Here is a 576,716-nt window from a genome sequence, read left to right on the forward strand (position 1 = left end):
TAATCCATACGTTTTAGCACTCTTACACAAACAATTCTTGACTAAAACAGTTAAAACTTTGCAAACATGTTGTTTAATGTATTGGCTACGACACGCTTTTTTTATTTTTGCTTAAATTTGTTTAGAAAAAATTTTACAGTCTTCTGAACTTTTTACTAGTCAATGTATAATCCATACGTTTTAGCACTCTTACACAAACAATTCTTGACTAAAACAGTTAAAACTTTGCAAATATGTTGTTTAATGTATTGGATACGACACGCTTTTTTTATTTTTGCTTAAAATTGATTAGAAAAAATTTTACAGCCTTCTGAACTTTTTACATTAAAAAACACCTATGCTTGCTTTCGTCAATGTATAATCCATACGTTTTAGCACTCTTACACAAACAATTCTTGACTAAAACAGTTAAAACTTTGCAAACATGTTGTTTAATGTATTGGCTACGACACGCTTTTTTTATTTTTGTTTAAAATTGTTTAAAAAAAATTTTACAGTCTTCTGAACTTTTTACTAGTCAATGTATAATCCATACGTTTTAGCACTCTTACACAAACAATTCTTGACTAAAACAGTTAAAACTTTGCAAATATGTTGTTTAATGTATTGGCTACGACACGCTTTTTTTATTTTTGCTTAAAATTCTTTAGAAAAAATTTTACAGTCTTCTGAACTTTTTACATTAAAAAACACCTATGCTTGCTTTCGTCAATGTATAATCCATACGTTTTAGCACTCTTACACAAACAATTCTTGACTAAAACAGTTAAAACTTTGCAAACATGTTGTTTAATGTATTGGCTACGACACGCTTTTTTTATTTTTGCTTAAAATTGTTTAGAAAAAATTTTAAACATATGTCTGCTAATTTTAATTTTTATACATAAAACAAGTCTTTTTCACAACACAAATATATTTCAACAATTTTCTTCAGTGTGATTACAATTGTAACAAGGTAAAACAAATTTTAAACTTATATAGCCTTTTTAATTATATGAGAAATTATCAATCAATTAGTAAAAAAAACCCTAAACTATAACAAAAAATTAAAAACACAAGGAAAACATAATTAACTGTAACATTTAAAACAAAACAAAATTAGTCTAATTTAAACAAGGATAAAGAGTAATCAAACTCTCTTTGTTTGCATAATTCTGGCTTGTCTAAGTGAATATAAATAGCTTCTATTTTAATTAAATCAAAAATGTTCGTGCAACTTCTTAAAACTTTGAACTTTGTCTCACTGTAATTATTACCACATTTAGGATTTTTTACTAAGTGCTCTGAAATAGATGATCTTTTTGTTGCGTTTAAGGTTGCAATACTCATTTTCTTCGGTTGATTTTTGATATGGTCTTTCACGCACTTAGGTACGTGCTCTTTTATTCTTGTTTCTAAATGCCTAGATGTTTGTCCTATATAGTTGTTTTTTACGCAACAGCATTTATACGTGTATACCACGCAACTTTTGTGTTTGTAGGATATTAGATCTTTACCTCTAGGATTTAGGATAGCAGCAGATGTAAAAATTACTCTTGGTTTAGAAGCATGGTAAACTTTTTCTGTCATATTCTTGATATCTCTTTCAACTTGTTTTGATTTTTCACCCACATAGGGCAAAATTAATAGAACAGGACATTTCTCTGGTCCATAAGGTTTTGTGTACTTTAGTCTTCTCAATTCAGTTTTGAATACCCTATCAATCAACGGATTAGGGTATCCATTCTTTATTAGTAATTCTTTTATGACCTTAAGTTCATTCTGAAATACTTCTGGCGAACATATTTTATTTGCTCTATGAAATAGGGTTTTAATCAAACCAATTTTTCTTCTTTTACTGCAATATGATTGAAAATTAAGGTATTGACCAGTAAATGGTTTTCTGAAAATAGACGTTATGAAATTATTATCCTTTCTTTTGATTAAAACATCTAAAAATGATATTTGATCATTTTCTTCATTTTCTTTTGTAAATTTAATAGCACTATGCAAAGAGTTCAACCTCTCAAACAATAAATTACTAACTTTTACACTATCACTGATAACAAAACAATCATCCACGTATCTCATGTACTTACATTTTGAATCGAATTCTGGTAGAACTTTGTATTCAAGATAGCCCATAAATATGTTTGCCAACGTAGGTCCTAAATTTTTACAGTCTTCTGAACTTTTTACTAGTCAATGTATAATCCATACGTTTTAGCACTCTTACACAAACAATTCTTGACTAAAACAGTTAAAACTTTGCAAACATGTTGTTTAATGTATTGGCTACGACACGCTTTTTTTATTTTTGCTTAAAATTGATTAGAAAAAATTTTACAGCCTTCTGAACTTTTTACATTAAAAAACACCTATGCTTGCTTTCGTCAATGTATAATCCATACGTTTTAGCACTCTTACACAAACAATTCTTGACTAAAACAGTTAAAACTTTGCAAACATGTTGTTTAATGTATTGGCTACGACACGCTTTTTTTATTTTTGCTTAAAACTGTTTAGAAAAAATTTTACAGTCTTCTGAACTTTTTACTAGTCAATGTATAATCCATACGTTTTAGCACTCTTACACAAACAATTCTTGACTAAAACAGTTAAAACTTTGCAAACATGTTGTTTAATGTATTGGCTACGACACGCTTTTTTATTTTTGCTTAAAATTGTTTATAAAAAATTTTACAGTCTTCTGAACTTTTTACTAGTCAATGTATAATCCATACGTTTTAGCACTCTTACACAAACAATTCTTGACTAAAACAGTTGAAACTTTGCAAACATGTTGTTTAATGTAATGGCTACGACACGCTTTTTTTATTAATGCTTAAAATTGTTTAGAAAAAATTTTACAGTCTTCTGAACTTTTTACTAGTCAATGTATAATCCATACGTTTTAGCACTCTTACATAAATAATTCTTGATTAAAAACAGTTAAAACTTTGCAAACATGTTGTTTAATGTAATGGCTACGACACGCTTTTTTTATTTTAGCTTAAAATTGTTTAGAAAAAAGTTTACAGTCTTCTGAACTTTTTACATTAAAAAACACCTATGCTTGCTTTCGTCAATGTATAATCCATACGTTTTAGCACTCTTACACAAACAATTCTTGACTAAAACAGTTAAAACTTTGCAAACATGTTGTTTAATGTATTGGCTACGACACGCTTTTTTTATTTTTGCTTAAAATTGATTAGAAAAAATTTTACAGCCTTCTGAACTTTTTACATTAAAAAACACCTATGCTTGCTTTCGTCAATGTATAATCCATACGTTTTAGCACTCTTACACAAACAATTCTTGACTAAAACAGTTAAAACTTTGCAAACATGTTGTTTAATGTATTGGCTACGACACGCTTTTTTTATTTTTGCTTAAAATTGTTTAGAAAAAATTTTACAGTCTTCTGAACTTTTTACTAATCAATGTATAATCCATACGTTTTAGCACTCTTACACAAACAATTCTTGACTAAAACAGTTAAAACTTTGCAAACATGTTGTTTAATGTATTGGCTACGACACACTTTTTTTATTTTTGCTTAAAATTGTTTAAAAAAAATTTTACAGTCTTCTGAACTTTTTACTAGTCAATGTATAATCCATACGTTTTAGCACTCTTACACAAACAATTCTTGACTAAAACAGTTAAAACTTTGCAAATATGCTGTTTAATGTATTGGCTACGACACGCTTTTTTTATTTTTGCTTAAATTTGTTTAGAAAAAATTTTACAGTCTTCTGAACTTTTTACATTAAAAAACACCTATGCTTGCTTTCGTCAATGTATAATCCATACGTTTTAGCACTCTTACAAAAACAATTCTTGACTAAAACAGTTAAAACTTTGCAAACATGTTGTTTAATTAAACAACATGTTTGCAAAGTTTTAACTGTTTTAGTCAAGAATTGTTTGTGTAAGAGTGCTAAAACGTATGGATTATACATTGACTAGTAAAAAGTTCAGAAGACTGTAAAATTTTTTCTAAACAATTTTAAGCAAAAATAAAAAAAGCGTGTCGTAGCCAATACATTAAACAACATGTTTGCAAAGTTTTAACTGTTTTAGTCAAGAATTGTTTGTGTAAGAGTGCTAAAACGTATGGATTATACATTGACGAAAGCAAGCATAGGTGTTTTTTAATGTAAAAAGTTCAGAAGGCTGTAAAATTTTTTCTAATCAATTTTAAGCAAAAATAAAAAAAGCGTGTCGTAGCCAATACATTAAACAACATGTTTGCAAAGTTTTAACTGTTTTAGTCAAGAATTGTTTGTGTAAGAGTGCTAAAACGTATGGATTATACATTGACGAAAGCAAGCATAGGTGTTTTTTAATGTAAAAAGTTCAGAAGGCTGTAAAATTTTTTCTAATCAATTTTAAGCAAAAATAAAAAAAGCGTGTCGTAGCCTATACATTAAACAACATGTTTGCAAAGTTTTAACTGTTTTAGTCAAGAATTGTTTGTGTAAGAGTGCTAAAACGTATGGATTACACATTGACGAAAGCAAGCATAGGTGTTTTTTAATGTAAAAAGTTCAGAAGAATGTAAAATTTTTTCTAAACAATTTTAAGCAAAAATAAAAAAAGAGTGTCGTAGCCAATACATTAAACAACATGTTTGCAAAGTTTTAACTGTTTTAGTCAAGAATTGTTTGTGTAAGAGTGCTAAAACGTATGGATTATACATTGACGAAAGCAAGCATAGGTGTTTTTTAATGTAAAAAGTTCAGAAGACTGTAAAATTTTTTCTAAACAATTTTAAGCAAAAATAAAAAAAGCGTGTCGTAGCCAATACATTAAACAACATGTTTGCAAAGTTTTAACTGTTTTAGTCAAGAATTGTTTGTGTAAGAGTGCTAAAACGAATGGATTATACATTGACGAAAGCAAGCATAGGTGTTTTTTAATGTAAAAAGTTCAGAAGGCTGTAAAATTTTTTCTAATCAATTTTAAGCAAAAATAAATAAAGCGTGTCGTAGCCAATACATTAAACAACATGTTTGCAAAGTTTTAACTGTTTTAGTCAAGAATTGTTTGTGTAAGAGTGCTAAAACGTATGGATTATACATTGACGAAAGCAAGCATAGGTGTTTTTTAATGTAAAAAGTTCAGAAGGCTGTAAAATTTTTTCTAATCAATTTTAAGCAAAAATAAAAAAAGCGTGTTGTAGCCAATACATTAAACAACATGTTTGCAAAGTTTTAACTGTTTTAGTCAAGAATTGTTTGTGTAAGAGTGCTAAAACGTATGGATTACACATTGACGAAAGCAAGCATAGGTGTTTTTTAATGTAAAAAGTTCAGAAGACTGTAAAATTTTTTCTAAACAATTTTAAGCAAAAATAAAAAAAGAGTGTCGTAGCCAATACATTAAACAACATGTTTGCAAAGTTTTAACTGTTTTAGTCAAGAATTGTTTGTGTAAGAGTGCTAAAACGTATGGATTATACATTGACGAAAGCAAGCATAGGTGTTTTTTAATGTAAAAAGTTCAGAAGACTGTAAAATTTTTTCTAAACAATTTTAAGCAAAAATAAAAGAAGCGTGTCGTAGCCATTACATTAAACAACATGTTTGCAAAGTTTTAACTGTTTTAGTCAAGAATTGTTTGTGTAAGAGTGCTAAAACGTATGGATTATACATTGACGAAAGCAAGCATAGGTGTTTTTTAATGTAAAAAGTTCAGAAGGCTGTAAAATTTTTTCTAATCAATTTTAAGCAAAAATAAAAAAAGCGTGTCGTAGCCAATACATTAAACAACATGTTTGCAAAGTTTTAACTGTTTTAGTCAAGAATAGTTTGTGTAAGAGTGCTAAAACGTATGGATTATACATTGACGAAAGCAAGCATAGGTGTTTTTTAATGTAAAAAGTTCAGAAGGCTGTAAAATTTTTTCTAAACAATTTTAAGCAAAAATAAAAAAAGCGTGTCGTAGCCATTACATTAAACAACATGTTTGCAAAGTTTTAACTGTTTTAGTCAAGAATTGTTTGTGTAAGAGTGCTAAAACGTATGGATTATACATTGACGAAAGCAAGCATAGGTGTTTTTTAATGTAAAAAGTTCAGAAGACTGTAAAATTTTTTCTAAACAATTTTAAGCAAAAATAAAAAAAGCAGGTCGTAGCCAATACATTAAACAACATGTTTGCAAAGTTTTAACTGTTTTAGTCAAGAATTATTTATGTAAGAGTGCTAAAACGTATGGATTATACATTGACTAGTAAAAAATTCAGAAGACTGTAAAATTTTTTCTAAACAATTTTAAGCAAAAATAAAAAAAGCGTGTCGTAGCCATTACATTAAACAACATGTTTGCAAAGTTTCAACTGTTTTAGTCAAGAATTGTTTGTTTAAGAGTGCTAAAACGTATGGATTATACATTGACTAGTAAAAAGTTCAGAAGACTGTAAATTTTTTTTAAACAATTTTAAGCAAAAATAAAAAAAGCGTGTCGTAGCCAATACATTAAACAATATGTTTGCAAAGTTTTAACTGTTTTAGTCAAGAATTGTTTGTGTAAGAGTGCTAAAACGTATGGATTAAACATTGACTAGTAAAAAGTTCAGAAGACTGTAAAATTTTTTCTAATCAATTTTAAGCAAAAATAAAAAAAGCGTGTCGTAGCCAATACATTAAACAACATGTTTGCAAAGTTTTAACTGTTTTAGTCAAGAATTGTTTGTTAAGAGTGCTAAAACGTATGGATTATACATTGACGAAAGCAAGCATAGGTGTTTTTTTAATGTAAAAAGTTCAGAAGACTGTAAAATTTTTTCTAATCAATTTTAAGCAAAAATAAAAAAAGTGTGTCGTAGCCAATACATTAAACAACATGTTTGCAAAGTTTTAACTGTTTTAGTCAAGAATTGTTTGTGTAAGAGTGCTAAAACGTATGGATTATACATTGACTAGTAAAAAGTTCAGAAGACTGTAAAATTTTTTCTAAACAATTTTAAGCAAAAATAAAAAAAGCGTGTCGTAGCCAATACATTAAACAACTTGTTTGCAAAGTTTTAACTGTTTTAGTCAAGAATTGTTTGTGTAAGAGTGCTAAAACGTATGGATTATACATTGACTAGTAAAAAGTTCAGAAGACTGTAAAATTTTTTCTAAACAATTTTAAGCAAAAATAAAAAAAGCGTGTCGTAGCCAATACATTAAACAACATGTTTGCAAAGTTTTAACTGTTTTAGTCAAGAATTGTTTGTGTAAGAGTGCTAAAACGTATGGATTATACATTGACGAAAGCAAGCATAGGTGTTTTTTAATGTAAAAAGTTCAGAAGGCTGTAAAATTTTTTCTAAACAATTTTAAGCAAAAATAAAAAAAGCGTGTCGTAGCCAATACATTAAACAACATGTTTGCAAAGTTTTAACTGTTTTAGTCAAGAATTGTTTGTGTAAGAGTGCTAAAACGTATGGATTATACATTGACTAGTAAAAAGTTCAGAAGACTGTAAAATTTTTTCTAAACAATTTTAAGCAAAAATAAAAAAAGCGTGTCGTAGCCAATACATTAAACAACATGTTTGCAAAGTTTTAACTGTTTTAGTCAAGAATTGTTTGTGTAAGAGTGCTAAAACGTATGGATTATACATTGACGAAAGCAAGCATAGGTGTTTTTTAATGTAAAAAGTTCAGAAGGCTGTAAAATTTTTTCTAATCAATTTTAAGCAAAAATAAAAAAAGCGTGTCGTAGCCAATACATTAAACAACATGTTTGCAAAGTTTTAACTGTTTTAGTCAAGAATTGTTTGTGTAAGAGTGCTAAAACGTATGGATTATACATTGACGAAAGCAAGCATAGGTGTTTTTTAATGTAAAAAGTTCAGAAGGCTGTAAAATTTTTTCTAATCAATTTTAAGCAAAAATAAAAAAAGCGTGTCGTAGCCTATACATTAAACAACATGTTTGCAAAGTTTTAACTGTTTTAGTCAAGAATTGTTTGTGTAAGAGTGCTAAAACGTATGGATTACACATTGACGAAAGCAAGCATAGGTGTTTTTTAATGTAAAAAGTTCAGAAGAATGTAAAATTTTTTCTAAACAATTTTAAGCAAAAATAAAAAAAGAGTGTCGTAGCCAATACATTAAACAACATGTTTGCAAAGTTTTAACTGTTTTAGTCAAGAATTGTTTGTGTAAGAGTGCTAAAACGTATGGATTATACATTGACGAAAGCAAGCATAGGTGTTTTTTAATGTAAAAAGTTCAGAAGACTGTAAAATTTTTTCTAAACAATTTTAAGCAAAAATAAAAAAAGCGTGTCGTAGCCAATACATTAAACAACATGTTTGCAAAGTTTTAACTGTTTTAGTCAAGAATTGTTTGTGTAAGAGTGCTAAAACGAAAGGATTATACATTGACGAAAGCAAGCATAGGTGTTTTTTAATGTAAAAAGTTCAGAAGGCTGTAAAATTTTTTCTAATCAATTTTAAGCAAAAATAAATAAAGCGTGTCGTAGCCAATACATTAAACAACATGTTTGCAAAGTTTTAACTGTTTTAGTCAAGAATTGTTTGTGTAAGAGTGCTAAAACGTATGGATTATACATTGACGAAAGCAAGCATAGGTGTTTTTTAATGTAAAAAGTTCAGAAGGCTGTAAAATTTTTTCTAATCAATTTTAAGCAAAAATAAAAAAAGCGTGTTGTAGCCAATACATTAAACAACATGTTTGCAAAGTTTTAACTGTTTTAGTCAAGAATTGTTTGTGTAAGAGTGCTAAAACGTATGGATTACACATTGACGAAAGCAAGCATAGGTGTTTTTTAATGTAAAAAGTTCAGAAGACTGTAAAATTTTTTCTAAACAATTTTAAGCAAAAATAAAAAAAGAGTGTCGTAGCCAATACATTAAACAACATGTTTGCAAAGTTTTAACTGTTTTAGTCAAGAATTGTTTGTGTAAGAGTGCTAAAACGTATGGATTATACATTGACGAAAGCAAGCATAGGTGTTTTTTAATGTAAAAAGTTCAGAAGACTGTAAAATTTTTTCTAAACAATTTTAAGCAAAAATAAAAAAAGCGTGTCGTAGCCATTACATTAAACAACATGTTTGCAAAGTTTTAACTGTTTTAGTCAAGAATTGTTTGTGTAAGAGTGCTAAAACGTATGGATTATACATTGACGAAAGCAAGCATAGGTGTTTTTTAATGTAAAAAGTTCAGAAGGCTGTAAAATTTTTTCTAATCAATTTTAAGCAAAAATAAAAAAAGCGTGTCGTAGCCAATACATTAAACAACATGTTTGCAAAGTTTTAACTGTTTTAGTCAAGAATAGTTTGTGTAAGAGTGCTAAAACGTATGGATTATACATTGACGAAAGCAAGCATAGGTGTTTTTTAATGTAAAAAGTTCAGAAGGCTGTAAAATTTTTTCTAAACAATTTTAAGCAAAAATAAAAAAAGCGTGTCGTAGCCATTACATTAAACAACATGTTTGCAAAGTTTTAACTGTTTTAGTCAAGAATTGTTTGTGTAAGAGTGCTAAAACGTATGGATTATACATTGACGAAAGCAAGCATAGGTGTTTTTTAATGTAAAAAGTTCAGAAGACTGTAAAATTTTTTCTAAACAATTTTAAGCAAAAATAAAAAAAGCAGGTCGTAGCCAATACATTAAACAACATGTTTGCAAAGTTTTAACTGTTTTAGTCAAGAATTATTTATGTAAGAGTGCTAAAACGTATGGATTATACATTGACTAGTAAAAAATTCAGAAGACTGTAAAATTTTTTCTAAACAATTTTAAGCAAAAATAAAAAAAGCGTGTCGTAGCCATTACATTAAACAACATGTTTGCAAAGTTTCAACTGTTTTAGTCAAGAATTGTTTGTTTAAGAATGCTAAAACGTATGGATTATACATTGACTAGTAAAAAGTTCAGAAGACTGTAAATTTTTTTTAAACAATTTTAAGCAAAAATAAAAAAAGCGTGTCGTAGCCAATACATTAAACAATATGTTTGCAAAGTTTTAACTGTTTTAGTCAAGAATTGTTTGTGTAAGAGTGCTAAAACGTATGGATTAAACATTGACTAGTAAAAAGTTCAGAAGACTGTAAAATTTTTTCTAATCAATTTTAAGCAAAAATAAAAAAAGCGTGTCGTAGCCAATACATTAAACAACATGTTTGCAAAGTTTTAACTGTTTTAGTCAAGAATTGTTTGTTAAGAGTGCTAAAACGTATGGATTATACATTGACGAAAGCAAGCATAGGTGTTTTTTTAATGTAAAAAGTTCAGAAGACTGTAAAATTTTTTCTAATCAATTTTAAGCAAAAATAAAAAAAGTGTGTCGTAGCCAATACATTAAACAACATGTTTGCAAAGTTTTAACTGTTTTAGTCAAGAATTGTTTGTGTAAGAGTGCTAAAACGTATGGATTATACATTGACTAGTAAAAAGTTCAGAAGACTGTAAAATTTTTTCTAAACAATTTTAAGCAAAAATAAAAAAAGCGTGTCGTAGCCAATACATTAAACAACTTGTTTGCAAAGTTTTAACTGTTTTAGTCAAGAATTGTTTGTGTAAGAGTGCTAAAACGTATGGATTATACATTGACTAGTAAAAAGTTCAGAAGACTGTAAAATTTTTTCTAAACAATTTTAAGCAAAAATAAAAAAAGCGTGTCGTAGCCAATACATTAAACAACATGTTTGCAAAGTTTTAACTGTTTTAGTCAAGAATTGTTTGTGTAAGAGTGCTAAAACGTATGGATTATACATTGACGAAAGCAAGCATAGGTGTTTTTTAATGTAAAAAGTTCAGAAGGCTGTAAAATTTTTTCTAAACAATTTTAAGCAAAAATAAAAAAAGCGTGTCGTAGCCAATACATTAAACAACATGTTTGCAAAGTTTTAACTGTTTTAGTCAAGAATTGTTTGTGTAAGAGTGCTAAAACGTATGGATTATACATTGACTAGTAAAAAGTTCAGAAGACTGTAAAATTTTTTCTAAACAATTTTAAGCAAAAATAAAAAAAGCGTGTCGTAGCCAATACATTAAACAACATGTTTGCAAAGTTTTAACTGTTTTAGTCAAGAATTGTTTGTGTAAGAGTGCTAAAACGTATGGATTATACATTGACGAAAGCAAGCTTAGGTGTTTTTTAATGTAAAAAGTTCAGAAGACTGTAAAATTTTTTCTAAAAAATTTTAAGCAAAAATAAAATAAGCGTGTCGTAGCCAATACATTAAACAACATATTTGCAAAGTTTTAACTGTTTTAGTCAAGAATTGTTTGTGTAAGAGTGCTAAAATGTATGGATTATACATTGACTAGTAAAAAGTTCAGAAGACTGTAAAATTTTTTTTAAACAATTTTAAGCAAAAATAAAAAAAGCGTGTCGTAGCCAATACATTAAACAACATGTTTGCAAAGTTTTAACTGTTTTAGTCAAGAATTGTTTGTGTAAGAGTGCTAAAACGTATGGATTATACATTGACGAAAGCAAGCATAGGTGTTTTTTAATGTAAAAAGTTCAGAAGGCTGTAAAATTTTTTCTAATCAATTTTAAGCAAAAATAAAAAAAGTGTGTCGTAGCCAATACATTAAACAACATGTTTGCAAAGTTTTAACTGTTTTAGTCAAGAATTGTTTGTGTAAGAGTGCTAAAACGTATGGATTATACATTGACGAAAGCAAGCATAGGTGTTTTTTAATGTAAAAAGTTCAGAAGACTGTAAAATTTTTTTTAAACAATTTTAAGCAAAAATAAAAAAAGCGTGTCGTAGCCAATACATTAAACAACATGTTTGCAAAGTTTTAACTGTTTTAGTCAAGAATTGTTTGTGTAAGAGTGCTAAAACGTATGGATTATACATTGACTAGTAAAAAGTTCAGAAGACTGTAAAATTTTTTCTAAACAATTTTAAGCAAAAATAAAAAAAGCGTGTCGTAGCCAATACATTAAACAACATGTTTGCAAAGTTTTAACTGTTTTAGTCAAGAATTGTTTGTGTAAGAGTGCTAAAACGTATGGATTATACATTGACGAAAGCAAGCATAGGTGTTTTTTAATGTAAAAAGTTCAGAAGGCTGTAAAATTTTTTCTAAAAAATTTTAAGCAAAAATAAAAAAAGCGTGTCGTAGCCAATACATTAAACAACATATTTGCAAAGTTTTAACTGTTTTAGTCAAGAATTGTTTGTGTTAGAGTGCTAAAATGTATGGATTATACATTGACTAGTAAAAAGTTCAGAAGACTCTAAAATTTTTTTTAAACAATTTTAAGCAAAAATAAAAAAAGCGTGTCGTAGCCAATACATTAAACAACATGTTTGCAAAGTTTTAACTGTTTTAGTCAAGAATTGTTTGTGTAAGAGTGCTAAAACGTATGGATTATACATTGACGAAAGCAAGCATAGGTGTTTTTTAATGTAAAAAGTTCAGAAGGCTGTAAAATTTTTTCTAATCAATTTTAAGCAAAAATAAAAAAAGCAGGTCGTAGTTAATACATTAAACAACATGTTTGCAAAGTTTTAACTGTTTTAGTCAAGAATTGTTTGTGTAAGAGTGCTAAAACGTATGGATTATACATTGATGAAAGCAAGCATAGGTGTTTTTTAATGTAAAAAGTTCAGAAGACTGTAAAACTTTTTTTAAACAATTTTAAGCAAAAATAAAAAAAGCGTGTCGTAGCCAATACATTAAACAACATGTTTGCAAAGTTTTAACTGTTTTAGTCAAGAATTGTTTGTGTAAGAGTGCTAAAACGTATGGATTATACATTGACTAGTAAAAAGTTCAGAAGACTGTAAAATTTTTTCTAAACAATTTTAAGCAAAAATAAAAAAAGCGTGTCGTAGCCAATACATTAAACAACATGTTTGCAAAGTTTTAACTGTTTTAGTCAAGAATTGTTTGTGTAAGAGTGCTAAAACGTATGGATTATACATTGACGAAAGCAAGCATAGGTGTTTTTTAATGTAAAAAGTTCAGAAGACTGTAAAATTTTTTCTAATCAATTTTAAGCAAAAATAAAAAAAGCGTGTCGTAGCCAATACATTAAACAACATGTTTGCAAAGTTTTAACTGTTTTAGTCAAGAATTGTTTGTGTAAGAGTGCTAAAAGTTATGGATTATACATTGACTAGTAAAAAGTTCAGAAGACTGTAAAATTTTTTTTAAACAATTTTAAGCAAAAATAAAAAAAGCGTGTCGAAGCCAATACATTAAACAACATGTTTAGCAAAGTTTTAACTGTTTTAGTCAAGAATTGTTTGTGTAAGAGTGCTAAAACGTATGGATTATACATTGACTAGTAAAAAGTTCAGAAGACTGTAAAATTTTTTCTAAACAATTTTAAGCAAAAATAAAAAAAGCGTGTCGTAGCCAATACATTAAACAACATGTTTGCAAAGTTTTAACTGTTTTAGTCAAGAATTGTTTGTGTAAGAGTGCTAAAACGTATGGATTATACATTGACGAAAGCAAGCATAGGTGTTTTTTAATGTAAAAAGTTCAGAAGGCTGTAAAATTTTTTCTAATCAATTTTAAGCAAAAATAAAAAAAGAGTGTCTTAGCCAATACATTAAACAACATGTTTGCAAAGTTTTAACTGTTTTAGTCAAGAATTGTTTGTGTAAGAGTGCTAAAACGTATGGATTATACATTGACGAAAGCAAGCATAGGTGTTTTTTAATGTAAAAAGTTCAGAAGACTGTACAATTTTTTCTAAAAAATTTTAAGCAAAAATAAAAAAAGCGTGTCGTAGCCAATACATTAAACAATATATTTGCAAAGTTTTAACTGTTTTAGTCAAGAATTGTTTGTGTAAGAGTGCTAAAATGTATGGATTATACACTGACGAAAGCACGCATAGGTGTTTTTTAATGTAAAAAGTTCAGAAGGCTGTAAAATTTTTTCTAATCAATTTTAAGCAAAAATAAAAAAAGCGTGTCGTAGCCAATACATTAAACAACATGTTTGCAAAGTTTTAACTGTTTTAGTCAAGAATTGTTTGTGTAAGAGTGCTAAAACGTATGGATTATACATTGACGAAAGCAAGCATAGGTGTTTTTTAATGTAAAAAGTTCAGAAGACTGTAAAATTTTTTCTAATCAATTTTAAGCAAAAATAAAAAAAGCGTGTCGTAGCCAATACATTAAACAACATGTTTGCAAAGTTTTAACTGTTTTAGTCAAGAATTGTTTGTGTAAGAGTGCTAAAAGTTATGGATTATACATTGACTAGTAAAAAGTTCAGAAGACTGTAAAATTTTTTTTAAACAATTTTAAGCAAAAATAAAAAAAGCGTGTCGAAGCCAATACATTAAACAACATGTTTGCAAAGTTTTAACTGTTTTAGTCAAGAATTGTTTGTGTAAGAGTGCTAAAACGTATGGATTATACATTGACTAGTAATAAGTTCAGAAGATTGTAAAATTTTTTCTAAACAATTTTAAGCAAAAATAAAAAAAGCGTGTCGTAGCCAATACATTAAACAACATGTTTGCAAAGTTTTAACTGTTTTAGTCAAGAATTGTTTGTGTAAGAGTGCTAAAACGTATGGATTATACATTGACGAAAGCAAGCATAGGTATTTTTAATGTAAAAAGTTCAGAAGACTGTAAATTTTTTTCTAAACAATTTTAAGCAAAAATAAAAAAAGCGTGTCGTAGCCAATACATTAAACAACATGTTTGCAAAGTTTTAACTGTTTTAGTCAAGAATTGTTTGTGTAAGAGTGCTAAAACGTATGGATTATTAATTGACGAAAGCAAGCATAGGTGTTTTTTAATGTAAAAAGTTCAGAAGACTGTAAAATTTTTTCTAAAAAATTTTAAGCAAAAATAAAAAAAGCGTGTCGTAGCCAATACATTAAACAACATATTTGCAAAGTTTTAACTGTTTTAGTCAAGAATTGTTTGTGTAAGAGTGCTAAAATGTATGGATTATACATTGACTAGTAAAAAGTTCAGAAGACTGTAAAATTTTTTTTAAACAATTTTAAGCAAAAATAAAAAAAGCTTGTCGTAGCCAATACATTAAACAACATGTTTGCAAAGTTTTAACTATTTTAGTCAAGAATTGTTTGTGTAAGAGTGCTAAAACGTATGGATTATACATTGACGAAAGCAAGCATAGGTGTTTTTTAATGTAAAAAGTTCAGAAGACTGTAAAATTTTTTCTAATCAATTTTAAGCAAAAATAAAAAAAGCGTGTCGTAGCCAATACATTAAACAACATGTTTGCAAAGTTTTAACTGTTTTAGTCAAGAATTGTTTGTGTAAGAGTGCTAAAAGTTATGGATTATACATTGACTAGTAAAAAGTTCAGAAGACTGTAAAATTTTTTTTAAACAATTTTAAGCAAAAATAAAAAAAGCGTGTCGAAGCCAATACATTAAACAACATGTTTAGCAAAGTTTTAACTGTTTTAGTCAAGAATTGTTTGTGTAAGAGTGCTAAAACGTATGGATTATACATTGACTAGTAAAAAGTTCAGAAGACTGTAAAATTTTTTCTAAACAATTTTAAGCAAAAATAAAAAAAGCGTGTCGTAGCCAATACATTAAACAACATGTTTGCAAAGTTTTAACTGTTTTAGTCAAGAATTGTTTGTGTAAGAGTGCTAAAACGTATGGATTATACATTGATGAAAGCAAGCATAGGTGTTTTTTAATGTAAAAAGTTCAGAAGACTGTAAAATTTTTTTTAAACAATTTTAAGCAAAAATAAAAAAAGCGTGTCGTAGCCAATACATTAAACAACATGTTTGCAAAGTTTTAACTGTTTTAGTCAAGAATTGTTTGTGTAAGAGTGCTAAAACGTATGGATTATACATTGACTAGTAAAAAGTTCAGAAGACTGTAAAATTTTTTCTAAACAATTTTAAGCAAAAATAAAAAAAGCGTGTCGTAGCCAATACATTAAACAACATGTTTGCAAAGTTTTAACTGTTTTAGTCAAGAATTGTTTGTGTAAGAGTGCTAAAACGTATGGATTATACATTGACAAAAGCAAGCATAGGTGTTTTTTAATGTAAAAAGTTCAGAAGACTGTAAAATTTTTTCTAATCAATTTTAAGCAAAAATAAAAAAAGCGTGTCGAAGCCAATACATTAAACAACATGTTTGCAAAGTTTTAACTGTTTTAGTCAAGAATTGTTTGTGTAAGAGTGCTAAAAGTTATGGATTATACATTGACTAGTAAAAAGTTCAGAAGACTGTAAAATTTTTTTTAAACAATTTTAAGCAAAAATAAAAAAAGCGTGTCGAAGCCAATACATTAAACAACATGTTTAGCAAAGTTTTAACTGTTTTAGTCAAGAATTGTTTGTGTAAGAGTGCTAAAACGTATGGATTATACATTGACTAGTAAAAAGTTCAGAAGACTGTAAAATTTTTTCTAAACAATTTTAAGCAAAAATAAAAAAAGCGTGTCGTAGCCAATACATTAAACAACATGTTTGCAAAGTTTTAACTGTTTTAGTCAAGAATTGTTTGTGTAAGAGTGCTAAAACGTATGGATTATACATTGACGAAAGCAAGCATAGGTGTTTTTTAATGTAAAAAGTTCAGAAGGCTGTAAAATTTTTTCTAATCAATTTTAAGCAAAAATAAAAAAAGAGTGTCTTAGCCAATACATTAAACAACATGTTTGCAAAGTTTTAACTGTTTTAGTCAAGAATTGTTTGTGTAAGAGTGCTAAAACGTATGGATTATACATTGACGAAAGCAAGCATAGGTGTTTTTTAATGTAAAAAGTTCAGAAGACTGTAAAATTTTTTCTAAAAAATTTTAAGCAAAAATAAAAAAAGCGTGTCGTAGCCAATACATTAAACAATATATTTGCAAAGTTTTAACTGTTTTAGTCAAGAATTGTTTGTGTAAGAGTGCTAAAATGTATGGATTATACACTGACGAAAGCACGCATAGGTGTTTTTTAATGTAAAAAGTTCAGAAGGCTGTAAAATTTTTTCTAATCAATTTTAAGCAAAAATAAAAAAAGCGTGTCGTAGCCAATACATTAAACAACATGTTTGCAAAGTTTTAACTGTTTTAGTCAAGAATTGTTTGTGTAAGAGTGCTAAAAGTTATGGATTATACATTGACTAGTAAAAAGTTCAGAAGACTGTAAAATTTTTTTTAAACAATTTTAAGCAAAAATAAAAAAAGCGTGTCGAAGCCAATACATTAAACAACATGTTTGCAAAGTTTTAACTGTTTTAGTCAAGAATTGTTTGTGTAAGAGTGCTAAAACGTATGGATTATACATTGACTAGTAAAAAGTTCAGAAGACTGTAAAATTTTTTTTAAACAATTTTAAGCAAAAATAAAAAAAGCGTGTCGAAGCCAATACATTAAACAACATGTTTAGCAAAGTTTTAACTGTTTTAGTCAAGAATTGTTTGTGTAAGAGTGCTAAAACGTATGGATTATACATTGACTAGTAAAAAGTTCAGAAGACTGTAAAATTTTTTCTAAACAATTTTAAGCAAAAATAAAAAAAGCGTGTCGTAGCCAATACATTAAACAACATGTTTGCAAAGTTTTAACTGTTTTAGTCAAGAATTGTTTGTGTAAGAGTGCTAAAACGTATGGATTATACATTGACGAAAGCAAGCATAGGTGTTTTTTAATGTAAAAAGTTCAGAAGGCTGTAAAATTTTTTCTAATCAATTTTAAGCAAAAATAAAAAAAGAGTGTCTTAGCCAATACATTAAACAACATGTTTGCAAAGTTTTAACTGTTTTAGTCAAGAATTGTTTGTGTAAGAGTGCTAAAACGTATGGATTATACATTGACGAAAGCAAGCATAGGTGTTTTTTAATGTAAAAAGTTCAGAAGACTGTAAAATTTTTTCTAAAAAATTTTAAGCAAAAATAAAAAAAGCGTGTCGTAGCCAATACATTAAACAATATATTTGCAAAGTTTTAACTGTTTTAGTCAAGAATTGTTTGTGTAAGAGTGCTAAAATGTATGGATTATACACTGACGAAAGCACGCATAGGTGTTTTTTAATGTAAAAAGTTCAGAAGGCTGTAAAATTTTTTCTAATCAATTTTAAGCAAAAATAAAAAAAGCGTGTCGTAGCCAATACATTAAACAACATGTTTGCAAAGTTTTAACTGTTTTAGTCAAGAATTGTTTGTGTAAGAGTGCTAAAAGTTATGGATTATACATTGACTAGTAAAAAGTTCAGAAGACTGTAAAATTTTTTTTAAACAATTTTAAGCAAAAATAAAAAAAGCGTGTCGAAGCCAATACATTAAACAACATGTTTGCAAAGTTTTAACTGTTTTAGTCAAGAATTGTTTGTGTAAGAGTGCTAAAACGTATGGATTATACATTAACTAGTAAAAAGTTCAGAAGATTGTAAAATTTTTTCTAAACAATTTTAAGCAAAAATAAAAAAAGCGTGTCGTAGCCAATACATTAAACAACATGTTTGCAAAGTTTTAACTGTTTTAGTCAAGAATTGTTTGTGTAAGAGTGCTAAAACGTATGGATTATACATTGACGAAAGCAAGCATAGGTGTTTTTTAATGTAAAAAGTTCAGAAGACTGTAAAATTTTTTCTAAAAAATTTTAAGCAAAAATAAAAAAAGCGTGTCGTAGCCAATACATTAAACAACATGTTTGCAAAGTTTTAACTGTTTTAGTCAAGAATTGTTTGTGTAAGAGTGCAAAAACGTATGGATTATTAATTGACGAAAGCAAGCATAGGTGTTTTTTAATGTAAAAAGTTCAGAAGACTGTAAAATTTTTTCTAAAAAATTTTAAGCAAAAATAAAAAAAGCGTGTCGTAGCCAATACATTAAACAACATATTTGCAAAGTTTTAACTGTTTTAGTCAAGAATTGTTTGTGTAAGAGTGCTAAAATGTATGGATTATACATTGACTAGTAAAAAGTTCAGAAGACTGTAAAATTTTTTTTAAACAATTTTAAGCAAAAATAAAAAAAGCGTGTCGTAGCCAATACATTAAACAACATGTTTGCAAAGTTTTAACTATTTTAGTCAAGAATTGTTTGTGTAAGAGTGCTAAAACGTATGGATTATACATTGACGAAAGCAAGCATAGGTGTTTTTTAATGTAAAAAGTTCAGAAGACTGTAAAATTTTTTCTAATCAATTTTAAGCAAAAATAAAAAAAGCGTGTCGTAGCCAATACATTAAACAACATGTTTGCAAAGTTTTAACTGTTTTAGTCAAGAATTGTTTGTGTAAGAGTGCTAAAAGTTATGGATTATACATTGACTAGTAAAAAGTTCAGAAGACTGTAAAATTTTTTTTAAACAATTTTAAGCAAAAATAAAAAAAGCGTGTCGAAGCCAATACATTAAACAACATGTTTAGCAAAGTTTTAACTGTTTTAGTCAAGAATTGTTTGTGTAAGAGTGCTAAAACGTATGGATTATACATTGACTAGTAAAAAGTTCAGAAGACTGTAAAATTTTTTCTAAACAATTTTAAGCAAAAATAAAAAAAGCGTGTCGTAGCCAATACATTAAACAACATGTTTGCAAAGTTTTAACTGTTTTAGTCAAGAATTGTTTGTGTAAGAGTGCTAAAACGTATGGAATATACATTGACGAAAGCAAGCATAGGTGTTTTTTAATGTAAAAAGTTCAGAAGGCTGTAAAATTTTTTCTAATCAATTTTAAGCAAAAATAAAAAAAGCGTGTCTTAGCCAATACATTAAACAACATGTTTGCAAAGTTTTAACTGTTTTAGTCAAGAATTGTTTGTGTAAGAGTGCTAAAACGTATGGATTATACATTGACGAAAGCAAGCATAGGTGTTTTTTAATGTAAAAAGTTCAGAAGACTGTAAAATTTTTTCTAAAAAATTTTAAGCAAAAATAAAAAAAGCGTGTCGTAGCCAATACATTAAACAACATGTTTGCAAAGTTTTAACTGTTTTAGTCAAGAATTGTTTGTGTAAGAGTGCTAAAATGTATGGATTATACACTGACGAAAGCAAGCATAGGTGTTTTTTAATGTAAAAAGTTCAGAAGACTGTAAAATTTTTTCTAATCAATTTTAAGCAAAAATAAAAAAAGCGTGTCGTAGCCAATACATTAAACAACATGTTTGCAAAGTTTTAACTGTTTTAGTCAAGAATTGTTTGTGTAAGAGTGCTAAAAGTTCAGGATTATACATTGACTAGTAAAAAGTTCAGAAGACTGTAAAATTTTTTTTAAACAATTTTAAGCAAAAATAAAAAAAGCGTGTCGAAGCCAATACATTAAACAACATGTTTGCAAAGTTTTAACTGTTTTAGTCAAGAATTGTTTGTGTAAGAGTGCTAAAACGTATGGATTATACATTGACTAGTAAAAAGTTCAGAAGACTGTAAAATTTTTCTAAACAATTTTAAGCAAAAATAAAAAAAGCGTGTCGTAGCCAATACATTAAACAACATGTTTGCAAAGTTTTAACTGTTTTAGTCAAGAATTGTTTGTGTAAGAGTGCTAAAACGTATGGATTATACATTGACGAAAGCAAGCATAGGTATTTTTAATGTAAAAAGTTCAGAAGACTGTAAATTTTTTTCTAAACAATTTTAAGCAAAAATAAAAAAAGCGTGTCGTAGCCAATACATTAAACAACATGTTTGCAAAGTTTTAACTGTTTTAGTCAAGAATTGTTTGTGTAAGAGTGCTAAAACGTATGGATTATACATTGACGAAAGCAAGCATAGGTGTTTTTTAATGTAAATAGTTCAGAAGACTGTAAAATTTTTTCTAAAAAATTTTAAGCAAAAATAAAAAAAGCGTGTCGTAGCCAATACATTTAACAACATATTTGCAAAGTTTTAACTGTTTTAGTCAAGAATTGTTTGTGTAAGAGTGCTAAAATGTATGGATTATACATTGACTAGTAAAAAGTTCAGAAGACTGTAAAATTTTTTTTAAACAATTTTAAGCAAAAATAAAAAAAGCGTGTCGTAGCCAATACATTAAACAACATGTTTGCAAAGTTTTAACTGTTTTAGTCAAGAATTGTTTGTGTAAGAGTGCTAAAACGTATGGATTATACATTGACGAAAGCAAGCATAGGTGTTTTTTAATGTTAAAAGTTCAGAAGGCTGTAAAATTTTTTCTAATCAATTTTAAGCAAAAATAAAAAAAGCAGGTCGTAGCCAATACATTAAACAACATGTTTGCAAAGTTTTAACTGTTTTAGTCAAGAATTGTTTGTGTAAGAGTGCTAAAACGTATGGATTGTACATTGACGAAAGCAAGCATAGGTGTTTTTTAATGTAAAAAGTTCAGAAGGCTGTAAAATTTTTTCTAATCAATTTTAAGCAAAAATAAAAAAAGCGTGTCGTAGCCAATACATTAAACAACATGTTTGCAAAGTTTTAACTGTTTTAGTCAAGAATTGTTTGTGTAAGAGTGCTAAAACGTATGGATTATACATTGACTAGTAAAAAGTTTAGAAGACTGTAAAATTTTTTCTAAACAATTTTAAGCAAAAATAAAAAAAGCGTGACGTAGCCAATACATTAAACAACATGTTTGCAAAGTTTTAACTGTTTTAGTCAAGAATTGTTTGTGTAAGAGTGCTAAAACGTATGGATTATACATTGACGAAAGCAAGCATAGGTGTTTTTTAATGTAAAAAGTTCAGAAGGCTGTAAAATTTTTTCTAATCAATTTTAAGCAAAAATAAAAAAAGCGTGTCGTAGCCAATACATTAAACAACATGTTTGCAAAGTTTTAACTGTTTTAGTCAAGAATTGTTTGTGTAAGAGTGCTAAAACGTATGGATTATACATTGACTAGTAAAAAGTTCAGAAGACTGTAAAATTTTTTGTAATCAATTTTAAGCAAAAATAAAAAAAGCGTGTCGTAGCCAATACATTAAACAACATGTTTGCAAAGTTTTAACTGTTTTAGTCAAGAATTGTTTGTGTAAGAGTGCTAAAAGTTATGGATTATACATTGACTAGTAAAAAGTTCAGAAGACTGTAAAATTTTTTTTAAACAATTTTAAGCAAAAATAAAAAAGCGTGTCGAAGCCAATACATTAAACAACATGTTTAGCAAAGTTTTAACTGTTTTAGTCAAGAATTGTTTGTTTAAGAGTGCTAAAACGTATGGATTATACATTGACTAGTAAAAAGTTCAGAAGACTGTAAAATTTTTTCTAAACAATTTTAAGCAAAAATAAAAAAAGTGTGTCGTAGCCAATACATTAAACAACATGTTTGCAAAGTTTTAACTGTTTTAGTCAAGAATTGTTTGTGTAAGAGTGCTAAAACGTATGGATTATACATTGACGAAAGCAAGCATAGGTGTTTTTTAATGTAAAAAGTTCAGAAGGCTGTAAAATTTTTTCTAAACAATTTTAAGCAAAAATAAAAAAAGCGTGTCTTAGCCAATACATTAAACAACATGTTTGCAAAGTTTTAACTGTTTTAGTCAAGAATTGTTTGTGTAAGAGTGCTAAAACGTATGGATTATACATTGACGAAAGCAAGCATAGGTGTTTTTTAATGTAAAAAGTTCAGAAGACTGTAAAATTTTTTCTAAAAAATTTTAAGCAAAAATAAAAAAAGCGTGTCGTAGCCAATACATTAAATAATATATTTGCAAAGTTTTAACTGTTTTAGTCAAGAATTGTTTGTGTAAGAGTGCTAAAATGTATGGATTATACACTGACGAAAGCAAGCATAGGTGTTTTTTAATGTAAAAAGTTCAGAAGGCTGTAAAATTTTTTCTAATCAATTTTAAGCAAAAATAAAAAAAGCGTGTCGTAGCCAATACATTAAACAACATGTTTGCAAAGTTTTAACTGTTTTAGTCAAGAATTGTTTGTGTAAGAGTGCTAAAACGTATGGATTATACATTGACGAAAGCAAGCATAGGTGTTTTTTAATGTAAAAAGTTCAGAAGACTGTAAAATTTTTTCTAATCAATTTTAAGCAAAAATAAAAAAAGCGTGTCGTAGCCAATACATTAAACAACATGTTTGCAAAGTTTTAACTGTTTTAGTCAAGAATTGTTTGTGTAAGAGTGCTAAAAGTTATGGATTATACATTGACTAGTAAAAAGTTCAGAAGACTGTAAAATTTTTTTTTAACAATTTTAAGCAAAAATAAAAAAAGTGTGTCGAAGCCAATACATTAAACAACATGTTTGCAAAGTTTTAACTGTTTTAGTCAAGAATTGTTTGTGTAAGAGTGCTAAAACGTATGGATTATACATTGACTAGTAAAAAGTTCAGAAGACTGTAAAATTTTTTCTAAACAATTTTAAGCAAAAATAAAAAAAAGCGTGTCGTAGCCAATACATTAAACAACATGTTTGCAAAGTTTTAACTGTTTTAGTCAAGAATTGTTTGTGTAAGAGTGCTAAAACGTATGGATTATACATTGACGAAAGCAAGCATAGGTATTTTTAATGTAAAAAGTTCAGAAGACTGTAAATTTTTTTCTAAACAATTTTAAGCAAAAATAAAAAAAGCGTGTCGTAGCCAATACATTAAACAACATGTTTGCAAAGTTTTAACTGTTTTAGTCAAGAATTGTTTGTGTAAGAGTGCTAAAACGTATGGATTATACATTGACGAAAGCAAGCATAGGTGTTTTTTAATGTAAAAAGTTCAGAAGGCTGTAAAATTTTTTCTAATCAATTTTAAGCAAAAATAAAAAAAGCGTGTCGTAGCCAATACATTAAACAACATGTTTGCAAAGTTTTAACTGTTTTAGTCAAGAATTGTTTGTGTAAGAGTGCTAAAACGTATGGATTATACATTGACGAAAGCAAGCATAGGTGTTTTTTAATGTAAAAAGTTCAGAAGACTGTAAAATTTTTTCTAATCAATTTTAAGCAAAAATAAAAAAAGCGTGTCGTAGCCAATACATGAAACAACCTGTTTGCAAAGTTTTAACTGTTTTAGTCAAGAATTGTTTGTGTAAGAGTGCTAAAAGTTATGGATTATACATTGACTAGTAAAAAGTTCAGAAGACTGTAAAATTTTTTTTAAACAATTTTAAGCAAAAATAAAAAAAGCGTGTCGAAGCCAATACATTAAACAACATGTTTGCAAAGTTTTAACTGTTTTAGTCAAGAATTGTTTGTGTAAGAGTGCTAAAACGTATGGATTATACATTGACTAGTAAAAAGTTCAGAAGACTGTAAAATTTTTTCTAAACAATTTTAAGCAAAAATAAAAAAAGCGTGTCGTAGCCAATACATTAAACAACATGTTTGCAAAGTTTTAACTGTTTTAGTCAAGAATTGTTTGTGTAAGAGTGCTAAAACGTATGGATTATACATTGACGAAAGCAAGCATAGGTGTTTTTTAATGTAAAAAGTTCAGAAGGCTGTAAAATTTTTTCTAATCAATTTTAAGCAAAAATAAAAAAAGCGTGTCTTAGCCAATACATTAAACAACATGTTTGCAAAGTTTTAACTGTTTTAGTCAAGAATTGTTTGTGTAAGAGTGCTAAAACGTATGGATTATACATTGACGAAAGCAAGCATAGGTGTTTTTTAATGTAAAAAGTTCAGAAGGCTGTAAAATTTTTTCTGATCAATTTAAAGCAAAAATAAAAAAAGCGTGTCGTAGCCAATACATTAAACAACATGTTTGCAAAGTTTTAACTGTTTTAGTCAAGAATTGTTTGTGTAAGAGTGCTAAAACGTATGGATTATACATTGACTAGTAAAAAGTTCAGAAGACTGTAAAATTTTTTCTAAACAATTTTAAGCAAAAATAAAAAAAGCGTGTCGTAGCCAATACATTAAACAACATGTTTGCAAAGTTTTAACTGTTTTAGTCAAGAATTGTTTGTGTAAGAGTGCTAAAACGTATGGATTATACATTGACGAAAGCAAGCATAAGTGTTTTTTAATGTAAAAAGTTCAGAAGGCTGTAAAATTTTTTCTAATCAATTTTAAGCAAAAATAAAAAAAGCAGGTCGTAGTTAATACATTAAACAACATGTTTGCAAAGTTTTAACTGTTTTAGTCAAGAATTGTTTGTGTAAGAGTGCTAAAACGTATGGATTATACATTGACGAAAGCAAGCATAGGTGTTTTTTAATGTAAAAAGTTCAGAAGACTGTAAAATTTTTTTTAAACAATTTTAAGCAAAAATAAAAAAAGCGTGTCGTAGCCAATACATTAAACAACATGTTTGCAAAGTTTTAACTGTTTTAGTCAAGAATTGTTTGTGTAAGAGTGCTAAAACGTATGGATTATACATTGACTAGTAAAAAGTTCAGAAGACTGTAAAATTTTTTCTAAACAATTTTATGCAAAAATAAAAAAAGCGTGTCGTAGCCAATACATTAAACAACATGTTTGCAAAGTTTAAACTGTTTTAGTCAAGAATTGTTTGTGTAAGAGTGCTAAAACGTATGGATTATACATTGACGAAAGCAAGCATAGGTGTTTTTTAATGTAAAAAGTTCAGAAGGCTGTAAAATTTTTTCTAATCAATTTTAAGCAAAAATAAAAAAAGCGTGTCGTAGCCAATACATTAAACAACATGTTTGCAAAGTTTTAACTGTTTTAGTCAAGAATTGTTTGTGTAAGAGTGCTAAAACATATGGATTATACATTGACGAAAGCAAGCATAGGTGTTTTTTAATGTAAAAAGTTCAGAAGACTGTAAAATTTTTTCTAATCAATTTTAAGCAAAAATAAAAAAAGCGTGTCGTAGCCAATACATTAAACAACATGTTTGCAAAGTTTTAACTGTTTTAGTCAAGAATTGTTTGTGTAAGAGTGCTAAAACGTATGGATTATACATTGACTAGTAAAAAGTTCAGAAGACTGTAAAATTTTTTCTAAACAATTTTAAGCAAAAATAAAAAAAGCGTGTCGTAGCCAATACATTAAACAACATGTTTGCAAAGTTTTAACTGTTTTAGTCAAGAATTGTTTGTGTAAGAGTGCTAAAACGTATGGATTATACATTGACGAAAGCAAGCATAGGTGTTTTTTAATGTAAAAAGTTCAGAAGGCTGTAAAATTTTTTCTAATCAATTTTAAGCAAAAATAAAAAAAGCGTGTCGTAGCCAATACATTAAACAACATGTTTGCAAAGTTTTAACTGTTTTAGTCAAGAATTGTTTGTGTAAGAGTGCTAAAACGTATGGATTATACATTGACGAAAGCAAGCATAGGTGTTTTTTAATGTAAAAAGTTCAGAAGACTGTAAAATTTTTTCTAATCAATTTTAAGCAAAAATAAAAAAAGCGTGTCGTAGCCAATACATTAAACAACATGTTTGCAAAGTTTTAACTGTTTTAGTCAAGAATTGTTTGTGTAAGAGTGCTAAAACGTATGGATTATACATTGACGAAAGCATGCATAGGTGTTTTTTAATGTAAAAAGTTCAGAAGACTGTAAAATTTTTTCTAAAAAATTTTAAGCAAAAATAAAAAAAGCGTGTCGTAGCCAATACATTAAACAATATATTTGCAAAGTTTTAACTGTTTTAGTCAAGAATTGTTTGTGTAAGAGTGCTAAAATGTATGGATTATACACTGACGAAAGCAAGCATAGGTGTTTTTTAATGTAAAAAGTTCAGAAGGCTGTAAAATTTTTTCTAATCAATTTTAAGCAAAAATAAAAAAAGCGTGTCGTAGCCAATACATTAAACAACATGTTTGCAAAGTTTTAACTGTTTTAGTCAAGAATTGTTTGTGTAAGAGTGCTAAAACGTATGGATTATACATTGACGAAAGCAAGCATAGGTGTTTTTTAATGTAAAAAGTTCAGAAGACTGTAAAATTTTTTCTAATCAATTTTAAGCAAAAATAAAAAAAGCGTGTCGTAGCCAATACATTAAACAACATGTTTGCAAAGTTTTAACTGTTTTAGTCAAGAATTGTTTGTGTAAGAGTGCTAAAAGTTATGGATTATACATTGACTAGTAAAAAGTTCAGAAGACTGTAAAATTTTTTTTAAACAATTTTAAGCAAAAATAAAAAAAGCGTGTCGAAGCCAATACATTAAACAACATGTTTGCAAAGTTTTAACTGTTTTAGTCAAGAATTGTTTGTGTAAGAGTGCTAAAACGTATGGATTATACATTGACTAGTAAAAAGTTCAGAAGACTGTAAAATTTTTTCTAAACAATTTTAAGCAAAAATAAAAAAAGCGTGTCGTAGCCAATACATAAAACAACATATTTGCAAAGTTTTAACTGTTTTAGTCAAGAATTGTTTGTGTAAGAGTGCTAAAACGTATGGATTATACATTGACGAAAGCAAGCATAGGTGTTTTTTAATGTAAAAAGTTCAGAAGACTGTAAATTTTTTTCTAAACAATTTTAAGCAAAAATAAAAAAAGCGTGTCGTAGCCAATACATTAAACAACATGTTTGCAAAGTTTTAACTGTTTTAGTCAAGAATTGTTTGTGTAAGAGTGCTAAAACGTATGGATTATACATTGACGAAAGCAAGCATAGGTGTTTTTTAATGTAAAAAGTTCAGAAGACTGTAAAATTTTTTCTAATTAATTTTAAGCAAAAATAAAAAAAACGTGTCGTAGTCAATACATTAAACAACATATTTGCAAAGTTTTAACTGTTTTAGTCAAGAATTGTTTGTGTAAGAGTGCTAAAATGTATGGATTATACATTGACTAGTAAAAAGTTCAGAAGACTGTAAAGTTTTTTTTAAACAATTTTAAGCAAAAATAAAAAAAGCGTGTCGTAGCCAATACATTAAACAACATGTTTGCAAAGTTTTAACTGTTTTAGTCAAGAATTGTTTGTGTAAGAGTGCTAAAACGTATGGATTATACAATGACGAAAGCAAGCATAGGTGTTTTTTAATGTAAAAAGTTCAGAAGGCTGTAAAATTTTTTCTAATCAATTTTAAGCAAAAATAAAAAAAGCGTGTCGTAGCCAATACATTAAACAACATGTTTGCAAAGTTTTAACTGTTTTAGTCAAGAATTGTTTGTGTAAGAGTGCTAAAACGTATGGATTATACATTGACGAAAGCAAGCATAGGTGTTTTTTAATGTAAAAAGTTCAGAAAACTGTAAAATTTTTTCTAATCAATTTTAAGCAAAAATAAAAAAAGCGTGTCGTAGCCAATACATAAAACAACATATTTGCAAAGTTTTAACTGTTTTAGTCAAGAATTGTTTATGTAAGAGTAATAAAACGTATGGATTATACATTGACGAAAGCAAGCATAGGTGTTTTTTAATGTAAAAAGTTCAGAAGACTGTAAATTTTTTTCTAAACAATTTTAAGCAAAAATAAAAAAAGCGTGTCGTAGCCAATACATTAAACAACATGTTTGCAAAGTTTTAACTGTTTTAGTCAAGAATTGTTTGTGTAAGAGTGCTAAAACGTATGGATTATACATTGACGAAAGCAAGCATAGGTGTTTTTTAATGTAAAAAGTTCAGAAGACTGTAAAATTTTTTCTAATTAATTTTAAGCAAAAATAAAAAAAACGTGTCGTAGTCAATACATTAAACAACATATTTGCAAAGTTTTAACTGTTTTAGTCAAGAATTGTTTGTGTAAGAGTGCTAAAATGTATGGATTATACATTGACTAGTAAAAAGTTCAGAAGACTGTAAAGTTTTTTTTAAACAATTTTAAGCAAAAATAAAAAAAGCTTGTCGTAGCCAATACATTAAACAACATGTTTGCAAAGTTTTAACTGTTTTAGTCAAGAATTGTTTGTGTAAGAGTGCTAAAACGTATGGATTATACAATGACGAAAGCAAGCATAGGTGTTTTTTAATGTAAAAAGTTCAGAAGGCTGTAAAATTTTTTCTAATCAATTTTAAGCAAAAATAAAAAAAGCGTGTCGTAGCCAATACATTAAACAACATGTTTGCAAAGTTTTAACTGTTTTAGTCAAGAATTGTTTGTGTAAGAGTGCTAAAACGTATGGATTATACATTGACGAAAGCAAGCATAGGTGTTTTTTAATGTAAAAAGTTCAGAAAACTGTAAAATTTTTTCTAATCAATTTTAAGCAAAAATAAAAAAAGCGTGTCGTAGCCAATACATTAAACAACATGTTTGCAAAGTTTTAACTGTTTTAGTCAAGAATTGTTTGTGTAAGAGTGCTAAAAGTTATGGATTATACATTGACTAGTAAAAAGTTCAGAAGACTGTAAAATTTTTTTTAAACAATTTTAAGCAAAAATAAAAAAAGCGTGTCGAAGCCAATACATTAAACAACATGTTTAGCAAAGTTTTAACTGTTTTAGTCAAGAATTGTTTGTGTAAGAGTGCTAAAAGTTATGGATTATACATTGACTAGTAAAAAGTTCAGAAGACTGTAAAATTTTTTTTAAACAATTTTAAGCAAAAATAAAAAAAGCGTGTCGTAGCCAATACATTAAACAACATGTTTGCAAAGTTTTAACTGTTTTAGTCAAGAATTGTTTGTGTAAGAGTGCTAAAACGTATGGATTATACATTGACTAGTAAAAAGTTCAGAAGACTGTAAAATTTTTTCTAAACAATTTTAAGCAAAAATAAAAAAAGCGTGTCGTAGCCAATACATTAAACAACATGTTTGCAAAGTTTTAACTGTTTTAGTCAAGAATTGTTTGTGTAAGAGTGCTAAAACGTATGGATTATACATTGACGAAAGCAAGCATAGGTGTTTTTTAATGTAAAAAGTTCAGAAGACTGTAAAATTTTTTCTAAAAAATTTTAAGCAAAAATAAAAAAAGCGTGTCGTAGCCAATACATTAAACAATATATTTGCAAAGTTTTAACTGTTTTAGTCAAGAATTGTTTGTGTAAGAGTGCTAAAATGTATGGATTATACACTGACGAAAGCAAGCATAGGTGTTTTTTAATGTAAAAAGTTCAGAAGGCTGTAAAATTTTTTCTAATCAATTTTAAGCAAAAATAAAAAAAGCGTGTCGTAGCCAATACATTAAACAACATGTTTGCAAAGTTTTAACTGTTTTAGTCAAGAATTGTTTGTGTAAGAGTGCTAAAACGTATGGATTATACATTGACGAAAGCAAGCATAGGTGTTTTTTAATGTAAAAAGTTCAGAAGACTGTAAAATTTTTTCTAATCAATTTTAAGCAAAAATAAAAAAAGCGTGTCGTAGCCAATACATTAAACAACATGTTTGCAAAGTTTTAACTGTTTTAGTCAAGAATTGTTTGTGTAAGAGTGCTAAAACGTATGGATTATACATTGACGAAAGCATGCATAGGTGTTTTTTAATGTAAAAAGTTCAGAAGACTGTAAAATTTTTTCTAAAAAATTTTAAGCAAAAATAAAAAAAGCGTGTCGTAGCCAATACATTAAACAATATATTTGCAAAGTTTTAACTGTTTTAGTCAAGAATTGTTTGTGTAAGAGTGCTAAAATGTATGGATTATACACTGACGAAAGCAAGCATAGGTGTTTTTTAATGTAAAAAGTTCAGAAGGCTGTAAAATTTTTTCTAATCAATTTTAAGCAAAAATAAAAAAAGCGTGTCGTAGCCAATACATTAAACAACATGTTTGCAAAGTTTTAACTGTTTTAGTCAAGAATTGTTTGTGTAAGAGTGCTAAAACGTATGGATTATACATTGACGAAAGCAAGCATAGGTGTTTTTTAATGTAAAAAGTTCAGAAGACTGTAAAATTTTTTCTAATCAATTTTAAGCAAAAATAAAAAAAGCGTGTCGTAGCCAATACATTAAACAACATGTTTGCAAAGTTTTAACTGTTTTAGTCAAGAATTGTTTGTGTAAGAGTGCTAAAAGTTATGGATTATACATTGACTAGTAAAAAGTTCAGAAGACTGTAAAATTTTTTTTAAACAATTTTAAGCAAAAATAAAAAAAGCGTGTCGAAGCCAATACATTAAACAACATGTTTGCAAAGTTTTAACTGTTTTAGTCAAGAATTGTTTGTGTAAGAGTGCTAAAACGTATGGATTATACATTGACTAGTAAAAAGTTCAGAAGACTGTAAAATTTTTTCTAAACAATTTTAAGCAAAAATAAAAAAAGCGTGTCGTAGCCAATACATAAAACAACATATTTGCAAAGTTTTAACTGTTTTAGTCAAGAATTGTTTGTGTAAGAGTGCTAAAACGTATGGATTATACATTGACGAAAGCAAGCATAGGTGTTTTTTAATGTAAAAAGTTCAGAAGACTGTAAATTTTTTTCTAAACAATTTTAAGCAAAAATAAAAAAAGCGTGTCGTAGCCAATACATTAAACAACATGTTTGCAAAGTTTTAACTGTTTTAGTCAAGAATTGTTTGTGTAAGAGTGCTAAAACGTATGGATTATACATTGACGAAAGCAAGCATAGGTGTTTTTTAATGTAAAAAGTTCAGAAGACTGTAAAATTTTTTCTAATTAATTTTAAGCAAAAATAAAAAAAACGTGTCGTAGTCAATACATTAAACAACATATTTGCAAAGTTTTAACTGTTTTAGTCAAGAATTGTTTGTGTAAGAGTGCTAAAATGTATGGATTATACATTGACTAGTAAAAAGTTCAGAAGACTGTAAAGTTTTTTTTAAACAATTTTAAGCAAAAATAAAAAAAGCGTGTCGTAGCCAATACATTAAACAACATGTTTGCAAAGTTTTAACTGTTTTAGTCAAGAATTGTTTGTGTAAGAGTGCTAAAACGTATGGATTATACAATGACGAAAGCAAGCATAGGTGTTTTTTAATGTAAAAAGTTCAGAAGGCTGTAAAATTTTTTCTAATCAATTTTAAGCAAAAATAAAAAAAGCGTGTCGTAGCCAATACATTAAACAACATGTTTGCAAAGTTTTAACTGTTTTAGTCAAGAATTGTTTGTGTAAGAGTGCTAAAACGTATGGATTATACATTGACGAAAGCAAGCATAGGTGTTTTTTAATGTAAAAAGTTCAGAAAACTGTAAAATTTTTTCTAATCAATTTTAAGCAAAAATAAAAAAAGCGTGTCGTAGCCAATACATTAAACAACATGTTTGCAAAGTTTTAACTGTTTTAGTCAAGAATTGTTTGTGTAAGAGTGCTAAAAGTTATGGATTATACATTGACTAGTAAAAAGTTCAGAAGACTGTAAAATTTTTTTTAAACAATTTTAAGCAAAAATAAAAAAAGCGTGTCGAAGCCAATACATTAAACAACATGTTTAGCAAAGTTTTAACTGTTTTAGTCAAGAATTGTTTGTGTAAGAGTGCTAAAACGTATGGATTATACATTGACTAGTAAAAAGTTCAGAAGACTGTAAAATTTTTTCTAAACAATTTTAAGCAAAAATAAAAAAAGCGTGTCGTAGCCAATACATTAAACAACATGTTTGCAAAGTTTTAACTGTTTTAGTCAAGAATTGTTTGTGTAAGAGTGCTAAAACGTATGGATTATACATTGACGAAAGCAAGCATAGGTGTTTTTTAATGTAAAAAGTTCAGAAGGCTGTAAAATTTTTTCTAATCAATTTTAAGCAAAAATAAAAAAAGCGTGTCGTAGCCAATACATTAAACAACATGTTTGCAAAGTTTTAACTGTTTTAGTCAAGAATTGTTTGTGTAAGAGTGCTAAAACGTATGGATTATACATTGACGAAAGCAAGCATAGGTGTTTTTTAATGTAAAAAGTTCAGAAGACTGTAAAATTTTTTCTAAAAAATTTTAAGCAAAAATAAAATAAGCGTGTCGTAGCCAATACATTAAACAATATATTTGCAAAGTTTTAACTGTTTTAGTCAAGAATTGTTTGTGTAAGAGTGCTAAAATGTATGGATTATACACTGACGAAAGCAAGCATAGGTGTTTTTTAATGTAAAAAGTTCAGAAGGCTGTAAAATTTTTTCTAATCAATTTTAAGCAAAAATAAAAAAAGCGTGTCGTAGCCAATACATTAAACAACATGTTTGCAAAGTTTTAACTGTTTTAGTCAAGAATTGTTTGTGTAAGAGTGCTAAAACGTATGGATTATACATTGACGAAAGCAAGCATAGGTGTTTTTTAATGTAAAAAGTTCAGAAGACTGTAAAATTTTTTCTAATCAATTTTAAGCAAAAATAAAAAAAGCGTGTCGTAGCCAATACATTAAACAACATGTTTGCAAAGTTTTAACTGTTTTAGTCAAGAATTGTTTGTGTAAGAGTGCTAAAAGTTATGGATTATACATTGACTAGTAAAAAGTTCAGAAGACTGTAAAATTTTTTTTAAACAATTTTAAGCAAAAATAAAAAAAGCGTGTCGAAGCCAATACATTAAACAACATGTTTGCAAAGTTTTAACTGTTTTAGTCAAGAATTGTTTGTGTAAGAGTGCTAAAACGTATGGATTATACATTGACTAGTAAAAAGTTCAGAAGACTGTAAAATTTTTTCTAAACAATTTTAAGCAAAAATAAAAAAAGCGTGTCGTAGCCAATACATTAAACAACATGTTTGCAAAGTTTTAACTGTTTTAGTCAAGAATTGTTTGTGTAAGAGTGCTAAAACCTATGGATTATACATTGACGAAAGCAAGCATAGGTATTTTTAATGTAAAAAGTTCAGAAGACTGTAAATTTTTTTCTAAACAATTTTAAGCAAAAATAAAAAAAGCGTGTCGTAGCCAATACATTAAACAACATGTTTGCAAAGTTTTAACTGTTTTAGTCAAGAATTGTTTGTGTAAGAGTGCTAAAACGTATGGATTATACATTGACGAAAGCAAGCATAGGTGTTTTTTAATGTAAAAAGTTCAGAAGACTGTAAAATTTTTTCTAAAAAATTTTAAGCAAAAATAAAATAAGCGTGTCGTAGCCAATACATTAAACAATATATTTGCAAAGTTTTAACTGTTTTAGTCAAGAATTGTTTGTGTAAGAGTGCTAAAATGTATGGATTATACACTGACGAAAGCAAGCATAGGTGTTTTTTAATGTAAAAAGTTCAGAAGGCTGTAAAATTTTTTCTAATCAATTTTAAGCAAAAATAAAAAAAGCGTGTCGTAGCCAATACATTAAACAACATGTTTGCAAAGTTTTAACTGTTTTAGTCAAGAATTGTTTGTGTAAGAGTGCTAAAACGTATGGATTATACATTGACGAAAGCAAGCATAGGTGTTTTTTAATGTAAAAAGTTCAGAAGACTGTAAAATTTTTTCTAATCAATTTTAAGCAAAAATAAAAAAAGCGTGTCGTAGCCAATACATTAAACAACATGTTTGCAAAGTTTTAACTGTTTTAGTCAAGAATTGTTTGTGTAAGAGTGCTAAAAGTTATGGATTATACATTGACTAGTAAAAAGTTCAGAAGACTGTAAAATTTTTTTTAAACAATTTTAAGCAAAAATAAAAAAAGCGTGTCGAAGCCAATACATTAAACAACATGTTTGCAAAGTTTTAACTGTTTTAGTCAAGAATTGTTTGTGTAAGAGTGCTAAAACGTATGGATTATACATTGACTAGTAAAAAGTTCAGAAGACTGTAAAATTTTTTCTAAACAATTTTAAGCAAAAATAAAAAAAGCGTGTCGTAGCCAATACATTAAACAACATGTTTGCAAAGTTTTAACTGTTTTAGTCAAGAATTGTTTGTGTAAGAGTGCTAAAACCTATGGATTATACATTGACGAAAGCAAGCATAGGTATTTTTAATGTAAAAAGTTCAGAAGACTGTAAATTTTTTTCTAAACAATTTTAAGCAAAAATAAAAAAAGCGTGTCGTAGCCAATACATTAAACAACATGTTTGCAAAGTTTTAACTGTTTTAGTCAAGAATTGTTTGTGTAAGAGTGCTAAAACGTATGGATTATACATTGACGAAAGCAAGCATAGGTGTTTTTTAATGTAAAAAGTTCAGAAGACTGTAAAATTTTTTCTAATCAATTTTAAGCAAAAATAAAAAAAGCGTGTCGTAGCCAATACATGAAACAACCTGTTTGCAAAGTTTTAACTGTTTTAGTCAAGAATTGTTTGTGTAAGAGTGCTAAAAGTTATGGATTATACATTGACTAGTAAAAAGTTCAGAAGACTGTAAAATTTTTTTTAAACAATTTTAAGCAAAAATAAAAAAAGCGTGTCGAAGCCAATACATTAAACATCATGTTTGCAAAGTTTTAACTGTTTTAGTCAAGAATTGTTTGTGTAAGAGTGCTAAAACGTATGGATTATACATTGACTAGTAAAAAGTTCAGAAGACTGTAAAATTTTTTCTAAACAATTTTAAGCAAAAATAAAAAAAGCGTGTCGTAGCCAATACATTAAACAACATGTTTGCAAAGTTTTAACTGTTTTAGTCAAGAATTGTTTGTGTAAGAGTGCTAAAACGTATGGATTATACATTGACGAAAGCAAGCATAGGTGTTTTTTAATGTAAAAAGTTCAGAAGGCTGTAAAATTTTTTCTAATCAATTTTAAGCAAAAATAAAAAAAGCGTGTCTTAGCCAATACATTAAACAACATGTTTGCAAAGTTTTAACTGTTTTAGTCAAGAATTGTTTGTGTAAGAGTGCTAAAACGTATGGATTATACATTGACGAAAGCAAGCATAGATGTTTTTTAATGTAAAAAGTTCAGAAGGCTGTAAAATTTTTTCTAATCAATTTAAAGCAAAAATAAAAAAGCGTGTCGTAGCCAATACATTAAACAACATGTTTGCAAAGTTTTAACTGTTTTATTCAAGAATTGTTTGTGTAAGAGTGCTAAAACGTATGGATTATACATTGACTAGTAAAAAGTTCAGAAGGCTGTAAAATTTTTTCTAATCAATTTTAAGCAAAAATAAAAAAAGCGTGTCGTAGCCAATACATTAAACAACATGTTTGCAAAGTTTTAACTGTTTTAGTCAAGAATTGTTTGTGTAAGAGTGCTAAAACGTATGGATTATACATTGACGAAAGCAAGCATAGATGTTTTTTAATGTAAAAAGTTCAGAAGGCTGTAAAATTTTTTCTAATCAATTTTAAGCAAAAATAAAAAAAGCAGGTCGTAGTTAATACATTAAACAACATGTTTGCAAAGTTTTAACTGTTTTAGTCAAGAATTGTTTGTGTAAGAGTGCTAAAACGTATGGATTATACATTGACGAAAGCAAGCATAGGTGTTTTTTAATGTAAAAAGTTCAGAAGACTGTAAAATTTTTTTTAAACAATTTTAAGCAAAAATAAAAAAAGCGTGTCGTAGCCAATACATTAAACAACATGTTTGCAAAGTTTTAACTGTTTTAGTCAAGAATTGTTTGTGTAAGAGTGCTAAAACGTATGGATTATACATTGACTAGTAAAAAGTTCAGAAGACTGTAAAATTTTTTCTAAACAATTTTATGCAAAAATAAAAAAAGCGTGTCGTAGCCAATACATTAAACAACATGTTTGCAAAGTTTAAACTGTTTTAGTCAAGAATTGTTTGTGTAAGAGTGCTAAAACGTATGGATTATACATTGACGAAAGCAAGCATAGGTGTTTTTTAATGTAAAAAGTTCAGAAGGCTGTAAAATTTTTTCTAATCAATTTTAAGCAAAAATAAAAAAAGCGTGTCGTAGCCAATACATTAAACAACATGTTTGCAAAGTTTTAACTGTTTTAGTCAAGAATTGTTTGTGTAAGAGTGCTAAAACATATGGATTATACATTGACGAAAGCAAGCATAGGTGTTTTTTAATGTAAAAAGTTCAGAAGACTGTAAAATTTTTTCTAATCAATTTTAAGCAAAAATAAAAAAAGAGTGTCGTAGCCAATACATTAAACAACATGTTTGCAAAGTTTTAACTGTTTTAGTCAAGAATTGTTTGTGTAAGAGTGCTAAAAGTTATGGATTATACATTGACTAGTAAAAAGTTCAGAAGACTGTAAAATTTTTTTTAAACAATTTTAAGCAAAAATAAAAAAAGCGTGTCGAAGCCAATACATTAAACAACATGTTTAGCAAAGTTTTAACTGTTTTAGTCAAGAATTGTTTGTGTAAGAGTGCTAAAACGTATGGATTATACATTGACTAGTAAAAAGTTCAGAAGACTGTAAAATTTTTTCTAAACAATTTTAAGCAAAAATAAAAAAAGCGTGTCGTAGCCAATACATTAAACAACATGTTTGCAAAGTTTTAACTGTTTTAGTCAAGAATTGTTTGTGTAAGAGTGCTAAAACGTATGGATTATACATTGACGAAAGCAAGCATAGGTGTTTTTTAATGTAAAAAGTTCAGAAGGCTGTAAAATTTTTTCTAATCAATTTTAAGCAAAAATAAAAAAAGCGTGTCTTAGCCAATACATTAAACAACATGTTTGCAAAGTTTTAACTGTTTTAGTCAAGAATTGTTTGTGTAAGAGTGCTAAAACGTATGGATTATACATTGACGAAAGCAAGCATAGGTGTTTTTTAATGTAAAAAGTTCAGAAGACTGTAAAATTTTTTCTAAAAAATTTTAAGCAAAAATAAAAAAAGCGTGTCGTAGCCAATACATTAAACAATATATTTGCAAAGTTTTAACTGTTTTAGTCAAGAATTGTTTGTGTAAGAGTGCTAAAATGTATGGATTATACACTGACGAAAGCAAGCATAGGTGTTTTTTAATGTAAAAAGTTCAGAAGGCTGTAAAATTTTTTCTAATCAATTTTAAGCAAAAATAAAAAAAGCGTGTCGTAGCCAATACATTAAACAACATGTTTGCAAAGTTTTAACTGTTTTAGTCAAGAATTGTTTGTGTAAGAGTGCTAAAACGTATGGATTATACATTGACGAAAGCAAGCATAGGTGTTTTTTAATGTAAAAAGTTCAGAAGACTGTAAAATTTTTTCTAATCAATTTTAAGCAAAAATAAAAAAAGCGTGTCGTAGCCAATACATTAAACAACATGTTTGCAAAGTTTTAACTGTTTTAGTCAAGAATTGTTTGTGTAAGAGTGCTAAAAGTTATGGATTATACATTGACTAGTAAAAAGTTCAGAAGACTGTAAAATTTTTTTTAAACAATTTTAAGCAAAAATAAAAAAAGCGTGTCGAAGCCAATACATTAAACAACATGTTTGCAAAGTTTTAACTGTTTTAGTCAAGAATTGTTTGTGTAAGAGTGCTAAAACGTATGGATTATACATTGACTAGTAAAAAGTTCAGAAGACTGTAAAATTTTTTCTAAACAATTTTAAGCAAAAATAAAAAAAGCGTGTCGTAGCCAATACATTAAACAACATGTTTGCAAAGTTTTAACTGTTTTAGTCAAGAATTGTTTGTGTAAGAGTGCTAAAACGTATGGATTATACATTGACGAAAGCAAGCATAGGTATTTTTAATGTAAAAAGTTCAGAAGACTGTAAATTTTTTTCTAAACAATTTTAAGCAAAAATAAAAAAAGCGTGTCGTAGCCATACATTAAACAACATGTTTGCAAAGTTTTAACTGTTTTAGTCAAGAATTGTTTGTGTAAGAGTGCTAAAACGTATGGATTATACATTGACGAAAGCAAGCATAGGTGTTTTTTAATGTAAAAAGTTCAGAAGACTGTAAAATTTTTTCTAATCAATTTTAAGCAAAAATAAAAAAAACGTGTCGTAGCCAATACATTAAACAACATATTTGCAAAGTTTTAACTGTTTTAGTCAAGAATTGTTTGTGTAAGAGTGCTAAAATGTATGGATTATACATTGACTAGTAAAAAGTTCAGAAGACTGTAAAGTTTTTTTTAAACAATTTTAAGCAAAAATAAAAAAAGCGTGTCGTAGCCAATACATTAAACAACATGTTTGCAAAGTTTTAACTGTTTTAGTCAAGAATTGTTTGTGTAAGAGTGCTAAAACGTATGGATTATACATTGACGAAAGCAAGCATAGGTGTTTTTTAATGTAAAAAGTTCAGAAGGCTGTAAAATTTTTTCTAATCAATTTTAAGCAAAAATAAAAAAAGCGTGTCGTAGCCAATACATTAAACAACATGTTTGCAAAGTTTTAACTGTTTTAGTCAAGAATTGTTTGTGTAAGAGTGCTAAAACATATGGATTATACATTGACGAAAGCAAGCATAGGTGTTTTTTAACGTAAAAAGTTCAGAAGACTTTAAAATTTTTTCTAATCAATTTTAAGCAAAAATAAAAAAAGCGTGTCGTAGCCAATACATTAAACAACATGTTTGCAAAGTTTTAACTGTTTTAGTCAAGAATTGTTTGTGTAAGAGTGCTAAAAGTTATGGATTATACATTGACTAGTAAAAAGTTCAGAAGACTGTAAAATTTTTTTTAAACAATTTTAAGCAAAAATAAAAAAAGCGTGTCGAAGCCAATACATTAAACAACATGTTTAGCAAAGTTTTAACTGTTTTAGTCAAGAATTGTTTGTGTAAGAGTGCTAAAACGTATGGATTATACATTGACTAGTAAAAAGTTCAGAAGACTGTAAAGTTTTTTTTAAACAATTTTAAGCAAAAATAAAAAAAGCGTGTCGTAGCCAATACATTAAACAACATGTTTGCAAAGTTTTAACTGTTTTAGTCAAGAATTGTTTGTGTAAGAGTGCTAAAACGTATGGATTATACATTGACGAAAGCAAGCATAGGTGTTTTTTAATGTAAAAAGTTCAGAAGGCTGTAAAATTTTTTATAATTAATTTTAAGCAAAAATAAAAAAAGCGTGTCGTAGCCAATACATTAAACAACATGTTTGCAAAGTTTTAACTGTTTTAGTCAAGAATTGTTTGTGTAAGAGTGCTAAAACATATGGATTATACATTGACGAAAGCAAGCATAGGTGTTTTTTAATGTAAAAAGTTCAGAAGACTGTAAAATTTTTTCTAATCAATTTTAAGCAAAAATAAAAAAAGCGTGTCGTAGCCAATACATTAAACAACATGTTTGCAAAGTTTTAACTGTTTTAGTCAAGAATTGTTTGTGTAAGAGTGCTAAAAGTTATGGATTATACATTGACTAGTAAAAAGTTCAGAAGACTGTAAAATTTTTTTTAAACAATTTTAAGCAAAAATAAAAAAAGCGTGTCGAAGCCAATACATTAAACAACATGTTTAGCAAAGTTTTAACTGTTTTAGTCAAGAATTGTTTGTGTAAGAGTGCTAAAACGTATGGATTATACATTGACTAGTAAAAAGTTCAGAAGACTGTAAAATTTTTTCTAAACAATTTTAAGCAAAAATAAAAAAAGCGTGTCGTAGCCAATACATTAAACAACATGTTTGCAAAGTTTTAACTGTTTTAGTCAAGAATTGTTTGTGTAAGAGTGCTAAAACGTATGGATTATACATTGACGAAAGCAAGCATAGGTGTTTTTTAATGTAAAAAGTTCAGAAGGCTGTAAAATTTTTTCTAATCAATTTTAAGCAAAAATAAAAAAAGCGTGTCTTAGCCAATACATTAAACAACATGTTTGCAAAGTTTTAACTGTTTTAGTCAAGAATTGTTTGTGTAAGAGTGCTAAAACGTATGGATTATACATTGACGAAAGCAAGCATAGGTGTTTTTTAATGTAAAAAGTTCAGAAGACTGTAAAATTTTTTCTAAAAAATTTTAAGCAAAAATAAAATAAGCGTGTCGTAGCCAATACATTAAACAATATATTTGCAAAGTTTTAACTGTTTTAGTCAAGAATTGTTTGTGTAAGAGTGCTAAAATGTATGGATTATACACTGACGAAAGCAAGCATAGGTGTTTTTTAATGTAAAAAGTTCAGAAGGCTGTAAAATTTTTTCTAATCAATTTTAAGCAAAAATAAAAAAAGCGTGTCGTAGCCAATACATTAAACAACATGTTTGCAAAGTTTTAACTGTTTTAGTCAAGAATTGTTTGTGTAAGAGTGCTAAAACGTATGGATTATACATTGACGAAAGCAAGCATAGGTGTTTTTTAATGTAAAAAGTTCAGAAGACTGTAAAATTTTTTCTAATCAATTTTAAGCAAAAATAAAAAAAGCGTGTCGTAGCCAATACATTAAACAACATGTTTGCAAAGTTTTAACTGTTTTAGTCAAGAATTGTTTGTGTAAGAGTGCTAAAAGTTATGGATTATACATTGACTAGTAAAAAGTTCAGAAGACTGTAAAATTTTTTTTAAACAATTTTAAGCAAAAATAAAAAAAGCGTGTCGAAGCCAATACATTAAACAACATGTTTGCAAAGTTTTAACTGTTTTAGTCAAGAATTGTTTGTGTAAGAGTGCTAAAACGTATGGATTATACATTGACTAGTAAAAAGTTCAGAAGACTGTAAAATTTTTTCTAAACAATTTTAAGCAAAAATAAAAAAAGCGTGTCGTAGCCAATTCATTAAACAACATGTTTGCAAAGTTTTAACTGTTTTAGTCAAGAATTGTTTGTGTAAGAGTGCTAAAACGTATGGATTATACATTGACTAGTAAAAAGTTCAGAAGACTGTAAAATTTTTTTTAAACAATTTTAAGCAAAAATAAAAAAAGCGTGTCGTAGCCAATACATTAAACAACATGTTTGCAAAGTTTTAACTGTTTTAGTCAAGAATTGTTTGTGTAAGAGTGCTAAAACGTATGGATTATACATTGACGAAAGCAAGCATAGGTGTTTTTTAATGTAAAAAGTTCAGAAGACTGTAAAATTTTTTCTAAACAAATTTAAGCAAAAATAAAAAAAGCGTGTCGTAGCTAATACATTAAACAACATATTTGCAAAGTTTTAACTGTTTTAGTCAAGAATTGTTTGTGTAAGAGTGCTAAAACGTATGGATTATACATTGACTAGTAAAAAGTTCAGAAGACTGTAAAATTTTTTTTAAACAATTTTAAGCAAAAATAAAAAAAGTGTGTCGTAGCCAATACATTAAACAACATGTTTGCAAAGTTTTAACTGTTTTAGTCAAGAATTGTTTGTGTAAGAGTGCTAAAACGTATGGATTATACATTGACTAGTAAAAAGTTCAGAAGACTGTAAAATTTTTTCTAAACAATTTTAAACAAAAATAAAAAAAGCGTGTCGTAGCCAATACATTAAACAACATGTTTGCAAAGTTTTAACTGTTTTAGTCAAGAATTGTTTGTGTAAGAGTGCTAAAACGTATGGATTATACATTGACGAAAGCAAGCATAGGTGTTTTTTAATGTAAAAAGTTCAGAAGACTGTAAAATTTTTTCTAAACAATTTTAAGCAAAAATAAAAAAAGCGTGTCGTAGCCATTACATTAAACAACATATTTGCAAAGTTTTAACTGTTTTAGTCAAGAATTGTTTATGTAAGAGTGCTAAAACGTATGGATTATACATTGACTAGTAAAAAGTTCAGAAGACTGTAAAATTTTTTCTAAACAATTTTAAGCAAAAATAAAAAAAGCGTGTCGTAGTAAATACATTAAACAACATGTTTGCAAAGTTTCAACTGTTTTAGTCAAGACTTGTTTGTGTAAGAGTGCTAAAACGTATGGATTATACATTGACTAGTAAAAAGTTCAGAAGACTGTAAATTTTTTTTAAACAATTTTAAGCAAAAATAAAAAAGCGTGTTGTAGCCAATACATTAAACAATATGTTTGCAAAGTTTTAACTGTTTTAGTCAAGAATTGTTTGTGTAAGAGTGCTAAAACGTATGGATTAAACATTGACTAGTAAAAAGTTCAGAAGGCTGTAAAATTTTTTCTAATCAATTTTAGGCAAAAATAAAAAAAGCGTGTCGTAGCCAATACATTAAACAACATGTTTGCAAAGTTTTAACTGTTTTAGTCAAGAATTGTTTGTGTAAGAGTGCTAAAATGTATGGATTATACATTGACGAAAGCAAGCATAGGTGTTTTTTAATGTAAAAAGTTCAGAAGGCTGTAAAATTTTTTCTAATCAATTTTAAGCAAAAATAAAAAAAGCGTGTCGTAGCCAATACATTAAACAACATGTTTGCAAAGTTTTAACTGTTTTAGTCAAGAATTGTTTGTGTAAGAGTGCTAAAACGTATGGATTATACATTGACTAGTAAAAAGTTTAGAAGACTGTAAAATTTTTTCTAAACAATTTTAAGCAAAAATAAAAAAAGCGTGTCGTAGCCAATACATTAAACAACATGTTTGCAAAGTTTTAACTGTTTTAGTCAAGAATTGTTTGTGTAAGAGTGCTAAAAGTTATGGATTATACATTGACTAGTAAAAAGTTCAGAAGACTGTAAATTTTTTTTAAACAATTTTAAGCAAAAATAAAAAAAGCGTGTCGTAGCCAATACATTGAACAACATGTTTGCAAAGTTTTAACTGTTTTAGTCAAGAATTGTTTGTGTAAGAGTGCTAAAACGTATGGATTATACATTGACGAAAGCAAGCATAGGTGTTTTTTAATGTAAAAAGTTCAGAAGGCTGTAAAATTTTTTCTAATCAATTTTAAGCAAAAATAAATAAAGCGTGTCGTAGCCAATACATTAAACAACATGTTTGCAAAGTTTTAACTGTTTTAGTCAAGAATTGTTTGTGTAAGAGTGCTAAAACGTATGGATTATACATTGACGAAAGCAAGCATAGGTTTTTTTAATGTAAAAAGTTCAGAAGGCTGTAAAATTTCTTTTAAACAATTTTAAGCAAAAATAAAAAAAGCGTGTCGTAGCCAATACATTAAACAACATGTTTGCAAAGTTTTAACTGTTTTAGTCAAAAATTGTTTGTGTATGAGTGCTAAAACGTATGGATTATACATTGACTAGTAAAAAGTTCAGAAGACTGTAAAATTTTTTCTAAACAATTTTAAGCAAAAATAAAAAAAGCGTGTCGTAGCCAATACATTAAACAACATGTTTGCAAAGTTTTAACTGTTTTAGTCAAGAATTGTTTGTGTAAGAGTGCTAAAACGTATGGATTATACATTGACGAAAGCAAGCATAGGTTTTTTTAATGTAAAAAGTTCAGAAGACTGTAAAATTTTTTCTAAACAATTTTAAGCAAAAATAAAAAAAGCGTGTCGTAGCCAATACATTAAACAACATGTTTGCAAAGTTTTAACTGTTTTAGTCAAGAATTGTTTGTGTAAGAGTGCTAAAACGTATGGATTATACATTGACGAAAGCAAGCATAGGTGTTTTTTAATGTAAAAAGTTCAGAAGGCTGTAAAATTTTTTCTAATCAATTTTAAGCAAAAATAAAAAAAGCGTGTCGTAGCCAATACATTAAACAACATGTTTGCAAAGTTTTAACTGTTTTAGTCAAGAATTGTTTGTGTAAGAGTGCTAAAACGTATGGATTATACATTGACTAGTAAAAAGTTCAGAAGACTGTAAAATTTTTTTTAAACAATTTTAAGCAAAAATAAAAAAAGCGTGTCGTAGCCAATACATTAAACAACATGTTTGCAAAGTTTTAACTGTTTTAGTCAAGAATTGTTTGTGTAAGAGTGCTAAAACGTATGGATTATACATTGACGAAAGCAAGCATAGGTGTTTTTTAATGTAAAAAGTTCAGAAGACTGTAAAATTTTTTTTAATCAATTTTAAGCAAAAATAAAAAAAGCGTGTCGTAGCCAATACATTAAACAACATGTTTGCAAAGTTTTAACTGTTTTAGTCAAAAATTGTTTGTGTATGAGTGCTAAAACGTATGGATTATACATTGACTAGTAAAAAGTTCAGAAGACTGTAAAATTTTTTCTAAACAATTTTAAGCAAAAATAAAAAAAGCGTGTCGTAGCCAATACATTAAACAACATGTTTGCAAAGTTTTAACTGTTTTAGTCAAGAATTGTTTGTGTAAGAGTGCTAAAACGTATGGATTATACATTGACGAAAGCAAGCATAGGTGTTTTTTAATGTAAAAAGTTCAGAAGGCTGTAAAATTTTTTTTAATCAATTTTAAGCAAAAATAAAAAAAGCGTGTCGTAGCCAATACATTAAACAACATGTTTGCAAAGTTTTAACAGTTTTAGTCAAAAATTGTTTGTGTATGAGTGCTAAAACGTATGGATTATACATTGACTAGTAAAAAGTTCAGAAGACTGTAAAATTTTTTCTAAACAATTTTAAGCAAAAATAAAAAAAGCGTGTCGTAGCCAATACATTAAACAACATGTTTGCAAAGTTTTAACTGTTTTAGTCAAGAATTGTTTGTGTAAGAGTGCTAAAACATATGGATTATACATTGACGAAAGCAAGCATAGGTGTTTTTTAATGTAAAAAGTTCAGATGACTGTAAAATTTTTTTTAAACAATTTTAAGCAAAAATAAAAAAGCGTGTCGTAGCCAATACATTAAACAACATGTTTGCAAAGTTTTAACTGTTTTAGTCAAGAATTGTTTGTGTAAGAGTGCTAAAACGTATGGATTATACATTGACGAAAGCAAGCATAGGTGTTTTTTAATGTAAAAAGTTCAGAAGGCTGTAAAATTTTTTCTAATCAATTTTAAGCAAAAATAAAAAAAGCGTGTCGTAGCCAATACATTAAACAACATGTTTGCAAAGTTTTAACTGTTTTAGTCAAGAATTGTTTGTGTAAGAGTGCTAAAACGTATGGATTATACATTGACGAAAGCAAGCATAGGTTTTTTTAATGTAAAAAGTTCAGAAGGCTGTAAAATTTCTTTTAAACAATTTTAAGCAAAAATAAAAAAAGCGTGTCGTAGCCAATACATTAAACAACATGTTTGCAAAGTTTTAACTGTTTTAGTCAAGAATTGTTTGTGTAAGAGTGCTAAAACGTATGGATTATACATTGACGAAAGCAAGCATAGGTGTTTTTTAATGTAAAAAGTTCAGAAGACTGTAAAATTTTTTCTAAACAATTTTAAGCAAAAATAAAAAAAGCGTGTCGTAGCCAATACATTAAACAACATGTTTGCAAAGTTTTAACTGTTTTAGTCAAGAATTGTTTGTGTAAGAGTGCTAAAACGTATGGATTATACATTGACGAAAGCAAGCATAGGTGTTTTTTAATGTAAAAAGTTCAGAAGGCTGTAAAATTTTTTCTAATCAATTTTAAGCAAAAATAAAAAAAGCGTGTCGTAGCCAATACATTAAACAACATGTTTGCAAATTTTTTACTGTTTTAGTCAAGAATTGTTTGTGTAAGAGTGCTAAAACGTATGGATTATACATTGACTAGTAAAAAGTTCAGAAGACTGTAAAATTTTTTTTAAACAATTTTAAGCAAAAATAAAAAAAGCGTGTCGTAGCCAATACATTAAACAACATGTTTGCAAAGTTTTAACTGTTTTAGTCAAGAATTGTTTGTGTAAGAGTGCTAAAACGTATGGATTATACATTGACGAAAGCAAGCATAGGTGTTTTTTAATGTAAAAAGTTCAGAAGACTGTAAAATTTTTTCTAAACAAATTTAAGCAAAAATAAAAAAAGCGTGTCGTAGCTAATACATTAAACAACATATTTGCAAAGTTTTAGCTGTTTTAGTCAAGAATTGTTTGTGTAAGAGTGCTAAAACGTATGGATTATACATTGACTAGTAAAAAGTTCAGAAGACTGTAAAATTTTTTTAAAACAATTTTAAGCAAAAATAAAAAAAGTGTGTCGTAGCCAATACATTAAACAACATGTTTGCAAAGTTTTAACTGTTTTAGTCAAGAATTGTTTGTGTAAGAGTGCTAAAACGTATGGATTATACATTGACTAGTAAAAAGTTCAGAAGACTGTAAAATTTTTTCTAAACAATTTTAAGCAAAAATAAAAAAAGCGTGTCGTAGCCAATACATTAAACAACATGTTTGCAAAGTTTTAACTGTTTTAGTCAAGAATTGTTTGTGTAAGAGTGCTAAAACGTATTGATTATACATTGACGATAGCAAGCATAGGTGTTTTTTAATGTAAAAAGTTCAGAAGACTGTAAAATTTTTCTAAACAAATTTAAGCAAAAATAAAAAAAGCGTGTCGTAGCTAATACATTAAACAACATATTTGCAAAGTTTTAACTGTTTTAGTCAAGAATTGTTTGTGTAAGAGTGCTAAAACGTATGGATTATACATTGACTAGTAAAAAGTTCAGAAGACTGTAAAATTTTTTATAAACAATTTTAAGCAAAAATAAAAAAAGCGTGTCGTAGCCAATACATTAAACAACATGTTTGCAAAGTTTTAACTGTTTTAGTCAAGAATTGTTTGTGTAAGAGTGCTAAAACGTATGGATTATACATTGACTAGTAAAAAGTTCAGAAGACTGTAAAATTTTTTCTAAACAATTTTAAGCAAAAATAAAAAAAGCGTGTCGTAGCCAATACATTAAACAACATGTTTGCAAAGTTTTAACTGTTTTAGTCAAGAATTGTTTGTGTAAGAGTGCTAAAACGTATGGATTATACATTGACGAAAGCAAGCATAGGTGTTTTTTAATGTAAAAAGTTCAGAAGACTGTAAAATTTTTTCTAAAAAATTTTAAGCAAAAATAAAAAAAGCGTGTCGTAGCCAGTACATTAAACAACATATTTGCAAAGTTTTAACTGTTTTAGTCAAGAATTGTTTGTGTAAGAGTGCTAAAACGTATGGATTATACATTGACGAAAGCAAGCATAGGTGTTTTTTAATGTAAAAAGTTCAGAAGGCTGTAAAATTTTTTCTAATCAATTTTAAGCAAAAATAAAAAAAGCGTGTCGTAGCCAATACATTAAACAACATGTTTGCAAAGTTTTAACTGTTTTAGTCAAGAATTGTTTGTGTAAGAGTGCTAAAACGTATGGATTATACATTGACGAAAGCAAGCATAGGTGTTTTTTAATGTAAAAAGTTCAGAAGACTGTAAAATTTTTTCTAAAAAATTTTAAGCAAAAATAAAAAAAGCGTGTCGTAGCCAGTACATTAAACAACATATTTGCAAAGTTTTAACTGTTTTAGTCAAGAATTGTTTGTGTAAGAGTGCTAAAACGTATGGATTATACATTGACGAAAGCAAGCATAGGTGTTTTTTAATGTAAAAAGTTCAGAAGGCTGTAAAATTTTTTCTAATCAATTTTAAGCAAAAATAAAAAAAGCGTGTCGTAGCCAATACATTAAACAACATGTTTGCAAAGTTTTAACTGTTTTAGTCAAGAATTGTTTGTGTAAGAGTGCTAAAAGGTATGGATTATACATTGACTAGTAAAAAGTTCAGAAGACTGTAAAATTTTTTTTAAACAATTTTAAGAAAAAATAAAAAAAGCGTGTCGTAGCCAATACATTAAACAACATGTTTGCAAAGTTTTAACTGTTTTAGTCAAAAATTGTTTGTGTATGAGTGCTAAAACGTATGGATTATACATTGACTAGTAAAAAGTTCAGAAGACTGTAAAATTTTTTCTAAACAATTTTAAGCAAAAATAAAAAAAGCGTGTCGTAGCCAATACATTAAACAACATGTTTGCAAAGTTTTAACTGTTTTAGTCAAGAATTGTTTGTGTAAGAGTGCTAAAACGTATGGATTATACATTGACGAAAGCAAGCATAGGTGTTTTTTAATGTAAAAAGTTCAGAAGGCTGTAAAATTTTTTTTAATCAATTTTAAGCAAAAATAAAAAAAGCGTGTCGTAGCCAATACATTAAACAACATGTTTGCAAAGTTTTAACAGTTTTGGTCAAAAATTGTTTGTGTATGAGTGCTAAAACGTATGGATTATACATTGACTAGTAAAAAGTTCAGAAGACTGTAAAATTTTTTCTAAACAATTTTAAGCAAAAATAAAAAAAGCGTGTCGTAGCCAATACATTAAACAACATGTTTGCAAAGTTTTAACTGTTTTAGTCAAGAATTGTTTGTGTAAGAGTGCTAAAACATATGGATTATACATTGACGAAAGCAAGCATAGGTGTTTTTTAATGTAAAAAGTTCAGATGACTGTAAAATTTTTTTTAAACAATTTTAAGCAAAAATAAAAAAGCGTGTCGTAGCCAATACATTAAACAACATGTTTGCAAAGTTTTAACTGTTTTAGTCAAGAATTGTTTGTGTAAGAGTGCTAAAACGTATGGATTATACATTGACTAGTAAAAAGTTCAGAAGACTGTAAATTTTTTTTTAAACAATTTTAAGCAAAAATAAAAAAAGCGTGTCGTAGCCAATACATTAAACAACATGTTTGCAAAGTTTTAACTGTTTTAGTCAAGAATTGTTTGTGTAAGAGTGCTAAAACGTATGGATTATACATTGACGAAAACAAGCATAGGTGTTTTTTAATGTAAAAAGTTCAGAAGGCTGTAAAATTTTTTCTAATCAATTTTAAGCAAAAATAAAAAAAGCGTGTCGTAGCCAATACATTAAACAACATGTTTGCAAAGTTTTAACTGTTTTAGTCAAGAATTGTTTGTGTAAGAGTGCTAAAACGTATGGATTATACATTGACGAAAGCAAGCATAGGTTTTTTTAATGTAAAAAGTTCAGAAGGCTGTAAAATTTTTTTTAAACAATTTTAAGCAAAAATAAAAAAAGCGTGTCGTAGCCAATACATTAAACAACATGTTTGCAAAGTTTTAACTGTTTTAGTCAAAAATTGTTTGTGTATGAGTGCTAAAACGTATGGATTATACATTGACTAGTAAAAAGTTCAGAAGACTGTAAAATTTTTTCTAAACAATTTTAAGCAAAAATAAAAAAAGCGTGTCGTAGCCAATACATTAAACAACATGTTTGCAAAGTTTTAACTGTTTTAGTCAAGAATTGTTTGTGTAAGAGTGCTAAAACGTATGGATTATACATTGACGAAAGCAAGCATAGGTGTTTTTTAATGTAAAAAGTTCAGAAGGCTGTAAAATTTTTTTTAATCAATTTTAAGCAAAAATAAAAAAAGCGTGTCGTAGCCAATACATTAAACAACATGTTTGCAAAGTTTTAACAGTTTTGGTCAAAAATTGTTTGTGTATGAGTGCTAAAACGTATGGATTATACATTGACTAGTAAAAAGTTCAGAAGACTGTAAAATTTTTTCTAAACAATTTTAAGCAAAAATAAAAAAAGCGTGTCGTAGCCAATACATTAAACAACATGTTTGCAAAGTTTTAACTGTTTTAGTCAAGAATTGTTTGTGTAAGAGTGCTAAAACATATGGATTATACATTGACGAAAGCAAGCATAGGTGTTTTTTAATGTAAAAAGTTCAGATGACTGTAAAATTTTTTTTAAACAATTTTAAGCAAAAATAAAAAAGCGTGTCGTAGCCAATACATTAAACAACATGTTTGCAAAGTTTTAACTGTTTTAGTCAAGAATTGTTTGTGTAAGAGTGCTAAAACGTATGGATTATACATTGACTAGTAAAAAGTTCAGAAGACTGTAAATTTTTTTTTAAACAATTTTAAGCAAAAATAAAAAAAGCGTGTCGTAGCCAATACATTAAACAACATGTTTGCAAAGTTTTAACTGTTTTAGTCAAGAATTGTTTGTGTAAGAGTGCTAAAACGTATGGATTATACATTGACGAAAGCAAGCATAGGTGTTTTTTAATGTAAAAAGTTCAGAAGGCTGTAAAATTTTTTCTAATCAATTTTAAGCAAAAATAAAAAAAGCGTGTCGTAGCCAATACATTAAACAACATGTTTGCAAAGTTTTAACTGTTTTAGTCAAGAATTGTTTGTGTAAGAGTGCTAAAACGTATGGATTATACATTGACGAAAGCAAGCATAGGTTTTTTTAATGTAAAAAGTTCAGAAGGCTGTAAAATTTTTTTTAAACAATTTTAAGCAAAAATAAAAAAAGCGTGTCGTAGCCAATACATTAAACAACATGTTTGCAAAGTTTTAACTGTTTTAGTCAAAAATTGTTTGTGTATGAGTGCTAAAACGTATGGATTATACATTGACTAGTAAAAAGTTCAGAAGACTGTAAAATTTTTTCTAAACAATTTTAAGCAAAAATAAAAAAAGCGTGTCGTAGCCAATACATTAAACAACATGTTTGCAAAGTTTTAACTGTTTTAGTCAAGAATTGTTTGTGTAAGAGTGCTAAAACGTATGGATTATACATTGACGAAAGCAAGCATAGGTGTTTTTTAATGTAAAAAGTTCAGAAGACTGTAAAATTTTTTCTAAACATTTTTAAGCAAAAATAAAAAAAGCGTGTCGTAGCCAATACATTAAACAACATGTTTGCAAAGTTTTAACTGTTTTAGTCAAGAATTGTTTGTGTAAGAGTGCTAAAACGTATGGATTATACATTGACGAAAGCAAGCATAGGTGTTTTTTAATGTAAAAAGTTCAGAAGGCTGTAAAATTTTTTCTAATCAATTTTAAGCAAAAATAAAAAAAGCGTGTCGTAGCCAATACATTAAACAACATGTTTGCAAAGTTTTAACTGTTTTAGTCAAGAATTGTTTGTGTAAGAGTGCTAAAACGTATGGATTATACATTGACTAGTAAAAAGTTCAGAAGACTGTAAAATTTTTTTTAAACAATCTTAAGCAAAAATAAAAAAAGCGTGTCGTAGCCAATACATTAAACAACATGTTTGCAAAGTTTTAACTGTTTTAGTCAAGAATTGTTTGTGTAAAAGTGCTAAAACGTATGGATTATACATTGACTAGTAAAAAGTTCAGAAGACTGTAAAATTTTTTCTAAACAATTTTAAGCAAAAATAAAAAAAGCGTGTCGTAGCCAATACATTAAACAACATGTTTGCAAAGTTTTAACTGTTTTAGTCAAGAATTGTTTGTGTAAGAGTGCTAAAACGTATGGATTATACATTGACGAAAGCAAGCATAGGTGTTTTTTAATGTAAAAAGTTCAGAAGGCTGTAAAATTTTTTTTAATCAATTTTAAGCAAAAATAAAAAAAGCGTGTCGTAGCCAATACATTAAACAACATGTTTGCAAAGTTTTAACTGTTTTAGTCAAAAATTGTTTGTGTATGAGTGCTAAAACGTATGGATTATACATTGACTAGTAAAAAGTTCAGAAGACTGTAAAATTTTTTCTAAACAATTTTAAGCAAAAATAAAAAAAGCGTGTCGTAGCCAATACATTAAACAACATGTTTGCAAAGTTTTAACTGTTTTAGTCAAGAATTGTTTGTGTAAGAGTGCTAAAACGTATGGATTATACATTGACGAAAGCAAGCATAGGTGTTTTTTAATGTAAAAAGTTCAGAAGACTGTAAAATTTTTTCTAAACAAATTTAAGCAAAAATAAAAAAAGCGTGTCCTAGCTAATACATTAAACAACATATTTGCAAAGTTTTAGCTGTTTTAGTCAAGAATTGTTTGTGTAAGAGTGCTAAAACGTATGGATTATACATTGACTAGTAAAAAGTTCAGAAGACTGTAAAATTTTTTTAAAACAATTTTAAGCAAAAATAAAAAAAGTGTGTCGTAGCCAATACATTAAACAACATGTTTGCAAAGTTTTAACTGTTTTAGTCAAGAATTGTTTGTGTAAGAGTGCTAAAACGTATGGATTATACATTGACTAGTAAAAAGTTCAGAAGACTGTAAAATTTTTTCTAAACAATTTTAAGCAAAAATAAAAAAAGCGTGTCGTAGCCAATACATTAAACAACATGTTTGCAAAGTTTTAACTGTTTTAGTCAAGAATTGTTTGTGTAAGAGTGCTAAAACGTATGGATTATACATTGACGATAGCAAGCATAGGTGTTTTTTAATGTAAAAAGTTCAGAAGACTGTAAAATTTTTCTAAACAAATTTAAGCAAAAATAAAAAAAGCGTGTCGTAGCTAATACATTAAACAACATATTTGCAAAGTTTTAACTGTTTTAGTCAAGAATTGTTTGTGTAAGAGTGCTAAAACGTATGGATTATACATTGACTAGTAAAAAGTTCAGAAGACTGTAAAATTTTTTATAAACAATTTTAAGCAAAAATAAAAAAAGCGTGTCGTAGCCAATACATTAAACAACATGTTTGCAAAGTTTTAACTGTTTTAGTCAAGAATTGTTTGTGTAAGAGTGCTAAAACGTATGGATTATACACTGACTAGTAAAAAGTTCAGAAGACTGTAAAATTTTTTCTAAACAATTTTAAGCAAAAATAAAAAAAGCGTGTCGTAGCCAATACATTAAACAACATGTTTGCAAAGTTTTAACTGTTTTAGTCAAGAATTGTTTGTGTAAGAGTGCTAAAACGTATGGATTATACATTGACGAAAGCAAGCATAGGTGTTTTTTAATGTAAAAAGTTCAGAAGACTGTAAAATTTTTTCTAAAAAATTTTAAGCAAAAATAAAAAAAGCGTGTCGTAGCCAGTACATTAAACAACATATTTGCAAAGTTTTAACTGTTTTAGTCAAGAATTGTTTGTGTAAGAGTGCTAAAACGTATGGATTATACATTGACGAAAGCAAGCATAGGTGTTTTTTAATGTAAAAAGTTCAGAAGGCTGTAAAATTTTTTCTAATCAATTTTAAGCAAAAATAAAAAAAGCGTGTCGTAGCCAATACATTAAACAACATGTTTGCAAAGTTTTAACTGTTTTAGTCAAGAATTGTTTGTGTAAGAGTGCTAAAAGGTATGGATTATACATTGACTAGTAAAAAGTTCAGAAGACTGTAAAATTTTTTTTAAACAATTTTAAGCAAAAATAAAAAAAGCGTGTCGTAGCCAATACATTAAACAACATGTTTGCAAAGTTTTAACTGTTTTAGTCAAGAATTGTTTGTGTAAGAGTGCTAAAACGTATGGATTATACATTGACGAAAGCAAGCATAGGTGTTTTTTAATGTAAAAAGTTCAGAAGGCTGTAAATTTTTTTTTAATCAATTTTAAGCAAAAATAAAAAAAGCGCGTCGTAGCCAATACATTAAACAACATGTTTGCAAAGTTTTAACTGTTTTAGTCAAAAATTGTTTGTGTATGAGTGCTAAAACGTATGGATTATACATTGACTAGTAAAAAGTTCAGAAGACTGTAAAATTTTTTCTAAACAATTTTAAGCAAAAATAAAAAAAGCGTGTCGTAGCCAATACATTAAACAACATGTTTGCAAAGTTTTAACTGTTTTAGTCAAGAATTGTTTGTGTAAGAGTGCTAAAACGTATGGATTATACATTGACGAAAGCAAGCATAGGTGTTTTTTAATGTAAAAAGTTCAGAAGACTGTAAAATTTTTTCTAAACAAATTTAAGCAAAAATAAAAAAAGCGTGTCGTAGCCAATACATTAAACAACATATTTGCAAAGTTTTAACTGTTTTAGTCAAGAATTGTTTGTGTAAGAGTGCTAAAACGTATGGATTATACATTGACTAGTAAAAAGTTCAGAAGACTGTAAAATTTTTTTTAAACAATTTTAAGCAAAAATAAAAAAAAACGTATCGTAGCCAATACATTAAACAACATGTTTGCAAAGTTTTAACTGTTTTAGTCAAGAATTGTTTGTGTAAGAGTGCTAAAACGTATGGATTATACATTGACTAGTAAAAAGTTCAGAAGACTGTAAAATTTTTTCTAAACAATTTTAAGCAAAAATAAAAAAAGCGTGTCGTAGCCAATACATTAAACAACATGTTTGCAAAGTTTTAACTGTTTTAGTCAAGAATTGTTTGTGTAAGAGTGCTAAAACGTATGGGTTATACATTGACGAAAGCAAGCATAGGTATTTTTTAATGTAAAAAGTTCAGAAGGCTGTAAAATTTTTTCTAATCAATTTTAAGCAAAAATAAAAAAAGCGTGTCGTAGCCAATACATTAAACAACATGTTTGCAAAGTTTTAACTGTTTTAGTCAAGAATTGTTTGTGTAAGAGTGCTAAAACGTATGGATTATACATTGACGAAAGCAGAGCATTGGTGTTTTTTAATGTAAAAAGTTCAGAAGACTGTAAAATTTTTTCTAAACAATTTTAAGCAAAAATAAAAAAAGCGTGTCGTAGCCATTACATAAAACAACATGTTTGCAAAGTTTTAACTGTTTTAGTCAAGAATTGTTTATGTAAGAGTGCTAAAACGTATGGATTATACATTGACTAGTAAAAAGTTCAGAAAACTGTAAAATTTTTTCTAAACAATTTTAAGCAAAAATAAAAAAAGCGTGTCGTAGCCAATACATTAAACAACATGTTTGCAAAGTTTCAACTGTTTTAGTCAAGAATTGTTTGTGTAAGAGTGCTAAAACGTATGGATTATACATTGACTAGTAAAAAGTTCAGAAGACTGTAAATTTTTTTTAAACAATTTTAAGCAAAAATAAAAAAAGCGTGTCGTAGCCAATACATTAAACAACATGTTTGCAAAGTTTTAACTGTTTTAGTCAAGAATTGTTTGTGTAAGAGTGCTAAAACGTATGGATTATACATTGACTAGTAAAAAGTTCAGAAGACTGTAAAATTTTTTCTAAACAATTTTAAGCAAAAATAAAAAAAGCGTGTCGTAGCCAATACATTAAACAACATATTTGCAAAGTTTTAACTGTTTTAGTCAAGAATTGTTTGTGTAAGAGTGCTAAAACGTATGGATTATACATTGACGAAAGCAAGCATAGGTGTTTTTTAATATAAAAAGTTCAGAAGACTGTAAAATTTTTTCTAAAAAATTTTAAGCAAAAATAAAAAAAGCTTGTCGTAGCCAGTACATTAAACAACATATTTGCAAAGTTTTAACTGTTTTAGTCAAGAATTGTTTGTGTAAGAGTGCTAAAACGTATGGATTATACATTGACGAAAGCAAGCATAGGTGTTTTTTAATGTAAAAAGTTCAGAAGGCTGTAAAATTTTTTCTAATCAATTTTAAGCAAAAATAAAAAAAGCGTCTCGTAGCCAATACATTAAACAACATGTTTGCAAAGTTTTAACTGTTTTAGTCAAGAATTGTTTGTGTAAGAGTGCTAAAAGGTATGGATTATACATTGACTAGTAAAAAGTTCAGAAGACTGTAAAATTTTTTTTAAACAATTTTAAGCAAAAATAAAAAAAGCGTGTCGTAGCCAATACATTAAACAACATGTTTGCAAAGTTTTAACTGTTTTAGTCAAGAATTGTTTGTGTAAGAGTGCTAAAACGTATGGATTATACATTGACGAAAGCAAGCATAGGTGTTTTTTAATGTAAAAAGTTCAGAAGGCTGTAAAATTTTTTTTAATCAATTTTAAGCAAAAATAAAAAAAGCGTGTCGTAGCCAATACATTAAACAACATGTTTGCAAAGTTTTAACTGTTTTAGTCAAAAATTGTTTGTGTATGAGTGCTAAAACGTATGGATTATACATTGACTAGTAAAAAGTTCAGAAGACTGTAAAATTTTTTCTAAACAATTTTAAGCAAAAATAAAAAAAGCGTGTCGTAGCCAATACATTAAACAACATGTTTGCAAAGTTTTAACTGTTTTAGTCAAGAAATGTTTGTGTAAGAGTGCTAAAACGTATTGATTATACATTGACGAAAGCAAGCATAGGTGTTTTTTAATGTAAAAAGTTCAGAAGACTGTAAAATTTTTTCTAAACAAATTTAAGCAAAAATAAAAAAAGCGTGTCGTAGCTAATACATTAAACAACATATTTGCAAAGTTTTAACTGTTTTAGTCAAGAATTGTTTGTGTAAGAGTGCTAAAACGTATGGATTATACATTGACTAGTAAAAAGTTCAGAAGACTGTAAAATTTTTTTTAAACAATTTTAAGCAAAAATAAAAAAAAACGTATCGTAGCCAATACATTAAACAACATGTTTGCAAAGTTTTAACTGTTTTAGTCAAGAATTATTTTTGTAAGAGTGCTAAAACGTATGGATTATACATTGACTAGTAAAAAGTTCAGAAGACTGTAAAATTTTTTCTAAACAATTTTAAGCAAAAATAAAAAAAGCGTGTCGTAGCCAATACATTAAACAACATGTTTGCAAAGTTTTAACTGTTTTAGTCAAGAATTGTTTGTGTAAGAGTGCTAAAACGTATGGATTATACATTGACGAAAGCAAGCATAGGTGTTTTTTAATGTAAAAAGTTCAGAAGACTGTAAAATTTTTTCTAAACAATTTTAAGCAAAAATAAAAAAAGCGTGTCGTAGCCATTACATTAAACAACATGTTTGCAAAGTTTTAACTGTTTTAGTCAAGAATTGTTTATGTAAGAGTGCTAAAACGTATGGATTATACATTGACTAGTAAAAAGTTCAGAAAACTGTAAAATTTTTTCTAAACAATTTTAAGCAAAAATAAAAAAAGCGTGTCGTAGCCAATACATTGAACAACATGTTTGCAAAATTTCAACTGTTTTAGTCAAGAATTGTTTGTGTAAGAGTGCTAAAACGTATGGATTATACATTGACTAGTAAAAAGTTCAGAAGACTGTAAATTTTTTTTAAACAATTTTAAGCAAAAATAAAAAAAGCGTGTCGTAGCCAATACATTAAACAACATGTTTGCAAAGTTTTAACTGTTTTAGTCAAGAATTGTTTGTGTAAGAGTGCTAAAACGTATGGATTATACATTGACTAGTAAAATGTTCAGAAGACTGTAAAATTTTTTCTAAACAATTTTAAGCAAAAATAAAAAAAGCGTGTCGTAGCCAATACATTAAACAACATGTTTGCAAAGTTTTAACTGTTTTAGTCAAGAATTGTTTGTGTAAGAGTGCTAAAACGTATGGATTATACATTGACGAAAGCAAGCATAGGTGTTTTTTAATGTAAAAAGTTCAGAAGGCTGTAAAATTTTTTCTAATCAATTTTAAGCAAAAATAAAAAAAGCGTGTCGTAGCCAATACATTAAACAACATGTTTGCAAAGTTTTACCTATTTTAGTCAAGAATTGTTTGTGTAAGAGTGCTAAAACGTATGGATTATACATTGACGAAAGCAAGCATAGGTGTTTTTTAATGTAAAAAGTTCAGAAGACTGTAAAATTTTTTCTAAACAATTTTAAGCAAAAATAAAAAAAAGCGTGTCGTAGCCATTACATTAAACAACATGTTTGCAAAGTTTTAACTGTTTTAGTCAAGAATTGTTTATGTAAGAGTGCTAAAACGTATGGATTATACATTGACTAGTAAAAAGTTCAGAAGACTGTAAAATTTTTTCTAAACAATTTTAAGCAAAAATAAAAAAAGCGTGTCGTAGCCAATACATTAAACAACATGTTTGCAAAGTTTTAACTGTTTTAGTCAAGAATTGTTTGTGTAAGAGTGCTAAAACGTATGGATTACACATTGACGAAAGCAAGCATAGGTGTTTTTTAATGTAAAAAGTTCAGAAGACTGTAAAATTTTTTCTAAAAAATTTTAAGCAAAAATAAAAAAAGCGTGTCGTAGCCAATACATTAAACAACATGTTTGCAAAGTTTTAACTGTTTTAGTCAAGAATTGTTTGTGTAAGAGTGCTAAAACGTATGGATTATACATTGACGAAAGCAAGCATAGGTGTTTTTTAATGTAAAAAGTTCAGAAGACTGTAAAATTTTTCTAAAAAATTTTAAGCAAAAATAAAAAAAGCGTGTCGTAGCCAATACATTAAACAACATATTTGCAAAGTTTTAACTGTTTTAGTCAAGAATTGTTTGTGTAAGAGTGCTAAAACGTATGGATTATACATTGACTAGTAAAAAGTTCAGAAGACTGTAAAATTTTTTTTAAACACTTTTAAGCAAAAATAAAAAAAGCGTGTCGTAGCCAATACATTAAACAACATGTTTGCAAAGTTTTAACTGTTTTAGTCAAGAATTGTTTGTGTAAGAGTGCTAAAACGTATGGATTATACATTGACGAAAGCAAGCATAGGTGTTTTTTAATGTAAAAAGTTCAGAAGGCTGTAAAATTTTTTCTAATCAATTTTAAGCAAAAATAAAAAAAGCGTGTCGTAGCCAATACATTAAACAACATGTTTGCAAAGTTTTAACTGTTTTAGTCAAGAATTGTTTGTGTAAGAGTGCTAAAACGTATGGATTATACATTGACGAAAGCAAGCATAGGTGTTTTTTAATGTAAAAAGTTCAGAAGGCTGTAAAATTTTTTTTAAACAATTTTAAGCAAAAATAAAAAAAGCGTGTCGTAGCCAATACATTAAACAACATGTTTGCAAAGTTTTAACTGTTTTAGTCAAGAATTGTTTGTGTAAGAGTGCTAAAAGGTATGGATTATACATTGACTAGTAAAAAGTTCAGAAGACTGTAAAATTTTTTCTAAACAATTTTAAGCAAAAATAAAAAAAGCGTGTCGTAGCCAATACATTAAACAACATGTTTGCAAAGTTTTAACTGTTTTAGTCAAGAATTGTTTGTGTAAGAGTGCTAAAACGTATGGATTATACATTGACGAAAGCAAGCATAGGTGTTTTTTAATGTAAAAAGTTCAGAAGGCTGTAAAATTTTTTCTAATCAATTTTAAGCAAAAATAAAAACAGCGTGTCGTAGCCAATACATTAAACAACATGTTTGCAAAGTTTTAACTGTTTTAGTCAAGAATTGTTTGTGTAAGAGTGCTAAAAGGTATGGATTATACATTGACTAGTAAAAAGTTCAGAAGACTGTAAAATTTTTTTTAATCAATTTTAAGCAAAAATAAAAAAAGCGTGTCGTAGCCAATACATTAAACAACATGTTTGCAAAGTTTTAACTGTTTTAGTCAAGAATTGTTTGTGTAAGAGTGCTAAAACGTATGGATTATACATTGACTAGTAAAAAGTTCAGAAGACTGTAAAATTTTTTTAAACAATTTTAAGCAAAAATAAAAAAAGCGTGTCGTAGCCAATACATTAAACAACATGTTTGCAAAGTTTTAACTGTTTTAGTCAAGAATTGTTTGTGTAAGAGTGCTAAAACGTATGGATTATACATTGACGAAAGCAAGCATTGGTGTTTTTTAATGTAAAAAGTTCAGAAGGCTGTAAAATTTTTTTTAATCAATTTTAAGCAAAAATAAAAAAAGCGTGTCGTAGCCAATACATTAAACAACATGTTTGCAAAGTTTTAACTGTTTTAGTCAAAAATTGTTTGTGTAAGAGTGCTAAAACGTATGGATAATACATTGACTAGATAAAAGTTCAGAAGACTGTAAAATTTTTTCTAAACAGTTTTAAGCAAAAAAAAAAAAGCGTGTCGTAGCCAATACATTAAACAACATGTTTGCAAAGTTTTAACTGTTTTAGTCAAGAATTGTTTGTGTAAGAGTGCTAAAACGTATGGATTATACATTGACTAGTAAAAAGTTCAGAAGACTGTAAAATTTTTTCTAAACAATTTTAAGCAAAAATAAAAAAAGCGTGTCGTAGCCAATACATTAAACAACATGTTTGCAAAGTTTTAACTGTTTTAGTCAAGAATTGTTTGTGTAAGAGTGCTAAAACGTATGGATTATACATTGACGAAAGCAAGCATTGGTGTTTTTTAATGTAAAAAGTTCAGAAGGCTGTAAAATTTTTTTTAATCAATTTTAAGCAAAAATAAAAAAGCGTGTCGTAGCCAATACATTAAACAACATGTTTGCAAAGTTTTAACTGTTTTAGTCAAGAATTGTTTGTGTAAGAGTGCTAAAACGTATGGATTATACATTGACTAGTAAAAAGTTCAGAAGACTGTAAATTTTTTTTAAACAATTTTAAGCAAAAATAAAAAAAGCGTGTCGTAGCCAATACATTAAACAACATGTTTGCAAAGTTTTAACTGTTTTAGTCAAGAATTGTTTGTGTAAGAGTGCTAAAACGTATGGATTATACATTGACTAGTAAAAAGTTCAGAAGACTGTAAAATTTTTTCTAAACAATTTTAAGCAAAAATAAAAAAAGCGTGTCGTAGCCAATACATTAAACAACATATTTGCAAAGTTTTAACTGTTTTAGTCAAGAATTGTTTGTGTAAGAGTGCTAAAACGTATGGATTATACATTGACGAAAGCAAGCATAGGTGTTTTTTAATATAAAAAGTTCAGAAGACTGTAAAATTTTTTCTAAAAAATTTTAAGCAAAAATAAAAAAAGCTTGTCGTAGCCAGTACATTAAACAACATATTTGCAAAGTTTTAACTGTTTTAGTCAAGAATTGTTTGTGTAAGAGTGCTAAAACGTATGGATTATACATTGACGAAAGCAAGCATAGGTGTTTTTTAATGTAAAAAGTTCAGAAGGCTGTAAAATTTTTTCTAATCAATTTTAAGCAAAAATAAAAAAAGCGTCTCGTAGCCAATACATTAAACAACATGTTTGCAAAGTTTTAACTGTTTTAGTCAAGAATTGTTTGTGTAAGAGTGCTAAAAGGTATGGATTATACATTGACTAGTAAAAAGTTCAGAAGACTGTAAAATTTTTTTTAAACAATTTTAAGCAAAAATAAAAAAAGCGTGTCGTAGCCAATACATTAAACAACATGTTTGCAAAGTTTTAACTGTTTTAGTCAAGAATTGTTTGTGTAAGAGTGCTAAATCGTATGGATTATACATTGACGAAAGCAAGCATAGGTGTTTTTTAATGTAAAAAGTTCAGAAGGCTGTAAAATTTTTTTTAATCAATTTTAAGCAAAAATAAAAAAAGCGTGTCGTAGCCAATACATTAAACAACATGTTTGCAAAGTTTTAACTGTTTTAGTCAAAAATTGTTTGTGTATGAGTGCTAAAACGTATGGATTATACATTGACTAGTAAAAAGTTCAGAAGACTGTAAAATTTTTTCTAAACAATTTTAAGCAAAAATAAAAAAAGCGTGTCGTAGCCAATACATTAAACAACATGTTTGCAAAGTTTTAACTGTTTTAGTCAAGAAATGTTTGTGTAAGAGTGCTAAAACGTATTGATTATACATTGACGAAAGCAAGCATAGGTGTTTTTTAATGTAAAAAGTTCAGAAGACTGTAAAATTTTTTCTAAACAAATTTAAGCAAAAATAAAAAAAGCGTGTCGTAGCTAATACATTAAACAACATATTTGCAAAGTTTTAACTGTTTTAGTCAAGAATTGTTTGTGTAAGAGTGCTAAAACGTATGGATTATACATTGACTAGTAAAAAGTTCAGAAGACTGTAAAATTTTTTTTAAACAATTTTAAGCAAAAATAAAAAAAAACGTATCGTAGCCAATACATTAAACAACATGTTTGCAAAGTTTTAACTGTTTTAGTCAAGAATTATTTTTGTAAGAGTGCTAAAACGTATGGATTATACATTGACTAGTAAAAAGTTCAGAAGACTGTAAAATTTTTTCTAAACAATTTTAAGCAAAAATAAAAAAAGGGTGTCGTAGCCAATACATTAAACAACATGTTTGCAAAGTTTTAACTGTTTTAGTCAAGAATTGTTTGTGTAAAAGTGCTAAAACGTATGGGTTATACATTGACGAAAGCAAGCATAGGTATTTTTTAATGTAAAAAGTTCAGAAGACTGTAAAATTTTTTCTAAACAATTTTAAGCAAAAATAAAAAAAGCGTGTCGTAGCCAATACATTAAACAACATGTTTGCAAAGTTTTAACTGTTTTAGTCAAGAATTGTTTGTGTAAGAGTGCTAAAACGTATGGATTATACATTGACGAAAGCAAGCATAGGTGTTTTTTAATGTAAAAAGTTCAGAAGACTGTAAAATTTTTTCTAAACAATTTTAAGCAAAAATAAAAAAAGCGTGTCGTAGCCATTACATTAAACAACATGTTTGCAAAGTTTTAACTGTTTTAGTCAAGAATTGTTTATGTAAGAGTGCTAAAACGTATGGATTATACATTGACTAGTAAAAAGTTCAGAAAACTGTAAAATTTTTTCTAAACAATTTTAAGCAAAAATAAAAAAAGCGTGTCGTAGCCAATACATTGAACAACATGTTTGCAAAGTTTCAACTGTTTTAGTCAAGAATTGTTTGTGTAAGAGTGCTAAAACGTATGGATTATACATTGACTAGTAAAAAGTTCAGAAGACTGTAAATTTTTTTTAAACAATTTTAAGCAAAAATAAAAAAAGCGTGTCGTAGCCAATACATTAAACAACATGTTTGCAAAGTTTTAACTGTTTTAGTCAAGAATTGTTTGTGTAAGAGTGCTAAAACGTATGGATTATACATTGACTAGTAAAATGTTCAGAAGACTGTAAAATTTTTTCTAAACAATTTTAAGCAAAAATAAAAAAAGCGTGTCGTAGCCAATACATTAAACAACATGTTTGCAAAGTTTTAACTGTTTTAGTCAAGAATTGTTTGTGTAAGAGTGCTAAAACGTATGGATTATACATTGACGAAAGCAAGCATAGGTGTTTTTTAATGTAAAAAGTTCAGAAGGCTGTAAAATTTTTTCTAATCAATTTTAAGCAAAAATAAAAAAAGCGTGTCGTAGCCAATACATTAAACAACATGTTTGCAAAGTTTTAACTATTTTAGTCAAGAATTGTTTGTGTAAGAGTGCTAAAACGTATGGATTATACATTGACGAAAGCAAGCATAGGTGTTTTTTAATGTAAAAAGTTCAGAAGACTGTAAAATTTTTTCTAAACAATTTTAAGCAAAAATAAAAAAAAGCGTGTCGTAGCCATTACATTAAACAACATGTTTGCAAAGTTTTAACTGTTTTAGTCAAGAATTGTTTATGTAAGAGTGCTAAAACGTATGGATTATACATTGACTAGTAAAAAGTTCAGAAGACTGTAAAATTTTTTCTAAACAATTTTAAGCAAAAATAAAAAAAGCGTGTCGTAGCCAATACATTAAACAACATGTTTGCAAAGTTTTAACTGTTTTAGTCAAGAATTGTTTGTGTAAGAGTGCTAAAACGTATGGATTACACATTGACGAAAGCAAGCATAGGTGTTTTTTAATGTAAAAAGTTCAGAAGACTGTAAAATTTTTTCTAAAAAATTTTAAGCAAAAATAAAAAAAGCGTGTCGTAGCCAATACATTAAACAACATGTTTGCAAAGTTTTAACTGTTTTAGTCAAGAATTGTTTGTGTAAGAGTGCTAAAACGTATGGATTATACATTGACGAAAGCAAGCATAGGTGTTTTTTAATGTAAAAAGTTCAGAAGACTGTAAAATTTTTCTAAAAAATTTTAAGCAAAAATAAAAAAAGCGTGTCGTAGCCAATACATTAAACAACATATTTGCAAAGTTTTAACTGTTTTAGTCAAGAATTGTTTGTGTAAGAGTGCTAAAACGTATGGATTATACATTGACTAGTAAAAAGTTCAGAAGACTGTAAAATTTTTTTTAAACACTTTTAAGCAAAAATAAAAAAAGCGTGTCGTAGCCAATACATTAAACAACATGTTTGCAAAGTTTTAACTGTTTTAGTCAAGAATTGTTTGTGTAAGAGTGCTAAAACGTATGGATTATACATTGACGAAAGCAAGCATAGGTGTTTTTTAATGTAAAAAGTTCAGAAGGCTGTAAAATTTTTTCTAATCAATTTTAAGCAAAAATAAAAAAAGCGTGTCGTAGCCAATACATTAAACAACATGTTTGCAAAGTTTTAACTGTTTTAGTCAAGAATTGTTTGTGTAAGAGTGCTAAAACGTATGGATTATACATTGACGAAAGCAAGCATAGGTGTTTTTTAATGTAAAAAGTTCAGAAGGCTGTAAAATTTTTTTTAAACAATTTTAAGCAAAAATAAAAAAAGCGTGTCGTAGCCAATACATTAAACAACATGTTTGCAAAGTTTTAACTGTTTTAGTCAAGAATTGTTTGTGTAAGAGTGCTAAAAGGTATGGATTATACATTGACTAGTAAAAAGTTCAGAAGACTGTAAAATTTTTTCTAAACAATTTTAAGCAAAAATAAAAAAAGCGTGTCGTAGCCAATACATTAAACAACATGTTTGCAAAGTTTTAACTGTTTTAGTCAAGAATTGTTTGTGTAAGAGTGCTAAAACGTATGGATTATACATTGACGAAAGCAAGCATAGGTGTTTTTTAATGTAAAAAGTTCAGAAGGCTGTAAAATTTTTTCTAATCAATTTTAAGCAAAAATAAAAACAGCGTGTCGTAGCCAATACATTAAACAACATGTTTGCAAAGTTTTAACTGTTTTAGTCAAGAATTGTTTGTGTAAGAGTGCTAAAAGGTATGGATTATACATTGACTAGTAAAAAGTTCAGAAGACTGTAAAATTTTTTTTAATCAATTTTAAGCAAAAATAAAAAAAGCGTGTCGTAGCCAATACATTAAACAACATGTTTGCAAAGTTTTAACTGTTTTAGTCAAGAATTGTTTGTGTAAGAGTGCTAAAACGTATGGATTATACATTGACTAGTAAAAAGTTCAGAAGACTGTAAAATTTTTTTAAACAATTTTAAGCAAAAATAAAAAAAGCGTGTCGTAGCCAATACATTAAACAACATGTTTGCAAAGTTTTAACTGTTTTAGTCAAGAATTGTTTGTGTAAGAGTGCTAAAACGTATGGATTATACATTGACGAAAGCAAGCATTGGTGTTTTTTAATGTAAAAAGTTCAGAAGGCTGTAAAATTTTTTTTAATCAATTTTAAGCAAAAATAAAAAAAGCGTGTCGTAGCCAATACATTAAACAACATGTTTGCAAAGTTTTAACTGTTTTAGTCAAAAATTGTTTGTGTAAGAGTGCTAAAACGTATGGATTATACATTGACTAGATAAAAGTTCAGAAGACTGTAAAATTTTTTCTAAACAGTTTTAAGCAAAAAAAAAAAAGCGTGTCGTAGCCAATACATTAAACAACATGTTTGCAAAGTTTTAACTGTTTTAGTCAAGAATTGTTTGTGTAAGAGTGCTAAAACGTATGGATTATACATTGACTAGTAAAAAGTTCAGAAGACTGTAAAATTTTTTCTAAACAATTTTAAGCAAAAATAAAAAAAGCGTGTCGTAGCCAATACATTAAACAACATGTTTGCAAAGTTTTAACTGTTTTAGTCAAGAATTGTTTGTGTAAGAGTGCTAAAACGTATGGATTATACATTGACGAAAGCAAGCATTGGTGTTTTTTAATGTAAAAAGTTCAGAAGGCTGTAAAATTTTTTTTAATCAATTTTAAGCAAAAATAAAAAAGCGTGTCGTAGCCAATACATTAAACAACATGTTTGCAAAGTTTTAACTGTTTTAGTCAAAAATTGTTTGTGTATGAGTGCTAAAACGTATGGATTATACATTGACTAGTAAAAAGTTCAGAAGACTGTAAAATTTTTTCTAAACAATTTTAAGCAAAAATAAAAAAAGCGTGTCGTAGCCAATACATTAAACAACATGTTTGCAAAGTTTTAACTGTTTTAGTCAAGAATTGTTTGTGTAAGAGTGCTAAAACGTATGGATTATACATTGACGAAAGCAAGCATAGGTGTTTTTTAATGTAAAAAGTTCAGAAGGCTGTAAAATTTTTTCTAATCAATTTTAAGCAAAAATAAAAACAGCGTGTCGTAGCCAATACATTAAACAACATATTTGCAACGTTTTAACTGTTTTAGTCAAGAATTGTTTCTGTAAGAGTGCTAAAACGAATGGATTATACATTTGGTAGTAAAAAGTTCAGAAGACTGTAAAATTTTTTCTAAACAATTTTAAGCAAAAATAAAAAAAGCGTGTCGTAGCCAATACATTAAACAACATGTTTGCAAAGTTTTAACTGTTTTAGTCAAGAATTGTTTGTGTAAGAGTGCTAAAACGTATGGATTATACATTGACTAGTAAAAAGTTCAGAAGACTGTAAAATTTTTTTAAACAATTTTAAACAAAAATAAAAAAAGCGTGTCGTAGCCAATACATTAAACAACATGTTTGCAAAGTTTTAACTGTTTTAGTCAAGAATTGTTTGTGTAAGAGTGCTAAAACGTATGGATTATACATTGACGAAAGCAAGCATTGGTGTTTTTTAATGTAAAAAGTTCAGAAGGCTGTAAAATTTTTTTTAATCAATTTTAAGCAAAAATAAAAAAAGCGTGTCGTAGCCAATACATTAAACAACATGTTTGCAAAGTTTTAACTGTTTTAGTCAAAAATTGTTTGTGTATGAGTGCTAAAACGTATGGATTATACATTGACTAGTAAAAAGTTCAGAAGACTGTAAAATTTTTTCTAAACAATTTTAAGCAAAAATAAAAAAAGCGTGTCGTAGCCAATACATTAAACAACATGTTTGCAAAGTTTTAACTGTTTTAGTCAAGAATTGTTTGTGTAAGAGTGCTAAAACGTATGGATTATACATTGACGAAAGCAAGAATTGGTGTTTTTTAATGTAAAAAGTTCAGAAGACTGTAAAATTTTTTCTAAACAAATTTAAGCAAAAATAAAAAAAGCGTGTCGTAGCCAATACATTAAACAACATATTTGCAAAGTTTTAACTGTTTTAGTCAAGAATTGTTTGTGTAAGAGTGCTAAAACGTATGGATTATACATTGACTAATAAAAAGTTCAGAAGACTGTAAAATTTTTTTTAAACAATTTTAAGCAAAAATAAAAAAAGCGTGTCGTAGCCAATACATTAAACAACATGTTTGCAAAGTTTTAACTGTTTTAGTCAAGAATTGTTTGTGTAAGAGTGCTAAAACGTATGGATTATACATTGACTAGTAAAAAGTTCAGAAGACTGTAAAATTTTTTCTAAACAATTTTAAGCAAAAATAAAAAAAGCGTGTCGTAGCCAATACATTAAACAACATGTTTGCAAAGTTTTAACTGTTTTAGTCAAGAATTGTTTGTGTAAGAGTGCTAAAACGTATGGATTATACATTGACTAGTAAAAAGTTCAGAAGACTGTAAAATTTTTTCTAAACAATTTTAAGCAAAAATAAAAAAAGCGTGTCGTAGCCAATACATTAAACAACATGTTTGCAAAGTTTTAACTGTTTTAGTCAAGAATTGTTTGTGTAAGAGTGCTAAAACGTATGGATTATACATTGACGAAAGCAAGCATAGGTGTTTTTTAATGTAAAAAGTTCAGAAGGCTGTAAAATTTTTTTTAAACAATTTTAAGCAAAAATAAAAAAAGCGTGTCGTAGCCAATACATTAAACAACATGTTTGCAAAGTTTTAACTGTTTTAGTCAAGAATTGTTTGTGTAAGAGTGCTAAAACGTATGGATTATACATTGACTAGTAAAAAGTTCAGAAGACTGTAAAATTTTTTCTAAACAATTTTAAGCAAAAATAAAAAAAGCGTGTCGTAGCCAATACATTAAACAACATGTTTGCAAAGTTTTAACTGTTTTAGTCAAGAATTGTTTGTGTAAGAGTGCTAAAACGTATGGATTATACATTGACGAAAGCAAGCATAGGTGTTTTTTAATGTAAAAAGTTCAGAAGGCTGTAAAATTTTTTCTAATCGATTTTAAGCAAAAATAAAAAAAGCGTGTCGTAGCCAATACATTAAACAACATGTTTGCAAAGTTTTAACTGTTTTAGTCAAGAATTGTTTGTGTAAGAGTGCTAAAAGGTATGGATTATACATTGACTAGTAAAAAGTTCAGAAGACTGTAAAATTTTTTTTAAACAATTTTAAGCAAAAATAAAAAAAGCGTGTCGTAGCCAATACATTAAACAACATGTTTGCAAAGTTTGAACTGTTTTAGTCAAGAATTGTTTGTGTAAGAGTGCTAAAACGTATGGATTATACATTGACTAGTAAAAAGTTCAGAAGACTGTAAAATTTTTTTAAACAATTTTAAGCAAAAATAAAAAAAGCGTGTCGTAGCCAATACATTAAACAACATGTTTGCAAAGTTTTAACTGTTTTAGTCAAGAATTGTTTGTGTAAGAGTGCTAAAACGTATGGATTATACATTGACGAAAGCAAGCATTGGTGTTTTTTAATGTAAAAAGTTCAGAAGGCTGTAAAATTTTTTTTAATCAATTTTAAGCAAAAATAAAAAAAGCGTGTCGTAGCCAATACATTAAACAACATGTTTGCAAAGTTTTAACTGTTTTAGTCAAAAATTGTTTGTGTATGAGTGCTAAAACGTATGGATTATACATTGACTAGTAAAAAGTTCAGAAGACTGTAAAATTTTTTCTAAACAATTTTAAGCAAAAATAAAAAAAGCGTGTCGTAGCCAATACATTAAACAACATGTTTGCAAAGTTTTAACTGTTTTAGTCAAGAATTGTTTGTGTAAGAGTGCTAAAACGTATGGATTATACATTGACTAGTAAAAAGTTCAGAAGACTGTAAAATTTTTTCTAAACAATTTTAAGCAAAAATAAAAAAAGCGTGTCGTAGCCAATACATTAAACAACATGTTTGCAAAGTTTTAACTGTTTTAGTCAAGAATTGTTTGTGTAAGAGTGCTAAAACGTATGGATTATACATTAACGAAAGCAAGCATTGGTGTTTTTTAATGTAAAAAGTTCAGAAGGCTGTAAAATTTTTTTTAATCAATTTTAAGCAAAAATAAAAAAAGCGTGTCGTAGCCAATACATTAAACAACATATTTGCAAAGTTTTAACTGTTTTAGTCAAAAATTGTTTGTGTATGAGTGCTAAAACGTATGGATTATACATTGACTAGTAAAAAGTTCAGAAGACTGTAAAATTTTTTCTAAACAATTTTAAGCAAAAATAAAAAAAGCGTGTCGTAGCCAATACATTAAACAACATGTTTGCAAAGTTTTAACTGTTTTAGTCAAGAATTGTTTGTGTAAGAGTGCTAAAACGTATGGATTATACATTGACGAAAGCAAGCATAGGTGTTTTTTAATGTAAAAAGTTCAGAAGACTGTAAAATTTTTTCTAAACAAATTTAAGCAAATATAAAAAAAGCGTGTCGTAGCCAATACATTAAACAACATATTTGCAAAGTTTTAACTGTTTTAGTCAAGAATTGTTTCTGTAAGAGTGCTAAAACGTATGGATTATACATTTGGTAGTAAAAAGTTCAGAAGACTGTAAAATTTTTTCTAAACAATTTTAAGCAAAAATAAAAAAAGCGTGTCGTAGCCAATACATTAAACAACATGTTTGCAAAGTTTTAACTGTTTTAGTCAAGAATTGTTTGTGTAAGAGTGCTAAAACGTATGGATTATACATTGACTAGTAAAAAGTTCAGAAGACTGTAAAATTTTTTTAAACAATTTTAAACAAAAATAAAAAAAGCGTGTCGTAGCCAATACATTAAACAACATGTTTGCAAAGTTTTAACTGTTTTAGTCAAGAATTGTTTGTGTAAGAGTGCTAAAACGTATGGATTATACATTGACGAAAGCAAGCATTGGTGTTTTTTAATGTAAAAAGTTCAGAAGGCTGTAAAATTTTTTTTAATCAATTTTAAGCAAAAATAAAAAAAGCGTGTCGTAGCCAATACATTAAACAACATGTTTGCAAAGTTTTAACTGTTTTAGTCAAAAATTGTTTGTGTATGAGTGCTAAAACGTATGGATTATACATTGACTAGTAAAAAGTTCAGAAGACTGTAAAATTTTTTCTAAACAATTTTAAGCAAAAATAAAAAAAGCGTGTCGTAGCCAATACATTAAACAACATGTTTGCAAAGTTTTAACTGTTTTAGTCAAGAATTGTTTGTGTAAGAGTGCTAAAACGTATGGATTATACATTGACTAGTAAAAAGTTCAGAAGACTGTAAAATTTTTTCTAAACAATTTTAAGCAAAAATAAAAAAAGCGTGTCGTAGCCAATACATTAAACAACATGTTTGCAAAGTTTTAACTGTTTTAGTCAAGAATTGTTTGTGTAAGAGTGCTAAAACGTATGGATTATACATTGACGAAAGCAAGCATTGGTGTTTTTTAATGTAAAAAGTTCAGAAGGCTGTAAAATTTTTTTTAATCAATTTTAAGCAAAAATAAAAAAAGCGTGTCGTAGCCAATACATTAAACAACATGTTTGCAAAGTTTTAACTGTTTTAGTCAAAAATTGTTTGTGTATGAGTGCTAAAACGTATGGATTATACATTGACTAGTAAAAAGTTCAGAAGACTGTAAAATTTTTTCTAAACAATTTTAAGCAAAAATAAAAAAAGCGTGTCGTAGCCAATACATTAAACAACATGTTTGCAAAGTTTTAACTGTTTTAGTCAAGAATTGTTTGTGTAAGAGTGCTAAAACGTATGGATTATACATTGACTAGTAAAAAGTTCAGAAGACTGTAAAATTTTTTCTAAACAATTTTAAGCAAAAATAAAAAAAGCGTGTCGTAGCCAATACATTAAACAACATGTTTGCAAAGTTTTAACTGTTTTAGTCAAGAATTGTTTGTGTAAGAGTGCTAAAACGTATGGATTATACATTGACGAAAGCAAGCATTGGTGTTTTTTAATGTAAAAAGTTCAGAAGGCTGTAAAATTTTTTTTAATCAATTTTAAGCAAAAATAAAAAAAGCGTGTCGTAGCCAATACATTAAACAACATGTTTGCAAAGTTTTAACTGTTTTAGTCAAAAATTGTTTGTGTATGAGTGCTAAAACGTATGGATTATACATTGACTAGTAAAAAGTTCAGAAGACTGTAAAATTTTTTCTAAACAATTTTAAGCAAAAATAAAAAAAGCGTGTCGTAGCCAATACATTAAACAACATGTTTGCAAAGTTTTAACTGTTTTAGTCAAGAATTGTTTGTGTAAGAGTGCTAAAACGTATGGATTATACATTGACGAAAGCAAGCATAGGTGTTTTTTAATGTAAAAAGTTCAGAAGACTGTAAAATTTTTTCTAAACAAATTTAAGCAAAAATAAAAAAAGCGTGTCGTAGCCAATACATTAAACAACATATTTGCAAAGTTTTAACTGTATTAGTCAAGAATTGTTTGTGTAAGAGTGCTAAAACGTATGGATTATACATTGACTAGTAAAAAGTTCAGAAGACTCTAAAATTTTTTTTAAACAATTTTAAGCAAAAATAAAAAAAGCGTGTCGTAGCCAATACATTAAACAACATGTTTGCAAAGTTTTAACTGTTTTAGTCAAGAATTGTTTGTGTAAGAGTGCTAAAACGTATGGATTATACATTGACTAGTAAAAAGTTCAGAAGACTGTAAAATTTTTTCTAAACAATTTTAAGCAAAAATAAAAAAAGCGTGTCGTAGCCAATACATTAAACAACATGTTTGCAAAGTTTTAACTGTTTTAGTCAAGAATTGTTTGTGTAAGAGTGCTAAAACGTATGGATTATACATTGACTAGTAAAAAGTTCAGAAGACTGTAAAATTTTTTCTAAACAATTTTAAGCAAAAATAAAAAAAGCGTGTCGTAGCCAATACATTAAACAACATGTTTGCAAAGTTTTAACTGTTTTAGTCAAGAATTGTTTATGTAAGAGTGCTAAAACGTATGGATTATACATTGACTAGTAAAAAGTTCAGAAGACTGTTAAATTTTTTCTAAACAATTTTAAGCAAAATTAAAAAAAGCGTGTCGTAGCCAATACATTAAACAACATGTTTGCAAAGTTTCAACTGTTTTAGTCAAGAATTGTTTGTGTAAGAGTGCTAAAACGTATGGATTATACATTGACGAAAGCAAGCATAGGTGTTTTTTAATGTAAAAAGTTCAGAAGACTGTAAAATTTTTTCTAAAAAACTTTAAGCAAAAATAAAAAAAGCGTGTCGTAGCCAGTACATTAAACAACATATTTGCAAAGTTTTAACTGTTTTAGTCAAGAATTGTTTGTGTAAGAGTGCTAAAACGTATGGATTATACATTGACTAGTAAAAAGTTCAGAAGACTGTAAAATTTTTTTTAAACAATTTTAAGCAAAAATAAAAAAAGCGTGTCGTAGCCAATACATTAAACAACATGTTTGAAAAGTTTTAACTGTTTTAGTCAAGAATTGTTTGTGTAAGAGTGCTAAAACGTATGGATTATACATTGACGAAAGCAAGCATAGGTGTTTTTTAATGTAAAAAGTTCAGAAGACTGTAACATTTTTTCTAAACAATTTTAAGCAAAAATAAAAAAAGCGTGTCGTAGCCATTACATTAAACAACATGTTTGCAAAGTTTTAACTGTTTTAGTCAAGAATTGTTTATGTAAGAGTGCTAAAACGTATGGATTATACATTGACTAGTAAAAAGTTCAGAAGACTGTAAAATTTTTTCTAAACAATTTTAAGCAAAAATAAATAAAGCGTGTCGTAGCCAATACATTAAACAACATGTTTGCAAAGTTTCAACTGTTTTAGTCAAGAATTGTTTGTGTAAGAGTGCTAAAACGTATGGATTATACATTGACGAAAGCAAGCATAGGTGTTTTTTAATGTAAAAAGTTCAGAAGACTGTAAAATTTTTTCTAAAAAATTTTAAGCAAAAATAAAAAAAGCGTGTCGTAGCCAGTACATTAAACAACATATTTGCAAAGTTTTAACTGTTTTAGTCAAGAATTGTTTGTGTAAGAGTGCTAAAACGTATGGATTATACATTGACTAATAAAAAGTTCAGAAGACTGTAAAATTTTTTTTAAACAATTTTAAGCAAAAATAAAAAAAGCGTGTCGTAGCCAATACATTAAACAACATGTTTGCAAAGTTTTAACTGTTTTAGTCAAGAATTGTTTGTGTAAGAGTGCTAAAACGTATGGATTATACATTGACGAAAGCAAGCATAGGTGTTTTTTAATGTAAAAAGTTCAGAAGGCTGTAAAATTTTTTCTAATCAATTTTAAGCAAAAATAAAAAAAGCGTGTCGTAGCCAATACATTAAACAACATGTTTGCAAAGTTTTAACTGTTTTAGTCAAGAATTGTTTGTGTAAGAGTGCTAAAACGTATGGATTATACATTGACGAAAGCAAGCATAGGTGTTTTTTAATGTAAAAAGTTCAGAAGGCTGTAAAATTTTTTTTAAACAATTTTAAGCAAAAATAAAAAAAGCGTGTCGTAGCCAATACATTAAACAACATGTTTGCAAAGTTTTAACTGTTTTAGTCAAGAATTGTTTGTGTAAGAGTGCTAAAACGTATGGATTATACATTGACTAGTAAAAAGTTCAGAAGACTGTAAAATTTTTTTTTAACAATTTTAAGCAAAAATAAAAAAAGCGTGTCGTAGCCAATACATTAAACAACATGTTTGCAAAGTTTTAACTGTTTTAGTCATGAATTGTTTGTGTAAGAGTGCTAAAACGTATGGATTATACATTGACGAAAGCAAGCATAGGTGTTTTTTAATGTAAAAAGTTCAGAAGGCTGTAAAATTTTTTCTAATCAATTTTAAGCAAAAATAAAAAAAGCGTGTCGTAGCCAATACATTAAACAACATGTTTGCAAAGTTTTAACTGTTTTAGTCAAGAATTGTTTGTGTAAGAGTGCTAAAACGTATGGATTATACATTGACGAGAGCAAGCATAGGTGTTTTTTAATGTAAAAAGTTCAGAAGGCTGTAAAATTTTTTTTAAACAATTTTAAGCAAAAATAAAAAAAGCGTGTCGTAGCCAATACATTAAACAACATGTTTGCAAAGTTTTAACTGTTTTAGTCAAGAATTGTTTGTGTAAGAGTGCTAAAACGTATGGATTATACATTGACTAGTAAAAAGTTCAGAAGACTGTAAAATTTTTTCTAAACAATTTTAAGCAAAAATAAAAAAAGCGTGTCGTAGCCAATACATTAAACAACATGTTTGCAAAGTTTTAACTGTTTTAGTCAAGAATTGTTTGTGTAAGAGTGCTAAAACGTATGGATTATACATTGACGAAAGCAAGCATAGGTGTTTTTTAATGTAAAAAGTTCAGAAGACTGTAAAATTTTTTCTAAACAATTTTAAGCAAAAATAAAAAAAGCGTGTCGTAGCCAATACATTAAACAACATGTTTGCAAAGTTTTAACTGTTTTAGTCAAGAATTGTTTGTGTAAGAGTGCTAAAACGTATGGATTATACATTGACGAAAGCAAGCATAGGTGTTTTTTAATGTAAAAAGTTCAGAAGGCTGTAAAATTTTTTCTAATCAATTTTAAGCAAAAATAAAAAAAGTGTGTCGTAGCCAATACATTAAACAACATGTTTGCAAAGTTTTAACTGTTTTAGTCAAGAATTGTTTGTGTAAGAGTGCTAAAACGTATGGATTATACATTGACTAGTAAAAAGTTCAGGAGACTGTAAAATTTTTTTTAAAGAATTTTAAGCAAAAATAAAAAAAGCGTGTCGTAGCCAATACATTAAACAACATGTTTGCAAAGTTTTAACTGTTTTAGTCAAGAATTGTTTGTGTAAAAGTGCTAAAACGTATGGATTATACATTGACGATAGCAAGCATAGGTGTTTTTTAATGTAAAAAGTTCAGAAGACTGTAAAATTTTTTCTAAACAAATTTAAGCAAAAATAAAAAAAGCGTGTCGTAGCTAATACATTAAACAACATGTTTGCAAAGTTTTAACTGTTTTAGTCAAGAATTGTTTGTGTAAGAGTGCTAAAACGTATGGATTATACATTGACTAGTAAAAAGTTCAGAAGACTGTAAAATTTTTTCTAAACAATTTTAAGCAAAAATAAAAAAAGAGTGTCGTAGCCAATACATTAAACAACATGTTTGCAAAGTTTTAACTGTTTTAGTCAAGAATTGTTTGTGTAAGAGTGCTAAAACGTATGGATTATACATTGACGAAAGCAAGCATAGGTGTTTTTTAATGTAAAAAGTTCAGAAGACTGTAAAATTTTTTCTAAACAATTTTAAGCAAAAATAAAAAAAGTGTGTCGTAGCCAATACATTAAACAACATGTTTGCAAAGTTTTAACTGTTTTAGTCAAGAATTGTTTGTGTAAGAGTGCTAAAACGTATGGATTATACAATGACGAAAGCAAGCATAGGTGTTTTTTAATGTAAAAAGTTCAGAAGGCTGTAAAATTTTTTCTAATCAATTTTAAGCAAAAATAAAAAAAGCGTGTCGTAGCCAATACATTAAACAACATGTTTGCAAAGTTTTAACTGTTTTAGTCAAGAATTGTTTGTGTAAGAGTGCTAAAACGTATGGATTATACATTGACGAAAGCAAGCATAGGTGTTTTTTAATGTAAAAAGTTCAGAAGACTGTAAAATTTTTTCTAAACAATTTTAAGCAAAAATAAAAAAAGCGTGTCGTAGCCAATACATTAAACAACATATTTGCAAAGTTTTAACTGTTTTAGTCAAGAATTGTTTGTGTAAGAGTGCTAAAATGTATGGATTATACATTGACTAGTAAAAAGTTCAGAAGACTGTAAAATTTTTTATAAACAATTTTAAGCAAAAATAAAAAAAGCGTGTCGTAGCCAATACATTAAACAACATGTTTGCAAAGTTTTAACTGTTTTAGTCAAGAATTGTTTGTGTAAGAGTGCTAAAACGTATGGATTATACATTGACTAGTAAAAAGTTCAGAAGACTGTAAAATTTTTTCTAAACAATTTTAAGCAAAAATAAAAAAAGCGTGTCGTAGCCAATACATTAAACAACATGTTTGCAAAGTTTTAACTGTTTTAGTCAAGAATTGTTTGTGTAAGAGTGCTAAAACGTATGGATTATACATTGACGAAAGCAAGCATAGGTGTTTTTTAATGTAAAAAGTTCAGAAATCTGTAAAATTTTTTCTAAACAATTTTAAGCAAAAATAAAAAAAGCGTGTCGTAGCCAATACATTAAACAACATGTTTGCAAAGTTTTAACTGTTTTAGTCAAGAATTGTTTGTGTAAGAGTGCTAAAACGTATGGATTATACAATGACGAAAGCAAGCATAGGTGTTTTTTAATGTAAAAAGTTCAGAAGGCTGTAAAATTTTTTCTAATCAATTTTAAGCAAAAATAAAAAAAGCGTGTCGTAGCCAATACATTAAACAACATGTTTGCAAAGTTTTAACTGTTTTAGTCTAGAATTGTTTGTGTAAGAGTGCTAAAAGCTATGGATTATACATTGACTAGTAAAAAGTTCAGAAGACTGTAAAATTTTTTTTAAACAATTTTAAGCAAAAATAAAAAAAGCGTGTCGTAGCCAATACATTAAACAACATGTTTGCAAAGTTTTAACTGTTTTAGTCAAGAATTGTTTGTGTAAGAGTGCTAAAACGTATGGATTATACATTGACGAAAGCAAGCATAGGTGTTTTTTAATGTAAAAAGTTCAGAAGACTGTAAAATTTTTTCTAAACAATTTTAAGCAAAAATAAAAAAAGCGTGTCGTAGCCAATACATTAAACAACATGTTTGCAAAGTTTTAACTGTTTTAGTCAAGAATTGTTTGTGTAAGAGTGCTAAAACGTATGGATTATACATTGACTAGTAAAAAGTTCAGAAGACTGTAAAATTTTTTCTAAACAATTTTAAGCAAAAATAAAAAAAGCGTGTCGTAGCCAATACATTAAACAACATGTTTGCAAAGTTTTAACTGTTTTAGTCAAGAATTGTTTATGTAAGAGTGCTAAAACGTATGGATTATACATTTACTAGTAAAAAGTTCAGAAGACTGTTAAATTTTTTCTAAACAATTTTAAGCAAAATTAAAAAAAGCGTGTCGTAGCCAATACATTAAACAACATGTTTGCAAAGTTTCAACTGTTTTAGTCAAGAATTGTTTGTGTAAGAGTGCTAAAACGTATGGATTATACATTGACGAAAGCAAGCATAGGTGTTTTTTAATGTAAAAAGTTCAGAAGACTGTAAAATTTTTTCTAAAAAACTTTAAGCAAAAATAAAAAAAGCGTGTCGTAGCCAGTACATTAAACAACATATTTGCAAAGTTTTAACTGTTTTAGTCAAGAATTGTTTGTGTAAGAGTGCTAAAACGTATGGATTATACATTGACTAGTAAAAAGTTCAGAAGACTGTAAAATTTTTTTTAAACAATTTTAAGCAAAAATAAAAAAAGCGTGTCGTAGCCAATACATTAAACAACATGTTTGAAAAGTTTTAACTGTTTTAGTCAAGAATTGTTTGTGTAAGAGTGCTAAAACGTATGGATTATACATTGACGAAAGCAAGCATAGGTGTTTTTTAATGTAAAAAGTTCAGAAGACTGTAAAATTTTTTCTAAACAATTTTAAGCAAAAATAAAAAAAGCGTGTCGTAGCCATTACATTAAACAACATGTTTGCAAAGTTTTAACTGTTTTAGTCAAGAATTGTTTATGTAAGAGTGCTAAAACGTATGGATTATACATTGACTAGTAAAAAGTTCAGAAGACTGTAAAATTTTTTCTAAACAATTTTAAGCAAAAATAAATAAAGCGTGTCGTAGCCAATACATTAAACAACATGTTTGCAAAGTTTCAACTGTTTTAGTCAAGAATTGTTTGTGTAAGAGTGCTAAAACGTATGGATTATACATTGACGAAAGCAAGCATAGGTGTTTTTTAATGTAAAAAGTTCAGAAAACTGTAAAATTTTTTCTAAAAAATTTTAAGCAAAAATAAAAAAAGCGTGTCGTAGCCAGTACATTAAACAACATATTTGCAAAGTTTTAACTGTTTTAGTCAAGAATTGTTTGTGTAAGAGTGCTAAAACGTATGGATTATACATTGACTAATAAAAAGTTCAGAAGACTGTAAAATTTTTTTTAAACAATTTTAAGCAAAAATAAAAAAAGCGTGTCGTAGCCAATACATTAAACAACATGTTTGCAAAGTTTTAACTGTTTTAGTCAAGAATTGTTTGTGTAAGAGTGCTAAAACGTATGGATTATACATTGACGAAAGCAAGCATAGGTGTTTTTTAATGTAAAAAGTTCAGAAGGCTGTAAAATTTTTTCTAATCAATTTTAAGCAAAAATAAAAAAAGCGTGTCGTAGCCAATACATTAAACAACATGTTTGCAAAGTTTTAACTGTTTTAGTCAAGAATTGTTTGTGTAAGAGTGCTAAAACGTATGGATTATACATTGACGAAAGCAAGCATAGGTGTTTTTTAATGTAAAAAGTTCAGAAGGCTGTAAAATTTTTTTTAAACAATTTTAAGCAAAAATAAAAAAAGCGTGTCGTAGCCAATACATTAAACAACATGTTTGCAAAGTTTTAACTGTTTTAGTCAAGAATTGTTTGTGTAAGAGTGCTAAAACGTATGGATTATACATTGACTAGTAAAAAGTTCAGAAGACTGTAAAATTTTTTTTTAACAATTTTAAGCAAAAATAAAAAAAGCGTGTCGTAGCCAATACATTAAACAACATGTTTGCAAAGTTTTAACTGTTTTAGTCATGAATTGTTTGTGTAAGAGTGCTAAAACGTATGGATTATACATTGACGAAAGCAAGCATAGGTGTTTTTTAATGTAAAAAGTTCAGAAGGCTGTAAAATTTTTTCTAATCAATTTTAAGCAAAAATAAAAAAAGCGTGTCGTAGCCAATACATTAAACAACATGTTTGCAAAGTTTTAACTGTTTTAGTCAAGAATTGTTTGTGTAAGAGTGCTAAAACGTATGGATTATACATTGACGAGAGCAAGCATAGGTGTTTTTTAATGTAAAAAGTTCAGAAGGCTGTAAAATTTTTTTTAAACAATTTTAAGCAAAAATAAAAAAAGCGTGTCGTAGCCAATACATTAAACAACATGTTTGCAAAGTTTTAACTGTTTTAGTCAAGAATTGTTTGTGTAAGAGTGCTAAAACGTATGGATTATACATTGACTAGTAAAAAGTTCAGAAGACTGTAAAATTTTTTCTAAACAATTTTAAGCAAAAATAAAAAAAGCGTGTCGTAGCCAATACATTAAACAACATGTTTGCAAAGTTTTAACTGTTTTAGTCAAGAATTGTTTGTGTAAGAGTGCTAAAACGTATGGATTATACATTGACGAAAGCAAGCATAGGTGTTTTTTAATGTAAAAAGTTCAGAAGACTGTAAAATTTTTTCTAAACAATTTTAAGCAAAAATAAAAAAAGCGTGTCGTAGCCAATACATTAAACAACATGTTTGCAAAGTTTTAACTGTTTTAGTCAAGAATTGTTTGTGTAAGAGTGCTAAAACGTATGGATTATACATTGACGAAAGCAAGCATAGGTGTTTTTTAATGTAAAAAGTTCAGAAGGCTGTAAAATTTTTTCTAATCAATTTTAAGCAAAAATAAAAAAAGTGTGTCGTAGCCAATACATTAAACAACATGTTTGCAAAGTTTTAACTGTTTTAGTCAAGAATTGTTTGTGTAAGAGTGCTAAAACGTATGGATTATACATTGACTAGTAAAAAGTTCAGGAGACTGTAAAATTTTTTTTAAAGAATTTTAAGCAAAAATAAAAAAAGCGTGTCGTAGCCAATACATTAAACAACATGTTTGCAAAGTTTTAACTGTTTTAGTCAAGAATTGTTTGTGTAAAAGTGCTAAAACGTATGGATTATACATTGACTAGTAAAAAGTTCAGAAGACTGTAAAATTTTTTCTAAAATATTTTAAGCAAAAATAAAAAAAGCGTGTCGTAGCCAATACATTAAACAACATGTTTGCAAAGTTTTAACTGTTTTAGTCAAGAATTGTTTGTGTAAGAGTGCTAAAACGTATGGATTATACATTGACGAAAGCAAGCATAGGTGTTTTTTAATGTAAAAAGTTCAGAAGGCTGTAAAATTTTTTTTAATCAATTTTAAGCAAAAATAAAAAAAGCGTGTCGTAGCCAATACATTAAACAACATGTTTGCAAAGTTTTAACTGTTTTAGTCAAAAATTGTTTGTGTATGAGTGCTAAAACGTATGGATTATACATTGACTAGTAAAAAGTTCGGAAGACTGTAAAATTTTTTCTAAACAATTTTAAGCAAAAATAAAAAAAGCGTGTCGTAGCCAATACATTAAACAACATGTTTGCAAAGTTTTAACTGTTTTAGTCAAGAATTGTTTGTGTAAGAGTGCTAAAACGTATGGATTATACATTGACGATAGCAAGCATAGGTGTTTTTTAATGTAAAAAGTTCAGAAGACTGTAAAATTTTTTCTAAACAAATTTAAGCAAAAATAAAAAAAGCGTGTCGTAGCTAATACATTAAACAACATGTTTGCAAAGTTTTAACTGTTTTAGTCAAGAATTGTTTGTGTAAGAGTGCTAAAACGTATGGATTATACATTGACTAGTAAAAAGTTCAGAAGACTGTAAAATTTTTTCTAAACAATTTTAAGCAAAAATAAAAAAAGTGTGTCGTAGCCAATACATTAAACAACATGTTTGCAAAGTTTTAACTGTTTTAGTCAAGAATTGTTTGTGTAAGAGTGCTAAAACGTATGGATTATACATTGACGAAAGCAAGCATAGGTGTTTTTTAATGTAAAAAGTTCAGAAGACTGTAAAATTTTTTCTAAACAATTTTAAGCAAAAATAAAAAAAGCGTGTCGTAGCCAATACATTAAACAACATGTTTGCAAAGTTTTAACTGTTTTAGTCAAGAATTGTTTGTGTAAGAGTGCTAAAACGTATGGATTATACAATGACGAAAGCAAGCATAGGTGTTTTTTAATGTAAAAAGTTCAGAAGGCTGTAAAATTTTTTCTAATCAATTTTAAGCAAAAATAAAAAAAGCGTGTCGTAGCCAATACATTAAACAACATGTTTGCAAAGTTTTAACTGTTTTAGTCAAGAATTGTTTGTGTAAGAGTGCTAAAACGTATGGATTATACATTGACGAAAGCAAGCATAGGTGTTTTTTAATGTAAAAAGTTCAGAAGACTGTAAAATTTTTTCTAAACAATTTTAAGCAAAAATAAAAAAAGCGTGTCGTAGCCAATACATTAAACAACATATTTGCAAAGTTTTAACTGTTTTAGTCAAGAATTGTTTGTGTAAGAGTGCTAAAATGTATGGATTATACATTGACTAGTAAAAAGTTCAGAAGACTGTAAAATTTTTTATAAACAATTTTAAGCAAAAATAAAAAAAGCGTGTCGTAGCCAATACATTAAACAACATGTTTGCAAAGTTTTAACTGTTTTAGTCAAGAATTGTTTGTGTAAGAGTGCTAAAACGTATGGATTATACATTGACTAGTAAAAAGTTCAGAAGACTGTAAAATTTTTTCTAAACAATTTTAAGCAAAAATAAAAAAAGCGTGTCGTAGCCAATACATTAAACAACATGTTTGCAAAGTTTTAACTGTTTTAGTCAAGAATTGTTTGTGTAAGAGTGCTAAAACGTATGGATTATACATTGACGAAAGCAAGCATAGGTGTTTTTTAATGTAAAAAGTTCAGAAATCTGTAAAATTTTTTCTAAACAATTTTAAGCAAAAATAAAAAAAGCGTGTCGTAGCCAATACATTAAACAACATGTTTGCAAAGTTTTAACTGTTTTAGTCAAGAATTGTTTGTGTAAGAGTGCTAAAACGTATGGATTATACAATGACGAAAGCAAGCATAGGTGTTTTTTAATGTAAAAAGTTCAGAAGGCTGTAAAATTTTTTCTAATCAATTTTAAGCAAAAATAAAAAAAGCGTGTCGTAGCCAATACATTAAACAACATGTTTGCAAAGTTTTAACTGTTTTAGTCTAGAATTGTTTGTGTAAGAGTGCTAAAAGCTATGGATTATACATTGACTAGTAAAAAGTTCAGAAGACTGTAAAATTTTTTTTAAACAATTTTAAGCAAAAATAAAAAAAGCGTGTCGTAGCCAATACATTAAACAACATGTTTGCAAAGTTTTAACTGTTTTAGTCAAGAATTGTTTGTGTAAGAGTGCTAAAACGTATGGATTATACATTGACGAAAGCAAGCATAGGTGTTTTTTAATGTAAAAAGTTCAGAAGACTGTAAAATTTTTTCTAAACAATTTTAAGCAAAAATAAAAAAAGCGTGTCGTAGCCAATACATTAAACAACATGTTTGCAAAGTTTTAACTGTTTTAGTCAAGAATTGTTTGTGTAAGAGTGCTAAAACGTATGGATTATACATTGACGAAAGCAAGCATAGGTGTTTTTTAATGTAAAAAGTTCAGAAGGCTGTAAAATTTTTTCTAATCAATTTTAAGCAAAAATAAAAAAAGCGTGTCGTAGCCAATACATTAAACAACATGTTTGCAAAGTTTTAACTGTTTTAGTCAAAAATTGTTTGTGTATGAGTGCTAAAACGTATGGATTATACATTGACTAGTAAAAAGTTCAGAAGACTGTAAAATTTTTTCTAAACAATTTTAAGCAAAAATAAAAAAAGCGTGTCGTAGCCAATACATTAAACAACATGTTTGCAAAGTTTTAACTGTTTTAGTCAAGAATTGTTTGTGTAAGAGTGCTAAAACGTATGGATTATACATTGACGATAGCAAGTATAGGTGTTTTTTAATGTAAAAAGTTCAGAAGACTGTAAAATTTTTTCTAAACAAATTTAAGCAAAAATAAAAAAAGCGTGTCGTAGCTAATACATTAAACAACATATTTGCAAAGTTTTAACTGTTTTAGTCAAGAATTGTTTGTGTAAGAGTGCTAAAACGTATGGATTATACATTGACTAGTAAAAAGTTCAGAAGACTGTAAAATTTTTTATAAACAATTTTAAGCAAAAATAAAAAAAGCGTGTCGTAGCCAATACATTAAACAACATGTTTGCAAAGTTTTAACTGTTTTAGTCAAGAATTGTTTGTGTAAGAGTGCTAAAACGTATGGATTATACATTGACTAGTAAAAAGTTCAGAAGACTGTAAAATTTTTTTTAAACAATTTTAAGCAAAAATAAAAAAAGCGTGTCGTAGCCAATACATTAAACAACATGTTTGCAAAGTTTTAACTGTTTTAGTCAAGAATTGTTTGTGTAAGAGTGCTAAAACGTATGGATTATACATTGACGAAAGCAAGCATAGGTGTTTTTTAATGTAAAAAGTTCAGAAGACTGTAAAATTTTTTCTAAACAATTTTAAGCAAAAATAAAAAAAGCGTGTCGTAGCCAATACATTAAACAACATGTTTGCAAAGTTTTAACTGTTTTAGTCAAGAATTGTTTGTGTAAGAGTGCTAAAACGTATGGATTATACATTGACGAAAGCAAGCATAGGTGTTTTTTAATGTAAAAAGTTCAGAAGGCTGTAAAATTTTTTCTAATCAATTTTAAGCAAAAATAAAAAAAGCGTGTCGTAGCCAATACATTAAACAACATGTTTGCAAAGTTTTAACTGTTTTAGTCAAAAATTGTTTGTGTATGAGTGCTAAAACGTATGGATTATACATTGACTAGTAAAAAGTTCAGAAGACTGTAAAATTTTTTCTAAACAATTTTAAGCAAAAATAAAAAAAGCGTGTCGTAGCCAATACATTAAACAACATGTTTGCAAAGTTTTAACTGTTTTAGTCAAGAATTGTTTGTGTAAGAGTGCTAAAACGTATGGATTATACATTGACGATAGCAAGCATAGGTGTTTTTTAATGTAAAAAGTTCAGAAGACTGTAAAATTTTTTCTAAACAAATTTAAGCAAAAATAAAAAAAGCGTGTCGTAGCTAATACATTAAACAACATATTTGCAAAGTTTTAACTGTTTTAGTCAAGAATTGTTTGTGTAAGAGTGCTAAAACGTATGGATTATACATTGACTAGTAAAAAGTTCAGAAGACTGTAAAATTTTTTATAAACAATTTTAAGCAAAAATAAAAAAAGCGTGTCGTAGCCAATACATTAAACAACATGTTTGCAAAGTTTTAACTGTTTTAGTCAAGAATTGTTTGTGTAAGAGTGCTAAAACGTATGGATTATACATTGACTAGTAAAAAGTTCAGAAGACTGTAAAATTTTTTTTAAACAATTTTAAGCAAAAATAAAAAAAGCGTGTCGTAGCCAATACATTAAACAACATGTTTGCAAAGTTTTAACTGTTTTAGTCAAGAATTGTTTGTGTAAGAGTGCTAAAACGTATGGATTATACATTGACGAAAGCAAGCATAGGTGTTTTTTAATGTAAAAAGTTCAGAAGACTGTAAAATTTTTTCTAAACAATTTTAAGCAAAAATAAAAAAAGCGTGTCGTAGCCAATACATTAAACAACATGTTTGCAAAGTTTTAACTGTTTTAGTCAAGAATTGTTTGTGTAAGAGTGCTAAAACGTATGGATTATACATTGACGAAAGCAAGCATAGGTGTTTTTTAATGTAAAAAGTTCAGAAGGCTGTAAAATTTTTTCTAATCAATTTTAAGCAAAAATAAAAAAAGCGTGTCGTAGCTAATACATTAAACAACATGTTTGCAAAGTTTTAACTGTTTTAGTCAAGAATTGTTTGTGTAAGAGTGCTAAAACGTATGGATTATACATTGACTAGTAAAAAGTTCAGAAGACTGTAAAATTTTTTTTAAACAATTTTAAGCAAAAATAAAAAAAGTGTGTCGTAGCCAATACATTAAACAACATATTTGCAAAGTTTTAACTGTTTTAGTCAAGAATTGTTTGTGTAAAAGTGCTAAAACGTATGGATTATACATTGACTAGTAAAAAGTTCAGAAGACTGTAAAATTTTTTCTAAACAATTTTAAGCAAAAATAAAAAAAGCGTGTCGTAGCCAATACATTAAACAACATGTTTGCAAAGTTTTAACTGTTTTAGTCAAGAATTGTTTGTGTAAGAGTGCTAAAACGTATGGATTATACATTGACGATAGCAAGCATAGGTGTTTTTAAATGTAAAAAGTTCAGAAGACTGTAAAATTTTTTCTAAACAAATTTAAGCAAAAATAAAAAAAGCGTGTCGTAGCTAATACATTAAACAACATATTTGCAAAGTTTTAACTGTTTTAGTCAAGAATTGTTTGTGTAAGAGTGCTAAAACGTATGGATTATACATTGACTAGTAAAAAGTTCAGAAGACTGTAAAATTTTTTATAAACAATTTTAAGCAAAAATAAAAAAAGCGTGTCGTAGCCAATACATTAAACAACATGTTTGCAAAGTTTTAACTGTTTTAGTCAAAAATTGTTTGTGTATGAGTGCTAAAACGTATGGATTATACATTGACTAGTAAAAAGTTCAGAAGACTGTAAAATTTTTTCTAAACAATTTTAAGCAAAAATAAAAAAAGCGTGTCGTAGCCAATACATTAAACAACATGTTTGCAAAGTTTTAACTGTTTTAGTCAAGAATTGTTTGTGTAAGAGTGCTAAAACGTATGGATTATACATTGACGATAGCAAGCATAGGTGTTTTTTAATGTAAAAAGTTCAGAAGACTGTAAAATTTTTTCTAAACAAATTTAAGCAAAAATAAAAAAAGCGTGTCGTAGCTAATACATTAAACAACATATTTGCAAAGTTTTAACTGTTTTAGTCAAGAATTGTTTGTGTAAGAGTGCTAAAATGTATGGATTATACATTGACTAGTAAAAAGTTCAGAAGACTGTAAAATTTTTTTTAAACAATTTTAAGCAAAAATAAAAAAAGCGTGTCGTAGCCAATACATTAAACAACATGTTTGCAAAGTTTTAACTGTTTTAGTCAAGAATTGTTTGTGTAAGAGTGCTAAAACGTATGGATTATACATTGACTAGTAAAAAGTTCAGAAGACTGTAAAATTTTTTCTAAACAATTTTAAGCAAAAATAAAAAAAGCGTGTCGTAGCCAATACATTAAACAACATGTTTGCAAAGTTTTAACTGTTTTAGTCAAGAATTGTTTGTGTAAGAGTGCTAAAACGTATGGATTATACATTGACGAAAGCAAGCATAGGTGTTTTTTAATGTAAAAAGTTCAGAAGACTGTAAAATTTTTTCTAAACAATTTTAGCAAAAATAAAAAAAGCGTGTCGTAGCCAATACAGGAAACAACATGTTTGCAAAGTTTTAACTGTTTTAGTCAAGAATTGTTTGTGTAAGAGTGCTAACGGTATGGATTATACAATGACGAAAGCAAGCATAGGTGATTTTTAATGTAAAAAGTTCAGAAGGCTGTAAAATTTTTTATAATCAATTTTAAGCAAAAATAAAAAAAGCGTGTCGTAGCCAATACATTAAACAACATGTTTGCAAAGTTTTAACTGTTTTAGTCAAGAATTGTTTGTGTAAGAGTGCTAGAAGCTATGGATTATACATTGACTAGTAAAAAGTTCAGAAGACTGTAAAATTTTTTTTAAACAATTTTAAGCAAAAATAAAAAAAGCGTGTCGTAGCCAATACATTAAACAACATGTTTGCAAAGTTTTAACTGTTTTAGTCAAGAATTGTTTGTGTAAGAGTGCTAAAACGTATGGATTATACATTGACTAGTAAAAAGTTCAGAAGACTGTAAAATTTTTTTAAAACAATTTTAAGCAAAAATAAAAAAAGCGTGTCGTAGCCAATACATTAAACAACATGTTTGCAAAGTTTTAACTGTTTTAGTCAAGAATTGTTTGTGTAAAAGTGCTAAAACGTATGGATTATACATTGACTAGTAAAAAGTTCAGAAGACTGTAAAATTTATTCTAAACAATTTTAAGCAAAAATAAAAAAAGCGTGTCGTAGCCAATACATTAAACAACATGTTTGCAAAGTTTTAACTGTTTTAGTCAAGAATTGTTTGTGTAAGAGTGCTAAAACGTATGGATTATACATTGACGAAAGCAAGCATAGGTGTTTTTTAATGTAAAAAGTTCAGAAGGCTGTAAAATTTTTTTTAATCAATTTTAAGCAAAAATAAAAAAAGCGTGTCGTAGCCAATACATTAAACAACATGTTTGCAAAGTTTTAACTGTTTTAGTCAAAAATTGTTTGTGTATGAGTGCTAAAACGTATGGATTATACATTGACTAGTAAAAAGTTCAGAAGACTGTAAAATTTTTTTTAAACAATTTTAAGCAAAAATAAAAAAAGCGTGTCGTAGCCAATACATTAAACAACATGTTTGCAAAGTTTTAACTGTTTTAGTCAAGAATTGTTTGTGTAAGAGTGCTAAAACGTATGGATTATACATTGACGAAAGCAAGCATAGGTGTTTTTTAATGTAAAAAGTTCAGAAGACTGTAAAATTTTTTCTAAACAATTTTAAGCAAAAATAAAAAAAGCGTGTCGTAGCCAATACATTAAACAACATGTTTGCAAAGTTTTAACTGTTTTAGTCAAGAATTGTTTGTGTAAGAGTGCTAAAACGTATGGATTATACATTGACGAAAGCAAGCATAGGTGTTTTTTAATGTAAAAAGTTCAGAAGGCTGTAAAATTTTTTCTAATCAATTTTAAGCAAAAATAAAAAAAGCGTGTCGTAGCCAATACATTAAACAACATGTTTGCAAAGTTTTAACTGTTTTAGTCAAGAATTGTTTGTGTAAGAGTGCTAAAACGTATGGATTATACATTGACTAGTAAAAAGTTCAGAAGACTGTAAAATTTTTTTTAAACAATTTTAAGCAAAAATAAAAAAAGCGTGTCGTAGCCAATACATTAAACAACATGTTTGCAAAGTTTTAACTGTTTTAGTCAAGAATTGTTTGTGTAAAAGTGCTAAAACGTATGGATTATACATTGACTAGTAAAAAGTTCAGAAGACTGTAAAATTTTTTCTAAACAATTTTAAGCAAAAATAAAAAAAGCGTGTCGTAGCCAATACATTAAACAACATGTTTGCAAAGTTTTAACTGTTTTAGTCAAGAATTGTTTGTGTAAGAGTGCTAAAACGTATGGATTATACATTGACGAAAGCAAGCATAGGTGTTTTTTAATGTAAAAAGTTCAGAAGGCTGTAAAATTTTTTCTAATCAATTTTAAGCAAAAATAAAAAAAGCGTGTCGTAGCCAATACATTAAACAACATGTTTGCAAAGTTTTAACTGTTTTAGTCAAAAATTGTTTGTGTATGAGTGCTAAAACGAATGGATTATACATTGACTAGTAAAAAGTTCAGAAGACTGTAAAATTTTTTCTAAACAATTTTAAGCAAAAATAAAAAAAGCGTGTCGTAGCCAATACATTAAACAACATGTTTGCAAAGTTTTAACTGTTTTAGTCAAGAATTGTTTGTGTAAAAGTGCTAAAACATATGGATTATACATTGACTAGTAAAAAGTTCAGAAGACTGTAAAATTTTTTCTAAACAATTTTAAGCAAAAATAAAAAAAGCGTGTCGTAGCCAATACATTAAACAACATGTTTGCAAAGTTTTAACTGTTTTAGTCAAGAATTGTTTGTGTAAGAGTGCTAAAACGTATGGATTATACATTGACGAAAGCAAGCATAGGTGTTTTTTAATGTAAAAAGTTCAGAAGGCTGTAAAATTTTTTTTAATCAATTTTAAGCAAAAATAAAAAAAGCGTGTCGTAGCCAATACATTAAACAACATGTTTGCAAAGTTTTAACTGTTTTAGTCAAAAATTGTTTGTGTATGAGTGCTAAAACGTATGGATTATACATTGACTAGTAAAAAGTTCAGAAGACTGTAAAATTTTTTCTAAACAATTTTAAGCAAAAATAAAAAAAGCGTGTCGTAGCCAATACATTAAACAACATGTTTGCAAAGTTTTAACTGTTTTAGTCAAGAATTGTTTGTGTAAGAGTGCTAAAACGTATGGATTATACATTGACGATAGCAAGCATAGGTGTTTTTTAATGTAAAAAGTTCAGAAGACTGTAAAATTTTTTCTAAACAAATTTAAGCAAAAATAAAAAAGCGTGTCGTAGCTATTACATTAAACAACATATTTGCAAAGTTTTAACTGTTTTAGTCAAGAATTGTTTGTGTAAGAGTGCTAAAACGTATGGATTATACATTGACTAGTAAAAAGTTCAGAAGACTGTAAAATTTTTTCTAAACAATTTTAAGCAAAAATAAAAAAAGCGTGTCGTAGCCAATACATTAAACAACATGTTTGCAAAGTTTTAACTGTTTTAGTCAAGAATTGTTTGTGTAAGAGTGCTAAAACGTATGGATTATACATTGACTAGTAAAAAGTTCAGAAGACTGTAAAACTTTTTTTAAACAATTTTAAGCAAAAATAAAAAAAGCGTGTCGTAGCCAATACATTAAACAACATGTTTGCAAAGTTTTAACTGTTTTAGTCAAGAATTGTTTGTGTAAGAGTGCTAAAACGTATGGATTATACATTGACGAAAGCAAGCATAGGTGTTTTTTAATGTAAAAAGTTCAGAAGACTGTAAAATTTTTTCTAAACAATTTTAAGCAAAAATAAAAAAAGCGTGTCGTAGCCAATACATTAAACAACATGTTTGCAAAGTTTTAACTGTTTTAGTCAAGAATTGTTTGTGTAAGAGTGCTAAAACGTATGGATTATACATTGACGAAAGCAAGCATAGGTGTTTTTTAATGTAAAAAGTTCAGAAGGCTGTAAAATTTTTTCTAATCTATTTTAAGCAAAAATAAAAAAAGCGTGTCGTAGCCAATACATTAAACAACATGTTTGCAAAGTTTTAACTGTTTTAGTCAAGAATTGTTTGTGTAAGAGTGCTAAAACGTATGGATTATACATTGACTAGTAAAAAGTTCAGAAGACTGTAAAATTTTTTTTAAACAATTTTAAGCAAAAATAAAAAAAGCGTGTCGTAGCCAATACATTAAACAACATGTTTGCAAAGTTTTAACTGTTTTAGTCAAGAATTGTTTGTGTAAAAGTGCTAAAACGTATGGATTATACATTGACTAGTAAAAAGTTCAGAAGACTGTAAAATTTTTTCTAAACAATTTTAAGCAAAAATAAAAAAAGCGTGTCGTAGCCAATACATTAAACAACATGTTTGCAAAGTTTTAACTGTTTTAGTCAAGAATTGTTTGTGTAAGAGTGCTAAAACGTATGGATTATACATTGACGAAAGCAAGCATAGGTGTTTTTTAATGTAAAAAGTTCAGAAGGCTGTAAAATTTTTTCTAATCAATTTTAAGCAAAAATAAAAAAAGCGTGTCGTAGCCAATACATTAAACAACATGTTTGCAAAGTTTTAACTGTTTTAGCCAAGAATTGTTTGTGTAAGAGTGCTAAAACGTATGGATTATACATTGACTAGTAAAAAGTTCAGAAGACTGTAAAATTTTTTAAAACAATTTTAAGCAAAAATAAAAAAAGCGTGTCGTAGCCAATACATTAAACAACATGTTTGCAAAGTTTTAACTGTTTTAGTCAAGAATTGTTTGTGTAAAAGTGCTAAAACGTATGGATTATACATTGACTAGTAAAAAGTTCAGAAGACTGTAAAATTTTTTATAAACAATTTTAAGCAAAAATAAAAAAAGCGTGTCGTAGCCAATACATTAAACAACATGTTTGCAAAGTTTTAACTGTTTTAGTCAAGAATTGTTTGTGTAAGAGTGCTAAAACGTATGGATTATACATTGACGAAAGCAAGCATAGGTTTTTTTTTAATGTAAAAAGTTCAGAAGGCTGTAAAATTTTTTTTAATCAATTTTAAGCAAAAATAAAAAAAAGCGTGTCGTAGCCAATACATTAAACAACATGTTTGCAAAGTTTTAACTGTTTTAGTCAAAAATTGATTGTGTATGAGTGCTAAAACGTATGGATTATACATTGACTAGTAAAAAGTTCAGAAGACTGTAAAATTTTTTCTAAACAATTTTAAGCAAAAATAAAAAAAGCGTGTCGTAGCCAATACATTAAACAACATGTTTGCAAAGTTTTAACTGTTTTAGTCAAGAATTGTTTGTGTAAGAGTGCTAAAACGTATGGATTATACATTGACGATAGCAAGCATAGGTGTTTTTTAATGTAAAAAGTTCAGAAGACTGTAAAATTTTTTCTAAACAAATTTAAGCAAAAATAAAAAAAGCGTGTCGTAGCTAATACATTAAACAACATATTTGCAAAGTTTTAACTGTTTTAGTCAAGAATTGTTTGTGTAAGAGTGCTAAAACGTATGGATTATACATTGACTAGTAAAAAGTTCAGAAGACTGTAAAATTTTTTATAAACAATTTTAAGCAAAAATAAAAAAAGCGTGTCGTAGCCAATACATTAAACAACATGTTTGCAAAATTTTAACTGTTTTAGTCAAAAATTGTTTGTGTATGAGTGCTAAAACGTATGGATTATACATTGACTAGTAAAAAGTTCAGAAGACTGTAAAATTTTTTCTAAACAATTTTAAGCAAAAATAAAAAAAGCGTGTCGTAGCCAATACATTAAACAACATGTTTGCAAAGTTTTAACTGTTTTAGTCAAGAATTGTTTGTGTAAGAGTGCTAAAACGTATGGATTATACATTGACGAAAGCAAGCATAGGTGTTTTTTAATGTAAAAAGTTCAGAAGGCTGTAAAATTTTTTCTAATCAATTTTAAGCAAAAATAAAAAAAGCGTGTCGTAGCCAATACATTAAACAACAAGTTTGCAAAGTTTTAACTGTTTTAGTCAAGAATTGTTTGTGTAAGAGTGCTAAAAGGTATGGATTATACATTGACTAGTAAAAAGTTCAGAAGACTGTAAAATTTTTTTTAAACAATTTTAAGAAAAAATAAAAAAAAGCGTGTCGTAGCCAATACATTAAACAACATGTTTGCAAAGTTTTAACTGTTTTAGTCAAGAATTGTTTGTGTAAGAGTGCTAAAACGTATGGATTATACATTGACTAGTAAAAAGTTCAGAAGACTGTAAAATTTTTTCTAAACAATTTTAAGCAAAAATAAAAAAAGCGTGTCGTAGCCAATACATTAAACAACATTTTTGCAAAGTTTTAACTGTTTTAGTCAAGAATTGTTTGTGTAAGAGTGCTAAAACGTATGGATTATACATTGACGAAAGCAAGCATAGGTGTTTTTTAATGTAAAAAGTTCAGAAGGCTGTAAAATTTTTTCTAATCAATTTTAAGCAAAAATAAAAAAAGCGTGTCGTAGCCAATACATTAAACAACATGTTTGCAAAGTTTTAACTGTTTTAGTCAAGAATTGTTTGTGTAAGAGTGCTAAAAGCTATGGATTATACATTGACTAGTAAAAAGTTCAGAAGACTGTAAAATTTTTTTTAAACAATTTTAAGCAAAAATAAAAAAAGCGTGTCGTAGCCAATACATTAAACAACATGTTTGCAAAGTTTTAACTGTTTTAGTCAAGAATTGTTTGTGTAAGAGTGCTAAAACGTATGGATTATACATTGACTAGTAAAAAGTTCAGAAGACTGTAAAATTTTTTTAAAACAATTTTAAGCAAAAATAAAAAAAGCGTGTCGTAGCCAATACATTAAACAACATGTTTGCAAAGTTTTAACTGTTTTAGTCAAGAATTGTTTGTGTAAAAGTGCTAAAACGTATGGATTATACATTGACTAGTAAAAAGTTCAGAAGACTGTAAAATTTTTTCTAAACAATTTTAAGCAAAAATAAAAAAAGCGTGTCGTAGCCAACACATTAAACAACATGTTTGCAAAGTTTTAACTGTTTTAGTCAAGAATTGTTTGTGTAAGAGTGCTAAAACGTATGGATTATACATTGACGAAAGCAAGCATAGGTGTTTTTTAATGTAAAAAGTTCAGAAGGCTGTAAAATTTTTTTTAATCAATTTTAAGCAAAAATAAAAAAAGCGTGTCGTAGCCAATACATTAAACAACATGTTTGCAAAGTTTTAACTGTTTTAGTCAAGAATTGTTTGTGTATGAGTGCTAAAACGTATGGATTATACATTGACTAGTAAAAAGTTCAGAAGACTTTAAAATTTTTTCTAAACAATTTTAAGCAAAAATAAAAAAAGCGTGTCGTAGCCAATACATTAAACAACATGTTTGCAAAGTTTTAACTGTTTTAGTCAAGAATTGTTTGTGTAAGAGTGCTAAAACGTATGGATTATACATTGACGATAGCAAGCATAGGTGTTTTTTAATGTAAAAAGTTCAGAAGACTGTAAAATTTTTTCTAAACAAATTTAAGCAAAAATAAAAAAAGCGTGTCGTAGCTAATACATTAAACAACATATTTGCAAAGTTTTAACTGTTTTAGTCAAGAATAGTTTGTGTAAGAGTGCTAAAACGTATGGATTATACATTGACTAGTAAAAAGTTCAGAAGACTGTAAAATTTTTTATAAACAATTTTAAGCAAAAATAAAAAAAGCGTGTCGTAGCCAATACATTAAACAACATGTTTGCAAAGTTTCAACTGTTTTAGTCAAGAATTGTTTGTGTAAGAGTGCTAAAACGTATGGATTATACATTGACTAGTAAAAAGTTCAGAAGACTGTAAAATTTTTTCTAAACAATTTTAATCAAAAATAAAAAAAGCGTGTCGTAGCTAATACATTAAACAACATGTTTGAAAAGTTTTAACTGTTTTAGTCAAGAATTGTTTGTGTAAGAGTGCTAAAACGTATGGATTATACATTGACGAAAGCAAGCATAGGTGTTTTTTAATGTAAAAAGTTCAGAAGACTGTAAAATTTTTTCTAAACAATTTTAAGCAAAAATAAAAAAAAGCGTGTCGTAGCCAATACATTAAACAACATGTTTGCAAAGTTTTAACTGTTTTAGTCAAGAATTGTTTGTGTAAGAGTGCTAAAACGTATGGATTATACAATGACGAAAGCAAGCATAGGTGTTTTTTAATGTAAAAAGTTCAGAAGGCTGTAAAATTTTTTCTAATCAATTTTAAGCAAAAATAAAAAAAGCGTGTCGTAGCCAATACATTAAACAACATGTTTGCAAAGTTTTAACTGTTTTAGTCAAGAATTGTTTGTGTAAGAGTGCTAAAAGCTATGGATTATACATTGACTAGTAAAAAGTTCAGAATACTGTAAAATTTTTTTTAAACAATTTTAAGCAAAAATAAATAAAGCGTGTCGTAGCCAATACATTAAACAACATGTTTGCAAAGTTTTAACTGTTTTAGTCAAGAATTGTTTGTGTAAGAGTGCTAAAACGTATGGATTATACATTGACGAAAGCAAGCATAGGTGTTTTTTAATGTAAAAAAATCAGAAGACTGTAAAATTTTTTCTAAACAAATTTAAGCAAAAATAAAAAAAGCGTGTCGTAGCTAATACATTAAACAACATATTTGCAAAGTTTTAACTGTTTTAGTCAAGAATAGTTTATGTAAGAGTGCTAAAACGTATGGATTATACATTGACTAGTAAAAAGTTCAGAAGACTGTAAAATTTTTTCTAAACAATTTTAAGCAAAAATAAAAAAAGCGTGTCGTAGCCAATACATTAAACAACATGTTTGCAAAGTTTTAACTGTTTTAGTCAAGAATTGTTTGTGTAAGAGTGCTAAAAGCTATGGATTATACATTGACTAGTAAAAAGTTCAGAAGACTGTAAAATTTTTTTTAAACAATTTTAAGCAAAAATAAAAAAAGCGTGTCGTAGCCAATACATTAAACAACATGTTTGCAAAGTTTTAACTGTTTTAGTCAAGAATTGTTTGTGTAAGAGTGCTAAAACGTATGGATTATACATTGACGATAGCAAGCATAGGTGTTTTTTAATGTAAAAAGTTCAGAAGACTGTAAAATTTTTTCTAAACAAATTTAAGCAAAAATAAAAAAAGCGTGTCGTAGCTAATACATTAAACAACATATTTGCAAAGTTTTAACTGTTTTAGTCAAGAATAGTTTGTGTAAGAGTGCTAAAACGTATGGATTATACATTGACTAGTAAAAAGTTCAGAAGACTGTAAAATTTTTTATAAACAATTTTAAGCAAAAATAAAAAAAGCGTGTCGTAGCCAATACATTAAACAACATGTTTGCAAAGTTTTAACTGTTTTAGTCAAGAATTGTTTGTGTAAGAGTGCTAAAACGTATGGATTATACATTGACTAGTAAAAAGTTCAGAAGACTGTAAAATTTTTTCTAAACAATTTTAATCAAAAATAAAAAAAGCGTGTCGTAGCTAATACATTAAACAACATGTTTGAAAAGTTTTAACTGTTTTAGTCAAGAATTGTTTGTGTAAGAGTGCTAAAACGTATGGATTATACATTGACGAAAGCAAGCATAGGTGTTTTTTAATGTAAAAAGTTCAGAAGACTGTAAAATTTTTTCTAAACAATTTTAAGCAAAAATAAAAAAAAGCGTGTCGTAGCCAATACATTAAACAACATGTTTGCAAAGTTTTAACTGTTTTAGTCAAGAATTGTTTGTGTAAGAGTGCTAAAACGTATGGATTATACAATGACGAAAGCAAGCATAGGTGTTTTTTAATGTAAAAAGTTCAGAAGGCTGTAAAATTTTTTCTAATCAATTTTAAGCAAAAATAAAAAAAGCGTGTCGTAGCCAATACATTAAACAACATGTTTGCAAAGTTTTAACTGTTTTAGTCAAGAATTGTTTGTGTAAGAGTGCTAAAAGCTATGGATTATACATTGACTAGTAAAAAGTTCAGAAGACTGTAAAATTTTTTTTAAACAATTTTAAGCAAAAATAAAAAAAGCGTGTCGTAGCCAATACATTAAACAACATGTTTGCAAAGTTTTAACTGTTTTAGTCAAGAATTGTTTGTGTAAGAGTGCTAAAACGTATGGATTATACATTGACGAAAGCAAGCATAGGTGTTTTTTAATGTAAAAAAATCAGAAGACTGTAAAATTTTTTCTAAACAATTTTAAGCAAAAATAAAAAAAAGCGTGTCGTAGCCATTACATTAAACAACATGTTTGCAAAGTTTTAACTGTTTTAGTCAAGAATTGTTTATGTAAGAGTGCTAAAACGTATGGATTATACATTGACTAGTAAAAAGTTCAGAAGACTGTAAAATTTTTTCTAAACAATTTTAAGCAAAAATAAAAAAAGCGTGTCGTAGCCAATACATTAAACAACATGTTTGCAAAGTTTTAACTGTTTTAGTCGAGAATTGTTTGTGTAAGTGTGCTAAAACGTATGGATTATACATTGACGAAAGCAAGCATAGGTGTTTTTTAATGTAAAAAGTTCAGAAGACTGTAAAATTTTTTCTAAAACATTTTAAGCAAAAATAAAAAAAGCGTGTCGTAGCCAATACATTAAACAACATATTTGCAAAGTTTTAACTGTTTTAGTCAAGAATTGTTTGTGTAAGAGTGCTAAAACGTATGGATTATACATTGACTAGTAAAAAGTTCAGAAGACTGTAAAATTTTTTTTAAACAATTTTAAGCAAAAATAAAAAAAGCGTGTCGTAGCCAATACATTAAACAACATGTTTGCAAAGTTTTAACTGTTTTAGTCAAGAATTGTTTGTGTAAAAGTGCTAAAACGTATGGATTATACATTGAAGAAAGCAAGCATAGGTGTTTTTTAATGTAAAAAGTTCAGAAGGCTGTAAAATTTTTTCTAATCAATTTTAAGCAAAAATAAAAAAAGCGTGTCGTAGCCAATACATTAAACAACATGTTTGCAAAGTTTTAACTGTTTTAGTCAAGAATTGTTTGTGTAAGAGTGCTAAAACGTATGGATTATACATTGACGAAAGCAAGCATAGGTGTTTTTTAATGTAAAAAGTTCAGAAGGCTGTAAAATTTTTTTTAAACAATTTTAAGCAAAAATAAAAAAAGCGTGTCGTAGCCAATACATTAAACAACATGTTTGCAAAGTTTTAACTGTTTTAGTCAAGAATTGTTTGTGTAAGAGTGCTAAAACGTATGGATTATACATTGACTAGTAAAAAGTTCAGAAGACTGTAAAATTTTTTCTAAACAATTTTAAGCAAAAATAAAAAAAAGCGTGTCGTAGCCAATACATTAAACAACATGTTTGCAAAGTTTTAACTGTTTTAGTCAAGAATTGTTTGTGTAAGAGTGCTAAAACGTATGGATTATACATTGACGAAAGCAAGCATAGGTGTTTTTTAATGTAAAAAGTTCAGAAGGCTGTAAAATTTTTTCTAATCAATTTTAAGCAAAAATAAAAAAAGCGTGTCGTAGCCAATACATTAAACAACAAGTTTGCAAAGTTTTAACTGTTTTAGTCAAGAATTGTTTGTGTAAGAGTGCTAAAAGGTATGGATTATACATTGACTAGTAAAAAGTTCAGAAGACTGTAAAATTTTTTTTAAACAATTTTAAGAAAAAATAAAAAAAAGCGTGTCGTAGCCAATACATTAAACAACATGTTTGCAAAGTTTTAACTGTTTTAGTCAAGAATTGTTTGTGTAAGAGTGCTAAAACGTATGGATTATACATTGACTAGTAAAAAGTTCAGAAGACTGTAAAATTTTTTCTAAACAATTTTAAGCAAAAATAAAAAAAGCGTGTCGTAGCCAATACATTAAACAACATTTTTGCAAAGTTTTAACTGTTTTAGTCAAGAATTGTTTGTGTAAGAGTGCTAAAACGTATGGATTATACATTGACGAAAGCAAGCATTGGTGTTTTTTAATGTAAAAAGTTCAGAAGGCTGTAAAATTTTTTTTAATCAATTTTAAGCAAAAATAAAAAAAGCGTGTCGTAGCCAATACATTAAACAACATGTTTGCAAAGTTTTAACTGTTTTAGTCAAAAATTGTTTGTGTATGAGTGCTAAAACGTATGGATTATACATTGACTAGTAAAAAGTTCAGAAGACTGTAAAATTTTTTCTAAACAATTTTAAGCAAAAATAAAAAAAGCGTGTCGTAGCCAATACATTAAACAACATGTTTGCAAAGTTTTAACTGTTTTAGTCAAGAATTGTTTGTGTAAGAGTGCTAAAACGTATGGATTATACATTGACTAGTAAAAAGTTCAGAAGACTGTAAAATTTTTTCTAAACAATTTTAAGCAAAAATAAAAAAAGCGTGTCGTAGCCAATACATTAAACAACATGTTTGCAAAGTTTTAACTGTTTTAGTCAAGAATTGTTTGTGTAAGAGTGCTAAAACGTATGGATTATACATTGACGAAAGCAAGCATTGGTGTTTTTTAATGTAAAAAGTTCAGAAGGCTGTAAAATTTTTTCTAATCAATTTTAAGCAAAAATAAAAAAAGCGTGTCGTAGCCAATTCATTAAACAACATGTTTGCAAAGTTTTAACTGTTTTAGTCAAAAATTGTTTGTGTATGAGTGCTAAAACGTATGGATTATACATTGACTAGTAAAAAGTTCAGAAGACTGTAAAATTTTTTCTAAACAATTTTAAGCAAAAATAAAAAAAGCGTGTCGTAGCCATTACATTAAACAACATGTTTGCAAAGTTTTAACTGTTTTAGTCAAGAATTGTTTGTGTAAGAGTGCTAAAACGTATGGATTATACATTGACGAAAGCAAGCATAGGTGTTTTTTAATGTAAAAAGTTCAGAAGACTGTAAAATTTTTTCTAAACAAATTTAAGCAAAAATAAAAAAAGCGTGTCGTAGCCAATACATTAAACAACATATTTGCAAAGTTTTAACTGTTTTAGTCAAGAATTGTTTGTGTAAGAGTGCTAAAACGTATGGATTATACATTGACTAGTAAAAAGTTCAGAAGACTGTAAAATTTTTTTTAAACAATTTTAAGCAAAAATAAAAAAAGCGTGTCGTAGCCAATACATTAAACAACATGTTAGCAAAGTTTTAACTGTTTTAGTCAAGAATTGTTTGTGTAAGAGTGCTAAAACGTATGGATTATACATTGACTAGTAAAAAGTTCAGAAGACTGTAAAATTTTTTCTAAACAATTTTAAGCAAAAATAAAAAAAGCGTGTCGTAGCCAATACATTAAACAACATGTTTGCAAAGTTTTAACTGTTTTAGTCAAGAATTGTTTGTGTAAGAGTGCTAAAACGTATGGATTATACATTGACGAAAGCAAGCATAGGTGTTTTTTAATGTAAAAAGTTCAGAAGGCTGTAAAATTTTTTCTAATCAATTTTAAGCAAAAATAAAAAAAGCGTGTCGTAGCCAATACATTAAACAACATGTTTGCAAAGTTTTAACTGTTTTAGTCAAGAATTGTTTGTGTAAGAGTGCTAAAACGTATGGATTATACATTGACGAAAGCAAGCATAGGTGTTTTTTAATGTAAAAAGATCAGAAGACTGTAAAATTTTTTCTAATCAATTTTAAGCAAAAATAAAAAAAGCGTGTCGTAGCCATTACATTAAACAACATGTTTGCAAAGTTTTAACTGTTTTAGTCAAGAATTGTTTATGTAAGAGTGCTAAAACGTATGGATTATACATTGACTAGTAAAAAGTTCAGAAGACTGTAAAATTTTTTCTAAACAATTTTAAGCAAAAATAAAAAAAGCGTGTCGTAGCCAATACATTAAACAACATGTTTGCAAAGTTTCAACTGTTTTAGTCAAGAATTGTTTGTGTAAGAGTGCTAAAACGTATGGATTATACATTGACTAGTAAAAAGTTCAGAAGACTGTAAATTTTTTTTAAACAATTTTAAGCAAAAATAAAAAAAGCGTGTCGTAGCCAATACATTAAACAATATGTTTGCAAAGTTTTAACTGTTTTAGTCAAGAATTGTTTGTGTAAGAGTGCTAAAACGTATGGATTAAACATTGACTAGTAAAAAGTTCAGAAGACTGTAAAAATTTTTCTAAACAATTTTAAGCAAAAATAAAAAAAGCGTGTCGTAGCCAATACATTAAACAACATGTTTGCAAAGTTTTAACTGTTTTAGTCAAGAATTGTTTGTGTAAGAGTGCTAACGGTATGGATTATACAATGACGAAAGCAAGCATAGGTGTTTTTTAATGTAAAAAGTTCAGAAGGCTGTAAAATTTTTTCTAAACAAATTTAAGCAAAAATAAAAAAAGCGTGTCGTAGCCAATACATTAAACAACATATTTGCAAAGTTTTAACTGTTTTAGTCAAGAATTGTTTGTGTAAGAGTGCTAAAACATATGGATTATACATTGACTAGTAAAAAGTTCAGAAGACTGTAAAATTTTTTCTAAACAATTTTAAGCAAAAATAAAAAAAGCGTGTCGTAGCCAATACATTAAACAACATGTTTGCAAAGTTTTAACTGTTTTAGTCAAGAATTGTTTGTGTAAGAGTGCTAAAACGTATGGATTATACATTGACGAAAGCAAGCATAGGTGTTTTTTAATGTAAAAAGTTCAGAAGGCTGTAAAATTTTTTCTAATCAATTTTAAGCAAAAATAAAAAAGCGTGTCGTAGCCAATACATTAAACAACATGTTTGCAAAGTTTTAACTGTTTTAGTCAAGAATTGTTTGTGTAAGAGTGCTAAAACGTATGGATTATACATTGACGAAAGCAAGCATAGGTGTTTTTTAATGTAAAAAGATCAGAAGACTGTAAAATTTTTTCTAAACAATTTTAAGCAAAAATAAAAAAAGCGTGTCGTAGCCATTACATTAAACAACATGTTTGCAAAGTTTTAACTGTTTTAGTCAAGAATTGTTTATGTAAGAGTGCTAAAACGTATGGATTATACATTGACTAGTAAAAAGTTCAGAAGACTGTAAAATTTTTTCTAAACAATTTTAAGCAAAAATAAAAAAAGCGTGTCGTAGCCAATACATTAAACAACATGTTTGCAAAGTTTCAACTGTTTTAGTCAAGAATTGTTTGTGTAAGAGTGCTAAAACGTATGGATTATACATTGACTAGTAAAAAGTTCAGAAGACTGTAAATTTTTTTTAAACAATTTTAAGCAAAAATAAAAAAAGCGTGTCGTAGCCAATACATTAAACAATATGTTTGCAAAGTTTTAACTGTTTTAGTCAAGAATTGTTTGTGTAAGAGTGCTAAAACGTATGGATTAAACATTGACTAGTAAAAAGTTCAGAAGACTGTAAAAATTTTTCTAAACAATTTTAAGCAAAAATAAAAAAAGCGTGTCGTAGCCAATACATTAAACAACATGTTTGCAAAGTTTTAACTGTTTTAGTCAAGAATTGTTTGTGTAAGAGTGCTAACGGTATGGATTATACAATGACGAAAGCAAGCATAGGTGTTTTTTAATGTAAAAAGTTCAGAAGGCTGTAAAATTTTTTCTAAACAAATTTAAGCAAAAATAAAAAAAGCGTGTCGTAGCCAATACATTAAACAACATATTTGCAAAGTTTTAACTGTTTTAGTCAAGAATTGTTTGTGTAAGAGTGCTAAAACATATGGATTATACATTGACTAGTAAAAAGTTCAGAAGACTGTAAAATTTTTTCTAATCAATTTTAAGCAAAAATAAAAAAAGCGTGTCGTAGCCAATTCATTAAACAACATGTTTGCAAAGTTTTAACTGTTTTAGTCAAAAATTGTTTGTGTATGAGTGCTAAAACGTATGGATTATACATTGACTAGTAAAAAGTTCAGAAGACTGTAAAATTTTTTCTAAACAATTTTAAGCAAAAATAAAAAAAGCGTGTCGTAGCCATTACATTAAACAACATGTTTGCAAAGTTTTAACTGTTTTAGTCAAGAATTGTTTGTGTAAGAGTGCTAAAACGTATGGATTATACATTGACGAAAGCAAGCATAGGTGTTTTTTAATGTAAAAAGTTCAGAAGACTGTAAAATTTTTTCTAAACAAATTTAAGCAAAAATAAAAAAAGCGTGTCGTAGCCAATACATTAAACAACATATTTGCAAAGTTTTAACTGTTTTAGTCAAGAATTGTTTGTGTAAGAGTGCTAAAACGTATGGATTATACATTGACTAGTAAAAAGTTCAGAAGACTGTAAAATTTTTTTTAAACAATTTTAAGCAAAAATAAAAAAAGCGTGTCGTAGCCAATACATTAAACAACATGTTAGCAAAGTTTTAACTGTTTTAGTCAAGAATTGTTTGTGTAAGAGTGCTAAAACGTATGGATTATACATTGACTAGTAAAAAGTTCAGAAGACTGTAAAATTTTTTCTAAACAATTTTAAGCAAAAATAAAAAAAGCGTGTCGTAGCCAATACATTAAACAACATGTTTGCAAAGTTTTAACTGTTTTAGTCAAGAATTGTTTGTGTAAGAGTGCTAAAACGTATGGATTATACATTGACGAAAGCAAGCATAGGTGTTTTTTAATGTAAAAAGTTCAGAAGGCTGTAAAATTTTTTCTAATCAATTTTAAGCAAAAATAAAAAAAGCGTGTCGTAGCCAATACATTAAACAACATGTTTGCAAAGTTTTAACTGTTTTAGTCAAGAATTGTTTGTGTAAGAGTGCTAAAACGTATGGATTATACATTGACGAAAGCAAGCATAGGTGTTTTTTAATGTAAAAAGATCAGAAGACTGTAAAATTTTTTCTAAACAATTTTAAGCAAAAATAAAAAAAGCGTGTCGTAGCCATTACATTAAACAACATGTTTGCAAAGTTTTAACTGTTTTAGTCAAGAATTGTTTATGTAAGAGTGCTAAAACGTATGGATTATACATTGACTAGTAAAAAGTTCAGAAGACTGTAAAATTTTTTCTAAACAATTTTAAGCAAAAATAAAAAAAGCGTGTCGTAGCCAATACATTAAACAACATGTTTGCAAAGTTTCAACTGTTTTAGTCAAGAATTGTTTGTGTAAGAGTGCTAAAACGTATGGATTATACATTGACTAGTAAAAAGTTCAGAAGACTGTAAATTTTTTTTAAACAATTTTAAGCAAAAATAAAAAAAGCGTGTCGTAGCCAATACATTAAACAATATGTTTGCAAAGTTTTAACTGTTTTAGTCAAGAATTGTTTGTGTAAGAGTGCTAAAACGTATGGATTAAACATTGACTAGTAAAAAGTTCAGAAGACTGTAAAAATTTTTCTAAACAATTTTAAGCAAAAATAAAAAAAGCGTGTCGTAGCCAATACATTAAACAACATGTTTGCAAAGTTTTAACTGTTTTAGTCAAGAATTGTTTGTGTAAGAGTGCTAACGGTATGGATTATACAATGACGAAAGCAAGCATAGGTGTTTTTTAATGTAAAAAGTTCAGAAGGCTGTAAAATTTTTTCTAAACAAATTTAAGCAAAAATAAAAAAAGCGTGTCGTAGCCAATACATTAAACAACATATTTGCAAAGTTTTAACTGTTTTAGTCAAGAATTGTTTGTGTAAGAGTGCTAAAACATATGGATTATACATTGACTAGTAAAAAGTTCAGAAGACTGTAAAATTTTTTCTAAACAATTTTAAGCAAAAATAAAAAAAGCGTGTCGTAGCCAATACATTAAACAACATGTTTGCAAAGTTTTAACTGTTTTAGTCAAGAATTGTTTGTGTAAGAGTGCTAAAACGTATGGATTATACATTGACGAAAGCAAGCATAGGTGTTTTTTAATGTAAAAAGTTCAGAAGGCTGTAAAATTTTTTCTAATCAATTTTAAGCAAAAATAAAAAAGCGTGTCGTAGCCAATACATTAAACAACATGTTTGCAAAGTTTTAACTGTTTCAGTCAAGAATTGTTTGTGTAAGAGTGCTAAAACGTATGGATTATACATTGACGAAAGCAAGCATAGGTGTTTTTTAATGTAAAAAGTTCAGAAGACTGTAAAATTTTTTCTAAACAATTTTAAGCAAAAATAAAAAAAGCGTGTCGTAGCCATTACATTAAACAACATGTTTGCAAAGTTTTAACTGTTTTAGTCAAGAATTGTTTGTGTAAGAGTGCTAAAACGTATGGATTATACATTGACGAAAGCAAGCATAGGTGTTTTTTAATGTAAAAAGTTCAGAAGGCTGTAAAATTTTTTCTAAACAATTTTAAGCAAAAATAAAAAAAGCGTGTCGTAGCCATTACATTAAACAACATGTTTGCAAAGTTTTAACTAATTTAGTCAAGAATTGTTTATGTAAGAGTGCTAAAACGTATGGATTATACATTGACTAGTAAAAAGTTCAGAAGACTGTAAAATTTTTTCTAAACAATTTTAAGCAAAAATAAAAAAGCGTGTCGTAGCCAATACATTAAACAACATGTTTGCAAAGTTTCAACTGTTTTAGTCAAGAATTGTTTGTGTAAGAGTGCTAAAACGTATGGATTATACATTGACTAGTAAAAAGTTCAGAAGACTGTAAAATTTTTTCTAAACAGTTTTAAGCAAAAATAAAAAAAGCGTGTCGTAGCCAATACATTAAACAACATGTTTGCAAAATTTTAACTGTTTTAGTCAAGAATTGTTTGTGTAAGAGTGCTAAAACGTATGGATTATACATTGACGAAAGCAAGCATAGGTGTTTTTTAATGTAAAAAGTTCAGAAGGCTGTAAAATTTTTTCTAATCAATTTTAAGCAAAAATAAAAAAAGCGTGTCGTAGCCAATACATTAAACAACATGTTTGCAAAGTTTTAACTGTTTTAGTCAAGAATTGTTTGTGTAAGAGTGCTAAAACGTATGGATTATACATTGACGAAAGCAAGCATAGGTGTTTTTTAATGTAAAAAGTTCAGAAGACTGTAAAATTTTTTCTAAACAATTTTAAGCAAAAATAAAAAAAGCGTGTCGTAGCCATTACATTAAACAACATGTTTGCAAAGTTTTAACTGTTTTAGTCAAGAATTGTTTGTGTAAGAGTGCTAAAACGTATGGATTATACATTGACGAAAGCAAGCATAGGTGTTTTTTAATGTAAAAAGTTCAGAAGACTGTAAAATTTTTTCTAAACAATTTTAAGCAAAAATAAAAAAAGCGTGTCGTAGCCATTACATTAAACAACATGTTTGCAAAGTTTTAACTGTTTTAGTCAAGAATTGTTTTTGTAAGAGTGCTAAAACGTATGGATTATACATTGACTAGTAAAAAGTTCAGAAGACTGTAAAATTTTTTCTAAACAATTTTAAGCAAAAATAAAAAAAGCGTGTCGTAGCCAATACATTAAACAACATGTTTGCAAAGTTTTAACTGTTTTAGTCAAGAATTGTTTGTGTAAGAGTGATAAAACGTATGGATTTAACATTGACTAGTAAAAAGTTCAGAAGACTGTAAAATTTTTTCTAAACAATTTTAAGCAAAAATAAAAAAAGCGTGTCGTAGCCAATACATTAAACAACATGTTTGCAAAGTTTTAACTGTTTTAGTCAAGAATTGTTTGTGTAAGAGTGCTAAAACGTATGGATTATACATTGACGAAAGCAAGCATAGGTGTTTTTTAATGTAAAAAGTTCAGAAGGCTGTAAAATTTTTTCTAATCAATTTTAAGCAAAAATAAAAAAAGCGTGTCGTAGCCAATACATTAAACAACATGTTTGCAAAGTTTTAACTGTTTTAGTCAAGAATTGTTTGTGTAAGAGTGCTAAAACGTATGGATTAAACATTGACGAAAGCAAGCATAGGTGTTTTTTAATGTAAAAAGTTCAGAAGACTGTAAAATTTTTTCTAAAAAATTTTAAGCAAAAATAAAATAAGCGTGTCGTAGCCAATACATTAAACAATATATTTGCAAAGTTTTAACTGTTTTAGTCAAGAATTGTTTGTGTAAGAGTGCTAAAATGTATGGATTATACACTGACGAAAGCAAGCATAGGTGTTTTTTAATGTAAAAAGTTCAGAAGGCTGTAAAATTTTTTCTAATCAATTTTAAGCAAAAATAAAAAAAGCGTGTCGTAGCCAATACATTAAACAACATGTTTGCAAAGTTTTAACTGTTTTAGTCAAGAATTGTTTGTGTAAGAGTGCTAAAACGTATGGATTATACATTGACGAAAGCAAGCATAGGTGTTTTTTAACTGTTTTAGTCAAGAATTGTTTGTGTAAGAGTGCTAAAACGTATGGATTAAACATTGACTAGTAAAAAGTTCAGAAGACTGTAAAATTTTTTCTAAACAATTTTAAGCAAAAATAAAAATGTTTTAGTCAAGAATTGTTTGTGTAAGAGTGCTAACGGTATGGATTATACATTGACGAAAGCAAGCATAGGTGTTTTTTAATGTAAAAAGTTCAGAAGGCTGTAAAATTTTTTCTAATCAATTTTAAGCAAAAATAAAAAAAGCGTGTCGTAGCCAATACATTAAACAACATATTTGCAAAGTTTTAACTGTTTTAGTCAAGAATTGTTTGTGTAAGAGTGCTAAAACGTATGGATTATACATTGACTAGTAAAAAGTTCAGAAGACTGTAAAATTTTTTCTAAACAATTTTAAGCAAAAATAAAAAAAGCGTGTCGTAGCCAATACATTAAACAACATGTTTGCAAAGTTTTAACTGTTTTAGTCAAGAATTGTTTGTGTAAGAGTGCTAAAACGTATGGATTATACATTGACGAAAGCAAGCATAGGTGTTTTTTAATGTAAAAAGTTCAGAAGGCTGTAAAATTTTTTCTAATCAATTTTAAGCAAAAATAAAAAAGCGTGTCGTAGCCAATACATTAAACAACATGTTTGCAAAGTTTTAACTGTTTCAGTCAAGAATTGTTTGTGTAAGAGTGCTAAAACGTATGGATTATACATTGACGAAAGCAAGCATAGGTGTTTTTTAATGTAAAAAGTTCAGAAGACTGTAAAATTTTTTCTAAACAATTTTAAGCAAAAATAAAAAAAGCGTGTCGTAGCCATTACATTAAACAACATGTTTGCAAAGTTTTAACTGTTTTAGTCAAGAATTGTTTGTGTAAGAGTGCTAAAACGTATGGATTATACATTGACGAAAGCAAGCATAGGTGTTTTTTAATGTAAAAAGTTCAGAAGACTGTAAAATTTTTTCTAAACAATTTTAAGCAAAAATAAAAAAAGCGTGTCGTAGCCATTACATTAAACAACATGTTTGCAAAGTTTTAACTGTTTTAGTCAAGAATTGTTTGTGTAAGAGTGCTAAAACGTATGGATTATACATTGACTAGTAAAAAGTTCAGAAGACTGTAAAATTTTTTCTAAACAATTTTAAGCAAAAATAAAAAAGCGTGTCGTAGCCAATACATTAAACAACATGTTTGCAAAGTTTCAACTGTTTTAGTCAAGAATTGTTTGTGTAAGAGTGCTAAAACGTATGGATTATACATTGACTAGTAAAAAGTTCAGAAGACTGTAAAACTTTTTCTAAACAGTTTTAAGCAAAAATAAAAAAAGCGTGTCGTAGCCAATACATTAAACAACATGTTTGCAAAATTTTAACTGTTTTAGTCAAGAATTGTTTGTGTAAGAGTGCTAAAACGTATGGATTATACATTGACGAAAGCAAGCATAGGTGTTTTTTAATGTAAAAAGTTCAGAAGGCTGTAAAATTTTTTCTAATCAATTTTAAGCAAAAATAAAAAAAGCGTGTCGTAGCCAATACATTAAACAACATGTTTGCAAAGTTTTAACTGTTTTAGTCAAGAATTGTTTGTGTAAGAGTGCTAAAACGTATGGATTATACATTGACGAAAGCAAGCAGAGGTGTTTTTTAATGTAAAAAGTTCAGAAGACTGTAAAATTTTTTCTAAACAATTTTAAGCAAAAATAAAAAAAGCATGTCGTAGCCATTACATTAAACAACATGTTTGCAAAGTTTTAACTGTTTTAGTCAAGAATTGTTTGTGTAAGAGTGCTAAAACGTATGGATTATACATTGACGAAAGCAAGCATAGGTGTTTTTTAATGTAAAAAGTTCAGAAGACTGTAAAATTTTTTCTAAACAATTTTAAGCAAAAATAAAAAAAGCGTGTCGTAGCCATTACATTAAACAACATGTTTGCAAAGTTTTAACTGTTTTAGTCAAGAATTGTTTATGTAAGAGTGCTAAAACGTATGGATTATACATTGACTAGTAAAAAGTTCAGAAGACTGTAAAATTTTTTCTAAACAATTTTAAGCAAAAATAAAAAAGCGTGTCGTAGCCAATACATTAAACAACATGTTTGCAAAGTTTCAACTGTTTTAGTCAAGAATTGTTTGTGTAAGAGTGCTAAAACGTATGGATTATACATTGACTAGTAAAAAGTTCAGAAGACTGTAAAACTTTTTCTAAACAGTTTTAAGCAAAAATAAAAAAAGCGTGTCGTAGCCAATACATTAAACAACATGTTTGCAAAATTTTAACTGTTTTAGTCAAGAATTGTTTGTGTAAGAGTGCTAAAACGTATGGATTATACATTGACGAAAGCAAGCATAGGTGTTTTTTAATGTAAAAAGTTCAGAAGGCTGTAAAATTTTTTCTAATCAATTTTAAGCAAAAATAAAAAAAGCGTGTCGTAGCCAATACATTAAACAACATGTTTGCAAAGTTTTAACTGTTTTAGTCAAGAATTGTTTGTGTAAGAGTGCTAAAACGTATGGATTATACATTGACGAAAGCAAGCAGAGGTGTTTTTTAATGTAAAAAGTTCAGAAGACTGTAAAATTTTTTCTAAACAATTTTAAGCAAAAATAAAAAAAGCATGTCGTAGCCATTACATTAAACAACATGTTTGCAAAGTTTTAACTGTTTTAGTCAAGAATTGTTTGTGTAAGAGTGCTAAAACGTATGGATTATACATTGACGAAAGCAAGCATAGGTGTTTTTTAATGTAAAAAGTTCAGAAGACTGTAAAATTTTTTCTAAACAATTTTAAGCAAAAATAAAAAAAGCGTGTCGTAGCCATTACATTAAACAACATGTTTGCAAAGTTTTAACTGTTTTAGTCAAGAATTGTTTATGTAAGAGTGCTAAAACGTATGGATTATACATTGACTAGTAAAAAGTTCAGAAGACTGTAAAATTTTTTCTAAACAATTTTAAGCAAAAATAAAAAAAGCGTGTCGTAGCCAATACATTAAACAACATGTTTGCAAAGTTTTAACTGTTTTAGTCAAGAATTGTTTGTGTAAGAGTGATAAAACGTATGGATTTAACATTGACTAGTAAAAAGTTCAGAAGACTGTAAAATTTTTTCTAAACAATTTTAAGCAAAAATAAAAAAAGCGTGTCGTAGCCAATACATTAAACAACATGTTTGCAAAGTTTTAACTGTTTTAGTCAAGAATTGTTTGTGTAAGAGTGCTAAAACGTATGGATTATACATTGACGAAAGCAAGCATAGGTGTTTTTTAATGTAAAAAGTTCAGAATGCTGTAAAATTTTTTTTAATCAATTTTAAGCAAAAATAAAAAAAGCGTGTCGTAGCCAATACATTAAACAACATGTTTGCAAAGTTTTAACTGTTTTAGTCAAGAATTGTTTGTGTAAGAGTGCTAAAACGTATGGATTATACATTGACGAAAGCAAGCATAGGTGTTTTTTAATGTAAAAAGTTCAGAAGACTGTAAAATTTTTTCTAAACAATTTTAAGCAAAAATAAAAAAAAGCGTGTCGTAGCCATTACATTAAACAACATGTTTGCAAAGTTTTAACTGTTTTAGTCAAGAATTGTTTATGTAAGAGTGCTAAAACGTATGGATTATACATTGACTAGTAAAAAGTTCAGAAGACTGTAAAATTTTTTCTAAACAATTTTAAGCAAAAATAAAAAAAGCGTGTCTTAGCCAATACATTAAACAACTTGTTTGCAAAGTTTTAACTGTTTTAGTCAAGAATTGTTTGTGTAAGAGTGCTAAAACGTATGGATTATACATTGACGAAAGCAAGCATAGGTGTTTTTTAATGTAAAAAGTTCAGAAGACTGTAAAATTTTTTCTAAAAAATTTTAAGCAAAAATAAAAAAAGCGTGTCGTAGCCAATACATTAAACAACATGTTTGCAAAGTTTTAACTGTTTTAGTCAAGAATTGTTTGTGTAAGAGTGCTAAAAGGTATGGATTATACATTGACTAGTAAAAAGTTCAGAAGACTGTAAAATTTTTTTTAATCAATTTTAAGCAAAAATAAAAAAAGCGTGTCGTAGCCAATACATTAAACAACATGTTTGCAAAGTTTTAACTGTTTTAGTCAAGAATTGTTTGTGTAAGAGTGCTAAAAGTTATGGATTATACATTGACTAGTAAAAAGTTCAGAAGACTGTAAAATTTTTTTTAAACAATTTTAAGCAAAAATAAAAAAAGCGTGTCGAAGCCAATACATTAAACAACATGTTTAGCAAAGTTTTAACTGTTTTAGTCAAGAATTGTTTGTGTAAGAGTGCTAAAACGTATGGATTATACATTGACTAGTAAAAAGTTCAGAAGACTGTAAAATTTTTTCTAAACAATTTTAAGCAAAAATAAAAAAAGCGTGTCGTAGCCAATACATTAAACAACATGTTTGCAAAGTTTTAACTGTTTTAGTCAAGAATTGTTTGTGTAAGAGTGCTAAAACGTATGGATTATACATTGACGAAAGCAAGCATAGGTGTTTTTTAATGTAAAAAGTTCAGAAGGCTGTAAAATTTTTTCTAAACAATTTTAAGCAAAAATAAAAAAAGCGTGTCTTAGCCAATACATTAAACAACATGTTTGCAAAGTTTTAACTGTTTTAGTCAAGAATTGTTTGTGTAAGAGTGCTAAAACGTATGGATTATACATTGACGAAAGCAAGCATAGGTGTTTTTTAATGTAAAAAGTTCAGAAGACTGTAAAATTTTTTCTAAAAAATTTTAAGCAAAAATAAAAAAAGCGTGTCGTAGCCAATACATTAAACAATATATTTGCAAAGTTTTAACTGTTTTAGTCAAGAATTGTTTGTGTAAGAGTGCTAAAATGTATGGATTATACACTGACGAAAGCAAGCATAGGTGTTTTTTAATGTAAAAAGTTCAGAAGGCTGTAAAATTTTACCTAATCAATTTTAAGCAAAAATAAAAAAAGCGTGTCGTAGCCAATACATTAAACAACATGTTTGCAAAGTTTTAACTGTTTTAGTCAAGAATTGTTTGTGTAAGAGTGCTAAAACGTATGGATTATACATTGACGAAAGCAAGCATAGGTGTTTTTTAATGTAAAAAGTTCAGAAGACTGTAAAATTTTTTCTAATCAATTTTAAGCAAAAATAAAAAAAGCGTGTCGTAGCCAATACATTAAACAACATGTTTGCAAAGTTTTAACTGTTTTAGTCAAGAATTGTTTGTGTAAGAGTGCTAAAAGTTATGGATTATACATTGACTAGTAAAAAGTTCAGAAGACTGTAAAATTTTTTTTTAACAATTTTAAGCAAAAATAAAAAAAGCGTGTCGAAGCCAATACATTAAACAACATGTTTGCAAAGTTTTAACTGTTTTAGTCAAGAATTGTTTGTGTAAGAGTGCTAAAACGTATGGATTATACATTGACGAAAGCAAGCATAGGTATTTTTAATGTAAAAAGTTCAGAAGACTGTAAATTTTTTTCTAAACAATTTTAAGCAAAAATAAAAAAAGCGTGTCGTAGCCAATACATTAAACAACATGTTTGCAAAGTTTTAACTGTTTTAGTCAAGAATTGTTTGTGTAAGAGTGCTAAAACGTATGGATTATACATTGACGAAAGCAAGCATAGGTGTTTTTTAATTTAAAAAGTTCAGAAGACTGTAAAATTTTTTCTAATCAATTTTAAGCAAAAATAAAAAAAGCGTGTCGTAGCCAATACATGAAACAACCTGTTTGCAAAGTTTTAACTGTTTTAGTCAAGAATTGTTTGTGTAAGAGTGCTAAAAGTTATGGATTATACATTGACTAGTAAAAAGTTCAGAAGACTGTAAAATTTTTTTTAAACAATTTTAAGCAAAAATAAAAAAAGCGTGTCGAAGCCAATACATTAAACAACATGTTTGCAAAGTTTTAACTGTTTTAGTCAAGAATTGTTTGTGTAAGAGTGCTAAAACGTATGGATTATACATTGACTAGTAAAAAGTTCAGAAGACTGTAAAATTTTTTCTAAACAATTTTAAGCAAAAATAAAAAAAGCGTGTCGTAGCCAATACAATAAACAACATGTTTGCAAAGTTTTAACTGTTTTAGTCAAGAATTGTTTGTGTAAGAGTGCTAAAACGTATGGATTATACATTGACGAAAGCAAGCATAGGTGTTTTTTAATGTAAAAAGTTCAGAAGGCTGTAAAATTTTTTCTAATCAATTTAAAGCAAAAATAAAAAAAGCGTGTCATAGCCAATACATTAAACAACATGTTTGCAAAGTTTTAACTGTTTTAGTCAAGAATTGTTTGTGTAAGAGTGCTAAAACGTATGGATTATACATTGACTAGTAAAAAGTTCAGAAGACTGTAAAATTTTTTCTAAACAATTTTAAGCAAAAATAAAAAAAGCGTGTCGTAGCCAATACATTAAACAACATGTTTGCAAAGTTTTAACTGTTTTAGTCAAGAATTGTTTGTGTAAGAGTGCTAAAACGTATGGATTATACATTGACGAAAGCAAGCATAGGTGTTTTTTAATGTAAAAAGTTCAGAAGACTGTAAAATTTTTTCTAAAAAATTTTAAGCAAAAATAAAAAAAGCGTGTCGTAGCCAATACATTAAACAATATATTTGCAAAGTTTTAACTGTTTTAGTCAAGAATTGTTTGTGTAAGAGTGCTAAAATGTATGGATTATACACTGACGAAAGCAAGCATAGGTGTTTTTTAATGTAAAAAGTTCAGAAGGCTGTAAAATTTTTCCTAATCAATTTTAAGCAAAAATAAAAAAAGCGTGTCGTAGCCAATACATTAAACAACATGTTTGCAAAGTTTTAACTGTTTTAGTCAAGAATTGTTTGTGTAAGAGTGCTAAAACGTATGGATTATACATTGACGAAAGCAAGCATAGGTGTTTTTTAATGTAAAAAGTTCAGAAGACTGTAAAATTTTTTCTAATCAATTTTAAGCAAAAATAAAAAAAGCGTGTCGTAGCCAATACATTAAACAACATGTTTGCAAAGTTTTAACTGTTTTAGTCAAGAATTGTTTGTGTAAGAGTGCTAAAAGTTATGGATTATACATTGACTAGTAAAAAGTTCAGAAGACTGTAAAATTTTTTTTTAACAATTTTAAGCAAAAATAAAAAAAGCGTGTCGAAGCCAATACATTAAACAACATGTTTGCAAAGTTTTAACTGTTTTAGTCAAGAATTGTTTGTGTAAGAGTGCTAAAACGTATGGATTATACATTGACGAAAGCAAGCATAGGTATTTTTAATGTAAAAAGTTCAGAAGACTGTAAATTTTTTTCTAAACAATTTTAAGCAAAAATAAAAAAAGCGTGTCGTAGCCAATACATTAAACAACATGTTTGCAAAGTTTTAACTGTTTTAGTCAAGAATTGTTTGTGTAAGAGTGCTAAAACGTATGGATTATACATTGACAAAAGCAAGCATAGGTGTTTTTTAATGTAAAAAGTTCAGAAGGCTGTAAAATTTTTTCTAATCAATTTTAAGCAAAAATAAAAAAAGCGTGTCGTAGCCAATACATTAAACAACATGTTTGCAAAGTTTTAACTGTTTTAGTCAAGAATTGTTTGTGTAAGAGTGCTAAAACGTATGGATTATACATTGACGAAAGCAAGCATAGGTGTTTTTTAATTTAAAAAGTTCAGAAGACTGTAAAATTTTTTCTAATCAATTTTAAGCAAAAATAAAAAAAGCGTGTCGTAGCCAATACATGAAACAACCTGTTTGCAAAGTTTTAACTGTTTTAGTCAAGAATTGTTTGTGTAAGAGTGCTAAAAGTTATGGATTATACATTGACTAGTAAAAAGTTCAGAAGACTGTAAAATTTTTTTTAAACAATTTTAAGCAAAAATAAAAAAAGCGTGTCGAAGCCAATACATTAAACAACATGTTTGCAAAGTTTTAACTGTTTTAGTCAAGAATTGTTTGTGTAAGAGTGCTAAAACGTATGGATTATACATTGACTAGTAAAAAGTTCAGAAGACTGTAAAATTTTTTCTAAACAATTTTAAGCAAAAATAAAAAAAGCGTGTCGTAGCCAATACAATAAACAACATGTTTGCAAAGTTTTAACTGTTTTAGTCAAGAATTGTTTGTGTAAGAGTGCTAAAACGTATGGATTATACATTGACGAAAGCAAGCATAGGTGTTTTTTAATGTAAAAAGTTCAGAAGGCTGTAAAATTTTTTCTAATCAATTTAAAGCAAAAATAAAAAAAGCGTGTCATAGCCAATACATTAAACAACATGTTTGCAAAGTTTTAACTGTTTTAGTCAAGAATTGTTTGTGTAAGAGTGCTAAAACGTATGGATTATACATTGACTAGTAAAAAGTTCAGAAGACTGTAAAATTTTTTCTAAACAATTTTAAGCAAAAATAAAAAAAGCGTGTCGTAGCCAATACATTAAACAACATGTTTGCAAAGTTTTAACTGTTTTAGTCAAGAATTGTTTGTGTAAGAGTGCTAAAACGTATGGATTATACATTGACGAAAGCAAGCATAGGTGTTTTTTAATGTAAAAAGTTCAGAAGGCTGTAAAATTTTTTCTAATCAATTTTAAGCAAAAATAAAAAAAGCAGGTCGTAGTTAATACATTAAACAACATGTTTGCAAAGTTTTAACTGTTTTAGTCAAGAATTGTTTGTGTAAGAGTGCTAAAACGTATGGATTATACATTGACTAGTAAAAAGTTCAGAAGACTGTAAAATTTTTTCTAAACAATTTTAAGCAAAAATAAAAAAAGCGTGTCGTAGCCAATACATTAAACAACATGTTTGCAAAGTTTTAACTGTTTTAGTCAAGAATTGTTTGTGTAAGAGTGCTAAAACGTATGGATTATACATTGACGAAAGCAAGCATAGGTGTTTTTTAATGTAAAAAGTTCAGAAGGCTGTAAAATTTTTTCTAATCAATTTTAAGCAAAAATAAAAAAAGCAGGTCGTAGTTAATACATTAAACAACATGTTTGCAAAGTTTTAACTGTTTTAGTCAAGAATTGTTTGTGTAAGAGTGCTAAAACGTATGGATTATACATTGACGAAAGCAAGCATAGGTGTTTTTTAATGTAAAAAGTTCAGAAGACTGTAAAATTTTTTTTAAACAATTTTAAGCAAAAATAAAAAAAGCGTGTCGTAGCCAATACATTAAACAACATGTTTGCAAAGTTTTAACTGTTTTAGTCAAGAATTGTTTGTGTAAGAGTGCTAAAACGTATGGATTATACATTGACTAGTAAAAAGTTCAGAAGACTGTAAAATTTTTTCTAAACAATTTTATGCAAAAATAAAAAAAGCGTGTCGTAGCCAATACATTAAACAACATGTTTGCAAAGTTTAAACTGTTTTAGTCAAGAATTGTTTGTGTAAGAGTGCTAAAACGTATGGATTATACATTGACGAAAGCAAGCATAGGTGTTTTTTAATGTAAAAAGTTCAGAAGGCTGTAAAATTTTTTCTAATCAATTTTAAGCAAAAATAAAAAAAGCGTGTCGTAGCCAATACATTAAACAACATGTTTGCAAAGTTTTAACTGTTTTAGTCAAGAATTGTTTGTGTAAGAGTGCTAAAACGTATGGATTATACATTGACGAAAGCAAGCATAGGTGTTTTTTAATGTAAAAAGTTCAGAAGACTGTAAAATTTTTTCTAATCAATTTTAAGCAAAAATAAAAAAAGCGTGTCGTAGCCAATACATTAAACAACATGTTTGCAAAGTTTTAACTGTTTTAGTCAAGAATTGTTTGTGTAAGAGTGCTAAAAGTTATGGATTATACATTGACTAGTAAAAAGTTCAGAAGACTGTAAAATTTTTTTTAAACAATTTTAAGCAAAAATAAAAAAAGCGTGTCGTAGCCAATACATTAAACAACATGTTTAGCAAAGTTTTAACTGTTTTAGTCAAGAATTGTTTGTGTAAGAGTGCTAAAACGTATGGATTATACATTGACTAGTAAAAAGTTCAGAAGACTGTAAAATTTTTTCTAAACAATTTTAAGCAAAAATAAAAAAAGCGTGTCGTAGCCAATACATTAAACAACATGTTTGCAAAGTTTTAACTATTTTAGTCAAGAATTGTTTGTGTAAGAGTGCTAAAACGTATGGATTATACATTGACGAAAGCAAGCATAGGTGTTTTTTAATGTAAAAAGTTCAGAAGGCTGTAAAATTTTTTCTAATCAATTTTAAGCAAAAATAAAAAAAGCGTGTCTTAGCCAATACATTAAACAACATGTTTGCAAAGTTTTAACTGTTTTAGTCAAGAATTGTTTGTGTAAGAGTGCTAAAACATATGGATTATACATTGACGAAAGCAAGCATAGGTGTTTTTTAATGTAAAAAGTTCAGAAGACTGTAAAATTTTTTCTAAAAAATTTTAAGCAAAAATAAAAAAAGCGTGTCGTAGCCAATACATTAAACAATATATTTGCAAAGTTTTAACTGTTTTAGTCAAGAATTGTTTGTGTAAGAGTGCTAAAACGTATGGATTATACATTGACGAAAGCAAGCATAGGTGTTTTTTAATGTAAAAAGTTCAGAAGGCTGTAAAATTTTTTCTAATCAATTTTAAGCAAAAATAAAAAAAGCGTGTCGTAGCCAATACATTAAACAACATGTTTGCAAAGTTTTAACTGTTTTAGTCAAGAATTGTTTGTGTAAGAGTGCTAAAACGTATGGATTATACATTGACTAGTAAAAAGTTCAGAAGACTGTAAATTTTTTTCTAATCAATTTTAAGCAAAAATAAAAAAAGCGTGTCGTAGCCAATACATTAAACAACATGTTTGCAAAGTTTTAACTGTTTTAGTCAAGAATTGTTTGTGTAAGAGTGCTAAAAGTTATGGATTATACATTGACTAGTAAAAAGTTCAGAAGACTGTAAAATTTTTTTTAAACAATTTTAAGCAAAAATAAAAAAAGCGTGTCGTAGCCAATACATTAAACAACATGTTTGCAAAGTTTTAACTGTTTTAGTCAAGAATTGTTTGTGTAAGAGTGCTAAAACGTATGGATTATACATTGACGAAAGCAAGCATAGGTGTTTTTTAATGTAAAAAGTTCAGAAGACTGTAAAATTTTTTCTAAACAAATTTAAGCAAAAATAAAAAAAGCGTGTCGTAGCTAATACATTAAACAACATATTTGCAAAGTTTTAACTGTTTTAGTCAAGAATTGTTTGTGTAAGAGTGCTAAAACGTATGGATTATACATTGACTAGTAAAAAGTTCAGAAGACTGTAAAATTTTTTTTTAAACAATTTTAAGCAAAAATAAAAAAAGTGTGTCGTAGCCAATACATTAAACAACATGTTTGCAAAGTTTTAACTGTTTTAGTCAAGAATTGTTTGTGTAAGAGTGCTAAAACGTATGGATTATACATTGACTAGTAAAAAGTTCAGAAGACTGTAAAATTTTTTCTAAACAATTTTAAGCAAAAATAAAAAAAGCGTGTCGTAGCCAATACATTAAACAACATGTTTGCAAAGTTTTAACTGTTTTAGTCAAGAATTGTTTGTGTAAGAGTGCTAAAACGTATGGATTATACATTGACGAAAGCAAGCATAGGTGTTTTTTAATGTAAAAAGTTCAGAAGACTGTAAAATTTTTTCTAAACAATTTTAAGCAAAAATAAAAAAAGCGTGTCGTAGCCATTACATTAAACAACATATTTGCAAAGTTTTAACTGTTTTAGTCAAGAATTGTTTATGTAAGAGTGCTAAAACGTATGGATTATACATTGACTAGTAAAAAGTTCAGAAGACTGTAAAATTTTTTCTAAACAATTTTAAGCAAAAATAAAAAAAGCGTGTCGTAGTAAATACATTAAACAACATGTTTGCAAAGTTTCAACTGTTTTAGTCAAGAATTGTTTGTGTAAGAGTGCTAAAACGTATGGATTATACATTGACTAGTAAAAAGTTCAGAAGACTGTAAATTTTTTTTAAACAATTTTAAGCAAAAATAAAAAAAGCGTGTTGTAGCCAATACATTAAACAATATGTTTGCAAAGTTTTAACTGTTTTAGTCAAGAATTGTTTGTGTAAGAGTGCTAAAACGTATGGATTAAACATTGACTAGTAAAAAGTTCAGAAGACTGTAAATTTTTTTCTAAACAATTTTAAGCAAAAATAAAAAAAGCGTGTCGTAGCCAATACATTAAACAACATGTTTGCAAAGTTTTAACTGTTTTAGTCAAGAATTGTTTGTGTGAGAGTGCTAAAACGTATGGATTATACATTGACGAAAGCAAGCATAGGTGTTTTTTAATGTAAAAAGTTCAGAAGGCTGTAAAATTTTTTCTAAACAAATTTAAGCAAAAATAAAAAAAGCGTGTCGTAGCTAATACATTAAACAACATATTTGCAAAGTTTTAACTGTTTTAGTCAAGAATTGTTTGTGTAAGAGTGCTAAAACGTATGGATTATACATTGACTAGTAAAAAGTTCAGAAGACTGTAAAATTTTTTTTTAAACAATTTTAAGCAAAAATAAAAAAAGTGTGTCGTAGCCAATACATTAAACAACATGTTTGCAAAGTTTTAACTGTTTTAGTCAAGAATTGTTTGTGTAAGAGTGCTAAAACGTATGGATTATACATTGACTAGTAAAAAGTTCAGAAGACTGTAAAATTTTTTCTAAACAATTTTAAGCAAAAATAAAAAAAGCGTGTCGTAGCCAATACATTAAACAACATGTTTGCAAAGTTTTAACTGTTTTAGTCAAGAATTGTTTGTGTAAGAGTGCTAAAACGTATGGATTATACATTGACGAAAGCAAGCATAGGTGTTTTTTAATGTAAAAAGTTCAGAAGACTGTAAAATTTTTTCTAAACAATTTTAAGCAAAAATAAAAAAAGCGTGTCGTAGCCATTACATTAAACAACATATTTGCAAAGTTTTAACTGTTTTAGTCAAGAATTGTTTATGTAAGAGTGCTAAAACGTATGGATTATACATTGACTAGTAAAAAGTTCAGAAGACTGTAAAATTTTTTCTAAACAATTTTAAGCAAAAATAAAAAAAGCGTGTCGTAGTAAATACATTAAACAACATGTTTGCAAAGTTTCAACTGTTTTAGTCAAGAATTGTTTGTGTAAGAGTGCTAAAACGTATGGATTATACATTGACTAGTAAAAAGTTCAGAAGACTGTAAATTTTTTTTAAACAATTTTAAGCAAAAATAAAAAAAGCGTGTTGTAGCCAATACATTAAACAATATGTTTGCAAAGTTTTAACTGTTTTAGTCAAGAATTGTTTGTGTAAGAGTGCTAAAACGTATGGATTAAACATTGACTAGTAAAAAGTTCAGAAGACTGTAAATTTTTTTCTAAACAATTTTAAGCAAAAATAAAAAAAGCGTGTCGTAGCCAATACATTAAACAACATGTTTGCAAAGTTTTAACTGTTTTAGTCAAGAATTGTTTGTGTGAGAGTGCTAAAACGTATGGATTATACATTGACGAAAGCAAGCATAGGTGTTTTTTAATGTAAAAAGTTCAGAAGGCTGTAAAATTTTTTCTAATCAATTTTAAGCAAAAATAAAAAAAGCGTGTCGTAGCCAATACATTAAACAACATGTTTGCAAAGTTTTAACTGTTTTAGTCAAGAATTGTTTGTGTAAGAGTTCTAAAACGTATGGATTATACATTGACTAGTAAAAAGTTCAGAAGACTGTAAAATTTTTTCTAAACAATTTTAAGCAAAAATAAAAAAAGCGTGTCGTAGCCTATACATTAAACAACATGTTTGCAAAGTTTTAACTGTTTTAGTCAAGAATTGTTTGTGTAAGAGTGCTAAAACGTATGGAATATACATTGACTAGTAAAAAGTTCAGAAGGCTGTAAAATTTTTTCTAATCAATTTTAAGCAAAAATAAAAAAAAGCGTGTCGTAGCCAATACATTAAACAACATGTTTGCAAAGTTTTAACTGTTTTAGTCAAGAATTGTTTGTTTAAGAGTGCTAAAACGTATGGATTATACATTGACTAGTAAAAAGTTCAGAAGACTGTAAAATTTTTTCTAAACAATTTTAATCAAAAATAAAAAAAGCGTGTCGTAGCCAATACATTAAACAACATGTTTGCAAAGTTTTAACTGTTTTAGTCAAGAATTGTTTGTGTAAGAGTGCTAAAACGTATGGATTATACATTGACTAGTAAAAAGTTCAGAAGACTGTAAAATTTTTTTTAAACAATTTTAAGCAAAAATAAAAAAAGCGTGTCGTAGCCAATACATTAAACAACATGTTTGCAAAGTTTTAACTGTTTTAGTCAAGAATTGTTTGTGTAAGAGTGCTAAAACGTATGGATTATACATTGACGAAAGCAAGCATAGGTGTTTTTTAATGTAAAAAGTTCAGAAGGCTGTAAAATTTTTTCTAATCAATTTTAAGCAAAAATAAAAAAAGCGTGTCGTAGCCAATACATTAAACAACATGTTTGCAAAGTTTTAACTGTTTTAGTCAAGAATTGTTTGTGTAAGAGTGCTAAAACGTATGGATTATACATTGACGAAAGCAAGCATAGGTGTTTTTTAATGTAAAAAGTTAAGAAGGCTGTAAAATTTTTTTTAAACAATTTTAAGCAAAAATAAAAAAAGCGTGTCGTAGCCAATACATTAAACAACATGTTTGCAAAGTTTTAACTGTTTTAGTCAAGAATTGTTTGTGTAAGATTGCTAAAACGTATGGATTATACATTGACTAGTAAAAAGTTCAGAAGACTGTAATATTTTTTCTAAACAATTTTAAGCAAAAATAAAAAAAGCGTGTCGTAGCCAATACATTAAACAACATGTTTGCAAAGTTTTAACTGTTTTAGTCAAGAATTGTTTGTGTAAAAGTGCTAAAACGTATGGATTATACATTGACGAAAGCAAGCATAGGTGTTTTTTAATGTAAAAAGTTCAGAAGGCTGTAAAATTTTTTCTAATCAATTTTAAGCAAAAATAAAAAAAGCGTGTCGTAGCCAATACATTAAACAACATGTTTGCAAAGTTTTAACTGTTTTAGTCAAGAATTGTTTGTGTAAGAGTGCTAAAACGTATGGATTATACATTGACGAAAGCAAGCATAGGTGTTTTTTAATGTAAAAAGTTCAGAAGGCTGTAAAATTTTTTCTAATCAATTTTAAGCAAAAATAAAAAAAGCGTGTCGTAGCCAATACATTAAACAACATGTTTGCAAAGTTTTAACTGTTTTAGTCAAGAATTGTTTGTGTAAGAGTGCTAAAACGTATGGATTATACATTGACGAAAGCAAGCATATGTGTTTTTTAATGTAAAAAGTTCAGAAGGCTGTAAAATTTTTTCTAATCATTTTTAAGCAAAAATAAAAAAGCGTGTCGTAGCCAATACATTAAACAACATGTTTGCAAAGTTTTAACTGTTTTAGTCAAGAATTGTTTGTGTAAGAGTGCTAAAAGGTATGGATTATACATTGACTAGTAAAAAGTTCAGAAGACTGTAAAATTTTTTTTAAACAATTTTAAGCAAAAATAAAAAAAGCGTGTCGTAGCCAATACATTAAACAACATGTTTGCAAAGTTTTAACTGTTTTAGTCAAGAATTGTTTGTGTAAAAGTGCTAAAACGTATGGATTATAAATTGACTAGTAAAAAGTTCAGAAGACTGTAAAATTTTTTCTAAACAATTTTAAGCAAAAATAAAAAAAGCGTGTCGTAGCCAATACATTAAACAACATGTTTGCAAAGTTTTAACTGTTTTAGTCAAGAATTGTTTGTGTAAGAGTGCTAAAACGTATGGATTATACATTGACGAAAGCAAGCATAGGTGTTTTTTAATGTAAAAAGTTCAGAAGGCTGTAAAATTTTTTTTAATCAATTTTAAGCAAAAAAAAAAAAGCGTGTCGTAGCCAATACATTAAACAACATGTTTGCAAAGTTTTAACTGTTTTAGTCAAGAATTGTTTGTGTAAGAGTGCTAAAACGTATGGATTATACATTGACGAAAGCAAGCATAGGTGTTTTTTAATGTAAAAAGTTCAGAAGACTGTAAAATTTTTTCTAAACAAATTTAAGCAAAAATAAAAAAAGCGTGTCGTAGCTAATACATTAAACAACATATTTGCAAAGTTTTAACTGTTTTAGTCAAGAATTGTTTGTGTAAGAGTGCTAAAACGTATGGATTATACATTGACTAGTAAAAAGTTCAGAAGACTGTAAAATTTTTTCTAAACAATTTTAAGCAAAAATAAATAAAGCGTGTCGTAGCCAATACATTAAACAACATGTTTGCAAAGTTTTAACTGTTTTAGTCAAGAATTGTTTGTGTAAGAGTGCTAAAACGTATGGATTATACATTGACGAAAGCAAGCATAGGTGTTTTTTAATGTAAAAAGTTCAGAAGACTGTAAAATTTTTTCTAAACAAATTTAAGCAAAAATAAAAAAAAGCGTGTCGTAGCTAATACATTAAACAACATATTTGCAAAGTTTTAACTGTTTTAGTCAAGAATTGTTTGTGTAAGAGTGCTAAAACGTATGGATTATACATTGACTAGTAAAAAGTTCAGAAGACTGTAAAATTTTTTCTAAACAATTTTAAGCAAAAATAAAAAAAGCGTGTCGTAGCCAATACATTAAACAACATGTTTGCAAAGTTTTAACTGTTTTAGTCAAGAATTGTTTGTGTAAGAGTGCTAAAACGTATGGATTATACATTGACTAGTAAAAAGTTCAGAAGACTGTAAAATTTTTTTTAAACAATTTTACGCAAAAATAAAAAAAGCGTGTCGTAGCCAATACATTAAACAACATGTTTGCAAAGTTTTAACTGTTTTAGTCAAGAATTGTTTGTGTAAGAGTGCTAAAACGTATGGATTATACATTGACTAGTAAAAAGTTCAGAAGACTGTAAAATTTTTTCTAAACAATTTTAAGCAAAAATAAAAAAAGCGTGTCGTAGCCAATACATTAAACAACATGTTTGCAAAGTTTTAACTGTTTTAGTCAAGAATTGTTTGTGTAAGAGTGCTAAAACGTATGGATTATACATTGACGAAAACAAGCATAGGTGTTTTTTAATGTAAAAAGTTCAGAAGGCTGTAAAATTTTTTCTAATCAATTTTAAGCAAAAATAAAAAAAGCATGTCGTAGCTAATACATTAAACAACATGTTTGCAAAGTTTTAACTGTTTTAGTCAAGAATTGTTTGTGTAAGAGTGCTAAAACGTATGGATTATACATTGACGAAAGCAAGCATAGGTGTTTTTTAATGTAAAAAGTTCAGAAGACTGTAAAATTTTTTCTAAACAATTTTAAGCAAAAATAAAAAAAGCGTGTCGTAGCCATTACATTAAACAACATGTTTGCAAAGTTTTAACTGTTTTAGTCAAGAATTGTTTATGTAAGAGTGCTAAAACGTATGGATTATACATTGACTAGTAAAAAGTTCAGAAGACTGTAAAATTTTTTCTAAACAATTTTAAGCAAAAATATAAAAAGCGTGTCGTAGCCAATACATTAAACAACATGTTTGCAAAGTTTTAACTGTTTTAGTCAAAAATTGTTTGTGTAAGAGTGCTAAAACGTATGGATTATACATTGACGAAAGCAAGCATAGGTGTTTTTTAATGTAAAAAGTTCAGAAGGCTGTAAAATTTTTTTTAATCAATTTTAAGCAAAAATAAAAAAAGCGTGTCGTAGCCAATACATTAAACAACATGTTTGCAAAGTTTTAACTGTTTTAGTCAAGAATTGTTTGTGTAAGAGTGCTAAAACGTATGGATTATACATTGACGAAAGCAAGCATAGGTGTTTTTTAATGTAAAAAGTTCAGAAGACTGTAAAATTTTTTCTAAACAAATTTAAGCAAAAATAAAAAAAGCGTGTCGTAGCTAATACATTAAACAACATATTTGCAAAGTTTTAACTGTTTTAGTCAAGAATTGTTTGTGTAAGAGTGCTAAAACGTATGGATTATACATTGACTAGTAAAAAGTTCAGAAGACTGTAAAATTTTTTCTAAACAATTTTAAGCAAAAATAAATAAAGCGTGTCGTAGCCAATACATTAAACAACATGTTTGCAAAGTTTTAACTGTTTTAGTCAAGAATTGTTTGTGTAAGAGTGCTAAAACGTATGGATTATACATTGACGAAAGCAAGCATAGGTGTTTTTTAATGTAAAAAGTTCAGAAGACTGTAAAATTTTTTCTAAACAAATTTAAGCAAAAATAAAAAAAAGCGTGTCGTAGCTAATACATTAAACAACATATTTGCAAAGTTTTAACTGTTTTAGTCAAGAATTGTTTGTGTAAGAGTGCTAAAACGTATGGATTATACATTGACTAGTAAAAAGTTCAGAAGACTGTAAAATTTTTTCTAAACAATTTTAAGCAAAAATAAAAAAAGCGTGTCGTAGCCAATACATTAAACAACATGTTTGCAAAGTTTTAACTGTTTTAGTCAAGAATTGTTTGTGTAAGAGTGCTAAAACGTATGGATTATACATTGACTAGTAAAAAGTTCAGAAGACTGTAAAATTTTTTTTAAACAATTTTACGCAAAAATAAAAAAAGCGTGTCGTAGCCAATACATTAAACAACATGTTTGCAAAGTTTTAACTGTTTTAGTCAAGAATTGTTTGTGTAAGAGTGCTAAAACGTATGGATTATACATTGACTAGTAAAAAGTTCAGAAGACTGTAAAATTTTTTCTAAACAATTTTAAGCAAAAATAAAAAAAGCGTGTCGTAGCCAATACATTAAACAACATGTTTGCAAAGTTTTAACTGTTTTAGTCAAGAATTGTTTGTGTAAGAGTGCTAAAACGTATGGATTATACATTGACGAAAACAAGCATAGGTGTTTTTTAATGTAAAAAGTTCAGAAGGCTGTAAAATTTTTTCTAATCAATTTTAAGCAAAAATAAAAAAAGCATGTCGTAGCTAATACATTAAACAACATGTTTGCAAAGTTTTAACTGTTTTAGTCAAGAATTGTTTGTGTAAGAGTGCTAAAACGTATGGATTATACATTGACGAAAGCAAGCATAGGTGTTTTTTAATGTAAAAAGTTCAGAAGACTGTAAAATTTTTTCTAAACAATTTTAAGCAAAAATAAAAAAAGCGTGTCGTAGCCATTACATTAAACAACATGTTTGCAAAGTTTTAACTGTTTTAGTCAAGAATTGTTTATGTAAGAGTGCTAAAACGTATGGATTATACATTGACTAGTAAAAAGTTCAGAAGACTGTAAAATTTTTTCTAAACAATTTTAAGCAAAAATATAAAAAGCGTGTCGTAGCCAATACATTAAACAACATGTTTGCAAAGTTTTAACTGTTTTAGTCAAAAATTGTTTGTGTAAGAGTGCTAAAACGTATGGATTATACATTGACGAAAGCAAGCATAGGTGTTTTTTAATGTAAAAAGTTCAGAAGGCTGTAAAATTTTTTTTAATCAATTTTAAGCAAAAATAAAAAAAGCGTGTCGTAGCCAATACATTAAACAACATGTTTGCAAAGTTTTAACTGTTTTAGTCAAAAATTGTTTGTGTATGAGTGCTAAAACGTATGGATTATACATTGACTAGTAAAAAGTTCAGAAGACTGTAAAATTTTTTCTAAACAATTTTAAGCAAAAATAAAAAAAGCGTGTCGTAGCCAATACATTAAACAACATGTTTGCAAAGTTTTAACTGTTTTAGTCAAGAATTGTTTGTGTAAGAGTGCTAAAACGTATGGATTATACATTGACGAAAGCAAGCATAGGTGGTTTTTAATGTAAAAAGTTCAGAAGGCTGTAAAATTTTTTCTAATCAATGTTAAGCAAAAATAAAAAAAGCGTTTTAGTCAAGAATTGTTTGTGTAAGAGTGCTAAAACGTATGGATTATACATTGACTAGTAAAAAGTTCAGAAGACTGTAAAGTTTTTTCTAAACAATTTTAAGCAAAAATAAAAAAAGCGTGTCGTAGCCAATACATTAAACAACATGTTTGCAAAGTTTTAACTGTTTTAGTCAAGAATTGTTTGTGTAAGAGTGCTAAAACGTATGGATTATACATTGACTAGTAAAAAGTTCAGAAGACTGTAAATTTTTTTTTAAACAATTTTAAGCAAAAATAAAAAAAGCGTGTCGTAGCCAATACATTAAACAACATGTTTGCAAAGTTTTAACTGTTTTAGTCAAGAATTGTTTGTGTAAGAGTGCTAAAACGTATGGATTATACATTGACGAAAGCAAGCATAGGTGTTTTTTAATGTAAAAAGTTCAGAAGGCTGTAAAATTTTTTCTAATCAATTTTAAGCAAAAATAAAAAAAGCGTGTCGTAGCCATTAAACAACATGTTTGCAAAGTTTTAACTGTTTTAGTCAAGAATTGTTTGTGTAAGAGTGCTAAAACGTATGGATTATACATTGACGAAAGCAAGCATAGGTTTTTTTAATGTAAAAAGTTCAGAAGGCTGTAAAATTTTTTTTAAACAATTTTAAGCAAAAATAAAAAAAGCGTGTCGTAGCCAATACATTAAACAACATGTTTGCAAAGTTTTAACTGTTTTAGTCAAGAATTGTTTGTGTAAGAGTGCTAAAACGTATGGATTATACATTGACTAGTAAAAAGTTCAGAAGACTGTAAAATTTTTTCTAAACAATTTTAAGCAAAAATAAAAAAAGCGTGTCGTAGCCAATACATTAAACAACATGTTTGCAAAGTTTTAACTGTTTTAGTCAAGAATTGTTTGTGTAAGAGTGCTAAAACGTATGGATTATACATTGACGAAAGCAAGCATAGGTGTTTTTTAATGTAAAAAGTTCAGAAGACTGTAGAATTTTTTCTAAACAATTTTAAGCAAAAATAAAAAAAGCGTGTCGTAGCCAATACATTAAACAACATGTTTGCAAAGTTTTAACTGTTTTAGTCAAGAATTGTTTGTGTAAGAGTGCTAAAACGTATGGATTATACATTGACGAAAGCAAGCATAGGTGTTTTTTAATGTAAAAAGTTCAGAAGGCTGTAAAATTTTTTCTAATCAATTTTAAGCAAAAATAAAAAAAGCGTGTCGTAGCCAATACATTAAACAACATGTTTGCAAAGTTTTAACTGTTTTAGTCAAGAATTGTTTGTGTAAGAGTGCTAAAACGTATGGATTATACATTGACTAGTAAAAAGTTCAGAAGACTGTAAAATTTTTTTTAAACAATTTTAAGCAAAAATAAAAAAAGCGTGTCGTAGCCAATACATTAAACAACATGTTTGCAAAGTTTTAACTGTTTTAGTCAAGAATTGTTTGTGTAAAAGTGCTAAAACGTATGGATTATACATTGACTAGTAAAAAGTTCAGAAGACTGTAAAATTTTTTCTAAACAATTTTAAGCAAAAATAAAAAAAGCGTGTCGTAGCCAATACATTAAACAACATGTTTGCAAAGTTTTAACTGTTTTAGTCAAGAATTGTTTGTGTAAGAGTGCTAAAACGTATGGATTATACATTGACGAAAGCAAGCATAGGTGTTTTTTAATGTAAAAAGTTCAGAAGGCTGTAAAATTTTTTTTAATCAATTTTAAGAAAAAATAAAAAAAAGCGTGTCGTAGCCAATACATTAAACAACATGTTTGCAAAGTTTTAACTGTTTTAGTCAAAAATTGTTTGTGTATGAGTGCTAAAACGTATGAATTATACATTGACTAGTAAAAAGTTCAGAAGACTGTAAAATTTTTTCTAAACAATTTTAAGCAAAAATAAAAAAAGCGTGTCGTAGCCAATACATTAAACAACATGTTTGCAAAGTTTTAACTGTTTTAGTCAAGAATTGTTTGTGTAAGAGTGCTAAAACGTATGGATTATACATTGACGAAAGCAAGCATAGGTGTTTTTTAATGTAAAAAGTTCAGAAGACTGTAAAACTTTTTCTAAACAAATTTAAGCAAAAATAAAAAAAGCGTGTCGTAGCTAATACATTAAACAACATATTTGCAAAGTTTTAACTGTTTTAGTCAAGAATTGTTTGTGTAAGAGTGCTAACACGTATGGATTATACATTGACTAGTAAAAAGTTCAGAAGACTGTAAAATTTTTTTTAAACAATTTTAAGCAAAAATAAAAAAAGTGTGTCGTAGCCAATACATTAAACAACATGTTTGCAAAATTTTAACTGTTTTAGTCAAGAATTGTTTGTGTAAGAGTGCTAAAACGTATGGATTATACATTGACTAGTAAAAAGTTCAGAAGACTGTAAAATTTTTTCTAAACAATTTTAAGCAAAAATAAAAAAAGCGTGTCGTAGCCAATACATTAAACAACATGTTTGCAAAGTTTTAACTGTTTTAGTCAAGAATTGTTTGTGTAAGAGTGCTAAAACGTATGGATTATACATTGACGATAGCAAGCATAGGTGTTTTTAAATGTAAAAAGTTCAGAAGACTGTAAAATTTTTCTAAACAAATTTAAGCAAAAATAAAAAAAGCGTGTCGTAGCTAATACATTAAACAACATATTTGCAAAGTTTTAACTGTTTTAGTCAAGAATTGTTTGTGTAAGAGTGCTAAAACGTATGGATTATACATTGACTAGTAAAAAGTTCAGAAGACTGTAAAATTTTTTATAAACAATTTTAAGCAAAAATAAAAAAAGCGTGTCGTAGCCAATACATTAAACAACATGTTTGCAAAGTTTTAACTGTTTTAGTCAAGAATTGTTTGTGTAAGAGTGCTAAAACGTATGGATTATACATTGACTAGTAAAAAGTTCAGAAGACTGTAAAATTTTTTCTAAACAATTTTAAGCAAAAATAAAAAAAGCGTGTCGTAGCCAATACATTAAACAACATGTTTGCAAAGTTTTAACTGTTTTAGTCAAGAATTGTTTGTGTAAGAGTGCTAAAACGTATGGATTATACATTAACGAAAGCAAGCATAGGTGTTTTTTAATGTAAAAAGTTCAGAAGACTGTAAAATTTTTTCTAAACAAATTTAAGCAAAAATAAAAAAAGCGTGTCGTAGCTAATACATTAAACAACATATTTGCAAAGTTTTAACTGTTTTAGTCAAGAATTGTTTGTGTAAGAGTGCTAAAACGTATGGATTATACATTGACTAGTAAAAAGTTCAGAAGACTGTAAAATTTTTTTTTAACAATTTTAAGCAAAAATAAAAAAAAACGTATCGTAGCCAATACATTAAACAACATGTTTGCAAAGTTTTAACTGTTTTAGTCAAGAATTGTTTGTGTAAGAGTGCTAAAACGTATGGATTATACATTGACTAGTAAAAAGTTCAGAAGACTGTAAAATTTTTTCTAAACAATTTTAAGCAAAAATAAAAAAAGCGTGTCGTAGCCAATACATTAAACAACATGTTTGCAAAGTTTTAACTGTTTTAGTCAAGAATTGTTTGTGTAAGAGTGCTAAAACGTATGGATTATACATTGACGAAAGCAAGCATAGGTATTTTTTAATGTAAAAAGTTCAGAAGGCTGTAAAATTTTTTCTAATCAATTTTAAGCAAAAATAAAAAAAGCGTGTCGTAGCCAATACATTAAACAACATGTTTGCAAAGTTTTAACTGTTTTAGTCAAGAATTGTTTGTGTAAGAGTGCTAAAACGTATGGATTATACATTGACGAAAGCAAGCATAGGTGTTTTTTAATGTAAAAAGTTCAGAAGACTGTAAAATTTTTTCTAAACAATTTTAAGCAAAAATAAAAAAAGCGTGTCGTAGCCATTACATTAAACAACATGTTTGCAAAGTTTTAACTGTTTTAGTCAAGAATTGTTTATGTAAGAGTGCTAAAACGTATGGATTATACATTGACTAGTAAAAAGTTCAGAAAACTGTAAAATTTTTTCTAAACAATTTTAAGCAAAAATAAAAAAAGCGTGTCGTAGCCAATACATTAAACAACATGTTTGCAAAGTTTCAACTGTTTTAGTCAAGAATTGTTTGTGTAAGAGTGCTAAAACGTATGGATTATACATTGACTAGTAAAAAGTTCAGAAGACTGTAAATTTTTTTTAAACAATTTTAAGCAAAAATAAAAAAAGCGTGTCGTAGCCAATACATTAAACAACATGTTTGCAAAGTTTTAACTGTTTTAGTCAAGAATTGTTTGTGTAAGAGTGCTAAAACGTATGGATTATACATTGACTAGTAAAATGTTCAGAAGACTGTAAAATTTTTTCTTAACAATTTTAAGCAAAAATAAAAAAAGCGTGTCGTAGCCAATACATTAAACAACATGTTTGCAAAGTTTTAACTGTTTTAGTCAAGAATTGTTTGTGTAAGAGTGCTAAAACGTATGGATTATACATTGACGAAAGCAAGCATAGGTGTTTTTTAATGTAAAAAGTTCAGAAGGCTGTAAAATTTTTTCTAATCAATTTTAAGCAAAAATAAAAAAAGCTTGTCGTAGCCAATACATTAAACAACATGTTTGCAAAGTTTTAACTGTTTTAGTCAAGAATTGTTTGTGTAAGAGTGCTAAAACGTATGGATTATACATTGACGAAAGCAAGCATAGGTGTTTTTTAATGTAAAAAGTTCAGAAGACTGTAAAATTTTTTCTAAACAATTTTAAGCAAAAATAAAAAAAAGCGTGTCGTAGCCATTACATTAAACAACATGTTTGCAAAGTTTTAACTGTTTTAGTCAAGAATTGTTTATGTAAGAGTGCTAAAACGTATGGATTATACATTGACTAGTAAAAAGTTCAGAAGACTGTAAAATTTTTTCTAAACAATTTTAAGCAAAAATAAAAAAAGCGTGTCGTAGCCAATACATTAAACAACATGTTTGCAAAGTTTTAACTGTTTTAGTCAAGAATTGTTTGTGTAAGAGTGCTAAAACGTATGGATTACACATTGACGAAAGCAAGCATAGGTGTTTTTTAATGTAAAAAGTTCAGAAGACTGTAAAATTTTTTCTAAAAAATTTTAAGCAAAAATAAAAAAAGCGTGTCGTAGCCAATACATTAAACAACATGTTTGCAAAGTTTTAACTGTTTTAGTCAAGAATTGTTTGTGTAAGAGTGCTAAAACGTATGGATTATACATTGACGAAAGCAAGCATAGGTGTTTTTTAATGTAAAAAGTTCAGAAGACTGTAAAATTTTTCTAAAAAATTTTAAGCAAAAATAAAAAAAGCGTGTCGTAGCCAATACATTAAACAACATATTTGCAAAGTTTTAACTGTTTTAGTCAAGAATTGTTTGTGTAAGAGTGCTAAAACGTATGGATTATACATTGACTAGTAAAAAGTTCAGAAGACTGTAAAATTTTTTTTAAACAATTTTAAGCAAAAATAAAAAAAGCGTGTCGTAGCCAATACATTAAACAACATGTTTGCAAAGTTTTAACTGTTTTAGTCAAGAATTGTTTGTGTAAGAGTGCTAAAACGTATGGATTATACATTGACGAAAGCAAGCATAGGTGTTTTTTAATGTAAAAAGTTCAGAAGGCTGTAAAATTTTTTCTAAACAATTTTAAGCAAAAATAAAAAAAGCGTGTCGTAGCCAATACATTAAACAACATGTTTGCAAAGTTTTAACTGTTTTAGTCAAGAATTGTTTGTGTAAGAGTGCTAAAACGTATGGATTATACATTGACGAAAGCAAGCATAGGTGTTTTTTAATGTAAAAAGTTCAGAAGGCTGTAAAATTTTTTTAAACAATTTTAAGCAAAAATAAAAAAAGCGTGTCGTAGCCAATACATTAAACAACATGTTTGCAAAGTTTTAACTGTTTTAGTCAAGAATTGTTTGTGTAAGAGTGCTAAAACGTATGGATTATACATTGACTAGTAAAAAGTTCAGAAGACTGTAAAATTTTTTTTAATCAATTTTAAGCAAAAATAAAAAAAGCGTGTCGTAGCCAATACATTAAACAACATGTTTGCAAAGTTTTAACTGTTTTAGTCAAGAATTGTTTGTGTAAGAGTAGTGAAACGTATGGATTATACATTGACGAAAGCAAGCATAGGTGTTTTTTAATGTAAAAAGTTCAGAAGGCTGTAAAATTTTTTCTAATCAATTTTAAGCAAAAATAAAAACAGCGTGTCGTAGCCAATACATTAAACAACATGTTTGCAAAGTTTTAACTGTTTTAGTCAAGAATTGTTTGTGTAAGAGTGCTAAAAGGTATGGATTATACATTGACTAGTAAAAAGTTCAGAAGACTGTAAAATTTTTTTTAATCAATTTTAAGCAAAAATAAAAAAAGCGTGTCGTAGCCAATACATTAAACAACATGTTTGCAAAGTTTTAACTGTTTTAGTCAAGAATTGTTTGTGTAAGAGTGCTAAAACGTATGGATTATACATTGACTAGTAAAAAGTTCAGAAGACTGTAAAATTTTTTTAAACAATTTTAAGCAAAAATAAAAAAAGCGTGTCGTAGCCAATACATTAAACAACATGTTTGCAAAGTTTTAACTGTTTTAGTCAAGAATTGTTTGTGTAAGAGTGCTAAAACGTATGGATTATACATTGACGAAAGCAAGCATTGGTGTTTTTTAATGTAAAAAGTTCAGAAGGCTGTAAAATTTTTTTTAATCAATTTTAAGCAAAAATAAAAAAAGCGTGTCGTAGCCAATACATTAAACAACATGTTTGCAAAGTTTTAAATGTTTTAGTCAAAAATTGTTTGTGTATGAGTGCTAAAACGTATGGATTATACATTGACTAGTAAAAAGTTCAGAAGACTGTAAAATTTTTCTAAACAATTTTAAGCAAAAATAAAAAAAGCGTGTCGTAGCCAATACATTAAACAACATGTTTGCAAAGTTTTAACTGTTTTAGTCAAGAATTGTTTGTGTAAGAGTGCTAAAACGTATGGATTATACATTGACTAGTAAAAAGTTCAGAAGACTGTAAAATTTTTTCTAAACAATTTTAAGCAAAAATAAAAAAAGCGTGTCGTAGCCAATACATTAAACAACATGTTTGCAAAGTTTTAACTGTTTTAGTCAAGAATTGTTTGTGTAAGAGTGCTAAAACGTATGGATTATACATTGACGAAAGCAAGCATTGGTGTTTTTTAATGTAAAAAGTTCAGAAGGCTGTAAAATTTTTTTTAATCAATTTTAAGCAAAAATAAAAAAAGCGTGTCGTAGCCAATACATTAAACAACATGTTTGCAAAGTTTTAACTGTTTTAGTCAAAAATTGTTTGTGTATGAGTGCTAAAACGTATGGATTATACATTGACTAGTAAAAAGTTCAGAAGACTGTAAAATTTTTTCTAAACAATTTTAAGCAAAAATAAAAAAAGCGTGTCGTAGCCAATACATTAAACAACATGTTTGCAAAGTTTTAACTGTTTTAGTCAAGAATTGTTTGTGTAAGAGTGCTAAAACGTATGGATTATACATTGACGAAAGCAAGCATAGGTGTTTTTTAATGTAAAAAGTTCAGAAGACTGTAAAATTTTTTCTAAACAAATTTAAGCAAAAATAAAAAAAGCGTGTCGTAGCCAATACATTAAACAACATATTTGCAAAGTTTTAACTGTTTTAGTCAAGAATTGTTTGTGTAAGAGTGCTAAAACGTATGGATTATACATTGACTAGTAAAAAGTTCAGAAGACTGTAAAATTTTTTCTAAACAATTTTAAGCAAAAATAAAAAAAGCGTGTCGTAGCCAATACATTAAACAACATGTTTGCAAAGTTTTAACTGTTTTAGTCAAGAATTGTTTGTGTAAGAGTGCTAAAACGTATGGATTATACATTGACGAAAGCAAGCATAGGTGTTTTTTAATGTAAAAAGTTCAGAAGGCTGTAAAATTTTTTCTAATCAATTTTAAGCAAAAATAAAAACAGTGTGTCGTAGCCAATACATTAAACAACATATTTGCAAAGTTTTAACTGTTGTAGTCAAGAATTGTTTCTGTAAGAGTGCTAAAACGTATGGATTATACATTTGGTAGTAAAAAGTTCAGAAGACTGTAAAATTTTTTCTAAACAATTTTAAGCAAAAATAAAAAAAGCGTGTCGTAGCCAATACATTAAACAACATGTTTGCAAAGTTTTAACTGTTTTAGTCAAGAATTGTTTGTGTAAGAGTGCTAAAACGTATGGATTATACATTGACTAGTAAAAAGTTCAGAAGACTGTAAAATTTTTTTAAACAATTTTAAACAAAAATAAAAAAAGCGTGTCGTAGCCAATACATTAAACAACATGTTTGCAAAGTTTTAACTGTTTTAGTCAAGAATTGTTTGTGTAAGAGTGCTAAAACGTATGGATTATACATTGACGAAAGCAAGCATTGGTGTTTTTTAATGTAAAAAGTTCAGAAGGCTGTAAAATTTTTTTTAATCAATTTTAAGCAAAAATAAAAAAAGCGTGTCGTAGCCAATACATTAAACAACATGTTTGCAAAGTTTTAACTGTTTTAGTCAAAAATTGTTTGTGTATGAGTGCTAAAACGTATGGATTATACATTGACTAGTAAAAAGTTCAGAAGACTGTAAAATTTTTTCTAAACAATTTTAAGCAAAAATAAAAAAAGCGTGTCGTAGCCAATACATTAAACAACATGTTTGCAAAGTTTTAACTGTTTTAGTCAAGAATTGTTTGTGTAAGAGTGCTAAAACGTATGGATTATACATTGACTAGTAAAAAGTTCAGAAGACTGTAAAATTTTTTCTAAACAATTTTAAGCAAAAATAAAAAAAGCGTGTCGTAGCCAATACATTAAACAACATGTTTGCAAAGTTTTAACTGTTTTAGTCAAGAATTGTTTGTGTAAGAGTGCTAAAACGTATGGATTATACATTGACGAAAGCAAGCATAGGTGTTTTTTAATGTAAAAAGTTCAGAAGACTGTAAAATTTTTTCTAAACAAATTTAAGCAAAAATAAAAAAAGCGTGTCGTAGCCAATACATTAAACAACATATTTGCAAAGTTTTAACTGTTTTAGTCAAGAATTGTTTGTGTAAGAGTGCTAAAACGTATGGATTATACATTGACTAGTAAAAAGTTCAGAAGACTGTAAAATTTTTTTTTAAACAATTTTAAGCAAAAATAAAAAAAGCGTGTCGTAGCCAATACATTAAACAACATGTTTGCAAAGTTTTAACTGTTTTAGTCAAGAATTGTTTGTGTAAGAGTGCTAAAACGTATGGATTATACATTGACTAGTAAAAAGTTCAGAAGACTGTAAAATTTTTTATAAACAATTTTAAGCAAAAATAAAAAAAGCGTGTCGTAGCCAATACATTAAACAACATGTTTGCAAAGTTTTAACTGTTTTAGTCAAGAATTGTTTGTGTAAGAGTGCTAAAACGTATGGATTATACATTGACTAGTAAAAAGTTCAGAAGACTGTAAAATTTTTTCTAAACAATTTTAAGCAAAAATAAAAAAAGCGTGTCGTAGCCAATACATTAAACAACATGTTTGCAAAGTTTTAACTGTTTTAGTCAAGAATTGTTTGTGTAAGAGTGCTAAAACGTATGGATTATACATTGACGAAAGCAAGCATAGGTGTTTTTTAATGTAAAAAGTTCAGAAGACTGTAAAATTTTTTCTAAACAATTTTAAGCAAAAATAAAAAAAGCGTGTCGTAGCCAATACATTAAACAACATGTTTGCAAAGTTTTAACTGTTTTAGTCAAGAATTGTTTGTGTAAGAGTGCTAAAACGTATGGATTATACAATGACGAAAGCAAGCATAGGTGTTTTTTAATGTAAAAAGTTCAGAAGGCTGTAAAATTTTTTCTAATCAATTTTAAGCAAAAATAAAAAAAGCGTGTCGTAGCCAATACATTAAACAACATGTTTGCAAAGTTTTAACTGTTTTAGTCAAGAATTGTTTGTGTAAGAGTGCTAAAAGCTATGGATTATACATTGACTAGTAAAAAGTTCAGAAGACTGTAAAATTTTTTTTAAACAATTTTAAGCAAAAATAAAAAAAGCGTGTCGTAGCCAATACATTAAACAACATGTTTGCAAAGTTTTAACTGTTTTAGTCAAGAATTGTTTGTGTAAGAGTGCTAAAACGTATGGATTATACATTGACGAAAGCAAGCATAGGTGTTTTTTAATGTAAAAAGTTCAGAAGACTGTAAAATTTTTTCTAAACAATTTTAAGCAAAAATAAAAAAAGCGTGTCGTAGCCAATAAATACATTAAACAACATGTTTGCAAAGTTTTAACTGTTTTAGTCAAGAATTGTTTGTGTAAGAGTGCTAAAACGTATGGATTATACATTGACGAAAGCAAGCATAGGTGTGTTTTAATGTAAAAAGTTCAGAAGGCTGTAAAATTTTTTCTAATCAATTTTAAGCAAAAATAAAAAAAGTGTGTCGTAGCCAATACATTAAACAACATGTTTGCAAAGTTTTAACTGTTTTAGTCAAGAATTGTTTGTGTAAGAGTGCTAAAACGTATGGATTATACATTGACTAGTAAAAAGTTCAGAAGACTGTAAAATTTTTTTTAAACAATTTTAAGCAAAAATAAAAAAAGCGTGTCGTAGCCAATACATTAAACAACATGTTTGCAAAGTTTTAACTGTTTTAGTCAAGAATTGTTTGTGTAAAAGTGCTAAAACGTATGGATTATACATTGACTAGTAAAAAGTTCAGAAGACTGTAAAATTTTTTCTAAACAATTTTAAGCAAAAATAAAAAAAACGTGTCGTAGCCAATACATTAAACAACATGTTTGCAAAGTTTTAACTGTTTTAGTCAAGAATTGTTTGTGTAAGAGTGCTAAAACGTATGGATTATACATTGACGAAAGCAAGCATAGGTGTTTTTTAATGTAAAAAGTTCAGAAGGCTGTAAAATTTTTTCTAATCAATTTTAAGCAAAAATAAAAAAAGCGTGTCGTAGCCAATACATTAAACAACATGTTTGCAAAGTTTTAACTGTTTTAGTCAAGAATTGTTTGTGTAAGAGTGCTAAAACGTATGGATTATACATTGACTAGTAAAAAGTTCAGAAGACTGTAAAATTTTTTTAAAACAATTTTAAGCAAAAATAAAAAAAGCGTGTCGTAGCCAATACATTAAACAACATGTTTGCAAAGTTTTAACTGTTTTAGTCAAGAATTGTTTGTGTAAAAGTGCTAAAACGTATGGATTATACATTGACTAGTAAAAAGTTCAGAAGACTGTAAAATTTTTTCTAAACAATTTTAAGCAAAAATAAAAAAAGCGTGTCGTAGCCAATACATTAAACAACATGTTTGCAAAGTTTTAACTGTTTTAGTCAAGAATTGTTTGTGTAAGAGTGCTAAAACGTATGGATTATACATTGACGAAAGCAAGCATAGGTGTTTTTTAATGTAAAAAGTTCAGAAGGCTGTATAATTTTTTTTAATCAATTTTAAGCAAAAATAAAAAAAGCGTGTCGTAGCCAATACATTAAACAACATGTTTGCAAAGTTTTAACTGTTTTAGTCAAAAATTGTTTGTGTATGAGTGCTAAAACGTATGGATTATACATTGATTAGTAAAAAGTTCAGAAGACTGTAAAATTTTTTCTAAACAATTTTAAGCAAAAATAAAAAAAGCGTGTCGTAGCCAATACATTAAACAACATGTTTGCAAAGTTTTAACTGTTTTAGTCAAGAATTGTTTGTGTAAGAGTGCTAAAACGTATGGATTATACATTGACGATAGCAAGCATAGGTGTTTTTTAATGTAAAAAGTTCAGAAGACTGTAAAATTTTTTCTAAACAAATTTAAGCAAAAATAAAAAAAGCGTGTCGTAGCTAATACATTAAACAACATATTTGCAAAGTTTTAACTGTTTTAGTCAAGAATTGTTTGTGTAAGAGTGCTAAAACGTATGGATTATACATTGACTAGTAAAAAGTTCAGAAGACTGTAAATATTTTTATAAACAATTTTAAGCAAAAATAAAAAAAGCGTGTCGTAGCCAATACATTAAACAACATGTTTGCAAAATTTTAACTGTTTTAGTCAAAAATTGTTTGTGTATGAGTGCTAAAACGTATGGATTATACATTGACTAGTAAAAAGTTCAGAAGACTGTAAAATTTTTTCTAAACAATTTTAAGCAAAAATAAAAAAAGCGTGTCGTAGCCAATACATTAAACAACATGTTTGCAAAGTTTTAACTGTTTTAGTCAAGAATTGTTTGTGTAAGAGTGCTAAAACGTATGGATTATACATTGACTAGTAAAAAGTTCAGAAGACTGTAAAATTTTTTTTAAACAATTTTAAGCAAAAATAAAAAAAGCGTGTCGTAGCCAATACATTAAACAACATGTTTGCAAAGTTTTAACTGTTTTAGTCAAGAATTGTTTGTGTAAGAGTGCTAAAACGTATGGATTATACATTGACGAAAGCAAGCATAGGTGTTTTTTAATGTAAAAAGTTCAGAAGACTGTAAAATTTTTTCTAAACAATTTTAAGCAAAAATAAAAAAAGCGTGTCGTAGCCAATACATTAAACAACATGTTTGCAAAGTTTTAACTGTTTTAGTCAAGAATTGTTTGTGTAAGAGTGCTAAAACGTATGGATTATACATTGACGAAAGCAAGCATAGGTGTGTTTTAATGTAAAAAGTTCAGAAGGCTGTAAAATTTTTTCTAATCAATTTTAAGCAAAAATAAAAAAAGCGTGTCGTAGCCAATACATTAAACAACATGTTTGCAAAGTTTTAACTGTTTTAGTCAAGAATTGTTTGTGTAAGAGTGCTAAAACGTATGGATTATACATTGACTAGTAAAAAGTTCAGAAGACTGTAAAATTTTTTTTAAACAATTTTAAGCAAAAATAAAAAAAGCGTGTCGTAGCCAATACATTAAACAACATGTTTGCAAAGTTTTAACTGTTTTAGTCAAGAATTGTTTGTGTAAAAGTGCTAAAACGTATGGATTATACATTGACTAGTAAAAAGTTCAGAAGACTGTAAAATTTTTTCTAAACAATTTTAAGCAAAAATAAAAAAAGCGTGTCGTAGCCAATACATTAAACAACATGTTTGCAAAGTTTTAACTGTTTTAGTCAAGAATTGTTTGTGTAAGAGTGCTAAAACGTATGGATTATACATTGACGAAAGCAAGCATAGGTGTTTTTTAATGTAAAAAGTTCAGAAGGCTGTAAAATTTTTTCTAATCAATTTTAAGCAAAAATAAAAAAAGCGTGTCGTAGCCAATACATTAAACAACATGTTTGCAAAGTTTTAACTGTTTTAGTCAAGAATTGTTTGTGTAAGAGTGCTAAAACGTATGGATTATACATTGACTAGTAAAAAGTTCAGAAGACTGTAAAATTTTTTTTAAACAATTTTAAGCAAAAATAAAAAAAGCGTGTCGTAGCCAATACATTAAACAACATGTTTGCAAAGTTTTAACTGTTTTAGTCAAAAATTGTTTGGGTATGAGTGCTAAAACGTATGGATTATACATTGATTAGTAAAAAGTTCAGAAGACTGTAAAATTTTTTCTAAACAATTTTAAGCAAAAATAAAAAAAGCGTGTCGTAGCCAATACATTAAACAACATGTTTGCAAAGTTTTAACTGTTTTAGTCAAGAATTGTTTGTGTAAGAGTGCTAAAACGTATGGATTATACATTGACGATAGCAAGCATAGGTGTTTTTTAATGTAAAAAGTTCAGAAGACTGTAAAATTTTTTCTAAACAAATTTAAGCAAAAATAAAAAAAGCGTGTCGTAGCTAATACATTAAACAACATATTTGCAAAGTTTTAACTGTTTTAGTCAAGAATTGTTTGTGTAAGAGTGCTAAAACGTATGGATTATACATTGACTAGTAAAAAGTTCAGAAGACTGTAAATATTTTTATAAACAATTTTAAGCAAAAATAAAAAAAGCGTGTCGTAGCCAATACATTAAACAACATGTTTGCAAAATTTTAACTGTTTTAGTCAAAAATTGTTTGTGTATGAGTGCTAAAACGTATGGATTATACATTGACTAGTAAAAAGTTCAGAAGACTGTAAAATTTTTTCTAAACAATTTTAAGCAAAAATAAAAAAAGCGTGTCGTAGCCAATACATTAAACAACATGTTTGCAAAGTTTTAACTGTTTTAGTCAAGAATTGTTTGTGTAAGAGTGCTAAAACGTATGGATTATACATTGACGATAGCAAGCATAGGTGTTTTTTAATGTAAAAAGTTCAGAAGACTGTAAAATTTTTTCTAAACAAATTTAAGCAAAAATAAAAAAAGCGTGTCGTAGCTAATACATTAAACAACATATTTGCAAAGTTTTAACTGTTTTAGTCAAGAATATTTTTGTGTAAGAGTGCTAAAATGTATGGATTATACATTGACTAGTAAAAAGTTCAGAAGACTGTAAAATTTTTTTTAAACAATTTTAAGCAAAAATAAAAAAAGCGTGTCGTAGCCAATACATTAAACAACATGTTTGCAAAGTTTTAACTGTTTTAGTCAAAAATTGTTTGGGTATGAGTGCTAAAACGTATGGATTATACATTGATTAGTAAAAAGTTCAGAAGACTGTAAAATTTTTTCTAAACAATTTTAAGCAAAAATAAAAAAAGCGTGTCGTAGCCAATACATTAAACAACATGTTTGCAAAGTTTTAACTGTTTTAGTCAAGAATTGTTTGTGTAAGAGTGCTAAAACGTATGGATTATACATTGACGATAGCAAGCATAGGTGTTTTTTAATGTAAAAAGTTCAGAAGACTGTAAAATTTTTTCTAAACAAATTTAAGCAAAAATAAAAAAAGCGTGTCGTAGCTAATACATTAAACAACATGTTTGCAAAGTTTTAACTGTTTTAGTCAAGAATTGTTTGTGTAAGAGTGCTAAAACGTATGGATTATACATTGACTAGTAAAAAGTTCAGAAGACTGTAAAATTTTTTATAAACAATTTTAAGCAAAAATAAAAAAAGCGTGTCGTAGCCAATACATTAAACAACATGTTTGCAAAATTTTAACTGTTTTAGTCAAAAATTGTTTGTGTATGAGTGCTAAAACGTATGGATTATACATTGACTAGTAAAAAGTTCAGAAGACTGTAAAATTTTTTCTAAACAATTTTAAGCAAAAATAAAAAAAGCGTGTCGTAGCCAATACATTAAACAACATGTTTGCAAAGTTTTAACTGTTTTAGTCAAGAATTGTTTGTGTAAGAGTGCTAAAACGTATGGATTATACATTGACGATAGCAAGCATAGGTGTTTTTTAATGTAGAAAGTTCAGAAGACTGTAAAATTTTTTCTAAACAAATTTAAGCAAAAATAAAAAAAGCGTGTCGTAGCTAATACATTAAACAACATATTTGCAAAGTTTTAACTGTTTTAGTCAAGAATTGTTTGTGTAAGAGTGCTAAAATGTATGGATTATACATTGACTAGTAAAAAGTTCAGAAGACTGTAAAATTTTTTTTAAACAATTTTAAGCAAAAATAAAAAAAGCGTGTCGTAGCCAATACATTAAACAACATGTTTGCAAAGTTTTAACTGTTTTAGTCAAGAATTGTTTGTGTAAGAGTGCTAAAACGTATGGATTATACATTGACTAGTAAAAAGTTCAGAAGACTGTAAAATTTTTTCTAAACAATTTTAAGCAAAAATAAAAAAAGCGTGTCGTAGCCAATACATTAAACAACATGTTTGCAAAGTTTTAACTGTTTTAGTCAAGAATTGTTTGTGTAAGAGTGCTAAAACGTATGGATTATACATTGACGAAAGCAAGCATAGGTGTTTTTTAATGTAAAAAGTTCAGAAGACTGTAAAATTTTTTCTAAACAATTTTAAGCAAAAATAAAAAAAGCGTGTCGTAGCCAATACATTAAACAACATGTTTGCAAAGTTTTAACTGTTTTAGTCAAGAATTGTTTGTGTAAGAGTGCTAACGGTATGGATTATACAATGACGAAAGCAAGCATAGGTGTTTTTTAATGTAAAAAGTTCAGAAGGCTGTAAAATTTTTTCTAATCAATTTTAAGCAAAAATAAAAAAAGCGTGTCGTAGCCAATACATTAAACAACATGTTTGCAAAGTTTTAACTGTTTTAGTCAAGAATTGTTTGTGTAAGAGTGCTAAAAGCTATGGATTATACATTGACTAGTAAAAAGTTCAGAAGACTGTAAAATTTTTTTTAAACAATTTTAAGCAAAAATAAAAAAAGCGTGTCGTAGCCAATACATTAAACAACATGTTTGCAAAGTTTTAACTGTTTTAGTCAAGAATTGTTTGTGTAAGAGTGCTAAAACGTATGGATTATACATTGACTAGTAAAAAGTTCAGAAGACTGTAAAATTTTTTTAAAACAATTTTAAGCAAAAATAAAAAAAGCGTGTCGTAGCCAATACATTAAACAACATGTTTGCAAAGTTTTAACTGTTTTAGTCAAGAATTGTTTGTGTAAAAGTGCTAAAACGTATGGATTATACATTGACTAGTAAAAAGTTCAGAAGACTGTAAAATTTTTTCTAAACAATTTTAAGCAAAAATAAAAAAAGCGTGTCGTAGCCAATACATTAAACAACATGTTTGCAAAGTTTTAACTGTTTTAGTCAAGAATTGTTTGAGTAAGAGTGCTAAAACGTATGGATTATACATTGACGAAAGCAAGCATAGGTGTTTTTTAATGTAAAAAGTTCAGAAGGCTGTAAAATTTTTTTTAATCAATTTTAAGCAAAAATAAAAAAAGCGTGTCGTAGCCAATACATTAAACAACATGTTTGCAAAGTTTTAACTGTTTTAGTCAAAAATTGTTTGTGTATGAGTGCTAAAACGTATGGATTATACATTGACTAGTAAAAAGTTCAGAAGACTGTAAAATTTTTTCTAAACAATTTTAAGCAAAAATAAAAAAAGCGTGTCGTAGCCAATACATTAAACAACATGTTTGCAAAGTTTTAACTGTTTTAGTCAAGAATTGTTTGTGTAAGAGTGCTAAAACGTATGGATTATACATTGACGATAGCAAGCATAGGTGTTTTTTAATGTAAAAGTTCAGAAGACTGTAAAATTTTTTCTAAACAAATTTAAGCAAAAATAAAAAAAGCGTGTCGTAGCCAATACATTAAACAACATGTTTGCAAAGTTTTAACTGTTTTAGTCAAGAATTGTTTGTGTAAGAGTGCTAAAACGTATGGATTATACATTGACTAGTAAAAAGTTCAGAAGACTGTAAAATTTTTTATAAACAATTTTAAGCAAAAATAAAAAAAGCGTGTCGTAGCCAATACATTAAACAACATGTTTGCAAAGTTTTAACTGTTTTAGTCAAGAATTGTTTGTGTAAGAGTGCTAAAACGTATGGATTATACATTGACTAGTAAAAAGTTCAGAAGACTGTAAAATTTTTTTTAAACAATTTTAAGCAAAAATAAAAAAAGCGTGTCGTAGCCAATACATTAAACAACATGTTTGCAAAGTTTTAACTGTTTTAGTCAAGAATTGTTTGTGTAAGAGTGCTAAAACGTATGGATTATACATTGACGAAAGCAAGCATAGGTGTTTTTTAATGTAAAAAGTTCAGAAGACTGTAAAATTTTTTCTAAACAATTTTAAGCAAAAATAAAAAAAGCGTGTCGTAGCCAATACATTAAACAACATGTTTGCAAAGTTTTAACTGTTTTAGTCAAGAATTGTTTGTGTAAGAGTGCTAAAACGTATGGATTATACATTGACGAAAGCAAGCATAGGTGTTTTTTAATGTAAAAAGTTCAGAAGGCTGTAAAATTTTTTCTAATCAATTTTAAGCAAAAATAAAAAAAGCGTGTCGTAGCCAATACATTAAACAACATGTTTGCAAAGTTTTAACTGTTTTAGTCAAGAATTGTTTGTGTAAGAGTGCTAAAACGTATGGATTATACATTGACTAGTAAAAAGTTCAGAAGACTGTAAAATTTTTTTTAAACAATTTTAAGCAAAAATAAAAAAAGCGTGTCGTAGCCAATACATTAAACAACATGTTTGCAAAGTTTTAACTGTTTTAGTCAAGAATTGTTTGTGTAAAAGTGCTAAAACGTATGGATTATACATTGACTAGTAAAAAGTTCAGAAGACTGTAAATTTTTTTCTAAACAATTTTAAGCAAAAATAAAAAAAGCGTGTCGTAGCCAATACATTAAACAACATGTTTGCAAAGTTTTAACTGTTTTAGTCAAGAATTGTTTGTGTAAGAGTGCTAAAACGTATGGATTATACATTGACGATAGCAAGCATAGGTGTTTTTTAATGTAAAAAGTTCAGAAGACTGTAAAATTTTTTCTAAACAAATTTAAGCAAAAATAAAAAAAGCGTGTCGTAGCTAATACATTAAACAACATATTTGCAAAGTTTTAACTGTTTTAGTCAAGAATTGTTTGTGTAAGAGTGCTAAAACGTATGGATTATACATTGACTAGTAAAAAGTTCAGAAGACTGTAAAATTTTTTATAAACAATTTTAAGCAAAAATAAAAAAAGCGTGTCGTAGCCAATACATTAAACAACATGTTTGCAAAATTTTAACTGTTTTAGTCAAAAATTGTTTGTGTATGAGTGCTAAAACGTATGGATTATACATTGACTAGTAAAAAGTTCAGAAGACTGTAAAATTTTTTCTAAACAATTTTAAGCAAAAATAAAAAAAGCGTGTCGTAGCCAATACATTAAAAAACATGTTTGCAAAGTTTTAACTGTTTTAGTCAAGAATTGTTTGTGTAAGAGTGCTAAAACGTATGGATTATACATTGACGATAGCAAGCATAGGTGTTTTTTAATGTAAAAAGTTCAGAAGACTGTAAAATTTTTTCTAAACAAATTTAAGCAAAAATAAAAAAAGCGTGTCGTAGCTAATACATTAAACAACATATTTGCAAAGTTTTAACTGTTTTAGTCAAGAATTGTTTGTGTAAGAGTGCTAAAATGTATGGATTATACATTGACTAGTAAAAAGTTCAGAAGACTGTAAAATTTTTTATAAACAATTTTAAGCAAAAATAAAAAAAGCGTGTCGTAGCCAATACATTAAACAACATGTTTGCAAAGTTTTAACTGTTTTAGTCAAGAATTGTTTGTGTAAGAGTGCTAAAACGTATGGATTATACATTGACTAGTAAAAAGTTCAGAAGACTGTAAAATTTTTTCTAAACAATTTTAAGCAAAAATAAAAAAAGCGTGTCGTAGCCAATACATTAAACAACATGTTTGCAAAGTTTTAACTGTTTTAGTCAAGAATTGTTTGTGTAAGAGTGCTAAAACGTATGGATTATACACTGACGAAAGCAAGCATAGGTGTTTTTTAATGTAAAAAGTTCAGAAGACTGTAAAATTTTTTCTAAACAATTTTAAGCAAAAATAAAAAAAGCGTGTCGTAGCCAATACATTAAACAACATGTTTGCAAAGTTTTAACTGTTTTAGTCAAGAATTGTTTGTGTAAGAGTGCTAACGGTATGGATTATACAATGACGAAAGCAAGCATAGGTGTTTTTTAATGTAAAAAGTTCAGAAGGCTGTAAAATTTTTTCTAATCAATTTTAAGCAAAAATAAAAAAAGCGTGTCGTAGCCAATACATTAAACAACATGTTTGCAAAGTTTTAACTGTTTTAGTCAAGAATTGTTTGTGTAAGAGTGCTAAAAGCTATGGATTATACATTGACTAGTAAAAAGTTCAGAAGACTGTAAAATTTTTTTTAAACAATTTTAAGCAAAAATAAAAAAAGCGTGTCGTAGCCAATACATTAAACAACATGTTTGCAAAGTTTTAACTGTTTTAGTCAAGAATTGTTTGTGTAAGAGTGCTAAAACGTATGGATTATACATTAACTAGTAAAAAGTTCAGAAGACTGTAAAATTTTTTTAAAACAATTTTAAGCAAAAATAAAAAAAGCGTGTCGTAGCCAATACATTAAACAACATGTTTGCAAAGTTTTAACTGTTTTAGTCAAGAATTGTTTGTGTAAAAGTGCTAAAACGTATGGATTATACATTGACTAGTAAAAAGTTCAGAAGACTGTAAAATTTTTTCTAAACAATTTTAAGCAAAAATAAAAAAAGCGTGTCGTAGCCAATACATTAAACAACATGTTTGCAAAGTTTTAACTGTTTTAGTCAAGAATTGTTTGTGTAAGAGTGCTAAAACGTATGGATTATACATTGACGAAAGCAAGCATAGGTGTTTTTTAATGTAAAAAGTTCAGAAGGCTGTAAAATTTTTTTTAATCAATTTTAAGCAAAAATAAAAAAAGCGTGTCGTAGCCAATACATTAAACAACATGTTTGCAAAGTTTTAACTGTTTTAGTCAAAAATTGTTTGTGTATGAGTGCTAAAACGTATGGATTATACATTGACTAGTAAAAAGTTCAGAAGACTGTAAAATTTTTTCTAAACAATTTTAAGCAAAAATAAAAAAAGCGTGTCGTAGCCAATACATTAAACAACATGTTTGCAAAGTTTTAACTGTTTTAGTCAAGAATTGTTTGTGTAAGAGTGCTAAAACGTATGGATTATACATTGACGATAGCAAGCATAGGTGTTTTTTAATGTAAAAAGTTCAGAAGACTGTAAAATTTTTTCTAAACAAATTTAAGCAAAAATAAAAAAAGCGTGTCGTAGCTAATACATTAAACAACATATTTGCAAAGTTTTAACTGTTTTAGTCAAGAATTGTTTGTGTAAGAGTGCTAAAACGTATGGATTATACATTGACTAGTAAAAAGTTCAGAAGACTGTAAAATTTTTTATAAACAATTTTAAGCAAAAATAAAAAAAGCGTGTCGTAGCCAATACATTAAACAACATGTTTGCAAAGTTTTAACTGTTTTAGTCAAGAATTGTTTGTGTAAGAGTGCTAAAACGTATGGATTATACATTGACTAGTAAAAAGTTCAGAAGACTGTAAAATTTTTTTTAAACAATTTTAAGCAAAAATAAAAAAAGCGTGTCGTAGCCAATACATTAAACAATATGTTTGCAAAGTTTTAACTGTTTTAGTCAAGAATTGTTTGTGTAAGAGTGCTAAAACGTATGGATTATACACTGACGAAAGCAAGCATAGATGTTTTTTAATGTAAAAAGTTCAGAAGACTGTAAAATTTTTTCTAAACAATTTTAAGCAAAAATAAAAAAAGCGTGTCGTAGCCAATACATTAAACAACATGTTTGCAAAGTTTTAACTGTTTTAGTCAAGAATTGTTTGTGTAAGAGTGCTAACGGTATGGATTATACAATGACGAAAGCAAGCATAGGTGTTTTTTAATGTAAAAAGTTCATAAGGCTGTAAAATTTTTTCTAATCAATTTTAAGCAAAAATAAAAAAAGCGTGTCGTAGCCAATACATTAAACAACATGTTTGCAAAGTTTTAACTGTTTTAGTCAAGAATTGTTTGTGTAAGAGTGCTAAAAGCTATGGATTATACATTGACTAGTAAAAAGTTCAGAAGACTGTAAAATTTTTTTTAAACAATTTTAAGCAAAAATAAAAAAAGCGTGTCGTAGCCAATACATTAAACAACATGTTTGCAAAGTTTTAACTGTTTTAGTCAAGAATTGTTTGTGTAAGAGTGCTAAAACGTATGGATTATACATTGACTAGTAAAAAGTTCAGAAGACTGTAAAAATTTTTTTAAACAATTTTAAGCAAAAATAAAAAAAGCGTGTCGTAGCCAATACATTAAACAACATGTTTGCAAAGTTTTAACTGTTTTAGTCAAGAATTGTTTGTGTAAGAGTGCTAAAACGTATGGATTATACATTGACGATAGCAAGCATAGGTGTTTTTTAATGTAAAAAGTTCAGAAGACTGTAAAATTTTTTCTAAACAAATTTAAGCAAAAATAAAAAAAGCGTGTCGTAGCTAATACATTAAACAACATATTTGCAAAGTTTTAACTGTTTTAGTCAAGAATTGTTTGTGTAAGAGTGCTAAAACGTATGGATTATACATTGACTAGTAAAAAGTTCAGAAGACTGTAAAATTTTTTATAAACAATTTTAAGCAAAAATAAAAAAAGCGTGTCGTAGCCAATACATTAAACAACATGTTTGCAAAGTTTTAACTGTTTTAGTCAAGAATTGTTTGTGTAAGAGTGCTAAAACGTATGGATTATACATTGACTAGTAAAAAGTTCAGAAGACTGTAAAATTTTTTTTAAACAATTTTAAGCAAAAATAAAAAAAGCGTGTCGTAGCCAATACATTAAACAACATGTTTGCAAAGTTTTAACTGTTTTAGTCAAGAATTGTTTGTGTAAGAGTGCTAAAACGTATGGATTATACATTGACGAAAGCAAGCATAGGTGTTTTTTAATGTAAAAAGTTCAGAAGACTGTAAAATTTTTTCTAAACAATTTTAAGCAAAAATAAAAAAAGCGTGTCGTAGCCAATACATTAAACAACATGTTTGCAAAGTTTTAACTGTTTTAGTCAAGAATTGTTTGTGTAAGAGTGCTAAAACGTATGGATTATACATTGACGAAAGCAAGCATAGGTGTTTTTTAATGTAAAAAGTTCAGAAGGCTGTAAAATTTTTTCTAATCAATTTTAAGCAAAAATAAAAAAAGCGTGTCGTAGCCAATACATTAAACAACATGTTTGCAAAGTTTTAACTGTTTTAGTCAAGAATTGTTTGTGTAAGAGTGCTAAAACGTATGGATTATACATTGACTAGTAAAAAGTTCAGAAGACTGTAAATTTTTTTTAAACAATTTTAAGCAAAAATAAAAAAAGCGTGTCGTAGCCATTACATTAAACAACATGTTTGCAAAGTTTTAACTGTTTTAGTCAAGAATTGTTTGTGTAAAAGTGCTGAAACGTATGGATTATACATTGACTAGTAAAAAGTTCAGAAGACTGTAAAAATTTTTCTAAACAATTTTAAGCAAAAATAAAAAAAGCGTGTCGTAGCCAATACATTAAACAACATGTTTGCAAATTTTTAACTGTTTTAGTCAAGAATTGTTTGTGTAAGAGTGCTAAAACGTATGGATTATACATTGACGAAAGCAAGCATAGGTGTTTTTTAATGTAAAAAGTTCAGAAGGCTGTAAAATTTTTTTTAATCAATTTTAAGCAAAAATAAAAAAAGCGTGTCGTAGCCAATACATTAAACAACATGTTTGCAAAGTTTTAACTGTTTTAGTCAAAAATTGTTTGTGTATGAGTGCTAAAACGTATGGATTATACATTGACTAGTAAAAAGTTCAGAAGACTGTAAAATTTTTTCTAAACAATTTTAAGCAAAAATAAAAAAAGCGTGTCGTAGCCAATACATTAAACAACATGTTTGCAAAGTTTTAACTGTTTTAGTCAAGAATTGTTTGTGTAAAAGTGCTAAAACGTATGGATTGTACATTGACTAGTAAAAAGTTCAGAAGACTGTAAAATTTTTTCTAAACAATTTTAAGCAAAAATAAAAAAAGCGTGTCGTAGCCAATACATTAAACAACATGTTTGCAAAGTTTTAACTGTTTTAGTCAAGAATTGTTTGTGTAAGAGTGCTAAAACGTATGGATTATACATTGACGAAAGCAAGCATAGGTGTTTTTTAATGTAAAAAGTTCAGAAGGCTGTAAAATTTTTTTCAATCAATTTTAAGCAAAAATAAAAAAAGCGTGTCGTAGCCAATACATTAAACAACATGTTTGCAAAGTTTTAACTGTTTTAGTCAAAAATTGTTTGTGTATGAGTGCTAAAACGTATGGATTATACATTGACTAGTAAAAAGTTCAGAAGACTGTAAAATTTTTTCTAAACAATTTTAAGCAAAAATAAAAAAAGCGTGTCGTAGCCAATACATTAAACAACATGTTTGCAAAGTTTTAACTGTTTTAGTCAAGAATTGTTTGTGTAAAAGTGCTGAAACGTATGGATTATACATTGACTAGTAAAAAGTTCAGAAGACTGTAAAATTTTTTCTAAACAATTTTAAGCAAAAATAAAAAAAGCGTGTCGTAGCCAATACATTAAACAACATGTTTGCAAAGTTTTAACTGTTTTAGTCAAGAATTGTTTGTGTAAGAGTGCTAAAACGTATGGATTATACATTGACGAAAGCAAGCATAGGTGTTTTTTAATGTAAAAAGTTCAGAAGGCTGTAAAATTTTTTTTAATCAATTTTAAGCAAAAATAAAAAAAGCGTGTCGTAGCCAATACATTAAACAACATGTTTGCAAAGTTTTAACTGTTTTAGTCAAAAATTGTTTGTGTATGAGTGCTAAAACGTATGGATTATACATTGACTAGTAAAAAGTTCAGAAGACTGTAAAATTTTTTCTAAACAATTTTAAGCAAAAATAAAAAAAGCGTGTCGTAGCCAATACATTAAACAACATGTTTGCAAAGTTTTAACTGTTTTAGTCAAGAATTGTTTGTGTAAAAGTGCTAAAACGTATGGATTATACATTGACTAGTAAAAAGTTCAGAAGACTGTAAAATTTTTTCTAAACAATTTTAAGCAAAAATAAAAAAAGCGTGTCGTAGCCAATACATTAAACAACATGTTTGCAAAGTTTTAACTGTTTTAGTCAAGAATTGTTTGTGTAAGAGTGCTAAAACGTATGGATTATACATTGACGAAAGCAAGCATAGGTGTTTTTTAATGTAAAAAGTTCAGAAGGCTGTAAAATTTTTTTCAATCAATTTTAAGCAAAAATAAAAAAAGCGTGTCGTAGCCAATACATTAAACAACATGTTTGCAAAGTTTTAACTGTTTTAGTCAAAAATTGTTTGTGTATGAGTGCTAAAACGTATGGATTATACATTGACTAGTAAAAAGTTCAGAAGACTGTAAAATTTTTTCTAAACAATTTTAAGCAAAAATAAAAAAAGCGTGTCGTAGCCAATACATTAAACAACATGTTTGCAAAGTTTTAACTGTTTTAGTCAAGAATTGTTTGTGTAAGAGTGCTAAAACGTATGGATTATACATTGACGAAAGCAAGCATAGGTGTTTTTTAATGTAAAAAGTTCAGAAGGCTGTAAAATTTTTTCTAATCAATTTTAAGCAAAAATAAAAAAAGCGTGTCGTAGCCAATACATTAAACAACATGTTTGCAAAGTTTTAACTGTTTCAGTCAAGAATTGTTTATGTAAGAGTGCTAAAACGTATGGATTATACATTGACTAGTAAAAAGTTCAGAAGACTGTAAAATTTTTTCTAATCAATTTTAAGCAAAAATAAAAAAAGCGTGTCGTAGCCAATACATTAAACAACATGTTTGCAAAGTTTTAACTGTTTTAGTCAAGAATTGTTTGTGTAAGAGTGCTAAAAGCTATGGATTATACATTGACTAGTAAAAAGTTCAGAAGACTGTAAAATTTTTTTTAAACAATTTTAAGCAAAAATAAAAAAAGCGTGTCGTAGCCAATACATTAAACAACATGTTTGCAAAGTTTTAACTGTTTTAGTCAAGAATTGTTTGTGTAAGAGTGCTAAAACGTATGGATTATACATTAACTAGTAAAAAGTTCAGAAGACTGTAAAATTTTTTTAAAACAATTTTAAGCAAAAATAAAAAAAGCGTGTCGTAGCCAATACATTAAACAACATGTTTGCAAAGTTTTAACTGTTTTAGTCAAGAATTGTTTGTGTAAAAGTGCTAAAACGTATGGATTATACATTGACTAGTAAAAAGTTCAGAAGACTGTAAAATTTTTTCTAAACAATTTTAAGCAAAAATAAAAAAAGCGTGTCGTAGCCAATACATTAAACAACATGTTTGCAAAGTTTTAACTGTTTTAGTCAAGAATTGTTTGTGTAAGAGTGCTAAAACGTATGGATTATACATTGACGAAAGCAAGCATAGGTGTTTTTTAATGTAAAAAGTTCAGAAGGCTGTAAAATTTTTTTTAATCAATTTTAAGCAAAAATAAAAAAAGCGTGTCGTAGCCAATACATTAAACAACATGTTTGCAAAGTTTTAACTGTTTTAGTCAAAAATTGTTTGTGTATGAGTGCTAAAACGTATGGATTATACATTGACTAGTAAAAAGTTCAGAAGACTGTAAAATTTTTTCTAAACAATTTTAAGCAAAAATAAAAAAAGCGTGTCGTAGCCAATACATTAAACAACATGTTTGCAAAGTTTTAACTGTTTTAGTCAAGAATTGTTTGTGTAAGAGTGCTAAAACGTATGGATTATACATTGACGATAGCAAGCATAGGTGTTTTTTAATGTAAAAAGTTCAGAAGACTGTAAAATTTTTTCTAAACAAATTTAAGCAAAAATAAAAAAAGCGTGTCGTAGCTAATACATTAAACAACATATTTGCAAAGTTTTAACTGTTTTAGTCAAGAATTGTTTGTGTAAGAGTGCTAAAACGTATGGATTATACATTGACTAGTAAAAAGTTCAGAAGACTGTAAAATTTTTTATAAACAATTTTAAGCAAAAATAAAAAAAGCGTGTCGTAGCCAATACATTAAACAACATGTTTGCAAAGTTTTAACTGTTTTAGTCAAGAATTGTTTGTGTAAGAGTGCTAAAACGTATGGATTATACATTGACTAGTAAAAAGTTCAGAAGACTGTAAAATTTTTTTTAAACAATTTTAAGCAAAAATAAAAAAAGCGTGTCGTAGCCAATACATTAAACAACATGTTTGCAAAGTTTTAACTGTTTTAGTCAAGAATTGTTTGTGTAAGAGTGCTAAAACGTATGGATTATACACTGACGAAAGCAAGCATAGATGTTTTTTAATGTAAAAAGTTCAGAAGACTGTAAAATTTTTTCTAAACAATTTTAAGCAAAAATAAAAAAAGCGTGTCGTAGCCAATACATTAAACAACATGTTTGCAAAGTTTTAACTGTTTTAGTCAAGAATTGTTTGTGTAAGAGTGCTAACGGTATGGATTATACAATGACGAAAGCAAGCATAGGTGTTTTTTAATGTAAAAAGTTCAGAAGGCTGTAAAATTTTTTCTAATCAATTTTAAGCAAAAATAAAAAAAGCGTGTCGTAGCCAATACATTAAACAACATGTTTGCAAAGTTTTAACTGTTTTAGTCAAGAATTGTTTGTGTAAGAGTGCTAAAAGCTATGGATTATACATTGACTAGTAAAAAGTTCAGAAGACTGTAAAATTTTTTTTAAACAATTTTAAGCAAAAATAAAAAAAGCGTGTCGTAGCCAATACATTAAACAACATGTTTGCAAAGTTTTAACTGTTTTAGTCAAGAATTGTTTGTGTAAGAGTGCTAAAACGTATGGATTATACATTGACTAGTAAAAAGTTCAGAAGACTGTAAAAATTTTTTTAAACAATTTTAAGCAAAAATAAAAAAAGCGTGTCGTAGCCAATACATTAAACAACATGTTTGCAAAGTTTTAACTGTTTTAGTCAAGAATTGTTTGTGTAAGAGTGCTAAAACGTATGGATTATACATTGACGATAGCAAGCATAGGTGTTTTTTAATGTAAAAAGTTCAGAAGACTGTAAAATTTTTTCTAAACAAATTTAAGCAAAAATAAAAAAAGCGTGTCGTAGCTAATACATTAAACAACATATTTGCAAAGTTTTAACTGTTTTAGTCAAGAATTGTTTGTGTAAGAGTGCTAAAACGTATGGATTATACATTGACTAGTAAAAAGTTCAGAAGACTGTAAAATTTTTTATAAACAATTTTAAGCAAAAATAAAAAAAGCGTGTCGTAGCCAATACATTAAACAACATGTTTGCAAAGTTTTAACTGTTTTAGTCAAGAATTGTTTGTGTAAGAGTGCTAAAACGTATGGATTATACATTGACTAGTAAAAAGTTCAGAAGACTGTAAAATTTTTTTTAAACAATTTTAAGCAAAAATAAAAAAAGCGTGTCGTAGCCAATACATTAAACAACATGTTTGCAAAGTTTTAACTGTTTTAGTCAAGAATTGTTTGTGTAAGAGTGCTAAAACGTATGGATTATACATTGACGAAAGCAAGCATAGGTGTATTTTAATGTAAAAAGTTCAGAAGACTGTAAAATTTTTTCTAAACAATTTTAAGCAAAAATAAAAAAAGCGTGTCGTAGCCAATACATTAAACAACATGTTTGCAAAGTTTTAACTGTTTTAGTCAAGAATTGTTTGTGTAAGAGTGCTAAAACGTATGGATTATACATTGACGAAAGCAAGCATAGGTGTTTTTTAATGTAAAAAGTTCAGAAGGCTGTAAAATTTTTTCTAATCAATTTTAAGCAAAAATAAAAAAAGCGTGTCGTAGCCAATACATTAAACAACATGTTTGCAAAGTTTTAACTGTTTTAGTCAAGAATTGTTTGTGTAAGAGTGCTAAAACGTATGGATTATACATTGACTAGTAAAAAGTTCAGAAGACTGTAAATTTTTTTTAAACAATTTTAAGCAAAAATAAAAAAAGCGTGTCGTAGCCATTACATTAAACAACATGTTTGCAAAGTTTTAACTGTTTTAGTCAAGAATTGTTTGTGTAAAAGTGCTGAAACGTATGGATTATACATTGACTAGTAAAAAGTTCAGAAGACTGTAAAAATTTTTCTAAACAATTTTAAGCAAAAATAAAAAAAGCGTGTCGTAGCCAATACATTAAACAACATGTTTGCAAATTTTTAACTGTTTTAGTCAAGAATTGTTTGTGTAAGAGTGCTAAAACGTATGGATTATACATTGACGAAAGCAAGCATAGGTGTTTTTTAATGTAAAAAGTTCAGAAGGCTGTAAAATTTTTTTTAATCAATTTTAAGCAAAAATAAAAAAAGCGTGTCGTAGCCAATACATTAAACAACATGTTTGCAAAGTTTTAACTGTTTTAGTCAAAAATTGTTTGTGTATGAGTGCTAAAACGTATGGATTATACATTGACTAGTAAAAAGTTCAGAAGACTGTAAAATTTTTTCTAAACAATTTTAAGCAAAAATAAAAAAAGCGTGTCGTAGCCAATACATTAAACAACATGTTTGCAAAGTTTTAACTGTTTTAGTCAAGAATTGTTTGTGTAAAAGTGCTAAAACGTATGGATTGTACATTGACTAGTAAAAAGTTCAGAAGACTGTAAAATTTTTTCTAAACAATTTTAAGCAAAAATAAAAAAAGCGTGTCGTAGCCAATACATTAAACAACATGTTTGCAAAGTTTTAACTGTTTTAGTCAAGAATTGTTTGTGTAAGAGTGCTAAAACGTATGGATTATACATTGACGAAAGCAAGCATAGGTGTTTTTTAATGTAAAAAGTTCAGAAGGCTGTAAAATTTTTTTCAATCAATTTTAAGCAAAAATAAAAAAAGCGTGTCGTAGCCAATACATTAAACAACATGTTTGCAAAGTTTTAACTGTTTTAGTCAAAAATTGTTTGTGTATGAGTGCTAAAACGTATGGATTATACATTGACTAGTAAAAAGTTCAGAAGACTGTAAAATTTTTTCTAAACAATTTTAAGCAAAAATAAAAAAAGCGTGTCGTAGCCAATACATTAAACAACATGTTTGCAAAGTTTTAACTGTTTTAGTCAAGAATTGTTTGTGTAAAAGTGCTGAAACGTATGGATTATACATTGACTAGTAAAAAGTTCAGAAGACTGTAAAATTTTTTCTAAACAATTTTAAGCAAAAATAAAAAAAGCGTGTCGTAGCCAATACATTAAACAACATGTTTGCAAAGTTTTAACTGTTTTAGTCAAGAATTGTTTGTGTAAGAGTGCTAAAACGTATGGATTATACATTGACGAAAGCAAGCATAGGTGTTTTTTAATGTAAAAAGTTCAGAAGGCTGTAAAATTTTTTTTAATCAATTTTAAGCAAAAATAAAAAAAGCGTGTCGTAGCCAATACATTAAACAACATGTTTGCAAAGTTTTAACTGTTTTAGTCAAAAATTGTTTGTGTATGAGTGCTAAAACGTATGGATTATACATTGACTAGTAAAAAGTTCAGAAGACTGTAAAATTTTTTCTAAACAATTTTAAGCAAAAATAAAAAAAGCGTGTCGTAGCCAATACATTAAACAACATGTTTGCAAAGTTTTAACTGTTTTAGTCAAGAATTGTTTGTGTAAAAGTGCTAAAACGTATGGATTATACATTGACTAGTAAAAAGTTCAGAAGACTGTAAAATTTTTTCTAAACAATTTTAAGCAAAAATAAAAAAAGCGTGTCGTAGCCAATACATTAAACAACATGTTTGCAAAGTTTTAACTGTTTTAGTCAAGAATTGTTTGTGTAAGAGTGCTAAAACGTATGGATTATACATTGACGAAAGCAAGCATAGGTGTTTTTTAATGTAAAAAGTTCAGAAGGCTGTAAAATTTTTTTCAATCAATTTTAAGCAAAAATAAAAAAAGCGTGTCGTAGCCAATACATTAAACAACATGTTTGCAAAGTTTTAACTGTTTTAGTCAAAAATTGTTTGTGTATGAGTGCTAAAACGTATGGATTATACATTGACTAGTAAAAAGTTCAGAAGACTGTAAAATTTTTTCTAAACAATTTTAAGCAAAAATAAAAAAAGCGTGTCGTAGCCAATACATTAAACAACATGTTTGCAAAGTTTTAACTGTTTTAGTCAAGAATTGTTTGTGTAAGAGTGCTAAAACGTATGGATTATACATTGACGATAGCAAGCATAGGTGTTTTTTAATGTAAAAAGTTCAGAAGACTGTAAAATTTTTTCTAAACAAATTTAAGCAAAAATAAAAAAAGCATGTCGTAGCTAATACATTAAACAACATATTTGCAAAGTTTTAACTGTTTTAGTCAAGAATTGTTTGTGTAAGAGTGCTAAAACGTATGGATTATACATTGACTAGTAAAAAGTTCAGAAGACTGTAAAATTTTTTATAAACAATTTTAAGCAAAAATAAAAAAAGCGTGTCGTAGCCAATACATTAAACAACATGTTTGCAAAGTTTTAACTGTTTTAGTCAAGAATTGTTTGTGTAAGAGTGCTAAAACGTATGGATTATACATTGACTAGTAAAAAGTTCAGAAGACTGTAAAATTTTTTTTAAACAATTTTAAGCAAAAATAAAAAAAGCATGTCGTAGCCAATACATTAAACAACATGTTTGCAAAGTTTTAACTGTTTTAGTCAAGAATTGTTTGTGTAAGAGTGCTAAAACGTATGGATTATACATTGACGAAAGCAAGCATAGGTGTTTTTTAATGTAAAAAGTTCAGAAGACTGTAAAATTTTTTCTAAACAATTTTAAGCAAAAATAAAAAAAGCGTGTCGTAGCCAATACATTAAACAACATGTTTGCAAAGTTTTAACTGTTTTAGTCAAGAATTGTTTGTGTAAGAGTGCTAAAACGTATGGATTATACATTGACGAAAGCAAGCATAGGTGTTTTTTAATGTAAAAAGTTCAGAAGGCTGTAAAATTTTTTCTAATCTATTTTAAGCAAAAATAAAAAAAGCGTGTCGTAGCCAATACATTAAACAACATGTTTGCAAAGTTTTAACTGTTTTAGTCAAGAATTGTTTGTGTAAGAGTGCTAAAACGTATGGATTATACATTGACTAGTAAAAAGTTCAGAAGACTGTAAAATTTTTTTTAAACAATTTTAAGCAAAAATAAAAAAAGCGTGTCGTAGCCAATACATTAAACAACATGTTTGCAAAGTTTTAACTGTTTTAGACAAGAATTGTTTGTGTAAAAGTGTTAAAACGTATGGATTATACATTGACTAGTAAAAAGTTCAGAAGACTGTAAAATTTTTTCTAAACAATTTTAAGCAAAAATAAAAAAAGCGTGTCGTAGCCAATACATTAAACAACATGTTTGCAAAGTTTTAACTGTTTTAGTCAAGAATTGTTTGTGTAAGAGTGCTAAAACGTATGGATTATACATTGACGAAAGCAAGCATAGGTGTTTTTTAATGTAAAAAGTTCAGAAGGCTGTAAAATTTTTTCTAATCAATTTTAAGCAAAAATAAAAAAAGCGTGTCGTAGCCAATACATTAAACAACATGTTTGCAAAGTTTTAACTGTTTTAGTCAAGAATTGTTTGTGTAAGAGTGCTAAAACGTATGGATTATACATTGACTAGTAAAAAGTTCAGAAGACTGTAAAAATTTTTTAAAACAATTTTAAGCAAAAATAAAAAAAGCGTGTCGTAGCCAATACATTAAACAACATGTTTGCAAAGTTTTAACTGTTTTAGTCAAGAATTGTTTGTGTAAAAGTGCTAAAACGTATGGATTATACATTGACTAGTAAAAAGTTCAGAAGACTGTAAAATTTTTTCTAAACAATTTTAAGCAAAAATAAAAAAAGCGTGTCGTAGCCAATACATTAAACAACATGTTTGCAAAGTTTTAACTGTTTTAGTCAAGAATTGTTTGTGTAAGAGTGCTAAAACGTATGGATTATACATTGACGAAAGCAAGCATAGGTGTTTTTTAATGTAAAAAGTTCAGAAGGCTGTAAAATTTTTTTTAAACAAATTTAAGCAAAAATAAAAAAAGCGTGTCGTAGCTAATACATTAAACAACATATTTGCAAAGTTTTAACTGTTTTAGTCAAGAATTGTTTGTGTAAGAGTGCTAAAACGTATGGATTATACATTGACTAGTAAAAAGTTCAGAAGACTGTAAAATTTTTTATAAACAATTTTAAGCAAAAATAAAAAAAGCGTGTCGTAGCCAATACATTAAACAACATGTTTGCAAAATTTTAACTGTTTTAGTCAAAAATTGTTTGTGTATGAGTGCTAAAACGTATGGATTATACATTGACTAGTAAAAAGTTCAGAAGACTGTAAAATTTTTTCTAAACAATTTTAAGCAAAAATAAAAAAAGCGTGTCGTAGCCAATACATTAAACAACATGTTTGCAAAGTTTTAACTGTTTTAGTCAAGAATTGTTTGTGTAAGAGTGCTAAAACGTATGGATTATACATTGACGATAGCAAGCATAGGTGTTTTTTAATGTAAAAAGTTCAGAAGACTGTAAAATTTTTTCTAAACAAATTTAAGCAAAAATAAAAAAAGCGTGTCGTAGCTAATACATTAAACAACATATTTGCAAAGTTTTAACTGTTTTAGTCAAGAATTGTTTGTGTAAGAGTGCTAAAATGTATGGATTATACATTGACTAGTAAAAAGTTCAGAAGACTGTAAAATTTTTTATAAACAATTTTAAGCAAAAATAAAAAAAGCGTGTCGTAGCCAATACATTAAACAACATGTTTGCAAAGTTTTAACTGTTTTAGTCAAGAATTGTTTGTGTAAGAGTGCTAAAACGTATGGATTATACATTGACTAGTAAAAAGTTCAGAAGACTGTAAAATTTTTTCTAAACAATTTTAAGCAAAAATAAAAAAAGCGTGTCGTAGCCAATACATTAAACAACATGTTTGCAAAGTTTTAACTGTTTTAGTCAAGAATTGTTTGTGTAAGAGTGCTAAAACGTATGGATTATACATTGACGAAAGCAAGCATAGGTGTTTTTTAATGTAAAAAGTTCAGAAGACTGTAAAATTTTTTCTAAACAATTTTAAGCAAAAATAAAAAAAGCGTGTCGTAGCCAATACATTAAATAACATGTTTGCAAAGTTTTAACTGTTTTAGTCAAGAATTGTTTGTGTAAGAGTGCTAAAACGTATGGATTATACAATGACGAAAGCAAGCATAGGTGTTTTTTAATGTAAAAAGTTCAGAAGGCTGTAAAATTTTTTCTAATTAATTTTAAGCAAAAATAAAAAAAGCGTGTCGTAGCCAATACATTAAACAACATGTTTGCAAAGTTTTAACTGTTTTAGTCAAGAATTGTTTGTGTAAGAGTGCTAAAACGTATGGATTATACATTGACTAGTAAAAAGTTCAGAAGACTGTAAAATTTTTTTAAAACAACTTTAAGCAAAAATCAAAAAAGCGTGTCGTAGCCAATACATTAAACAACATGTTTGCAAAGTTTTAACTGTTTTAGTCAAGAATTGTTTGTGTAAAAGTGCTAAAACGTATGGATTATACATTGACTAGTAAAAAGTTCAGAAGACTGTAAAATTTTTTCTAAACAATTTTAAGCAAAAATAAAAAAAGCGTGTCGTAGCCAATACATTAAACAACATGTTTGCAAAGTTTTAACTGTTTTAGTCAAGAATTGTTTGTGTAAGAGTGCTAAAACGTATGGATTATACATTGACGAAAGCAAGCATAGGTGTTTTTTAATGTAAAAAGTTCAGAAGGCTGTAAAATTTTTTTTAAACAATTTTAAGCAAAAATAAAAAAAGCGTGTCGTAGCCAATACATTAAACAACATGTTTGCAAAGTTTTAACTGTTTTAGTCAAAAATTGTTTGTGTATGAGTGCTAAAACGTATGGATTATACATTGACTAGTAAAAAGTTCAGAAGACTGTAAAATTTTTTCTAAACAATTTTAAGCAAAAATAAAAAAAGCGTGTCGTAGCCAATACATTAAACAACATGTTTGCAAAGTTTTAACTGTTTTAGTCAAGAATTGTTTGTGTAAGAGTGCTAAAACGTATGGATTATACATTGACGATAGCAAGCATAGGTGTTTTTTAATGTAAAAAGTTCAGAAGACTATAAAATTTTTTCTAAACAAATTTAAGCAAAAATAAAAAAAGCGTGTCGTAGCTAATACATTAAACAACATATTTGCAAAGTTTTAACTGTTTTAGTCAAGAATTGTTTGTGTAAGAGTGCTAAAACGTATGGATTATACATTGACTAGTAAAAAGTTCAGAAGACTGTAAAATTTTTTATAAACAATTTTAAGCAAAAATAAAAAAAGCGTGTCGTAGCCAATACATTAAACAACATGTTTGCAAAGTTTTAACTGTTTTAGTCAAGAATTGTTTGTGTAAGAGTGCTAAAACGTATGGATTATACATTGACTAGTAAAAAGTTCAGAAGACTGTAAAATTTTTTCTAAACAATTTTAAGCAAAAATAAAAAAAGCGTGTCGTAGCCAATACATTAAACAACATGTTTGCAAAGTTTTAACTGTTTTAGTCAAGAATTGTTTGTGTAAGAGTGCTAAAACGTATGGATTATACATTGACGAAAGCAAGCATAGGTGTTTTTTAATGTAAAAAGTTCAGAAGACTGTAAAATTTTTTCTAAACAATTTTAAGCAAAAATAAAAAAAAGCGTGTCGTAGCCAATACATTAAACAACATGTTTGCAAAGTTTTAACTGTTTTAGTCAAGAATTGTTTGTGTAAGAGTGCTAAAACGTATGGATTATACAATGACGAAAGCAAGCATAGGTGTTTTTTAATGTAAAAAGTTCAGAAGGCTGTAAAATTTTTTCTAATCAATTTTAAGCAAAAATAAAAAAAGCGTGTCGTAGCTAATACATTAAACAACATGTTTGCAAAGTTTTAACTGTTTTAGTCAAGAATTGTTTGTGTAAGAGTGCTAAAAGCTATGGATTATACATTGACTAGTAAAAAGTTCAGAAGACTGTAAAATTTTTTTTAAACAATTTTAAGCAAAAATAAAAAAAGCGTGTCGTAGCCAATACATTAAACAACATGTTTGCAAAGTTTTAACTGTTTTAGTCAAGAATTGTTTGTGTAAGAGTGCTAAAACGTATGGATTATACATTGACGAAAGCAAGCATAGGTGTTTTTTAATGTAAAAAAATCAGAAGACTGTAAAATTTTTTTTAAACAATTTTAAGCAAAAATAAAAAAAGCGTGTCGTAGCCAATACATTAAACAACATGTTTGCAAAGTTTTAACTGTTTTAGTCAAGAATTGTTTGTGTAAAAGTGCTAAAACGTATGGATTATACATTGACTAGTAAAAAGTTCAGAAGACTGTAAAATTTTTTCTAAACAATTTTAAGCAAAAATAAAAAAAGCGTGTCGTAGCCAATACATTAAACAACATGTTTGCAAAGTTTTAACTGTTTTAGTCAAGAATTGTTTGTGTAAGAGTGCTAAAACGTATGGATTATACATTGACGAAAGCAAGCATAGGTGTTTTTTAATGTAAAAAGTTCAGAAGGCTGTAAAATTTTTTTTAATCAATTTTAAGCAAAAATAAAAAAAGCGTGTCGTAGCCAATACATTAAACAACATGTTTGCAAAGTTTTAACTGTTTTAGTCAAAAATTGTTTGTGTATGAGTGCTAAAACGTATGGATTATACATTGACTAGTAAAAAGTTCAGAAGACTGTAAAATTTTTTATAAACAATTTTAAGCAAAAATAAAAAAAGCGTGTCGTAGCCAATACATTAAACAACATGTTTGCAAAGTTTTAACTGTTTTAGTCAAGAATTGTTTGTGTAAGAGTGCTAAAACGTATGGATTATACATTGACGATAGCAAGCATAGGTGTTTTTTAATGTAAAAAGTTCAGAAGACTATAAAATTTTTTCTAAACAAATTTAAGCAAAAATAAAAAAAGCGTGTCGTAGCTAATACATTAAACAACATATTTGCAAAGTTTTAACTGTTTTAGTCAAGAATTGTTTGTGTAAGAGTGCTAAAACGTATGGATTATACATTGACTAGTAAAAAGTTCAGAAGACTGTAAAATTTTTTATAAACAATTTTAAGCAAAAATAAAAAAAGCGTGTCGTAGCCAATACATTAAACAACATGTTTGCAAAGTTTTAACTGTTTTAGTCAAGAATTGTTTGTGTAAGAGTGCTAAAACGTATGGATTATACATTGACTAGTAAAAAGTTCAGAAGACTGTAAAATTTTTTCTAAACAATTTTAAGCAAAAATAAAAAAAGCGTGTCGTAGCCAATACATTAAACAACATGTTTGCAAAGTTTTAACTGTTTTAGTCAAGAATTGTTTGTGTAAGAGTGCTAAAACGTATGGATTATACATTGACGAAAGCAAGCATAGGTGTTTTTTAATGTAAAAAGTTCAGAAGACTGTAAAATTTTTTCTAAACAATTTTAAGCAAAAATAAAAAAAAGCGTGTCGTAGCCAATACATTAAACAACATGTTTGCAAAGTTTTAACTGTTTTAGTCAAGAATTGTTTGTGTAAGAGTGCTAAAACGTATGGATTATACAATGACGAAAGCAAGCATAGGTGTTTTTTAATGTAAAAAGTTCAGAAGGCTGTAAAATTTTTTCTAATCAATTTTAAGCAAAAATAAAAAAAGCGTGTCGTAGCTAATACATTAAACAACATGTTTGCAAAGTTTTAACTGTTTTAGTCAAGAATTGTTTGTGTAAGAGTGCTAAAAGCTATGGATTATACATTGACTAGTAAAAAGTTCAGAAGACTGTAAAATTTTTTTTAAACAATTTTAAGCAAAAATAAAAAAAGCGTGTCGTAGCCAATACATTAAACAACATGTTTGCAAAGTTTTAACTGTTTTAGTCAAGAATTGTTTGTGTAAGAGTGCTAAAACGTATGGATTATACATTGACGAAAGCAAGCATAGGTGTTTTTTAATGTAAAAAAATCAGAAGACTGTAAAATTTTTTCTAAACAATTTTAAGCAAAAATAAAAAAAAGCGTGTCGTAGCCATTACATTAAACAACATGTTTGCAAAGTTTTAACTGTTTTAGTCGAGAATTGTTTATGTAAGAGTGCTAAAACGTATGGATTATACATTGACTAGTAAAAAGTTCAGAAGACTGTAAAATTTTTTCTAAACAATTTTAAGCAAAAATAAAAAAAGCGTGTCGTAGCCAATACATTAAACAACATGTTTGCAAAGTTTTAACTGTTTTAGTCAAGAATTGTTTGTGTAAGAGTGCTAAAACGTATGGATTATACATTGACGAAAGCAAGCATAGGTGTTTTTTAATGTAAAAAGTTCAGAAGACTGTAAAATTTTTTCTAAAACATTTTAAGCAAAAATAAAAAAAGCGTGTCGTAGCCAATACATTAAACAACATATTTGCAAAGTTTTAACTGTTTTAGTCAAGAATTGTTTGTGTAAGAGTGCTAAAACGTATGGATTATACATTGACTAGTAAAAAGTTCAGAAGACTGTAAAATTTTTTTTAAACAATTTTAAGCAAAAATAAAAAAAGCGTGTCGTAGCCAATACATTAAACAACATGTTTGCAAAGTTTTAACTGTTTTAGTCAAGAATTGTTTGTGTAAGAGTGCTAAAACGTATGGATTATACATTGACGAAAGCAAGCATAGGTGTTTTTTAATGTAAAAAGTTCAGAAGGCTGTAAAATTTTTTCTAATCAATTTTAAGCAAAAATAAAAAAAGCGTGTCGTAGCCAATACATTAAACAACATGTTTGCAAAGTTTTAACTGTTTTAGTCAAGAATTGTTTGTGTAAGAGTGCTAAAACGTATGGATTATACATTGACGAAAGCAAGCATAGGTGTTTTTTAATGTAAAAAGTTCAGAAGGCTGTAAAATTTTTTTTAAACAATTTTAAGCAAAAATAAAAAAGCGTGTCGTAGCCAATACATTAAACAACATGTTTGCAAAGTTTTAACTGTTTTAGTCAAGAATTGTTTGTGTAAGAGTGCTAAAACGTATGGATTATACATTGACTAGTAAAAAGTTCAGAAGACTGTAAAATTTTTTCTAAACAATTTTAAGCAAAAATAAAAAAAGCGTGTCGTAGCCAATACATTAAACAACATGTTTGCAAAGTTTTAACTGTTTTAGTCAAGAATTGTTTGTGTAAGAGTGCTAAAACGTATGGATTATACATTGACGAAAGCAAGCATAGGTGTTTTTTAATGTAAAAAGTTCAGAAGACTGTAAAATTTTTTCTAAACAATTTTAAGCAAAAATAAAAAAAGCGTGTCGTAGCCAATACATTAAACAACATGTTTGCAAAGTTTTAACTGTTTTAGTCAAGAATTGTTTGTGTAAGAGTGCTAAAACGTATGGATTATACAATGACGAAAGCAAGCATAGGTGTTTTTTAATGTAAAAAGTTCAGAAGGCTGTAAAATTTTTTCTAATCAATTTTAAGCAAAAATAAAAAAAGCGTGTCGTAGCTAATACATTAAACAACATGTTTGCAAAGTTTTAACTGTTTTAGTCAAGAATTGTTTGTGTAAGAGTGCTAAAAGCTATGGATTATACATTGACTAGTAAAAAGTTCAGAAGACTGTAAAATTTTTTTTAAACAATTTTAAGCAAAAATAAAAAAAGCGTGTCGTAGCCAATACATTAAACAACATGTTTGCAAAGTTTTAACTGTTTTAGTCAAGAATTGTTTGTGTAAGAGTGCTAAAACGTATGGATTATACATTGACGAAAGCAAGCATAGGTGTTTTTTAATGTAAAAAAATCAGAAGACTGTAAAATTTTTTCTAAACAATTTTAAGCAAAAATAAAAAAAAGCGTGTCGTAGCCATTACATTAAACAACATGTTTGCAAAGTTTTAACTGTTTTAGTCAAGAATTGTTTATGTAAGAGTGCTAAAACGTATGGATTATACATTGACTAGTAAAAAGTTCAGAAGACTGTAAAATTTTTTCTAAACAATTTTAAGCAAAAATAAAAAAAGCGTGTCGTAGCCAATACATTAAACAACATGTTTGCAAAGTTTTAACTGTTTTAGTCAAGAATTGTTTGTGTAAGAGTGCTAAAACGTATGGATTATACATTGACGAAAGCAAGCATAGGTGTTTTTTAATGTAAAAAGTTCAGAAGACTGTAAAATTTTTTCTAAAACATTTTAAGCAAAAATAAAAAAAGCGTGTCGTAGCCAATACATTAAACAACATATTTGCAAAGTTTTAACTGTTTTAGTCAAGAATTGTTTGTGTAAGAGTGCTAAAACGTATGGATTATACATTGACTAGTAAAAAGTTCAGAAGACTGTAAAATTTTTTTTAAACAATTTTAAGCAAAAATAAAAAAAGCGTGTCGTAGCCAATACATTAAACAACATGTTTGCAAAGTTTTAACTGTTTTAGTCAAGAATTGTTTGTGTAAAAGTGCTAAAACGTATGGATTATACATTGACTAGTAAAAAGTTCAGAAGACTGTAAAATTTTTTCTAAACAATTTTAAGCAAAAATAAAAAAAGCGTGTCGTAGCCAATACATTAAACAACATGTTTGCAAAGTTTTAACTGTTTTAGTCAAGAATTGTTTGTGTAAGAGTGCTAAAACGTATGGATTATACATTGACGAAAGCAAGCATAGGTGTTTTTTAATGTAAAAAGTTCAGAAGGCTGTAAAATGTTTTTTAATCAATTTTAAGCAAAAATAAAAAAAGCGTTTCGTAGCCAATACATTAAACAACATGTTTGCAAAGTTTTAACTGTTTTAGTCAAAAATTGTTTGTGTATGAGTGCTAAAACGTATGGATTATACATTGACTAGTAAAAAGTTCAGAAGACTGTAAAATTTTTTATAAACAATTTTAAGCAAAAATAAAAAAAGCGTGTCGTAGCCAATACATTAAACAACATGTTTGCAAAGTTTTAACTGTTTTAGTCAAGAATTGTTTGTGTAAGAGTGCTAAAACGTATGGATTATACATTGACGATAGCAAGCATAGGTGTTTTTTAATGTAAAAAGTTCAGAAGACTATAAAATTTTTTCTAAACAAATTTAAGCAAAAATAAAAAAAGCGTGTCGTAGCTAATACATTAAACAACATATTTGCAAAGTTTTAACTGTTTTAGTCAAGAATTGTTTGTGTAAGAGTGCTAAAACGTATGGATTATACATTGACTAGTAAAAAGTTCAGAAGACTGTAAAATTTTTTATAAACAATTTTAAGCAAAAATAAAAAAAGCGTGTCGTAGCCAATACATTAAACAACATGTTTGCAAAGTTTTAACTGTTTTAGTCAAGAATTGTTTGTGTAAGAGTGCTAAAACGTATGGATTATACATTGACTAGTAAAAAGTTCAGAAGACTGTAAAATTTTTTCTAAACAATTTTAAGCAAAAATAAAAAAAGCGTGTCGTAGCCAATACATTAAACAACATGTTTGCAAAGTTTTAACTGTTTTAGTCAAGAATTGTTTGTGTAAGAGTGCTAAAACGTATGGATTATACATTGACGAAAGCAAGCATAGGTGTTTTTTAATGTAAAAAGTTCAGAAGACTGTAAAATTTTTTCTAAACAATTTTAAGCAAAAATAAAAAAAAGCGTGTCGTAGCCAATACATTAAACAACATGTTTGCAAAGTTTTAACTGTTTTAGTCAAGAATTGTTTGTGTAAGAGTGCTAAAACGTATGGATTATACAATGACGAAAGCAAGCATAGGTGTTTTTTAATGTAAAAAGTTCAGAAGGCTGTAAAATTTTTTCTAATCAATTTTAAGCAAAAATAAAAAAAGCGTGTCGTAGCTAATACATTAAACAACATGTTTGCAAAGTTTTAACTGTTTTAGTCAAGAATTGTTTGTGTAAGAGTGCTAAAAGCTATGGATTATACATTGACTAGTAAAAAGTTCAGAAGACTGTAAAATTTTTTTTAAACAATTTTAAGCAAAAATAAAAAAAGCGTGTCGTAGCCAATACATTAAACAACATGTTTGCAAAGTTTTAACTGTTTTAGTCAAGAATTGTTTGTGTAAGAGTGCTAAAACGTATGGATTATACATTGACGAAAGCAAGCATAGGTGTTTTTTAATGTAAAAAAATCAGAAGACTGTAAAATTTTTTCTAAACAATTTTAAGCAAAAATAAAAAAAAGCGTGTCGTAGCCATTACATTAAACAACATGTTTGCAAAGTTTTAACTGTTTTAGTCGAGAATTGTTTATGTAAGAGTGCTAAAACGTATGGATTATACATTGACTAGTAAAAAGTTCAGAAGACTGTAAAATTTTTTCTAAACAATTTTAAGCAAAAATAAAAAAAGCGTGTCGTAGCCAATACATTAAACAACATGTTTGCAAAGTTTTAACTGTTTTAGTCAAGAATTGTTTGTGTAAGAGTGCTAAAACGTATGGATTATACATTGACGAAAGCAAGCATAGGTGTTTTTTAATGTAAAAAGTTCAGAAGACTGTAAAATTTTTTCTAAAACATTTTAAGCAAAAATAAAAAAAGCGTGTCGTAGCCAATACATTAAACAACATATTTGCAAAGTTTTAACTGTTTTAGTCAAGAATTGTTTGTGTAAGAGTGCTAAAACGTATGGATTATACATTGACTAGTAAAAAGTTCAGAAGACTGTAAAATTTTTTTTAAACAATTTTAAGCAAAAATAAAAAAAGCGTGTCGTAGCCAATACATTAAACAACATGTTTGCAAAGTTTTAACTGTTTTAGTCAAGAATTGTTTGTGTAAGAGTGCTAAAACGTATGGATTATACATTGACGAAAGCAAGCATAGGTGTTTTTTAATGTAAAAAGTTCAGAAGGCTGTAAAATTTTTTCTAATCAATTTTAAGCAAAAATAAAAAAAGCGTGTCGTAGCCAATACATTAAACAACATGTTTGCAAAGTTTTAACTGTTTTAGTCAAGAATTGTTTGTGTAAGAGTGCTAAAACGTATGGATTATACATTGACGAAAGCAAGCATAGGTGTTTTTTAATGTAAAAAGTTCAGAAGGCTGTAAATTTTTTTTTAAACAATTTTAAGCAAAAATAAAAAAGCGTGTCGTAGCCAATACATTAAACAACATGTTTGCAAAGTTTTAACTGTTTTAGTCAAGAATTGTTTGTGTAAGAGTGCTAAAACGTATGGATTATACATTGACTAGTAAAAAGTTCAGAAGACTGTAAAATGTTTTCTAAACAATTTTAAGCAAAAATAAAAAAAGCGTGTCGTAGCCAATACATTAAACAACATGTTTGCAAAGTTTTAACTGTTTTAGTCAAGAATTGTTTGTGTAAGAGTGCTAAAACGTATGGATTATACATTGACGAAAGCAAGCATAGGTGTTTTTTAATGTAAAAAGTTCAGAAGACTGTAAAATTTTTTCTAATCAATTTTAAGCAAAAATAAAAACAGCGTGTCGTAGCCAATACATTAAACAACAAGTTTGCAAAGTTTTAACTGTTTTAGTCAAGAATTGTTTGTGTAAGAGTGCTAAAAGGTATGGATTATACATTGACTAGTAAAAAGTTCAGAAGACTGTAAAATTTTTTTTAAACAATTTTAAGAAAAAATAAAAAAAAGCGTGTCGTAGCCAATACATTAAACAACATGTTTGCAAAGTTTTAACTGTTTTAGTCAAGAATTGTTTGTGTAAGAGTGCTAAAACGTATGCATTATACATTGACTAGTAAAAAGTTCAGAAGACTGTAAAATTTTTTCTAAACAATTTTAAGCAAAAATAAAAAAAGCGTGTCGTAGCCAATACATTAAACAACATTTTTGCAAAGTTTTAACTGTTTTAGTCAAGAATTGTTTGTGTAAGAGTGCTAAAACGTATGGATTATACATTGACGAAAGCAAGCATTGGTGTTTTTTAATGTAAAAAGTTCAGAAGGCTGTAAAATTTTTTTTAATCAATTTTAAGCAAAAATAAAAAAAGCGTGTCGTAGCCAATACATTAATTAACATGTTTGCAAAGTTTTAACTGTTTTAGTCAAAAATTGTTTGTGTATGAGTGCTAAAACGTATGGATTATACATTGACTAGTAAAAAGTTCAGAAGACTGTAAAATTTTTTCTAAACAATTTTAAGCAAAAATAAAAAAAGCGTGTCGTAGCCAATACATTAAACAACATGTTTGCAAAGTTTTAACTGTTTTAGTCAAGAATTGTTTGTGTAAGAGTGCTAAAACGTATGGATTATACATTGACTAGTAAAAAGTTCAGAAGACTGTAAAATTTTTTCTAAACAATTTTAAGCAAAAATAAAAAAAGCGTGTCGTAGCCAATACATTAAACAACATGTTTGCAAAGTTTTAACTGTTTTAGTCAAGAATTGTTTGTGTAAGAGTGCTAAAACGTATGGATTATACATTGACGAAAGCAAGCATTGGTGTTTTTTAATGTAAAAAGTTCAGAAGGCTGTAAAATTTTTTCTAATCAATTTTAAGCAAAAATAAAAAAAGCGTGTCGTAGCCAATTCATTAAACAACATGTTTGCAAAGTTTTAACTGTTTTAGTCAAAAATTGTTTGTGTATGAGTGCTAAAACGTATGGATTATACATTGACTAGTAAAAAGTTCAGAAGACTGTAAAATTTTTTCTAAACAATTTTAAGCAAAAATAAAAAAAGCGTGTCGTAGCCATTACATTAAACAACATGTTTGCAAAGTTTTAACTGTTTTAGTCAAGAATTGTTTGTGTAAGAGTGCTAAAACGTATGGATTATACATTGACGAAAGCAAGCATAGGTGTTTTTTAATGTAAAAAGTTCAGAAGACTGTAAAATTTTTTCTAAACAAATTTAAGCAAAAATAAAAAAAGCGTGTCGTAGCCAATACATTAAACAACATATTTGCAAAGTTTTAACTGTTTTAGTCAAGAATTGTTTGTGTAAGAGTGCTAAAACGTATGGATTATACATTGACTAGTAAAAAGTTCAGAAGACTGTAAAATTTTTTTTAAACAATTTTAAGCAAAAATAAAAAAAGCGTGTCGTAGCCAATACATTAAACAACATGTTTGCAAAGTTTTAACTGTTTTAGTCAAGAATTGTTTGTGTAAGAGTGCTAAAACGTATGGATTATACATTAACTAGTAAAAAGTTCAGAAGACTGTAAAATTTTTTCTAAACAATTTTAAGCAAAAATAAAAAAAGCGTGTCGTAGCCAATACATTAAACAACATGTTTGCAAAGTTTTAACTGTTTTAGTCAAGAATTGTTTGTGTAAGAGTGCTAAAACGTATGGATTATACATTGACGAAAGCAAGCATAGGTGTTTTTTAATGTAAAAAGTTCAGAAGGCTGTAAAATTTTTTCTAATCAATTTTAAGCAAAAATAAAAAAAGCGTGTCGTAGCCAATACATTAAACAACATGTTTGCAAAGTTTTAACTGTTTTAGTCAAGAATTGTTTGTGTAAGAGTGCTAAAACGTATGGATTATACATTGACGAAAGCAAGCATAGGTGTTTTTTAATGTAAAAAGATCAGAAGACTGTAAAATTTTTTCTAAACAATTTTAAGCAAAAATAAAAAAAGCGTGTCGTAGCCAATACATTAAACAACATGTTTGCAAAGTTTTAACTGTTTTAGTCAAGAATTGTTTGTGTAAGAGTGCTAAAACGTATGGATTATACATTGACGAAAGCAAGCATAGGTGTGTTTTAATGTAAAAAGTTCAGAAGGCTGTAAAATTTTTTCTAATCAATTTTAAGCAAAAATAAAAAAAGCGTGTCGTAGCCAATACATTAAACAACATGTTTGCAAAGTTTTAACTGTTTTAGTCAAGAATTGTTTGTGTAAGAGTGCTAAAACGTATGGATTATACATTGACTAGTAAAAAGTTCAGAAGACTGTAAAATTTTTTTTAAACAATTTTAAGCAAAAATAAAAAAAGCGTGTCGTAGCCAATACATTAAACAACATGTTTGCAAAGTTTTAACTGTTTTAGTCAAGAATTGTTTGTGTAAAAGTGCTAAAACGTATGGATTATACATTGACTAGTAAAAAGTTCAGAAGACTGTAAAATTTTTTCTAAACAATTTTAAGCAAAAATAAAAAAAGCGTGTCGTAGCCAATACATTAAACAACATGTTTGCAAAGTTTTAACTGTTTTAGTCAAGAATTGTTTGTGTAAGAGTGCTAAAACGTATGGATTATACATTGACGAAAGCAAGCATAGGTGTTTTTTAATGTAAAAAGTTCAGAAGGCTGTAAAATTTTTTCTAATCAATTTTAAGCAAAAATAAAAAAAGCGTGTCGTAGCCAATACATTAAACAACATGTTTGCAAAGTTTTAACTGTTTTAGTCAAGAATTGTTTGTGTAAGAGTGCTAAAACGTATGGATTATACATTGACTAGTAAAAAGTTCAGAAGACTGTAAAATTTTTTTAAAACAATTTTAAGCAAAAATAAAAAAAGCGTGTCGTAGCCAATACATTAAACAACATGTTTGCAAAGTTTTAACTGTTTTAGTCAAGAATTGTTTGTGTAAAAGTGCTAAAACGTATGGATTATACATTGACTAGTAAAAAGTTCAGAAGACTGTAAAATTTTTTCTAAACAATTTTAAGCAAAAATAAAAAAAGCGTGTCGTAGCCAATACATTAAACAACATGTTTGCAAAGTTTTAACTGTTTTAGTCAAGAATTGTTTGTGTAAGAGTGCTAAAACGTATGGATTATACATTGACGAAAGCAAGCATAGGTGTTTTTTAATGTAAAAAGTTCAGAAGGCTGTAAAATTTTTTTTAATCAATTTTAAGCAAAAATAAAAAAAGCGTGTCGTAGCCAATACATTAAACAACATGTTTGCAAAGTTTTAACTGTTTTAGTCAAAAATTGTTTGTGTATGAGTGCTAAAACGTATGGATTATACATTGATTAGTAAAAAGTTCAGAAGACTGTAAAATTTTTTCTAAACAATTTTAAGCAAAAATAAAAAAAGCGTGTCGTAGCCAATACATTAAACAACATGTTTGCAAAGTTTTAACTGTTTTAGTCAAGAATTGTTTGTGTAAGAGTGCTAAAACGTATGGATTATACATTGACGATAGCAAGCATAGGTGTTTTTTAATGTAAAAAGTTCAGAAGACTGTAAAATTTTTTCTAAACAAATTTAAGCAAAAATAAAAAAAGCGTGTCGTAGCTAATACATTAAACAACATATTTGCAAAGTTTTAACTGTTTTAGTCAAGAATTGTTTGTGTAAGAGTGCTAAAACGTATGGATTATACATTGACTAGTAAAAAGTTCAGAAGACTGTAAAATTTTTTATAAACAATTTTAAGCAAAAATAAAAAAAGCGTGTCGTAGCCAATACATTAAACAACATGTTTGCAAAATTTTAACTGTTTTAGTCAAAAATTGTTTGTGTATGAGTGCTAAAACGTATGGATTATACATTGACTAGTAAAAAGTTCAGAAGACTGTAAAATTTTTTCTAAACAATTTTAAGCAAAAATAAAAAAAGCGTGTCGTAGCCAATACATTAAACAACATGTTTGCAAAGTTTTAACTGTTTTAGTCAAGAATTGTTTGTGTAAGAGTGCTAAAACGTATGGATTATACATTGACGATAGCAAGCATAGGTGTTTTTTAATGTAAAAAGTTCAGAAGACTGTAAAATTTTTTCTAAACAAATTTAAGCAAAAATAAAAAAAGCGTGTCGTAGCTAATACATTAAACAACATATTTGCAAAGTTTTAACTGTTTTAGTCAAGAATTGTTTGTGTAAGAGTGCTAAAATGTATGGATTATACATTGACTAGTAAAAAGTTCAGAAGACTGTAAAATTTTTTTTAAACAATTTTAAGCAAAAATAAAAAAAGCGTGTCGTAGCCAATACATTAAACAACATGTTTGCAAAGTTTTAACTGTTTTAGTCAAAAATTGTTTGTGTATGAGTGCTAAAACGTATGGATTATACATTGATTAGTAAAAAGTTCAGAAGACTGTAAAATTTTTTCTAAACAATTTTAAGCAAAAATAAAAAAAGCGTGTCGTAGCCAATACATTAAACAACATGTTTGCAAAGTTTTAACTGTTTTAGTCAAGAATTGTTTGTGTAAGAGTGCTAAAACGTATGGATTATACATTGACGATAGCAAGCATAGGTGTTTTTTAATGTAAAAAGTTCAGAAGACTGTAAAATTTTTTCTAAACAATTTTAAGCAAAAATAAAAAAAGCGTGTCGTAGCTAATACATTAAACAACATGTTTGCAAAGTTTTAACTGTTTTAGTCAAGAATTGTTTGTGAAAGAGTGCTAAAACGTATGGATTATACATTGACTAGTAAAAAGTTCAGAAGACTGTAAAATTTTTTATAAACAATTTTAAGCAAAAATAAAAAAAGCGTGTCGTAGCCAATACATTAAACAACATGTTTGCAAAATTTTAACTGTTTTAGTCAAAAATTGTTTGTGTATGAGTGCTAAAACGTATGGATTATACATTGACTAGTAAAAAGTTCAGAAGACTGTAAAATTTTTTCTAAACAATTTTAAGCAAAAATAAAAAAAGCGTGTCGTAGCCAATACATTAAACAACATGTTTGCAAAGTTTTAACTGTTTTAGTCAAGAATTGTTTGTGTAAGAGTGCTAAAACGTATGGATTATACATTGACGATAGCAAGCATAGGTGTTTTTTAATGTAAAAAGTTCAGAAGACTGTAAAATTTTTTCTAAACAAATTTAAGCAAAAATAAAAAAAGCGTGTCGTAGCTAATACATTAAACAACATATTTGCAAAGTTTTAACTGTTTTAGTCAAGAATTGTTTGTGTAAGAGTGCTAAAATGTATGGATTATACATTGACTAGTAAAAAGTTCAGAAGACTGTAAAATTTTTTTTAAACAATTTTAAGCAAAAATAAAAAAAGCGTGTCGTAGCCAATACATTAAACAACATGTTTGCAAAGTTTTAACTGTTTTAGTCAAGAATTGTTTGTGTAAGAGTGCTAAAACGTATGGATTATACATTGACTAGTAAAAAGTTCAGAAGACTGTAAAATTTTTTCTAAACAATTTTAAGCAAAAATAAAAAAAGCGTGTCGTAGCCAATACATTAAACAACATGTTTGCAAAGTTTTAACTGTTTTAGTCAAGAATTGTTTGTGTAAGAGTGCTAAAACGTATGGATTATACACTGACGATAGCAAGCATAGGTGTTTTTTAATGTAAAAAGTTCAGAAGACTGTAAAATTTTTTCTAAACAATTTTAAGCAAAAATAAAAAAAGCGTGTCGTAGCCAATACATTAAACAACATGTTTGCAAAGTTTTAACTGTTTTAGTCAAGAATTGTTTGTGTAAGAGTGCTAACGGTATGGATTATACAATGACGAAAGCAAGCATAGGTGTTTTTTAATGTAAAAAGTTCAGAAGGCTGTAAAATTTTTTCTAATCAATTTTAAGCAAAAATAAAAAAAGCGTGTCGTAGCCAATACATTAAACAACATGTTTGCAAAGTTTTAACTGTTTTAGTCAAGAATTGTTTGTGTAAGAGTGCTAAAAGCTATGGATTATACATTGACTAGTAAAAAGTTCAGAAGACTGTAAAATTTTTTTTAAACAATTTTAAGCAAAAATAAAAAAAGCGTGTCGTAGCCAATACATTAAACAACATGTTTGCAAAGTTTTAACTGTTTTAGTCAAGAATTGTTTGTGTAAGAGTGCTAAAACGTATGGATTATACATTGACTAGTAAAAAGTTCAGAAGACTGTAAAATTTTTTTAAAACAATTTTAAGCAAAAATAAAAAAAGCGTGTCGTAGCCAATACATTAAACAACATGTTTGCAAAGTTTTAACTGTTTTAGTCAAGAATTGTTTGTGTAAAAGTGCTAAAACGTATGGATTATACATTGACTAGTAAAAAGTTCAGAAGACTGTAAAATTTTTTCTAAACAATTTTAAGCAAAAATAAAAAAAGCGTGTCGTAGCCAATACATTAAACAACATGTTTGCAAAGTTTTAACTGTTTTAGTCAAGAATTGTTTGAGTAAGAGTGCTAAAACGTATGGATTATACATTGACGAAAGCAAGCATAGGTGTTTTTTAATGTAAAAAGTTCAGAAGGCTGTAAAATTTTTTTTAATCAATTTTAAGCAAAAATAAAAAAAGCGTGTCGTAGCCAATACATTAAACAACATGTTTGCAAAGTTTTAACTGTTTTAGTCAAAAATTGTTTGTGTATGAGTGCTAAAACGTATGGATTATACATTGACTAGTAAAAAGTTCAGAAGACTGTAAAATTTTTTCTAAACAATTTTAAGCAAAAATAAAAAAAGCGTGTCGTAGCCAATACATTAAACAACATGTTTGCAAAGTTTTAACTGTTTTAGTCAAGAATTGTTTGTGTAAGAGTGCTAAAACGTATGGATTATACATTGACGATAGCAAGCATAGGTGTTTTTTAATGTAAAAGTTCAGAAGACTGTAAAATTTTTTCTAAACAAATTTAAGCAAAAATAAAAAAAGCGTGTCGTAGCCAATACATTAAACAACATGTTTGCAAAGTTTTAACTGTTTTAGTCAAGAATTGTTTGTGTAAGAGTGCTAAAACGTATGGATTATACATTGACTAGTAAAAAGTTCAGAAGACTGTAAAATTTTTTATAAACAATTTTAAGCAAAAATAAAAAAAGCGTGTCGTAGCCAATACATTAAACAACATGTTTGCAAAGTTTTAACTGTTTTAGTCAAGAATTGTTTGTGTAAGAGTGCTAAAACGTATGGATTATACATTGACTAGTAAAAAGTTCAGAAGACTGTAAAATTTTTTTTAAACAATTTTAAGCAAAAATAAAAAAAGCGTGTCGTAGCCAATACATTAAACAACATGTTTGCAAAGTTTTAACTGTTTTAGTCAAGAATTGTTTGTGTAAGAGTGCTAAAACGTATGGATTATACATTGACGAAAGCAAACATAGGTGTTTTTTAATGTAAAAAGTTCAGAAGACTGTAAAATTTTTTCTAAACAATTTTAAGCAAAAATAAAAAAAGCGTGTCGTAGCCAATACATTAAACAACATGTTTGCAAAGTTTTAACTGTTTTAGTCAAGAAATGTTTGTGTAAGAGTGCTAAAACGTATGGATTATACATTGACGAAAGCAAGCATAGGTGTTTTTTAATGTAAAAAGTTCAGAAGGCTGTAAAATTTTTTCTAATCAATTTTAAGCAAAAATAAAAAAAGCGTGTCGTAGCCAATACATTAAACAACATGTTTGCAAAGTTTTAACTGTTTTAGTCAAGAATTGTTTGTGTAAGAGTGCTAAAACGTATGGATTATACATTGACTAGTAAAAAGTTCAGAAGACTGTAAAATTTTTTTTAAACAATTTTAAGCAAAAATAAAAAAAGCGTGTCGTAGCCAATACATTAAACAACATGTTTGCAAAGTTTTAACTGTTTTAGTCAAGAATTGTTTGTGTAAGAGTGCTAAAACGTATGGATTATACATTGACTAGTAAAAAGTTCAGAAGACTGTAAAATTTTTTATAAACAATTTTAAGCAAAAATAAAAAAAGCGTGTCGTAGCCAATACATTAAACAACATGTTTGCAAAGTTTTAACTGTTTTAGTCAAGAATTGTTTGTGTAAGAGTGCTAAAACGTATGGATTATACATTGACTAGTAAAAAGTTCAGAAGACTGTAAAATTTTTTTTAAACAATTTTAAGCAAAAATAAAAAAAGCGTGTCGTAGCCAATACATTAAACAACATGTTTGCAAAGTTTTAACTGTTTTAGTCAAGAATTGTTTGTGTAAGAGTGCTAAAACGTATGGATTATACATTGACTAGTAAAAAGTTCAGAAGACTGTAAAATTTTTTCTAAACAATTTTAAGCAAAAATAAAAAAAGCGTGTCGTAGCCAATACATTAAACAACATGTTTGCAAAGTTTTAACTGTTTTAGTCAAGAATTGTTTGTGTAAGAGTGCTAAAACGTATGGATTATACATTGACGAAAGCAAGCATAGGTGTTTTTTAATGTAAAAAGTTCAGAAGGCTGTAAAATTTTTTCTAATCAATTTTAAGCAAAAATAAAAAAAGCGTGTCGTAGCCAATACATTAAACAACATGTTTGCAAAGTTTTAACTGTTTTAGTCAAGAATTGTTTGTGTAAGAGTGCTAAAACGTATGGATTATACATTGACTAGTAAAAAGTTCAGAAGACTGTAAAATTTTTTTTAAACAATTTTAAGCAAAAATAAAAAAAGCGTGTCGTAGCCAATACATTAAACAACATGTTTGCAAAGTTTTAACTGTTTTAGTCAAGAATTGTTTGTGTAAAAGTGCTAAAACGTATGGATTATACATTGACTAGTAAAAAGTTCAGAAGACTGTAAAATTTTTTCTAAACAATTTTAAGCAAAAATAAAAAAAGCGTGTCGTAGCCAATACATTAAACAACATGTTTGCAAAGTTTTAACTGTTTTAGTCAAGAATTGTTTGTGTAAGAGTGCTAAAACGTATGGATTATACATTGACGATAGCAAGCATAGGTGTTTTTTAATGTAAAAAGTTCAGAAGACTGTAAAATTTTTTCTAAACAAATTTAAGCAAAAATAAAAAAAGCGTGTCGTAGCTAATACATTAAACAACATATTTGCAAAGTTTTAACTGTTTTAGTCAAGAATTGTTTGTGTAAGAGATCTAAAACGTATGGATTATACATTGACTAGTAAAAAGTTCAGAAGACTGTAAAATTTTTTATAAACAATTTTAAGCAAAAATAAAAAAAGCGTGTCGTAGCCAATACATTAAACAACATGTTTGCAAAATTTTAACTGTTTTAGTCAAAAATTGTTTGTGTATGAGTGCTAAAACGTATGGATTATACATTGACTAGTAAAAAGTTCAGAAGACTGTAAAATTTTTTTTAAACAATTTTAAGCAAAAATAAAAAAAGCGTGTCGTAGCCAATACATTAAACAACATATTTGCAAAGTTTTAACTGTTTTAGTCAAGAATTGTTTGTGTAAGAGTGCTAAAATGTATGGATTATACATTGACTAGTAAAAAGTTCAGAAGACTGTAAAATTTTTTATAAACAATTTTAAGCAAAAATAAAAAAAGCGTGTCGTAGCTAATACATTAAACAACATATTTGCAAAGTTTTAACTGTTTTAGTCAAGAATTGTTTGTGTAAGAGTGCTAAAATGTATGGATTATACATTGACTAGTAAAAAGTTCAGAAGACTGTAAAATTTTTTATAAACAATTTTAAGCAAAAATAAAAAAAGCGTGTCGTAGCCAATACATTAAACAACATGTTTGCAAAGTTTTAACTGTTTTAGTCAAGAATTGTTTGTGTAAGAGTGCTAAAACGTATGGATTATACATTGACTAGTAAAAAGTTCAGAAGACTGTAAAATTTTTTCTAAACAATTTTAAGCAAAAATAAAAAAAGCGTGTCGTAGCCAATACATTAAACAACATGTTTGCAAAGTTTTAACTGTTTTAGTCAAGAATTGTTTGTGTAAGAGTGCTAAAACGTATGGATTATACACTGACGAAAGCAAGCATAGGTGTTTTTTAATGTAAAAAGTTCAGAAGACTGTAAAATTTTTTCTAAACAATTTTAAGCAAAAATAAAAAAAGCGTGTCGTAGCCAATACATTAAACAACATGTTTGCAAAGTTTTAACTGTTTTAGTCAAGAATTGTTTGTGTAAGAGTGCTAACGGTATGGATTATACAATGACGAAAGCAAGCATAGGTGTTTTTTAATGTAAAAAGTTCAGAAGGCTGTAAAATTTTTTCTAATCAATTTTAAGCAAAAATAAAAAAAGCGTGTCGTAGCCAATACATTAAGCAACATGTTTGCAAAGTTTTAACTGTTTTAGTCAAGAATTGTTTGTGTAAGAGTGCTAAAAGCTATGGATTATACATTGACTAGTAAAAAGTTCAGAAGACTGTAAAATTTTTTTTAAACAATTTTAAGCAAAAATAAAAAAAGCGTGTCGTAGCCAATACATTAAACAACATGTTTGCAAAGTTTTAACTGTTTTAGTCAAGAATTGTTTGTGTAAGAGTGCTAAAACGTATGGATTATACATTAACTAGTAAAAAGTTCAGAAGACTGTAAAATTTTTTTAAAACAATTTTAAGCAAAAATAAAAAAAGCGTGTCGTAGCCAATACATTAAACAACATGTTTGCAAAGCTTTAACTGTTTTAGTCAAGAATTGTTTGTGTAAAAGTGCTAAAACGTATGGATTATACATTGACTAGTAAAAAGTTCAGAAGACTGTAAAATTTTTTCTAAACAATTTTAAGCAAAAATAAAAAAAGCGTGTCGTAGCCAATACATTAAACAACATGTTTGCAAAGTTTTAACTGTTTTAGTCAAGAATTGTTTGTGTAAGAGTGCTAAAACGTATGGATTATACATTGACGAAAGCAAGCATAGGTGTTTTTTAATGTAAAAAGTTCAGAAGGCTGTAAAATTTTTTTTAATCAATTTTAAGCAAAAATAAAAAAAGCGTGTCGTAGCCAATACATTAAACAACATGTTTGCAAAGTTTTAACTGTTTTAGTCAAAAATTGTTTGTGTATGAGTGCTAAAACGTATGGATTATACATTGACTAGTAAAAAGTTCAGAAGACTGTAAAATTTTTTCTAAACAATTTTAAGCAAAAATAAAAAAAGCGTGTCGTAGCCAATACATTAAACAACATGTTTGCAAAGTTTTAACTGTTTTAGTCAAGAATTGTTTGTGTAAGAGTGCTAAAACGTATGGATTATACATTGACGATAGCAAGCATAGGTGTTTTTTAATGTAAAAAGTTCAGAAGACTGTAAAATCTTTTCTAAACAAATTTAAGCAAAAATAAAAAAAGCGTGTCGTAGCTAATACATTAAACAACATATTTGCAAAGTTTTAACTGTTTTAGTCAAGAATTGTTTGTGTAAGAGTGCTAAAACGTATGGATTATACATTGACTAGTAAAAAGTTCAGAAGACTGTAAAATTTTTTATAAACAATTTTAAGCAAAAATAAAAAAAGCGTGTCGTAGCCAATACATTAAACAACATGTTTGCAAAGTTTTAACTGTTTTAGTCAAGAATTGTTTGTGTAAGAGTGCTAAAACGTATGGATTATACATTGACTAGTAAAAAGTTCAGAAGACTGTAAAATTTTTTTTAAACAATTTTAAGCAAAAATAAAAAAAGCGTGTCGTAGCCAATACATTAAACAACATGTTTGCAAAGTTTTAACTGTTTTAGTCAAGAATTGTTTGTGTAAAAGTGCTAAAACGTATGGATTATACACTGACGAAAGCAAGCATAGATGTTTTTTAATGTAAAAAGTTCAGAAGACTGTAAAATTTTTTCTAAACAATTTTAAGCAAAAATAAAAAAAGCGTGTCGTAGCCAATACATTAAACAACATGTTTGCAAAGTTTTAACTGTTTTAGTCAAGAATTGTTTGTGTAAGAGTGCTAACGGTATGGATTATACAATGACGAAAGCAAGCATAGGTGTTTTTTAATGTAAAAAGTTCAGAAGGCTGTAAAATTTTTTATAAACAATTTTAAGCAAAAATAAAAAAAGCGTGTCGTAGCCAATACATTAAACAACATGTTTGCAAAGTTTTAACTGTTTTAGTCAAGAATTGTTTGTGTAAGAGTGCTAAAAGCTATGGATTATACATTGACTAGTAAAAAGTTCAGAAGACTGTAAAATTTTTTTTAAACAATTTTAAGCAAAAATAAAAAAAGCGTGTCGTAGCCAATACATTAAACAACATGTTTGCAAAGTTTTAACTGTTTTAGTCAAGAATTGTTTGTGTAAGAGTGCTAAAACGTATGGATTATACATTAACTAGTAAAAAGTTCAGAAGACTGTAAAATTTTTTTTAAACAATTTTAAGCAAAAATAAAAAAAGCGTGTCGTAGCCAATACATTAAACAACATGTTTGCAAAGTTTTAACTGTTTTAGTCAAGAATTGTTTGTGTAAAAGTGCTAAAACGTATGGATTATACATTGACTAGTAAAAAGTTCAGAAGACTGTAAAATTTTTTCTAAACAATTTTAAGCAAAAATAAAAAAAGCGTGTCGTAGCCAATACATTAAACAACATGTTTGCAAAGTTTTAACTGTTTTAGTCAAGAATTGTTTGTGTAAGAGTGCTAAAACGTATGGATTATACATTGACGAAAGCAAGCATAGGTGTTTTTTAATGTAAAAAGTTCAGAAGGCTGTAAAATTTTTTTTAATCAATTTTAAGCAAAAATAAAAAAAGCGTGTCGTAGCCAATACATTAAACAACATGTTTGCAAAGTTTTAACTGTTTTAGTCAAAAATTGTTTGTGTATGAGTGCTAAAACGTATGATTATACATTGACTAGTAAAAAGTTCAGAAGACTGTAAAATTTTTTCTAAACAATTTTAAGCAAAAATAAAAAAAGCGTGTCGTAGCCAATACATTAAACAACATGTTTGCAAAGTTTTAACTGTTTTAGTCAAGAATTGTTTGTGTAAGAGTGCTAAAACGTATGGATTATACATTGACTAGTAAAAAGTTCAGAAGACTGTAAAATTTTTTTTAAACAATTTTAAGCAAAAATAAAAAAAGCGTGTCGTAGCCAATACATTAAACAACATGTTTGCAAAGTTTTAACTGTTTTAGTCAAGAATTGTTTGTGTAAGAGTGCTAAAACGTATGGATTATACATTGACGAAAGCAAGCATAGGTGTTTTTTAATGTAAAAAGTTCAGAAGACTGTAAAAATTTTTCTAAACAATTTTAAGCAAAAATAAAAAAAGCGTGTCGTAGCCAATACATTAAACAACATGTTTGCAAAGTTTTAACTGTTTTAGTCAAGAATTGTTTGTGTAAGAGTGCTAAAACGTATGGATTATACATTGACGAAAGCAAGCATAGGTGTTTTTTAATGTAAAAAGTTCAGAAGGCTGTAAAATTTTTTCTAATCAATTTTAAGCAAAAATAAAAAAAGCGTGTCGTAGCCAATACATTAAACAACATGTTTGCAAAGTTTTAACTGTTTTAGTCAAGAATTGTTTGTGTAAGAGTGCTAAAACGTATGGATTATACATTGACTAGTAAAAAGTTCAGAAGACTGTAAAATTTTTTTTAAACAATTTTAAGCAAAAATAAAAAAAGCGTGTCGTAGCCATTACATTAAACAACATGTTTGCAAAGTTTTAACTGTTTTAGTCAAGAATTGTTTGTGTAAAAGTGCTGAAACGTATGGATTATACATTGACTAGTAAAAAGTTCAGAAGACTGTAAAATTTTTTCTAAACAATTTTAAGCAAAAATAAAAAAAGCGTGTCGTAGCCAATACATTAAACAACATGTTTGCAAAGTTTTAACTGTTTTAGTCAAGAATTGTTTGTGTAAGAGTGCTAAAACGTATGGATTATACATTGACGAAAGCAAGCATAGGTGTTTTTTAATGTAAAAAGTTCAGAAGGCTGTAAAATTTTTTTTAATCAATTTTAAGCAAAAATAAAAAAAGCGTGTCGTAGCCAATACATTAAACAACATGTTTGCAAAGTTTTAACTGTTTTAGTCAAAAATTGTTTGTGTATGAGTGCTAAAACGTATGGATTATACATTGACTAGTAAAAAGTTCAGAAGACTGTAAAATTTTTTCTAAACAATTTTAAGCAAAAATAAAAAAAGCGTGTCGTAGCCAATACATTAAACAACATGTTTGCAAAGTTTTAACTGTTTTAGTCAAGAATTGTTTGTGTAAAAGTGCTAAAACGTATGGATTGTACATTGACTAGTAAAAAGTTCAGAAGACTGTAAAATTTTTTCTAAACAATTTTAAGCAAAAATAAAAAAAGCGTGTCGTAGCCAATACATTAAACAACATGTTTGCAAAGTTTTAACTGTTTTAGTCAAGAATTGTTTGTGTAAGAGTGCTAAAACGTATGGATTATACATTGACGAAAGCAAGCATAGGTGTTTTTTAATGTAAAAAGTTCAGAAGGCTGTAAAATTTTTTTCAATCAATTTTAAGCAAAAATAAAAAAAGCGTGTCGTAGCCAATACATTAAACAACATGTTTGCAAAGTTTTAACTGTTTTAGTCAAAAATTGTTTGTGTATGAGTGCTAAAACGTATGGATTATACATTGACTAGTAAAAAGTTCAGAAGACTGTAAAATTTTTTCTAAACAATTTTAAGCAAAAATAAAAAAAGCGTGTCGTAGCCAATACATTAAACAACATGTTTGCAAAGTTTTAACTGTTTTAGTCAAGAATTGTTTGTGTAAAAGTGCTGAAACGTATGGATTATACATTGACTAGTAAAAAGTTCAGAAGACTGTAAAATTTTTTCTAAACAATTTTAAGCAAAAATAAAAAAAGCGTGTCGTAGCCAATACATTAAACAACATGTTTGCAAAGTTTTAACTGTTTTAGTCAAGAATTGTTTGTGTAAGAGTGCTAAAACGTATGGATTATACATTGACGAAAGCAAGCATAGGTGTTTTTTAATGTAAAAAGTTCAGAAGGCTGTAAAATTTTTTTTAATCAATTTTAAGCAAAAATAAAAAAAGCGTGTCGTAGCCAATACATTAAACAACATGTTTGCAAAGTTTTAACTGTTTTAGTCAAAAATTGTTTGTGTATGAGTGCTAAAACGTATGGATTATACATTGACTAGTAAAAAGTTCAGAAGACTGTAAAATTTTTTCTAAACAATTTTAAGCAAAAATAAAAAAAGCGTGTCGTAGCCAATACATTAAACAACATGTTTGCAAAGTTTTAACTGTTTTAGTCAAGAATTGTTTGTGTAAAAGTGCTAAAACGTATGGATTATACATTGACTAGTAAAAAGTTCAGAAGACTGTAAAATTTTTTCTAAACAATTTTAAGCAAAAATAAAAAAAGCGTGTCGTAGCCAATACATTAAACAACATGTTTGCAAAGTTTTAACTGTTTTAGTCAAGAATTGTTTGTGTAAGAGTGCTAAAACGTATGGATTATACATTGACGAAAGCAAGCATAGGTGTTTTTTAATGTAAAAAGTTCAGAAGGCTGTAAAATTTTTTTCAATCAATTTTAAGCAAAAATAAAAAAAGCGTGTCGTAGCCAATACATTAAACAACATGTTTGCAAAGTTTTAACTGTTTTAGTCAAAAATTGTTTGTGTATGAGTGCTAAAACGTATGGATTATACATTGACTAGTAAAAAGTTCAGAAGACTGTAAAATTTTTTCTAAACAATTTTAAGCAAAAATAAAAAAAGCGTGTCGTAGCCAATACATTAAACAACATGTTTGCAAAGTTTTAACTGTTTTAGTCAAGAATTGTTTGTGTAAGAGTGCTAAAACGTATGGATTATACATTGACGAAAGCAAGCATAGGTGTTTTTTAATGTAAAAAGTTCAGAAGACTGTAAAATTTTTTCTAAACAATTTTAAGCAAAAATAAAAAAAGCGTGTCGTAGCCAATACATTAAACAACATGTTTGCAAAGTTTTAACTGTTTTAGTCAAGAATTGTTTGTGTAAGAGTGCTAAAACGTATGGATTATACAATGACGAAAGCAAGCATAGGTGTTTTTTAATGTAAAAAGTTCAGAAGGCTGTAAAATTTTTTCTAAACAAATTTAAGCAAAAATAAAAAAAGCGTGTCGTAGCTAATACATTAAACAACATATTTGCAAAGTTTTAACTGTTTTAGTCAAGAATTGTTTGTGTAAGAGTGCTAAAACGTATGGATTATACATTGACTAGTAAAAAGTTCAGAAGACTGTAAAATTTTTTATAAACAATTTTAAGCAAAAATAAAAAAAGCGTGTCGTAGCCAATACATTAAACAACATGTTTGCAAAGTTTTAACTGTTTTAGTCAAGAATTGTTTGTGTAAGAGTGCTAAAACGTATGGATTATACATTGACTAGTAAAAAGTTCAGAAGACTGTAAAATTTTTTTTAAACAATTTTAAGCAAAAATAAAAAAAGCATGTCGTAGCCAATACATTAAACAACATGTTTGAAAAGTTTTAACTGTTTTAGTCAAGAATTGTTTGTGTAAGAGTGCTAAAACGTATGGATTATACATTGACGAAAGCAAGCATAGGTGTTTTTTAATGTAAAAAGTTCAGAAGACTGTAAAATTTTTTCTAAACAATTTTAAGCAAAAATAAAAAAAGCGTGTCGTAGCCAATACATTAAACAACATGTTTGCAAAGTTTTAACTGTTTTAGTCAAGAATTGTTTGTGTAAGAGTGCTAAAACGTATGGATTATACATTGACGAAAGCAAGCATAGGTGTTTTTTAATGTAAAAAGTTCAGAAGGCTGTAAAATTTTTTCTAATCTATTTTAAGCAAAAATAAAAAAAGCGTGTCGTAGCCAATACATTAAACAACATGTTTGCAAAGTTTTAACTGTTTTAGTCAAGAATTGTTTGTGTAAGAGTGCTAAAACGTATGGATTATACATTGACTAGTAAAAAGTTCAGAAGACTGTAAAATTTTTTTTAAACAATTTTAAGCAAAAATAAAAAAAGCGTGTCGTAGCCAATACATTAAACAACATGTTTGCAAAGTTTTAACTGTTTTAGTCAAGAATTGTTTGTGTAAAAGTGTTAAAACGTATGGATTATACATTGACTAGTAAAAAGTTCAGAAGACTGTAAAATTTTTTCTAAACAATTTTAAGCAAAAATAAAAAAAGCGTGTCGTAGCCAATACATTAAACAACATGTTTGCAAAGTTTTAACTGTTTTAGTCAAGAATTGTTTGTGTAAGAGTGCTAAAACGTAAGGATTATACATTGACGAAAGCAAGCATAGGTGTTTTTTAATGTAAAAAGTTCAGAAGGCTGTAAAATTTTTTCTAATCAATTTTAAGCAAAAATAAAAAAAGCGTGTCGTAGCCAATACATTAAACAACATGTTTGCAAAGTTTTAACTGTTTTAGTCAAGAATTGTTTGTGTAAGAGTGCTAAAACGTATGGATTATACATTGACTAGTAAAAAGTTCAGAAGACTGTAAAATTTTTTTAAAACAATTTTAAGCAAAAATAAAAAAAGCGTGTCGTAGCCAATACATTAAACAACATGTTTGCAAAGTTTTAACTGTTTTAGTCAAGAATTGTTTGTGTAAAAGTGCTAAAACGTATGGATTATACATTGACTAGTAAAAAGTTCAGAAGACTGTAAAATTTTTTCTAAACAATTTTAAGCAAAAATAAAAAAAGCGTGTCGTAGCCAATACATTAAACAACATGTTTGCAAAGTTTTAACTGTTTTAGTCAAGAATTGTTTGTGTAAGAGTGCTAAAACGTATGGATTATACATTGACGAAAGCAAGCATAGGTGTTTTTTAATGTAAAAAGTTCAGAAGGCTGTAAAATTTTTTTTAATCAATTTTAAGCAAAAATAAAAACAGCGTGTCGTAGCCAATACATTAAACAACATGTTTGCAAAGTTTTAACTGTTTTAGTCAAAAATTGTTTGTGTATGAGTGCTAAAACGTATGGATTACACATTGACTAGTAAAAAGTTCAGAAGACTGTAAAATTTTTTCTAAACAATTTTAAGCAAAAATAAAAAAAGCGTGTCGTAGCCAATACATTAAACAACATGTTTGAAAAGTTTTAACTGTTTTAGTCAAGAATTGTTTGTGTAAGAGTGCTAAAACGTATGGATTATACATTGACGATAGCAAGCATAGGTGTTTTTTAATGTAAAAAGTTCAGAAGACTGTAAAATTTTTTCTAAACAAATTTAAGCAAAAATAAAAAAAGCGTGTCGTAGCTAATACATTAAACAACATATTTGCAAAGTTTTAACTGTTTTAGTCAAGAATTGTTTGTGTAAGAGTGCTAAAACGTATGGATTATACATTGACTAGTAAAAAGTTCAGAAGACTGTAAAATCTTTTATAAACAATTTTAAGCAAAAATAAAAAAAGCGTGTCGTAGCCAATACATTAAACAACATGTTTGCAAAATTTTAACTGTTTTAGTCAAAAATTGTTTGTGTATGAGTGCTAAAACGTATGGATTATACATTGACTAGTAAAAAGTTCAGAAGACTGTAAAATTTTTTCTAAACAATTTTAAGCAAAAATAAAAAAAGCGTGTCGTAGCCAATACATTAAACAACATGTTTGCAAAGTTTTAACTGTTTTAGTCAAGAATTGTTTGTGTAAGAGTGCTAAAACGTATGGATTATACATTGACGATAGCAAGCATAGGTGTTTTTTAATGTAAAAAGTTCAGAAGACTGTAAAATTTTTTCTAAACAAATTTAAGCAAAAATAAAAAAAGCGTGTCGTAGCTAATACATTAAACAACATATTTGCAAAGTTTTAACTGTTTTAGTCAAGAATTGTTTGTGTAAGAGTGCTAAAATGTATGGATTATACATTGACTAGTAAAAAGTTCAGAAGACTGTAAAATTTTTTATAAACAATTTTAAGCAAAAATAAAAAAAGCGTGTCGTAGCCAATACATTAAACAACATGTTTGCAAAGTTTTAACTGTTTTAGTCAAGAATTGTTTGTGTAAGAGTGCTAAAACGTATGGATTATACATTGACTAGTAAAAAGTTCAGAAGACTGTAAAATTTTTTCTAAACAATTTTAAGCAAAAATAAAAAAAGCGTGTCGTAGCCAATACATTAAACAACATGTTTGCAAAGTTTTAACTGTTTTAGTCAAGAATTGTTTGTGTAAGAGTGCTAAAACGTATGGATTATACATTGACGAAAGCAAGCATAGGTGTTTTTTAATGTAAAAAGTTCAGAAGACTGTAAAATTTTTTCTAAACAATTTTAAGCAAAAATAAAAAAAGCGTGTCGTAGCCAATACATTAAACAACATGTTTGCAAAGTTTTAACTGTTTTAGTCAAGAATTGTTTGTGTAAGAGTGCTAAAACGTATGGATTATACAATGACGAAAGCAAGCATAGGTGTTTTTTAATGTAAAAAGTTCAGAAGGCTGTAAAATTTTTTCTAATTAATTTTAAGCAAAAATAAAAAAAGCGTGTCGTAGCCAATACATTAAACAACATGTTTGCAAAGTTTTAACTGTTTTAGTCAAGAATTGTTTGTGTAAGAGTGCTAAAAGCTATGGATTATACATTGACTAGTAAAAAGTTCAGAAGACTGTAAAATTTTTTTTAAACAATTTTAAGCAAAAATAAAAAAAGCGTGTCGTAGCGAATACATTAAACAACATGTTTGCAAAGTTTTAACTGTTTTAGTCAAGAATTGTTTGTGTAAGAGTGCTAAAACGTATGGATTATACATTGACTAGTAAAAAGTTCAGAAGACTGTAAAATTTTTTTAAAACAACTTTAAGCAAAAATAAAAAAAGCGTGTCGTAGCCAATACATTAAACAACATGTTTGCAAAGTTTTAACTGTTTTAGTCAAGAATTGTTTGTGTAAAAGTGCTAAAACGTATGGATTATACATTGACTAGTAAAAAGTTCAGAAGACTGTAAAATTTTTTCTAAACAATTTTAAGCAAAAATAAAAAAAGCGTGTCGTAGCCAATACATTAAACAACATGTTTGCAAAGTTTTAACTGTTTTAGTCAAGAATTGTTTGTGTAAGAGTGCTAAAACGTATGGATTATACATTGACGAAAGCAAGCATAGGTGTTTTTTAATGTAAAAAGTTCAGAAGGCTGTAAAATTTTTTTTAATCAATTTTAAGCAAAAATAAAAAAAGCGTGTCGTAGCCAATACATTAAACAACATGTTTGCAAAGTTTTAACTGTTTTAGTCAAAAATTGTTTGTGTATGAGTGCTAAAACGTATGGATTATACATTGACTAGTAAAAAGTTCAGAAGACTGTAAAATTTTTTCTAAACAATTTTAAGCAAAAATAAAAAAAGCGTGTCGTAGCCAATACATTAAACAACATGTTTGCAAAATTTTAACTGTTTTAGTCAAGAATTGTTTGTGTAAGAGTGCTAAAACGTATGGATTATACATTGACGATAGCAAGCATAGGTGTTTTTTAATGTAAAAAGTTCAGAAGACTATAAAATTTTTATTAAACAAATTTAAGCAAAAATAAAAAAAGCGTGTCGTAGCTAATACATTAAACAACATATTTGCAAAGTTTTAACTGTTTTAGTCAAGAATTGTTTGTGTAAGAGTGCTAAAACGTATGGATTATACATTGACTAGTAAAAAGTTCAGAAGACTGTAAAATTTTTTATAAACAATTTTAAGCAAAAATAAAAAAAGCGTGTCGTAGCCAATACATTAAACAACATGTTTGCAAAGTTTTAACTGTTTTAGTCAAGAATTGTTTGTGTAAGAGTGCTAAAACGTATGGATTATACATTGACTAGTAAAAAGTTCAGAAGACTGTAAAATTTTTTCTAAACAATTTTAAGCAAAAATAAAAAAAGCGTGTCGTAGCCAATACATTAAACAACATGTTTGCAAAGTTTTAACTGTTTTAGTCAAGAATTGTTTGTGTAAGAGTGCTAAAATGTATGGATTATACATTGACGAAAGCAAGCATAGGTGTTTTTTAATGTAAAAAGTTCAGAAGACTGTAAAATTTTTTCTAAACAATTTTAAGCAAAAATAAAAAAAAGCGTGTCGTAGCCAATACATTAAACAACATGTTTGCAAAGTTTTAACTGTTTTAGTCAAGAATTGTTTGTGTAAGAGTGCTAAAACGTATGGATTATACAATGACGAAAGCAAGCATAGGTGTTTTTTAATGTAAAAAGTTCAGAAGGCTGTAAAATTTTTTCTAATCAATTTTAAGCAAAAATAAAAAAAGCGTGTCGTAGCTAATACATTAAACAACATGTTTGCAAAGTTTTAACTGTTTTAGTCAAGAATTGTTTGTGTAAGAGTGCTAAAAGCTATGGATTATACATTGACTAGTAAAAAGTTCAGAAGACTGTAAAATTTTTTTTAAACAATTTTAAGCAAAAATAAAAAAAGCGTGTCGTAGCCAATACATTAAACAACATGTTTGCAAAGTTTTAACTGTTTTAGTCAAGAATTGTTTGTGTAAGAGTGCTAAAACGTATGGATTATACATTGACGAAAGCAAGCATAGGTGTTTTTTAATGTAAAAAAATCAGAAGACTGTAAAATTTTTTCTAAACAATTTTAAGCAAAAATAAAAAAAAGCGTGTCGTAGCCATTACATTAAACAACATGTTTGCAAAGTTTTAACTGTTTTAGTCAAGAATTGTTTATGTAAGAGTGCTAAAACGTATGGATTATACATTGACTAGTAAAAAGTTCAGAAGACTGTAAAATTTTTTCTAAACAATTTTAAGCAAAAATAAAAAAAGCGTGTCGTAGCCAATACATTAAACAACATGTTTGCAAAGTTTTAACTGTTTTAGTCAAGAATTGTTTGTGTAAGAGTGCTAAAACGTATGGATTATACATTGACGAAAGCAAGCATAGGTGTTTTTTAATGTAAAAAGTTCAGAAGACTGTAAAATTTTTTCTAAAACATTTTAAGCAAAAATAAAAAAAGCGTGTCGTAGCCAATACATTAAACAACATATTTGCAAAGTTTTAACTGTTTTAGTCAAGAATTGTTTGTGTAAGAGTGCTAAAACGTATGGATTATACATTGACTAGTAAAAAGTTCAGAAGACTGTAAAATTTTTTTAAAACAACTTTAAGCAAAAATAAAAAAAGCGTGTCGTAGCCAATACATTAAACAACATGTTTGCAAAGTTTTAACTGTTTTAGTCAAGAATTGTTTGTGTAAAAGTGCTAAAACGTATGGATTATACATTGACTAGTAAAAAGTTCAGAAGACTGTAAAATTTTTTCTAAACAATTTTAAGCAAAAATAAAAAAAGCGTGTCGTAGCCAATACATTAAACAACATGTTTGCAAAGTTTTAACTGTTTTAGTCAAGAATTGTTTGTGTAAGAGTGCTAAAACGTATGGATTATACATTGACGAAAGCAAGCATAGGTGTTTTTTAATGTAAAAAGTTCAGAAGGCTGTAAAATTTTTTTTAATCAATTTTAAGCAAAAATAAAAAAAGCGTGTCGTAGCCAATACATTAAACAACATGTTTGCAAAGTTTTAACTGTTTTAGTCAAAAATTGTTTGTGTATGAGTGCTAAAACGTATGGATTATACATTGACTAGTAAAAAGTTCAGAAGACTGTAAAATTTTTTCTAAACAATTTTAAGCAAAAATAAAAAAAGCGTGTTGTAGCCAATACATTAAACAACATGTTTGCAAAGTTTTAACTGTTTTAGTCAAGAATTGTTTGTGTAAGAGTGCTAAAACGTATGGATTATACATTGACGATAGCAAGCATAGGTGTTTTTTAATGTAAAAAGTTCAGAAGACTATAAAATTTTTTCTAAACAAATTTAAGCAAAAATAAAAAAAGCGTGTCGTAGCTAATACATTAAACAACATATTTGCAAAGTTTTAACTGTTTTAGTCAAGAATTGTTTGTGTAAGAGTGCTAAAACGTATGGATTATACATTGACTAGTAAAAAGTTCAGAAGACTGTAAAATTTTTTATAAACAATTTTAAGCAAAAATAAAAAAAGCGTGTCGTAGCCAATACATTAAACAACATGTTTGCAAAGTTTTAACTGTTTTAGTCAAGAATTGTTTGTGTAAGAGTGCTAAAACGTATGGATTATACATTGACTAGTAAAAAGTTCAGAAGACTGTAAAATTTTTTCTAAACAATTTTAAGCAAAAATAAAAAAAGCGTGTCGTAGCCAATACATTAAACAACATGTTTGCAAAGTTTTAACTGTTTTAGTCAAGAATTGTTTGTGTAAGAGTGCTAAAACGTATGGATTATACATTGACGAAAGCAAGCATAGGTGTTTTTTAATGTAAAAAGTTCAGAAGACTGTAAAATTTTTTCTAAACAATTTTAAGCAAAAATAAAAAAAAGCGTGTCGTAGCCAATACATTAAACAACATGTTTGCAAAGTTTTAACTGTTTTAGTCAAGAATTGTTTGTGTAAGAGTGCTAAAACGTATGGATTATACAATGACGAAAGCAAGCATAGGTGTTTTTTAATGTAAAAAGTTCAGAAGGCTGTAAAATTTTTTCTAATCAATTTTAAGCAAAAATAAAAAAAGCGTGTCGTAGCTAATACATTAAACAACATGTTTGCAAAGTTTTAACTGTTTTAGTCAAGAATTGTTTGTGTAAGAGTGCTAAAAGCTATGGATTATACATTGACTAGTAAAAAGTTCAGAAGACTGTAAAATTTTTTTTAAACAATTTTAAGCAAAAATAAAAAAAGCGTGTCGTAGCCAATACATTAAACAACATGTTTGCAAAGTTTTAACTGTTTTAGTCAAGAATTGTTTGTGTAAGAGTGCTAAAACGTATGGATTATACATTGACGAAAGCAAGCATAGGTGTTTTTTAATGTAAAAAAATCAGAAGACTGTAAAATTTTTTCTAAACAATTTTAAGCAAAAATAAAAAAAAGCGTGTCGTAGCCATTACATTAAACAACATGTTTGCAAAGTTTTAACTGTTTTAGTCAAGAATTGTTTATGTAAGAGTGCTAAAACGTATGGATTATACATTGACTAGTAAAAAGTTCAGAAGACTGTAAAATTTTTTCTAAACAATTTTAAGCAAAAATAAAAAAAGCGTGTCGTAGCCAATACATTAAACAACATGTTTGCAAAGTTTTAACTGTTTTAGTCAAGAATTGTTTGTGTAAGAGTGCTAAAACGTATGGATTATACATTGACGAAAGCAAGCATAGGTGTTTTTTAATGTAAAAAGTTCAGAAGACTGTAAAATTTTTTCTAAAACATTTTAAGCAAAAATAAAAAAAGCGTGTCGTAGCCAATACATTAAACAACATATTTGCAAAGTTTTAACTGTTTTAGTCAAGAATTGTTTGTGTAAGAGTGCTAAAACGTATGGATTATACATTGACTAGTAAAAAGTTCAGAAGACTGTAAAATTTTTTTTAAACAATTTTAAGCAAAAATAAAAAAAGCGTGTCGTAGCCAATACATTAAACAACATGTTTGCAAAGTTTTAACTGTTTTAGTCAAGAATTGTTTGTGTAAAAGTGCTAAAACGTATGGATTATACATTGACTAGTAAAAAGTTCAGAAGACTGTAAAATTTTTTCTAAACAATTTTAAGCAAAAATAAAAAAAGCGTGTCGTAGCCAATACATTAAACAACATGTTTGCAAAGTTTTAACTGTTTTAGTCAAGAATTGTTTGTGTAAGAGTGCTAAAACGTATGGATTATACATTCACGAAAGCAAGCATAGGTGTTTTTTAATGTAAAAAGTTCAGAAGGCTGTAAAATTTTTTTTAATCAATTTTAAGCAAAAATAAAAAAAGCGTGTCGTAGCCAATACATTAAACAACATGTTTGCAAAGTTTTAACTGTTTTAGTCAAAAATTGTTTGTGTATGAGTGCTAAAACGTATGGATTATACATTGACTAGTAAAAAGTTCAGAAGACTGTAAAATTTTTTCTAAACAATTTTAAGCAAAAATAAAAAAAGCGTGTCGTAGCCAATACATTAAACAACATGTTTGCAAAGTTTTAACTGTTTTAGTCAAGAATTGTTTGTGTAAGAGTGCTAAAACGTATGGATTATACATTGACGATAGCAAGCATAGGTGTTTTTTAATGTAAAAAGTTCAGAAGACTATAAAATTTTTTCTAAACAAATTTAAGCAAAAATAAAAAAAGCGTGTCGTAGCTAATACATTAAACAACATATTTGCAAAGTTTTAACTGTTTTAGTCAAGAATTGTTTGTGTAAGAGTGCTAAATCGTATGGATTATACATTGACTAGTAAAAAGTTCAGAAGACTGTAAAATTTTTTATAAACAATTTTAAGCAAAAATAAAAAAAGCGTGTCGTAGCCAATACATTAAACAACATGTTTGCAAAGTTTTAACTGTTTTAGTCAAGAATTGTTTGTGTAAGAGTGCTAAAACGTATGGATTATACATTGACTAGTAAAAAGTTCAGAAGACTGTAAAATTTTTTCTAAACAATTTTAAGCAAAAATAAAAAAAGCGTGTCGTAGCCAATACATTAAACAACATGTTTGCAAAGTTTTAACTGTTTTAGTCAAGAATTGTTTGTGTAAGAGTGCTAAAACGTATGGATTATACATTGACGAAAGCAAGCATAGGTGTTTTTTAATGTAAAAAGTTCAGAAGACTGTAAAATTTTTTCTAAACAATTTTAAGCAAAAATAAAAAAAAGCGTGTCGTAGCCAATACATTAAACAACATGTTTGCAAAGTTTTAACTGTTTTAGTCAAGAATTGTTTGTGTAAGAGTGCTAAAACGTATGGATTATACAATGACGAAAGCAAGCATAGGTGTTTTTTAATGTAAAAAGTTCAGAAGGCTGTAAAATTTTTTCTAATCAATTTTAAGCAAAAATAAAAAAAGCGTGTCGTAGCTAATACATTAAACAACATGTTTGCAAAGTTTTAACTGTTTTAGTCAAGAATTGTTTGTGTAAGAGTGCTAAAAGCTATGGATTATACATTGACTAGTAAAAAGTTCAGAAGACTGTAAAATTTTTTTTAAACAATTTTAAGCAAAAATAAAAAAAGCGTGTCGTAGCCAATACATTAAACAACATGTTTGCAAAGTTTTAACTGTTTTAGTCAAGAATTGTTTGTGTAAGAGTGCTAAAACGTATGGATTATACATTGACGAAAGCAAGCATAGGTGTTTTTTAATGTAAAAAAATCAGAAGACTGTAAAATTTTTTCTAAACAATTTTAAGCAAAAATAAAAAAAAGCGTGTCGTAGCCATTACATTAAACAACATGTTTGCAAAGTTTTAACTGTTTTAGTCAAGAATTGTTTATGTAAGAGTGCTAAAACGTATGGATTATACATTGACTAGTAAAAAGTTCAGAAGACTGTAAAATTTTTTCTAAACAATTTTAAGCAAAAATAAAAAAAGCGTGTCGTAGCCAATACATTAAACAACATGTTTGCAAAGTTTTAACTGTTTTAGTCAAGAATTGTTTGTGTAAGAGTGCTAAAACGTATGGATTATACATTGACGAAAGCAAGCATAGGTGTTTTTTAATGTAAAAAGTTCAGAAGACTGTAAAATTTTTTCTAAAACATTTTAAGCAAAAATAAAAAAAGCGTGTCGTAGCCAATACATTAAACAACATATTTGCAAAGTTTTAACTGTTTTAGTCAAGAATTGTTTGTGTAAGAGTGCTAAAACGTATGGATTATACATTGACTAGTAAAAAGTTCAGAAGACTGTAAAATTTTTTTTAAACAATTTTAAGCAAAAATAAAAAAAGCGTGTCGTAGCCAATACATTAAACAACATGTTTGCAAAGTTTTAACTGTTTTAGTCAAGAATTGTTTGTGTAAGAGTGCTAAAACGTATGGATTATACATTGACGAAAGCAAGCATAGGTGTTTTTTAATGTAAAAAGTTCAGAAGGCTGTAAAATTTTTTCTAATCAATTTTAAGCAAAAATAAAAAAAGCGTGTCGTAGCCAATACATTAAACAACATGTTTGCAAAGTTTTAACTGTTTTAGTCAAGAATTGTTTGTGTAAGAGTGCTAAAACGTATGGATTATACATTGACGAAAGCAAGCATAGGTGTTTTTTAATGTAAAAAGTTCAGAAGGCTGTAAAATTTTTTTTAAACAATTTTAAGCAAAAATAAAAAAGCGTGTCGTAGCCAATACATTAAACAACATGTTTGCAAAGTTTTAACTGTTTTAGTCAAGAATTGTTTGTGTAAGAGTGCTAAAACGTATGGATTATACATTGACTAGTAAAAAGTTCAGAAGACTGTAAAATTTTTTCTAAACAATTTTAAGCAAAAATAAAAAAAGCGTGTCGTAGCCAATACATTAAACAACATGTTTGCAAAGTTTTAACTGTTTTAGTCAAGAATTGTTTGTGTAAGAGTGCTAAAACGTATGGATTATACATTGACGAAAGCAAGCATAGGTGTTTTTTAATGTAAAAAGTTCAGAAGGCTGTAAAATTTTTTCTAATCAATTTTAAGCAAAAATAAAAACAGCGTGTCGTAGCCAATACATTAAACAACAAGTTTGCAAAGTTTTAACTGTTTTAGTCAAGAATTGTTTGTGTAAGAGTGCTAAAAGGTATGGATTATACATTGACTAGTAAAAAGTTCAGAAGACTGTAAAATTTTTTTTAAACATTTTTAAGAAAAAATAAAAAAAAGCGTGTCGTAGCCAATACATTAAACAACATGTTTGCAAAGTTTTAACTGTTTTAGTCAAGAATTGTTTGTGTAAGAGTGCTAAAACGTATGCATTATACATTGACTAATAAAAAGTTCAGAAGACTGTAAAATTTTTTCTAAACAATTTTAAGCAAAAATAAAAAAAGCGTGTCGTAGCCAATACATTAAACAACATTTTTGCAAAGTTTTAACTGTTTTAGTCAAGAATTGTTTGTGTAAGAGTGCTAAAACGTATGGATTATACATTGACGAAAGCAAGCATTGGTGTTTTTTAATGTAAAAAGTTCAGAAGGCTGTAAAATTTTTTTTAATCAATTTTAAGCAAAAATAAAAAAAGCGTGTCGTAGCCAATACATTAATTAACATGTTTGCAAAGTTTTAACTGTTTTAGTCAAAAATTGTTTGTGTATGAGTGCTAAAACGTATGGATTATACATTGACTAGTAAAAAGTTCAGAAGACTGTAAAATTTTTCTAAACAATTTTAAGCAAAACTAAAAAAAGCGTGTCGTAGCCAATACATTAAACAACATGTTTGCAAAGTTTTAACTGTTTTAGTCAAGAATTGTTTGTGTAAGAGTGCTAAAACGTATGGATTATACATTGACTAGTAAAAAGTTCAGAAGACTGTAAAATTTTTTCTAAACAATTTTAAGCAAAAATAAAAAAAGCGTGTCGTAGCCAATACATTAAACAACATGTTTGCAAAGTTTTAACTGTTTTAGTCAAGAATTGTTTGTGTAAGAGTGCTAAAACGTATGGATTATACATTGACGAAAGCAAGCATTGGTGTTTTTTAATGTAAAAAGTTCAGAAGGCTGTAAAATTTTTTCTAATCAATTTTAAGCAAAAATAAAAAAAGCGTGTCGTAGCCAATTCATTAAACAACATGTTTGCAAAGTTTTAACTGTTTTAGTCAAAAATTGTTTGTGTATGAGTGCTAAAACGTATGGATTATACATTGACTAGTAAAAAGTTCAGAAGACTGTAAAATTTTTTCTAAACAATTTTAAGCAAAAATAAAAAAAGCGTGTCGTAGCCATTACATTAAACAACATGTTTGCAAAGTTTTAACTGTTTTAGTCAAGAATTGTTTGTGTAAGAGTGCTAAAACGTATGGATTATACATTGACGAAAGCAAGCATAGGTGTTTTTTAATGTAAAAAGTTCAGAAGACTGTAAAATTTTTTCTAAACAAATTTAAGCAAAAATAAAAAAAGCGTGTCGTAGCCAATACATTAAACAACATATTTGCAAAGTTTTAACTGTTTTAGTCAAGAATTGTTTGTGTAAGAGTGCTAAAACGTATGGATTATACATTGACTAGTAAAAAGTTCAGAAGACTGTAAAATTTTTTTTAAACAATTTTAAGCAAAAATAAAAAAAGCGTGTCGTAGCCAATACATTAAACAACATGTTTGCAAAGTTTTAACTGTTTTAGTCAAGAATTGTTTGTGTAAGAGTGCTAAAACGTATGGATTATACATTAACTAGTAAAAAGTTCAGAAGACTGTAAAATTTTTTCTAAACAATTTTAAGCAAAAATAAAAAAAGCGTGTCGTAGCCAATACATTAAACAACATGTTTGCAAAGTTTTAACTGTTTTAGTCAAGAATTGTTTGTGTAAGAGTGCTAAAACGTATGGATTATACATTGACGAAAGCAAGCATAGGTGTTTTTTAATGTAAAAAGTTCAGAAGGCTGTAAAATTTTTTCTAATCAATTTTAAGCAAAAATAAAAAAAGCGTGTCGTAGCCAATACATTAAACAACATGTTTGCAAAGTTTTAACTGTTTTAGTCAAGAATTGTTTGTGTAAGAGTGCTAAAACGTATGGATTATACATTGACGAAAGCAAGCATAGGTGTTTTTTAATGTAAAAAGATCAGAAGACTGTAAAATTTTTTCTAAACAATTTTAAGCAAAAATAAAAAAAGCGTGTCGTAGCCATTACATTAAACAACATGTTTGCAAAGTTTTAACTGTTTTAGTCAAGAATTGTTTATGTAAGAGTGCTAAAACGTATGGATTATACATTGACTAGTAAAAAGTTCAGAAGACTGTAAAATTTTTTCTAAACAATTTTAAGCAAAAATAAAAAAAGCGTGTCGTAGCCAATACATTAAACAACATGTTTGCAAAGTTTCAACTGTTTTAGTCAAGAATTGTTTGTGTAAGAGTGCTAAAACGTATGGATTATACATTGACTAGTAAAAAGTTCAGAAGACTGTAAATTTTTTTTAAACAATTTTAAGCAAAAATAAAAAAGCGTGTCGTAGCCAATACATTAAACAATATGTTTGCAAAGTTTTAACTGTTTTAGTCAAGAATTGTTTGTGTAAGAGTGCTAAAACGTATGGATTAAACATTGACTAGTAAAAAGTTCAGAAGACTGTAAAATTTTTTCTAAACAATTTTAAGCAAAAATAAAAAAAGCGTGTCGTAGCCAATACATTAAACAACATGTTTGCAAAGTTTTAACTGTTTTAGTCAAGAATTGTTTGTGTAAGAGTGCTAAAACGTATGGATTATGCATTGACGAAAGCAAGCATAGGTGTTTTTTAATGTAAAAAGTTCAGAAGACTGTAAAATTTTTTCTAAACAATTTTAAGCAAAAATAAAAAAAGCGTGTCGTAGCCAATACATTAAACAACAAGTTTGCAAAGTTTTAACTGTTTTAGTCAAGAATTGTTTGTGTAAGAGTGCTAAAAGGTATGGATTATACATTGACTAGTAAAAAGTTCAGAAGACTGTAAAATTTTTTTTAAACATTTTTAAGAAAAAATAAAAAAAAGCGTGTCGTAGCCAATACATTAAACAACATGTTTGCAAAGTTTTAACTGTTTTAGTCAAGAATTGTTTGTGTAAGAGTGCTAAAACGTATGCATTATACATTGACTAATAAAAAGTTCAGAAGACTGTAAAATTTTTTCTAAACAATTTTAAGCAAAAATAAAAAAAGCGTGTCGTAGCCAATACATTAAACAACATTTTTGCAAAGTTTTAACTGTTTTAGTCAAGAATTGTTTGTGTAAGAGTGCTAAAACGTATGGATTATACATTGACGAAAGCAAGCATTGGTGTTTTTTAATGTAAAAAGTTCAGAAGGCTGTAAAATTTTTTTTAATCAATTTTAAGCAAAAATAAAAAAAGCGTGTCGTAGCCAATCCATTAATTAACATGTTTGCAAAGTTTTAACTGTTTTAGTCAAAAATTGTTTGTGTATGAGTGCTAAAACGTATGGATTATACATTGACTAGTAAAAAGTTCAGAAGACTGTAAAATTTTTTCTAAACAATTTTAAGCAAAAATAAAAAAAGCGTGTCGTAGCCAATACATTAAACAACATGTTTGCAAAGTTTTAACTGTTTTAGTCAAGAATTGTTTGTGTAAGAGTGCTAAAACGTATGGATTATACATTGACTAGTAAAAAGTTCAGAAGACTGTAAAATTTTTTCTAAACAATTTTAAGCAAAAATAAAAAAAGCGTGTCGTAGCCAATACATTAAACAACATGTTTGCAAAGTTTTAACTGTTTTAGTCAAGAATTGTTTGTGTAAGAGTGCTAAAACGTATGGATTATACATTGACGAAAGCAAGCATTGGTGTTTTTTAATGTAAAAAGTTCAGAAGGCTGTAAAATTTTTTCTAATCAATTTTAAGCAAAAATAAAAAAAGCGTGTCGTAGCCAATTCATTAAACAACATGTTTGCAAAGTTTTAACTGTTTTAGTCAAAAATTGTTTGTGTATGAGTGCTAAAACGTATGGATTATACATTGACTAGTAAAAAGTTCAGAAGACTGTAAAATTTTTTCTAAACAATTTTAAGCAAAAATAAAAAAAGCGTGTCGTAGCCATTACATTAAACAACATGTTTGCAAAGTTTTAACTGTTTTAGTCAAGAATTGTTTGTGTAAGAGTGCTAAAACGTATGGATTATACATTGACGAAAGCAAGCATAGGTGTTTTTTAATGTAAAAAGTTCAGAAGACTGTAAAATTTTTTCTAAACAAATTTAAGCAAAAATAAAAAAAGCGTGTCGTAGCCAATACATTAAACAACATATTTGCAAAGTTTTAACTGTTTTAGTCAAGAATTGTTTGTGTAAGAGTGCTAAAACGTATGGATTATACATTGACTAGTAAAAAGTTCAGAAGACTGTAAAATTTTTTTTAAACAATTTTAAGCAAAAATAAAAAAAGCGTGTCGTAGCCAATACATTAAACAACATGTTTGCAAAGTTTTAACTGTTTTAGTCAAGAATTGTTTGTGTAAGAGTGCTAAAACGTATGGATTATACATTAACTAGTAAAAAGTTCAGAAGACTGTAAAATTTTTTCTAAACAATTTTAAGCAAAAATAAAAAAAGCGTGTCGTAGCCAATACATTAAACAACATGTTTGCAAAGTTTTAACTGTTTTAGTCAAGAATTGTTTGTGTAAGAGTGCTAAAACGTATGGATTATACATTGACGAAAGCAAGCATAGGTGTTTTTTAATGTAAAAAGTTCAGAAGGCTGTAAAATTTTTTCTAATCAATTTTAAGCAAAAATAAAAAAAGCGTGTCGTAGCCAATACATTAAACAACATGTTTGCAAAGTTTTAACTGTTTTAGTCAAGAATTGTTTGTGTAAGAGTGCTAAAACGTATGGATTATACATTGACGAAAGCAAGCATAGGTGTTTTTTAATGTAAAAAGATCAGAAGACTGTAAAATTTTTTCTAAACAATTTTAAGCAAAAATAAAAAAAGCGTGTCGTAGCCATTACATTAAACAACATGTTTGCAAAGTTTTAACTGTTTTAGTCAAGAATTGTTTATGTAAGAGTGCTAAAACGTATGGATTATACATTGACTAGTAAAAAGTTCAGAAGACTGTAAAATTTTTTCTAAACAATTTTAAGCAAAAATAAAAAAAGCGTGTCGTAGCCAATACATTAAACAACATGTTTGCAAAGTTTCAACTGTTTTAGTCAAGAATTGTTTGTGTAAGAGTGCTAAAACGTATGGATTATACATTGACTAGTAAAAAGTTCAGAAGACTGTAAATTTTTTTTAAACAATTTTAAGCAAAAATAAAAAAAGCGTGTCGTAGCCAATACATTAAACAATATGTTTGCAAAGTTTTAACTGTTTTAGTCAAGAATTGTTTGTGTAAGAGTGCTAAAACGTATGGATTAAACATTGACTAGTAAAAAGTTCAGAAGACTGTAAAATTTTTTCTAAACAATTTTAAGCAAAAATAAAAAAAGCGTGTCGTAGCCAATACATTAAACAACATGTTTGCAAAGTTTTAACTGTTTTAGTCAAGAATTGTTTGTGTAAGAGTGCTAAAACTAATGGATTATACATTGACGAAAGCAAGCATAGGTGTTTTTTAATGTAAAAAGTTCAGAAGGCTGTAAAATTTTTTCTAAACAAATTTAAGCAAAAATAAAAAAAGCGTGTCGTAGCCAATACATTAAACAACATGTTTGCAAAGTTTTAACTGTTTTAGTCAAGAATTGTTTGTGTAAGAGTGCTAAAACGTATGGATTATACATTGACTAGTAAAAAGTTCAGAAGACTGTAAAATTTTTTCTAAACAATTTTAAGCAAAAATAAAAAAAGCGTGTCGTAGCCAATACATTAAACAACATGTTTGCAAAGTTTTAACTGTTTTAGTCAAGAATTGTTTGTGTAAGAGTGCTAAAACGTATGGATTATACATTGACGAAAGCAAGCATAGGTGTTTTTTAATGTAAAAAGTTCAGAAGGCTGTAAAATTTTTTCTAATCAATTTTAAGCAAAAATAAAAAAAGCGTGTCGTAGCCAATACATTAAACAACATGTTTGCAAAGTTTTAACTGTTTCAGTCAAGAATTGTTTGTGTAAGAGTGCTAAAACGTATGGATTATACATTGACGAAAGCAAGCATAGGTGTTTTTTAATGTAAAAAGTTCAGAAGACTGTAAAATTTTTTCTAAACAATTTTAAGCAAAAATAAAAAAAGCGTGTCGTAGCCATTACATTAAACAACATGTTTGCAAAGTTTTAACTGTTTTAGTCAAGAATTGTTTGTGTAAGAGTGCTAAAACGTATGGATTATACATTGACGAAAGCAAGCATAGGTGTTTTTTAATGTAAAAAGTTCAGAAGACTGTAAAATTTTTTCTAAACAATTTTAAGCAAAAATAAAAAAAGCGTGTCGTAGCCATTACATTAAACAACATGTTTGCAAAGTTTTAACTGTTTTAGTCAAGAATTGTTTATGTAAGAGTGCTAAAACGTATGGATTATACATTGACTAGTAAAAAGTTCAGAAGACTGTAAAATTTTTTCTAAACAATTTTAAGCAAAAATAAAAAAGCGTGTCGTAGCCAATACATTAAACAACATGTTTGCAAAGTTTCAACTGTTTTAGTCAAGAATTGTTTGTGTAAGAGTGCTAAAACGTATGGATTATACATTGACTAGTAAAAAGTTCAGAAGACTGTAAAATTTTTTCTAAACAGTTTTAAGCAAAAATAAAAAAAGCGTGTCGTAGCCAATACATTAAACAACATGTTTGCAAAATTTTAACTGTTTTAGTCAAGAATTGTTTGTGTAAGAGTGCTAAAACGTATGGATTATACATTGACGAAAGCAAGCATAGGTGTTTTTTAATGTAAAAAGTTCAGAAGGCTGTAAAATTTTTTCTAATCAATTTTAAGCAAAAATAAAAAAAGCGTGTCGTAGCCAATACATTAAACAACATGTTTGCAAAGTTTTAACTGTTTTAGTCAAGAATTGTTTGTGTAAGAGTGCTAAAACGTATAGATTATACATTGACGAAAGCAAGCATAGGTGTTTTTTAATGTAAAAAGTTCAGAAGACTGTAAAATTTTTACTAAACAATTTTAAGCAAAAATAAAAAAAGCGTGTCGTAGCCATTACATTAAACAACATGTTTGCAAAGTTTTAACTGTTTTAGTCAAGAATTGTTTGTGTAAGAGTGATAAAACGTATGGATTTAACATTGACTAGTAAAAAGTTCAGAAGACTGTAAAATTTTTTCTAAACAATTTTAAGAAAAATAAAAAAAGCGTGTCGTAGCCAATACATTAAACAACATGTTTGCAAAGTTTTAACTGTTTTAGTCAAGAATTGTTTGTGTAAGAGTGCTAAAACGTATGGATTATACATTGACGAAAGCAAGCATAGGTGTTTTTTAATGTAAAAAGTTCAGAAGGCTGTAAAATTTTTTCTAATCAATTTTAAGCAAAAATAAAAAAAGCGTGTCGTAGCCAATACATTAAACAACATGTTTGCAAAGTTTTAACTGTTTTAGTCAAGAATTGTTTGTGTAAGAGTGCTAAAACGTATGGATTATACATTGACGAAAGCAAACATAGGTGTTTTTTAATGTAAAAAGTTCAGAAGACTGTAAAATTTTTTCTAAACAATTTTAAGCAAAAATAAAAAAAAGCGTGTCGTAGCCATTACATTAAACAACATGTTTGCAAAGTTTTAACTGTTTTAGTCAAGAATTGTTTATGTAAGAGTGCTAAAACGTATGGATTATACATTGACTAGTAAAAAGTTCAGAAGACTGTAAAATTTTTTCTAAACAATTTTAAGCAAAAATAAAAAAAGCGTGTCGTAGCCAATACATTAAACAACTTGTTTGCAAAGTTTTAACTGTTTTAGTCAAGAATTGTTTGTGTAAGAGTGCTAAAACGTATGGATTATACATTGACGAAAGCAAGCATAGGTGTTTTTTAATGTAAAAAGTTCAGAAGACTGTAAATTTTTTTCTAAAAAATTTTAAGCAAAAATAAAAAAAGCGTGTCGTAGCCAATACATTAAACAACATATTTGCAAAGTTTTAACTGTTTTAGTCAAGAATTGTTTGTGTAAGAGTGCTAAAACGTATGGATTATACATTGACTAGTAAAAAGTTCAGAAGACTGTAAAATTTTTTTTAAACAATTTTAAGCAAAAATAAAAAAAGCGTGTCGTAGCCAATACATTAAACATCATGTTTGCAAATTTTTAACTGTTTTAGTCAAGAATTGTTTGTGTAAGAGTGCTAAAACGTATGGATTATACATTGACGAAAGCAAGCATAGGTGTTTTTTAATGTAAAAAGTTCAGAAGGCTGTAAAATTTTTTCTAATCAATTTTAAGCAAAAATAAAAAAAGCGTGTCGTAGCCAATACATTAAACAACATGTTTGCAAAGTTTTAACTGTTTTAGTCAAGAATTGTTTGTGTAAGAGTGCTAAAACGTATGGATTATACATTGACGAAAGCAAGCATAGGTGTTTTTTAATGTAAAAAGTTCAGAAGGCTGTAAAATTTTTTTTAAACAATTTTAAGCAAAAATAAAAAAAGTGTGTCGTAGCCAATACATTAAACAACATGTTTGCAAAGTTTTAACTGTTTTAGTCAAGAAATGTTTGTGTAAGAGTGCTAAAACGTATGGATTATACATTGACTAGTAAAAAGTTCAGAAGACTGTAAAATTTTTTCTAAACAATTTTAAGCAAAAATAAAAAAAGCGTGTCGTAGCCAATACATTAAACAACATGTTTGCAAAGTTTTAACTGTTTTAGTCAAGAATTGTTTGTGTAAGAGTGCTAAAACGTATGGATTATACATTGACGAAAGCAAGCATAGGTGTTTATTAATGTAAAAAGTTCAGAAGGCTGTAAAATTTTTTCTAATCAATTTTAAGCAAAAATAAAAACAGCGTGTCGTAGCCAATACATTAAACAACATGTTTGCAAAGTTTTAACTGTTTTAGTCAAGAATTGTTTGTGTAAGAGTGCTAAAAGGTATGGATTATACATTGACTAGTAAAAAGTTCAGAAGACTGTAAAATTTTTTTTAAACAATTTTAAGAAAAAAAAAAAAAAGCGTGTCGTAGCTAATACATTAAACAACATGTTTGCAAAGTTTTAACTGTTTTAGTCAAGAATTGTTTGTGTAAGAGTGCTAAAACGTATGGATTATACATTGACTAGTAAAAAGTTCAGAAGACTGTAAAATTTTTTCTAAACAATTTTAAGCAAAAATAAAAAAAGCGTGTCGTAGCCAATACATTAAACAACATGTTTGCAAAGTTTTAACTGTTTTAGTCAAGAATTGTTTGTGTAAGAGTGCTAAAACGTATGGATTATACATTGACTAGTAAAAAGTTCAGAAGACTGTAAAATTTTTTCTAAACAATTTTAAGCAAAAATAAAAAAAGCGTGTCGTAGCCAATACATTAAATAACATGTTTGCAAAGTTTTAACTGTTTTAGTCAAGAATTGTTTGTGTAAGAGTGCTAAAACGTATGGATTATACATTGACGAAAGCAAGCATAGGTGTTTTTTAATGTAAAAAGTTCAGAAGACTGTGAATTTTTTTCTAAACAAATTTAAGCAAAAATAAAATAAGCGTGTCGTAGCCAATACATTAAACAACATATTTGCAAAGTTTTAACTGTTTTAGTCAAGAATTGTTTGTGTAAGAGTGCTAAAACGTATGGATTATACATTGACTAGTAAAAAGTTCAGAAGACTGTAAAATTTTTTTTAAACAATTTTAAGCAAAAATAAAAAAAGCGTGTCGTAGCCAATACATTAAACAACATGTTTGCAACGTTTTAACTGTTTTAGTCAAGAATTGTTTGTGTAAGAGTGCTAAAACATATGGATTATACATTGACTGGTAAAAAGTTCAGAAGACTGTAAAATTTTTTCTAAACAATTTTAAGCAAAAATAAAAAAAGCGTGTCGTAGCCAATACATTAAACAACATGTTTGCAAAGATTTAACTGTTTTAGTCAAGAATTGTTTGTGTAAGAGTGCTAAAACGTATGGATTATACATTGACGAAAGCAAGCATAGGTGTTTTTTAATGTAAAAAGTTCAGAAGGCTGTAAAATTTTTTCTAATCAATTTTAAGCAAAAATAAAAAAAGCTTGTCGTAGCCAATACATTAAACAACATGTTTGCAAAGTTTTAACTGTTTTAGTCAAGAATTGTTTGTGTAAGAGTGCTAAAACGTATGGATTATACATTGACGAAAGCAAGCATAGGTGTTTTTTAATGTAAAAAGTTCAGAAGGCTGTAAAATTTTTTCTAATCAATTTTAAGCAAAAATAAAAAAAGCGTGTCGTAGCCAATACATTAAACAACATGTTTGCAAAGTTTTAACTGTTTTAGTCAAGAATTCTTTGTGTAAGAGTGCTAAAACGTATGGATTATACATTGACGAAAGCAAGCATAGGTTTTTTTTAATGTAAAAAGTTCAGAAGACTGTAAAATTTTTTCTAAACAATTTTAAGCAAAAATAAAAAAAGCGTGTCGTAGCCAATACATTAAACAACATATTTGCAAAGTTTTAACTGTTTTAGTCAAGAATTGTTTGTGTAAGAGTGCTAAAACGTATGGATTATACATTGACTAGTAAAAAGTTCAGAAGACTGTAAAATTTTTTTTAAACAATTTTAAGCAAAAATAAAAAAAGCGTGTCGTAGCCAATACATTAAACAACATGTTTGCAAAGATTTAACTGTTTTAGTCAAGAATTGTTTGTGTAAGAGTGCTAAAACGTATGGATTATACATTGACGAAAGCAAGCATAGGTGTTTTTTAATGTAAAAAGTTCAGAAGGCTGTAAAATTTTTTCTAATCAATTTTAAGCAAAAATAAAAAAAGCTTGTCGTAGCCAATACATTAAACAACATGTTTGCAAAGTTTTAACTGTTTTAGTCAAGAATTGTTTGTGTAAGAGTGCTAAAACGTATGGATTATACATTGACTAGTAAAAAGTTCAGAAGACTGTAAAATTTTTTCTAAACAATTTTAAGCAAAAATAAAAAAGCGTGTCGTAGCCAATACATTAAACAACATGTTTGCAAAGTTTTAACTGTTTTAGTCAAGAATTGTTTGTGTAAGAGTGCTAAAACGTATGGATTATACATTGACGAAAGCAAGCATAGGTGTTTTTTAATGTAAAAAGTTCAGAAGGCTGTAAAATTTTTTCTAATCAATTTTAAGCAAAAATAAAAAAAGCGTGTCGTAGCCAATACATTAAACAACATATTTGCAAAGTTTTAACTGTTTTAGTCAAGAATTGTTTGTGTAAGAGTGCTAAAACGTATGGATTATACATCGACTAGTAAAAAGTTCAGAAGACTGTAAAATTTTTTCTAAACAATTTTAAGCAAAAATAAAAAAAGCGTGTCGTAGCCAATACATTAAACAACATGTTTGCAAAGTTTTAACTGTTTTAATCAAGAATTGTTTGTGTAAGAGTGCTAAAACGTATGGATTATACATTGACGAAAGCAAGCATAGGTGTTTTTTAACGTAAAAAGTTCAGAAGACTGTAAAATTTTTTCTAAACAACTTTAAGCAAAAATAAAAAAAGCGTGTCGTAGCCAATACATTAAACAACATAGTTGCAAAGTTTTAACTGTTTTAGTCAAGAATTGTTTGTGTAAGAGTGCTAAAACGTATGGATTATACATTGACTAGTAAAAAGTTCAGAAGACTGTAAAATTTGTTTTAAACAATTTTAAGCAAAAATAAAAAAAGCGTGTCGTAGCCAATACATTAAACAACATGTTTGCAAAGTTTTAACTGTTTTAGTCAAGAATTGTTTGTGTAAGAGTGCTAAAACGTATGGATTATACATTGACTAGTAAAAAGTTCAGAAGACTGTAAAATTCTTTATAAACAATTTAAGCAAAAATAAAAAAAGCGTGTCGTAGCCAATACATTAAACAACATGTTTGCAAAGTTTTAACTGTTTTAGTCAAGAATTGTTTGTGTAAGAGTGCTAAAACGTATGGATTATACATTGACTAGTAAAAAGTTCAGAAGACTGTAAAATTTAAAAAAAAAAATTTTAAGCAAAAATAAAAAAAGCGTGTCGTAACCAATACATTAAACAACATATTTGCAAAGTTTTAACTGTTTTAGCCAAGAATTGTTTGTGTAAGAGTGCTAAAACGTATGGATTACACATTGACGAAAGCAAGCATAGGTGTTTTTTAATGTAAAAAGTTCAGAAGGCTGTAAAATTTTTTCTAATCAATTTGAAGCAAAAACAAAAAAAGCGTGTCGTAGCCAATACATTAAACAACATGTTTGCAAAGTTTTAACTGTTTTAGCCAAGAATTGTTTGTGTAAGAGTGCTAAAACGTATGGATTATACATTGACGAAAGCAAGCATAGGTGTTTTTTAATGTAAAAAGTTCAGAAGGCTGTAAAATTTTTTCTAATCAATTTGAAGCAAAAACAAAAAAAGCGTGTCGTAGCCAATACATTAAACAACATGTTTGCAAAGTTTTAACTGTTTTAGTCAAGAATTGTTTGTGTAAGAGTGCTAAAACGTATGGATTACACATTGACGAAAGCAAGCATAGGTGTTTTTTAATGTAAAAAGTTCAGAAGGCTGTAAAATTTTTTCTAAACAATTTTAAGCAAAAATAAAAAAAGCGTGTCGTAGCCAATACATTAAACAACATATTTGCAAAGTTTTAACTGTTTTAGTCAAGAATTGTTTGTGTAAGAGTGCTAAAACGTATGGATTATACATTGACTAGTAAAAAGTTCAGAAGACTGTAAAATTTTTTTTAAACAATTTTAAGCAAAAATAAAAAAAGTGTGTCGTAGCCAATACATAAAACAACATGTTTGCAAAGTTTTAACTGTTTTAGTCAAGAATTGTTTGTGTAAGAGTGCTAAAACGTATGGATTATACATTGACTAGTAAAAAGTTCAGAAGACTGTAATTTTTTTTCTAAACAATTTTAAACAAAAATAAAAAAGCGTGTCGTAACCAATACATTAAACAACATGTTTGCAAAGTTTTAACTGTTTTAGTCAAGAATTGTTTGTGTAAGAGTGCTAAAACGTATGGATTATACATTGACGAAAGAAAGCATAGGTGTTTTTTAATGTAAAAAGTTCAGAAGACTGTAAAATTTTTTTTAAACAATTTTAAGCAAAAATAAAAAAAGCGTGTCGTAGCCAATACATTAAACAACATGTTTGCAAAGTTTTAACTGTTTTAGTCAAGAATCGTTTATGTAAGAGTGCTAAAACTTATGGATTATACATTGACTAGTAAAAAGTTCAGAAGACTGTAAAATTTTTTCTAAACAATTTTAAGGAAAAATAATAAAAGCTTGTCGTAGCCAATACATTAAATAACATGTTTGCAAAGTTTTAACTGTTTTAGTCAAGAATTGTTTGTGTAAGAGTGCTAAAACGTATGGATTATAAATTGACTAGTAAAAAGCTCAGAAGACTGTAAAATTTTTTCTAAACAATTTTAAGCAAAAATAAAAAAAGCGTGTCGTAGCCAATACATTAAACAACATGTTTGCAAAGTTTTAACTGTTTTAGTCAAGAATTATTTGTGTAAGAGTGCTAAAACGTATGGATTATACATTGACGAAAGCAAGCATAGGTGTTTTTTAATGTAAAAAGTTCAGAAGGCTGTAAAATTTTTTCTAATCAATTTGAAGCAAAAACAAAAAAAGCGTGTCGTAGTCAATACATTAAACAACATGTTTGCAAAGTTTTAACTGTTTTAGTCAAGAATTGTTTGTGTAAGAGTGCTAAAACGTATGGATTACACATTGACGAAAGCAAGCATAGGTGTTTTTTAATGTAAAAAGTTCAGAAGGCTGTAAAATTTTTTCTAATCAATTTTAAGCAAAAATAAAAAAAGCGTGTCGTAGCCAATACATTAAACAACATATTTGCAAAGTTTTAACTGTTTTAGTCAAGAATTGTTTGTGTAAGAGTGCTAAAACGTATGGATTATACATTGACTAGTAAAAAGTTCAGAAGACTGTAAAATTTTTTTTAAACAATTTTAAGCAAAAATAAAAAAAGTGTGTCGTAGCCAATACATAAAACAACATGTTTGCAAAGTTTTAACTGTTTTAATGAAGAATTGTTTGTGTAAGAGTGCTAAAACGTATGGATTATACATTGACTAGTAAAAAGTTCAGAAGACTGTAATTTTTTTTCTAAACAATTTTAAACAAAAATAAAAAAAGCGTGTCGTAACCAATACATTAAACAACATGTTTGCAAAGTTTTAACTGTTTTAGTCAAGAATTGTTTGTGTAAGAGTGCTAAAACGTATGGATTATACATTGACGAAAGAAAGCATAGGTGTTTTTTAATGTAAAAAGTTCAGAAGACTGTAAAATTTTTTTTAAACAATTTTAAGCAAAAAAAAAAAAGCGTGTCGTAGCCAATACATTAAACAACATGTTTGCAAAGTTTTAACTGTTTTAGTCAAGAATCGTTTATGTAAGAGTGCTAAAACTTATGGATTATACATTGACTAGTAAAAAGTTCAGAAGACTGTAAAATTTTTTCTAAACAATTTTAAGGAAAGATAATAAAAGCTTGTCGTAGCCAATACATTAAATAACATGTTTGCAAAGTTTTAACTGTTTTAGTCAAGAATTGTTTGTGTAAGAGTGCTAAAACGTATGGATTATAAATTGACTAGTAAAAAGCTCAGAAGACTGTAAAATTTTTTCTAAACAATTTTAAGCAAAAATAAAAAAAGCGTTTCGTAGCCAATACATTAAACAACATGTTTGCAAAGTTTTAACTGTTTTAGTCAAGAATTATTTGTGTAAGAGTGCTAAAACGTATGGATTATACATTGACGAAAGCAAGCATAGGTGTTTTTTAATGTAAAAAGTTCAGAAGGCTGTAAATTTTTTTCTAAACAATTTTAAGCAAAAATAAAAAAGCGTGTCGTAGCCAATACATTAAACAACATATTTGCAAAGTTTTAACTGTTTTAGTCAAGAATTGTTTGTGTAAGAGTGCTAAAACGTATGGATTATACATTGACTAGTAAAAAGTTCAGAAGACTGTAAAATTTTTTTTAAACAATTTTAAGCAAAAATAAAAAAAGTGTGTCGTAGCCAATACATAAAACAACATGTTTGCAAAGTTTTAACTGTTTTAGTGAAGAATTGTTTGTGTAAGAGTGCTAAAACGTATGGATTATACATTGACTAGTAAAAAGTTCAGAAGACTGTAATTTTTTTTCTAAACAATTTTAAACAAAAATAAAAAAGCGTGTCGTAACCAATACATTAAACAACATGTTTGCAAAGTTTTAACTGTTTTAGTCAAGAATTGTTTGTGTAAGAGTGCTAAAACGTATGGATTATACATTGACGAAAGAAAGCATAGGTGTTTTTTAATGTAAAAAGTTCAGAAGACTGTAAAATTTTTTTTAAACAATTTTAAGCAAAAATAAAAAAAGCGTGTCGTAGCCAATACATTAAACAACATGTTTGCAAAGTTTTAACTGTTTTAGTCAAGAATCGTTTATGTAAGAGTGCTAAAACTTATGGATTATACATTGACTAGTAAAAAGTTCAGAAGACTGTAAAATTTTTTCTAAACAATTTTAAGGAAAAATAATAAAAGCTTGTCGTAGCCAATACATTAAATAACATGTTTGCAAAGTTTTAACTGTTTTAGTCAAGAATTGTTTGTGTAAGAGTGCTAAAACGTATGGATTATAAATTGACTAGTAAAAAGCTCAGAAGACTGTAAAATTTTTTCTAAACAATTTTAAGCAAAAATAAAAAAAGCGTGTCGTAGCCAATACATTAAACAACATGTTTGCAAAGTTTTAACTGTTTTAGTCAAGAATTATTTGTGTAAGAGTGCTAAAACGTATGGATTATACATTGACGAAAGCAAGCATAGGTGTTTTTTAATGTAAAAAGTTCAGAAGGCTGTAAAATTTTTTCTAATCAATTTGAAGCAAAAACAAAAAAAGCGTGTCGTAGTCAATACATTAAACAACATGTTTGCAAAGTTTTAACTGTTTTAGTCAAGAATTGTTTGTGTAAGAGTGCTAAAACGTATGGATTACACATTGACGAAAGCAAGCATAGGTGTTTTTTAATGTAAAAAGTTCAGAAGGCTGTAAAATTTTTTCTAATCAATTTTAAGCAAAAATAAAAAAAGCGTGTCGTAGCCAATACATTAAACAACATATTTGCAAAGTTTTAACTGTTTTAGTCAAGAATTGTTTGTGTAAGAGTGCTAAAACGTATGGATTATACATTGACTAGTAAAAAGTTCAGAAGACTGTAAAATTTTTTTTAAACAATTTTAAGCAAAAATAAAAAAAGTGTGTCGTAGCCAATACATAAAACAACATGTTTGCAAAGTTTTAACTGTTTTAATGAAGAATTGTTTGTGTAAGAGTGCTAAAACGTATGGATTATACATTGACTAGTAAAAAGTTCAGAAGACTGTAATTTTTTTTCTAAACAATTTTAAACAAAAATAAAAAAAGCGTGTCGTAACCAATACATTAAACAACATGTTTGCAAAGTTTTAACTGTTTTAGTCAAGAATTGTTTGTGTAAGAGTGCTAAAACGTATGGATTATACATTGACGAAAGAAAGCATAGGTGTTTTTTAATGTAAAAAGTTCAGAAGACTGTAAAATTTTTTTTAAACAATTTTAAGCAAAAAAAAAAAAGCGTGTCGTAGCCAATACATTAAACAACATGTTTGCAAAGTTTTAACTGTTTTAGTCAAGAATCGTTTATGTAAGAGTGCTAAAACTTATGGATTATACATTGACTAGTAAAAAGTTCAGAAGACTGTAAAATTTTTTCTAAACAATTTTAAGGAAAGATAATAAAAGCTTGTCGTAGCCAATACATTAAATAACATGTTTGCAAAGTTTTAACTGTTTTAGTCAAGAATTGTTTGTGTAAGAGTGCTAAAACGTATGGATTATAAATTGACTAGTAAAAAGCTCAGAAGACTGTAAAATTTTTTCTAAACAATTTTAAGCAAAAATAAAAAAAGCGTTTCGTAGCCAATACATTAAACAACATGTTTGCAAAGTTTTAACTGTTTTAGTCAAGAATTATTTGTGTAAGAGTGCTAAAACGTATGGATTATACATTGACGAAAGCAAGCATAGGTGTTTTTTAATGTAAAAAGTTCAGAAGGCTGTAAATTTTTTTCTAAACAATTTTAAGCAAAAATAAAAAAGCGTGTCGTAGCCAATACATTAAACAACATATTTGCAAAGTTTTAACTGTTTTAGTCAAGAATTGTTTGTGTAAGAGTGCTAAAACGTATGGATTATAAATTGACTAGTAAAAAGTTCAGAAGACTGTAAAATTTTTTCTAAACAATTTTAAGCAAAAATAAAAAAAGCGTGTCGTAGCCAATACATTAAACAACATATTTGCAAAGTTTTAACTGTTTTAGTCAAGAATTGTTTGTGTAAGAGTGCTAAAACGTATGGATTATACATTGAGGAAAGCAAGCATAGGTGTTTTTTAATGTAAAAAGTTCAGAAGGCTGTAAAATTTTTTCTAATCAATTTCAAGCAAAAATAAAAAAAGCGTGTCGTAGCCAATACATTAAACAACATATTTGCAAAGTTTTAACTGTTTTAGTCAAGAATTGTTGTGTAAGAGTACTAAAACGTATGGATTATACATTGACTAGTAAAAAGTTCATAAGACTGTAAAATTTTTTTTAAACAATTTTAAGCAAAAATAAAAAAAGTGTGTCGTAGCCAATACATTAAACAACATGTTTGCAAAGTTTTAACTGTTTTAGTCAAGAATTGTTTGTGTAAGAGTGCTAAAACGTATGGATTAAAGATTGACTAGTAAAAAGTTCAGAAGACTGTAAAATTTTTTCTAAACAATTTTAAGCAAAAATAAAAAAAAGCGTGTCGTAGCCAATACATTAAACAACATGTTTGCAAAGTTTTAACTGTTTTAGTCAAGAATTGTTTGTGTAAGAGTGCTAAAACGTATGGATTATACATTGACGAAAGCAAGCATAGGTGTTTTTTAATGTAAAAAGTTCAGAAGGCTGTAAATTTTTTTCTAATCAATTTTAAGCAAAAATAAAAAAAGCGTGTCGTAGCCAATACATTAAACAACATGTTTGCAAAGTTTTAACTGTTTTAGTCAAGAATTGTTTGTGTAAGAGTGCTAAAACGTATGGATTATACATTGACTAGTAAAAAGTTCAGAAGACAGTAAAATTTTTTCTAAACAATTTTAAGCAAAAATAAAAAAAGCGTGTCGTAGCCAATACATTAAACAACATGTTTGCAAAGTTTTAACTGTTTTAGTCAAGAATTGTTTGTGTAAGAGTGCTAAAAGGTATGGATTATACATTGACTAGTAAAAAGTTCAGAAGACTGTAAAATTTTTTTTAAACAATTTTAAGCAAAAATAAAAAAAGCGTGTCGTAGCCAATACATTAAACAACATGTTTGCAAAGTTTTAACTGTTTTAGTCAAGAATTGTTTGTGTAAGAGTGCTAAAACGTATGGATTATACATTGACTAGTAAAAAGTTCAGAAGACTGTAAAATTTTTTCTAAACAATTTTAAGCAAAAATAAAAAAAGCGTGTCGTAGCCAATACATTAAACAACATGTTTGCAAAGTTTTAACTGTTTTAGTCAAGAATTGTTTGTGTAAGAGTGCTAAAACGTATGGATTATACATTGACGAAAGCAAGCATAGGTGTTTTTTAATGTAAAAAGTTCAGAAGGCTGTAAAATTTTTTCTAATCAATTTTAAGCAAAAATAAAAAAAGAGTGTCGTAGCCAATACATTTAACAACATGTTTGCAAAGTTTTAACTGTTTTAGTCAAGAATTGTTTGTATATGAGTGCTAAAACGTATGGATTATACATCGACTAGTAAAAAGTTCAGAAGACTGTAAAATTTTTTCTAAACAATTTTAAGCAAAAATAAAAAAAGCGTGTCGTAGCCAATACATTAAACAACATGTTTGCAAAGTTTTAACTGTTTTAGTCAAGAATTGTTTGTGTAAGAGTGCTAAAACGTATGGATTATACATTGACGAAAGCAAGCATAGGTGTTTTTTAATGTAAAAAGTTCAGAAGACTGTAAAATTTTTTCTAAACAATTTTAAGCAAAAATAAAAAAAGTGTGTCGTAGCTAATACATTAAACAACATGTTTGCAAAGTTTTAACTGTTTTAGTCAAGAATTGTTTGTGTAAGAGTGCTAAAACGTATGGATTATACATTGACTAGTAAAAAGTTCAGAAGACTGTAAAATTTTTACTAAACAATTTTAAGCAAAAATAAAAAAAGCGTGTCGTAGCCAATACATTAAACAACATGTTTGCAAAGTTTTAACTGTTTTAGTCAAGAATTGTTTGTGTAAGAGTGCTAAAACGTATGGATTATACATTGACTAGTAAAAAGTTCAGAAGACTGTAAAATTTTTTATAAACAATTTAAGCAAAAATAAAAAAAGCGTGTCGTAGCCAATACATTAAACAACATGATTGCAAAGTTTTTACTGTTTTAGTCAAGAATTGTTTGTGTAAGAGTGCTAAAACGTATGGATTATACATTGACTAGTAAAAAGTTCAGAAGACTGTAAAATTTTTTATAAACAATTTTAAGCAAAAATAAAAAAAGCGTGTCGTAGCCAATACATTAAACAACATGTTTGCAAAGTTTTAACTGTTTTAGTCAAGAATTGTTTGTGTAAGAGTGCTGAAACGTATGGATTATACATTGACGAAAGCAAGCATAGGTGTTTTTTAATGTAAAAAGTTCAGAAGGCTGTAAAATTTTTTCTAATCAATTTTAAGCAAAAATAAAAAAAGCTTGTCGTAGCCAATACATTAAACAACATGTTTTCAAAGTTTTAACTGTTTTAGTCAAGAATTGTTTGTGTAAGAGTGCTAAAACGTATGGATTATACATTGACTAGTAAAAAGTTCAGAAGACTGTAAAATTTTTTCTAAACAATTTTAAGCAAAAATAAAAAAAGCGTGTCGTAGCCAATACATTAAACAACATGTTTGCAAAGTTTTAACTGTTTTAGTCAAGAATTGTTTGTGTAAGAGTGCTAAAACGTATGGATTATACATTGACGAAAGCAAGCATAGGTGTTTTTTAATGTAAAAAGTTCAGAAGGCTGTAAAATTTTTTCTAATCAATTTTAAGCAAAAATAAAACAAGCGTGTCGTAGCCAATACATTAAACAACATATTTGCAAAGTTTTAACTGTTTTAGTCAAGAATTGTTTGTGTAAGAGTGCTAAAACGTATGGATTATACATCGACTAGTAAAAAGTTCAGAAGACTGTAAAATTTTTTCTAAACAATTTTAAGCAAAAATAAAAAAAGCGTGTCGTAGCCAATACATTAAACAACATGTTTGCAAAGTTTTAACTGTTTTAGTCAAGAATTGTTTGTGTAAGAGTGCTAAAACGTATGGATTATACATTGACGAAAGCAAGCATAGGTGTTTTTTAATGTAAAAAGTTCAGAAGACTGTAAAATTTTTTCTAAACAATTTTAAGCAAAAATAAAAAAAGCGTGTCGTAGCCAATACATTAAACAACATAGTTGCAAAGTTTTAACTGTTTTAGTCAAGAATTGTTTGTGTAAGAGTGCTAAAACGTATGGATTATACATTGACTAGTAAAAAGTTCAGAAGACTGTAAAATTTGTTTTAAACAATTTTAAGCAAAAATAAAAAAAGCGTGTCGTAGCCAATACTCTAACAACATGTTTACAAAGTTTTAACTGTTTTAGTCAAGAATTGTTTGTGTAAGAGTGCTAAAACGTATGGATTATACATTGACTAGTAAAAAGTTCAGAAGACTGTAAAATTTTTTATAAACAATTTAAGCAAAAATAAAAAAAGCGTGTCGTAGCCAATACATTAAACAACATGTTTGCAAAGTTTTAACTGTTTTAGTCAAGAATTGTTTGTGTAAGAGTGCTAAAACGTATGGATTATACATTGACGAAAGCAAGCATAGGTGTTTTTTAATGTAAAAAGTTCAGAAGACTGTAAAATTTTTTCTAATCAATTTGAAGCAAAAACAAAAAAAGCGTGTCGTAGCCAATACATTAAACAACATGTTTGCAAAGTTTTAACTGTTTTAGTCAAGAATTGTTTGTGTAAGAGTGCTAAAACGTATGGATTATACATTGACGAAAGCAAGCATAGGTGTTTTTTAATGTAAAAAGTTCAGAAGGCTGTAAAATTTTTTCTAATCAATTTTAAGCAAAAATAAAAAAAGCGTGTCGTAGCCAATACATTAAACAACATATTTGCAAAGTTTTAACTGTTTTAGTCAAGAATTGTTTGTGTAAGAGTACTAAAACGTATGGATTATACATTGACTAGTAAAAAGTTCAGAAGACTGTAAAATTTTTTCTAAACAATTTTAAACAAAAATAAAAAAAGCGTGTCGTAACCAATACATTAAACAACATGTTTGCAAAGTTTTAACTGTTTTAGTCAAGAATTGTTTGTGTAAGAGTGCTAAAACGTATGGATTATACATTGACGAAAGCAAGCATAGGTGTTTTTTAATGTAAAAAGTTCAGAAGACTGTAAAATTTTTTCTAAACAATTTTAAGCAAAAATAAAAAAAGCGTGTCGTAGCCAATACATTAAACAACATATTTGAAAAGTTTTAACTGTTTTAGTCAAGAATTGTTTGTGTAAGAGTGCTAAAACGTATGGATTATACATTGACTAGTAAAAAGTTCAGAAGACTGTAAAATTTTTTTTAAACAATTTTAAGCAAAAATAAAAAAAGCGTGTCGTAGCCAATACATTAAACAACATGTTTGCAAAGTTTTAACTGTTTTAATCAAGAATTGTTTGTGTAAGAGTGCTAAAACGTATGGATTATACATTGACGAAAGCAAGCGTAGGTGTTTTTTAATGTAAAAAGTTCAGAAGGCTGTAAAATTTTTTCTAATCAATTTTGAGCAAAAATAAAAAAAGCGTGTCGTAGCCAATACATTAAACAACATGTTTGCAAAGTTTTAACTGTTTTAGTCAAGAATTGTTTGTGTAAGAGTGCTAAAACGTATGGATTATACATTGACTAGTAAAAAGTTCAGAAGACTGTAAAATTTTTTCTAAACAATTTTAAGCAAAAATAAAAAAAGCGTGTCGTAGCCAATACATTAAACAACATGTTTGCAAAGTTTTAACTGTTTTAGTCAAGAATTGTTTGTGTAAGAGTGCTAAAACGTATGGATTATACATTGACGAAAGCAAGCATAGGTGTTTTTTAATGTAAAAAGTTCAGAAGGCTGTAAAATTTTTTCTAATCAATTTTAAGCAAAAATAAAAAAAGCGTGTCGTAGCCAATACATTAAACAATATGTTTGCAAAGTTTTAACTGTTTTAGTCAAGAATTGTTTGTGTAAGAGTGCTAAAACGTATGGATTATACATTGACGAAAGCAAGCATAGGTGTTTTTTAATGTAAAAAGTTCAGAAGACTGTAAAATTTTTTTTAAACAATTTTAAGCAAAAATAAAAAAAGCGTGTCGTAGCCAATACATTAAACAACATGTTTGCAAAGTTTTAACTGTTTTAGTCAAGAATTGTTTGTGTAAGAGTGCTAAAACGTATGGATTATACATTGACTAGTAAAAAGTTCAGAAGACTGTAAAATTTTTTCTAAACAATTTTAAGCAAAAATAAAAAAAGCGTGTCGTAGCCAATACATTAAACAACATGTTTGCAAAGTTTTAACTGTTTTAGTCAAGAATTGTTTGTGTAAGAGTGCTAAAACGTATGGATTATACATTGACTAGTAAAAAGTTCAGAAGACTGTAAAATTTTTTCTAAACAATTTTAAGCAAAAATAAAAAAAGCGTGTCGTAGCCAATACATAAAACAACATGTTTGCAAAGTTTTAACTGTTTTAGTGAAGAATTGTTTGTGTAAGAGTGCTAAAACAAATGGATTATACATTGACTAGTAAAAAGTTCAGAAGACTGTAAAATTTTTTCTAAACAATTTTAAGCAAAAATAAAAAAAGCGTGTCGTAGCCAATACATTAAACAACATATTTGCAAAGTTTTAACTGTTTTAGTCAAGAATTGTTTGTGTAAGAGTACTAAAACGTATGGATTATACATTGACTAGTAAAAAGTTCAGAAGACTGTAAAATTTTTTTTAAACAATTTTAAGCAAAAATAAAAAAAGCGTGTCGTAGCCAATACATAAAACAACATGTTTGCAAAGTTTTAACTGTTTTAGTGAAGAATTGTTTGTGTAAGAGTGCTAAAACAAATGGATTATACATTGACTAGTAAAAAGTTCAGAAGACTGTAAAATTTTTTCTAAACAATTTTAAACAAAAATAAAAAAAGCGTGTCGTAACCAATACATTAAACAACATGTTTGCAAAGTTTTAACTGTTTTAGTCAAGAATTGTTTGTGTAAGAGTGCTAAAACGTATGGATTATACATTGACGAAAGCAAGCATAGGTGTTTTTTAATGTAAAAAGTTCAGAAGACTGTAAAATTTTTTCTAAACAATTTTAAGCAAAAATAAAAAAAGCGTGTCGTAGCCAATACATTAAACAACATATTTGAAAAGTTTTAACTGTTTTAGTCAAGAATTGTTTGTGTAAGAGTGCTAAAACGTATGGATTATACATTGACTAGTAAAAAGTTCAGAAGACTGTAAAATTTTTTTTAAACAATTTTAAGCAAAAATAAAAAAAGCTTGTCGTAGCCAATACATTAAACAACATGTTTGCAAAGTTTTAACTGTTTTAATCAAGAATTGTTTGTGTAAGAGTGCTAAAACGTATGGATTATACATTGACGAAAGCAAGCGTAGGTGTTTTTTAATGTAAAAAGTTCAGAAGGCTGTAAAATTTTTTCTAATCAATTTTGAGCAAAAATAAAAAAAGCGTGTCGTAGCCAATACATTAAACAACATGTTTGCAAAGTTTTAACTGTTTTAGTCAAGAATTGTTTGTGTAAGAGTGCTAAAACGTATGGATTATACATTGACTAGTAAAAAGTTCAGAAGACTGTAAAATTTTTTCTAAACAATTTTAAGCAAAAATAAAAAAAGCGTGTCGTAGCCAATACATTAAACAACATGTTTGCAAAGTTTTAACTGTTTTAGTCAAGAATTGTTTGTGTAAGAGTGCTAAAACGTATGGATTATACATTGACGAAAGCAAGCATAGGTGTTTTTTAATGTAAAAAGTTCAGAAGGCTGTAAAATTTTTTCTAATCAATTTTAAGCAAAAATAAAAAAAGCGTGTCGTAGCCAATACATTAAACAATATGTTTGCAAAGTTTTAACTGTTTTAGTCAAGAATTGTTTGTGTAAGAGTGCTAAAACGTATGGATTATACATTGACGAAAGCAAGCATAGGTGTTTTTTAATGTAAAAAGTTCAGAAGACTGTAAAATTTTTTTTAAACAATTTTAAGCAAAAATAAAAAAAGCGTGTCGTAGCCAATACATTAAACAACATGTTTGCAAAGTTTTAACTGTTTTAGTCAAGAATTGTTTGTGTAAGAGTGCTAAAACGTATGGATTATACATTGACTAGTAAAAAGTTCAGAAGACTGTAAAATTTTTTCTAAACAATTTTAAGCAAAAATAAAAAAAGCGTGTCGTAGCCAATACATTAAACAACATGTTTGCAAAGTTTTAACTGTTTTAGTCAAGAATTGTTTGTGTAAGAGTGCTAAAACGTATGGATTATACATTGACTAGTAAAAAGTTCAGAAGACTGTAAAATTTTTTCTAAACAATTTTAAGCAAAAATATAAAAAGCGTGTCGTAGCCAATACATTAAACAACATGTTTGCAAAGTTTTAACTGTTTTAGTCAAGAATTGTTTGTGTAAGAGTGCTAAAACGTATGGATTATACATTGACTAGTAAAAAGTTCAGAAGACTGTAAAATTTTTTCTAATCAATTTTAAGCAAAAATAAAAAAAGCGTGTCGTAGCCAATACATTAAACAACATGTTTGCAAAGTTTTAACTGTTTTAGTCAAGAATTGTTTGTGTTAGAGTGCTAAAACGTATGGATTATACATTGACTAGTAAAAAGTTCAGAAGGCTGTAAAATTTTTTCTAATCAATTTTAAGCAAAAATAAAAAAAGCGTGTCGTAGCCAATACATTAAACAACATGTTTGCAAAGTTTTAACTGTTTTAGTCAAGAATTGTTTGTGTAAGAGTGCTAAAACGTATGGATTATACATTGACTAGTAAAAAGTTCAGAAGACTAAAATTTTTTCTAAACAATTTTAAGCAAAAATAAAAAAAGCGTGTCTTAGCCAATACATTAAACAACATGTTTGCAAAGTTTTAACTGTTTTAGTCAAGAATTGTTTGTGTAAGAGTGCTAAAACGTATGGATTATACATTGACTAGTAAAAAGTTCAGAAGACTGTAAAATTTCTTTTAAAACTTTTTAAGCAAAAATAAAAAAAGCGTGTCGTAGCCAATACATTAAACAACATGTTTGCAAAGTTTTAACTGTTTTAGTCAAGAATTGTTTTTGTAAGAGTGCTAAAACGTATGGATTATACATTGACTAGTAAAAAGTTCAGAAGACTGTAAAATTTTTTATAAACAATTTTAAACAAAAATAAAAAAAGTCTGTCGTAGCCAATACATTAAACAACATGTTTGCAAAGTTTTAACTGTTTTAGTCAAGAATTGTTTGTGTAAGAGTGCTAAAACGTATGGATTATACATTGACGAAAGCAAGCATAGGTGTTTTTTAATGTAAAAAGTTCAGAAGGCTGTAAAATTTTTTCTAATCAATTTTAAGCAAAGATAATAAAAGCGTGTCGTAGCCAATACATTAAACAACATGTTTGCAAAGTTTTAACTGTTTTAGTCAAGAATTGTTTGTGTAAGAGTGCTAAAACGTATGGATTATACATTGACTAGTAAAAAGTTCAGAAGACTGTAAAATTTTTTCTAAACAATTTTAAGCAAAAATAAAAAAAGCGTGTCGTAGCCAATACATTAAACAACATTTTTGCAAAGTTTTAACTGTTTTAGTCAAGAATTGTTTGTGTAAGAGTGCTAAAACGTATGGATTATACATTGACTAGTAAAAAGTTCAGAAGACTTTAAAATTTTTTTTAAACAATTTTAAGCAAAAATAAAAAAAGCGTGTCGTAGCCAATACATTAAACAACATGTTTGCAAAGTTTTAACTGTTTTAGTCAAGAATTGTTTGTGTAAGAGTGCTAAAACGTATGGATTATACATTGACTAGTAAAAAGTTCAGAAGACTGTAAAATTTTTTCTAAACAATTTTAAGCAAAAATAAAAAAAGCGTGTCGTAGCCAATACATTAAACAACATGTTTGCAAAGTTTTAACTGTTTTAATCAAGAATTGTTTGTGTAAGAGTGCTAAAACGTATGGATTATACATTGACGAAAGCAAGCATAGGTGTTTTTTAATGTAAAAAGTTCAGAAGGCTGTAAAATTTTTTCTAATCAATTTTAAGCAAAAATAAAAAAAGCGTGTCGTAGCCAATACATTAAACAACATGTTTGCAAAGTTTTAACTGTTTTAGTCAAGAATTGTTTGTGTAAGAGTGCTAAAACGTATGGATTATACATTGACTAGTAAAAAGTTCAGAAGACTGTAAAATTTTTTTTAAACAATTTTAAGCAAAAATAAAAAAAGCGTGTCGTAGCCAATACATTAAACAACATATTTGCCAAGTTTTAACTGTTTTAGTCAAGAATTGTTTGTGTAAGAGTGCTAAAACGTATGGATTATACATTGACTAGTAAAAAGTTCAGAAGACTGTAAAATTTTTTCTAAACAATTTTAAGCAAAAATAAAAAAAGCGTGTCGTAGCCAATACATTAAACAACATGTTTGCAAAGTTTTAACTGTTTTAGTCAAGAATTGTTTGTGTAAGAGTGCTAAAACGTATGGATTATACATTGACGAAAGCAAGCATAGGTGTTTTTTAATGTAAAAAGTTCAGAAGGCTGTAAAATTTTTTCTAATCAATTTTAAGCAAAAATAAAAAAAGTGTGTCGTAGCCAATACATTAAACAACATGTTTGCAAAGTTTTAACTGTTTTAGTCAAGAATTGTTTGTGTAAGAGTGCTAAAACGTATGGATTATACATTGACTAGTAAAAAGTTCAGAAGACTGTAAAATTTTTTCTAAACAATTTTAAGCAAAAATAAAAAAAGCGTGTCGTAGCCAATACATTAAACAACATTTTTGCAAAGTTTTAACTGTTTTAGTCAAGAATTGTTTGTGTAAGAGTGCTAAAACGTATGGATTATACATTGACTAGTAAAAAGTTCAGAAGACTTTAAATTTTTTTTTAAACAATTTTAAGCAAAAATAAAAAAAGCGTGTCGTAGCCAATACATTAAACAACATGTTTGCAAAGTTTTAACTGTTTTAGTCAAGAATTGTTTGTGTAAGAGTGCTAAAACGTATGGATTATACATTGACTAGTAAAAAGTTCAGAAGACTGTAAAATTTTTTCTAAACAATTTTAAGCAAAAATAAAAAAAGCGTGTCGTAGCCAATACATTAAACAACATGTTTGCAACGTTTTAACTGTTTTAGTCAAGAATTGTTTGTGTAAGAGTGCTAAAACATATGGATTATACATTGACTAGTAAAAAGTTCAGAAGACTGTAAAATTTTTTCTAAACAATTTTAAGCAAAAATAAAAAAAGCGTGTCGTAGCCAATACATTAAACAACATGTTTGCAAAGTTTTAACTGTTTTAGTCAAGAATTGTTTGTGTAAGAGTGCTAAAACGTATGGATTATACATTGACGAAAGCAAGCATAGGTGTTTTTTAATGTAAAAAGTTCAGAAGGCTGTAAAATTTTTTCTAATCAATTTTAAGCAAAAATAAAAAAAGCGTGTCGCAGCCAATACATTAAACAACATGTTTGCAAAGTTTTTACTGTTTTAGTCAAGAATTGTTTGTGTAAGAGTGCTAAAACGTTTGGATTATACATTGACTAGTAAAAAGTTCAGAAGGCTGTAAAATTTTTTCTAATCAATTTTAAGCAAAAATAAAAAAAGCGTGTCGTAGCCAATACATTAAACAACATGTTTGCAAAGTTTTAACTGTTTTAGTCAAGAATTGTTTGTGTAAGAGTGCTAAAACGTATGGATTATACATTGACTAGTAAAAAGTTCAGAAGACTGTAAAATTTTTTTTAAAAAAATTTTAAGCAAAAATAAAAAAAGCGTGTCGTAGCCAATACATTAAACAACATATTTGCCAAATTTTAACTGTTTTAGTCAAGAATTGTTTGTGTAAGAGTGCTAAAACGTATGGATTATACATTGACTAGTAAAAAGTTCAGAAGTCTGTAAAATTTTTTCTAAACAATTTTAAGCAAAAATAAAAAAAGCGTGTCGTAGCCAATACATTAAACAACATGTTTGCAAAGTTTTAACTGTTTTAGTCAAGAATTGTTTGTGTAAGAGTGCTAAAACGTATGGATTATACATTGACTAGTAAAAAGTTCAGAAGACTGTAAAATTTTTTCTAAACAATTTTAAGCAAAAATAAAAAAAGCGTGTCTTAGCCAATACATTAAACAACATGTTTGCAAAGTTTTAACTGTTTTAGTCAAGAATTGTTTGTGTAAGAGTGCTAAAACGTATGGATTATACATTGACGAAAGCAAGCATAGGTGTTTTTTAATGTAAAAAGTTCAGAAGACTGTAAATTTTTTTCTAAACAAATTTAAGCAAAAATAAAATAAGCGTGTCGTAGCCAATACATTAAACAACATATTTGCAAAGTTTTAACTGTTTTAGTCAAGAATTGTTTGTGTAAGAGTGCTAAAACGTATGGATTATACATTGACTAGTAAAAAGTTCAGAAGACTGTAAATTTTTTTTAAACAATTTTAAGCAAAAATAAAAAAAGCGTGTCGTAGCCAATACATTAAACAACATGTTTGCAACGTTTTAACTGTTTTAGTCAAGAATTGTTTGTGTAAGAGTGCTAAAACATATGGATTATACATTGACTAGTAAAAAGTTCAGAAGACTGTAAAATTTTTTCTAAACAATTTTAAGCAAAAATAAAAAAAGCGTGTCGTAGCCAATACATTAAACAACATGTTTGCAAAGTTTTAACTGTTTTAGTCAAGAATTGTTTGTGTAAGAGTGCTAAAACGTATGGATTATACATTGACGAAAGCAAGCATAGGTGTTTTTTAATGTAAAAAGTTCAGAAGGCTGTAAAATTTTTTCTAATCAATTTTAAGCAAAAATAAAAAAAGCGTGTCGCAGCCAATACATTAAACAACATGTTTGCAAAGTTTTTACTGTTTTAGTCAAGAATTGTTTGTGTAAGAGTGCTAAAACGTTTGGATTATACATTGACTAGTAAAAAGTTCAGAAGGCTGTAAAATTTTTTCTAATCAATTTTAAGCAAAAATAAAAAAAGCGTGTCGTAGCCAATACATTAAACAACATGTTTGCAAAGTTTTAACTGTTTTAGTCAAGAATTGTTTGTGTAAGAGTGCTAAAACGTATGGATTATACATTGACGAAAGCAAGCATAGGTGTTTTTTTAATGTAAATAGTTCAGAAGGCTGTAAAATTTTTTCTAATCAATTTTAAGCAAAGATAATAAAAGCGTGTCGTAGCCAATACATTAAACAACATGTTTGCAAAGTTTTAACTGTTTTAGTCAAGAATTGTTTGTGTAAGAGTGCTAAAACGTATGGATTATACATTGACTAGTAAAAAGTTCAGAAGACTGTAAAATTTTTTCTAAACAATTTTAAGCAAAAATAAAAAAAGCGTGTCGTAGCCAATACATTAAACAACATTTTTGCAAAGTTTTAACTGTTTTAGTCAAGAATTGTTTGTGTAAGAGTGCTAAAACGTATGGATTATACATTGACTAGTAAAAAGTTCAGAAGACTTTAAATTTTTTTTTAAACAATTTTAAGCAAAAATAAAAAAAGCGTGTCGTAGCCAATACATTAAACAACATGTTTGCAAAGTTTTAACTGTTTTAGTCAAGAATTGTTTGTGTAAGAGTGCTAAAACGTATGGATTATACATTGACTAGTAAAAAGTTCAGAAGACTGTAAAATTTTTTCTAAACAATTTTAAGCAAAAATAAAAAAAGCGTGTCGTAGCCAATACATTAAACAACATGTTTGCAACGTTTTAACTGTTTTAGTCAAGAATTGTTTGTGTAAGAGTGCTAAAACATATGGATTATACATTGACTAGTAAAAAGTTCAGAAGACTGTAAAATTTTTTCTAAACAATTTTAAGCAAAAATAAAAAAAGCGTGTCGTAGCCAATACATTAAACAATATGTTTGCAAAGTTTTAACTGTTTTAGTCAAGAATTGTTTGTGTAAGAGTGCTAAAACGTATGGATTATACATTGACGAAAGCAAGCATAGGTGTTTTTTAATGTAAAAAGTTCAGAAGACTGTAAATTTTTTTCTAAACAAATTTAAGCAAAAATAAAATAAGCGTGTCGTAGCCAATACATTAAACAACATATTTGCAAAGTTTTAACTGTTTTAGTCAAGAATTGTTTGTGTAAGAGTGCTAAAACGTATGGATTATACATTGACTAGTAAAAAGTTCAGAAGACTGTAAAATTTTTTTTAAACAATTTTAAGCAAAAATAAAAAAAGCGTGTCGTAGCCAATACATTAAACAACATGTTTGCAACGTTTTAACTGTTTTAGTCAAGAATTGTTTGTGTAAGAGTGCTAAAACATATGGATTATACATTGACTAGTAAAAAGTTCAGAAGACTGTACAATTTTTTCTAAACAATTTTAACCAAAAATAAAAAAAGCGTGTCGTAGCCAATACATTAAACAACATGTTTGCAAAGTTTTAACTGTTTTAGTCAAGAATTGTTTGTGTAAGAGTGCTAAAACGTATGGATTATACATTGACGAAAGCAAGCATAGGTGTTTTTTAATGTAAAAAGTTCAGAAGGCTGTAAAATTTTTTCTAATCAATTTTAAGCAAAAATAAAAATAGCGTGTCGCAGCCAATACATTAAACAACATGTTTGCAAAGTTTTTACTGTTTTAGTCAAGAATTGTTTGTGTAAGAGTGCTAAAACGTTTGGATTATACATTGACTAGTAAAAAGTTCAGAAGGCTGTAAAATTTTTTCTAATCAATTTTAAGCAAAAATAAAAAAAGCGTGTCGTAGCCAATACATTAAACAACATGTTTGCAAAGTTTTAACTGTTTTAGTCAAGAATTGTTTGTGTAAGAGTGCTAAAACGTATGGATTATACATTGACGAAAGCAAGCATAGGTGTTTTTTTAATGTAAATAGTTCAGAAGGCTGTAAAATTTTTTCTAATCAATTTTAAGCAAAAAAAAAAAAGCGTGTCGTAGCCAATACATTAAACAACATGTTTGCAAAGTTTTAACTGTTTTAGTCAAGAATTGTTTGTGTAAGAGTGCTAAAACGTATGGATTATACATTGACTAGTAAAAAGTTCAGAAGACTGTAAAATTTTTTCTAAACAATTTTAAGCAAAAATAAAAAAAGCGTGTCGTAGCCAATACATTAAACAACATGTTTGCAAAGTTTTAAATGTTTTAGTCAAGAATTGTTTGTGTAAGAGTGCTAAAACGTATGGATTATACATTGACTAGTAAAAAGTTCAGAAGACTGTAAAATTTTTTATAAACAATTTTAAGCAAAAATAAAAAAAGTCTGTCGTAGCCAATACATTAAACAACATGTTTGCAAAGTTTTAACTGTTTTAGTCAAGAATTGTTTGTGTAAGAGTGCTAAAACGTATGGATTATACATTGACGAAAGCAAGCATAGGTGTTTTTTAATGTAAAAAGTTCAGAAGGCTGTAAAATTTTTTCTAATCGATTTTAAGCAAAGATAATAAAAGCGTGTCGTAGCCAATACATTAAACAACATGTTTGCAAAGTTTTAACTGTTTTAGTCAAGAATTGTTTGTGTAAGAGTGCTAAAACGTATGGATTATACATTGACTAGTAAAAAGTTCAGAAGACTGTAAAATTTTTTCTAAACAATTTTAAGCAAAAATAAAAAAAGCGTGTCGTAGCCAATACATTAAACAACATTTTTGCAAAGTTTTAACTGTTTTAGTCAAGAATTGTTTGTGTAAGAGTGCTAAAACGTATGGATTATACATTGACTAGTAAAAAGTTCAGAAGACTGTAAAATTTTTTCTAAACAATTTTAAGCAAAAATAAAAAAAGCGTGTCGTAGCCAATACATTAAACAACATGTTTGCAAAGTTTTAACTGTTTTAATCAAGAATTGTTTGTGTAAGAGTGCTAAAACGTATGGATTATACATTGACGAAAGCAAGCATAGGTGTTTTTTAATGTAAAAAGTTCAGAAGGCTGTAAAATTTTTTCTAATCAATTTTAAGCAAAAATAAAAAAAGCGTGTCGTAGCCAATACATTAAACAACATGTTTGCAAAGTTTTAACTGTTTTAGTCAAGAATTGTTTGTGTAAGAGTGCTAAAACGTATGGATTATACATTGACTAGTAAAAAGTTCAGAAGACTGTAAAATTTTTTTTAAACAATTTTAAGCAAAAATAAAAAAGCGTGTCGTAGCCAATACATTAAACAACATATTTGCCAAGTTTTAACTGTTTTAGTCAAGAATTGTTTGTGTAAGAGTGCTAAAACGTGTGGATTATACATTGACTAGTAAAAAGTTCAGAAGACTGTAAAATTTTTTCTAAACAATTTTAAGCAAAAATAAAAAAAGCGTGTCGTAGCCAATACATTAAACAACATGTTTGCAAAGTTTTAACTGTTTTAGTCAAGAATTGTTTGTGTAAGAGTGCTAAAACGTATGGATTATACATTGACGAAAGCAAGCATAGGTGTTTTTTAATGTAAAAAGTTCAGAAGGCTGTAAAATTTTTTCTAATCAATTTTAAGCAAAAATGAAAAAAGTGTGTCGTAGCCAATACATTAAACAACATGTTTGCAAAGTTTTAACTGTTTTAGTCAAGAATTGTTTGTGTAAGAGTGCTAAAACGTATGGATTATACATTGACGAAAGCAAGCATAGGTGTTTTTTAATGTAAAAAGTTCAGAAGGCTGTAAAATTTTTTCTAATCGATTTTAAGCAAAGATAATAAAAGCGTGTCGTAGCCAATACATTAAACAACATGTTTGCAAAGTTTTAACTGTTTTAGTCAAGAATTGTTTGTGTAAGAGTGCTAAAACGTATGGATTATACATTGACTAGTAAAAAGTTCAGAAGACTGTAAAATTTTTTCTAAACAATTTTAAGCAAAAATAAAAAAAGCGTGTCGTAGCCAATACATTAAACAACATTTTTGCAAAGTTTTAACTGTTTTAGTCAAGAATTGTTTGTGTAAGAGTGCTAAAACGTATGGATTATACATTGACTAGTAAAAAGTTCAGAAGACTGTAAAATTTTTTCTAAACAATTTTAAGCAAAAATAAAAAAAGCGTGTCGTAGCCAATACATTAAACAACATGTTTGCAAAGTTTTAACTGTTTTAATCAAGAATTGTTTGTGTAAGAGTGCTAAAACGTATGGATTATACATTGACGAAAGCAAGCATAGGTGTTTTTTAATGTAAAAAGTTCAGAAGGCTGTAAAATTTTTTCTAATCAATTTTAAGCAAAAATAAAAAAAGCGTGTCGTAGCCAATACATTAAACAACATGTTTGCAAAGTTTTAACTGTTTTAGTCAAGAATTGTTTGTGTAAGAGTGCTAAAACGTATGGATTATACATTGACTAGTAAAAAGTTCAGAAGACTGTAAAATTTTTTTTAAACAATTTTAAGCAAAAATAAAAAAGCGTGTCGTAGCCAATACATTAAACAACATATTTGCCAAGTTTTAACTGTTTTAGTCAAGAATTGTTTGTGTAAGAGTGCTAAAACGTGTGGATTATACATTGACTAGTAAAAAGTTCAGAAGACTGTAAAATTTTTTCTAAACAATTTTAAGCAAAAATAAAAAAAGCGTGTCGTAGCCAATACATTAAACAACATGTTTGCAAAGTTTTAACTGTTTTAGTCAAGAATTGTTTGTGTAAGAGTGCTAAAACGTATGGATTATACATTGACGAAAGCAAGCATAGGTGTTTTTTAATGTAAAAAGTTCAGAAGGCTGTAAAATTTTTTCTAATCAATTTTAAGCAAAAATGAAAAAAGTGTGTCGTAGCCAATACATTAAACAACATGTTTGCAAAGTTTTAACTGTTTTAGTCAAGAATTGTTTGTGTAAGAGTGCTAAAACGTACGGATTATACATTGACTAGTAAAAAGTTCAGAAGACTGTAAAATTTTTTCTAAACAATTTTAAGCAAAAATAAAAAAAGCGTGTCGTAGCCAATACATTAAACAACATGTTTGCAAAGTTTTAACTGTTTTAGTCAAGAATTGTTTGTGTAAGAGTGCTAAAACGTATGGATTATACATTGACGAAAGCAAGCATAGGTGTTTTTTAATGTAAAAAGTTCAGAAGACTGTAATTTTTTTTCTAAACAAATTTAAGCAAAAATAAAATAAGCGTGTCGTAGCCAATACATTAAACAACATATTTGCAAAGTTTTAACTGTTTTAGTCAAGAATTGTTTGTGTAAGAGTGCTAAAACGTATGGATTATACATTGACTAGTAAAAAGTTCAGAAGACTGTAAAATTTTTTTTAAACAATTTTAAGCAAAAATAAAAAAAGCGTGTCGTAGCCAATACATTAAACAACATGTTTGCAACGTTTTAACTGTTTTAGTCAAGAATTGTTTGTGTAAGAGTGCTAAAACATATGGATTATACATTGACTAGTAAAAAGTTCAGAAGACTGTAAAATTTTTTCTAAACAATTTTAAGCAAAAATAAAAAAAGCGTGTCGTAGCCAATACATTAAACAACATGTTTGCAAAGTTTTAACTGTTTTAGTCAAGAATTGTTTGTGTAAGAGTGCTAAAACGTATGGATTATACATTGACGAAAGCAAGCATAGGTGTTTTTTAATGTAAAAAGTTCAGAAGGCTGTAAAATTTTTTCTAATCAATTTTAAGCAAAAATAAAATAAGCGTGTCGTAGCCAATACATTAAACAACATGTTTGCAAAGTTTTAACTGTTTTAGTCAAGAATTCTTTGTGTAAGAGTGCTAAAACGTATGGATTATACATTGACGAAAGCAAGCATAGGTGTTTTTTAATGTAAAAAGTTCAGAAGACTGTAAAATTTTTTCTAAACAATTTTAAGCAAAAATAAAAAAAGCGTGTCGTAGCCAATACATTAAACAACATATTTGCAAAGTTTTAACTGTTTTAGTCAAGAATTGTTTGTGTAAGAGTGCTAAAACGTATGGATTATACATTGACTAGTAAAAAGTTCAGAAGACTGTAAAATTTTTTTTAAACAATTTTAAGCAAAAATAAAAAAAGCATGTCTTAGCCAATACATTAAACAACATGTTTGCAAAGTTTTAACTGTTTTAGTCAAGAATTGTTTGTGTAAGAGTGCTAAAACGTATGGATTATACATTGACTAGTAAAAAGTTCAGAAGACTGTAAAATTTTTTATAAACAATTTTAAGCAAAAATAAAAAAAGCGTGTCGTAGCCAATACATTAAACAACATGTTTGCAAAGTTTTAACTGTTTTAGTCAAGAATTGTTTGTGTAAGAGTGCTAAAACGTATGGATTATACATTGACGAAAGCAAGCATAGGTGTTTTTTAATGTAAAAAGTTCAGAAGGCTGTAAAATTTTTTCTAATCAATATCAAGCAAAAATAAAAAAAGCGTGTCGTAGCCAATACATTAAACAACATGTTTGCAAAGTTTTAACTGTTTTAGTCAAGAATTGTTTGTGTAAGAGTGCTAAAACGTATGGATTATACATTGACGAAAGCAAGCATAGGTGTTTTTTAATGTAAAAAGTTCAGAAGGCTGTAAAATTTTTTCTAATCAATTTTAAGCAAAAATAAAAAAAGCGTGTCGTAGCCAATACATTAAACAACATATTTGCAAAGTTTTAACTGTTTTAGTCAAGAATTGTTTGTGTAAGAGTGCTAGAACGTATGGATTATACATTGACGAAAGCAAGCATAGGTGTTTTTTAATGTAAAAAGTTCAGAAGACTGTAAAATTTTTTCTAAACAATTTTAAGCAAAAATAAAAAAAGCGTGTCGTAGCCAATACATTAAACAACATATTTGCAAAGTTTTAACTGTTTTAGTCAATAATTGTTTGTGTAAGAGTGCTAAAACGTATGGATTATACATTGACGAAAGCAAGCATAGGTGTTTTTTTATGTAAAAAGTTCAGAAGACCGTAAAATTTTTTCTAAACAATTTTAAGCAAAAATAAAAAAAGCGTGTCGTAGCCAATACATTAAACAACATATTTGCAAAGTTTTAACTGTTTTAGTCAAGAATTGTTTGTGTAAGAGTGCTAAAACGTATGGATTATACATTGACGAAAGCAAGCATAGGTGTTTTTTAATGTAAAAAGTTCAGAAGACTGTAAAATATTTTCTAAACAATTTTAAGCAAAAATAAAAAAAGCGTGTCGTAGCCAATACATTAAACAACATATTTGCAAAGTTTTAACTGTTTTAGTCAAGAATTGTTTGTGTAAGAGTGCTAAAACGTATGGATTATACATTGACGAAAGCAAGCATAGGTGTTTTTTAATGTAAAAAGTTCAGAAGACCGTAAAATTTTTTCTAAACAATTTTAAGCAAAAATAAAAAACGCGTGTCGTAGCCAATACATTAAACAACATATTTGCAAAGTTTTAACTGTTTTAGTCAAGTATTGTTTATGTAAGAGTGCTAAAACGTATGATTATACATTGACGAAAGCAAGCATAGGTGTTTTTTAATGTAAAAAGTTCAGAAGACTGTAAAATTTTTTCTAAACAATTTTAAGCAAAAATAAAAAAAGCGTGTCGTAGCCAATACATTAAACAACATGTTTGCAAAGTTTTAACTGTTTTAGTCAAGAATTGTTTGTGTAAGAGTGCTAAAACGTATGGATTATACATTGACGAAAGCAAGCATAGGTGTTTTTTAATGTAAAAAGTTCAGAAGGCTGTAAAATTTTTTCTAATCAATATCAAGCAAAAATAAAAAAAGCGTGTCGTAGCCAATACATTAAACAACATGTTTGCAAAGTTTTAACTGTTTTAGTCAAGAATTGTTTGTGTAAGAGTGCTAAAACGTATGGATTATACATTGACGAAAGCAAGCATAGGTGTTTTTTAATGTAAAAAGTTCAGAAGGCTGTAAAATTTTTTCTAATCAATTTTAAGCAAAAATAAAAAAAGCGTGTCGTAGCCAATACATTAAACAACATGATTGCAAAGTTTTAACTGTTTTAGTCAAGAATTCTTTGTGTAAGAGTGCTAAAACGTATGGATTATACATTGACGAAAGCAAGCATAGGTGTTTTTTAATGTAAAAAGTTCAGAAGACTGTAAAATTTTTTCTAAACAATTCTAAGCAAAAATAAAAAAAGCGTGTCGTAGCCAATACATTAAACAATATATTTGCAAAGTTTTAACTGTTTTAGTCAAGAATTGTTTGTGTAAGAGTGCTAAAACGTATGGATTATACATTGACGAAAGCAAGAATAGGTGTTTTTTAATGTAAAAAGTTCAGAAGACCGTAAAATTTTTTCTAAACAATTCTAAGCAAAAATAAAAAAAGCGTGTCGTAGCCAATACATTAAACAATATATTTGCAAAGTTTTAACTGTTTTAGTCAAGAATTGTTTGTGTAAGAGTGCTAAAACGTATGGATTATACATTGACTAGTAAAAAGTTCAGAAGACTCTAAAATTTTTTCTAAACAATTTTAAGCAAAAATAAAAAAAACGTGTCGTAGCCAATACATTAAACAACATATTTGCAAAGTTTTAACTGTTTTAGTCAAGAATTGTTTGTGTAAGAGTGCTAAAACGTATGGATTATACATTGACGAAAGCAAGCATAGGTGTTTTTTAATGTAAAAAGTTCAGAAGACCGTAAAATTTTTTCTAAACAATTTTAAGCAAAAATAAAAAAAGCGTGTCGTAGCCAATACATTAAACAACATATTTGCAAAGTTTTAACTGTTTTAGTCAAGAATTGTTTGTGTAAGAGTGCTAAAACGTATGGATTATACATTGACGAAAGCAAGCATAGGTGTTTTTTAATGTAAAAAGTTCAGAAGACCGTAAAATTTTTTTTAAACAATTTTAAGCAAAAATAAAAAAAGCGTGTCGTAGCCAATACATTAAACAACATATTTGCAAAGTTTTAACTGTTTTAGTCAAGAATTGTTTGTGTAAGAGTGCTAAAACGTATGGATTATACATTGACTAGTAAAAAGTTCAGAAGACTGTAAAATTTTTTCTAACAATTTTAAGCAAAAATAAAAAAAACGTGTCGTAGCCAATACATTAAACAACATATTTGCAAAGTTTTAACTGTTTTAGTCAAGAATTGTTTGTGTAAGAGTGCTAAAACGTATGGATTATACATTGACGAAAGCAAGCATAGGTGTTTTTTAATGTAAAAAGTTCAGAAGACCGTAAAATTTTTTTTAAACAATTTAAAGCAAAAATAAAAAAAGCGTGTCGTAGCCAATACATTAAACAACATATTTGCAAAGTTTTAACTGTTTTAGTCAAGAATTGTTTGTGTAAGAGTGCTAAAACGTATGGATTATACATTGACTAGTAAAAAGTTCAGAAGACTGTAAAATTTTTTCTAACAATTTTAAGCAAAAATAAAAAAAACGTGTCGTAGCCAATACATTAAACAACATATTTGCAAAGTTTTAACTGTTTTAGTCAAGAATTGTTTGTGTAAGAGTGCTAAAACGTATGGATTATACATTGACGAAAGCAAGCATAGGTGTTTTTTAATGTAAAAAGTTCAGAAGGCTGTAAAATTTTTTCTAATCAATTTTAAGCAAAAATAAAAAAAGCGTGTCGTAGCCAATACATTAAACAACATGATTGCAAAGTTTTAACTGTTTTAGTCAAGAATTCTTTGTGTAAGAGTGCTAAAACGTATGGATTATACATTGACGAAAGCAAGCATAGGTGTTTTTTAATGTAAAAAGTTCAGAAGACTGTAAAATTTTTTCTAAACAATTCTAAGCAAAAATAAAAAAAGCGTGTCGTAGCCAATACATTAAACAATATATTTGCAAAGTTTTAACTGTTTTAGTCAAGAATTGTTTGTGTAAGAGTGCTAAAACGTATGGATTATACATTGACGAAAGCAAGAATAGGTGTTTTTTAATGTAAAAAGTTCAGAAGACCGTAAAATTTTTTCTAAACAATTCTAAGCAAAAATAAAAAAAGCGTGTCGTAGCCAATACATTAAACAATATATTTGCAAAGTTTTAACTGTTTTAGTCAAGAATTGTTTGTGTAAGAGTGCTAAAACGTATGGATTATACATTGACTAGTAAAAAGTTCAGAAGACTCTAAAATTTTTTCTAAACAATTTTAAGCAAAAATAAAAAAAACGTGTCGTAGCCAATACATTAAACAACATATTTGCAAAGTTTTAACTGTTTTAGTCAAGAATTGTTTGTGTAAGAGTGCTAAAACGTATGGATTATACATTGACGAAAGCAAGCATAGGTGTTTTTTAATGTAAAAAGTTCAGAAGACCGTAAAATTTTTTTTAAACAATTTTAAGCAAAAATAAAAAAAGCGTGTCGTAGCCAATACATTAAACAACATATTTGCAAAGTTTTAACTGTTTTAGTCAAGAATTGTTTGTGTAAGAGTGCTAAAACGTATGGATTATACATTGACTAGTAAAAAGTTCAGAAGACTGTAAAATTTTTTCTAACAATTTTAAGCAAAAATAAAAAAAACGTGTCGTAGCCAATACATTAAACAACATATTTGCAAAGTTTTAACTGTTTTAGTCAAGAATTGTTTGTGTAAGAGTGCTAAAACGTATGGATTATACATTGACGAAAGCAAGCATAGGTGTTTTTTAATGTAAAAAGTTCAGAAGACCGTAAAATTTTTTTTAAACAATTTAAAGCAAAAATAAAAAAAGCGTGTCGTAGCCAATACATTAAACAACATATTTGCAAAGTTTTAACTGTTTTAGTCAAGAATTGTTTGTGTAAGAGTGCTAAAACGTATGGATTATACATTGACGAAAGCAAGCATAGGTGTTTTTTAATGTAAAAAGTTCAGAAGACTGTAACTTTTTTCTAAACAATTTAAAGCAAAAATAAAAAAAGCGTGTCGTAGGCAATACATTAAACAACATATTTGCAAAGTTTTAACTGTTTTAGTCAAGAATTGTTTGTGTAAGAGTGCTAAAACGTATGGATTATACATTGACGAAAGCAAGCATAGGTGTTTTTTAATGTAAAAAGTTCAGAAGACCGTAAAATTTTTTCTAAACAATTTTAAGCAAAAATAAAAAAAGCGTGTCGTAGTCAATACATTAAACAACATATTTGCAAGGTTTTAACTGTTTTAGTCAAGAATTGTTTGTGTAAGAGTGCTAAAACGTATGGAATATACATTGACGAAAGCAAGCATAGGTGTTTTTTAATGTAAAAAGTTCAGAAGACTGTAAAATTTTTTCTAATCAATATCAAGCAAAAATAAAAAACGCGTGTCGTAGCCAATACATTAAACAACATATTTGCAAAGTTTTAACTGTTTTAGTCAAGTATTGTTTATGTAAGAGTGCTAAAACGTATGATTATACATTGACGAAAGCAAGCATAGGTGTTTTTTAATGTAAAAAGTTCAGAAGGCTGTAAAATTTTTTCTAATCAATATCAAGCAAAAATAAAAAAAGCGTGTCGTAGCCAATACATTAAACAACATGTTTGCAAAGTTTTAACTGTTTTAGTCAAGAATTGTTTGTGTAAGAGTGCTAAAACGTATGGATTATACATTGACGAAAGCAAGCATAGGTGTTTTTTAATGTAAAAAGTTCAGAAGACTGTAAAATTTTTTCTAAACAATTTTAAGCAAAAATAAGAAAAGCGTGTCGTAGCCAATACATTAAACAACATATTTGCAAAGTTTTAACTGTTTTAGTCAAGAATTGTTTGTGTAAGAGTGCTAAAACGTATGGATTATACATTGACGAAAGCAAGCATAGGTGTTTTTTAATGTAAAAAGTTCAGAAGACCGTAAAATTTTTTCTAAACAATTTTAAGCAAAAATAAAAAAAGCGTGTCGTAGCCAATACATTAAACAACATATTTGCAAAGTTTTAACTGTTTTAGTCAAGAATTGTTTGTGTAAGAGTGCTAAAACGTATGGATTATACATTGACGAAAGCAAGCATAGGTGTTTTTTAATGTAAAAAGTTCAGAAGACTATAAAATTTTTTCTAAACAATTTTAAGCAAAAATAAAAAAAGCGTGTCGTAGCCAATACATTAAACAACATATTTGCAAAGTTTTAACTGTTTTAGTCAAGAATTGTTTGTGTAAGAGTGCTAAAACGTATGGATTATACATTGACGAAAGCAAGCATAGGTGTTTTTTAATGTAAAAAGTTCAGAAGACCGTAAAATTTTTTCTAAACAATTTTAAGCAAAAATAAAAAAAGCGTGTCGTAGCCAATACATTAAACAACATATTTGCAAAGTTTTAACTGTTTTAGTCAAGAATTGTTTGTGTAAGAGTGCTAAAACGTATGGATTATACATTGACGAAAGCAAGCATAGGTGTTTTTTGCTGTAAAAAGTTCAGAAGACTGTAAAATTTTTTCTAAACAATTTTAAGCAAAAATAAAAAAAGCGTGTCGTAGCCAATACATTAAACAACATATTTGCAAAGTTTTAACTGTTTTAGTCAAGAATTGTTTGTGTAAGAGTGCTAAAACGTATGGATTATACATTGACGAAAGCAAGCATAGGTGTTTTTTAATGTAAAATGTTCAGAAGACTGTAAAATTTTTTCTAAACAATTTTAAGCAAAAATAAAAAAAGCGTGTCGTAGCCAATACATTAAACAACATATTTGCAAAGTTTTAACTGTTTTAGTCAAGAATTGTTTGTGTAAGAGTGCTAAAACGTATGGATTTTACATTGACGAAAGCAAGCATAGGTGTTTTTTAATGTAAAAAGTTCAGAAGACTGTAAAATTTTTTCTAAACAATTTTAAGCAAAAATAAAAAAAGCGTGTCGTAGCCAATACATTAAACAACATGTTTGCAAAGTTTTAACTGTTTTAGTCAAGAATTGTTTGTGTAAGAGTGCTAAAACGTATGGATTATACATTGACGAAAGCAAGCATAGGTGTTTTTTAATGTAAAAAGTTCAGAAGGCTGTAAAATTTTTTCTAATCAATATCAAGCAAAAATAAAAAAAGCGTGTCGTAGCGAATACATTAAACAACATGTTTGCAAAGTTTTAACTGTTTTAGTCAAGAATTGTTTGTGTAAGAGTGCTAAAACGTATGGATTATACATTGACGAAAGCAAGCATAGGTGTTTTTTAATGTAAAAAGTTCAGAAGACTGTAAAATTTTTTCTAAACAATTTTAAGCAAAAATAAAAAAAGCGTGTCGTAGCCAATACATTAAACAACATATTTGCAAAGTTTTAACTGTTTTAGTCAAGAATTGTTTGTGTAAGAGTGCTAAAACGTATGGATTATACATTGACGAAAGCAAGCATAGGTGTTTTTTAATGTAAAAAGTTCAGAAGACCGTAAAATTTTTTCTAAACAATTTAAAGCAAAAATAAAAAAAGCGTGTCGTAGCCAATACATTAAACAACATATTTGCAAAGTTTTAACTGTTTTAGTCAAGAATTGTTTGTGTAAGAGTGCTAAAACGTATAGATTATACATTGACGAAAGCAAGCATAGGTGTTTTTTAATGTAAAAAGTTCAGAAGACCGTAAAATTTTTTCTAAACAATTTTAAGCAAAAATAAAAAAAGCGTGTCGTAGCCAATACATTAAACAACATATTTGCAAAGTTTTAACTGTTTTAGTCAAGAATTGTTTGTGTAAGAGTGCTAAAACGTATGGATTATACATTGACGAAAGCAAGCATAGGTGTTTTTTAATGTAAAAAGTTCAGAAGACTGTAAAATTTTTTCTAAACAATTTTAAGCAAAAATAAAAAAAGCGTGTCGTAGCCAATACATTAAACAACATATTTGCAAAGTTTTAACTGTTTTAGTCAAGAATTGTTTGTGTAAGAGTGCTAAAACGTATGGATTATACATTGACGAAAGCAAGCATAGGTGTTTTTTAATGTAAAATGTTCAGAAGACTGTAAAATTTTTTCTAAACAATTTTAAGCAAAAATAAAAAAAGCGTGTCGTAGCCAATACATTAAACAACATATTTGCAAAGTTTTAACTGTTTTAGTCAAGAATTGTTTGTGTAAGAGTGCTAAAACGTATGGATTTTACATTGACGAAAGCAAGCATAGGTGTTTTTTAATGTAAAAAGTTCAGAAGACTGTAAAATTTTTTCTAAACAATTTTAAGCAAAAATAAAAAAAGCGTGTCGTAGCCAATACATTAAACAACATGTTTGCAAAGTTTTAACTGTTTTAGTCAAGAATTGTTTGTGTAAGAGTGCTAAAACGTATGGATTATACATTGACGAAAGCAAGCATAGGTGTTTTTTAATGTAAAAAGTTCAGAAGGCTGTAAAATTTTTTCTAATCAATATCAAGCAAAAATAAAAAAAGCGTGTCGTAGCCAATACATTAAACAACATGTTTGCAAAGTTTTAACTGTTTTAGTCAAGAATTGTTTGTGTAAGAGTGCTAAAACGTATGGATTATACATTGACGAAAGCAAGCATAGGTGTTTTTAATGTAAAAAGTTCAGAAGACTGTAAAATTTTTTCTAAACAATTTTAAGCAAAAATAAAAAAAGCGTGTCGTAGCCAATACATTAAACAACATATTTGCAAAGTTTTAACTGTTTTAGTCAAGAATTGTTTGTGTAAGAGTGCTAAAACGTATGGATTATACATTGACGAAAGCAAGCATAGGTGTTTTTTAATGTAAAAAGTTCAGAAGACCGTAAAATTTTTTCTAAACAATTTAAAGCAAAAATAAAAAAAGCGTGTCGTAGCCAATACATTAAACAACATATTTGCAAAGTTTTAACTGTTTTAGTCAAGAATTGTTTGTGTAAGAGTGCTAAAACGTATGGATTATACATTGACGAAAGCAAGCATAGGTGTTTTTTAATGTAAAAAGTTCAGAAGACCGTAAAATTTTTTCTAAACAATTTTAAGCAAAAATAAAAAAAGCGTGTCGTAGCCAATACATTAAACAACATATTTGCAAAGTTTTAACTGTTTTAGTCAAGAATTGTTTGTGTAAGAGTGCTAAAACGTATGGATTATACATTGACGAAAGCAAGCATAGGTGTTTTTTAATGTAAAAAGTTCAGAAGACTGTAAAATTTTTTCTAAACAATTTTAAGCAAAAATAAAAAAAGCGTGTCGTAGCCAATACATTAAACAACATATTTGCAAAGTTTTAACTGTTTTAGTCAAGAATTGTTTGTGTAAGAGTGCTAAAACGTATGGATTATACATTGACGAAAGCAAGCATAGGTGTTTTTTAATGTAAAATGTTCAGAAGACTGTAAAATTTTTTCTAAACAATTTTAAGCAAAAATAAAAAAAGCGTGTCGTAGCCAATACATTAAACAACATATTTGCAAAGTTTTAACTGTTTTAGTCAAGAATTGTTTGTGTAAGAGTGCTAAAACGTATGGATTATACATTGACGAAAGCAAGCATAGGTGTTTTTTAATGTAAAAAGTTCAGAAGACCGTAAAATTTTTTCTAAACAATTTTAAGCAAAAATAAAAAACGCGTGTCGTAGCCAATACATTAAACAACATATTTGCAAAGTTTTAACTGTTTTAGTCAAGAATTGTTTATGTAAGAGTGCTAAAACGTATGATTATACATTGACGAAAGCAAGCATAGGTGTTTTTTAATGTAAAAAGTTAAGAAGACCGTAAAATTTTTTCTAAACAATTTTAAGCAAAAATAAAAAAAGCGTGTCGTAGCCAATACATTAAACAACATATTTGCAAAGTTTTAACTGTTTTAGTCAAGAATTGTTTGTGTAAGAGTGCTAAAACGTATGGATTATACATTGACGAAAGCAAGCATAGGTGTTTTTTAATGTAAAAAGTTCAGAAGACTGTAAAATTTTTTCTAAACAATTTTAAGCAAAAATAAAAAAAGCGTGTCGTAGCCAATACATTAAACAACATATTTGCAAAGTTTTAACTGTTTTAGTCAAGAATTGTTTGTGTAAGAGTGCTAAAACGTATGGATTATACATTGACGAAAGCAAGCATAGGTGTTTTTTAATGTAAAAAGTTCAGAAGACCGTAAAATTTTTTCTAAACAATTTTAAGCAAAAATAAAAAAAGCGTGTCGTAGCCAATACATTAAACAACATATTTGCAAAGTTTTAACTGTTTTAGTCAAGAATTGTTTGTGTAAGAGTGCTAAAACGTATGGTTTATACATCGACGAAAGCAAGCATAGGTGTTTTTTAATGTAAAAAGTTTAGAAGACTGTAAAATTTTTTCTAAACAATTTTAAGCAAAAATAAAAAAAGCGTGTCGTAGCCAATACATTAAACAACATATTTGCAAAGTTTTAACTGTTTTAGTCAAGAATTGTTTGTGTAAGAGTGCTAAAACGTATGGATTATACAACGACTAGTAAAAAGTTAAGAAGACTCTAAAATTTTTTCTAAACAATTTTAAGCAAAAATAAAAAAAGCGTGTCGTAGCCAATACATTAAACAACATAAATTACAAAGTTTTAACTGTTTTAGTCAAGAATTGTTTATGTAAGAGTGCTAAAACGTATGGATTATACATTGACGAAAGCAAGCATAGGTGTTTTTTAATGTAAAAAGTTCAGAAGACTGTAAAATTTTTTCTAAACAATTTTAAGCAAAAATAAAAAAAGCGTGTCGTAGCCAATACATTAAACAACATATTTGCAAAGTTTTAACTGTTTTAGTCAAGAATTGTTTGTGTAAGAGTGCTAAAACGTATGGATTATACATTGACGAAAGCAAGCATAGGTGTTTTTTAATGTAAAAAGTTCAGAAGACCGTAAAATTTTTTCTAAACAATTTTAAGCAAAAATAAAAAACGCGTGTCGTAGCCAATACATTAAACAACATATTTGCGAAGTTTTAACTGTTTTAGTCAAGTATTGTTTATGTAAGAGTGCTAAAACGTATGATTATACATTGACGAAAGCAAGCATAGGTGTTTTTTAATGTAAAAAGTTCAGAAGGCTGTAAAATTTTTTCTAATCAATATCAAGCAAAAATAAAAATAGCGTGTCGTAGCCAATACATTAAACAACATGTTTGCAAAGTTTTAACTGTTTTAGTCAAGAATTGTTTGTGTAAGAGTGCTAAAACGTATGGATTATACATTGACGAAAGCAAGCATAGGTGTTTTTTAATGTAAAAAGTTCAGAAGACTGTAAAATTTTTTCTAAACAATTTTAAGCAAAAATAAGAAAAGCGTGTCGTAGCCAATACATTAAACAACATATTTGCAAAGTTTTAACTGTTTTAGTCAAGAATTGTTTGTGTAAGAGTGCTAAAACGTATGGATTATACATTGACGAAAGCAAGCATAGGTGTTTTTTAATGTAAAAAGTTCAGAAGACCGTAAAATTTTTTCTAAACAATTTTAAGCAAAAATAAAAAAAGCGTGTCGTAGCCAATACATTAAACAACATATTTGCAAAGTTTTAACTGTTTTAGTCAAGAATTGTTTGTGTAAGAGTGCTAAAACGTATGGATTATACATTGACGAAAGCAAGCATAGGTGTTTTTTAATGTAAAAAGTTCAGAAGACTATAAAATTTTTTCTAAACAATTTTAAGCAAAAATAAAAAAAGCGTGTCGTAGCCAATACATTAAACAACATATTTGCAAAGTTTTAACTGTTTTAGTCAAGAATTGTTTGTGTAAGAGTGCTAAAACGTATGGATTATACATTGACGAAAGCAAGCATAGGTGTTTTTTAATGTAAAAATTTCAGAAGACCGTAAAATTTTTTCTAAACAATTTTAAGCAAAAATAAAAAAAGCGTGTCGTAGCCAATACATTAAACAACATATTTGCAAAGTTTTAACTGTTTTAGTCAAGTATTGTTTATGTAAGAGTGCTAAAACGTATGATTATACATTGACGAAAGCAAGCATAGGTGTTTTTTAATGTAAAAAGTTCAGAAGGCTGTAAAATTTTTTCTAATCAATATCAAGCAAAAATAAAAATAGCGTGTCGTAGCCAATACATTAAACAACATGTTTGCAAAGTTTTAACTGTTTTAGTCAAGAATTGTTTGTGTAAGAGTGCTAAAACGTATGGATTATACATTGACGAAAGCAAGCATAGGTGTTTTTTAATGTAAAAAGTTCAGAAGACTGTAAAATTTTTTCTAAACAATTTTAAGCAAAAATAAGAAAAGCGTGTCGTAGCCAATACATTAAACAACATATTTGCAAAGTTTTAACTGTTTTAGTCAAGAATTGTTTGTGTAAGAGTGCTAAAACGTATGGATTATACATTGACGAAAGCAAGCATAGGTGTTTTTTAATGTAAAAAGTTCAGAAGACCGTAAAATTTTTTCTAAACAATTTTAAGCAAAAATAAAAAAAGCGTGTCGTAGCCAATACATTAAACAACATATTTGCAAAGTTTTAACTGTTTTAGTCAAGTATTGTTTATGTAAGAGTGCTAAAACGTATGATTATACATTGACGAAAGCAAGCATAGGTGTTTTTTAATGTAAAAAGTTCAGAAGGCTGTAAAATTTTTTCTAATCAATATCAAGCAAAAATAAAAATAGCGTGTCGTAGCCAATACATTAAACAACATGTTTGCAAAGTTTTAACTGTTTTAGTCAAGAATTGTTTGTGTAAGAGTGCTAAAACGTATGGATTATACATTGACGAAAGCAAGCATAGGTGTTTTTTAATGTAAAAAGTTCAGAAGACTGTAAAATTTTTTCTAAACAATTTTAAGCAAAAATAAGAAAAGCGTGTCGTAGCCAATACATTAAACAACATATTTGCAAAGTTTTAACTGTTTTAGTCAAGAATTGTTTGTGTAAGAGTGCTAAAACGTATGGATTATACATTGACGAAAGCAAGCATAGGTGTTTTTTAATGTAAAAAGTTCAGAAGACCGTAAAATTTTTTCTAAACAATTTTAAGCAAAAATAAAAAAAGCGTGTCGTAGCCAATACATTAAACAACATATTTGCAAAGTTTTAACTGTTTTAGTCAAGAATTGTTTGTGTAAGAGTGCTAAAACGTATGGATTATACATTGACGAAAGCAAGCATAGGTGTTTTTTAATGTAAAAAGTTCAGAAGACTATAAAATTTTTTCTAAACAATTTTAAGCAAAAATAAAAAAAGCGTGTCGTAGCCAATACATTAAACAACATATTTGCAAAGTTTTAACTGTTTTAGTCAAGAATTGTTTGTGTAAGAGTGCTAAAACGTATGGATTATACATTGACGAAAGCAAGCATAGGTGTTTTTTAATGTAAAAAGTTCAGAAGACCGTAAAATTTTTTCTAAACAATTTTAAGCAAAAATAAAAAAAGCGTGTCGTAGCCAATACATTAAACAACATATTTGCAAAGTTTTAACTGTTTTAGTCAAGAATTGTTTGTGTAAGAGTGCTAAAACGTATGGATTATACATTGACGAAAGCAAGCATAGGTGTTTTTTGCTGTAAAAAGTTCAGAAGACTGTAAAATTTTTTCTAAACAATTTTAAGCAAAAATAAAAAAAGCGTGTCGTAGCCAATACATTAAACAACATATTTGCAAAGTTTTAACTGTTTTAGTCAAGAATTGTTTGTGTAAGAGTGCTAAAACGTATGGATTATTCATTGACGAAAGCAAGCATAGGTGTTTTTTAATGTAAAATGTTCAGAAGACTGTAAAATTTTTTCTAAACAATTTTAAGCAAAAATAAAAAAAGCGTGTCGTAGCCAATACATTAAACAACATATTTGCAAAGTTTTAACTGTTTTAGTCAAGAATTGTTTGTGTAAGAGTGCTAAAACGTATGGATTTTACATTGACGAAAGCAAGCATAGGTGTTTTTTAATGTAAAAAGTTCAGAAGACTGTAAAATTTTTTCTAAACAATTTTAAGCAAAAATAAAAAAAGCGTGTCGTAGCCAATACATTAAACAACATGTTTGCAAAGTTTTAACTGTTTTAGTCAAGAATTGTTTGTGTAAGAGTGCTAAAACGTATGGATTATACATTGACGAAAGCAAGCATAGGTGTTTTTTAATGTAAAAAGTTCAGAAGGCTGTAAAATTTTTTCTAATCAATATCAAGCAAAAATAAAAAAAGCGTGTCGTAGCCAATACATTAAACAACATGTTTGCAAAGTTTTAACTGTTTTAGTCAAGAATTGTTTGTGTAAGAGTGCTAAAACGTATGGATTATACATTGACGAAAGCAAGCATAGGTGTTTTTTAATGTAAAAAGTTCAGAAGACTGTAAAATTTTTTCTAAACAATTTTAAGCAAAAATAAAAAAAGCGTGTCGTAGCCAATACATTAAACAACATATTTGCAAAGTTTTAACTGTTTTAGTCAAGAATTGTTTGTGTAAGAGTGCTAAAACGTATGGATTATACATTGACGAAAGCAAGCATAGGTGTTTTTTAATGTAAAAAGTTCAGAAGACCGTAAAATTTTTTCTAAACAATTTAAAGCAAAAATAAAAAAAGCGTGTCGTAGCCAATACATTAAACAACATATTTGCAAAGTTTTAACTGTTTTAGTCAAGAATTGTTTGTGTAAGAGTGCTAAAACGTATAGATTATACATTGACGAAAGCAAGCATAGGTGTTTTTTAATGTAAAAAGTTCAGAAGACCGTAAAATTTTTTCTAAACAATTTTAAGCAAAAATAAAAAAAGCGTGTCGTAGCCAATACATTAAACAACATATTTGCAAAGTTTTAACTGTTTTAGTCAAGAATTGTTTGTGTAAGAGTGCTAAAACGTATGGATTATACATTGACGAAAGCAAGCATAGGTGTTTTTTAATGTAAAAAGTTCAGAAGACTGTAAAATTTTTTCTAAACAATTTTAAGCAAAAATAAAAAAAGCGTGTCGTAGCCAATACATTAAACAACATATTTGCAAAGTTTTAACTGTTTTAGTCAAGAATTGTTTGTGTAAGAGTGCTAAAACGTATGGATTATACATTGACGAAAGCAAGCATAGGTGTTTTTTAATGTAAAATGTTCAGAAGACTGTAAAATTTTTTCTAAACAATTTTAAGCAAAAATAAAAAAAGCGTGTCGTAGCCAATACATTAAACAACATATTTGCAAAGTTTTAACTGTTTTAGTCAAGAATTGTTTGTGTAAGAGTGCTAAAACGTATGGATTTTACATTGACGAAAGCAAGCATAGGTGTTTTTTAATGTAAAAAGTTCAGAAGACTGTAAAATTTTTTCTAAACAATTTTAAGCAAAAATAAAAAAAGCGTGTCGTAGCCAATACATTAAACAACATGTTTGCAAAGTTTTAACTGTTTTAGTCAAGAATTGTTTGTGTAAGAGTGCTAAAACGTATGGATTATACATTGACGAAAGCAAGCATAGGTGTTTTTTAATGTAAAAAGTTCAGAAGGCTGTAAAATTTTTTCTAATCAATATCAAGCAAAAATAAAAAAAGCGTGTCGTAGCCAATACATTAAACAACATGTTTGCAAAGTTTTAACTGTTTTAGTCAAGAATTGTTTGTGTAAGAGTGCTAAAACGTATGGATTATACATTGACGAAAGCAAGCATAGGTGTTTTTTAATGTAAAAAGTTCAGAAGACTGTAAAATTTTTTCTAAACAATTTTAAGCAAAAATAAAAAAAGCGTGTCGTAGCCAATACATTAAACAACATATTTGCAAAGTTTTAACTGTTTTAGTCAAGAATTGTTTGTGTAAGAGTGCTAAAACGTATGGATTATACATTGACGAAAGCAAGCATAGGTGTTTTTTAATGTAAAAAGTTCAGAAGACCGTAAAATTTTTTCTAAACAATTTAAAGCAAAAATAAAAAAAGCTTGTCGTAGCCAATACATTAAACAACATATTTGCAAAGTTTTAACTGTTTTAGTCAAGAATTGTTTGTGTAAGAGTGCTAAAACGTATGGATTATACATTGACGAAAGCAAGCATAGGTGTTTTTTAATGTAAAAAGTTCAGAAGACCGTAAAATTTTTTCTAAACAATTTTAAGCAAAAATAAAAAAAGCGTGTCGTAGCCAATACATTAAACAACATATTTGCAAAGTTTTAACTGTTTTAGTCAAGAATTGTTTGTGTAAGAGTGCTAAAACGTATGGATTATACATTGACGAAAGCAAGCATAGGTGTTTTTTAATGTAAAAAGTTCAGAAGACTGTAAAATTTTTTCTAAACAATTTTAAGCAAAAATAAAAAAAGCGTGTCGTAGCCAATACATTAAACAACATATTTGCAAAGTTTTAACTGTTTTAGTCAAGAATTGTTTGTGTAAGAGTGCTAAAACGTATGGATTATACATTGACGAAAGCAAGCATAGGTGTTTTTTAATGTAAAATGTTCAGAAGACTGTAAAATTTTTTCTAAACAATTTTAAGCAAAAATAAAAAAAGCGTGTCGTAGCCAATACATTAAACAACATATTTGCAAAGTTTTAACTGTTTTAGTCAAGAATTGTTTGTGTAAGAGTGCTAAAACGTATGGATTTTACATTGACGAAAGCAAGCATAGGTGTTTTTTAATGTAAAAAGTTCAGAAGACTGTAAAATTTTTTCTAAACAATTTTAAGCAAAAATAAAAAAAGCGTGTCGTAGCCAATACATTAAACAACATATTTGCAAAGTTTTAACTGTTTTAGTCAAGAATTGTTTGTGTAAGAGTGCTAAAACGTATGGATTATACATTGACGAAAGCAAGCATAGGTGTTTTTTAATGTAAAAAGTTCAGAAGACCGTAAAATTTTTTCTAAACAATTTTAAGCAAAAATAAAAAACTCGTGTCGTAGCCAATACATTAAACAACATATTTGCAAAGTTTTAACTGTTTTAGTCAAGAATTGTTTATGTAAGAGTGCTAAAACGTATGATTATACATTGACGAAAGCAAGCATAGGTGTTTTTTAATGTAAAAAGTTAAGAAGACCGTAAAATTTTTTCTAAACAATTTTAAGCAAAAATAAAAAAAGCGTGTCGTAGCCAATACATTAAACAACATATTTGCAAAGTTTTAACTGTTTTAGTCAAGAATTGTTTGTGTAAGAGTGCTAAAACGTATGGATTATACATTGACGAAAGCAAGCATAGGTGTTTTTTAATGTAAAAAGTTCAGAAGACTGTAAAATTTTTTCTAAACAATTTTAAGCAAAAATAAAAAAAGCGTGTCGTAGCCAATACATTAAACAACATATTTGCAAAGTTTTAACTGTTTTAGTCAAGAATTGTTTGTGTAAGAGTGCTAAAACGTATGGATTATACATTGACGAAAGCAAGCATAGGTGTTTTTTAATGTAAAAAGTTCAGAAGACCGTAAAATTTTTTCTAAACAATTTTAAGCAAAAATAAAAAAAGCGTGTCGTAGCCAATACATTAAACAACATATTTGCAAAGTTTTAACTGTTTTAGTCAAGAATTGTTTGTGTAAGAGTGCTAAAACGTATGGTTTATACATCGACGAAAGCAAGCATAGGTGTTTTTTAATGTAAAAAGTTTAGAAGACTGTAAAATTTTTTCTAAACAATTTTAAGCAAAAATAAAAAAAGCGTGTCGTAGCCAATACATTAAACAACATATTTGCAAAGTTTTAACTGTTTTAGTCAAGAATTGTTTGTGTAAGAGTGCTAAAACGTATGGATTATACAACGACTAGTAAAAAGTTAAGAAGACTCTAAAATTTTTTCTAAACTATTTTAAGCAAAAATAAAAAAAGCGTGTCGTAGCCAATACATTAAACAACATAAATTACAAAGTTTTAACTGTTTTAGTCAAGAATTGTTTATGTAAGAGTGCTAAAACGTATGGATTATACATTGACGAAAGCAAGCATAGGTGTTTTTTAATGTAAAAAGTTCAGAAGACTGTAAAATTTTTTCTAAACAATTTTAAGCAAAAATAAAAAAAGCGTGTCGTAGCCAATACATTAAACTACATATTTGCAAAGTTTTAACTGTTTTAGTCAAGAATTGTTTGTGTAAGAGTGCTAAAACGTATGGATTATACATTGACGAAAGCAAGCATAGGTGTTTTTTAATGTAAAAAGTTCAGAAGACCGTAAAATTTTTTCTAAACAATTTTAAGCAAAAATAAAAAAAGCGTGTCGTAGCCAATACATTAAACAACATATTTGCAAAGTTTTAACTGTTTTAGTCAAGAATTGTTTGTGTAAGAGTGCTAAAACGTATGGATTATACATTGACTAGTAAAAAGTTCAGAAGACTTTAAAATTTTTTCTAAACAATTTTAAGCAAAAATAAAAAAAGTGTGTCGTAGCCAATACATTAAACAACATATTTGCAAAGTTTTAACTGTTTTAGTCAAGAATTCTTTGTGTAAGAGTGCTAAAACGTATGGATTATACATTGACGAAAGCAAGCATAGGTGTTTTTTAATGTAAAAAGTTCAGAAGACCGTAAATTTTTTTCTAAACAATTTTAAGCAAAAATAAAAAAAGCGTGTCGTAGCCAATACATTAAACAACATATTTGCAAAGTTTTAACTGTTTTAGTCAAGAATTGTTTGTGTAAGAGTGCTAAAACGTATGGATTATACATTGACGAAAGCAAGCATAGGTGTTTTTTAATGTAAAAAGTTCAGAAGACTGTAAATTTTTTCTAAAAAATTTAAAGCAAAAATAAAAAAAGCGTGTCGTAGCCAATACATTAAACAACATATTTGCAAAGTTTTAACTGTTTTAGTCAAGAATTGTTTGTGTAAGAGTGCTAAAACGTATGGATTATACATTGACGAAAGCAAGCATAGGTGTTTTTTAATGTAAAAAGTTCAGAAGACCGTAAAATGTTTTCTAAACAATTTTAACCAAAAATAAAAAAAGCGTGTCGTAGTCAATACATTAAACAACATATTTGCAAAGTTTTAACTGTTTTAGTCAAGAATTGTTTGTGTAAGAGTGCTAAAACGTATGGATTATACATTTACGAAAGCAAGCATAGGTGTTTTTTAATGTAAAAAGTTCAGAAGACTGTAAAATTTTTTCTAAACAATTTTAAGCAAAAATAAAAAAAGCGTGTCGTAGCCAATACATTAAACAATATATTTGCAAAGTTTTAACTGTTTTAGTCAAGAATTGTTTGTGTAAGAGTGCTAAAACGTATGGATTATACATTGACGAAAGCAAGAATAGGTGTTTTTTAATGTAAAAAGTTCAGAAGACCGTAAAATTTTTTCTAAACAATTTTAAGCAAAAATAAAAAAAGCGTGTCGTAGCCAATACATTAAACAACATATTTGCAAAGTTTTAACTGTTTTAGTCAAGAATTGTTTGTGTAAGAGTGCTAAAACGTATGGATTATACATTGACGAAAGCAAGCATAGGTGTTTTTTAATGTAAAAAGTTCAGAAGACCGTAAAATTTTTTCTAAACAATTTTAAGCAAAAATAAAAAAAGCGTGTCGTAGCCAATACATTAAACAACATATTTGCAAAGTTTTAACTGTTTTAGTCAAGAATTGTTTGTGTAAGAGTGCTAAAACGTATGGTTTATACATCGACGAAAGCAAGCATAGGTGTTTTTTAATGTAAAAAGTTTAGAAGACTGTAAAATTTTTTCTAAACAATTTTAAGCAAAAATAAAAAAAGCGTGTCGTAGCCAATACATTAAACAACATATTTGCAAAGTTTTAACTGTTTTAGTCAAGAATTGTTTGTGTAAGAGTGCTAAAACGTATGGATTATACAACGACTAGTAAAAAGTTCAGAAGACTCTAAAATTTTTTCTAAACAATTTTAAGCAAAAATAAAAAAAGCGTGTCGTAGCCAATACATTAAACAACATAAATTACAAAGTTTTAACTGTTTTAGTCAAGAATTGTTTGTGTAAGAGTGCTAAAACGTATGGATTATACATTGACGAAAGCAAGCATAGGTGTTTTTTAATGTAAAAAGTTCAGAAGACTGTAAATTTTTTCTAAACAATTTAAAGCAAAAATAAAAAAAGCGTGTCGTAGCCAATACACTAAACAACATATTTGCAAAGTTTTAACTGTTTTAGTCAAGAATTGTTTGTGTAAGAGTGCTAAAACGTATGGATTATACATTGACGAAAGCAAGAATAGGTGTTTTTTAATGTAAAAAGTTCAGAAGACCGTAAAATTTTTTCTAAACAATTTTAAGCAAAAATAAAAAAAGCGTGTCGTAGCCAATACATTAAACAACATATTTGCAAAGTTTTAACTGTTTTAGTCAAGAATTGTTTGTGTAAGAGTGCTAAAACGTATGGATTATACATTGACGAAAGCAAGCATAGGTGTTTTTTAATGTAAAAAGTTCAGAAGACCGTAAAATTTTTTCTAAACAATTTTAAGCAAAAATAAAAAAAGCGTGTCGTAGCCAATACATTAAACAACATATTTGCAAAGTTTTAACTGTTTTAGTCAAGAATTGTTTGTGTAAGAGTGCTAAAACGTATGGTTTATACATCGACGAAAGCAAGCATAGGTGTTTTTTAATGTAAAAAGTTTAGAAGACTGTAAAAATTTTTCTAAACAATTTTAAGCAAAAATAAAAAAAGCGTGTCGTAGCCAATACATTAAACAACATATTTGCAGAGTTTTAACTGTTTTAGTCTAGAATTGTTTGTGTAAGAGTGCTAAAACGTATGGATTATACAACGACTAGTAAAAAGTTCAGAAGACTCTAAAATTTTTTCTAAACAATTTTAAGCAAAAATAAAAAAAGCGTGTCGTAGCCAATACATTAAACAACATAAATTACAAAGTTTTAACTGTTTTAGTCAAGAATTGTTTATGTAAGAGTGCTAAAACGTATGGATTATACATTGACGAAAGCAAGCATAGGTGTTTTTTAATGTAAAAAGTTCAGAAGACTGTAAAATTTTTTCTAAACAATTTTAAGCAAAAATAAAAAAAGCGTGTCGTAGCCAATACATTAAACAACATATTTGCAAAGTTTTAACTGTTTTAGTCAAGAATTGTTTGTGTAAGAGTGCTAAAACGTATGGATTATACAACGACTAGTAAAAAGTTCAGAAGACCGTAAAATTTTTTCTAAACAATTTTAAGCAAAAATAAAAAAAGCGTGTCGTAGCCAATACATTAAAAAACATGTTTGCAAAGTTTTAACTGTTTTAGTCAAGAATTGTTTGTGTAAGAGTGCTAAAACGTATGGATTATACATTGACGAAAGCAAGCATAGGTGTTTTTTAATGTAAAAAGTTCAGAAGGCTGTAAAATTTTTTCTAAACAATTTTAAGCAAAAATAATAAAAGCGTGTCGTAGCCAATACATTAAACAACATATTTGCAAAGTTTTAACTGTTTTAGTCAAGAATTGTTTGTGTAAGAGTGCTAAAACTTATGGATTATACATTGACTAGTAAAAAGTTCAGAATACTGTAAAATTTTTTCTAAACAATTTTAAGCAAAAATAAAAAAAGCGTGTCGTAGCCAATACATTAAACAACATATTTGCAAAGTTTTAACTGTTTTAGTCAAGAATTGTTTGTGTAAGAGTGCTAAAACGTATGGATTATACATTGACGAAAGCAAGCATAGGTGTTTTTTAATGTAAAAAGTTCAGAAGACCGTAAAATTTTTTCTAAACAATTTTAAGCAAAAATAAAAAAAGCGTGTCGTAGCCAATACATTAAACAACATATTTGCAAAGTTTTAATTGTTTTAGTCAAGAATTGTTTGTGTAAGAGTGCTAAAACGTATGGATTATACATTGACGAAAGCAAGAATAGGTGTTTTTTAATGTAAAAAGTTCAGAAGACCGTAAAATTTTTTCTAAACAATTTTAAGCAAAAATAAAAAAAGCGTGTCGTAGCCAATACATTAAACAACATATTTGCAAAGTTTTAACTGTTTTAGTCAAGAATTGTTTGTGTAAGAGTGCTAAAACGTATGGATTATACATTGACGAAAGCAAGCATAGGTGTTTTTTAATGTAAAAAGTTCAGAAGACCGTAAAATTTTTTCTAAACAATTTTAAGCAAAAATAAAAAAAGCGTGTCGTAGCCAATACATTAAACAACATATTTGCAAAGTTTTAACTGTTTTAGTCAAGAATTGTTTGTGTAAGAGTGCTAAAACGTATGGTTTATACAATGACTAGTAAAAAGTTCAGAAGACTCTAAAATTTTTTCTAAACAATTTTAAGCAAAAATAAAAAAAGCGTGTCGTAGCCAATACATTAAACAACATATTTGCAAAGTTTTAACTGTTTTAGTCAAGAATTGTTTGTGTAAGAGTGCTAAAACGTATGGATTATACATTGACGAAAGCAAGCATAGGTGTTTTTTAATGTAAAAAGTTCAGAAGACCGTAAAATTTTTTCTAAACAATTTTAAGCAAAAATAAAAAAAGCGTGTCGTAGCCAATACATTAAACAACATATTTGCAAAGTTTTAACTGTTTTAGTCAAGAATTGTTTGTGTAAGAGTGCTAAAACGTATGGATTATACAATGACGAAAGCAAGCATAGGTGTTTTTTAATGTAAAAAGTTCAGAAGACTGTAAATTTTTTCTAAACAATTTAAAGCAAAAATAAAAAAAGCGTGTCGTAGCCAATACATTAAACAACATATTTGCAAAGTTTTAACTGTTTTAGTCAAGAATTGTTTGTGTAAGAGTGCTAAAACGTATGGATTATACATTGACGAAAGCAAGCATAGGTGTTTTTTAATGTAAAAAGTTCAGAAGACCGTAAAATTTTTTCTAAACAATTTTAAGCAAAAATAAAAAAAGCGTGTCGTAGTCAATACATTAAACAACATATTTGCAAAGTTTTAACTGTTTTAGTCAAGAATTGTTTGTGTAAGAGTGCTAAAACGTATGGATTATACATTTACGAAAGCAAGCATAGGTGTTTTTTAATGTAAAAAGTTCAGAAGACTGTAAAATTTTTTCTAAACAATTTTAAGCAAAAATATAAAAAGCGTGTCGTAGCCAATACATTAAACAATATATTTGCAAAGTTTTAACTGTTTTAGTCAAGAATTGTTTGTGTAAGATTGCTAAAACGTATGGATTATACATTGACTAGTAAAAAGTTCAGAAGACTCTAAAATTTTTTCTAAACAATTTTAAGCAAAAATAAAAAAAGCGTGTCGTAGCCAATACATTAAACAACATATTTGCAAAGTTTTAACTGTTTTAGTCAAGAATTGTTTGTGTAAGAGTGCTAAAACGTATGGATTATACATTGACGAAAGCAAGAATAGGTGTTTTTTAATGTAAAAAGTTCAGAAGACTGTAAAGTTTTTTCTAAACAATTTTAAGCAAAAATAAAAAAAGCGTGTCGTAGCCAATACATTAAACAACATATTTGCAAAGTTTTAACTGTTTTAGTCAAGAATTGTTTGTGTAAGAGTGCTAAAACGTATGGATTATACATTGACTAGTAAAAAGTTCAGAGGACTCTAAAATTTTTTCTAAACAATTTTAAGCAAAAATAAAAAAAGCGTGTCGTAGCCAATACATTAAACAACATATTTGCAAAGTTTTAACTGTTTTAGTCAAGAATTGTTTGTGTAAGAGTGCTAAAACGTATGGATTATACATTGACGAAAGCAAGCATAGGTGTTTTTTAATGTAAAAAGTTCAGAAGACTGTAAAATTTTTTCTAAACAATTTTAAGCAAAAATAAAAAAAGCGTGTCGTAGCCAATACATTAAACTACATATTTGCAAAGTTTTAACTGTTTTAGTCAAGAATTGTTTGTGTAAGAGTGCTAAAACGTATGGATTATACATTGACGAAAGCAAGCATAGGTGTTTTTTAATGTAAAAAGTTCAGAAGACCGTAAAATTTTTTCTAAACAATTTTAAGCAAAAATAAAAAAAGCGTGTTGTAGCCAATACATTAAACAACATATTTGCAAAGTTTTAACTGTTTTAGTCAAGAATTGTTTGTGTAAGAGTGCTAAAACGTATGGATTATACATTGACTAGTAAAAAGTTCAGAAGACTCTAAAATTTTTTCTAAACAATTTTAAGCAAAAATAAAAAAAGCGTGTCGTAGCCAATACATTAAACAACATATTTGCAAAGTTTTAACTGTTTTAGTCAAGAATTGTTTGTGTAAGAGTGCTAAAACGTATGGATTATACATTGACGAAAGCAAGCATAGGTGTTTTTTAATGTAAAAAGTTCAGAAGACCGTAAAATTTTTTCTAAACAATTTTAAGCAAAAATAAAAAAAGCGTGTCGTAGCCAATACATTAAACAACATATTTGCAAAGTTTTAACTGTTTTAGTCAAGAATTGTTTGTGTAAGAGTGCTAAAACGTATGGATTATACATTGACTAGTAAAAAGTTCAGAAGACTCTAAAATTTTTTCTAAACAATTTTAAGCAAAAATAAAAAAAACGTGTCGTAGCCAATACATTAAACAACATATTTGCAAAGTTTTAACTGTTTTAGTCAAGAATTGTTTGTGTAAGAGTGCTAAAACGTATGGATTATACATTGACGAAAGCAAGCATAGGTGTTTTTTAATGTAAAAAGTTCAGAAGACCGTAAAATTTTTTCTAAACAATTTTAAGCAAAAATAAAAAAAGCGTGTCGTAGCCAATACATTAAACAACATATTTGCAAAGTTTTAACTGTTTTAGTCAAGAATTGTTTGTGTAAGAGTGCTAAAACGTATGGATTATACATTGACGAAAGCAAGCATAGGTGTTTTTTAATGTAAAAAGTTCAGAAGACCGTAAAATTTTTTCTAAACAATTTTAAGCAAAAATAAAAAAAGCGTGTCGTAGCCAATACATTAAACAACATATTTGCAAAGTTTTAACTGTTTTAGTCAAGAATTGTTTGTGTAAGAGTGCTAAAACGTATGGATTATACATTGACTAGTAAAAAGTTCAGAAGACTCTAAAATTTTTTCTAAACAATTTTAAGCAAAAATAAAAAAAACGTGTCGTAGCCAATACATTAAACAACATATTTGCAAAGTTTTAACTGTTTTAGTCAAGAATTGTTTGTGTAAGAGTGCTAAAACGTATGGATTATACATTGACGAAAGCAAGCATAGGTGTTTTTTAATGTAAAAAGTTCAGAAGACCGTAAAATTTTTTCTAAACAATTTTAAGCAAAAATAAAAAAAGCGTGTCGTAGCCAATACATTAAACAACATATTTGCAAAGTTTTAACTGTTTTAGTCAAGAATTGTTTGTGTAAGAGTGCTAAAACGTATGGATTATACATTGACGAAAGCAAGCATAGGTGTTTTTTAATGTAAAAAGTTCAGAAGACTGTAAAATTTTTTCTAAACAATTTTAAGCAAAAATAAAAAAAGCGTGTCGTAGCCAATACATTAAACTACATATTTGCAAAGTTTTAACTGTTTTAGTCAAGAATTGTTTGTGTAAGAGTGCTAAAACGTATGGATTATACATTGACGAAAGCAAGCATAGGTGTTTTTTAATGTAAAAAGTTCAGAAGACCGTAAAATTTTTTCTAAACAATTTTAAGCAAAAATAAAAAAAGCGTGTCGTAGCCAATACATTAAACAACATATTTGCAAAGTTTTAACTGTTTTAGTCAAGAATTGTTTGTGTAAGAGTGCTAAAACGTATGGATTATACATTGACTAGTAAAAAGTTCAGAAGACTCTAAAATTTTTTCTAAACAATTTTAAGCAAAAATAAAAAAAGCGTGTCGTAGCCAATACATTAAACAACATATTTGCAAAGTTTTAACTGTTTTAGTCAAGAATTGTTTGTGTAAGAGTGCTAAAACGTATGGATTATACATTGACGAAAGCAAGCATAGGTGTTTTTTAATGTAAAAAGTTCAGAAGACCGTAAAATTTTTTCTAAACAATTTTAAGCAAAAATAAAAAAAGCGTGTCGTAGCCAATACATTAAACAACATATTTGCAAAGTTTTAACTGTTTTAGTCAAGAATTGTTTGTGTAAGAGTGCTAAAACGTATGGATTATACATTGACTAGTAAAAAGTTCAGAAGACTCTAAAATTTTTTCTAAACAATTTTAAGCAAAAATAAAAAAAACGTGTCGTAGCCAATACATTAAACAACATATTTGCAAAGTTTTAACTGTTTTAGTCAAGAATTGTTTGTGTAAGAGTGCTAAAACGTATGGATTATACATTGACGAAAGCAAGCATAGGTGTTTTTTAATGTAAAAAGTTCAGAAGACCGTAAAATTTTTTCTAAACAATTTTAAGCAAAAATAAAAAAAGCGTGTCGTAGCCAATACATAAAACAACATATTTGCAAAGTTTTAACTGTTTTAGTCAAGAATTGTTTGTGTAAGAGTGCTAAAACGTATGGATTATACATTGACGAAAGCAAGCATAGGTGTTTTTTAATGTAAAAAGTTCAGAAGATTGTAAATTTTTTCTAAACAATTTAAAGCAAAAATAAAAAAAAGCGTGTCGTAGCCAATACATTAAACAACATATTTGCAAAGTTTTAACTGTTTTAGTCAAGAATTGTTTGTGTAAGAGTACTAAACGTATGGATTATACATTGACGAAAGCAAGCATAGGTGTTTTTTAATGTAAAAAGTTCAGAAGACCGTAAAATTTTTTCTAAACAATTTTAAGCAAAAATAAAAAAAGCGTGTCGTAGTCAATACATTAAACAACATATTTGCAAAGTTTTAACTGTTTTAGTCAAGAATTGTTTGTGTAAGAGTGCTAAAACGTATGGATTATACATTGACTAGTAAAAAGTTCAGAAGACTCTAAAATTTTTTCTAAACAATTTTAAGCAAAAATAAAAAAAGCGTGTCGTAGCCAATACATTAAACAACATATTTGCAAAGTTTTAACTGTTTTAGTCAAGAATTGTTTGTGTAAGAGTGCTAAAACGTATGGATTATACATTGACGAAAGCAAGAATAGGTGTTTTTTAATGTAAAAAGTTCAGAAGACTGTAAAGTTTTTTCTAAACAATTTTAAGCAAAAATAAAAAAAGCGTGTCGTAGCCAATACATTAAACAACATATTTGCAAAGTTTTAACTGTTTTAGTCAAGAATTGTTTGTGTAAGAGTGCTAAAACGTATGGATTATACATTGACTAGTAAAAAGTTCAGAGGACTCTAAAATTTTTTCTAAACAATTTTAAGCAAAAATAAAAAAAGCGTGTCGTAGCCAATACATTAAACAACATATTTGCAAAGTTTTAACTGTTTTAGTCAAGAATTGTTTGTGTAAGAGTGCTAAAACGTATGGATTATACATTGACGAAAGCAAGCATAGGTGTTTTTTAATGTAAAAAGTTCAGAAGACTGTAAAATTTTTTCTAAACAATTTTAAGCAAAAATAAAAAAAGCGTGTCGTAGCCAATACATTAAACTACATATTTGCAAAGTTTTAACTGTTTTAGTCAAGAATTGTTTGTGTAAGAGTGCTAAAACGTATGGATTATACATTGACGAAAGCAAGCATAGGTGTTTTTTAATGTAAAAAGTTCAGAAGACCGTAAAATTTTTTCTAAACAATTTTAAGCAAAAATAAAAAAGCGTGTCGTAGCCAATACATTAAACAACATATTTGCAAAGTTTTAACTGTTTTAGTCAAGAATTGTTTGTGTAAGAGTGCTAAAACGTATGGATTATACATTGACTAGTAAAAAGTTCAGAAGACTCTAAAATTTTTTCTAAACAATTTTAAGCAAAAATAAAAAAAGCGTGTCGTAGCCAATACATTAAACAACATATTTGCAAAGTTTTAACTGTTTTAGTCAAGAATTGTTTGTGTAAGAGTGCTAAAACGTATGGATTATACATTGACGAAAGCAAGCATAGGTGTTTTTTAATGTAAAAAGTTCAGAAGACCGTAAAATTTTTTCTAAACAATTTTAAGCAAAAATAAAAAAAGCGTGTCGTAGCCAATACATTAAACAACATATTTGCAAAGTTTTAACTGTTTTAGTCAAGAATTGTTTGTGTAAGAGTGCTAAAACGTATGGATTATACATTGACTAGTAAAAAGTTCAGAAGACTCTAAAATTTTTTCTAAACAATTTTAAGCAAAAATAAAAAAAACGTGTCGTAGCCAATACATTAAACAACATATTTGCAAAGTTTTAACTGTTTTAGTCAAGAATTGTTTGTGTAAGAGTGCTAAAACGTATGGATTATACATTGACGAAAGCAAGCATAGGTGTTTTTTAATGTAAAAAGTTCAGAAGACCGTAAAATTTTTTCTAAACAATTTTAAGCAAAAATAAAAAAAGCGTGTCGTAGCCAATACATAAAACAACATATTTGCAAAGTTTTAACTGTTTTAGTCAAGAACTGTTTGTGTAAGAGTGCTAAAACGTATGGATTATACATTGACGAAAGCAAGCATAGGTGTTTTTTAATGTAAAAAGTTCAGAAGACTGTAAATTTTTTCTAAACAATTTAAAGCAAAAATAAAAAAAGCGTGTCGTAGCCAATACATTAAACAACATATTTGCAAAGTTTTAACTGTTTTAGTCAAGAATTGTTTGTGTAAGAGTGCTAAAACGTATGGATTATACATTGACGAAAGCAAGCATAGGTGTTTTTTAATGTAAAAAGTTCAGAAGACTGTAAAATTTTTTCTAATCAATTTTAAGCAAAAATAAAAAAAGCGTGTCGTAGCCAATACATTAAACAACATATTTGCAAAGTTTTAACTGTTTTAGTCAAGAATTGTTTGTGTAAGAGTGCTAAAAGTTATGGATTATACATTGACTAGTAAAAAGTTCAGAAGACTCTAAAATTTTTTCTAAACAATTTTAAGCAAAAATAAAAAAAGCGTGTCGTAGCCAATACATTAAACAACATGTTTGCAAAGTTTTAACTGTTTTAGTCAAGAATTGTTTGTGTAAGAGTGCTAAAACGTATGGATTATACATTGACGAAAGCAAGCATAGGTGTTTTTTAATGTAAAAAGTTCAGAAGACTGTAAAATTTTTTCTTAACAATTTTAAGCAAAAATAAAAAAAGCGTGTCGTAGCCAATACATTAAACAACATATTTGCAAAGTTTTAACTGTTTTAGTCAAGAATTGTTTGTGTAAGAGTGCTAAAAGCTATGGATTATACATTGACTAGTAAAAAGTTCAGAGGACTCTAAAATTTTTTCTAAACAATTTTAAGCAAAAATAAAAAAAGCGTGTCGTAGCCAATACATTAAACAACATATTTGCAAAGTTTTAACTGTTTTAGTCAAGAATTGTTTGTGTAAGAGTGCTAAAACGTATGGATTATACATTGACGAAAGCAAGCATAGGTGTTTTTTAATGTAAAAAGTTCAGAAGACCGTAAAATTTTTTCTAAACAATTTTAAGCAAAAATAAAAAAAGCGTGTCGTAGCCAATACATTAAACAACATATTTACAAAGTTTTAACTGTTTTAGTCAAGAATTGTTTGTGTAAGAGTGCTAAAACGTATGGATTATACATTGACTAGTAAAAAGTTCAGAAGACTCTAAAATTTTTTCTAAACAATTTTAAGCAAAAATAAAAAAAACGTGTCGTAGCCAATACATTAAACAACATATTTGCAAAGTTTTAACTGTTTTAGTCAAGAATTGTTTGTGTAAGAGTGCTAAAACGTATGGATTATACATTGACGAAAGCAAGCATAGGTGTTTTATAATTTAAAAAGTTCAGAAGACCGTAAAATTTTTTCTAAACAATTTAAGCAAAAATAAAAAAAGCGTGTCGTAGCCAATACATTAAACAACATATTTGCAAAGTTTTAACTGTTTTAGTCAAGAATTGTTTGTGTAAGAGTGCTAAAACGTATGGATTATACATTGACGAAAGCAAGCATAGGTGTTTTTTAATGTAAAAAGTTCAGAAGACTGTAAATTTTTTCTAAACAATTTAAAGCAAAAATAAAAAAAGCGTGTCGTAGCCAATACATTAAACAACATATTTGCAAAGTTTTAACTGTTTTAGTCAAGAATTGTTTGTGTAAGAGTGCTAAAACGTATGGATTATACATTGACGAAAGCAAGCATAGGTGTTTTTTAATGTAAAAAGTTCAGAAGACTGTAAAATTTTTTCTAAACAATTTTAAGCAAAAATAAAAAAAGCGTGTCGTAGCCAATACATTAAACAACATATTTGCAAAGTTTTAACTGTTTTAGTCAAGAATTGTTTGTGTAAGAGTGCTAAAACGTATGGATTATACATTGACTAGTAAAAAGTTCAGAAGACTCTAAAATTTTTTCTAAACAATTTTAAGCAAAAATAAAAAAAGCGTGTCGTAGCCAATACATTAAACAACATATTTGCAAAGTTTTAACTGTTTTAGTCAAGAATTGTTTGTGTAAGAGTGCTAAAACGTATGGATTATACATTGACGAAAGCAAGCATAGGTGTATTTTAATGTAAAAAGTTCAGAAGACTGTAAAATTTTTTCTAAACAATTTTAAGCAAAAATAAAAAAAGCGTGTCGTAGCCAATACATTAAACAACATATTTGCAAAGTTTTAACTGTTTTAGTCAAGAATTGTTTGTGTAAGAGTGCTAAAACGTATGGATTATACATTGACTAGTAAAAAGTTCAGAAGACTCTAAAATTTTTTCTAAACAATTTTAAGCAAAAATAAAAAAAGCGTGTCGTAGCCAATACATTAAACAACATATTTGCAAAGTTTTAACTGTTTTAGTCAAGAATTGTTTGTGTAAGAGTGCTAAAACGTATGGATTATACATTGACGAAAGCAAGCATAGGTGTTTTTTAATGTAAAAAGTTCAGAAGACTGTAAAATTTTTTCTAAACAATTTTAAGCAAAAATAAAAAAAGCGTGTCGTAGCCAATACATTAAACAACATATTTGCAAAGTTTTAACTGTTTTAGTCAAGAATTGTTTGTGTAAGAGTGCTAAAACGTATGGATTATACATTGACTAGTAAAAAGTTCAGAAGACTCTAAAATTTTTTCTAAACAATTTTAAGCAAAAATAAAAAAAGCGTGTCGTAGCCAATACATTAAACAACATATTTGCAAAGTTTTAACTGTTTTAGTCAAGAATTGTTTGTGTAAGAGTGCTAAAAGGTATGTATTATACATTGACTAGTAAAAAGTTCAGAGGACTCTAAAATTTTTTCTAAACAATTTTAAGCAAAAATAAAAAAAGCGTGTCGTAGCCAATACATTAAACAACATATTTGCAAAGTTTTAACTGTTTTAGTCAAGAATTGTTTGTGTAAGAGTGCTAAAACGTATGGATTATACATTGACTAGTAAAAAGTTCAGAAGACTCTAAAATTTTTTCTAAACAATTTTAAGCAAAAATAAAAAAAGCGTGTCGTAGCCAATACATTAAACAACATATTTGCAAAGTTTTAACTGTTTTAGTCAAGAATTGTTTGTGTAAGAGTGCTAAAACATATGGATTATACATTGACGAAAGCAAGCATAGGTGTTTTTTAATGTAAAAAGTTCAGATGACTGTAAAATTTTTTTTAAACAATTTTAAGCAAAAATAAAAAAGCGTGTCGTAGCCAATACATTAAACAACATGTTTGCAAAGTTTTAACTGTTTTAGTCAAGAATTGTTTGTGTAAGAGTGCTAAAACGTATGGATTATACATTGACTAGTAAAAAGTTCAGAAGACTGTAAATTTTTTTTTAAACAATTTTAAGCAAAAATAAAAAAAGCGTGTCGTAGCCAATACATTAAACAACATGTTTGCAAAGTTTTAACTGTTTTAGTCAAGAATTGTTTGTGTAAGAGTGCTAAAACGTATGGATTATACATTGACGAAAGCAAGCATAGGTGTTTTTTAATGTAAAAAGTTCAGAAGACTGTAAAATTTTTTCTAAACAATTTTAAGCAAAAATAAAAAAACCGTGTCGTAGCTAATACATTAAACAACATATTTGCAAAGTTTAAACTGTTTTAGTCAAGAATTGTTTGTGTAAGAGTGCTAAAACGTATGGATTATACATTGACTAGTAAAAAGTTCAGAAGACTCTAAAATTTTTTCTAAACAATTTTAAGCAAAAATAAAAAAAGCGTGTCGTAGCCAATACATTAAACAACATATTTGCAAAGTTTTAACTGTTTTAGTCAAGAATTGTTTGTGTAAGAGTGCTAAAACGTATGGATTATACATTGACGAAAGCAAGCATAGGTGTTTTTTAATGTAAAAAGTTCAGAAGACTGTAAAATTTTTTCTAAACAATTTTAAGCAAAATTAAAAAAAGCGTGTCGTAGCCAATACATTAAACAACATATTTGCAAAGTTTTAACTGTTTTAGTCAAGAATTGTTTGTGTAAGAGTGCTAAAACGTATGGATTATATATTGACTAGTAAAAAGTTCAGAGGACTCTAAAATTTTTTCTAAACAATTTTAAGCAAAAATAAAAAAAGCGTGTCGTAGCCAATACATTAAACAACATATTTGCAAAGTTTTAACTGTTTTAGTCAAGAATTGTTTGTGTAAGAGTGCTAAAACGTATGGATTATACATTGACGAAAGCAAGCATAGGTGTTTTTTAATGTAAAAAGTTCAGAAGACCGTAAAATTTTTTCTAAACAATTTTAAGCAAAAATAAAAAAGCGTGTGTCGTAGCCAATACATTAAACAACATATTTGCAAAGTTTTAACTGTTTTAGTCAACAATTGTTTCTGTAAGAGTGCTAAAACGTATGGATTATACATTGACGAAAGCAAGCATAGATGTTTTTTAATGTAAAAAGTTCAGAAGACTGTAAAATTTTTTCTAAACAATTTTAAGCAAAAATAAAAAAAGCGTGTCGTAGCCAATACATTAAACAACATGTTTGCAAAGTTTTAACTGTTTTAGTCAATAATTGTTTGTGTAAGAGTGCTAAAACGTATGGATTATACATTGACGAAAGCAAGCATAGGTGTTTTTTAATGTAAAAAGTTCAGAAGACCGTAAAATTTTTTCTAAACAATTTTAAGCAAAAATAAAAAAAGCGTGTCGTATTCAATACATTAAACAACATATTTGCAAAGTTTTAACTGTTTTAGTCAAGAATTGTTTGTGTAAGAGTGCTAAAACGTATGTATTATACATTGACGAAAGCAAGCATAGGTGTTTTTTAATGTAAAAAGTTCAGAAGACTGTAAAATTTTTTCTAAACAATTTTAAGCAAAAATAAAAAAAGCGTGTCGTAGCCAATACATTAAACAACATATTTGCAAAGTTTTAACTGTTTTAGTCAACAATTGTTTGTGTAAGAGTGCTGTCGTAGCCAATACATTAAACAACATGTTTGCAAAGTTTTAACTGTTTTAGTCAAGAATTGTATGTGTAAGAGTGCTAAAACGTATAGATTATACATTGACTAGTAAAAAGTTCAGAAGACTGTAAATTTTTTTTTAAACAATTTTAAGCAAAAATAAAGAAAGCGTGTCGTAGCCAATACATTAAACAACATGTTTGCAAAGTTTTAAAAAATTTTTTCTAAACAATTTTAAGCAAAAATAAAAAAAGCGTGTCGTAGCCAATACATTAAACAACATGTTTGCAAAGTTTTAACTGTTTTAGTCAAGAATTGTTTGTGTAAGAGTGCTAAAACGTATGGATTATACATTGACGAAAGCAAGCATAGGTGTTTTTTAATGTAAAAAGTTCAGAAGGCTGTAAAATTTTTTCTAATCAATTTTAAGCAAAAATAAAAAAAGCGTGTCGTAGCCAATATATTAAACAACATATTTGCAAAGTTTTAACTGTTTTAGTCAAGAATTGTTTGTGTAAGAGTGCTGAAACGTATGGATTATACATTGACTAGTAAAAAGTTCAGAAGACTGTAAAATATTTTCTAAACAATTTTAAGCAAAAATAAAAAAAACGTGTCGTAGCCAATACATTAAACAACATATTTGCAAAGTTTTAACTGTTTTAGTCAAGAATTGTTTGTGTAAGAGTGCTAAAACGTATGGATTATACATTGACTAGTAAAAAGTTCAGAAGACTCTAAAATTTTTTCTAAACAATTTTAAGCAAAAATAAAAAAAGCGTGTCGTAGCCAATACATTAAACAACATATTTGCAAAGTTTTAACTGTTTTAGTCAAGAATTGTTTGTGTAAGAGTGCTAAAAGGTATGGATTATACATTGACTAGTAAAAAGTTCAGAGGACTCTAAAATTTTTTCTAAACAATTTTAAGCAAAAATAAAAAAAGCGTGTCGTAGCCAATACATTAAACAACATATTTGCAAAGTTTTAACTGTTTTAGTCAAGAATTGTTTGTGTAAGAGTGCTAAAACGTATGGATTATACATTGACTAGTAAAAAGTTCAGAAGACTCTAAAATTTTTTCTAAACAATTTTAAGCAAAAATAAAAAAAGCGTGTCGTAGCCAATACATTAAACAACATATTTGCAAAGTTTTAACTGTTTTAGTCAAGAATTGTTTGTGTAAGAGTGCTAAAACGTATGGATTATACATTGACGAAAGCAAGCATAGGTGTTTTTTAATGTAAAAAGTTCAGAAGACTGTAAAATTTTTTCTAAACAATTTTAAGCAAAAATAAAAAAAGCGTGTCGTAGCTAATACATTAAACAACATATTTGCAAAGTTTAAACTGTTTTAGTCAAGAATTGTTTGTGTAAGAGTGCTAAAACGTATGGATTATACATTGACTAGTAAAAAGTTCAGAAGACTCTAAAATTTTTTCTAAACAATTTTAAGCAAAAATAAAAAAAGCGTGTCGTAGCCAATACATTAAACAACATATTTGCAAAGTTTTAACTGTTTTAGTCAAGAATTGTTTGTGTAAGAGTGCTAAAACGTATGGATTATACATTGACGAAAGCAAGCATAGGTGTTTTTTAATGTAAAAAGTTCAGAAGACCGTAAAATTTTTTCTAAACAATTTTAAGCAAAAATAAAAAAGCGTGTGTCGTAGCCAATACATTAAACAACATATTTGCAAAGTTTTAACTGTTTTAGTCAACAATTGTTTCTGTAAGAGTGCTAAAACGTATGGATTATACATTGACGAAAGCAAGCATAGATGTTTTTTAATGTAAAAAGTTCAGAAGACTGTAAAATTTTTTCTAAACAATTTTAAGCAAAAATAAAAAAAGCGTGTCGTAGCCAATACATTAAACAACATGTTTGCAAAGTTTTAACTGTTTTAGTCAATAATTGTTTGTGTAAGAGTGCTAAAACGTATGGATTATACATTGACGAAAGCAAGCATAGGTGTTTTTTAATGTAAAAAGTTCAGAAGACCGTAAAATTTTTTCTAAACAATTTTAAGCAAAAATAAAAAAAGCGTGTCGTATTCAATACATTAAACAACATATTTGCAAAGTTTTAACTGTTTTAGTCAAGAATTGTTTGTGTAAGAGTGCTAAAACGTATGGATTATACATTGACGAAAGCAAGCATAGGTGTTTTTTAATGTAAAAAGTTCAGAAGACTGTAAAATTTTTTCTAAACAATTTTAAGCAAAAATAAAAAAAGCGTGTCGTAGCCAATACATTAAACAACATATTTGCAAAGTTTTAACTGTTTTAGTCAACAATTGTTTGTGTAAGAGTGCTGTCGTAGCCAATACATTAAACAACATGTTTGCAAAGTTTTAACTGTTTTAGTCAAGAATTGTATGTGTAAGAGTGCTAAAACGTATAGATTATACATTGACTAGTAAAAAGTTCAGAAGACTGTAAATTTTTTTTTAAACAATTTTAAGCAAAAATAAAAAAAGCGTGTCGTAGCCAATACATTAAACAACATGTTTGCAAAGTTTTAAAAAATTTTTTCTAAACAATTTTAAGCAAAAATAAAAAAAGCGTGTCGTAGCCAATACATTAAACAACATGTTTGCAAAGTTTTAACTGTTTTAGTCAAGAATTGTTTGTGTAAGAGTGCTAAAACGTATGGATTATACATTGACGAAAGCAAGCATAGGTGTTTTTTAATGTAAAAAGTTCAGAAGGCTGTAAAATTTTTTCTAATCAATTTTAAGCAAAAATAAAAAAAGCGTGTCGTAGCCAATATATTAAACAACATATTTGCAAAGTTTTAACTGTTTTAGTCAAGAATTGTTTGTGTAAGAGTGCTGAAACGTATGGATTATACATTGACTAGTAAAAAGTTCAGAAGACTGTAAAATATTTTCTAAACAATTTTAAGCAAAAATAAAAAAAGCCTGTCGTAGCCAATACATTAAACAACATGTTTGCAAAGTTTTAACTGTTTTAGTCAAGAATTGTTTGTGTAAGAGTGCTAAAACGTATGGATTATACATTGACTAGTAAAAAGTTCAGAAGACTGTAAAATTTTTTCTAAACAATTTTAAGCAAAAATAAAAAAAAAGCGTGTCGTAGCCAATACATTAAACAACATGTTTGCAAAGTTTTAACTGTTTTAGTCAAGAATTGTTTGTGTAAGAGTGCTAAAACGTATGGATTATACATTGACGAAAGCAAGCATAGGTGTTTTTTAATGTAAAAAGTTCAGAAGGCTGTAAAATTTTTTCTAATCAATTTCAAGCAAAAATAAAAAAAGCGTGTCGTAGCCAATACATTAAACAACATGTTTGCAAAGTTTTAACTGTTTTAGTCAAGAATTGTTTGTGTAAGAGTGCTAAAACGTTTGGATTATACATTGACTAGTAAAAAGTTCAGAAGACTGTAAAATTTTTTCTTAATAATTTTAAGCAAAAATAAAAAAAGCGTGTCGTAGCCAATACATTAAACAACATGTTTGCAAAGTTTTAACTGTTTTAGTCAAGAAATGTTTGTGTAAGAGTGCTAAAACGTATGGATTATACATTGACTAGTAAAAAGTTCAGAAGACTGTAAAATTTTTTCTAAACAATTTTAAGCAAAAATAAAAAAAGCATGTCGTAGCCAATACATTAAACAACATGTTTGCAAAGTTTTAACTGTTTTAGTCAAGAATTGTTTGTGTAAGAGTGCTAAAACGTATGGATTATACATTGACTAGTAAAAAGTTCAGAAGACTGTAAATTTTTTTCTAAACAATTTTAAGCAAAAATAAAAATAGCGTGTCGTAGCCAATACATTAAACAACATGTTTGCAAAGTTTTAACTGTTTTAGTCAAGAATTGTTTGTGTAAGAGTGCTAAAACGTATGGATTATACATTGACGAAAGCAAACATAGGTGTTTTTTAATGTAAAAAGTTCAGAAGGCTGTAAAATTTTTTCTAATCAATTTTAAGCAAAAATAAAATAAGTGTGTCGTAGCCAATGTAGTCCTAGAGGGCCTGAGGTAGGAACTACCTTTAATTGGGGGAAATCCCCTTTTTTGTCCTAAACGCTTAGCGCGTTTAGCTCTTAAGGTTTTTACTGAATTTACCTTACTCATTAGGTTTAACTTAGTAATTAATAAGTATGTAGTAAACTTTATATATATAATTTCTTTAATGAAGTGAGTTTATTGAAAACGTGATGTTAATGTGAAAATTAGGAAGTAGAATTAGAAGTGATAATGCAGCTAATAAATCAGTTGAATAAAACTGCGAATAAAAACACAACAAATAAACACAAAGTTCTACAAATAGAAAAGTCTTAATGATGTTCTTAAAGTGTCTGAATGACACAATCTTAAACACAAAATAGGTCTTACTAAAAATCCTACTAATAATACAGAGTCTTAATATATGTCGTGCTTTATGCACAACAATGGCTAAATTAAGCACAATATAATACGATAATGCTAATAAGCATCAAGATCTTATAAAACGAAAACAATAAAAAAATTCTTATAATAAACTCGTGTGCGTCTCGCACGGTCTTATGGCTTAACTGAGCACATTACAATACAGTTATACAAATAAAGATAAAGTTCTTATAAAATGACAATCATAACAAAGTTCTTAAATTCTATCAGTGTCTTAAGTTCTTAAAGTTAGTGTGCTTTCTGCACAATCTTATGGCTAACTGAGCCAAAAACAAAAATAACGAACAACATATCGAACTGCGCGTAGTGCGCAAGCTAGGGCCTAATGAGCATTATCACAAACATTTTTAAAGTTTTATAGTGTAATTTGATATAAAATCGTCTAACGCCCCCTGGCGGTCATTTAAAATACAACAAAATGCATATTTTGTTACACCAATACATTAAACAACATGTTTGCAAAGTTTTAACTGTTTTAGTCAAGAATTGTTTGTGTAAGAGTGCTGAAACGTATGGATTATACATTGACTAGTAAAAAGTTCAGAAGACTGTAAAATATTTTCTAAACAATTTTAAGCAAAAATAAAAAAAGCGTGTCGTAGCCAATACATTAAACAACATGTTTGCAAAGTTTTAACTGTTTTAGTCAAGAATTGTTTGTGTAAGAGTGCTAAAACGTATGGATTATACATTGACTAGTAAAAAGTTCAGAAGACTGTAAAATTTTTTCTAAACAATTTTAAGCAAAAATAAAAAAAGCGTGTCGTAGCCAATACATTAAACAACATGTTTGCAAAGTTTTAACTGTTTTAGTCAAGAATTGTTTGTGTAAGAGTGCTAAAACGTATGGATTATACATTGACGAAAGCAAGCATAGGTGTTTTTTAATGTAAAAAGTTCAGAAGGCTGTAAAATTTTTTCTAATCAATTTTAAGCAAAAATAAAAAAAGCGTGTCGTAGCCAATACATTAAACAACATGTTTGCAAAGTTTTAACTGTTTTAGTCAAGAATTGTTTGTGTAAGAGTGCTAAAACGTTTGGATTATACATTGACTAGTAAAAAGTTCAGAAGACTGTAAAATTTTTTCTTAACAATTTTAAGCAAAAATAAAAAAAGCGTGTCGTAGCCAATACATTAAACAACATGTTTGCAAAGTTTTAACTGTTTTAGTCAAGAATTGTTTGTGTAAGAGTGCTAAAACGTATGGATTATACATTGACTAGTAAAAAGTTCAGAAGACTGTAAAATTTTTTCTAAACAATTTTAAGCAAAAATAAAAAAAGCGTGTCGTAGCCAATACATTAAACAACATGTTTGCAAAGTTTTAACTGTTTTAGTCAAGAATTGTTTGTGTAAGAGTGCTAAAACGTATGGATTATACATTGACGAAAGCAAGCATAGGTGTTTTTTAATGTAAAAAGTTCAGAAGGCTGTAAAATTTTTTCTAATCTATTTTAAGCAAAAATAAAAAAAGTGTGTCGTAACCAATACATTAAACAACATGTTTGCAAAGTTTTAACTGTTTTAGTCAAGAATTGTTTGTGTAAGAGTGCTGAAACGTATGTATTATACATTGACTAGTAAAAAGTTCAGAAGACTGTAAATATTTTACAATTTTAAGCAAAAATAAAAAAAGCGTGTCGTAGCCAATACATTAAACAACATGTTTGCAAAGTTTTAACTGTTTTAGTCAAGAATTGTTTGTGTAAGAGTGCTAAAACGTATGGATTATACATTGACTAGTAAAAAGTTCAGAAGACTGTAAAATTTTTTCTAAACAATTTTAAGCAAAAATAAAAAAAGCGTGTCGTAGCCAATACATTAAACAACATGTTTGCAAAGTTTTAACTGTTTTAGTCAAGAATTGTTTGTGTAAGAGTGCTAAAACGTATGGATTATACATTGACGAAAGCAAGCATAGGTGTTTTTTAATGTAAAAAGTTCAGAAGGCTGTAAAATTTTTTCTAATCAATTTTAAGCAAAAATAAAAAAAGCGTGTCGTAGCCAATACATTAAACAACATGTTTGCAAAGTTTTAACTGTTTTAGTCAAGAATTGTTTGTGTAAGAGTGCTAAAACGTATGGATTATACATTGACTAGTAAAAAGTTCAGAAGACTGTAAAATTTTTACTAAACAATTTTAAGCAAAAATAAAAAAAAGCGTGTCGTAGCCAATACATTAAACAACATGTTTGCAAAGTTTTAACTGTTTTAGTCAAGAATTGTTTGTGTAAGAGTGCTAAAACGTATGGATTATACATTGACGAAAGCAAGCATAGGTGTTTTTTAATGTAAAAAGTTCAGAAGACTGTAAAATTTTTTCTAATCAATTTTAAGCAAAAATGAAAAAAGCGTGTCGTAGCCAATACATTAAACAACATATTTGCAAAGTTTTAACTGTTTTAGTCAAGAATTGTTTGTGTAAGAGTGCTAAAAGATATAAATTATACATTGACTAGTAAAAAGTTCAGAAGACTGTAAAATTTTTTTTAAACAATTTTAAGCAAAAATAAAAAAAGCGTGTCGTAGCCAATACATTAAACAACATGTTTGCAAAGTTTTAACTGTTTTAGTCAAGAATTGTTTGTGTAAGAGTGCTAAAACGTATGGATTATACATTGACGAAAGCAAGCATAGGTGTTTTTTAATGTAAAAAGTTCAGAAGGCTGTAAAATTTTTTCTAATCAATTTTAAGCAAAAATAAAAAAAGTGTGTCGTAGCCAATACATTAAACAACATGTTTGCAAAGTTTTAACTGTTTTAGTCAAGAATTGTTTGTGTAAGAGTGCTGAAACGTATGGATTATACATTGACTAGTAAAAAGTTCAGAAGACTGTAAAATATTTTCTAAACAATTTTAAGCAAAAATAAAAAAAGCGTGTCGTAGCCAATACATTAAACAACATGTTTAAAAGTTTTAATTGTTTTAGTCAAGAATTGTTTGTGTAAGAGTGCTAAAACGTATGGATTAAACATTGACTAGTAAAAAGTTCAGAAGACTGTAAAATTTTTTCTAAACAATTTTAAGCAAAAATAAAAAAAGCGTGTCGTAGCCAATACATTAAACAACATGTTTGCAAAGTTTTAACTGTTTTAGTCAAGAATTGTTTGTGTAAGAGTGCTAAAACGTATGGATTATACATTGACGAAAGCAAGCATAGGTGTTTTTTAATGTAAAAAGTTCAGAAGGCTGTAAAATTTTTTCTAATCAATTTTAAGCAAAAATAAAAAAAGCGTGTCGTAGCCAATACATTAAACAACATGTTTGCAAAGTTTTAACTGTTTTAGTCAAGAACTGTTTGTGTAAGAGTGCTAAAAGGTATGGATTATACATTGACTAGTAAAAAGTTCAGAAGACTGTAAAATTTTTTTTAAACAATTTTAAGCAAAAATAAAAAAAGCGTGTCGTAGCCAATACATTAAACAACATGTTTGCAAAGTTTTAACTGTTTTAGTCAAGAATTGTTTATGTAAGAGTGCTAAAACGTATGGATTATACATTGACTAGTAAAAAGTTCAGAAGACTGTAAAATTTTTTTTAAACAATTTTAAGCAAAAATAAAAAAAGCGTGTCGTAGCCAATACATTAAACAACATGTTTGCAAAGTTTTTACTGTTTTAGTCAAGAATTGTTATTGTAAGAGTGCTAGAACGTATGGATTATACATTGACTAGTAAAAAGTTCAGAAGACTGTAAAATTTTTTCTAAACAATTTTAAGCAAAAATAAAAAAAGCGTGTCGTAGCCAATACATTAAACAACATGTTTGCAAAGTTTTAACTGTTTTAGTCAAGAATTGTTTGTGTAAGAGTGCTAAAACGTATGGATTATACATTGACGAAAGCAAGCATAGGTGTTTTTTAATGTAAAAAGTTCAGAAGGATGTAAAATTTTTTCTAATCAATTTTAAGCAAAAATAAAAAAAGTGTGTCGTAGCCAATACATTAAACAACATGTTTGCAAAGTTTTAACTGTTTTAGTCAAGAATTGTTTGTGTAAGAGTGCTAAAACGTATGGATTATACATTGACTAGTAAAAAGTTCAGAAGACTGTAAAATTTTTTCTAAACAATTTTAAGCAAAAATAAAAAAAGCGTGTCGTAGCCAATACATTAAACAACATGTTTGCAAAGTTTTAACTGTTTTAGTCAAGAATTGTTTGTGTAAGAGTGCTAAAACGTATGGATTATACATTGACTAGTAAAAAGTTCAGAAGACTGTAAAATTTTTTCTAAACAATTTTAAGCAAAAAAAAAAAAGGGTGTCGTAGCCAATACATTAAACAACATGTTTGCAAAGTTTTAACTGTTTTAGTCAAGAATTGTTTGTGTAAGAGTGCTAAAACGTATGGATTATACATTGACGAAAGCAAGCATAGGTGTTATTTAATGTAAAAAGTTCAGAAGGCTGTAAAATTTTTTCTAATCAATTTTAAGCAAAAATAAAAAAAGCGTGTCGTAGCCAATACATTAAACAACATGTTTGCAAAGTTTTAACTGTTTTAGTCAAGAATTGTTTGTGTAAGAGTGCTAAAACGTATGGATTAAACATTGACGAAAGCAAGCATAGGTGTTTTTTAATGTAAAAAGTTCAGAAGACTGTAAAATTTTTTCTAAACAAATTTAAGCAAAAAAAAAAAAAAGCGTGTCGTAGCCAATACATTAAACAACATGTTTGCAAAGTTTTAACTGTTTTAGTCAAGAATTGTTTGTGTAAGAGTGCTAAAACGTATGGATTATACATTGACTAGTAAAAAGTTCAGAAGACTGTAAAATTTTTTTTAAACAATTTTAAGCAAAAATAAAAAAAGCGTGTCGTAGCCAATACATTAAACAACATGTTTGCAAAGTTTTTACTGTTTTAGTCAAGAATTGTTATTGTAAGAGTGCTAAAACGTATGGATTATACATTGACTAGTAAAAAGTTCAGAAGACTGTAAAATTTTTTTTAAACAATTTTAAGCAAAAATAAAAAAAGCGTGTCGTAGCCAATACATTAAACAACATGTTTGCAAAGTTTTAACTGTTTTAGTCAAGAATTGTTTGTGTAAGAGTGCTGAAACGTATGGATTATACATTGACTAGTAAAAATTTCAGAAGACTGTAAAATTTTTTCTAAACAATTTTAAGCAAAAATAAAAAAAGCGTGTCGTAGCCAATACATTAAACAACATGTTTGCAAAGTTTTAACTGTTTTAGTCAAGAATTATTTGTGTAAGAGTGCTAAAACGTATGGATTATACATTGACGAAAGCAAGCATAGGTGTTTTTTAATGTAAAAAGTTCAGAAGGCTGTAAAATTTTTTCTAATCAATTTTAAGCAAAAATAAAAAAAAAAGTGTCGTAGCCAATACATTAAACAACATGTTTGCAAAGTTTTAACTGTTTTAGTCAAGAATTGTTTGTGTAAGAGTGCTAAAACGTATGGATTATACATTGACTAGTAAAAAGTTCAGAAGACTCTAAAATTTTTTCTAAACAATTTTAAGCAAAAATAAAAAAAGCGTGTCGTAGCCAATACATTAAACAACATATTTGCAAAGTTTTAACTGTTTTAGTCAAGAATTGTTTGTGTAAGAGTGCTAAAACGTATGGATTATACATTGACGAAAGCAAGCATAGGTGTTTTTTAATGTAAAAAGTTCAGAAGACTGTAAAATTTTTTCTAAACAATTTTAAGCAAAAATAAAAAAAGCGTGTCGTAGCTAATACATTAAACAACATATTTGCAAAGTTTAAACTGTTTTAGTCAAGAATTGTTTGTGTAAGAGTGCTAAAACGTATGGATTATACATTGACTAGTAAAAAGTTCAGAAGACTCTAAAATTTTTTCTAAACAATTTTAAGCAAAAATAAAAAAAGCGTGTCGTAGCCAATACATTAAACAACATATTTGCAAAGTTTTAACTGTTTTAGTCAAGAATTGTTTGTGTAAGAGTGCTAAAACGTATGGATTATACATTGACGAAAGCAAGCATAGGTGTTTTTTAATGTAAAAAGTTCAGAAGACTGTAAAATTTTTTCTAAACAATTTTAAGCAAAATTAAAAAAAGCGTGTCGTAGCCAATACATTAAACAACATATTTGCAAAGTTTTAACTGTTTTAGTCAAGAATTGTTTGTGTAAGAGTGCTAAAACGTATGGATTATATATTGACTAGTAAAAAGTTCAGAGGACTCTAAAATTTTTTCTAAACAATTTTAAGCAAAAATAAAAAAAGCGTGTCGTAGCCAATACATTAAACAACATATTTGCAAAGTTTTAACTGTTTTAGTCAAGAATTGTTTGTGTAAGAGTGCTAAAACGTATGGATTATACATTGACGAAAGCAAGCATAGGTGTTTTTTAATGTAAAAAGTTCAGAAGACCGTAAAATTTTTTCTAAACAATTTTAAGCAAAAATAAAAAAGCGTGTGTCGTAGCCAATACATTAAACAACATATTTGCAAAGTTTTAACTGTTTTAGTCAACAATTGTTTCTGTAAGAGTGCTAAAACGTATGGATTATACATTGACGAAAGCAAGCATAGATGTTTTTTAATGTAAAAAGTTCAGAAGACTGTAAAATTTTTTCTAAACAATTTTAAGCAAAAATAAAAAAAGCGTGTCGTAGCCAATACATTAAACAACATGTTTGCAAAGTTTTAACTGTTTTAGTCAATAATTGTTTGTGTAAGAGTGCTAAAACGTATGGATTATACATTGACGAAAGCAAGCATAGGTGTTTTTTAATGTAAAAAGTTCAGAAGACCGTAAAATTTTTTCTAAACAATTTTAAGCAAAAATAAAAAAAGCGTGTCGTATTCAATACATTAAACAACATATTTGCAAAGTTTTAACTGTTTTAGTCAAGAATTGTTTGTGTAAGAGTGCTAAAACGTATGGATTATACATTGACGAAAGCAAGCATAGGTGTTTTTTAATGTAAAAAGTTCAGAAGACTGTAAAATTTTTTCTAAACAATTTTAAGCAAAAATAAAAAAAGCGTGTCGTAGCCAATACATTAAACAACATATTTGCAAAGTTTTAACTGTTTTAGTCAACAATTGTTTGTGTAAGAGTGCTGTCGTAGCCAATACATTAAACAACATGTTTGCAAAGTTTTAACTGTTTTAGTCAAGAATTGTATGTGTAAGAGTGCTAAAACGTATAGATTATACATTGACTAGTAAAAAGTTCAGAAGACTGTAAATTTTTTTTTAAACAATTTTAAGCAAAAATAAAAAAAGCGTGTCGTAGCCAATACATTAAACAACATGTTTGCAAAGTTTTAAAAAATTTTTTCTAAACAATTTTAAGCAAAAATAAAAAAAGCGTGTCGTAGCCAATACATTAAACAACATGTTTGCAAAGTTTTAACTGTTTTAGTCAAGAATTGTTTGTGTAAGAGTGCTAAAACGTATGGATTATACATTGACGAAAGCAAGCATAGGTGTTTTTTAATGTAAAAAGTTCAGAAGGCTGTAAAATTTTTTCTAATCAATTTTAAGCAAAAATAAAAAAAGCGTGTCGTAGCCAATATATTAAACAACATATTTGCAAAGTTTTAACTGTTTTAGTCAAGAATTGTTTGTGTAAGAGTGCTGAAACGTATGGATTATACATTGACTAGTAAAAAGTTCAGAAGACTGTAAAATATTTTCTAAACAATTTTAAGCAAAAATAAAAAAAGCGTGTCGTAGCCAATACATTAAACAACATGTTTGCAAAGTTTTAACTGTTTTAGTCAAGAATTGTTTGTGTAAGAGTGCTAAAACGTATGGATTATACATTGACTAGTAAAAAGTTCAGAAGACTGTAAAATTTTTTCTAAACAATTTTAAGCAAAAATAAAAAAAAAGCGTGTCGTAGCCAATACATTAAACAACATGTTTGCAAAGTTTTAACTGTTTTAGTCAAGAATTGTTTGTGTAAGAGTGCTAAAACGTATGGATTATACATTGACGAAAGCAAGCATAGGTGTTTTTTAATGTAAAAAGTTCAGAAGGCTGTAAAATTTTTTCTAATCAATTTCAAGCAAAAATAAAAAAAGCGTGTCGTAGCCAATACATTAAACAACATGTTTGCAAAGTTTTAACTGTTTTAGTCAAGAATTGTTTGTGTAAGAGTGCTAAAACGTTTGGATTATACATTGACTAGTAAAAAGTTCAGAAGACTGTAAAATTTTTTCTTAATAATTTTAAGCAAAAATAAAAAAAGCGTGTCGTAGCCAATACATTAAACAACATGTTTGCAAAGTTTTAACTGTTTTAGTCAAGAAATGTTTGTGTAAGAGTGCTAAAACGTATGGATTATACATTGACTCATAAAAAGTTCAGAAGACTGTAAAATTTTTTCTAAACAATTTTAAGCAAAAATAAAAAAAGCATGTCGTAGCCAATACATTAAACAACATGTTTGCAAAGTTTTAACTGTTTTAGTCAAGAATTGTTTGTGTAAGAGTGCTAAAACGTATGGATTATACATTGACTAGTAAAAAGTTCAGAAGACTGTAAATTTTTTTCTAAACAATTTTAAGCAAAAATAAAAATAGCGTGTCGTAGCCAATACATTAAACAACATGTTTGCAAAGTTTTAACTGTTTTAGTCAAGAATTGTTTGTGTAAGAGTGCTAAAACGTATGGATTATACATTGACGAAAGCAAACATAGGTGTTTTTTAATGTAAAAAGTTCAGAAGGCTGTAAAATTTTTTCTAATCAATTTTAAGCAAAAATAAAATAAGTGTGTCGTAGCCAATGTAGTCCTAGAGGGCCTGAGGTAGGAACTACCTTTAATTGGGGGAAATCCCCTTTTTTGTCCTAAACGCTTAGCGCGTTTAGCTCTTAAGGTTTTTACTGAATTTACCTTACTCATTAGGTTTAACTTAGTAATTAATAAGTATGTAGTAAACTTTATATATATAATTTCTTTAATGAAGTGAGTTTATTGAAAACGTGATGTTAATGTGAAAATTAGGAAGTAGAATTAGAAGTGATAATGCAGCTAATAAATCAGTTGAATAAAACTGCGAATAAAAACACAACAAATAAACACAAAGTTCTACAAATAGAAAAGTCTTAATGATGTTCTTAAAGTGTCTGAATGACACAATCTTAAACACAAAATAGGTCTTACTAAAAATCCTACTAATAATACAGAGTCTTAATATATGTCGTGCTTTATGCACAACAATGGCTAAATTAAGCACAATATAATACGATAATGCTAATAAGCATCAAGATCTTATAAAACGAAAACAATAAAAAAATTCTTATAATAAACTCGTGTGCGTCTCGCACGGTCTTATGGCTTAACTGAGCACATTACAATACAGTTATACAAATAAAGATAAAGTTCTTATAAAATGACAATCATAACAAAGTTCTTAAATTCTATCAGTGTCTTAAGTTCTTAAAGTTAGTGTGCTTTCTGCACAATCTTATGGCTAACTGAGCCAAAAACAAAAATAATGAACAACATATCGAACTGCGCGTAGTGCGCAAGCTAGGGCCTAATGAGCATTATCACAAACATTTTTAAAGTTTTATAGTGTAATTTGATATAAAATCGTCTAACGCCCCCTGGCGGTCATTTAAAATACAACAAAATGCATATTTTGTTACACCAATACATTAAACAACATGTTTGCAAAGTTTTAACTGTTTTAGTCAAGAATTGTTTGTGTAAGAGTGCTGAAACGTATGGATTATACATTGACTAGTAAAAAGTTCAGAAGACTGTAAAATATTTTCTAAACAATTTTAAGCAAAAATAAAAAAAGCGTGTCGTAGCCAATACATTAAACAACATGTTTGCAAAGTTTTAACTGTTTTAGTCAAGAATTGTTTGTGTAAGAGTGCTAAAACGTATGGATTATACATTGACTAGTAAAAAGTTCAGAAGACTGTAAAATTTTTTCTAAACAATTTTAAGCAAAAATAAAAAAGCGTGTCGTAGCCAATACATTAAACAACATGTTTGCAAAGTTTTAACTGTTTTAGTCAAGAATTGTTTGTGTAAGAGTGCTAAAACGTATGGATTATACATTGACGAAAGCAAGCATAGGTGTTTTTTAATGTAAAAAGTTCAGAAGGCTGTAAAATTTTTTCTAATCAATTTTAAGCAAAAATAAAAAAAGCGTGTCGTAGCCAATACATTAAACAACATGTTTGCAAAGTTTTAACTGTTTTAGTCAAGAATTGTTTGTGTAAGAGTGCTAAAACGTTTGGATTATACATTGACTAGTAAAAAGTTCAGAAGACTGTAAAATTTTTTCTTAACAATTTTAAGCAAAAATAAAAAAAGCGTGTCGTAGCCAATACATTAAACAACATGTTTGCAAAGTTTTAACTGTTTTAGTCAAGAATTGTTTGTGTAAGAGTGCTAAAACGTATGGATTATACATTGACTAGTAAAAAGTTCAGAAGACTGTAAAATTTTTTCTAAACAATTTTAAGCAAAAATAAAAAAAGCGTGTCGTAGCCAATACATTAAACAACATGTTTGCAAAGTTTTAACTGTTTTAGTCAAGAATTGTTTGTGTAAGAGTGCTAAAACGTATGGATTATACATTGACGAAAGCAAGCATAGGTGTTTTTTAATGTAAAAAGTTCAGAAGGCTGTAAAATTTTTTCTAATCTATTTTAAGCAAAAATAAAATAAGTGTGTCGTAACCAATACATTAAACAACATGTTTGCAAAGTTTTAACTGTTTTAGTCAAGAATTGTTTGTGTAAGAGTGCTGAAACGTATGTATTATACATTGACTAGTAAAAAGTTCAGAAGACTGTAAATATTTTACAATTTTAAGCAAAAATAAAAAAAGCGTGTCGTAGCCAATACATTAAACAACATGTTTGCAAAGTTTTAACTGTTTTAGTCAAGAATTGTTTGTGTAAGAGTGCTAAAACGTATGGATTATACATTGACTAGTAAAAAGTTCAGAAGACTGTAAAATTTTTTCTAAACAATTTTAAGCAAAAATAAAAAAAGCGTGTCGTAGCCAATACATTAAACAACATGTTTGCAAAGTTTTAACTGTTTTAGTCAAGAATTGTTTGTGTAAGAGTGCTAAAACGTATGGATTATACATTGACGAAAGCAAGCATAGGTGTTTTTTAATGTAAAAAGTTCAGAAGGCTGTAAAATTTTTTCTAATCAATTTTAAGCAAAAATAAAAAAAGCGTGTCGTAGCCAATACATTAAACAACATGTTTGCAAAGTTTTAACTGTTTTAGTCAAGAATTGTTTGTGTAAGAGTGCTAAAACGTATGGATTATACATTGACTAGTAAAAAGTTCAGAAGACTGTAAAATTTTTACTAAACAATTTTAAGCAAAAATAAAAAAAAGCGTGTCGTAGCCAATACATTAAACAACATGTTTGCAAAGTTTTAACTGTTTTAGTCAAGAATTGTTTGTGTAAGAGTGCTAAAACGTATGGATTATACATTGACGAAAGCAAGCATAGGTGTTTTTTAATGTAAAAAGTTCAGAAGACTGTAAAATTTTTTCTAATCAATTTTAAGCAAAAATAAAAAAAGCGTGTCGTAGCCAATACATTAAACAACATATTTGCAAAGTTTTAACTGTTTTAGTCAAGAATTGTTTGTGTAAGAGTGCTAAAAGATATAAATTATACATTGACTAGTAAAAAGTTCAGAAGACTGTAAAATTTTTTTTAAACAATTTTAAGCAAAAATAAAAAAAGCGTGTCGTAGCCAATACATTAAACAACATGTTTGCAAAGTTTTAACTGTTTTAGTCAAGAATTGTTTGTGTAAGAGTGCTAAAACGTATGGATTATACATTGACGAAAGCAAGCATAGGTGTTTTTTAATGTAAAAAGTTCAGAAGGCTGTAAAATTTTTTCTAATCAATTTTAAGCAAAAATAAAAAAAGTGTGTCGTAGCCAATACATTAAACAACATGTTTGCAAAGTTTTAACTGTTTTAGTCAAGAATTGTTTGTGTAAGAGTGCTGAAACGTATGGATTATACATTGACTAGTAAAAAGTTCAGAAGACTGTAAAATATTTTCTAAACAATTTTAAGCAAAAATAAAAAAAGCGTGTCGTAGCCAATACATTAAACAACATGTTTAAAAGTTTTAATTGTTTTAGTCAAGAATTGTTTGTGTAAGAGTGCTAAAACGTATGGATTAAACATTGACTAGTAAAAAGTTCAGAAGACTGTAAAATTTTTTCTAAACAATTTTAAGCAAAAATAAAAAAAGCGTGTCGTAGCCAATACATTAAACAACATGTTTGCAAAGTTTTAACTGTTTTAGTCAAGAATTGTTTGTGTAAGAGTGCTAAAACGTATGGATTATACATTGACGAAAGCAAGCATAGGTGTTTTTTAATGTAAAAAGTTCAGAAGGCTGTAAAATTTTTTCTAATCAATTTTAAGCAAAAATAAAAAAAGCGTGTCGTAGCCAATACATTAAACAACATGTTTGCAAAGTTTTAACTGTTTTAGTCAAGAACTGTTTGTGTAAGAGTGCTAAAAGGTATGGATTATACATTGACTAGTAAAAAGTTCAGAAGACTGTAAAATTTTTTTTAAACAATTTTAAGCAAAAATAAAAAAAGCGTGTCGTAGCCAATACATTAAACAACATGTTTGCAAAGTTTTAACTGTTTTAGTCAAGAATTGTTTATGTAAGAGTGCTAAAACGTATGGATTATACATTGACTAGTAAAAAGTTCAGAAGACTGTAAAATTTTTTTTAAACAATTTTAAGCAAAAATAAAAAAAGCGTGTCGTAGCCAATACATTAAACAACATGTTTGCAAAGTTTTTACTGTTTTAGTCAAGAATTGTTATTGTAAGAGTGCTAGAACGTATGGATTATACATTGACTAGTAAAAAGTTCAGAAGACTGTAAAATTTTTTCTAAACAATTTTAAGCAAAAATAAAAAAAGCGTGTCGTAGCCAATACATTAAACAACATGTTTGCAAAGTTTTAACTGTTTTAGTCAAGAATTGTTTGTGTAAGAGTGCTAAAACGTATGGATTATACATTGACGAAAGCAAGCATAGGTGTTTTTTAATGTAAAAAGTTCAGAAGGATGTAAAATTTTTTCTAATCAATTTTAAGCAAAAATAAAAAAAGTGTGTCGTAGCCAATACATTAAACAACATGTTTGCAAAGTTTTAACTGTTTTAGTCAAGAATTGTTTGTGTAAGAGTGCTAAAACGTATGGATTATACATTGACTAGTAAAAAGTTCAGAAGACTGTAAAATTTTTTCTAAACAATTTTAAGCAAAAATAAAAAAAGCGTGTCGTAGCCAATACATTAAACAACATGTTTGCAAAGTTTTAACTGTTTTAGTCAAGAATTGTTTGTGTAAGAGTGCTAAAACGTATGGATTATACATTGACTAGTAAAAAGTTCAGAAGACTGTAAAATTTTTTCTAAACAATTTTAAGCAAAAAAAAAAAAGGGTGTCGTAGCCAATACATTAAACAACATGTTTGCAAAGTTTTAACTGTTTTAGTCAAGAATTGTTTGTGTAAGAGTGCTAAAACGTATGGATTATACATTGACGAAAGCAAGCATAGGTGTTATTTAATGTAAAAAGTTCAGAAGGCTGTAAAATTTTTTCTAATCAATTTTAAGCAAAAATAAAAAAAGCGTGTCGTAGCCAATACATTAAACAACATGTTTGCAAAGTTTTAACTGTTTTAGTCAAGAATTGTTTGTGTAAGAGTGCTAAAACGTATGGATTAAACATTGACGAAAGCAAGCATAGGTGTTTTTTAATGTAAAAAGTTCAGAAGACTGTAAAATTTTTTCTAAACAAATTTAAGCAAAAAAAAAAAAAAGCGTGTCGTAGCCAATACATTAAACAACATGTTTGCAAAGTTTTAACTGTTTTAGTCAAGAATTGTTTGTGTAAGAGTGCTAAAACGTATGGATTATACATTGACTAGTAAAAAGTTCAGAAGACTGTAAAATTTTTTTTAAACAATTTTAAGCAAAAATAAAAAAAGCGTGTCGTAGCCAATACATTAAACAACATGTTTGCAAAGTTTTTACTGTTTTAGTCAAGAATTGTTATTGTAAGAGTGCTAAAACGTATGGATTATACATTGACTAGTAAAAAGTTCAGAAGACTGTAAAATTTTTTTTAAACAATTTTAAGCAAAAATAAAAAAAGCGTGTCGTAGCCAATACATTAAACAACATGTTTGCAAAGTTTTAACTGTTTTAGTCAAGAATTGTTTGTGTAAGAGTGCTGAAACGTATGGATTATACATTGACTAGTAAAAATTTCAGAAGACTGTAAAATTTTTTCTAAACAATTTTAAGCAAAAATAAAAAAAGCGTGTCGTAGCCAATACATTAAACAACATGTTTGCAAAGTTTTAACTGTTTTAGTCAAGAATTATTTGTGTAAGAGTGCTAAAACGTATGGATTATACATTGACGAAAGCAAGCATAGGTGTTTTTTAATGTAAAAAGTTCAGAAGGCTGTAAAATTTTTTCTAATCAATTTTAAGCAAAAATAAAAAAAAAAGTGTCGTAGCCAATACATTAAACAACATGTTTGCAAAGTTTTAACTGTTTTAGTCAAGAATTGTTTGTGTAAGAGTGCTAAAACGTATGGATTATACATTGACTAGTAAAAAGTTTAGAAGACTGTAAAATTTTTTCTAAACAATTTTAAGCAAAAATAAAAAAAGCGTGTCGTAGCCAATACATTAAACAACATGTTTGCAAAGTTTTAACTGTTTTAGTCAAGAATTGTTTGTGTAAGAGTGCTAAAACGTATGGATTATACATTGACGAAAGCAAGCATAGGTGTTTTTTAATGTAAAAAGTTCAGAAGGCTGTAAAATTTTTTCTAATCAATTTTAAGCAAAAATAAAAAAAGCGTGTCGTAGCCAATACATTAAACAACATGTTTGCAAAGTTTTAACTGTTTTAGTCAAGAATTGTTTGTGTAAGAGTGCTAAAACGTATGGATTATACATTGACTAGTAAAAAGTTCAGAAGACTGTAAAATTTTTTCTAAACAATTTTAAGCAAAAATAAAAAAAGCGTGTCGTAGCCAATACATTAAACAACATGTTTGCAAAGTTTTAACTGTTTTAGTCAAGAATTGTTTGTGTAAGAGTGCTAAAACGTATGGATTATACATTGACTAGTAAAAAGTTCAGAAGACTGTAAATTTTTTTTAAACAATTTTAAGCAAAAATAAAAAAAGCGTGTCGTAGCCAATACATTAAACAACATGTTTGCAAAGTTTTAACTGTTTTAGTCAAGAATTGTTTGTGTAAGAGTGCTAAAACGTATGGTTTAAACATTGACTAGTAAAAAGTTCAGAAGACTGTAAAATTTTTTCTAAACAATTTTAAGCAAAAATAAAAAAGCGTGTCGTAGCCAATACATTAAACAACATGTTTGCAAAGTTTTAACTGTTTTAGTCAAGAATTGTTTGTGTAAGAGTGCTAAAACGTATGGATTATACATTGACGAAAGCAAGCATAGGTGTTTTTTAATGTAAAAAGTTCAGAAGGCTGTAAAATTTTTTCTAATCAGTTTTAAGCAAAAATAAAAAAAGTGTGTCGTAGCCAATACATTAAACAACATGTTTGCAAAGTTTTAACTGTTTTAGTCAAGAATTGTTTGTGTAAGACTGCTAAAACGTATGGATTATACATTGACTAGTAAAAAGTTCAGAAGACTGTAAAATTTTTTCTAAACAATTTTAAGCAAAAATAAAAAAAGCGTGTCGTAGCCAATACATTAAACAACATGTTTGCAAAGTTTTAACTGTTTTAGTCAAGAATTGTTTGTGTAAGAGTGCTAAAACGTATGGATTATACATTGACAAGTAAAAAGTTCAGAAGACTGTAAAACTTTTTTCTAATCAATTTTAAGCAAAAATAAAAAAAGCGTGTCGTAGCCAATACATTAAACAACATATTTGCAAAGTTTTAACTGTTTTAGTCAAGAATTGTTTGTGTAAGAGTGCTAAAACGTATGGATTATACATTGACTAGTAAAAAGTTCAGAAGACTGTAAAATTTTTTCTAAACAATTTTAAGCAAAAATAAAAAAAGCGTGTCGTAGCCAATACATTAAACAACATGTTTGCAAAGTTTTAACTGTTTTAGTCAAGAATTGTTTGTGTAAGAGTGCTAAAACGTATGGATTATACATTGACTAGTAAAAAGTTCAGAAGACTGTAAATTTTTTTTAAACAATTTTAAGCAAAAATAAAAAAAGCGTGTCGTAGCCAATACATTAAACAACATGTTTGCAAAGTTTTAACTGTTTTAGTCAAGAATTGTTTGTGTAAGAGTGCTAAAACGTATGGTTTAAACATTGACTAGTAAAAAGTTCAGAAGACTGTAAAATTTTTTCTAAACAATTTTAAGCAAAAATAAAAAAGCGTGTCGTAGCCAATACATTAAACAACATGTTTGCAAAGTTTTAACTGTTTTAGTCAAGAATTGTTTGTGTAAGAGTGCTAAAACGTATGGATTATACATTGACGAAAGCAAGCATAGGTGTTTTTTAATGTAAAAAGTTCAGAAGGCTGTAAAATTTTTTCTAATCAGTTTTAAGCAAAAATAAAAAAAGTGTGTCGTAGCCAATACATTAAACAACATGTTTGCAAAGTTTTAACTGTTTTAGTCAAGAATTGTTTGTGTAAGACTGCTAAAACGTATGGATTATACATTGACTAGTAAAAAGTTCAGAAGACTGTAAAATTTTTTCTAAACAATTTTAAGCAAAAATAAAAAAAGCGTGTCGTAGCCAATACATTAAACAACATGTTTGCAAAGTTTTAACTGTTTTAGTCAAGAATTGTTTGTGTAAGAGTGCTAAAACGTATGGATTATACATTGACAAGTAAAAAGTTCAGAAGGCTGTAAAACTTTTTTCTAATCAATTTTAAGCAAAAATAAAAAAGCGTGTCGTAGCCAATACATTAAACAACATATTTGCAAAGTTTTAACTGTTTTAGTCAAGAATTGTTTGTGTAAGAGTGCTAAAACGTATGGATTATACATTGACTAGTAAAAAATTCAGAAGACTGTAAAATTTTTTCTAAACAATTTTAAGCAAAAATAAAAAAAGCGTGTCGTAGCCAATACATTAAACAACATGTTTGCAAAGTTTTAACTGTTTTAGTCAAGAATTGTTTGTGTAAGAGTGCTAAAACGTATGGATTAAACATTGACGAAAGCAAGCATAGGTGTTTTTTAATGTAAAAAGTTCAGAAGACTGTAAAATTTTTTCTAAACAAATTTAAGCAAAAAAAAAAAAAAAGCGTGTCGTAGCCAATACATTAAACAACATATTTCAAAGTTTTAACTGTTTTAGTCAAGAATTGTTTGTGTAAGAGTGCTAAAAGGTATGGATTATACATTGACTAGTAAAAAGTTCAGAAGACTGTAAAATTTTTTTTAAACAATTTTAAGCAAAAATAAAAAAAGCGTGTCGTAGCCAATACATTAAACAACATGTTTGCAAAGTTTTAACTGTTTTAGTCAAGAATTGTTTGTGTAAGAGTGCTGAAACGTATGGATTATACATTGACTAGTAAAAAGTTCAGAAGACTGTAAAATTTTTTCTAAACAAGTTTAAGCAAAAATAAAAAAAGCGTGTCGTAGCCAATACATTAAACAACATGTTTGCAAAGTTTTAACTGTTTTAGTCAAGAATTGTTTGTGTAAGAGTGCTAAAACGTATGGATTATACATTGACGAAAGCAAGCATAGGTGTTTTTTAATGTAAAAAGTTCAGAAGACTGTAAAATTTTTTCTAATCAATTTTAAGCAAAAATAAAAAAAGCCTGTCGTAGCCAATACATTAAACAACATGTTTGCAAAGTTTTAACTGTTTTAGTCAAGAATTGTTTGTGTAAGAGTGCTAAAACGTATGGATTATACATTGACTAGTAAAAAGTTTAGAAGACTGTAAAATTTTTTCTAAACAATTTTAAGCAAAAATAAAAAAAGCGTGTCGTAGCCAATACATTAAACAACATGTTTGCAAAGTTTTAACTGTTTTAGTCAAGCATTGTTTGTGTAAGAGTGCTAAAACGTATGGATTATACATTGACGAAAGCAAGCATAGGTGTTTTTTAATGTAAAAAGTTCAGAAGGCTGTAAAATTTTTTCTAATCAATTTTAAGCAAAAATAAAAAAAGCGTGTCGTAGCCAATACATTAAACAACATGTTTGCAAAGTTTTAACTGTTTTAGTCAAGAATTGTTTGTGTAAGAGTGCTAAAACGTATGGATTATACATTGACTAGTAAAAAGTTCAGAAGACTGTAAAATTTTTTCTAAACAATTTTAAGCAAAAATAAAAAAGCGTGTCGTAGCCAATACATTAAACAACATGTTTGCAAAGTTTTAACTGTTTTAGTCAAGAATTGTTTGTGTAAGAGTGCTAAAACGTATGGATTATACATTGACTAGTAAAAAGTTCAGAAGACTGTAAATTTTTTTTAAACAATTTTAAGCAAAAATAAAAAAAGCGTGTCGTAGCCAATACATTAAACAACATGTTTGCAAAGTTTTTACTGTTTTAGTCAAGAATTGTTTGTGTAAGAGTGCTAAAACGTATGGATTAAACATTGACTAGTAAACAGTTCAGAAGACTGTAAAATTTTTTCTAAACAATTTTAAGCAAAAATAAAAAAGCGTGTCGTAGCCAATACATTAAACAACATGTTTGCAAAGTTTTAACTGTTTTAGTCAAGAATTGTTTGTGTAAGAGTGCTAAAACGTATGGATTATACATTGACGAAAGCAAGCATAGGTGTTTTTTAATGTAAAAAGTTCAGAAGGCTGTAAAATTTTTTCTAATCAATTTTAAGCAAAAATAAAAAAAGCGTGTCGTAGCCAATACATTAAACAACATGTTTGCAAAGTTTTAACTGTTTTAGTCAAGAACTGTTTGTGTAAGACTGCTAAAACGTATGGATTATACATTGACTAGTAAAAAGTTCAGAAGACTGTAAAATATTTTCTAAACAATTTTAAGCTAAAATAAAAAAAGCGTGTCGTAGCCAATACATTAAACAACATGTTTGCAAAGTTTTAACTGTTTAAGTCAAGAATTGTTTGTGTAAGAGTGCTAAAACGTATGGATTATACATTGACTAGTAAAAAGTTCAGAAGACTGTAAAATTTTTTCTAATCAATTTTAAGCAAAAATAAGAAAGCGTGTCGTAGCCAATACATTAAACAACATATTTGCAAAGTTTTAACTGTTTTAGTCAAGAATTGTTTGTGTTAGAGTGCTAAAACGTATGGATTATACATTGATTAGTAAAAAGTTCAGAAGACTGTAAAATTTTTTCTAAACAATTTTAAGCAAAAATAAAAAAAGCGTGTCGTAGCCAATACATTAAACAACATGTTTGCAAAGTTTTAACTGTTTTAGTCAAGAATTGTTTGTGTAAGAGTGCTAAAACGTATGGATTAAACATTGACTAGTAAAAAGTTCAGAAGACTGTAAAATTTTTTCTAAACAATTTTAAGCAAAAATAAAAAAAGCGTGTCGTAGCCAATACATTAAACAACATGTTTGCAAAGTTTTAACTGTTTTAGTCAAGAATTGTTTGTGTAAGAGTGCTAAAACGTATGGATTATACATTGACGAAAGCAAGCATAGGTGTTTTTTAATGTAAAAAGTTCAGAAGGCTGTAAAATTTTTTCTAATCAATTTTAAGCAAAAATAAAAAAAGCGTGTCGTAGCCAATACATTAAACAACATGTTTGAAAAGTTTTAACTGTTTTAGTCAAGAATTGTTTGTGTAAGAGTGCTAAAACGTATGGATTATACATTGACTAGTAAAAAGTTCAGAAGACTGTAAAATTTTTACTAAACAATTTTAAGCAAAAATAAAAAAAAGCGTGTCGTAGCCAATACATTAAACAACATGTTTGCAAAGTTTTAACTGTTTTAGTCAAGAATTGTTTGTGTAAGAGTGCTAAAACGTATGGATTATACATTGACGAAAGCAAGCATAGGTGTTTTTTAATGTAAAAAGTTCAGAAGACTGTAAAATTTTTTCTAATCAATTTTAAGCAAAAATAAAAAAAGCGTGTCGTAGCCAATACATTAAACAACATATTTGCAAAGTTTTAACTGTTTTAGTCAAGAATTGTTTGTGTAAGAGTGCTAAAAGATATAAATTATACATTGACTAGTAAAAAGTTCAGAAGACTGTAAAATTTTTTTTAAACAATTTTAAGCAAAAATAAAAAAAGCGTGTCGTAGCCAATACATTAAACAACATGTTTGCAAAGTTTTAACTGTTTTAGTCAAGAATTGTTTGTGTAAGAGTGCTAAAACGTATGGATTATACATTGACGAAAGCAAGCATAGGTGTTTTTTAATGTAAAAAGTTCAGAAGGCTGTAAAATTTTTTCTAATCAATTTTAAGCAAAAATAAAAAAAGTGTGTCGTAGCCAATACATTAAACAACATGTTTGCAAAGTTTTAACTGTTTTAGTCAAGAATTGTTTGTGTAAGAGTGCTGAAACGTATGGATTATACATTGACTAGTAAAAAGTTCAGAAGACTGTAAAATATTTTCTAAACAATTTTAAGCAAAAATAAAAAAAGCGTGTCGTAGCCAATACATTAAACAACATGTTTAAAAGTTTTAATTGTTTTAGTCAAGAATTGTTTGTGTAAGAGTGCTAAAACGTATGGATTATACATTGACGAAAGCAAGCATAGGTGTTTTTTAATGTAAAAAGTTCAGAAGGCTGTAAAATTTTTTCTAATCAATTTTAAGCAAAAATAAAAAAAGCGTGTCGTAGCCAATACATTAAACAACATGTTTGCAAAGTTTTAACTGTTTTAGTCAAGAACTGTTTGTGTAAGAGTGCTAAAAGGTATGGATTATACATTGACTAGTAAAAAGTTCAGAAGACTGTAAAATTTTTTTTAAACAATTTTAAGCAAAAATAAAAAAATCGTGTCGTAGCCAATACATTAAACAACATGTTTGCAAAGTTTTAACTGTTTTAGTCAAGAATTGTTTGTGTAAGAGTGCTAAAACCTTTGGATTATACATTGACTAGTAAAAAGTTCAGAAGACTGTAAAATTTTTTTTAAACAATTTTAAGCAAAAATAAAAAAAGCGTGTCGTAGCCAATACATTAAACAACATGTTTGCAAAGTTTTAACTGTTTTAGTCAAGAATTGTTTGTGTAAGAGTGCTAAAACCTTTGGATTATACATTGACTAGTAAAAAGTTCAGAAGACTGTAAAATTTTTTTTAAACAATTTTAAGCAAAAATAAAAAAAGCGTGTCGTAGCCAATACATTAAACAACATGTTTGCAAAGTTTTTACTGTTTTAGTCAAGAATTGTTATTGTAAGAGTGCTAAAATGTATGGATTATACATTGACTAGTAAAAAGTTCAGAAGACTGTAAAATTTTTTCTAAACAATTTTAAGCAAAAATAAAAAAAGCGTGTCGTAGCCAATACATTAAACAACATGTTTGCAAAGTTTTAACTGTTTTAGTCAAGAATTGTTTGTGTAAGAGTGCTAAAACGTATGGATTATACATTGACGAAAGCAAGCATAGGTGTTTTTTAATGTAAAAAGTTCAGAAGGCTGTAAAATTTTTTCTAATCAATTTTAAGCAAAAATAAAAAAAGTGTGTCGTAGCCAATACATTAAACAACATGTTTGCAAAGTTTTAACTGTTTTAGTCAAGAATTGTTTGTGTAAGAGTGCTAAAACGTATGGATTATACATTGACTAGTAAAAAGTTCAGAAGACTGTAAAATTTTTTCTAAACAATTTTAAGCAAAAATAAAAAAAGCGTGTCGTAGCCAATACATTAAACAACATGTTTGCAAAGTTTTAACTGTTTTAGTCAAGAATTGTTTGTGTAAGAGTGCTAAAACGTATGGATTATACATTGACTAGTAAAAAGTTCAGAAGACTGTTAAATTTTTTCTAAACAATTTTAAGCAAAAAAAAAAAAAGGGTGTTGTAGCCAATACATTAAACAACATGTTTGCAAAGTTTTAACTGTTTTAGTCAAGAATTGTTTGTGTAAGAGTGCTAAAACGTATGGATTATACATTGACTAGTAAAAAGTTTAGAAGACTGTAAAATTTTTTCTAAACAATTTTAAGCAAAAATAAAAAAAGCGTGTCGTAGCCAATACATTAAACAACATGTTTGCAAAGTTTTAACTGTTTTAGTCAAGAATTGTTTGTGTAAGAGTGCTAAAACGTATGGATTATACATTGACGAAAGCAAGCATAGGTGTTTTTTAATGTAAAAAGTTCAGAAGGCTGTAAAATTTTTTCTAATCAATTTTAAGCAAAAATAAAAAAAGCGTGTCGTAGCCAATACATTAAACAACATGTTTGCAAAGTTTTAACTGTTTTAGTCAAGAATTGTTTGTGTAAGAGTGCTAAAACCTTTGGATTATACATTGACTAGTAAAAAGTTCAGAAGACTGTAAAATTTTTTCTAAACAATTTTAAGCAAAAATAAAAAAGCGTGTCGTAGCCAATACATTAAACAACATGTTTGCAAAGTTTTAACTGTTTTAGTCAAGAATTGTTTGTGTAAGAGTGCTAAAACGTATGGATTATACATTGACTAGTAAAAAGTTCAGAAGACTGTAAATTTTTTTTAAACAATTTTAAGCAAAAATAAAAAAAGCGTGTCGTAGCCAATACATTAAACAACATGTTTGCAAAGTTTTAACTGTTTTAGTCAAGAATTGTTTGTGTAAGAGTGCTAAAACGTATGGATTATACATTGACGAAAGCAAGCATAGGTGTTTTTTAATGTAAAAAGTTCAGAAGGCTGTAAAATTTTTTCTAATCAATTTTAAGCAAAAATAAAAAAAGTGTGTCGTAGCCAATACATTAAACAACATGTTTGCAAAGTTTTAACTGTTTTAGTCAAGAATTGTTTGTGTAAGACTGCTAAAACGTATGGATTATACATTGACTAGTAAAAAGTTCAGAAGACTGTAAAATATTTTCTAAACAATTTGAAGCTAAAATAAAAAAAGCGTGTCGTAGCCAATACATTAAACAACATGTTTGCAAAGTTTTAACTGTTTAAGTCAAGAATTGTTTGTGTAAGAGTGCTAAAACGTATGGATTATACATTGACTAGTAAAAAGTTCAGAAGACTGTAAAATTTTTTCTAATCAATTTTAAGCAAAAATAAGAAAGCGTGTCGTAGCCAATACATTAAACAACATATTTGCAAAGTTTTAACTGTTTTAGTCAAGAATTGTTTGTGTTAGAGTGCTAAAACGTATGGATTATACATTGATTAGTAAAAAGTTCAGAAGACTGTAAAATTTTTTCTAAACAATTTTCAGCAAAAATAAAAAAAGCGTGTCGTAGCCAATACATTAAACAACATGTTTGCAAAGTTTTAACTGTTTTAGTCAAGAATTGTTTGTGTAAGAGTGCTAAAACGTATGGATTAAACATTGACTAGTAAAAAGTTCAGAAGACTGTAAAATTTTTTCTAAACAATTTTAAGCAAAAATAAAAAAAGCGTGTCGTAGCCAATACATTAAACAACATGTTTGCAAAGTTTTAACTGTTTTAGTCAAGAATTGTTTGTGTAAGAGTGCTAAAACGTATGGATTATACATTGACGAAAGCAAGCATAGGTGTTTTTTAATGTAAAAAATTCAGAAGGCTGTAAAATTTTTTCTAATCAATTTTAAGCAAAAATAAATAAAGTGTGTCGTAGCCAATACATTAAACAACATGTTTGCAAAGTTTTAACTGTTTTAGTCAAGAATTGTTTGTGTAAGAGTGCTAAAACGTATGGATTATACATTGACTAGTAAAAAGTTCAGAAGACTGTAAAATTTTTACTAAACAATTTTAAGCAAAAATAAAAAAAAGCGTGTCGTAGCCAATACATTAAACAACATGTTTGCAAAGTTTTAACTGTTTTAGTCAAGAATTGTTTGTGTAAGAGTGCTAAAACGTATGGATTATACATTGACGAAAGCAAGCATAGGTGTTTTTTAATGTAAAAAGTTCAGAAGACTGTAAATTTTTTTCTAATCAATTTTAAGCAAAAATAAAAAAAGCGTGTCGTAGCCAATACATTAAACAACATATTTGCAAAGTTTTAACTGTTTTAGTCAAGAATTGTTTGTGTAAGAGTACTAAAAGATATAAATTATACATTGACTAGTAAAAAGTTCAGAAGACTGTAAAATTTTTTTTAAACAATTTTAAGCAAAAATAAAAAAAGCGTGTCGTAGCCAATACATTAAACAACATGTTTGCAAAGTTTTAACTGTTTTAGTCAAGAATTGTTTGTGTAAGAGTGCTAAAACGTATGGATTATACATTGACGAAAGCAAGCATAGGTGTTTTTTAATGTAAAAAGTTCAGAAGGCTGTAAAATTTTTTCTAATCAATTTAAGCAAAAATAAAAAAAGTGTGTCGTAGCCAATACATTAAACAACATGTTTGCAAAGTTTTAACTGTTTTAGTCAAGAATTGTTTGTGTAAGAGTGCTGAAACGTATGGATTATACATTGACTAGTAAAAAGTTCAGAAGACTGTAAAATATTTTCTAAACAATTTTAAGCAAAAATAAAAAAAGCGTGTCGTAGCCAATACATTAAACAACATGTTTAAAAGTTTTAATTGTTTTAGTCAAGAATTGTTTGTGTAAGAGTGCTAAAACGTATGGATTATACATTGACTAGTAAAAAGTTCAGAAGACTGTAAAATTTTTTCTAAACAATTTAAAGCAAAAATAAAAAAAGCGTGTCGTAGCCAATACATTAAACAACATGTTTGCAAAGTTTTAACTGTTTTAGTCAAGAATTGTTTGTGTAAGAGTGCTAAAACGTATGGATTATACATTGACGAAAGCAAGCATAGGTGTTTTTTAATGTAAAAAGTTCAGAAGGCTGTAAAATTTTTTCTAATCAATTTTAAGCAAAAATAAAAAAAGCGTGTCGTAGCCAATACATTAAACAACATGTTTGCAAAGTTTTAACTGTTTTAGTCAAGAATTGTTTGTGTAAGAGTGCTAAAAGGTATGGATTATACATTGACTAGTAAAAAGTTCAGAAGACTGTAAAATTTTTTTTAAACAATTTTAAGCAAAAATAAAAAAAGCGTGTCGTAGCCAATACATTAAACAACATGTTTGCAAAGTTTTAACTGTTTTAGTCAAGAATTGTTTGTGTAAGAGTGCTAAAACCTATGGATTATACATTGACTAGTAAAAAGTTCAGAAGACTGTAAAATTTTTTTTAAACAATTTTAAGCAAAAATAAAAAAAGCGTGTCGTAGCCAATACATTAAACAACATGTTTGCAAAGTTTTTACTGTTTTAGTCAAGAATTGTTATTGTAAGAGTGCTAAAACGTATGGATTATACATTGACTAGTAAAAAGTTCAGAAGACTGTAAAATTTTTTCTAAACAATTTTAAGCAAAAATAAAAAAAGCGTGTCGTAGCCAATACATTAAACAACATGTTTGCAAAGTTTTAACTGTTTTAGTCAAGAATTGTTTGTGTAAGAGTGCTAAAACGTATGGATTATACATTGACGAAAGCAAGCATAGGTGTTTTTTAATGTAAAAAGTTCAGAAGGCTGTAAAATTTTTTCTAATCAATTTTAAGCAAAAATAAAAAAAGTGTGTCGTAGCCAATACATTAAACAACATGTTTGCAAAGTTTTAACTGTTTTAGTCAAGAATTGTTTGTGTAAGAGTGCTAAAACGTATGGATTATACATTGACTAGTAAAAAGTTCAGAAGACTCTAAAATTTTTTCTAAACAATTTTAAGCAAAAATAAAAAAAGCGTGTCGTAGCCAATACATTAAACAACATGTTTGCAAAGTTTTAACTGTTTTAGTCAAGAATTGTTTGTGTAAGAGTGCTAAAACGTATGGATTATACATTGACTAGTAAAAAGTTCGGAAGACTGTAAAATTTTTTCTAAACAATTTTAAGCAAAAAAAAAAAAAGGGTGTCGTAGCCAATACATTAAACAACATGTTTGCAAAGTTTTAACTGTTTTAGTCAAGAATTGTTTGTGTAAGAGTGCTAAAACGTATGGATTATACATTGACGAAAGCAAGCATAGGTGTTATTTAATGTAAAAAGTTCAGAAGGCTGTAAAATTTTTTCTAATCAATTTTAAGCAAAAATAAAAAAAGCGTGTCGTAGCCAATACATTAAACAACATGTTTGCAAAGTTTTAACTGTTTTAGTCAAGAATTGTTTGTGTAAGAGTGCTAAAACGTATGGATTATACATTGACTAGTAAAAAGTTCAGAAGACTGTAAAATTTTTTCTAAACAATTTTAAGCAAAAATAAAAAAAGCGTGTCGTAGCCAATACATTAAACAACATGTTTGCAAAGTTTTAACTGTTTTAGTCAAGAATTGTTTGTGTAAGAGTGCTAAAACGTATGAATTAAACATTGACGAAAGCAAGCATAGGTGTTTTTTAATGTAAAAAGTTCAGAAGACTGTAAAATTTTTTCTAAACAAATTTAAGCAAAAAAAAAAAAAAGCGTGTCGTAGCCAATACATTAAACAACATGTTTGCAAAGTTTTAACTGTTTTAGTCAAGAATTGTTTGTGTAAGAGTGCTAAAACGTATGGATTATACATTGACTAGTAAAAAGTTCAGAAGACTGTAAAATTTTTTTTAAACAATTTTAAGCAAAAATAAAAAAAGCGTGTCGTAGCCAATACATTAAACAACATGTTTGCAAAGTTTTTACTGTTTTAGTCAAGAATTGTTATTGTAAGAGTGCTAAAACGTATGGATTATACATTGACGAAAGCAAGCATAGGTGTTTTTTAATGTAAAAAGTTCAGAAGGCTGTAAAATTTTTTCTAATCAATTTTAAGCAAAAATAAAAAAAAAGTGTCGTAGCCAATACATTAAACAACATGTTTGCAAAGTTTTAACTGTTTTACTCAAGAATTGTTTGTGTAAGAGTGCTAAAACGTATGGATTATACATTGACTAGTAAAAAGTTTAGAAGACTGTAAAATTTTTTCTAAACAAGTTTAAGCAAAAATAAAAAAAGCGTGTCGTAGCCAATACATTAAACAACATGTTTGCAAAGTTTTAACTGTTTTAGTCAAGAATTGTTTGTGTAAGAGTGCTAAAACGTATGGATTATACATTGACGAAAGCAAGCATAGGTGTTTTTTAATGTAAAAAGTTCAGAAGGCTGTAAAATTCTTTCTAATCAATTTTAAGCAAAAATAAAAAAAGCGTGTCGTAGCCAATACATTAAACAACATGTTTGCAAAGTTTTAACTGTTTTAGTCAAGAATTGTTTTTGTAAGAGTGCTAAAACGTATGGATTATACATTGACTAGTAAAAAGTTCAGAAGACTGTAAAATTTTTTCTAAACAATTTTAAGCAAAAATAAAAAAAGCGTGTCGTAGCCAATACATTAAACAACATGTTTGCAAAGTTTTAACTGTTTTAGTCAAGAATTGTTTGTGTAAGAGTGCTAAAACGTATGGATTATACATTGACTAGTAAAAAGTTCAGAAGACTGTAAATTTTTTTTAAACAATTTTAAGCAAAAATAAAAAAAGCGTGTCGTAGCCAATACATTAAACAACATGTTTGCAAAGTTTTAACTGTTTTAGTCAAGAATTGTTTGTGTAAGAGTGCTAAAACGTATGGTTTAAACATTGACTAGTAAAAAGTTCAGAAGACTGTAAAATTTTTTCTAAACAATTTTAAGCAAAAATAAAAAAGCGTGTCGTAGCCAATACATTAAACAACATGTTTGCAAAGTTTTAACTGTTTTAGTCAAGAATTGTTTGTGTAAGAGTGCTAAAACGTATGGATTATACATTGACGAAAGCAAGCATAGGTGTTTTTTAATGTAAAAAGTTCAGAAGGCTGTAAAATTTTTTCTAATCAATTTTAAGCAAAAATAAAAAAAGTGTGTCGTAGCCAATACATTAAACAACATGTTTGCAAAGTTTTAACTGTTTTAGTCAAGAATTGTTTGTGTAAGAGTGCTAAAACGTATGGATTATACATTGACTAGTAAAAAGTTCAGAAGACTGTAAAATTTTTTCTAAACAATTTTAAGCAAAAATAAAAAAAGCGTGTCGTAGCCAATACATTAAACAACATGTTTGCAAAGTTTTAACTGTTTTAGTCAAGAATTGTTTGTGTAAGAGTGCTAAAACGTATGGATTATACATTGACTAGTAAAAAGTTCAGAAGACTGTAAAATTTTTTCTAAACAATTTTAAGCAAAAAAAAAAAAAGGGTGTCGTAGCCAATACATTAAACAACATGTTTGCAAAGTTTTAACTGTTTTAGTCAAGAATTGTTTGTGTAAGAGTGCTAAAACGTATGGATTATACATTGACGAAAGCAAGCATAGGTGTTATTTAATGTAAAAAGTTCAGAAGGCTGTAAAATTTTTTCTAATCAATTTTAAGCAAAAATAAAAAAAGCGTGTCGTAGCCAATACATTAAACAACATGTTTGCAAAGTTTTAACTGTTTTAGTCAAGAATTGTTTGTGTAAGAGTGCTAAAACGTATGGATTATACATTGACTAGTAAAAAGTTCAGAAGACTGTAAAATTTTTTCTAAACAATTTTAAGCAAAAATAAAAAAAGCGTGTCGTAGTCAATACATTAAACAACATGTTTGCAAAGTTTTAACTGTTTTGGTCAAGAATTGTTTGTGTAAGAGTGCTAAAACGTATGGATTAAACATTGACGAAAGCAAGCATAGGTGTTTTTTAATGTAAAAAGTTCAGAAGACTGTAAAATTTTTTCTAAACAAATTTAAGCAAAAAAAAAAAAAAGCGTGTCGTAGCCAATACATTAAACAACATGTTTGCAAAGTTTTAACTGTTTTAGTCAAGAATTGTTTGTGTAAGAGTGCTGAAACGTATGGATTATACATTGACTAGTAAAAAGTTCAGAAGACTGTAAAATTTTTTTTAAACAATTTTAAGCAAAAATAAAAAAGCGTGTCGTAGCCAATACATTAAACAACATGTTTGCAAAGTTTTTACTGTTTTAGTCAAGAATTGTTATTGTAAGAGTGCTAAAACGTATGGATTATACATTGACTAGTAAAAAGTTCAGAAGACTGTAAAAATTTTTTTAAACAATTTTAAGCAAAAATAAAAAAAGCCTGTCGTAGCCAATACATTAAACAACATGTTTGCAAAGTTTTAACTGTTTTAGTCAAGAATTGTTTGTGTAAGAGTGCTGAAACGTATGGATTATACATTGACTAGTAAAAATTTCAGAAGACTGTAAAATTTTTTCTAAACAATTTTAAGCAAAAATAAAAAAAGCGTGTCGTAGCCAATACATTAAACAACATGTTTGCAAAGTTTTAACTGTTTTAGTCAAGAATTGTTTGTGTAAGAGTGCTAAAACGTATGGATTATACATTGACGAAAGCAAGCATAGGTGTTTTTTAATGTAAAAAGTTCAGAAGGCTGTAAAATTTTTTCTAATCAATTTTAAGCAAAAATAAAAAAAAAGTGTCGTAGCCAATACATTAAACAACATGTTTGCAAAGTTTTAACTGTTTTACTCATGAATTGTTTGTGTAAGAGTGCTAAAACGTATGGATTATACATTGACTAGTAAAAAGTTTAGAAGACTGTAAAATTTTTTCTAAACAATTTTAAGCAAAAATAAAAAAAGCGTGTCGTAGCCAATACATTAAACAACATGTTTGCAAAGTTTTAACTGTTTTAGTCAAGAATTGTTTGTGTAAGAGTGCTAAAACGTATGGATTATACATTGACGAAAGCAAGCATAGGTGTTTTTTAATGTAAAAAGTTCAGAAGGCTGTAAAATTTTTTCTAATCAATTTTAAGCAAAAATAAAAAAAGCGTGTCGTAGCCAATACATTAAACAACATGTTTGCAAAGTTTTAACTGTTTTAGTCAAGAATTGTTTGTGTAAGAGTGCTAAAACGTATGGATTTTACATTGACTAGTAAAAAGTTCAGAAGACTGTAAAATTTTTTCTAAACAATTTTAAGCAAAAATAAAAAAAGCGTGTCGTAGCCAATACATTAAACAACATGTTTGCAAAGTTTTAACTGTTTTAGTCAAGAATTGTTTGTGTAAGAGTGCTAAAACGTATGGATTATACATTGACTAGTAAAAAGTTCAGAAGACTGTAAATTTTTTTTAAACAATTTTAAGCAAAAATAAAAAAAGCGTGTCGTAGCCAATACATTAAACAACATGTTTGCAAAGTTTTTACTGTTTTAGTCAAGAATTGTTATTGTAAGAGTGCTAAAACGTATGGATTATACATTGACTAGTAAAAAGTTCAGAAGACTGTAAAAATTTTTTTAAACAATTTTAAGCAAAAATAAAAAAAGCCTGTCGTAGCCAATACATTAAACAACATGTTTGCAAAGTTTTAACTGTTTTAGTCAAGAATTGTTTGTGTAAGAGTGCTGAAACGTATGGATTATACATTGACTAGTAAAAATTTCAGAAGACTGTAAAATTTTTTCTAAACAATTTTAAGCAAAAATAAAAAAAGCGTGTCGTAGCCAATACATTAAACAACATGTTTGCAAAGTTTTAACTGTTTTAGTCAAGAATTGTTTGTGTAAGAGTGCTAAAACGTATGGATTATACATTGACGAAATCAAGCATAGGTGTTTTTTAATGTAAAAAGTTCAGAAGGCTGTAAAATTTTTTCTAATCAATTTTAAGCAAAAATAAAAAAAAAGTGTCGTAGCCAATACATTAAACAACATGTTTGCAAAGTTTTAACTGTTTTACTCAAGAATTGTTTGTGTAAGAGTGCTAAAACGTATGGATTATACATTGACTAGTAAAAAGTTTAGAAGACTGTAAAATTTTTTCTAATTAATTTTAAGCAAAAATAAAAAAAGCGTGTCGTAGCCAATACATTAAACAACATGTTTGCAAAGTTTTAACTGTTTTAGTCAAGAATTGTTTGTGTAAGAGTGCTAAAACGTATGGATTATACATTGACGAAAGCAAGCATAGGTGTTTTTTAATGTAAAAAGTTCAGAAGGCTGTAAAATTTTTTCTAATCAATTTTAAGCAAAAATAAAAAAAGCGTGTCGTAGCCAATACATTAAACAACATGTTTGCAAAGTTTTAACTGTTTTAGTCAAGAATTGTTTGTGTAAGAGTGCTAAAACGTATGGATTATACATTGACTAGTAAAAAGTTCAGAAGACTGTAAAATTTTTTCTAAACAATTTTAAGCAAAAATAAAAAAAGCGTGTCGTAGCCAATACATTAAACAACATGTTTGCAAAGTTTTAACTGTTTTAGTCAAGAATTGTTTGTGTAAGAGTGCTAAAACGTATGGATTATACATTGACTAGTAAAAAGTTCAGAAGACTGTAAATTTTTTTTAAACAATTTTAAGCAAAAATAAAAAAAGCGTGTCGTAGCCAATACATTAAACAACATGTTTGCAAAGTTTTAACTGTTTTAGTCAAGAATTGTTTGTGTAAGAGTGCTAAAACGTATGGATTATACATTGACGAAAGCAAGCATAGGTGTTTTTTAATGTAAAAAGTTCAGAAGGCTGTAAAATTTTTTCTAATCAATTTTAAGCAAAAATAAAAAAAGTGTGTCGTAGCCAATACATTAAACAACATGTTTGCAAAGTTTTAACTGTTTTAGTCAAGAATTGTTTGTGTAAGAGTGCTAAAACGTATGGATTATACATTGACTAGTAAAAAGTTCAGAAGACTGTAAAATTTTTTCTAAACAATTTTAAGCAAAAATAAAAAAAGCGTGTCGTAGCCAATACATTAAACAACATGTTTGCAAAGTTTTAACTGTTTTAGTCAAGAATTGTTTGTGTAAGAGTGCTAAAACGTATGGATTATACATTGACAAGTAAAAAGTTCAGAAGACTGTAAAATTTTTTCTAATCAATTTTAAGCAAAAATGAAAAAAGCGTGTCGTAGCCAATACATTAAACAACATATTTGCAAAGTTTTAACTGTTTTAGTCAAGAATTGTTTGTGTAAGAGTGCTAAAACGTATGGATTATACATTGACTAGTAAAAAATTCAGAAGACTGTAAAATTTTTTCTAAACAATTTTAAGCAAAAATAAAAAAAGCGTGTCGTAGCCAATACATTAAACAACATGTTTGCAAAGTTTTAACTGTTTTAGTCAAGAATTGTTTGTGTAAGAGTGCTAAAACGTATGGATTAAACATTGACGAAAGCAAGCATAGGTGTTTTTTAATGTAAAAAGTTCAGAAGACTGTAAAATTTTTTCTAAACAAATTTAAGCAAAAAAAAAAAAAAGCGTGTCGTAGCCAATACATTAAACAACATATTTCAAAGTTTTAACTGTTTTAGTCAAGAATTGTTTGTGTAAGAGTGCTAAAAGGTATGGATTATACATTGACTAGTAAAAAGTTCAGAAGACTGTAAAATTTTTTTTAAACAATTTTAAGCAAAAATAAAAAAAGCGTGTCGTAGCCAATACATTAAACAACATGTTTGCAAAGTTTTAACTGTTTTAGTCAAGAATTGTTTGTGTAAGAGTGCTGAAACGTATGGATTATACATTGACTAGTAAAAAGTTCAGAAGACTGTAAAATTTTTTCTAAACAAGTTTAAGCAAAAATAAAAAAAGCGTGTCGTAGCCAATACATTAAACAACATGTTTGCAAAGTTTTTACTGTTTTAGTCAAGAATTGTTATTGTAAGAGTGCTAAAACGTATGGATTATACATTGACTAGTAAAAAGTTCAGAAGACTTAAAAATTTTTTTAAACAATTTTAAGCAAAAATAAAAAAAGCCTGTCGTAGCCAATACATTAAACAACATGTTTGCAAAGTTTTAACTGTTTTAGTCAAGAATTGTTTGTGTAAGAGTGCTGAAACGTATGGATTATACATTGACTAGTAAAAATTTCAGAAGACTGTAAAATTTTTTCTAAACAATTTTAAGCAAAAATAAAAAAAGCGTGTCGTAGCCAATACATTAAACAACATGTTTGCAAAGTTTTAACTGTTTTAGTCAAGAATTGTTTGTGTAAGAGTGCTAAAACGTATGGATTATACATTGACGAAAGCAAGCATAGGTGTTTTTTAATGTAAAAAGTTCAGAAGGCTGTAAAATTTTTTCTAATCAATTTTAAGCAAAAATAAAAAAAAAGTGTCGTAGCCAATACATTAAACAACATGTTTGCAAAGTTTTAACTGTTTTACTCAAGAATTGTTTGTGTAAGAGTGCTAAAACGTATGGATTATACATTGACTAGTAAAAAGTTTAGAAGACTGTAAAATTTTTTCTAAACAATTTTAAGCAAAAATAAAAAAAGCGTGTCGTAGCCAATACATTAAACAACATGTTTGCAAAGTTTTAACTGTTTTAGTCAAGAATTGTTTGTGTAAGAGTGCTAAAACGTATGGATTATACATTGACGAAAGCAAGCATAGGTGTTTTTTAATGTAAAAAGTTCAGAAGGCTGTAAAATTTTTTCTAATCAATTTTAAGCAAAAATAAAAAAAGCGTGTCGTAGCCAATACATTAAACAACATGTTTGCAAAGTTTTAACTGTTTTAGTCAAGAATTGATTGTGTAAGAGTGCTAAAACGTATGGATTATACATTGACTAGTAAAAAGTTCAGAAGACTGTAAAATTTTTTCAAAACAATTTTAAGCAAAAATAAAAAAAGCCTGTCGTAGCCAATACATTAAACAACATGTTTGCAAAGTTTTAACTGTTTTAGTCAAGAATTGTTTGTGTAAGAGTGCTAAAACGTATGGATTATACATTGACTAGTAAAAAGTTCAGAAGACTGTAAATTTTTTTTAAACAATTTTAAGCAAAAATAAAAAAAGCGTGTGGTAGCCAATACATTAAACAACATGTTTGCAAAGTTTTAACTGTTTTAGTCAAGAATTGTTTGTGTAAGAGTGCTAAAACGTATGGATTATACATTGACGAAAGCAAGCATAGGTGTTTTTTAATGTAAAAAGTTCAGAAGGCTGTAAAATTTTTTCTAATCAATTTTAAGCAAAAATAAAAAAAGTGTGTCGTAGCCAATACATTAAACAACATGTTTGCAAAGTTTTAACTGTTTTAGTCAAGAATTGTTTGTGTAAGAGTGCTAAAACGTATGGATTATACATTGACTAGTAAAAAGTTCAGAAGACTGTAAAATTTTTTCTAAACAATTTTAAGCAAAAATAAAAAAAGCGTGTCGTAGCCAATACATTAAACAACATGTTTGCAAAGTTTTAACTGTTTTAGTCAAGAATTGTTTGTGTAAGAGTGCTAAAACGTATGGATTATACATTGACAAGTAAAAAGTTCAGAAGACTGTAAAATTTTTTCTAATCAATTTTAAGCAAAAATAAAAAAAGCGTGTCGTAGCCAATACATTAAACAACATATTTGCAAAGTTTTAACTGTTTTAGTCAAGAATTGTTTGTGTAAGAGTGCTAAAACGTATGGATTATACATTGACTAGTAAAAAATTCAGAAGACTGTAAAATTTTTTCTAAACAATTTTAAGCAAAAATAAAAAAAGCGTGTCGTAGCCAATACATTAAACAACATGTTTGCAAAGTTTTAACTGTTTTAGTCAAGAATTGTTTGTGTAAGAGTGCTAAAACGTATGGATTAAACATTGACGAAAGCAAGCATAGGTGTTTTTTAATGTAAAAAGTTCAGAAGACTGTAAAATTTTTTCTAAACAAATTTAAGCAAAAAAAAAAAAAAGCGTGTCGTAGCCAATACATTAAACAACATATTTCAAAGTTTTAACTGTTTTAGTCAAGAATTGTTTGTGTAAGAGTGCTAAAAGGTATGGATTATACATTGACTAGTAAAAAGTTCAGAAGACTGTAAAATTTTTTTTAAACAATTTTAAGCAAAAATAAAAAAAGCGTGTCGTAGCCAATACATTAAACAACATGTTTGCAAAGTTTTAACTGTTTTAGTCAAGAATTGTTTGTGTAAGAGTGCTGAAACGTATGGATTATACATTGACTAGTAAAAAGTTCAGAAGACTGTAAAATTTTTTCTAAACAAGTTTAAGCAAAAATAAAAAAAGCGTGTCGTAGCCAATACATTAAACAACATGTTTGCAAAGTTTTAACTGTTTTAGTCGAGAATTGTTTGTGTAAGAGTGCTAAAACGTATGGACTATACATTGACTAGTAAAAAGTTCAGAAGACTGTAAAATTTTTTCTAAACAATTTTAAGCAAAAAAAAAAAAAGGGTGTCGTAGCCAATACATTAAACAACATGTTTGCAAAGTTTTAACTGTTTTAGTCAAGAATTGTTTGTGTAAGAGTGCTAAAACGTATGGATTATACATTGACGAAAGCAAGCATAGGTGTTATTTAATGTAAAAAGTTCAGAAGACTGTAAAATTTTTTCTAAACAATTTTAAGCAAAAATAAAAAAAGCGTGTCGTAGCCAATACATTAAACAACATGTTTGCAAAGTTTTAACTGTTTTAGTCAAGAATTGTTTGTGTAAGAGTGCTAAAACGTATGGATTAAACATTGACGAAAGCAAGCATAGGTGTTTTTTAATGTAAAAAGTTCAGAAGACTGTAAAATTTTTTCTAAACAAATTTAAGCAAAAAAAAAAAAAGCGTGTCGTAGCCAATACATTAAACAACATGTTTGCAAAGTTTTAACTGTTTTAGTCAAGAATTGTTTGTGTAAGAGTGCTAAAACGTATGGATTATACATTGACTAGTAAAAAGTTCAGAAGACTGTAAAATTTTTTTTAAACAATTTTAAGCAAAAATAAAAAAAGCGTGTCGTAGCCAATACATTAAACAACATGTTTGCAAAGTTTTTACTGTTTTAGTCAAGAATTGTTATTGTAAGAGTGCTAAAACGTATGGATTATACATTGACTAGTAAAAAGTTCAGAAGACTGTAAAAATTTTTTTAAACAATTTTAAGCAAAAATAAAAAAAGCCTGTCGTAGCCAATACATTAAACAACATGTTTGCAAAGTTTTAACTGTTTTAGTCAAGAATTGTTTGTGTAAGAGTGCTGAAACGTATGGATTATACATTGACTAGTAAAAATTTCAGAAGACTGTAAAATTTTTTCTAAACAATTTTAAGCAAAAATAAAAAAAGCGTGTCGTAGCCAATACATTAAACAACATGTTTGCAAAGTTTTAACTGTTTTAGTCAAGAATTGTTTGTGTAAGAGTGCTAAAACGTATGGATTATACATTGACGAAAGCAAGCATAGGTGTTATTTAATGTAAAAAGTTCAGAAGGCTGTAAAATTTTTTCTAATCAATTTTAAGCAAAAATAAAAAAAGCGTGTCGTAGCCAATACATTAAACAACATGTTTGCAAAGTTTTAACTGTTTTACTCAAGAATTGTTTGTGTAAGAGTGCTAAAACGTATGGATTATACATTGACTAGTAAAAAGTTCAGAAGACTGTAAAATTTTTTCTAAACAATTTTAAGCAAAAATAAAAAAAGCGTGTCGTAGCCAATACATTAAACAACATGTTTGCAAAGTTTTAACTGTTTTAGTCAAGAATTGTTTGTGTAAGAGTGCTAAAACGTATGGATTAAACATTGACGAAAGCAAGCATAGGTGTTTTTTAATGTAAAAAGTTCAGAAGACTGTAAAATTTTTTCTAAACAAATTTAAGCAAAAAAAAAAAAAAGCGTGTCGTAGCCAATACATTAAACAACATGTTTGCAAAGTTTTAACTGTTTTAGTCAAGAATTGTTTGTGTAAGAGTGCTAAAACGTATGGATTATACATTGACTAGTAAAAAGTTCAGAAGACTGTAAAATTTTTTTTAAACAATTTTAAGCAAAAATAAAAAAAGCGTGTCGTAGCCAATACATTAAACAACATGTTTGCAAAGTTTTTACTGTTTTAGTCAAGAATTGTTATTGTAAGAGTGCTAAAACGTATGGATTATACATTGACTAGTAAAAAGTTCAGAAGACTGTAAAAATTTTTTTAAACAATTTTAAGCAAAAATAAAAAAAGCCTGTCGTAGCCAATACATTAAACAACATGTTTGCAAAGTTTTAACTGTTTTAGTCAAGAATTGTTTGTGTAAGAGTGCTGAAACGTATGGATTATACATTGACTAGTAAAAATTTCAGAAGACTGTAAAATTTTTTCTAAACAATTTTAAGCAAAAATAAAAAAAGCGTGTCGTAGCCAATACATTAAACAACATGTTTGCAAAGTTTTAACTGTTTTAGTCAAGAATTGTTTGTGTAAGAGTGCTAAAACGTATGGATTATACATTGACGAAAGCAAGCATAGGTGTTTTTTAATGTAAAAAGTTCAGAAGGCTGTAAAATTTTTTCTAATCAATTTTAAGCAAAAATAAAAAAAAAGTGTCGTAGCCAATACATTAAACAACATGTTTGCAAAGTTTTAACTGTTTTACTCAAGAATTGTTTGTGTAAGAGTGCTAAAACGTATGGATTATACATTGACTAGTAAAAAGTTTAGAAGACTGTAAAATTTTTTCTAAACAATTTTAAGCAAAAATAAAAAAAGCGTGTCGTAGCCAATACATTAAACAACATGTTTGCAAAGTTTTAACTGTTTTAGTCAAGAATTGTTTGTGTAAGAGTGCTAAAACGTATGGATTATACATTGACGAAAGCAAGCATAGGTGTTTTTTAATGTAAAAAGTTCAGAAGGCTGTAAAATTTTTTCTAATCAATTTTAAGCAAAAATAAAAAAAGCGTGTCGTAGCCAATACATTAAACAACATGTTTGCAAAGTTTTAACTGTTTTAGTCAAGAATTGTTTGTGTAAGAGTGCTAAAACGTATGGATTATACATTGACTAGTAAAAAGTTCAGAAGACTGTAAAATTTTTTCTAAACAATTTTAAGCAAAAATAAAAAAAGCGTGTCGTAGCCAATACTTTAAACAACATGTTTGCAAAGTTTTAACTGTTTTAGTCAAGAATTGTTTGTGTAAGAGTGCTAAAACGTATGGATTATACATTGACTAGTAAAAAGTTCAGAAGACTGTAAATTTTTTTTAAACAATTTTAAGCAAAAATAAAAAAAGCGTGTCGTAGCCAATACATTAAACAACATGTTTGCAAAGTTTTAACTGTTTTAGTCAAGAATTGTTTGTGTAAGAGTGCTAAAACGTATGGTTTAAACATTGACTAGTAAAAAGTTCAGAAGACTGTAAAATTTTTTCTAAACAATTTTAAGCAAAAATAAAAAAAGCGTGTCGTAGCCAATACATTAAACAACATGTTTGCAAAGTTTTAACTGTTTTAGTCAAGAATTGTTTGTGTAAGAGTGCTAAAACGTATGGATTATACATTGACGAAAGCAAGCATAGGTGTTTTTTAATGTAAAAAGTTCAGAAGGCTATAATTTTTTCTAATCAATTTTAAGCAAAAATAAAAAAAGTGTGTCGTAGCCAATACATTAAACAACATGTTTGCAAAGTTTTAACTGTTTTAGTCAAGAATTGTTTGTGTAAGAGTGCTAAAACGTATGGATTATACATTGACTAGTAAAAAGTTCAGAAGACTGTAAAATTTTTTCTAAACAATTTTAAGCAAAAATAAAAAAAGCGTGTCGTAGCCAATACATTAAACAACATGTTTGCAAAGTTTTAACTGTTTTAGTCAAGAATTGTTTGTGTAAGAGTGCTAAAACGTATGGATTATACATTGACAAGTAAAAAGTTCAGAAGACTGTAAAATTTTTTCTAATCAATTTTAAGCAAAAATAAAAAAAGCGTGTCGTAGCCAATACATTAAACAACATATTTGCAAAGTTTTAACTGTTTTAGTCAAGAATTGTTTGTGTAAGAGTGCTAAAACGTATGGATTATACATTGACTAGTAAAAAATTCAGAAGACTGTAAAATTTTTTCTAAACAATTTTAAGCAAAAATAAAAAAAGCGTGTCGTAGCCAATACATTGAACAACATGTTTGCAAAGTTTTAACTGTTTTAGTCAAGAATTGTTTGTGTAAGAGTGCTAAAACGTATGGATTAAACATTGACGAAAGCAAGCATAGGTGTTTTTTAATGTAAAAAGTTCAGAAGACTGTAAAATTTTTTCTAAACAAATTTAAGCAAAAAAAAAAAAAAGCGTGTCGTAGCCAATACATTAAACAACATATTTCAAAGTTTTAACTGTTTTAGTCAAGAATTGTTTGTGTAAGAGTGCTAAAAGGTATGGATTATACATTGACTAGTAAAAAGTTCAGAAGACTGTAAAATTTTTTTTAAACAATTTTAAGCAAAAATAAAAAAAGCGTGTCGTAGCCAATACATTAAACAACATGTTTGCAAAGTTTTAACTGTTTTAGTCAAGAATTGTTTGTGTAAGAGTGCTGAAACGTATGGATTATACATTGACTAGTAAAAAGTTCAGAAGACTGTAAAATTTTTTCTAAACAAGTTTAAGCAAAAATAAAAAAAGCGTGTCGTAGCCAATACATTAAACAACATGTTTGCAAAGTTTTAACTGTTTTAGTCAAGAATTGTTTGTGTAAGAGTGCTAAAACGTATGGATTATACATTGACGAAAGCAAGCATAGGTGTTTTTTAATGTAAAAAGTTCAGAAGGCTGTAAAATTTTTTCTAATCAATTTTAAGCAAAAATAAAAAAAGCCTGTCGTAGCCAATACATTAAACAACATGTTTGCAAAGTTTTAACTGTTTTAGTCAAGAATTGTTTGTGTAAGAGTGCTAAAACGTATGGATTATACATTGACTAGTAAAAAGTTTAGAAGACTGTAAAATTTTTTCTAAACAATTTTAAGCAAAAATAAAAAAAACGTGTCGTAGCCAATACATTAAACAACATGTTTGCAAAGTTTTAACTGTTTTAGTCAAGAATTGTTTGTGTAAGAGTGCTAAAACGTATGGATTATACATTGACGAAAGCAAGCATAGGTGTTTTTTAATGTAAAAAGTTCAGAAGGCTGTAAAATTTTTTCTAATCAATTTTAAGCAAAAATAAAAAAAGCGTGTCGTAGCCAATACATTAAACAACATGTTTGCAAAGTTTTAACTGTTTTAGTCAAGAATTGTTTGTGTAAGAGTGCTAAAACGTATGGATTATACATTGACTAGTAAAAAGTTCAGAAGACTGTAAAATTTTTTCTAAACAATTTTAAGCAAAAATAAAAAAGCGTGTCGTAGCCAATACATTAAACAACATGTTTGCAAAGTTTTAACTGTTTTAGTCAAGAATTGTTTGTGTAAGAGTGCTAAAACGTATGGATTATACATTGACTAGTAAAAAGTTCAGAAGACTGTAAATTTTTTTTAAACAATTTTAAGCAAAAATAAAAAAAGCGTGTCGTAGCCAATACATTAAACAACATGTTTGCAAAGTTTTAACTGTTTTAGTCAAGAATTGTTTGTGTAAGAGTGCTAAAACGTATGGATTAAACATTGACTAGTAAACAGTTCAGAAGACTGTAAAATTTTTTCTAAACAATTTTAAGCAAAAATAAAAAAGCGTGTCGTAGCCAATACATTAAACAACATGTTTGCAAAGTTTTAACTGTTTTAGTCAAGAATTGTTTGTGTAAGAGTGCTAAAACGTATGGATTATACATTGACGAAAGCAAGCATAGGTGTTTTTTAATGTAAAAAGTTCAGAAGGCTGTAAAATTTTTTCTAATCAATTTTAAGCAAAAATAAAAAAAGTGTGTCGTAGCCAATACATTAAACAACATGTTTGCAAAGTTTTAACTGTTTTAGTCAAGAATTGTTTGTGTAAGACTGCTAAAAGGTATGGATTATACATTGACTAGTAAAAAGTTCAGAAGACTGTAAAATATTTTCTAAACAATTTGAAGCTAAAATAAAAAAAGCGTGTCGTAGCCAATACATTAAACAACATGTTTGCAAAGTTTTAACTGTTTAAGTCAAGAATTGTTTGTGTAAGAGTGCTAAAACGTATGGATTATACATTGACTAGTAAAAAGTTCAGAAGACTGTAAAATTTTTTCTAATCAATTTTAAGCAAAAATAAGAAAGCGTGTCGTAGCCAATACATTAAACAACATATTTGCAAAGTTTTAACTGTTTTAGTCAAGAATTGTTTGTGTTAGAGTGCTAAAACGTATGGATTATACATTGATTAGTAAAAAGTTCAGAAGACTGTAAAATTTTTTCTAAACAATTTTAAGCAAAAATAAAAAAAGCGTGTCGTAGCCAATACATTAAACAACATGTTTGCAAAGTTTTAACTGTTTTAGTCAAGAATTGTTTGTGTAAGAGTGCTAAAACGTATGGATTATACATTGACAAAAGCAAGCATAGGTGTTTTTTAATGTAAAAAGTTCAGAAGGCTGTAAAATTTTTTCTAATCAATTTTAAGCAAAAATAAAAAAAGTGTGTCGTAGCCAATACATTAAACAACATGTTTGCAAAGTTTTAACTGTTTTAGTCAAGAATTGTTTGTGTAAGAGTGCTAAAACGTATGGATTATACATTGACTAGTAAAAAGTTCAGAAGACTGTAAAATTTTTTCTAAACAATTTTAAGCAAAAATAAAAAAAGCGTGTCGTAGCCAATACATTAAACAACATGTTTGCAAAGTTTTAACTGTTTTAGTCAAGAATTGTTTGTGTAAGAGTGCTAAAACGTATGGATTATACATTGACTAGTAAAAAGTTCAGAAGACTGTAAATTTTTTTTAAACAATTTTAAGCAAAAATAAAAAAAGCGTGTCGTAGCCAATACATTAAACAACATGTTTGCAAAGTTTTAACTGTTTTAGTCAAGAATTGTTTGTGTAAGAGTGCTAAAACGTATGGATTAAACATTGACTAGTAAAAAGTTCAGAAGACTGTAAAATTTTTTCTAAACAATTTTAAGCAAAAATAAAAAAGCTTGTCGTAGCCAATACATTAAACAACATGTTTGCAAAGTTTTAACTGTTTTAGTCAAGAATTGTTTGTGTAAGAGTGCTAAAACGTATGGATTATACATTGACGAAAGCAAGCATAGGTGTTTTTTAATGTAAAAAGTTCAGAAGGCTGTAAAATTTTTTCTAAATAATTTTAAGCAAAAATAAAAAAAGCGTGTCGTAGCCAATACATTAAACAACATATTTGCAAAGTTTTAACTGTTTTACTCAAGAATTGTTTGTGTAAATGTGCTAAAACGTATGGATTATACATTGACTAGTAAAAAGTTCAGAAGACTGTAAAATTTTTTCTAAACAATTTTAAGCAAAAATAAAAAAGTGTGTCTTAGCCAATACATTAAACAACATATTTGCAAAGTTTTAACTGTTTTAGTCAAGAATTGTTTGTGTAAGACTGCTAAAACGTATGGATTATACATTGACTAGTAAAAAGTTCAGAAGACTGTAAAATTTTTTCTAAACAATTTTAAGCAAAAATAAAAAAAGCGTGTCGTAGCCAATACATTAAACAACATGTTTGCAAAGTTTTAACTGTTTTAGTCAAGAATTGTTTGTGTAAGAGTGCTAAAACGTATGGATTATACATTGACTAGTAAAAAGTTCAGAAGACTGTAAAATTTTTTCTAAACAATTTTAAGCAAAAATAAAAAAGCGTGTCGTAGCCAATACATTAACAACATGTTTGCAAAGTTTTAACTGTTTTAGTCAAGAATTGTTTGTGTAAGAGTGCTAAAACGTATGGATTATACATTGACTAGTAAAAAGTTCAGAAGACTGTAAATTTTTTTTAAACAATTTTAAGCAAAAATAAAAAAAGCGTGTCGTAGCCAATACATTAAACAACATGTTTGCAAAGTTTTAACTGTTTTAGTCAAGAATTGTTTGTGTAAGAGTGCTAAAACGTATGGATTAAACATTGACTAGTAAACAGTTCAGAAGACTGTAAAATTTTTTCTAAACAATTTTAAGCAAAAATAAAAAAGCGTGTCGTAGCCAATACATTAAACAACATGTTTGCAAAGTTTTAACTGTTTTAGTCAAGAATTGTTTGTGTAAGAGTGCTAAAACGTATGGATTATACATTGACGAAAGCAAGCATAGGTGTTTTTTAATGTAAAAAGTTCAGAAGGCTGTATAACTTTTTCTAATCAATTTTAAGCAAAAATAAAAAAAGTGTGTCGTAGCCAATACATTAAACAACATGTTTGCAAAGTTTTAACTGTTTTAGTCAAGAATTGTTTGTGTAAGAGTGCTAAAACGTATGGATTAAACATTGACTAGTAAACAGTTCAGAAGACTGTAAAATTTTTTCTAAACAATTTTAAGCAAAAATAAAAAAGCGTGTCGTAGCCAATACATTAAACAACATGTTTGCAAAGTTTTAACTGTTTTAGTCAAGAATTGTTTGTGTAAGAGTGCTAAAACGTATGGATTATACATTGACTAGTAAAAAGTTCAGAAGACTGTAAATTTTTTTTAAACAATTTTAAGCAAAAATAAAAAAAGCGTGTCGTAGCCAATACATTAAACAACATGTTTGCAAAGTTTTAACTGTTTTAGTCAAGAATTGTTTGTGTAAGAGTGCTAAAACGTATGGATTAAACATTGACTAGTAAACAGTTCAGAAGACTGTAAAATTTTTTCTAAACAATTTTAAGCAAAAATAAAAAAGCGTGTCGTAGCCAATACATTAAACAACATGTTTGCAAAGTTTTAACTGTTTTAGTCAAGAATTGTTTGTGTAAGAGTGCTAAAACGTATGGATTATACATTGACGAAAGCAAGCATAGGTGTTTTTTAATGTAAAAAGTTCAGAAGGCTGTAAAATTTTTTCTAAATAATTTTAAGCAAAAATAAAAAAAGCGTGTCGTAGCCAATACATTAAACAACATATTTGCAAAGTTTTAACTGTTTTAGTCAAGAATTGTTTGTGTAAATATGCTAAAACGTATGGATTATACATTGACTAGTAAAAAGTTCAGAAGACTGTAAAATTTTTTCTAAACAATTTTAAGCAAAAATAAAAAAAGCGTGTCGTAGCCAATACATTAAACAACATGTTTGCAAAGTTTTAACTGTTTTAGTCAAGAATTGTTTGTGTAAGAGTGCTAAAACGTATGGATTATACATTGACTAGTAAAAAGTTTAGAAGACTGTAAAATTTTTTCTAAACAATTTTAAGCAAAAATAAAAAAGCGTGTCGTAGCCAATACATTAACAACATGTTTGCAAAGTTTTAACTGTTTTAGTCAAGAATTGTTTGTGTAAGAGTGCTAAAACGTATGGATTATACATTGACTAGTAAAAAGTTCAGAAGACTGTAAATTTTTTTTAAACAATTTTAAGCAAAAATAAAAAAAGCGTGTCGTAGCCAATACATTAAACAACATGTTTGCAAAGTTTTAACTGTTTTAGTCAAGAATTGTTTGTGTAAGAGTGCTAAAACGTATGGATTAAACATTGACTAGTAAACAGTTCAGAAGACTGTAAAATTTTTTCTAAACAATTTTAAGCAAAACTAAAAAAGCGTGTCGTAGCCAATACATTAAACAACATGTTTGCAAAGTTTTAACTGTTTTAGTCAAGAATTGTTTGTGTAAGAGTGCTAAAACGTATGGATTATACATTGACGAAAGCAAGCATAGGTGTTTTTTAATGTAAAAAGTTCAGAAGGCTGTAAAATTTTTTCTAATCAATTTTAAGCAAAAATAAAAAAAGTGTGTCGTAGCCAATACATTAAACAACATGTTTGCAAAGTTTTAACTGTTTTAGTCAAGAATTGTTTGTGTAAGACTGCTAAAACGTATGGATTATACATTGACTAGTAAAAAGTTCAGAAGACTGTAAAATATTTTCTAAACAATTTGAAGCAAAAATAAAAAAAAGCGTGTCGTAGCCAATACATTAAACAACATGTTTGCAAAGTTTTAACTGTTTTAGTCAAGAATTGTTTGTGTAAGATAATAAAACGTATGGATTATACATTGACTAGTAAAAAGTTCAGAAGACTGTAAAATTTTTTCTAATCAATTTTAAGCAAAAATAAGAAAGCGTGTCGTAGCCAATACATTAAACAACATATTTGCAAAGTTTTAACTGTTTTAGTCAAGAATTGTTTGTGTTAGAGTGCTAAAACGTATGGATTATACATTGATTAGTAAAAAGTTCAGAAGACTGTAAAATTTTTTCTAAACAATTTTAAGCAAAAATAAAAAAAGCGTGTCGTAGCCAATACATTAAACAACATATTTGCAAAGTTTTAACTGTTTTAGTCAAGAATTGTTTGTGTTAGAGTGCTAAAACGTATGGATTATACATTGATTAGTAAAAAGTTCAGAAGACTGTAAAATTTTTTCTAAACAATTTTAAGCAAAAATAAAAAAAGCGTGTCGTAGCCAATACATTAAACAACATGTTTGCAAAGTTTTAACTGTTTTAGTCAAGAATTGTTTGTGTAAGAGTGCTAAAACGTATGGATTAAACATTGACTAGTAAAAAGTTCAGAAGACTGTAAAATTTTTTCTAAACAATTTTAAGCAAAAATAAAAAAGCGTGTCGTAGCCAATACATTAAACAACATGTTTGCAAAGTTTTAACTGTTTTAGTCAAGAATTGTTTGTGTAAGAGTGCTAAAACGTATGGATTAAACATTGACGAAAGCAAGCATAGGTGTTTTTTAATGTAAAAAGTTCAGAAGGCTGTAAAATTTTTTCTAATCAATTTTAAGCAAAAATAAAAAAAGTGTGTCGTAGCCAATACATTAAACAACATGTTTGCAAAGTTTTAACTGTTTTAGTCAAGAATTGTTTGTGTAAGACTGCTAAAACGTATGGATTATACATTGACTAGTAAAAAGTTCAGAAGACTGTAAAATTTTTTCTAAACAATTTTAAGCAAAAATAAAAAAAGCGTGTCGTAGCCAATACATTAAACAACATGTTTGCAAAGTTTTAACTGTTTTAGTCAAGAATTGTTTGTGTAAGAGTGCTAAAACGTATGGATTATACATTGACTAGTAAAAAGTTCAGAAGACTGTAAAATTTTTTCTAATCAATTTTAAGCAAAAATAAAAAAAGCGTGTCGTAGCCAATACATTAAACAACATATTTGCAAAGTTTTAACTGTTTTAGTCAAGAATTGTTTGTGTAACAGTGCTAAAACGTATGGATTATACATTGACTAGTAAAAAGTTCAGAAGACTGTAAAATTTTTTCTAAACAATTTTAAGCAAAAATAAAAAAAGCGTGTCGTAGCCAATACATTAAACAACATGTTTGCAAAGTTTTAACTGTTTTAGTCAAGAATTGTTTGTGTAAGAGTGCTAAAACGTATGGATTAAACATTGACGAAAGCAAGCATAGGTGTTTTTTAATGTAAAAAGTTCAGAAGACTGTAAAATTTTTTCTAAACAAATTTAAGCAAAAAAAAAAAAAAAGCGTGTCGTAGCCAATACATTAAACAACATATTTCAAAGTTTTAACTGTTTTAGTCAAGAATTGTTTGTGTAAGAGTGCTAAAAGGTATGGATTATACATTGACTAGTAAAAAGTTCAGAAGACTGTAAAATTTTTTTTAAACAATTTTAAGCAAAAATAAAAAAAGCGTGTCGTAGCCAATACATTAAACAACATGTTTGCAAAGTTTTAACTGTTTTAGTCAAGAATTGTTTGTGTAAGAGTGCTAAAACGTATGGATTATACATTGACTAGTAAAAAGTTCAGAAGACTGTAAAATTTTTTCTAAACAATTTTAAGCAAAAATAAAAAAAGCGTGTCGTAGCCAATACATTAAACAACATGTTTGCAAAGTTTTAACTGTTTTAGTCAAGAATTGTTTGTGTAAGAGTGCTAAAACGTATGGATTATACATTGACGAAAGCAAGCATAGGTGTTTTTTAATGTAAAAAGTTCAGAAGGCTGTAAAATTTTTTCTAATCAATTTTAAGCAAAAATAAAAAAAGCGTGTCGTAGCCAATACATTAAACAACATGTTTGCAAAGTTTTAACTGTTTTAGTCAAGAATTGTTTGTGTAAGAGTGCTAAAACGTATGGATTATACATTGACGAAAGCAAGCATAGGTGTTTTTTAATGTAAAAAGTTCAGAAGGCTGTAAAATTTTTTCTAATTAATTTTAAGCAAAAATAAAAAAAGCGTGTCGTAGCCAATACATTAAACAACATGTTTGCAAAGTTTTAACTGTTTTAGTCAAGAATTGTTTGTGTAAGAGTGCTAAAACGTATGGATTATACATTGACTAGTAAAAAGTTTAGAAGACTGTAAAATTTTTTCTAAACAATTTTAAGCAAAAATAAAAAAAGCGTGTTGTAGCCAATACATTAAACAACATTTTTGCAAAGTTTTAACTGTTTTAGTCAAGAATTGTTTGTGTAAGAGTGCTAAAACGTATGGATTATACATTGACGAAAGCAAGCATAGGTGTTTTTTAATGTAAAAAGTTCAGAAGACTGTAAAATTTTTTCTAATCAATTTTAAGCAAAAATAAAAAAAGCGTGTCGTAGCCAATACATTAAACAACATGTTTGCAAAGTTTTAACTGTTTTAGTCAAGAATTGTTTGTGTAAGAGTGCTAAAACGTATGGATTATACATTGACTAGTAAAAAGTTCAGAAGACTGTAAAATTTTTTCTAATCAATTTTAAGCAAAAATAAAAAAAGCGTGTCGTAGCCAATACATTAAACAACATATTTGCAAAGTTTTAACTGTTTTAGTCAAGAATTGTTTGTGTAAGAGTGCTAAAACGTATGGATTATACATTGACTAGTAAAAAGTTCAGAAGACTGTAAAATTTTTTCTAAACAATTTTAAGCAAAAATAAAAAAGCGTGTCGTAGCCAATACATTAAACAACATGTTTGCAAAGTTTTAACTGTTTTAGTCAAGAATTGTTTGTGTAAGAGTGCTAAAACGTATGGATTAAACATTGACGAAAGCAAGCATAGGTGTTTTTTAATGTAAAAAGTTCAGAAGACTGTAAAATTTTTTCTAAACAAATTTAAGCAAAAAAAAAAAAAAGCGTGTCGTAGCCAATACATTAAACAACATATTTCAAAGTTTTAACTGTTTTAGTCAAGAATTGTTTGTGTAAGAGTGCTAAAAGGTATGGATTATACATTGACTAGTAAAAAGTTCAGAAGACTGTAAATTTTTTTTTAAACAATTTTAAGCAAAAATAAAAAAAGCGTGTCGTAGCCAATACATTAAACAACATGTTTGCAAAGTTTTAACTGTTTTAGTCAAGAATTGTTTGTGTAAGAGTGCTGAAACGTATGGATTATACATTGACTGGTAAAAAGTTCAGAAGACTGTAAAATTTTTTCTAAACAATTTTAAGCAAAAATAAAAAAAGCGTGTCGTAGCCAATACATTAAACAACATGTTTGCAAAGTTTTAACTGTTTTAGTCAAGAATTGTTTGTGTAAGAGTGCTAAAACGTATGGATTATACATTGACGAAAGCAAGCATAGGTGTTTTTTAATGTAAAAAGTTCAGAAGGCTGTAAAATTTTTTCTAATCAATTTTAAGCAAAAGTAAAAAAAAGCGTGTCGTAGCCAATACATTAAACAACATGTTTGCAAAGTTTTAACTGTTTTAGTCAAGAATTGTTTGTGTAAGAGTGCTAAAACGTATGGATTATACATTGACTAGTAAAAAGTTTAGAAGACTGTAAAATTTTTTCTAAACAATTTTAAGCAAAAATAAAAAAAGCGTGTCGTAGCCAATACATTAAACAACATGTTTGCAAAGTTTTAACTGTTTTAGTCAAGAATTGTTTGTGTAAGAGTGCTAAAACGTATGGATTATACATTGACGAAAGCAAGCATAGGTGTTTTTTAATGTAAAAAGTTCAGAAGGCTGTAAAATTTTTTCTAATCAATTTTAAGCAAAAATAAAAAAAGCGTGTCGTAGCCAATACATTAAACAACATGTTTGCAAAGTTTTAACTGTTTTAGTCAAGAATTGTTTGTGTAAGAGTGCTAAAACGTATGGATTATACATTGACTAGTAAAAAGTTCAGAAGACTGTAAAATTTTTTCTAAACAATTTTAAGCAAAAATAAAAAAAGCGTGTCGTAGCCAATACATTAAACAACATGTTTGCAAAGTTTTAACTGTTTTAGTCAAGAATTGTTTGTGTAAGAGTGCTAAAACGTATGGATTATACATTGACTAGTAAAAAGTTCAGAAGACTGTAAATTTTTTTTAAACAATTTTAAGCAAAAATAAAAAAATCATGTCGTAGCCAATACATTAAACAACATGTTTGCAAAGTTTTAACTGTTTTAGTCAAGAATTGTTTGTGTAAGAGTGCTAAAACGTATGGATTAAACATTGACTAGTAAAAAGTTCAGAAGACTGTAAAATTTTTTCTAAACAATTTTAAGCAAAAATAAAAAAGCGTGTCGTAGCCAATACATTAGACAACATGTTTGCAAAGTTTTAACTGTTTTAGTCAAGAATTGTTTGTGTAAGAGTGCTAAAACGTATGGATTATACATTGACGAAAGCAAGCATAGGTGTTTTTTAATGTAAAAAGTTCAGAAGGCTGTAAAATTTTTTCTAATCAATTTTAAGCAAAAATAAAAAAAGTGTGTCGTAGCCAATACATTAAACAACATGTTTGCAAAGTTTTAACTGTTTTAGTCAAGAATTGTTTGTGTAAGACTGCTAAAACGTATGGATTATACATTGACTAGTAAAAAGTTCAGAAGACTGTAAAATATTTTCTAAACAATTTTAAGCAAAAATAAAAAAAGCGTGTCGTAGCCAATACATTAAACAACATGTTTGCAAAGTTTTAACTGTTTTAGTCAAGAATTGTTTGTGTAAGAGTGCTAAAACGTATGGATTATACATTGACTAGTAAAAAGTTCAGAAGACTGTAAAATTTTTTCTAATCAATTTTAAGCAAAAATAAGAAAGCGTGTCGTAGCCAATACTTTAAACAACATATTTGCAAAGTTTTAACTGTTTTAGTCAAGAATTGTTTGTGTTAGAGTGCTAAAACGTATGGATTATACATTGATTAGTAAAAAGTTCAGAAGACTGTAAAATTTTTTCTAAACAATTTTAAGCAAAAATAAAAAAAGCGTGTCGTAGCCAATACATTAAACAACATGTTTGCAAAGTTTTAACTGTTTTAGTCAAGAATTGTTTGTGTAAGAGTGCTAAAACGTATGGATTATACATTGACGAAAGCAAGCATAGATGTTTTTTAATGTAAAAAGTTCAGAAGGCTGTAAAATTTTTTCTAATCAATTTTAAGCAAAAATAAAAAAAGCGTGTCGTATCCAATACATTAAACAACATATTTGCAAAGTTTTAACTGTTTTAGTCAAGAATTGTTTGTGTAAGAGTGCTGAAACGTATGGATTATACATTGATTAGTAAAAAGTTCAGAAGACTGTAAAATTTTTTCTAAACAATTTTAAGCAAAAATAAAAAAAGCGTGTCGTAGCCAATACATAAAACAAAATGTTTGCAAAGTTTTAACTGTTTTAGTCAAGAATTGTTTGTGTAAGAGTGCTAAAACGTATGGATTATACATTGACGAAAGCAAGCATAGGTGTTTTTTAATGTAAAAAGTTCAGAAGGCTGTAAAATTTTTTCTAATCAATTTTAAGCAAAAATAAAAAAAGTGTGTCGTAGCCAATACATTAAACAACATGTTTGCAAAGTTTTAACTGTTTTAGTCAAGAATTGTTTGTGTAAGAGTGCTAAAACGTATGGATTATACATTGACTAGTAAAAAGTTCAGAAGACTGTAAAATTTTTTCTAAACAATTTTAAGCGAAAATAAAAAAAAGCGTGTCGTAGCCAATATATTAAACAACATGTTTGCAAAGTTTTAACTGTTTTTGTCAAGAATTGTTTGTGTAAGAGTGCTAAAACGTATGGATTATACATTGACTAGTAAAAAGTTCAGAAGACTGTAAAATTTTTTTTAAACAGTTTTAAGCAAAAATAAAAAAAGCGTGTAGTAGCCAATACATTAAAAAACATGTTTGCAAAGTTTTAACTGTTTTAGTCAAGAATTGTTTGTGTAAGAGTGCTAAAACGTATGGTTTATACATTGACTAGTAAAAAGTTCAGAAGACTGTAAAATTTTTTCTAAACAATTTTAAGCAAAAATAAAAAAAGCGTGTCGTAGCCAATACATCAAACAACATGTTTGCAAAGTTTTAACTGTTTTAGTCAAGAATTGTTTGTGTAAGAGTGCTAAAAGGTATGGATTATACATTGACTAGTAAAAAGTTCAGAAGACTGTAAAATTTTTTTTAAACAATTTTAAGCAAAAATAAAAAAAGCGTGTCGAAGCCAATACATTAAACAACATGTTTGCAAAGTTTTAACTGTTTTAGACAAGAATTGTTTGTGTAAGAGTGCTAAAACGTATGGATTATACATTGACTAGTAAAAATTTCAGAAGACTGTAAAATTTTTTCTAAACAATTGCTATATGCCATATAGAAAAGAAAACTCCTCAATCAGATATATCAGTAGTGACTCCAACCACCCGAAGATAATCAAGAAAAACCTACCCAAGATGATTGAAAAAAGACTAAATAGATTGTCCACAGACCTAAGAACCTTTAATAATGCAAAACATAGCTACCAAATTGCACTGCTCCAATCCAACTTCAAACACAAGCTTGAATATGAAAACAAAACCAACCCTGTCGACAAGAAGAAACGTAAACGAACAAGAAAAATTATGTATTTTAATCCCCCATACTGCCAGTCAGTAAAAACCAACATTGGGGGGAAATTTTTAGACCTAATTGACAAACATTTCAAAACAGAGAGCATGAAAAAGATCTTCAACAGAAGTAATTGCAAAATATCATACTGTTGTATGGATAATGTCAAAACACTAATAAGTACCCACAATAGGAAGATACTAAACAAACTGAATCATAAGAACAACCAAGAGGAAAAAACGTGCAACTGCCGCGACAAAGACTCCTGCCCCTTAAGTGGCAAATGTTTGCAGGAGAATGTTGTTTATAAGGCGACGATAATCAGTCAGATTGAAACAAAAGAATACATAGGATCAACAGGAAACCAATTCAAAAAGAGATGGTATGCACACATTAGCGATATTAAGAATGAAAATAACAAGGGAACAGAGCTTTCCAAGTACATTTGGAGTTTAAAAAACAATAGCACCAGCTACGATTTAAAATGGAGCATAATGCACAAGATCAGGGAAATGAAGAATATAGGTAAAATCTGTAAGACTTGCAATTTGGAAAAAATAGAAATAGCACTTGCTAATAAGAAACGAATTCTAAACAAAAGACAAGAGCTCTTCTACACCTGCCCGCACTTTAGGAATTTTTATTTTAAAACTTAGCGTATTAATTCTTTTATCACTTAGTTCTACTTTTGTTATTACTTGTACCCTCATTTGTTAAGCGCCATTTTGTTTTGTGTTTTTAAGCTAAATCCAAACCTATATAAAACAAATCATCTATTGTAAGTATAAAGCATATTTAAAAGTTAAAAAAGTCTTTTTCATTATTATAAAACTTTTAATTTTGTTAACTAATTCTCTAGCAATAGCACTATACATTTTTAATTTTAATTTTAATTTGAATTCATTTATAATAAATTTTTGCATTATTGTATCTTCTTAAGTTTGTCCATCGTCTTATGTTTATTTTATTTTACAGGCCTGAAGATCCCTTAGGGGAGAAACATTGTAGCCTTTGTAAATAAATAAATTTAAAAAAATTAATTTTGTCTCCAAAACTAAAATTGTCGAGACCTCTTGTGCCCAAGGAATAATCCTTGCATATAAACAATTTTATGCAAAAATAAAAAAAGTGTGTCGTAGCCAATACATTAAACAACATGTTTGCAAAGTTTTAACTGTTTTAGTCAAGAATTGTTTGTGTAAGAGTGCTAAAACGTATGGATTATACATTGACGAAAGCAAGCATAGGTGTTTTTTAATGTAAAAAGTTCAGAAGGCTGTAAAATTTTTTCTAATCAATTTTAAGCAAAAATAAAAAAAGTGTGTCGTAGCCAATACATTAAACAACATGTTTGCAAAGTTTTAACTGTTTTAGTCAAGAATTGTTTGTGTAAGAGTGCTAAAACGTATGGATTATACATTGACGAAAGCAAGCATAGGTGTTTTTTAATGTAAAAGGTTCAGAAGACTGTAAAATTTTTTCTAATCAATTTTAAGCAAAAATAAAAAAAGCGTGTCGTAGCCAATACATTAAACAACATGTTTGCAAAGTTTTAACTGTTTTAGTCAAGAATTGTTTGTGTAAGAGTGCTAAAACGTATGGATTATACATTGACTAGTAAAAAGTTCAGAAGACTGTAAAATTTTTTCTAAACAATTTTAAGCAAAAATAAAAAAAGCGTGTCGTAGCCAATACATTAAACAACATGTTTGCAAAGTTTTAACTGTTTTAGTCAAGAATTGTTTGTGTAAGAGTGCTAAAACGTATGGATTTTACATTGACGAAAGCAAGCATAGGTGTTTTTTAATGTAAAAATTTCAGAAGGCTGTAAAATTTTTTCTAATCAATTTTAAGCAAAAATAAAAAAAGCGTGTCGTAGCCAATACATTAAACAACATGTTTGCAAAGTTTTAACTGTTTTAGTCAAAAATTGTTGGTGTATGAGTGCTAAAACGTATGGATTATACATTGACTAGTAAAAAGTTCAGAAGACTGTAAAATTTTTTCTAAACAATTTTAAGCAAAAATAAAAAAAGCGTGTCGTAGCCAATACATTAAACAACATGTTTGCAAAGTTTTAACTGTTTTAGTCAAGAATTGTTTGTGTAAGAGTGCTAAAACGTATGGATTATACATTGACGAAAGCAAGCATAGGTGTTTTTTAATGTAAAAAGTTCAGAAGGCTGTAAAATTTTTTTTAATCAATTTTAAGCAAAAATAAAAAAAGCGTGTCGTAGCCAATACATTAAACAACATGTTTGCAAAGTTTTAACTGTTTTAGTCAAAAATTGTTGGTGTATGAGTGCTAAAACGTATGGATTATACATTGACTAGTAAAAAGTTCAGAAGACTGTAAAATTTTTTCTAAACAATTTTAAGCAAAAATAAAAAAAGCGTGTCGTAGCCAATACATTAAACAACATGTTTGCAAAGTTTTAACTGTTTTAGTCAAGAATTGTTTGTGTAAGAGTGCTAAAACGTATGGATTATACATTTACGAAAGCAAGCATAGGTGTTTTTTAATGTAAAAAGTTCAGAAGGCTGTAAAATTTTTTCTAATCAATTTTAAGCAAAAATAAAAAAAGCGTGTCGTAGCCAATACATTAAACAACATGTTTGCAAAGTTTTAACTGTTTTAGTCAAGAATTGTTTGTGTAAGAGTGCTAAAACGTATGGATTATACATTGACGAAAGCAAGCATAGGTGTTTTTTAATGTAAAAAGTTCAGAAGACTGTAAAATTTTTTCTAAACAAATTTAAGCAAAAATAAAAAAAGCGTGTCGTAGCCAATACATTAAACAGCATATTTGCAAAGTTTTAACTGTTTTAGTCAAGAATTGTTTGTGTAAGAGTGCTAAAACGTATGGATTATACATTGACTAGTAAAAAGTTCAGAAGACTGTAAAATTTTTTTTAAACAATTTTAAGCAAAAATAAAAAAAGTGTGTCGTAGCCAATACATTAAACAACATGTTTGCAAAGTTTTAACTGTTTTAGTCAAGAATTGTTTGTGTAAGAGTGCTAAAACGTATGGATTATACATTGATTAGTAAAAAGTTCAGAAGACTGTAAAATTTTTTCTAAACAATTTTAAGCAAAAATAAAAAAAGCGTGTCGTAGCCAATACATTAAACAACATGTTTGCAAAGTTTTAACTGTTTTAGTCAAGAATTGTTTGTGTAAGAGTGCTAAAACGTATGGATTATACATTGACGAAAGCAAGCATAGGTGTTTTTTAATGTAAAAAGTTCAGAAGGCTGTAAAATTTTTTCTAATCAATTTTAAGCAAAAATAAAAAAAGCGTGTCGTAGCCAATACATTAAACAACATGTTTGCAAAGTTTTAACTGTTTTAGTCAAGAATTGTTTGTGTAAGAGTGCTAAAACGTATGGATTATACATTGACGAAAGCAAGCATAGGTGTTTTTTAATGTAAAAAGTTCAGAAGACTGTAAACTTTTTTCTAAACAATTTTAAGCTAAAATAAAAAAAGCGTGTCGTAGCCATTACATTAAACAACATGTTTGCAAAGTTTTAACTGTTTTTAATCAAGAATTATTTATGTAAGAGTGCTAAAACGTATGGATTATACATTGACTAGTAAAAAGTTCAGAAGACTGTAAAATTTTTTCTAAACAATTTTAAGCATTAATAAAAAAAGCGTGTCGTAGCCATTACATTAAACAACATGTTTGCAAAGTTTCAACTGTTTTAGTCAAGAATTGTTTGTGTAAGAGTGCTAAAACGTATGGATTATACATTGACTAGTAAAAAGTTCAGAAGACTGTAAAATTTTTTATAAACAATTTTAAGCAAAAATAAAAAAGCGTGTCGTAGCCAATACATTAAACAACATGTTTGCAAAGTTTTAACTGTTTTAGTCAAGAATTGTTTGTGTAAGAGTGCTAAAACGTATGGATTATACATTGACTAGTAAAAAGTTCAGAAGACTGTAAAATTTTTTCTAAACAGTTTTAAGCAAAAATAAAAAAAGCGTGTCGTAGCCAATACATTAAACAACATGTTTGCAAAGTTTTAACTGTTTTAGTCAAGAATTGTTTGTGTAAGAGTGCTAAAACGTATGGATTATACATTGACGAAAGCAAGCATAGGTGTTTTTTAATGTAAAAAGTTCAGAAGGCTGTAAAATTTTTTCTAATCAATTTTAAGCAAAAATAAAAAAAGAGTGTCGTAGCCAATACATTAAACAACATGTTTGCAAAGTTTTAACTGTTTTAGTCAAGAATTGTTTGTGTAAGAGTGCTAAAACGTATGGATTATACATTGACTAGTAAAAAGTTCAGAAGACTGTAAAAATTTAGGACCTACATTGGCAAACATATTTATGGGCTATCTTGAATACAAAGTTCTACCAGAATTCGATTCAAAATGTAAGTACATGAGATACGTGGATGATTGTTTTGTTATCAGTGATAGTGTAAAAGTTAGTAATTTATTGTTTGAGAGGTTGAACTCTTTGCATAGTGCTATTAAATTTACAAAAGAAAATGAAGAAAATGATCAAATATCATTTTTAGATGTTTTAATCAAAAGAAAGGATAATAATTTCATAACGTCTATTTTCAGAAAACCATTTACTGGTCAATACCTTAATTTTCAATCATATTGCAGTAAAAGAAGAAAAATTGGTTTGATTAAAACCCTATTTCATAGAGCAAATAAAATATGTTCGCCAGAAGTATTTCAGAATGAACTTAAGGTCATAAAAGAATTACTAATAAAGAATGGATACCCTAATCCGTTGATTGATAGGGTATTCAAAACTGAATTGAGAAGACTAAAGTACACAAAACCTTATGGACCAGAGAAATGTCCTGTTCTATTAATTTTGCCCTATGTGGGTGAAAAATCAAAACAAGTTGAAAGAGATATCAAGAATATGACAGAAAAAGTTTACCATGCTTCTAAACCAAGAGTAATTTTTACATCTGCTGCTATCCTAAATCCTAGAGGTAAAGATCTAATATCCTACAAACACAAAAGTTGCGTGGTATACACGTATAAATGCTGTTGCGTAAAAAACAACTATATAGGACAAACATCTAGGCATTTAGAAACAAGAATAAAAGAGCACGTACCTAAGTGCGTGAAAGACCATATCAAAAATCAACCGAAGAAAATGAGTATTGCAACCTTAAACGCAACAAAAAGATCATCTATTTCAGAGCACTTAGTAAAAAATCCTAAATGTGGTAATAATTACAGTGAGACAAAGTTCAAAGTTTTAAGAAGTTGCACGAACATTTTTGATTTAATTAAAATAGAAGCTATTTATATTCACTTAGACAAGCCAGAATTATGCAAACAAAGAGAGTTTGATTACTCTTTATCCTTGTTTAAATTAGACTAATTTTGTTTTGTTTTAAATGTTACAGTTAATTATGTTTTCCTTGTGTTTTTAATTTTTTGTTATAGTTTAGGGTTTTTTTTACTAATTGATTGATAATTTCTCATATAATTAAAAAGGCTATATAAGTTTAAAATTTGTTTTACCTTGTTACAATTGTAATCACACTGAAGAAAATTGTTGAAATATATTTGTGTTGTGAAAAAGACTTGTTTTATGTATAAAAATTAAAATTAGCAGACATATGTTTAAAATTTTTTCTAAACAATTTTAAGCAAAAATAAAAAAAGCGTGTCGTAGCCAATACATTAAACAACATGTTTGCAAAGTTTTAACTGTTTTAGTCAAGAATTGTTTGTGTAAGAGTGCTAAAACGTATGGATTATACATTGACGAAAGCAAGCATAGGTGTTTTTTAATGTAAAAAGTTCAGAAGACTGTAAAATTTTTTCTAAAGAATTTTAAGCAAAAATAAAAAAAGCGTGTCGTAGCCAATACATTAAACAACATATTTGCAAAGTTTTAACTGTTTTAGTCAAGAATTGTTTGTGTAAGAGTGCTAAAACGTATGGATTATACATTGACTAGTAAAAAGTTCAGAAGACTGTAAAATTTTTTTTAAACAATTTTAAACAAAAATAAAAAAAGCGTGTCGTAGCCAATACATTAAACAACATGTTTGCAAAGTTTTAACTGTTTTAGTCAAGAATTGTTTGTGTAAGAGTGCTAAAACGTATGGATTATACATTGACGAAAGCAAGCATAGGTGTTTTTTAATGTAAAAAGTTCAGAAGGCTGTAAAATTTTTTCTAATCAATTTTAAGCAAAAATAAAAAAAGCGTGTCGTATCCAATACATTAAACAACATATTTGCAAAGTTTTAACTGTTTTAGTCAAGAATTGTTTGTGTAAGAGTGCTAAAACGTATGGATTATACATTGAATAGTAAAAAGTTCAGAAGACTGTAAAAATTTTTCTAAACAATTTTAAGCAAAAATAAAAAAAGCGTGTCGTAGCCAATACATTAAACAACATGTTTGCAAAGTTTTAACTGTTATAGTCAAGAATTGTTTGTGTAAGAGTGCTAAAACGTATGGATTATACATTGACGAAAGCAAGCATAGGTGTTTTTTAATGTAAAAAGTTCAGAAGACTGTAAAATTTTTCTAATCAATTTTAAGCAAAAATAAAAAAAGCGTGTCGTAGCCAATACATTAAACAACATGTTTGCAAAGTTTTAACTGTTTTAGTCAAGAATTGTTTGTGTAAGAGTACTAAAAGTTATGGATTATACATTGACTAGTAAAAAGTTCAGAAGACTGTAAAATTTTTTTTAAACAATTTTAAGCAAAAATAAAAAAAGCGTGTCGTAGCCAATACATTAAACAACATGTTTGCAAAGTTTTAACTGTTTTAGTCAAAAATTGTTTGTGTATGAGTGCTAAAACGTATGGATTATACATTGACTAGTAAAAAGTTCAGAAGACTGTAAAATTTTTTCTAAACAATTTTAAGCAAAAATAAAAAAAGCGTGTCGTAGCCAATACATTAAACAACATGTTTGCAAAGTTTTAACTGTTTTAGTCAAGAATTGTTTGTGTAAGAGTGCTAAAACGTATGGATTATACATTTACGAAAGCAAGCATAGGTGTTTTTTAATGTAAAAAGTTCAGAAAGCTGTAAAATTTTTTCTAATCAATTTTAAGCAAAAATAAAAAAAGCGTGTCGTAGCCAATACATTAAACAACATGTTTGCAAAGTTTTAACTGTTTTAGTCAAGAATTGTTTGTGTAAGAGTGCTAAAACGAATGGATTATACATTGACGAAAGCAAGCATAGGTGTTTTTTAATGTAAAAAGTTCAGAAGACTGTAAAATTTTTTCTAAACAAATATGAGCAAAAATAAAAAAAGCGTGTCGTAGCCAATACATTAAACAACATATTTGCAAAATTTTAACTGTTTTAGTCAAGAATTGTTTGTGTAAGAGTGCTAAAACGTATGGATTATACATTGACTAGTAAAAAGTTCAGAAGACTGTAAAATTTTTTTTAAACAATTTTAAGCAAAAATAAAAAAAGTGTGTCGTAGCCAATACATTAAACAACATGTTTGCAAAGTTTTAACTGTTTTAGTCAAGAATTGTTTGTGTAAGAGTGCTAAAACGTATGGATTATACATTGACTAGTAAAAAGTTCAGAAGACTGTAAAATTTTTTCTAAACAATTTTAAGCAAAAATAAAAAAAGCGTGTCGTAGCCAATACATTAAACAACATGTTTGCAAAGTTTTAACTGTTTTAGTCAAGAATTGTTTGTGTAAGAGTGCTAAAACGTATGGATTATACATTGACGAAAGCAAGCATAGGTGTTTTTTAATGTAAAAAGTTCAGAAGGCTGTAAAATTTTTTCTAATCAATTTTAAGCAAAAATAAAAAAAGCGTGTCGTAGCCAATACATTAAACAACATGTTTGCAAAGTTTTAACTGTTTTAGTCAAGAATTGTTTGTGTAAGAGTGCTAAAACGTATGGATTATACATTGACGAAAGCAAGCATAGGTGTTTTTTAATGTAAAAAGTTCAGAAGGCTGTAAAATTTTTTCTAATCAATTTTAAGCAAAAATAAAAAAAGCGTGTCGTAGCCAATACATTAAACAACATGTTTGCAAAGTTTTAACTGTTTTAGTCAAGAATTGTTTGTGTAAGAGTGCTAAAACGTATGGATTACACATTGACGAAAGCAAGCATAGGTGTTTTTTAATGTAAAAAGTTCAGAAGACTGTAAAATTTTTTCTAAACAATTTTAAGCAAAAATAAAAAAAGAGTGTCGTAGCCAATACATTAAACAACATGTTTGCAAAGTTTTAACTGTTTTAGTCAAGAATTGTTTGTGTAAGAGTGCTAAAACGTATGGATTATACATTGACGAAAGCAAGCATAGGTGTTTTTTAATGTAAAAAGTTCAGAAGACTGTAAAATTTTTTCTAAACAATTTTAAGCAAAAATAGAAAAAGAGTGTCGTAGCCAATACATTAAACAACATGTTTGCAAAGTTTTAACTGTTTTAGTCAAGAATTGTTTGTGTAAGAGTGCTAAAACGAATGGATTATACATTGACGAAAGCAAGCATAGGTGTTTTTTAATGTAAAAAGTTCAGAAGGCTGTAAAATTTTTTCTAATCAATTTTAAGCAAAAATAAATAAAGCGTGTCGTAGCCAATACATTAAACAACATGTTTGCAAAGTTTTAACTGTTTTAGTCAAGAATTGTTTGTGTAAGAGTGCTAAAACGTATGGATTATACATTGACGAAAGCAAGCATAGGTGTTTTTTAATGTAAAAAGTTCAGAAGGCTGTAAAATTTTTTCTAATCAATTTTAAGCAAAAATAAAAAAAGCGTGTCGTAGCCAATACATTAAACAACATGTTTGCAAAGTTTTAACTGTTTTAGTCAAGAATTGTTTGTGTAAGAGTGCTAAAACGTATGGATTACACATTGACGAAAGCAAGCATAGGTGTTTTTTAATGTAAAAAGTTCAGAAGACTGTAAAATTTTTTCTAAACAATTTTAAGCAAAAATAAAAAAAGAGTGTCGTAGCCAATACATTAAACAACATGTTTGCAAAGTTTTAACTGTTTTAGTCAAGAATTGTTTGTGTAAGAGTGCTAAAACGTATGGATTATACATTGACGAAAGCAAGCATAGGTGTTTTTTAATGTAAAAAGTTCAGAAGACTGTAAAATTTTTTCTAAACAATTTTAAGCAAAAATAAAAAAAGCGTGTCGTAGCCATTACATTAAACAACATGTTTGCAAAGTTTTAACTGTTTTAGTCAAGAATTGTTTGTGTAAGAGTGCTAAAACGTATGGATTATACATTGACGAAAGCAAGCATAGGTGTTTTTTAATGTAAAAAGTTCAGAAGACTGTAAAATTTTTTCTAAACAATTTTAAGCAAAAATAAAAAAAGCAGGTCGTAGCCAATACATTAAACAACATGTTTGCAAAGTTTTAACTGTTTTAGTCAAGAATTATTTATGTAAGAGTGCTAAAACGTATGGATTATACATTGACTAGTAAAAAATTCAGAAGACTGTAAAATTTTTTCTAAACAATTTTAAGCAAAAATAAAAAAAGCGTGTCGTAGCCATTACATTAAACAACATGTTTGCAAAGTTTCAACTGTTTTAGTCAAGAATTGTTTGTTTAAGAGTGCTAAAACGTATGGATTATACATTGACTAGTAAAAAGTTCAGAAGACTGTAAATTTTTTTTAAACAATTTTAAGCAAAAATAAAAAAAGCGTGTCGTAGCCAATACATTAAACAATATGTTTGCAAAGTTTTAACTGTTTTAGTCAAGAATTGTTTGTGTAAGAGTGCTAAAACGTATGGATTAAACATTGACTAGTAAAAAGTTCAGAAGACTGTAAAATTTTTTCTAAACAATTTTAAGCAAAAATAAAAAAAGCGTGTCGTAGCCAATACATTAAACAACATGTTTGCAAAGTTTTAACTGTTTTAGTCAAGAATTGTTTGTTAAGAGTGCTAAAACGTATGGATTATACATTGACGAAAGCAAGCATAGGTGTTTTTTTAATGTAAAAAGTTCAGAAGACTGTAAAATTTTTTCTAATCAATTTTAAGCAAAAATAAAAAAAGTGTGTCGTAGCCAATACATTAAACAACATGTTTGCAAAGTTTTAACTGTTTTAGTCAAGAATTGTTTGTGTAAGAGTGCTAAAACGTATGGATTATACATTGACTAGTAAAAAGTTCAGAAGACTGTAAAATTTTTTCTAAACAATTTTAAGCAAAAATAAAAAAAGCGTGTCGTAGCCAATACATTAAACAACATATTTGCAAAGTTTTAACTGTTTTAGTCAAGAATTGTTTGTGTAAGAGTGCTAAAACGTATGGATTATACATTGACGAAAGCAAGCATAGGTGTTTTTTAATGTAAAAAGTTCAGAAGACTGTAAAATTTTTTCTAAACAATTTTAAGCAAAAATAAAAAAAGCGTGTCGTAGCCAATACATTAAACAACATATTTGCAAAGTTTAAACTGTTTTAGTCAAGAATTGTTTGTGTAAGAGTGCTAAAACGTATGGATTATACATTGACTAGTAAAAAGTTCAGAAGACTGTAAAATTTTTTCTAAACAATTTTAAGCAAAAATAAAAAAAGCGTGTCGTAGCCAATACATTAAACAACATGTTTGCAAAGTTTTAACTGTTTTAGTCAAGAATTGTTTGTGTAAGAGTGCTAAAACGTATGGATTATACATTGACGAAAGCAAGCATAGGTGTTTTTTAATGTAAAAAGTTCAGAAGGCTGTAAAATTTTTTCTAATCAATTTTAAGCAAAAATAAAAAAAGCGTGTCGTAGCCAATACATTAAACAACATGTTTGCAAAGTTTTAACTGTTTTAGTCAAGAATTGTTTGTGTAAGAGTGCTAAAACGTATGGATTATACATTGACTAGTAAAAAGTTCAGAAGACTGTAAAATTTTTTCTAAACAATTTTAAGCAAAAATAAAAAAAGCGTGTCGTAGCCAATACATTAAACAACATGTTTGCAAAGTTTTAACTGTTTTAGTCAAGAATTGTTTGTGTAAGAGTGCTAAAACGTATGGATTATACATTGACGAAAGCAAGCTTAGGTGTTTTTTAATGTAAAAAGTTCAGAAGACTGTAAAATTTTTTCTAAAAAATTTTAAGCAAAAATAAAAAAAGCGTGTCGTAGCCAATACATTAAACAACATATTTGCAAAGTTTTAACTGTTTTAGTCAAGAATTGTTTGTGTAAGAGTGCTAAAATGTATGGATTATACATTGACTAGTAAAAAGTTCAGAAGACTGTAAAATTTTTTTTAAACAATTTTAAGCAAAAATAAAAAAAGCGTGTCGTAGCCAATACATTAAACAACATGTTTGCAAAGTTTTAACTGTTTTAGTCAAGAATTGTTTGTGTAAGAGTGCTAAAACGTATGGATTATACATTGACGAAAGCAAGCATAGGTGTTTTTTAATGTAAAAAGTTCAGAAGGCTGTAAAATTTTTTCTAATCAATTTTAAGCAAAAATAAAAAAAGCAGGTCGTAGCCAATACATTAAACAACATGTTTGCAAAGTTTTAACTGTTTTAGTCAAGAATTGTTTGTGTAAGAGTGCTAAAACGTATGGATTATACATTGACGAAAGCAAGCATAGGTGTTTTTTAATGTAAAAAGTTCAGAAGACTGTAAAATTTTTTTTAAACAATTTTAAGCAAAAATAAAAAAAGCGTGTCGTAGCCAATACATTAAACAACATGTTTGCAAAGTTTTAACTGTTTTAGTCAAGAATTGTTTGTGTAAGAGTGCTAAAACGTATGGATTATACATTGACTAGTAAAAAGTTCAGAAGACTGTAAAATTTTTTCTAAACAATTTTAAGCAAAAATAAAAAAAGCGTGTCGTAGCCAATACATTAAACAACATGTTTGCAAAGTTTTAACTGTTTTAGTCAAGAATTGTTTGTGTAAGAGTGCTAAAACGTATGGATTATACATTGACGAAAGCAAGCATAGGTGTTTTTTAATGTAAAAAGTTCAGAAGGCTGTAAAATTTTTTCTAAAAAATTTAAAGCAAAAATAAAAAAAGCGTGTCGTAGCCAATACATTAAACAACATGTTTGCAAAGTTTTAACTGTTTTAGTCAAGAATTGTTTGTGTAAGAGTGCTAAAACGTATGGATTATACATTGACGAAAGCAAGCATAGGTGTTTTTTAATGTAAAAAGTTCAGAAGGCTGTAAAATTTTTTCTAATCAATTTTAAGCAAAAATAAAAAAAGCAGGTCGTAGTTAATACATTAAACAACATGTTTGCAAAGTTTTAACTGTTTTAGTCAAGAATTGTTTGTGTAAGAGTGCTAAAACGTATGGATTATACATTGACGAAAGCAAGCATAGGTGTTTTTTAATGTAAAAAGTTCAGAAGACTGTAAAATTTTTTTTAAACAATTTTAAGCAAAAATAAAAAAAGCGTGTCGTAGCCAATACATTAAACAACATGTTTGCAAAGTTTTAACTGTTTTAGTCAAGAATTGTTTGTGTAAGAGTGCTAAAACGTATGGATTATACATTGACTAGTAAAAAGTTCAGAAGACTGTAAAATTTTTTCTAAACAATTTTAAGCAAAAATAAAAAAAGCGTGTCGTAGTTAATACATTAAACAACATGTTTGCAAAGTTTTAACTGTTTTAGTCAAGAATTGTTTGTGTAAGAGTGCTAAAACGTATGGATTATACATTGACGAAAGCAAGCATAGGTGTTTTTTAATGTAAAAAGTTCAGAAGACTGTAAAATTTTTTCTAATCAATTTTAAGCAAAAATAAAAAAAGCGTGTCTTAGCCAATACATTAAACAACATGTTTGCAAAGTTTTAACTGTTTTAGTCAAGAATTGTTTGTGTAAGAGTGCTAAAAGTTATGGATTATACATTGACTAGTAAAAAGTTCAGAAGACTGTAAAATTTTTTTTAAACAATTTTAAGCAAAAATAAAAAAAGCGTGTCGAAGCCAATACATTAAACAACATGTTTAGCAAAGTTTTAACTGTTTTAGTCAAGAATTGTTTGTGTAAGAGTGCTAAAACGTATGGATTATACATTGACTAGTAAAAAGTTCAGAAGACTGTAAAATTTTTTCTAAACAATTTTAAGCAAAAATAAAAAAAGCGTGTCGTAGCCAATACATTAAACAACATGTTTGCAAAGTTTTAACTGTTTTAGTCAAGAATTGTTTGTGTAAGAGTGCTAAAACGTATGAATTATACATTGACGAAAGCAAGCATAGGTGTTTTTTAATGTAAAAAGTTCAGAAGGCTGTAAAATTTTTTCTAATCAATTTTAAGCAAAAATAAAAAAAGAGTGTCTTAGCTAATACATTAAACAACATGTTTGCAAAGTTTTAACTGTTTTAGTCAAGAATTGTTTGTGTAAGAGTGCTAAAACGTATGGATTATACATTGACGAAAGCAAGCATAGGTGTTTTTTAATGTAAAAAGTTCAGAAGACTGTAAAATTTTTTCTAAAAAATTTTAAGCAAAAATTAAAAAAGCGTGTCGTAGCCAATACATTAAACAATATATTTGCAAAGTTTTAACTGTTTTAGTCAAGAATTGTTTGTGTAAGAGTGCTAAAATGTATGGATTATACACTGACGAAAGCAAGCATAGGTGTTTTTTAATGTAAAAAGTTCAGAAGGCTGTAAAATTTTTTCTAATCAATTTTAAGCAAAAATAAAAAAAGCGTGTCGTAGCCAATACATTAAACAACATGTTTGCAAAGTTTTAACTGTTTTAGTCAAGAATTGTTTGTGTAAGAGTGCTAAAACGTATGGATTATACATTGACGAAAGCAAGCATAGGTGTTTTTTAATGTAAAAAGTTCAGAAGACTGTAAAATTTTTTCTAATCAATTTTAAGCAAAAATAAAAAAAGCGTGTCGTAGCCAATACATTAAACAACATGTTTGCAAAGTTTTAACTGTTTTAGTCAAGAATTGTTTGTGTAAGAGTGCTAAAAGTTATGGATTATACATTGACTAGTAAAAAGTTCAGAAGACTGTAAAATTTTTTTTAAACAATTTTAAGCAAAAATAAAAAAAGCGTGTCGAAGCCAATACATTAAACAACATGTTTGCAAAGTTTTAACTGTTTTAGTCAAGAATTGTTTGTGTAAGAGTGCTAAAACGTATGGATTATACATTGACTAGTAAAAAGTTCAGAAGATTGTAAAATTTTTTCTAAACAATTTTAAGCAAAAATAAAAAAAGCGTGTCGTAGCCAATACATTAAACAACATGTTTGCAAAGTTTTAACTGTTTTAGTCAAGAATTGTTTGTGTAAGAGTGCTAAAACGTATGGATTATACATTGACGAAAGCAAGAATAGGTATTTTTAATGTAAAAAGTTCAGAAGACTGTAAATTTTTTTCTAAACAATTTTAAGCAAAAATAAAAAAAAGCGTGTCGTAGCCAATACATTAAACAACATGTTTGCAAAGTTTTAACTGTTTTAGTCAAGAATTGTTTGTGTAAGAGTGCTAAAACGTATGGATTACTAATTGACGAAAGCAAGCATAGGTGTTTTTTAATGTAAAAAGTTCAGAAGACTGTAAAATTTTTTCTAAAAAATTTTAAGCAAAAATAAAAAAAGGGTGTCGTAGCCAATACATTAAACAACATATTTGCAAAGTTTTAACTGTTTTAGTCAAGAATTGTTTGTGTAAGAGTGCTAAAATGTATGGATTATACATTGACTAGTAAAAAGTTCAGAAGACTGTAAAATTTTTTTTAAACAATTTTAAGCAAAAATAAAAAAAGCGTGTCGTAGCCAATACATTAAACAACATGTTTGCAAAGTTTTAACTATTTTAGTCAAGAATTGTTTGTGTAAGAGTGCTAAAACGTATGGATTATACATTGACGAAAGCAAGCATAGGTGTTTTTTAATGTAAAAAGTTCAGAAGACTGTAAAATTTTTTCTAATCAATTTTAAGCAAAAATAAAAAAAGCGTGTCGTAGCCAATACATTAAACAACATGTTTGCAAAGTTTTAACTGTTTTAGTCAAGAATTGTTTGTGTAAGAGTGCTAAAAGTTATGGATTATACATTGACTAGTAAAAAGTTCAGAAGACTGTAAAATTTTTTTTAAACAAGTTTAAGCAAAAATAAAAAAAGCGTGTCGAAGCCAATACATTAAACAACATGTTTAGCAAAGTTTTAACTGTTTTAGTCAAGAATTGTTTGTGTAAGAGTGCTAAAACGTATGGATTATACATTGACTAGTAAAAAGTTCAGAAGACTGTAAAATTTTTTCTAAACAATTTTAAGCAAAAATAAAAAAAGCGTGTCGTAGCCAATACATTAAACAACATGTTTGCAAAGTTTTAACTGTTTTAGTCAAGAATTGTTTGTGTAAGAGTGCTAAAACGTATGGATTATACATTGACGAAAGCAAGCATAGGTGTTTTTTAATGTAAAAAGTTCAGAAGGCTGTAAAATTTTTTCTAATCAATTTTAAGCAAAAATAAAAAAAGCGTGTCTTAGCCAATACATTAAACAACATGTTTGCAAAGTTTTAACTGTTTTAGTCAAGAATTGTTTGTGTAAGAGTGCTAAAACGTATGGATTATACATTGACGAAAGCAAGCATAGGTGTTTTTTAATGTAAAAAGTTCAGAAGACTGTAAAATTTTTTCTAAAAAATTTTAAGCAAAAATAAAAAAAGCGTGTCGTAGCCAATACATTAAACAACATGTTTGCAAAGTTTTAACTGTTTTAGTCAAGAATTGTTTGTGTAAGAGTGCTAAAATGTATGGATTATACACTGACGAAAGCAAGCATAGGTGTTTTTTAATGTAAAAAGTTCAGAAGACTGTAAAATTTTTTCTAATCAATTTTAAGCAAAAATAAAAAAGCGTGTCGTAGCCAATACATTAAACAACATGTTTGCAAAGTTTTAACTGTTTTAGTCAAGAATTGTTTGTGTAAGAGTGCTAAAAGTTCTGGATTATACATTGACTAGTAAAAAGTTCAGAAGACTGTAAAATTTTTTTTAAACAATTTTAAGCAAAAATAAAAAAAGCGTGTCGAAGCCAATACATTAAACAACATGTTTGCAAAGTTTTAACTGTTTTAGTCAAGAATTGTTTGTGTAAGAGTGCTAAAACGTATGGATTATACATTGACTAGTAAAAAGTTCAGAAGACTGTAAAATTTTTTCTAAACAATTTTAAGCAAAAATAAAAAAAGCGTGTCGTAGCCAATACATTAAACAACATGTTTGCAAAGTTTTAACTGTTTTAGTCAAGAATTGTTTGTGTAAGAGTGCTAAAACGTATGGATTATACATTGACGAAAGCAAGCATAGGTATTTTTAATGTAAAAAGTTCAGAAGACTGTAAATTTTTTTCTAAACAATTTTAAGCAAAAATAAAAAAAGCGTGTCGTAGCCAATACATTAAACAACATGTTTGCAAAGTTTTAACTGTTTTAGTCAAGAATTGTTTGTGTAAGAGTGCTAAAACGTATGGATTATACATTGACGAAAGCAAGCATAGGTGTTTTTTAATGTAAAAAGTTCAGAAGACTGTAAAATTTTTTCTAAAAAATTTTAAGCAAAAATAAAAAAATCATGTCGTAGCCAATACATTAAACAACATATTTGCAAAGTTTTAACTGTTTTAGTCAAGAATTGTTTGTGTAAGAGTGCTAAAATGTATGGATTATACATTGACTAGTAAAAAGTTCAGAAGACTGTAAAATTTTTTTTAAACAATTTTAAGCAAAAATAAAAAAAGCGTGTCGTAGCCAATACATTAAACAACATGTTTGCAAAGTTTTAACTGTTTTAGTCAAGAATTGTTTGTGTAAGAGTGCTAAAACGTATGGATTATACATTGACGAAAGCAAGCATAGGTGTTTTTTAATGTTAAAAGTTCAGAAGGCTGTAAAATTTTTTCTAATCAATTTTAAGCAAAAATAAAAAAAGCAGGTCGTAGCCAATACATTAAACAACATGTTTGCAAAGTTTTAACTGTTTTAGTCAAGAATTGTTTGTGTAAGAGTGCTAAAACGTATGGATTATACATTGACGAAAGCAAGCATAGGTGTTTTTTAATGTAAAAAGTTCAGAAGGCTGTAAAATTTTTTCTAATCAATTTTAAGCAAAAATAAAAAAAGCGTGTCGTAGCCAATACATTAAACAACATGTTTGCAAAGTTTTAACTGTTTTAGTCAAGAATTGTTTGTGTAAGAGTGCTAAAACGTATGGATTATACATTGACTAGTAAAAAGTTTAGAAGACTGTAAAATTTTTTCTAAACAATTTTAAGCAAAAATAAAAAAAGCGTGACGTAGCCAATACATTAAACAATATGTTTGCAAAGTTTTAACTGTTTTAGTCAAGAATTGTTTGTGTAAGAGTGCTAAAACGTATGGATTATACATTGACGAAAGCAAGCATAGGTGTTTTTTAATGTAAAAAGTTCAGAAGGCTGTAAAATTTTTTCTAATCAAATTTAAGCAAAAATAAAAAAAGCGTGTCGTAGCCAATACATTAAACAACATGTTTGCAAAGTTTTAACTGTTTTAGTCAAGAATTGTTTGTGTAAGAGTGCTAAAACGTATGGATTATACATTGACTAGTAAAAAGTCAGAAGACTGTAAAATTTTTTTTAAACAATTTTAAGCAAAAATAAAAAAAGCGTGTCGTAGCCAATACATTAAACAACATGTTTGCAAAGTTTTAACTGTTTTAGTCAAGAATTGTTTGTGTAAGAGTGCTAAAAGTTATGGATTATACATTGACTAGTAAAAAGTTCAGAAGACTGTAAAATTTTTTTTAAACAATTTTAAGCAAAAATAAAAAAAGCGTGTCGAAGCCAATACATTAAACAACATGTTTAGCAAAGTTTTAACTGTTTTAGTCAAGAATTGTTTGTGTAAGAGTGCTAAAACGTATGGATTATACATTGACTAGTAAAAAGTTCAGAAGACTGTAAAATTTTTTCTAAACAATTTTAAGCAAAAATAAAAAAAGTGTGTCGTAGCCAATACATTAAACAACATGTTTGCAAAGTTTTAACTGTTTTAGTCAAGAATTGTTTGTGTAAGAGTGCTAAAACGTATGGATTATACATTGACGAAAGCAAGCATAGGTGTTTTTTAATGTAAAAAGTTCAGAAGGCTGTAAAATTTTTTCTAAACAATTTTAAGCAAAAATAAAAAAAGCGTGTCTTAGCCAATACATTAAACAACATGTTTGCAAAGTTTTAACTGTTTTAGTCAAGAATTGTTTGTGTAAGAGTGCTAAAACGTATGGATTATACATTGACGAAAGCAAGCATAGGTGTTTTTTAATGTAAAAAGTTCAGAAGACTGTAAAATTTTTTCTAAAAAATTTTAAGCAAAAATAAAAAAAGCGTGTCGTAGCCAATACATTAAACAATATATTTGCAAAGTTTTAACTGTTTTAGTCAAGAATTGTTTGTGTAAGAGTGCTAAAATGTATGGATTATACACTGACGAAAGCAAGCATAGGTGTTTTTTAATGTAAAAAGTTCAGAAGGCTGTAAAATTTTTTCTAATCAATTTTAAGCAAAAATAAAAAAAGCGTGTCGTAGCCAATACATTAAACAACATGTTTGCAAAGTTTTAACTGTTTTAGTCAAGAATTGTTTGTGTAAGAGTGCTAAAAGTTATGGATTATACATTGACGAAAGCAAGCATAGGTGTTTTTTAATGTAAAAAGTTCAGAAGACTGTAAAATTTTTTCTAATCAATTTTAAGCAAAAATAAAAAAAGCGTGTCGTAGCCAATACATTAAACAACATGTTTGCAAAGTTTTAACTGTTTTAGTCAAGAATTGTTTGTGTAAGAGTGCTAAAAGTTATGGATTATACATTGACTAGTAAAAAGTTCAGAAGACTGTAAAATTTTTTTTTAACAATTTTAAGCAAAAATAAAAAAAGTGTGTCGAAGCCAATACATTAAACAACATGTTTGCAAAGTTTTAACTGTTTTAGTCAAGAATTGTTTGTGTAAGAGTGCTAAAACGTATGGATTATACATTGACTAGTAAAAAGTTCAGAAGACTGTAAAATTTTTTCTAAACAATTTTAAGCAAAAATAAAAAAAAGCGTGTCGTAGCCAATACATTAAACAACATGTTTGCAAAGTTTTAACTGTTTTAGTCAAGAATTGTTTGTGTAAGAGTGCTAAAACGTATGGATTATACATTGACGAAAGCAAGCATAGGTATTTTTAATGTAAAAAGTTCAGAAGACTGTAAATTTTTTTCTAAACAATTTTAAGCAAAAATAAAAAAAGCGTGTCGTAGCCAATACATTAAACAACATGTTTGCAAAGTTTTAACTGTTTTAGTCAAGAATTGTTTGTGTAAGAGTGCTAAAACGTATGGATTATACATTGACGAAAGCAAGCATAGGTGTTTTTTAATGTAAAAAGTTCAGAAGGCTGTAAAATTTTTTCTAATCAATTTTAAGCAAAAATAAAAAAAGCGTGTCGTAGCCAATACATTAAACAACATGTTTGCAAAGTTTTAACTGTTTTAGTCAAGAATTGTTTGTGTAAGAGTGCTAAAACGTATGGATTATACATTGACGAAAGCAAGCATAGGTGTTTTTTAATGTAAAAAGTTCAGAAGACTGTAAAATTTTTTCTAATCAATTTTAAGCAAAAATAAAAAAAGCGTGTCGTAGCCAATACATTAAACAACCTGTTTGCAAAGTTTTAACTGTTTTAGTCAAGAATTGTTTGTGTAAGAGTGCTAAAAGTTATGGATTATACATTGACTAGTAAAAAGTTCAGAAGACTGTGAAATTTTTTTTAAACAATTTTAAGCAAAAATAAAAAAAGCGTGTCGAAGCCAATACATTAAACAACATGTTTGCAAAGTTTTAACTGTTTTAGTCAAGAATTGTTTGTGTAAGAGTGCTAAAACGTATGGATTATACATTGACTAGTAAAAAGTTCAGAAGACTGTAAAATTTTTTCTAAACAATTTTAAGCAAAAATAAAAAAAGCGTGTCGTAGCCAATACATTAAACAACATGTTTGCAAAGTTTTAACTGTTTTAGTCAAGAATTGTTTGTGTAAGAGTGCTAAAACGTATGGATTATACATTGACGAAAGCAAGCATAGGTGTTTTTTAATGTAAAAAGTTCAGAAGGCTGTAAAATTTTTTCTAATCAATTTTAAGCAAAAATAAAAAAAGCGTGTCTTAGCCAATACATTAAACAACATGTTTGCAAAGTTTTAACTGTTTTAGTCAAGAATTGTTTGTGTAAGAGTGCTAAAACGTATGGATTATACATTGACGAAAGCAAGCATAGGTGTTTTTTAATGTAAAAAGTTCAGAAGGCTGTAAAATTTTTTCTAATCAATTTAAAGCAAAAATAAAAAAAGCGTGTCGTAGCCAATACATTAAACAACATGTTTGCAAAGTTTTAACTGTTTTAGTCAAGAATTGTTTGTGTAAGAGTGCTAAAACGTATGGATTATACATTGACTAGTAAAAAGTTCAGAAGACTGTAAAATTTTTTCTAAACAATTTTAAGCAAAAATAAAAAAAGCGTGTCTTAGCCAATACATTAAACAACATGTTTGCAAAGTTTTAACTGTTTTAGTCAAGAATTGTTTGTGTAAGAGTGCTAAAACGTATGGATTATACATTGACGAAAGCAAGCATAGGTGTTTTTTAATGTAAAAAGTTCAGAAGGCTGTAAAATTTTTTCTAATCAATTTTAAGCAAAAATAAAAAAAGCAGGTCGTAGTTAATACATTAAACAACATGTTTGCAAAGTTTTAACTGTTTTAGTCAAGAATTGTTTGTGTAAGAGTGCTAAAACGTATGGATTATACATTGACGAAAGCAAGCATAGGTGTTTTTTAATGTAAAAAGTTCAGAAGACTGTAAAATTTTTTTTAAACAATTTTAAGCAAAAATAAAAAAAGCGTGTCGTAGCCAATACATTAAACAACATGTTTGCAAAGTTTTAACTGTTTTAGTCAAGAATTGTTTGTGTAAGAGTGCTAAAACGTATGGATTATACATTGACTAGTAAAAAGTTCAGAAGACTGTAAAATTTTTTCTAAACAATTTTATGCAAAAATAAAAAAAGCGTGTCGTAGCCAATACATTAAACAACATGTTTGCAAAGTTTAAACTGTTTTAGTCAAGAATTGTTTGTGTAAGAGTGCTAAAATGTATGGATTATACATTGACGAAAGCAAGCATAGGTGTTTTTTAATGTAAAAAGTTCAGAAGGCTGTAAAATTTTTTCTAATCAATTTTAAGCAAAAATAAAAAAAGCGTGTCGTAGCCAATACATTAAACAACATGTTTGCAAAGTTTTAACTGTTTTAGTCAAGAATTGTTTGTGTAAGAGTGCTAAAACATATGGATTATACATTGACGAAAGCAAGCATAGGTGTTTTTTAATGTAAAAAGTTCAGAAGACTGTAAAATTTTTTCTAATCAATTTTAAGCAAAAATAAAAAAAGCGTGTCGTAGCCAATACATTAAACAACATGTTTGCAAAGTTTTAACTGTTTTAGTCAAGAATTGTTTGTGTAAGAGTGCTAAAAGTTATGGATTATACATTGACTAGTAAAAAGTTCAGAAGACTGTAAAATTTTTTTTAAACAATTTTAAGCAAAAATAAAAAAAGCGTGTCGAAGCCAATACATTAAACAACATGTTTAGCAAAGTTTTAACTGTTTTAGTCAAGAATTGTTTGTGTAAGAGTGCTAAAACGTATGGATTATACATTGACTAGTAAAAAGTTCAGAAGACTGTAAAATTTTTTCTAAACAATTTTAAGCAAAAATAAAAAAAGCGTGTCGTAGCCAATACATTAAACAACATGTTTGCAAAGTTTTAACTGTTTTAGTCAAGAATTGTTTGTGTAAGAGTGCTAAAACGTATGGATTATACATTGACGAAAGCAAGCATAGGTGTTTTTTAATGTAAAAAGTTCAGAAGACTGTAAAATTTTTTCTAAAAAATTTTAAGCAAAAATAAAAAAAGCGTGTCGTAGCCAATACATTAAACAATATATTTGCAAAGTTTTAACTGTTTTAGTCAAGAATTGTTTGTGTAAGAGTGCTAAAATGTATGGATTATACACTGACGAAAGCAAGCATAGGTGTTTTTTAATGTAAAAAGTTCAGAAGGCTGTAAAATTTTTTCTAATCAATTTTAAGCAAAAATAAAAAAAGCGTGTCGTAGCCAATACATTAAACAACATGTTTGCAAAGTTTTAACTGTTTTAGTCAAGAATTGTTTGTGTAAGAGTGCTAAAACGTATGGATTATACATTGACGAAAGCAAGCATAGGTGTTTTTTAATGTAAAAAGTTCAGAAGACTGTAAAATTTTTTCTAATCAATTTTAAGCAAAAATAAAAAAAGCGTGTCGTAGCCAATACATTAAACAACATGTTTGCAAAGTTTTAACTGTTTTAGTCAAGAATTGTTTGTGTAAGAGTGCTAAAACGTATGGATTATACATTGACTAGTAAAAAGTTCAGAAGACTGTAAAATTTTTTCTAAACAATTTTAAGCAAAAATAAAAAAAGCGTGTCGTAGCCAATACATTAAACAACATGTTTGCAAAGTTTTAACTGTTTTAGTCAAGAATTGTTTGTGTAAGAGTGCTAAAACGTATGGATTATACATTGACGAAAGCAAGCATAGGTATTTTTAATGTAAAAAGTTCAGAAGACTGTAAATTTTTTTCTAAACAATTTTAAGCAAAAATAAAAAAAGCGTGTCGTAGCCAATACATTAAACAACATGTTTGCAAAGTTTTAACTGTTTTAGTCAAGAATTGTTTGTGTAAAAGTGCTAAAACGTATGGATTATACATTGACGAAAGCAAGCATAGGTGTTTTTTAATGTAAAAAGTTCAGAAGACTGTAAAATTTTTTCTAATCAATTTTAAGCAAAAATAAAAAAAACATGTCGTAGCCAATACATTAAACAACATATTTGCAAAGTTTTAACTGTTTTAGTCAAGAATTGTTTGTGTAAGAGTGCTAAAATGTATGGATTATACATTGACTAGTAAAAAGTTCAGAAGACTGTAAAGTTTTTTTTAAACAATTTTAAGCAAAAATAAAAAAAGCGTGTCGTAGCCAATACATTAAACAACATGTTTGCAAAGTTTTAACTGTTTTAGTCAAGAATTGTTTGTGTAAGAGTGCTAAAACGTATGGATTATACATTGACGAAAGCAAGCATAGGTGTTTTTTAATGTAAAAAGTTCAGAAGGCTGTAAAATTTTTTCTAATCAATTTTAAGCAAAAATAAAAAAAGCGTGTCGTAGCCAATACATTAAACAACATGTTTGCAAAGTTTTAACTGTTTTAGTCAAGAATTGTTTGTGTAAGAGTGCTAAAACGTATGGATTATACATTGACGAAAGCAAGCATAGGTGTTTTTTAATGTAAAAAGTTCAGAAAACTGTAAAATTTTTTCTAATCAATTTTAAGCAAAAATAAAAAAAGTGTGTCGTAGCCAATACATTAAACAACATGTTTGCAAAGTTTTAACTGTTTTAGTCAAGAATTGTTTGTGTAAGAGTGCTAAAAGTTATGGATTATACATTGACTAGTAAAAAGTTCAGAAGACTGTAAAATTTTTTTAAACAATTTTAAGAAAAAATAAAAAAAGCGTGTCGAAGCCAATACATTAAACAACATGTTTAGCAAAGTTTTAACTGTTTTAGTCAAGAATTGTTTGTGTAAGAGTGCTAAAACGTATGGATTATACATTGACTAGTAAAAAGTTCAGAAGACTGTAAAATTTTTTCTAAACAATTTTAAGCAAAAATAAAAAAAGCGTGTCGTAGCCAATACATTAAACAACATGTTTGCAAAGTTTTAACTGTTTTAGTCAAGAATTGTTTGTGTAAGAGTGCTAAAACGTATGGATTATACATTGACGAAAGCAAGCATAGGTGTTTTTTAATGTAAAAAGTTCAGAAGGCTGTAAAATTTTTTCTAATCAATTTTAAGCAAAAATAAAAAAAGCGTGTCTTAGCCAATACATTAAACAACATGTTTGCAAAGTTTTAACTGTTTTAGTCAAGAATTGTTTGTGTAAGAGTGCTAAAACGTATGGATTATACATTGACGAAAGCAAGCATAGGTGTTTTTTAATGTAAAAAGTTCAGAAGACTGTAAAATTTTTTCTAAAAAATTTTAAGCAAAAATAAAATAAGCGTGTCGTAGCCAATACATTAAACAATATATTTGCAAAGTTTTAACTGTTTTAGTCAAGAATTGTTTGTGTAAGAGTGCTAAAATGTATGGATTATACACTGACGAAAGCAAGCATAGGTGTTTTTTAATGTAAAAAGTTCAGAAGGCTGTAAAATTTTTTCTAATCAATTTTAAGCAAAAATAAAAAAAGCGTGTCGTAGCCAATACATTAAACAACATGTTTGCAAAGTTTTAACTGTTTTAGTCAAGAATTGTTTGTGTAAGAGTGCTAAAACGTATGGATTATACATTGACGAAAGCAAGCATAGGTGTTTTTTAATGTAAAAAGTTCAGAAGACTGTAAAAATTTTTCTAATCAATTTTAAGCAAAAATAAAAAAAGCGTGTCGTAGCCAATACATTAAACAACATGTTTGCAAAGTTTTAACTGTTTTAGTCAAGAATTGTTTGTGTAAGAGTGCTAAAAGTTATGGATTATACATTGACTAGTAAAAAGTTCAGAAGACTGTAAAATTTTTTTTAAACAATTTTAAGCAAAAATAAAAAAAGCGTGTCGAAGCCAATACATTAAACAACATGTTTGCAAAGTTTTAACTGTTTTAGTCAAGAATTGTTTGTGTAAGAGTGCTAAAACGTATGGATTATACATTGACTAGTAAAAGTTCAGAAGACTGTAAAATTTTTTCTAAACAATTTTAAGCAAAAATAAAAAAAGCGTGTCGTAGCCAATACATTAAACAACATGTTTGCAAAGTTTTAACTGTTTTAGTCAAGAATTGTTTGTGTAAGAGTGCTAAAACGTATGGATTATACATTGACGAAAGCAAGCATAGGTATTTTTAATGTAAAAAGTTCAGAAGACTGTAAATTTTTTTCTAAACAATTTTAAGCAAAAATAAAAAAAGCGTGTCGTAGCCAATACATTAAACAACATGTTTGCAAAGTTTTAACTGTTTTAGTCAAGAATTGTTTGTGTAAGAGTGCTAAAACGTATGGATTATACATTGACGAAAGCAAGCATAGGTGTTTTTTAATGTAAAAAGTTCAGAAGACTGTAAAATTTTTTCTAATCAATTTTAAGCAAAAATAAAAAAAGCGTGTCGTAGCCAATACATGAAACAACCTGTTTGCAAAGTTTTAACTGTTTTAGTCAAGAATTGTTTGTGTAAGAGTGCTAAAAGTTATGGATTATACATTGACTAGTAAAAAGTTCAGAAGACTGTAAAATTTTTTTTAAACAATTTTAAGCAAAAATAAAAAAAGCGTGTCGAAGCCAATACATTAAACAACATGTTTGCAAAGTTTTAACTGTTTTAGTCAAGAATTGTTTGTGTAAGAGTGCTAAAACGTATGGATTATACATTGACTAGTAAAAAGTTCATAAGACTGTAAAATTTTTTCTAAACAATTTTAAGCAAAAATAAAAAAAGCGTGTCGTAGCCAATACATTAAACAACATGTTTGCAAAGTTTTAACTGTTTTAGTCAAGAATTGTTTGTGTAAGAGTGCTAAAACGTATGGATTAAACATTGACGAAAGCAAGCATAGGTGTTTTTTAATGTAAAAAGTTCAGAAGACTGTAAAATTTTTTCTAAACAATTTTAAGCAAAAATAAAAAAAGCGTGTCTTAGCCAATACATTAAACAACATGTTTGCAAAGTTTTAACTGTTTTAGTCAAGAATTGTTTGTGTAAGAGTGCTAAAACGTATGGATTATACATTGACGAAAGCAAGCATAGGTGTTTTTTAATGTAAAAAGTTCAGAAGGCTGTAAAATTTTTTCTAATCAATTTTAAGCAAAAATAAAAAAAGCGTGTCTTAGCCAATACATTAAACAACATGTTTGCAAAGTTTTAACTGTTTTAGTCAAGAATTGTTTGTGTAAGAGTGCTAAAACGTATGGATTATACATTGACGAAAGCAAGCATAGATGTTTTTTAATGTAAAAAGTTCAGAAGGCTGTAAAATTTTTTCTAATCAATTTAAAGCAAAAATAAAAAAAGCGTGTCGTAGCCAATACATTAAACAACATGTTTGCAAAGTTTTAACTGTTTTAGTCAAGAATTGTTTGTGTAAGAGTGCTAAAACGTATGGATTATACATTGACTAGTAAAAAGTTCAGAAGACTGTAAAATTTTTTCTAAACAATTTTAAGCAAAAATAAAAAAAGCGTGTCGTAGCCAATACATTAAACAACATGTTTGCAAAGTTTTAACTGTTTTAGTCAAGAATTGTTTGTGTAAGAGTGCTAAAACGTATGGATTATACATTGACGAAAGCAAGCATAGGTGTTTTTTAATGTAAAAAGTTCAGAAGGCTGTAAAATTTTTTCTAATCAATTTTAAGCAAAAATAAAAAAAGCAGGTCGTAGTTAATACATTAAACAACATGTTTGCAAAGTTTTAACTGTTTTAGTCAAGAATTGTTTGTGTAAGAGTGCTAAAACGTATGGATTATACATTGACGAAAGCAAGCATAGGTGTTTTTTAATGTAAAAAGTTCAGAAGACTGTAAAATTTTTTTTAAACAATTTTAAGCAAAAATAAAAAAAGCGTGTCGTAGCCAATACATTAAACAACATGTTTGCAAAGTTTTAACTGTTTTAGTCAAGAATTGTTTGTGTAAGAGTGCTAAAACGTATGGATTATACATTGACTAGTAAAAAGTTCAGAAGACTGTAAAATTTTTTCTAAACAATTTTATGCAAAAATAAAAAAAGCGTGTCGTAGCCAATACATTAAACAACATGTTTGCAAAGTTTAAACTGTTTTAGTCAAGAATTGTTTGTGTAAGAGTGCTAAAACGTATGGATTATACATTGACGAAAGCAAGCATAGGTGTTTTTTAATGTAAAAAGTTCAGAAGGCTGTAAAATTTTTTCTAATCAATTTTAAGCAAAAATAAAAAAAGCGTGTCGTAGCCAATACATTAAACAACATGTTTGCAAAGTTTTAACTGTTTTAGTCAAGAATTGTTTGTGTAAGAGTGCTAAAACATATGGATTATACATTGACGAAAGCAAGCATAGGTGTTTTTTATTGTAAAAAGTTCAGAAGACTGTAAAATTTTTTCTAATCAATTTTAAGCAAAAATAAAAAAAGCGTGTCGTAGCCAATACATTAAACAACATGTTTGCAAAGTTTTAACTGTTTTAGTCTAGAATTGTTTGTGTAAGAGTGCTAAAAGTTATGGATTATACATTGACTAGTAAAAAGTTCAGCAGACTGTAAAATTTTTTTTAAACAATTTTAAGCAAAAATAAAAAAAGCGTGTCGAAGCCAATACATTAAACAACATGTTTAGCAAAGTTTTAACTGTTTTAGTCAAGAATTGTTTGTGTAAGAGTGCTAAAACGTATGGATTATACATTGACTAGTAAAAAGTTCAGAAGACTGTAAAATTTTTTCTAAACAATTTTAAGCAAAAATAAAAAAAGCGTGTCGTAGCCAATACATTAAACAACATGTTTGCAAAGTTTTAACTGTTTTAGTCAAGAATTGTTTGTGTAAGAGTGCTAAAACGTATGGATTATACATTGACGAAAGCAAGCATAGGTGTTTTTTAATGTAAAAAGTTCAGAAGGCTGTAAAATTTTTTCTAATCAATTTTAAGCAAAAATAAAAAAAGCGTGTCTTAGCCAATACATTAAACAACATGTTTGCAAAGTTTTAACTGTTTTAGTCAAGAATTGTTTGTGTAAGAGTGCTAAAAGTTATGGATTATACATTGACTAGTAAAAAGTTCAGAAGACTGTAAAATTTTTTTTAAACAATTTTAAGCAAAAATAAAAAAAGCGTGTCGAAGCCAATACATTAAACAACATGTTTGCAAAGTTTTAACTGTTTTAGTCAAGAATTGTTTGTGTAAGAGTGCTAAAACGTATGGATTATACATTGACTAGTAAAAAGTTCAGAAGACTGTAAAATTTTTTCTAAACAATTTTAAGCAAAAATAAAAAAAGCGTGTCGTAGCCAATACATTAAACAACATGTTTGCAAAGTTTTAACTGTTTTAGTCAAGAATTGTTTGTGTAAGAGTGCTAAAACGTATGGATTATACATTGACGAAAGTAAGCATAGGTATTTTTAATGTAAAAAGTTCAGAAGACTGTAAATTTTTTTCTAAACAATTTTAAGCAAAAATAAAAAAAGCGTGTCGTAGCCAATACATTAAACAACATGTTTGCAAAGTTTTAACTGTTTTAGTCAAGAATTGTTTGTGTAAGAGTGCTAAAACGTATGGATTATACATTGACGAAAGCAAGCATAGGTGTTTTTTAATGTAAAAAGTTCAGAAGACTGTAAAATTTTTTCTAATCAATTTTAAGCAAAAATAAAAAAAGGTGTCGTAGCCAATACATTAAACAACATATTTGCAAAGTTTTAACTGTTTTAGTCAAGAATTGTTTGTGTAAGAGTGCTAAAATGTATGGATTATACATTGACTAGTAAAAAGTTCAGAAGACTGTAAAGTTTTTTTTAAACAATTTTAAGCAAAAATAAAAAAAGCGTGTCGTAGCCAATACATTAAACAACATGTTTGCAAAGTTTTAACTGTTTTAGTCAAGAATTGTTTGTGTAAGAGTGCTAAAACGTATGGATTATACATTGACGAAAGCAAGCATAGGTGTTTTTTAATGTAAAAAGTTCAGAAGGCTGTAAAATTTTTTCTAATCAATTTTAAGCAAAAATAAAAAAAAGCGTGTCGTAGCCAATACATTAAACAACATGTTTGCAAAGTTTTAACTGTTTTAGTCAAGAATTGTTTGTGTAAGAGTGCTAAAACGTATGGATTATACATTGACGAAAGCAAGCATAGGTGTTTTTTAATGTAAAAAGTTCAGAAAACTGTAAAATTTTTTCTAATCAATTTTAAGCAAAAATAAAAAAAGCGTGTCGTAGCCAATACATTAAACAACATGTTTGCAAAGTTTTAACTGTTTTAGTCAAGAATTGTTTGTGTAAGAGTGCTAAAAGTTATGGATTATACATTGACTAGTAAAAAGTTCAGAAGACTGTAAAATTTTTTTTAAACAATTTTAAGCAAAAATAAAAAAAGCGTGTCGAAGCCAATACATTAAACAACATGTTTAGCAAAGTTTTAACTGTTTTAGTCAAGAATTGTTTGTGTAAGAGTGCTAAAACGTATGGATTATACATTGACTAGTAAAAAGTTCAGAAGACTGTAAAATTTTTACTAAACAATTTTAAGCAAAAATAAAAAAAGCGTGTCGTAGCCAATACATTAAACAACATGTTTGCAAAGTTTTAACTGTTTTAGTCAAGAATTGTTTGTGTAAGAGTGCTAAAACGTATGGATTATACATTGACGAAAGCAAGCATAGGTGTTTTTTAATGTAAAAAGTTCAGAAGGCTGTAAAATTTTTTCTAATCAATTTTAAGCAAAAATAAAAAAAGCGTGTCTTAGCCAATACATTAAACAACATGTTTGCAAAGTTTTAACTGTTTTAGTCAAGAATTGTTTGTGTAAGAGTGCTAAAACGTATGGATTATACATTGACGAAAGCAAGCATAGGTGTTTTTTAATGTAAAAAGTTCAGAAGACTGTAAAATTTTTTCTAAAAAATATTAAGCAAAAATTAAATAAGCGTGTCGTAGCCAATACATTAAACAATATATTTGCAAAGTTTTAACTGTTTTAGTCAAGAATTGTTTGTGTAAGAGTGCTAAAATGTATGGATTATACACTGACGAAAGCAAGCATAGGTGTTTTTTAATGTAAAAAGTTCAGAAGGCTGTAAAATTTTTTCTAATCAATTTTAAGCAAAAATAAAAAAAGCGTGTCGTAGCCAATACATTAAACAACATGTTTGCAAAGTTTTAACTGTTTTAGTCAAGAATTGTTTGTGTAAGAGTGCTAAAACGTATGGATTATACATTGACGAAAGCAAGCATAGGTATTTTTAATGTAAAAAGTTCAGAAGACTGTAAATTTTTTTCTAAACAATTTTAAGCAAAAATAAAAAAGCGTGTCGTAGCCAATACATTAAACAACATGTTTGCAAAGTTTTAACTGTTTTAGTCAAGAATTGTTTGTGTAAGAGTGCTAAAACGTATGGATTATACATTGACGAAAGCAAGCATAGGTGTTTTTTAATGTAAAAAGTTCAGAAGACTGTAAAATTTTTTCTAATCAATTTTAAGCAAAAATAAAAAAAACGTGTCGTAGCCAATACATTAAACAACATATTTGCAAAGTTTTAACTGTTTTAGTCAAGAATTGTTTGTGTAAGAGTGCTAAAATGTATGGATTATACATTGACTAGAAAAAAGTTCAGAAGACTGTAAATTTTTTTTTAAACAATTTTAAGCAAAAATAAAAAAAGCGTGTCGTAGCCAATACATTAAACAACATGTTTGCAAAGTTTTAACTGTTTTAGTCAAGAATTGTTTGTGTAAGAGTGTTAAAACGTATGGATTATACATTGACGAAAGCAAGCATAGGTGTTTTTTAATGTTAAAAGTTCAGAAGGCTGTAAAATTTTTTCTAATCAATTTTAGGCAAAAATAAAAAAAGCGTGTCGTAGCCAATACATTAAACAACATGTTTGCAAAGTTTTAACTGTTTTAGTCAAGAATTGTTTGTGTAAGAGTGCTAAAACGTATGGATTATACATTGACGAAAGCAAGCATAGGTGTTTTTTAATGTAAAAAGTTCAGAAGGCTGTAAAATTTTTTCTAATCAATTTTAAGCAAAAATAAAAAAAGCGTGTCGTAGCCAATACATTAAACAACATGTTTGCAAAGTTTTAACTGTTTTAGTCAAGAATTGTTTGTGTAAGAGTGCTAAAACGTATGGATTATACATTGACTAGTAAAAAGTTTAGAAGACTGTAAAATTTTTTCTAAACAATTTTAAGCAAAAATAAAAAAAGCGTGACGTAGCCAATACATTAAACAACATGTTTGCAAAGTTTTAACTGTTTTAGTCAAGAATTGTTTGTGTAAGAGTGCTAAAACGTATGGATTATACATTGACGAAAGCAAGCATAGGTGTTTTTTAATGTAAAAAGTTCAGAAGGCTGTAAAATTTTTTCTAATCAATTTTAAGCAAAAATAAAAAAAGCGTGTCGTAGCCAATACATTAAACAACATGTTTGCAAAGTTTTAACTGTTTTAGTCAAGATTTGTTTGTGTAAGAGTGCTAAAACGTATGGATTATACATTGACTAGTAAAAAGTTTAGAAGACTGTAAAATTTTTTCTAAACAATTTTAAGCAAAAATAAAAAAAGCGTGTCGTAGCCAATACATTAAACAACATGTTTGCAAAGTTTTAACTGTTTTAGTCAAGAATTGTTTGTGTAAGAGTGCTAAAAGTTATGGATTATACATTGACTAGTAAAAAGTTCAGAAGACTGTAAAATTTTTTTTAAACAATTTTAAGCAAAAATAAAAAAAGCGTGTCGTAGCCAATACATTAAACAACATGTTTGCAAAGTTTTAACTGTTTTAGTCAAGAATTGTTTGTGTAAGAGTGCTAAAACGTATGGATTATACATTGACGAAAGCAAGCATAGGTGTTTTTTAATGTAAAAAGTTCAGAAGACTGTAAAATTTTTTCTAATCAATTTTAAGCAAAAATAAAAAAAGCGTGTCGTAGCTAATACATTAAACAACATATTTGCAAAGTTTTAACTGTTTTAGTCAAGAATTGTTTGTGTAAGAGTGCTAAAACGTATGGATTATACATTGACTAGTAAAAAGTTCAGAAGACTGTAAAATTTTTTTTTAAACAATTTTAAGCAAAAATAAAAAAAGTGTGTCGTAGCCAATACATTAAACAATATATTTGCAAAGTTTTAACTGTTTTAGTCAAGAATTGTTTGTGTAAGAGTGCTAAAATGTATGGATTATACACTGACGAAAGCAAGCATAGGTGTTTTTTAATGTAAAAAGTTCAGAAGGCTGTAAAATTTTTTCTAATCAATTTTAAGCAAAAATAAAAAAAGCGTGTCGTAGCCAATACATTAAACAACATGTTTGCAAAGTTTTAACTGTTTTAGTCAAGAATTGTTTGTGTAAGAGTGCTAAAACGTATGGATTATACATTGACGAAAGCAAGCATAGGTATTTTTAATGTAAAAAGTTCAGAAGACTGTAAATTTTTTTCTAAACAATTTTAAGCAAAAATAAAAAAAGCGTGTCGTAGCCAATACATTAAACAACATGTTTGCAAAGTTTTAACTGTTTTAGTCAAGAATTGTTTGTGTAAGAGTGCTAAAACGTATGGATTATACATTGACGAAAGCAAGCATAGGTGTTTTTTAATGTAAAAAGTTCAGAAGACTGTAAAATTTTTTCTAATCAATTTTAAGCAAAAATAAAAAAAACGTGTCGTAGCCAATACATTAAACAACATATTTGCAAAGTTTTAACTGTTTTAGTCAAGAATTGTTTGTGTAAGAGTGCTAAAATGTATGGATTATACATTGACTAGTAAAAAGTTCAGAAGACTGTAAATTTTTTTTTAAACAATTTTAAGCAAAAATAAAAAAAGCGTGTCGTAGCCAATACATTAAACAACATGTTTGCAAAGTTTTAACTGTTTTAGTCAAGAATTGTTTGTGTAAGAGTGCTAAAACGTATGGATTATACATTGACGAAAGCAAGCATAGGTGTTTTTTAATGTTAAAAGTTCAGAAGGCTGTAAAATTTTTTCTAATCAATTTTAGGCAAAAATAAAAAAAGCGTGTCGTAGCCAATACATTAAACAACATGTTTGCAAAGTTTTAACTGTTTTAGTCAAGAATTGTTTGTGTAAGAGTGCTAAAACGTATGGATTATACATTGACGAAAGCAAGCATAGGTGTTTTTTAATGTAAAAAGTTCAGAAGGCTGTAAAATTTTTTCTAATCAATTTTAAGCAAAAATAAAAAAAGCGTGTCGTAGCCAATACATTAAACAACATGTTTGCAAAGTTTTAACTGTTTTAGTCAAGAATTGTTTGTGTAAGAGTGCTAAAACGTATGGATTATACATTGACTAGTAAAAAGTTTAGAAGACTGTAAAATTTTTTCTAAACAATTTTAAGCAAAAATAAAAAAAGCGTGACGTAGCCAATACATTAAACAACATGTTTGCAAAGTTTTAACTGTTTTAGTCAAGAATTGTTTGTGTAAGAGTGCTAAAACGTATGGATTATACATTGACGAAAGCAAGCATAGGTGTTTTTTAATGTAAAAAGTTCAGAAGGCTGTAAAATTTTTTCTAATCAATTTTAAGCAAAAATAAAAAAAGCGTGTCGTAGCCAATACATTAAAAACATGTTTGCAAAGTTTTAACTGTTTTAGTCAAGATTTGTTTGTGTAAGAGTGCTAAAACGTATGGATTATACATTGACTAGTAAAAAGTTTAGAAGACTGTAAAATTTTTTCTAAACAATTTTAAGCAAAAATAAAAAAAGCGTGTCGTAGCCAATACATTAAACAACATGTTTGCAAAGTTTTAACTGTTTTAGTCAAGAATTGTTTGTGTAAGAGTGCTAAAAGTTATGGATTATACATTGACTAGTAAAAAGTTCAGAAGACTGTAAAATTTTTTTTAAACAATTTTAAGCAAAAATAAAAAAAGCGTGTCGTAGCCAATACATTAAACAACATGTTTGCAAAGTTTTAACTGTTTTAGTCAAGAATTGTTTGTGTAAGAGTGCTAAAACGTATGGATTATACATTGACGAAAGCAAGCATAGGTGTTTTTTAATGTAAAAAGTTCAGAAGACTGTAAAATTTTTTCTAATCAATTTTAAGCAAAAATAAAAAAAGCGTGTCGTAGCTAATACATTAAACAACATATTTGCAAAGTTTTAACTGTTTTAGTCAAGAATTGTTTGTGTAAGAGTGCTAAAACGTATGGATTATACATTGACTAGTAAAAAGTTCAGAAGACTGTAAAATTTTTTTTTAAACAATTTTAAGCAAAAATAAAAAAAGTGTGTCGTAGCCAATACATTAAACAACATGTTTGCAAAGTTTTAACTGTTTTAGTCAAGAATTGTTTGTGTAAGAGTGCTAAAACGTATGGATTATACATTGACTAGTAAAAAGTTCAGAAGACTGTAAAATTTTTTCTAAACAATTTTAAACAAAAATAAAAAAAGCGTGTCGTAGCCAATACATTAAACAACATGTTTGCAAAGTTTTAACTGTTTTAGTCAAGAATTGTTTGTGTAAGAGTGCTAAAACGTATGGATTATACATTGACGAAAGCAAGCATAGGTGTTTTTTAATGTAAAAAGTTCAGAAGACTGTAAAATTTTTTCTAAACAATTTTAAGCAAAAATAAAAAAAGCGTGTCGTAGCCATTACATTAAACAACATATTTGCAAAGTTTTAACTGTTTTAGTCAAGAATTGTTTATGTAAGAGTGCTAAAACGTATGGATTATACATTGACTAGTAAAAAGTTCAGAAGACTGTAAAATTTTTTCTAAACAATTTTAAGCAAAAATAAAAAAAGCGTGTCGTAGTAAATACATTAAACAACATGTTTGCAAAGTTTCAACTGTTTTAGTCAAGAATTGTTTGTGTAAGAGTGCTAAAACGTATGGATTATACATTGACTAGTAAAAAGTTCAGAAGACTGTAAATTTTTTTTAAACAATTTTAAGCAAAAATAAAAAAGCGTGTTGTAGCCAATACATTAAACAATATGTTTGCAAAGTTTTAACTGTTTTAGTCAAGAATTGTTTGTGTAAGAGTGCTAAAACGTATGGATTAAACATTGACTAGTAAAAAGTTCAGAAGGCTGTAAAATTTTTTCTAATCAATTTTAGGCAAAAATAAAAAAAGCGTGTCGTAGCCAATACATTAAACAACATGTTTGCAAAGTTTTAACTGTTTTAGTCAAGAATTGTTTGTGTAAGAGTGCTAAAACGTATGGATTATACATTGACGAAAGCAAGCATAGGTGTTTTTTAATGTAAAAAGTTCAGAAGGCTGTAAAATTTTTTCTAATCAATTTTAAGCAAAAATAAAAAAAGCGTGTCGTAGCCAATACATTAAACAACATGTTTGCAAAGTTTTAACTGTTTTAGTCAAGAATTGTTTGTGTAATAGTTCTAAAACGTATGGATTATACATTGACTAGTAAAAAGTTTAGAAGACTGTAAAATTTTTTCTAAACAATTTTAAGCAAAAATAAAAAAAGCGTGACGTAGCCAATACATTAAACAACATGTTTGCAAAGTTTTAACTGTTTTAGTCAAGAATTGTTTGTGTAAGAGTGCTAAAACGTATGGATTATACATTGACGAAAGCAAGCATAGGTGTTTTTTAATGTAAAAAGTTCAGAAGGCTGTAAAATTTTTTCTAATCAATTTTAAGCAAAAATAAAAAAAGCGTGTCGTAGCCAATACATTAAACAACATGTTTGCAAAGTTTTAACTGTTTTAGTCAAGAATTGTTTGTGTAAGAGTGCTAAAACGTATGGATTATACATTGACTAGTAAAAAGTTTAGAAGACTGTAAAATTTTTTCTAAACAATTTTAAGCAAAAATAAAAAAAGCGTGTCGTAGCCAATACATTAAACAACATGTTTGCAAAGTTTTAACTGTTTTAGTCAAGAATTGTTTGTGTAAGAGTGCTAAAAGTTATGGATTATACATTGACTAGTAAAAAGTTCAGAAGACTGTAAAATTTTTTTTAAACAATTTTAAGCAAAAATAAAAAAAGCGTGTCGTAGCCAATACATTAAACAACATGTTTGCAAAGTTTTAACTGTTTTAGTCAAGAATTGTTTGTGTAAGAGTGCTAAAACGTATGGATTATACATTGACGAAAGCAAGCATAGGTGTTTTTTAATGTAAAAAGTTCAGAAGACTGTAAAATTTTTTCTAAACAATTTTAAGCAAAAATAAAAAAAGCGTGTCGTAGCCATTACATTAAACAACATATTTGCAAAGTTTTAACTGTTTTAGTCAAGAATTGTTTATGTAAGAGTGCTAAAACGTATGGATTATACATTGACTAGTAAAAAGTTCAGAAGACTGTAAAATTTTTTCTAAACAATTTTAAGCAAAAATAAAAAAGCGTGTCGTAGTAAATACATTAAACAACATGTTTGCAAAGTTTCAACTGTTTTAGTCAAGAATTGTTTGTGTAAGAGTGCTAAAACGTATGGATTATACATTGACTAGTAAAAAGTTCAGAAGACTGTAAATTTTTTTTAAACAATTTTAAGCAAAAATAAAAAAGCGTGTTGTAGCCAATACATTAAACAATATGTTTGCAAAGTTTTAACTGTTTTAGTCAAGAATTGTTTGTGTAAGAGTGCTAAAACGTATGGATTAAACATTGACTAGTAAAAAGTTCAGAAGGCTGTAAAATTTTTTCTAATCAATTTTAGGCAAAAAAAAAAAAAAAGTGTGTCGTACCCAATACATTAAACAACATGTTTGCAAAGTTTTAACTGTTTTAGTCAAGAATTGTTTGTGTAAGAGTGCTAAAACGTATGGATTATACATTGACGAAAGCAGGCATAGGTGTTTTTTAATGTAAAAAGTTCAGAAGGCTGTAAAATTTTTTCTAATCAATTTTAAGCAAAAATAAAAAAAGCGTGTCGTAGCCAATACATTAAACAACATGTTTGCAAAGTTTTAACTGTTTTAGTCAAGAATTGTTTGTGTAAGAGTTCTAAAACGTATGGATTATACATTGACTAGTAAAAAGTTTAGAAGACTGTAAAATTTTTTCTAAACAATTTTAAGCAAAAATAAAAAAAGCGTGACGTAGCCAATACATTAAACAACATGTTTGCAAAGTTTTAACTGTTTTAGTCAAGAATTGTTTGTGTAAGAGTGCTAAAACGTATGGATTATACATTGACGAAAGCAAGCATAGGTGTTTTTTAATGTAAAAAGTTCAGAAGGCTGTAAAATTTTTTCTAATCAATTTTAAGCAAAAATAAAAAAAGCGTGTCGTAGCCAATACATTAAACAACATGTTTGCAAAGTTTTAACTGTTTTAGTCAAGAATTGTTTGTGTAAGAGTGCTAAAACGTATGGATTATACATTGACTAGTAAAAAGTTTAGAAGACTGTAAAATTTTTTCTAAACAATTTTAAGCAAAAATAAAAAAAGCGTGTCGTAGCCAATACATTAAACAACATGTTTGCAAAGTTTTAACTGTTTTAGTCAAGAATTGTTTGTGTAAGAGTGCTAAAAGTTATGGATTATACATTGACTAGTAAAAAGTTCAGAAGACTGTAAAATTTTTTTTAAACAATTTTAAGCAAAAATAAAAAAAGCGTGTCGTAGCCAATACATTAAACAACATGTTTGCAAAGTTTTAACTGTTTTAGTCAAGAATTGTTTGTGTAAGAGTGCTAAAACATATGGATTATACATTGACGAAAGCAAGCATAGGTGTTTTTTAATGTAAAAAGTTCAGAAGACTGTAAAATTTTTTCTAAACAAATTTAAGCAAAAATAAAAAAAGCGTGTCGTAGCTAATACATTAAACAACATATTTGCAAAGTTTTAACTGTTTTAGTCAAGAATTGTTTGTGTAAGAGTGCTAAAACGTATGGATTATACATTGACTAGTAAAAAGTTCAGAAGACTGTAAAATTTTTTTTTAAACAATTTTAAACAAAAATAAAAAAAGCGTGTCGTAGCCAATACATTAAACAACATGTTTGCAAAGTTTTAACTGTTTTAGTCAAGAATTGTTTGTGTAAGAGTGCTAAAACGTATGGATTATACATTGACGAAAGCAAGCATAGGTGTTTTTTAATGTAAAAAGTTCAGAAGACTGTCAGTTTTTCTAAACAATTTTAAGCAAAAATAAAAAAAGCGTGTCGTAGCCATTACATTAAACAACATATTTGCAAAGTTTTAACTGTTTTAGTCAAGAATTGTTTATGTAAGAGTGCTAAAACGTATGGATTATACATTGACTAGTAAAAAGTTCAGAAGACTGTAAAATTTTTTCTAAACAATTTTAAGCAAAAATAAAAAAAGCGTGTCGTAGTAAATACATTAAACAACATGTTTGCAAAGTTTCAACTGTTTTAGTCAAGAATTGTTTGTTTAAGAGTGCTAAAACGTATGGATTATACATTGACTAGTAAAAAGTTCAGAAGACTGTAAATTTTTTTTAAACAATTTTAAGCAAAAATAAAAAAGCGTGTTGTAGCCAATACATTAAACAATATGTTTGCAAAGTTTTAACTGTTTTAGTCAAGAATTGTTTGTGTAAGAGTGCTAAAACGTATGGATTAAACATTGACTAGTAGAAAGTTCAGAAGACTGTAAATTTTTTTCTAAACAATTTTAAGCAAAAATAAAAAAAGCGTGTCGTAGCCAATACATTAAACAACATGTTTGCAAAGTTTTAACTGTTTTAGTCAAGAATTGTTTGTGTGAGAGTGCTAAAACGTATGGATTATACATTGACGAAAGCAAGCATAGGTGTTTTTTAATGTAAAAAGTTCAGAAGGCTGTAAAATTTTTTCTAAACAATTTTAAGCAAAAATAAAAAAAGTGTGTCGTAGCCAATACATTAAACAACATGTTTGCAAAGTTTTAACTGTTTTAGTCAAGAATTGTTTGTGTAAGAGTTCTAAAACGTATGGATTATACATTGACTAGTAAAAAGTTCAGAAGACTGTAAAATTTTTTCTAAACAATTTTAAGCAAAAATAAAAAAAGCGTGTCGTAGCCTATACATTAAACAACATGTTTGCAAAGTTTTAACTGTTTTAGTCAAGAATTGTTTGTGTAAGAGTGCTAAAACGTATGGATTATACATTGACTAGTAAAAAGTTCAGAAGACTGTAAAATTTTTTCTAAACAATTTTAAGCAAAAATAAAAAAAGCGTGTCGTAGCCAATACATTAAACAACATGTTTGCGAAGTTTTAACTGTTTTAGTCAAGAATTGTTTGTGTAAGAGTGCTAAAACGTATGGATTATACATTGACGAAAGCAAGCATAGGTGTTTTTTAATGTAAAAAGTTCAGAAGACTGTAAAATTTTTTCTAAACAATTTTAAGCAAAAATAAAAAAAGCGTGTCGTAGCCATTACATTAAACAACATGTTTGCAAAGTTTTAACTGTTTTAGTCAAGAATTGTTTGTGTAAGAGTGCTAAAAGGTATGGATTATACATTGACTAGTAAAAAGTTCAGAAGACTGTAAAATTTTTTTTAATCAATTTTAAGCAAAAATAAAAAAAGCGTGTCGTAGCCAATACATTAAACAACATGTTTGCAAAGTTTTAACAGTTTTAGTCAAAAATTGTTTGTGTATGAGTGCTAAAACGTATGGATTATACATTGACTAGTAAAAAGTTCAGAAGACTGTAAAATTTTTTCTAAACAATTTTAAGCAAAAATAAAAAAAGCGTGTCGTAGCCAATACATTAAACAACATGTTTGCAAAGTTTTAACTGTTTTAGTCAAGAATTGTTTGTGTAAGAGTGCTAAAACATATGGATTATACATTGACGAAAGCAAGCATAGGTGTTTTTTAATGTAAAAAGTTCAGATGACTGTAAAATTTTTTTTAAACAATTTTAAGCAAAAATAAAAAAGCGTGTCGTAGCCAATACATTAAACAACATGTTTGCAAAGTTTTAACTGTTTTAGTCAAGAATTGTTTGTGTAAGAGTGCTAAAACGTATGGATTATACATTGACTAGTAAAAAGTTCAGAAGACTGTAAATTTTTTTTTAAACAATTTTAAGCAAAAATAAAAAAAGCGTGTCGTAGCCAATACATTAAACAACATGTTTGCAAAGTTTTAACTGTTTTAGTCAAGAATTGTTTGTGTAAGAGTGCTAAAACGTATGGATTATACATTGACTAGTAAAAAGTTCAGAAGACTGTAAAATTTTTTCTAAACAATTTTAAGCAAAAATAAAAAAAGCGTGTCGTAGCCAATACATTAAACAACATGTTTGCAAAGTTTTAACTGTTTTAGTCAAGAATTGTTTGTGTAAGAGTGCTAAAACGTATGGATTATACATTGACGAAAGCAAGCATAGGTGTTTTTTAATGTAAAAAGTTCAGAAGACTGTAAAATTTTTTCTAAAAAATTTTAAGCAAAAATAAAAAAAGCGTGTCGTAGCCAGTACATTAAACAACATATTTGCAAAGTTTTAACTGTTTTAGTCAAGAATTGTTTGTGTAAGAGTGCTAAAACGTATGGATTATACATTGACGAAAGCAGCATAGGTGTTTTTTAATGTAAAAAGTTCAGAAGGCTGTAAAATTTTTTCTAATCAATTTTAAGCAAAAATAAAAAAAGCGTGTCGTAGCCAATACATTAAACAACATGTTTGCAAAGTTTTAACTGTTTTAGTCAAGAATTGTTTGTGTAAGAGTGCTAAAAGGTATGGATTATACATTGACTAGTAAAAAGTTCAGAAGACTGTAAAATTTTTTTTAAACAATTTTAAGCAAAAATAAAAAAAGCGTGTCGTAGCCAATACATTAAACAACATGTTTGCAAAGTTTTAACTGTTTTAGTCAAGAATTGTTTGTGTAAGAGTGCTAAAACGTATGGATTATACATTGACGAAAGCAAGCATAGGTGTTTTTTAATGTAAAAAGTTCAGAAGGCTGTAAAATTTTTTCTAATCAATTTTAAGCAAAAATAAAAAAAGCGTGTCGTAGCCAATACATTAAACAACATGTTTGCAAAGTTTTAACTGTTTTAGTCAAGAATTGTTTGTGTAAGAGTGCTAAAACGTATGGATTATACATTGACGAAAGCAAGCATAGGTTTTTTTAATGTAAAAAGTTCAGAAGGCTGTAAAATTTTTTTAAACAATTTTAAGCAAAAATAAAAAAAGCGTGTCGTAGCCAATACATTAAACAACATGTTTGCAAAGTTTTAACTGTTTTAGTCAAAAATTATTTGTGTATGAGTGCTAAAACGTATGGATTATACATTGACTAGTAAAAAGTTCAGAAGACTGTAAAATTTTTTCTAAACAATTTTAAGCAAAAATAAAAAAAGCGTGTCGTAGCCAATACATTAAACAACATGTTTGCAAAGTTTTAACTGTTTTAGTCAAGAATTGTTTGTGTAAGAGTGCTAAAACGTATGGATTATACATTGACGAAAGCAAGCATAGGTGTTTTTTAATGTAAAAAGTTCAGAAGACTGTAAAATTTTTTCTAAACAATTTTAAGCAAAAATAAAAAAAGCGTGTCGTAGCCAATACATTAAACAACATGTTTGCAAAGTTTTAACTGTTTTAGTCAAGAATTGTTTGTGTAAGAGTGCTAAAACATATGGATTATACATTGACGAAAGCAAGCATAGGTGTTTTTTAATGTAAAAAGTTCAGAAGGCTGTAAAATTTTTTCTAATCAATTTTAAGCAAAAATAAAAAAAGCGTGTCGTAGCCAATACATTAAACAACATGTTTGCAAAGTTTTAACTGTTTTAGTCAAGAATTGTTTGTGTAAGAGTGCTAAAACGTATGGATTATACATTGACTAGTAAAAAGTTCAGAAGACTGTAAATTTTTTTTTAAACAATTTTAAGCAAAAATAAAAAAAGCGTGTCGTAGCCAATACATTAAACAACATGTTTGCAAAGTTTTAACTGTTTTAGTCAAGAATTGTTTGTGTAAAAGTGCTAAAACGTATGGATTATACATTGACTAGTAAAAAGTTCAGAAGACTGTAAAATTTTTTCTAAACAATTTTAAGCAAAAATAAAAAAAGCTTGTCGTAGCCAATACATTAAACAACATGTTTGCAAAGTTTTAACTGTTTTAGTCAAGAATTGTTTGTGTAAGAGTGCTAAAACGTATGGATTATACATTGACGAAAGCAAGCATAGGTGTTTTTTAATGTAAAAAGTTCAGAAGGCTGTAAAATTTTTTTTAAACAATTTTAAGCAAAAATAAAAAAAGCGTGTCGTAGCCAATACATTAAACAACATGTTTGCAAAGTTTTAACTGTTTTAGTCAAAAATTGTTTGTGTATGAGTGCTAAAACGTATGGATTATACATTGACTAGTAAAAAGTTCAGAAGACTGTAAAATTTTTTCTAAACAATTTTAAGCAAAAATAAAAAAAGCGTGTCGTAGCCAATACATTAAACAACATGTTTGCAAAGTTTTAACTGTTTTAGTCAAGAATTGTTTGTGTAAGAGTGCTAAAACGTATGGATTATACATTGACGAAAGCAAGCATAGGTGTTTTTTAATGTAAAAAGTTCAGAAGACTGTAAAATTTTTTCTAAACAAATTTAAGCAAAAATAAAAAAAGCGTGTCGTAGCTAATACATTAAACAACATATTTGCAAAGTTTTAACTGTTTTAGTCAAGAATTGTTTGTGTAAGAGTGCTAAAACGTATGGATTATACATTGACTAGTAAAAAGTTCAGAAGACTGTAAAATTTTTTTAAAACAATTTTAAGCAAAAATAAAAAAAGTGTGTCGTAGCCAATACATTAAACAACATGTTTTCAAAGTTTTAACTGTTTTAGTCAAGAATTGTTTGTGTAAGAGTGCTAAAACGTATGGATTATACATTGACTAGTAAAAAGTTCAGAAGACTGTAAAATTTTTTCTAAACAATTTTAAGCAAAAATAAAAAAAGCGTGTCGTAGCCAATACATTAAACAACATGTTTGCAAAGTTTTAATTGTTTTAGTCAAGAATTGTTTGTGTAAGAGTGCTAAAACGTATGGATTATACATTGACGATAGCAAGCATAGGTGTTTTTTAATGTAAAAAGTTCAGTAGACTGTAAAATTTTTCTAAACAAATTTAAGCAAAAATAAAAAAAGCGTGTCGTAGCTAATACATTAAACAACATATTTGCAAAGTTTTAACTGTTTTAGTCAAGAATTGTTTGTGTAAGAGTGCTAAAACGTATGGATTATACATTGACTAGTAAAAAGTTCAGAAGACTGTAAAATTTTTTATAAACAATTTTAAGCAAAAATAAAAAAAGCGTGTCGTAGCCAATACATTAAACAACATGTTTGCAAAGTTTTAACTGTTTTAGTCAAGAATTGTTTGTGTAAGAGTGCTAAAACGTATGGATTATACATTGACTAGTAAAAAGTTCAGAAGACTGTAAAATTTTTTCTAAACAATTTTAAGCAAAAATAAAAAAAGCGTGTCGTAGCCAATACATTAAACAACATGTTTGCAAAGTTTTAACTGTTTTAGTCAAGAATTGTTTGTGTAAGAGTGCTAAAACGTATGGATTATACATTGACGAAAGCAAGCATAGGTGTTTTTTAATGTAAAAAGTTCAGAAGACTGTAAAATTTTTTCTAAAAAATTTTAAGCAAAAATAAAAAAAGCGTGTCGTAGCCAGTACATTAAACAACATATTTGCAAAGTTTTAACTGTTTTAGTCAAGAATTGTTTGTGTAAGAGTGCTAAAACGTATGGATTATACATTGACGAAAGCAAGCATAGGTGTTTTTTAATGTAAAAAGTTCAGAAGGCTGTAAAATTTTTTCTAATCAATTTTAAGCAAAAATAAAAAAAGCGTGTCGTAGCCAATACATTAAACAACATGTTTGCAAAGTTTTAACTGTTTTAGTCAAGAATTGTTTGTGTAAGAGTGCTAAAACGTATGGATTATACATTGACTAGTAAAAAGTTCAGAAGACTGTAAAATTTTTTTTAAACAATTTTAAGCAAAAATAAAAAAAGCGTGTCGTAGCCAATACATTAAACAACATGTTTGCAAAGTTTTAACTGTTTTAGTCAAGAATTGTTTGTGTAAGAGTGCTAAAACGTATGGATTATACATTGACGAAAGCAAGCATAGGTGTTTTTTAATGTAAAAAGTTCAGAAGGCTGTAAAATTTTTTTTAATCAATTTTAAGCAAAAATAAAAAAAGCGTGTCGTAGCCAATACATTAAACAACATGTTTGCAAAGTTTTAACTGTTTTAGTCAAAAATTGTTTGTGTATGAGTGCTAAAACGTATGGATTATACATTGACTAGTAAAAAGTTCAGAAGACTGTAAAATTTTTTCTAAACAATTTTAAGCAAAAATAAAAAAAGCGTGTCGTAGCCAATACATTAAACAACATGTTTGCAAAGTTTTAACTGTTTTAGTCAAGAATTGTTTGTGTAAGAGTGCTAAAACGTATGGATTATACATTGACGAAAGCAAGCATAGGTGTTTTTTAATGTAAAAAGTTCAGAAGACTGTAAAATTTTTTCTAAACAAATTTAAGCAAAAATAAAAAAAGCGTGTCGTAGCTAATACATTAAACAACATATTTGCAAAGTTTTAACTGTTTTAGTCAAGAATTGTTTGTGTAAGAGTGCTAAAACGTATGGATTATACATTGACTAGTAAAAAGTTCAGAAGACTGTAAAATTTTTTTTAAACAATTTTAAGCAAAAATAAAAAAAAAACGTATCGTAGCCAATACATTAAACAACATGTTTGCAAAGTTTTAACTGTTTTAGTCAAGAATTGTTTGTGTAAGAGTGCTAAAACGTATGGATTATACATTGACTAGTAAAAAGTTCAGAAGACTGTAAAATTTTTTCTAAACAATTTTAAGCAAAAATAAAAAAAGCGTGTCGTAGCCAATACATTAAACAACATGTTTGCAAAGTTTTAACTGTTTTAGTCAAGAATTGTTTGTGTAAGAGTGCTAAAACGTATGGGTTATACATTGACGAAAGCAAGCATAGGTATTTTTTAATGTAAAAAGTTCAGAAGGCTGTAAAATTTTTTCTAATCAATTTTAAGCAAAAATAAAAAAAGCGTGTCGTAGCCAATACATTAAACAACATGTTTGCAAAGTTTTAACTGTTTTAGTCAAGAATTGTTTGTGTAAGAGTGCTAAAACGTATGGATTATACATTGACGAAAGCGAGCATAGGTGTTTTTTAATGTAAAAAGTTCAGAAGACTGTAAAATTTTTTCTAAACAATTTTAAGCAAAAATAAAAAAAGCGTGTCGTAGCCATTACATAAAACAACATGTTTGCAAAGTTTTAACTGTTTTAGTCAAGAATTGTTTATGTAAGAGTGCTAAAACGTATGGATTATACATTGACTAGTAAAAAGTTCAGAAAACTGTAAAATTTTTTCTAAACAATTTTAAGCAAAAATAAAAAAAGCGTGTCGTAGCCAATACATTAAACAACATGTTTGCAAAGTTTTAACTGTTTTAGTCAAGAATTGTTTGTGTAAGAGTGCTAAAACGTATGGATTATACATTGACTAGTAAAAAGTTCAGAAGACTGTAAAATTTTTCTAAACAATTTTAAGCAAAAATAAAAAAAGCGTGTCGTAGCCAATACATTAAACAACATGTTTGCAAAGTTTTAACTGTTTTAGTCAAGAATTGTTTGTGTAAGAGTGCTAAAACGTATGGATTATACATTGACGAAAGCAAGCATAGGTGTTTTTTAATGTAAAAAGTTCAGAAGGCTGTAAAATTTTTTCTAATCAATTTTAAGCAAAAATCAAAAAAGCGTGTCGTAGCCAATACATTAAACAACATGTTTGCAAAGTTTTAACTGTTTTAGTCAAGAATTGTTTGTGTAAGAGTGCTAAAAGGTATGGATTATACATTGACTAGTAAAAAGTTCAGAAGACTGTAAAATTTTTTTTAAACAATTTTAAGCAAAAATAAAAAAAGCGTGTCCTAGCCAATACATTAAACAACATGTTTGCAAAGTTTTAACTGTTTTAGTCAAGAATTGTTTGTGTAAGAGTGCTAAAACGTATGGATTATACATTGACGAAAGCAAGCATAGGTGTTTTTTAATGTAAAAAGTTCAGAAGGCTGTAAAATTTTTTTTAATCAATTTTAAGCAAAAATAAAAAAAGCGTGTCGTAGCCAATACATTAAACAACATGTTTGCAAAGTTTTAACTGTTTTAGTCAAGAAATGTTTGTGTAAGAGTGCTAAAACGTATGGATTATACATTGACGAAAGCAAGCATAGGTGTTTTTTAATGTAAAAAGTTCAGAAGACTGTAAAATTTTTTCTAAACAAATTTAAGCAAAAATAAAAAAAGCGTGTCGTAGCTAATACATTAAACAACATATTTGCAAAGTTTTAACTGTTTTAGTCAAGAATTGTTTGTGTAAGAGTGCTAAAACGTATGGATTATACATTGACTAGTAAAAAGTTCAGAAGACTGTAAAATTTTTTTTAAACAATTCTAAGCAAAAATAAAAAAAAACGTATCGTAGCCAATACATTAAACAACATGTTTGCAAAGTTTTAACTGTTTTAGTCAAGAATTGTTTGTGTAAGAGTGCTAAAACGTATGGATTATACATTGACTAGTAAAAAGTTCAGAAGACTGTAAAATTTTTTCTAAACAATTTTAAGCAAAAATAAAAAAAGCGTGTCGTAGCCAATACATTAAACAACATGTTTGCAAAGTTTTAACTGTTTTAGTCAAGAATTGTTTGTGTAAGAGTGCTAAAACGTATGGGTTATACATTGACGAAAGCAAGCATAGGTATTTTTTAATGTAAAAAGTTCAGAAGGCTGTAAAATTTTTTCTAATCAATTTTAAGCAAAAATAAAAAAAGCGTGTCGTAGCCAATACATTAAACAACATGTTTGCAAAGTTTTAACTGTTTTAGTCAAGAAATGTTTGTGTAAGAGTGCTAAAACGTATGGATTATACATTGACGAAAGCAAGCATAGGTGTTTTTTAATGTAAAAAGTTCAGAAGACTGTAAAATTTTTTCTAAACAATTTTAAGCAAAAATAAAAAAAGCGTGTCGTAGCCATTACATTAAACAACATGTTTGCAAAGTTTTAACTGTTTTAGTCAAGAATTGTTTATGTAAGAGTGCTAAAACGTATGGATTATACATTGACTAGTAAAAAGTTCAGAAAACTGTAAAATTTTTTCTAAACAATTTTAAGCAAAAATAAAAAAAGCGTGTCGTAGCCAATACATTGAACAACATGTTTGCAAAGTTTCAACTGTTTTAGTCAAGAATTGTTTGTGTAAGAGTGCTAAAACGTATGGATTATACATTGACTAGTAAAAAGTTCAGAAGACTGTAAATTATTTTTAAACAATTTTAAGCAAAAATAAAAAAAGCGTGTCGTAGCCAATACATTAAACAACATGTTTGCAAAGTTTTAACTGTTTTAGTCAAGAATTGTTTGTGTAAGAGTGCTAAAACGTATGGATTATACATTGACTAGTAAAATGTTCAGAAGACTGTAAAATTTTTTCTAAACAATTTTAAGCAAAAATAAAAAAAGCGTGTCGTAGCCAATACATTAAACAACATGTTTGCAAAGTTTTAACTGTTTTAGTCAAGAATTGTTTGTGTCAGAGTGCTAAAACGTATGGATTATACATTGACGAAAGCAAGCATAGGTGTTTTTTAATGTAAAAAGTTCAGAAGGCTGTAAAATTTTTTCTAATCAATTTTAAGCAAAAATAAAAAAAGCGTGTCGTAGCCAATACATTAAACAACATGTTTGCAAAGTTTTAACTATTTTAGTCAAGAATTGTTTGTGTAAGAGTGCTAAAACGTATGGATTATACATTGACTAGTAAAAAGTTCAGAAGGCTGTAAAATTTTTTCTAATCAATTTTAAGCAAAAATAAAAAAAGCGTGTCGTAGCCAATACATTAAACAACATGTTTGCAAAGTTTTAACTGTTTTAGTCAAGAATTGTTTGTGTAAGAGTGCTAAAACGTATGGATTATACATTGACTAGTAAAAAGTTCAGAAGGCTGTAAAATTTTTTCTAATCAATTTTAAGCAAAAATAAAAAAAGCGTGTCGTAGCCAATACATTAAACAACATGTTTGCAAAGTATTAACTGTTTTAGTCAAGAATTGTTTGTGTAAGAGTGCTAAAACGTATGGATTATACATTGACTAGTAAAAAGTTCAGAAGACTGTAAAATTTTTTCTAAACAATTTTAATCAAAAATAAAAAAAGCGTGTCGTAGCCAATACATTAAACAACATGTTTGCAAAGTTTTAACTGTTTTAGTCAAGAATTGTTTGTGTAAGAGTGCTAAAACGTATGGATTATACATTGACGAAAGCAAGCATAGGTGTTTTTTAATGTAAAAAGTTCAGAAGACTGTAAAATTTTTTCTAAACAATTTTAAGCAAAAATAAAAAAAAGCGTGTCGTAGCCATTACATTAAACAACATGTTTGCAAAGTTTTAACTGTTTTAGTCAAGAATTGTTTATGTAAGAGTGCTAAAACGTATGGATTATACATTGACTAGTAAAAAGTTCAGAAGACTGTAAAATTTTTTCTAAACAATTTTAAGCAAAAATAAAAAAAGCGTGTCGTAGCCAATACATTAAACAACATGTTTGCAAAGTTTTAACTGTTTTAGTCAAGAATTGTTTGTGTAAGAGTGCTAATACGTATGGATTACACATTGACGAAAGCAAGCATAGGTGTTTTTTAATGTAAAAAGTTCAGAAGACTGTAAATTTTTTTCTAAAAAATTTTAATCAAAAATAAAAAAAGCGTGTCGTAGCCAATACATTAAACAACATGTTTGCAAAGTTTTAACTGTTTTAGTCAAGAATTGTTTGTGTAAGAGTGCTAAAACGTATGGATTATACATTGACGAAAGCAAGCATAGGTGTTTTTTAATGTAAAAAGTTCAGAAGACTGTAAAATTTTTCTAAAAAATTTTAAGCAAAAATAAAAAAAGCCTGTCGTAGCCAATACATTAAACAACATATTTGCAAAGTTTTAACTGTTTTAGTCAAGAATTGTTTGTGTAAGAGTGCTAAAACGTATGGATTATACATTGACTAGTAAAAAGTTCAGAAGAATGTAAAATTTTTTTTAAACAATTTTAAGCAAAAATAAAAAAAGCGTGTCGTAGCCAATACATTAAACAACATGTTTGCAAAGTTTTAACTGTTTTAGTCAAGAATTGTTTGTGTAAGAGTGCTAAAACGTATGGATTATACATTGACGAAAGCAAGCATAGGTGTTTTTTAATGTAAAAAGTTCAGAAGGCTGTAAAATTTTTTCTAAACAATTTTAAGCAAAAATAAAAAAAAGCGTGTCGTAGCCAATACATTAAACAACATGTTTGCAAAGTTTTAACTGTTTTAGTCAAGAATTGTTTGTGTAAGAGTGCTAAAACGTATGGATTATACAATGACGAAAGCAAGCATAGGTGTTTTTTAATGTAAAAAGTTCAGAAGGCTGTAAAATTTTTTCTAATCAATTTTAAGCAAAAATAAAAAAAGCGTGTCGTAGCCAATACATTAAACAACATGTTTGCAAAGTTTTAACTGTTTTAGTCAAGAATTGTTTGTGTAAGAGTGCTAAAAGCTATGGATTATACATTGACTAGTAAAAAGTTCAGAAGACTGTAAAATTTTTTTTAAACAATTTTAAGCAAAAATAAAAAAAGCGTGTCGTAGCCAATACATTAAACAACATGTTTGCAAAGTTTTAACTGTTTTAGTCAAGAATTGTTTGTGTAAGAGTGCTAAAACGTATGGATTATACATTGACTAGTAAAAAGTTCAGAAGACTGTAAAATTTTTTCTAAACAATTTTAAGCAAAAATAAAAAAAGAGTGTCGTAGCCAATACATTAAACAACATGTTTGCAAAGTTTTAACTGTTTTAGTCAAGAATTGTTTGTGTAAGAGTGCTAAAACGTATGGATTATACATTGACGAAAGCAAGCATAGGTGTTTTTTAATGTAAAAAGTTCAGAAGACTGTAAAATTTTTTCTAATCAATTTTAAGCAAAAATAAAAACAGCGTGTCGTAGCCAATACATTAAACAACATGTTTGCAAAGTTTTAACTGTTTTAGTCAAGAATTGTTTGTGTAAGAGTGCTAAAAGGTATGGATTATACATTGACTAGTAAAAAGTTCAGAAGACTGTAAAATTTTTTTAAACAATTTTAAGCAAAAATAAAAAAAGCCTGTCGTAGCCAATACATTAAACAACATGTTTGCAAAGTTTTAACTGTTTTAGTCAAGAATTGTTTGTGTAAGAGTGCTAAAACGTATGGATTATACATTGACGAAAGCAAGCATTGGTGTCTTTTAATGTAAAAAGTTCAGAAGGCTGTAAAATTTTTTTTAATCAATTTTAAGCAAAAATAAAAAAAGCGTGTCGTAGCCAATACATTAAACAACATGTTTGCAAAGTTTTAACTGTTTTAGTCAAAAATTGTTTGTGTATGAGTGCTAAAACGTATGGATTATACATTGACTAGTAAAAAGTTCAGAAGACTGTAAAATTTTTTCTAAACAATTTTAAGCAAAAATAAAAAAAGCGTGTCGTAGCCAATACATTAAACAACATGTTTGCAAAGTTTTAACTGTTTTAGTCAAGAATTGTTTGTGTAAGAGTGCTAAAACGTATGGATTATACATTGACTAGTAAAAAGTTCAGAAGACTGTAAAATTTTTTCTAAACAATTTTAAGCAAAAATAAAAAAAGAGTGTCGTAGCCAATACATTAAACAACATGTTTGCAAAGTTTTAACTGTTTTAGTCAAGAATTGTTTGTGTAAGAGTGCTAAAACGTATGGATTATACATTGACGAAAGCAAGCATAGGTGTTTTTTAATGTAAAAAGTTCAGAAGGCTGTAAAATTTTTTCTAATCAATTTTAAGCAAAAATAAAAACAGCGTGTCGTAGCCAATACATTAAACAACATGTTTGCAAAGTTTTAACTGTTTTAGTCAAGAATTGTTTGTGTAAGAGTGCTAAAAGGTATGGATTATACATTGACTAGTAAAAAGTTCAGAAGACTGTAAAATTTTTTTTAAACAATTTTAAGTAAAAATAAAAAAAGCGTGTCGTAGCCAATACATTAAACAACATGTTTGCAAAGTTTTAACTGTTTTAGTCAAGAATTGTTTGTGTAAGAGTGCTAAAACGTATGGATTATACATTGACTAGTAAAAAGTTCAGAAGACTGTAAAATTTTTTTAAACAATTTTAAGCAAAAATAAAAAAAGCCTGTCGTAGCCAATACATTAAACAACATGTTTGCAAAGTTTTAACTGTTTTAGTCAAGAATTGTTTGTGTAAGAGTGCTAAAACGTATGGATTATACATTGACGAAAGCAAGCATTGGTGTCTTTTAATGTAAAAAGTTCAGAAGGCTGTAAAAATTTTTTTAATCAATTTTAAGCAAAAATAAAAAAAGCGTGTCGTAGCCAATACATTAAACAACATGTTTGCAAAGTTTTAACTGTTTTAGTCAAAAATTGTTTGTGTATGAGTGCTAAAACGTATGGATTATACATTGACTAGTAAAAAGTTCAGAAGACTGTAAAATTTTTTCTAAACAATTTTAAGCAAAAATAAAAAAAGCGTGTCGTAGCCAATACATTAAACAACATGTTTGCAAAGTTTTAACTGTTTTAGTCAAGAATTGTTTGTGTAAGAGTGCTAAAACGTATGGATTATACATTGACGAAAGCAAGCATTGGTGTTTTTTAATGTAAAAAGTTCAGAAGGCTGTAAAATTTTTTTTAATCAATTTTAAGCAAAAATAAAAAAGCGTGTCGTAGCCAATACATTAAACAACATGTTTGCAAAGTTTTAACTGTTTTAGTCAAAAATTGTTTGTGTATGAGTGCTAAAACGTATGGATTATACATTGACTAGTAAAAAGTTCAGAAGACCTTAAAATTTTTTCTAAACAATTTTAAGCAAAAATAAAAAAAGCGTGTCGTAGCCAATACATTAAACAACATGTTTGCAAAGTTTTAACTGTTTTAGTCAAGAATTGTTTGTGTAAGAGTGCTAAAACGTATGGATTATACATTGACGAAAGCAAGCATAGGTGTTTTTTAATGTAAAAAGTTCAGAAGACTTTAAAATTTTTTCTAAACAAATTTAAGCAAAAATAAAAAAAGCGTGTCGTAGCCAATACATTAAACAACATATTTGCAAAGTTTTAACTGTTTTAGTCAAGAATTGTTTGTGTAAGAGTGCTAAAACGTATGGACTATACATTGACTAGTAAAAAGTTCAGAAGACTGTAAAATTTTTTCTAAACAATTTTAAGCAAAAATAAAAAAAGCGTGTCGTAGCCAATACATTAAACAACATGTTTGCAAAGTTTTAACTGTTTTAGTCAAGAATTGTTTGTGTAAGAGTGCTAAAACGTATGGATTATACATTGACGAAAGCAAGCATAGGTGTTTTTTAATGTAAAAAGTTCAGAAGGCTGTAAAATTTTTTCTAATCAATTTTAAGCAAAAATAAAAACAGCGTGTCGTAGCCAATACATTAAACAACATATTTGCAACGTTTTAACTGTTTTAGTCAAGAATTGTTTCTGTAAGAGTGCTAAAAGGAATGGATTATACATTTGGTAGTAAAAAGTTCAGAAGACTGTAAAATTTTTTCTAAACAATTTTAAGCAAAAATAAAAAAAGCGTGTCGTAGCCAATACATTAAACAACATGTTTGCAAAGTTTTAACTGTTTTAGTCAAGAATTGTTTGTGTAAGAGTGCTAAAACGTATGGATTATACATTGACTAGTAAAAAGTTCAGAAGACTGTAAAATTTTTTTAAACAATTTTAAACAAAAATAAAAAAAGAGTGTCGTAGCCAATACATTAAACAACATGTTTGCAAAGTTTTAACTGTTTTAGTCAAGAATTGTTTGTGTAAGAGTGCTAAAACGTATGGATTATACATTGACGAAAGCAAGCATTGGTGTTTTTTAATGTAAAAAGTTCAGAAGGCTGTAAAATTTTTTTTAATCAATTTTAAGCAAAAATAAAAAAAGCGTGTCGTAGCCAATACATTAAACAACATGTTTGCAAAGTTTTAACTGTTTTAGTCAAAAATTGTTTGTGTATGAGTGCTAAAACGTATGGATTATACATTGACTAGTAAAAAGTTCAGAAGACTGTAAAATTTTTTCTAAACAATTTTAAGCAAAAATAAAAAAAGCGTGTCGTAGCCAATACATTAAACAACATGTTTGCAAAGTTTTAACTGTTTTAGTCAAGAATTGTTTGTGTAAGAGTGCTAAAACGTATGGATTATACATTGACTAGTAAAAAGTTCAGAAGACTGTAAAATTTTTTCTAAACAATTTTAAGCAAAAATAAAAAAAGCGTGTCGTAGCCAATACATTAAACAACATGTTTGCAAAGTTTTAACTGTTTTAGTCAAGAATTGTTTGTGTAAGAGTGCTAAAACGTATGGATTATACATTGACGAAAGCAAGCATTGGTGTTTTTTAATGTAAAAAGTTCAGAAGACTGTAAAATTTTTTCTAAACAAATTTAAGCAAAAATAAAAAAAGCGTGTCGTAGCCAATACATTAAACAACATATTTGCAAAATTTTAACTGTTTTAGTCAAGAATTGTTTGTGTAAGAGTGCTAAAACGTATGGATTATACATTGACTAATAAAAAGTTCAGAAGACTGTAAAATTTTTTTTAAACAATTTTAAGCAAAAATAAAAAAAGCGTGTCGTAGCCAATACATTAAACAACATGTTTGCAAAGTTTTAACTGTTTTAGTCAAGAATTGTTTGTGTAAGAGTGCTAAAACGTATGGATTATACATTGACTAGTAAAAAGTTCAGAAGACTGTAAAATTTTTTCTAAACAATTTTAAGCAAAAATAAAAAAAGCGTGTCGTAGCCAATACATTAAACAACATGTTTGCAAAGTTTTAACTGTTTTAGTCAAGAATTGTTTGTGTAAGAGTGCTAAAACGTATGGATTATACATTGACTAGTAAAAAGTTCAGAAGACTGTAAAATTTTTTCTAAACAATTTTAAGCAAAAATAAAAAAAGCGTGTCGTAGCCAATACATTAAACAACATGTTTGCAAAGTTTTAACTGTTTTAGTCAAGAATTGTTTGTGTAAGAGTGCTAAAACGTATGGATTATACATTGACTAGTAAAAAGTTCAGAAGACTGTAAAATTTTTTTTAAACAATTTTAAGCAAAAATAAAAAAAGCCTGTCGTAGCCAATACATTAAACAACATGTTTGCAAAGTTTTAACTGTTTTAGTCAAGAATTGTTTGTGTAAGAGTGCTAAAACGTATGGATTATACATTGACGAAAGCAAGCATAGGTGTTTTTTAATGTAAAAAGTTCAGAAGACTGTAAAATTTTTTCTAAACAATTTTAAGCAAAAATAAAAAAAGCGTGTCGTAGCCATTACATTAAACAACATGTTTGCAAAGTTTTAACTGTTTTAGTCAAGAATTGTTTATGTAAGAGTGCTAAAACGTATGGATTATACATTGACTAGTAAAAAGTTCAGAAGACTGTAAAATTTTTTCTAAACAATTTTAAGCAAAAATAAATAAAGCGTGTCGTAGCCAATACATTAAACAACATGTTTGCAAAGTTTCAACTGTTTTAGTCAAGAATTGTTTGTGTAAGAGTATTAAAACGTATGGATTATACATTGACGAAAGCAAGCATAGGTGTTTTTTAATGTAAAAAGTTCAGAAGACTGTAAAATTTTTTCTAAAAAATTTTAAGCAAAAATAAAAAAAGCGTGTCGTAGCCAGTACATTAAACAACATATTTGCAAAGTTTTAACTGTTTTAGTCAAGAATTGTTTGTGTAAGAGTGCTAAAACGTATGGATTATACATTGACTAGTAAAAAGTTCAGAAGACTGTAAAATTTTTTTTAAACAATTTTAAGCAAAAATAAAAAAAGCACGTCGTAGCAAATACATTAAACAACATGTTTGCAAAGTTTTAACTGTTTTAGTCAAGAATTGTTTGTGTAAGAGTGCTAAAACGTATGGATTATACATTGACGAAAGCAAGCATAGGTGTTTTTTAATGTAAAAAGTTCAGAAGGCTGTAAAATTTTTTCTAATCAATTTTAAGCAAAAATAAAAAAAGCGTGTCGTAGCCAATACATTAAACAACATGTTTGCAAAGTTTTAACTGTTTTAGTCAAGAATTGTTTGTGTAAGAGTGCTAAAACGTATGGATTATACATTGACGAAAGCAAGCATAGGTGTTTTTTAATGTAAAAAGTTCAGAAGGCTGTAAAATTTTTTTTAAACAATTTTAAGCAAAAATAAAAAAAGCGTGTCGTAGCCAATACATTAAACAACATGTTTGCAAAGTTTTAACTGTTTTAGTCAAGAATTGTTTGTGTAAGAGTGCTAAAACGTATGGATTATACATTGACTAGTAAAAAGTTCAGAAGACTGTAAAATTTTTTTTTAACAATTTTAAGCAAAAATAAAAAAAGCGTGTCGTAGCCAATACATTAAACAACATGTTTGCAAAGTTTTAACTGTTTTAGTCATGAATTGTTTGTGTAAGAGTGCTAAAACGTATGGATTATACATTGACGAAAGCAAGCATAGGTGTTTTTTAATGTAAAAAGTTCAGAAGGCTGTAAAATTTTTTCTAATCAATTTTAAGCAAAAATAAAAAAAAGCGTGTCGTAGCCAATACATTAAACAACATGTTTGCAAAGTTTTAACTGTTTTAGTCAAGAATTGTTTGTGTAAGAGTGCTAAAACGTATGGATTATACATTGACGAGAGCAAGCATAGGTGTTTTTTAATGTAAAAAGTTCAGAAGGCTGTAAAATTTTTTTTAAACAATTTTAAGCAAAAATAAAAAAAGCGTGTCGTAGCCAATACATTAAACAACATGTTTGCAAAGTTTTAACTGTTTTAGTCAAGAATTGTTTGTGTAAGAGTGCTAAACCGTATGGATTATACATTGACTAGTAAAAAGTTCAGAAGACTGTAAAATTTTTTCTAAACAATTTTAAGCAAAAATAAAAAAAGCGTGTCGTAGCCAATACATTAAACAACATGTTTGCAAAGTTTTAACTGTTTTAGTCAAGAATTGTTTGTGTAAGAGTGCTAAAACGTATGGATTATACATTGACGAAAGCAAGCATAGGTGTTTTTTAATGTAAAAAGTTCAGAAGACTGTAAAATTTTTTCTAAACAATTTTAAGCAAAAATAAAAAAAAGCGTGTCGTAGCCAATACAATAAACAACATGTTTGCAAAGTTTTAACTGTTTTAGTCAAGAATTGTTTGTGTAAGAGTGCTAAAACGTATGGATTATACATTGACGAGAGCAAGCATAGGTGTTTTTTAATGTAAAAAGTTCAGAAGGCTGTAAAATTTTTTTTAAACAATTTTAAGCAAAAATAAAAAAAGCGTGTCGTAGCCAATACATTAAACAACATGTTTGCAAAGTTTTAACTGTTTTAGTCAAGAATTGTTTGTGTAAGAGTGCTAAAACGTATGGATTAAACATTGACTAGTAAAAAGTTCAGAAGACTGTAAAATTTTTTTTAAACAATTTTAAGCAAAAATAAAAAAAGCGTGTCGTAGCCAATACATTAAACAACATGTTTGCAAAGTTTTAACTGTTTTAGTCAAGAATTGTTTGTGTAAGAGTGCTAAAACGTATGGATTATACATTGACGAAAGCAAGCATAGGTGTTTTTTAATGTAAAAAGTTCAGAAGGCTGTAAAATTTTTTTTAATCAATTTTAAGCAAAAATAAAAAAAGCGTGTCGTAGCCAATACATTAAACAACATGTTTGCAAAGTTTTAACTGTTTTAGTCAAAAATTGTTTGTGTATGAGTGCTAAAACGTATGGATTATACATTGACTAGTAAAAAGTTCAGAAGACTGTAAAATTTTTTCTAAACAATTTTAAGCAAAAATAAAAAAAGCGTGTCGTAGCCAATACATTAAACAACATGTTCGCAAAGTTTTAACTGTTTTAGTCAAGAATTGTTTGTGTAAGAGTGCTAAAACGTATGGATTATACATTGACGATAGCAGGCATAGGTGTTTTTTAATGTAAAAAGTTCAGAAGACTGTAAAATTTTTTCTAAACAAATTTAAGCAAAAATAAAAAAAGCGTGTCGTAGCTAATACATTAAACAACATATTTGCAAAGTTTTAACTGTTTTAGTCAAGAATTGTTTGTGTAAGAGTGCTAAAATGTATGGATTATAGATTGACTAGTAAAAAGTTCAGAAGACTGTAAAATTTTTTATAAACAATTTTAAGCAAAAATAAAAAAAGCGTGTCGTAGCCAATACATTAAACAACATGTTTGCAAAGTTTTAACTGTTTTAGTCAAGAATTGTTTGTGTAAGAGTGCTAAAACGTATGGATTATACATTGTCTAGTAAAAAGTTCAGAAGACTGTAAAATTTTTTCTAAACAATTTTAAGCAAAAATAAAAAAAGCGTGTCGTAGCCAATACATTAAACAACATGTTTGCAAAGTTTTAACTGTTTTAGTCAAGAATTGTTTGTGTAAGAGTGCTAAAACGTATGGATTATACATTGACGAAAGCAAGCATAGGTGTTTTTTAATGTAAAAAGTTCAGAAGACTGTAAAATTTTTTCTAAACAATTTTAAGCAAAAATAAAAAAAGCGTGTCGTAGCCAATACATTAAACAACATGTTTGCAAAGTTTTAACTGTTTTAGTCAAGAATTGTTTGTGTAAGATTGCTAAAACGTATGGATTATACAATGACGAAAGCAAGCATAGGTGTTTTTTAATGTAAAAAGTTCAGAAGGCTGTAAAATATTTTCTAATCAATTTTAAGCAAAAATAAAAAAAGCGTGTCGTAGCCAATACATTAAACAACATGTTTGCAAAGTTTTAACTGTTTTAGTCAAGAATTGTTTGTGTAAGAGTGCTAAAAGCTATGGATTATACATTGACTAGTAAAAAGTTCAGAAGACTGTAAAATTTTTTTTAAACAATTTTAAGCAAAAATAAAAAAAGCGTGTCGTAGCCAATACATTAAACAACATGTTTGCAAAGTTTTAACTGTTTTAGTCAAGAATTGTTTGTGTAAGAGTGCTAAAACGTATGGATTATACATTGACGAAAGCAAGCATAGGTGTTTTTTAATGTAAAAAGTTCAGAAGACTGTAAAATTTTTTCTAAACAATTTTAAGCAAAAATAAAAAAAGCGTGTCGTAGCCAATACATTAAACAACATGTTTGCAAAGTTTTAACTGTTTTAGTCAAGAATTGTTTGTGTAAGAGTGCTAAAACGTATGGATTATACATTGACGAAAGCAAGCATATGTGTTTTTTAATGTAAAAAGTTCAGAAGGCTGTAAATTTTTTTCTAATCAATTTTAAGCAAAAATAAAAAAAGCGTGTCGTAGCCAGAACATTAAACAACATGTTTGCAAAGTTTTAACTGTTTTAGTCAAGAATTGTTTGTTTAAGAGTGCTAAAACGTATGGATTATACATTGACTAGTAAAAAGTTCAGAAGACTGTAAAATTTTTTTTAAACAATTTTAAGCAAAAATAAAAAAAGCGTGTCGTAGCCAATACATTAAACAACATGTTTGCAAAGTTTTAACTGTTTTAGTCAAGAATTGTTTGTGTAAAAGTGCTAAAACGTATGGATTATACATTGACTAGTAAAAAGTTCAGAAGACTGTAAAATTTTTTCTAAACAATTTTAAGCAAAAATAAAAAAAGCGTGTCGTAGCCAATACATTAAACAACATGTTTGCAAAGTTTTAACTGTTTTAGTCAAGAATTGTTTGTGTAAGAGTGCTAAAACGTATGGATTATACATTGACGAAAGCAAGCATAGGTGTTTTTTAATGTAAAAAGTTCAGAAGGCTGTAAAATTTTTTCTAATCAATTTTAAGCAAAAATCAAAAAAGCGTGTCGTAGCCAATACATTAAACAACATGTTTGCAAAGTTTTAACTGTTTTAGTCAAGAATTGTTTGTGTAAGAGTGCTAAAACGTATGGATTATACATTGACTAGTAAAAAGTTCAGAAGACTGTAAAATTTTTTCTAAACAATTTTAAGCAAAAATAAAAAAAGCGTGTCGTAGCCAATACATTAAACAACATGTTTGCAAAGTTTTAACTGTTTTAGTCAAGAATTGTTTGTGTAAGAGTGCTAAAACGTATGGATTATACATTGACGAAAGCAAGCATAGGTGTTTTTTAATGTAAAAAGTTCAGAAGGCTGTAAAATTTTTTTTAATCAATTTTAAGCAAAAATAAAAAAAGCGTGTCGTAGCCAATACATTAAACAACACGTTTGCAAAGTTTTAACTGTTTTAGTCAAAAATTGTTTGTGTATGAGTGCTAAAACGTATGGATTATACATTGACTAGTAAAAAGTTCAGAAGACTGTAAAATTTTTTCTAAACAATTTTAAGCAAAAATAAAAAAGCGTGTCGTAGCCAATACATTAAACAACATGTTTGCAAAGTTTTAACTGTTTTAGTCAAGAATTGTTTGTGTAAGAGTGCTAAAACGTATGGATTATACATTGACGATAGCAAGCATAGGTGTTTTTTAATGTAAAAAGTTCAGAAGACTGTAAAATTTTTTCTAAACAAATTTAAGCAAAAATAAAAAATGCGTGTCGTAGCTAATACATTAAACAACATATTTGCAAAGTTTTAACTGTTTTAGTCAAGAATTGTTTGTGTAAGAGTGCTAAAACGTATGGATTATACATTGACTAGTAAAAAGTTCAGAAGACTGTAAAATTTTTCATAAACAATTTTAAGCAAAAATAAAAAAAGCGTGTCGTAGCCAATACATTAAACAACATGTTTGCAAAGTTTTAACTGTTTTAGTCAAAAATTGTTTGTGTATGAGTGCTAAAACGTATGGATTATACATTGACTAGTAAAAAGTTCAGAAGACTGTAAAATTTTTTCTAAACAATTTTAAGCAAAAATAAAAAAAGCGTGTCGTAGCCAATACATTAAACAACATGTTTGCAAAGTTTTAACTGTTTTAGTCAAGAATTGTTTGTGTAAGAGTGCTAAAACGTATGGATTATACATTGACGATAGCAAGCATAGGTGTTTTTTAATGTAAAAAGTTCAGAAGACTGTAAAATTTTTTCTAAACAAATTTAAGCAAAAATAAAAAAAGCGTGTCGTAGCCAATACATTAAACAACACGTTTGCAAAGTTTTAACTGTTTTAGTCAAAAATTGTTTGTGTATGAGTGCTAAAACGTATGGATTATACATTGACTAGTAAAAAGTTCAGAAGACTGTAAAATTTTTTCTAAACAATTTTAAGCAAAAATAAAAAAGCGTGTCGTAGCCAATACATTAAACAACATGTTTGCAAAGTTTTAACTGTTTTAGTCAAGAATTGTTTGTGTAAGAGTGCTAAAACGTATGGATTATACATTGACGATAGCAAGCATAGGTGTTTTTTAATGTAAAAAGTTCAGAAGACTGTAAAATTTTTTCTAAACAAATTTAAGCAAAAATAAAAAATGCGTGTCGTAGCTAATACATTAAACAACATATTTGCAAAGTTTTAACTGTTTTAGTCAAGAATTGTTTGTGTAAGAGTGCTAAAACGTATGGATTATACATTGACTAGTAAAAAGTTCAGAAGACTGTAAAATTTTTCATAAACAATTTTAAGCAAAAATAAAAAAAGCGTGTCGTAGCCAATACATTAAACAACATGTTTGCAAAGTTTTAACTGTTTTAGTCAAAAATTGTTTGTGTATGAGTGCTAAAACGTATGGATTATACATTGACTAGTAAAAAGTTCAGAAGACTGTAAAATTTTTTCTAAACAATTTTAAGCAAAAATAAAAAAAGCGTGTCGTAGCCAATACATTAAACAACATGTTTGCAAAGTTTTAACTGTTTTAGTCAAGAATTGTTTGTGTAAGAGTGCTAAAACGTATGGATTATACATTGACGATAGCTAGCATAGGTGTTTTTTAATGTAAAAAGTTCAGAAGACTGTAAAATTTTTTCTAAACAAATTTAAGCAAAAATAAAAAAAGCGTGTCGTAGCTAATACATTAAACAACATATTTGCAAAGTTTTAACTGTTTTAGTCAAGAATTGTTTGTGTAAGAGTGCTAAAATGTATGGATTATACATTGACTAGTAAAAAGTTCAGAAGACTGTAAAATTTTTTATAAACAATTTTAAGCAAAAATAAAAAAAGCGTGTCGTAGCCAATACATTAAACAACATGTTTGCAAAGTTTTAACTGTTTTAGTCAAGAATTGTTTGTGTAAGAGTGCTAAAACGTATGGATTATACATTGACTAGTAAAAAGTTCAGAAGACTGTAAAATTTTTTCTAAACAATTTTAAGCAAAAATAAAAAAAGCGTGTCGTAGCCAATACATTAAACAACATGTTTGCAAAGTTTTTACTGTTTTAGTCAAGAATTGTTTGTGTAAGAGTGCTAAAACGTATGGATTATACATTGACGAAAGCAAGCATAGGTGTTTTTTAATGTAAAAAGTTCAGAAGACTGTAAAATTTTTTCTAAACAATTTTAAGCAAAAATAAAAAAAGCGTGTCGTAGCCAATACATTAAACAACATGTTTGCAAAGTTTTAACTGTTTTAGTCAAGAATTGTTTGTGTAAGAGTGCTAAAACGTATGGATTATACAATGACGAAAGCAAGCATAGGTGTTTTTTAATGTAAAAAGTTCAGAAGGCTGTAAAATTTTTTCTAAACAATTTTAAGCAAAAATAAAAAAAGCGTGTCGTAGCCAATACATTAAACAACATGTTTGCAAAGTTTTAACTGTTTTTTGTCAAGAATTGTTTGTGTAAGAGTGCTAAAAGCTATGGATTATACATTGACTAGTAAAAAGTTCAGAAGACTGTAAAATTTTTTTTAAACAATTTTAAGCAAAAATAAAAAAAGCGTGTCGTAGCCAATACATTAAACAACATGTTTGCAAAGTTTTAACTGTTTTAGTCAAGAATTGTTTGTGTAAGAGTGCTAAAACGTATGGATTATACATTGACTAGTAAAAAGTTCAGAAAACTGTAAAATTTTTTCTAAACAATTTTAAGCAAAAATAAAAAAAGCGTGTCGTAGCCAATACATTAAACAACATGTTTGCAAAGTTTTAACTGTTTTAGTCAAGAATTGTTTGTGTAAGAGTGCTAAAACGTATGGATTATACATTGACGAAAGCAAGCATAGGTGTTTTTTAATGTAAAAAGTTCAGAAGACTGTAAAATTTTTTCTAAACAATTTTAAGCAAAAATAAAAAAAAGCGTGTCGTAGCCAATACATTAAACAACATGTTTGCAAAGTTTTAACTGTTTTAGTCAAGAATTGTTTGTGTAAGAGTGCTAAAACGTATGGATTATACAATGACGAAAGCAAGCATAGGTGTTTTTTAATGTAAAAAGTTCAGAAGGCTGTAAAATTTTTTCTAATCAATTTTAAGCAAAAATAAAAAAAGCGTGTCGTAGCCAATACATTAAACAACATGTTTGCAAAGTTTTAACTGTTTTAGTCAAGAATTGTTTGTGTAAGAGTGCTAAAAGCTATGGATTATACATTGACTAGTAAAAAGTTCAGAAGACTGTAAAATTTTTTTTAAACAATTTTAAGCAAAAATAAAAAAAGCGTGTCGTAGCCAATACATTAAACAACATGTTTGCAAAGTTTTAACTGTTTTAGTCAAGAATTGTTTGTGTAAGAGTGCTAAAACGTATGGATTATACATTGACGATAGCAAGCATAGGTGTTTTTTAATGTAAAAAGTTCAGAAGACTGTAAAATTTTTTCTAAACAAATTTAAGCAAAAATAAAAAAAGCTTGTCGTAGCTAATACATTAAACAACATATTTGCAAAGTTTTAACTGTTTTAGTCAAGAATTGTTTGTGTAAGAGTGCTAAAATGTATGGATTATACATTGACTAGTAAAAAGTTCAGAAGACTGTAAAATTTTTTATAAACAATTTTAAGCAAAAATAAAAAAAGCGTGTCGTAGCCAATACATTAAACAACATGTTTGCAAAGTTTTAACTGTTTTAGTCAAGAATTGTTTGTGTAAGAGTGCTAAAACGTATGGATTATACATTGACTAGTAAAAAGTTCAGAAGACTGTAAAATTTTTTCTAAACAATTTTAAGCAAAAATAAAAAAAGCGTGTCGTAGCCAATACATTAAACAACATGTTTGCAAAGTTTTAACTGTTTTAGTCAAGAATTGTTTGTGTAAGAGTGCTAAAACGTATGGATTATACATTGACGAAAGCAAGCATAGGTGTTTTTTAATGTAAAAAGTTCAGAAGACTGTAAAATTTTTTCTAAACAATTTTAAGCAAAAATAAAAAAAGCGTGTCGTAGCCAATACATTAAACAACATGTTTGCAAAGTTTTAACTGTTTTAGTCAAGAATTGTTTGTGTAAGAGTGCTAAAACGTATGGATTATACAATGACGAAAGCAAGCATAGGTGTTTTTTAATGTAAAAAGTTCAGAAGGCTGTAAAATTTTTTCTAATCAATTTTAAGCAAAAATAAAAAAAGCGTGTCGTAGCCAATACATTAAACAACATGTTTGCAAAGTTTTAACTGTTTTTTGTCAAGAATTGTTTGTGTAAGAGTGCTAAAAGCTATGGATTATACATTGACTAGTAAAAAGTTCAGAAGACTGTAAAATTTTTTTTAAACAATTTTAAGCAAAAATAAAAAAAGCGTGTCGTAGCCAATACATTAAACAACATGTTTGCAAAGTTTTAACTGTTTTAGTCAAGAATTGTTTGTGTAAGAGTGCTAAAACGTATGGATTATACATTGACTAGTAAAAAGTTCAGAAAACTGTAAAATTTTTTCTAAACAATTTTAAGCAAAAATAAAAAAAGCGTGTCGTAGCCAATACATTAAACAACATGTTTGCAAAGTTTTAACTGTTTTAGTCAAGAATTGTTTGTGTAAGAGTGCTAAAACGTATGGATTATACATTGACGAAAGCAAGCATAGGTGTTTTTTAATGTAAAAAGTTCAGAAGAATGTAAAATTTTTTCTAAACAATTTTAAGCAAAAATAAAAAAAAGCGTGTCGTAGCCAATACATTAAACAACATGTTTGCAAAGTTTTAACTGTTTTAGTCAAGAATTGTTTGTGTAAGAGTGCTAAAACGTATGGATTATACAATGACGAAAGCAAGCATAGGTGTTTTTTAATGTAAAAAGTTCAGAAGGCTGTAAAATTTTTTCTAATCAATTTTAAGCAAAAATAAAAAAAGCGTGTCGTAGCCAATACATTAAACAACATGTTTGCAAAGTTTTAACTGTTTTAGTCAAGAATTGTTTGTGTAAGAGTGCTAAAAGCTATGGATTATACATTGACTAGTAAAAAGTTCAGAAGACTGTAAAATTTTTTTTAAACAATTTTAAGCAAAAATAAAAAAAGCGTGTCGTAGCCAATACATTAAACAACATGTTTGCAAAGTTTTAACTGTTTTAGTCAAGAATTGTTTGTGTAAGAGTGCTAAAACGTATGGATTATACATTGACGAAAGCAAGCATAGGTGTTTTTTAATGTAAAAAGTTCAGAAGGCTGTAAAATTTTTTTTAATCAATTTTAAGCAAAAATAAAAAAAGCGTGTCGTAGCCAATACATTAAACAACATGTTTGCAAAGTTTTAACTGTTTTAGTCAAAAATTGTTTGTGTATGAGTGCTAAAACGTATGGATTATACATTGACTAGTAAAAAGTTCAGAAGACTGTAAAATTTTTTCTAAACAATTTTAAGCAAAAATAAAAAAAGCGTGTCGTAGCCAATACATTAAACAACATGTTTGCAAAGTTTTAACTGTTTTAGTCAAGAATTGTTTGTGTAAGAGTGCTAAAACGTATGGATTATACATTGACGAAAGCAAGCATAGGTGTTTTTTAATGTAAAAAGTTCAGAAGACTGTAAAATTTTTTCTAAACAAATTTAAGCAAAAATAAAAAAAGCGTGTCGTAGCCATTACATTAAACAACATATTTGCAAAGTTTTAACTGTTTTAGTCAAGAATTGTTTGTGTAAGAGTGCTAAAACGTATGGATTATACATTGACTAGTAAAAAGTTCAGAAGACTGTAAAATTTTTTTTAAACAATTTTAAGCAAAAATAAAAAAAACGTATCGTAGCCAATACATTAAACAACATGTTTGCAAAGTTTTAACTGTTTTAGTCAAGAATTGTTTGTGTAAGAGTGCTAAAACGTATGGATTATACATTGACTAGTAAAAAGTTCAGAAGACTGTAAAATTTTTTCTAAACAATTTTAAGCAAAAATAAAAAAAGCGTGTCGTAGCCAATACATTAAACAACTTGTTTGCAAAGTTTTAACTGTTTTAGTCAAGAATTGTTTGTGTAAGAGTGCTAAAACGTATGGATTATACATTGACGAAAGCAAGCATAGGTATTTTTTAATGTAAAAAGTTCAGAAGGCTGTAAAATTTTTTCTAATCAATTTTAAGCAAAAATAAAAAAAGCGTGTCGTAGCCAATACATTAAACAACATGTTTGCAAAGTTTTAACTGTTTTAGTCAAGAATTGTTTGTGTAAGAGTGCTAAAACGTATGGATTATACATTGACGAAAGCAAGCATAGGTGTTTTTTAATGTAAAAAGTTCAGAAGACTGTAAAATTTTTTCTAAACAATTTTAAGCAAAAATAAAAAAAGCGTGACGTAGCCATTACATTAAACAACATGTTTGCAAAGTTTTAACTGTTTTAGTCAAGAATTGTTTATGTAAGAGTGCTAAAACGTATGGATTATACATTGACTAGTAAAAAGTTCAGAAGACTGTAAAATTTTTTCTAAACAATATTAAGCAAAAATAAATAAGCGTGTCGTAGCCAATACATTAAACAACATGTTTGCAAAGTTTCAACTGTTTTAGTCAAGAATTGTTTGTGTAAGAGTGCTAAAACGTATGGATTATACATTGACTAGTAAAAAGTTCAGAAGACTGTAAATTTTTTTTAAACAATTTTAAGCAAAAATAAAAAAAGCGTGTCGTAGCCAATACATTAAACAACATGTTTGCAAAGTTTTAACTGTTTTAGTCAAGAATTGTTTGTGTAAGAGTGCTAAAACGTATGGATTATACATTGATTAGTAAAAAGTTCAGAAGACTGTAAAATTTCTTCTAAACAATTTTAAGCAAAAATAAAAAAAGCGTGTCGTAGCCAATACATTAAACAACATGTTTGCAAAGTTTTAACTGTTTTAGTCAAGAATTGTTTGTGTAAGAGTGCTAAAACGTATGGATTATACATTGACGAAAGCAAGCATAGGTGTTTTTTAATGTAAAAAGTTCAGAAGGCTGTAAAATTTTTTCTAATCAATTTTAAGCAAAAATAAAAAAAGCGTGTCGTAGCCAATACATTAAACAACATGTTTGCAAAGTTTTAACTGTTTTAGTCAAGAATTGTTTGTGTAAGAGTGCTAAAACGTATGGATTATACATTGACGAAAGCAAGCATAGATGTTTTTTAATGTAAAAAGTTCAGAAGACTGTAAAATTTTTTCTAAACAATTTTAAGCAAAAATAAAAAAAAGCGTGTCGTAGCCATTACATTAAACAACATGTTTGCAAAGTTTTAACTGTTTTAGTCAAGAATTGTTTATGTAAGAGTGCTAAAACGTATGGATTATACATTGACTAGTAAAAAGTTCAGAAGACTGTAAAATTTTTTCTAAACAATTTTAAGCAAAAATAAAAAAAGCGTGTCGTAGCCAATACATTAAACAACATGTTTGCAAAGTTTTAACTGTTTTAGTCAAGAATTGTTTGTGTAAGAGTGCTAAAACGTATGGATTATACATTGACGAAAGCAAGCATAGGTGTTTTTTAATGTAAAAAGTTCAGAAGACTGTAAAATTTTTTCTAAAAAATTTTAAGCAAAAATAAAAAAAGCGTGTCGTAGCCAATACATTAAACAACATATTTGCAAAATTTTAACTGTTTTAGTCAAGAATTGTTTGTGTAAGAGTGCTAAAACGTATGGATTATACATTGACTAGTAAAAAGTTCAGAAGACTGTAAAATTTTTTTTAAACAATTTTAAGCAAAAATAAAAAAAGCGTGTCGTAGCCAATACATTAAACAACATGTTTGCAAAGTTTTAACTGTTTTAGTCAAGAATTGTTTGTGTAAGAGTGCTAAAACGTATGGATTATACATTGACGAAAGCAAGCATAGGTGTTTTTTAATGTAAAAAGTTCAGAAGGCTGTAAAATTTTTTCTAATCAATTTTAAGCAAAAATAAAAAAAGCGTGTCGTAGCCAATACATTAAACAACATGTTTGCAAAGTTTTAACTGTTTTAGTCAAGAATTGTTTGTGTAAGAGTGCTAAAACGTATGGATTATACATTGACGAAAGCAATCATAGGTGTTTTTTAATGTAAAAAGTTCAGAAGGCTGTAAAATTTTTTCTAAACAATTTTAAGCAAAAATAAAAAAAGCGTGTCGTAGCCAATACATTAAACAACATGTTTGCAAAGTTTTAACTGTTTTAGTCAAGAATTGTTTGTGTAAGAGTGCTAAAAGGTATGGATTATACATTGACTAGTAAAAAGTTCAGAAGACTGTAAAATTTTTTTTAAACAATTTTAAGAAAAAATAAAAAAAGCGTGTCGTAGCCAATACATTAAACAACATGTTTGCAAAGTTTTAACTGTTTTAGTCAAGAATTGTTTGTGTAAGAGTGCTAAAACGTATGGATTATACATTGACTAGTAAAAAGTTCAGAAGACTGTAAAATTTTTTCTAAACAATTTTAAGCAAAAATAAAAAAAGCGTGTCGTAGCCAATACATTAAACAACATTTTTGCAAAGTTTTAACTGTTTTAGTCAAGAATTGTTTGTGTAAGAGTGCTAAAACGTATGGATTATACATTGACGAAAGCAAGCATTGGTGTTTTTTAATGTAAAAAGTTCAGAAGGCTGTAAAATTTTTTTTAATCAATTTTAAGCAAAAATAAAAAAAGCGTGTCGTAGCCAATACATTAAACAACATGTTTGCAAAGTTTTAACTGTTTTAGTCAAAAATTGTTTGTATATGAGTGCTAAAACGTATGGATTATACATTGACTAGTAAAAAGTTCAGAAGACTGTAAAATTTTTTCTAAACAATTTTAAGCAAAAATAAAAAAAGCGTGTCGTAGCCAATACATTAAACAACATGTTTGCAAAGTTTTTACTGTTTTAGTCAAGAATTGTTATTGTAAGAGTGCTAAAACGTATGGATTATACATTGACTAGTAAAAAGTTCAGAAGACTGTAAAATTTTTTCTAAACAATTTTAAGCAAAAATAAAAAAAGCGTGTCGTAGCCAATACATTAAACAACATGTTTGCAAAGTTTTAACTGTTTTAGTCAAGAATTGTTTGTGTAAGAGTGCTAAAACGTATGGATTATACATTGACTAGTAAAAAGTTCAGAAGACTGTAAAATTTTTTCTAAACAGTTTTAAGCAAAAATAAAAAAAGCGTGTCGTAGCCAATACATTAAACAACATGTTTGCAAAGTTTTAACTGTTTTAGTCAAAAATTGTTTGTGTATGAGTGCTAAAACGTATGGATTATACATTGACTAGTAAAAAGTTCAGAAGACTGTAAAATTTTTTCTAAACAATTTTAAGCAAAAATAAAAAAAACGTATCGTAGCCAATACATTAAACAACATGTTTGCAAAGTTTTAACTGTTTTAGTCAAGAATTGTTTGTGTAAGAGTGCTAAATTGTATGGATTATACATTGACTAGTAAAAAGTTCAGAAGACTGTAAAATTTTTTCTAAACAATTTTAAGCAAAAATAAAAAAAGCGTGTCGTAGCCAATACATTAAACAACTTGTTTGCAAAGTTTTAACTGTTTTAGTCAAGAATTGTTTGTGTAAGAGTGCTAAAACGTATGGATTATACATTGACGAAAGCAAGCATGGGTATTTTTTAATGTAAAAAGTTCAGAAGGCTGTAAAATTTTTTCTAATCAATTTTAAGCAAAAATAAAAAAAGCGTGTCGTAGCCAATACATTAAACAACATGTTTGCAAAGTTTTAACTGTTTTAGTCAAGAATTGTTTGTGTAAGAGTGCTAAAACGTATGGATTATACATTGACGAAAGCAAGCATAGGTGTTTTTTAATGTAAAAAGTTCAGAAGACTGTAAAATTTTTTCAAAACAATTTTAAGCAAAAATAAAAAAAGCGTGACGTAGCCATTACATTAAACAACATGTTTGCAAAGTTTTAACTGTTTTAGTCAAGAATTGTTTATGTAAGAGTGCTAAAATTATGGATTATACATTGACTAGTAAAAAGTTCAGAAGACTGTAAAATTTTTTCTAAACAATATTAAGCAAAAATAAAAAAAGCGTGTCGTAGCCAATACATTAAACAACATGTTTGCAAAGTTTCAACTGTTTTAGTCAAGAATTGTTTGTGTAAGAGTGCTAAAACGTATGGATTATACATTGACTAGTAAAAAGTTCAGAAGACTGTAAATTTTTTTTAAACAATTTTAAGCAAAAATAAAAAAAGCGTGTCGTAGCCAATACATTAAACAACATGTTTGCAAAGTTTTAACTGTTTTAGTCAAGAATTGTTTGTGTAAGAGTGCTAAAACGTATGGATTATACATTGATTAGTAAAAAGTTCAGAAGACTGTAAAATTTTTTCTAAACAATTTTAAGCAAAAATAAAAAAAGCGTGTCGTAGCCAATACATTAAACAACATGTTTGCAAAGTTTTAACTGTTTTAGTCAAGAATTGTTTGTGTAAGAGTGCTAAAACGTATGGATTATACATTGACGAAAGCAAGCATAGGTGTTTTTTAATGTAAAAAGTTCAGAAGGCTGTAAAATTTTTTCTAATCAATTTTAAGCAAAAATAAAAAAAGCGTGTCGTAGCCAATACATTAAACAACATGTTTGCAAAGTTTTAACTGTTTTAGTCAAGAATTGTTTGTGTAAGAGTGCTAAAACGTATGGATTATACATTGACGAAAGCAAGCATAGATGTTTTTTAATGTAAAAAGTTCAGAAGACTGTAAAATTTTTTCTAAACAATTTTAAGCAAAAATAAAAAAAAGCGTGTCGTAGCCATTACATTAAACAACATGTTTGCAAAGTTTTAACTGTTTTAGTCAAGAATTGTTTATGTAAGAGTGCTAAAACGTATGGATTATACATTGACTAGTAAAAAGTTCAGAAGACTGTAAAATTTTTTCTAAACAATTTTAAGCAAAAATAAAAAAAGCGTGTCGTAGCCAATACATTAAACAACATGTTTGCAAAGTTTTAACTGTTTTAGTCAAGAATTGTTTGTGTAAGAGTGCTAAAACGTATGGATTATACATTGACGAAAGCAAGCATAGGTGTTTTTTAATGTAAAAAGTTCAGAAGGCTGTAAAATTTTTTCTAATCAATTTTAAGCAAAAATAAAAACAGCGTGTCGTAGCCAATACATTAAACAACATGTTTGCAAAGTTTTAACTGTTTTAGTCAAGAATTGTTTGTGTAAGAGTGCTAAAAGGTATGGATTATACATTGACTAGTAAAAAGTTCAGAAGACTGTAAAATTTTTTTTAAACAATTTTAAGAAAAAATAAAAAAAGCGTGTCGTAGCCAATACATTAAACAACATGTTTGCAAAGTTTTAACTGTTTTAGTCAAGAATTGTTTGTGTAAGAGTGCTAAAACGTATGGATTATACATTGACTAGTAAAAAGTTCAGAAGACTGTAAAATTTTTTCTAAACAATTTTAAGCAAAAATAAAAAAGCGTGTCGTAGCCAATACATTAAACAACATTTTTGCAAAGTTTTAACTGTTTTAGTCAAGAATTGTTTGTGTAAGAGTGCTAAAACGTATGGATTATACATTGACGAAAGCAAGCATTGGTGTTTTTTAATGTAAAAAGTTCAGAAGGCTGTAAAATTTTTTTTAATCAATTTTAAGCAAAAATAAAAAAAGCGTGTCGTAGCCAATACATTAAACAACATGTTTGCAAAGTTTTAACTGTTTTAGTCAAAAATTGTTTGTGTATGAGTGCTAAAACGTATGGATTATACATTGACTAGTAAAAAGTTCAGAAGACTGTAAAATTTTTTCTAAACAATTTTAAGCAAAAATAAAAAAAGCGTGTCGTAGCCAATACATTAAACAACATGTTTGCAAAGTTTTTACTGTTTTAGTCAAGAATTGTTATTGTAAGAGTGCTAAAACGTATGGATTATACATTGACTAGTAAAAAGTTCAGAAGACTGTAAAATTTTTTCTAAACAATTTTAAGCAAAAATAAAAAAAGCGTGTCGTAGCCAATACATTAAACAACATGTTTGCAAAGTTTTAACTGTTTTAGTCAAGAATTGTTTGTGTAAGAGTGCTAAAACGTATGGATTATACATTGACTAGTAAAAAGTTCAGAAGACTGTAAAATTTTTTCTAAACAGTTTTAAGCAAAAATAAAAAAAGCGTGTCGTAGCCAATACATTAAACAACATGTTTGCAAAGTTTTAACTGTTTTAGTCAAAAATTGTTTGTGTATGAGTGCTAAAACGTATGGATTATACATTGACTAGTAAAAAGTTCAGAAGACTGTAAAATTTTTTCTAAACAATTTTAAGCAAAAATAAAAAAAGCGTATCGTAGCCAATACATTAAACAACATGTTTGCAAAGTTTTAACTGTTTTAGTCAAGAATTGTTTGTGTAAGAGTGCTAAAACGTATGGATTATACATTGACTAGTAAAAAGTTCAGAAGACTGTAAAATTTTTTCTAAACAATTTTAAGCAAAAATAAAAAAAGCGTGTCGTAGCCAATACATTAAACAACATGTTTGCAAAGTTTTAACTGTTTTAGTCAAGAATTGTTTGTGTAAGAGTGCTAAAACGTATGGATTATACATTGACGAAAGCAAGCATTGGTGTTTTTTAATGTAAAAAGTTCAGAAGGCTGTAAAATTTTTTCTAATCAATTTTAAGCAAAAATAAAAAAAGCGTGTCGTAGCCAATTCATTAAACAACATGTTTGCAAAGTTTTAACTGTTTTAGTCAAAAATTGTTTGTGTATGAGTGCTAAAACGTATGGATTATACATTGACTAGTAAAAAGTTCAGAAGACTGTAAAATTTTTTCTAAACAATTTTAAGCAAAAATAAAAAAAGCGTGTCGTAGCCATTACATTAAACAACATGTTTGCAAAGTTTTAACTGTTTTAGTCAAGAATTGTTTGTGTAAGAGTGCTAAAACGTATGGATTATACATTGACGAAAGCAAGCATAGGTGTTTTTTAATGTAAAAAGTTCAGAAGACTGTAAAATTTTTTCTAAACAAATTTAAGCAAAAATAAAAAAAGCGTGTCGTAGCCAATACATTAAACAACATATTTGCAAAGTTTTAACTGTTTTAGTCAAGAATTGTTTGTGTAAGAGTGCTAAAACGTATGGATTATACATTGACTAGTAAAAAGTTCAGAAGACTGTAAAATTTTTTTTAAACAATTTTAAGCAAAAATAAAAAAAGCGTGTCGTAGCCAATACATTAAACAACATGTTTGCAAAGTTTTAACTGTTTTAGTCAAGAATTGTTTGTGTAAGAGTGCTAAAACGTATGGATTGATTACATTGACTAGTAAAAAGTTCAGAAGACTGTAAAATTTTTTCTAAACAATTTTAAGCAAAAATAAAAAAAGCGTGTCGTAGCCAATACATTAAACAACATGTTTGCAAAGTTTCAACTGTTTTAGTCAAGAATTGTTTGTGTAAGAGTGCTAAAACGTATGGATTATACATTGACTAGTAAAAAGTTCAGAAGACTGTAAATTTTTTTTAAACAATTTTAAGCAAAAATAAAAAAAGCGTGTCGTAGCCAATACATTAAACAATATGTTTGCAAAGTTTTAACTGTTTTAGTCAAGAATTGTTTGTGTAAGAGTGCTAAAACGTATGGATTAAACATTGACTAGTAAAAAGTTCAGAAGACTGTAAAATTTTTTCTAAACAATTTTAAGCAAAAATAAAAATAGCGTGTCGTAGCCAATACATTAAACAACATGTTTGCAAAGTTTTAACTGTTTTAGTCAAGAATTGTTTGTGTAAGAGTGCTAAAACGTATGGATTATACATTGACGAAAGCAAGCATAGGTGTTTTTTAATGTAAAAAGTTCAGAAGGCTGTAAAATTTTTTCTAATCAATTTTAAGCAAAAATAAAAACAGCGTGTCGTAGCCAATACATTAAACAACATGTTTGCAAAGTTTTAACTGTTTTAGTCAAGAATTGTTTGTGTAAGAGTGCTAAAAGGTATGGATTATACATTGACTAGTAAAAAGTTCAGAAGACTGTAAAATTTTTTTTAAACAATTTTAAGAAAAAATAAAAAAAGCGTGTCGTAGCCAATACATTAAACAACATGTTTGCAAAGTTTTAACTGTTTTAGTCAAGAATTGTTTGTGTAAGAGTGCTAAAACGTATGGATTATACATTGACTAGTAAAAAGTTCAGAAGACTGTAAATTTTTTTCTAAACAATTTTAAGCAAAAATAAAAAAGCGTGTCGTAGCCAATACATTAAACAACATTTTTGCAAAGTTTTAACTGTTTTAGTCAAGAATTGTTTGTGTAAGAGTGCTAAAACGTATGGATTATACATTGACGAAAGCAAGCATTGGTGTTTTTTAATGTAAAAAGTTCAGAAGGCTGTAAAATTTTTTCTAATCAATTTTAAGCAAAAATAAAAAAAGCGTGTCGTAGCCAATACATTAAACAACATGTTTGCAAAGTTTTTACTGTTTTAGTCAAGAATTGTTATTGTAAGAGTGCTAAAACGTATGGATTATACATTGACTAGTAAAAAGTTCAGAAGACTGTAAAATTTTTTCTAAACAATTTTAAGCAAAAATAAAAAAAGCGTGTCGTAGCCAATACATTAAACAACATGTTTGCAAAGTTTTAACTGTTTTAGTCAAGAATTGTTTGTGTAAGAGTGCTAAAACGTATGGATTATACATTGACTAGTAAAAAGTTCAGAAGACTGTAAAATTTTTTTTAAACAATTTTAAGAAAAAATAAAAAAAGCGTGTCGTAGCCAATACATTAAACAACATGTTTGCAAAGTTTTAACTGTTTTAGTCAAGAATTGTTTGTGTAAGAGTGCTAAAACGTATGGATTATACATTGACTAGTAAAAAGTTCAGAAGACTGTAAATTTTTTTCTAAACAATTTTAAGCAAAAATAAAAAAGCGTGTCGTAGCCAATACATTAAACAACATTTTTGCAAAGTTTTAACTGTTTTAGTCAAGAATTGTTTGTGTAAGAGTGCTAAAACGTATGGATTATACATTGACAAAAGCAAGCATTGGTGTTTTTTAATGTAAAAAGTTCAGAAGGCTGTAAAATTTTTTCTAATCAATTTTAAGCAAAAATAAAAAAAGCGTGTCGTAGCCAATACATTAAACAACATGTTTGCAAAGTTTTTACTGTTTTAGTCAAGAATTGTTATTGTAAGAGTGCTAAAACGTATGGATTATACATTGACTAGTAAAAAGTTCAGAAGACTGTAAAATTTTTTCTAAACAATTTTAAGCAAAAATAAAAAAAGCGTGTCGTAGCCAATACATTAAACAACATGTTTGCAAAGTTTTAACTGTTTTAGTCAAGAATTGTTTGTGTAAGAGTGCTAAAACGTATGGATTATACATTGACTAGTAAAAAGTTCAGAAGACTGTAAAATTTTTTCTAAACAGTTTTAAGCAAAAATAAAAAAAGCGTGTCGTAGCCAATACATTAAACAACATGTTTGCAAAGTTTTAACTGTTTTAGTCAAAAATTGTTTGTGTATGAGTGCTAAAACGTATGGATTATACATTGACTAGTAAAAAGTTCAGAAGACTGTAAAATTTTTTCTAAACAATTTTAAGCAAAAATAAAAAAAGCGTATCGTAGCCAATACATTAAACAACATGTTTGCAAAGTTTTAACTGTTTTAGTCAAGAATTGTTTGTGTAAGAGTGCTAAAACGTATGGATTATACATTGACTAGTAAAAAGTTCAGAAGACTGTAAAATTTTTTCTAAACAATTTTAAGCAAAAATAAAAAAAGCGTGTCGTAGCCAATACATTAAACAACATGTTTGCAAAGTTTTAACTGTTTTAGTCAAGAATTGTTTGTGTAAGAGTGCTAAAACGTATGGATTATACATTGACGAAAGCAAGCATTGGTGTTTTTTAATGTAAAAAGTTCAGAAGGCTGTAAAATTTTTTCTAATCAATTTTAAGCAAAAATAAAAAAAGCGTGTCGTAGCCAATTCATTAAACAACATGTTTGCAAAGTTTTAACTGTTTTAGTCAAAAATTGTTTGTGTATGAGTGCTAAAACGTATGGATTATACATTGACTAGTAAAAAGTTCAGAAGACTGTAAAATTTTTTCTAAACAATTTTAAGCAAAAATAAAAAAAGCGTGTCGTAGCCATTACATTAAACAACATGTTTGCAAAGTTTTAACTGTTTTAGTCAAGAATTGTTTGTGTAAGAGTGCTAAAACGTATGGATTATACATTGACGAAAGCAAGCATAGGTGTTTTTTAATGTAAAAAGTTCAGAAGACTGTAAAATTTTTTCTAAACAAATTTAAGCAAAAATAAAAAAAGCGTGTCGTAGCCAATACATTAAACAACATATTTGCAAAGTTTTAACTGTTTTAGTCAAGAATTGTTTGTGTAAGAGTGCTAAAACGTATGGATTATACATTGACTAGTAAAAAGTTCAGAAGACTGTAAAATTTTTTTTAAACAATTTTAAGCAAAAATAAAAAAAGCGTGTCGTAGCCAATACATTAAACAACATGTTTGCAAAGTTTTAACTGTTTTAGTCAAGAATTGTTTGTGTAAGAGTGCTAAAACGTATGGATTGATTACATTGACTAGTAAAAAGTTCAGAAGACTGTAAAATTTTTTCTAAACAATTTTAAGCAAAAATAAAAAAAGCGTGTCGTAGCCAATACATTAAACAACATGTTTGCAAAGTTTCAACTGTTTTAGTCAAGAATTGTTTGTGTAAGAGTGCTAAAACGTATGGATTATACATTGACTAGTAAAAAGTTCAGAAGACTGTAAATTTTTTTTAAACAATTTTAAGCAAAAATAAAAAAAGCGTGTCGTAGCCAATACATTAAACAATATGTTTGCAAAGTTTTAACTGTTTTAGTCAAGAATTGTTTGTGTAAGAGTGCTAAAACGTATGGATTAAACATTGACTAGTAAAAAGTTCAGAAGACTGTAAAATTTTTTCTAAACAATTTTAAGCAAAAATAAAAAAAGCGTGTCGTAGCCAATACATTAAACAACATGTTTGCAAAGTTTTAACTGTTTTAGTCAAGAATTGTTTGTGTAAGAGTGCTAAAACTAATGGATTATACATTGACGAAAGCAAGTATAGGTGTTTTTTAATGTAAAAAGTTCAGAAGACTGTAAAATTTTTTCTAAACAAATTTAAGCAAAAATAAAAAAAGCGTGTCGTAGCCAATACATTAAACAACATATTTGCAAAGTTTTAACTGTTTCAGTCAAGAATTGTTTGTGTAAGAGTGCTAAAACGTATGGATTATACATTGACGAAAGCAAGCATAGGTGTTTTTTAATGTAAAAAGTTCAGAAGACTGTAAAATTTTTTCTAAACAATTTTAAGCAAAAATAAAAAAAGCGTGTCGTAGCCATTACATTAAACAACATGTTTGCAAAGTTTTAACTGTTTTAGTCAAGAATTGTTTGTGTAAGAGTGCTAAAACGTATGGATTATACATTGACGAAAGCAAGCATAGGTGTTTTTAAATGTAAAAAGTTCAGAAGACTGTAAAATTTTTTCTAAACAATTTTAAGCAAAAATAAAAAAAGCGTGTCGTAGCCATTACATTAAACAACATGTTTGCAAAGTTTTAACTGTTTTAGTCAAGAATTGTTTGTGTAAGAGTGCTAAAACGTATGGATTATACATTGACGAAAGCAAGCATAGGTGTTTTTTAATGTAAAAAGTTCAGAAGACTGTAAAATTTTTTCTAAACAAATTTAAGCAAAAATAAAAAAAGCGTGTCGTAGCCAATACATTAAACAACATATTTGCAAAGTTTTAACTGTTTTAGTCAAGAATTGTTTGTGTAAGAGTGCTAAAACGTATGGATTATACATTGACTAGTAAAAAGTTCAGAAGACTGTAAAATTTTTTTTAAACAATTTTAAGCAAAAATAAAAAAAGCGTGTCGTAGCCAATACATTAAACAACATGTTTGCAAAGTTTTAACTGTTTTAGTCAAGAATTGTTTGTGTAAGAGTGCTAAAACGTATGGATTGATTACATTGACTAGTAAAAAGTTCAGAAGACTGTAAAATTTTTTATAAACAATTTTAAGCAAAAATAAAAAAAGCGTGTCGTAGCCAATACATTAAACAACATGTTTGCAAAGTTTCAACTGTTTTAGTCAAGAATTGTTTGTGTAAGAGTGCTAAAACGTATGGATTATACATTGACTAGTAAAAAGTTCAGAAGACTGTAAATTTTTTTTAAACAATTTTAAGCAAAAATAAAAAAAGCGTGTCGTAGCCAATACATTAAACAATATGTTTGCAAAGTTTTAACTGTTTTAGTCAAGAATTGTTTGTGTAAGAGTGCTAAAACGTATGGATTAAACATTGACTAGTAAAAAGTTCAGAAGACTGTAAAATTTTTTCTAAACAATTTTAAGCAAAAATAAAAAAAGCGTGTCGTAGCCAATACATTAAACAACATGTTTGCAAAGTTTTAACTGTTTTAGTCAAGAATTGTTTGTGTAAGAGTGCTAAAACTAATGGATTATACATTGACGAAAGCAAGCATAGGTGTTTTTTAATGTAAAAAGTTCAGAAGACTGTAAAATTTTTTCTAAACAAATTTAAGCAAAAATAAAAAAAGCGTGTCGTAGCCAATACATTAAACAACATATTTGCAAAGTTTTAACTGTTTTAGTCAAGAATTGTTTGTGTAAGAGTGCTAAAACGTATGGATTATACATTGACGAAAGCAAGCATAGGTGTTTTTTAATGTAAAAAGTTCAGAAGGCTGTAAAATTTTTTCTAATCAATTTTAAGCAAAAATAAAAAAAGCGTGTCGTAGCCAATACATTAAACAACATGTTTGCAAAGTTTTAACTGTTTCAGTCAAGAATTGTTTGTGTAAGAGTGCTAAAACGTATGGATTATAATTTGACGAAAGCAAGCATAGGTGTTTTTTAATGTAAAAAGTTCAGAAGACTGTAAAATTTTTTCTAAACAATTTTAAGCAAAAATAAAAAAAGCGTGTCGTAGCCATTACATTAAACAACATGTTTGCAAAGTTTTAACTGTTTTAGTCAAGAATTGTTTGTGTAAGAGTGCTAAAACGTATGGATTATACATTGACGAAAGCAAGCATAGGTGTTTTTAAATGTAAAAAGTTCAGAAGACTGTAAAATTTTTTCTAAACAATTTTAAGCAAAAATAAAAAAAGCGTGTCGTAGCCATTACATTAAACAACATGTTTGCAAAGTTTTAACTGTTTTAGTCAAGAATTGTTTATGTAAGAGTGCTAAAACGTATGGATTATACATTGACTAGTAAAAAGTTCAGAAGACTGTAAAATTTTTTCTAAACAATTTTAAGCAAAAATAAAAAAGCGTGTCGTAGCCAATACATTAAACAACATGTTTGCAAAGTTTTAACTGTTTTAGTCAAGAATTGTTTGTGTAAGAGTGCTAAAACGTATGGATTATACATTGACGAAAGCAAGCATAGGTGTTTTTTAATGTAAAAAGTTCAGAAGACTGTAAAATTTTTTCTAAACAATTTTAAGCAAAAATAAAAAAAGCGTGTCGTAGCCATTACATTAAACAACATGTTTGCAAAGTTTTAACTGTTTTAGTCAAGAATTGTTTATGTAAGAGTGCTAAAACGTATGGATTATACATTGACTAGTAAAAAGTTCAGAAGACTGTAAAATTTTTTATAAACAATTTTAAGCAAAAATAAAAAAAGCGTGTCGTAGTCAATACATTAAACAACATGTTTGCAAAGTTTTAACTGTTTTAGTCAAGAATTGTTTGTGTAAGAGTGATAAAACGTATGGATTTAACATTGACTAGTAAAAAGTTCAGAAGACTGTAAAATTTTTTCTAAACAATTTTAAGCAAAAATAAAAAAAGCGTGTCGTAGCCAATACATTAAACAACATATTTGCAAAGTTTTAACTGTTTCAGTCAAGAATTGTTTGTGTAAGAGTGCTAAAACGTATGGATTATACATTGACGAAAGCAAGCATAGGTGTTTTTTAATGTAAAAAGTTCAGAAGACTGTAAAATTTTTTCTAAACAATTTTAAGCAAAAATAAAAAAAGCGTGTCGTAGCCATTACATTAAACAACATGTTTGCAAAGTTTTAACTGTTTTAGTCAAGAATTGTTTGTGTAAGAGTGCTAAAACGTATGGATTATACATTGACGAAAGCAAGCATAGGTGTTTTTAAATGTAAAAAGTTCAGAAGACTGTAAAATTTTTTCTAAACAATTTTAAGCAAAAATAAAAAAAGCGTGTCGTAGCCATTACATTAAACAACATGTTTGCAAAGTTTTAACTGTTTTAGTCAAGAATTGTTTGTGTAAGAGTGCTAAAACGTATGGATTATACATTGACGAAAGCAAGCATAGGTGTTTTTTAATGTAAAAAGTTCAGAAGACTGTAAAATTTTTTCTAAACAAATTTAAGCAAAAATAAAAAAAGCGTGTCGTAGCCAATACATTAAACAACATATTTGCAAAGTTTTAACTGTTTTAGTCAAGAATTGTTTGTGTAAGAGTGCTAAAACGTATGGATTATACATTGACGAAAGCAAGCATAGGTGTTTTTAAATGTAAAAAGTTCAGAAGACTGTAAAATTTTTTCTAAACAATTTTAAGCAAAAATAAAAAAAGCGTGTCGTAGCCATTACATTAAACAACATGTTTGCAAAGTTTTAACTGTTTTAGTCAAGAATTGTTTATGTAAGAGTGCTAAAACGTATGGATTATACATTGACTAGTAAAAAGTTCAGAAGACTGTAAAATTTTTTCTAAACAATTTTAAGCAAAAATAAAAAAGCGTGTCGTAGCCAATACATTAAACAACATGTTTGCAAAGTTTTAACTGTTTTAGTCAAGAATTGTTTGTGTAAGAGTGCTAAAACGTATGGATTATACATTGACGAAAGCAAGCATAGGTGTTTTTTAATGTAAAAAGTTCAGAAGACTGTAAAATTTTTTCTAAACAATTTTAAGCAAAAATAAAAAAAGCGTGTCGTAGCCATTACATTAAACAACATGTTTGCAAAGTTTTAACTGTTTTAGTCAAGAATTGTTTATGTAAGAGTGCTAAAACGTATGGATTATACATTGACTAGTAAAAAGTTCAGAAGACTGTAAATTTTTTCTAAACAATTTTAAGCAAAAATAAAAAAAGCGTGTCGTAGCCAATACATTAAACAACATGTTTGCAAAGTTTTAACTGTTTTAGTCAAGAATTGTTTGTGTAAGAGTGATAAAACGTATGGATTTAACATTGACTAGTAAAAAGTTCAGAAGACTGTAAAATTTTTTCTAAACAATTTTAAGCAAAAATAAAAAAAGCGTGTCGTAGCCAATACATTAAACAACATATTTGCAAAGTTTTAACTGTTTCAGTCAAGAATTGTTTGTGTAAGAGTGCTAAAACGTATGGATTATACATTGACGAAAGCAAGCATAGGTGTTTTTTAATGTAAAAAGTTCAGAAGACTGTAAAATTTTTTCTAAACAATTTTAAGCAAAAATAAAAAAAGCGTGTCGTAGCCATTACATTAAACAACATGTTTGCAAAGTTTTAACTGTTTTAGTCAAGAATTGTTTGTGTAAGAGTGCTAAAACGTATGGATTATACATTGACGAAAGCAAGCATAGGTGTTTTTAAATGTAAAAAGTTCAGAAGACTGTAAAATTTTTTCTAAACAATTTTAAGCAAAAATAAAAAAAGCGTGTCGTAGCCATTACATTAAACAACATGTTTGCAAAGTTTTAACTGTTTTAGTCAAGAATTGTTTGTGTAAGAGTGCTAAAACGTATGGATTATACATTGACGAAAGCAAGCATAGGTGTTTTTTAATGTAAAAAGTTCAGAAGACTGTAAAATTTTTTCTAAACAAATTTAAGCAAAAATAAAAAAAGCGTGTCGTAGCCAATACATTAAACAACATATTTGCAAAGTTTTAACTGTTTTAGTCAAGAATTGTTTGTGTAAGAGTGCTAAAACGTATGGATTATACATTGACTAGTAAAAAGTTCAGAAGACTGTAAAATTTTTTTTAAACAATTTTAAGCAAAAATAAAAAAAGCGTGTCGTAGCCAATACATTAAACAACATGTTTGCAAAGTTTTAACTGTTTTAGTCAAGAATTGTTTGTGTAAGAGTGCTAAAACGTATGGATTGATTACATTGACTAGTAAAAAGTTCAGAAGACTGTAAAATTTTTTATAAACAATTTTAAGCAAAAATAAAAAAAGCGTGTCGTAGCCAATACATTAAACAACATGTTTGCAAAGTTTCAACTGTTTTAGTCAAGAATTGTTTGTGTAAGAGTGCTAAAACGTATGGATTATACATTGACTAGTAAAAAGTTCAGAAGACTGTAAATTTTTTTTAAACAATTTTAAGCAAAAATAAAAAAAGCGTGTCGTAGCCAATACATTAAACAATATGTTTGCAAAGTTTTAACTGTTTTAGTCAAGAATTGTTTGTGTAAGAGTGCTAAAACGTATGGATTAAACATTGACTAGTAAAAAGTTCAGAAGACTGTAAAATTTTTTCTAAACAATTTTAAGCAAAAATAAAAAAAGCGTGTCGTAGCCAATACATTAAACAACATGTTTGCAAAGTTTTAACTGTTTTAGTCAAGAATTGTTTGTGTAAGAGTGCTAAAACTAATGGATTATACATTGACGAAAGCAAGCATAGGTGTTTTTTAATGTAAAAAGTTCAGAAGACTGTAAAATTTTTTCTAAACAAATTTAAGCAAAAATAAAAAAAGCGTGTCGTAGCCAATACATTAAACAACATATTTGCAAAGTTTTAACTGTTTTAGTCAAGAATTGTTTGTGTAAGAGTGCTAAAACGTATGGATTATACATTGACGAAAGCAAGCATAGGTGTTTTTTAATGTAAAAAGTTCAGAAGGCTGTAAAATTTTTTCTAATCAATTTTAAGCAAAAATAAAAAAAGCGTGTCGTAGCCAATACATTAAACAACATGTTTGCAAAGTTTTAACTGTTTCAGTCAAGAATTGTTTGTGTAAGAGTGCTAAAACGTATGGATTATAATTTGACGAAAGCAAGCATAGGTGTTTTTTAATGTAAAAAGTTCAGAAGACTGTAAAATTTTTTCTAAACAATTTTAAGCAAAAATAAAAAAAGCGTGTCGTAGCCATTACATTAAACAACATGTTTGCAAAGTTTTAACTGTTTTAGTCAAGAATTGTTTGTGTAAGAGTGCTAAAACGTATGGATTATACATTGACGAAAGCAAGCATAGGTGTTTTTAAATGTAAAAAGTTCAGAAGACTGTAAAATTTTTTCTAAACAATTTTAAGCAAAAATAAAAAAAGCGTGTCGTAGCCATTACATTAAACAACATGTTTGCAAAGTTTTAACTGTTTTAGTCAAGAATTGTTTATGTAAGAGTGCTAAAACGTATGGATTATACATTGACTAGTAAAAAGTTCAGAAGACTGTAAAATTTTTTCTAAACAATTTTAAGCAAAAATAAAAAAGCGTGTCGTAGCCAATACATTAAACAACATGTTTGCAAAGTTTTAACTGTTTTAGTCAAGAATTGTTTGTGTAAGAGTGCTAAAACGTATGGATTATACATTGACTAGTAAAAAGTTCAGAAGACTGTAAAATTTTTTCTAAACAATTTTAAGCAAAAATAAAAAAAGCGTGTCGTAGCCAATACATTAAACAACATGTTTGCAAAGTTTTAACTGTTTTAGTCAAGAATTGTTTGTGTAAGAGTGATAAAACGTATGGATTTAACATTGACTAGTAAAAAGTTCAGAAGACTGTAAAATTTTTTCTAAACAATTTTAAGCAAAAATAAAAAAAGCGTGTCGTAGCCATTACATTAAACAACATGTTTGCAAAGTTTTAACTGTTTTAGTCAAGAATTGTTTGTGTAAGAGTGCTAAAACGTATGGATTATACATTGACGAAAGCAAGCATAGGTGTTTTTTAATGTAAAAAGTTCAGAAGACTGTAAAATTTTTTCTAAACAAATTTAAGCAAAAATAAAAAAAGCGTGTCGTAGCCAATACATTAAACAACATATTTGCAAAGTTTTAACTGTTTTAGTCAAGAATTGTTTGTGTAAGAGTGCTAAAACGTATGGATTATACATTGACTAGTAAAAAGTTCAGAAGACTGTAAAATTTTTTTTAAACAATTTTAAGCAAAAATAAAAAAAGCGTGTCGTAGCCAATACATTAAACAACATGTTTGCAAAGTTTTTACTGTTTTAGTCAAGAATTGTTTGTGTAAGAGTGCTAAAACGTATGGATTGATTACATTGACTAGTAAAAAGTTCAGAAGACTGTAAAATTTTTTCTAAACAATTTTAAGCAAAAATAAAAAAAGCGTGTCGTAGCCAATACATTAAACAACATGTTTGCAAAGTTTCAACTGTTTTAGTCAAGAATTGTTTGTGTAAGAGTGCTAAAACGTATGGATTATACATTGACTAGTAAAAAGTTCAGAAGACTGTAAATTTTTTTTAAACAATTTTAAGCAAAAATAAAAAAAGCGTGTCGTAGCCAATACATTAAACAATATGTTTGCAAAGTTTTAACTGTTTTAGTCAAGAATTGTTTGTGTAAGAGTGCTAAAACGTATGGATTAAACATTGACTAGTAAAAAGTTCAAGGACTGTAAAATTTTTTCTAAACAATTTTAAGCAAAAATAAAAAAAGCGTGTCGTAGCCAATACATTAAACAACATGTTTGCAAAGTTTTAACTGTTTTAGTCAAGAATTGTTTGTGTAAGAGTGCTAAAACTAATGGATTATACATTGACGAAAGCAAGCATAGGTGTTTTTTAATGTAAAAAGTTCAGAAGACTGTAAAATTTTTTCTAAACAAATTTAAGCAAAAATAAAAAAAGCGTGTCGTAGCCAATACATTAAACAACATGTTTGCAAAGTTTTAACTGTTTTAGTCAAGAATTGTTTGTGTAAGAGTGCTAAAACGTATGGATTATACATTGACGAAAGCAAGCATAGGTGTTTTTTAATGTAAAAAGTTCAGAAGGCTGTAAAATTTTTTCTAATCAATTTTAAGCAAAAATAAAAAAAGCGTGTCGTAGCCAATACATTAAACAACATGTTTGCAAAGTTTTAACTGTTTCAGTCAAGAATTGTTTGTGTAAGAGTGCTAAAACGTATGGATTATACATTGACGAAAGCAAGCATAGGTGTTTTTTAATGTAAAAAGTTCAGAAGACTGTAAAATTTTTTCTAAACAATTTTAAGCAAAAATAAAAAAAGCGTGTCGTAGCCATTACATTAAACAACATGTTTGCAAAGTTTTAACTGTTTTAGTCAAGAATTGTTTGTGTAAGAGTGCTAAAACGTATGGATTATACATTGACGAAAGCAAGCATAGGTGTTTTTTAATGTAAAAAGTTCAGAAGACTGTAAAATTTTTTCTAAACAATTTTAAGCAAAAATAAAAAAAGCGTGTCGTAGCCATTACATTAAACAACATGTTTGCAAAGTTTTAACTGTTTTAGTCAAGAATTGTTTATGTAAGAGTGCTAAAACGTATGGATTATACATTGACTAGTAAAAAGTTCAGAAGACTGTAAAATTTTTTCTAAACAATTTTAAGCAAAAATAAAAAAGCGTGTCGTAGCCAATACATTAAACAACATGTTTGCAAAGTTTTAACTGTTTTAGTCAAGAATTGTTTGTGTAAGAGTGCTAAAACGTATGGATTATACATTGACGAAAGCAAGCATAGGTGTTTTTTAATGTAAAAAGTTCAGAAGACTGTAAAATTTTTTCTAAACAATTTTAAGCAAAAATAAAAAAAGCGTGTCGTAGCCATTACATTAAACAACATGTTTGCAAAGTTTTAACTGTTTTAGTCAAGAATTGTTTATGTAAGAGTGCTAAAACGTATGGATTATACATTGACTAGTAAAAAGTTCAGAAGACTGTAAAATTTTTTCTAAACAATTTTAAGCAAAAATAAAAAAAGCGTGTCGTAGCCAATACATTAAACAACATGTTTGCAAAGTTTTAACTGTTTTAGTCAAGAATTGTTTGTGTAAGAGTGCTAAAACGTATGAATTATACATTGACGAAAGCAAGCATAGGTGTTTTTTAATGTAAAAAGTTCAGAAGGCTGTAAAATTTTTTCTAATCAATTTTAAGCAAAAATGAAAAAAGTGTGTCGTAGCCAATACATTAAACAACATGTTTGCAAAGTTTTAACTGTTTTAGTCAAGAATTGTTTGTGTAAGAGTGCTAAAACGTATGGATTATACAATGACGAAAGCAAGCATAGGTGTTTTTTAATGTAAAAAGTTCAGAAGACTGTAAAATTTTTTCTAAACAATTTTAAGCAAAAATAAAAAAGAGCATGTCGTAGCCATTACATTAAACAACATGTTTGCAAAGTTTTAACTGTTTTAGTCAAGAATTGTATATGTAAGAGTGCTAAAACGTATGGATTATACATTGACTAGTAAAAAGTTCAGAAGACTGTAAAATTTTTTCTAAACAATTTTAAGCAAAAATAAAAAAAGCGTGTCGTAGCCAATACATTAAACAACTTGTTTGCAAAGTTTTAACTGTTTTAGTCAAGAATTGTTTGTGTAAGAGTGCTAAAACGTATGAATTATACATTGACGAAAGCAAGCATAGGTGTTTTTTAATGTAAAAAGTTCAGAAGGCTGTAAAATTTTTTCTAATCAATTTTAAGCAAAAATAAAAAAAGCGTGTCGTAGCCAATACATTAAACAACATGTTTGCAAAGTTTTAACTGTTTTAGTCAAGAATTGTTTGTGTAAGAGTGCTAAAACGTATGGATTATACAATGACGAAAGCAAGCATAGGTGTTTTTTAATGTAAAAAGTTCAGAAGACTGTAAAATTTTTTCTAAACAATTTTAAGCAAAAATAAAAAAAAGCATGTCGTAGCCATTACATTAAACAACATGTTTGCAAAGTTTTAACTGTTTTAGTCAAGAATTGTTTATGTAAGAGTGCTAAAACGTATGGATTATACATTGACTAGTAAAAAGTTCAGAAGACTGTAAAATTTTTTCTAAACAATTTTAAGCAAAAATAAAAAAAGCGTGTCGTAGCCAATACATTAAACAACTTGTTTGCAAAGTTTTAACGTTTTTAGTCAAGAATTGTTTGTGTAAGAGTGCTAAAACGTATGGATTATACATTGACGAAAGCAAGCATAGGTGTTTTTTAATGTAAAAAGTTCAGAAGACTGTAAAATTTTTTCTAAAAAATTTTAAGCAAAAATAAAAAAAGCATGTCGTAGCCAATACATTAAACAACATATTTGCAAAGTTTTAACTGTTTTAGTCAAGAATTGTTTGTGTAAGAGTGCTAAAACGTATGGATTATACATTGACTAGTAAAAAGTTCAGAAGACTGTAAAATTTTTTTTAAACAATTTTAAGCAAAAATAAAAAAAGCGTGTCGTAGCCAATACATTAAACAACATGTTTGCAAAGTTTTAACTGTTTTAGTCAAGAATTGTTTGTGTAAGAGTGCTAAAACGTATGGATTATACATTGACGAAAGCAAGCATAGGTGTTTTTTAATGTAAAAAGTTCAGAAGGCTGTAAAATTTTTTCTAATCAATTTTAAGCAAAAATAAAAAAAGCGTGTCGTAGCCAATACATTAAACAACATGTTTGCAAAGTTTTAACTGTTTTAGTCAAGAATTGTTTGTGTAAGAGTGCTAAAACGTATGGATTATACATTGACGAAAGCAAGCATAGGTGTTTTTTAATGTAAAAAGTTCAGAAGGCTGTAAAATTTTTTTTAAACAATTTTAAGCAAAAATAAAAAAAGCGTGTAGTAGCCAATACATTAAACAACATGTTTGCAAAGTTTTAACTATTTTAGTCAAGAAATGTTTGTGTAAGAGTGCTAAAACGTATGGATTATACATTGACTAGTAAAAAGTTCAGAAGACTGTAAAATTTTTTCTAAACAATTTTAAGCAAAAATAAAAACAGCGTGTCGTAGCCAATACATTAAACAACATGTTTGCAAAGTTTTAACTGTTTTAGTCAAGAATTGTTTGTGTAAGAGTGCTAAAACGTATGGATTATACATTGACGAAAGCAAGCATAGGTGTTTTTTAATGTAAAAAGTTCAGAAGGCTGTAAAATTTTTTCTAATCAATTTTAAGCAAAAATAAAAACAGCGTGTCGTAGCCAATACATTAAACAACATGTTTGCAAAGTTTTAACTGTTTTAGTCAAGAATTGTTTGTGTAAGAGTTCTAAAAGGTATGGATTATACATTGACTAGTAAAAAGTTCAGAAGACTGTAAAATTTTTTTTAAACAATTTTAAGAAAAAATAAAAAAAGCGTGTCGTAGCCAATACATTAAACAACATGTTTGCAAAGTTTTAACTGTTTTAGTCAAGAATTGTTTGTGTAAGAGTGCTAAAACGTATGGATTATACATTGACTAGTAAAAAGTTCAGAAGACTGTAAAATTTTTTCTAAACAATTTTAAGCAAAAATAAAAAAAGCGTGTCGTAGCCAATACATTAAACAACATTTTTGCAAAGTTTTAACTGTTTTAGTCAAGAATTGTTTGTGTAAGAGTGCTAAAACGTATGGATTATACATTGACGAAAGCAAGCATTGGTGTTTTTTAATGTAAAATGTTCAGAAGGCTGTAAAATTTTTTTTAATCAATTTTAAGCAAAAATAAAAAAAGCGTGTCGTAGCCAATACATTAAACAACATGTTTGCAAAGTTTTAACTGTTTTAGTCAAAAATTGTTTGTGTATGAGTGCTAAAACGTATGGATTATACATTGACTAGTAAAAAGTTCAGAAGACTGTAAAATTTTTTCTAAACAATTTTAAGCAAAAATAAAAAAAGCGTGTCGTAGCCAATACATTAAACAACATGTTTGCAAAGTTTTAACTGTTTTAGTCAAGAATTGTTTGTGTAAGAGTGCTAAAACGTATGGATTATACATTGACTAGTAAAAAGTTCAGAAGACTGTAAAATTTTTTCTAAACAATTTTAAGCAAAAATAAAAAAAGCGTGTCGTAGCCAATACATTAAACAACATGTTTGCAAAGTTTTAACTGTTTTAGTCAAGAATTGTTTGTGTAAGAGTGCTAAAACGTATGGATTATACATTGACGAAAGCAAGCATTGGTGTTTTTTAATGTAAAAAGTTCAGAAGGCTGTAAAATTTTTTCTAATCAATTTTAAGCAAAAATAAAAAAAGCGTGTTGTAGCCAATTCATTAAACAACATGTTTGCAAAGTTTTAACTGTTTTAGTCAAAAATTGTTTGTGTATGAGTGCTAAAACGTATGGATTATACATTGACTAGTAAAAAGTTCAGAAGACTGTAAAATTTTCCTAAACAATTTTAAGCAAAAATAAAAAAAGCGTGTCGTAGCCATTACATTAAACAACATGTTTGCAAAGTTTTAACTGTTTTAGTCAAGAATTGTTTGTGTAAGAGTGCTAAAACGTATGGATTATACATTGACGAAAGAAAGCATAGGTGTTTTTTAATGTAAAAAGTTCAGAAGACTGTAAAATTTTTTCTAAACAAATTTAAGCAAAAATAAAAAAAGCGTGACGTAGCCAATACATTAAACAACATATTTGCAAAGTTTTAACTGTTTTAGTCAAGAATTGTTTGTGTAAGAGTGCTAAAACGTATGGATTATACATTGACTAGTAAAAAGTTCAGAAGACTGTAAAATTTTTTTTAAACAATTTTAAGCAAAAATAAAAAAAGCGTGTCGTAGCCAATACATTAAACAACATGTTTGCAAAGTTTTAACTGTTTTAGTCAAGAATTGTTTGTGTAAGAGTGCTAAAACGTATGGATTATACATTGACTAGTAAAAAGTTCAGAAGACTGTAAAATTTTTTCTAAACAATTTTAAGCAAAAATAAAAAAAGCGTGTCGTAGCCAATACATTAAACAACATGTTTGCAAAGTTTTAACTGTTTTAGTCAAGAATTGTTTGTGTAAGAGTGCTAAAACGTATGGATTATACATTGACGAAAGCAAGCATAGGTGTTTTTTTAATGTAAAAAGTTCAGAAGGCTGTAAAATTTTTTCTAATCAATTTTAAGCAAAAATAAAAAAAGCGTGTCGTAGCCAATACATTAAACAACATGTTTGCAAAGTTTTAACTGTTTTAGTCAAGAATTGTTTGTGTAAGAGTGCTAAAACGTATGGATTATACATTGACGAAAGCAAGCATAGGTGTTTTTTAATGTAAAAAGTTCAGAAGACTGTAAAATTTTTTCTAAACAATTTTAAGCAAAAATAAAAAAAGCTTGTCTTAGCCATTACATTAAACAACATGTTTGCAAAGTTTTAACTGTTTTAGTCAAGAATTGTTTATGTAAGAGTGCTAAAACGTATGGATTATACATTGACTAGTAAAAAGTTCAGAAGACTGTAAAATTTTTTCTAAACAATTTTAAGCAAAAATAAAAAAAAGCGTGTCGTAGCCAATACATTAAACAACATGTTTGCAAAGTTTTAACTGTTTTAGTCAAGAATTGTTTGTGTAAGAGTGCTAAAACGTATGGATTATACATTGACGAAAGCAAGCATAGGTGTTTTTTAATGTAAAAAGTTCAGAAGGCTGTAAAATTTTTTCAAATCAATTTTAAGCAAAAATAAAAAAAGCGTGTCGTAGCCAATACATTAAACAACATGTTTGCAAAGTTTTAACTGTTTTAGTCAAGAATTGTTTGTGTAAGAGTGCTAAAACGTATGGATTATACATTGACGAAAGCAAGCATAGGTGTTTTTTAATGTAAAAAGTTCAGAAGACTGTAAAATTTTTTCTAAACAATTTTAAGCAAAAATAAAAAAAGCGTGTCGTAGCCATTACATTAAACAACATGTTTGCAAAGTTTTAACTGTTTTAGTCAAGAATTGTTTGTGTAAGAGTGCTAAAACGTATGGATTATACATTGACGAAAGCAAGCATAGGTGTTTTTTAATGTAAAAAGTTCAGAAGACTGTAAAATTTTTTCTAAACAATTTTAAGTAAAAATAAAAAAAGCGTGTCGTAGCCATTACATTAAACAACATGTTTGCAAAGTTTTAACTGTTTTAGTCAAGAATTGTTTATGTAAGAGTGCTAAAACGTATGGATTATACATTGACTAGTAAAAAGTTCAGAAGACTGTAAAATTTTTTCTAAACAATTTTAAGCAAAAATAAAAAAGCGTGTCGTAGCCAATACATTAAACAACATGTTTGCAAAGTTTCAACTGTTTTAGTCAAGAATTGTTTGTGTAAGAGTGCTAAAACGTATGGATTATACATTGACTAGTAAAAAGTTCAGAAGACTGTAAAATTTTTTCTAAACAGTTTTAAGCAAAAATAAAAAAAGCGTGTCGTAGCCAATACATTAAACAACATGTTTGCAAAATTTTAACTGTTTTAGTCAAGAATTGTTTGTGTAAGAGTGCTAAAACGTATGGATTATACATTGACGAAAGCAAGCATAGGTGTTTTTTAATGTAAAAAGTTCAGAAGGCTGTAAAATTTTTTCTAATCAATTTTAAGCAAAAAAAAAAAAGCGTGTCGTAGCCAATACATTAAACAACATGTTTGCAAAGTTTTAACTGTTTTAGTCAAGAATTGTTTGTGTAAGAGTGCTAAAACGTATGGATTATACATTGACGAAAGCAAGCATAGGTGTTTTTTAATGTAAAAAGTTCAGAAGACTGTAAAATTTTTTCTAAACAATTTTAAGCAAAAATAAAAAAAGCGTGTCGTAGCCATTACATTAAACAACATGTTTGCAAAGTTTTAACTGTTTTAGTCAAGAATTGTTTGTGTAAGAGTGCTAAAACGTATGGATTATACATTGACGAAAGCAAGCATAGGTGTTTTTTAATGTAAAAAAGTCAGAAGACTGTAAAATTTTTTCTAAACAATTTTAAGCAAAAATAAAAAAAGCGTGTCGTAGCCAATACATTAAACAACATGTTTGCAAAGTTTTAACTGTTTTAGTCAAGAATAGTTTATGTAAGAGTGCTAAAACGTATGGATTATACATTGACTAGTAAAAAGTTCAGAAGACTGTAAAATTTTTTCTAAACAATTTTAAGCAAAAATAAAAAAAGCGTGTCGTAGCCAATACATTAAACAACATGTTTGCAAAGTTTTAACTGTTTTAGTCAAGAATTGTTTGTGTAAGAGTGCTAAAACGTATGGATTATACATTGACTAGTAAAAAGTTCAGAAGACTGTAATTTTTTTTTAAACAATTTTAAGCAAAAAAAAAAAAAGCGTGTCGTAGCCAATACATTAAACAATATGTTTGCAAAGTTTTAACTGTTTTAGTCAAGAATTGTTTGTGTAAGAGTGCTAAAACGTATGGATTAAACATTGACTAGTAAAAAGTTCAGAAGACTGTAAAATTTTTTCTAAACAATTTTAAGCAAAAATAAAAAAAGCGTGTCGTAGCCAATACATTAAACAACATGTTTGCAAAGTTTTAACTGTTTTAGTCAAGAATTGTTTGTGTAAGAGTGCTAAAACGTATGGATTATACATTGACGAAAGCAAGCATAGGTGTTTTTTAATGTAAAGATTCAGAAGGCTGTAAAATTTTTTCTAATCAATTTTAAGCAAAAATGAAAAAAGTGTGTCGTAGCCAATACATTAAACAACATGTTTGCAAAGTTTTAACTGTTTTAGTCAAGAATTGTTTGTGTAAGAGTGCTAAAACGTATGGATTATACATTGACTAGTAAAAAGTTCAGAAGACTGTAAAATTTTTTCTAAACAATTTTAAGCAAAAATAAAAAAAGCGTGTCGTAGCCAATACATTAAACAACATGTTTGCAAAGTTTTAACTGTTTTAGTCAAGAATTGTTTGTGTAAGAGTGCTAAAACGTATGGATTATACATTGACTAGTAAAAAGTTCAGAAGACTGTAAAATTTTTTCTAAACAATTTTAAGCAAAAATAAAAAAAGCGTGTCGTAGCCAATACATTAAACAACATGTTTGCAAAGTTTTAACTGTTTTAGTCAAGAATTGTTTGTGTAAGAGTGCCAAAACGTATGGATTATACATTGACGAAAGCAAGCATAGGTGTTTTTTAATGTAAAAAGTTCAGAAGGCTATAATTTTTTCTAATCAATTTTAAGCAAAAATAAAAAAAGTGTGTCGTAGCCAATACATTAAACAACATGTTTGCAAAGTTTTAACTGTTTTAGTCAAGAATTGTTTGTGTAAGAGTGCTAAAACGTATGGATTATACATTGACTAGTAAAAAGTTCAGAAGACTGTAAAAATTTTTCTAAACAATTTTAAGCAAAAATAAAAAAAGCGTTTCGTAGCCAATACATTAAACAACATGTTTGCAAAGTTTTAACTGTTTTAGTCAAGAATTGTTTGTGTAAGAGTGCTAAAACGTATGGATTATACATTGACTAGTAAAAAGTTCAGAAGACTGTAAATTTTTTTCTAATACATTAAACAACATGTTTGCAAAGTTTTAACTGTTTTAGTCAAGAATTGTTTGTGTAAGAGTGCTAAAACGTATGGATTATACATTGACTAGTAAAAAGTTCAGAAGACTGTAAAATTTTTTCTAAACAATTTTAAGCAAAAATAAAAAAAGCGTATCGTAGCCAATACATTAAACAACATGTTTGCAAAGTTTTAACTGTTTTAGTCAAGAATTGTTTGTGTAAGAGTGCTAAAACGTATGGATTATACATTGACGAAAGCAAGCATAGGTGTTTTTTAATGTAAAAAGTTCAGAAGGCTGTAAAATTTTTTCTAATCAATTTTAAGCAAAAATAAAAAGTCGTAGCCAATACATTAAACAACATGTTTGCAAAGTTTTAACTGTTTTAGTCAAGAATTGTTTGTGTAAGAGTGCTAAAAGGTATGGAATATACATTGACTAGTAAAAAGTTCAGAAGACTGTAAAATTTTTTTTAAACAATTTTAAGCAAAAATAAAAAAAGCGTGTCGTAGCCAATACATTAAACAACATGTTTGCAAAGTTTTAACTGTTTTAGTCAAGAATTGTTTGTGTAAGAGTGCTAAAACGTATGGATTATACATTGACTAGTAAAAAGTTCAGAAGACTGTAAAATTTTTTCTAAACAATTTTAAGCAAAAATAAAAAAAGCGTGTCGTAGCCAATACATTAAACAACATGTTTGCAAAGTTTTAACTGTTTTAGTCAAGAATTGTTTGTGTAAGAGTGCTAAAACGTATGGATTATACATTGACGAAAGCAAGCATAGGTGTTTTTTAATGTAAAAAGTTCAGAAGACTGTAAAATTTTTTCTAAACAATTTTAAGCAAAAATAAAAAAAGCGTGTCGTAGCCATTACATTAAACGACATGTTTGCAAAGTTTTAACTGTTTTAGTCAAGAATTGTTTGTGTAAGAGTGCTAAAACGTATGGATTATACATTGACGAAAGCAAGCATAGGTGTTTTTTAATGTAAAAAGTTCAGAAGACTGTAAAATTTTTTCTAAACAATTTTAAGCAAAAATAAAAAAAGCGTGTCGTAGCCAATACATTAAACAACATGTTTGCAAAGTTTTAACTGTTTTAGTCAAGAATTCTTTATGTAAGAGTGCTAAAACGTATGGATTATACATTGACTAGTAAAAAGTTCAGAAGACTGTAAAATTTTTTCTAAACAATTTTAAGCAAAAATAAAAAAAGCGTGTCGTAGCCAATACATTAAACAACATGTTTGCAAAGTTTTAACTGTTTTAGTCAAGAATTGTTTGTGTAAGAGTGCTAAAACGTATGGATTATACATTGACTAGTAAAAAGTTCAGAAGACTGTAAATTTTTTTTAAACAATTTTAAGCAAAAATAAAAAAAGCGTGTCGTAGCCAATACATTAAACAATATGTTTGCAAAGTTTTAACTGTTTTAGTCAAGAATTGTTTGTGTAAGAGTGCTAAAACGTATGGATTATACATTGACTAGTAAAAAGTTCAGAAGACTGTAAATTTTTTCTAAACAATTTTAAGCAAAAATAAAAAAAGCGTGTCGTAGCCAATACATTAAACAACATGTTTGCAAAGTTTTAACTGTTTTAGTCAAGAATTCTTTATGTAAGAGTGCTAAAACGTATGGATTATACATTGACTAGTAAAAAGTTCAGAAGACTGTAAAATTTTTTCTAAACAATTTTAAGCAAAAATAAAAAAAGCGTGTCGTAGCCAATACATTAAACAACATGTTTGCAAAGTTTTAACTGTTTTAGTCAAGAATTGTTTGTGTAAGAGTGCTAAAACGTATGGATTATACATTGACTAGTAAAAAGTTCAGAAGACTGTAAATTTTTTTTAAACAATTTTAAGCAAAAATAAAAAAAGCGTGTCGTAGCCAATACATTAAACAACATGTTTGCAAAGTTTTAACTGTTTTAGTCAAGAATTGTTTGTGTAAGAGTGCTAAAACGTATGGATTATACATTGACGAAAGCAAGCATAGGTGTTTTTTAATGTAAAAAGTTCAGAAGGCTGTAAAATTTTTTCTAATCAATTTTAAGCAAAAATGAAAAAAGTGTGTCGTAGCCAATACATTAAACAACATGTTTGCAAAGTTTTAACTGTTTTAGTCAAGAATTGTTTGTGTAAGAGTGCTAAAACGTATGGATTATACATTGACTAGTAAAAAGTTCAGAAGACTGTAAAATTTTTTCTAAACAATTTTAAGCAAAAATAAAAAAAGCGTGTCGTAGCCAATACATTAAACAACATGTTTGCAAAGTTTTAACTGTTTTAGTCAAGAATTGTTTGTGTAAGAGTGCTAAAATGTATGGATTATACATTGACGAAAGCAAGCATAGGTGTTTTTTAATGTAAAAAGTTCAGAAGGCTGTAAAATTTTTCCTAATCAATTTTAAGCAAAAATAAAAAAAGCGTGTCGTAGCCAATACATTAAACAACATGTTTGCAAAGTTTTAACTGTTTTAGTCATGAATTGTTTGTGTAAGAGTGCTAAAACGTATGGATTATACATTGACGAAAGCAAGCATAGGTGTTTTTTAATGTAAAAAGTTCAGAAGGCTGTAAAATTTTTCTAAACAATTTTAAGCAAAAATAAAAATAGCGTGTCGTAGCCAATACATTAAACAACATGTTTGCAAAGTTTTAACTGTTTTAGTCAAGAATTGTTTGTGTAAGAGTGCTAAAACGTATGGATTATACATTGACTAGTAAAAAGTTCAGAAGACTGTAAAATTTTTTCTAAACAATTTTAAGCAAAAATAAAAAAAGCGTGTCGTAGCCAATACATTAAACAACATGTTTGCAAAGTTTTAACTGTTTTAGTCAAGAATTGTTTGTGTAAGAGTGCTAAAACGTATGGATTATACATTGACTAGTAAAAAGTTCAGAAGACTGTAAAATTTTTTCTAAACAATTTTAAGCAAAAATAAAAAAAGCGTGTCGTAGCCAATACATTAAACAACATGTTTGCAAAGTTTTAACTGTTTTAGTCAAGAATTGTTTGTGTAAGAGTGCTAAAACGTATGGATTATACATTGACGAAAGCAAGCATAGGTGTTTTTTAATGTAAAAAGTTCAGAAGGCTATAATTTTTTCTAATCAATTTTAAGCAAAAATAAAAAAAGTGTGTCGTAGCCAATACATTAAACAACATGTTTGCAAAGTTTTAACTGTTTTAGTCAAGAATTGTTTGTGTAAGAGTGCTAAAACGTATGGATTATACATTGACTAGTAAAAAGTTCAGAAGACTGTAAAAATTTTTCTAAACAATTTTAAGCAAAAATAAAAAAAGCGTTTCGTAGCCAATACATTAAACAACATGTTTGCAAAGTTTTAACTGTTTTAGTCAAGAATTGTTTGTGTAAGAGTGCTAAAACGTATGGATTATACATTGACTAGTAAAAAGTTCAGAAGACTGTAAATTTTTTTCTAATACATTAAACAACATGTTTGCAAAGTTTTAACTGTTTTAGTCAAGAATTGTTTGTGTAAGAGTGCTAAAACGTATGGATTATACATTGACTAGTAAAAAGTTCAGAAGACTGTAAAATTTTTTCTAAACAATTTTAAGCAAAAATAAAAAAAGCGTATCGTAGCCAATACATTAAACAACATGTTTGCAAAGTTTTAACTGTTTTAGTCAAGAATTGTTTGTGTAAGAGTGCTAAAACGTATGGATTATACATTGACGAAAGCAAGCATAGGTGTTTTTTAATGTAAAAAGTTCAGAAGGCTGTAAAATTTTTTCTAATCAATTTTAAGCAAAAATAAAAAGTCGTAGCCAATACATTAAACAACATGTTTGCAAAGTTTTAACTGTTTTAGTCAAGAATTGTTTGTGTAAGAGTGCTAAAACGTATGGAATATACATTGACTAGTAAAAAGTTCAGAAGACTGTAAAATTTTTTTTAAACAATTTTAAGCAAAAATAAAAAAAGCGTGTCGTAGCCAATACATTAAACAACATGTTTGCAAAGTTTTAACTGTTTTAGTCAAGAATTGTTTGTGTAAGAGTGCTAAAACGTATGGATTATACATTGACTAGTAAAAAGTTCAGAAGACTGTAAAATTTTTTCTAAACAATTTTAAGCAAAAATAAAAAAAGCGTGTCGTAGCCAATACATTAAACAACATGTTTGCAAAGTTTTAACTGTTTTAGTCAAGAATTGTTTGTGTAAGAGTGCTAAAACGTATGGATTATACATTGACGAAAGCAAGCATAGGTGTTTTTTAATGTAAAAAGTTCAGAAGGCTGTAAAATTTTTTCTAATCAATTTTAAGCAAAAATAAAAAAAGCGTGTCGTAGCCAATACATTAAACAACTAGTTTGCAAAGTTTTAACTGTTTTAGTCAAGAATTGTTTGTGTAAGAGTGCTAAAACGTATGGATTATACATTGACTAGTAAAAAGTTCAGAAGACTGTAAAATTTTTTCTAAACAATTTTAAGCAAAAATAAAAAAAGCGTGTCTAGCCAATACATTAAACAACATGTTTGCATAGTTTTAACTGTTTTAGTCAAGAATTGTTTGTGAAAGAGTGCTAAAATGTATGGATTATACATTGACGAAACAAGCATAGGTGTTTTTTAATGTAAAAAGTTCAGAAGACTGTAAAATTTTTTCTAAATAAATTTAAGCAAAAATAAAATAAGCGTGTCGTAGCCAATACATTAAACAACATATTTGCAAAGTTTTAACTGTTTTAGTCAAGAATTGTTTGTGTAAGAGTGCTAAAAGGTATGGATTATACATTGACTAGTAAAAAGTTCAGAAGACTGTAAAATTTTTTTTAAACAATTTTAAGCAAAAATAAAAAAAGCGTGTCGTAGCCAATACATTAAACAACATGTTTGCAAAGTTTTAACTGTTTTAGTCAAGAATTGTTTATGTAAGAGTGCTAAAACGTATGGATTATACATTGACTAGTAAAAAGTTCAGAAGACTGTAAAATTTTTTCTAAACAATTTTAAGCAAAAATAAAAAAAGCGTGTCGTAGCCAATACATTAAACAACATGTTTGCAAAGTTTTAACTGTTTTAGTCAAGAATTGTTTGTGTAAGAGTGCTAAAACGTATGGATTATACATTGACTAGTAAAAAGTTCAGAAGACTGTAAAATTTTTTCTAAACAATTTTAAGCAAAAATAAAAAAAGCTTGTCGTAGCCAATACATTAAACAACATGTTTGCAAAGTTTTAACTGTTTTAGTCAAGAATTGTTTGTGTAAGAGTGCTAAAACGTATGGATTATACATTGACGAAAGCAAGCATATGGGTTTTTTAATGTAAAAAGTTCAGAAGGCTGTAAAATTTTTTCTAAACAATTTTAAGCAAAAATAAAAAAGCTTGTCGTAGCCAATACATTAAACAACATGTTTGCAAAGTTTTAACTGTTTTAGTCAAGAATTGTTTCTGTAAGAGTGCTAAAAGGTATGGAATATACATTGACTAGTAAAAAGTTCAGAAGACTGTAAAATTTTTTTTAAACAATTTTAAGCAAAAATAAAAAAAGCGTGTCGTAGCCAATACATTAAACAACATGTTTGCAAAGTTTTAACTGTTTTAGTCAAGAATTGTTTGTGAAAGAGTGCTAAAACGTATGGATTATACATTGACTAGTAAAAAGTTCAGAAGACTGTAAAATTTTTTTTAAACAATTTTAAGCAAAAATAAAAAAAGCGTGTCGTAGCCTATACATTAAACAACATGTTTGCAAAGTTTTAACTGTTTAGTCAAGAATTGTTTGTGTAAGAGTGCTAAAACGTATGGATTATACATTGACGAAAGCAAGCATAGGTGTTTTTTAATGTAAAAAGTTCAGAAGGCTGTAAAATTTTTTCTAATCAATTTTAAGCAAAAATAAAAACAGCGTGTCGTAGCCAATACATTAAACAACATGTTTGCAAAGTTTTAACTGTTTTAGTCAAGAATTGTTTCTGTAAGAGTGCTAAAAGGTATGGAATATACATTGACTAGTAAAAAGTTCAGAAGACTGTAAAATTTTTTTTAAACAATTTTAAGCAAAAATAAAAAAAGCGATACGTAGCCAATACATTAAACAACATGTTTGCAAAGTTTTAACTGTTTTAGTCAAGAATTGTTTGTGTAAGAGTGCTAAAACGTATGGATTATACATTGACTAGTAAAAAGTTCAGAAGACTGTAAAATTTTTTCTAAACAATTTTAAGCAAAAATAAAAAAAGCGTGTCGTAGCCAATACATTAAACAACATGTTTGCAAAGTTTTAACTGTTTTAGTCTAGAATTGTTTGTGTAAGAGTGCTAAAACGTATGGATTATACATTGACGAAAGCAAGCATTGGTGTTTTTTAATGTAAAAAGTTCAGAAGGCTGTAAAATTTTTTTTAATCAATTTTAAGCAAAAATAAAAAAAGCGTGTCGTAGCCAATACATTAAACAACATGTTTGCAAAGTTTTAACTGTTTTAGTCAAAAATTGTTTGAGTATGAGTGCTAAAACGTATGGATTATACATTGACTAGTAAAAAGTTCAGAAGACTGTAAAATTTTTTCTAAACAATTTTAAGCAAAAATAAAAAAAGCGTGTCGTAGCCAATACATTAAACAACATGTTTGCAAAGTTTTAACTGTTTTAGTCAAGAATTGTTTGTAAAAGAGTGCTAAAACGTATGGATTATACATTGACTAGTAAAAAGTTCAGAAGACTGTAAAATTTTTTCTAAACAATTTTAAGCAAAAATAAAAAAAGCGTGTCGTAGCCAATACATTAAACAACATGTTTGCAAAGTTTTAACTGTTTTAGTCAAGAATTGTTTGTGTAAGAGTGCTAAAACGTATGGATTATACATTGACGAAAGCAAGCATTGGTGTTTTTTAATGTAAAAAGTTCAGAAGGCTGTAAAATTTTTTCTAATCAATTTTAAGCAAAAATAAAAAAAGCGTGTCGTAGCCAATACATTAAACAACATGTTTGCAAAGTTTTAACTGTTTTAGTCAAGAATTGTTTGTGTAAGAGTGCTAAAACGTATGGATTATACATTGACGAAAGCAAGCATAGGTGTTTTTTAATGTAAAAAGTTCAGAAGACTGTAAAATTTTTTCTAAACAATTTTAAGCAAAAATAAAAAAAGCGTGTCGTAGCCATTACATTAAACAACATGTTTGCAAAGTTTTAACTGTTTTAGTCAAGAATTGTTTATGTAAGAGTGCTAAAACGTATGGATTATACATTGACTAGTAAAAAGTTCAGAAGACTGTAAAATTTTTTCTAAACAATTTTAAGCAAAAATAAAAAAAGCGTGTCGTAGCCAATACATTAAACAACATGTTTGCAAAGTTTCAACTGTTTTAGTCAAGAATTGTTTGTGTAAGAGTGCTAAAACGTATGGATTATACATTGACTAGTAAAAAGTTCAGAAGACTGTAAATTTTTTTTAAACAATTTTAAGCAAAAATAAAAAAAGTGTGTCGTAGCCAATACATTAAACAATATGTTTGCAAAGTTTTAACTGTTTTAGTCAAGAATTGTTTGTGTAAGAGTGCTAAAACGTATGGATTAAACATTGACTAGTAAAAAGTTCAGAAGACTGTAAAATTTTTTCTAAACAATTTTAAGCAAAAATAAAAAAAGCGTGTCGTAGCCAATACATTAAACAACATGTTTGCAAAGTTTTAACTGTTTTAGTCAAGAATTGTTTGTGTAAGAGTGCTAAAACTAATGGATTATACATTGACGAAAGCAAGCATAGGTGTTTTTTAATGTAAAAAGTTCAGAAGACTGTAAAATTTTTTCTAAACAAATTTAAGCAAAAATAAAAAAAGCGTGTCGTAGCCAATACATTAAACAACATATTTGCAAAGTTTTAACTGTTTTAGTCAAGAATTGTTTGTGTAAGAGTGCTAAAACGTATGGATTATACATTGACTAGTAAAAAGTTCAGAAGACTGTAAAATTTTTTCTAAACAATTTTAAGCAAAAATAAAAAAAGTGTGTCGTAGCCATTACATTAAACAACATGTTTGCAAAGTTTTAACTGTTTTAGTCAAGAATTGTTTGTGTAAGAGTGCTAAAACGTATGGATTATACATTGACGAAAGCAAGCATCGGTGTTTTTTAATGTAAAAAGTTCAGAAGACTGTAAAATTTTTTCTAAACAATTTTAAGCAAAAATAAAAAAAGCGTGTCGTAGCCATTACATTAAACAACATGTTTGCAAAGTTTTAACTGTTTTAGTCAAGAATTGTTTATATAAGAGTGCTAAAACGTATGGATTATACATTGACTAGTAAAAAGTTCAGAAGACTGTAAAATTTTTTTTAAACAATTTTAAGCAAAAATAAAAAAGCGTGTCGTAGCCAATACATTTAACAACATGTTTGCAAAGTTTCAACTGTTTTAGTCAAGAATTGTTTGTGTAAGAGTGCTAAAACGTATGGATTATACATTGACTAGTAAAAAGTTCAGAAGACTGTAAAATTTTTTCTAAACAATTTTAAGCAAAAATAAAAAAAGCGTGTCGTAGCCAATACATTAAACAACATGTTTGCAAAGTTTTAACTGTTTTAGTCAAGAATTGTTTGTGTAAGAGTGCTAAAACGTATGGATTATACATTGACGAAAGCAAGCATAGGTGTTTTTTAATGTAAAAAGTTCAGAAGGCTGTAAAATTTTTTCTAATCAATTTTAAGCAAAAATAAAAAAAGCGTGTCGTAGCCAATACATTAAACAACATGTTTGCAAAGTTTTAACTGTTTCAGTCAAGAATTGTTTGTGTAAGAGTGCTAAAACGTATGGATTATACATTGACGAAAGCAAGCATAGGTGTTTTTTAATGTAAAAAGTTCCGAAGACTGTAAAATTTTTTCTAAACAATTTTAAGCAAAAATAAAAAAAGTGTGTCGTAGCCATTACATTAAACAACATGTTTGCAAAGTTTTAACTGTTTTAGTCAAGAATTGTTTGTGTAAGAGTGCTAAAACGTATGGATTATACATTGACGAAAGCAAGCATAGGTGTTTTTTAATGTAAAAAGTTCAGAAGACTGTAAAATTTTTTCTAAACAATTTTAAGCAAAAATAAAAAAAGCGTGTCGTAGCCATTACATTAAACAACATGTTTGCAAAGTTTTAACTGTTTTAGTCAAGAATTGTTTATATAAGAGTGCTAAAACGTATGGATTATACATTGACTAGTAAAAAGTTCAGAAGACTGTAAAATTTTTTTTAAACAATTTTAAGCAAAAATAAAAAAGCGTGTCGTAGCCAATACATTTAACAACATGTTTGCAAAGTTTCAACTGTTTTAGTCAAGAATTGTTTGTGTAAGAATGCTAAAACGTATGGATTATACATTGACTAGTAAAAAGTTCAGAAGACTGTAAAAATTTTTCTAAACAGTTTTAAGCAAAAATAAAAAAAGCAAAATTTTAACTGTTTTAGTCAAGAATTGTTTGTGTAAGAGTGCTAAAACGTATGGATTATACATTGACGAAAGCAAGCATAGGTGTTTTTTAATGTAAAAAGTTCAGAAGGCTGTAAAATTTTTTCTAATCAATTTTAAGCAAAAATAAAAAAAGCGTGTCGTAGCCAATACATTAAACAACATGTTTGCAAAGTTTTAACTGTTTTAGTCAAGAATTGTTTGTGTAAGAGTGCTAAAACGTATGGATTATACATTGACGAAAGCAAGCATAGGTGTTTTTTAATGTAAAAAGTTCAGAAGACTGTAAAATTTTTTCTAAACAATTTTAATCAAAAATAAAAAAAGCGTGTCGTAGCCATTACATTAAACAACATGTTTGCAAAGTTTTAACTGTTTTAGTCAAGAATTGTTTGTGTAAGAGTGCTAAAACGTATGGATTATACATTGACGAAAGCAAGCATAGGTGTTTTTTAATGTAAAAAGTTCAGAAGACTGTAAAATTTTTTCTAAACAATTTTAAGCAAAAATAAAAAAAGCGTGTCGTAGCTAATACATTAAACAACATGTTTGCAAAGTTTTAACTGTTTTAGTCAAGAATTGTTTGTGTAAGAGTGATAAAACGTATGGATTTAACATTGACTAGTAAAAAGTTCAGAAGACTGTAAAATTTTTTCTAAACAATTTTAAGCAAAAATAAAAAAAGCGTGTCGTAGCCAATACATTAAACAACATGTTTGCAAAGTTTTAACTGTTTTAGTCAAGAATTGTTTGTGTAAGAGTGCTAAAACGTATGGATTATACATTGACGAAAGCAAGCATAGGTGTTTTTTAATGTAAAAAGTTCAGAAGACTGTAAAATTTTTTCTAATCAATTTTAAGCAAAAATAAAAAAAGCGTGTCGTAGCCAATACATTAAACAACATGTTTGCAAAGTTTTAACTGTTTTAGTCAAGAATTGTTTGTGTAAGAGTGCTAAAACTAATGGATTATACATTGACGAAAGCAAGCATAGGTGTTTTTTAATGTAAAAAGTTCAGAAGACTGTAAAATTTTTTCTAAACAAATTTAAGCAAAAATAAAAAAAGCGTGTCGTAGCCAATACATTAAACAACATATTTGCAAAGTTTTAACTGTTTTAGTCAAGAATTGTTTGTGTAAGAGTGCTAAAACGTATGGATTATACATTGACTAGTAAAAAGTTCAGAAGACTGTAAAATTTTTTCTAAACAATTTTAAGCAAAAATAAAAAAAGCGTGTCGTAGCCAATACATTAAACAACATGTTTGCAAAGTTTTAACTGTTTTAGTCAAGAATTGTTTGTGTAAGAGTGCTAAAACGTATGGATTATACATTGACGAAAGCAAGCATAGGTGTTTTTTAATGTAAAAAGTTCAGAAGGCTGTAAAATTTTTTCTAATCAATTTTAAGCAAAAATAAAAAAAGCGTGTCGTAGCCAATACATTAAACAACATGTTTGCAAAGTTTTAACTGTTTCAGTCAAGAATTGTTTGTGTAAGAGTGCTAAAACGTATGGATTATACATTGACGAAAGCAAGCATTGGTGTTTTTTAATGTAAAAAGTTCAGAAGACTGTAAAATTTTTTCTAAACAATTTTAAGCAAAAATAAAAAAAGTGTGTCGTAGCCATTACATTAAACAACATGTTTGCAAAGTTTTAACTGTTTTAGTCAAGAATTGTTTGTGTAAGAGTGCTAAAACGTATGGATTATACATTGACGAAAGCAAGCATAGGTGTTTTTTAATGTAAAAAGTTCAGAAGACTGTAAAATTTTTTCTAAACAATTTTAAGCAAAAATAAAAAAAGCGTGTCGTAGCCATTACATTAAACAACATGTTTGCAAAGTTTTAACTGTTTTAGTCAAGAATTGTTTATGTAAGAGTGCTAAAACGTATGGATTATACATTGACTAGTAAAAAGTTCAGAAGACTGTAAAATTTTTTCTAAACAATTTTAAGCAAAAATAAAAAAAGCGTGTCGTAGCCAATACATTAAACAACATGTTTGCAAAGTTTTAACTGTTTTAGTCAAGAATTGTTTGTGTAAGAGTGCTAAAACGTATGGATTATACATTGACTAGTAAAAAGTTCAGAAGACTGTAAAATTTTTTCTAAACAATTTTAAGCAAAAATAAAAAAAGCTTGTCGTAGCCAATACATTAAACAACATGTTTGCAAAGTTTTAACTGTTTTAGTCAAGAATTGTTTGTGTAAGAGTGCTAAAACGTATGGATTATACATTGACGAAAGCAAGCATATGGGTTTTTTAATGTAAAAAGTTCAGAAGGCTGTAAAATTTTTTCTAAACAATTTTAAGCAAAAATAAAAAAGCTTGTCGTAGCCAATACATTAAACAACATGTTTGCAAAGTTTTAACTGTTTTAGTCAAGAATTGTTTCTGTAAGAGTGCTAAAAGGTATGGAATATACATTGACTAGTAAAAAGTTCAGAAGACTGTAAAATTTTTTTTAAACAATTTTAAGCAAAAATAAAAAAAGCGTGTCGTAGCCAATACATTAAACAACATGTTTGCAAAGTTTTAACTGTTTTAGTCAAGAATTGTTTGTGAAAGAGTGCTAAAACGTATGGATTATACATTGACTAGTAAAAAGTTCAGAAGACTGTAAAATTTTTTTTAATCAATTTTAAGCAAAAATAAAAAAAGCGTGTCGTAGCCTATACATTAAACAACATGTTTGCAAAGTTTTAACTGTTTAGTCAAGAATTGTTTGTGTAAGAGTGCTAAAACGTATGGATTATACATTGACGAAAGCAAGCATAGGTGTTTTTTAATGTAAAAAGTTCAGAAGGCTGTAAAATTTTTTCTAATCAATTTTAAGCAAAAATAAAAACAGCGTGTCGTAGCCAATACATTAAACAACATGTTTGCAAAGTTTTAACTGTTTTAGTCAAGAATTGTTTCTGTAAGAGTGCTAAAAGGTATGGAATATACATTGACTAGTAAAAAGTTCAGAAGACTGTAAAATTTTTTTTAAACAATTTTAAGCAAAAATAAAAAAAGCGTGTCGTAGCCAATACATTAAACAACATGTTTGCAAAGTTTTAACTGTTTTAGTCAAGAATTGTTTGTGTAAGAGTGCTAAAACGTATGGATTATACATTGACTAGTAAAAAGTTCAGAAGACTGTAAAATTTTTTCTAAACAATTTTAAGCAAAAATAAAAAAAGCGTGTCGTAGCCAATACATTAAACAACATGTTTGCAAAGTTTTAACTGTTTTAGTCAAGAATTGTTTGTGTAAGAGTGCTAAAACGTATGGATTATACATTGACGAAAGCAAGCATTGGTGTTTTTTAATGTAAAAAGTTCAGAAGGCTGTAAAATTTTTTTTAATCAATTTTAAGCAAAAATAAAAAAAGCGTGTCGTAGCCAATACATTAAACAACATGTTTGCAAAGTTTTAACTGTTTTAGTCAAAAATTGTTTGAGTATGAGTGCTAAAACGTATGGATTATACATTGACTAGTAAAAAGTTCAGAAGACTGTAAAATTTTTTCTAAACAATTTTAAGCAAAAATAAAAAAAGCGTGTCGTAGCCAATACATTAAACAACATGTTTGCAAAGTTTTAACTGTTTTAGTCAAGAATTGTTTGTAAAAGAGTGCTAAAACGTATGGATTATACATTGACTAGTAAAAAGTTCAGAAGACTGTAAAATTTTTTCTAAACAATTTTAAGCAAAAATAAAAAAAGCGTGTCGTAGCCAATACATTAAACAACATGTTTGCAAAGTTTTAACTGTTTTAGTCAAGAATTGTTTGTGTAAGAGTGCTAAAACGTATGGATTATACATTGACGAAAGCAAGCATTGGTGTTTTTTAATGTAAAAAGTTCAGAAGGCTGTAAAATTTTTTCTAATCAATTTTAAGCAAAAATAAAAAAAGCGTGTCGTAGCCAATACATTAAACAACATGTTTGCAAAGTTTTAACTGTTTTAGTCAAGAATTGTTTGTGTAAGAGTGCTAAAACGTATGGATTATACATTGACGAAAGCAAGCATAGGTGTTTTTTAATGTAAAAAGTTCAGAAGACTGTAAAATTTTTTCTAAACAATTTTAAGCAAAAATAAAAAAAGCGTGTCGTAGCCATTACATTAAACAACATGTTTGCAAAGTTTTAACTGTTTTAGTCAAGAATTGTTTATGTAAGAGTGCTAAAACGTATGGATTATACATTGACTAGTAAAAAGTTCAGAAGACTGTAAAATTTTTTCTAAACAATTTTAAGCAAAAATAAAAAAAGCGTGTCGTAGCCAATACATTAAACAACATGTTTGCAAAGTTTCAACTGTTTTAGTCAAGAATTGTTTGTGTAAGAGTGCTAAAACGTATGGATTATACATTGACTAGTAAAAAGTTCAGAAGACTGTAAATTTTTTTTAAACAATTTTAAGCAAAAATAAAAAAAGCGTGTCGTAGCCAATACATTAAACAATATGTTTGCAAAGTTTTAACTGTTTTAGTCAAGAATTGTTTGTGTAAGAGTGCTAAAACGTATGGATTAAACATTGACTAGTAAAAAGTTCAGAAGACTGTAAAATTTTTTCTAAACAATTTTAAGCAAAAATAAAAAAAGCGTGTCGTAGCCAATACATTAAACAACATGTTTGCAAAGTTTTAACTGTTTTAGTCAAGAATTGTTTGTGTAAGAGTGCTAAAACTAATGGATTATACATTGACGAAAGCAAGCATAGGTGTTTTTTAATGTAAAAAGTTCAGAAGACTGTAAAATTTTTTCTAAACAAATTTAAGCAAAAATAAAAAAAGCGTGTCGTAGCCAATACATTAAACAACATATTTGCAAAGTTTTAACTGTTTTAGTCAAGAATTGTTTGTGTAAGAGTGCTAAAACGTATGGATTATACATTGACTAGTAAAAAGTTCAGAAGACTGTAAAATTTTTTCTAAACAATTTTAAGCAAAAATAAAAAAAGCGTGTCGTAGCCAATACATTAAACAACATGTTTGCAAAGTTTTAACTGTTTTAGTCAAGAATTGTTTGTGAAAGAGTGCTAAAACGTATAGATTATACATTGACTAGTAAAAAGTTCAGAAGACTGTAAAATTTTTTTTAAACAATTTTAAGCAAAAATAAAAAAAGCGTGTCGTAGCCTATACATTAAACAACATGTTTGCAAAGTTTTAACTGTTTAGTCAAGAATTGTTTGTGTAAGAGTGCTAAAACGTATGGATTATACATTGACGAAAGCAAGCATAGGTGTTTTTTAATGTAAAAAGTTCAGAAGGCTGTAAAATTTTTTCTAATCAATTTTAAGCAAAAATAAAAACAGCGTGTCGTAGCCAATACATTAAACAACATGTTTGCAAAGTTTTAACTGTTTTAGTCAAGAATTGTTTCTGTAAGAGTGCTAAAAGGTATGGAATATACATTGACTAGTAAAAAGTTCAGAAGACTGTAAAATTTTTTTTAAACAATTTTAAGCAAAAATAAAAAAAGCGTGTCGTAGCCAATACATTAAACAACATGTTTGCAAAGTTTTAACTGTTTTAGTCAAGAATTGTTTGTGTAAGAGTGCTAAAACGTATGGATTATACATTGACTAGTAAAAAGTTCAGAAGACTGTAAAATTTTTTCTAAACAATTTTAAGCAAAAATAAAAAAAGCGTGTCGTAGCCAATACATTAAACAACATGTTTGCAAAGTTTTAACTGTTTTAGTCAAGAATTGTTTGTGTAAGAGTGCTAAAACGTATGGATTATACATTGACGAAAGCAAGCATTGGTGTTTTTTAATGTAAAAAGTTCAGAAGGCTGTAAAATTTTTTTTAATCAATTTTAAGCAAAAATAAAAAAAGCGTGTCGTAGCCAATACATTAAACAACATGTTTGCAAAGTTTTAACTGTTTTAGTCAAAAATTGTTTGAGTATGAGTGCTAAAACGTATGGATTATACATTGACTAGTAAAAAGTTCAGAAGACTGTAAAATTTTTTCTAAACAATTTTAAGCAAAAATAAAAAAAGCGTGTCGTAGCCAATACATTAAACAACATGTTTGCAAAGTTTTAACTGTTTTAGTCAAGAATTGTTTGTAAAAGAGTGCTAAAACGTATGGATTATACATTGACTAGTAAAAAGTTCAGAAGACTGTAAAATTTTTTCTAAACAATTTTAAGCAAAAATAAAAAAAGCGTGTCGTAGCCAATACATTAAACAACATGTTTGCAAAGTTTTAACTGTTTTAGTCAAGAATTGTTTGTGTAAGAGTGCTAAAACGTATGGATTATACATTGACGAAAGCAAGCATTGGTGTTTTTTAATGTAAAAAGTTCAGAAGGCTGTAAAATTTTTTCTAATCAATTTTAAGCAAAAATAAAAAAAGCGTGTCGTAGCCAATACATTAAACAACATGTTTGCAAAGTTTTAACTGTTTTAGTCAAGAATTGTTTGTGTAAGAGTGCTAAAACGTATGGATTATACATTGACGAAAGCAAGCATAGGTGTTTTTTAATGTAAAAAGTTCAGAAGACTGTAAAATTTTTTCTAAACAATTTTAAGCAAAAATAAAAAAAGCGTGTCGTAGCCATTACATTAAACAACATGTTGCAAAGTTTTAACTGTTTTAGTCAAGAATTGTTTATGTAAGAGTGCTAAAACGTATGGATTATACATTGACTAGTAAAAAGTTCAGAAGACTGTAAAATTTTTTCTAAACAATTTTAAGCAAAAATAAAAAAAGCGTGTCGTAGCCAATACATTAAACAACATGTTTGCAAAGTTTCAACTGTTTTAGTCAAGAATTGTTTGTGTAAGAGTGCTAAAACGTATGGATTATACATTGACTAGTAAAAAGTTCAGAAGACTGTAAATTTTTTTTAAACAATTTTAAGCAAAAATAAAAAAAGCGTGTCGTAGCCAATACATTAAACAATATGTTTGCAAAGTTTTAACTGTTTTAGTCAAGAATTGTTTGTGTAAGAGTGCTAAAACGTATGGATTAAACATTGACTAGTAAAAAGTTCAGAAGACTGTAAAATTTTTTCTAAACAATTTTAAGCAAAAATAAAAAAAGCGTGTCGTAGCCAATACATTAAACAACATGTTTGCAAAGTTTTAACTGTTTTAGTCAAGAATTGTTTGTGTAAGAGTGCTAAAACTAATGGATTATACATTGACGAAAGCAAGCATAGGTGTTTTTTAATGTAAAAAGTTCAGAAGACTGTAAAATTTTTTCTAAACAAATTTAAGCAAAAATAAAAAAAGCGTGTCGTAGCCAATACATTAAACAACATATTTGCAAAGTTTTAACTGTTTTAGTCAAGAATTGTTTGTGTAAGAGTGCTAAAACGTATGGATTATACATTGACTAGTAAAAAGTTCAGAAGACTGTAAAATTTTTTCTAAACAATTTTAAGCAAAAATAAAAAAAGCGTGTCGTAGCCAATACATTAAACAACATGTTTGCAAAGTTTTAACTGTTTTAGTCAAGAATTGTTTGTGTAAGAGTGCTAAAACGTATGGATTATACATTGACGAAAGCAAGCATAGGTGTTTTTTAATGTAAAAAGTTCAGAAGGCTGTAAAATTTTTTCTAATCAATTTTAAGCAAAAATAAAAAAAGCGTGTCGTAGCCAATACATTAAACAACATGTTTGCAAAGTTTTAACTGTTTCAGTCAAGAATTGTTTGTGTAAGAGTGCTAAAACGTATGGATTATACATTGACGAAAGCAAGCATAGGTGTTTTTTAATGTAAAAAGTTCAGAAGACTGTAAAATTTTTTCTAAACAATTTTAAGCAAAAATAAAAAAAGTGTGTCGTAGCCATTACATTAAACAACATGTTTGCAAAGTTTTAACTGTTTTAGTCAAGAATTGTTTGTGTAAGAGTGCTAAAACGTATGGATTATACATTGACGAAAGCAAGCATCGGTGTTTTTTAATGTAAAAAGTTCAGAAGACTGTAAAATTTTTTCTAAACAATTTTAAGCAAAAATAAAAAAAGCGTGTCGTAGCCATTACATTAAACAACATGTTTGCAAAGTTTTAACTGTTTTAGTCAAGAATTGTTTATATAAGAGTGCTAAAACGTATGGATTATACATTGACTAGTAAAAAGTTCAGAAGACTGTAAAATTTTTTTTAAACAATTTTAAGCAAAAATAAAAAAGCGTGTCGTAGCCAATACATTTAACAACATGTTTGCAAAGTTTCAACTGTTTTAGTCAAGAATTGTTTGTGTAAGAGTGCTAAAACGTATGGATTATACATTGACTAGTAAAAAGTTCAGAAGACTGTAAAATTTTTTCTAAACAATTTTAAGCAAAAATAAAAAAAGCGTGTCGTAGCCAATACATTAAACAACATGTTTGCAAAGTTTTAACTGTTTTAGTCAAGAATTGTTTGTGTAAGAGTGCTAAAACGTATGGATTATACATTGACGAAAGCAAGCATAGGTGTTTTTTAATGTAAAAAGTTCAGAAGGCTGTAAAATTTTTTCTAATCAATTTTAAGCAAAAATAAAAAAAGCGTGTCGTAGCCAATACATTAAACAACATGTTTGCAAAGTTTTAACTGTTTCAGTCAAGAATTGTTTGTGTAAGAGTGCTAAAACGTATGGATTATACATTGACGAAAGCAAGCATAGGTGTTTTTTAATGTAAAAAGTTCCGAAGACTGTAAAATTTTTTCTAAACAAATTTAAGCAAAAATAAAAAAAGCGTGTCGTAGCCAATACATTAAACAACATATTTGCAAAGTTTTAACTGTTTTAGTCAAGAATTGTTTGTGTAAGAGTGCTAAAACGTATGGATTATACATTGACTAGTAAAAAGTTCAGAAGACTGTAAAATTTTTTCTAAACAATTTTAAGCAAAAATAAAAAAAGCGTGTCGTAGCCAATACATTAAACAACATGTTTGCAAAGTTTTAACTGTTTTAGTCAAGAATTGTTTGTGTAAGAGTGCTAAAACGTATGGATTATACATTGACGAAAGCAAGCATAGGTGTTTTTTAATGTAAAAAGTTCAGAAGGCTGTAAAATTTTTTCTAATCAATTTTAAGCAAAAATAAAAAAAGCGTGTCGTAGCCAATACATTAAACAACATGTTTGCAAAGTTTTAACTGTTTCAGTCAAGAATTGTTTGTGTAAGAGTGCTAAAACGTATGGATTATACATTGACGAAAGCAAGCATAGGTGTTTTTTAATGTAAAAAGTTCAGAAGACTGTAAAATTTTTTCTAAACAATTTTAAGCAAAAATAAAAAAAGCGTGTCGTAGCCATTACATTAAACAACATGTTTGCAAAGTTTTAACTGTTTTAGTCAAGAATTGTTTGTGTAAGAGTGCTAAAACGTATGGATTATACATTGACGAAAGCAAGCATAGGTGTTTTTTAATGTAAAAAGTTCAGAAGACTGTAAAATTTTTTCTAAACAATTTTAAGCAAAAATAAAAAAAGCGTGTCGTAGCCATTACATTAAACAACATGTTTGCAAAGTTTTAACTGTTTTAGTCAAGAATTGTTTATGTAAGAGTGCTAAAACGTATGGATTATACATTGACTAGTAAAAAGTTCAGAAGACTGTAAAATTTTTTCTAAACAATTTTAAGCAAAAATAAAAAAAGCGTGTCGTAGCCAATACATTAAACAACATGTTTGCAAAGTTTTAACTGTTTTAGTCAAGAATTGTTTGTGTAAGAGTGCTAAAACGTATGGATTATACATTGACTAGTAAAAAGTTCAGAAGACTGTAAAATTTTTTCTAAACAATTTTAAGCAAAAATAAAAAAAGCTTGTCGTAGCCAATACATTAAACAACATGTTTGCAAAGTTTTAACTGTTTTAGTCAAGAATTGTTTGTGTAAGAGTGCTAAAACGTATGGATTATACATTGACGAAAGCAAGCATATGGGTTTTTTAATGTAAAAAGTTCAGAAGGCTGTAAAATTTTTTCTAAACAATTTTAAGCAAAAATAAAAAAGCTTGTCGTAGCCAATACATTAAACAACATGTTTGCAAAGTTTTAACTGTTTTAGTCAAGAATTGTTTCTGTAAGAGTGCTAAAAGGTATGGAATATACATTGACTAGTAAAAAGTTCAGAAGACTGTAAAATTTTTTTTAAACAATTTTAAGCAAAAATAAAAAAAGCGTGTCGTAGCCAATACATTAAACAACATGTTTGCAAAGTTTTAACTGTTTTAGTCAAGAATTGTTTGTGAAAGAGTGCTAAAACGTATGGATTATACATTGACTAGTAAAAAGTTCAGAAGACTGTAAAATTTTTTTTAAACAATTTTAAGCAAAAATAAAAAAAGCGTGTCGTAGCCTATACATTAAACAACATGTTTGCAAAGTTTTAACTGTTTAGTCAAGAATTGTTTGTGTAAGAGTGCTAAAACGTATGGATTATACATTGACGAAAGCAAGCATAGGTGTTTTTTAATGTAAAAAGTTCAGAAGGCTGTAAAATTTTTTCTAATCAATTTTAAGCAAAAATAAAAACAGCGTGTCGTAGCCAATACATTAAACAACATGTTTGCAAAGTTTTAACTGTTTTAGTCAAGAATTGTTTCTGTAAGAGTGCTAAAAGGTATGGAATATACATTGACTAGTAAAAAGTTCAGAAGACTGTAAAATTTTTTTTAAACAATTTTAAGCAAAAATAAAAAAAGCGTGTCGTAGCCAATACATTAAACAACATGTTTGCAAAGTTTTAACTGTTTTAGTCAAGAATTGTTTGTGTAAGAGTGCTAAAACGTATGGATTATACATTGACTAGTAAAAAGTTCAGAAGACTGTAAAATTTTTTCTAAACAATTTTAAGCAAAAATAAAAAAAGCGTGTCGTAGCCAATACATTAAACAACATGTTTGCAAAGTTTTAACTGTTTTAGTCAAGAATTGTTTGTGTAAGAGTGCTAAAACGTATGGATTATACATTGACGAAAGCAAGCATTGGTGTTTTTTAATGTAAAAAGTTCAGAAGGCTGTAAAATTTTTTTGTTAATCAATTTTAAGCAAAAATAAAAAAAGCGTGTCGTAGCCAATACATTAAACAACATGTTTGCAAAGTTTTAACTGTTTTAGTCAAAAATTGTTTGAGTATGAGTGCTAAAACGTATGGATTATACATTGACTAGTAAAAAGTTCAGAAGACTGTAAAATTTTTTCTAAACAATTTTAAGCAAAAATAAAAAAAGCGTGTCGTAGCCAATACATTAAACAACATGTTTGCAAAGTTTTAACTGTTTTAGTCAAGAATTGTTTGTAAAAGAGTGCTAAAACGTATGGATTATACATTGACTAGTAAAAAGTTCAGAAGACTGTAAAATTTTTTCTAAACAATTTTAAGCAAAAATAAAAAAAGCGTGTCGTAGCCAATACATTAAACAACATGTTTGCAAAGTTTTAACTGTTTTAGTCAAGAATTGTTTGTGTAAGAGTGCTAAAACGTATGGATTATACATTGACGAAAGCAAGCATTGGTGTTTTTTAATGTAAAAAGTTCAGAAGGCTGTAAAATTTTTTCTAATCAATTTTAAGCAAAAATAAAAAAAGCGTGTCGTAGCCAATACATTAAACAACATGTTTGCAAAGTTTTAACTGTTTTAGTCAAGAATTGTTTGTGTAAGAGTGCTAAAACGTATGGATTATACATTGACGAAAGCAAGCATAGGTGTTTTTTAATGTAAAAAGTTCAGAAGACTGTAAAATTTTTTCTAAACAATTTTAAGCAAAAATAAAAAAAGCGTGTCGTAGCCATTACATTAAACAACATGTTTGCAAAGTTTTAACTGTTTTAGTCAAGAATTGTTTATGTAAGAGTGCTAAAACGTATGGATTATACATTGACTAGTAAAAAGTTCAGAAGACTGTAAAATTTTTTCTAAACAATTTTAAGCAAAAATAAAAAAAGCGTGTCGTAGCCAATACATTAAACAACATGTTTGCAAAGTTTCAACTGTTTTAGTCAAGAATTGTTTGTGTAAGAGTGCTAAAACGTATGGATTATACATTGACTAGTAAAAAGTTCAGAAGACTGTAAATTTTTTTTAAACAATTTTAAGCAAAAATAAAAAAAGCGTGTCGTAGCCAATACATTAAACAATATGTTTGCAAAGTTTTAACTGTTTTAGTCAAGAATTGTTTGTGTAAGAGTGCTAAAACGTATGGATTAAACATTGACTAGTAAAAAGTTCAGAAGACTGTAAAATTTTTTCTAAACAATTTTAAGCAAAAATAAAAAAAGCGTGTCGTAGCCAATACATTAAACAACATGTTTGCAAAGTTTTAACTGTTTTAGTCAAGAATTGTTTGTGTAAGAGTGCTAAAACGTATGGATTATACATTGACGAAAGCAAGCATAGGTGTTTTTTAATGTAAAAAGTTCAGAAGACTGTAAAATTTTTTCTAAACAAATTTAAGCAAAAATAAAAAAAGCGTGTCGTAGCCAATACATTAAACAACATATTTGCAAAGTTTTAACTGTTTTAGTCAAGAATTGTTTGTGTAAGAGTGCTAAAACGTATGGATTATACATTGACTAGTAAAAAGTTCAGAAGACTGTAAAATTTTTTCTAAACAATTTTAAGCAAAAATAAAAAAAGCGTGTCGTAGCCAATACATTAAACAACATGTTTGCAAAGTTTTAACTGTTTTAGTCAAGAATTGTTTGTGTAAGAGTGCTAAAACGTATGGATTATACATTGACGAAAGCAAGCATAGGTGTTTTTTAATGTAAAAAGTTCAGAAGGCTGTAAAATTTTTTCTAATCAATTTTAAGCAAAAATAAAAAAAGCGTGTCGTAGCCAATACATTAAACAACATGTTTGCAAAGTTTTAACTGTTTCAGTCAAGAATTGTTTGTGTAAGAGTGCTAAAACGTATGGATTATACATTGACGAAAGCAAGCATAGGTGTTTTTTAATGTAAAAAGTTCAGAAGACTGTAAAATTTTTTCTAAACAATTTTAATCAAAAATAAAAAAAGCGTGTCGTAGCCATTACATTAAACAACATGTTTGCAAAGTTTTAACTGTTTTAGTCAAGAATTGTTTGTGTAAGAGTGCTAAAACGTATGGATTATACATTGACGAAAGCAAGCATAGGTGTTTTTTAATGTAAAAAGTTCAGAAGACTGTAAAATTTTTTCTAAACAATTTTAAGCAAAAATAAAAAAAGCGTGTCGAAGCCATTACATTAAACAACATGTTTGCAAAGTTTTAACTGTTTTAGTCAAGAATTGTTTATGTAAGAGTGCTAAAACGTATGGATTATACATTGACTAGTAAAAAGTTCAGAAGACTGTAAAATTTTTTCTAAACAATTTTAAGCAAAAATAAAAAAAGCTTGTCGTAGCTAATACATTAAACAACATGTTTGCAAAGTTTTAACTGTTTTAGTCAAGAATTGTTTGTGTAAGAGTGATAAAACGTATGGATTTAACATTGACTAGTAAAAAGTTCAGAAGACTGTAAAATTTTTTCTAAACAATTTTAAGCAAAAATAAAAAAAGCGTGTCGTAGCCAATACATTAAACAACATGTTTGCAAAGTTTTAACTGTTTTAGTCAAGAATTGTTTGTGTAAGAGTGCTAAAACGTATGGATTATACATTGACGAAAGCAAGCATAGGTGTTTTTTAATGTAAAAAGTTCAGAAGACTGTAAAATTTTTTCTAATCAATTTTAAGCAAAAATAAAAAAAGCGTGTCGTAGCCAATACATTAAACAACATGTTTGCAAAGTTTTAACTGTTTTAGTCAAGAATTGTTTGTGTAAGAGTGCTAAAACTAATGGATTATACATTGACGAAAGCAAGCATAGGTGTTTTTTAATGTAAAAAGTTCAGAAGACTGTAAAATTTTTTCTAAACAATTTTAAGCAAAAATAAAAAAAGTGTGTCGTAGCCATTACATTAAACAACATGTTTGCAAAGTTTTAACTGTTTTAGTCAAGAATTGTTTGTGTAAGAGTGCTAAAACGTATGGATTATACATTGACGAAAGCAAGCATAGGTGTTTTTTAATGTAAAAAGTTCAGAAGACTGTAAAATTTTTTCTAAACAATTTTAAGCAAAAATAAAAAAAGCGTGTCGTAGCCATTACATTAAACAACATGTTTGCAAAGTTTTAACTATTTTAATCAAGAATTGTTTATATAAGAGTGCTAAAACGTATGGATTATACATTGACTAGTAAAAAGTTCAGAAGACTGTAAAATTTTTTTTAAACAATTTTAAGCAAAAATAAAAAAGCGTGTCGTAGCCAATACATTTAACAACATGTTTGCAAAGTTTCAACTGTTTTAGTCAAGAATTGTTTGTGTAAGAATGCTAAAACGTATGGATTATACATTGACTAGTAAAAAGTTCAGAAGACTGTAAAAATTTTTCTAAACAGTTTTAAGCAAAAATAAAAAAAGCAAAATTTTAACTGTTTTAGTCAAGAATTGTTTGTGTAAGAGTGCTAAAACGTATGGATTATACATTGACGAAAGCAAGCATAGGTGTTTTTTAATGTAAAAAGTTCAGAAGGCTGTAAAATTTTTTCTAATCAATTTTAAGCAAAAATAAAAAAAGCGTGTCGTAGCCAATACATTAAACAACATGTTTGCAAAGTTTTAACTGTTTTAGTCAAGAATTGTTTGTGTAAGAGTGCTAAAACGTATGGATTATACATTGACGAAAGCAAGCATAGGTGTTTTTTAATGTAAAAAGTTCAGAAGACTGTAAAATTTTTTCTAAACAATTTTAATCAAAAATAAAAAAAGCGTGTCGTAGCCATTACATTAAACAACATGTTTGCAAAGTTTTAACTGTTTTAGTCAAGAATTGTTTGTGTAAGAGTGCTAAAACGTATGGATTATACATTGACGAAAGCAAGCATAGGTGTTTTTTAATGTAAAAAGTTCAGAAGACTGTAAAATTTTTTCTAAACAATTTTAAGCAAAAATAAAAAAAGCGTGTCGTAGCCATTACATTAAACAACATGTTTGCAAAGTTTTAACTGTTTTAGTCAAGAATTGTTTATGTAAGAGTGCTAAAACGTATGGATTATACATTGACTAGTAAAAAGTTCAGAAGACTGTAAAATTTTTTCTAAACAATTTTAAGCAAAAATAAAAAAAGCGTGTCGTAGCTAATACATTAAACAACATGTTTGCAAAGTTTTAACTGTTTTAGTCAAGAATTGTTTGTGTAAGAGTGCTAAAACGTATGGATTATACATTGACTAGTAAAAAGTTCAGAAGACTGTAAAATTTTTTCTAAACAATTTTAAGCAAAAATAAAAAAAGCGTGTCGTAGCCAATACATTAAACAACATGTTTGCAAAGTTTTAACTGTTTTAGTCAAGAATTGTTTGTGTAAGAGTGCTAAAACGTATGGATTATACATTGACGAAAGCAAGCATTGGTGTTTTTTAATGTAAAAAGTTCAGAAGGCTGTAAAATTTTTTTTAATCAATTTTAAGCAAAAATAAAAAAAGCGTGTCGTAGCCAATACATTAAACAACATGTTTGCAAAGTTTTAACTGTTTTAGTCAAAAATTGTTTGAGTATGAGTGCTAAAACGTATGGATTATACATTGACTAGTAAAAAGTTCAGAAGACTGTAAAATTTTTTCTAAACAATTTTAAGCAAAAATAAAAAAAGCGTGTCGTAGCCAATACATTAAACAACATGTTTGCAAAGTTTTAACTGTTTTAGTCAAGAATTGTTTGTAAAAGAGTGCTAAAACGTATGGATTATACATTGACTAGTAAAAAGTTCAGAAGACTGTAAAATTTTTTCTAAACAATTTTAAGCAAAAATAAAAAAAGCGTGTCGTAGCCAATACATTAAACAACATGTTTGCAAAGTTTTAACTGTTTTAGTCAAGAATTGTTTGTGTAAGAGTGCTAAAACGTATGGATTATACATTGACGAAAGCAAGCATTGGTGTTTTTTAATGTAAAAAGTTCAGAAGGCTGTAAAATTTTTTCTAATCAATTTTAAGCAAAAATAAAAAAAGCGTGTCGTAGCCAATACATTAAACAACATGTTTGCAAAGTTTTAACTGTTTTAGTCAAGAATTGTTTGTGTAAGAGTGCTAAAACGTATGGATTATACATTGACGAAAGCAAGCATAGGTGTTTTTTAATGTAAAAAGTTCAGAAGACTGTAAAATTTTTTCTAAACAATTTTAAGCAAAAATAAAAAAAGCGTGTCGTAGCCATTACATTAAACAACATGTTGCAAAGTTTTAACTGTTTTAGTCAAGAATTGTTTATGTAAGAGTGCTAAAACGTATGGATTATACATTGACTAGTAAAAAGTTCAGAAGACTGTAAAATTTTTTCTAAACAATTTTAAGCAAAAATAAAAAAAGCGTGTCGTAGCCAATACATTAAACAACATGTTTGCAAAGTTTCAACTGTTTTAGTCAAGAATTGTTTGTGTAAGAGTGCTAAAACGTATGGATTATACATTGACTAGTAAAAAGTTCAGAAGACTGTAAATTTTTTTTAAACAATTTTAAGCAAAAATAAAAAAAGCGTGTCGTAGCCAATACATTAAACAATATGTTTGCAAAGTTTTAACTGTTTTAGTCAAGAATTGTTTGTGTAAGAGTGCTAAAACGTATGGATTAAACATTGACTAGTAAAAAGTTCAGAAGACTGTAAAATTTTTTCTAAACAATTTTAAGCAAAAATAAAAAAAGCGTGTCGTAGCCAATACATTAAACAACATGTTTGCAAAGTTTTAACTGTTTTAGTCAAGAATTGTTTGTGTAAGAGTGCTAAAACTAATGGATTATACATTGACGAAAGCAAGCATAGGTGTTTTTTAATGTAAAAAGTTCAGAAGACTGTAAAATTTTTTCTAAACAAATTTAAGCAAAAATAAAAAAAGCGTGTCGTAGCCAATACATTAAACAACATATTTGCAAAGTTTTAACTGTTTTAGTCAAGAATTGTTTGTGTAAGAGTGCTAAAACGTATGGATTATACATTGACTAGTAAAAAGTTCAGAAGACTGTAAAATTTTTTCTAAACAATTTTAAGCAAAAATAAAAAAAGCGTGTCGTAGCCAATACATTAAACAACATGTTTGCAAAGTTTTAACTGTTTTAGTCAAGAATTGTTTGTGTAAGAGTGCTAAAACGTATGGATTATACATTGACGAAAGCAAGCATAGGTGTTTTTTAATGTAAAAAGTTCAGAAGGCTGTAAAATTTTTTCTAATCAATTTTAAGCAAAAATAAAAAAAGCGTGTCGTAGCCAATACATTAAACAACATGTTTGCAAAGTTTTAACTGTTTCAGTCAAGAATTGTTTGTGTAAGAGTGCTAAAACGTATGGATTATACATTGACGAAAGCAAGCATAGGTGTTTTTTAATGTAAAAAGTTCAGAAGACTGTAAAATTTTTTCTAAACAATTTTAAGCAAAAATAAAAAAAGTGTGTCGTAGCCATTACATTAAACAACATGTTTGCAAAGTTTTAACTGTTTTAGTCAAGAATTGTTTGTGTAAGAGTGCTAAAACGTATGGATTATACATTGACGAAAGCAAGCATCGGTGTTTTTTAATGTAAAAAGTTCAGAAGACTGTAAAATTTTTTCTAAACAATTTTAAGCAAAAATAAAAAAAGCGTGTCGTAGCCATTACATTAAACAACATGTTTGCAAAGTTTTAACTGTTTTAGTCAAGAATTGTTTATATAAGAGTGCTAAAACGTATGGATTATACATTGACTAGTAAAAAGTTCAGAAGACTGTAAAATTTTTTTTAAACAATTTTAAGCAAAAATAAAAAAGCGTGTCGTAGCCAATACATTTAACAACATGTTTGCAAAGTTTCAACTGTTTTAGTCAAGAATTGTTTGTGTAAGAGTGCTAAAACGTATGGATTATACATTGACTAGTAAAAAGTTCAGAAGACTGTAAAATTTTTTCTAAACAATTTTAAGCAAAAATAAAAAAAGCGTGTCGTAGCCAATACATTAAACAACATGTTTGCAAAGTTTTAACTGTTTTAGTCAAGAATTGTTTGTGTAAGAGTGCTAAAACGTATGGATTATACATTGACGAAAGCAAGCATAGGTGTTTTTTAATGTAAAAAGTTCAGAAGGCTGTAAAATTTTTTCTAATCAATTTTAAGCAAAAATAAAAAAAGCGTGTCGTAGCCAATACATTAAACAACATGTTTGCAAAGTTTTAACTGTTTCAGTCAAGAATTGTTTGTGTAAGAGTGCTAAAACGTATGGATTATACATTGACGAAAGCAAGCATAGGTGTTTTTTAATGTAAAAAGTTCCGAAGACTGTAAAATTTTTTCTAAACAAATTTAAGCAAAAATAAAAAAAGCGTGTCGTAGCCAATACATTAAACAACATATTTGCAAAGTTTTAACTGTTTTAGTCAAGAATTGTTTGTGTAAGAGTGCTAAAACGTATGGATTATACATTGACTAGTAAAAAGTTCAGAAGACTGTAAAATTTTTTCTAAACAATTTTAAGCAAAAATAAAAAAAGCGTGTCGTAGCCAATACATTAAACAACATGTTTGCAAAGTTTTAACTGTTTTAGTCAAGAATTGTTTGTGTAAGAGTGCTAAAACGTATGGATTATACATTGACGAAAGCAAGCATAGGTGTTTTTTAATGTAAAAAGTTCAGAAGGCTGTAAAATTTTTTCTAATCAATTTTAAGCAAAAATAAAAAAAGCGTGTCGTAGCCAATACATTAAACAACATGTTTGCAAAGTTTTAACTGTTTCAGTCAAGAATTGTTTGTGTAAGAGTGCTAAAACGTATGGATTATACATTGACGAAAGCAAGCATAGGTGTTTTTTAATGTAAAAAGTTCAGAAGACTGTAAAATTTTTTCTAAACAATTTTAAGCAAAAATAAAAAAAGCGTGTCGTAGCCATTACATTAAACAACATGTTTGCAAAGTTTTAACTGTTTTAGTCAAGAATTGTTTGTGTAAGAGTGCTAAAACGTATGGATTATACATTGACGAAAGCAAGCATAGGTGTTTTTTAATGTAAAAAGTTCAGAAGACTGTAAAATTTTTTCTAAACAATTTTAAGCAAAAATAAAAAAAGCGTGTCGTAGCCATTACATTAAACAACATGTTTGCAAAGTTTTAACTGTTTTAGTCAAGAATTGTTTATGTAAGAGTGCTAAAACGTATGGATTATACATTGACTAGTAAAAAGTTCAGAAGACTGTAAAATTTTTTCTAAACAATTTTAAGCAAAAATAAAAAAAGCGTGTCGTAGCCAATACATTAAACAACATGTTTGCAAAGTTTTAACTGTTTTAGTCAAGAATTGTTTGTGTAAGAGTGCTAAAACGTATGGATTATACATTGACTAGTAAAAAGTTCAGAAGACTGTAAAATTTTTTCTAAACAATTTTAAGCAAAAATAAAAAAAGCTTGTCGTAGCCAATACATTAAACAACATGTTTGCAAAGTTTTAACTGTTTTAGTCAAGAATTGTTTGTGTAAGAGTGCTAAAACGTATGGATTATACATTGACGAAAGCAAGCATATGGGTTTTTTAATGTAAAAAGTTCAGAAGGCTGTAAAATTTTTTCTAAACAATTTTAAGCAAAAATAAAAAAGCTTGTCGTAGCCAATACATTAAACAACATGTTTGCAAAGTTTTAACTGTTTTAGTCAAGAATTGTTTCTGTAAGAGTGCTAAAAGGTATGGAATATACATTGACTAGTAAAAAGTTCAGAAGACTGTAAAATTTTTTTTAAACAATTTTAAGCAAAAATAAAAAAAGCGTGTCGTAGCCAATACATTAAACAACATGTTTGCAAAGTTTTAACTGTTTTAGTCAAGAATTGTTTGTGAAAGAGTGCTAAAACGTATGGATTATACATTGACTAGTAAAAAGTTCAGAAGACTGTAAAATTTTTTTTAAACAATTTTAAGCAAAAATAAAAAAAGCGTGTCGTAGCCTATACATTAAACAACATGTTTGCAAAGTTTTAACTGTTTAGTCAAGAATTGTTTGTGTAAGAGTGCTAAAACGTATGGATTATACATTGACGAAAGCAAGCATAGGTGTTTTTTAATGTAAAAAGTTCAGAAGGCTGTAAAATTTTTTCTAATCAATTTTAAGCAAAAATAAAAACAGCGTGTCGTAGCCAATACATTAAACAACATGTTTGCAAAGTTTTAACTGTTTTAGTCAAGAATTGTTTCTGTAAGAGTGCTAAAAGGTATGGAATATACATTGACTAGTAAAAAGTTCAGAAGACTGTAAAATTTTTTTTAAACAATTTTAAGCAAAAATAAAAAAAGCGTGTCGTAGCCAATACATTAAACAACATGTTTGCAAAGTTTTAACTGTTTTAGTCAAGAATTGTTTGTGTAAGAGTGCTAAAACGTATGGATTATACATTGACTAGTAAAAAGTTCAGAAGACTGTAAAATTTTTTCTAAACAATTTTAAGCAAAAATAAAAAAAGCGTGTCGTAGCCAATACATTAAACAACATGTTTGCAAAGTTTTAACTGTTTTAGTCAAGAATTGTTTGTGTAAGAGTGCTAAAACGTATGGATTATACATTGACGAAAGCAAGCATTGGTGTTTTTTAATGTAAAAAGTTCAGAAGGCTGTAAAATTTTTTTGTTAATCAATTTTAAGCAAAAATAAAAAAAGCGTGTCGTAGCCAATACATTAAACAACATGTTTGCAAAGTTTTAACTGTTTTAGTCAAAAATTGTTTGAGTATGAGTGCTAAAACGTATGGATTATACATTGACTAGTAAAAAGTTCAGAAGACTGTAAAATTTTTTCTAAACAATTTTAAGCAAAAATAAAAAAAGCGTGTCGTAGCCAATACATTAAACAACATGTTTGCAAAGTTTTAACTGTTTTAGTCAAGAATTGTTTGTAAAAGAGTGCTAAAACGTATGGATTATACATTGACTAGTAAAAAGTTCAGAAGACTGTAAAATTTTTTCTAAACAATTTTAAGCAAAAATAAAAAAAGCGTGTCGTAGCCAATACATTAAACAACATGTTTGCAAAGTTTTAACTGTTTTAGTCAAGAATTGTTTGTGTAAGAGTGCTAAAACGTATGGATTATACATTGACGAAAGCAAGCATTGGTGTTTTTTAATGTAAAAAGTTCAGAAGGCTGTAAAATTTTTTCTAATCAATTTTAAGCAAAAATAAAAAAAGCGTGTCGTAGCCAATACATTAAACAACATGTTTGCAAAGTTTTAACTGTTTTAGTCAAGAATTGTTTGTGTAAGAGTGCTAAAACGTATGGATTATACATTGACGAAAGCAAGCATAGGTGTTTTTTAATGTAAAAAGTTCAGAAGACTGTAAATTTTTTTCTAAACAATTTTAAGCAAAAATAAAAAAAGCGTGTCGTAGCCATTACATTAAACAACATGTTTGCAAAGTTTTAACTGTTTTAGTCAAGAATTGTTTATGTAAGAGTGCTAAAACGTATGGATTATACATTGACTAGTAAAAAGTTCAGAAGACTGTAAAATTTTTTCTAAACAATTTTAAGCAAAAATAAAAAAAGCGTGTCGTAGCCAATACATTAAACAACATGTTTGCAAAGTTTCAACTGTTTTAGTCAAGAATTGTTTGTGTAAGAGTGCTAAAACGTATGGATTATACATTGACTAGTAAAAAGTTCAGAAGACTGTAAATTTTTTTTAAACAATTTTAAGCAAAAATAAAAAAGCGTGTCGTAGCCAATACATTAAACAATATGTTTGCAAAGTTTTAACTGTTTTAGTCAAGAATTGTTTGTGTAAGAGTGCTAAAACGTATGGATTAAACATTGACTAGTAAAAAGTTCAGAAGACTGTAAAATTTTTTCTAAACAATTTTAAGCAAAAATAAAAAAAGCGTGTCGTAGCCAATACATTAAACAACATGTTTGCAAAGTTTTAACTGTTTTAGTCAAGAATTGTTTGTGTAAGAGTGCTAAAACGTATGGATTATACATTGACGAAAGCAAGCATAGGTGTTTTTTAATGTAAAAAGTTCAGAAGACTGTAAAATTTTTTCTAAACAAATTTAAGCAAAAATAAAAAAAGCGTGTCGTAGCCAATACATTAAACAACATATTTGCAAAGTTTTAACTGTTTTAGTCAAGAATTGTTTGTGTAAGAGTGCTAAAACGTATGGATTATACATTGACTAGTAAAAAGTTCAGAAGACTGTAAAATTTTTTCTAAACAATTTTAAGCAAAAATAAAAAAAGCGTGTCGTAGCCAATACATTAAACAACATGTTTGCAAAGTTTTAACTGTTTTAGTCAAGAATTGTTTGTGTAAGAGTGCTAAAACGTATGGATTATACATTGACGAAAGCAAGCATAGGTGTTTTTTAATGTAAAAAGTTCAGAAGGCTGTAAAATTTTTTCTAATCAATTTTAAGCAAAAATAAAAAAAGCGTGTCGTAGCCAATACATTAAACAACATGTTTGCAAAGTTTTAACTGTTTCAGTCAAGAATTGTTTGTGTAAGAGTGCTAAAACGTATGGATTATACATTGACGAAAGCAAGCATAGGTGTTTTTTAATGTAAAAAGTTCAGAAGACTGTAAAATTTTTTCTAAACAATTTTAATCAAAAATAAAAAAAGCGTGTCGTAGCCATTACATTAAACAACATGTTTGCAAAGTTTTAACTGTTTTAGTCAAGAATTGTTTGTGTAAGAGTGCTAAAACGTATGGATTATACATTGACGAAAGCAAGCATAGGTGTTTTTTAATGTAAAAAGTTCAGAAGACTGTAAAATTTTTTCTAAACAATTTTAAGCAAAAATAAAAAAAGCGTGTCGAAGCCATTACATTAAACAACATGTTTGCAAAGTTTTAACTGTTTTAGTCAAGAATTGTTTATGTAAGAGTGCTAAAACGTATGGATTATACATTGACTAGTAAAAAGTTCAGAAGACTGTAAAATTTTTTCTAAACAATTTTAAGCAAAAATAAAAAAAGCGTGTCGTAGCTAATACATTAAACAACATGTTTGCAAAGTTTTAACTGTTTTAGTCAAGAATTGTTTGTGTAAGAGTGATAAAACGTATGGATTTAACATTGACTAGTAAAAAGTTCAGAAGACTGTAAAATTTTTTCTAAACAATTTTAAGCAAAAATAAAAAAAGCGTGTCGTAGCCAATACATTAAACAACATGTTTGCAAAGTTTTAACTGTTTTAGTCAAGAATTGTTTGTGTAAGAGTGCTAAAACGTATGGATTATACATTGACGAAAGCAAGCATAGGTGTTTTTTAATGTAAAAAGTTCAGAAGACTGTAAAATTTTTTCTAATCAATTTTAAGCAAAAATAAAAAAAGCGTGTCGTAGCCAATACATTAAACAACATGTTTGCAAAGTTTTAACTGTTTTAGTCAAGAATTGTTTGTGTAAGAGTGCTAAAACTAATGGATTATACATTGACGAAAGCAAGCATAGGTGTTTTTTAATGTAAAAAGTTCAGAAGACTGTAAAATTTTTTCTAAACAATTTTAAGCAAAAATAAAAAAAGTGTGTCGTAGCCATTACATTAAACAACATGTTTGCAAAGTTTTAACTGTTTTAGTCAAGAATTGTTTGTGTAAGAGTGCTAAAACGTATGGATTATACATTGACGAAAGCAAGCATAGGTGTTTTTTAATGTAAAAAGTTCAGAAGACTGTAAAATTTTTTCTAAACAATTTTAAGCAAAAATAAAAAAAGCGTGTCGTAGCCATTACATTAAACAACATGTTTGCAAAGTTTTAACTATTTTAATCAAGAATTGTTTATATAAGAGTGCTAAAACGTATGGATTATACATTGACTAGTAAAAAGTTCAGAAGACTGTAAAATTTTTTTTAAACAATTTTAAGCAAAAATAAAAAAGCGTGTCGTAGCCAATACATTTAACAACATGTTTGCAAAGTTTCAACTGTTTTAGTCAAGAATTGTTTGTGTAAGAATGCTAAAACGTATGGATTATACATTGACTAGTAAAAAGTTCAGAAGACTGTAAAAATTTTTCTAAACAGTTTTAAGCAAAAATAAAAAAAGCAAAATTTTAACTGTTTTAGTCAAGAATTGTTTGTGTAAGAGTGCTAAAACGTATGGATTATACATTGACGAAAGCAAGCATAGGTGTTTTTTAATGTAAAAAGTTCAGAAGGCTGTAAAATTTTTTCTAATCAATTTTAAGCAAAAATAAAAAAAGCGTGTCGTAGCCAATACATTAAACAACATGTTTGCAAAGTTTTAACTGTTTTAGTCAAGAATTGTTTGTGTAAGAGTGCTAAAACGTATGGATTATACATTGACGAAAGCAAGCATAGGTGTTTTTTAATGTAAAAAGTTCAGAAGACTGTAAAATTTTTTCTAAACAATTTTAATCAAAAATAAAAAAAGCGTGTCGTAGCCATTACATTAAACAACATGTTTGCAAAGTTTTAACTGTTTTAGTCAAGAATTGTTTGTGTAAGAGTGCTAAAACGTATGGATTATACATTGACGAAAGCAAGCATAGGTGTTTTTTAATGTAAAAAGTTCAGAAGACTGTAAAATTTTTTCTAAACAATTTTAAGCAAAAATAAAAAAAGCGTGTCGTAGCCATTACATTAAACAACATGTTTGCAAAGTTTTAACTGTTTTAGTCAAGAATTGTTTATGTAAGAGTGCTAAAACGTATGGATTATACATTGACTAGTAAAAAGTTCAGAAGACTGTAAAATTTTTTCTAAACAATTTTAAGCAAAAATAAAAAAAGCGTGTCGTAGCTAATACATTAAACAACATGTTTGCAAAGTTTTAACTGTTTTAGTCAAGAATTGTTTGTGTAAGAGTGATAAAACGTATGGATTTAACATTGACTAGTAAAAAGTTCAGAAGACTGTAAAATTTTTTCTAAACAATTTTAAGCAAAAATAAAAAAAGCGTGTCGTAGCCAATACATTAAACAACATGTTTGCAAAGTTTTAACTGTTTTAGTCAAGAATTGTTTGTGTAAGAGTGCTAAAACGTATGGATTATACATTGACGAAAGCAAGCATAGGTGTTTTTTAATGTAAAAAGTTCAGAAGACTGTAAAATTTTTTCTAATCAATTTTAAGCAAAAATAAAAAAAGCGTGTCGTAGCCAATACATTAAACAACATGTTTGCAAAGTTTTAACTGTTTTAGTCAAGAATTGTTTGTGTAAGAGTGCTAAAACTAATGGATTATACATTGACGAAAGCAAGCATAGGTGTTTTTTAATGTAAAAAGTTCAGAAGACTGTAAAATTTTTTCTAAACAAATTTAAGCAAAAATAAAAAAAGCGTGTCGTAGCCAATACATTAAACAACATATTTGCAAAGTTTTAACTGTTTTAGTCAAGAATTGTTTGTGTAAGAGTGCTAAAACGTATGGATTATACATTGACTAGTAAAAAGTTCAGAAGACTGTAAAATTTTTTCTAAACAATTTTAAGCAAAAATAAAAAAAGCGTGTCGTAGCCAATACATTAAACAACATGTTTGCAAAGTTTTAACTGTTTTAGTCAAGAATTGTTTGTGTAAGAGTGCTAAAACGTATGGATTATACATTGACGAAAGCAAGCATAGGTGTTTTTTAATGTAAAAAGTTCAGAAGGCTGTAAAATTTTTTCTAATCAATTTTAAGCAAAAATAAAAAAAGCGTGTCGTAGCCAATACATTAAACAACATGTTTGCAAAGTTTTAACTGTTTCAGTCAAGAATTGTTTGTGTAAGAGTGCTAAAACGTATGGATTATACATTGACGAAAGCAAGCATAGGTGTTTTTTAATGTAAAAAGTTCAGAAGACTGTAAAATTTTTTCTAAACAATTTTAAGCAAAAATAAAAAAAGTGTGTCGTAGCCATTACATTAAACAACATGTTTGCAAAGTTTTAACTGTTTTAGTCAAGAATTGTTTGTGTAAGAGTGCTAAAACGTATGGATTATACATTGACGAAAGCAAGCATAGGTGTTTTTTAATGTAAAAAGTTCAGAAGACTGTAAAATTTTTTCTAAACAATTTTAAGCAAAAATAAAAAAAGCGTGTCGTAGCCATTACATTAAACAACATGTTTGCAAAGTTTTAACTGTTTTAGTCAAGAATTGTTTATATAAGAGTGCTAAAACGTATGGATTATACATTGACTAGTAAAAAGTTCAGAAGACTGTAAAATTTTTTTTAAACAATTTTAAGCAAAAATAAAAAAGCGTGTCGTAGCCAATACATTTAACAACATGTTTGCAAAGTTTCAACTGTTTTAGTCAAGAATTGTTTGTGTAAGAGTGCTAAAACGTATGGATTATACATTGACTAGTAAAAAGTTCAGAAGACTGTAAAAATTTTTCTAAACAGTTTTAAGCAAAAATAAAAAAAGCAAAATTTTAACTGTTTTAGTCAAGAATTGTTTGTGTAAGAGTGCTAAAACGTATGGATTATACATTGACGAAAGCAAGCATAGGTGTTTTTTAATGTAAAAAGTTCAGAAGGCTGTAAAATTTTTTCTAATCAATTTTAAGCAAAAATAAAAAAAGCGTGTCGTAGCCAATACATTAAACAACATGTTTGCAAAGTTTTAACTGTTTTAGTCAAGAATTGTTTGTGTAAGAGTGCTAAAACGTATGGATTATACATTGACGAAAGCAAGCATAGGTGTTTTTTAATGTAAAAAGTTCAGAAGACTGTAAGATTTTTTCTAAACAATTTTAAGCAAAAATAAAAAAAGCGTGTCGTAGCCATTACATTAAACAACATGTTTGCAAAGTTTTAACTGTTTTAGTCAAGAATTGTTTGTGTAAGAGTGCTAAAACGTATGGATTATACATTGACGAAAGCAAGCATAGGTGTTTTTTAATGTAAAAAGTTCAGAAGACTGTAAAATTTTTTCTAAACAATTTTAAGCAAAAATAAAAAAAGCGTGTCGTAGCCATTACATTAAACAACATGTTTGCAAAGTTTTAACTGTTTTAGTCAAGAATTGTTTATGTAAGAGTGCTAAAACGTATGGATTATACATTGACTAGTAAAAAGTTCAGAAGACTGTAAAATTTTTTCTAAACAATTTTAAGCAAAAATAAAAAAGCGTGTCGTAGCCAATACATTAAACAACATGTTTGCAAAGTTTTAACTGTTTTAGTCAAGAATTGTTTGTGTAAGAGTGATAAAACGTATGGATTTAACATTGACTAGTAAAAAGTTCAGAAGACTGTAAAATTTTTTCTAAACAATTTTAAGCAAAAATAAAAAAAGCGTGTCGTAGCCAATACATTAAACAACATGTTTGCAAAGTTTTAACTGTTTTAGTCAAGAATTGTTTGTGTAAGAGTGCTAAAACGTATGGATTATACATTGACGAAAGCAAGCATAGGTGTTTTTTAATGTAAAAAGTTCAGAAGACTGTAAAATTTTTTCTAATCAATTTTAAGCAAAAATAAAAAAAGCGTGTCGTAGCCAATACATTAAACAACATGTTTGCAAAGTTTTAACTGTTTTAGTCAAGAATTGTTTGTGTAAGAGTGCTAAAACGTATGGATTATACATTGACGAAAGCAAGCATAGGTGTTTTTTAATGTAAAAAGTTCAGAAGACTGTAAAATTTTTTCTAAACAATTTTAAGCAAAAATAAAAAAAAAGCGTGTCGTAGCCATTACATTAAACAACATGTTTGCAAAGTTTTAACTGTTTTAGTCAAGAATTGTCTATGTAAGAGTGCTAAAACGTATGGATTATACATTGACTAGTAAAAAGTTCAGAAGACTGTAAAATTTTTTCTAAACAATTTTAAGCAAAAATAAAAAAAGCGTGTCGTAGCCAATACATTAAACAACTTGTTTGCAAAGTTTTAACTGTTTTAGTCAAGAATTGTTTGTGTAAGAGTGCTAAAACGTATGGATTATACATTGACGAAAGCAAGCATAGGTGTTTTTTAATGTAAAAAGTTCAGAAGACTGTAAAATTTTTTCTAAAAAATTTTAAGCAAAAATAAAAAAAGCGTGTCGTAGCCAATACATTAAACAACATATTTGCAAAGTTTTAACTGTTTTAGTCAAGAATTGTTTGTGTAAGAGTGCTAAAACGTATGGATTATACATTGACTAGTAAAAAGTTCAGAAGACTGTAAAATTTTTTTTAAACAATTTTAAGCAAAAATAAAAAAAGCGTGTCGTAGCCAATACATTAAACAACATGTTTGCAAAGTTTTAACTGTTTTAGTCAAGAATTGTTTGTGTAAGAGTGCTAAAACGTATGGATTATACATTGACGAAAGCAAGCATAGGTGTTTTTTAATGTAAAAAGTTCAGAAGGCTGTAAAATTTTTTCTAATCAATTTTAAGCAAAAATAAAAAAAGCGTGTCGTAGCCAATACATTAAACAACATGTTTGCAAAGTTTTAACTGTTTTAGTCAAGAATTGTTTGTGTAAGAGTGCTAAAACGTATGGATTATACATTGACGAAAGCAAGCATAGGTGTTTTTTAATGTAAAAAGTTCAGAAGGCTGTAAAATTTTTTTTAAACAATTTTAAGCAAAAATAAAAAAAGCGTGTCGTAGCCAATACATTAAACAACATGTTTGCAAAGTTTTAACTGTTTTAGTCAAGAAATGTTTGTGTAAGAGTGCTAAAACGTATGGATTATACATTGACTAGTAAAAAGTTCAGAAGACTGTAAAATTTTTTCTAAACAATTTTAAGCAAAAATAAAAAAAGCGTGTCGTAGCCAATACATTAAACAACATGTTTGCAAAGTTTTAACTGTTTTAGTCAAGAATTGTTTGTGTAAGAGTGCTAAAACGTATGGATTATACATTGACTAGTAAAAAGTTCAGAAGACTGTAAAATTTTTTCTAAACAATTTTAAGCAAAAATAAAAAAAGCGTGTCGTAGCCAATACATTAAACAACATGTTTGCAAAGTTTTAACTGTTTTAGTCAAGAATTGTTTGTGTAAGAGTGCTAAAACGTATGGATTATACATTGACGAAAGCAAGCATAGGTGTTTTTTAATGTAAAAAGTTCAGAAGGCTGTAAAATTTTTTCTAATCAATTTTAAGCAAAAATAAAAAAAGCGTGTCGTAGCCAATACATTAAACAACATGTTTGCAAAGTTTTAACTGTTTTAGTCAAGAATTGTTTGTGTAAGAGTGCTAAAACGTATGGATTATACATTGACGAAAGCAAGCATAGGTGTTTTTTAATGTAAAAAGTTCAGAAGACTGTTAAATTTTTTCTAAACAATTTTAAGCAAAAATAAAAAAAGCGTGTCGTAGCCATTACATTAAACAACATGTTTGCAAAGTTTTAACTGTTTTAGTCAAGAATTGTTTATGTAAGAGTGCTAAAACGTATGGATTATACATTGACTAGTAAAAAGTTCAGAAGACTGTAAAATTTTTTCTAAACAATTTTAAGCAAAAATAAAAAAAGCGTGTCGTAGCCAATACATTAAACAACATGTTTGCAAAGTTTCAACTGTTTTAGTCAAGAATTGTTTGTGTAAGAGTGCTAAAACGTATGGATTATACATTGACTAGTAAAAAGTTCAGAAGACTGTAAATTTTTTTTAAACAATTTTAAGCAAAAATAAAAAAAGCGTGTCGTAGCCAATACATTAAACAATATGTTTGCAAAGTTTTAACTGTTTTAGTTAAGAATTGTTTGTGTAAGAGTGCTAAAACGTATGGATTAAACATTGACTAGTAAAAAGTTCAGAAGACTGTAAAATTTTTTCTAAACAATTTTAAGCAAAAATAAAAAAAGCGTGTCGTAGCCAATACATTAAACAACATGTTTGCAAAGTTTTAACTGTTTTAGTCAAGAATTGTTTGTGTAAGAGTGCTAAAACTAATGGATTATACATTGACGAAAGCAAGCATAGGTGTTTTTTAATGTAAAAAGTTCAGAAGACTGTAAAATTTTTTCTAAACAAATTTAAGCAAAAATAAAAAAAGCGTGTCGTAGCCAATACATTAAACAACATATTTGCAAAGTTTTAACTGTTTTAGTCAAGAATTGTTTGTGTAAGAGTGCTAAAACGTATGGATTATACATTGACTAGTAAAAAGTTCAGAAGACTGTAAAATTTTTTCTAAACAATTTTAAGCAAAAATAAAAAAAGCGTGTCGTAGCCAATACATTAAACAACATGTTTGCAAAGTTTTAACTGTTTTAGTCAAGAATTGTTTGTGTAAGAGTGCTAAAACGTATGGATTATACATTGACGAAAGCAAGCATAGGTGTTTTTTAATGTAAAAAGTTCAGAAGGCTGTAAAATTTTTTCAAATCAATTTTAAGCAAAAATAAAAAAAGCGTGTCGTAGCCAATACATTAAACAACATGTTTGCAAAGTTTTAACTGTTTTAGTCAAGAATTGTTTGTGTAAGAGTGCTAAAACGTATGGATTATACATTGACGAAAGCAAGCATAGGTGTTTTTTAATGTAAAAAGTTCAGAAGACTGTAAAATTTTTTCTAAACAATTTTAAGCAAAAATAAAAAAAGCGTGTCGTAGCCATTACATTAAACAACATGTTTGCAAAGTTTTAACTGTTTTAGTCAAGAATTGTTTGTGTAAGAGTGCTAAAACGTATGGATTATACATTGACGAAAGCAAGCATAGGTGTTTTTTAATGTAAAAAGTTCAGAAGACTGTAAAATTTTTTTTAAACAATTTTAAGCAAAAATAAAAAAAGCGTGTCGTAGCCAATACATTAAACAACATGTTTGCAAAGTTTTAACTGTTTTAGTCAAGAATTGTTTATGTAAGAGTGCTAAAACGTATGGATTATACATTGACTAGTAAAAAGTTCAGAAGACTGTAAAATTTTTTCTAAACAATTTTAAGCAAAAATAAAAAAGCGTGTCGTAGCCAATACATTAAACAACATGTTTGCAAAGTTTCAACTGTTTTAGTCAAGAATTGTTTGTGTAAGAGTGCTAAAACGTATGGATTATACATTGACTAGTATAAAGTTCAGAAGACTGTAAAATTTTTTCTAAACAGTTTTAAGCAAAAATAAAAAAAGCTTGTCGTAGCCAATACATTAAACAACATGTTTGCAAAGTTTTAACTGTTTTAGTCAAGAATTGTTTGTGTAAGAGTGCTAAAACGTATGGATTATACATTGACGAAAGCAAGCATAGGTGTTTTTTAATGTAAAAAGTTCAGAAGACTGTAAAATTTTTTCTAAACAATTTTAAGCAAAAATAAAAAAAGCGTGTCGTAGCCATTACATTAAACAACATGTTTGCAAAGTTTTAACTGTTTTAGTCAAGAATTGTTTATGTAAGAGTGCTAAAACGTATGGATTATACATTGACTAGTAAAAAGTTCAGAAGACTGTAAAATTTTTTCTAAACAATTTTAAGCAAAAATAAAAAAAGCGTGTCGTAGCCAATACATTAAACAACATGTTTGCAAAGTTTTAACTGTTTTAGTCAAGAATTGTTTGTGTAAGAGTGCTAAAACGTATGGATTATACATTGACTAGTAAAAAGTTCAGAAGACTGTAAATTTTTTTTAAACAATTTTAAGCAAAAATAAAAAAAGCGTGTCGTAGCCAATACATTAAACAATATGTTTGCAAAGTTTTAACTGTTTTAGTCAAGAATTGTTTGTGTAAGAGTGCTAAAATGTATGGACTAAACATTGACTAGTAAAAAGTTCAGAAGACTGTAAAATTTTTTCTAAACAATTTTAAGCAAAAATAAAAAAAGCGTGTCGTAGCCAATACATTAAACAACATGTTTGCAAAGTTTTAACTGTTTTAGTCAAGAATTGTTTGTGTAAGAGTGCTAAAACGTATGGATTATACATTGACGAAAGCAAGCATAGGTGTTTTTTAATATAAAAAGTTCAGAAGGCTGTAAAATTTTTTCTAATCAATTTTAAGCAAAAATGAAAAAAGTGTGTCGTAGCCAATACATTAAACAACATGTTTGCAAAGTTTTAACTGTTTTAGTCAAGAATTGTTTGTGTAAGAGTGCTAAAACGTATCGATTATACATTGACTAGTAAAAAGTTCAGAAGACTGTAAAATTTTTTCTAAACAATTTTAAGCAAAAATAAAAAAAGCGTGTCGTAGCCAATACATTAAACAACATGTTTGCAAAGTTTTAACTGTTTTAGTCAAGAATTGTTTGTGTAAGAGTGCTAAAACGTATGGATTATACATTGACTAGTAAAAAGTTCAGAAGACTGTAAAATTTTTTCTAAACAATTTTAAGCAAAAATAAAAAAAGCGTGTCGTAGCCAATACATTAAACAACATGTTTGCAAAGTTTTAACTGTTTTAGTCAAGAATTGTTTGTGTAAGAGTGCTAAAACGTATGGATTATATATTGACGAAAGCAAGCATAGGTGTTTTTTAATGTAAAAAGTTCAGAAGGCTATAATTTTTTCTAATCAATTTTAAGCAAAAATAAAAAAAGTGTGTCGTAGCCAATACATTAAACAACATGTTTGCAAAGTTTTAACTGTTTTAGTCAAGAATTGTTTGTGTAAGAGTGCTAAAACATATGGATTATACATTGACTAGTAAAAAGTTCAGAAGACTGTAAAAATTTTTCTAAACAATTTTAAGCAAAAATAAAAAAAGCGTGTCGTAGCCAATACATTAAACAACATGTTTGCAAAGTTTTAACTGTTTTAGTCAAGAATTGTTTGTGTAAGAGTGCTAAAACGTATGGATTATACATTGACTAGTAAAAAGTTCAGAAGACTGTAAATTTTTTTCTAATACGTTAAACAACATGTTTGCAAAGTTTTAACTGTTTTAGTCAAGAATTGTTTGTGTAAGAGTGCTAAAAGGTATGGAATATACATTGACTAGTAAAAAGTTCAGAAGACTGTAAAATTTTTTTTAAACAATTTTAAGCAAAAATAAAAAAAGCGTGTCGTAGCCAATACATTAAACAACATGTTTGCAAAGTTTTAATGTTTTAGTCAAGAATTGTTTGTGTAAGAGTGCTAAAACGTATGGATTATACATTGACTAGTAAAAAGTTCAGAAGACTGTAAAATTTTTTCTAAACAATTTTAAGCAAAAATAAAAAAAGCGTGTCGTAGCCAATACATTAAACAACATGTTTGCAAAGTTTTAACTGTTTTAGTCAAGAATTGTTTGTGTAAGAGTGCTAAAACGTATGGATTATACATTGACGAAAGCAAGCATAGGTGTTTTTTAATGTAAAAAGTTCAGAAGGCTGTAAAATTTTTTCTAATCAATTTTAAGCAAAAATAAAAAAAGCGTGTCGTAGCCAATACATTAAACAACATGTTTGCAAAGTTTTAACTGTTTTAGTCAAGAATTGTTTGTGTAAGAGTGCTAAAACGTATGGATTATACATTGACTAGTAAAAAGTTCAGAAGACTGTAAAATTTTTTCTAAACAATTTTAAGCAAAAATAAAAAAAGCGTGTCTAGCCAATACATTAAACAACATGTTTGCATAGTTTTAACTGTTTTAGTCAAGAATTGTTTGTGAAAGAGTGCTAAAATGTATGGATTATACATTGACGAAACAAGCATAGGTGTTTTTTAATGTAAAAAGTTCAGAAGACTGTAAAATTTTTTCTAAATAAATTTAAGCAAAAATAAAATAAGCGTGTCGTAGCCAATACATTAAACAACATATTTGCAAAGTTTTAACTGTTTTAGTCAAGAATTGTTTGTGTAAGAGTGCTAAAAGGTATGGATTATACATTGACTAGTAAAAAGTTCAGAAGACTGTAAAATTTTTTTTAAACAATTTTAAGCAAAAATAAAAAAAGCGTGTCGTAGCCAATACATTAAACAACATGTTTGCAAAGTTTTAACTGTTTTAGTCAAGAATTGTTTATGTAAGAGTGCTAAAACGTATGGATTATACATTGACTAGTAAAAAGTTCAGAAGACTGTAAAATTTTTTCTAAACAATTTTAAGCAAAAATAAAAAAAGCGTGTCGTAGCCAATACATTAAACAACATGTTTGCAAAGTTTTAACTGTTTTAGTCAAGAATTGTTTGTGTAAGAGTGCTAAAACGTATGGATTATACATTGACTAGTAAAAAGTTCAGAAGACTGTAAAATTTTTTCTAAACAATTTTAAGCAAAAATAAAAAAAGCGTGTCGTAGCCAATACATTAAACAACATGTTTGCAAAGTTTTAACTGTTTTAGTCAAGAATTGTTTGTGTAAGAGTGCTAAAACGTATGGATTATACATTGACGAAAGCAAGCATAGGTGTTTTTTAATGTAAAAAGTTCAGAAGGCTGTAAAATTTTTTCTAAACAATTTTAAGCAAAATTAAAAAAGCTTGTCGTAGTCAATACATTAAACAACATGTTTGCAAAGTTTTAACTGTTTTAGTCAAGAATTGTTTCTGTAAGAGTGCTAAAAGGTATGGAATATACATTGACTAGTAAAAAGTTCAGAAGACTGTAAAATTTTTTTTAAACAATTTTAAGCAAAAATAAAAAAAAGCGTGTCGTAGCCAATACATTAAACAACATGTTTGCAAAGTTTTAACTGTTTTAGTCAAGAATTGTTTGTGTAAGAGTGCTAAAACGTATGGATTATACATTGACTAGTAAAAAGTTCAGAAGACTGTAAAATTTTTTTTAAACAATTTTAAGCAAAAATAAAAAAAGCGTGTCGTAGCCTATACATTAAACAACATGTTTGCAAAGTTTTAACTGTTTAGTCAAGAATTGTTTGTGTAAGAGTGCTAAAACGTATGGATTATACATTGACGAAAGCAAGCATAGGTGTTTTTTAATGTAAAAAGTTCAGACGGCTGTAAAATTTTTTCTAATCAATTTTAAGCAAAAATAAAAACAGCGTGTCGTAGCCAATACATTAAACAACATGTTTGCAAAGTTTTAACTGTTTTAGTCAAGAATTGTTTCTGTAAGAGTGCTAAAAGGTATGGAATATACATTGACTAGTAAAAAGTTCAGAAGACTGTAAAATTTTTTTTAAACAATTTTAAGCAAAAATAAAAAAAGCGTGTCGTAGCCAATACATTAAACAACATGTTTGCAAAGTTTTAACTGTTTTAGTCAAGAATTGTTTGTGTAAGAGTGCTTAAACGTATGGATTATACATTGACTAGTAAAAAGTTCAGAAGACTGTAAAATTTTTTCTAAACAATTTTAAGCAAAAATAAAAAAAGCGTGTCGTAGCCAATACATTAAACAACATGTTTGCAAAGTTTTAACTGTTTTAGTCAAGAATTGTTTGTGTAAGAGTGCTAAAACGTATGGATTATACATTGACGAAAGCAAGCATTGGTGTTTTTTAATGTAAAAAGTTCAGAAGACTGTAAAATTTTTTCTAAACAATTTTAAGCAAAAATAAAAAAAGCGTGTCGTAGCCAATACATTAAACAACTTGTTTGCAAAGTTTTAACTGTTTTAGTCAAAAATTGTTTGAGTATGAGTGCTAAAACGTATGGATTATACATTGACTAGTAAAAAGTTCAGAAGACTGTAAAATTTTTTCTAAACAATTTTAAGCAAAAATAAAAAAAGCGTGTCGTAGCCAATACATTAAACAACATGTTTGCAAAGTTTTAACTGTTTTAGTCAAGAATTGTTTGTAAAAGAGTGCTAAAACGTATGGATTATACATTGACTAGTAAAAAGTTCAGAAGACTGTAAAATTTTTTCTAAACAATTTTAAGCAAAAATAAAAAAAGCGTGTCGTAGCCAATACATTAAACAACATGTTTGCAAAGTTTTAACTGTTTTAGTCAAGAATTGTTTGTGTAAGAGTGCTAAAACGTATGGATTATACATTGACGAAAGCAAGCATTGGTGTTTTTTAATGTAAAAAGTTCAGAAGGCTGTAAAATTTTTTTTAATCAATTTTAAGCAAAAATAAAAAAAGCGTGTCGTAGCCAATACATTAAACAACATGTTTGCAAAGTTTTAACTGTTTTAGTCAAAAATTGTTTGTGTATGAGTGCTAAAACGTATGGATTATACATTGACTAGTAAAAAGTTCAGAAGACTGTAAAATTTTTTCTAAACAATTTTAAGCAAAAATAAAAAAAGCGTGTCGTAGCCAATACATTAAACAACATGTTTGCAAAGTTTTAACTGTTTTAGTCAAGAATTGTTTGTGTAAGAGTGCTAAAACGTATGGATTATACATTGACGAAAGCAAGCATAGGTGTTTTTTAATGTAAAAAGTTCAGAAGACTGTAAAATTTTTTCTAAACAAATTTAAGCAAAAATAAAAAAAGCGTGTCGTAGCCAATACATTAAACAACATATTTGCAAAGTTTTAACTGTTTTAGTCAAGAATTGTTTGTGTAAGAGTGCTAAAACGTATGGATTATACATTGACTAGTAAAAAGTTCAGAAGACTGTAAAATTTTTTCTAAACAATTTTAAGCAAAAATAAAAAAAGCGTGTCGTAGCCAATACATTAAACAACATGTTTGCAAAGTTTTAACTGTTTTAGTCAAGAATTGTTTGTGTAAGAGTGCTAAAACGTATGGATTATACATTGACGAAAGCAAGCATAGGTGTTTTTTAATGTAAAAAGTTCAGAAGGCTGTAAAATTTTTTCTAATCAATTTTAAGCAAAAATAAAAAAAGCGTGTCGTAGCCAATACATTAAACAACATGTTTGCAAAGTTTTAACTGTTTTAGTCAAGAATTGTTTGTGTAAGAGTGCTAAAACGTATGGATTATACATTGACTAGTAAAAAGTTCAGAAGACTGTAAAATTTTTTCTAAACAATTTTAAGCAAAAATAAAAAAAGCGTGTCGTAGCCAATACATTAAACAACATGTTTGCAAAGTTTCAACTGTTTTAGTCAAGAATTGTTTGTGTAAGAGTGCTAAAACGTATGGATTATACATTGACTAGTAAAAAGTTCAGAAGACTGTAAATTTTTTTTAAACAATTTTAAGCAAAAATAAAAAAAGCGTGTCGTAGCCAATACATTAAACAATATGTTTGCAAAGTTTTAACTGTTTTAGTCAAGAATTGTTTGTGTAAGAGTGCTAAAACGTATGGATTAAACATTGACTAGTAAAAAGTTCAGAAGACTGTAAAATTTTTTCTAAACAATTTTAAGCAAAAATAAAAAAAGCGTGTCGTAGCCAATACATTAAACAACATGTTTGCAAAGTTTTAACTGTTTTAGTCAAGAATTGTTTGTGTAAGAGTGCTAAAACGTATGGATTATACATTGACGAAAGCAAGCATAGGTGTTTTTTAATGTAAAAAGTTCAGAAGGCTGTAAAATTTTTTCTAATCAATTTTAAGCAAAAATAAAAAAGCGTGTCGTAGCCAATACATTAAACAACATGTTTGCAAAGTTTTAACTGTTTTAGTCAAGAATTGTTTGTGTAAGAGTGCTAAAACGTATGGATTATACATTGACTAGTAAAAAGTTCAGAAGACTGTAAAATTTTTTCTAAACAATTTTAAGCAAAAATAAAAAAAGCGTGTCTAGCCAATACATTAAACAACATGTTTGCATAATTTTAACTGTTTTAGTCAAGAATTGTTTGTGAAAGAGTGCTAAAATGTATGGATTATACATTGACGAAACAAGCATAGGTGTTTTTTAATGTAAAAAGTTCAGAAGACTGTAAAATTTTTTCTTAATAAATTTAAGCAAAAATAAAATAAGCGTGTCGTAGCCAATACATTAAACAACATATTTGCAAAGTTTTAACTGTTTTAGTCAAGAATTGTTTGTGTAAGAGTGCTAAAAGGTATGGATTATACATTGACTAGTAAAAAGTTCAGAAGACTGTAAAATTTTTTTTAAACAATTTTAAGCAAAAATAAAAAAAGCGTGTCGTAGCCAATATATTAAACAACATGTTTGCAAAGTTTTAACTGTTTTAGTCAAGAATTGTTTATGTAAGAGTGCTAAAACGTATGGATTATACATTGACTAGTAAAAAGTTCAGAAGACTGTAAAATTTTTTCTAAACAATTTTAAGCAAAAATAAAAAAAGCGTGTCGTAGCCAATACATTAAACAACATGTTTGCAAAGTTTTAACTGTTTTAGTCAAGAATTGTTTGTGTAAGAGTGCTAAAACGTATGGATTATACATAGACTAGTAAAAAGTTCAGAAGACTGTAAAATTTTTTCTAAACAATTTTAAGCAAAAATAAAAAAAGCGTGTCGTAGCCAATACATTAAACAACATGTTTGCAAAGTTTTAACTGTTTTAGTCAAGAATTGTTTGTGTAAGAGTGCTAAAACGTATGGATTATACATTGACTAGTAAAAAGTTCAGAAGACTGTAAAATTTTTTTTAAACAATTTTAAGCAAAAATAAAAAAAGCGTGTCGTAGCCTATACATTAAACAACATGTTTGCAAAGTTTTAACTGTTTAGTCAAGAATTGTTTGTGTAAGAGTGCTAAAACGTATGGATTATACATTGACGAAAGCAAGCATAGGTGTTTTTTAATGTAAAAAGTTCAGAAGGCTGTAAAATTTTTTCTAATCAATTTTAAGCAAAAATAAAAACAGCGTGTCGTAGCCAATACATTAAACAACATGTTTGCAAAGTTTTAACTGTTTTAGTCAAGAATTGTTTCTGTAAGAATGCTAAAAGGTATGGAATATACATTGACTAGTAAAAAGTTCAGAAGACTGTAAAATTTTTTTTAAACAATTTTAAGCAAAAATAAAAAAAGCGTGTCGTAGCCAATACATTAAACAACATGTTTGCAAAGTTTTAACTGTTTTAGTCAAGAATTGTTTGTGTAAGAGTGCTAAAACGTATGGATTATACATTGACTAGTAAAAAGTTCAGAAGACTGTAAAATTTTTTCTAAACAATTTTAAGCAAAAATAAAAAAAGCGTGTCGTAGCCAATACATTAAACAACATGTTTGCAAAGTTTTAACTGTTTTAGTCAAGAATTGTTTGTGTAAGAGTGCTAAAACGTATGGATTATACATTGACGAAAGCAAGCATTGGTGTTTTTTAATGTAAAAAGTTCAGAAGGATGTAAAATTTTTTTTAAACAATTTTAAGCAAAAATAAAAAAAGCGTGTCGTAGCCAATACATTAAACAACATGTTTGCAAAGTTTTAACTGTTTTAGTCAAAAATTGTTTGAGTATGATTGCTAAAACGTATGGATTATACATTGACTAGTAAAAAGTTCAGAAGACTGTAAAATTTTTTCTAAACAATTTTAAGCAAAAATAAAAAAAGCGTGTCGTAGCCAATACATTAAACAACATGTTTGCAAAGTTTTAACTGTTTTAGTCAAGAATTGTTTGTAAAAGAGTGCTAAAACGTATGGATTATACATTGACTAGTAAAAAGTTCAGAAGACTGTAAAATTTTTTCTAAACAATTTTAAGCAAAAATAAAAAAAGCGTATCGTAGCCAATACATTAAACAACATGTTTGCAAAGTTTTAACTGTTTTAGTCAAGAATTGTTTGTGTAAGAGTGCTAAAACGTATGGATTATACATTGACGAAAGCAAGCATTGGTGTTTTTTAATGTAAAAAGTTCAGAAGACTGTAAAATTTTTTTTAAACAATTTTAAGCAAAAATAAAAAAAGCGTGTCGTAGCCAATACATTAAACAACATGTTTGCAAAGTTTTAACTGTTTTAGTCAAGAATTGTTTGTGTAAGAGTGCTAAAACGTATGGATTATACATTGACTAGTAAAAAGTTCAGAAGACTGTAAAATTTTTTCTAAACAATTTTAAGCAAAAATAAAAAAAGCGTGTCGTAGCCAATACATTAAACAACATGTTTGCAAAGTTTTAACTGTTTTAGTCAAGAATTGTTTGTGTAAGAGTGCTAAAACGTATGGATTATACATTGACGAAAGCAAGCATAGGTGTTTTTTAATGTAAAAAGTTCAGAAGGCTGTAAAATTTTTTCTAATCAATTTTAAGCAAAAATAAAAAAAGCGTGTCGTAGCCAATACATTAAACAACATGTTTGCAAAGTTTTAACTGTTTTAGTCAAGAATTGTTTGTGTAAGAGTGCTAAAACGTATGGATTATACATTGACTAGTAAAAAGTTCAGAAGACTGTAAAATTTTTTCTAAACAATTTTAAGCAAAAATAAAAAAAGCGTGTCGTAGCCAATACATTAAACAACATGTTTGCAAAGTTTCAACTGTTTTAGTCAAGAATTGTTTGTGTAAGAGTGCTAAAACGTATGGATTATACATTGACTAGTAAAAAGTTCAGAAGACTGTAAATTTTTTTTAAACAATTTTAAGCAAAAATAAAAAAAGCGTGTCGTAGCCAATACATTAAACAATATGTTTGCAAAGTTTTAACTGTTTTAGTCAAGAATTGTTTGTGTAAGAGTGCTAAAACGTATGGATTAAACATTGACTAGTAAAAAGTTCAGAAGACTGTAAAATTTTTTCTAAACAATTTTAAGCAAAAATAAAAAAAGCGTGTCGTAGCCAATACATTAAACAACATGTTTGCAAAGTTTTAACTGTTTTAGTCAAGAATTGTTTGTGTAAGAGTGCTAAAACTAATGGATTATACATTGACGAAAGCAAGCATAGGTGTTTTTTAATGTAAAAAGTTCAGAAGACTGTAAAATTTTTTCTAAACAAATTTAAGCAAAAATAAAAAAAGCGTGTCGTAGCCAATACATTAAACAACATATTTGCAAAGTTTTAACTGTTTTAGTCAAGAATTGTTTGTGTAAGAGTGCTAAAACGTATGGATTATACATTGACTAGTAAAAAGTTCAGAAGACTGTAAAATTTTTTCTAAACAATTTTAAGCAAAAATAAAAAAAGCGTGTCGTAGCCAATACATTAAACAACATGTTTGCAAAGTTTTAACTGTTTTAGTCAAGAATTGTTTGTGTAAGAGTGCTAAAACGTATGAATTATACATTGACGAAAGTAAGCATAGGTGTTTTTTAATGTAAAAAGTTCAGAAGGCTGTAAAATTTTTTCAAATCAATTTTAAGCAAAAATAAAAAAGCGTGTCGTAGCCAATACATTAAACAACATGTTTGCAAAGTTTTAACTGTTTTAGTCAAGAATTGTATGTGTAAGAGTGCTAAAACGTATGGATTATACATTGACGAAAGCAAGCATAGGTGTTTTTTAATGTAAAAAGTTCAGAAAACTGTAAAATTTTTTCTAAACAATTTTAAGCAAAAATAAAAAAAGCGTGTCGTAGCCATTACATTAAACAACATGTTTGCAAAGTTTTAACTGTTTTAGTCAAGAATTGTTTGTGTAAGAGTGCTAAAACGTATGGATTATACATTGATAAGCAAGCATAGGTGTTTTTTAATGTAAAAAGTTCAGAAGACTGTAAAATTTTTTCTAAACAATTTTAAGCAAAAATAAAAAAAGCGTGTCGTAGCCATTACATTAAACAACATGTTTGCAAAGTTTTAACTGTTTTAGTCAAGAATTGTTTATGTAAGAGTGCTAAAACGTATGGATTATACATTGACTAGTAAAAAGTTCAGAAGACTGTAAAATTTTTTCTAAACAATTTTAAGCAAAAATAAAAAAGCGTGTCGTAGCCAATACATTAAACAACATGTTTGCAAAGTTTCAACTGTTTTAGTCAAGAATTGTTTGTGTAAGAGTGCTAAAACGTATGGATTATACATTGACTAGTAAAAAGTTCAGAAGACTGTAAAATTTTTTCTAAACAGTTTTAAGCAAAAATAAAAAAAGCGTGTCGTAGCCAATACATTAAACAACATGTTTGCAAAATTTTAACTGTTTTAGTCAAGAATTGTTTGTGTAAGAGTGCTAAAACGTATGGATTATACATTGACGAAAGCAAGCATAGGTGTTTTTTAATGTAAAAAGTTCAGAAGTCTGTAAAATTTTTTCTAATCAATTTTAAGCAAAAATAAAAAAAGCGTGTCGTAGCCAATACATTAAACAACATGTTTGCAAAGTTTTAACTGTTTTAGTCAAGAATTGTTTGTGTAAGAGTGCTAAAACGTATGGATTATACATTGACTAGTAAAAAGTTCAGAAGACTGTAAAATTTTTTCTAAACAATTTTAAGCAAAAATAAAAAAAGCGTGTCGTAGCCAATACATTAAACAACATGTTTGCAAAGTTTTAACTATTTTAGTCAAGAATTGTTTGTGTAAGAGTGCTAAAACGTATGGATTATACATTGACGAAAGCAAGCATAGGTGTTTTTTAATGTAAAAAGTTCAGAAGGCTGTAAAATTTTTTCTAATCAATTTTAAGCAAAAATGAAAAAAGTGTGTCGTAGCCAATACATTAAACAACATGTTTGCAAAGTTTTAACTGTTTTAGTCAAGAATTGTTTGTGTAAGAGTGCTAAAACGTATGGATTATACATTGACTAGTAAAAAGTTCAGAAGACTGTAAAATTTTTTCTAAACAATTTTAAGCAAAAATAAAAAAAGCGTGTCGTAGCCAATACATTAAACAACATGTTTGCAAAGTTTTAACTGTTTTAGTCAAGAATTGTTTGTGTAAGAGTGCTAAAACGTATGGATTATACATTGACGAAAGCAAGCATAGGTGTTTTTTAATGTAAAAAGTTCAGAAGGCTGTAAAATTTTTTCTAAACAATTTTAAGCAAAAATAAAAATAGCGTGTCGTAGCCAATACATTAAACAACATGTTTGCAAAGTTTTAACTGTTTTAGTCAAGAATTGTTTGTGTAAGAGTGCTAAAACGTATGGATTATACATTGACTAGTAAAAAGTTCAGAAGACTGTAAAATTTTTTCTAAACAATTTTAAGCAAAAATAAAAAAAGCGTGTCTAGCCAATACATTAAACAACATGTTTGCATAGTTTTAACTGTTTTAGTCAAGAATTGTTTGTGAAAGAGTGCTAAAATGTATGGATTATACATTGACGAAACAAGCATAGGTGTTTTTTAATGTAAAAAGTTCAGAAGACTGTAAAATTTTTTCTAAACAAATTTAAGCAAAAATAAAATAAGCGTGTCGTAGCCAATACATTAAAAAACATATTTGCAAAGTTTTAACTGTTTTAGTCAAGAATTGTTTGTGTAAGAGTGCTAAAACGTATGGATTATACATTGACTAGTAAAAAGTTCAGAAGACTGTAAAATTTTTTTTAAACAATTTTAAGCAAAAATAAAAAAAGCGTGTCGTAGCCAATACATTAAACAACATGTTTGCAAAGTTTTAACTGTTTTAGTCAAGAATTGTTTGTTCAAGAGTGCTAAAACGTATGGATTATACATTGACTAGTAAAAAGTTCAGAAGACTGTAAAATTTTTTCTAAAAAATTTTAAGCAAAAATAAAAAAAGCGTGTCGTAGCCAATACATTAAACAACATATTTGCAAAGTTTTAACTGTTTTAGTCAAGAATTGTTTGTGGAAGAGTGCTAAAACGTAAGGATTATACATTGACGAAAGCAAGCATAGGTGTTTTTTAATGTAAAAAGTTCAGAAAGCTGTAAAATTTTTTCTAATCAATTTTATGCAAAAATAAAAAAAGCGTGTCGTAGCCAATACATTAAACAACATGTTTGCAAAGTTTTAACTGTTTTAGTCAAGAATTGTATGTGTAAGAGTGCTAAAACGTTTGGATTATACATTAAGTAGTAAAAAGTTCAGAAGACTGTAAAATTTTTTCTAAACAATTTTAAGCAAAAATAAAAAAAGCGTGTCGTAGCCAATACATTAAACAACATGTTTGCAAAGTTTCAACTGTTTTAGTCAAGAATTGTTTGTGTAAGAGTGCTAAAACGTATGGATTATACATTGACTAGTAAAAAGTTCAGAAGACTGTAAAATTTTTTCTAAACAATTTTAAGCAAAAATAAAAAAAGCGTGTCGTAGCCAATACATTAAACAACATGGTTGCAAAGTTTCAACTGTTTTAGTCAAGAATTGTTTGTGTAAGAGTGCTAAAACGTATGGATTATACATTGACTAGTAAAAAGTTCAGAAGACTGTAAATTTTTTTAAACAATTTTAAGCAAAAATAAAAAAAGCGTGTCGTAGCCAATACATTAAACAACATGTTTGCAAAGTTTTAACTGTTTTAGTCAAGAATTGTTTGTGTAAGAGTGCTAAAACGTATGGATTATACATTGACTAGTAAAAAGTTCAGAAGACTGTAAAATTTTTTCTAAACAATTTTAAGCAAAAATAAAAAAAGCGTGTCGTAGCCAATACATTAAACAACATGTTTGCAAAGTTTTAACTGTTTTAGTCTAGAATTGTTTTTGTAAGAGTGCTAAAACGTATGGATTATACATTGACTAGTAAAAAGTTCAGAAGACTGTAAAATTTTTTCTAAACAATTTTAAGCAAAAATAAAAAAAGCGTGTCGTAGCCAATACATTAAACAACATGTTTGCAAAGTTTTAACTGTTTTAGTCAAGAATTGTTTGTGTAAGAGTGCTAAAACGTATGGATTATACATTGACGAAAGCAAGCATAGGTGTTTTTTAATGTGAAAAGTTCAGAAGGCTGTAAAATTTTTTCTAATCAATTTTAAGCAAAAATAAAAAAAGCGTGTCGTAGCCAATACATTAAACAACATGTTTGCAAAGTTTTAACTGTATTAGTCAAGAATTGTTTGTGTAAGAGTGCTAAAACGTATGGATTATACATTGACTAGTAAAAAGTTCAGAAGACTGTAAAATTTTTTCTAAACAATTCTAAGCAAAAATAAAAAAAGCGTGTCGTAGCCAATACATTAAACAACATGTTTGCAAAGTTTTAACTGTTTTATTCAAGAATTGTTTGTGTAAGAGTGCTAAAACGTATGGATTATACATTGACGAAAGCAAGCATAGGTGTTTTTTAATGTGAAAAGTTCAGAAGGCTGTAAAATTTTTTCTAATCAATTTTAAGCAAAAATAAAAAAAGCATGTCGTAGCCAATACATTAAACAACATGTTTGCAAAGTTTTAACTGTATTAGTCAAGAATTGTTTGTGTAAGAGTGCTAAAACGTATGGATTATACATTGACTAGTAAAAAGTTCAGAAGACTGTAAAATTTTTTCTAAACAATTTTAAGCAAAAATAAAAAAAGCCTGTCGTAGCCAATACATTAAACAACATGTTTGCAAAGTTTTAACTGTTTTAGTCAAGAATCGTTTGTGTAAGAGTGCTAAAACGTATGGATTATACATTGACTAGTAAAAAGTTCAGAAGACTGTAAAATTTTTTCAAAACAAATTTAAGCAAAAATAAAAAAAGCGTGTCGTATCCAATACATTAAACAACATGTTTGCAAAGTTTTAACTGTTTTAGTCAAGAATTGTTTGTGTAAGAGTGCTAAAACGTATGGATTATACATTGACTAGTAAAAAGTTCAGAAGACTGTAAAATTTTTTCTAAACAATTTTAAGCAAAAATAAAAAAAGCGTGTCGTAGCCAATACATTAAACAACATGTTTGCAAAGTTTTAACTGTTTTAGTCAAGAATTGTTTGTGTAAGAGTGCTAAAACGTATGGATTATACATTGACTAGCAAAAAGTTCAGAAGACTGTAAATTTTTTTCTAAACAATTTTAAGCAAAAATACAAAAAGCATGTCGTAGCCAATACATTAAACAACATGTTTGCAAAGTTTTAACTGTTTTAGTCAAGAATTGTTTGTGTAAGAGTGCTAAAACGTATGGATTATACACTGACTAGTAAAAAGTTCAGAAGACTGTAAAATTTTTTCTAAACAATTTTAAGCAAAAATAAAAAAAGCGTGTCGTAGCCAATACATTAAACAACATATTTGCAAAGTTTTAACTGTTTTAGTCAAGAATTGTTTGTGTAAGAGTGCTAAAACGTATGGATTATACATTGACTGGTAAAAAGTTCAGAAGAGTGTAAAATTTTTTCTAAACAATTTTAAGCAAAAATAAAAAAAGAGTGTCGTAGCCAATACATTAAACAACATATTTGCAAAGTTTTAACTGTTTTAGTCAAGAATTGTTTTTGTAAGAGTGCTAAAACGTATGGATTATACATTGACTAGTAAAAAGTTCAGAAGACTGTAAAATTTTTTCTAAACAATTTCAAGCAAAAATAAAAAAAGCGTGTCGTAGCCAATACATTAAACAACATATTTGCAAAGTTTTAACTGTTTTAGTCAAGAATTATTTGTGTAAGAGTGCTAAAACGTATGGATTATACATTGACTAGTAAAAAGTTCAGAAGACTGTAAAATTTTTTCTAAACAATTTTAAGCAAAAATAAAAAAAGCGTGTCGTAGCCAATACATTAAACAACATATTTGCAAAGTTTTAACTGTTTTAGTCAAGAATAGTTTGTGTAAGAGTGCTAAAACGTATGGATTATACATTGACTAGTAAAAAGTTCAGAAGACTGTAAAATTTTTTTTAAACAATTTTAAGCAAAAATAAAAAAAGCGTGTATTAGCCAATACATTAAACAACATGTTTGCAAAGTTTTAACTGTTTTAGTCAAGAATTGTTTGTGTAAGAGTGCTAAAACGTATGGATTATACATTGACTAGTAAAAAGTTCAGAAGACTGTAAAATTTTTTCTAAACAATTTTAAGCAAAAATAAAAAAGGCGTGTCGTAGCCAATACATTAAACAACATATTTGCAAAGTTTTAACTGTTTTAGTCAAGAATTGTTTGTGTAAGAGTGCTAAAACGTATGGATTATACATTGACTAGTAAAAAGTTCAGAAGACTGTAAAATTTTTTCTAAACAATTTCCAGCAAAAATAAAAAAAGCGTGTCGTAGCCAATACATTAAACAACATATTTGCAAAGTTTTAACTGTTTTAGTCAAGAATTATTTGTGTAAGAGTGCTAAAACGTATGGATTATACATTGACTAGTAAAAAGTTCAGAAGACTGTAAAATTTTTTCTAAACAATTTTAAGCAAAAATAAAAAAAGCGTGTCGTAGCCAATACATTAAACAACATATTTGCAAAGTTTTAACTGTTTTAGTCAAGAATTGTTTGTGTAAGAGTGCTAAAACGTATGGATTATACATTGACTAGTAAAAAGTTCAGAAGACTGTAAATTTTTTTTAAACAATTTTAAGCAAAAATAAAAAAAGCGTGTATTAGCCAATACATTAAACAACATGTTTGCAAAGTTTTAACTGTTTTAGTCAAGAATTGTTTGTGTAAGAGTGCTAAAACGTATGGATTATACATTGACGAAAGCAAGCATAGGTGTTTTTTAATGTGAAAAGTTCAGAAGGCTGTATAATTTTTTCTAATCAATTTTAAGCAAAAATAAAAAAAGCGTGTCGTAGCCAATACATTAAACAACATGTTTGCAAAGTTTTAACTGTATTAGTCAAGAATTGTTTGTGTAAGAGTGCTAAAACGTATGGATTATACATTGACTAGTAAAAAGTTCAGAAGACTGTAAAATTTTTTCTAAACAATTTTAAGCAAAAATAAAAAAAGCGTGTCGTAGCCAATACATTAAACAACATGTTTGCATAGTTTTAACTGTTTTAGTCAAGAATTGTTTGTGTAAGAGTGCTAAAACTAATGGATTATACATTGACGAAAGCAAGCATAGGTGTTTTTTAATGTAAAAAGTTCAGAAGACTGTAAAATTTTTTCTAAACAAATTTAAGCAAAAATAAAAAAAGCGTGTCGTAGCCAATACATTAAACAACATATTTGCAAAGTTTTAACTGTTTTAGTCAAGAATTGTTTGTGTAAGAGTGCTAAAACGTATGGATTATACATTGACTAGTAAAAAGTTCAGAAGACTGTAAAATTTTTTTTAAACAATTTTAAGCAAAAATAAAAAAAGCGTGTCGTAGCCAATACATTAAACAACATGTTTGCAAAGTTTTAACTGTTTTAGTCAAGAATCGTTTGTGTAAGAGTGCTAAAACGTATGGATTATACATTGACTAGTAAAAAGTTCAGAAGACTGTAAAATTTTTTCTAAACAATTTTAAGCAAAAATAAAAAAAGCGTGTCGTAGCCAATACATTAAACAACATGTTTGCAAAGTTTTAACTGTTTTAGTCAAGAATTGTTTGTGTAAGAGTGCTAAAACGTATGGATTATACATTGACGAAAGCAAGCAAAGGTGTTTTTTAATGTAAAAAGTTCAGAAGGCTGTAAAATTTTTTCTAATCAATTTTAAGCAAAAATAAAAAAAACATGTCGTAGCCATTACATTAAACAACATGTTTGCAAAGTTTTAACTGTTTTAGTCAAGAATTGTTTGTGTAAGAGTGCTAAAACGTATGGATTATACATTGACTAGTAAAAAGTTCAGAAGACTGTAAAATTTTTTCTAAACAATTTTAAGCAAAAATAAAAAAAGCGTGTCGTAGCCAATACATTAAACAACATGTTTGCAAAGTTTTAACTGTTTTAGTCAAGAATTGTTTGTGTAAGAGTGCTAAAATGTATGGATTATACATTGACGAAAGCAAGCATAGGTGTTTTTTAATGTAAAAAGTTCAGAAGACTGTAAAATTTTTTCTAAACAATTTTAAGCAAAAATAAAAAAAGTGTGTCGTAGCCAATACATTAAACAACATATTTGCAAAGTTTTAACTGTTTTAGTCATGAATTGTTTGTGTAAGAGTGCTAAAACGTATGGATTATACATTGACTAGTAAAAAGTTCAGAAGACTGTAAAATTTCTTTTAAACAATTTTAAGCAAAAATAAAAAAAGCGTGTCGTAGCCAATACATTAAACAACATGTTTGCAAAGTTTTAACTGTTTTAGTCAAGAATTGTTTGTGTAAGAGTGCTAATACGTATGAATTATACATTGACTAGTAAAAAGTTCAGAAGACTGTAAAATTTTTTCTAAACAATTTTAAGCAAAAATAAAAAAAAGCGTGTCGTAGCCAATACATTAAACAACATGTTTGCAAAGTTTTAACTGTTTTAGTCAAGAATTGTTTGTGTAAGAGTGCTAAAACGTATGGATTATACATTGACGAAAGCAAGCATAGGTGTTTTTTAATGTAAAAAGTTCAGAAGGCTGTAAAATTTTTTCTAATCAATTTTAAGCAAAAATAAAAAAAGCGTGTCGTAGCCAATACATTAAACAACATGTTTGCAAAGTTTTAACTGTTTTAGTCAAGAATTGTTTGTGTAAGAGTGCTAAAACGTATGGATTATACATTGACGAAAGCAAGCAAAGGTGTTTTTTAATGTAAAAAGTTCAGAAGGCTGTAAAATTTTTTCTAATCAATTTTAAGCAAAAATAAAAAAAAACATGTCGTAACCATTACATTAAACAACATGTTTGCAAAGTTTTAACTGTTTTAGTCAAGAATTGTTTGTGTAAGAGTGCTAAAACGTATGGATTATACATTGACTAGTAAAAAGTTCAGAAGACTGTAAAATTTTTTCTAAACAATTTTAAGCAAAAATAAAAAAAGCGTGTCGTAGCCAATACATTAAACAACATGTTTGCAAAGTTTTAACTGTTTTAGTCAAGAATTGTTTGTGTAAGAGTGCTAAAACGTATGGATTATACATTGTCGAAAGCAAGCATAGGTGTTTTTTAATGTAAAAAGTTCAGAAGACTGTAAAATTTTTTCTAAACAATTTTAAGCAAAAATAAAAAAAGCGTGTCGTAGCCAATACATTAAACAACATATTTGCAAAGTTTTAACTGTTTTAGTCAAGAATTGTTTGTGTAAGAGTGCTAAAACGTATGGATTATACATTGACTAGTAAAAGTTCAGAAGACTGTAAAATTTCTTTTTAACAATTTTAAGCAAAAATAAAAAAAGCGTGTCGTAGCCAATACATTAAACAACATGTTTGCAAAGTTTTAACTGTTTTAGTCAAGAATTGTTTGTGTAAGAGTGCTAATACGTATGGATTATACATTGACTAGTAAAAAGTTCAGAAGACTTTAAAATTTTTTATAAACAATTTTAAGCAAAAATAAAAAAAGCGTGTCGTAGCCAATACATTAAACAACATGTTTGCAAAGTTTTAACTGTTTTAGTTAATAATTGTTTGTGTAAGAGTGCTAAAACGTATCGATTATACATTGACTAGTAAAAAGTTCAGAAGACTGTAAAATTTTTTTTAAACAATTTTAAGCAAAAATAAAAAAAGCGTGTCGTAGCCAATACATTAAACAACATGTTTGCAAAGTTTTAACTGTTTTAGTCAAGAATTGTTTGTGTAAGAGTGCTAAAACGTATGGATTATACATTGACTAGTAAAAAGTTCAGAATACTGTAAAATTTTTTCTAAACAATTTTAAGCAAAAATAAAAAAAGCGTGTCGTAGCCAATACATTAAACAACATGTTTGCAAAGTTTTAACTGTTTTAGTCAAGAATTGTTTGTGTAAGAGTGCTAAAACGTATGGATTATACATTGACGAAAGCAAGCATAGGTGTTTTTTAATGTAAAAAGTTCAGAAGACTGTATAATTTTTTCTAAACAATTTTAAGCAAAAATAAAAAAAGCGTGTCGTAGCCAATACATTAAACAACATATTTGCAAAGTTTTAACTGTTTTAGTCAAGAATTGTTTGTGTAAGAGTGCTAAAACGTATGGATTATACATTGACTAGTAAAAAGTTCAGAAGACTGTAAAACTTTTTTTAAACAATTTTAAGCAAAAATAAAAAAAGCGTGTCGTAGTTAATACATTAAACAACATGTTTGCAAAGTTTTAACTGTTTTAGTCAAGAATTGTTTGTGTAAGAGTGCTAAAACGTATGGATTATACATTGACTAGTAAAAAGTTCAGAAGACTGTAAAATCTTTTCTAAACAATTTTAAGCAAAAATAAAAAAAGCGTGTCGTAGCCAATACATTAAACAACATGTTTGCAAAGTTTTAACTGTTTTAGTCAAGAATTGTTTGTGTAAGAGTGCTAAAACGTATGGATTATACATTGACGAAAGCAAGCATAGGTGTTTTTTAATGTAAAAAGTTCATAAGACTGTAAAATTTTTTCTAAACAATTTTAAGCAAAAATAAAAAAAGCGTGTCGTAGCCAATACATTAAACAACATATTTGCAAAGTTTTAACTGTTTTAGTCAAGAATTGTTTGTGTAAGAGTGCTAAAACGTATGGATTATACATTGACGAAAGCAAGCATAGGTGTTTTTTAATGTAAAAAGTTCAGAAGGCTGTAAAATTTTTTCTAATCAATTTTAAGCAAAAATAAAAAAAGCGTGTCGTAGCCAATACATTAAACAACATGTTTGCAAAGTTTTAACTGTTTAAGTCAAGAATTGCTTGTGTAAGAGTGCTAAAACTTATGGATTATACATTGACGAAAACAAGCATAGGTGTTTTTTAATGTAAAAAGTTCAGAAGACTATAAAATTTTTTCTAAACAATTTTAAGCAAAAAAAAAAAAGCGTGTTGTAGCCAATACATTAAACAACATGTTTGCAAAGTTTTAACTGTTTTAGTCAAGAATTGTTCGTGTAAGAGTGCTAAAACGTATGGATTATACATTGACTAGTAAAAAGTTCAGAAGACTGTAAAATTTTTTTTAAACAATTTTAAGCAAAAATAAAAAAAGCGTGTCGTAGCCAATACATTAAACAACATGTTTGCAAAGTTTTAACTGTTTTAGTCAATTTTAACTGTTTGTGTAAGAGTGCTAAAACGTATGGATTATACATTGACTAGTAAAAAGTTCAGAAGACTGTAAAATTTTTTCTAAACAATTTTAAGCAAAAATAAAAAAAGCGTGTCGTAGCCAATACATTAAACAACATGTTTGCAAAGTTTTAACTGTTTTAGTCAAGAATTGTTTGTGTAAGAGTGCTAAAACGTATGGATTATACATTGACGAAAGCAAGCATAGGTGTTTTTTAATGTAAAAAGTTCAGAAGGCTGTAAAATTTTTTCTAATTAATTTTAAGCAAAGATAAAAAAAGCGTGTCGTAGCCAATACATTAAACAACATGTTTGCAAAGTTTTAACTGTTTTAGTCAAGAATTGTTTGTGTAAGAGTGCTAAAACGTACGGATTATACATTGACGAAAGCAAGCATAGGTGTTTTTTAATGTAAAAAGTTCATAAGACTGTAAAATTTTTTCTAAACAATTTTAAGCAAAAATAAAAAAAGCGTGTCGTAGCTAATACATTAAACAACATATTTGCAAAGTTTTAACTGTTTTAGTCAAGAATTGTTTGTGTAAGAGTGCTAAAACGTATGGATTATACATTGACGAAAGCAAGCATAGGTGTTTTTTAATGTAAAAAGTTCAGAAGGCTGTAAAATTTTTTCTAATCAATTTTAAGCAAAAATAAAAAAAGCGTGTCGTAGCCAATACATTAAACAACATGTTTGCAAAGTTTTAACTGTTTTAGTCAAGAATTGCTTGTGTAAGAGTGCTAAAACTTATGGATTATACATTGACGAAAGCAAGCATAGGTGTTTTTTAATGTAAAAAGTTCAGAAGACTATAAAATTTTTTCTAAACAATTTTAAGCAAAAAAATAAAAAAGCGTGTTGTAGCCAATACATTAAACAACATGTTTGCAAAGTTTTAACTGTTTTAGTCAAGAATTGTTTGTGTAAGAGTGCTAAAACGTATGGATTATACATTGACTAGTAAAAAGTTCAGAAGACTGTAAAATTTTTTTTAAACAATTTTAAGCAAAAATAAAAAAAGCGTGTCGTAGCCAATACATTAAACAACATGTTTGCAAAGTTTTAACTGTTTTAGTCAAGAATTGTTTGTGTAAGAGTGCTAAAACGTATGGATTATACATTGACTAGTAAAAAGTTCAGAAGACTGTAAAATTTTTTCTAAACAATTTTAAGCAAAAATAAAAAAAGCGTGTCGTAGCCAATACATTAAACAACATGTTTGCAAAGTTTTAACTGTTTTAGTCAAGAATTGTTTGTGTAAGAGTGCTAAAACGTATGGATTATACATTGACGAAAGCAAGCATAGGTGTTTTTTAATGTAAAAAGTTCAGAAGGCTGTAAAATTTTTTCTAATCAATTTTAAGCAAAGATAAAAAAAGCGTGTCGTAGCCAATACATTAAACAACATGTTTGCAAAGTTTTAACTGTTTTAGTCAAGAATTGTTTGTGTAAGAGTGCTAAAACGTACGGATTATACATTGACGAAAGCAAGCATAGGTGTTTTTTAATGTAAAAAGTTCATAAGACTGTAAAATTTTTTCTAAACAATTTTAAGCAAAAATAAAAAAAGCGTGTCGTAGCCAATACATTAAACAACATATTTGCAAAGTTTTAACTGTTTTAGTCAAGAATTGTTTGTGTAAGAGTGCTAAAACGTATGGATTATACATTGACGAAAGCAAGCATAGGTGTTTTTTAATGTAAAAAGTTCAGAAGGCTGTAAAATTTTTTCTAATCAATTTTAAGCAAAAATAAAAAAGCGTGTCGTAGCCAATACATTAAACAACATGTTTGCAAAGTTTTAACTGTTTTAGTCAAGAATTGCTTGTGTAAGAGTGCTAAAACTTATGGATTATACATTGAAGAAAGCAAGCATAGGTGTTTTTTAATGTAAAAAGTTCAGAAGACTATAAAAATTTTTCTAAACAATTTTAAGCAAAAAAAAAAAAAGCGTGTTGTAGCCAATACATTAAACAACATGTTTGCAAAGTTTTAACTGTTTTAGTCAAGAATTGTTCGTGTAAGAGTGCTAAAACGTATGGATTATACATTGACTAGTAAAAAGTTCAGAAGACTGTAAAATTTTTTTTAAACAATTTTAAGCAAAAATAAAAAAAGCGTGTCGTAGCCAATACATTAAACAACATGTTTGCAAAGTTTTAACTGTTTTAGTCAATTTTAACTGTTTGTGTAAGAGTGCTAAAACGTATGGATTATACATTGACTAGTAAAAAGTTCAGAAGACTGTAAAATTTTTTCTAAACAATTTTAAGCAAAAATAAAAAAAGCGTGTCGTAGCCAATACATTAAACAACATGTTTGCAAAGTTTTAACTGTTTTAGTCAATTTTAACTGTTTGTGTAAGAGTGCTAAAACGTATGGATTATACATTGACTAGTAAAAAGTTCAGAAGACTGTAAAATTTTTTCTAAACAATTTTAAGCAAAAATAAAAAAAGCGTGTCGTAGCCAATACATTAAACAACATTTTTGCAAAGTTTTAACTGTTTTAGTCAAGAATTGTTTGTGTAAGAGTGCTAAAACGTAAGGATTATACATTGACTAGTAAAAAGTTCAGAAGACTGTAAAATTTTTTCTAAACAATTTTAAGCAAAAATAAAAAAAACGTGTCGTAGCCAATACATTAAACAACATGTTTGCAAAGTTTAAACTGTTTTAGTCAGGAATTGTTAGTGTAAGAGTGCTAAAACGTATGGATTATACATTGACGAAAGCAAGCATAGGTGTTTTTTAATGTAAAAAGTTCAGAAGGCTGTAAAATTTTTTCTAAACAATTTTAGGCAAAAATAAAAAAAGCGTGTCGTAGCCAATACATTAAACAACATGTTTGCAAAGTTTTAACTGTTTTAGTCAAGAATTGTTTGTGTAAGAGTGCTAAAACGTATGGATTATACATTGACTAGTAAAAAGTTCAGAAGAATGTAAAATTTTTTCTAAACAATTTTAAGCAAAAATAAAAAAAGCGTGTCGTAGCCAATACATTAAACAACATATTTGCAAAGTTTTAACTGTTTTAGTCAAGAATTGTTTGTGTAAGAGTGCTAAAACGTATGGATTATACATTGACGAAAGCAAGCATAGGTGTTTTTTAATGTAAAAAGTTCAGAAGGCTGTAAAATTTTTTCTAAACAATTTTAAACAAAAATAAAAAAAGCGTGTCGTAGCCAATACATTAAACAACATATTTGCAAAGTTTTAACTGTTTTAGTCAAGAATTGTTTGTGTAAGAGTGCTAAAACGTATGGATTATACATTGACTAGTAAAAAGTTCAGAAGACTGTAAAATTTTTTCTAAACAATTTTAAGCAAAAATAAAAAAAGCGTGTCGTAGCCAATACATTAAACAACATATTTGCAAAGTTTTAACTGTTTTAGTCAAGAATTGTTTGTGTAAGAGTGCTAAAACGTATGGATTATACATTGACGAAAGCAAGCATAGGTGTTTTTTAATGTAAAAAGTTCAGAAGACTGTAAAATTTTTTCTAAACAATTTTAAGCAAAAATAAAAAAAACGTGTCGTAGCCAATACATTAAACAACATATTTGCAAAGTTTTAACTGTTTTAGTCAAGAATTGTTTGTGTAAGAGTGCTAAAACGTATGGATTATACATTGACGAAAGCAAGCATAGGTATTTTTAATGTAAAAAGTTCAGAAGACTGTAAATTTTTTTCTAAACAATTTTAAGCAAAAATAAAAAAAGCGTGTCGTAGCCAATACATTAAACAACATATTTGCCAAGTTTTAACTGTTTTAGTCAAGAATTGTTTGTGTAAGAGTGCTAAAACGTATGGATTATACATTGACTAGTAAAAAGTTCAGAAGACTATAAAATTTTTTTTTAACAATTTTAAGCAAAAATAAAAAAAGCGTGTCGTAGCCAATACATTAAACAACATGTTAGCAAAGTTTTAACTGTTTTAGTCAAGAATTGTTTGTGTAAGAGTGCTAAAACGTATGGATAATACATTGACTAGTAAAAAGTTCAGAAGACTGTAAAATTTTTTTTAAACAATTTTAAGCAAAAATAAAAAAAGCGTGTCGTAGCCAATACATTAAACAACATGTTTGCAAAGTTTTAACTGTTTTAGTCAATTTTAACTGTTTGTGTAAGAGTGCTAAAACGTATGGATTATACATTGACTAGTAAAAAGTTCAGAAGACTGTAAAATTTTTTCTAAACAATTTTAAGCAAAAATAAAAAAAGCGTGTCGTGCCAATACATTAAACAACATGTTTGCAAAGTTTTAACTGTTTTAGTCAAGAATTGTTTGTGTAAGAATGCTAAAACGTATGGATTATACATTGACGAAAGCAAGCATAGGTGTTTTTTAATGTAAAAAGTTCAGAAGGCTGTAAAATTTTTTCTAATCAATTTTAAGCAAAAATAAAAAAAGCGTGTCGTAGCCAATACATTAAACAACATGTTTGCAAAGTTTTAACTGTTTTAGTCAAGAATTGTTTGTGTAAGAATGCTAAAACGTATGGATTATACATTGACGAAAGCAAGCATAGGTGTTTTTTAATGTAAAAAGTTCAGAAGGCTGTAAAATTTTTTCTAATCAATTTTAAGCAAAAATAAAAAAAGCGTGTCGTAGCCAATACATTAAACAACATGTTTGCAAAGTTTTAACTGTTTTAGTCAAGAATTGTTTGTGTAAGAGTGCTAAAACGTATGGATTATACATTGACGAAAGCAAGCATAGGTGTTTTTTAATGTAAAAAGTTCAGAAGGCTGTAAAACTTTTTCTAATCAGTTTTAAGCAAAAATAAAAAAAGCGTGTCGTAGCCAATACATTAAACAACATGTTTGCAAAGTTTTAACTGTTTTAGTCAAGAATTGTTTGTGTAAGAGTGCTAAAACGTATGGATTATACATTGACTAGTAAAAAGTTCAGAAGACTGTAAAATTTTTTCTAAACAATTTTAAGCAAAAATAAAAAAAGCGTGTCGTAGCCAATACATTAAACAACATTTTTGCAAAGTTTTAACTGTTTTAGTCAAGAATTGTTTGTGTAAGAGTGCTAAAACGTATGGATTATACATTGACTAGTAAAAAGTTCAGAAGACTGTAAAATTTTTTCTAAACAATTTTAAGCAAAAATAAAAAAAGCGTGTCGTAGCCAATACATTAAACAACATGTTTGCAAAGTTTTAACTGTTTTAGTCAAGAATTGTTTGTGTAAGAGTGCTAAAACGTATGGATTATACATTGACGAAAGCAAGCATAGGTGTTTTTTAATGTAAAAAGTTCAGAAGGCTGTAAAATTTTTTCTAAACAGTTTTAAGCAAAAATAAAAAAAGCGTGTCGTAGCTAATACATTAAACAACATATTTGCAAAGTTTTAACTGTTTTAGTCAAGAATTGTTTGTGTAAGAGTGCTAAAACGTATGGATTATACATTGACTAGTAAAAAGTTCAGAAGAATGTAAAATTTTTTCTAAACAATTTTAAGCAAAAATAAAAAAAGCTTGTCGTAGCCAATACATTAAACAACATATTTGCAAAGTTTTAACTGTTTTAGTCAAGAATTGTTTGTGTAAGAGTGCTAAAACGTATGGATTATACATTGACGAAAGCAAGCATAGGTGTTTTTTAATGTAAAAAGTTCAGAAGGCAGTAAAATTTTTTCTAAACAATTTTAAACAAAAATAAAAAAAGCGTGTCGTAGCCAATACATTAAACAACATATTTGCAAAGTTTTAACTGTTTTAGTCAAGAATTGTTTGTGTAAGAGTGCTAAAACGTATGGATTATACATTGACTAGTAAAAAGTTCAGAAGAGTGTAAAATTTTTTCTAAACAATTTTAAGCAAAAATAAAAAAAGCGTGTCGTAGCCAATACATTAAACAACATATTTGCAAAGTTTTAACTGTTTTAGTCAAGAATTGTTTGTGTAAGAGTGCTAAAACGTATGGATTATACATTGACGAAAGCAAGCATAGGTGTTTTTTAATGTAAAAAGTTCAGAAGACTGTAAAATTTTTTCTAAACAATTTTAAGCAAAAATAAAAAAAGCGTGTCGTAGCCAATACATTAAACAACATATTTGCAAAGTTTTAACTGTTTTAGTCAAGAATTGTTTGTGTAAGAGTGCTAAAACGTATGGATTATACATTGACGAAAGCAAGCATAGGTATTTTTAATGTAAAAAGTTCAGAAGACTGTAAATTTTTTTCTAAACAATTTTAAGCAAAAATAAAAAAAGCGTGTCGTAGCCAATACATTAAACAACATATTTGCCAAGTTTTAACTGTTTTAGTCAAGAATTGTTTGTGTAAGAGTGCTAAAACGTATGGATTATACATTGACTAGTAAAAAGTTCAGAAGACTGTAAAATTTTTTTTTAACAATTTTAAGCAAAAATAAAAAAGCGTGTCGTAGCCAATACATTAAACAACATGTTTGCAAAGTTTTAACTGTTTTAGTCAAGAATTGTTTGTGTAAGAGTGCTAAAACGTATGGATTATACATTCACTAGTAAAAAGTTCAGAAGACTGTAAAATTTTTTCTAAACAATTTTAAGCAAAAATAAAAAAAGCGTGTCGTAGCCAATACATTAAACAACATGTTTGCAAAGTTTTAACTGTTTTAGTCAAGAATTGTTTGTGTAAGAGTGCTAAAACGTATGGATTATACATTGACGAAAGCAAGCATAGATGTTTTTTAATTTAAAAAGTTCAGAAGGCTGTAAAACTTTTTCTAATCAGTTTTAAGCAAAAATAAAAAAAGCGTGTCGTAGCCAATACATTAAACAACATGTTTGCAAAGTTTTAACTGTTTTAGTCAAGAATTGTTTGTGTAAGAGTGCTAAAACGTATGGATTATACATTGACTAGTAAAAAGTTCAGAAGACTGTAAAATTTTTTCTAAACAATTTTAAGCAAAAATAAAAAAAGCGTGTCGTAGCCAATACATTAAACAACATTTTTGCAAAGTTTTAACTGTTTTAGTCAAGAATTGTTTGTGTAAGAGTGCTAAAACGTATGGATTATACATTGACTAGTAAAAAGTTCAGAAGACTGTAAAATTTTTTCTAAACAATTTTAAGCAAAAATAAAAAAAGCGTGTCGTAGCCAATACATTAAACAACATGTTTGCAAAGTTTTAACTGTTTTAGTCAAGAATTGTTTGTGTAAGAGTGCTAAAACGTATGGATTATACATTGACGAAAGCAAGCATAGGTGTTTTTTAATGTAAAAAGTTCAGAAGGCTGTAAAATTTTTTCTAAACAGTTTTAAGCAAAAATAAAAAAAGCGTGTCGTAGCCAATACATTAAACAACATATTTGCAAAGTTTTAACTGTTTTAGTCAAGAATTGTTTGTGTAAGAGTGCTAAAACGTATGGATTATACATTGACTAGTAAAAAGTTCAGAAGAATGTAAAATTTTTTCTAAACAATTTTAAGCAAAAATAAAAAAAGCTTGTCGTAGCCAATACATTAAACAACATATTTGCAAAGTTTTAACTGTTTTAGTCAAGAATTGTTTGTGTAAGAGTGCTAAAACGTATGGATTATACATTGACGAAAGCAAGCATAGGTGTTTTTTAATGTAAAAAGTTCAGAAGGCTGTAAAATTTTTTCTAAACAATTTTAAACAAAAATAAAAAAAGCGTGTCGTAGCCAATACATTAAACAACATATTTGCAAAGTTTTAACTGTTTTAGTCAAGAATTGTTTGTGTAAGAGTGCTAAAACGTATGGATTATACATTGACTAGTAAAAAGTTCAGAAGACTGTAAAATTTTTTCTAAACAATTTTAAGCAAAAATAAAAAAAGCGTGTCGTAGCCAATACATTAAACAACATATTTGCAAAGTTTTAACTGTTTTAGTCAAGAATTGTTTGTGTAAGAGTGCTAAAACGTATGGATTATACATTGACGAAAGCAAGCATAGGTGTTTTTTAATGTAAAAAGTTCAGAAGACTGTAAAATTTTTTCTAAACAATTTTAAGCAAAAATAAAAAAAGCGTGTCGTAGCCAATACATTAAACCAGTGCTTCTGAAATGGGGTTCCGCGGAACCCTAGGGTTCCGCGACGCCTCTCAGGGGTTCCGCGAAGCCTTTCGAAATTTAAAAAAGAACATTTATTTAATTGAACATTTTATGTAAAATCAAAATTAGGGGTTCCACGGAAAAGTTGAACTTTGGAAAAGGGTTCCGCCACTAGAAAAAGGTTCAGAAGCACTGCATTAAACAACATATTTGCAAAGTTTTAACTGTTTTAGTCAAGAATTGTTTGTGTAAGAGTGCTAAAACGTATGGATTATACATTGACGAAAGCAAGCATAGGTATTTTTAATGTAAAAAGTTCAGAAGACTGTAAATTTTTTTCTAAACAATTTTAAGCAAAAATAAAAAAAGCGTGTCGTAGCCAATACATTAAACAACATATTTGCCAAGTTTTAACTGTTTTAGTCAAGAATTGTTTGTGTAAGAGTGCTAAAACGTATGGATTATACATTGACTAGTAAAAAGTTCAGAAGACTGTAAAATTTTTTTTTAACAATTTTAAGCAAAAATAAAAAAAGCGTGTCGTAGCCAATACATTAAACAACATGTTTGCAAAGTTTTAACTGTTTTAGTCAAGAATTGTTTGTGTAAGAGTGCTAAAACGTATGGATTATACATTCACTAGTAAAAAGTTCAGAAGACTGTAACATTTTTTCTAAACAATTTTAAGCAAAAATAAAAAAAGCGTGTCGTAGCCAATACATTAAACAACATGTTTGCAAAGTTTTAACTGTTTTAGTCAAGAATTGTTTGTGTAAGAGTGCTAAAACGTATGGATTATACATTGACGAAAGCAAGCATAGGTGTTTTTTAATGTAAAAAGTTCAGAAGGCTGTAAAATTTTTTCTAATCAATTTTAAGCAAAAATAAAAAAATCGTGTCGTAGCCAATATATTAAACAACATGTTTGCAAAGTTTTAACTGTTTTAGTCAAGAATTGTTTGTGTAAGAGTGCTAAAACGTATGGATTATACATTGACTAGTAAAAAGTTCAGAAGACTGTAAAATTTTTTCTAAACAATTTTAAGCAAAAATAAAAAAAGCTTGTCGTAGCCATTACATTAAACAACATGTTTGCAAAGTTTTAACTGTTTTAGTCAAGAATTGTTTGTGTAAGAGTGCTAAAACGTATGGATTATACATTGACGAAAGCAAGCATAGGTGTTTTTTAATGTAAAAAGTTCAGAAGACTCTAAAATTTTTTCTAAACAATTTTAAGCAAAAATAAAAAAAGCGTGTCGTAGCCAATACATTAAACAACATATTTGCAAAGTTTTAACTGTTTTAGTCAAGAATTGTTTGTGTAAGAGTGCTAAAACGTATGGATTATACATTGACTAGTAAAAAGTTCAGAAGACTGTAAAATTTTTTCTAAACAATTTTAAGCAAAAATAAAAAAGCGTCGTAGCCAATACATTAAACAACATGTTTGCAAAGTTTTAACTGTTTTAGTCAAGAATTGTTTGTGTAAGAGTGCTAAAACGTATGGATTATACATTGACTAGTAAAAAGTTCAGAAGACTGTAAAATTTTTTCTAAACAATTTTAAGCAAAAATAAAAAAAGCGTGTCGTAGCCAATACATTAAACAACATGTTTGCAAAGTTTTAACTGTTTTAGTCAAGAATTGTTTGTGTAAGAGTGCTAAAACGTATGGATTATACATTGACGAAAGCAAGCATAGGTGTTTTTTAATGTAAAAAGTTCAGAAGGCTGTAAAATTTTTTCTAATCAATTTTAAGCAAAAATAAAAAAAGCGTGTCGTAGCCAATACATTAAACAACATACTTGCAAAGTTTTAACTGTTTTAGTCAAGAATTGTTTGTGTAAGAGTGCTAAAACGTATGGATTATACATTGACTAGTAAAAAGTTCAGAAGACTGTAAAATTTTTTCTAAACAATTTTAAGCAAAAATAAAAAAAGCGTGTCGTAGCCAATACATTAAACAACATGTTTGCAAAGTTTTAACTGTTTTAGTCAAGAATTGTTTGTGTAAGAGTGCTAAAACGTATGGATTATACATTGACGAAAGCAAGCATAGGTGTTTTTTAATGTAAAAAGTTCAGAAGACTGTAAATTTTTTTCTAAACAATTTTAAGCAAAAATAAAAAAAGCGTGTCGTAGCCAATACATTAAACAACATATTTGCAAAGTTTTAACTGTTTTAGTCAAGAATTGTTTGTGTAAGAGTGCTAAAACGTATGGATTATACATTGACGAAAGCAAGCATAGGTGTTTTTTAATGTAAAATGTTCAGAAGACTGTAAATTTTTTTCTAAACAATTTTAAGCAAAAATAAAAAAAGCATGTCGTAGCCAATACATTAAACAACATATTTGCCAAGTTTTAAATGTTTAAGTCAAGAATTGTTTGTGTAAGAGTGCTAAAACGTATGGATTATACATTGACTAGTAAAAAGTTCAGAAGACTGTAAAATTTTTTTAAAACAATTTTAAGCAAAAATAAAAAAAGCGTGTCGTAGCCAATACATTAAACAACATGTTTGCAAAGTTTTAACTGTTTTAGTCAAGAATTGTTTGTGTAAGAGTGCTAAAACGTATGGATTATACATTGACTAGTAAAAAGTTCAGAAGACTGTAAAATTTTTTCTAAACAATTTTAAGCAAAAATAAAAAAGCGTGTCGTAGCCAATACATTAAACAACATATTTGCAAAGTTTTAACTGTTTTAGTCAAGAATTGTTTGTGTAAGATTGCTAAAACGTATGGATTATACATTGACAAAAGCAAGCATAGGTGTTTTTTAATGTAAAAAGTTCAGAAGACTATAAAATTTTTTCTAGACAATTTTAAGCAAAAATAAAAAAAGCGTGTCGTAGCCAATACATTAAACAACATGTTTGCAAAGTTTTAACTGTTTTAGTCAAGAATTGTTTGTGTAAGAGTGCTAAAACGTATGGATTATACATTGACTAGTAAAAAGTTCAGAAGACTGTAAAATTTTTTCTAAACAATTTTAAGCAAAAATAAAAAAAGCGTGTCGTAGCCAATACATTAAACAACATGTTTGCAAAGTTTTAACTGTTTTAGTCAAGAATTGTTTGTGTAAGAGTGCTAAAACGTATGGATTATACATTGACGAAAGCAAGCATAGATGTTTTTTAATGTAGAAAGTTCAAAAGGCTGTAAAATTTTTTCTAATCAATTTTAAGCAAAAATAAAAAAAGCGTGTCGTAACCAATACATTTAACAACATGTTTGCAAAATTTTAACTGTTTTAGTCAAGAATTGTTTGTGTAAGAGTGCTAAAACGTATGGATTATACATTGACTAGTAAAAAGTTCAGCAGACTGTAAAATTTTTTCTAAACAATTTTAAGCAAAAATAAAAAAAGCGTGTCGTAGCCAATACATTAAACAACATATTTGCAATGTTTTAACTGTTTTAGTCAAGAATTGTTTGTGTAAGATTGCTAAAACGTATGGATTATACATTGACTAGTAAAAAGTTCAGAAGACTGTAAAATTTTTTCTAAACAATTTTAAGCAACAATAAAAAAAGCGTGTCGTAGCCAATACATTAAACAACATATTTGCAAAGTTTTAACTGTTTTAGTCAAGAATTGTTTGTGTAAGAGTGCTAAAACGTATGGATTATACATTGACGAAAGCAAGCATAGGTGTTTTTTAATGTAAAAAGTTCAGAAGGCTGTAAAATTTTTTCTAAACAATTTTAAGCAAAAATAAAAAAAGCGTGTCGTAGCCAATACATTAAACAACATGTTTGCAAAGTTTTAACTGTTTTAGTCAAGAATTGTTTGTGTAAGAGTGCTAAAACGTATGGATTATACATTGACTAGTAAAAAGTTCAGAAGACTGTAAAATTTTTTCTAAACAATTTTAAGCAAAAATAAAAAAAGCGTGTCGTAGCCAATACATTAAACAACATATTTGCAAAGTTTTAACTGTTTTAGTCAAGAATTGTTTGTGTAAGAGTGCTAAAACGTATGGATTATACATTGACGAAAGCAAGCATAGGTGTTTTTTAATGTAAAAAGTTCAGATGGCTGTAAAATTTTTTCTAAACAATTTTAAGCAAAAATAAAAAAAAGCGTGTCGTAGCCAATACATTAAACAACATATTTGCAAAGTTTTAACTGTTTTAGTCAAGAATTGTTTGTGTAAGAGTGCTAAAACGTATGATTATACATTGACTAGTAAAAAGTTCAGAAGACTGTAAAGTTTTTTCTAAACAATTTTAAGCAAAAATAAAAAAAGCGTGTCGTAGCCAATACATTAAACAACATGTTTGCAAAGTTTTAACTGTTTTAGTCAAGAATTGTTTGTGTAAGAGTGCTAAAACGTATGGATTATACATTGACTAGTAAAAAGTTCAGAAGACTGTAAAATTTTTTCTAAACAATTTTAAGCAAAAATAAAAAAAGCGTGTCGTAGCCAATACATTAAACAACATATTTGCAAAGTTTTAACTGTTTTAGTCAAGAATTTTTTGTGTAAGAGTGCTAAAACGTATGGATTATACATTGACGAAAGCAAGCATAGGTGTTTTTTAATGTAAAAAGTTCAGAAGGCTGTAAAATTTTTTCTAAACAATTTTAAGCAAAAATAAAAAAAGCGTGTCGTAGCCAATACATTAAACAACATGTTTGCAAAGTTTTAACTGTTTTAGTCAAGAATTGTTTGTGTAAGAGTGCTAAAACGTATGGATTATACATTGACTAGTAAAAAGTTCAGAAGACTGTAAAATTTTTTCTAAACAATTTTAAGCAAAAATAAAAAAAGCGTGTCGTAGCCAATACATTAAACAACATGTTTGCAAAGTTTTAACTGTTTTAGTCAAGAATTGTTTGTGTAAGAGTGCTAAAACGTATGGATTATACATTGACTGGTAAAAAGTTCAGAAGACTGTAAAATTTTTTCTAAACAATTTTAAGCAAAAATAAAAAAAGCGTGTCGTAGCCAATACATTAAACAACATATTTGCAAAGTTTTAACTGTTTTAGTCAAGAATTGTTTGTGTAAGAGTGCTAAAACGTATGGATTATACATTGACTAGTAAAAAGTTCAGAAGACTGTAAAATTTTTTCTAAACAATTTTAAGCAAAAATAAAAAAAGCGTGTCGTAGCCAATACATTAAACAACATATTTGCAAAGTTTTAACTGTTTTAGTCAAGAATTGTTTGTGTAAGAGTGCTAAAACGTATGGATTATACATTGACGAAAGCAAGCATAGGTGTTTTTTAATGTAAAAAGCTCAGAAGGCTGTAAAATTTTTTCTAAACAATTTTAAGCAAAAATAAAAAAAGCGTGTCGTAGCCAATACATTAAACAACATGTTTGCAAAGTTTTAACTGTTTTAGTCAAGAATTGTTTGTGTAAGAGTGCTAAAACGTATGGATTATACATTGACTAGTAAAAAGTTCAGAAGACTGTAAAATTTTTTCTAAACAATTTTAAGCAAAAATAAAAAAAGCGTGTCGTAGCCAATACATTAAACAACATGTTTGCAAAGTTTTAACTGTTTTAGTCAAGAATTGTTTGTGTAAGAGTGCTAAAACGTATGGATTATACATTGACTAGTAAAAAGTTCAGAAGACTGTAAAATTTTTACTAAACAATTTTAAGCAAAAATAAAAAAAGCGTGTCGTAGCCAATACATTAAACAACATATTTGCAAAGTTTTAACTGTTTTAGTCAAGAATTGTTTGTGTAAGAGTGCTAAAACGTATGGATTATACATTGACTAGTAAAAAGTTCAGAAGAGTGTAAAATTTTTTCTAAACAATTTTAAGCAAAAATAAAAAAAGCGTGTCGTAGCCAATACATTAAACAACATATTTGCAAAGTTTTAACTGTTTTAGTCAAGAATTGTTTGTGTAAGAGTGCTAAAACGTATGGATTATACATTGACTAGTAAAAAGTTCAGAAGACTGTAAAATTTTTTCTAAACAATTTTAAGCAAAAATAAAAAAAGCGTGTCGTAGCCAATACATTAAACAACATATTTGCAAAGTTTTAACTGTTTTAGTCAAGAATTGTTTGTGTAAGAGTGCTAAAACGTATGGATTATACATTGACTAGTAAAAAGTTCAGAAGACTGTAAAATTTTTTCTAAACAATTTTAAGCAAAAATAAAAAAAGCGTGTCGTAGCCAATACATTAAACAACATATTTGCAAAGTTTTAACTGTTTTAGTTAAGAATTGTTTGTGTAAGAGTGCTAAAACGTATGGATTATACATTGACTAGTAAAAAGTTCAGAAGACTGTAAAATTTTTTCTAAACAATTTTAAGCAAAAATAAAAAAAGCGTGTCGTAGCCAATACATTAAACAACATATTTGCAAAGTTTTAACTGTTTAAGTTAAGAATTGTTTGTGTAAGAGTGCTAAAACGTATGGATTATACATTGACGAAAGCAAGCATAGGTGTTTTTTAATGTAAAAAGTTCAGAAGGCTGTAAAATTTTTTCTAAACAATTTTAAGCAAAAATAAAAAAAGCGTGTCGTAGCCAATACATTAAACAACATGTTTGCAAAGTTTTAACTGTTTTAGTCAAGAATTGTTTGTGTAAGAGTGCTAAAACGTATGGATTATACATTGACTAGTAAAAAGTTCAGAAGACTGTAAAATTTTTTCTAAACAATTTTAAGCAAAAATAAAAAAAGCGTGTCGTAGCCAATACATTAAACAACATGTTTGCAAAGTTTTAACTGTTTTAGTCAAGAATTGTTTGTGTAAGAGTGCTAAAACGTATGGATTATACATTGACTAGTAAAAAGTTCAGAAGACTGTAAAATTTTTTCTAAACAATTTTAAGCAAAAATAAAAAAAGCGTGTCGTAGCCAATACATTAAACAACATATTTGCAAAGTTTTAACTGTTTTAGTCAAGAATTGTTTGTGTAAGAGTGCTAAAACGTATGGATTATACATTGACTAGTAAAAAGTTCAGAAGACTGTAAAATTTTTTCTAAACAATTTTAAGCAAAAATAAAAAAAGCGTGTCGTAGCCAATACATTAAACAACATATTTGCAAAGTTTTAACCGTTTTAGTCAAGAATTGTTTGTGTAAGAGTGCTAAAACGTATGGATTATACATTGACGAAAGCAAGCATAGGTGTTTTTTAATGTAAAAAGCTCAGAAGGCTGTAAAATTTTTTCTAAACAATTTTAAGCAAAAATAAAAAAAGCGTGTCGTAGCCAATACATTAAACAACATGTTTGCAAAGTTTTAACTGTTTTAGTCAAGAATTGTTTGTGTAAGAGTGCTAAAACGTATGGATTATACATTGACTAGTAAAAAGTTCAGAAGACTGTAAAATTTTTTCTAAACAATTTTAAGCAAAAATAAAAAAAGCGTGTCGTAGCCAATACATTAAACAACATATTTGCAAAGTTTTAACTGTTTTAGTCAAGAATTGTTTGTGTAAGAGTGCTAAAACGTATGGATTATACATTGACTAGTAAAAAGTTCAGAAGACTGTAAAATTTTTTCTAAACAATTTTAAGCAAAAATAAAAAAAGCGTGTCGTAGCCAATACATTAAACAACATATTTGCAAAGTTTTAACTGTTTTAGTCAAGAATTGTTTGTGTAAGAGTGCTAAAACGTATGGATTATACATTGACGAAAGCAAGCATAGGTGTTTTTTAATGTAAAAAGCTCAGAAGGCTGTAAAATTTTTTCTAAACAATTTTAAGCAAAAATAAAAAAAGCGTGTCGTAGCCAATACATTAAACAACATGTTTGCAAAGTTTTAACTGTTTTAGTCAAGAATTGTTTGTGTAAGAGTGCTAAAACGTATGGATTATACATTGACTAGTAAAAAGTTCAGAAGACTGTAAAATTTTTTCTAAACAATTTTAAGCAAAAATAAAAAAAGCGTGTCGTAGCCAATACATTAAACAACATGTTTGCAAAGTTTTAACTGTTTTAGTCAAGAATTGTTTGTGTAAGAGTGCTAAAACGTATGGATTATACATTGACTAGTAAAAAGTTCAGAAGACTGTAAAATTTTTACTAAACAATTTTAAGCAAAAATAAAAAAAGCGTGTCGTAGCCAATACATTAAACAACATATTTGCAAAGTTTTAACTGTTTTAGTCAAGAATTGTTTGTGTAAGAGTGCTAAAACGTATGGATTATACATTGACTAGTAAAAAGTTCAGAAGAGTGTAAAATTTTTTCTAAACAATTTTAAGCAAAAATAAAAAAAGCGTGTCGTAGCCAATACATTAAACAACATATTTGCAAAGTTTTAACTGTTTTAGTCAAGAATTGTTTGTGTAAGAGTGCTAAAACGTATGGATTATACATTGACTAGTAAAAAGTTCAGAAGACTGTAAAATTTTTTCTAAACAATTTTAAGCAAAAATAAAAAAAGCGTGTCGTAGCCAATACATTAAACAACATATTTGCAAAGTTTTAACTGTTTTAGTCAAGAATTGTTTGTGTAAGAGTGCTAAAACGTATGGATTATACATTGACTAGTAAAAAGTTCAGAAGACTGTAAAATTTTTTCTAAACAATTTTAAGCAAAAATAAAAAAAGCGTGTCGTAGCCAATACATTAAACAACATATTTGCAAAGTTTTAACTGTTTTAGTTAAGAATTGTTTGTGTAAGAGTGCTAAAACGTATGGATTATACATTGACTAGTAAAAAGTTCAGAAGACTGTAAAATTTTTTCTAAACAATTTTAAGCAAAAATAAAAAAAGCGTGTCGTAGCCAATACATTAAACAACATATTTGCAAAGTTTTAACTGTTTAAGTTAAGAATTGTTTGTGTAAGAGTGCTAAAACGTATGGATTATACATTGACGAAAGCAAGCATAGGTGTTTTTTAATGTAAAAAGTTCAGAAGGCTGTAAAATTTTTTCTAAACAATTTTAAGCAAAAATAAAAAAAGCGTGTCGTAGCCAATACATTAAACAACATGTTTGCAAAGTTTTAACTGTTTTAGTCAAGAATTGTTTGTGTAAGAGTGCTAAAACGTATGGATTATACATTGACTAGTAAAAAGTTCAGAAGACTGTAAAATTTTTTCTAAACAATTTTAAGCAAAAATAAAAAAAGCGTGTCGTAGCCAATACATTAAACAACATGTTTGCAAAGTTTTAACTGTTTTAGTCAAGAATTGTTTGTGTAAGAGTGCTAAAACGTATGGATTATACATTGACTAGTAAAAAGTTCAGAAGACTGTAAAATTTTTTCTAAACAATTTTAAGCAAAAATAAAAAAAGCGTGTCGTAGCCAATACATTAAACAACATATTTGCAAAGTTTTAACTGTTTTAGTCAAGAATTGTTTGTGTAAGAGTGCTAAAACGTATGGATTATACATTGACTAGTAAAAAGTTCAGAAGACTGTAAAATTTTTTCTAAACAATTTTAAGCAAAAATAAAAAAAGCGTGTCGTAGCCAATACATTAAACAACATATTTGCAAAGTTTTAACCGTTTTAGTCAAGAATTGTTTGTGTAAGAGTGCTAAAACGTATGGATTATACATTGACGAAAGCAAGCATAGGTGTTTTTTAATGTAAAAAGCTCAGAATGCTGTAAAATTTTTTCTAAACAATTTTAAGCAAAAATAAAAAAAGCGTGTCGTAGCCAATACATTAAACAACATGTTTGCAAAGTTTTAACTGTTTTAGTCAAGAATTGTTTGTGTAAGAGTGCTAAAACGTATGGATTATACATTGACTAGTAAAAAGTTCAGAAGACTGTAAAATTTTTTCTAAACAATTTTAAGCAAAAATAAAAAAAGCGTGTCGTAGCCAATACATTAAACAACATGTTTGCAAAGTTTTAACTGTTTTAGTCAAGAATTGTTTGTGTAAGAGTGCTAAAACGTATGGATTATACATTGACTAGTAAAAAGTTCAGAAGACTGTAAAATTTTTACTAAACAATTTTAAGCAAAAATAAAAAAAGCGTGTCGTAGCCAATACATTAAACAACATATTTGCAAAGTTTTAACTGTTTTAGTCAAGAATTGTTTGTGTAAGAGTGCTAAAACGTATGGATTATACATTGACTAGTAAAAAGTTCAGAAGACTGTAAAATTTTTTCTAAACAATTTTAAGCAAAAATAAAAAAAGCGTGTCGTAGCCAATACATTAAACAACATGTTTGCAAAGTTTTAACTGTTTTAGTCAAGAATTGTTTGTGTAAGAGTGCTAAAACGTATGGATTATACATTGACTAGTAAAAAGTTCAGAAGACTGTAAAATTTTTACTAAACAATTTTAAGCAAAAATAAAAAAAGCGTGTCGTAGCCAATACATTAAACAACATATTTGCAAAGTTTTAACTGTTTTAGTCAAGAATTGTTTGTGTAAGAGTGCTAAAACGTATGGATTATACATTGACGAAAGCAAGCATAGGTGTTTTTTAATGTAAAAAGTTCAGATGGCTGTAAAATTTTTTCTAAACAATTTTAAGCAAAAATAAAAAAAAGCGTGTCGTAGCCAATACATTAAACAACATATTTGCAAAGTTTTAACTGTTTTAGTCAAGAATTGTTTGTGTAAGAGTGCTAAAACGTATGATTATACATTGACTAGTAAAAAGTTCAGAAGACTGTAAAGTTTTTTCTAAACAATTTTAAGCAAAAATAAAAAAAGCGTGTCGTAGCCAATACATTAAACAACATGTTTGCAAAGTTTTAACTGTTTTAGTCAAGAATTGTTTGTGTAAGAGTGCTAAAACGTATGGATTATACATTGACTAGTAAAAAGTTCAGAAGACTGTAAAATTTTTTCTAAACAATTTTAAGCAAAAATAAAAAAAGCGTGTCGTAGCCAATACATTAAACAACATGTTTGCAAAGTTTTAACTGTTTTAGTCAAGAATTGTTTGTGTAAGAGTGCTAAAACGTATGGATTATACATTGACTAGTAAAAAGTTCAGAAGACTGTAAAATTTTTACTAAACAATTTTAAGCAAAAATAAAAAAAGCGTGTCGTAGCCAATACATTAAACAACATATTTGCAAAGTTTTAACTGTTTTAGTCAAGAATTGTTTGTGTAAGAGTGCTAAAACGTATGGATTATACATTGACGAAAGCAAGCATAGGTGTTTTTTAATGTAAAAAGTTCAGATGGCTGTAAAATTTTTTCTAAACAATTTTAAGCAAAAATAAAAAAAAGCGTGTCGTAGCCAATACATTAAACAACATATTTGCAAAGTTTTAACTGTTTTAGTCAAGAATTGTTTGTGTAAGAGTGCTAAAACGTATGATTATACATTGACTAGTAAAAAGTTCAGAAGACTGTAAAGTTTTTTCTAAACAATTTTAAGCAAAAATAAAAAAAGCGTGTCGTAGCCAATACATTAAACAACATGTTTGCAAAGTTTTAACTGTTTTAGTCAAGAATTGTTTGTGTAAGAGTGCTAAAACGTATGGATTATACATTGACTAGTAAAAAGTTCAGAAGACTGTAAAATTTTTTCTAAACAATTTTAAGCAAAAATAAAAAAAGCGTGTCGTAGCCAATACATTAAACAACATATTTGCAAAGTTTTAACTGTTTTAGTCAAGAATTGTTTGTGTAAGAGTGCTAAAACGTATGGATTATACATTGACGAAAGCAAGCATAGGTGTTTTTTAATGTAAAAAGTTCAGAAGGCTGTAAAATTTTTTCTAAACAATTTTAAGCAAAAATAAAAAAAGCGTGTCGTAGCCAATACATTAAACAACATGTTTGCAAAGTTTTAACTGTTTTAGTCAAGAATTGTTTGTGTAAGAGTGCTAAAACGTATGGATTATACATTGACTAGTAAAAAGTTCAGAAGACTGTAAAATTTTTTCTAAACAATTTTAAGCAAAAATAAAAAAAGCGTGTCGTAGCCAATACATTAAACAACATGTTTGCAAAGTTTTAACTGTTTTAGTCAAGAATTGTTTGTGTAAGAGTGCTAAAACGTATGGATTATACATTGACTAGTAAAAAGTTCAGAAGACTGTAAAATTTTTACTAAACAATTTTAAGCAAAAATAAAAAAAGCGTGTCGTAGCCAATACATTAAACAACATATTTGCAAAGTTTTAACTGTTTTAGTCAAGAATTGTTTGTGTAAGAGTGCTAAAACGTATGGATTATACATTGACTAGTAAAAAGTTCAGAAGAGTGTAAAATTTTTTCTAAACAATTTTAAGCAAAAATAAAAAAAGCGTGTCGTAGCCAATACATTAAACAACATATTTGCAAAGTTTTAACTGTTTTAGTCAAGAATTGTTTGTGTAAGAGTGCTAAAACGTATGGATTATACATTGACTAGTAAAAAGTTCAGAAGACTGTAAAATTTTTTCTAAACAATTTTAAGCAAAAATAAAAAAAGCGTGTCGTAGCCAATACATTAAACAACATATTTGCAAAGTTTTAACTGTTTTAGTCAAGAATTGTTTGTGTAAGAGTGCTAAAACGTATGGATTATACATTGACTAGTAAAAAGTTCAGAAGACTGTAAAATTTTTTCTAAACAATTTTAAGCAAAAATAAAAAAAGCGTGTCGTAGCCAATACATTAAACAACATATTTGCAAAGTTTTAACTGTTTTAGTTAAGAATTGTTTGTGTAAGAGTGCTAAAACGTATGGATTATACATTGACTAGTAAAAAGTTCAGAAGACTGTAAAATTTTTTCTAAACAATTTTAAGCAAAAATAAAAAAAGCGTGTCGTAGCCAATACATTAAACAACATATTTGCAAAGTTTTAACTGTTTAAGTTAAGAATTGTTTGTGTAAGAGTGCTAAAACGTATGGATTATACATTGACGAAAGCAAGCATAGGTGTTTTTTAATGTAAAAAGTTCAGAAGGCTGTAAAATTTTTTCTAAACAATTTTAAGCAAAAATAAAAAAAGCGTGTCGTAGCCAATACATTAAACAACATGTTTGCAAAGTTTTAACTGTTTTAGTCAAGAATTGTTTGTGTAAGAGTGCTAAAACGTATGGATTATACATTGACTAGTAAAAAGTTCAGAAGACTGTAAAATTTTTTCTAAACAATTTTAAGCAAAAATAAAAAAAGCGTGTCGTAGCCAATACATTAAACAACATGTTTGCAAAGTTTTAACTGTTTTAGTCAAGAATTGTTTGTGTAAGAGTGCTAAAACGTATGGATTATACATTGACTAGTAAAAAGTTCAGAAGACTGTAAAATTTTTTCTAAACAATTTTAAGCAAAAATAAAAAAAGCGTGTCGTAGCCAATACATTAAACAACATATTTGCAAAGTTTTAACTGTTTTAGTCAAGAATTGTTTGTGTAAGAGTGCTAAAACGTATGGATTATACATTGACTAGTAAAAAGTTCAGAAGACTGTAAAATTTTTTCTAAACAATTTTAAGCAAAAATAAAAAAAGCGTGTCGTAGCCAATACATTAAACAACATATTTGCAAAGTTTTAACCGTTTTAGTCAAGAATTGTTTGTGTAAGAGTGCTAAAACGTATGGATTATACATTGACGAAAGCAAGCATAGGTGTTTTTTAATGTAAAAAGCTCAGAAGGCTGTAAAATTTTTTCTAAACAATTTTAAGCAAAAATAAAAAAAGCGTGTCGTAGCCAATACATTAAACAACATGTTTGCAAAGTTTTAACTGTTTTAGTCAAGAATTGTTTGTGTAAGAGTGCTAAAACGTATGGATTATACATTGACTAGTAAAAAGTTCAGAAGACTGTAAAATTTTTTCTAAACAATTTTAAGCAAAAATAAAAAAAGCGTGTCGTAGCCAATACATTAAACAACATGTTTGCAAAGTTTTAACTGTTTTAGTCAAGAATTGTTTGTGTAAGAGTGCTAAAACGTATGGATTATACATTGACTAGTAAAAAGTTCAGAAGACTGTAAAATTTTTACTAAACAATTTTAAGCAAAAATAAAAAAAGCGTGTCGTAGCCAATACATTAAACAACATATTTGCAAAGTTTTAACTGTTTTAGTCAAGAATTGTTTGTGTAAGAGTGCTAAAACGTATGGATTATACATTGACTAGTAAAAAGTTCAGAAGACTGTAAAATTTTTTCTAATCAATTTTAAGCAAAAATAAAAAAAGCGTGTCGTAGCCAATACATTAAACAACATATTTGCAAAGTTTTAACTGTTTTAGTCAAGAATTGTTTGTGTAAGAGTGCTAAAACGTATGGATTATACATTGACTAGTAAAAAGTTCAGAAGACTGTAAAATTTTTTCTAAACAATTTTAAGCAAAAATAAAAAAAGCGTGTCGTAGCCAATACATTAAACAACATATTTGCAAAGTTTTAACTGTTTTAGTCAAGAATTGTTTGTGTAAGAGTGCTAAAACGTATGGATTATACATTGACTAGTAAAAAGTTCAGAAGACTGTAAAATTTTTTCTAAACAATTTTAAGCAAAAATAAAAAAAACGTGTCGTAGCCAATACATTAAACAACATATTTGCAAAGTTTTAACTGTTTTAGTTAAGAATTGTTTGTGTAAGAGTGCTAAAACGTATGGATTATACATTGACTAGTAAAAAGTTCAGAAGACTCTAAAATTTTTTCTAAACAATTTTAAGCAAAAATAAAAAAAGCGTGTCGTAGCCAATACATTAAACAACATATTTGCAAAGTTTTAACTGTTTAAGTTAAGAATTGTTTGTGTAAGAGTGCTAAAACGTATGGATTATACATTGACTAGTAAAAAGTTCAGAAGACTGTAAAATTTTTTCTAAACAATTTTAAGCAAAAATAAAAAAAGCGTGTCGTAGCCAATACATTAAACAACATGTTTGCAAAGTTTTAACTGTTTTAGTCAAGAATTGTTTGTGTAAGAGTGCTAAAACGTATGGATTATACATTGACTAGTAAAAAGTTCAGAAGACTGTAAAATTTTTACTAAACAATTTTAAGCAAAAATAAAAAAAGCGTGTCGTAGCCAATACATTAAACAACATATTTGCAAAGTTTTAACTGTTTTAGTCAAGAATTGTTTGTGTAAGAGTGCTAAAACGTATGGATTATACATTGACTAGTAAAAAGTTCAGAAGACTGTAAAATTTTTTCTAATCAATTTTAAGCAAAAATAAAAAAAGCGTGTCGTAGCCAATACATTAAACAACATATTTGCAAAGTTTTAACTGTTTTAGTCAAGAATTGTTTGTGTAAGAGTGCTAAAACGTATGGATTATACATTGACTAGTAAAAAGTTCAGAAGACTGTAAAATTTTTTCTAAACAATTTTAAGCAAAAATAAAAAAAGCGTGTCGTAGCCAATACATTAAACAACATATTTGCAAAGTTTTAACTGTTTTAGTCAAGAATTGTTTGTGTAAGAGTGCTAAAACGTATGGATTATACATTGACTAGTAAAAAGTTCAGAAGACTGTAAAATTTTTTCTAAACAATTTTAAGCAAAAATAAAAAAAGCGTGTCGTAGCCAATACATTAAACAACATATTTGCAAAGTTTTAACTGTTTTAGTTAAGAATTGTTTGTGTAAGAGTGCTAAAACGTATGGATTATACATTGACTAGTAAAAAGTTCAGAAGACTGTAAAATTTTTTCTAAACAATTTTAAGCAAAAATAAAAAAAGCGTGTCGTAGCCAATACATTAAACAACATATTTGCAAAGTTTTAACTGTTTAAGTTAAGAATTGTTTGTGTAAGAGTGCTAAAACGTATGGATTATACATTGACGAAAGCAAGCATAGGTGTTTTTTAATGTAAAAAGTTCAGAAGACCGTAAAATTTTTTCTAAACAATTTTAAGCAAAAATAAAAAAAGCGTGTCGTAGCCAATACATTAAACAACATGTTTGCAAAGTTTTAACTGTTTTAGTCAAGAATTGTTTGTGTAAGAGTGCTAAAACGTATGGATTATACATTGACTAGTAAAAAGGTCAGAAGACTGTAAAATTTTTTCTAAACAATTTTAAGCAAAAATAAAAAAAGCGTGTCGTAGCCAATACATTAAACAACATGTTTGCTAAGTTTTAACTGTTTTAGTCAAGAATTGTTTGTGTAAGAGTGCTAAAACGTATGGATTATACATTGACTAGTAAAAAGTTCAGAAGACTGTAAAATTTTTTCTAAACAATTTTAAGCAAAAATAAAAAAAAGCGTGTCGTAGCCAATACATTAAACAACATGTTTGCAAAGTTTTAACTGTTTTAGTCAAGAATTGTTTGTGTAAGAGTGCTAAAACGTATGGATTATACATTGACTAGTAAAAAGTTCAGAAGACTGTAAAATTTTTACTAAACAATTTTAAGCAAAAATAAAAAAAGCGTGTCGTAGCCAATACATTAAACAACATATTTGCAAAGTTTTAACTGTTTTAGTCAAGAATTGTTTGTGTAAGAGTGCTAAAACGTATGGATTATACATTGACGAAAGCAAGCATAGGTGTTTTTTAATGTAAAAAGTTCAGAAGGCTGTAAAATTTTTTCTAAACAATTTTAAGCAAAAATAAAAAAAGCGTGTCGTAGCCAATACATTAAACAACATGTTTGCAAAGTTTTAACTGTTTTAGTCAAGAATTGTTTGTGTAAGAGTGCTAAAACGTATGGATTATACATTGACTAGTAAAAAGTTCAGAAGACTGTAAAATTTTTTCTAAACAATTTTAAGCAAAAATAAAAAAAGCGTGTCGTAGCCAATACATTAAACAACATATTTGCAAAGTTTTAACTGTTTAAGTTAAGAATTGTTTGTGTAAGAGTGCTAAAACGTATGGATTATACATTGACGAAAGCAAGCATAGGTGTTTTTTAATGTAAAAAGTTCAGAAGACCGTAAAATTTTTTCTAAACAATTTTAAGCAAAAATAAAAAAAAGCGTGTCGTAGCCAATACATTAAACAACATGTTTGCAAAGTTTTAACTGTTTTAGTCAAGAATTGTTTGTGTAAGAGTGCTAAAACCTATGGATTATACATTGACTAGTAAAAAGTTCAGAAGGCTGTAAAATTTTTCTAAACAAATTTAAGCAAAAATAAAAAAAGCGTGTCGTAGCCAATACATTAAACAACATATTTGCAAAGTTTTAACTGTTTTAGTCAAGAATTGTTTGTGTAAGAGTGCTAAAACGTATGGATTATACATTGACGAAAGCTAGCATAGGTGTTTTTTAATGTAAAAAGTTCAGAAGGCTGTAAAATTTTTTCTAAACAATTTTAAGCAATAATAAAAAAAGCATGTCGTAGCCAATACATTAAACAACATGTTTGCAAAGTTTTAACTGTTTTAGTCAAGAATTGTTTGTGTAAGAGTGCTAAAACGTATGGATTATACATTGACTAGTAAAAAGTTCAGAAGACTGTAAAATTTTTTCTAAACAATTTTAAGCAAAAATAAAAAAAGCGTGTCGTAGCCTATACATTAAACAACATATTTGCAAAGTTTTAACTGTTTTAGTCAAGAATTGTTTGTGTAAGAGTGCTAAAACGTATGGATTATACATTGACGAAAGCAAGCATAGGTGTTTTTTAATGTAAAAAGCTCAGAAGGCTTTAAAATTTTTTCTAAACAATTTTAAGCAAAAATAAAAAAAGCGTGTCGTAGTCAATACATTAAACAACATGTTTGCAAAGTTTTAACTGTTTTAGTCAAGAATTGTTTGTGTAAGAGTGCTAAAACGTATGGATTATACATTGACTAGTAAAAAGTTCAGAAGACTGTAAAATTTTTACTAAACAATTTTAAGCAAAAATAAAAAAAGCGTGTCGTAGCCAATACATTAAACAACATATTTGCAAAGTTTTAACTGTTTTAGTCAAGAATTGTTTGTGTAAGAGTGCTAAAACGTATGGATTATACATTGACGAAAGCAAGCATAGGTGTTTTTTAATGTAAAAAGTTCATAAGGCTGTAAAATTTTTTCTAAACAATTTTAAGCAAAAATAAAAAAAGCGTGTCGTAGCCAATACATTAAACAACATGTTTGCAAAGTTTTAACTGTTTTAGTCAAGAATTGTTTGTGTAAGAGTGCTAAAACGTATGGATTATACATTGACTAGTAAAAAGTTCAGAAGACTGTAAAATTTTTTCTAAACAATTTTAAGCAAAAATAAAAAAAGCGTGTCGTAGCCAATACATTAAACAACATGTTTGCAAAGTTTTAACTGTTTTAGTCAAGAATTGTTTGTGTAAGAGTGCTAAAACGTATGGATTATACATTGACTAGTAAAAAGTTCAGAAGACTGTAAAATTTTTTCTAAACAATATTAAGCAAAAATAAAAAAAGCGTGTCGTAGCCAATACATTAAACAACATGTTTGCAAAGATTTAACTGTTTTAGTCAAGAATTGTTTGTGTAAGAGTGCTAAAACGTATGGATTATACATTGACTAGTAAAAAGTTCAGAAGACTGTAAAATTCTTACTAAACAATTTTAAGCAAAAATAAAAAAAGCGTGTCGTAGCCAATACATTAAACAACATATTTGCAAAGTTTTAACTGTTTTAGTCAAAAATTGTTTGTGTAAGAGTGCTAAAACGTATGGATTATACATTGACTAGTAAAAAGTTCAGAAGAATGTAAAATTTTTTCTAAACAATTTTAACCAAAAATAAAAAAAGCGTGTCGTAGCCAATACATTAAACAACATATTTGCAAAGTTTTAACTGTTTTAGTCAAGAATTGTTTGTGTAAGAGTGCTAAAACGTATGGATTATACATTGACTAGTAAAAAGTTCAGAAGACTGTAAAATTTTTTTTAAACAATTTTAAGCAAAAATAAAAAAAGCGTGTCGTAGCCAATACATTAAACAACATATTTGCAAAGTTTTAACTGTTTTAGTCAAGAATTGTTTGTGTAAGAGTGCTAAAACGTATGGATTATACATTGACTAGTAAAAAGTTCAGAAGACTGTAAAATTTTTTCTAATCAATTTTAAGCAAAAATAAAAAAAGCGTGTCGTAGCCAATACATTAAACAACATATTTGCAAAGTTTTAACTGTTTTAGTCAAGAATTGTTTGTGTAAGAGTGCTAAAACGTATGGATTATACATTGACTAGTAAAAAGTTCAGAAGACTGTAAAATTTTTTCTAAACAATTTTAAGCAAAAATAAAAAAAGCGTGTCGTAGCCTATACATTAAACAACATGTTTGCAAAGTTTTAACTGTTTTAGTCAAGAATTGTTTGTGTAAGAGTGCTAAAACGTATGGATTATACATTGACGAAAGCAAGCATAGGTGTTTTTTAATGTAAAAAGTTCAGAAGGCTGTAAAATTTTTTCTAATCAATTTTAAGCAAAAATAAAAAAAGCGTGTCGTAACCAATACATTAAACAACATGTTTGCAAAGTTTTAACTGTTTTAGTCAAGAATTGTTTGTGTAAGAGTGCTAAAACGTATGGATTATACATTGACTAGTAAAAAGTTCAGAAGACTGTAAAATTTTTTTTAAACAATTTTAAGCAAAAATAAAAAAAGCGTGTCGTAGCCAATACATTTAACAACATATTTGCAAAGTTTTAACTGTTTTAGTTAAGAATTGTTTGTGTAAGAGTGCTAAAACGTATGGATTATATATACATTGACTAGTAAAAAGTTCAGAAGACTGTAAAATTTTTTCTAAACAATTTTAAGCAAAAATAAAAAAAGCGTGTCGTAGCCAATACATTAAACAACATATTTGCATAGTTTTAACTGTTTAAGTCAAGAATTGTTTGTGTAAGAGTGCTAAAACGTATGGATTATACATTGACGAAAGCAAGCATAGGTGTTTTTTAATGTAAAAAGTTCAGAGGACCGTAAAATTTTTTCTAAACAATTTTAAGCAAAAATAAAAAAAGCGTGTCGTAGCCAATACATTAAACAACATGTTTGCAAAGTTTTAACTGTTTTAGTCAAGAATTGTTTGTGTAAGAGTGCTAAAACGTATGGATTATACATTGACGAAAGCAAGCATAGGTGTTTTTTAATGTAAAAAGTTCAGAAGGCTGTAAAATTTTTTCTAATCAATTTTAAGCAAAAAAAAAAAAAGCGTGTCGTAGCCAATACATTAAACAACATGTTTGCAAAGTTTTAACTGTTTTAGTCAAGAATTGTTTGTGTAAGAGTGCTAAAACGTATGGACTATACATTGACTAGTAAAAAGTTCAGAAGACTGTAAAAATTTTTCTAAACAATTTTAAGCAAAAATAAAAAAAGCGTGTCGTAGCTAATATATTAAACAACATGTTTGCAAAGTTTTAACTGTTTTAGTCAAGAATTGTTTGTGTAAGAGTGCTAATACGTATGGATTATACATTGACTAGTAAAAAGTTCAGAAGACTGTAAAATTTTTTCTAAACAATTTTAAGCAAAAATAAAAAAAGCGTGTCGTAGCCAATACATTAAACAACATATTTGCAAAGTTTTAAATGTTTTAGTCAAGAATTGTTTGTGTAAGAGTGCTAAAACGTATGGATTATACATTGACTAGTAAAAAGTTCAGAAGATTGTAAAATTTTTTCTAAACAATTTTAAGCAAAAATAAAAAAAGCGTGTCGTAGCCTATACATTAAACAACATATTTGCAAAGTTTTAACTGTTTTAGTCAAGAATTGTTTGTGTAAGAGTGCTAAAACGTATGGATTATACATTGACGAAAGCAAGCATAGGTGTTTTTTAATGTAAAAAGCTCAGAAGGCTGTAAAATTTTTTCTAAACAATTTTTAGCAAAAATAAAAAAAGCGTGTCGTAGCCAATACATTAAACAACATGTTTGCAAAGTTTTAACTGTTTTAGTCAAGAATTGTTTGTGTAAGAGTGCTAAAACGTATGGATTATACATTGACGAAAGCAAGCATAGGTGTTTTTGAATGTAAAAAGTTCAGAAGGCTGTAAAATTTTTTCTAATCAATTTTAAGCAAAAATAAAAAAAGCGTGTCGTAACCAATACATTAAACAACATGTTTGCAAAGTTTTAACTGTTTTAGTCAAGAATTGTTTGTGTAAGAGTGCTAAAACGTATGGATTATACATTAACTAGTAAAAAGTTCAGAAGATTGTAAAATTTTTTCTAAACAATTTTAAGCAAAAATAAAAAAAGCGTGTCGTAGCCTATACATTAAACAACATATTTGCAAAGTTTTAACTGTTTTAGTCAAGAATTGTTTGTGTAAGAGTGCTAAAACGTATGGATTATACATTGACTAGTAAAAAGTTCAGAAGACTGTAAAATTTTTTCTAAACAATTTTAAGCAAAAATAAAAAAAGCGTGTCGTAGCCTATACATTAAACAACATATTTGCAAAGTTTTAACTGTTTTAGTCAAGAATTGTTTGTGTAAGAGTGCTAAAACGTATGGATTATACATTGACGAAAGCAAGCATAGGTGTTTTTTAATGTAAAAAGCTCAGAAGGCTGTAAAATTTTTTCTAAACAATTTTAAGCAAAAATAAAAAAAGCGTGTCGTAGTCAATACATTAAACAACATGTTTGCAAAGTTTTAACTGTTTTAGTCAAGAATTGTTTGTGTAAGAGTGCTAAAACGTATGGATTATACATTGACTAGTAAAAAGTTCAGAAGACTGTAAAATTTTTACTAAACAATTTTAAGCAAAAATAAAAAAAGCGTGTCGTAGCCAATACATTAAACAACATATTTGCAAAGTTTTAACTGTTTTAGTCAAGAATTGTTTGTGTAAGAGTGCTAAAACGTATGGATTATACATTGACGAAAGCAAGCATAGGTGTTTTTTAATGTAAAAAGTTCATAAGGCTGTAAAATTTTTTCTAAACAATTTTAAGCAAAAATAAAAAAAGCGTGTCGTAGCCAATACATTAAACAACATGTTTGCAAAGTTTTAACTGTTTTAGTCAAGAATTGTTTGTGTAAGAGTGCTAAAACGTATGGATTATACATTGACTAGTAAAAAGTTCAGAAGACTGTAAAATTTTTTCTAAACAATTTTAAGCAAAAATAAAAAAAGCGTGTCGTAGCCAATACATTAAACAACATGTTTGCAAAGTTTTAACTGTTTTAGTCAAGAATTGTTTGTGTAAGAGTGCTAAAACGTATGGATTATACATTGACTAGTAAAAAGTTCAGAAGACTGTAAAATTTTTTCTAAACAATATTAAGCAAAAATAAAAAAAGCGTGTCGTAGCCAATACATTAAACAACATGTTTGCAAAGATTTAACTGTTTTAGTCAAGAATTGTTTGTGTAAGAGTGCTAAAACGTATGGATTATACATTGACTAGTAAAAAGTTCAGAAGACTGTAAAATTCTTACTAAACAATTTTAAGCAAAAATAAAAAAAGCGTGTCGTAGCCAATACATTAAACAACATATTTGCAAAGTTTTAACTGTTTTAGTCAAAAATTGTTTGTGTAAGAGTGCTAAAACGTATGGATTATACATTGACTAGTAAAAAGTTCAGAAGAATGTAAAATTTTTTCTAAACAATTTTAACCAAAAATAAAAAAAGCGTGTCGTAGCCAATACATTAAACAACATATTTGCAAAGTTTTAACTGTTTTAGTCAAGAATTGTTTGTGTAAGAGTGCTAAAACGTATGGATTATACATTGACTAGTAAAAAGTTCAGAAGACTGTAAAATTTTTTTTAAACAATTTTAAGCAAAAATAAAAAAAGCGTGTCGTAGCCAATACATTAAACAACATATTTGCAAAGTTTTAACTGTTTTAGTCAAGAATTGTTTGTGTAAGAGTGCTAAAACGTATGGATTATACATTGACTAGTAAAAAGTTCAGAAGACTGTAAAATTTTTTCTAAACAATTTTAAGCAAAAATAAAAAAAGCGTGTCGTAGCCAATACATTAAACAACATATTTGCAAAGTTTTAACTGTTTTAGTCAAGAATTGTTTGTGTAAGAGTGCTAAAACGTATGGATTATACATTGACTAGTAAAAAGTTCAGAAGACTGTAAAATTTTTTCTAAACAATTTTAAGCAAAAATAAAAAAAGCGTGTCGTAGCCTATACATTAAACAACATGTTTGCAAAGTTTTAACTGTTTTAGTCAAGAATTGTTTGTGTAAGAGTGCTAAAACGTATGGATTATACATTGACGAAAGCAAGCATAGGTGTTTTTTAATGTAAAAAGTTCAGAAGGCTGTAAAATTTTTTCTAATCAATTTTAAGCAAAAATAAAAAAAGCGTGTCGTAACCAATACATTAAACAACATGTTTGCAAAGTTTTAACTGTTTTAGTCAATTTTAACTGTTTGTGTAAGAGTGCTAAAACGTATGGATTATACATTGACTAGTAAAAAGTTCAGAAGACTGTAAAATTTTTTCTAATCAATTTTAAGCAAAAATAAAAAAAGCGTGTCGTAACCAATACATTAAACAACATGTTTGCAAAGTTTTAACTGTTTTAGTCAATTTTAACTGTTTGTGTAAGAGTGCTAAAACGTATGGATTATACATTGACTAGTAAAAAGTTCAGAAGACTGTAAAATTTTTTCTAAACAATTTTAAGCAAAAATAAAAAAAGCGTGTCGTAGCCTATACATTAAACAACATGTTTGCAAAGTTTTAACTGTTTTAGTCAAGAATTGTTTGTGTAAGAGTGCTAAAACGTATGGATTATACATTGACGAAAGCAAGCATAGGTGTTTTTTAATGTAAAAAGTTCAGAAGGCTGTAAAATTTTTTCTAATCAATTTTAAGCAAAAATAAAAAAAGCGTGTCGTAACCAATACATTAAACAACATGTTTGCAAAGTTTTAACTGTTTTAGTCAATTTTAACTGTTTGTGTAAGAGTGCTAAAACGTATGGATTATATATACATTGACTAGTAAAAAGTTCAGAAGACTGTAAAATTTTTTCTAAACAATTTTAAGCAAAAATAAAAAAAGCGTGTCGTAGCCAATACATTAAACAACATATTTGCATAGTTTTAACTGTTTAAGTCAAGAATTGTTTGTGTAAGAGTGCTAAAACGTATGGATTATACATTGACGAAAGCAAGCATAGGTGTTTTTTAATGTAAAAAGTTCAGAGGACCGTAAAATTTTTTCTAAACAATTTTAAGCAAAAATAAAAAAAGCGTGTCGTAGCCAATACATTAAACAACATGTTTGCAAAGTTTTAACTGTTTTAGTCAAGAATTGTTTGTGTAAGAGTGCTAAAACGTATGGATTATACATTGACGAAAGCAAGCATAGGTGTTTTTTAATGTAAAAAGTTCAGAAGGCTGTAAAATTTTTTCTAATCAATTTTAAGCAAAAAAAAAAAAAGCGTGTCGTAGCCAATACATTAAACAACATGTTTGCAAAGTTTTAACTGTTTTAGTCAAGAATTGTTTGTGTAAGAGTGCTAAAACGTATGGACTATACATCGACTAGTAAAAAGTTCAGAAGACTGTAAAAATTTTTCTAAACAATTTTAAGCAAAAATAAAAAAAGCGTGTCGTAGCTAATATATTAAACAACATGTTTGCAAAGTTTTAACTGTTTTAGTCAAGAATTGTTTGTGTAAGAGTGCTAATACGTATGGATTATACATTGACTAGTAAAAAGTTCAGAAGACTGTAAAATTTTTTCTAAACAATTTTAAGCAAAAATAAAAAAAGCGTGTCGTAGCCAATACATTAAACAACATATTTGCAAAGTTTTAAATGTTTTAGTCAAGAATTGTTTGTGTAAGAGTGCTAAAACGTATGGATTATACATTGACTAGTAAAAAGTTCAGAAGATTGTAAAATTTTTTCTAAACAATTTTAAGCAAAAATAAAAAAAGCGTGTCGTAGCCTATACATTAAACAACATATTTGCAAAGTTTTAACTGTTTTAGTCAAGAATTGTTTGTGTAAGAGTGCTAAAACGTATGGATTATACATTGACGAAAGCAAGCATAGGTGTTTTTTAATGTAAAAAGCTCAGAAGGCTGTAAAATTTTTTCTAAACAATTTTTAGCAAAAATAAAAAAAGCGTGTCGTAGCCAATACATTAAACAACATGTTTGCAAAGTTTTAACTGTTTTAGTCAAGAATTGTTTGTGTAAGAGTGCTAAAACGTATGGATTATACATTGACGAAAGCAAGCATAGGTGTTTTTGAATGTAAAAAGTTCAGAAGGCTGTAAAATTTTTTCTAATCAATTTTAAGCAAAAATAAAAAAAGCGTGTCGTAACCAATACATTAAACAACATGTTTGCAAAGTTTTAACTGTTTTAGTCAAGAATTGTTTGTGTAAGAGTGCTAAAACGTATGGATTATACATTAACTAGTAAAAAGTTCAGAAGATTGTAAAATTTTTTCTAAACAATTTTAAGCAAAAATAAAAAAAGCGTGTCGTAGCCTATACATTAAACAACATATTTGCAAAGTTTTAACTGTTTTAGTCAAGAATTGTTTGTGTAAGAGTGCTAAAACGTATGGATTATACATTGACTAGTAAAAAGTTCAGAAGACTGTAAAATTTTTTATAAACAATTTTAAGCAAAAATAAAAAAAGCGTGTCGTAGCCAATGCATTAAACAACATGTTTGCAAAGTTTTAACTGTTTTAGTCAAGAATTGTTTGTGTAAGAGTGCTAAAACGTAAGGACTATACATTGACTAGTAAAAAGTTCAGAAGACTGTAAAATTTTTTCTAAACAATTTTAAGCAAAAATAAAAAAAGCGTGTCGTAGCCAATACATTAAACAACATATTTGCAAAGTTTTAACTGTTTTAGTCAAGAATTGTTTGTGTAAGAGTGCTAAAACGTATGGATTATACATTGACTAGTAAAAAGTTCAGAAGACTGTAAAATTTTTTCTAAACAATTTTAAGCAAAAATAAAAAAAGTGTGTCGTAGCCTATACATTAAACAACATATTTGCAAAGTTTTAACTGTTTTAGTCAAGAATTGTTTGTGTAAGAGTGCTAAAATGTATGGATTATACATTGACGAAAGCAAGCATAGGTGTTTTTTAATGTAAAAAGCTCAGAAGGCTGTAAAATTTTTTCTAAACAATTTTAAGCAAAAATAAAAAAAGCGTGTCGTAGCCAATACATTAAACAACATGTTTGCAAAGTTTTAACTGTTTTAGTCAAGAATTGTTTGTGTAAGAGTGCTAAAACGTATGGATTATACATTGACGAAACCAAGCATAGGTGTTTTTTAATGTAAAAAGTTCAGAAGGCTGTAAAATTTTTTCTAATCAATTTTAAGCAAAAATAAAAAAAGCGTGTCGTAACCAATACATTAAACAACATGTTTGCAAAGTTTTAACTGTTTTAGTCAAGAATTGTTTGTGTAAGAGTGCTAAAACGTATGGATTATACATTGACTAGTAAAAAGTTCAGAAGACTGTAAAATTTTTTTTAAACAATTTTAAGCAAAAATAAAAAAAGCGTGTCGTAGCCAATACATTAAACAACATATTTGCAAAGTTTTAACTGTTTTAGTTAAGAATTGTTTGTGTAAGAGTGCTAAAACGTATGGATTATACATTGACTAGTAAAAAGTTCAGAAGACTGTAAAATTTTTTCTAAACAATTTTAAGCAAAAATAAAAAAAGCGTGTCGTAGCCAATACATTAAACAACATATTTGCAAACTTTTAACAGTTTAAGTTAAGAATTGTTTGTGTAAGAGTGCTAAAACGTATGGATTATACATTGACGAAAGCAAGCATAGGTGTTTTTTAATGTAAAAAGTTCAGAAGACCGTAAAATTTTTTCTAAACAATTTTAAGCAAAAATAAAAAAAGCGTGTCGTAGCCAATACATTAAACAACATGTTTGCAAAGTTTTAACTGTTTTAGTCAAGAATTTTTTGTGTAAGATTGCTAAAACGTATGGATTATACATTGACGAGAGCAAGCATAGGTGTTTTTTAATGTAAAAAGTTCAGAAGGCTGTAAAATTTTTTCTAATCAATTTTAAGCAAAAATAAAAAAAGCGTGTCGTAGCCAATACATTAAACAACATGATTGCAAAGTTTTAACTGTTTTAGTCAAGAATTGTTTGTGTAAGAGTGCTAAAACGTATGGACTATACATTGACTAGTAAAAAGTTCAGAAGACTGTAAAAATTTTTCTAAACAATTTTAAGCAAAAATAAAAAAAGCGTGTCGTAGCCAATACATTAAACAACATGTTTGCAAAGTTTTAACTGTTTTAGTCAAGAATTGTTTGTGTAAGAGTGCTAATACGTATGGATTATACATTGACTAGTAAAAAGTTCAGAAGACTGTAAAATTTTTTCTAAACAATTTTAAGCAAAAATAAAAAAAGCGTGTCGTAGCCAAAACATTAAACAACATATTTGCAAAGTTTGAACTGTTTTAGTCAAGAATTGTTTGTGTAAGAGTGCTAAAACGTATGGATTATACATTGACTAGTAAAAAGTTCAGAAGATTGTAAAATTTTTTCTAAACAATTTTAAGCAAAAATAAAAAAAGCGTGTCGTAGCCTATACATTAAACAACATATTTGCAAAGTTTTAACTGTTTTAGTCAAGAATTGTTTGTGTAAGAGTGCTAAAACGTATGGATTATACATTGACGAAAGCAAGCATAGGTGTTTTTTAATGTAAAAAGCTCAGAAGGCTGTAAAATTTTTTCTAAACAATTTTAAGCAAAAATAAAAAAAGCGTGTCGTAGCCAATACATTAAACAACATGTTTGCAAAGTTTTAACTGTTTTAGTTAAGAATTGTTTGTGTAAGAGTGCTAAAACGTATGGATTATACATTGACTAGTAAAAAGTTCAGAAGACTGTAAAATTTTTTCTAAACAATTTTAAGCAAAAATAAAAAAAGCGTGTCGTAGCCAATACATTAAACAACATATTTGCAAAGTTTTAACTGTTTTAGTCAAGAATTGTTTGTGTAAATGTGCTAAAACGTATGGATTATACATTGACTAGTAAAAAGTTCAGAAGACTGTAAAATTTTTTCTAAACAATTTTAAGCAAAAATAAAAAAGCGTGTCGTAGCCAATACATTAAACAACATATTTGCAAAGTTTTAACTGTTTTAGTCAAGAATTGTTTGTGTAAGAGTGCTAAAACGTATGTATTATACATTGACGAAAGCAAGCATAGGTGTTTTTTAATGTAAAAAGTTCAGAAGGCTGTAAAATTTTTTCTAAACAATTTTAAGCAAAAATAAAAAAAGCGTGTCGTAACCAATACATTAAACAACATGTTTGCAAAGTTTTAACTGTTTTAGTCAAGAATTGTTTGTGTAAGAGTGCTAAAACGTATGGATTATACATTGACTAGTAAAAAGTTCAGAAGACTGTAAAATTTTTTCTAAACAATTTTAAGCAAAAATAAAAAAAGCGTGTCGTAGCCAATACATTAAACAACATATTTGCAAAGTTTTAACTGTTTTAGTCAAGAATTGTTTGTGTAAGAGTGCTAAAACGTATGGATTATACATTGACTAGTAAAAAGTTCAGAAGACTGTAAAATTTTTTCTAAACAATTTTAAGCAAAAATAAAAAAAGCGTGTCGTAGCCAATACATTAAACAACATATTTGCAAAGTTTTAACTGTTTTAGTCAAGAATTGTTTGTGTAAGAGTGCTAAAACGTATGGATTATACATTGACTAGTAAAAAGTTCAGAAGACTGTAAAATTTTTTTTAAACAATTTTAAGCAAAAATAAAAAAAGCGTGTCGTAGCCAATACATTAAACAACATATTTGCAAAGTTTTAACTGTTTTAGTCAAGAATTGTTTGTGTAAGAGTGCTAAAACGTATGGATTATACATTGACTAGTAAAAAGTTCAGAAGACTGTAAAATTTTTTCTAAACAATTTTAAGCAAAAATAAAAAAAGCGTGTCGTAGCCAATACATTAAACAACATATTTGCAAAGTTTTAACTGTTTTAGTCAAGAATTGTTTGTGTAAGAGTGCTAAAACGTATGGATTATACATTGACTAGTAAAAAGTTCAGAAGACTGTAAAATTTTTTCTAATCAATTTTAAGCAAAAATAAAAAAGTGTGTCGTAGCCAATACATTAAACAACATGTTTGCAAAGTTTTAACTGTTTTAGTCAAGAATTGTTTGTGTAAGAGTGCTAAAACGTATGGATTATACATTGACGAAAGCAAGCATAGATGTTTTTTAATGTAAAAAGTTCAGAAGGCTGTAAAATTTTTTCTAATCAATTTTAAGCAAAAATAAAAAAAGCGTGTCGTAGCCAATACATTAAACAACATGTTTGCAAAGTTTTAACTGTTTTAGTCAAGAATTGTTTGTGTAAGAGTGCTAAAACGTATGGATTATACATTGACGAAAGCAAGCATAGGTGTTTTTTAATGTAAAAAGTTCAGAAGGCTGTAAAATTTTTTCTAATCAATTTTAAGCAAAAATAAAAAAAGCGTGTCGTAACCAATACATTAAACAACATGTTTGCAAAGTTTTAACTGTTTTAGTCAAGAATTGTTTGTGTAAGAGTGCTAAAACGTATGGATTATACATTGACTAGTAAAAAGTTCAGAAGACTGTAAAATTTTTTCTAAACAATTTTAAGCAAAAATAAAAAAAGCGTGTCGTAGCCAATACATTAAACAACATATTTGCAAAGTTTTAACTGTTTTAGTCAAGAATTGTTTGTGTAAGAGTGCTAAAACGTATGGATTATACATTGACTAGTAAAAAGTTCAGAAGACAGTAAAATTTTTTTTAAACAATTTTAAGCAAAAATAAAAAAAGCGTGTCGTAGCCAATACATTAAACAACATGTTTGCAAAGTTTAAACTGTTTTAGTCAAGAATTGTTTGTGTAAAAGTGCTAAAACGTATGGATTATACATTGACGAAAGCAAGCATAGGTGTTTTTTAATGTAAAAAGTTCAGAAGGCTGTAAAATTTTTTCTAATCAATTTTAAGCAAAAATAAAAAAAGCGTGTCGTAGCAAATACATTAAAGAACATGTTTGCAAAGTTTTAACTGTTTTAGTCAAGAATTGTTTGTGTAAGAGTGCTAAAACGTATGGATTGTACATTGACGAAAGCAAGCATAGGTGTTATATATTGTAAAAAGTTCAGAAAGCTGTAAAATTTTTTCTAATCAATTTTAAGCAAAAATAAAAAAAGCGTGTCGTAACCAATACATTTAACAACATGTTTGCAAAGTTTTAACTGTTTTAGTTAAGAATTGTTTGTGTAAGAGTGCTAAAACGTATGGATTATACATTGACTAGTAAAAAGTTCAGAAGACTGTAAAATTTTTTCTAAACAATTTTAAGCAAAAATAAAAAAGCGTGTCGTAGCCAATACATTAAACAACATATTTGCAAAGTTTTAACTGTTTTAGTCAAGAATTGTTTGTGTAAGAGTGCTAAAACGTATGGATTATACATTGACGAAAGCAAGCATAGATGTTTTTTAATGTAAAAAGTTCAGAAGGCTGTAAAATTTTTTCTAATCAATTTTAAGTTAAAATAAAAAATAGCGTGTCGTAGCAAATACATTAAACAACATGTTTGCAAAGTTTTAACTGTTTTAGTCAAGAATTGTTTGTGTAAGAGTGCTAAAACGTATGGATTATACATTGACGAAAGCAAGCATAGGTGTTTTTAAATGTAAAAAGTTCAGAAGACTGTAAAATTTTTTTTAAACAATTTTAAGCAAAAATAAAAAAAAGCGTGTCGTAGCCATACATTAAACAACATGTTTGCAAAGTTTCAACTGTTTTAGTCAAGAATTGTTTGTGTAAGAGTGCTAAAACGTATGGATTATACATTGACTAGTAAAAAGTTCAGAAGACTGTATAATTTTTTATAAACAATTTTAAGCAAAAATAAAAAAAGCGTGTCGTAGCCAATACATTAAACAACATGTTTGCAAAGTTTTAACTGTTTTAGTCAAGAATTGTTTGTGTAAGAGTGCTAAAACGTATGGATTATACATTGACGAAAGCAAGCATAGGTGTTTTTTAATGTAAAAAGTTCAGAAGGCTGTAAAATTTTTTCTAATCAATTTTAAGCAAAAATAAAAAAAGCGTGTCGTAGCCAATACATTAAACAACATGTTTGCAAAGTTTTAACTGTTTTAGTCAAGAATTGTTTGTGTAAGAGTGCTAAAACGTATGGATTATACATTGACGAAAGCAAGCATAGGTGTTTTTTAATGTAAAAAGTTCAGAAGACTGTAAAATTCTTTCTAAACAAATTTAAGCAAAAATAAAAAAAGCGTGTCGTAGCCAATACATTAAACAACATATTTGCAAAGTTTTAACTGTTTTAGTCAAGAATTTTTTGTGTAAGAGTGCTAAAAGGTATGGATTATACATTGACTAGTAAAAAGTTCAGAAGACTGTAAATTTTTTTTTAAACAATTTTAAGCAAAAATAAAAAAAGCGTGTCGTAGCCAATACATTAAACAACATGTATGCAAAGTTTTAACTGTTTTAGTCAAGAATTGTTTGTGTAAGAGTGCTAAAACGTATGGATTATACATTGACTAGTAAAAAGTTCAGAAGACTGTAAAATTTTTTCTAAACAATTTTAAGCAAAAATAAAAAAGCGTGTCGTAGCCAATACATTAAACAACATATTTGCAAAGTTTTAACTGTTTTAGTCAAGAATTGTTTGTGTAAGAGTGCTAAAACGTATGGATTATACATTGACGAAAGCAAGCATAGGTGTTTTTTAATGTAAAAAGTTCAGAAGACTGTAAAATTTTTTCTAAACAATTTTAAGCAAAAATAAAAAAAGCATGTCGTAGCCAATACATTAAACAACATATTTGCAAAGTTTTAACTGTTTTAGTCAAGAATTGTTTGTGTAAGAGTGCTAAAACGTATGGATTATACATTGACGAAAGCAAGCATAGGTGTTTTTTAATGTAAAAAGTTCAGAAGACTGTAAAATTTTTTCTAAACAATTTTAAGCAAAAATAAAAAAGCGTGTCATAGCAAATACATTAAACAACATGTTTGCAAAGTTTTAACTGCTTTAGTCAAGAATTGTTTGTGTAAGAGTGCTAAAACGTATGGATTATACATTGACTAGTAAAAAGTTCAGAAGACTGTAAATTTTTTTCTAAACAATTTTAAGCAAAAATACAAAAAGCATGTCATAGCCAATATATTAAACAACATATTTGCAAAGTTTTAACTGTTTTAGTCAAGAATTGTTTGTGTAAGAGTGCTAAAACGTATGGATTATACATTGACTAGTAAAAAGTTCAGAAGACTGTAAAATTTTTTATAAACAATTTTAAGCAAAAATAAAAAAAGCCTGTCGTAGCCAATACATTAAACAACATGTTTGCAAAGTTTTAACTGTTTTAGTCAAGAATTGTTTGTGTAAGAGTGCTAAAACGTATGGATTATACATTGACGAAAGCAATCATAGGTGTTTTTTAATGTAAAAAGTTCAGAAGGCTGTAAAATTTTTTCTAATCAATTTTAAGCAAAAATAAAAAAAGCGTGTCGTAGCCAATACATTAAACAACATGTTTGCAAAATTTTAACTGTTTTAGTCAAGAATTGTTTGTGTAAGAGTGCTAAAACGTATGGATTATACATTGACGAAAGCAAGCATAGGTGTTTTTTAATGTAAAAAGTTCAGAAGACTGTAAAATTTTTTCTAAACAATTTTAAGCAAAAATAAAAAAAGCGTGTCGTAGCCAATACATTAAACAACATATTTGCAAAGTTTTAACTGTTTTAGTCAAGAATTGTTTGTGTAAGAGTGCTAAAACGTATGGATTATACATTGACTAGTAAAAAGTTCAGAAGACTGTAAAATTTTTTCTAAACAATTTTAAGCAAAAATAAAAAAAGCGTGTCGTAGCCAATACATTAAACAACATGTTTGCAAAGTTTTAACTGTTTTAGTCAAGAATTGTTTGTGTAAGAGTGCTAAAACGTATGGATTATACATTGACTAGTAAAAAGTTCAGAAGACTGTAAAATTTTTTATAAACAATTTTAAGCAAAAATAAAAAAAGCGTGTCGTAGCCAATACATTAAACAACATGTTTGCAAAGTTTTAACTGTTTTAGTCGAGAATTGTTTGTGTAAGAGTGCTAAAACGTATGGATTATACATTGACGAAAGCAAGCATAGGTGTTTTTTAATGTAAAAAGTTCAGAAGACTGTAAAATTTTTTCTAAACAAATTTAAGCAAAAATAAAAAAAGCGTGTCGTAGCCAATACATTAAACAACATATTTGCAAAGTTTTAACTGTTTTAGTCAAGAATTGTTTGTGTAAGAGTGCTAAAAGGTATGGATTATACATTGACTAGTAAAAAGTTCAGAAGACTGTAAAATTTTTTTTAAACAATTTTAAGCAAAAATAAAAAAAGCTTGTCGTAGCCAATACATTAAACAACATGTTTGCAAAGTTTTAACTGTTTTAGTCAAGAATTGTTTGTGTAAGAGTGCTAAAACGTATGGATTATACATTGACTAGTAAAAAGTTCAGAAGACTGTAAAATTTTTTCTAAACAATTTTAAGCAAAAATAAAAAAAGCGTGTCGTAGCCAATACATTAAACAACATGTTTGCAAAGTTTTAACTGTTTTAGTCAAGAATTGTTTGTGTAAGAGTGCTAAAACGTATGGATTATACATTGACGAAAGCAAGCATAGGTGTTTTTTAATGTAAAAAGTTCAGAAGGCTGTAAAATTTTTTCTGAACAATTTTAAGCAAAAATAAAAAAAGCGTGTCGTAGCCAATACATTAAACAACATATTTGCAAAGTTTTAACTGTTTTAGTCAAGAATTGTTTGTGTAAGAGTGCTAAAACGTATAGATTATACATTGACGAAAGCAAGCATAGGTGTTTTTTAATGTAAAAAGTTCAGAAGACTGTAAAATTTTTTCTAAACAATTTTAAGCAAAAATTAAAAAAGCGTGTCGTAGCCAATACATTAAACAACATGTTTGCAAAGTTTTAACTGTTTTAGTCAAGAATTGTTTGTGTAAGAGTGCTAAAACGTATGGATTATACATTGACTAGTAAAAAGTTCAGAAGACTGTAAATTTTTTTCTAAACAGTTTTAAGCAAAAATACAAAAAGCATGTCATAGCCAATACATTAAACAACATATTTGTAAAGTTTTAACTGTTTTAGTCAAGAATTGTTTGTGTAAGAGTGCTAAAACGTATGGATTATACATTGACTAGTAAAAAGTTCAGAAGACTGTAAAATTTTTTATAAACAATTTTAAGCAAAAATAAAAAAAGCGTGTCGTAGCCAATACATTAAACAACATGTTTGCAAAGTTTTAACTGTTTTAGTCGAGAATTGTTTGTGTAAGAGTGCTAAAACGTATGGATTATACATTGACGAAAGCAAGCATAGGTGTTTTTTAATGTAAAAAGTTCAGAAGACTGTAAAATTTTTTCTAAACAAATTTAAGCAAAAATAAAAAAAGCGTGTCGTAGCCAATACATTAAACAACATATTTGCAAAGTTTTAACTGTTTTAGTCAAGAATTGTTTGTGTAAGAGTGCTAAAAGGTATGGATTATACATTGACTAGTAAAAAGTTCAGAAGACTGTAAAATTTTTTTTAAACAATTTTAAGCAAAAATAAAAAAAGCTTGTCGTAGCCAATACATTAAACAACATGTTTGCAAAGTTTTAACTGTTTTAGTCAAGAATTGTTTGTGTAAGAGTGCTAAAACGTATGGATTATACATTGACTAGTAAAAAGTTCAGAAGACTGTAAAATTTTTTCTAAACAATTTTAAGCAAAAATAAAAAAAGCGTGTCGTAGCCAATACATTAAACAACATGTTTGCAAAGTTTTAACTGTTTTAGTCAAGAATTGTTTGTGTAAGAGTGCTAAAACGTATGGATTATACATTGACGAAAGCAAGCATAGGTGTTTTTTAATGTAAAAAGTTCAGAAGGCTGTAAAATTTTTTCTGAACAATTTTAAGCAAAAATAAAAAAAGCGTGTCGTAGCCAATACATTAAACAACATATTTGCAAAGTTTTAACTGTTTTAGTCAAGAATTGTTTGTGTAAGAGTGCTAAAACGTATAGATTATACATTGACGAAAGCAAGCATAGGTGTTTTTTAATGTAAAAAGTTCAGAAGACTGTAAAATTTTTTCTAAACAATTTTAAGCAAAAATTAAAAAAGCGTGTCGTAGCCAATACATTAAACAACATGTTTGCAAAGTTTTAACTGTTTTAGTCAAGAATTGTTTGTGTAAGAGTGCTAAAACGTATGGATTATACATTGACTAGTAAAAAGTTCAGAAGACTGTAAATTTTTTTCTAAACAGTTTTAAGCAAAAATACAAAAAGCATGTCATAGCCAATACATTAAACAACATATTTGTAAAGTTTTAACTGTTTTAGTCAAGAATTGTTTGTGTAAGAGTGCTAAAACGTATGGATTATACATTGACTAGTAAAAAGTTCAGAAGACTGTAAAATTTTTTATAAACAATTTTAAGCAAAAATAAAAAAAGCGTGTCGTAGCCAATACATTAAACAACATGTTTGCAAAATTTTAACTGTTTTAGTCAAGAATTGTTTGTGTAAGAGTGCTAAAACGTATGGATTATACATTGACGAAAGCAAGCATAGGTGTTTTTTAATGTAAAAAGTTCAGAAGACTGTAAAATTTTTTCTAAACAATTTTAAGCAAAAATAAAAAAAGCGTGTCGTAGCCAATACATTAAACAACATATTTGCAAAGTTTTAACTGTTTTAGTCAAGAATTGTTTGTGTAAGAGTGCTAAAACGTATGGATTATACATTGACTAGTAAAAAGTTCAGAAGACTGTAAATTTTTTTTTAAACAATTTTAGGCAAAAATAAAAAAAGCGTGTCGTAGCCAATACATTAAACAACATGTTTGCAAAGTTTTAACTGTTTTAGTAAAGAATTGTTTGTGTAAGAGTGCTAAAACGTATGGATTATACATTGACTAGTAAAAAGTTCAGAAGACTGTAAAATTTTTTCTAAACAATTTTAAGCAAAAATAAAAAAAGCGTGTCGTAGCCAATACATTAAACAACATGTTTGCAAAGTTTTAACTGATTTAGTCAAGAATTGTTTGTGTAAGAGTGCTAAAACGTATGGATTATACATTGACTAGTAAAAAGTTCAGAAGACTGTAAAATTTTTTATAAACAATTTTAAGCAAAAATAAAAAAAGCATGTCGTAGCCAATACATTAAACAACATGTTTGCAAAGTTTTAACTGTTTTAGTCAAGAATTGTTTGTGTAAGAGTGCTAAAACGTATGGATAATACATTGACGAAAGCAAGCATAGGTGTTTTTTAATGTAAAAAGTTCAGAAGACTGTAAAATTTTTTCTAAACAAATTTAAGCAAAAATAAAAAAAGCGTGTCGTAGCCAATACATTAAACAACATATTTGCAAAGTTTTAACTGTTTTAGTCAAGAATTGTTTGTGTAAGAGTGCTAAAAGTTATGGATTATACATTGACTAGTAAAAAGTTCAGAAGACTGTAAAATTTTTTTTAAACAATTTTAAGCAAAAATAAAAAAAGCGTGTCGTAGCCAATACATTAAACAACATGTTTGCAAAGTTTTAACTGTTTTAGTCAAGAATTGTTTGTGTAAGAGTGCTAAAACGTATGGATTATACATTGACTAGTAAAAAGTTCAGAAGACTGTAAAATTTTTTCTAAACAATTTTAAGCAAAAATAAAAAAAGCGTGTCGTAGCCAATACATTAAACAACATGTTTGCAAAGTTTTAACTGTTTTAGTCAAGAATTGTTTGTGTAAGAGTGCTAAAACGTATGGATTATACATTGACTAGTAAAAAGTTCAGAAGACTGTAAAATTTTTTCTAAACAATTTTAAGCAAAAATAAAAAAGCGTGTCGTAGCCAATACATTAAACAACATATTTGCAAAGTTTTAACTGTTTTAGTCAAGAATTGTTTGTGTAAGAGTGCTAAAACGTATGGATTATACAATGACGAAAGCAAGCATAGGTGTTTTTTAATGTAAAAAGTTCAGAAGACTGTAAAATTTTTTCTAAACAATTTTAAGCAAAAATAAAAAAAGCGTGTCGTAGCCAATACATTAAACAACATTTTTGCCAAGTTTTAACTGTTTTAGTCAAGAATTGTTTGTGTAAGAGTGCTAAAACGTATGGATTATACATTGACGAAAGCAAGCATAGGTGTTTTTTAATGTAAAAAGTTCAGAAGGCTGTAAAATTTTTTCTAATCAATTTTAAGCAAAAATAAAAAAAGCGTGTCGTAGCCAATACATTAAACAACATGTTTGCAAAGTTTTAACTGTTTTAGTCAAGAATTGTTTGTGTAAGAGTGCTAAAACGTATGGATTATACATTGACTAGTAAAAAGTTCAGAAGACTGTAAAATTTTTTCTAAACAATTTTAAGCAAAAATAAAAAAAACGTGTCGTAGCCAATACATTAAACAACATATTTGCAAAGTTTTAACTGTTTTAGTCAAGAATTGTTTGTGTAAGAGTGCTAAAACGTATGGATTATACATTGACGAAAGCAAGCATAGGTGTTTTTTAATGTAAAAAGTTCAGAAGACTGTAAAATTTTTTCTAAACAATTTTAAGCAAAAATAAAAAAAGTGTGTCGTAGCCAATACATTAAAAAACATGTTTGCAAAGTTTTAACTGTTTTAGTCAAGAATTGTTTGTGTAAGAGTGCTAAAACGTATGGATTATACATTGACTAGTAAAAAGTTCAGAAGACTGTAAATTTTTTTCTAAACAATTTTAAGCAAAAATACAAAAAGCATGTCGTAGCCAATACATTAAACAACATATTTGCAAAGTTTTAACTGTTTTAGTCAAGAATTGTTTGTGTAAGAGTGCTGAAACGTATGGATTATATATTGACTAGTATAAAGTTCAGAAGACTGTAAAATTTTTTCTAAACAATTTTAAGCAAAAATAAAAAAAGCGTGTCGTAGCCAATACATTAAACAACATATTTGCAAAGTTTTAACTGTTTTAGTCAAGAATTGTTTGTGTAAGAGTGCTAAAACGTATGGATTATACATTGACGAAAGCAAGCATAGGTGTTTTTTAATGTAAAAAGTTCAGAAGACTGTAAAATTTTTTCTAAACAATTTTAAGCAAAAATAAAAAAAGCGTGTCGTAGCCAATACATTAAACAACATGTTTGCAAAGTTTTAACTGTTTTAGTCAAGAATTGTTTGTGTAAGAGTGCTAAAACGTATGGATTATACATTGACGAAAGCAAGCATAGGTGTTTTTTAATGTAAAAAGTTCAGAAGGCTGTAAAATTTTTTCTAATCAATTTTAAGCAAAAATAAAAAAAGCGTGTCGTAGCCAATACATTAAACAACATGTTTGCAAAGTTTTAACTGTTTTAGTCAAGAATTGTTTGTGTAAGAGTGCTAAAACGTATGGATTATACATTGACTAGTTTAAAGTTCAGAAGACTGTAAAATTTTTTCTAAACAATTTTAAGCAAAAATAAAAAAAGCGTGTCGTAGCCAATACATTAAACAACATATTTGCAAAGTTTTAACTGTTTTAGTCAAGAATTGTTTGTGTAAGAGTGCTAAAACGTATGGATTATACATTGACGAAAGCAAGCATAGGTGTTTTTTAATGTAAAAAGTTCAGAAGGCTGTAAAATTTTTTCTAATCAATTTTAAGCAAAAATAAAAAAAGCATGTCGTAGCCAATACATTAAACAACATGTTTGCAAAATTTTAACTGTTTTAGTCAAGAATTGTTTGTGTAAGAGTGCTAAAACGTATGGATTATACATTGACGAAAGCAAGCATAGGTGTTTTTTAATGTAAAAAGTTCAGAAGACTGTAAATTTTTTTCTAAACAATTTTAAGCAAAAATAAAAAAAGCGTGTCGTAGCCAATACATTAAACAACATATTTGCAAAGTTTTAACTGTTTTAGTCAAGAATTGTTTGTGTAAGAGTGCTAAAACGTATGGATTATACATTGACTAGTAAAAAGTTCAGAAGACTGTAAATTTTTTTTTAAACAATTTTAAGCAAAAATAAAAAAAGTGTGTCGTAGCCAATACATTAAACAACATGTTTGCAAAGTTTTAACTGTTTAAGTCAAGAATTGTTTGTGTAAGAGTGCTAAAACGTATAGATTATACATTGACTAGTAAAAAGTTCAGAAGACTGTAAAATTTTTTCTAAACAATTTTAAGCAAAAACAAAAAAGCGTGTCGTAGCCAATACATTAAACAACATGTTTGCAAAGTTTTAACTGTTTTAGTCAAGAATTGTTTGTGTAAGAGTGCTAAAACGTATGGATTATACATTGACTAGTAAAAATTTCAGAAGACTGTAAAATTTTTTATAAACAATTTTAAGCAAAAATAAAAAAAGTGTGTCGTAGCCAATACATTAAACAACATGTTTGCAAAGTTTTAACTGTTTTAGTCAAGAATTGTTTGTGTAAGAGTGCTAAAAGTTATGGATTATACATTGACTAGTAAAAAGTTCAGAAGACTGTAAAATTTTTTTTAAACAATTTTAAGCAAAAATAAAAAAAGCGTGTCGTAGCCAATACATTAAACAACATGTTTGCAAAGTTTTAACTGTTTTAGTCAAGAATTGTTTGTGTAAGAGTGCTAAAACGTATGGATTATACATTGACTAGTAAAAAGTTCAGAAGACTGTAAAATTTTTTCTAAACAATTTTAAGCAAAAATAAAAAAAGCGTGTCGTAGCCAATACATTAAACAACATGTTTGCAAAGTTTTAACTGTTTTAGTCAAGAATTGTTTGTGTAAGAGTGCTAAAACGTATGGATTATACATTGACTAGTAAAAAGTTCAGAAGACTGTAAAATTTTTTCTAAACAATTTTAAGCAAAAATAAAAAAGCGTGTCGTAGCCAATACATTAAACAACATATTTGCAAAGTTTTAACTGTTTTAGTCAAGAATTGTTTGTGTAAGAGTGCTAAAACGTATGGATTATACATTGACGAAAGCAAGCATAGGTGTTTTTTAATGTAAAAAGTTCAGAAGACTGTAAAATTTTTTCTAAACAATTTTAAGCAAAAATAAAAAAAGCGTGTCGTAGCCAATACATTAAACAATATTTTTGCCAAGTTTTAACTGTTTTAGTCAAGAATTGTTTGTGTAAGAGTGCTAAAACGTATGGATTATACATTAACGAAAGCAAGCATAGGTGTTTTTTAATGTAAAAAGTTCAGAAGGCTGTAAAATTTTTTCTAATCAATTTTAAGCAAGAATAAAAAAAGCGTGTCGTAGCCAATACATTAAACAACATGTTTGCAAAGTTTTAACTGTTTTAGTCAAGAATTGTTTGTGTAAGAGTGCTAAAACGTATGGATTATACATTGACTAGTAAAAAGTTCAGAAGACTGTAAAATTTTTTCTAAACAATTTTAAGCAAAAATAAAAAAAGCGTGTCGTAGCCAATACATTAAACAACATATTTGCAAAGTTTTAACTGTTTTAGTCAAGAATTGTTTGTGTAAGAGTGCTAAAACGTATGGATTATACATTGACGAAAGCAAGCATAGGTGTTTTTTAATGTAAAAAGTTCAGAAGACTGTAAAATTTTTTCTAAACAATTTTAAGCAAAAATAAAAAAAGTGTGTCGTAGCCAATACATTAAAAAACATGTTTGCAAAGTTTTAACTGTTTTAGTCAAGAATTGTTTGTGTAAGAGTGCTAAAACGTATGGATTATACATTGACTAGTAAAAAGTTCAGAAGACTGTAATTTTTTTTCTAAACAATTTTAAGCAAAAATACAAAAAGCATGTCGTAGCCAATACATTAAACAACATATTTGCAAAGTTTTAACTGTTTTAGTCAAGAATTGTTTGTGTAAGAGTGCTAAAACGTATGGATTATATATTGACTAGTATAAAGTTCAGAAGACTGTAAAATTTTTTCTAAACAATTTTAAGCAAAAATAAAAAAAGCGTGTCGTAGCCAATACATTAAACAACATATTTGCAAAGTTTTAACTGTTTTAGTCAAGAATTGTTTGTGTAAGAGTGCTAAAACGTATGGATTATACATTGACAAAAGCAAGCATAGGTGTTTTTTAATGTAAAAAGTTCAGAAGACTGTAAAATTTTTTCTAAACAATTTTAAGCAAAAATAAAAAAAGCGTGTCATAGCCAATACATTAAACAACATGTTTGCAAAGTTTTAACTGTTTTAGTCAAGAATTGTTTGTGTAAGAGTGCTAAAACGTATGGATTATACATTGACGAAAGCAAGCATAGGTGTTTTTTAATGTAAAAAGTTCAGAAGGCTGTAAAATTTTTTCTAATCAATTTTAAGCAAAAATAAAAAAAGCGTGTCGTAGCCAATACATTAAACAACATGTTTGCAAAGTTTTAACTGTTTTAGTCAAGAATTGTTTGTGTAAGAGTGCTAAAACGTATGGATTATACATTGACTAGTTTAAAGTTCAGAAGACTGTAAAATTTTTTCTAAACAATTTTAAGCAAAAATAAAAAAAGCGTGTCGTAGCCAATACATTAAACAACATATTTGCAAAGTTTTAACTGTTTTAGTCAAGAATTGTTTGTGTAAGAGTGCTAAAACGTATGGATTATACATTGACGAAAGCAAGCATAGGTGTTTTTTAATGTAAAAAGTTCAGAAGGCTGTAAAATTTTTTCTAATCAATTTTAAGCAAAAATAAAAAAAGCGTGTCGTAGCCAATACATTAAACAACATGTTTGCAAAATTTTAACTGTTTTAGTCAAGAATTGTTTGTGTAAGAGTGCTAAAACGTATGGATTATACATTGACGAAAGCAAGCATAGGTGTTTTTTAATGTAAAAAGTTCAGAAGACTGTAAATTTTTTTCTAAACAATTTTAAGCAAAAATAAAAAAAGCGTGTCGTAGCCAATACATTAAACAACATATTTGCAAAGTTTTAACTGTTTTAGTCAAGAATTGTTTGTGTAAGAGTGCTAAAACGTATGGATTATACATTGACTAGTAAAAAGTTCAGAAGACTGTAAATTTTTTTTTAAACAATTTTAAGCAAAAATAAAAAAAGTGTGTCGTAGCCAATACATTAAACAACATGTTTGCAAAGTTTTAACTGTTTAAGTCAAGAATTGTTTGTGTAAGAGTGCTAAAACGTATAGATTATACATTGACTAGTAAAAAGTTCAGAAGACTGTAAAATTTTTTCTAAACAATTTTAAGCAAAAACAAAAAAGCGTGTCGTAGCCAATACATTAAACAACATGTTTGCAAAGTTTTAACTGTTTTAGTCAAGAATTGTTTGTGTAAGAGTGCTAAAACGTATGGATTATACATTGACTAGTAAAAATTTCAGAAGACTGTAAAATTTTTTATAAACAATTTTAAGCAAAAATAAAAAAAGTGTGTCGTAGCCAATACATTAAACAACATGTTTGCAAAGTTTTAACTGTTTTAGTCAAGAATTGTTTGTGTAAGAGTGCTAAAAGTTATGGATTATACATTGACTAGTAAAAAGTTCAGAAGACTGTAAAATTTTTTTTAAACAATTTTAAGCAAAAATAAAAAAAGCGTGTCGTAGCCAATACATTAAACAACATGTTTGCAAAGTTTTAACTGTTTTAGTCAAGAATTGTTTGTGTAAGAGTGCTAAAACGTATGGATTATACATTGACTAGTAAAAAGTTCAGAAGACTGTAAAATTTTTTCTAAACAATTTTAAGCAAAAATAAAAAAAGCGTGTCGTAGCCAATACATTAAACAACATGTTTGCAAAGTTTTAACTGTTTTAGTCAAGAATTGTTTGTGTAAGAGTGCTAAAACGTATGGATTATACATTGACTAGTAAAAAGTTCAGAAGACTGTAAAATTTTTTCTAAACAATTTTAAGCAAAAATAAAAAAGCGTGTCGTAGCCAATACATTAAACAACATATTTGCAAAGTTTTAACTGTTTTAGTCAAGAATTGTTTGTGTAAGAGTGCTAAAACGTATGGATTATACATTGACGAAAGCAAGCATAGGTGTTTTTTAATGTAAAAAGTTCAGAAGACTGTAAAATTTTTTCTAAACAATTTTAAGCAAAAATAAAAAAAGCGTGTCGTAGCCAATACATTAAACAATATTTTTGCCAAGTTTTAACTGTTTTAGTCAAGAATTGTTTGTGTAAGAGTGCTAAAACGTATGGATTATACATTAACGAAAGCAAGCATAGGTGTTTTTTAATGTAAAAAGTTCAGAAGGCTGTAAAATTTTTTCTAATCAATTTTAAGCAAGAATAAAAAAAGCGTGTCGTAGCCAATACATTAAACAACATGTTTGCAAAGTTTTAACTGTTTTAGTCAAGAATTGTTTGTGTAAGAGTGCTAAAACGTATGGATTATACATTGACTAGTAAAAAGTTCAGAAGACTGTAAAATTTTTTCTAAACAATTTTAAGCAAAAATAAAAAAAGCGTGTCGTAGCCAATACATTAAACAACATATTTGCAAAGTTTTAACTGTTTTAGTCAAGAATTGTTTGTGTAAGAGTGCTAAAACGTATGGATTATACATTGACGAAAGCAAGCATAGGTGTTTTTTAATGTAAAAAGTTCAGAAGACTGTAAAATTTTTTCTAAACAATTTTAAGCAAAAATAAAAAAAGTGTGTCGTAGCCAATACATTAAAAAACATGTTTGCAAAGTTTTAACTGTTTTAGTCAAGAATTGTTTGTGTAAGAGTGCTAAAACGTATGGATTATACATTGACTAGTAAAAAGTTCAGAAGACTGTAATTTTTTTTCTAAACAATTTTAAGCAAAAATACAAAAAGCATGTCGTAGCCAATACATTAAACAACATATTTGCAAAGTTTTAACTGTTTTAGTCAAGAATTGTTTGTGTAAGAGTGCTAAAACGTATGGATTATATATTGACTAGTATAAAGTTCAGAAGACTGTAAAATTTTTTCTAAACAATTTTAAGCAAAAATAAAAAAAGCGTGTCGTAGCCAATACATTAAACAACATATTTGCAAAGTTTTAACTGTTTTAGTCAAGAATTGTTTGTGTAAGAGTGCTAAAACGTATGGATTATACATTGACAAAAGCAAGCATAGGTGTTTTTTAATGTAAAAAGTTCAGAAGACTGTAAAATTTTTTCTAAACAATTTTAAGCAAAAATAAAAAAAGCGTGTCATAGCCAATACATTAAACAACATGTTTGCAAAGTTTTAACTGTTTTAGTCAAGAATTGTTTGTGTAAGAGTGCTAAAACGTATGGATTATACATTGACGAAAGCAAGCATAGGTGTTTTTTAATGTAAAAAGTTCAGAAGGCTGTAAAATTTTTTCTAATCAATTTTAAGCAAAAATAAAAAAAGCGTGTCGTAGCCAATACATTAAACAACATGTTTGCAAAGTTTTAACTGTTTTAGTCAAGAATTGTTTGTGTAAGAGTGCTAAAACGTATGGATTATACATTGACTAGTTTAAAGTTCAGAAGACTGTAAAATTTTTTCTAAACAATTTTAAGCAAAAATAAAAAAAGCGTGTCGTAGCCAATACATTAAACAACATATTTGCAAAGTTTTAACTGTTTTAGTCAAGAATTGTTTGTGTAAGAGTGCTAAAACGTATGGATTATACATTGACGAAAGCAAGCATAGGTGTTTTTTAATGTAAAAAGTTCAGAAGGCTGTAAAATTTTTTCTAATCAATTTTAAGCAAAAATAAAAAAAGCGTGTCGTAGCCAATACATTAAACAACATGTTTGCAAAATTTTAACTGTTTTAGTCAAGAATTGTTTGTGTAAGAGTGCTAAAACGTATGGATTATACATTGACGAAAGCAAGCATAGGTGTTTTTTAATGTAAAAAGTTCAGAAGACTGTAAATTTTTTTCTAAACAATTTTAAGCAAAAATAAAAAAAGCGTGTCGTAGCCAATACATTAAACAACATATTTGCAAAGTTTTAACTGTTTTAGTCAAGAATTGTTTGTGTAAGAGTGCTAAAACGTATGGATTATACATTGACTAGTAAAAAGTTCAGAAGACTGTAAATTTTTTTTTAAACAATTTTAAGCAAAAATAAAAAAAGTGTGTCGTAGCCAATACATTAAACAACATGTTTGCAAAGTTTTAACTGTTTAAGTCAAGAATTGTTTGTGTAAGAGTGCTAAAACGTATAGATTATACATTGACTAGTAAAAGGTTCAGAAGACTGTAAAATTTTTTCTAAACAATTTTAAGCAAAAACAAAAAAAGCGTGTCGTAGCCAATACATTAAACAACATGTTTGCAAAGTTTTAACTGTTTTAGTCAAGAATTGTTTGTGTAAGAGTGCTAAAACGTATGGATTATACATTGACTAGTAAAAAGTTCAGAAGACTGTAAAATTTTTTATAAACAATTTTAAGCAAAAATAAAAAAAGTGTGTCGTAGCCAATACATTAAACAACATGTTTGCAAAGTTTTAACTGTTTTAATCGAGAATTGTTTGTGTAAGAGTGCTAAAACGTATGGATTATACATTGACGAAAGCAAGCATAGGTGTTTTTTAATGTAAAAAGTTCAGAAGGCTGTAAAATTTTTTCTAATCAATTTTAAGCAAAAATAAAAAAAGCGTGTCGTAGCCAATACATTAAACAACATGTTTGCAAAGTTTTAACTGTTTTAGTCAAGAATTGTTTGTGTAAGAGTGCTAAAACGTATGGATTATACATTGACGAAAGCAAGCATAGGTGTTTTTTAATGTAAAAAGTTCAGAAGACTGTAAAATTTTTTCTAAACAAATTTAAGCAAAAATAAAAAAAGCGTGTCGTAGCCAATACATTAAACAACATATTTGCAAAGTTTTAACTGTTTTAGTCAAGAATTGTTTGTGTAAGAGTGCTAAAAGGTATGGATTATACATTGACTAGTAAAAAGTTCAGAAGACTGTAAAATTTTTTTTAAACAATTTTAAGCAAAAATAAAAAAAGTGTGTCGTAGCCAATACATTAAACAACATGTTTGCAAAGTTTTAACTGTTTTAGTCAAGAATTGTTTGTGTAAGAGTGCTAAAACGTATGGATTATACATTGACTAGTAAAAAGTTCAGAAGACTGTATAATTTTTTCTAAACAATTTTAAGCAAAAATAAAAAAAGCGTGTCGTAGCCAATACATTAAACAACATGTTTGCAAAGTTTTAACTGTTTTAGTCAAGAATTGTTTGTGTAAGAGTGCTAAAACGTATGGATTGTACATTGACGAAAGCAAGCATAGGTGTTTTTTATTGTAAAAAGTTCAGAAGGCTGTAAAATTTTTTCTAATCAATTTTAAGCAAAAATAAAAAAAGCGTGTCGTAGCTAATACATTTAACAACATGTTTGCAAAGTTTTAACTGTTTTAGTCAAGAATTGTTTGTTTAAGAGTGCTAAAACTTATGGATTATACATTGACTAGTAAAAAGTTCAGAAGACTGTAAAATTTGTTTTAAACAATTTTAAGCAAAAATAAAAAAAGCGTGTCGTAGCCAATACATAAAACAACATGTTTACAAAGTTTTAACTGTTTTAGTCAAGAATTGTTTGTGTAAGAGTGCTAAAACGTATGGATTATACATTGACTAGTAAAAATTTCAGAAGACTGTAAAATTTTTTCTAAACAATTTTAAGCAAAAATAAAAAAGCGTGTCGTAGCCAATACATTAAACAACATATTTGCAAAGTTTTAACTGTTTTAGTCAAGAATTGTTTGTGTAAGAGTGCTAAAACGTATGGATTATACATTGACGAAAGCAAGCATAGGTGTTTTTTAATGTAAAAAGTTCAGAAGGCTAAAAAATTTTTTCTAATCAATTTTAAGTTAAAATAAAAAAAAAGCGTGTCGTAGCCAATACATTAAACAACATGTTTGCAAAGTTTTAACTGTTTTAGTCAAGAATTGTTTGTGTAAGAGTGCTAAAACGAATGGATTATACATTGACGAAAGCAAGCATAGGTGTTTTTTAATGTAAAAAGTTCAGAAGACTGTAAAATTTTTTTTAAACAATTTTAAGCAAAAATAAAAAAAGCGTGTCGTAGCCATACATTAAACAACATGTTTGCAAAGTTTTAACTGTTTTAGTCAAGAATTGTTTGTGTAAGAGTGCTAAAACGTATGGATTATACATTGACTAGTAAAAAGTTCAGAAGACTGTAAAATTTTTTATAAACAATTTTAAGCAAAAATAAAAAAAGCGTGTCGTAGCCAATACATTAAACAACATGTTTGCAAAGTTTTAACTGTTTTAGTCAAGAATTGTTTGTGTAAGAGTGCTAAAACGTATGGATTATACATTGACGAAAGCAAGCATAGGTGTTTTTTAATGTAAAAAGTTCAGAAGGCTGTAAAATTTTTTCTAATCAATTTTAAGCAAAAATAAAAAAAGCGTGTCGTAGCCAATACATTAAACAACATGTTTGCAAAGTTTTAACTGTTTTAGTCAAGAATTGTTTGTGTAAGAGTGCTAAAACGTATGGATTATACATTGACGAAAGCAAGCATAGGTGTTTTTTAATGTGAAAAGTTCAGAAGGCTGTAAAATTTTTTCTAATCAATTTTAAGCAAAAATAAAAAAAGCGTGTCGTAGCCAATGCATTAAACAACATGTTTGCAAAGTTTTAACTGTTTTAGTCAAGAATTGTTTGTGTAAGAGTGCTAAAACGTATGGATTATACATTGACGAAAGCAAGCATAGGTGTTTTTTAATGTAAAAAGTTCAGAAGGCTGTAAAATTTTTTCTAATCAATTTTAAGCAAAAATAAAAAAAGCGTGTCGTAGCCAATACATTAAACAACATGTTTGCAAAGTTTTAACTGTTTTAGTCAAGAATTGTTTGTGTAAGAGTGCTAAAACGTATGGATTATACATTGACTAGTAAAAAGTTCAGAAGACTGTAAAATTTTTTCTAAACAATTTTAAGCAAAAATAAAAAAAGCGTGTCGTAGCCAATACATTAAACAACATATTTGCAAAGTTTTAACTGTTTTAGTCAAGAATTGTTTGTGTAAGAGTGCTAAAACGTATGGATTATACATTGACGAAAGCAAGCATAGGAGTTTTTTAATGTAAAAAGTTCAGAAGGCTAAAAAATTTTTTCTAATCAATTTTAAGCAAAAATAAAAAAAGCGTGTCGTAGCCAATACATTAAACAACATGTTTGCAAAGTTTTAACTGTTTTAGTCAAGAATTGTTTGTGTAAGAGTGCTAAAAGGTATGGATTATACATTGACTAGTAAAAAGTTCAGAAGACTGTAAATTTTTTTTTAAACAATTTTAAGCAAAAATAAAAAAAGCGTGTCGTAGCCAATACATTAAACAACATGTTTGCAAAGTTTTAACTGTTTTAGTCAAGAATTGTTTGTGTAAGAGTGCTAAAACGTATGGATTATACATTGACGAAAGCAAGCATAGGTGTTTTTTAATGTGAAAAGTTCAGAAGGCTGTAAAATTTTTTCTAATCAATTTTAAGCAAAAATAAAAAAAGCGTGTCGTAGCCAATACATTAAACAACATGTTTGCAAAGTTTTAACTGTTTTAGTCAAGAATTGTTTGTGTAAGAGTGCTAAAACGTATGGATTATACATTGACGAAAGCAAGCATAGGTGTTTTTTAATGTAAAAAGTTCAGAAGACTGTAAAATTCTTTCTAAACAAATTTAAGCAAGAATAAAAAAAGCGTGTCGTAGCCAATACATTAAACAACATATTTGCAAAGTTTTAACTGTTTTAGTCAAGAATTGTTTGTGTAAGAGTGCTAAAAGGTATGGATTATACATTGACTAGTAAAAAGTTCAGAAGACTGTAAATTTTTTTTTAAACAATTTTAAGCAAAAATAAAAAAAACGTGTCGTAGCCAATACATTAAACAACATATTTGCAAAGTTTTAACTGTTTTAGTCAAGAATTGTTTGTGTAAGAGTGCTAAAACGTATGGATTATACATTGACGAAAGCAAGCATAGGTGTTTTTTAATGTAAAAAGTTCAGAAGGCTGTAAAATTTTTTCTAATCAATTTTAAGCAAAAATAAAAAAAGCGTGTCGTAGCCAATACATTAAACAACATATTTGCAAAGTTTTAACTGTTTTAGTCAAGAATTGTTTGTGTAAGAGTGCTAAAACGTATGGATTATACATTGACTAGTAAAAAGTTCAGAAGACTGTAAATTTTTTTTTAAACAATTTTAAGCAAAAATAAAAAAAGTGTGTCGTAGCCAATACATTAAACAACATGTTTGCAAAGTTTTAACTGTTTTAGTCAAGAATTGTTTGTGTAAGAGTGCTAAAACGTATAGATTATACATTGACTAGTAAAAAGTTCAGAAGACTGTAAAATTTTTTCTAAACAAATTTAAGCAAAAATAAAAAAAAAGCGTGTCGTAGCCAATACATTAAACAACATATTTGCAAAGTTTTAACTGTTTTAGTCAAGAATTGTTTGTGTAAGAGTGCTAAAACGTATGGATTATACATTGACTAGTAAAAAGTTCAGAAGACTGTAAATTTTTTTTTAAACAATTTTAAGCAAAAATAAAAAAAGTGTGTCGTAGCCAATACATTAAACAACATGTTTGCAAAGTTTTAACTGTTTTAGTCAAGAATTGTTTGTGTAAGAGTGCTAAAACGTATGGATTATACATTGACTAGTAAAAAGTTCAGAAGGCTGTAAAATTTTTTCTAATCAATTTTAAGCAAAAATAAAAAAAGTGTGTCGTAGCCAATACATTAAACAACATGTTTGCAAAGTTTTAACTGTTTTAGTCAAGAATTGTTTGTGTAAGAGTGCTAAAACGTATGGATTATACATTGACGAAAGCAAGCATAGGTGTTTTTTAATGTAAAAAGTTCAGAAGACTGTAAAATTCTTTCTAAACAAATTTAAGCAAGAATAAAAAAAGCGTGTCGTAGCCAATACATTAAACAACATATTTGCAAAGTTTTAACTGTTTTAGTCAAGAATTGTTTGTGTAAGAGTGCTAAAACGTATGGATTATACATTGACTAGTAAAAAGTTCAGAAGACTGTAAATTTTTTTTTAAACAATTTTAAGCAAAAATAAAAAAAGCGTGTCGTAGCCAATACATTAAACAACATATTTGCAAAGTTTTAACTGTTTTAGTCAAGAATTGTTTGTGTAAGAGTGCTAAAACGTATGGATTATACATTGACGAAAGCAAGCATAGGTGTTTTTTAATGTAAAAAGTTCAGAAGGCTGTAAAATTTTTTCTAATCAATTTTAAGCAAAAATAAAAAAAGCGTGTCGTAGCCAATACATTAAACAACATGTTTGCAAAATTTTAACTGTTTTAGTCAAGAATTGTTTGTGTAAGAGTGCTAAAACGTATGGATTATACATTGACGAAAGCAAGCATAGGTGTTTTTTAATGTAAAAAGTTCAGAAGACTGTAAATTTTTTTCTAAACAATTTTAAGCAAAAATAAAAAAAGCGTGTCGTAGCCAATACATTAAACAACATATTTGCAAAGTTTTAACTGTTTTAGTCAAGAATTGTTTGTGTAAGAGTGCTAAAACGTATGGATTATACATTGACTAGTAAAAAGTTCAGAAGACTGTAAATTTTTTTTTAAACAATTTTAAGCAAAAATAAAAAAAGCGTGTCGTAGCCAACACATTAAACAACATGTTTGCAAAGTTTTAACTGTTTTAGTCAAGAATTGTTTGTGTAAGAGTGCTAAAACGTATAGATTATACATTGACTAGTAAAAAGTTCAGAAGACTGTAAAATTTTTTCTAAACAGTTTTAAGCAAAAATAAAAAAAGCGTGTCGTAGCCAATACATTAAACAACATGTTTGCAAAGTTTTAACTGTTTTAGTCAAGAATTGTTTGTGTAAGAGTGCTAAAACGTATGGATTATACATTGACTAGTAAAAAGTTCAGAAGACTGTAAAATTTTTTATAAACAATTTTAAGCAAAAATAAAAAAAGTGTGTCGTAGCCAATACATTAAACAACATGTTTGCAAAGTTTTAACTGTTTTAGTGAAGAATTGTTTGTGTAAGAGTGCTAAAACGTATGGATTATACATTGACGAAAGCAAGCATAGGTGTTTTTTAATGTAAAAAGTTCAGAAGGCTGTAAAATTTTTTCTAATCAATTTTAAGCAAAAATAAAAAAAGCGTGTCGTAGCCAATACATTAAACAACATGTTTGCAAAGTTTTAACTGTTTTAGTCAAGAATTGTTTGTGTAAGAGTGCTAAAACGTATGGATTATACATTGACGAAAGCATGCATAGGTGTTTTTTACTGTAAAAAGTTCAGAAGACTGTAAAATTTTTTCTAAACAAATTTAAGCAAAAATAAAAAAAGCGTGTCATAGCCAATACATTAAACAACATATTTGCAAAGTTTTAACTGTTTTAGTCAAGAATTGTTTGTGTAAGAGTGCTAAAACGTATGGATTATACATTGACTAGTAAAAAGTTCAGAAGACTGTAAATTTTTTTTTAAACAATTTTAAGCAAAAATAAAAAAAGTGTGTCGTAGCCAATACATTAAACAACATGTTTGCAAAGTTTTAACTGTTTTAGTCAAGAATTGTTTGTGTAAGAGTGCTAAAACGTATAGATTATACATTGACTAGTAAAAAGTTCAGAAGACTGTAAAATTTTTTCTAAACAATTTTAAGCAAAAATAAAAAAAGCGTGTCGTAGCCAATACATTAAACAACATGTTTGCAAAGTTTTAACTGTTTTAGTCAAGAATTGTTTGTGTAAGAGTGCTAAAACGTATGGATTATACATTGACTAGTAAAAAGTTCAGAAGGCTGTAAAATTTTTTCGAATCAATTTTAAGCAAAAATAAAAAAAGCGTGTCGTAGCCAATACATTAAACAACATGTTTGCAAAATTTTAACTGTTTTAGTCAAGAATTGTTTGTGTAAGAGTGCTAAAACGTATGGATTATACATTGACGAAAGCAAGCATAGGTGATTTTTAATGTAAAAAGTTCAGAAGACTGTAAATTTTTTTCTAAACAATTTTAAGCAAAAATAAAAAAAGCGTGTCGTAGCCAATACATTAAACAACATATTTGCAAAGTTTTAACTGTTTTAGTCAAGAATTGTTTGTGTAAGAGTGCTAAAACGTATGGATTATACATTGACTAGTAAAAAGTTCAGAAGACTGTAAATTTTTTTTTAAACAATTTTAAGCAAAAATAAAAAAAGTGTGTCGTAGCCAATACATTAAACAACATGTTTGCAAAGTTTTAACTGTTTTAGTCAAGAATTGTTTGTGTAAGAGTGCTAAAAGGTATGGATTATACATTGACTAGTAAAAAGTTCAGAAGACTGTAAAATTTTTTTTAAACAATTTTAAGCAAAAAGAAAAAAAGCGTGTCGTAGCCAATACATTAAACAACATGTTTGCAAAGTTTTAACTGTTTTAGTCAAGAATTGTTTGTGTAAGAGTGCTAAAACGTATGGATTATACATTGACTAGTAAAAAGTTCAGAAGACTGTAAAATTTTTTCTAAACAATTTTAAGCAAAAATAAAAAAGCGTGTCGTAGCCGATACATTAAACAACATATTTGCAAAGTTTTAACTGTTTTAGTCAAGAATTGTTTGTGTAAGAGTGCTAAAACGTATGGATTATACATTGACGAAAGCAAGCATAGGTGTTTTTTAATGTAAAAAGTTCAGAAGGCTGTAAAATTTTTTCTAATCAATTTTAAGTTAAAATAAAAAAAAGCGTGTCGTAGCCAATACATTAAACAACATGTTTGCAAAGTTTTAACTGTTTTAGTCAAGAATTGTTTGTGTAAGAGTGCTAAAACGTATGGATTATACATTGACGAAAGCAAGCATAGGTGTTTTTTAATGTAAAAAGTTCAGAAGACTGTAAAATTTTTTTTAAACAATTTAAAGCAAAAATAAAAAAAGCGTGTCGTAGCCATACATTAAACAACATATTTGCAAAGTTTTAACTGTTTTAGTCAAGAATTGTTTGTGTAAGAGTGCTAAAAGGTATGGATTATACATTGACTAGTAAAAAGTTCAGAAGACTGTAAATTTTTTTTTAAACAATTTTAAGCAAAAATAAAAAAAAAGCGTGTCGTAGCCAATACATTAAACAACATATTTGCAAAGTTTTAACTGTTTTAGTCAAGAATTGTTTGTGTAAGAGTGCTAAAACGTATGGATTATACATTGACTAGTAAAAAGTTCAGAAGACTGTAAATTTTTTTTTAAACAATTTTAAGCAAAAATAAAAAAAGTGTGTCGTAGCCAATACATTAAACAACATGTTTGCAAAGTTTTAACTGTTTTAGTCAAGAATTGTTTGTGTAAGAGTGCTAAAACGTATGGATTATACATTGACTAGTAAAAAGTTCAGAAGGCTGTAAAATTTTTTCTAATCAATTTTAAGCAAAAATAAAAAAAGTGTGTCGTAGCCAATACATTAAACAACATGTTTGCAAAGTTTTAACTGTTTTAGTCAAGAATTGTTTGTGTAAGAGTGCTAAAACGTATGGATTATACATTGACGAAAGCAAGCATAGGTGTTTTTTAATGTAAAAAGTTCAGAAGACTGTAAAATTCTTTCTAAACAAATTTAAGCAAGAATAAAAAAAGCGTGTCGTAGCCAATACATTAAACAACATATTTGCAAAGTTTTAACTGTTTTAGTCAAGAATTGTTTGTGTAAGAGTGCTAAAAGGTATGGATTATACATTGACTAGTAAAAAGTTCAGAAGACTGTAAATTTTTTTTTAAACAATTTTAAGCAAAAATAAAAAAAGCGTGTCGTAGCCAATACATTAAACAACATATTTCAAAGTTTTAACTGTTTTAGTCAAGAATTGTTTGTGTAAGAGTGCTAAAACGTATGGATTATACATTGACGAAAGCAAGCATAGGTGTTTTTTAATGTAAAAAGTTCAGAAGGCTGTAAAATTTTTTCTAATCAATTTTAAGCAAAAATAAAAAAAGCGTGTCGTAGCCAATACATTAAACAACATGTTTGCAAAATTTTAACTGTTTTAGTCAAGAATTGTTTGTGTAAGAGTGCTAAAACGTATGGATTATACATTGACGAAAGCAAGCATAGGTGTTTTTTAATGTAAAAAGTTCAGAAGACTGTAAATTTTTTTCTAAACAATTTTAAGCAAAAATAAAAAAAGCGTGTCGTAGCCAATACATTAAACAACATATTTGCAAAGTTTTAACTGTTTTAGTCAAGAATTGTTTGTGTAAGAGTGCTAAAACGTATGGATTATACATTGACTAGTAAAAAGTTCAGAAGACTGTAAATTTTTTTTTAAACAATTTTAAGCAAAAATAAAAAAAGCGTGTCGTAGCCAATACATTAAACAACATGTTTGCAAAGTTTTAACTGTTTTAGTCAAGAATTGTTTGTGTAAGAGTGCTAAAACGTATAGATTATACATTGACTAGTAAAAAGTTCAGAAGACTGTAAAATTTTTTCTAAACAGTTTTAAGCAAAAATAAAAAAAGCGTGTCGTAGCCAATACATTAAACAACATGTTTGCAAAGTTTTAACTGTTTTAGTCAAGAATTGTTTGTGTAAGAGTGCTAAAACGTATGGATTATACATTGACTAGTAAAAAGTTCAGAAGACTGTAAAATTTTTTATAAACAATTTTAAGCAAAAATAAAAAAAGTGTGTCGTAGCCAATACATTAAACAACATGTTTGCAAAGTTTTAACTGTTTTAGTGAAGAATTGTTTGTGTAAGAGTGCTAAAACGTATGGATTATACATTGACGAAAGCAAGCATAGGTGTTTTTTAATGTAAAAAGTTCAGAAGGCTGTAAAATTTTTTCTAATCAATTTTAAGCAAAAATAAAAAAAGCGTGTCGTAGCCAATACATTAAACAACATGTTTGCAAAGCTTTAACTGTTTTAGTCAAGAATTGTTTGTGTAAGAGTGCTAAAACGTATGGATTATACATTGACGAAAGCATGCATAGGTGTTTTTTAATGTAAAAAGTTCAGAAGACTGTAAAATTTTTTCTAAACAAATTTAAGCAAAAATAAAAAAAGCGTGTCGTAGCCAATACATTAAACAACATATTTGCAAAGTTTTAACTGTTTTAGTCAAGAATTGTTTGTGTAAGAGTGCTAAAACGTATGGATTATACATTGACTAGTAAAAAGTTCAGAAGACTGTAAATTTTTTTTTAAACAATTTTAAGCAAAAATAAAAAAAGTGTGTCGTAGCCAATACATTAAACAACATGTTTGCAAAGTTTTAACTGTTTTAGTCAAGAATTGTTTGTGTAAGAGTGCTAAAACGTATAGATTATAGATTGACTAGTAAAAAGTTCAGAAGACTGTAAAATTTTTTCTAAACAATTTTAAGCAAAAATAAAAAAAGCGTGTCGTAGCCAATACATTAAACAACATGTTTGCAAAGTTTTAACTGTTTTAGTCAAGAATTGTTTGTGTAAGAGTGCTAAAACGTATGGATTATACATTGACTAGTAAAAAGTTCAGAAGGCTGTAAAATTTTTTCGAATCAATTTTAAGCAAAAATAAAAAAAGCGTGTCGTAGCCAATACATTAAACAACATGTTTGCAAAATTTTAACTGTTTTAGTCAAGAATTGTTTGTGTAAGAGTGCTAAAACGTATGGATTATACATTGACGAAAGCAAGCATAGGTGATTTTTAATGTAAAAAGTTCAGAAGACTGTAAATTTTTTTCTAAACAATTTTAAGCAAAAATAAAAAAAGCGTGTCGTAGCCAATACATTAAACAACATATTTGCAAAGTTTTAACTGTTTTAGTCAAGAATTGTTTGTGTAAGAGTGCTAAAACGTATGGATTATACATTGACTAGTAAAAAGTTCAGAAGACTGTAAATTTTTTTTTAAACAATTTTAAGCAAAAATAAAAAAAGTGTGTCGTAGCCAATACATTAAACAACATGTTTGCAAAGTTTTAACTGTTTTAGTCAAGAATTGTTTGTGTAAGAGTGCTAAAAGGTATGGATTATACATTGACTAGTAAAAAGTTCAGAAGACTGTAAAATTTTTTTTAAACAATTTTAAGCAAAAATAAAAAAAGCGTGTCGTAGCCAATACATTAAACAACATGTTTGCAAAGTTTTAACTGTTTTAGTCAAGAATTGTTTGTGTAAGAGTGCTAAAACGTATGGATTATACATTGACTAGTAAAAAGTTCAGAAGACTGTAAAATTTTTTCTAAACAATTTTAAGCAAAAATAAAAAAGCGTGTCGTAGCCGATACATTAAACAACATATTTGCAAAGTTTTAACTGTTTTAGTCAAGAATTGTTTGTGTAAGAGTGCTAAAACGTATGGATTATACATTGACGAAAGCAAGCATAGGTGTTTTTTAATGTAAAAAGTTCAGAAGGCTGTAAAATTTTTTCTAATCAATTTTAAGTTAAAATAAAAAAAAGCGTGTCGTAGCCAATACATTAAACAACATGTTTGCAAAGTTTTAACTGTTTTAGTCAAGAATTGTTTGTGTAAGAGTGCTAAAACGTATGGATTATACATTGACGAAAGCAAGCATAGGTGTTTTTTAATGTAAAAAGTTCAGAAGACTGTAAAATTTTTTTTAAACAATTTAAAGCAAAAATAAAAAAAGCGTGTCGTAGCCATACATTAAAAAACATGTTTGCAAAATTTTAACTGTTTTAGTCAAGAATTGTTTGTGTAAGAGTGCTAAAACGTATGGATTATACATTGACTAGTAAAAAGTTCAGAAGACTGTAAAATTTTTTATAAACAATTTTAAGCAAAAATAAAAAAAGCGTGTCGTAGCCAATACATTAAACAACATGTTTGCAAAGTTTTAACTGTTTTAGTCAAGAATTGTTTGTGTAAGAGTGCTAAAACGTATGGATTATACATTGACGAAAGCAAGCATAGGTGTTTTTTAATGTGAAAAGTTCAGAAGGCTGTAAAATTTTTTCTAATCAATTTTAAGCAAAAATAAAAAAAGCGTGTCGTAGCCAATACATTAAACAACATGTTTGCAAAGTTTTAACTGTTTTAGTCAAGAATTGTTTGTGTAAGAGTGCTAAAACGTATGGATTATACATTGACGAAAGCAAGCATAGGTGTTTTTTAATGTAAAAAGTTCAGAAGACTGTAAAATTCTTTCTAAACAAATTTAAGCAAGAATAAAAAAAGCGTGTCGTAGCCAATACATTAAACAACATGTTTGCAAAGTTTTAACTGTTTTAATCGAGAATTGTTTGTGTAAGAGTGCTAAAACGTATGGATTATACATTGACGAAAGCAAGCATAGGTGTTTTTTAATGTAAAAAGTTCAGAAGGCTGTAAAATTTTTTCTAATCAATTTTAAGCAAAAATAAAAAAAGCGTGTCGTAGCCAATACATTAAACAACATGTTTGCAAAGTTTTAACTGTTTTAGTCAAGAATTGTTTGTGTAAGAGTGCTAAAACGTATGGATTATACATTGACGAAAGCAAGCATAGGTGTTTTTTAATGTAAAAAGTTCAGAAGACTGTAAAATTTTTTCTAAACAAATTTAAGCAAAAATAAAAAAAGCGTGTCGTAGCCAATACATTAAACAACATATTTGCAAAGTTTTAACTGTTTTAGTCAAGAATTGTTTGTGTAAGAGTGCTAAAAGGTATGGATTATACATTGACTAGTAAAAAGTTCAGAAGACAGTAAAATTTTTTTTAAACAATTTTAAGCAAAAATAAAAAAAGCGTGTCGTAGCCAATACATAAAACAACATGTTTGCAAAGTTTTAACTGTTTTAGTCAAGAATTGTTTGTGTAAGAGTGCTAAAACGTATGGATTATACATTGACTAGTAAAAAGTTCAGAAGACTGTAAAATTTTTTCTAAACAATTTTAAGCAAAAATAAAAAAGCGTGTCGTAGCCAATACATTAAACAACATATTTGCAAAGTTTTAACTGTTTTAGTCAAGAATTGTTTGTGTAAGAGTGCTAAAACGTATGGATTATACATTGACGAAAGCAAGCATAGGTGTTTTTTAATGTAAAAAGTTCAGAAGGCTAAAAAATTTTTTCTAATCAATTTTAAGTTAAAATAAAAAAAAAGCGTGTCGTAGCCAATACATTAAACAACATGTTTGCAAAGTTTTAACTGTTTTAGTCAAGAATTGTTTGTGTAAGAGTGCTAAAACGTATGGATTATACATTGACGAAAGCAAGCATAGGTGTTTTTTAATGTAAAAAGTTCAGAAGACTGTAAAATTTTTTTTAAACAATTTTAAGCAAAAATAAAAAAAGCGTGTCGTAGCCATACATTAAACAACATGTTTGCAAAGTTTTAACTGTTTTAGTCAAGAATTGTTTGTGTAAGAGTGCTAAAACGTATGGATTATACATTGACTAGTAAAAAGTTCAGAAGACTGTAAAATTTTTTATAAACAATTTTAAGCAAAAATAAAAAAAGCGTGTCGTAGCCAATACATTAAACAACATGTTTGCAAAGTTTTAACTGTTTTAGTCAAGAATTGTTTGTATAAGAGTGCTAAAACGTATGGATTATACATTGACGAAAGCAAGCATAGGTGTTTTTTAATGTAAAAAGTTCAGAAGGCTGTAAAATTTTTTCTAATCAATTTTAAGCAAAAATAAAAAAAGCGTGTCGTAGCCAATACATTAAACAACATGTTTGCAAAGTTTTAACTGTTTTAGTCAAGAATTGTTTGTGTAAGAGTGCTAAAACGTATGGATTATACATTGACGAAAGCAAGCATAGGTGTTTTTTAATGTGAAAAGTTCAGAAGGCTGTAAAATTTTTTCTAATCAATTTTAAGCAAAAATAAAAAAAGCGTGTCGTAGCCAATGCATTAAACAACATGTTTGCAAAGTTTTAACTGTTTTAGTCAAGAATTGTTTGTGTAAGAGTGCTAAAACGTATGGATTATACATTGACGAAAGCAAGCATAGGTGTTTTTTAATGTAAAAAGTTCAGAAGGCTGTAAAATTTTTTCTAATCAATTTTAAGCAAAAATAAAAAAAGCGTGTCGTAGCCAATACATTAAACAACATGTTTGCAAAGTTTTAACTGTTTTAGTCAAGAATTGTTTGTGTAAGAGTGCTAAAACGTATGGATTATACATTGACTAGTAAAAAGTTCAGAAGACTGTAAAATTTTTTCTAAACAATTTTAAGCAAAAATAAAAAAAGCGTGTCGTAGCCAATACATTAAACAACATATTTGCAAAGTTTTAACTGTTTTAGTCAAGAATTGTTTGTGTAAGAGTGCTAAAACGTATGGATTATACATTGACGAAAGCAAGCAAAGGAGTTTTTTAATGTAAAAAGTTCAGAAGGCTGTAAAATTTTTTCTAATCAATTTTAAGCAAAAATAAAAAAAGCGTGTCGTAGCCAATACATTAAACAACATGTTTGCAAAGTTTTAACTGTTTTAGTCAAGAATTGTTTGTGTAAGAGTGCTAAAAGGTATGGATTATACATTGACTAGTAAAAAGTTCAGAAGACTGTAAATTTTTTTTTAAACAATTTTAAGCAAAAATAAAAAAAGCGTGTCGTAGCCAATACATTAAACAACATGTTTGCAAAGTTTTAACTGTTTTAGTCAAGAATTGTTTGTGTAAGAGTGCTAAAACGTATGGATTATACATTGACGAAAGCAAGCATAGGTGTTTTTTAATGTGAAAAGTTCAGAAGGCTGTAAAATTTTTTCTAATCAATTTTAAGCAAAAATAAAAAAAGCGTGTCGTAGCCAATACATTAAACAACATGTTTGCAAAGTTTTAACTGTTTTAGTCAAGAATTGTTTGTGTAAGAGTGCTAAAACGTATGGATTATACATTGACGAAAGCAAGCATAGGTGTTTTTTAATGTAAAAAGTTCAGAAGACTGTAAAATTCTTTCTAAACAAATTTAAGCAAGAATAAAAAAAGCGTGTCGTAGCCAATACATTAAACAACATATTTGCAAAGTTTTAACTGTTTTAGTCAAGAATTGTTTGTGTAAGAGTGCTAAAAGGTATGGATTATACATTGACTAGTAAAAAGTTCAGAAGACTGTAAATTTTTTTTTAAACAATTTTAAGCAAAAATAAAAAAAACGTGTCGTAGCCAATACATTAAACAACATGTTTGCAAAGTTTTAACTGTTTTAGTCAAGAATTGTTTGTGTAAGAGTGCTAAAACGTATGGATTATACATTGACGAAAGCAAGCATAGGTGTTTTTTAATGTAAAAAGTTCAGAAGGCTGTAAAATTTTTTCTAATCAATTTTAAGCAAAAATAAAAAAAGCGTGTCGTAGCCAATACATTAAACAACATATTTGCAAAGTTTTAACTGTTTTAGTCAAGAATTGTTTGTGTAAGAGTGCTAAAACGTATGGATTATACATTGACTAGTAAAAAGTTCAGAAGACTGTAATTTTTTTTTTAAACAATTTTAAGCAAAAATAAAAAAAGTGTGTCGTAGCCAATACATTAAACAACATGTTTGCAAAGTTTTAACTGTTTTAGTCAAGAATTGTTTGTGTAAGAGTGCTAAAACGTATAGATTATACATTGACTAGTAAAAAGTTCAGAAGACTGTAAAATTTTTTCTAAACAAATTTAAGCAAAAATAAAAAAAAAGCGTGTCGTAGCCAATACATTAAACAACATATTTGCAAAGTTTTAACTGTTTTAGTCAAGAATTGTTTGTGTAAGAGTGCTAAAACGTATGGATTATACATTGACTAGTAAAAAGTTCAGAAGACTGTAAATTTTTTTTTAAACAATTTTAAGCAAAAATAAAAAAAGTGTGTCGTAGCCAATACATTAAACAACATGTTTGCAAAGTTTTAACTGTTTTAGTCAAGAATTGTTTGTGTAAGAGTCCTAAAACGTATGGATTATACATTGACTAGTAAAAAGTTCAGAAGGCTGTAAAATTTTTTCTAATCAATTTTAAGCAAAAATAAAAAAAGTGTGTCGTAGCCAATACATTAAACAACATGTTTGCAAAGTTTTAACTGTTTTAGTCAAGAATTGTTTGTGTAAGAGTGCTAAAACGTATGGATTATACATTGACGAAAGCAAGCATAGGTGTTTTTTAATGTAAAAAGTTCAGAAGACTGTAAAATTCTTTCTAAACAAATTTAAGCAAGAATAAAAAAAGTGTGTCGTAGCCAATACATTAAACAACATATTTGCAAAGTTTTAACTGTTTTAGTCAAGAATTGTTTGTGTAAGAGTGCTAAAACGTATGGATTATACATTGACTAGTAAAAAGTTCAGAAGACTGTAAAATTTTTTATAAACAATTTTAAGCAAAAATAAAAAAAGTGTGTCGTAGCCAATACATTAAACAACATGTTTGCAAAGTTTTAACTGTTTTAGTGAAGAATTGTTTGTGTAAGAGTGCTAAAACGTATGGATTATACATTGACGAAAGCAAGCATAGGTGTTTTTTAATGTAAAAAGTTCAGAAGGCTGTAAAATTTTTTCTAATCAATTTTAAGCAAAAATAAAAAAAGCGTGTCGTAGCCAATACATTAAACAACATGTTTGCAAAGTTTTAACTGTTTTAGTCAAGAATTGTTTGTGTAAGAGTGCTAAAACGTATGGATTATACATTGACGAAAGCATGCATAGGTGTTTTTTAATGTAAAAAGTTCAGAAGACTGTAAAATTTTTTCTAAACAAATTTAAGCAAAAATAAAAAAAGCGTGTCGTAGCCAATACATTAAACAACATATTTGCAAAGTTTTAACTGTTTTAGTCAAGAATTGTTTGTGTAAGAGTGCTAAAACGTATGGATTATACATTGACTAGTAAAAAGTTCAGAAGACTGTAAATTTTTTTTTAAACAATTTTAAGCAAAAATAAAAAAAGTGTGTCGTAGCCAATACATTAAACAACATGTTTGCAAAGTTTTAACTGTTTTAGTCAAGAATTGTTTGTGTAAGAGTGCTAAAACGTATAGATTATACATTGACTAGTAAAAAGTTCAGAAGACTGTAAAATTTTTTCTAAACAATTTTAAGCAAAAATAAAAAAAGCGTGTCGTAGCCAATACATTAAACAACATGTTTGCAAAGTTTTAACTGTTTTAGTCAAGAATTGTTTGTGTAAGAGTGCTAAAACGTATGGATTATACATTGACTAGTAAAAAGTTCAGAAGGCTGTAAAATTTTTTCGAATCAATTTTAAGCAAAAATAAAAAAAGCGTGTCGTAGCAAATACATTAAACAACATGTTTGCAAAATTTTAACTGTTTTAGTCAAGAATTGTTTGTGTAAGAGTGCTAAAACGTATGGATTATACATTGACGAAAGCAAGCATAGGTGATTTTTAATGTAAAAAGTTCAGAAGACTGTAAATTTTTTTCTAAACAATTTTAAGCAAAAATAAAAAAAGCGTGTCGTAGCCAATACATTAAACAACATATTTGCAAAGTTTTAACTGTTTTAGTCAAGAATTGTTTGTGTAAGAGTGCTAAAACGTATGGATTATACATTGACTAGTAAAAAGTTCAGAAGACTGTAAATTTTTTTTTAAACAATTTTAAGCAAAAATAAAAAAAGTGTGTCGTAGCCAATACATTAAACAACATGTTTGCAAAGTTTTAACTGTTTTAGTCAAGAATTGTTTGTGTAAGAGTGCTAAAAGGTATGGATTATACATTGACTAGTAAAAAGTTCAGAAGACTGTAAAATTTTTTTTAAACAATTTTAAGCAAAAATAAAAAAAGCGTGTCGTAGCCAATACATTAAACAACATGTTTGCAAAGTTTTAAGTGTTTTAGTCAAGAATTGTTTGTGTAAGAGTGCTAAAACGTATGGATTATACATTGACTAGTAAAAAGTTCAGAAGACTGTAAAATTTTTTCTAAACAATTTTAAGCAAAAATAAAAAAAGCGTGTCGTAGCCAATACATTAAACAACATGTTTGCAAAGTTTTAACTGTTTTAGTCAAGAATTGTTTGTGTAAGAGTGCTAAAACGTATGGATTGTACATTGACGAAAGCAAGCATAGGTGTTTTTTATTATAAAAAGTTCAGAAGGCTGTAAAATTTTTTCTAATCAATTTTAAGCAAAAATAAAAAAAGCGTGTCGTAGCCAATACATTTAACAACATGTTTGCAAAGTTTTAACTGTTTTAGTCAAGAATTGTTTGTTTAAGAGTGCTAAAACGTATTGATTATACATTGACTAGTAAAAAGTTAAGAAGACTGTAAAATTTTTTTTAAACAATTTTAAGCAAAAATAAAAAAAGCGTGTCGTAGCCAATACATAAAACAACATGTTTGCAAAGTTTTAACTGTTTTAGTCAAGAATTGTTTGTGTAAGAGTGCTAAAACGTATGGATTATACATTGACTAGTAAAAAGTTCAGAAGACTGTAAAATTTTTTCTAAACAATTTTAAGCAAAAATAAAAAAGCGTGTCGTAGCCGATACATTAAACAACATATTTGCAAAGTTTTAACTGTTTTAGTCAAGAATTGTTTGTGTAAGAGTGCTAAAACGTATGGATTATACATTGACGAAAGCAAGCATAGGTGTTTTTTAATGTAAAAAGTTCAGAAGGCTGTAAAATTTTTTCTAATCAATTTTAAGTTAAAATAAAAAAAAGCGTGTCGTAGCCAATACATTAAACAACATGTTTGCAAAGTTTTAACTGTTTTAGTCAAGAATTGTTTGTGTAAGAGTGCTAAAACGTATGGATTATACATTGACGAAAGCAAGCATAGGTGTTTTTTAATGTAAAAAGTTCAGAAGACTGTAAAATTTTTTTTAAACAATTTAAAGCAAAAATAAAAAAAGCGTGTCGTAGCCATACATTAAAAAACATATTTGCAAAGTTTTAACTGTTTTAGTCAAGAATTGTTTGTGTAAGAGTGCTAAAACGTATGGATTATACATTGACTAGTAAAAAGTTCAGAAGACTGTAAAATTTTTTATAAACAATTTTAAGCAAAAATAAAAAAAGCGTGTCGTAGCCAATACATTAAACAACATGTTTGCAAAGTTTTAACTGTTTTAGTCAAGAATTGTTTGTGTAAGAGTGCTAAAACGTATGGATTATACATTGACGAAAGCAAGCATAGGTGTTTTTTAATGTGAAAAGTTCAGAAGGCTGTAAAATTTTTCTAATCAATTTTAAGCAAAAATAAAAAAAGCGTGTCGTAGCCAATACATTAAACAACATGTTTGCAAAGTTTTAACTGTTTTAGTCAAGAATTGTTTGTGTAAGAGTGCTAAAACGTATGGATTATACATTGACGAAAGCAAGCATAGGTGTTTTTTAATGTAAAAAGTTCAGAAGACTGTAAAATTCTTTCTAAACAAATTTAAGCAAGAATAAAAAAAGCGTGTCGTAGCCAATACATTAAACAAAATGTTTGCAAAGTTTTAACTGTTTTAGTCAAGAATTGTTTGTGTAAGAGTGCTAAAAGGTATGGATTATACATTGACTAGTAAAAAGTTCAGAAGACTGTAAATTTTTTTTTAAACAATTTTAAGCAAAAATAAAAAAAGCGTGTCGTAGCCAATACATTAAACAACATGTTTGCAAAGTTTTAACTGTTTTAGTCAAGAATTGTTTGTGTAAGAGTGCTAAAACGTATGGATTATACATTGACTAGTAAAAAGTTCAGAAGACTGTAAAATTTTTTCTAAACAATTTTAAGCAAAAATAAAAAAAGCGTGTCGTAGCCAATACATTAAACAACATGTTTGCAAAGTTTTAACTGTTTTAGTCAAGAATTGTTTGTGTAAGAGTGCTAAAACGTATGGATTATACATTGACTAGTAAAAAGTTCAGAAGACAGTAAAATTTTTTTTAAACAATTTTAAGCAAAAATAAAAAAAGCGTGTCGTAGCCAATACATAAAACAACATGTTTGCAAAGTTTTAACTGTTTTAGTCAAGAATTGTTTGTGTAAGAGTGCTAAAACGTATGGATTATACATTGACTAGTAAAAAGTTCAGAAGACTGTAAAATTTTTTCTAAACAATTTTAAGCAAAAATAAAAAAGCGTGTCGTAGCCAATACATTAAACAACATATTTGCAAAGTTTTAACTGTTTTAGTCAAGAATTGTTTGTGTAAGAGTGCTAAAACGTATGGATTATACATTGACGAAAGCAAGCAGAGGTGTTTTTTAATGTAAAAAGTTCAGAAGGCTGTAAAATTTTTTCTAATCAATTTTAAGTTAAAATAAAAAAAAGCGTGTCGTAGCCAATACATTAAACAACATGTTTGCAAAGTTTTAACTGTTTTAGTCAAGAATTGTTTGTGTAAGAGTGCTAAAACGTATGGATTATACATTGACGAAAGCAAGCATAGGTGTTTTTTAATGTAAAAAGTTCAGAAGACTGTAAAATTTTTTTTAAACAATTTAAAGCAAAAATAAAAAAAGCGTGTCGTAGCCATACATTAAAAAACATGTTTGCAAAGTTTTAACTGTTTTAGTCAAGAATTGTTTGTGTAAGAGTGCTAAAACGTATGGATTATACATTGACTAGTAAAAAGTTCAGAAGACTGTAAAATTTTTTATAAACAATTTTAAGCAAAAATAAAAAAAGCGTGTCGTAGCCAATACATTAAACAACATGTTTGCAAAGTTTTAACTGTTTTAGTCAAGAATTGTTTGTGTAAGAGTGCTAAAACGTATGGATTATACATTGACGAAAGCAAGCATAGGTGTTTTTTAATGTAAAAAGTTCAGAAGGCTGTAAAATTTTTTCTAATCAATTTTAAGCAAAAATAAAAAAAGCGTGTCGTAGCCAATACATTAAACAACATGTTTGCAAAGTTTTAACTGTTTTAGTCAAGAATTGTTTGTGTAAGAGTGCTAAAACGTATGGATTATACATTGACGAAAGCAAGCATAGGTGTTTTTTAATGTAAAAAGTTCAGAAGACTGTAAAATTCTTTCTAAACAAATTTAAGCAAGAATAAAAAAAGCGTGTCGTAGCCAATACATTAAACAAAATGTTTGCAAAGTTTTAACTGTTTTAGTCAAGAATTGTTTGTGTAAGAGTGCTAAAAGGTATGGATTATACATTGACTAGTAAAAAGTTCAGAAGACTGTAAATTTTTTTTTAAACAATTTTAAGCAAAAATAAAAAAAGCGTGTCGTAGCCAATACATTAAACAACATGTTTGCAAAGTTTTAACTGTTTTAGTCAAGAATTGTTTGTGTAAGAGTGCTAAAACGTATGGATTATACATTGACTAGTAAAAAGTTCAGAAGACTGTAAAATTTTTTCTAAACAATTTTAAGCAAAAATAAAAAAGCGTGTCGTAGCCAATACATTAAACAACATATTTGCAAAGTTTTAACTGTTTTAGTCAAGAATTGTTTGTGTAAGAGTGCTAAAACGTATGGATTATACATTAACGAAAGCAAGCATAGGTGTTTTTTTAATGTAAAAAGTTCAGAAGGCTGTAAAATTTTTTCTAATCAATTTTAAGCAAAAATAAAAAAAGCGTGTCGTAGCCAATACATTAAACAACATGTTTGCAAAGTTTTAACTGTTTTAGTCAAGAATTGTTTGTGTAAGAGTGCTAAAACGTATGGATTATCCATATACTAGTAAAAAGTTCAGAAGACTGTAAAATTTTTTCTAAACAATTTTAAGCAAAAATAAAAAAAGCGTGTCGTAGCCAATACATTAAACAACATATTTGCAAAGTTTTAACTGTTTTAGTCAAGAATTGTTTGTGTAAGAGTGCTAAAACGTATGGATTATACATTGACGAAAGCAAGCATAGGTGTTTTTTAATGTAAAAAGTTCAGAAGACTGTAAAATTTTTTCTAAACAATTTTAAGCAAAAATAAAAAAAGCGTGTCGTAGCCAATACATTTAACAACATGTTTGCAAAGTTTTAACTGTTTTAGTCAAGAATTGTTTGTGTAAGAGTGCTAAAACGTATGGATTATACATTGACTAGTAAAAAGTTCAGAAGACTGTAAATTTTTTTCTAAACAATTTTAAGCAAAAATACAAAAAGCATGTCATAGCCAATACATTAAACAACATATTTGCAAAGTTTTAACTGTTTTAGTCAAGAATTGTTTGTGTAAGAGTGCTAAAACGTATGGATTATACATTGACTAGTAAAAAGTTCAGAAGACTGTAAAATTTTTTATAAACAATTTTAAGCAAAAATAAAAAAAGCGTGTCGTAGCCAATACATTAAACAACATGTTTGCAAAGTTTTAACTGTTTTAGTCAAGAATTGTTTGTGTAAGAGTGCTAAAACGTATGGATTATACATTGACGAAAGCAAGCATAGGTGTTTTTTAATGTAAAAAGTTCAGAAGGCTGTAAAATTTTTTCTAATCAATTTTAAGCAAAAATAAAAAAAGCGTGTCGTAGCCAATACATTAAACAACATGTTTGCAAAGTTTTAACTGTTTTAGTCAAGAATTGTTTGTGTAAGAGTGCTAAAACGTATGGATTATACATTGACGAAAGCAAGCATAGGTGTTTTTTAATGTAAAAAGTTCAGAAGACTGTAAAATTTTTTCTAAACAATTTTAAGCAAAAATAAAATAAGCGTGTCGTAGCCAATACATTAAACAACATATTTGCAAAGTTTTAACTGTTTTAGTCAAGAATTGTTTGTGTAAGAGTGCTAAAACGTATGGATTATACATTGACTAGTAAAAAGTTCAGAAGACTGTAAATTTTTTTTTAAACAATTTTAAGCAAAAATAAAAAAAGCTTGTCGTAGCCAATACATTAAACAACATGTTTGCAAAGTTTTAACTGTTTTAGTCAAGAATTGTTTGTGTAAGAGTGCTAAAACGTATGGATTATACATTGACTAGTAAAAAGTTCAGAAGACTGTAAAATTATTTCTAAACAATTTTAAGCAAAAATAAAAAAAGCGTGTCGTAGCCAATACATTAAACAACATGTTTGCAAAGTTTTAACTGTTTTAGTCAAGAATTGTTTGTGTAAGAGTGCTAAAACGTATGGATTATACATTGACGAAAGCAAGCATAGGTGTTTTTTAATGTAAAAAGTTCAGAAGGCTGTAAAATTTTTTCTAATCAATTTTAAGCAAAAATAAAAAAAGCGTGTCGTAGCTAATACATTAAACAACATGTTTGCAAAGTTTTAACTGTTTTAGTCAAGAATTGTTTGTGTAAGAGTGCTAAAACGTATGGATTATACATTGACTAGTAAAAAGTTCAGAAGACAGTAAAATTTTTTATAAACAATTTTAAGCAAAAATAAAAAAAGCGTGTCGTAGCCAATACATTAAACAACATGTTTGCAAAGTTTTAACTGATTTAGTCAAGAATTGTTTGTGTAAGAGTGCTAAAACGTATGGATTATACATTGACGAAAGCAAGCATAGGTGTTTTTTAATGTAAAAAGTTCAGAAAACTGTAAAATTTTTTATAAACAATTTTAAGCAAAAATAAAAAAAGCGTGTCGTAGCCAATACATTAAACAACATATTTGCATAGTTTTAACTGTTTTAGTCAAGAATTGTTTGTGTAAGAGTGCTAAAACATATGGATTATACATTGACTAGTAAAAGTTCAGAAGACTGTAAAATTTTTTCTAAACAAATTTAAGCAAAAATAAAAAAAGCGTGTCGTAGCCAATACATTAAACAACATGTTTGCAAAGTTTTAACTGTTTTAGTCAAGAATTGTTTGTGTAAGAGTGCTAAAACGTATGGATTATACATTGACTAGTAAAAAGTTCAGAAGACTGTAAAATTTTTTCTAAACAATTTTAAGCAAAAATAAAAAAAGCGTGTCGTAGCCAATACATTAAACAACATGTTTGCAAAGTTTTAACTGTTTTAGTCAAGAATTGTTTGTGTAAGAGTGCTAAAACGTATGGATTATACAGTGACGAAAGCAAGCATAGGTGTTTTTTAATGTAAAAAGTTCAGAAGGCTGTAAAATTTTTTCTAAACAATTTTAAGCAAAAATAAAAAAAGCGTGTCGTAGCCAATACATTAAACAACATATTTGCAAAGTTTTAACTGTTTTAGTCAAGAATTGTTTGTGTAAGAGTGCTAAAACGTATGGATTATACATTGACGAAAGCAAGCATAGGTGTTTTTTAATGTAAAAAGTTCAGAAGGCTGTAAAATTTTTTCTAATCAATTTTAAGCAAAAATAAAAAAAGCGTGTCGTAGCCAATACATTAAACAACATGTTTGCAAAGTTTTAACTGTTTTAGTCAAGAATTGTTCGTGTAAGAGTTCTAAAACGTATGGATTATACATTGACTAGTAAAAAGTTCAGAAGACTGTAAAATTTTCTCTAAACAATTTTAAACAAAAATTAAAAAAGCGTGTCGTAGCCAATACATTAAACAACATGTTTGCAAAGTTTTAACTGTTTTAGTCAAGAATTGTTTGTGTAAGAGTGCTAAAACGTATGGATTATACATTGACGAAAGCAAGCATAGGTGTTTTTTAATGTAAAAAGTTCAGAAGGCTGTAAAATTTTTTCTAATCAATTTTAAGCAAATATAAAAAAAGCGTGTCGTAGCCAATACATTTAACAACATTTTTGCAAAGTTTTAACTGTTTTAGTCAAGAATTGTTTGTGTAAGAGTGCTAAAACGTATGGATTATACATTGACTAGTAAAAAAATCAGAAGACTGTAAAATTTTTTCTAAACAATTTTAAGCAAAAATAAAAAAAGCGTGTCGTAGCCAATACATTAAACAACATGTTTGCAAAGTTTCAACTGTTTTAGTCAAGAATTGTTTGTGTAAGAGTGCTAAAACGTATGGATTATACATTGACGAAAGCAAGCATAGGTGTTTTTTAATGTAAAAAGTTCAGAAGGCTGTAAAATTTTTTCGAATCAATTTTAAGCAAAAATAAAAAAAGCGTGTCGTAGCCAATACATTAAACAACATGTTTGCAAAGTTTTAACTGTTTTAGTCAAGAATTGTTTGTGTAAGAGTGCTAAAACGTATGGATTATACATTGACTAGTAAAAAGTTCAGAAGACTGTAAAATTTTTTTTAAACAATTTTAAGCAAAAATAAAAAAAGCATGGCGTAGCCAATACATTAAACAACATGTTTGCAAAGTTTTAACTGTTTTAGTCAAGAATTGTTTGTGTAAGAGTGCTAAAACGTATGGATTATACATTGACTAGTAAAAAGTTCAGAAGACTGTAAAATTTTTTCTAAACAATTTTAAGCAAAAATAAAAAAAGCGTGTCGTAGCCAATACATTAAACAACATGTTTGCAAAGTTTTAACTGTTTTAGTCAAGAATTGTTTGTGTAAGAGTGCTAAAACGTATGGATTATACATTGACGAAAGCAAGCATAGGTGTTTTTTAATGTAAAAAGTTCAGAAGGCTGTAAAATTTTTTCTAAACAATTTTAAGGAAAAATAAAAAAAGCGTGTCGTAGCCAATACATTAAACAACATATTTGCAAAGTTTTAACTGTTTTAGTCAAGAATTGTTTGTGTAAGAGTGCTAAAACGTATGGATTATAAATTGACTAGTAAAAAGCTCAGAAGACTGTAAAATTTTTTCTAAACAATTTTAAGCAAAAATAAAAAAAGCGTGTCGTAGCCAATACATTTAACAACATGTTTGCAAAGTTTTAACTGTTTTAGTCAAGAATTGTTTGTGTAAGAGTGCTAAAACGTATGTATTAAAGATTGACTAGTAAAAAGTTCAGAAGACTGTAAAATTTTTTCTAAACAATTTTAAGCAAAAATAAATAAAGCGTGTCGTAGCCAATACATTAAACAACATGTTTGCAAAGTTTTAACTGTTTTAGTCAAGAATTGTTTGTGTAAGAGTGCTAAAACGTATGGATTATACATTGACGAAAGCAAGCATAGGTGTTTTTTAATGTAAAAAGTTCAGAAGGCTGTAAAATTTTTTCTAATCAATTTTAAGCAAAAATAAAAAAAGTGTGTCGTAGCCAATACATTAAACAACATGTTTGCAAAGTTTTAACTGTTTTAGTCAAGAATTGTTTGTGTAAGAGTGCTAAAACGTATGGATTATACATTGACTAGTAAAAAGTTCAGAAGACTGTAAAATTTTTTCTAAACAATTTTAAGCAAAAATAAAAAAAGCGTGTCGTAGCCAATACATTAAACAACATATTTGCAAATTTTTAACTGTTTTAGTCAAGAATTGTTTGTGTAAGAGTGCTAAAACGTATGGATTATACATTGACGAAAGCCTGCATAGGTGTTTTTTAATGTAAAAAGTTCAATGACTGTAAAATTTTTTCTAAACAATTTTAAGCAGAAATAAAAAAAGCGTGTCGTAGCCAATACATTAAACAACATATTTGCAAAGTTTTAACTGTTTTAGTCAAGAATTGTTTCTGTAAGAGTGCTAAAACGTATGGATTATACATTGACTAGTAAAAAGTTCAGAAGACTGTAAAATTTTTTCTAAACAATTTTAAGCAAAAATAAAAAAAGCGTGTCGTAGCCAATACATTAAACAACATGTTTGAAAAGTTTTAACTGTTTTAGTCAAGAATTGTTTGTGTAAGAGTGCTAAAACGTATGGATTATACATTGACGAAAGCAAGCATAGGTGTTTTTTAATGTAAAAAGTTCAGAAGGCTGTAAAATTTTTTCTAATCAATTTTAAGCAAAAATAAAAAAAGCGTGTCGTAGCCAATACATTAAACAACATGTTTGCAAAGTTTTAACTGTTTTAGTCAAGAATTGTTTGTGTAAGAGTGCTAAAACGTATGGATTATACATTGACTAGTAAAAAGTTCAGAAGACTGTAAAATTTTTTCTAAACAATTTTAAGCAAAAATAAAAAAAGCGTGTCGTAGCCAATACATTAAACAACATGTTTGCAAAGTTTTAACTGTTTTAGTCAAGAATTGTTTGTGTAAGAGTGCTAAAACGTATGGATTATACATTGACGAAAGCAAGCATAGGTGTTTTTTAATGTAAAAAGTTCAGAAGACTGTAAAATTTTTTCTAAACAATTTTAAGCAAAAATAAAAAAAAGCGTGTCGTAGCCAATACATTAAAAAACATAGTTGCAAAGTTTTAACTGCTTTAGTCAAGAATTGTTTGTGTAAGAGTGCTAAATCGTATGGATTATACATTGACTAGTAAAAAGTTCAGAAGACTGTAAAATTTCTTTTAAACAATTTTAAGCAAAAATAAAAAAAGCGTGTCGTAGCCAATACATTAAACAACATGTTTGCAAAGTTTTAACTGTTTTAGTCAAGAATTGTTTGTGTAAGAGTGCTAAAACGTATGGATTGTACATTGACTAGTAAAAAGTTCAGAAGACTGTAAAATTTTTTCTAAACAATTTTAAGCAAAAATAAAAAAAGCGTGTCGTAGCCAATACATTAAACAACATGTTTGCAAAGTTTTAACTGTTTTAGTCAAGAATTGTTTGTGTAAGAGTGCTAAAACGTATGGATTATACATTGACTAGTAAAAAGTTCAGAAGACTGTAAAATTTTTTCTAAACAATTTTAAGCAAAAATAAAAAAAGCGTGTCGTAGCCAATACATTAAACAACATGTTTGCAAAGTTTTAACTGTTTTAGTCAAGAATTGTTTGTGTAAGAGTGCTAAAACGTATGGATTATACATTGACGAAAGCAAGCATAGGTGTTTTTTAATGTAAAAAGTTCAGAAGACTGTAAAATTTTTTCTAAACAATTTTAAGCAAAAATAAAAAAAGCGTGTCGTAGCCAATACATTAAACAACATGTTTGCAAAGTTTTAACTGTTTTAGTCAAGAATTGTTTGTGTAAGAGTGCTAAAACGTATGGATTATAAATTGACTAGTAAAAAGTTCAGAAGACTGTAAAATTTCTTTTAAACAATTTTAAGCAAAAATAAAAAAAGCGTGTCGTAGCCAATACATTAAACAACATGTTTGCAAAGTTTTAACTGTTTTAGTCAAGAATTGTTTGTGTAAGAGTGCTAAAACGTATGGATTGTACATTGACGAAAGCAAGCATAGGTGTTTTTTAATGTAAAAAGTTCAGAAGGCTGTAAAATTTTTTCTAATCAATTTTAAGCAAAAATAAAAAGAGCGTGTCGTAGCCAATACATTTAACAACATGTTTGCAAAGTTTTAACTGTTTTAGTCAAGAATTGTTTGTGTAAGAGTGCTAAAACGTATGGATTATACATTGACTAGTAAAAAGTTCAGAATACTGTAAAATTTTTTCTAAACAATTTTAAGCAAAAATAAAAAAAGCGTGTCGTAGCCAATACATTAAACAACATGTTTGCAAAGTTATAACTGTTTTAGTCAAGAATTGTTTGTGTAAGAGTGCTAAAACGTATGGATTATACATTGACGAAAGCAAGCATAGGTGTTTTTTATAATTTAAAAAGTTCAGAAGACTGTAAAATTTTTTCTAAACAATTTTAAGCAAAAATAAAAAAAGCGTGTCGTAGCCAATACATTAAACAACATATTTGTAAAGTTTTAACTGTTTTAGTCAAGAATTGTTTGTGTAAGAGTGCTAAAACGTATGGATTATACATTGACGAAAGCAAGCATAGGTGTTTTTTAATGTAAAAAGTTCAGAAGGCTGTAAAATTTTTTCTAATCAGTTTTAAGCAAAAATAAAAAAAGCGTGTCGTAGCCAATACATTAAACAACATGTTTGCAAAGTTTTAACTGTTTTAGTCAAGAATTGTTTGTGTAAGAGTGCTAAAACGTATGGATTAAAGATTGACTAGTAAAAAGTTCAGAAGACTGTAAAATTTTTTCTAAACAATTTTAAGCAAAAATAAAAAAAGCGTGTTGTAGCCATTACATTAAACAACATGTTTGCAAAGTTTTAACTGTTTTAGTCAAGAATTGTTTGTGTAAGAGTGCTAAAACGTATGGATTATACATTGACTAGTAAAAAGTTCAGAAGACTGTAAAATTTTTTTTAAACAATTTTAAGCAAAAATAAAAAAAGCGTGTCGTAGCCAATACATTAAACAACATGTTTGCAAAGTTTTAACTGTTTTAGTCAAGAATTGTTTGTGTAAGAGTGCTAAAACGTATGGATTATACATTGACTAGTAAAAAGTTCAGAAGACTGTAAAATTTCTTTTAAACAATTTTAAGCAAAAATAAAAAAAGCGTGTCGTAGCCAATACATTAAACAACATGTTTGCAAAGTTTTAACTGTTTTAGTCAAGAATTGTTTGTGTAAGAGTGCTAAAACGTATGGATTAAAGATTGACTAGTAAAAAGTTCAGAAGACTGTAAAATTTTTTCTAAACAATTTTAAGCAAAAATAAAAAAAGCGTGTCGTAGCCAATACATTAAACAACATGTTTGCAAAGTTTTAACTGTTTTAGTCAAGAATTGTTTGTGTAAGAGTGCTAAAACGTATGGATTATACATTGACTAGTAAAAAGTTCAGAAGACTGTAAAATTTTTTTTAAACAATTTTAAGCAAAAATAAAAAAAACGTATCGTAGCTAATACATTAAACAACATGTTTGCAAAGTTTTAACTGTTTTAGTCAAGAATTGTTTGTGTAAGAGTGCTAAAACGTATGGATTATACATTGACTAGTAAAAAGTTCTGAAGACTGTAAAATTTTTTCTTAACAATTTTAAGCAAAAATAAAAAAAGCGTGTCGTAGCCAATACATTAAACAACATGTTTGCAAAGTTTTAACTGTTTTAGTCAAGAATTGTTTGTGTAAGAGTGCTAAAACGTATGGATTATACATTGACTAGTAAAAAGTTCAGAAGACTGTAAAATTTTTTCTAAACAATTTTAAGCAAAAATAAAAAAAGCGTGTCGTAGCCAATACATTAAACAACATGTTTGCAAAGTTTTAACTGTTTTAGTCAAGAATTGTTTGTGTAAGAGTGCTAAAACGTATGGATTATACATTGACTAGTAAAAAGTTCAGAAGACTGTAAATTTTTCTAAACAATTTTAAGCAAAAATAAAAAAGCGTGTCGTAGCCAATACATTAAACAACATATTTGCAAAGTTTTAACTGTTTTAGTCAAGAATTGTTTATGTAAGAGTGCTAAAACGTATGGATTATACATTGACGAAAGCAAGCATAGGTGTTTTTAAATGTAAAAAGTTCAGAAGACTGTAAAATTTTTTCTAAACAATTTTAAGCAAAAATAAAAAAAGGCGTGTCGTAGCCAATACATTAAACAACATGTTTGCAAAGTTTTAACTGTTTTAGTCAAGAATTGTTTGTGTAAGAGTGCTAAAACGTATGGATTATACATTGACTAAAGCAAGCATAGGTGTTTTTTAATGTAAAAAGTTCAGAAGGCTGTAAAATTTTTTCTAATCAATTTTAAGCAAAAATAAAAAAAGCGTGTCGTAGCCAATACATTAAACAACATGTTTGCAAAGTTTTAACTGTTTTAGTCAAGAATTGTTTGTGTAAGAGTGCTAAAAGTTATGGATTATCCATTGACTAGTAAAAAGTTCAGAAGACTGTAAAATTTTTTCTAAACAATTTTAAGCAAAAATAAAAAAAGCGTGTCGTAGCCAATACATTAAACAACATATTTGCAAAGTTTTAACTGTTTTAGTCAAGAATTGTTTGTGTAAGAGTGCTAAAACGTATGGATTATACATTGACGAAAGCAAGCATAGGTGTTTTTTAATGTAAAAAGTTCAGAAGACTGTAAAATTTTTTCTAAACAATTTTAAGCAAAAATAAAAAAAGTGTGTCGTAGCCAATACATTAAACAACATGTTTGCAAAGTTTTAACTGTTTTAGTCAAGAATTGTTTGTGTAAGAGTGCTAAAACGTATGGATTATACATTGACGAAAGCAAGCATAGGTGTTTTTTAATGTAAAAAGTTCAGAAGGCTGTAAAATTTTTTCTAATCAATTTTAAGCAAAAATAAAAAAAGCGTGTCGTAGCCAATACATTAAACAACATGTTTGCAAAGTTTTAACTGTTTTAGTCAAGAATTGTTTGTGTAAGAGTGCTAAAACGTATGGATTATACATTGACGAAAGCAAGCATAGGTGTTTTTTAATGTAAAAAGTTCAGAAGACTGTAAAATTTTTTCTAAACAATTTTAAGCAAAAATAAAAAAAGCGTGTCGTAGCCAATACATTAAACAACATATTTGCAAAGTTTTAACTGTTTTAGTCAAGAATTGTTTGTGTAAGAGTGCTAAAACGTATGGATTATACATTGACTAGTAAAAAGTTCAGAAGACTGTAAATTTTTTTTTAAACAACTTTAAGCAAAAATAAAAAAAGCGTGTCGTAGCCAATACATTAAACAACATGTTTGCAAAGTTTTAACTGTTTTAGTCAAGAATTGTTTGTGTAAGAGTGCTAAAACGTATGGATTATACATTGACTAGTAAAAAGTTCAGAAGACTGTAAAATTTTTTCTAATCAATTTTAAGCAAAAATAAAAAAAGCGTGTCGTAGCTAATACATTAAACAACATGTTTGCAAAGTTTTAACTGTTTTAGTCAAGAATTGTTTGTGTAAGAGTGCTAAAACGTATGGATTATACATTGACTAGTAAAAAGTTCAGAAGACTGTAAAATTTTTTATAAACAATTTTAAGCAAAAATAAAAAAAGCGTGTCGTAGCCAATACATTAAACAACATGTTTGCAAAGTTTTAACTGATTTAGTCAAGAATTGTTTGTGTAAGAGTGCTAAAACGTATGGATTATACATTGACGAAAGCAAGCATAGGTGTTTTTTAATGTAAAAAGTTCAGAAAACTGTAAAATTTTTTATAAACAATTTTAAGCAAAAATAAAAAAAGCGTGTCGTAGCCAATACATTAAACAACATATTTGCATAGTTTTAACTGTTTTAGTCAAGAATTGTTTGTGTAAGAGTGCTAAAACATATGGATTATACATTGACTAGTAAAAGTTCAGAAGACTGTAAAATTTTTTTAAACAATTTTAAGCAAAAATAAAAAAAGTGTGTCGTAGCCAATATATTAAACAACATGTTTGCAAAGTTTTAACTGTTTTAGTCAAGAATTGTTTGTGTAAGAGTGCTAAAACGTATGGATTATACATTGACTAGTAAAAAGTTCAGAAGACTGTAAAATTTTTTCTAAACAATTTTAAGCAAAAATAAAAAAAGCGTGTCGTAGCCAATACATTAAACAACATGTTTGCATAGTTTTAACTGTTTTAGTCAAGAATTGTTTGTGTAAGAGTGCTAGGCTGTAAAATTTTTTCTAAACAATTTTAAGCAAAAATAAAAAAAGCGTGTCGTAGCCAATACATTAAACAACATATTTGCAAAGTTTTAACTGTTTTAGTCAAGAATTGTTTGTGTAAGAGTGCTAAAACGTATGGATTATACATTGACGAAAGCAAGCATAGGTGTTTTTTAATGTAAAAAGTTCAGAAGGCTGTAAAATTTTTTCTAATCAATTTTAAGCAAAAATAAAAAAAGCGTGTCGTAGCCAATATATTAAACAACATGTTTGCAAAGTTTTAACTGTTTTAGTCAAGAATTGTTCGTGTAAGAGTTCTAAAACGTATGGATTATACATTGACTAGTAAAAAGTTAAGAAGACTGTAAAATTTTCTCTAAACAATTTTAAACAAAAATTAAAAAAGCGTGTCGTAGCCAATACATTAAACAACATGTTTGCAAAGTTTTAACTGTTTTAGTCAAGAATTGTTTGTGTAAGAGTGCTAAAACGTATGGATTATACATTGACGAAAGCAAGCATAGGTGTTTTTTAATGTAAAAAGTTCAGAAGGCTGTAAAATTTTTTCTAATCAATTTTAAGCAAAAATAAAAAAAGCGTGTCGTAGCCAATACATTTAACAACATGTTTGCAAAGTTTTAACTGTTTTAGTCAAGAATTGTTTGTGTAAGAGTGCTAAAACGTATGGATTATACATTGACTAGTAAAAAAATCAGAAGACTGTAAAATTTTTTCTAAACAATTTTAAGCAAAAATAAAAAAAGCGTGTCGTAGCCAATACATTAAACAACATATTTGCAAAGTTTTAACTGTTTTAGTCAAGAATTGTTTGTGTAAGAGTGCTAAAACGTATGGATTATACATTGACGAAAGCAAGCATAGGTGTTTTTTAATGTAAAAAGTTCAGAAGGCTGTAAAATTTTTTCGAATCAATTTTAAGCAAAAATAAAAAAAGCGTGTCGTAGCCAATACATTAAACAACATGTTTGCAAAGTTTTAACTGTTTTAGTCAAGAATTGTTTGTGTAAGAGTGCTAAAACGTATGGATTATACATTGACTAGTAAAAAGTTCAGAAGACTGTAAAATTTTTTTTAAACAATTTTAAGCAAAAATAAAAAAAGCATGTCGTAGCCAATACATTAAACAACATGTTTGCAAAGTTTTAACTGTTTTAGTCAAGAATTGTTTGTGTAAGAGTGCTAAAACGTATGGATTATACATTGACTAGTAAAAAGTTCAGAAGACTGTAAAATTTTTTCTAAACAATTTTAAGCAAAAATAAAAAAAGCGTGTCGTAGCCAATACATTAAACAACATGTTTGCAAAGTTTTAACTGTTTTAGTCAAGAATTGTTTGTGTAAGAGTGCTAAAACGTATGGATTAAAGATTGACTAGTAAAAAGTTCAGAAGACTGTAAATTTTTTTTCTAAACAATTTTAAGCAAAAATAAATAAAGCGTGTCGTAGCCAATACATTTAACAACATGTTTGCAAAGTTTTAACTGTTTTAGTCAAGAATTGTTTGTGTAAGAGTGCTAAAACGTATGGATTATACATTGACGAAAGCAAGCATAGGTGTTTTTTAATGTAAAAAGTTCAGAAGGCTGTAAAATTTTTTCTAATCAATTTTAAGCAAAAATAAAAAAAGTGTGTCGTAGCCAATACATTAAACAACATGTTTGCAAAGTTTTAACTGTTTTAGTCAAGAATTGTTTGTGTAAGAGTGCTAAAACGTATGGATTATACATTGACTAGTAAAAAGTTCAGAAAACTGTAAAATTTTTTCTAAACAATTTTAAGCAAAAATAAAAAAAGCGTGTCGTAGCCAATACATTAAACAACATATTTGCAAATTTTTAACTGTTTTAGTCAAGAATTATTTGTGTAAGAGTGCTAAAACGTATGGATTATACATTGACGAAAGCCTGCATAGGTGTTTTTTAATGTAAAAAGTTCAGAAGACTGTAAAATTTTTTCTGAACAATTTTAAGCAAAAATAAAAAAAGCGTGTCGTAGCCAATACATTAAACAACATATTTGCAAAGTTTTAACTGTTTTAGTCAAGAATTGTTTGTGTAAGAGTGCTAAAACGTATGGATTATAAATTGACTAGTAAAAAGTTCAGAAGACTGTAAAATTTTTTCTAAACAATTTTAAGCAAAAATAAAAAAAGCGTGTCGTAGCCAATACATTAAACAACATGTTTGCAAAGTTTTAACTGTTTTAGTCAAGAATTGTTTGTGTAAGAGTGCTAAAACGTATGGATTATACATTGACTAGTAAAAAGTTCAGAAGACTGTAAGATTTTTTTTAAACAATTTTAAGCAAAAATAAAAAAAACGTATCGTAGCCAATACATTAAACAACATGTTTGCAAAGTTTTAACTGTTTTAGTCAAGAATTGTTTGTGTAAGAGTGCTAAAACGTATGGATTATACATTGACTAGTAAAAAGTTCAGAAGACTGTAAAATTTTTTCTAAACAATTTTAAGCAAAAATAAAAAAAGCGTGTCGTAGCCAATACATTAAACAACATGTTTGCAAAGTTTTAACTGTTTTAGTCAAGAATTGTTTGTGTAAGAGTGCTAAAACGTATGGATTATACATTGACGAAAGCAAGCATAGGTATTTTTTAATGTAAAAAGTTCAGAAGGCTGTAAAATTTTTTCTAATCAATTTTAAGCAAAAATAAAAAAAGGGTGTCGTAGCCAATACATTAAACAACATGTTTGCAAAGTTTTAACTGTTTTAGTCAAGAATTGTTTGTGTAAGAGTGCTAAAACGTATGGATTATACATTGACGAAAGCAAGCATAGGTGTTTTTTAATGTAAAATGTTCAGAAGACTGTAAAATTTTTTCTAAACAATTTTAAGCAAAAATAAAAAAAGCGTGTCGTAGCCATTACATTAAACAACATGTTTGCAAAGTTTTAACTGTTTTAGTCAAGAATTGTTTATGTAAGAGTGCTAAAACGTATGGATTATACATTGACTAGTAAAAAGTTCAGAAGACTGTAAAATTTTTTCTAAACAATTTTAAGCAAAAATAAAAAAAGCGTGTCGTAGCCAATACATTAAACAACATGTTTGCAAAGTTTCAACTGTTTTAGTCAAGAATTGTTTGTGTAAGAGTGCTAAAACGTATGGATTATACATTGACTAGTAAAAAGTTCAGAAGACTGTAAATTTTTTTTAAACAATTTTAAGCAAAAATAAAAAAAGTGTGTCGTAGCCAATACATTAAACAACATGTTTGCAAAGTTTTAACTGTTTTAGTCAAGAATTGTTGGTGTAAGAGTGCTAAAACGTATGGATTATACATTGACTAGTAAAAAGTTCAGAAGACTGTAAAATTTTTTCTAAACAATTTTAAGCAAAAATAAAAAAAGCGTGTCGTAGCCAATACATTAAACAACATGTTTGCAAAGTTTTAACTGTTTTAGTCAAGAATTGTTTGTGTAAGAGTGCTAAAACGTATGGATTATACATTGACGAAAGCAAGCATAGGTATTTTTTAATGTAAAAAGTTCAGAAGGCTGTAAAATTTTTTATAAACAATTTTAAGCAAAAATAAAAAAAGCGTGTCGTAGCCAATACATTAAACAACATATTTGCAAAGTTTTAACTGTTTTAGTCAAGAATTGTTTGTGTAAGAGTGCTAAAACGTATGGATTATAAATTGACTAGTAAAAAGCTCAGAAGACTGTAAAATTTTTTCTAAACAATTTTAAGCAAAAATAAAAAAAGCGTGTCGTAGCCAATACATTTAACAACATGTTTGCAAAGTTTTAACTGTTTTAGTCAAGAATTGTTTGTGTAAGAGTACTAAAACGTATGGATTAAAGATTGACTAGTAAAAAGGAGAGAAGACTGTAAAATTTTTTCTAAACAATTTTAAGCAAAAATAAATAAAGCGTGTCGTAGCCAATACATTTAACAACATGTTTGCAAAGTTTTAACTGTTTTAGTCAAGAATTGTTTGTGTAAGAGTGCTAAAACGTATGGATTATACATTGACGAAAGCAAGCATAGGTGTTTTTTAATGTAAAAAGTTCAGAAGGCTGTAAAATTTTTTCTAATCAATTTTAAGCAAAAATAAAAAAAGTGTGTCGTAGCCAATACATTAAACAACATGTTTGCAAAGTTTTAACTGTTTTAGTCAAGAATTGTTTGTGTAAGAGTGCTAAAACGTATGGATTATACATTGACTAGTAAAAAGTTCAGAAGACTGTAAAATTTTTTCTAAACAATTTTAAGCAAAAATAAAAAAAGCGTGTCGTAGCCAATACATTAAACAACATATTTGCAAATTTTTAACTGTTTTAGTCAAGAATTGTTTGTGTAAGAGTGCTAAAGCGTATGGATTATACATTGACGAAAGCCTGCATAGGTGTTTTTTAATGTAAAAAGTTCAGAAGACTGTAAAATTTTTTCTAAACAATTTTAAGCAGAAATAAAAAAAGCGTGTCGTAGCCAATACATTAAACAACATATTTGCAAAGTTTTAACTGTTTTAGTCAAGAATTGTTTCTGTAAGAGTGCTAAAACGTATGGATTATACATTGACTAGTAAAAAGTTCAGAAGACTGTAAAATTTTTTCTAAACAATTTTAAGCAAAAATAAAAAAAGCGTGTCGTAGCCAATACATTAAACAACATGTTTGCAAAGTTTTAACTGTTTTAGTCAAGAATTGTTTGTGTAAGAGTGCTAAAACGTATGGATTATACATTGACGAAAGCAAGCATAGGTGTTTTTTAATGTAAAAAGTTCAGAAGGCTGTAAAATTTTTTCTAATCAATTTTAAGCAAAAATAAAAAAAGCGTGTCGTAGCCAATACATTAAACAACATGTTTGCAAAGTTTTAACTGTTTTAGTCAAGAATTGTTTGTGTAAGAGTGCTAAAACGTATGGATTATACATTGACTAGTAAAAAGTTCAGAAGACTGTGAAATTTTTTCTAAACAATTTTAAGCAAAAATAAAAAAAGCGTGTCGTAGCCAATACATTAAACAACATGTTTGCAAAGTTTTAACTGTTTTAGTCAAGAATTGTTTGTGTAAGAGTGCTAAAACGTATGGATTATACATTGACGAAAGCAAGCATAGGTGTTTTTTAATGTAAAAAGTTCAGAAGACTGTAAAATTTTTTCTAAACAATTTTAAGCAAAAATAAAAAAAGCGTGTCGTAGCCAATACATTAAAAAACATAGTTGCAAAGTTTTAACTGTTTTAGTCAAGAATTGTTTGTGTAAGAGTGCTAAAACGTATGGATTATACATTGACTAGTAAAAAGTTCAGAAGACTGTAAAATTTCTTTTAAACAATTTTAAGCAAAAATAAAAAAAGCGTGTCGTAGCCAATACATTAAACAACATGTTTGCAAAATTTTAACTGTTTTAGTCAAGAATTGTTTGTGTAAGAGTGCTAAAACGTATGGATTATACATTGACTAGTAAAAAGTTCAGAAGACTGTAAATTTTTTTTTTAAACAATTTTAAGCAAAAATAAAAAAAGCGTGTCGTAGCCAATACATTAAACAACATGTTTGCAAAGTTTTAACTGTTTTAGTCAAGAATTGTTTGTGTAAGAGTGCTAAAACGTATGGATTATAAATTGACTAGTAAAAAGTTCAGAAGACTGTAAAATTTCTTTTAAACAATTTTAAGCAAAAATAAAAAAAGCGTGTCGTAGCCAATACATTAAACAACATGTTTGCAAAGTTTTAACTGTTTTAGTCAAGAATTGTTTGTGTAAGAGTGCTAAAACGTATGGATTGTACATTGACGAAAGCAAGCATAGGTGTTTTTTAATGTAAAAAGTTCAGAAGGCTGTAAAATTTTTTCTAATCAATTTTAAGCAAAAATAAAAAAAGCGTGTCGTAGCCAATACATTTAACAACATGTTTGCAAAGTTTTAACTGTTTTAGTCAAGAATTGTTTGTGTAAGAGTGCTAAAACGTATGGATTATACATTGACTAGTAAAAAGTTCAGAATACTGTAAAATTTTTTCTAAACAATTTTAAGCAAAAATAAAAAAAGCGTGTCGTAGCCAATACATTAAACAACATGTTTGCAAAGTTTTAACTGTTTTAGTCAAGAATTGTTTGTGTAAGAGTGCTAAAACGTATGGATTATACATTGACGAAAGCAAGCATAGGTGTTTTTTAATTTAAAAAGTTCAGAAGACTGTAAAATTTTTTCTAAACAATTTTAAGCAAAAATAAAAAAAGCGTGTCGTAGCCAATACATTAAACAACATATTTGTAAAGTTTTAACTGTTTTAGTCAAGAATTGTTTGTGTAAGAGTGCTAAAACGTATGGATTATAAATTGACGAAAGCAAGCATAGGTGTTTTTTAATGTAAGAAGTTCAGAAGGCTGTAAAATTTTTTCTAATCAATTTTAAGCAAAAATAAAAAAAGCGTGTCGTAGCCAATACATTAAACAACATGTTTGCAAAGTTTTAACTGTTTTAGTCAAGAATTGTTTGTGTAAGAGTGCTAAAACGTATGGATTATACATTGACTAGTAAAAAGTTCAGAAGACTGTAAAATTTTTTCTAAACAATTTTAAGCAAAAATAAAAAAAGCGTGTCGTAGCCAATACATTAAACAACATATTTGCAAAGTTTTAACTGTTTTAGTCAAGAATTGTTTGTGTAAGAGTGCTAAAACGTATGGATTATACATTGACTAGTAAAAAGTTCAGAAGACTGTAAAATTTTTTCTAAACAATTTTAAGCAAAAATAAAAAAAGCGTGTCGTAGCCAATACATTAAACAACATGTTTGCAAAGTTTTAACTGTTTTAGTCAAGAATTGTTTGTGTAAGAGTGCTAAAACGTATGGATTATACATTGACTAGTAAAAAGTTCAGAAGACTGTAAAATTTCTTTTAAACAATTTTAAGCAAAAATAAAAAAAGCGTGTCGTAGCCAATACATTAAACAACATGTTTGCAAAGTTTTAACTGTTTTAGTCAAGAATTGTTTGTGTAAGAGTGCTAAAACGTATGGATTAAAGATTGACTAGTAAAAAGTTCAGAAGACTGTAAAATTTCTTCTAAACAATTTTAAGCAAAAATAAAAAAAGCGTGTCGTAGCCAATACATTAAACAACATGTTTGCAAAGTTTTAACTGTTTTAGTCAAGAATTGTTTGTGTAAGAGTGCTAAAACGTATGGATTATACATTGACTAGTAAAAAGTTCAGAAGACTGTAAAATTTTTTTTAAACAATTTTAAGCAAAAATAAAAAAAGCGTGTCGTAGCCAATACATTAAACAACATGTTTGCAAAGTTTTAACTGTTTTAGTCAAGAATTGTTTGTGTAAGAGTGCTAAAACGTATGGATTATACATTGACTAGTAAAAAGTTCAGAAGACTGTAAAATTTTTTCTAAACAATTTTAAGCAAAAATAAAAAAAGCGTGTCGTAGCCAATACATTAAACAACATGTTTGCAAAGTTTTAACTGTTTTAGTCAAGAATTGTTTGTGTAAGAGTGCTAAAACGTATGGATTATACATTGACGAAAGCAAGCATAGGTATTTTTTAATGTAAAAAGTTCAGAAGGCTGTAAAATTTTTTCTAATCAATTTTAAGCAAAAATAAAAAAAGCGTTTCGTAGCCAATACATTAAACAACATGTTTGCAAAGTTTTAACTGTTTTAGTCAAGAATTGTTTGTGTAAGAGTGCTAAAACGTATGGATTATACATTGACGAAAGCAAGCATAGGTGTTTTTTAATGTAAAAAGTTCAGAAGACTGTAAAATTTTTTCTAAACAATTTTAAGCAAAAATAAAAAAAGCGTGTCGTAGCCATTACATTAAACAACATGTTTGCAAAGTTTTAACTGTTTTAGTCAAGAATTGTTTATGTAAGAGTGCTAAAACGTATGGATTATACATTGACTAGTAAAAAGTTCAGAAGACTGTAAAATTTTTTCTAAACAATTTTAAGCAAAAATAAAAAAAGCGTGTCGTAGCCAATACATTAAACAACATGTTTGCAAAGTTTCAACTGTTTTAGTCAAGAATTGTTTGTGTAAGAGTGCTAAAACGTATGGATTATACATTGACTAGTAAAAAGTTCAGAAGACTGTAAAATTTTTTCTAAACAATTTTAAGCAAAAATAAAAAAAGCGTGTCGTAGCCAATACATTAAACAACATGTTTGCAAAGTTTTAACTGTTTTAGTCAAGAATTGTTTGTGTAAGAGTGCTAAAACGTATGGATTATACATTAACGAAAGCAAGCATAGGTGTTTTTTAATGTAAAAAGTTCAGAAAGCTGTAAAATTTTTTCTAATCAATTTTAAGCAAAAATAAAAAAAGCGTGTCGTAGCCAATACATTAAACAACATGTTTGCAAAGTTTTAACTGTTTTAGTCAAGAATTGTTTGTGTAAGAGTGCTAAAACGTATGGATTATACATTGACGAAAGCAAGCATAGGTGTTTTTTAATGTAAAAAGTTCAGAAGACTGTAAAATTTTGTCTAAACAATTTTAAGCAAAAATAAAAAAAAGCGTGTCGTAGCCATTACATTAAACAACATGTTTGCAAAGTTTTAACTGTTTTAGTCAAGAATTGTTTATGTAAGAGTGCTAAAACGTATGGATTATACATTGACTAGTAAAAAGTTCAGAAGACTGTAAAATTTTTTCTAAACAATTTTAAGCAAAAATAAAAAAAGCGTGTCGTAGCCAATACATTAAACAACATGTTTGCAAAGTTTTAACTGTTTTAGTCAAGAATTGTTTGTGTAAGAGTGCTAAAACGTATGGATTATACATTGACGAAAGCAAGCATAGGTGTTTTTTAATGTAAAAAGTTCAGAAGACTGTAAAATTTTTTCTAAAAAATTTTAAGCAAAAATAAAAAAAGCGTGTCGTAGCCAATACATTAAACAACATATTTGCAAAGTTTTAACTGTTTTAGTCAAGAATTGTTTGTGTAAGAGTGCTAAAACGTATGGATTATACATTGACTAGTAAAAAGTTCAGAAGACTGTAAAATTTTTTTTAAACAATTTTAAGCAAAAATAAAAAAAGCGTGTCGTAGCCAATACATTAAACAACATGTTTGCAAAGTTTTAACTGTTTTAGTCAAGAATTGTTTGTGTAAGAGTGCTAAAACGTATGGATTATACATTGACGAAAGCAAGCATAGGTGTTTTTTAATGTAAAAAGTTCAGAAGGCTGTAAAATTTATTCTAATCAATTTTAAGCAAAAATAAAAAAAGCGTGTCGTAGCCAATACATTAAACAACATGTTTGCAAAGTTTTAACTGTTTTAGTCAAGAATTGTTTGTGTAAGAGTGCTAAAACGTATGGATTATACATTGACGAAAGCAAGCATAGGTGTTTTTTAATGTAAAAAGTTCAGAAGGCTGTAAAATTTTTTTTAAACAATTTTAAGCAAAAATAAAAAAGCGTGTCGTAGCCAATACATTAAACAACATGTTTGCAAAGTTTTAACTGTTTTAGTCAAGAATTGTTTGTGTAAGAGTGCTAAAACGTATGGATTATACATTGACTAGTAAAAAGTTCAGAAGACTGTAAAATTTTTTCTAAACAATTTTAAGCAAAAATAAAAAAAGCGTGTCGTAGCCAATACATTAAACAACATGTTTGCAAAGTTTTAACTGTTTTAGTCAAGAATTGTTTGTGTAAGAGTGCTAAAACGTATGGATTATACATTGACTAGTAAAAAGTTCAGAAGACTGTAAAATTTTTTCTAAACAATTTTAAGCAAAAATAAAAAAAGCGTGTCGTAGCCAATACATTAAACAACATGTTTGCAAAGTTTTAACTGTTTTAGTCAAGAATTGTTTGTGTAATAGTGCTAAAACGTATGGATTATACATTGACGAAAGCAAGCATTGGTGTTTTTTAATGTAAAAAGTTCAGAAGGCTGTAAAATTTTTTCTAATCATTTTTAAGCAAAAATAAAAAAAGCGTGTCGTAGCCAATACATTAAACAACATGTTTGCAAAGTTTTAACTGTTTTAGTCAAAAATTGTTTTTGTATGAGTGCTAAAACGTATGGATTATACATTGACTAGTAAAAAGTTCAGAAGACTGTAAAATTTTTTCTAAACAAATTTAAGCAAAAATAAAAAAAGCGTGTCGTAGCCAATACATTAAACAACATATTTGCAAAGTTTTAACTGTTTTAGTCAAGAATTGTTTGTGTAAGAGTGCTAAAACGTATGGATTATACATTGACTAGTAAAAAGTTCAGAAGACTGTAAAATTTTTTTTAAACAATTTTAAGCAAAAATAAAAAAAACGTATCGTAGCCAATACATTAAACAACATGTTTGCAAAGTTTTAACTGTTTTAGTCAAGAATTGTTTGTGTAAGAGTGCTAAAACGTATGGATTATACATTGACTAGTAAAAAGTTCAGAAGACTGTGAAATTTTTTCTAAACAATTTTAAGCAAAAATAAAAAAAGCGTGTCGTAGCCAATACATTAAACAACATGTTTGCAAAGTTTTAACTGTTTTAGTCAAGAATTGTTTGTGTAAGAGTGCTAAAACGTATGGATTATACATTGACTAATAAAAAGTTCAGAAGACTGTAAAATTTTTTCTAAACAATTTTAAGCAAAAATAAAAAAAGCGTGTCGTAGCCAATACATTAAACAACATGTTTGCAAAGTTTTAACTGTTTTAGTCAAGAATTGTTTGTGTAAGAGTGCTAAAACGTATGGATTATACATTGACGAAAGCAAGCATAGGTGTTTTTTAATGTAAAAAGTTCAGAAGACTGTAAAATTTTTTCTAAACAATTTTAAGCAAAAATAAAAAAAGCGTGTCGTAGCCATTACATTAAACAACATGTTTGCAAAGTTTTAACTGTTTTAGTCAAGAATTGTTTATGTAAGAGTGCTAAAACGTATGGATTATACATTGACTAGTAAAAAGTTCAGAAGACTGTAAAATTTTTTCTAAACAATTTTAAGCAAAAATAAAAAAAACGCGTCGTAGCCAATACATTAAACAACATGTTTGCAAAGTTTCAACTGTTTTAGTCAAGAATTGTTTGTGTAAGAGTGCTAAAACGTATGGATTATACATTGACGAAAGCAAGCATAGGTGTTTTTTAATGTAAAAAGTTCAGAAGACTGTAAAATTTTTTCTAAAAAATTTTAAGCAAAAATAAAAAAAGCGTGTCGTAGCCAGTACATTAAACAACATATTTGCAAAGTTTTAACTGTTTTAGTCAAGAATTGTTTGTGTAAGAGTGCTAAAACGTATGGATTATACATTGACTAGTAAAAAGTTCAGAAGACTGTAAAATTTTTTTTAAACAATTTTAAGCAAAAATAAAAAAAGCGTGTCGTAGCCAATACATTAAACAACATGTTTGCAAAGTTTTAACTGTTTTAGTCAAGAATTGTTTGTGTAAGAGTGCTAAAACGTATGGATTATACATTGACGAAAGCAAGCATAGGTGTTTTTTAATGTAAAAAGTTCAGAAGGCTGTAAAATTTTTTCTAATCAATTTTAAGCAAAAATAAAAAAAGCGTGTCGTAGCCAATACATTAAACAACATTTTTGCAAAGTTTTAACTGTTTTAGTCAAGAATTGTTTGTGTAAGAGTGCTAAAACGTATGGATTATACATTGACGAAAGCAAGCATAGGTGTTTTTTAATGTAAAAAGTTCAGAAGGCTGTAAAATTTTTTTTAAACAATTTTAAGCAAAATAAAAAAAGCGTGTCGTAGCCAATACATTAAACAACATGTTTGCAAAGTTTTAACTGTTTTAGTCAAGAATTGTTTGTGTAAGAGTGCTAAAACGTATGGATTATACATTGACTAGTAAAAAGTTCAGAAGACTGTAAAATTTTTTCTAAACAATTTTAAGCAAAAATAAATAAAGCGTGTCGTAGCCAATACATTAAACAACATGTTTGCAAAGTTTTAACTGTTTTAGTCAAGAATTGTTTGTGTAAGAGTGCTAAAACGTATGGATTATACATTGACGAAAGCAAGCATAGGTGTTTTTTAATGTAAAAAGTTCAGAAGGCTATAAAATTTTTTCTAATCAATTTTAAGCAAAAATAAAAAAAGCGTGTCGTAGCCAATACATTAAACAACATGTTTGCAAAGTTTTAACTGTTTTAGTCAAGAATTGTTTGTGTAAGAGTGCTAAAACGTATGGATTATACATTGACTAGTAAAAAGTTCAGAAGACTGTAAAATTTTTTCTAAACAATTTTAAGCAAAAATAAAAAAAGCGTGTCGTAGCCAATACATTAAACAACATGTTTGCAAAGTTTTAACTGTTTTAGTCAAGAATTGTTTGTGTAAGAGTGCTAAAACGTATGGATTATACATTGACGAAAGCAAGCATAGGTGTTTTTTAATGTAAAAAGTTCAGAAGGCTGTAAAATTTTTTTTAATCAATTTTAAGCAAAAATAAAAAAAGCGTGTCGTAGCCAATACATTAAACAACATGTTTGCAAAGTTTTAACTGTTTTAGTCAAAAATTGTCTGTGTATGAGTGCTAAAACGTATGGATTATACATTGACTAGTAAAAAGTTCAGAAGACTGTAAAATTTTTTCTAAACAATTTTAAGCAAAAATAAAAAAAGCGTGTCGTAGCCAATACATTAAACAACATGTTTGCAAAGTTTTAACTGTTTTAGTCAAGAATTGTTTGTGTAAGAGTGCTAAAACGTATGGATTATACATTGACGATAGCAAGCATAGGTGTTTTTTAATGTAAAAAGTTCAGAAGACTGTAAAATTTTTTCTAAACAAATTTAAGCAAAAATAAAAAAGCGTGTCGTAGCTAATACATTAAACAACATATTTGCAAAGTTTTAACTGTTTTAGTCAAGAATTGTTTGTGTAAGAGTGCTAAAACGTATGGATTATACATTGACTAGTAAAAAGTTCAGAAGACTGTAAAATTTTTTCTAAACAATTTTAAGCAAAAATAAAAAAAGCGTGTCGTAGCCATTACATTAAACAACATGTTTGCAAAGTTTTAACTGTTTTAGTCAAGAATTGTTTGTGTAAGAGTGCTAAAACGTATGGATTATACATTGACGAAAGCAAGCATAGGTGTTTTTTAATGTAAAAAGTTCAGAAGACTGTAAAATTTTTTCTAAACAATTTTAAGCAAAAATAAAAAAAGCGTGTCGTAGCCAATACATTAAACAACATGTTTGCAAAGTTTTAACTGTTTTAGTCAAGAATTGTTTGTGTAAGAGTGCTAAAACGTATGGATTATACATTGACGAAAGCAAGCATAGGTGTTTTTTAATGTAAAAAGTTCAGAAGGCTGTAAAATTTTTTCTAATCAATTTTAAGCAAAAATAAAAAAAGCGTGTCGTAGCCAATACATTAAACAACATGTTTGCAAAGTTTTAACTGTTTTAGTCAAGAATTGTTTGTGTAAGAGTGCTAAAAGGTATGGATTATACATTGACTAGTAAAAAGTTCAGAAGACTGTAAAATTTTTTTTAAACAATTTTAAGCAAAAATAAAAAAAGCGTGTCGTAGCCAATACATTAAACAACATGTTTGCAAAGTTTTAACTGTTTTAGTCAAGAATTGTTTGTGTAAGAGTGCTAAAACGAATGGATTATACATTGACGAAAGCAAGCATAGGTGTTTTTTAATGTAAAAAGTTCAGAAGGCTGTAAAATTTTTTTTAATCAATTTTAAGCAAAAATAAAAAAAGCGTGTCGTAGCCAATACATTAAACAACATGTTTGCAAAGTTTTAACTATTTTAGTCAAAAATTGTTTGTGTATGAGTGCTAAAACGTATGGATTATACATTGACTAGTAAAAAGTTCAGAAGACTGTAAAATTTTTTCAAAACAATTTTAAGCAAAAATAAAAAAAGCGTGTCGTAGCCAATACATTAAACAACTTGTTTGCAAAGTTTTAACTGTTTTAGTCAAGAATTGTTTGTGTAAGAGTGCTAAAACGTATGGATTATACATTGACGAAAGCAAGCATAGGTATTTTTTAATGTAAAAAGTTCAGAAGGCTGTAAAATTTTTTCTAATCAATTTTAAGCAAAAATAAAAAAAGCGTGTCGTAGCCAATACATTAAACAACATGTTTGCAAAGTTTTAACTATTTTAGTCAAGAATTGTTTGTGTAAGAGTGCTAAAACGTATGGATTATACATTGACGAAAGCAAGCATAGGTGTTTTTTAATGTAAAAAGTTCAGAAGACTGTAAAATTTTTTCTAAACAATTTTAAGCAAAAATAAAAAAAGCGTGTCGTAGCCATTACATTAAACAACATGTTTGCAAAGTTTTAACTGTTTTAGTCAAGAATTGTTTATGTAAGAGTGCTAAAACGTATGGATTATACATTGACTAGTAAAAAGTTCAGAAGACTGTAAAATTTTTTCTAAACAATTTTAAGCAAAAATAAAAAAAGCGTGTCGTAGCAAATACATTAAACAACATGTTTGCAAAGTTTCAACTGTTTTAGTCAAGAATTGTTTGTGTAAGAGTGCTAAAACGTATGGATTATACATTGACGAAAGCAAGCATAGGTGTTTTTTAATGTAAAAAGTTCAGAAGGCTGTAAAATTTTTTCTAATCAATTTTAAGCAAAAATAAAAAAAGCGTGTCGTAGCCAATACATTAAACAACATGTTTGCAAAGTTTTAACTGTTTTAGTCAAGAATTGTTTGTGTAAGAGTGCTAAAACGTATGGATTATACATTGACGAAAGCAAGCATAGGTGTTTTTTAAAGTAAAAAGTTCAGAAGGCTGTAAAATTTTTTCTAATCAATTTTAAGCAAAAATAAAAAAGCTTGTCGTAGCCAATACATTAAACAACATGTTTGCAAAGTTTTAACTGTTTTAGTCAAGAATCGTTTGTGTAAGAGTGCTAAAACGTATGGATTATACATTGACTAGTAAAAAGTTCAGAAGACTATAAAATTTTTTCAAAACAATTTTAAGCAAAAATAAAAAAAGCGTGTCGTAGCCAATACATTAAACAACATGTTTGCAAAGTTTTAACTGTTTTAGTCAAGAATTGTTTGTGTAAGAGTCCTAAAACGTATGGATTATACATTGACTAGTAAAAAGTTCAGAAGACTGTAAAATTTTTTTTAAACAATTTTAAGCAAAAATAAAAAAAGCGTGTCGTAGCCAATACATTAAACAACATGTTTGCAAAGTTTTAACTGTTTTAGTCAAGAATTGTTTGTGTAAGAGTGCTAAAACTTATGGATTATACATTGACTAGTAAAAAGTTCAGAAGACTGTAAAATTTTTTCTAAACAATTTTAAGCAAAAATAAAAAAAGCGTGTCGTAGCCAATACATTAAACAACATGTTTGCAAAGTTTTAACTGTTTTAGTCAAGAATTGTTTGTGTAAGAGTGCTAAAACGTATGGATTATACATTGACGATAGCAAGCATAGGTGTTTTTTAATGTAAAAAGTTCAGAAGACTGTAAAATTTTTTCTAAACAAATTTAAGCAAAAATAAAAAAGCGTGTCGTAGCTAATACATTAAACAACATATTTGCAAAGTTTTAACTGTTTTAGTCAACAATTGTTTGTGTAAGAGTGCTAAAACGTATGGATTATACATTGACTAGTAAAAAGTTCAGAAGACTGTAAAATTTTTTCTAAACAATTTTAAGCAAAAATAAAAAAAGCGTGTCGTAGCCAATACATTAAACAACATGTTTGCAAAGTTTTAACTGTTTTAGTCAAGAATTGTTTGTGTAAGAGTGCTAAAACGTATGGATTATACATTGACGAAAGCAAGCATAGATGTTTTTTAATGTAAAAAGTTCAGAAGACTGTAAAATTTTTTCTAAACAATTTTAAGCAAAAATAAAAAAAGCGTGTCGTAGCCAATACATTAAACAACATGTTTGCAAAGTTTTAACTGTTTTAGTCAAGAATTGTTTGTGTAAGAGTGCTAAAACGTATGGATTATACATTGACGAAAGCAAGCATAGGTGTTTTTTAATGTAAAAAGTTCAGAAGGCTGTAAAATTTTTTCTAATCAATTTTAAGCAAAAATAAAAAAAGCGTGTCGTAGCCAATACATTAAACAACATGTTTGCAAAGTTTTAACTGTTTTAGTCAAGAATTGTTTGTGTAAGAGTGCTAAAAGGTATGGATTATACATTGACTAGTAAAAAGTTCAGAAGACTGTAAAATTTTTTTTAAACAATTTTAAGCAAAAATAAAAAAAGCGTGTCGTAGCCAATACATTAAACAACATGTTTGCAAAGTTTTAACTGTTTTAGTCAAGAATTGTTTGTGTAAGAGTGCTAAAACGAATGGATTATACATTGACGAAAGCAAGCATAGGTGTTTTTTAATGTAAAAAGTTCAGAAGGCTGTAAAATTTTTTTTAATCAATTTTAAGCAAAAATAAAAAAAGCGTGTCGTAGCCAATACATTAAACAACATGTTTGCAAAGTTTTAACTATTTTAGTCAAAAATTGTTTGTGTATGAGTGCTAAAACGTATGGATTATACATTGACTAGTAAAAAGTTCAGAAGACTGTAAAATTTTTTCTAAACAATTTTAAGCAAAAATAAAAAAAGCGTGTCGTAGCCAATACATTAAACAACATGTTTGCAAAGTTTTAACTGTTTTAGTCAAGAATTGTTTGTGTAAGAGTGCTAAAACGTATGGATTATACATTGACGAAAGCAAGCATAGGTGTTTTTTAATGTAAAAAGTTCAGAAGACTGTAAAATTTTTTCTAAACAAATTTAAGCAAAAAAAAAAAAAGCGTGTCGTAGCTAATACATTAAACAACATATTTGCAAAGTTTTAACTGTTTTAGTCAAGAATTGTTTGTGTAAGAGTGCTAAAACGTATGGATTATACATTGACTAGTAAAAGTTCAGAAGACTGTAAAATTTTTTTTAAACAATTTTAAGCAAAAATAAAAAAAGCGTATCGTAGCCAATACATTAAACAACATGTTTGCAAAGTTTTAACTGTTTTAGTCAAGAATTGTTTGTGTAAGAGTGCTAAAACGTATGGATTATACATTGACTAGTAAAAAGTTCAGAAGACTGTAAAATTTTTTCAAAACAATTTTAAGCAAAAATAAAAAAAGCGTGTCGTAGCCAATACATTAAACAACTTGTTTGCAAAGTTTTAACTGTTTTAGTCAAGAATTGTTTGTGTAAGAGTGCTAAAACGTATGGATTATACATTGACGAAAGCAAGCATAGGTATTTTTTAATGTAAAAAGTTCAGAAGGCTGTAAAATTTTTTCTAATCAATTTTAAGCAAAAATAAAAAAAGCGTGTCGTAGCCAATACATTAAACAACATGTTTGCAAAGTTTTAACTATTTTAGTCAAGAATTGTTTGTGTAAGAGTGCTAAAACGTATGGATTATACATTGACGAAAGCAAGCATAGGTGTTTTTTAATGTAAAAAGTTCAGAAGACTGTAAAATTTTTTCTAAACAATTTTAAGCAAAAATAAAAAAAGCGTGTCGTAGCCATTACATTAAACAACATGTTTGCAAAGTTTTAACTGTTTTAGTCAAGAATTGTTTATGTAAGAGTGCTAAAACGTATGGATTATACATTGACTAGTAAAAAGTTCAGAAGACTGTAAAATTTTTTCTAAACAATTTTAAGCAAAAATAAAAAAAGCGTGTCGTAGCCAATACATTAAACAACATGTTTGCAAAGTTTCAACTGT

This window comes from Thalia democratica, chromosome 6 (genome assembly GCF_965202585.1).
Source record: "Thalia democratica chromosome 6, ktThaDemo2.hap1.1, whole genome shotgun sequence".
NCBI classification, from domain to species: domain Eukaryota; kingdom Metazoa; phylum Chordata; class Thaliacea; order Salpida; family Salpidae; genus Thalia; species Thalia democratica.